This window comes from Ochotona princeps, chromosome 8 (assembly GCF_030435755.1).
Source record: "Ochotona princeps isolate mOchPri1 chromosome 8, mOchPri1.hap1, whole genome shotgun sequence".
Taxonomy (NCBI): Eukaryota; Metazoa; Chordata; class Mammalia; order Lagomorpha; family Ochotonidae; genus Ochotona; species Ochotona princeps.
Genome location: NC_080839.1, coordinates 56,098,920 through 56,675,635, shown reverse-complemented (window position 1 = coordinate 56,675,635; position 576,716 = coordinate 56,098,920). Strand labels below are relative to the sequence as shown.

Genomic DNA, 576,716 nt, shown 5'->3' with positions numbered 1-576,716 from the left:
AAGGCTTTCCTGCACTTGTCAGAATCAAGCCTTCAGAATGGAAATAAATGAAATACATTACAGAAGGGTGTTTCAAGCTGCAAGCTATCAAAGATATGTCTATTTGCCAAGAGAGAGAGGCTCCAGTCACCAGTCCTCACCTGCTTCTAAAGACAGCCCTTGCTTTATGTAGAATACAGACAGATTGGGGATTATTATCATGTTCTGTGCAGGTCCTACATAGAACTTTGGGTCATTTTGTTTCACATTTCTATGCTCCTGTCATATGCTGGTCCCTAGCATGCTATTTCTTTCATCTCCACAGAGCTAATTTCTTCTTCATGTCTCAACTCAGGTGACACTACCTCAGAAAAGTCTGTCCTTGCCTCTGGAACTCGATTGCATGCAGGTGATTAGTCCTCAGAACACATCTCTCTGACCCAGTTCCCATCACAGCTTAACTGTCCATTGCCCAGTGTGATTGCTGGCTTAATGTGAGACTTTCTTCCAGCATCGCTCTGCATCAAACAGAAATAAACCACCATAAGACTTTGGTATTCCAGTGACTTGCCATGAACCTAACAGCACTGAACAGAAACCTTGGCACACACACAAAAAAAGAAATTTTGGCACATAGTACAACAGTACATAAAAGAAGTATGGAAAACGGCAGCTGCAATGGCTCAGCTGGTTAATCCTATGCCTGCAAATGCTGGCATCCCGCATGGGCATCAACTCATGTCCTGCTTGCTTCACTTGCCATCCAGCTCCCTGCTTGTGGCCTGGAAAAGTAATGGAGGATGGCCCAAAGCCTTGGGAACCCTGGACTTAAGTGAGAGACCCAAAACAAGCTCCTTGCTCCTGCCTTCAAATCAGCTCAGCTCCAGCCATTGTCACCATTTGGGGAGTGAACCAGTGGATAGAAGATCTTTCTCTCAGTGTCTCCTCTCTGTAAATCTGCCTTTCCAATAAAAATAAATATTTAAATAATAATAATACAAATATACATGGAAATGCAATTAAAAGATAAATTTAGTTTAGTAAAAAGCAATTTGGAAATTCACATATAGTGCATTCATAATGTGTATGGTGCATGAACTTCTTGAAGACCTCCATATATGCACATACTTCAATTTATTTTGCATAACATAAACATATCTTTTACTTCTATTACTAACAAACTTGCTTTGAAGGTTCACTTATTTATTTGAAAGGCAAAGTTACATACAAAAAAGAAAGGGGGAGAAAGAGAAAGATCTTTCATCTGCTGGTGTACTCCAGAAAGCTGGACCAGTCCAAAGACTGAAGCCAGGAACATCTTCTGGATCTCCCATGTGGAGTCCAAGCACTTTGGCAATCCTCCATTCCTTTCCGAAGAACATTAACAATGAGCTGGATCAGAAGTAGAGCAGCCAGGATTCAAACAGGTGCTCATATGGGATGCCAGTGCCAGAGTTGGCAGCCCCTCCACAACTTTTTGAACTACCTTCGTGTATTTCATTATTCAGTTATTTACTAGAAAGCTAAAATATATACATTAAACTAACAGGAGAAAAATGAACCGTCACCTTAGAGTCAGGAGGTCCAGGTTGGAATGGCCTCTCACTCGACTTCAGGGTTATGGGCACCCCTCTTTGCTTACTGATACCATCATCATTGTACTTAAACGTGCCTTTGCCTCTTCAAGGAGGCAACAATGGGAAGACCTTTGAAATCCAGCTTCATATCCTCAGATAGCCACCATTTTTCAACAAAAACTTTTCAGAAGAACTCCAGGCTGCATATAAACCACTTTCGAACCCATTGGGGCCTAAAGTTAAAAGGTCAGATTGTGCGGAATGGCCCTCATAGTCATCTGGGAACAATAACTAAAACATATAAATTATAAAACCGTGATGGCCGGCTGCCGTATCCATGGAAACAGATGCTGGCTTGGCCAAAGTGCTTTATAATGATTATGATTAATCATCCTTGAAATCACTGTTATTTATTGGCGTAAGACTGATGGAACCATGTTGGAAGAGCTATAGTGTACAGTTTTACAGATTTCAGTTATTACAGCTGGTACCCTGGCTATAAAATAGCAAAAAATGTTCTTTAAAAATGTACTCATTGACTATCAAAGAGAACAAAAGAATATAAAAATCATACCTTGCAATAACAGTCAATAAAAACATTATGCCAATACAAGTCACTATGTTCAAAATAAATTTTCTTTCAGGCTTCATATAAACTTAGCATTTAAAGAATATTTAAATAAATAGGAACCCTTTTTTGTGAGTTTTTTTAAAACCTTTTTTTCACAACTCTGCCTTATCTGTGTTGAAGTCAGAATCACAATTCTGTTTTAAAATATCCTGAGTTCATTTGTAATCAGTCTCTCTTAAAATTTTCTTCATTAATTGTATTTATCTACATTAACAAACTATGGGTATTCTAAATTTGTATCTTTTTCATCTGACCATTTCCGTGTGATTTATTTTAACTGGATCACAGAGGCCATTGATTTAGGAAAAAAAGTTGAGAAGAATCTGTTCTCAAAGCAGTTTTCAAAGGGGCACTTTGTGGGGACAGGAGTCTGCTTGTTTTTTTAGAGCTTTTTTACAGTTTCCTCATATTTTCCCCTAATTCTCCATCCCAACCTGAACAATTAGCCCAGCAGGCACCTTACAAAACATGAACAACCTTGACTTTCTTTCACATGTGTAGGGATGTTAAACTAAAACAGCAGACTGCTAAGAGATACGCCAACAGGCCCAAAGGCTCTGATGAGCACAGGTGCATTCCTAATGCCAGTTTTTCACAACATGTCCACACTCCTCAAACACATACAATATTTGTTCAGTGGCAGTAGAATACAGGGATAATGGCCTCAGGTACTGTTGGTACAAGTCTTGCTTAAGAATATCCATAAAGCTACCGCCATAACATTCTTGGCCTAATGCCGCAGATAAGCAGCAATCCTTGGGCCCTGGGCTATATTCGTTGAACAGTTCTGGGATTGTTCTGCACAATGTGCTGATTGTCTATGAGCTTGGGAAGCTAGTGAGAGTTGGAGTGGATGCTGAGCGTCTGCTGTAGCAATGACGCCAGGAAAACACTGTGTGTAATAGCTGCTACTGATGTGTAGAGAGGCTTGGGGACATGAATGCAGGTAGTCACCGTAATCTTCTGCCATACTCTACAATAGGTGTAATACACCTAGAAAATTATACTTTGTGTAGATGCAATATGCAAGGAAATCTTGGCAATTTGGAAAATTATGAATAAAGCAAGGATGGGTACAAGCAGGGAAGATTAATAACTATTCTCCAGTAATGTTTACTAAAATTGCCATTTAATAGTAGATCAATGAAAGATAAACATGCTGACTGTAAGCCAAGTATTTATACATGCAGCAAAGACAAGGCTTTTCCAAAAAGGTACATGAAATCTTTTAATGTATCTCTAAATGCAAAATGGAAAAGTGTCTTTAAAGCAATTTGACCGAAGTATCTGAAACTTCTAGAAATGAGTATTGCTTTCATATGTTTTAATGCGCTCAGAAAGATTTCCATGATCTTATTTCATAGCATATTCTAGATTTCTATTATAAAATATAATGAGGTTATAAGTGTTTCACATAATCCATCTCAATGATTCTCAACTGGGGATGGTTTTATTCTCCAGGAAACACGTGAAAATGTCCAGAGACTTTGCACATTGCTACAATTGCAGGAAATGCAGGTGCTATTGATGTCTAGTGACAGAAGGCAGAGATGCTGCTAGACTTCCTATACTTATTCCACAAAGAATAAGTCTTATTCCACAAAGAATGATCCAGCCCCAAATGTCAATAGCACTAAGGTTGAAAATTTGATACTTACAAATAATCAATGTAACCAAATGATTCTTCTCTGAAACAGTTAGCAAAAGCAGAAGAATCATAGTTCAAAAGAGATTCCTCATTAAAGATATCTTTCTATACTCTCATTGGTATGTACATAATACAGTATTCTGTTTCCCAGAATACTATATTAATTTCATTGAAGAGCATTGTTGTTAATTATTCAAGTAAAAGGGACAGAGTTTTAAAAAATGCTCTGCTTTTGCTTCAGAAAGTTACAGAGAGGAGGGAGGTTGGGGGAGATAGAAAGAGATTTATCCACTGGTTCATGACCCAAATGGTCACAATGGCCAGAGTTGGACTGGTCTGTGCTGGGAGCCAGGAGATTCTTCTGGATCTTTCACATGCATGCAGAGGCCCAACGTCCTGAGCCACCCTTCAATACTTTCCCAGGCCATTATCAGGGAGCTGAACTGGAAATGGAGCAGCCACAGCTCAAACCAGTACCTGTTAGAGATGGCAGCCATAGGCACGAGATTAACCTGATATGCTACCGTGTTAGCTCCAGGTCAGACATTTTTAAACGGTTTATCATGCAGGCTGACTCTGCCTTTACAAGGATCATTGATAGGTGGGGAGTGATGTGCATGTAAAATAAGCTGTATGAGGGCACTTCTAAAATGTCACAGAAAATAGAATTAAAAGATAAGCTGACTTTAGGGCAAAAATACTTTGAAATCCACATACATGATGAATTATCAAAATGTTTGTGGAAAAAGTGCATAATGAAAAAACTATGAATTAGCTTCAAAAAAATTTTCTTTGCACCAGCAGTTGATATTGAGGTATAGTATGTTAGGCTGCTAGCTGAGGATGCCTCTGCTCCATATCAAAATCATGGCCCGGGCCCGGCGGCGTGGCCTAGTGGCTAAAGTCCTCGCCTTGAACGCCCCGGGATCCCATATGGGCGCCGGTTCTAATCCCGGCAGCTCCACTTCCCATCCAGCTCCCTGCTTGTGGCCTGGGAAAGCAACTGAGGACGGCCCAAGGCTTTGGGACCCTGCACCAGCGTGGGAGACCTGGAAGAGGTTCCTGGTTCCTGGCTTTGGATCGGCACGCATCGGCCTTTGCAGTCACTTGGGGAGTGAATCATCGGATGGAAGATCTTCCTCTCTGTCTCTCCTCCTCTCTGTATATCTGACTTTGTAATAAAAATAAATCTTTAAAAAAAAAATCATGGCCCGAGTCCTTAGGTTCCTGCCATACACATGGGAGATCCCACTGGAGTTCCTGGCTCCTGACTATGACCTGGCCTACCCAGTTACTGCAAGCATCAGAAAATTAACAAGAAGATGGAATATCTCAGTGTCTGTCCTTCCTTCCCTTCCTGTCTCACTCTGTGTTAGTCTGTCACTCAGGTAAATAAATATGCAAAAAAGTCATAAAAATAGAATTAAATTACAATGCATTTTTAAAACATTGCACCAAAATAAATACATTTTCAATCCATTTTTCCATTAAGTTTTTGAAGTCACTTCCTGGATGTTCTAGAAAAGGAAGCAATATATTCTGCTTGGAAATCAAGGAAGTTTTAAAAAAGAAAAATGACTTTGAAATAAGCTTTACTTTCTAATAACACAACTTGGTTGAAAAATCCAAGCAGTTTCCTAAATACCTTCCTTTACTATTTTATAATGTTTTCTAAACACTCTATGAAGTGGGGACTGTCATCTTCACATAACATATGAACAGGAATCCTTGCCTGAACGCTCAGTCTCTGAAGCAACTGTGCATAACCACTGGGCCACAGAGCCTCATGGAAACACATGAAGTGATTCCTGCCAAAGATGTCACCCCCGAAGCACTGGCACCTCACTTCACCAGAAGGAGATAATTATCCACCCAACACCACTATTCATTAATGTCAAGAGGACAATTCTTTCACAGGAGTTATTTTAATGTAGATGTCACACTGTGGAGCCAAAACAGAATTTCAAATCATCTGTAAAAATAGTAATGTTAAATAGTTCTCTGGGATATTGACCCTAAAATCCTATATTCTACAAATGGGGCATAAGCAAGATCACTGTCATTGCCTCCCCAAGGTCGAATAAATTCCCTCTTAACTGTACAAGGTAGTTCTCACTTCACATGTATTCATTTCTGAATTTATTCATTCAACATAATTTAGTTTGATCATCTGCCACAGACCAGGAAATGGGCTAAATGCTTGGGATGTAGCAATGACTGACAAAAATCTCTTAACCCTTTGGAGTTAATGAATGGAAGTGAAACCTAAAGATTAAAGGATTTCCCAGTAAACAAATCATGTATCACAATTCTTTGCTTTGCTTTACTTAGATTACTGATATAACCAATCATTTGAATTTTAAATTTATATCTATCATACAATAAAATTTCTGTTTTTCAAAGACAGAGCATAACCTCTGGTAGACCTAAATAAAAAGGAAAGAATGCCAACATGTAATTCTAAAGTATTCAAATAACATAATAAGATGTACTAAGCTGAAAGATATCAATGTGATTGTCTTATTTCAATGACCGTGTTTTTTTCAGAGATCTCCTACATTCACTTTATATACAATAATGAGACATTTTTCACAAATTTGTGCCCCAAAATATATATTGGGTTAAAAGATATTAAAAGCAATTTTGTTGTTATACAGTGTACTTTTTTGTGTTCCATTTTAGAAATCCCAACTGAGAGGCTTTGTTACATAACCTTACCTGTGATAAAGAAGACTTTTTTTTTTTATCAGACCCCTTGACAAAACCATTCATTCTAACTTGCAGGCTTATTCACATTGCCCTCTGCTTCTGGAAGCCCCGATTTTCTTTTCACCAACTGCTACAGCAGTCCCTCCAAAATTCTATTAGAGATTATTTCAAACATGTGAATGTGTTTTGTACTTTGATCTACTGTAAAGTAAGCTAACTATAAGATACACAATGGCTCAATAATATCAGTTAAAACTGGATCAAGAAAAGAAGTAAAAGGTCCAGCATGGTGGCCTAGTGGCTAAATCCTCACCCTGCAACCACAGGGATCTCATATGGGTATCGGTTCAAGTCCCAGCTACTCTACTTTCCATCCAGTTACCTGCTTGTGGTCTGGGAAAGCAGTAGAAAATGGCCCAAAGCCTTGGATCCCTGCACCCATGCAGGAGACCCGGAAGAAGCTCCTGGCTCCTGGCTTAACATACGCTTTGCTCCAGCCACTGTGGTCACTTGGGGAATGAATCGACAGAAGGAAGATCCTTCTATCTCTCCTTCTCTCCATAAATCTATCTTTCCAATTAAAAAAGAGGGGGGGGAGAGAGAGAGAAGGAAAAAGAAAGAGAGAGAAAAAAGTAAAGGAAGTGCGTAGATGAAATAGAGCCAAAAATGAGGCTACAATTGCATATCCTAATAACCCAAATATGTGAACCAATAGACAAGAAATTTGACCCCTTTTCAGCAACCAACATTAAAGTATTATGTAAGTCACAATGTTTAATTGTTTTTGGTACTCAGATCTGGTAGGAACTTTGCCCAGCATTCATGTAAGCAGGTTACTGAATAAACAGAACCACAGTTTCTTCACGATTCATACAACAATATCCAAAGTGCTTGCTTGAGAAGCTGACTCTCAACGTAGACGAGAGACACAGATACCTACTGGGAGCAAGTATCTTTAGCAAGGAAGAAAAGAGAGGATCGGGATAACCATGTAACAGAAGCAGTGCTTCACCCACTGCTGATCAGTTTTTACTTTAGAACATCTGAATGCAAATGCTACTTAGCAATCTCCTCCAAACAGTGTTCATCCAAGTTTCTGGTCAATACTGTGGGGCAAAAGACTACGATTAAATGCGCTACATGCATTGAGAGTGACTGTTTCCTGTGCCCCTGACTCCATTCTGCAGTGCTGGATGGTCAAATCCTTTTGTAGAAACAGAAAAATCCAGAGAGGCTCAAAAGTTATGTGCAGCTCAAAAGTTATGGTCAGTTCAAAAGTTATGGCCATTGCTTGTGAGGTGAATAGACAGAATGTTCACAAGACAAACCAAGATTACTTTCAGGAAATTATTTGTCAAAGACAGCAGAACACCTGCCTTACCCAAAATACATCAGTACAGCACTAAAGACATACTTTATTTTAAACATAATTCCTCTAGTTGGGTGCCCCCAAGATAAGTCATAGTGAAGCATGCATCAAAGAAAGAACTATAATTTTATGTGACTGTCAATTTTTATATACAACCTGAAGATGAAAACAGAATAACTTGTCTGAAAGACATTAGTGGTGTTTATACTGAACAATAAATGGCTATAAGTACTAGCATCCCGTATGGGCACTGGTTCATGTTCCAACTACTCCACTTCTCATTCAGCTCTCTGCTTGTGGCCTGGGAAAGCAGTGGAGAATGGCCCAAAGCCTCAGGACCATGCACCCATGTGGGAAACCTAGAAGGGGTTCCTGGCTCCTGGCTCCTGAGTCTTGGCTTTGGATCACCTCAGCCATTTGTGGAATGAACCAGCATTGGAAGATCTTTCTCTATTTCTCCTTCTCTTTGTAGACCTGCCTTTCTCATATAAATAAATAAATCTTTAAGAAACAAAAAAAAGGAAGAGAAATCTACCCACAAAATTTTATAACCCAAGGGCAATTATCTTTCATGTCAAAGGACCACCCCTAGGGCTAGCATTGTAGTATAATCAGTTAAGCAATTGCCTGTGATGATGGTATCCAGTTGAAGTCTCTCCTGTTCTACTTCCAATACAGTTCCCTAATGGCCTGGGAAAGACAGCAGAAGATGGCCCAAGTACTTAATAATAAATGTAGCCATAATGTGATATTCCTTCTTTAGCCCTGAAAAGAATGAGGATAGCAGAAGTCTATTAATGAATAAACTCTGCATTTTGCTTTCTGCTTCTCATACGAAGCATTGACCTGTAAGAACCAACCTTGTAACTCAACAATCAAATTCCAAGCTAATCATTTAGGGCCACTGTCCAATACAGGAGTTATAATTTGAAGTACAGAGTATAGTCCTTTCAGAATATGATATAAATTACACTATTTCATCTTTTCAGTTGGGGTACAGATAACAGTAGGAAAGTTGTTGAAAGTTTCTTACAAAAAATAAAAAAACTCCCTTAATTTCTACCCACATTGCCTTTTAGGATGATCTAACTTAGATTCACAAGTAAATTATGCTCTCCACTATTTTTTGAGGTAGTAATGAATTTGAAGTTACTGTGTAGGGTTCTAAGTGGCTATGTAAAATTTTACCTCATTATAGTACCTCAAGAACCTCACTGAGGAGATTTGAAGCTGTTCACTCCCTAATGCTATGTGGAATTGAGATGTCCTCTTGAGAATTTATATACTGCCATCTTCAGTTGATAGGGCTCCCACAACTATTTCTGTGAAGACACTGTTTATAACTTGAATATTTCCTTAGAAAACCTATCTGTAAAGAAAGGCATGCTCTGAAATATAGCTAGAATCAAGCAGTTGGGGCTTCAACAAATTTTTTCTACTAACCAACTCAACCTGTAATGCAAAATAAGCTGTTCTGCGAAACTGAAGATTCTTCAAAACAGTCTGCTTGAAGCTGGAATGAGGGGATGTGAGCCATCAACAGCAAGGGATCCCGAGAAGAAACAGCAATGAACCCCCTGCTTCCAGTCCCCGCATGAGGAATGGTATTATGCAATCACATATTCACCGCGAGTTCCCCCTGCAGTGAGCAGCCACTGCTGTTTGTGAAGGATCACACAGAAACCGGAACCCAACAAGAATTCCAATTGTACCACATCCTGGTAGTTGCGAGACCTTCTGCATGACTTCTGTCATCTCTCATCTGTGGTTTGCTAGTTTGAACAATGGAGATATTAAAAGAATTTACCTCACGAAGGTGTTTGAGATTTTAACGTCTTTATACAAAAGCATTTAGAAGAGGCTGGCATAATAGCAATAGGTTAAATCTAGATATTTAAGGTATTTCGGGGTTAGCTAGTGTAAACAAAAACACTTTTTTTTTAATTGCAAGGACTAATGGTCACTATCTCAACAGCAGACTGGTTATTAAAGTTAAATTTCCTAGGAGTATCCTGTTAATGACATGTATTTCATGTTACCTCTACCCAATGGTGAATCTTTATTTAATGCCCCTCTTCAATTAAAAGTAATAACCAAAAAAGCTCTCAGTGTACTTGCAGCTCATTCTAATCACTACCTCATTTTGTTTCATGTGAGCAATACACATATGTTAGAAGACAATTGCTCAGGCCCGGTTTGATAGCAGAGCGACTAAAAGTCCTCGCCTTGAGCGCACCAGGATTCCATATGGGCACCAGTTCTAATCCCGGAAGCCCCGCCTCCCATCCAGCTCCCTGCTTGTGGCCTGGGAAAGCAGTTGAGGACGGCCCAAGGCTTTTGGGACCCTGCACCCGCGTGGGAGACCTGGAAGAGGTTTCAGGTTCCCGGCTTTGGATCAGCGTGCACCGGCCCGTTGCTGCTCACTTGGGAGTGAAACATCGGACGGAAGATCTTCCTCTCTGTCTCTCCTCCTGTCTATATATCTGACTTTGTAATAAACTGAATAAATCTTTAAAAAAAAATTTACTTATTTTTTATTGGAAAGGTGGATATACAGAGAGGAGGAGAGACAGAGAGGAAGATCCTCCATCCGATGGTTCACTCCCAAAGAGGCCGCAATGGCTGGAGCTGAGCCAATCCGAAGCCAGGAGTCAGGAGCCTCTTCCAGTTCTCCCATGCAGGTACAGGGTCCCAAAGCTTTGGGCTGTCCTTGACTGCCTTCCCAGGCCACAAGCAGGGAGCTGGATGGGAAGTGGAGCTGCCGGGATTAGAACCGGCGCCCATATGGGATCCCGGGGCGTTCAAGGCGAGGACTTTAGCCACTAGGCCACGCCGCCGGGCCCAACAAGTAAATCTTAAAAACAAAAAAAAGAAGAACACAATTGCTCTTTGTATATCTCTGGACAGCTTGCTTTCCCCAGGTTAGTAAGCAAACAATGCGGCTTATTAGCCCACATGCAAATCTACTTTCTCAGGAAATCAAACAACAGCAGAATTCAGACATGACTATTGCTATATTTTCCATATTGTTTTCATTCTACTAAACTTCAAGTCATGTGATACACATAAACTGCTACTGAGTAAATTCCTAATAATTGGAAGACAAATATAAACTAAACTCAAGCATGAGAAAGAGAATCCTCCATTGCAACTAAATTTACACATCAAAAGGTCATTTTTTAGTTTTAACAAATTGTCAGAAAACTCTAGCTAGAGTATAGAATATAACATTTAGCGAAAGATTATAGCTGGAAAGGATTGGCTTCAGGCCTACCACTGCTTTATCATGGTTCTGGCAGGTAATCAATAGGAAACTAGGTTGCATAGACATAAATCATAATTGAATTTCCATGAAGCTTGTGCCAAATCTGTGCTTGTATTAAATCCAGGACCCCGGTGCCAAGGTACCTTATCAGTCCATATGCAAATACATCTTTTGATGAAATCAAAGAACAGAATTCAGATGCAATTACAGCCAGAGCCAAGCAGACATTTAACTCCTTTGTTGGCCAATGACTAAATAATGACAACAGAAGGATACATGTCCAGTGCAATACTTTCCTTAGATGCACAAGGGGATTTTGAAATGGGAAGAAAATCAGCCACAATGGCCATTTTAAAGGCTTGTGCATAAATGCTTGTGTCACGAGGACTTTTTTTTTCCAAAATCACTAAAAAAATTATCTGGAATGTTTGAAACACCATTAACTAACACTAAAGGAAAGCTCTTTTCCATAGCTGTGTTAAAACTAAGGGGGAAACCCCCACCCTCCCTCGCGATGACCATCGGGATAGCTCCGAAAACCCCTCATAGCAAACAAACAACCATACAAACTAAAAAAACCTAAAATAAATAGACAAACAACAAAAAGTAGAGCTTGGAATCTGACAGGAAAGAGCTGGCGTGGATTGGCTCATGCCTCGCTGGGTGGGACACCATGGTGTTGGGGATTTCCCTGCACAACACCCCTCCCCAAAAAAAAAAAATGTTCTGCACCTTAATTGTCGACAAATGTCTTGTTAGAGTTACAAGCCAGTCTAAATTACCATAAAATCTGCCAAGATCAGCAAAATTATACTTCAACACAACAAATGGCTAAATACTAAAATGAAATAGACACGAGACAGCTGAATGGTACCTTATAGCCATTTTAAGGTATATAGCAGTCAGTCCTGTATATAAACTAAAATTGAAATGTCAATGAGCTAATCATAGGTTGTGGTTAAGAACTTGCTTTTTTTTTTTTTTTAACATACTGGTTACTCACAACCATGTCAATTCCATAATGTTGCAAACAGCTGTTGATGTTATATTGGGACTCTTAATTGACTGGGATGATATTCTACCAGCTCTAACTTCGGACCAGAAATGGTCTCCCCAAGAAACTGTTCAACCCATCTGGACAACGGGTAGCTGGACTCTATGCTTGGTATACGTTTGCAAGGAAAGAATCTTGATTGAATTTGAACTGTAATACTGCATCAAGGTGGAGGAATCCACCAGGGGGGAGGGGAGGGGGAGGGGGTGATTCCCAGAGCCTATGAAACTGTCACATAATGCAAAATAATTAATAATAATAAAAAATAATAAAAAATATAATTAGAAAATATAAAAAAAACTAAGGGAGAAAATGACATTAGATCTTACCTCCTCTAAAGACAAGCAAGGAGGAGCAAATCTCCAAACTTCCAGACTGTATCAGTTACAAACCTGAAACTTATTACTTATTTTAGATGAAAATGATTAGATTAAATGTAAAACTGTTAGAATATACAAAAATCAGTGGTTTTAAAATTCTGAGCATTTCTTAAAGTATTGAGTTATATCTACACCTACATACATATCTACATCTGTATCCAGAACATCTTTTAAGTCACTAGGGACTCTAAGGACTGATTTTCCTGGGAGTAAAAAATTATAAATATCTCCTGTTCCTCATTCACACAAGCTACATTTCAACTACTTAGGATTGTTCTAGCTATGAGAGAGAGAAAGAGAGAGAGAGAGATCCAACTAGTGATTTATTTGCTCACTACCCAAATGCCTAATATGGCTAGGACTGAGCTGAGCTAAAGTCAGGAGGTGGAAACTCAGTCCAGGTCTGCTATTGGATCATCACCTGCAGCCTGTTGGGGTCTGCACTAGCAGAAAACTGGTGTGAGGAGCCAGAACTACTAACTCAAGTCACACACTTCAATGAGACACCTAGCCATTAACAAAACTAACTTCCCACCCATTAACACTGCATCTTCCCAGTGACTATGGCATCATAAACCTCTGCTCATCCCCACCCCCACCTCCCTTCTCTTCTAGAGTTCTCTAGCAAATCCCTCTTAGTAAGCTCACACTTTTGGCAAGTCATATCTGTAGAAAGGGACACAGTTTTCTACCCCGCAGCCTAAATTCTCAACCGGTTGGAGAAATTCTCAACCGGTTGGGGAAATTCTCAACCGGTTGGGGAAATTCTCAACCGGTTGGGGAAATTCTCAACCGGTTTGGGGAAGGAGAGTCATGTCACATTTGCAGTATATATTTTTCCAAATACAAGCACATGTGAGAATCTGTATAATAAAGAAAATTTCTTGAAAAGGAATTTATTGTGTTTGTAAAACATATGAATAATAAAAGTTTAAAAACTACTTGGATGACCAGTCATTATAAATACACTATTTTCTTGAAACAGTACTAAATGAATTTTAGATATTTTAGTTTAATTTATCACAATAAACTTCAACAAAGGTGTTATCATATACGGTTGCTGCTCAGAGATGCTGCCCAAATCTTGACTAGGACGTGATAGAACAGAGTTTAATAGCAATTCTCATTGATTTTAATGCCCTGTTCTGGGTTACTTTAAACCTCCCTCCTGGGCCTGGTGCCATAACCCAGCGGCTAAAGTCCTCACTTTGCATGTCCCAGGATCCCATATGGGTGCCATTTTGTGTCCCAGAAGCCCCACTTCCCAAACAGCTCCCTGCTTGTGGCATGGGAAAGCAGTTGAGGATGGTCCAAAGCCTCGGGAACCTGCACCTGCATGGGAGACCATGAAGAAGCTCCTGGCTCCTGGCTTCAGATCGGCTGAGCTCCAGCCATTGTGGTCATTTGGGGAGTGAATCAAAGGATGGAAGATTTTCCTCTCTGTCTTTCCTCCTCTCTGTATATCTGTCTTTCAAAATAAACAAATAACTAATATCTAAACCTCCTTCCTGAGGAAACATCTAGCACAGACCCTAAATAGTTGATTATGTTTTGTACATTGTCTGCCTACCTTCTAAACTTAGGAACTATTTTTCCTTCTGATGGAGAAGCTTCAGCCCATAAATAAAACAATTCAAATTGTGTCCTGCCCAAAAGCAATTCCTGCTTTGTCTCTACTCTCCTAAAGCAGTATAATCAGGTCTTTTTCTAGCTGGAGACTAATGTTCCTCCATCAAGACCAGCAACCAAAGTCTGGTTCCTGAGCCAATGGTCATATTAGAACCGTAAGAAATTTGCCAATCATTCATCTTGATGGGATGTGAGCATGTAGCTTCCTAAACATCACAAAAAATCTCTTGCAATAAACATAGTAAGACTGACCCTGAAAATTATTTTTCCAGTTAATGCACATCCAGTGCTCTTCCTTCATATTAAGCATATTGTTCATTTTCTCATTTGCAATAGAATAAACATGTTAAAGAATGCAAGCTAAGAGGTTATTCTAGAAAACTGCATTATGTGATTAAGCAGCTTAAAAGGTAACTCAAACAAGCCTATTAATTCTTTTCAAAAATACTTTACTGAACAAAAAAATTATCAAATGCAATCTATAAGAGCGGCACTTGATGAATTTATTATTGTGTGTAGTCTTTGTTTATACTACTGAGAATATTGTTTTTGAGTTTTACTTGCTTATTTTTTCTTCTGTTCTTATTGCTATTACTTGCTGTTTGTTGATACTAGTACTAAACAGAGTGTTAAACATGTGGAAAAACATGTAAAAAAAGACACTTGCAACAGAGAGGTAGTACAATAAAACATGACACACTACAATAAAATGCACAAAAGACTCAAACGTATGGTATTATTTGCAAATTTTGCAGAGTGTCTAGCTAACAGTTACTGAAATCTTAATTGAAATGACAGAAGTTTTCAATAGTCAAATGCCTGTGTCATATCCCTGACCTAAAAGATAATATTAGAATGGAAGGTATTTATATTAGCCCTCGTGTCATTAATTTATATAAAATTTAGAGATGCTAAAAAAAGAATAGAAAAGCAAATGAAAATGAAAACAGAAATGACAGGGAATACCTAGCACTTACTAAATATTATTGACCTATTTTTTTCTCAAATGAAATGGAGCAAAAATGTAACGCAAAAAAATCATCAGAAACAGTGGATGATCAAAACAGGATTAGCAGAACAAACTTTGTGAGAAGAATCTTACTGTTCTATTTAAGTCCATAATATTTGATTACAAAAAAAAGCAGTAAAACTAAATGCCAGTAGAAATGAGGTATAATATATATAGTAGAATTATATGCATTTGTAGATCTAGAATCGGTGAAGCATACTGGCAAGTCAAAAAAATTAGTAATGTATTTGCAATGTTGATTGACCAAAAGACATATGTAAGAGATGTCATATATAATTGACAAGCTTATCTAAGTCCTATCTAGAATCCTACTAATATAAGATTTGGGATCAATTTGATGGGCGTATTGTTTTTAAACTCAAAGTATAAATGACCTCCAAGCAAATTCTATGCAGCATTCTAAGTCCCAGGATCAGTCTTTTGAATTTTTCTTGAAGTTAAATCCAAAATCATCTGAAATGAAGTCCTCCATGACCCTTTCCTCAGTGAAATAATAACTGGCATATATTACTTTTTATAAAAATTTAAAAATCTCTGGAAACAAGGCAAGTTCATATAATTAATAACAAACCATTTGCTGAGAAAGAATGACCATAATCTCTATAAGAGCAGTGAGTTTGTTATGTCTGAGCCATGACCCAGTTCTCTGCATATCAGAGCAATGCGCTAGCAGCCCTCCACCAGGTGGGTGCAACCAAGGACCCAGGGTTCCTCTTCCCATCAGTTCCCAGTCTTAGGCAACAGAATGTCCCTGGTTGAGCAAGACACCATCCTTTTTACATCCCTAAATCTGTGTAGCAGGAGCTATATTTCAGGAAGGGTAACTTGAAGATCTAGGATTTACCTGTTCAACCCCAGATGCATGCGGAAAAGACAAACACCCTACCCTAAACCTGACATGATGTGAACAGTGGGCCTTGATGACACTCGCCTGAGTTCATTCACGAGACAGCTCTGCTCTGAGAAGATCCAGTCACTCCCCTTGCATCCATCTCTAACGCAGTGGTGCAAATTGTTTTCCTAAGAGAAAAGGGAGGCCTGAAGTATAAAGAGCCATTTAGGTGCACCAAAGGAACTAATTTTAGTTGGAAATCTAAGGACAATGTCAAAAGCAACGCAGATTTTGGTTTTAAGCAATTAAGAGAAGTTTGGTGATTACATAGAATCAGGGAAATGAAAAACAAATCAACACAGTCTCAGAGAAACATAGGATGCTACCAAAGTATGATTATTACGTGGCCAGAAAATACAGCAGAAAAGAACTATCCAAAGAAATCATTTCAGGGCCCAATACAATGGTTCAATGGCTAAATCCTCACATTGCAAGTGCCAGGATCTCATATAGGCATCAGTTCATGTCTCAGCTGCTGCATTTCCCATCCAACAGTAGAGGATGGCCCCAAGCTTTGGGATTCTACACCTGATTGGGGGCCTACAATAAGCTCCTGGTTTAGGCTTTGGGTAAGCTCAGCTCTCCAGTCATTGAAGCCTTTTGGGGAGTGAATCAGAGGATAGAAGACCTTTTTGTCTTGCCTTTGCTTCAAAAATCTGTCTTTCCAACACAAATAAATAAATCTTTAAAAAGCAATATCTGGAAACCAAATTTGACCAAAACACTAATCTATACATCCGCAAAACTCTATAAATTTATGTACATACATATAGTAGTTAAAATGATTAAACATCAGGAGAATATATTAAAGGTAACAAGAGAAAAAGGACTAAACACATACAAAAAAAGCAGTAAGATTAAGAGCTGATTTCTCATTAGAAACTATGGAAGTCAAAAAATAGTGAGATGACATTCTAAATGTGAAAAAAAAAAAACAGAATATCAATCCACAATTCAGTATCTCTGAAAATCCCACAGCTAACATCATGTTTGGTGAGGAAGGAAGGCTGAAAGAATTTTCCCAAAAGATCAGAAATATGACAAGAATGTCTGTTCCAGTCACTTTTTCTACAACATTATACTTAAAATTCCAGCCACCAGATTAAACAAAACAAAAAAATCAAGGGCATCTGGAATGGAAAGCAATAAGCAGAAATATTTTTAAATTTACAAATGGCTTGATTTTATAAGTAGAAGAGGTAAAGAATTAACTAAAAGTTATTAACACTAATAAATATATTCATCAAGATTTTAGGGGTATAGATCAGTAAACAAACTTCACTCATATTTTTGTGAATCAGCAATGAAGAACTTAAACCTAAAATTAAGAAACTAATTCCACTTAAAAGAGTATCAAGGATAAAATATTTAGGAAGGAATTCAGTAAAACAAATATAAAATTGGTGCTGTAAAAATGAAATAAAAAGACATAAATGGTAAGACATCCTATGTACAAAAATTAGAATATTTACAACTACAGGGACCAGTGTTATAGATTAGTAGGTCAAGCTTCACTTCTAGTGCTGACATCAATAAGGGGAATGGTTCAAGCTCCAGCTGTTCCACTTCTTATCCAGCTCCCTGGTAATGGAAAGCAGTGGTTGATAGCCTAAATGTGTGTACTTTTGCACCCACCTGGGATACCCAGAAGAAGCTCCTGGTTCCCAGCTTTGGACCAGTCCAGCTCTGACTATTGCAGTCATGTGGGCAGTGAATGGAAGATCTCTTACTTTCTCTGTAAAAGAGTTAGTTCCTGTTTGTTAATTGTATAGATTTTATATTTAATAATTTTTACATATTTGATTGGGGTGCAAAAGGGTCAAGGGATAGAGAAAAGTGGGTGAGACCAATGTCAAAAAAGACACATTCTGTAACTCTGTCAAGTAATAAACTGATAAATCTTTTTTTAAAAAACATCTAAAATTATGAAGATACCAGTTCTTTCCAACATGATCCATAATTCAATAATACTATCAGTATTCTTCTTGTCAAAATCACTAATATGTCTTATTCAGAGGTTGATAATTGGGGGCCAGCATTGCAGCCTTAATGAGTAAACCGGCTGCCACCAAGACTGCTGCTCTTCCCATCCAGCTCCCTGCTCACAGCCTGGGAAAGCAGCAGCAATGACCCAGCTGTTTGGGGCCCATCTATTCATGCAGGAGAAGCAGAAGAACCTTCTGGTACTCAGCTGCTGCATGACCTAGTGTTGGCTGTTGTGGCAGTCTGAAGAATGAACCAGTCCCCCCTTCTGTCTTTCTTTTTATCCCTCTTCCTTTTCTCGCTTATTCTTCTCTTGCATTTTCAAAGAAATAAATGTTTAAAAAAGAAATTTACAATCTGATTGTAAAACCTATGGAAAAAGTCAAAGTGATCTTTAAAAATAGAGAAAATCTGGAAGGTACATATTTATCAGTTCAAAACTTACTGCAGCGCTCTAGTGGTAGAGCAGTAACACAGAGTGACGCCACTATTACAACAGATACACACAGCAACGAAAAAATCTGGTAATGCAGAAATACAGATTTGTGTTCATGATTAGTTAATTTTGTGCCAAGCCACTTTAATGAATCTTAAAAACATATTCAACAGTTTTTTAAAAAACATGATCATGGAATTAAATGTTTACATGAAAAAAAAAGATATTAAACAACTTTTCGGCCTTATGCAAAGATTAACTAAATGCATCATAGACCTCAAAGTAAGGACAAAAGACACAAATATTGGGTTCTAACTTTGGGTTAGAAACTAGTTATTTGCTATCACAACAAAAGCACAAGAAACAAGAGAATGCAGTAAATAGGATTCTGTCAAATGTAAGACCTTTTCCTTTCAAAGGATACCTTGAAAACAGTCAAAAGCCAGCTCACAGAATCAAAGAATAACTGTCAAATCATTTACCAGATAAGGGATGTGTATCCAGAACACAAGGAGAACTTCTATAATGCAGCATGAAAAAAATGAACAAATGATTTGAACAGATCTCTCTCAAAGGAACATATACAAATAATCAGTAACAAATGAAAATATGCTTAACATGACTGGTCAAAAGAAATTCAAGCCTAAACCGTAAAGAGATACCACTTTATGTTCATTAGTGTAGCTATAACAGAAAAAATGATAGGTGTTGATAAAGACATGAACAAACTGGATTCATCAAACATTGTTGATGGAATGTAACAGTTTAGCTATTCTGGAAAATAATTTTACAGTTTTTCAAGAGTTAAACATGAATTTATCATATGACCTAGCAATTCCAACCCTACATATGCATCCAAAAGAAATGAAGCACATGTTCACTCAAAAACTAGTATATATTGGGCCCAGCGCGATAGCATAGTGGTTAAAGTCCTCGCCTTGCACACACCAGGATCCCATATGGCCACCGGATCTTGTCTCGGCAGCCCTGCTTCTCATCCAGCTCCCTGCTTGTGGCCTGGGAAAGCAGTCGAGGACGGCCCAGAGAATTGGGACCCCGCACCTGCGTGGGAGATCTGGAAGAGCTCCTGGCTCCTGGCTTCAGATTGGCTCAGCTCCAGCCATTGCAGTCACTTTGGGAGTGAACCATTGGACGGAAGATCTTCCTCTCTGTCTCTCCTCCTCTCTGTATGTCTGACTTTGCAATAAAAATAAATAAATCTTTTTAAAAAGAAAACTAGTATATAAATGTTCATAATAATATTACTAATATTCCCAAATTAGAAACAATCCAAAATGCACAAATGATAAATAAAATGTAAAATATCAATACCTTCAAACATTCAGTAATAAATACTGATACATGCTACAATATTAATAAAACTTGAAAAGATTATGCTAAGTAGAAGATACCTGCTAGAAAAGATCATCTCTATTTTAGCTCCATTTACAAAATGTCCAGAAGAGACACTCACTCTCCATGAACAGGCAGAAATAAAATATATCGATGAATGGATTGAACAAAGCAAATGACAGGCAATATACATGGGGATTCCTTTTGAAATGAACAAAATGTTTTAAAGTTTATTTTGGTGACAGTTACACAACTCTGAAAATGCTAAAAAAAATGTAGAGTTATGTATCTTGGCTTAATTTCATGATATGTGTATTTATATCTCAGTAAAATGGGTATTTGTTTTTGTTTAAAATGAAACAAGCCTTATTCTAAAATAAGATTATTTTAAATGTTTAAAACAACCTGAGGATATACATATTTCTTATGCAACTTGAAAACACTGGCCCACAAAAATGGAAAATGCTTCTCAGTAATTTTATAGAAAACCAGAGAAAAATGTATATTTAGCACAATCTTTTACAAACTAAAAGATTTTGCTTATTTCTTTTTTATATAAATGTATTTCATGAAGTGCATGAAATGAGCTATGAATATGGAAAGAAAACTGATCCCAAAGTAATTCCAGCAAATAGAATAACAACATTTCGTTCATGTCAAACTTTTTGTAGTTTCTTCAGACTTGTTTTATAAGATGAATCAGTTGATACTACTCTTTTAAAAATAAAAAAGTAGGATCTTTCAGAGTAGAAATTCACGTGACCTTTGAATCCTATCCTTATAAGTTATAGGAATTAGAATTTCACCCTCATCTCTGAATTGATAATACAATTATTAAGATGTCCAGACACAGGCCTTTAAAATGTGCAATATGAACATTGTGATAGTTAATTTTGAATGACAACTTGACTGGGCCCAGGGTGCCAGACATCTTGTTAATACTATCTTAGATGTACTGGGAGGGTGTTTATGGGTGAGAACCATGTTTGAATTAACACAGTACGTTTCTTCCTGTTGTGGGTGGGTCTCATCCAGTCAACTGAAAATGAAAGTAAAACAAAAAAAGGCAACTAAAATCTTCCTTCCTGAGTTCCAAGCTGGGACATTAACAATTTCCAAGGTTCAGACATAGATGGACACAGCAAAACATATGGCATCAAAAATTGCCTATGGTCTCGTTGGAACTTACACCACTGGCATTCTTGGTTCAAAATTTCAAGCTCAGACTGGATCTACACATTAGCTTCCTGGGTCTCCAACTGGCTGACTACAGATATTGTAGCTTCTCAGCCTCCATGACTGTGTGTGGCAATTTCTAACAATAAATCCCTTCACATGAAATCTATGGGTTCTGTTATTCTGGAAAACTCTAATACCCATCTTTGGTTATATGCAACATTACCAAACCACAATTCTCACTTTTTAAATAACTATTATTATTATTATAGCTAATCCTTTAATTATGGCAGGAATAGTGTGACTATATTACATTACCTTATGTTCTATCTGTGTGAAAAATATTTTTGTCTAAAATACAATTTAGATTAAGGGAATGTATTTGGCTCATGGCTAAAGCACTGTTGGAATGTTCACATCCATTTCAGAGAGCCAGAGTCAGTCCTGGGTCTCCTCTATAGTCCAGCTAATAAACACTCCATGAAGCAACAGTAGCATCTCAAGGAGTTGGGTTCCTGCCGCTGACATGGAAGCCCAGATCCTGACTTCTGCCCTTAACCTGGTCCAGCCCAACCCAGCCCAGCTCACTCCCTCATTCTCTCTCTCCATGCCTCTTTCCCTTCCTTCTTCCCTCTCTTTCAAATACATAGAAGAAATAAATAAAAATAAAATTTATAATAAGCTGTAGTTTTTTGTAACCATATTTCAGTTTCTGTAGTTTAGCCTACAGGGATTTTATGCAACAGTAAAGGTTTGGGTGTTTGTTGTGACACAGAGGATTAAGTTGCCTCTTAGAATGTCCACATCCCATATCGGAGTGCCTGGAATCAAGTCCTGCCTCTGCTTTTTTTTTTTTTAAAGATTTATTTATTTTATTACAAAGTCAGATATACAGAAAGGAGGAGAGACAGAGAGGAAGATCTTCCGTCCGATGTTTCACTCCCCAAGTGAGCCACAACGGGCCGGTGCGCGCCGATCCGATGCCGGAAACCAGGAACCTCTTGCAGGTCTCCCACGCGGGTGCAGGGTCCCAATGCATTGGGCCGTCCTCAACTGCTTTCCCAGGCCACAAGCAGGGAGCTGGATGAGAAGCAGGAGCTGCCGGGATTAGAACCGGCACCCATATGGGATCCCAGGGCGTTCAAGGCGAGGACTTTAGCAGCTAGGCCACACTGCCAGGCCCCTGCCTCTGCCTCTGCTCCTGATCCAACTTCCTGTCAGTGAGGATGTAGGTGACAGACCAGGTACTTGGATCCTTGAACCCCATGGAATACCCAAATGGATTTCCTGGCTCATGGTTTCAGCTGACCCAACTCTGGTCCTTGCAGACATCTGAGGAATAAAACAGCAAACTGAAGGCCCATCTCTTCGTTTCTCCATTTCAAATAAATAAAAATAACCACTTAAAAATTATAAGGATTCAGTTTTTCCTCAACCTTGGAGGAACACTAGTGGAAAACCTGAATCACAAGTTGGAATCTGCATTTCCCCATTAACTCGTATTGCCTTGGTTGATCAGAAACTCCATTTCTGTTTTTGGGTAATTGAAGGGAACTGCTGGCTATCATTCCTGCCCATCTTCACTAGCAGGCTTTTATGAGGACCCAATCAGACAAGATATATGAAAATTCTTTTGAAAAGGCACTATAAAATAGTGATGCACTTTTATTGTGCTATGTAGTTGAATATTATCAACATTTTAATATTAGATAGAAATTCTCCAGTGACAATAGAGGAAAATGTAATGCCCACAGGAAGTAGAATAAAATCTACAAATTAGAATAAAACATAAACCTATGAAAATGCATAGTGCAAAAGCTCAGCAAATCCATTTTACTTCTTTGCAATTTACAGTATAATATGGGTTGAGAAGCAAATTTGTTGTATTCATAGAACAGATGAATATTTAAATTAACTGCATGCAACCAAACCTGATAAGAGGCAGCACAGTGTATTGATACAGAAAGACACTCCACTTTTATGCAAGTATATGGCTGCACAGGTGCTTAAAAATGTGATATTTTCACGTAATTCTACCAAAGGAATGTCTATCTCACAGACAGGATCATATCATTTGAAATTGCCTACAAGTTTAAAACCCAGTGCCAGATATAGCATAAGCACCTATTTAACATTTGTAGACTGATCAGGGGAAAAGCATTTTATATAAATTTTAATATTTAATATATGAATATTTGGAGATAATTCTTTCACTATTTCAGTACCTCGCCTTTTGGAGCCTGAAACATAACTGAATGAAGAACTTGGAGAAATTCCAGAGAAAAGCAATGAAAATGATTAAAGAGTTGGAAAATGGGGTCTATAAATCACAACTACGGGAACTGGAAGTTATTTAACCTGAAATAAAAAGCTACATGAATGCACCAGATTCATATATCTGAAACTTAGAGGTGGTGAGATTTCTCATGACCTATCCATACTGCTGTGCAAGCAGAAAAAAAAAAATCCAGAAGCAACAGATGTTTCTGAACATGTCTCTCTCTCCAGTGCTTTTTAAAACAACCAATAGTTTAGACTGCCCCGAGCAAACTGTGCCCCAGTTCAACTGACCAGCATTTACCCAAGGCCACCAAGGGGGCCATGCACCTTACTAAGCATTGTGAATGCTAAGGAACAGGCCATATTCTCAGCTTCTGGGATTCTGGGGGTTAGTCAAGAGGATCAACAAGTAGAAAGAGGTGCAAGATGTCCGGAAATCTGCCATGATTAAAGAACGCAAAACCCTTCTGTGACTCTGAAGACGAACTTCTGGAAGGCTGGGGTAGCAAAGGAGCTACTTCACTGAGGTCTTGATGCTGGGCATGAGCTTGTTGGGCAGAAACAGACAACAGGACATTACCATTATATATGGGTGGGAGAGCAAGTGCATAAAATCTAGGCCAAAGACTCTAAATCAATCCTGTTGGGAAGATATGATAAACAGACATGAGAAAAGTAGTCACCTCCACTTACAGATGTCAAGACTTTAAGATCTCAGTAACTGGGGTTAGTATAATGACATAGTAAGCTAAGCCACAACTTGTAATACTGGCATCAAAAATGGGCATCAGTTTGAGTTCAGGCTGCTCCACTTTTGATCCCGCTCCCTACTGATGTAGCTGGGAAAGACAGCTCAACTGTCTGGGCCCCTGCCACACACATCAGAGACCTGGAAGAAGCTCCTGGCTTTTCTCTCTCACTACTATGCCTTTCCAATAAACAAATCTCTTTGTTTTTTTTTTCAAAAAGCAAAAGCAAAAACAACAACAAAAACCTCAGTAGCTTATGAAAGTTTAGTGATAATTCACATCTCTTAGATTTGAACTCACAATTTCTGCTTTTTCACAAATTCTGCTACTCCTTTAGCAGTCTTTACATGCCATGGTTTTAGTCTGCCTTAAAGGGCGATTTTCTGGAAAGAGAGGTTCAATGGTATGTATTCAGAATCACACTCAAATGTGGTATTTGTTAATGTTAAGAAGAGCAATTTATTAAATCACTTTGTAAATAAATAATGTTTATTCATTCTGTTATACCTACACACAGTGACAATACTGAAATTAAATGATTTTAAATTTTACTGAAATGCATCTCTATTCTTGTGCTGTCACTCCTGTCGCAGTTTCACATCATTTATTTTTTGTCTCATAAACTGTTTCATAAGTTTTGAGCCAGTTTAACAATTAAAAAATGTATATAGGATTAATATACACACACTAGGGGGGAAGAGCAGCTTGTAACACACAGGCAATAACATGCTAAAACAAGAGTCATCTGGGGAAACAGGACAATTCAGCTTATTTCTCTTACATAAGTTTGCCTATCAAAATTGCTTCTGAACTTCTAAATTTCAGGAATCTAAAATTATTTAAATCTGAATTTTCTATCTCAATACTTGACTGAAATGAAGAAAAAATGTATTTCCCATTTTTTACATTTCTATTTTGAAATCATAGTAGGATAAACTTCACACGCAAAAATAAATATTGGGGAAAATATACAATTCCTCAAGGATCTCTCTTAGAAGACTTTTAGCAATCTTGAAGTTGCCTTAGAAAATTTCTCACCGATGTTGCTACCTTGCTACATTTTCAAATGGCCTCCTTTCGCCTTGCCACATGGCTGAAAACCACCTTACAATTCAATGTCAAAAGATAAACTTTTCTGAGCTTCCCAAGTATCCAAATTGTATTTCTATCTAATTTGTTGGGGGAGGCACAAGCATACAAACACTGCCCTTTTCCCCTGCTTGCTCTTCTTTCACTGTGCTCTATAATACACAAGGAACACATAACAGAGCCTGGGCAGCCCATCTGTTTGCGATTTCCTCTACGCACTTGCCCGCAGAAGATTCTCAAAGTCACTGAAAAGCAGGGTAATGTCTAAACCCTGCTGCTGTCAGAATCTTGGCAGCCTTCACATGATTTACAACATGAACATCATGACCTAGAAGGAGGATGAGTCTCACTGCCCAGCCCCCTTTCAGGAGACTCCTGAGTTATTTTCCTCCTTAGAGAAAGTAGACACATCTAATGGCTGAGTTCATAATACATGCCTCAGCATACATCTGAACTCCTGACTGCACATCAAGCTAACCTAAAAAGGGGGGGGGAATGTAATCTCATCATATTAAGAGGCACTGCTCAGGACTGTCACATATGTAGAGTGTGTTCTGAGACCAGCAGATGTTGATGCATCTACATTGGCACAAAGCCTTGCAAGCCGGTCGCTGCATAGATGGACCTTCCAGGGAGAGGGGTGGAACAGAAGTCCCTCTCCTCTAACGTGTAGGTAAGCAGTCGAAGCATATATCCCATAGCAAATGGCTCAGGTTGAAGTTAGAGAAATGCCTTTGAACAGATCCTCCAACAAGATTCTGAGGTAGGAAAAAGGACCAGAAGAGAAGAGCAAGGCAGGGAGAGAATTCCAGGAAAATCACAACACAAGGGCTGTCTCCATTCTCGGTGGTACGACTGTAGATAAGCTGGGTTTATTGGATGACTTACTTATGGAAGGAACAAAACCCATCAAATGAGAATGCTAGAGGCTCTCTTCAGTCACAGTGCGCTTCTAAAGCTGTTCTTCAAATAGCCCTCTTTCCAGATCACAGGAAATGGGGCTGAGGAGCTCCAGGAAGGAGGCCATGTCAGAGAAACAGGTGGTAAGAACTGGACCTTAATGTAGCTGGGGGAACTTCAGCAGGGAAAGCAGAGGAAAGTGAACAGCAGTGAGATGAAGATGAAGAATATCAGATAAGTAACAGCCATAGGTTAAAAGAAAATTGTTTACGGTGAGCTGAAATTCTAGCAATTTGTAGACTAACGATGGTCCCAAGATGTGCAGAAAGTAGTAGAAGGATTATTCCAAAGTGAAGAAATGAGCAGTTTTCTATGCGAAATCCAGTGACTGCTAGGTGGACCTTTAGAAGATACAGTTAGGAATATACCTCTCTCAGATTAAGTTGATAGGACTGCTGTGGCTTTCAGCCTGCCAATTTTGCACTGGTAAATGGCAACATAAATGAACAGCATCTCCAGCCTGGGATTTAAGTGGCTGTACCTGCCTTGAGATCCAGAAGTGTTCCTTGACAGACAGCATCAAGGAATGCTTTCCTGGCAGACATGTAAGATATCTGTGTCACTCACGTCATGGTAAGTTATGCCTCAGTGAAAACTACCCCAAATTTGAGTAGTATAGAAGAATAAATCTTCTGGGCCTGGTGCAATGGTTCAACTAGCTAATCTGCCACCTCAAAGTGCCAAGATATCATATGGGAGCTGGTTCCTGTCCCGGCTGCTCCATGTCCCATCCAGCTCCTTGCTTATGACCTGGGAAGGCAGTGAGGTTGGCCCAAGGCCTTAGGACTCAGCACCCAATGGGAAACCCGGAGGAAGCTCTCGGCTCCAGGCTCCAGATTGGCTCAGTTCCAGCCCTAGTAGCCATTTGAGGAGTGAACCAGTGGATGGAAGATCTTTCTTTCTTTGTCTCCTCTCTGTAAATCTGCCTTTCCAACACAATAAATCTAAAAAAAACTACTCTTCATTTCTCACACAAGATATACTTACGAGGCATAGCAAGGCACCTTCTGAATATATCCTCTCGAAGAAGAAAAAGGGAGGAAAATTCAGAAGATGGAAGGATATAAATAAATGAATTACAAAGTTTTGCTACCACAATCCTGTGATGATTAATGGGAACTTAGACATCCCATTTTGGTGTGATGTCTGCTCCAAGCAATCACTGACCTTCACAAACACTATCAGAGTCTAAGCAGCAACAGCACGGTAAGGTTGGAATGAATGCTCAGAATCCGGAAGTTAGGCACAGTGTCTCAGTGTAGTAGCTGAAATGATGTCATGGTTGAAGAGTATAGCAATATGGCACGTATTAGGTAGTGTCTCAGCAGTGTGCCACTCATAATCTCAGTCCTCCCCATTAGCTGGAAATAAACGGTAGGTATCACTTTCAGTGGTACACAGCATACTGCCACCCTCTCCTCAAAGAGGTCCACATTATAATTCCATGAATCAATTAAAAACCTATCTTACATGGCAAAAGGAATTTTGCAGAAATAATTAAACTAAGTAATCTTGAGATAGAGAGTTAATCCCAGATTATCCAGGCAGTCAATGTAACCGTAACAGTTTTATCAATGGAGTACCAAACTGTGTATTAGACAAGGAGAGGTGACGACCACATCAAAATAAAAGACAGATTTAAAAATGCTTTAGTTCCAGCTTTGGAAATACAGGTCAGAGCCACAAACCAAAGGAAGTGGGTAGCTAGAAAAGCCGAAGCTACAGAACGTAGACTAGAGCCTCCCAGAAACAGCACAGGCTTACCTACACTGTTGATCTTAGTAGTTAGAATATTATCCAAATTCTAGAAAAGTAATGTGATACAATATCAACTGAGACTAAGATGGGGCCAGTGCAATGGTCAACTGGCTAATCCTCAGCAGTAGCATTCCTTTTGGGTGCTGGTTTATGTCCCAGAAACTCCACTTCACAGTCTGCTCTCTGCTTGTGGCCTGAAAAAGCAGCAGAGGATGGCTCAATCCATTGGGACTCTGTACTCATGAGGGAGACCCAGAGAAACCTTGGCCTTTCCAATAAAAACAAAACAAACAAAATCTTAAAAAAAAAAAACCTAGGATAAAATCCCTGAAAATGTGCTATAAGACAGGTGGCCGAGTTCGAGATGGCAAAGGCAGAGAAAGAAGCATGATTGCAATGCTGCAACAGTATTATAAGAGTGATTTCTATTACCAACATTCAAACCCATTATCCTGGAAAACAGGAAGTTCCAAGGTCCAAAGGTATCCGTAATGAAAGAACCTGATCCAGTGTTCTCTCTAATTCTGCCTTTCAAATTAATGCAAATATTTTAAAAGAACTTGATCCTGTTAGTTATCTTAGACAAAACAATAACATCAAACGCACAATAAAATATGAATCTTATGATAAGCCTGTAGTCTAGCGGCTTCAGTGCCCATGTCCATATCAGAGTACGCTGGTTCATGCTGAGCTCCAGCACCAGAATCCAACTTCCTCTTCCTATACATTCAGACCCAGAGGACAGCGCTGATGGCTAAAGGAGTTGGTTTAGCTGCCTCCCTCCCATGTGGGAGACCTGGATTGATCTTCTGGCTCCTGCAATTAGCACCAGCCAACTGGATTTTGCAAACATTTTTGGCAGTAATCAGCAGATGATAGTTTTGTCACTTTCTATGCCTTTCAAAACTTTTTTAAAAAACTTAAAAATGTCTTTTTCATTTTCTTTCTCCTATTTTCTTCCTCTCCACATGCCCTCCTCTCTCAGCCTCAACTTAGACTCCTTTTAGTTTAATTCAGCAGCAGAAGATAAAGATGAGCAATCTTGCGCACCTTCAGCTGCTGATTATCACATAATTTCAGCATTGAAAGGGAACCTAAAAAGACAATAAAAAAAGATCCAACCACACATTCAAAATTTAAATCTGCTCTGCATATTCTCTCTAAAGCTAATGCCCAGTACTCTGAGGGGAAATGTACTGACACTTAAATAAGGTTTTTTCCTATCTTTGAACAATTGAAAGGTTTCAGATGACTGTAAACCAAAGCTAATTTATTATTTTCCTTATTACCACCCATTGGTTCTTTCCTATCCCTAATGATGGCTAAAACTAAACAATGGATCAAATCCTACTTTTAAATGACTATCCCTGAGAAAACCAAAGGACATTCCTGAAGTTTCAGAACAAAATTGTTTCCCTCAAAAATAATAAGTAAAAACACACAAGTGGCTTGACAAAAATCTTGGTTCCTTTTCAATGTATGGTTCATTTTCATGATACAATAATGAGGTGCTTTAGTGTATGGAAACACATGGAGACCTGGACAGCGCTCAGATATTATTCCCATGCAGGTTATAGGGTGAAACGGGGAGAAGAGAACACAGACCCTGAAGCCAGGGAATGGAATGCAGGGGGAGATGCAAGACCCAGGGAAGCAGCATGTCAGAGCTGCTCTCAGCCTGCTCTCTCACTGCATTTCTTCACTCCTGTATGGCTCACCAAGAAGACCTTGCGTAACTATTTTCTAGAATATATCAATTTCAGCATTAACCTATCACAACCAAACTAGCTAAAGAATCTGGAAGCCAGTGCCATTATCTTAGCAGTAACTGATTCAATTTGCATTTTCCAATTGCTTCTCACTGAAATCCATTCCAGGCCCCTCTCTCTGGTGTGTGTGTGTTGTAGTAGGCTTACTTCTGTGTTAGCATCACCCAAGATTGCTTGTTGACCAGTTTTTCGTTGAGTATGGACAATGGAAGAAGTTTAGAGAAGATGATAAAACGGAGGAGATGGTCATGGTTTGTTAATCCCCCCTGTTGAGGCCAACTGACTCAGACACAGGCTGTGCTGAATTTAAGCAGATATTTTCCCAATGTCTTCAGTTAGTTTCTGATCCCAGTATTACAAATTCCTCTTCCTTCCCATTTAGGTCCCAAGTTGGGAACAATTTCCAGTTCCTGCTCTTCCCTCACTGTGTCAACATCCCTGTAAATAACTCAGTGAAGTCTCTTTAAAATCCCAGGTGACTGTGCTTTTTGCTTCTTGCGAGAACTCACAAAAATATTCTTCCCATATGCACATCTTTCCCTATGACCAAATTGATCATTGAAACCATGAACCCTATCATCATGTCATTCTTTTGCTCAAAATTCTCCAGTGGTTTCCCATCTGACCAAGACTCTTGACAGTGATTTATAAGGCCTCTACTTCAACATTATCCAATCAGGCACAGCTTTATAGAACAAGTCTTCACGTCATCTAATGAAAGCACATATAAGGCAATCTACCCAAACATAAAATCTCTAAAGCTACTAAAATAAGGGCCTGATGAATAAAAAGAGAATGCTTATAATAAAATATTATAAAATTTTGAATCAAAATACTCCAGTACGAGTAAAGTGGAAGATATAACAAAGTGGTCAGATGGTGGCACCTATATATCTGCAATCACTAAAAGCAAATACAGGTATGTTAGCAACTCAAATATACCAAATTGCTACCAATGGCAAGATTTCTCCAGAACAGACCAGTTAGCAGTTCACTGAGCCAACATTACTGCCTTCCGGTGTACTTTTTACATCAGTAAAAAGTTAAAATACGGAACAGAGAAGGGATGCAAGCTGAAGCACCCCAATGTAGGATGTGGCATTCCAATCAGCACATTAACCCTTTGTCAAACATTTGCCTCTGGGTATTCTCTATACAGCCCGTGTTTTCTCCTTCCTAAATGCCTTTGAAACTTACTGTTTCTCTTCATAAGACACTTTTATTATTTTCTCAAAACTCCCCTCACTTCCTTCAGACTGTATATACAAATCAGTAATTCTTGGACCTTTGGGCATTTTTCTTAACATCATGATCATTTCATATAGCAATATATTTTCCCTTACTTATTTTCTGTATTACCTCAATAGCACTTAACTTCTATAAAGCCAGGGATTTCACTTGTTTTTTGTTTTTGTTTTTGTTTTCAGTATTATATCCCCAGGACCTAAAATAGTGCTTTGTTTGTATTAAACACTTAATAATTATTTGTGCAATGAATGTTGTATAGTCACAATCTCACTTATTTCTTGTGTTATTACAAAGTTTGTGTTCCTTCATCTCCCTCTTATCCAACTTGATGGGTTCAGTTACTTCAGTGCCCTATCCTCCCTATGCAAAAGTTGAGTTGCACTGCTCCAAAGAAGAAGAAAATCCTGTTGGGTATCCTAGGTCCCCGTCCACCATGGCTAATTGGTAGGCGAATCCTGGGCTTCTGGGTCACCAGGCAGCAAGCTCTGGGGTTTTGGGACATGTGTAATTACTGCCTAAGGACATCCATGGATAAGGCAACTGTACGTGTAGGTGAGGAAATAATCCTGAGGGACACTCAACGACAAGGCCACTGTACTTGCAGGTAAGCGAGGGGTCTGAGACCTGGTAGTTTGGAGGGGAGAGACTGGAAGACCTGTATGGGTCAGACTCATGTACCAGCCCACATGGAAGCACTGAGATGGGCTTGTTAGCACGGAACATTGCTGACCATCACACACCAGAACACATGAGAGCTAGGGTTGGGGGCCTGTATCCAGTAGGACTAGATCCCCGTACCTGAATCAATGTCAGACAGAGGACAGGTCACATTAAGCAGAGTCATGACACTAACCAGCACGCAAGAGAACCAGGTCAGGGGTAGATTCTGAGGGGGATATGTGGGCCAAACCATGTGGAAATACAAGTCCCACTGGTTAGCTCAAGAGTTGGAGTGGTGATGGGCTGAACTAGATATGATCATGGCATCTGCCAACACTCACACATACAGAAATCAATAACAATCTGTGCCAGTCGAGGCTGCAGCACCCACCTGTGCATCCTAAAATAGGGTGTGGGGTGTCCCAGGCTGTAACGTTTACCAGCTCATACTAGGCCAAGATGGAGGGGTAGCCTATGCCAGGCAAGGGTCTAGCACCTGCTAGAATGCGTGAGGTCTGGATCTGGGAGTGGGCTGAGCGGGGAAACGTGGGAAACTCCCCTCATGGGTCAGAATTCCCACTGGTAAGCACATGGTCCAGGCCTGGGAGTCGGACAGACTGGGCAAGGTAGCTCCAACTGTTGGCTAATGTGTGGGTTGGTTTTTGGAAGGGGGTGGACCGGGCAAAGCTGAGCAAACCTTAGCTCACCAGCAAGTGCAGAAACCAAGCTAAAGCACAGGTCATGCTGGGCTAGGCTGTCACACCTACAGGTTTGCATGAGCCAGGGATGGGAATAGACTGAGCAAGACCAGGTTCCAGCACCCACCAGGGAAAGTTGGGACTGGAGGCAGGCTAGGTCAGGTCAGGCTACAATATCCAAAGGCAAAGGTGAAGACAGGTGAGGGAATACACCAAGCTGGGTCAAAACGACTACTAAAATGCAAGATCTGCGGCTGGGAACAGGCCTGGCTGCAGAGCAAAGGGGACACCGTGCCTTGGTTGTGGTTCCCACTGGTGAGCGCAAGGGCCGGAGTATGGGCTGTGATCTGGTCTGGACATGGGTGCAGTCTCCCTCAGCACAAGTGTAGACTGGGTCTGCGGTGTGCCAGACTGGGCCAGACTCCAGCACCCACTAGTGCTCCTGAGAACTGGAGTAGGTGTAGAATGGGCTGGGCTATATTTCTAACCCTGCTGAGCCATATGTGAACTGTGTCTGGGTGTGGACCAGGTAGCACCTAACAACAAGAACTGGAATGGGTGAAGGCCAGTCAGGAAAGGCCACTATTCCTGTTAGGACAGTAGGTGTACTAGGTAGAGCTACCCATGGACCCAACTACAGGCACGAGATCTGGCAATGAGAGAGCTTCTGATGGAGGAGCTTGGGGAACTGTTCTGTCAGGACATACTCCCTGCAGGTGAGTACAAGAAACGTGATAGGAACAGGCCCAGACCAGGCCAGGGAATGGTACCCACTGGAATACATTTGGCTCAGGTCTGGGGTGAACCAGACTGGGCCAGTTTGTATAACACACTGGCAAATCTGAGTGGGTCAGGCCGGGTTGGGCTGCAACAAAAGGCAGTTCATATGAGAAGAGGGACTAAAAGCCAGCTGGGCTAGGGCAGACTGTATCCTCCACCAGAATCAGCTGGAATTTGGAGTGGGTTGAACTGGCCAGGTTACAGCACCCACTTGCAAAAGCCGAGGTGAGGCGGGCCATGCCAGACTGGACTGCAGTGCCCAACCAGCATACATACATAGACCCAGGGAGGGAGGGGGCGAATCTGGTATGGGGCTAAATGGGGCTCACCTGCTGGACCACTAATTCCACTGGTGAGCTTGAGAGCTGGGATCAGGAGCAGACAAGGCCAGACAGGGCTAGAACACATGGTGGCCTCATTTGAGCTGGATCAGGGGAAAACCATGCTGAGCTGATTGTCCTACTGGTGCATGCATAAGTCAGAGTAGGTGTGGGTTGGTTGGGCTTTGCCGCAGCATCAGCCGGCAGATTCTGGCAAGGGGTGAAGATTCTTGTCAAGTTAAACTGCAGAACTACCTAGACAGCGCATAATCCAGGAGTGGGAGTGGGCTCAGTAGGGCCCCTCCTTCTTGGTCTGCCAGTCCTATTGGTGAGCATAAGAACCAGGACTGAAGCAGGCATGGCTAGACAGAGTTACACCTACCGGTATGTGTATGGGCTGGATAGTGGGGCTGGTTAGGTTGAACTAGGCTTCAACACCCATTGACATGTATGAGAGCTGAATGGGATGTGGGACAGACTGGACCAGTCTGCTATACATACTGGCAAGCACGGGAACCGGGGAAGGGGGTGGACCTGGTGAGGGTTATTACAGGTCGCTCTGGCTAGGGTGCAGCTCTCACTTGTTTGCACGAGGACTGAGTGTGTGGGCAGGATTGGGCTGGAATGCAACATCCATTGGCTTGTGTAGAAAACAGGGCTGGAGACAGAACTGACCCACCAATGGCAACCACCAGCATGTACATAAAGCTGACTGGGGCGGCAGACTATGCTGGACCCTGTATTGGCAAGCACACACAAGAATCAGGTCTGGGATCACCTCAGATGAAGTTTCTATGGGGATTTCCCCAACTGCACCACTGGACTCAGAACTTCACCCATGGAGAAAATTGCAGGTTCCATGGTTTGACCATGGAGTACATATGTCACAGCTGGGCCTCCTCAGTGGCTTAGACAGAGCAGTGGACAGCATATCCACATACAAATGGAGGATCTGGCAGTCCACTGGAGTCTGCAGACGACACCTAGTACCATGACAAAGGAGGGAGGACAGATCAAAATGATCAACTACCCCAGCCAAGTGCTGGCAGTGAATACCTGGCCAAATGGAGACTCTAAGTTGAACTATATCAACCAGTGGATTCTGGAGAGATTTATCATGCTTGGAGTGGCAAGAGTCACAGTAATTCAAGACTGTTAAACTATCAAAACCTCTTGAGCAGGACCCTCAGAGAGTCCCCCACATTGGGGACCCTGGGATGGTTGGGAGGCTGGGTGTGGCTTCTCCCCTATCTCCCCTCCTTCCCCAAGACACAGGTAGGAAAAAAAGAGAATGTGGAAATAATGATCTCACCCAGCTGTCTGTAGCCCTTGACCCTTATCACCCAAATTAACTATGCAAAACTCATCAAAAATAAATAAATAAATCTTTAAAAGAAAAAAATCAGAGCTGTCAAGCCTTTTGGTACAACTTAAATCATACTCATATTTCTATTATGAGAGCATACACAGTAATTTATAGATGAAAAGTGTACTTTTTTTAGATTTATTTATATTGGAAAGGCAGATATACAGAGAAAAGGAGAGACAGAGAGGAAGACCTTCTGTCAAATGGTTCACTTCCCAAGCGGCCGCAATGGCTGGAGCTGAGCATATCCAAAGCCAGGAGCCCCTTCTGGGTCTCCCACAGCAGGTACATTGTCCCAAAGCTTTGGGGCATCCTCGATTGCTTTACCAGGCCACAAGCAGGGAGCTGGATGGGAAGTGGAGCTGCTGAGATTAGAACCGGCACACATATGTGATCCCGGAATGTTCAAGGTGAGGACTTTAACTGCTACACAATTACGCCTGGCCCGGAAAAATGTACATTCTTACTAAGTTCGTCTAAGATGTCTGTGTTCCACATAGGCTTGAAAAGCAAAGATAAGAACAGAAACTGGTGCTTGACAACACAAGGCATTGACAAACATTACTGTCAGTCTTGATAGCCATTATGACATAAGATGCTGGACTCTATGTTTGGTATACGCTTGCAATGGGGGAATCTCAACTGAACTTGAGCTGTGTTCATGCAACAAGGTGGAGGAATCCACCATGGTGGGAGGGTTTGGGGAGGGGTGGGGAGAACCCAAGTACCTATGTAACTGTGTCACATAATACAATGTAATTAATGAAGAAAAAAAAAATAAAACACACAAATCAGAAAAAAAAAAAAGAATCTAAAGCTGTTTTATCTAATGGAAAAGTAAGGCCCAGTGATGCTAAGTAAATACAATGGAATTCAAAACCATGTCTACCACAAATCATTAAATGGGACAAAGAAATGTGTTAAATAAAAATGCAATTTTCCCAGAATTTGAGCATCACTTTGTGGATAATGATTCCTTATGAAATATCCTGATTCATTTCCAGTAATATCTATTCCATGCAATTTATGAGTAATACATAGAAACACACGTAAAATAAAATCAACTTTTACCTTTAGGTAAGTTAGATAAGAATTTGGGTTCCCCAAGGCCCATTTTTAGTTCACATCAGTTTCTCAACCAATTTCACTTACTCTGCTTAGTGAATTATTTTGTTGATACTATTTACAGTTTCTACTTTGCCTGCTTAATTACTGTGCCCTGAAATAATCAATCTCTTTTGTCTCTCTAAGGCCAAGGCAATATTATGAGACAGATATGTGCTTCTCTGCTCCTCCTCTCCCTTCTGTAATAAAATTTGGCTACAGAAAACAAAGGGAAGTCAGACCGCAAGGAAAGTTGATTACTCAACAATGAGTCTTATCCCTAACAGTCAATAGCATAATCCAAGTAAGCCAATAGTCATTGCCATAGGCAGCTTTCAGCTGGCTTTAGGCCAGGGTTCTTATCATTTAGAGTCAAACAGGCATTAATCACTTCTGTTCACAATGTGTTGTGTGTTTTCCACTTCATTATTTAATTATCACAATGTGAAGATCTACTCCTCAGCTCCAATGTGCAAAGAAGACATCGAAAACCTTCACTAAAGTTAGACACAGGGGAGCATTTTAAGTTTGTAGAAATTGCCTAGTATGAAAAATATATGCTTGGATAAGTTTACCTTTTAATTCCATCTTTTTTTAAAGATTTATTTATTTTTATTACGAAGTCACATATACAGAAAGGAGGAGAGACAGAGAGGAGATCTTCCGTCCGATGATTCACTCCCCAAGTGACCACAACGGCCGGTGCTGCGCCAATCCGATGACACGAGCCAGGAACTTCCTCCAGGTCTCCCATGTGGGTGCAGGATCCCAAAGCTTTGAGCCTCCTCGACTGCTTTCCCAGGCCACAAGCAGGGAGCAGGATGAGAAGTAGAGCTGCCGGGATTAGAACCAGTGCCCATATGGGATCCCGGGGCTTTCAAGACGAGAACTTAAGCCACTAGGCCACCGTGCCGGGTCCCTAATTCCATCTTTTCAAATTTCTTTGACGAACTTTTCCTTTGAAGGAGCTGGAATCCAAATCAAAGCCATTTGACTTTAGGGTCCATGCTTTTGGCCACTGAATTATAACGCAAGATAGGGAGAATCCATGTCAAACCAGCTGTTTGTTGAAACAGGAACCTTAGCTAATTGTTGTGTATGAGGAGGTCAGGATCTGGACCTCCAATGCAAAGCAAGACACAATCAAGTTCACTCAGACCCCACTTAAGCATTCCAGTGTCCAGGGAAGGCTCCAAATTCCAAACAGGGGTTGAAATGCTAGATTTGGAATTAAAAATCAAACACCCAAGAGTAAGCAATTTCCAAAATAGTGAAAGAATGGAGATCAGGTATACAGGTGTGCAAGGCTCACACCAGGGACCCCTGCCCCCAGTAACTTGGGTACTCTTTGATTCCACATGTCAATGAGTTTTATTTAACGGAAGGCATTTTCCATTAAATAAAAAAAGCAGCTCAAGAACTTCTAGGTGGAGTGCACATGGGCAAGGTTATATAGTCCAACAAAAATGACCAAGACCTTTAAATACCCACAACATGGACTTCATTCATTCAATACTTCTTGAGTAGACTATGCATCAGATACTTTTCCATGCTTAGACTTTTGAGATTCTACTCAGATTACAAGTGAGGAAATAAACACCACCAGCAAGCATCCTAAAATGTGAAAGATTTCTATTTGCTTGGGAAACGTAACGAGCAAAAAGGGGAGGGAAACATATAATTAGAAAGACAGTAGGTGGGTGTCACAAGGTTACTATATTTTACTCTGTGGGGGGAAATTTAGATCTTGAAGAGAATTAATGCAGAAATAGTTGGAGGTAGGTGAGACCTTTGTTATATTTCATATCATAATACACATGTTCCACCAAGATCATGTTGGCGTTGCAGTCCCTCTCATTCATTTCTATTTAAGATCTGTTCCTGGGAAGGCTGGATTTCTGCAAGAAAAACCTGGAGGGATTCCCAGCTCTTCTACAGTGAGACTATTTCACAGCACAGCTCCCTCACTCTCTTTTGCTATGAATTTTCAGAACATCAGGCATAACCAATATTCAAACTTTATTTCAGTAAAACTATCCAAATTACAATTCCAATATTGTTCACAGCAGTCTTCATTTTAAGTTGGCAAGATCACAAGCCTAACCACTCATCTCTTCTTGACCTCCAGAGACTAAACCAACCAGTAGCCACAAAGAATTCCTAACTGAGGAGGCAAGTGAGGTTTACAATCCAGTACCACATCATCCTCAACATCATCATTTTCATAGTGTCAGAATATCTATGGAATTAAAGAGAAATACAATGAATTCATGGCTAATGTATTACTAGACTATGCATTGATTCTTATGTGTAAAAGAGTACTTTAAAGTCGTATTTTTAATTTGTTGCAAATACAATGTTTTAAGTTTTGACAAAAACGTGTGGATATGTTAGAGTCACATTAGTCTTGATAATTTTCAGTTTTCTTGATATAGAAACAACAGCCTTAAAATGCAAAATAGGGGCTGCCGTTAAGTCAAGTGGCTGAGATCTGGCCCCATTTATTTCCTATATGCCCTTGGAACAATCAATTTACTATTTCTCTGACTAAAACATTTCTCACCTGTAAAACACAAGAATAGGACCACATCACATATGACAGCTAAAAAGATGGAGCTAATTGTAATGCATAGTGTCTGTCCGCATATCTTGCATATAACTGTTTGCAAATGCTTAGAAGCTAAAATGAAAGGTGAAAGAAGTGCCATCTGCGTCTATGACCAATTATAGCTAAACTGCATCAACATTTTTTAAAACATTTAGCAAAAAACAGAAGTTGGCAGCAAATGCATTGTAAACAATATCAGCCCCACACACTTACTGAATAATTCATAACAAGCATGTAACAAAAGCTTAATCTTTAAAACATTTTTCCCATACCTGAATATTCCAATATCAGTATCAAATAATTTAGTTGGCATCATTCTGAAATTACAATGCTTAAAACTTGATGTCTCAATTTCAAATTTATTTTATTCTTATCAATTTCTTCTGAATAAACTTTGCTCTGTTATAATGTAATGAAATACTTTCCATAATCAACTGCTCCCCTATTGTTCCCATGCCCTTGAATTTTTTGCCAATGTACTGGTTTAATTTGCAAATAAAGCTTATAAATTTAAGTTGTACACTATTATGTTCTGATAATGTATGTATTTTGAATTGGTTGCTTCAGACAATTAACACATCCATCTAGACACATGATTATGATTTGTGTATGTGGCTGTGAGGGAAACCTAATGAGTAAAGATCCTGAAGATAATTCCCTTACCAAATCCAGGTACAAAATACACTATTTATTTATTTACTTATTTGAAATGCTGATAAGGAAGGGGCAGGGGAACAGACTCAATAACACAGGAAGGGAGAGGTCTCACATCTTTTGGTTCACTCTTCAAATGGCAATCACCTGTTTATTACTCCCTGCCAATGCCTGCAATAGCTAAGGATGGCCAGGACAAAGCAGAAAGCTGGAAACTCAATCTGGGTCTCCCGTGTGACTGACAGAGATGAAATACATGGTTCATCAACTGTTGCCTCCTGTGTGCTTTAGGAGAAGCTGAAACTGGAAGCTGAGCTGGGACTTGAATCCATTCACCCTCGGCATCCCAAGCCGTTTCTAACTGCTGATCAAATGCCCACACTAAAACAGTATCATTAACCTCAGTCACATGCTAAACCTTGGATTTCCAGAGCTTATTCATAACTAAACTTTACACACTTTAATCATTATTTCCTCATTTCTCTCAACTTTTAGCTCATGGTAACAACTCCTCTACTTTCATAATTTCAGTTTAATCAGATGTAATATTTAAGTGAAGTAACACAGAATTTGTCTTTCTACATCTTATTTTTAATACTGGCTCAAAAATAAAATGTGCTTTAAAAAAAAAAAAACTTTTAGGATCCAGAATGGGCTAAAGCCCTTGCTTGCATGTGCCAAGATCCCATCTGGATGCCAGTTTGTATTCCGGCTGCTCCACTTCCCATCCAGCAACCTGCTTGTGGCCTGGGAAAGCAGAGGATGGCCCAAAGTCTTCAGACCCTGTACCTGTGTGGGGGACCCAGAGGAAGCTCCTGGCTTCTGGCTTTGGATCAGCTTAGCTCTGGCTGTTGTAGCCACTTTGAGAGTGAAGCAGCAGATGGAAGATCTTTCTTTCTGTCTCTCCTTCTCTCTGTACATCAGACTTCACAATGAAAATAAATAAATCTTAAAAAAAATATTATTCATTCTTTCATTCACTGAACAAATATTTATTGAAAGGCCACTACTGTATGTCAAATATTATTCTAGGCACTTTGAGGGTATTTGAAAATACATAAAAGAAATTCGTAATATTATCAATCTATTTTGATGTGCATCCCATTTTGCTTATTTACCTAAGAGTTACAGTATTCTTAATGCTTAGGAGCAAACAAAGAAGGACTAAATGACAGACAAATGGGTGAATGAATAGCATAAACCAAATCACTATCTAAATGGTTTTGAACCTTCTGTTTCTCATGTACTTTCCCTTCCCCGTTCCCTCCCTCATTCCCTCCTTTCCTCCCTCTCCTCCCTCTTTCCCCTTCCCTGCCTCTCTCTGCCTAAGATTTCTATTGATTTTCCTACTCCATTTTCAAAGATCAAAACACCTTGTAAATGAAATAATGTATACCAGCCATGAGTGGCATTCCAGCCGCTAAACTGGTTATTTACCTTGGGTAGATTATTCAACTAGTTGCAGTATCACTTAGTTCCTCTGGAAGGTGAATGCTGAGATGGAGTTAGTAGTTAAAGAGGTTTTTCAGATTGTGACTGTTGGTAGGAGGAGCGGTAATGAAGGAGAGGAAGTAAGATGGAACACAGAACACATAGGCCCACCATGCAGATCAATGGAAAGTGTCTCTCAAACAACCCTTTCCCAGCAGAATTAGCCAGTTACTGTCATCGCTTTTCATAGCCACTGCTAGTCACTGCCTGGGAAGATCTAACTTCAGTTGTAAAACTGAATCAGAGGCTGAGGGCATTAACGGAGTTCATTATTGGCTAACTGCACTCTCCATAACTGAACCTGCTGGAGCATGTTGTTCCCTGGAGGGAAATCCATGCTTTTGGCCACTGAATTATAACGCAAGATAGGGAGAACAACTAACAACCCAAGGTTACCACAGTTGCATTTTTGAGAACAAAATTTTGAAAAACTGGAACAAGATATTCCTAAAAATCAATATATAAATTGGGTCTTAAAAAGATTTGGCTGAAAGGAATGTAGGAGGTTTGAGAAGAGTGACAAAAAGAAAAAACCACAAGTTCTGAACTCTACTCCTAGAAAAGAAAAGATGGACTCAAAATCAAAATAGTTTGATGTATTTAATGCCTTAGTCTGCAGTTTTTATTTTAGGTATATTCACAAAATATACAATATCTCAGATATTTCTAATTATACAAGCCTTTAACAGTATGTTAACAAAAATTGAAGGGTTGCTTGTTCATGAAAATTTTGCCAGATTTTGGGTTTTCTGACTGATTAGTGTTGATGTGTCCTCCAAGATGTATTTCAATATTAGTACCTCAAAAATTGAGAACTCTTTGATAAATCTATTCAACCACAAAGGGCTCTATACACCTAACATGTTAAATGTTACATAATTTGTTATTTAATCCATTACTAATTGAAATGACATTGAAAGAGTCTAGAGATACTACACTACAGAAATATTATAGCAACTGGATACAAAATTGATGAATAAGTGCATATGTATATAGAAATTAAAATGTCATACTTTTATATTGGCTCCAAATGCCAAGTTTACATTTTAAGATGCAAGACTCCCATTTACCCATCTCATGGTCTGAGAGACAAGGGATTAATTACTATATCCTATACTTGGAAAATTTTAACATTCTGTTGGTGGCTAGAATTAATTTTCCAATTAATACAAAGTTGTAAAAGATAGCAAAGCACATATACCATCCATAAAAATAAAAATCTGTTTTACTTGGCAATGAAGCTACACGCTATTACGGCCTCCCAGGGCTTTGCGTTGAGTCTTCTGGGTCCTGAATATCCCAAGACTGTGAAACACTTGGTGCCCTGTCCCTCCTGAGTCATAACCTCAGTCTCCACCCCATGAAGCTCCAGATTCTGAAAGGCTGGACAGCTATGGAGAGCAGGGCCCCGAGCAGGCCCTGTCATCAGGCAGCTTCCACCAAGCCAGGTTTAAAGTATGTAGACACACCAACAATACCTATTTCCTTCATTTTCCTCTGTTTATACTAGACTCCAATTTTATAATACATGATATTTACACTTTCTAGTCTCTCTTTTTTTTTTCTTCTTCTCCTAGTGGCCAGTCTCTTAGAGGCCAATGAGCTGAATTTAAGTTTTCCATTATAAACCCAATGGTCCATTAATTTGGACTTTCCTTCTCTATCAGAGATAAACTGAGGCCTAGAACCACCAATATTATTCCTGACTCGTTATGAGTGAATGGGGATAAAGAAAACTCAAGTCAAAACACTTTGAAACTATATGCATCACATATCTCCATTCTTTTTTCACACTTTTGGCTCAGTTGTAATCTATTTCCAGAGCCTTCCTTGATCCTAACTCCATCTGCAAAATGTCACCTTCCCCTCTTTCACTGCCCTTTCTTCTCCTTATCATAGTTCTAGGTAGTATTTTGTTGCAAACAGGTTGAGTCTTTGGTTAGCATTGCTATATGTTTGCAACTTAAGACTGCACAAATTCAAACAATGAAGGAAATATCACAACAACTGAGATTAAATAGTAAAACCATTGGCCTACAAAATTCAACAAAAGGTGAGCCTTTAGGTTAGTAGTTAGGACACTGTTGAAGTATTCCACATCCTGTATCAAAGAAGTCAAGTTTCACATTCAGATTCAGCTATTGACTTCAGCTTCCTGCAAATATGTACCTTGGCAGGGAGTAGGGAATGGCTCTACTAAACACCCATGCAGGAGATCTGGATTGAGTTTTCAATTATCAAGTCTAGCCCTGACCCAATCCCAGACATTAAAGGCATTTGGAGAGTGAACTGATAGCTGAGAGAGCTAACTCTCCCTTTTATCCCTCTATCTTTGTCTTGCTGCGTATAAAGTAAACACACTTTAAAATAGGTTGAAAAAGATACATATTTTACTAAAATTTTGTACACGTTCTATTAGATTATACCAAGTACTTCACATGATGTGATAGTGAAAAACTGCCTGTTCTGCATCTAGTGGCAATTCACCTAAAGCAACATGTGCAACGTCAAGGAAGAACCCTCAAGGGGCTCACCACACCCAGACAGGGGGATTCAGACTGTGCTCAGGAATGAACCAGATGTCCTCTAATTCTCTCCCAGGGAACCAGAAATAAAATCTCTCTCCCTCTCCTAGTCACTTACCTCTGCTTTTCACTGTTTGATTCTTCTTACCACAAATCTCTCTGCCCATAAGTTCACAGGTTGGAACATGCTCACCAATATTCACACAATTTCATATACTACAGTACAAATACTCAAATGGAGACACTCCTAGTCTATTTCTCTCTTATCCAACCCTGTTGTGATCCATAAATAAGTCACTAAATGTATCCCAAATTAGGCTTGAAGGTAATTAATTTCCAATAACATAGCATAACTGATTTCAGAAAAAATATATAACAAAACATATCATTAAGAACTACATGGTTTAAGAAGAAATAAGTGATATGTTAGAACTACAGACTGTACATTGTTGAAAGAGTGCAACAGTTTGCAAATCAAGGCCTGAACAGCAGAAACACAGGAAAATTAAAGTAATGAAAAATATTATTAAACATATGTGGGAAATGAGAGGGAAAGCATTGGGATCTCAGAGATGCAAATAAAATTGGGAGAGAAAGAAATTCCATAGTAACATCTTTGAAAGGTACAAAGGGGAAATAGAATTAAAAAGAACAAAGCTCTGAAAGCAACCCGGATTGAACCAAATCTCAGCCAAGCCAAAGGAAACAATGAAGCCAGAACTGCTATGTAAGGAGGCCAGTATTGGACAAAACAAGCTAGGTCCTAGTACCCCTGCCAGCAGGGTCTACTCAAACAATTGTGTTGCCTTGGCTTATGGCTGAGGTGACTCCAAAAGGGTACTAACAGCAGAAACTATTCTGCTAACTGCACTACGTGCAGCTGAATGAAAATTCTCTTAAAATGATATTAGCACAAATTCACTTTAACAGTGTATAAAAGTAGGATGGCAAGTCAGGGGATAAAACCCTGCATTGCCACCAACAAAGAAAGCATTCCTTTCTCTCGTGACTTCACTGGAACTGCATATTATGCTATGAGAGTGTGGAGTTCTGTTACTGTTGCTAGATTTTTTCAATTATATCAATATAAAAATGCACAGCATATTTTCTTAGAATTAAAAACTAGGGGGTAGGGTTGGGTGTTGTGGCTCTGTAAGCTGCTACTACTTGGGATAGCCACACTCTATAGTGGAGGGTCAGCTCTGCTGCCAACCTGCTGATGAAGCTTTATGCTCATGAATCCTTGGAGACAGCAGTGATGATGACCCAAGTATTCAGTTTCTGGGCAGAATATTCTTGGTTGACTGTTTGGTTTTGTTGTTTGTTTTGGTTTGGTTTTTTGTTGTTTGTTTTTTGTGTTTTTTTGTTGTTTTGTTTTGTTTTTTTGGAATCGGATTATGCCTCTGCATTCTCTGCTGGTCTGCTATAGGGTTTCTGATAAGAAATATCTGTTCTGAGATATTTCCCAAGATTCTTGATCTTGCTCACATATTCTTTCTTCCACCTCACCAAGTCTTATTGTTAATTCTTATTTTGCATATTGAATTCTTCATTTCTAATTCTTCACTTTGATTTATCTTCCACATACCCATCTCTGGTAGAATTCCTCATCCATGTCACATATGGATTTCTCTAGTTCATGCATTTGCTTCTCTGTGTTTTTGAGTAATGTTCTGATCACTCTTTTGAATTCCTTGTCAGGCATTTCATCAGCCTCTTTTCTCTTACATTCCAATACTGAAGCATCATCGTGTTCCTTTGGGAGATTCACACTGTCTTACTTGTCATGTTTCTTGTATTTTTACATTTATTTGGGAGGATTTGTGGAAAGACTTATTTATCTCCTGGGAGGGCCTATCTCTTTGAAACATTCCCCTGTGGCTTGGTAGAGTATCTATTCTTTTGGCAGATATGCAGAAGTATGTCCTCTCTGAGTCCAGGCATGGACTCAACAGGATGGACTCAAACCCTCAGTCCTTGGGAATAGTGTTTAGAAGGTGGAGAAAATGAAGTTTTTAATGAAGTTTTTCATATTATATTTGTATATTTATCATGACATGACATTTTAAAGAAAAGATTTATTCACATATAAAATATGTAACAAAGGATCAGTTTTCCAGATATTAAGGGGCATGTTAAAAACCTTGAAATTTGTCTTATTCTTCATAATAAAAGTTGTTATCTCATATTACATGCAAGCTTCACATCTAGCTTATCTCTTATTAGAAACCATTTTGATTAATCAAGAACAAATAAAGGAACAAGTAAAGATTTCCCAAATATTTAATATGACATCAAGAAAAAGAGTCAATAGTTTTAACTGGAGGAAGCAACTAAAGTCAGTGGAAGCACAAAAAGACAGAATTTTAAGAAAGTCCAAAATGGCTAAAGGATGAAGGCTTTGCTTATTTCAGTCACAGAAGAATACAAAACAAACAAGGAAGGAGCAATACATGCAGAGAACTGACAGACATTTTCAGTGAAGTGACAGAACAGAGACTCCATTGGGCAGCAAGGAAAGAGGAGAGACTGATAAGCAAGGAAAAGAGAAGGGCTGGTAAGACCCGCCACATGGCACAGTTAACATCTTCCCAAGTCAAGGTAGAAAGAAGTTGCCTCATACCCTGCTACTGGCAGTTTAAACCAACAGAGAATTTGACAGCCCTAGACCAACTTTAAACCTAGCTGGGAAACAGGTCTGAACAGCTCCTTATCCAAGAAAGAAAGTCATATTGCCTCTTCTTCCAACATCCCACTCTCCCTAAGCGTTGGCTTAAATCAGTCTTTCCTCTGTGAATATCTGACTTTCCAACAAAAAATAAAATAAATCTTTTTTTAAAAAAGTAAACATTAGAAAAACAAATGACATTTCTAAATCACTAACAAAGCATGTATAATCTCTAAAAACTAACTTTCTTGCAGTACATGAAAAGACACAAGGTTTACAATCAATTGGATACTGCAAAAACAGTATTAAAAGGGAAATTTATAGCATTAAATACTGAATCATAAAAAGAGAAAAGTTTCAGGTCCAGTGCAATTTCCTAGCAGCTAAAGTCCTTGCCTTACATGTGTTAGGATCCCATTTGGGCACCAATTCTAATCCTGGAAGCCCTGTTTCCCATCCAGCTCCCTATTTGTAGCCTGGGGAAGCAGTCAAGGATGGCCCGAGGTCTTGGACCCTGCACCTGAATGAGAGACCCAGAAGAGGCTCCTGTCTGCTGGCTTCGGATTGGCTAAGCTGTAGCCATTGTGGCCGCCTGGCGAGTGAGCCATCAGATGGAGGATCTTCCTCTCTGTCTCTCCTCCTCTCTGTATATCTGACTTTCCAATAAAAATAAATAAAACTTTTTAAAAAAAAAAAAAAGAAATGTCTCAAATAAAATGATGTAATAATGAATCTTTAAGAGAGAAACGCAAGAACAAATCAAACCCCAAATTAGTGTAAGTCAAGAAATACTAAGGATCAGAGAATAAATAAATTACATTGAAATTGAAAAGGATCAACAAAAAGGATTAACAAACAAAAATCTAGTTTTGGTGATAAGTGTTGCAATGCAAAAGTTAAACTTACATCTGCTGAACCAACAACTCATTCAGGCACTTATTCAATCAAATTTCATGCTAAAAACCTTAGGAAATCATTAGAATATGCTTCAAATTCTTGAATCCATGAACCCATGTTGGAGATTCAGATGGGCTTGCAGGTTCCAGGCTTTGGTTGGCCCAAACCCAGGAAATGTAGCCACTGGGGAGTGAACCACAAGATGGATGATATCTCTATCACCTTTTCTCTCTCCCTCTCTCTGTAACTCTTTTCAAAGAAACAATTTTTTTAAACAAAATGCTAGTTTGGGGAAAATATGAATTAAAAAAAATTTAACATGAGTAAAAAAAGACAAGAGAAAAAATAAAAGATGAAAAATGAGAAATTCAGTGTTGATGCCACTGAAACACAAAGGATCATAAGAAACTAATATGAAACTCTAAATGATAACTGGAAAACCTTGAAGAAATGGATAAATTCTGAAATAAACAATCCTACCAAGATTAAATCAAAAAGAAAAATTTAAACCTATAGCAGGCAGCAAGATTGAAGGTTTATAATTATAATAATTATTATTACAATAAATAAATACATATACTAAATAAAGGTAATTAAGTCTTCCATCAAATTAATTTCAGGATCTGATAGGTTTTATACTGAGATCTATAAAACATGCAAAGAGGAAGTAGCTTCAATAATTCTCAAATTATTCCAAATTACTGACCATGATACAACTCTGCCACCCTTCTTATGAAGCTAGCATCACTCTGACATCAAAATCAAACAAAAATACAATATGAAAAGAAACTATAGACATATCCTTAATTAGTAGAGATATAAAAAATTCTCAAAAAATGTTAGAAAACTGAATTCAAAAACACATCAAAAAGTTCATAGATCATGATCTAGAGTTGCAAGTGTTGGTTCAATATTCAAAAATCAATAAGTGTCATAAATCATATCAACAGAATGAAGAACAAAAACCATATGGTTATCTCAATAGATGTGGGGAATGCATTTGATAGATTCAACATCCCTTCATGATGAAAACCCTCAACAAATAAGGTATATAAGGAACATTCCTCAAAATTATAAACGCTATATATGACAAACCAACAACCAAGATCATACTAAAGTGAAAAATCAAACTTTCCCTCAGATCTACAATAAGACAAGGATGTCCATGTTCACCACTATCATTCAATATAGTACTAGAAGTTTTAGCAAGGGCAATTAGAGATTAGGAATAAATAAGGGTCATCATAATTATGACAGAGGAAGCCATATATCCATGTTTGCAGATGACACGAAGTTGTGCATGAGAAAATCTAAACCTCCATCAAAAAGATATTAGAACTTATATACCAACTCAGTAAACTTGCAGCCTACAAAATCAATATACAAAACCCAGAAACTTACAGGGACACTAATTATGAACTGCCCAAAAGACAAGTCAAGAAATAAAATAAGTCCCAATACCCACAAAAATATTAAGTATTTAGGAATAAATTTAACCAAAGAAATAATCAATCCCTACAATGAAAATGTGTAAAATATTGATTTAAAAAATCATCAAGGACATAAAAATGGAAACATATTGCGTGCTCATGGATGAAAAGAATCAATGTAATTTTAAAATCTAGACTACTTAAAACAATCTACACATTAATACTATCAAATTACGAATGACATTTCTTACACAATAAGGAAAAAAATCCTAAAATGCATATGGAATCAGAAAAAAACCAGAACTGGCTCCTTCACCACACCCCCACCAAGATAAAGGTATCACAATGCCCCACTTCAAAGCATACCATAAACCTACAGCAATAAAAAATATCATTAAAACTGACATATATATCAATAGAACAGAGAGCTCAGAAATTAACCCCTGTACATACATCCAACTTATTTTTCACTAAAGTGACTACACCACATAGAAAGAATAGTCTCTTAATGTTGCTGGAAAAAATTGGCTCTCTCTCTCTATATATATATATTGCTGCAAATATAAATAAAAAACTGGCTCTCTATATAAAACATATATATATACATTTGCAGCAACTATAAATAAAAAACTGGCTCTCTATATAAAACATATATATATATATTTGCAGCAACATATATAGAAAGTCAATTTTTCCAGCAACATGAATATATTTATTCATTTATTTATTTATTTATTCATTTATATAAAATGATGATAGGCTCCCATCTCACCATATGCAAAAAACAACTCAAGATGAATCAAAGATTTAAACTTAGGACCTGAGATTATGAAGCTTCTGGAAGAAAATGTAGGGAAAACTCAATACATTGGCATAGGTGATGCTTTCTTAGCTAATACACCCTCTTCCCAAACCAGACAATAAAGCAGACCTAAACAAATGAGATCAAGTCAAACTCAGGAACTTACGCCCAGCAAACAGAATAATCAATAGACTGCAGAGGCTTTGAACAGAATGTGAAAAATATTTGCGAGCTGTCCGAAAAATGAGTATTACCCAGAATGTATCCACAGCTCAGAAAACTCAACAACAAAAAGACTACCAATCGAGTTAGGAAAAGGGTAAAAAACTGCAATGGAGAATTTTAAAAAGAAGAAATGTAAATGGTCAAAAAAATGGGGAAGAATGTTCATTATCAGCAGACAATAGAGAAGTAAAACAAAACCACAATGAGATATCACCTCACCCTGTAATATTGATTACCATCCAAAAGACAGAAAGAAACAAATGCTGACAAGAACATGGAGAAAGGGGAACTCTTTTACACTGTTAACAGAAATATGTATTCGTGCAGCAACTGTGAAAAACAGCATGGAGATTTGTTATAAAATTGGAAACAGATTTGACATATAATCCAGCAATCTGATGACTAGGTACATATCAAATAGATGAACATACTATGACAAAGATACCATTTTTAATCAGCACTATTCATTATAACTAAAATATAAAATCAACCAAGTTGTTTATCCTTAGATGAAAAAGTGATACACTATAAGTATCAAAGTAAATGAAAATGGAGGACATACATTGAGTATAATAAGCCAGATATAAAAGCAAAGACCACACATTCTCATTTATATGTGAGAGCTGAAGTTAATAGAAAAAAAAAAACAGAAACAAAAAAGGAATGCATGTGAGTATCAGTACTTTTCCAAATATAGTTTTGTCAAATTTTGCTTTATATCTTGCCTAACCAATGGTTAAAAGTGATATACTACAAAATTGTAATGATCTATGATTATCTTCAAACTTATTGAATATGGATGAAATGGATGTATTTTCATTTGATCAATGCATACAGTCCTTGCATGTATTTCTACTGCACTGTGGTTTTCTTAATTTATAATTGTTGAACTCTTTATTTGGTTGAGTAGTAAGCCCTTGACTATAATGTAAATTGAAGACATATTATGTCAATAAATGAAAAAAGGGAAAAGGATGGAAGAAAGGAGGGGTCCCGAGGGAGGGGGAAGTGCAGAGGACAGGAAGAGGAGAGTATATATTCTTAGAATCACAACTACAATGATTCTGTCTTTGTAGAAGCAGCAATGTTAACTTGAGAATTGGTGAAAATCTTATTGCAGTAATTACTATGCTTTTGCTTTGATTCTGAGTATGTAATGTTTAAGAAATCCCCTTTTAAAAAGAAGATATATTTTAGGTCATAATGAAAAATTATAATATGTGGATCTCCCACAAACTACAGTGTTTCTGATTATGTGGGCAACTCCCTATCTCCCCATTTTTTGTGCTATGTGACAATTTCACAAAAGTGATATTAAGGAATGTTTGTACTTCAGTGAGATGCTAACTACGTAACTAGTCATTTCTCAGTAAAATGTACCTAACATCCACAGATTCAAATGCTCTGGATCATGCAATGTAGTAGTTTCCTAAGACAATCAAAATGGGATGCCTACAAACGTGTCACTGACTCACAGTTCTAGAGAAAGAATCACGTTCCTCACAAAAATTCTACAAGGAAGAATAATTCCTTGAATCTCCTCACTCTAGTGGTTGTGGCCAATCCTTAGTATTCCCTTACTTCTAGATACATAATTCCAATGCCCAGTTCTGGCTTCACAAAGCATCTGTACTATGTGTCTGTAGCTGTTTGTGATTATTCTAAGGACACCAGTCATTGGATCTGCACTCACATTCATTTAATACATTTCTTCCATAATTAAAACCAACCACATCTGCAAAGATTCTGTTTCCAGATAAGGTCATGTTGTGAAGTTCTATGAGGTTGGGATTAAGGGCAGCTTCACTATTCGACTCAGTGTAAGCCCATGTCATCAGGAATTCTGAAACACTTTACCTTAGATTACTTTGTGTGATACTTGGAGCACAATTCCAAGCTAACAGTTCTGTAGCGAATGGAAGAACATACAGAGTGCAAAATGGAAGCGAGTGTGGAAGTCCTGCCTGTGAGGGGTGCAGAAGAACTTGCAATCTGGGACAGGAGTAAGTATGGATAATTATGAATTAGATTGTTCTGAAACAAAATGCATGACGAGGGCACTTGGTAAAACTTTTATAATTTTTAGAACCATAACTATTATGTTCTTGCATATGCCTTCATTTAAATTACACATTTTCCTGTAACCAAGGAAGAACTAGTTTCTATTCTATTGTTCACACATCTGCCTGTAAATTCATAAATGAACAGTTTTTTTAAGAAATATTCTTAAACAGATAACACTATGAGGTTGTTGCAGTATGTGAGCATTACATTCGGTCTTGTCTCACTGAGAAATGACTAGCCCGTGTCAGTCATTTTCAAGTATATTGTCAGTGACTACTAACAGAGCTTTTTCCTTTGAAATTTTAACTACTGAGACTGCCCTTTAAAGGCATTAAATGTATCTTCATTCATGAGTAGAGTTCAGCAATTATACTTTTTTTTTCATGATTTTGTTTGAAAATTACACTGGGCTGAATGACCTACTCAAGTATTCGTGGTAAGTTAAAATGTTTTTTGGGGGAAGCAGGCTACACAATAATCCAATCTGTCTGATATCCTGAAAAAGATGAACATAGAATGAAATACCAGGAACGTATGCACACACACACATGGGCGGGCACAGCAGGAAGATGGCCACCTGCAAGCCAAGAAGAGAGAGTTCACAAGAATTCCCAGTAGCTGACACCTTGTGCTTGGATTTCTCGCCTCCAGAACCATTAAAAAATAAATTTCTGATATTTACCAGCATGTGGAATTCATTGTAAATATATATATATACACATATATATACATATATATATATACACACATATATACATATATATATATATACACACATATATAGACACACACACAATGTCTTAGCCCCTGACATTAATAAGGATCAATCTCACTTTATAAGACAAAAGATAAGGTTATGTTAAGGACTTCAAAATATGGGAGGAGTTTACTCTGCATTATCTAAGCAAGCTCCAATTACAATTACAAGCAACCTTGTAAGAGGTAAACAGAAGTGATACTTGGAACAGAAGGTAGCATGAAGAGATGTTGGATACAAACAAAAGGAAACTAAGAGCCATTAAGAATGACTAACAGAAAGAGAATCTTCCAGACTGTCTAAAGGAAGTAGAGTACTGCCAACTTCTGACCCCTACTGCTGAGAAGGAATAAATTCCTTCCGTTTAATCCATCAAGTCTGGCATAATTTGCTTTTAGCCCTTAGGAAAGCAATATTACAACAAACATGATTTTAATATGGTAATGTCCTCACTACTCTCATCATATCAACATTTTTAATTAACTTTGGCCAATTTTGAATTTATAACTGTCTTAAAAGTACTTTCTCTTTCTGATGTTACCAATTATAAAAATAGGTTGTTTTATAGATTTGTTCATTTTAAAATACTTACACACCACATATTACTTGAGTCTTATAAACTCTTCTAAATTCATACAACACTCTTTTAATTTATTAAATATATGAGTTCACATATTTAAAGCAAAAACTAAAATCATTTTAAATCACTATTAGACTGCAGAAGGTAACCCCTGCTTTGTGGAACAGATCTTGTGACTTCACAAACATTCTTCTTTTGAAAGCATTTTTTTTACATTCACACAAATCAATTATCATATTTTTGATATTTCTAGAAGTCTGGTCATTAGCCACTAGCACTTTAGTGAAAATGTGTCATGAATACTTTCTGAACAATTATTATTTTGATGTTTTCAGAAAGTAAACCTATATCTTGCAAGTGTTTATTCTATTATTGACTCAGAAAAACAATCTTATAAATGCAGTACAACCATTGCTTACTCCTCCGAGGTAAAAATTTCAAATCTGAATTGTCAATATAAAGCTAAAGATATCTTCATAAAATTGTATTTGCTGTACTATAATTTAGGCAAGCATAGTTACAGTACTTTTTAAAAAAAAACAGTTTGGCAAATAATAAAATGGCTTAAAATCTTACTGTGATAAATTATCAACCAAGGTGAATGCATGTAAGTCTTGGGCATATGTGCCATAAGACTACTGACACCACACAAGCCACTGAGGGCCAAGTTCTAGTTATCCATAGATGGGTAAGAAGACTCCAGCTTGGCTGAGTTAGTAGCAGAACGGTGGCAGAGAGACTGATGTCAAATAAATTTTACCCTCATCAAGTAGCCTCTACATCCTTAAAATATACTACAAGTAGAAAAAACATTTAAAAGGACTCAATAAAATCCCCAAACACAAATATATTTACATCTATAGCTACTTATGAGGACCTGCCTGTATATAAATATATCCATACATCTATCATACCTGTAAACATATATAGTGAGTGTATGTAATACATAATGGTTCTGCAGAATTCTTAAACTATAAGTTAGCAAAGTTAACAAAGATCTTGGATTTCAGTGAATGCAAGAAAAAGAAGTGCATTGTGAACAGGAAATCAAAGCCTTACTGTGAACGGAATGACACTCAAAGAGTTGTGAGAGGAACCAGGAAAAAAACAAAACCAAAAAGCTGTCCCTGATAACTAGTGGAGGCTTTGATTTACGCAAACACGTGCACTAAATGGGAGAGCTCCGACCTCCAGATCAAGGACAGGAGTAAACCGTTCTTTGATTGTTAACTAGATCATGAATACTGCGACTATCAGAACAAGACACAGAATGAATGAATTTGAAAACAGGATGTCAACATAGAAAAATTAACAAAACCAACATATGGTTCTCTTTGGAAAAAGATCAATAAAACTGATATGTCTCTAGCTAATAAATTGTTTAACAATAAAAGACAAGTAATCTCAGAAATGAACAGGAATATCACTACAAGTTCCAAGGATATTAAAGGGTTAATAAAAATGTTATGAACAAACATTTGGCCACAAATTGGAAAGCCCAGATGGGGCTTCCCCCATGCGGTAGGCTAGCGATTAAAGTCCTCGCCTTGAACGCATCAGGATCCCATATGGGCACCAGTTCTAATCCTGGCAACCCTGCTTTCCATCCAGTTCCCTGCTTGTGGCCTGGGAAAGCAGTCAAGGATAGCCCAAAGCCTTGGGACCCTGCACCCATGTGGGAGATCCAGGAGAAGTTCTTGGCTCCTGGCTTCAGAATAGCTCAGCTCTGGCCATTGCGCTCACTTGGGGAATGAATCATCAGACAAAAGATCTTCCTCTCTGTCTCTCCTCCTCCCTGTATATCTGACTTTGCAAGAAAAATGATAATCTTAAATAAACAAGTCTTTATATAAGACTTTAATAAATAAGTCTTTAAAAAAATAAAAATCCAAATGAATCAGACCAATTCATGATAAGACACAATATGCCAAAACTTACACAAGAAGAAATAGAATATTTGGTATAACATCTGTTAAAGAAATAGAATCAGTAACTATTCCTAGAAAGCCCTAGACCTACACGAGATCACCTGTGAATTAAATCAAATACTTAACGAAGCAATTATCCCAATTCTGTACAATCTCTTCCAAAAGACAACAGCAGATGGAATACACCTCATTCTGTAAGCCAGCCTTATCCTTATAGAACTGCCAGGTAATGGGACTGTAAGTAAAGAAGTTTCTCAAGTGAAGCTTTAACTGTTATACAAAATATCTCATTCCCCAAGCTTACTATTAAGCTACAGTAATCTAAACAGTCTGGTACTGGTGAAAAAGCAGATAGACAATGTATACAACAAACCCCAGAATGAACAGACCCTGATATAACCAACTAATCTTTGACAAAGGAACCAGAGCAATACCATGGAGAAAAGATACTCTTTCCAACTAGTGTCACTAATAATAGAACAGCCATTGGCAAAACAAGTGAATCTAGACACAGAACTAAAATCCTTTACCAAAAATGACTTAATATGAACCATAGTCTAAATGTAAAATAAAAAAAATCCTTTAAGTTAACTTAGGAAGAAATCTAGATCTCTTCAGTGCAGAAATGATCTTTACACACAATACCAAGAGCAAAATCCATAAAACAAATTGATAAGCAGGACTTGCTTAAAATTAAAAACTTCTGCTCTACAAGAGACAGTCAAGATTATGAGGAAATACAACCTTGGTGTTTACAAAACACATATCTGATAGAGGATTATCATCCAATTATAGAAATAAGTTAAAACACAACAATTTAAAAAATTAGAAATGGAAAAAAGATCTGGACATTTTACCTAAGAAAATATGCCAATGACAAACAAGTACAAGAGTCCCAAGATCCTATTTCATTAGAAGATTGTGAATTAAAATGTCTATTAGAGTAGCTAAATCCAAAACATCTACATACCAATAAGTGTTGGTGAGGAGATGGAGCAACAGGAACTCTGATCCATTTTTACTGAGAATGTAGTAGTACAGCCACTGTAAAGTCCATTTGGGATTTCTTTTAAAACTAAATACAGTTTTACTAAATGATCTAGCAATTACGGCTCCTTAGTATTTATACGAATAAATTAAAATGTATGTCCACACAAAAAAATGCATAGAAATATTTATTAGGTTGGTTAATGTTTTAAAGATTTATTCTTATTGGAAAGGCAGATTTATAGAAAGAAGGAAAGAAAATCATCCATTTTCTTATTCATTCCCCTAATGGCCACAATGGCCGGAGCTGAGCTCGTCCAATGCCAGGAACCAGGAGCTTCATTCTTCTGGGTCTCCCAAGCAGATTCAGGATCCCAAGGTTTGGGGCAATTCTCCAACTGCTTTCCCAGGACGGGAACAGGGAACTGGATGGGAAGTGGAGCAGCAGATTCAAAAACCGGTACCAATATGGGATCCCGGTGCTTACAAGGTGGTAGGAGGTTGGAGACAATTAGTGGACTGAGCCATCGCACTGGCCCAAGATAGCTTTATTCATAATTAGCAAAATTTAATAGCAATTAAAATGTCTTTAAGGAGGTGAATAAATAACTTTTTATTACACCTGGAAATACAGTGTTATTTAGTGCTAAAAGGAAATGAGCTATCAAGTAACAACAAGTTGCAGGAAAACTATAAGTGCACATTATTCAGTGAAAAACTTCAGCTTGAAAAGGATGCATACTAAGGGAGTCCAATTATACACACTCTTGCAAAGGCAAAGCTACCCTGAGAGGAAAAGGATTGATGGCTGCCAGAGGTTGTGGAAGACAGGGATACATTGACAGATTACAGAAAATGTCCAGGACAGTAGGATATTCCATATGATACTATAATGAAGGATACATGTCATTCAGCATTGTCAAAATCATAGCATGTTGAACACCAAGTGTGAACTAGTTGTAAACTGTAAATTTGGGATGATAATCATGCTTCAGTGTAGCTCCATGAATTCTCAGAAATACACCACTCTAGCACAAGAAGACAGGTGGGGGCTGACCTACAGACAAAATCTCAGTACCTGTTACTCAAGTGTGCTGTGAGCCTAAAGTTTCCCTAAACGTAAAATAGCAGAGCCGGGGCATTGGAGGGGAATTTTGGAGTATTGAAGTCACTGTGTAGAAAGCTCATGTCTTACATTAAAGTCCTTGGATTTGAGACCCGGCTTTGCCTCCTGGTTCCACCTTCTTGTCAGTACAGATCTAGGAGGCCTTGGTGCTGACTCAAGTAATTGAGTCCCTGTCACTCACCTGGAAGAACTGGACTGAGTTCCCAGTTACTGACTTCAGCTAGCACAATCCCAGTTGTGGGTTTTAAAGGAATAAACCAACAGATAGAAGTTCTCTCGGTGTGCCTGCCTATCTCTCTCTTCATCTCTCCCATTCTTTCTACCCTTTCAAAAATTATTGTTAAAAATTAAAAATTTGACTTCACAATAGTCCAAAAAGAAAAGAAACCCAAGGCCAGGCCTGGTGGCAGAGCAGACAAGTCTCCAGCTACAGTGACCTCATCCCATAAGAGCACTGATTTGAGCCCTGACTGCTCCATTTCCAGCCCAGATCCCTGCTTATGGCCAAAGTGCAGAAACTGGCCAAAGTTTTGGGCCCAAACATCCACATGGAAGACCCACAGGAAGAAGCTCTTGGCTGTGGTCCATCCCAACTCTGGCCACATCAGCCATTTGGGGAGTGAACCAGTGAATGGAAGACCCCTCTCTTTCTGTCTCTCCTTCTATTTGTAACTCTGCCTTGAGAATAAAATTAAATCTTTTCTAAAAAAGAAAAGTAATCCAACCACATGTTGGAAGATAAATGCATAAACCAAATATTAAACATGAATGCAATGAAATATCATTTAGAAGCAGACATTCAATGTAGCATTTAAGATACCACTGATGGACTTGGGAAAATTCACAAAGGACACACATTATGAACCTGCAGGGGAGAACAGAGAGAAGAGGAAGGAACTTGGGGGAGGGGGGAAAGAGCCCAGTGCCAACTAAATCGTATCAAAAAACAAAAAAATAAATACATTTAAAAAAAGATGCCACTGGGAATGCAGTTATCTCATTTCACAGTACCCCAGTTCCACTCTTGATTTCAATTTTTTACTAAGGTGCACTGTGGAAGGCACAAATGATTGGTTTGAGAAATGCCACCCGCTTGGGAGACCCAAACTGAGTTTGGTCCCTGTCTTTGAGTCTGGCCTATTTTTATTGTTGGCATGTGGGAAGTGAACTGTGGGTGCTATCTGTGTGTGTGTGTGTGTGACTCTGTCATTCCAAAGTAAGCAAGTGAATAATTGATAAATGCGCAGCTGCCAGAAGCTGGGGTAGGGATACACTACTTCACTATCACTGTCTTAATAAAATACAACAGATTACGTGATCAGTGCATCAGAATTTTATTTGCATGCACAGAGGCTAGAAGGCAAAGCACCAGTTGCAAGCAAGTTGGATCTCCTGAAGCCTGTTCCCTTAGCTTACAGATGACCCCCATTTTACCTTGTCCTCAAATGGTCTTTCTTCTCTAAGTGCATTTGTCCTGGTGTCTCGGTGAATGTCCACATTCCCTATTCTTACAACGACACCTTCAATAGAAGCAGAGCTCACCCTAACAGTTTCATTTTGGTCATTACTAAAAAGAACCTATGTCCAACTCCACTCTCATCCCGAAGTATCCATGGTAAGGACTTCATGATGTTAATGTTGGGGTGGCTCAATTTATTCATAACAAAGGCAAAGGAGAGCACTGGCTGAATAAGTGAGTTTCAGTTTTATAAGGTGAAAAAGTCCTGGATTTTGATTGTATAACAGCTTGAACATATTTACCACTGCTGAGCTAAATGCTTTTAAATAATACAGTAAATTTCATAATACATCTATTTGATCACAATTTAAAATAGGAAATAAGGAAAAGAAAGGTTTAAATGTATTAGATTGCAAAAACAACAAAGAAGGAATTAGTGAGCTGAAGACAAATCAATAGGAATTACCTGTTTGGGACAGCAAAGAGAAAATTGGCTGCAAACAAACAGAAACTTTGGGACTTCTGAGAAGACATCTAAAAATCTAATTATTTGTATTATTGGTGTCCCAGGAAGAGACAAGAAAGAGTTGAAGTTGTAAAAGGACTGATGCTGAAAATAATACTTGAAGAAATAATGGCTGCAAAATTCTCAATATAGAAAGAGGTATAAAACTGCAGACACAGGAGGCTAACTGAATCAAAAAACAAACCAAAATCTACTAAGACATATTGTTATTAAATTCTAATAAAGTCTTAAAAACGGTGAAAGAGAAACAATGCATTCCTATGAAAGAATGATTCAATCATAGCAGACCAGAATACCCACAACCTTTTGATCAGTTAAAACAGTTTCAATCCAGGGTTGCTCATCCAGTGAAATTTCCCTCAGGAAAGAAGGAGAAATAAAGACACTTCAACTTACAGAAAAGGAGAATTTATTACCTATATATTCAGGCCCATGAAGTGACCAAATGAATATTTTTTAATGGAAAGAAAAGAACAGAGTCCAAAGCTTCTGATCTGGCTCCACGCTAATGTGCCCAGGAAAGCACGAGACCTGGGTGGATTTCCAACTTCCTTGCTTCTGCTTGGCCCAAACACAACCATGGTTACCATGTGGAGAGTGGAGCATCAGGTAGAAGATCTCTCTCTCTTTCTTTGAAACTCTGTCTTTCAAAAAAATAGATCATTTTTTCATGTGGAAGATGAATGGGCCTTCCAAAGTCTTTTTATAGGTCACTTCTATACAGAGAATGAACAAAGATACAGAATTTAACAATGCCAATAACCAGTAGAGTCTGACATTTTTTTTAAAGATTTATTTATTGTTATTACAAAATCAGATATACAGAAAGGAGGAGAGACAGAAAGGAAGATCTTCTGTCCTATGATTCACTCCCCAAGTGAACGCAATGACTGGTGCTGGGCCGATCCGATGCCAGGAACTTCCTCCTGGTCTCCCATGCGGGTGCAGGGTCCCAAGGCTTTGGGCCGTCCTCGACTGCTTTCCCAGCCCACAGAACAGAGCTGGATGGGAAGTGGAGCTGCTGGGATTAGAACCGGCGCCCATATGGGATCCTGGTGCATTCAAGGCGAGGACTTTGGCCATTAGGCCACTACACCGGGCCCAGAGTCTGACATTTTTAAAACATTTCACCCAAAAGAGAATACAGAATTGTTTTTTCAACAACCAATTGAACTTTCATCAATTTAGATCAAATTTGGATCATGAAACAAACTCAATAAATTTAAAATAATTGAAATAACATAGACCACATTGTCTAATCATAATGAAATCAAACTAGAAATCAATAACAGGATAAAAACACGTCCAAACACTAGAGAGTTAAACATTTTTCTAGATCAGCCATGATTGAATGAAGAAGTTTCGAAGGAACAGAAATATAACAAATCAAACTATTGAGACAGTCTAAAGCAGTACCAACCGATTTATGCACAGCATGAAATGCTTGACTTAAAAAGAGAAGTTATTTCAAATCAATAATCCAAAGTTCCATCTCAAAGAAGTGGATAAAAGAAGACCAAAATAAGTCGAAATCAAGGAGAAAGAGACAAAATGATAAAAATGAGAACAGGAAACAATGACATTAAAAGTAGAAAAACTACAAAGAGAATTACTCAAAAGTTGGCTCTTCAAAAATCCATATAATTGACATATTTGGAAAAACAGATTGATTTAAAAAAAAAAACATACAGATCACCAGTGCTAGGAATTGTATATAACATATCAACACAGTCATCACCATTAATGGATAAACAAATATTACAAACAACTTCATAGTAATACATTTACAAATGTAACAGAAACAAATTGACTCCTTAAAAAATCACACAATGCTAAAACTTAATCAAGAAGAAATAGATTAAATAATTATAATATTTACTATAAATCACACCCTCCCACCCTCTCATGCAAAAAAAAAAAAAACTCCAATGGCTTTATGGAAAATCCTACCAAATAAATTTAAAACTACCATCAATTTTATACAATTCATCCCACAGAATATAATAGCACATTTTCCACCTACCCTGTGATCTCACTATAATGTCACAAAATGACATAAAAACATTACAAAATGAGTGTATTACACACTGATACATTTCTGAAGTTAAGCACCAAATTCTTAGCAAAATATCAGCCAATCAAATTCATAAATATATAAGAAGAGTAATGTCCCCATAACAAACTAGGATTTGTTTTAGCTATGTAAATCAGGTTCAATGTTTGCAATACTAATGCCATGTCTGAATTAATCCATCATGTCAACAGATTACAAAAGAAAAAACATGTTCTTATCAATGGATTCGGAAAAACTATTTGACAATGTAAAATACTCATTGTTGATCAATAAAAACTCTCAGCAAAATAAAAATAAAGAAGAATTTCCATAAAATCATGTTTAAAAAACAATCCCTGTTGCAGACATGACAGCCACTGGTCTGAGATTGAAGACTTTCCACCTAAGGCCAGAAACAAAGCAAAATGTCTGCTCTCACTGCTGTTAACCAGAGTATCATTGAGATTTTACTATTATACTTTATCTTTTATTATCCATATATCTAAAAGATTGTGAATAAGATCTACAGACTGAAAACTATAAAATAAAGATAAAGACAAAGGCGGCACACACTGTGGTCACTGAGCAGAACACCCCATATAATAGTGATACTGATTCTCCCTTGATTGATGTATAGTTATAACGCAATTTTTACCAAAATTTGCTCTAAATCTCATATGGAAAGGTAAAAGATCTTTCATAGATAGAAACAATACGAAAAGAAGAATGAAGGGGAAGAAATTACCATACATATGTTGGCTCACTACACGGTTACATTATTCACGACTATATGGTATTGGAAGACTAATGGGCAAGGATCAATTAAATGGCAAGAAGACCCCCCCCCCGAAAAAAAAACTCACATAAATACACCCAACTGATTTTTTAATGTACATTCAAAAGCAATGTCAAAAATAATGCCAGTACTTTGGCACATCCATTGTCAAAAAATGAAATATCTCCAGCTAAACTTCACATGTTATACAAATTTTAACTCAAAATGAATCACAGACTCAAGACTCAAGTGAAGTGAAATAAATTGGCTATCAGATTTGAGTCAGATAGAAGCAACAAGTTCTAATATATTTTTTTCCTTCAAGTTCTAATGTTCGATAGCATAGTGGAATGATTATAATGCACAATATTTTAGAAAGAACTAGAGGAGAGAAGCTGATAGACTTAAAGCACAAAGAAAATAGGCCACTGGAACAATGTGTTGAAAGATCAAACTGCATACCGTAAAGATGTACAGTTACTGCACATAAATCAGATATCGTCAAAACCAAGAGAATTTTCCTGGAAACACAGGAATTTCAGAAGCATATGAAAAACTCTTGGAGTCAAAGACTAGATAAATGTTTCTCAGATCTGGTAACAAAAGTACAATCAAAAGAAAAACTGACAAATTAACAATTCATTCAAAATCTCAAATTCTTCTTTTGTATGGATCCCTGTTAATAAGATGAAAGGAAAGGCTATAGGCTGAGTAAACATATTCTCAAATTGCATATGAATAAACATATGTTCAAACCAATACAGGACTTATAAATGGAATGCATAACAATCTCCAATTTTCTACAGTATGAATAAAAGTAATCCAATTTAAAAATCAGCAAAAGACAAAATAGACATCTCACTGAAAAGAATATTTAGTTGAAAATGAACACATGAGAAGATCTTCAATATTTTACCCATAATTGGAGATGCACAAATTAAAAATCAGAAATATATCACTACATATCTATCAGAATGACTAGAATACAGGCACACACTTGATCTAACAGTTAAATTATCAACTAAGATGCCCACACCCTATTGTAGGAATCTGCATATCTAGTCATTCAAGTTCATGTCCTATGACCAACAGTTATGGAGACTATGCAGTTTTACCTGCCCCTCTACCTCTTCCCCTAACATCCTGGTATGTAACAGTATTAACTGGCTTGACAGGGTCCCACCGCTTTTTTATTGATAAGAGACTACAGTGGATAAGAAGTTGATGAAAAAAAGTGGAGGCATTCCATCTTTACTTACCCTTCTGACAACACCAGAGGAGCCCCAAGGAAATAATGTAGGAAAATCTGTAGTTCCAATCATTCAGGTTCATGTCCTGTAACGAAGAACAAAGAACCCAGACAATGGAGGATATGCAGGAATGAAACCTTATTAACCAAAAATAAAAAAAAAAAACAAAATGAGAAAGCTCTCAGTAGCACCTAGAGAAATTGCTGTGTAGGTATCCATTAGAGGAAGTTGCCTAGGGTAACATTCTTTGGTCTAGGGAAAATACACACAGAGTCTCACAAACCTATCTGTTAGCCACAATGACTTCATTGTTGGGCAGCTGGTGTCTAGAGCTGGACAAGTCCAGCTGTAACTGCATCCTATTTTGTTTGCAGCTTCTCCTTGGACCTCTGCACCAAGTGAGAGACCTGGAAGAAACTCCTGGTCCCTGACTGTGGATCAGCTCAGCTCCGGTTACTGCATCCACCTGGGAATGGAATCAGAAAATGAAAGACCTCCATCTCTATCTCTCCTTTTCTCTCTACATCTGCCTTTCAAATAAAAATAAAATAAACCTTTCAAAGAAACTTCAATATATTATCTTCATATAGAGAGGCAAATATAATAGTGTATGTACACACAAAAACACTAACTTTCAATAGAGTATTTTTAGAAGAAATATTTGCTCCATCTTTGCTTTGGTCTTCTATTTTTCTAAATTTAAAGCATAAAAAACACAGATTTCATCTTTAAAATCCAGGAATATATTTGATATTGGTATCTTCCATAATGTAGATATTTTCGATATTTACCTTTTTTGACCTTGCTTAAACAAATAACTCGAAAGTGCTCTTTCTGCTTATTTGCTCAATTCTTCAGCATTATCCATGTTGATTTTTTCCATCAGCTAAATTGAATATGCATCTTTCAGAATCTACTGCCCAGCCTAATAATCAGCTCCATTAAACCAATCATTCCCTAATCTTGACATTTATTCCTCAAAAAGTGGTCACTATCTAATGCTAGATGGTACTTGAAGACAGAAGAATTGCCCAGTATGAAATGAGCCTACTACAAAAAGCCCTTTGCTCTCTCATGAAAATTTTGAGTTATTGTGACATTATCTGAAAATCATAAATCAAATGGTAAAAATAGTGTAAGGGGGTAATCATATCAATTTTTATGTCATACTTAGTTCTGCTTCTTGCACTTCTGTCCTCTATTAGAAGGATTTAAGACTTAAAATATTATCATAATATATTTAATATCAAAATTTTCCTGACCTTAACATGCCACAGAAGTCTGAAGTCCTTTCTTTTTATTTCTACTAAGAGAATATAATAGTTGCATTATTCTTAGTGACTTTTCCCAATGCTAGCATCCAATCTGAGTCAATTCACATAACACCATTTTGCTATGTCTGCACTCACAACCAGACATTTAATTTTCAGGATACTACATTTTAAGCAGTCACCAGAAGATTCCAGATGTTTCAGAGGTAACTAATATAAATAGGGAACTGAGGCAACACTCGCTGTAAATTCAATGTCAGGCACTTGCTGTTTTTAAATTGCAAATATAAAACTACTTTGAAGTCTAACCTGAGAAGTAGTGGAGATGAAATCCTGTTTGCATAGACTTTAATGGAAAGGCTAGATAGGCTTACTGAAGGTAGGAAAAGAATAACACTTTGTCTCCACTTATTTTTAAGTTTTATTTTTCTTAATGTAAAAAGAACAGATTTTATACATTTCATATGGACAGTTCAAGAAGACAATCACTCCACTCTTGCTCATCTGCTTCTTGTAATACCTTCCCTTCTCTCTCCTTCAACAGTATTTGCAGAGCCATAATTTAAATACATTCTAATCCCCAGGCTTTATTTACCACTATTCATAATGTTCAAGAATTTAAAAGGCCATAAGACTACATTTCCCCTGGAGTATAAACATAGACTAAATGACTATCCCAACGTGACCATTTCATGGCTACTCTTTCTTTGTGTGTTTTATATTAGCTGTTACATATCATATTTTTCATTAAAAAATAACAAAATGGTCATCAATACTTTCTAGATGACAACTAATAGCAAATATCCATGCTGCATCATTGCCATTCGAATAGCCAATCAAAAAAACAGCAACCGAGGTTGTGTTTCTTAGCTTTAGTAAGTATATACCTGTTACAGGATGAATCTTTAGAGGGGAGTACAAGGAAAGGGCTCCTATACATCCCAGGATATATTGCCAATACTCCAGATCTAAGCTGAAAACCTATTAAGTTGAATTTGTCTTTGATTCAAAAAAGTGAAAGAAAACCAACACTCTAAATCATATTGGTTAAATAAGAGAAACTTTAAAATACCCAAATAATGCAATGGCTACAAAAGGGTAAACATTTTTTAAAGCCAAGATGACAAGCACTCAGCAAAGGGGCCTATACTTAGGAAGTGTTCCATTAATATTGGTTGAGTTTTACTGATACATTAACTTGCTCCAGTGCCATGTTAAACAACTGAGGGATGGGAGAGGTGTCCTTGACTTATAATGTTTCCTAATTTGCTATGACTATATTTGCACAATGGCCAATTTCAAATTTCTAGCATAATGCCACTGAACATAAAGTTGCAACTAAATATTAACAAATAGCTCATATAAGCTACTTCCAGCATTTCCACAGTGACCAAAACACAAGACATGGAAAAAATTATCTTAAACATCTGTTAGCTGCCAGGCTATCTGCTTTGATCATAATGAGGAATGCAGAGACAAGGTACACGTTTTATTTACCTCTATTTATTAAAAACATCAACTAGAGTGAACTTTACATAGCAGATGCTTAATGCACATCAGTGGAAGGAACTAGTAAATTTATTCTTCACTTACACTGTTCATATTCAGTATCTGTTCTTACAGTTCCTTTGAAACACATCCCAGAGTTCATCTAATCTTCAGGCTACCTTTTTAAGCTGCATTGCTCTCATAACTGTCTAACAATGCTTCTACCTTGTCCTGGTCCTACTGACTTATCAACTATATCAGTCTAGTATCTTCCAGTGCCAACCTTTTATGCTTTTTCTGGCTATAGTTTCATCCCTCTTTCCTTTTCTGATCCTTGGTGGCTTCCAAGTCTTCTGTTTCCATATGGTCTTCGGGCAGCAATAACCCAATCATCAATAAACCAAGACACGGACTCATACAACACCTTAATTGCTTTGCTTTTTTATTTCTGACTTGTCTTTCAGACAAGTCTTTGAGACTAGCAGGATTTATCAATTTCCTATTTCTGGTGTCTGGCCTTCCTCACATTCCTCACTGTTCTTGCCAGTCTTAATCACAGCTTCTTTCTCAAAAACCTCTGAGGCTGGCTCATTGCTTCTAGCTCCTCAGGCGAATTTACTTTTTAATTTGGCATTTTGCTGAGTGATTCTTAGAAATTCTCTTCAATTAGTCATGTCTGAATCTGATTTTATAGCACTGTTCCCTGAGGTAATGTACTGATTGACTCTTTTATGAACCAAATTAATAAAATGTCCACTGATTTAATTTTCCTATAGTACTTGATGAGTCATCCTCTTTCAAATCAGGCCAGTCAAAGCCACATAGATTCAAATCGGTGATCTCACAATGTACTGTTTTCCTTTTTCTAGAAAATTCAACCACAGTATTCCATTATTTAAAATTTAAACAACAAGAGCATTTTATTTTACTTTGATAAATGGCTCTTAAAAGGAAATTATGAAAGATGCAATTCACATTAAATCAACTCAAAGGACATACATCAACTAAACTACACATGGTCTTTTTTCCCCTGCTCTGCTTTCCACAGCTGGTTTCTGAAGTGCTAGACTGTTACGGGCATGTAGTCAGGCCCTCTTCTTAAGGAACTTGGTCAAATTAGTACACAAACAACATTCAAATTCACAATTCAGTCAAGTCAAGCAAAGATGGTAAAGAATTTAGGCTACAGCAACAGGTAACTTGGGAGATTTAGGATCTAACAAGAGAGCCCAAACAACAGCTCAGAAATAAGAACAGGCAGCCTAGAAGTCTAAGGACAAGCGGGAAATCCCAAGCACAAGGGTGAACTCAAAAAAGTCAAGTTCACTCAAAAAGAGTGAAGCAAAAAGGTCAAGTTCAATCTCAGAAAACAGAAGCTAAATTTAGAGAATTAACCAACCACAGGGGATGTGTCTGAGGATCTTTAAGACCTATTGTCACTAAGACAAACCACAGCAAAGTTGCACATGGAGTGAAATGCAGTGGGTTAGGGAGCAGTGTGTTAAGTCAGCGCAGTGACACCAGTACTCCAAGCAGGGACGTATATTCAAAGGATCAAGCTTCTGATGCAACTTCCTACTAATTCACTTAGGAAGGAAAGGAGAAGAGCCCAAATACTCGGGCCCTTGCCAAGCATGTGGAAAAACAGTGGGGAGTTTTCTATTTAGCCCTGACTGTGTGGTCCATTTGGACAAGCTGATGGAGGATGTCTCTGTTGCCCTGCCTTTCAAATAAATATATTTTTAAGAAAAAAAAGTTTCTACATTCCCGAAACCATCACAATTTATGTCATAAATTTATCCATCATGCCCAAGAATTTCTCCTCCACCCTCTTCGTTATTACTGTGTAATGAAGAAATAAAACGGTCATAAGATCAAGTAGTCCCAATATATTCACAACTGAAACAATGGGGCTGGCGCATTGGTTCAACTGGCTAATCCTCCACCTCTAAGCATGGCATCCCATGTAGATGCCAGTTCATGTCCCCTCCAGCTCCCTGTTTTGTGGCCTGGGAGGGTAATGGAGGATGACCTGATGCCTTGGGACCCTGAACCCATGTGGAAGAATCGGAGGAAACTCCTGGCTCCTGGCTTCAGATTAACTCATCTCCAGTCATTGCGGTCATTTGGGTAGTGAATCAGGGCATGTAGGATCTTTCTCTCTATCTCTTCTTCTCTCTGTAAATCTGCCTTTCCAGTAAAAATAAGTAAAATTTTTGTTTAGAAAAAGAACTGAAATAATTACACCAAGGAAATATCTGCACCACAATCTTCACTTACAGCCCTCTACATAATAACCATAACATGGAATCATCAAGACATCTATTACCAATTGAAGAGATGGTATATGAACACAATAAATTATTCAGCCATAAACAATGAAATCATATCAACTGAAGCAAAATGGATGGGACAGGAAAGCATTATGTCAAGTAAAATCAACCAAAGAAAAATACTGCATGTTCTTCCCCATATATGGAAGCTTAAAAATGCAATCTGAACATACACTAGTAATTACTATGGGCTGGAGGATGTCTGGAGAATAGTAAATGCTTTGATAATGGATATCAAATCAGTTAGAAAGAATATGTTCCTAGCGTTCCACATGAGAGTGAGGTAACTGTAATGTATAACCTTTTACATGTTTTCTGATAAAATATAACAAAAAAAGGAAATGTTAATTTTCCTGATTTAGTCAGTCCACATTTGTACACATGTATTGGTCTAGGAATGGTATTGAATAAAATTCACTGCAACCCATAAAATATACAATAATTGGGGGTTTTTTTTGAAATGTTTAGAGCATTTTCATTCATAATTTCCAAAATATGTGCACCATTTAAATAGCTTTAAGTAAAATTCATCTGCTACATTTACACAATGCAGTATCATTCACCAATTTAAGTGTATTAACTATTGATCTGTACAATAATATGAATCTATTGCTGTGAAGTGGATAAAATCAATTCAAAAATCTATTTACTATGTGACTGAATTTACATGACACTGGAAACTAAGATGATAGCAGAAATTCAGAATAAGAAATATATCAGCATACACCCATTCAATTATTGTTTAAAAGTGTTTTTATCATTGTTTTAAAGTATGATAAATAAACATGGTTTTTAATTTATTGAAAAAGCATATCTACTATCAGAAAATTTTGCATATACTGGTGGGGGCTTCCTCAATTATTTACTTGCAACTAAGTTAAAAACTGTTACCATAAGGCCATTTATATAAACATGAAGTCTTTAAAGTCAAATATATCAATAGTTTCCAACTTTTGAAGTAAGGGTTTATGATGTATTCATCTACAGGGTATCTGTTGAATATTAATGGATAACATTTGTGTGTGATGGAGGATTACAAGAAATGGCCAGGATCTGATGAAATATAGCATGTAATATGAATCTTAAATACAGAACTTAGTAGAAAATAATGTTAAATAACTTTAATTTGTGTAAAGACACATAAAATATGAGTGGGGAGATGTTTTAAATTCAATAATCTTAAGTCTGCGATCTTTTCTGGTGATTGATATTGAACAAAATTTGGAAACTAATCAAACCCTAACCACAACAGTACATAAATTTTTAAGAGCTTATGTTGAGGCAATAATTAAACAATACAAGCAGATTTGGGCAGATGTCTACAATGCATACAATACATAGAAATGAGCCAGCTAAGAGAAGGGACCTTGACAAAAGGGACTTATTTTATTGCATTCCTATACCATCATTTATATCTCCTACTCATGAGGTCACCCATAGTTCTTGGTCACTTCAGCATAGCTTCCCTTAATAAAATTGCTATAAACACAAGTTTTTAAAAAGAGATTTATTTATTTTTATTTGAAAGGCAGAGTTACAGAGAGAGTGTACTTCCATTTGCTGGTCCATTCTCCACATGGCCACAATGATCAGAGTTGGGTCCATTTAAAGGCAAGAGCTTCTTTCTGGTTTCCCATGTGGGTGCACGGATTATCTTCCACTGCTTTCCCAGGTGTATTAGTAGGGAGTTGAAACAGAAGTGGAACATCTGGGTATCAAACTGGCACCCACTGGGATGTCTGCACTGCAGACAGAGGTTTAGCCTAGTGCACCATGGCATCAACACAAAATATAGGATTTTTCACACTCCAATCAGAAAGTTGTGAATTTCAGGAGAACAGAATAAATTGGACAACCACCCCAGCCAAACAACGACAGCAAATATGTGGGTGCATGGAAACTCTAAGGTCAACTGTCAGCCAATGGACACTGGAAGGGTTTCCTTGTCCATGGATTAGCGAGATCAAGAACATTTCACAGTTATCAGAGCCACCTGGGCAAAACCCTAGGAATGGGGTGCCACATCAGGTTCTTGGGTTGTTATCAGATCGCCATTCCCCATCCCCAGCTACAGGGCGGTTGGGAGGCTGGGTATGGCTTCTCCCCTTTCCTCTTCCCTTCCCCCAGAAATAGGAAGAAGAAATAGAAAACTTGGAAAGCATGATCACACCCACTTTTCCCTAACCCTCAATCCTTCCCACCCTGATCAACTATGTAAACATCAAAAATAAGATTGAAAAAAAAGTTGTAAATTTCAGATTTTAGTTGTCTATAAGTATCAAAATATACTTAGCAGAGTACAAGCACGTGTAGAAGACAAGTAAATTAACAGAGTAGAAATTACCAGTCCTTTAAGTTATGGAAATTATAAAACACAATTTTTCCTCTCTGGAGATAGCACTGCCAGCATGTATTTTTAATCAAACACATGTCACATTTTCAACATTTCAGACAAACCTTTAAAACTACTCCCTTTCCTCTTCCAAGGTTAAAGTCTGCCTTGCCAATCACAGGAACGTCTCAACAAGGTCCAGTTCAATAATGGTATACAGTATCAGGAAAACAAGTTTCCCAAACTCCACTCTTGAACAAAACATCAGGAATATGGGATCAGGATCACAGCCAAGATATTTCCATATTCTACCAAGCCTTCCAAAAGGAGCAACTAATTAGTATTTTTCTATTTATTTTATAACAATGTGTACTTTCTAACAAGGTGTTTCAAGGCAAACTACCAGGAGATCAGACGGCCTAGAGATACTGAAAAGCACAAATTGCATCTCCTGCACTCAAAAGAAATCACAATCAGCATGACTATCCCAGACTTAAAGAAGAGAATTTGGCCCTTTAAGTAGGAAGATAACACATAAGTAGTATTGAATATTGTGTTTACCTTGAAATACTAAGTCTACTTTCCTGACAGCCACTTGCTTATTAGTACCCGTTAACCAACAACTGCTCATGTTAACAGTGGCAGGCTACAGAAATGTTTTCAAATCCCATTGCAAAGTATGTTTCTTGGGCATAAGCATTCGTGACTGGCAATTCTATTTATTTCTCTACCTCTGACTAAAAGGATTGTCATTCTTGAAACAAGCCTCAACTATCCCTATGTTACTAGAAACCAACTCAGGAATTCTTCTGGCCCTCTGCTAAAGTTTTATATTATGTTTAAGCATTTCACATATTTGCAGGAGATTTAACATTACCACTGAATGAAAAAGTTAATGAGTTTTCACGGTTAAAAGTAATTTGGAGTCATTAGGTATCAAAAAAGGACATGGTCCATTTATTCCAACCTGAATTTCTTTGTATCCCATTGACCCTCCTTGTAGTATTTGCCTTACTATCCATGCAGCAGACATAATGAGCAAGTTCCCAAGTGCCAACTTCATAAACCCAACGTGAGATAGAGCCTGGAAGCAGAAAGTGCCTCTCAACTCAATGGAGCAAGAATCCACTGAGTACTTATCACTTCCCCAAAGTATGTTAAGGATTTTGAGGTATATGTAGCTCCAAAAAACATTGTTTGGCCTGAAATTTCTTATAATCTTCTTACAGTAATTCATAAATCAATAGACAACAACACAAACAGGTAGAATATGATTAACCAAGAAATCCCATACACACATCCACATTTTACACTTTTGGATTGAGAAAGAATTCTGAGACTATAACCTGCATTTTTCCTTACTTCTTTCAAAAAAAATGGCCCTATGATTTCATAGTAGACTGAATGCTCCAACTCTTAAGGGGAAAATGTGCTGAAAATTCCAGAGAATTTTTCCTGACATCCTTGGACAGTTGGCATTTGCCTTCAAATAGGGACGAAGATGGGTCAGAAACAGATCGAGACTGGATTCAAATGAATAGACTTTAAAGAGTGTGAAGAGCTGCACAGCTCTAAGAAAGTGTCAGATGACTGAGGGCAGAAACAGAAGGACAGCATGCGAAGTCTCCTTTTCCTGTTCAGAGAACAATCACAGGAGCACCTGTAATGGGAGATCTGCCTATGGAGTTAGAAGATTGGCTGTAAGACTTGATGTATTTTTAAAACTCATTTCACCCATTAATCATGCCATATAAACTGTACTGGTAAAAGATTAACCAATACTTATCACTTAAGCAAAAATATCAAATATAATTATCACTTAATCTGCACCAGTGTTCTCCAATTTAATTATAATGGATAGTTGATGCTAGTGTACATGAACATGCAATTATCACATTATTACACACAAAACTGCAGCAGAGAAGGTTATATTTAATGGAGTAGTTTTGTTAATAGAACCCTCACCATTGGCCATATCAGTGGAATAACTGTAACCATCACTAATCTCAATAGAGGAGAGTCAATCAAAAGACCACTGTGTGGTCAAAGCATCCAGAAACAAAATTCAGTTAATTGGGAAATTATGTTTAGGCTCTGCTATCCAGATAATTTTACATCCATGTGAGCAACCTAACAAGCATTCAATTCTAGCTCCATAAACTGGTTCAGAAACAGAATAAAGGCAACAGAAGAGAGACCTATTAATATGAAGTTTTCAAAATCTTGACTCCTTTGTATTCCTCCAGGGCCCAGTATGCATCCATACATATTACTGGAAATGTGATATTCATGTATACCACCACAGATTCACTGTCCGAAGTGTCACCAATGACCAGGAATTGAACTGTCATTATAAGCCAGTCTCATTTTTAAACACAAAGCCTGATGTCTGTAGATGCACCATAACATAGCCTTAATACCCTTTTGATAGATAAGGCAGTTGGGACCAGATGGGTGAAATGAATTTCCCAAGGTCACTCAGCTAGTCAGTGTCCAAGACAGGCCTGAGATGTGGGTCTTGAGTACAAAGACTACACATTGCACCCACTCTGATAGGTTGTATGCCTTGTAACTGGGAAGAAAAGGCTGCAGACGCAGTTATTCTCTACCTGGGCATTTGCCTTGGAGTACATGTTGCTACAGGGCAGGGCAGCCTCTGTTTTCCCCCTCATCCTCCCAGTTCAAGGCTAACCTATCTTGACAGATGCCTTGCAGTGTTATTTGGCCATAACAATGAAAAAGCAAGGTTGCAGATGATGGGAGGAGAGTAACTCCTTGCTTCTAAATTAATAAAAGGTCTCGGGAATTATATGCATGAACGAGAATTATATAGTCTCTAAGCTTTGGTAACTGCACACAACTTGTGATGCACACTGTCAACCCTGCTATGTGAATGGGCAGTCATCCAAAGGAGGAATTAAATCATTGCCAGAGACCAGTCAGCCCAAATTTCACTATATTGGAGGAGAAGGAAGGGTAAATTTCAGTGTTCCCGCCTTCATCCAAGCCTAGTGCACTCTCCTGTAGTCTCCTCCAAGCTCAGACCTAAAATTTTATGCACGGGAAAAAAAATGATAAAATAAGTGCCAAACAGCTATTGCTGTCATTACCTTCCCCGCAGTCATTTGCTATTAGCTGTTGGCAGAGCGGACCGTGTAGGCTGATAAGATCTGAGGAAGGTTGAGGGATGAGATGTCAAGACAGGGAGCGCGCTGCCTGTACGAGGCGGCTTTGACACGCGAGGCAGACAGCATGCAGCAGCTCTTGGGAGACAAGGGCAAGCCCAACTGCAGCCACAGAGGAAGCAGAAGGGGAGTGTGTGAAAAGATCAGCATGTTCAGCCTGCCAATTATCTCCCTCCCTCTCCACCCCTACCCGCACACGCAAGCCCCTAAATATTCACATTGCTGGAATCCACAGCCATGAGCATGTTGTCAGGTTGAAGCGGAACAGTGCTGTTCTAATGTAAGCCTGGGTGTGAAGGCAGAATGCCCTCCCCTTCTCCCAGGACGGAACAAGCTCAGAGGCCAACTGCCATACAGCAGAGTCTAATCTTTAACAAACGTGCTTAGCATTTCAGGCTTTCCAGTGGCACCATGGCATATCCTGGGATTGATCAAAGTGTGAATACTCACGTTCACAAGAGATGAATATGCCTGGATGACAGTTTAAATGGCATTCTCTTGTTCCTCTGACTTGAATTCCTATGCCAAGTACCCAAACTTCACTCATCATATTCCACCATAAAAATAAATCAAATGACACCATTATATCTGTGAACATCTATTTGATATCTGATGCTTCCCAGGAGCAGTATGACATATGTTGAACAAGTGTGAAGTCTCAACCTGTTTCACGAGAATCATTTGGGTTTGTTTTTGTGTTTGGGCTACAGAGTTCCTTACCCCCTCCTTGAAGAAATATGACCAGCTCTCCTACCATTTCAGTGCATTAGGTTTGAAATATTTTCTTCCATGTTCTGCAGGAAATAGAAACTAAGAGTTCTTTCAGATTGGCTTCTCCTAACCTTCAAGAGCATAAAAACAACAAACCATGATGCTTGGACCAGGGACGATGGTTCAGTGACTAAATCTTCGTTTGCACTTATTGGGATCCCATTGGGTGCAGGTTCATGTCCCAGCTGCTCCACTTGCCAACCAGCTCCCTGTTTGTGGCCTGGGAAAGCAGTAGAGGATGGACCAAAGCCTTGGGACCCTGCACCTGTGTGGGAGACCCAGAAGAAGCTCCTGACTCCCTGCTTTGGACAGCCCAGCTCCAACAGTTGCAGCCACTTGGGCAGTGAACCAGTGGATAAAAGATTTCTGTATCTCCTCTCTGCAAATCTGTGTTGCCAATAAAAATCAATAAATCTTTTTTTAAAAAAATGATGCTAAAGGGTAAATCCTAGTCTAATGTTTAGTAAAGCCTTCTGAGTGGAGCTCTGAGAAGTATGTAGAGAAAACAAAAGAATACTATTTTCAAGTTGGTAGTTAAAAGCAGGTTGGATTGAGAAGCATGAGTAAAAAATACATGCCAAGGTTCTCAGATTTCTAGTAGCACTGGAACAAAAATCCATCTGCTTTTTAACCACAGAGAGCTACAGTTCCTGGGTCTAGAGTTAGCAGAAACAGCAGATCCTTGGCACAGACTGGGGAGCCGCCTAGCTACTCTGAGTTATTCATTCTTACTGAGAACAGGCACTTCAAGCATGTGAGCCCTGGAGTGGTTGGGAGGTTCCACTACGCAGCAGATTGGAACAACGTACTGTTTAGGAACAGTACAGGATGGGTGAGAGCAAGCTTCCTAAAGAAACCAGAGCAGCTGAGGGAAACAAGCAGCCCTGTATGGATGGGCACACAAAGCAGAAGCCAAGACCTAAGGGGTGTGATGCTTATGACATTCGTCAGTGTGCCCAGTACAGCTCTCTCAGTCATACTCATTTCTAGTTCCACTCTACTGAACATAAGGAGAGAATCATGTCCCATGGCAGTGGGGCTCGCTTCAGTAGAAAAATAAATATAATATTTTTGGACAAAGCAGCCATAGCAGCTATTCAAGGTGTTATCAAACTTTAACATGCATTAGTCAGCTGGAGAGGTAAGTTACTAGAATTCTCGGGAAGTCGAGGGAGGAGGGCCGAGGATTTGCACATATAATAAGCTCTCAGATGATGCTGATGCTGTGGATTCAAGGAATACTTCATGAGAACAGCAGACCTGACTCTATCCTAAATTTTTTAAAGCAAGCAATCAAATCTGTAAATATTCATTAAACCTGCTATGAGTACTACTTTGGACTGAGGGTAGAGACAGAAAGACTATTCCAGACTGATTAAAGATTTAGATGCCTTATAATATTTATGGGAACAGGCATTTCACCTAACAGTTTAGAATCCTGCAAGCCACATCTGAGTACCTGGTTTTTATTCCCAGCCTATTTCTGACCCCAGCTTCCTCCCAGTGCAGGCCTTCGGAGGCAGCATGAATACTTCAAGAAGTTAAGTCCCTGTTACCCAAGCAGTAGACCCGGATAACGTTCCTGAGTCCTGGTTTCAGTCCAGCCATGCTCTAGCAGGTGCCAACACTTGGGAAGTTAACCAGGGGCTAAGAGCTCCCTCGCACATGTTCTCTTTTGATCTATCTCTCTGCCTCTGAAATAAAGCTTTAAATTTATGAAAATACTGAAGTGTATTTCCAGGACAGGAAAGAACTTTTTGGAAATGATGTCAGATGTAAACATAGTAAAGAAAAATCATAAAGTTATTAAAATTAAATATCTGTGCAACAGTAAGTAAAATTGATGGCAAAAAGCTGAAAAAGTGTTTATGATCTACGTGACAGATAAAATGTACAGAACAAATAAAGGAAAAAAACACTTTCAGAGAAATGTTAACTAAGACACAAACAATTTCTAAAAATAAATACAATTGGCAAATGTTTGTTTATACGCAGAGTAAAAAAAAATATGTTTCAAATAGTGACAAAAACATGAATAATACTCAGTGTTGGCATAGTTGAGTTTCATACGCTGTTGTAGTATTTGTATCTTACTTTAGTATTAGAGAAATTTACACCGTCTACTACTACAAGAAACCTATAGATGGCTAACAACTTCAATATAAATTCAGGTGGAATTTCTACTGACTGCAAATCATGAAGATGGCATATGAATTATCTTTCAATAAAGTTATTATCTTTAAAATCTGGAGAGAGGATGTTTTTGGAAAGCAAAGAGAGCCATTTAGGAAGACAGAACAGGTTAACTGCCCCATATGTCATAAGGAGGCCAAGGAAGATGAGATGTACGAAGAAAGATTAGCGCTAACTAAGATACTATTGTTAGTTCTAAAAAAGTTTCTTAGGGCCCGGCGGCATGGCCTAGCGGATAAAGTCCTCGCCTTGAAAGCCCCGGGATCCCATATGGGCGCCGGTTCTAATCCCGGCAGCTCCACTTCCCATCCAGCTCCCTGCTTGTGGCCTGGGAAAGCAGTTGAGGACGGCCCAATGCATTGGGACACTGCACCCGCGTGGGAGACCCGGAAGAGGTTCCTGGTTCCCGGCTTCGGATCAGCGCGCACCTGCCCGTTGCGGCTCACTTGGGGAGTGAATCATCGGACGGAAGATCTTCCTCTCTGTCTCTCCTCCTCTGTGTATATCTGGCTGTAATAAAATGAATAAAATCTTTAAAAAAAAAAAAAGTTTCTTAGACTGCTGAGCATCCAAGACTCATATAAAACATTAAGTAAAATTAAAGTTGTAAGGAATAATAAGCAATATTTATAAATTATGCTAATGAGTTTTACAATTAAAAGGTAAAAGTGTAACACTACCATGTCATGTAGTAGGTGAAGCTAATGAGTGACTATATTTAGAAAGGATCTGAAAATGTTTTCAGTGAGGGAGCCCTTGACCATGAAAGGCTATATCATTGGAGGCTGAGGGCTGAGGTTCTGTGCTAAAGTAGAGAATTATGCTAATGTCCATTTTTTCCTCATTTATTCCCATTCCTGCTTATTTTATTCAGAAGAACATCACATAGTCCAATAATCTTTTAGAAAGCATTTGTCAGTTTTGGGGACACTGCAATAGAGTATGTAAGACCTGTAAAATTTTTGCAGCACACATTAAATATTTATTGTCCAATTTACCTGATCAGTCCAAATAGTAGAGAAGATAGACTTGAGGGAAGGAAATAGAAACAGACGATTGGAAATCCTAGCACAGGACAGTGAGATAGCTGCACACGGGAGGTCTTCAGCCTCTGAGAGTAGCTTGGGCTCCAAGTTCCAGGTGGACAGAAGGCATGACTGATGGCAGAAGGAAGCGGTACAAAAGCCTATCCCATCCCTGGTGACCTTAACTGGAGGTGGTATGAACATTCTTTCTGCTTGGTTGCTTACAGGCCCAAACAGGAGCTGTTCTGAAACCACAGCACTAAAAATAAAAATCAGCCTCCTACTAGCAAAAAGTGAGTCAGGCAGCATGAAAAATGGAACACATCTTTACAACATAAACATTAAAAGATTTTAGCCTGGTTGAAACCCCAGTCACAGCATGGAAGCAGAAGCCTTCTTCAGCCAAGATCATGGTAACACTAAGTTTCATGACGATTACTAGGGAAACATGTGCTGTTTGAAATGAACCTGCTGTTGAAAGCTAGTGATGAAGTCCTCTCCATAGGAGAAAGACTTTGTCCCTGCAAAGCAAGCAAGACCTGGGAATTTTACAGTGTCCAGCAAGCAAGATGCATTTTAGGAAAAAATTCTAGTATCAATTAGGAACTGCCCTCTCAGTCAGGGACTGAGTGATCTTGTCAGAGTTACAGAAAATCAACACATGATAACAGGGATCTCAAATTAGGTATAGAAAATGCCAGAACATTTCCTCATTTAGTAAGCCTTGATTGTGTGTGTTGTTGTCCTAGATTCTGTGTTAGCTTCTGGTAATACAAAGCTAAAGACAACATAGTCTCTTGGGACCCCCTCAATGTCTAGTGGAAGAGACAGTGAAGAGTGAATGACTACAAGTTCAGTAGAGAAAGCTCTGGATTTAGGAGAGAGTGGGTATTTAGAGTTAGCCAAAACCAGTAACTCCCTCTTTCCAAATTTCTCTAGACACTACCATAGTCTGGCTATAGTTTCCCATTTGAGGGAAAAAAAAATCTATAACAGGAACTTTATGAAAAAAAATGAAACTACTTATTGCATTATAGAATTTAATCTCACAAATAGCCATATAAAATGCAAAGTAAATTCATAAGCATCCAAGCCCAGCTCAATTTGTTTTGCCTCATCCAATACCACAACAGAGTTATTTCCATGTCTCCAAAACAGCAAGTGAATTTGGTAAGTCCGTCAAGTGAAAAAATCAAATGGGTTTTAAAGGGTCACAAGCATTTTTTTTCACATGTCTTAGCCATCTGAATTTGTTCTTTTGAAAAATATCAGTTCATTTTCTTTGCCCATTTCTTCACACAGTTGTTTGTTTTGTTGTCACTGGGTTTCTGAAGCTCTTTGTAAATCCTGGATTAGTCTCCTATCGGTTGTACAGCATGCAAAGATTTTCTCCCATTCCATTGGTTGGTTCTCCACTTTATTGATCATTTCCTTTGCTGTACAGAAGCTTTTTAGTTTGATGTAGTCCCATATGTTTATTTTAGCTTTGACTACCTGTGCTTTTGGTGTCTTTTCCAAGTTGTCTTTCTCCCTTCTATATCTTTGAGAGTGTTTCCTATGTTTTTCTCTAATAGTTTAGTGGTTTCTGGGTATAGATTTAGGTCCTTGATCCATTTAGAGCTGATTTTTATTATAAGGTGACAGGTAGGGATCTTACCTCTGCAAGCTGCTATTTAATTTCCCCAACAGCATTTGTTGAAGGGATGAGGCTTTTTTCCTGGATTGTTTTCAGTTTTCTTATCAAAGATTCGTTGGCTATACATGTGTGGGCTCTATTCTGGTGTTTCTATTCTGTTCCATTAATTTTATTCTCTATTTCTGTACAGTACCAGACTTTTTTGATGACCACTATTCTGTAGTATGTCTTGAGGTCTGGCTAATAGACATATAAAATGGGTAATAGACATGAAAAAATGCTCAGGCTCTCTAGCCATCAGGGAGATGCAAATGAAAACCACATTGTGGTTCCACCTAACTCCAGTGACATTGGCCTACTTTAAGAACTCTACTAACAACACCTGCTGGTATGGATGTGGGGAGAAAGGTATCCTCCTTCACTGCTGGTAGAAGTGTAGGCTACTTTTAGAATAAATATTAGTTAAAGAAATATAAAAATATTGCTTCTTGACCACATCTTTGCAAAAATGATTTGAGACTGGGTAGAACCTTTTATTCTGTGCCTATGACAAGATCTCTAAACAGAACAGACAAAACTGCAAATAAAGTCAAATGCATTTTAAGAACACATTAGGCATGTGGAATCCCATAGCTAGATATGTATTTTCAAGACGTTTCAAAAAACTACAAGCAGGAAGCCTTATAATCGCTTTCTGGGCTACCTCTATCTCTCCCTCTGGATGCTTGTTCCATTCTTGGCTCTAGATTGAAGAGAATTTCAAGATTTTATGGTTTAAACTGACTCAGACACGTGCTAAAACTCTTAGTATCCTAACTATTTGAACTGACAGTTTTAGCACAAATAAATAAGTGAGAGAGTTGCATTCCTTCATCGTTTGTTCCAAATCAAGTGATATCAAAGCAGAAATGAGCTAGTCAGTTCTTTCCAGCCAAGGTTGGTTATAAAATTCTTGAAGAATTCTACTCCTGAATCCTACCATGGAGAATCATGTGATCCCTGAGACAATGTACTTTATTTCTGTTATGCACAGACTTACTGCTTATCAGATTTGCTTACAAATCACTTCGCCTTTAAAAATCCACCTTATTACCTCATTTGAGGCAGAAATTGAAATTCTTTCAGAGATATTTTCCATTCAGTTTTGAACCACGGCATCACTGAGGTCATCAAAGTTCTCAAAGACAACTCAGGTCATCCAGCCTGTTCTCACTCTCCAGGCTCCAACATTTCAATAGGGCTATGTCGTTGAAACTGTATACATGCAATACATGAAATCTGTTCCTTTTAGGTAAGAACAATTTTAAACATTTCATTATGGCTTAAGTTTTTAACTCTAATTACTTACACAAAGTAACTCTAATTACTTACACAGAGTACAACTTAAAATGCAAGCATTTTCAAATCAAAGATAGAAGAACTTCAGATGATCTAAGTCACCTGAAGAAAAGTACAGTTGCTTTTACGCTCTGAAAATGGCTACCCTCATGACAAAGAGAGTTCATAATGACAAAAAGAAATCTATACAGCAGGAAGCTCTTTCTGACACCTAGCCCAACCACATCCTCTCGTTTACTCAGTGGAATTAAAAATGCTATTTTTCCCAAAAAAGCCATACCTCCTTTCTTGCATAGTTACCATAGGATACCATAGGGCAAACTGAATTCTAAATTAGAAACTTCTTTGCTAAATATTATCTTAATTGGGTCTCAATTCTAATGTCTTTCTCCATAAACTCAATTCTTTCATTGCCTTAAAAGACACTGGTATACCTTGAATAAGATCCCAAAAACTCAGGCAACAAAAGCAAATGGGATTATATCAAACTCAGAAACAATTACACACCAAAGGAAATGATCCATAAGGAGATATCCAACTGAACAGGACAAAAAATTGTGAGCTGCCTCTCTGAGAAAGGATTAATATACAGAAAATATCATCAACTTATCCAGGATCCATAAATAGGGTAAAAAAAAAAAAACAACAACAAAACAATCCAGTTAAGAAATGAGCGAAGGAAGTAAACAGGAATTTTTCAATAAAATTGGCTAACAGATATGTGAAAAAATGCTCAGGAGCACTAGTCACAGGGAAATAGAAAAAATGATAACTAGCTAGAATGGTTATCCTACAAAATGTTGGGAAAGATGCGGAGGAGGAAGGTATCCTGAATGTAAGCCAGTACAACCATGATGAGAAAACTCCTCACAGATCTGAAAATAGATCTACCGTATGACCCAGCCATCCCAGTCTTAGGAACTGACCCAAATAAAATCAAGCCAGCATATAAAAGAATTATTTATACCCACATGTTTGCTGCATCTCAATTCACAATAGCTGAGATACAGAATCAACCACAGATGTCCATTCGGCGATGACTGGATAAAGAAAATGTGGCGTACATGCACATGTTATGGAATACTGCTTAGTTGTAAAAAAGAATGAAATCCTGTGTCTTGCAAAATTGACATACTGGAAACCATTATTTTTAGTAAAATAAGCCAGTTTCAAAAAGACAAATGTGTGTTTTCTCTCAAATAAGTTTGTAATACAGAATGCAAAAAAAAGATGAAATGAAAAATATGTGATACGAGAGTCATTTTTAGCCCTTGTTAATACTCCTGTGGAACTGTGGTATTCCTACTTTTTACACGTTGAATGTTTTGATCAATTGCAAATTAGGTTTGGGGAATATAAAGTGGATTAAAATTATGTCCTTGTAAAAACTGATGAAAGATACGGGAGGGAACAGAGGATGGAAAATGAATGAGGAAAGTGTGATTATCTTCTTAGAACCGTACCTACAGAACGCATGAAATACGTTGCCTTTATATTAACAAAAACTTTACCAATCCATTTCACAATTTCTCTTACAAATCTCTTATTATAGAAGTGACAATGTTTTCCAGTTTAAAACGTGTTTTCCTATACTCCCTTGCAATTCTAGGTGACCCCATAACATAGTTACCATGATTGATTCCTTTTATAAAAAATAGTAAAGCTCCTGACTCCAAAACCACCGTTTAATAATGCCGCTCTTCTTACTTGTAGAATCACTGAAATGAGAACCATTTGGAGACCCCAGGTCCATAAGCACAATAGTGTGGCCTACACAATAAAGACTTGTAAACAGAGAAAATCAAAGTCATCAGGAATCTTGGTGATCAGATATAAATAAATCTTCTTGTGGTTAATCCAGTATTTAGAAATTATCTGTTGTGAGGGGCTGGCATTAAGGCTCAATTGGCTACTCCTCTACCTGCAAGTGCCAACATCCCATACGGGTACAGGTTCATGACCAAGCTGCTCCACTTCCTATCCAGCTTTCTGTGGCCCATGGGAAAGCAGTGGAGGATGGTCAAAAGCTTTGGGACCCTGCACCCACATGTGAGACCCAGAAGAGGTTCCTGACTCCTGGCTTCAGATTGGCTCAACTCCAGCTGTTGCAGCTATTTGGGGAGTGGACCAGTGGATGAAAGATCTTTCTTTCTGTGTTTCCATCTCTAAATCTGCCTTTCCAATACTAAATCAATTTTTTAAAAAGGAAACAAGGGAGGAAGAGAGAGATGGAGAGAGGTAAGAGATAGTGATAGAGTTCCTGACTCCTGGCCTTAGCCTGTCCCAGCCCCAGCTGTTACAGCCACTTGCAGAGTAAGCCAGAAGACTGAAGATCTCTTCAAGTCTTCTTTCACTCTGCCTTCCACATAAATAAATCAGTTCAAAGTATCATCACCAAGTTTAAATAATGATTAATAACTGAAGTCCAAAAACTTCCATGTTCATCCTCTGCCATTTTACTCTGTGCCCTTTAATATCCAGACACATTCCACTCTGACTTTATGGGTACAAATATAATATTAGAGATGGCCACATTCTCAGTAGGAAAAATTAGAAGGTAGATATATGAAACAGTGGTCACCCAAAAGCTCTACTAATGGGCTACATCAATGCTTTCAAGAAATATTTTCCATTTACAAAATTTACTTTCCCCAACAATCAGATGCCATCAGGTCCAGAAAAAATAAAAAATGCTTTTTAACTTTACTGCCACTTAACACTCCAATGGAAAAAAGTATTTAAAAAAAAACACCATGTCTAAAGTGAATCTTAAACAATTGCAGCCCCCTCTTGCCTGGTTTAATTCCTGCAGGGCTCTGCTCAGCATCCTGTCATCTTACTTTACGTTGATGTGTCCACTAACATCCATCCCTGTTTCAACTGCTTTTAGTCCCAGAATCCTTTTTGATTCTACATTCCCATCTCCTGCCTGTGTCCTCTCTTTGACTACTCATACTTCCACTTTGGAAACCTTCTGTTCCTACTCAGGCCCCCAGGCCGTCACAGCTCATAGCAGCTTCTCTGAGCTCACGCTTCAAAGCTGCCTCACGTGTGTGCTGATTTCTTGGCCTCTTAGATTTGTGCCTTATCTCTTGTTTCTGCACCTGGCACTGCCTCTTTGAATATCCCTGTCTACACACAATTCCATCAAGGGCATTTAACATGTCCTTGCCCAGCCCTTGTCCCAGCTTCTCTTCACATACTTACTCAACAGTCAAGCAGTAGGCTTTCCATTTTCTCTCGATAAGTTGAAAAGAACAGTATTGCAAAATGAAGGCAGAGGTAACCACAGAATTACAGCTATGGGAGGTAATTAACAAGGACAAGTGGCAGCCTGTTTTGTGTTCCTTGGGATTGTTTCAGTTTAAGCTTTTGCACTTTTTATTTATTTATTTAGCTCTTGTAATTTAGTTTCAAAATTGACAAAGATTGCATAAATTTATGGCATACAGTGATGGTTTGATTTTTTGGCATTGTGCAACAATTAAAGAAAGCTAATTAGTATATCCATAACCTTATATTATTAGCATTTTGTAACTAGAATATTTATCTTTCAGCAGTTTTCAAGCACATTATGAGTATTGACCATAAAGAGAAAGCTGAGTAAAAGATTTGTAGAACTTACCCATCCTAACTTAAATTTTTTATGCTGTGACTCACTAAGGTCTCCCCAACAATTCCCTCCTCCCACACCACACGAGGTTCTGGGAACCACCATTCATTCAATTCTCTGCTTCTAGAAGTTTATTTTATAAAAGACAAATAAATTCTTGTACTTATTTACTTAGGGCTATCTCATTTAGCATAAATTCCTGTAGGTTCAATCTTCTCATTGCTTACAACAGAATTTTCCACTTTTTAAAAGCTAAGTAATATTAATATGTGCATGTATATATCACTTTTTATTCAACCATCCCTTGACAGACATTTATACTGATTTCAGATCCCAGCTATTTCAAATTAATTTGTAATTAATATGGTAGTACAGATACATCTTCAAGATATGAATTTCATTTCTGTTGAGTTAAAGTCACATTGCTGAATCACACAGTAGTACTAATCTTAATTTCTTAGTGAATTCTCTGTAATTTTTTGTGCAGTGACTACAGAAGGTTTTTATTTCTTGTTCTATATTTTCTGGCAAATTTATATTTTCAGAGAAGCTCTCACTTAGCCTGTTAATTCATCATTATATAATTTTCAATTCAAATTTTAAGAATTTTATTGCAATTTAAATGAATATATACATATAATGCACATGTTATGTGCATATATTCACTAATAAGTTACTTAAAAGTTAAGTGGTGGGAGAGAAGGATTTGATGTTTTTAGTTAGTTTCTTCTAAAAAACTGGGTTCTAAAATTATGCAGCAACGTCTGGAGTGGTAACAATAGCTATGCTGCATTATGCTTCCTTCTAACAGTGTTTTATATTTTTTTGAGCTACCACGTAGGAAGACTTCACATCATTTAAAGGTCCCTTGTGAGGAAGAATCTGTCCTATTTTATGCTTGTTGGTAAAACAGGGTATTTGAGAAAGAATGGGAAAATGAGCCCAGGAGATCAATATTCGGAACAATTAACCTATAAACAAATAAATAACACAGTATATGGGCCACTTAATGTCACATCTCTATAGAAAGACACAGTAAGTTTGTAAACGAGGTTTCTATGATGGATGTAACTGGATTAGTGGTACGCTTGGCCAGATTTGGAATCAAAAGCACACGCGTTCCCTTTCATTATTCCACATCATAAAGGATGCTCTCTGCTTTCCCATCCTCTAATCCTCTAACCTGATGTTCATTTATAATTTGGACATTTCTGTTTACTCTCAATTACATAATACCTTTCAAAAGAAACAGGAGGGATAGACTTAACCCTTGTGGGCCCAAAGTTCAAGCAATTTTTAGAACCCTGAAGGAAATATCAAAGAAAGATGCATACGTTATGGCTTAAGGGCTGGCACTTTGGCATAGTAGGTTAAGCCAATGCCTGTAGTACTTCCAATCCAGCTCCCTATAAGAAAAGCAGTGGAGAATGGCCCAAAAGCTTGAGCCCCTGCACACACATGAGAGACCTGGAAGAAGTTCCTGCATCCTGGTTTTAGACTGGCCCAGGCCAAGCCATTGTGGCTTCTGGGAGAGTGAACCAACAGATAGAAGGTCTCTTTCTTATCCTATCTCTCAATATGGCACTTTTCTTTTTAAATACATAAAATAAATATTTTAATTATGCTAAAAATAAATATTTTTTAAATTTTATTTTATTTCCATTGGAAAGGAAGGTTTTACAGAGAGAAGGAGATACAGAGAGAAAGATCTTCCATACACTAGTTGACTCCACAAGTGGCTGCAACAGCCAGAGCTGAACTGATACAAATCCAGCAACTAGGAACTTCTTCATGCAGGATCAGAATGCCAAAGCTTTCCATCTCTTTGTCTAAAAAATTAATTTAAAATGTCTGTATATTTTAGGCATTTCTCTATATTTTAGGTATATTATATATGTGTGTAATCTATGTATACACATATATGTATATATGTGTATATGCATGTATATATACATATATATATCAGCACAATCATTTTGTTTGAGGTCCATGAGTTCTAAAAGTTGTATTAAATAGAACTAACTATATAAAAGTTAAAATAACTATCATAACAAAAGAGAGTAAATACTGTATAAGAAATGGCGCGAGTGGTAAGAATCCATAAATCATAACATAGGATAAACCTGTGGAAAAGGATGAAACTGCTTTCCAAATACCAAAGACTAGTTTAATTATTAAAGGGAAATATCAAGAAATTTACAAGGAAGGGATTTCATGAGAAGTAACTATTCATTGAAAAAGAGACGGTATAGCATATTCAGTCCCTAGTTTCTCATCTGAGGTGGAATAGAGGTGAGTACTTTGACAATATTTACATGAACAGGATGAAATAACTTAGACAATGCTAGCTACAAAACACATCATCAAACCCACAGAAGACAAAAATACAAATAGCGATGTGGGAGGAAAAAATCAAAGTGTTAAAAATTAAAAGCAGACAAGAAGTATAAAAAATGTTTACATCTGAAAAGACTTTTGAGCTACTTGATAGTATTAACAATGCAGCCAGGCAAAGGAGAATGCAATCGAAACAGACCAAGAAAATTACCTCATTCAGCTTTATCATTTTAATGAACGTAAGACAAATGGTAAGGTCACAGACAAAAGCTTATTTCATCTCTGCCTTTCATCAACTACCAAGTCAACAAATATTTGGGCAGAGAATAAGACAATCTTTAAAGCAGAACCAGAAATGTGCACCAGAGTTCAACGTCTACATACTTATCAGCATTCTTAACCTTTGCTTTCAGATAGTTAAAAATATTTGCTTTTGGAAGAGTATGTGCCAAGCTTTCAGGAGTCAGTGGGCCACATTTTGGCCCATCTATCCATTTATCTTCAGTTCCATTTGGCAAGGGGAACATCAAGAGTAACCTGCCTTCCACATGAAGAAATGCCAACCAAGCAAAACCTACCACTGCTTTGAGACTGCCTTGAGTTGGGCTGAGAGGTGTTGCTGAGGAAACAAAGGAGACCGTACTGGGGACCTCTTACTCTCCAAACCAATAGCAAAGTCTTAACGCTGCTTTGAGATGTAATTGAATTCAGCACTGTAGTATGTCATCATTTCACCACTCTGTTCTGTCTTTCCCTCCTTCAGTCCATTGCAGCCTTAATTTTGCAAACATAAACACACTAGGGGCTTTGTTTTCTTTTGATTCATATCTTTCACTTTTGCTGGCCAGTAAGAAAACTATTGCTATTTGTAAACTTGAATTATGTATAGTTAGTCCTTTGTTACTTCTTTTTAGAAAACGCTGTAGATCTTTGCCACGATGGAGCCAATGCATTGGGGTTAATACTTGGTGTCACTAAATACAATTGCACATGCACTCTATACAAACATTATTATGCATGAATACAATTCAGGGCACTGGTAAAATTGATACTTGTTATTATCTAAAATCTTTGTTGAGATTTTCTTAAGTACATGCTCAACATACTAGTAAAATTCCGTTTCTGGGACTAGTGCTATAAAATAGCAAATAAAGCCATTGCCTGTGGTGCTGGCATTCCATATGAACTCCAGATCAGGTGCCAGCTACTCCACTTCTGTTCCAGCTCCCTACTATTGTACTTGGAAGGCAACAGAGGATGGCCCAAGTTCTTAAGCTCCTGCACCCATGTTAGAGTCCCAGATGAAACTCCTAGCTCCTGACTTTAGACCAGCCCACCCCAGCAGTTGCAGCAATTTCAGGAGTGTTCCAACAAATGTAAGAGCTTTCTCTAATGCCACCTTTCAAATGAATGAATAAATAAATCTTTCCCAAAATGTATTTTTCTTTTTCTATAAATTAAGCAGTAAGTGTCAAGCTATATTTAGAGGGGCTGGTGTAGTGCATAGCAGTGTAAACCCCCACCTGCAGAGCCAGCATCCCATTTGGGTGCTGGTTTATGTCCCAGCTGCTTCACTTCAGATCCACTTCCCTGCCAATGGCCTGGGAAGGCAGCAGAGGATAGCTCAGGTCTTGGGGCCTCTCTACAACAACGGAAAACCCAGAAGAGGCTGCCAACTTCAGATCAGCTCAATTCTGGTCATTATGGTCATTCGGGAATTGAACCAGTGGTTGGAGAAGAACCTTTCTTTGTTTCTATATCTCTCTCTCTCTGCAAAAATCTGCCTTTGAAATAAAAATAAACTTAAAAAAACCTATTTAGCATGGACTACAGATTAATAAATAACCCATAATTTCCCACATAAGTGCATCAAATTTTATATTAAAATCAATTACCTTTGAAATTTCAGCTTGTCAGAAAATAACTGGTTACTACCAAGTGAAAAGTAAGTTCACCAGAGCAAAGCTGTAAAAATAGTGCTATTGATTAAAGCATGCTGTGCTTAAAACCTCTTTCATGTAGCCAACAGTTATTAAACATCTTCTAGGTGCCAAACACTTTAGTACTTTCCAGAAATTGACATATCACTGAATTTTATCTGCTTCCAATAAACTCACAGACAAGTAGAAAAACAAAAAGTGAAACCATTGCTGAACCAGTGGTCTTCAAAGAATATTTCCAGGTCAACAGCCTTCGCACTAACTGGGAACTTGTCAGAAAACAAAATTATTACATCCCCTCTGCATCTTCTCAACCAGCAGTCACGGGGTATAACTCACCAATGGTTGCTTTCATAACCCACTCCCCACACATCAACCCCAAGTGATCCTATGAATGCTAACATCTAGAAGAACAATATTAGTGCACACACTGTGAGGCAGTCACCATGCTATGGCTATCAATATTAATATCTTCTCATGTTTTCTTTCACAGATAACTTTGCATCATTATGGGATATAGTGTGATTCTTTGGAACTTCTGTTTATTGCTCAGTACTTAGCTTATCCATTCTCTCTCAAAAATATGTCATTTCTCTGTAAAAAGAACATTCAAAATCTGGAGCTGGTTCAGAAAAAATGTACTTCCAGAGGTGAACATTGAGATTTGATAAATGAGGCAAGTGATATGTGAAAGGGGATTGCAGGCAACAGGGTGGTAGGAGTAAAGGCCCAGGGAGAATTATCTTGTATATCGGTTTTAAGCGTCAGTTGTATCTTGTTTACATATATTTGTTTTTAACTTTGTCCTATCATAATTTGGTTTTGGAACTCTAGGCTCTATAACAATGAATTTCAGTCATGTGGTTGCTGTTAAAGGGTAAAGAAATGATCCTAAAAATCCAAAGGTCAAGTCCAGTTATTTGCCTCCACACAAGTCCTACACACTGTACCATGTATTTGGCGCTGAGGAAACTCGAGGTAAATGGGTTATCACAAGTATGACATGCTCCCAACACACAAATATAACATTTCTATTATTCAAATATGTTGTTTTGTTTCACTGCAAAAACGATTTTATGATAAATGATCTCAGAATCCTAAGTGGTGAAATGCAAAAAGGCAATATTCAGTCAGTGCTGAGACTGAATATCACACCACACCTTCTGGGATTTGACAATCTGTTATCAAAAATTACCATTACAATTCCATTAAGAGTTTGGGAACTAAATTTTAAACGCTTGATATAAAGTAATCATTTCTTAGCCTTATCAATAGTGGAATAGTGTTCTTGTGGTCCCTGTAGATTTATGATCCTAAATGGAAAATTTCAACTAAGAACAAGAGATATCTCAGGTATCTCATTTCTCTGTAGCACTTCTTTTCTGTATACTGTTTTACTGCCTTTACTGTTCTGGATCAAAGAGGATTCATTATAGATGTTGTTGCACATTATTTTGAAAACATTTCCATGTTTCGTTGACATGGCAAAATTGACATCCTGATATAATTCAGTCTCAGATAACATGGAAAACTAAAAAAATTTTAAAAAGAAAGCTTTTCTTGAATGACTAATACATGTGGTTACAAAGCTACCAGAAAGCAAAAGTTTACTCTATCTACAGATCCATAGAAAACTGCTGAGCACATAACAGATACTCAATGAGTGTAAACGGAATGAATGGACAACCAAAATCAATTTTGAAATATCTTAATGTTATAAATACTAGTACACCAAATGATTCCGATGGGCAGGTAACCAGGAAAATTCTGAAAGAGGGAGGAATAATGAGAGTAGACCAGAAACTGAAACATAATTCAGCCACAATAATTAAAACAATGGGAATGGATGCAGAGAATTACACGGACGAGCCAATAGAATAGACAGAAAGTCTAAATTTAGGCTAAAATATCTGGTAAATTTGATACATGATACAAACTTTAATGAATCAAAACTGCAATAGAAGGAAACATCAAATCCTTTCATGATCTTGGAACAAGAAAGACTTGTAACTCTGACTCATGAGCTATGAGCTATAAAATAGAAGTTCAAATGCATAATCATATTAAAGAGGAAAAATTTGCATGCTACAAAATTATCCATATAAGATGAATAATGAAAACTTATATTTATACCCATATCATAGACAAAATTTCATTGCCCCAAAATACAAAATCTCTCCCAAATCTAGAAAAGATTAGCTAAAACTCAATAGAAAAATGAGTAGAGGATATAACCAGAAAGTCCTCAGGAGAAAAAAAATACAAATTATCCTTAAATATGTACTAATATACTCAGCTTCAATCATAAGAGATGCAATTTTTCATTTATCACACTAGAAAAGACCTAAACATTTGGCAAATCTGCATTTGGTAAGGCTTTCATTATTAATAGGTGTTGGGAAGGAAAAATAGCACAAGTCCTATGGAAGCAAACTGACAGGAGCTATAAACTTAAAAGTTTGACCAGGATCCAGCACAATAGCTCAGTGGCTAAATCCTCTCATGACATGCACCACGATCCCATACAGTCACTGGTTTGTGTTCCATATGCTTCACTTTCTGGCTCAGGATTGGCCCAGCTCCAGCCATTGCGGCCACTTGGGGAGTGAAGCAACGGACAGAAGATCTTTCTCTCTGTCTCTCCTTCTCTCTATAAATCTGTCTTTCCAATAAAAACAAATACATCTTAAAAAAAATTGACCAGGCAATTCTGTAACCTAACTACATATTGAATATTCAAAATGCATAAGATTTTTGTTATTATCTACATTGAAAAGTTAGGGAGATATCCAAACATCCTTCAAAACAAACTGCTTAAATGAATCGTGATGTTAACTATTAAATAAAACACTGCTTAAGCACACACACAAAGGAAAAAGAAAAAAGAAGCGTCCTCTCTACTGATGTAGAAAGATCACTAGTTTATATATATTAGAAAAGAAAGAGTAAAGGGGCTGAATCGTTGGCTCATTGGCTCCACCTCCAAGCACCAGCATCCCATCTGGTGCCAGATAATGTCCTGGCTGCTCCACTTCCAATTCAGCCCCTGATTATGCCCTGGGAAAAAGTATTAGATGGCCCAAAACCTTGGAACCCTGCACCAGCATTGGAGACCCAAAAGCTTCTGGTTCCCACTCTAGTCATTGTGACCATTTGGGGAGTGAACCAGGGATAGATGATGTAAGATCTTTGTATCTCTTTCTCTCTAAATCTGCCTTTCCAATAAAAAAGATCTTTTAAAAAAAAGTTCTACATATTTCTAGTGTGATACCTAATCAGTTAGAATTAACAGAATATAAGAATGTATATTGGCATTCGCTTATATCTGCAAAAAATAAACACTAAAAATACATGCACAAATGGACTACAGATTGGATGGCAGGTTGAAAAGGCACAAGAGTAGAGCAATTCCAAATATAGTCTGTCAAATGATGGAATTGTTCTTTTTATGTGAAGAATTAAAAACAATTTTTTAAAAAGTTCAATGCACAGGATTCAGCACAGCAGTTAAGCCACCCCCTGGAATGCACCCTTATCAGAAGGCCTCCGTGTATAAGTCCCAGCTCCACTTCCAACTCTAGCTTCCTGCAGGTAGCAGGTGACGGCTCAAGTCCTGGAGTTCCTGCCACCTATGTGGGAGATCTGGCTTGAGTTCCAGGCTCCTGGCACAGTTCTGTCCTAGCCCTGTCTATTGTAAACATTTGGAGGATTGGGTCAGAAAAGTAATATGTCCATGTGTGTATATGTGTGTGTGTGTGTGTGTGTGTGTGTGTGTGTCTTTAAAAATGAAAATTAAATTAAATATTTAAAAAATTGCAGCATAATATACTGTTATTATGTTTTATTATTACTTAAATGTTTCTAAACACTTGCCTCAATATGGCTATTGGGTTGTTTCTAATGCTTTGTGTTAACGCATGCCATTTATCTTCACTGTAATTTTCTCAATTGAAAAATAAAACAAAATTTTTTCATAATCACCAAGATTGTGATGTCTTACTCTTATAAGGGTTATTAACGACACCCATTATCTGCCTCAGTCCCTAGATTCCTCAGCCTTGTCAACACCGTTTGTCACTGTTGCTACTCATGTTCTTTGCTACTCTACCTCTCCTGCCCACCTCACAGTTTTGGAACACTGATAGTTATTATTTTCGTAATATCACCCGATCTCATGGTTTTAAGTAATCCCGTGACTTAAAATCTTACATCTTTAGATCAGACTTTTCTTCTAAACCCCAGATTTGTATTTCTAAGTTGTTCAAATGTCCTGTTGGACTTATAATAGACATTCTAGTTGTAAGACATTCAACAAACACCATTTAGTCTGCCATCCTCAGCTAATCCACGCAATCTTTCTTGTTTGAATTGACAAGAAATGGTCTGACTCCTCTAGTTTTAAAACTATGTCTCATGTCTAATCAATTATGATATTTCGCCAGTTCCAACCAAATTTACCCACTTGTTATCCCCTTCAGCACTTGTTCAAGTCACCACCAGGTCTAACCCAGAGGACTGAGCTGTCCCCTAACTGGATTCTCTATCATAAAACATTTCCAACATAGTCCCTGTTGACACAGCAGTCTTTTGTGTCATTCCTCTGCCCAGCATCTGTAGTGGTTCCCTATCTCTAAGGGAACCAGAGTTGCACTAGGCAACAACTGATAGGACTCCCCTTTCTGTATGACTTCCTCTTCTCTTACTTCTCCTTCATTGTTCAGTCCAGCTGCAGTGTCCTCAGCCACTCCAGGTATTTCCTTGGCTACTTTACTCTTCTAGGTCTTTATCCAGATGCCACTTTGTCCATTCAGTCCTGTTTAAAGCTACAGAAATCCACATACTGGAATCATCTCCACATTTCCTGGGAAGCAGGAATTACGAGGAAAGAAAAAATTGCATACATTTCAACTGCTTGCACCAAACAAACTTATCTGTTATCTGCGTTTTTCTATTAACTTTTGAAAGTCCCCTTGTAGGTATATTTAGATATACATGCCCTGATTTGAACACTCCACAATGTATACATTTATCAAAGCACTGCATGGCATCCTTTAACCATGAATAATTCTATGTATCTGTTAAAAACAAAAGAAATAAAAAACACTTCCAAACCTTTAAAAATAATTTTGTATAGCATTTGTTAATTAAGTGAAGTATGTCCAGATATAGCACATAGGTATTTCTAAATATAGGTATTTTTAAATGTTTTTAAAATTATATCAATATGTCTGTATTTCAATAAAGTATAAAAACAATAGCCATTAAGAAAACAACAATGAATGACAAGTAATGACTGACTGACTGAAAGACCAAACAAAGGAGTGGATAGGTAGATGGATGCAGGGATGGACGGATAGACGATCTGAAAAATATTGAATCAATATTTGCCTTAGTATAAGACAAAACATCCATTACTACTTCAATCAAACAAATGCCTCTGTGAAGCTGACGGGTAACAAGGCAGCAACATTTTTGAGTCATGAAGTCTAATCTCCCACCTCCCAGTATGTTTACTGCTTCCGGATTCAAGTGATTTGGAAGAGCTGAGCATGAAAACAGTGACCAGTTTTCAGCCCAGAGAATTCTCCAAGTGAGGAGAATTTCCAGACAGCGGGAGAGCTGCTTTATGCTCACAATAACTCACTCTAGAACATGGAAGAATATCTGAGAATACCTCAGAATACCTCATCCTCCTCACCAGAATATTTTAGATTCTTTTTCTATCACAGAAAAGTATCTCAAAAATTTCATATGTTCTGATTGGATGCTACAGTAAATTTAAAATAATCCTCATCTATCGTCTCTGTATGAACCCCCATTTTGTCCTTCTCTAATCAATGTTAATACCCTGAGGTTATTAAAAACTCTCTCAAGTTCATTGGACAATGTTCAAGAATTATGAAAGAATAAGCCTTATAGATCCACCAAATAATTTGGATGGAACAGTGCCTGGCTGGTAATGCAAATGTGTATGGATCTGACATGTTTAGAAATCAGAAAAGCCTTGCAACTACAATTTTACAAAGTCTCCCAGGCTAATTCTTCATCTGTAATTTCCTAACACTGATGGGATTATGAGGATGCTTTAAAGAGTTTATGGAAAATCAAATTAAAATAATGATTATTTTGATGCAAAAAACTGAAATCTATGCATAGTTTTTTTTTCCACAATGGAAAAAAATGGACCCACACATTATGGTCTTCCCTTTTAGAATAATGGTTTCCATAATAAAGCTCAGAACAGGGCCCGGCGGCGTGGCCTAGCGGCTAAAATCCTCACCTTGAAAGCCCCGGGATACCATATGGGCGCCGGTTCTAATCCTGGAAGCTCCACTTCCCATCCAGCTCCCTGCTTGTGGCCTGAGAAAGCAGTCGAGGACGGCCCAATGCATTGGGACACTGCACCCATGTGGGAGACCCGGAAGAGGTTCCAGGTTCCCGGCTTTGGATCGGCGCGCATCGGCCCGTTGTGGCTCACTTGGGGAGTGAAACATCGGATGGAAGATCTTCCTCTCTGTCTCTCCTCCTCTGTGTATACCTGGCTGTAATAAAATGAATAAATCTTTAAAATAAAATAAAAATAAAACAGAAACAGAAAAATAGATGTTCCTTTGTATTCTGAGTTGAAACCTTAGAATTTATTTGAAGGAACTGAATGTTCAAGTAAAGAAAGTACTTCATATCAGCTGCTGTGTATATAGAGAACATGCAGGTATTCTTTCACTGATGAGGCTCAGGATGTCTTCTAAATTTATGAAACACCTGTTAAAGCAGCTGGTATTTTTATTAAATAAAAATAAAAATATATGAATTGTCTTGGCAATGCTGATAAACGGGAACAGGTGATGATCCCAGATGAGATTATGATTATAAATGAGCCAAGGAACATGACTCAGTATTTTTATGTAGGCATCCAAATAAAAATATATAGAAGTGTAAACAAAGGGTCATGAAACCCTTAGAATACACTGGGAACCTGGGACAATGGTTCATCAGCATACCCAACTCAATTTAGGTTCCCAAGGGGAATTCTCCAAAATCAAAAGTGATCTTTCTGAATAACTCATTCAACTTACTACCTGGTATCTTTTCAGTAAGTAGCAATAGAGCAATTGCTAAAGCTTCAGTTGCAACCACATCTAAGGAAGGGACAACATTCCACAAAAGTTGCATCAACCTATCTGCCAGTGGCACATGAGAACTGGGGAATAATTTAGAACATTTTATCCTCCCACACATCAATATGGCAGTCAGGCAAAATTATGCTCATTTAACATGTGGGAAAACAGATTAATTTGCTTCTCATTATCCTAAGTATTTTGACCCACTTGATTACATTTGGCTAAAAAATTTAGGCTCAATATCTAGCCTCCTGTCAATTGTCAATGTCTTTTTAATTAGAAAAGTGCATTAGAAACTAGAAAATAAGCCAACCCATCTGAATTTGCCAACAGAACAACTGGGAGCTGGTTTTCCTGCTTTTTTCCTTCTTCTTCACCTTACCCAAGTGACCAATAAACTTTCCCGGAGCACAGTGCTCTCTTTCAGCAGATTCCCTCCATAATAATGGAAGTGAAAAAAATCAAATAGCCAGAGGTTAAAGCAAGGTCAAGAAAAGTGAAACAATCTCATTGTGAGCCTGACTCAACAGAGTTGCTTTGAGAATTTAGGACTTAGGCATATTTAACTGTTATGAGTTGCTGTGATGATGCATAATTAGATGGTGATTTAACACAGAGCTAAAAAAAAAAAATTTAAATGACAGTAATCATGGGGTGGAGGGAGGAACAAAATGCCAACAAAAGCAGTTAAATGAGCTGCGGTGCCCAGCAGTTTTGTGATGTGTATAACGCCAGTAATTTGTCAGATGGTAACAATAGAGGTGATTTCACAAACAACAGGAGTTCATCAATTCACAATAGCATTCATTGGTATTTAAAACTGAAGAAAAGGAATTGCATTTGGCTTATCAACTTAGAGAAGTAGTTAGAAAACTTGGACCTAGCCTACACATTACAAAGTGAAATAGAGACCCGATTATCAATCAGGAAAAGTCAAAGCTGCACAAATGGGACTCAGGGTAACTTTGAAAGCAGACAATTTCTTTGGAGAAGATTTCACAAAATCAAGAAAAGGTTAATAATGGCATTCCAGGTAGGACAAAGAGACTGTTTCCTTTTCACTTTTGGAATCATCGCCTGGTTACTGAATTCTTCTCCAATGTCACTTGCCACTTTCCACGGGCATCCAAATTCTAGCCGTGGAAAGGCATTAGCATTACCCTCAACGCGTTTAGTTTTGAAATGCCAATACATATGTGCTTTCTTCTAACAAATATCATTTTTCTTCATTTCACATAGATAGCAGCTCATCCCTCAAAGTTAACTTGAAGCAACATTTCCCAAAGAAATCTCCCCTAACCATGTTCTGCTCATACCCCAGAACAGCTGTATGCTGTTGTCTAATTTTGTTCCACCTCATGGCATTAATCACTCTATACTGCCTTGCTGGTTTGCATGGGAGTTCCAATAAGAACAATGACTGCTGGGACCAGTGTTGTGACACACCAGATTAAGCCAACTTGGCATCCCATATCACAGCATCAGTTTAATGAATCCCAAGGACTATGCTTTTGATTCAACATTCTTGCTAGTGAGTCCTGGGCAGGCAGCGGAGGATGGTCCAATTACCTGGGGCCTTGCCACCCATGTGGGAAATCAGGATGGAGTGACTGGCTCCTGCATTCTGCCTGGCCCAGCCCGGCTACTATGACTATTTGTGTTTAAACTTCCAATAAAAGACCTCACTTCTCGCCCCCTCCTCCTCCAGGTGTATTTATATTGCTTTACATTTCAAATAAATAAATCTTTTTTAAAAAAAAGAATAATAATTGCATTTCCTAGTTACTCCTTCAACCCTTGAAATATAACAAGCGGTCAAAAAATGTTGATAAATGCAGAAACTAATAAGTGATAGAATGGAAGTATCAGTGAGAAAACACGCACCAACTGTCCCTTGTCCCTCCCTCTCAATGTATCTCATTTTTTTCAGGGCCTATGAAAGACACATAATCAGAATTTGTAAGTTTCTCCTTACTCTAAAAATGCTTCCAACTCAAGGGGTAATTAAAAAAAAAAAGTTAAGAGGGTCCTGACTTAAACTGTCCCTACAACTTCATTAAATAAGACATAGGAGGGTGATGGAAACATACTACTATTTAAATCTGGCATTTGGAAGGATTTCAATTTTACTCCACAATAAAGAGATAGCAGCAGAACAGCTAACTGGTGGTTTTCCTTATTGTTATTGTTGTTATCCAGCTCTTATTACATCATGCATGTCTAATTAGGAGCTCTAATTAGGGAAAAAAATCTCTAAGTGCTTTAAATGTAAGAGTGTGAGCCTTCCATTTTTCTATTTTTCTAAACCATAAGACATATGTGTTATACAGATTATGAATATGTATATATATATATTCAGTTTCAGTATTTCTGTGTATCAAATAGCACCCTGATTTTCCCAAAGAGAGCACAATGTAATGGAAACATAAACAATGTAAGATAAAAAATGGTGTAAGTAACCTTCCTAACCTTTTAAAACATCATAAACCAGTTTACTTGAATGAAAGGAGACATTTCCTATGTGTCATTACTGTAAAAGCACAGTGAACAGCTTTTCAATATGGGCGTGTAAGGAGTGGTTAAGGAGCCTACACTGACGCACAATAATTATGCAAATAGAAAAGCTTTTAAAATTATTGCCTACATCTTTCATTATAGGATAATTGGCTTTTCCCCTTTTGCCTAAGACATCTATACTCAAGCAATTGTGTTTCAATTTTTTCCTTCTTAGTCACAACCAATTTATCTTTTCATTTTCTTGCTTAGGAATCATAATCTTCATACTCACTTAACCCCACTGGACTGGTGGAGTGATTACCCAAGTGAATTAGTTCTGAACCAAAGAACTCGTTTAACATTTCTTGAAGTAAAATGAATAAGATACCAGAAGATGGGGTGAGAAAGGCCACGGAACACTAGTTCAGAGAACTAGAATCCTGAGCATTTCTCATCCACCTAATTGGCAACATTTAACCAAAACCCATGTTCTTACAGAAAAATACCTGATACTGTCCTGATGTGGCAAGATGACATTTTACTACATTTACTATACACATATTTCTGATTTTTCAGATTTGTAGATGTGGAACACCTCTGGAAGGAAATCATCATGGAGAGAAAATGGATGTGCCTTAAACTCAGACGGTACCACTCATTATAGACACCAGGACACAGCGAACCTCAGCATGTTGTCAACACAGGGAGTGCTAATAACCGCCCAACACCAGGCCAGGGGAGCATCACTCAGGCGGCACCGGCCTGTGAAGCCTAAGTTGCTTTTTCTCTGTTTTTCTCAATAAGCACACCAGGAACAGGAGCTGCTGCACGTGCCCACAATCTCCTAATTCTTTGCACCTGATCTCATCCATGTTCCTATTGATGTCATGGGGCTCTTGCATTGCTCCATCCATCTGGCCACTTTTGACTGGCTGAAGGAAAGCCAAAACTGAGCAAAGTGAGCCAATGAATGCATTCCCTGTCAGTGTGGACTTAAACCAAAGAGCATCACAACAGCCTCTCTCAGTAGTGACTTGCTACCACTGTGTTTTCAGAGCCATGAGAGTTGCAGGATTTTTGTCTCAAAGGAGAGGAAAATGCATGGTTACTAACTTCTCCAAAAAGGAAACAATTTCTTCTCCAGCAGCCTGGAAGCGTAACGGTACCCTCAGGAACAGAGCAAGCTGTGGACAAAGGTAACTGAGAGGAAACACGACCTCACATAACTGCGGTATAACACGCATTATTTTTCGTGAATATTTTGAAGCACCCCTGTATATGACTCCATGGTCAGCCACTTAATTTGCCACAGAGAACTAAGGAAAGACAGAGCTGGGTGGAGCGCTCGCAGAGTAAGAATAATTTAAAAAAAAGGTAGTCTCACAATTAGAATACAGAAACTATCCTTCTAAATGTGAACAGAGTTATCTGGATAAGTCAGCAGAGCAACACACACCGAGGGTGCCATTAGCGCTAATAAAAAGGCCAGCCAGCAAAGCCGTGGTCATCTTGTTCAGGTTTGGGCCTCATATTTATTTCCAAGGCACCCACACAGCTTAACAGAGTGGTGAGGTTTAACCAGACGCTGAGGAATACAGTCTTATGTGCGCCATGTTGAGGAAGAGTGAACCAATAAGCGCAAAGGTAAAGGAGAGAGATTGCTACCTTTGGTCTTCGGAGTCCGTCCGTCCGTCCGCGGGAAGCAGCAGAGCTGGCGGGTGTGTGAAAGGCCGGAGCCCGGGCGCGGGAAAGACGAGCAGCACCTGAGCCGGGAGGGTGAGGAGGAGCAAGCCGGCCACCCAGCACCGGGCCTTTAAAGGGCGTGGTCAGGCAGCACCGCCCCCTCTCAGGCCCAGGTAATGATGGGTAATTACACAGGCGGGGAGGTGTGGCTTCCAGCTAGCCGTCTGCCTCAGACCAAATCAGCCTAACCACTGTCTGCGGACACACCCAGGCCTGAATCCTCTTAAGAAAAATGTGAGGGTCCCAGCGTGATAGCCTCGTGCCTAAACTCCTCACCTTGCACGCTCCGGGATCCCAGCTCCCTGTTTGTGGCCTGGGAAGCCAGTGAAGGATGGCCCAAGTCCTTGGGACCCTGCACCCACATGGGATACCTGGAAGAAGCTCCTGGCTCCTGGCTCCTGGCTTCAGACTGGCTCAGTTCTGGCTGCTGCGGCCGCTTGAAAAGTCAATCGGTGAACAGAAGATCTTTCTGTTTCCCCTCCTTCTTACCATATATCTGCCTTTCCCAAAAAATTAATAAATCCTTTTTTAAAGGGGGGGGAATGAAGCTACAGATTATATAGGAGAAAGAGACCTTCGCCGAATGATGCAATTATTCCTTAAAAAACAGGAGCGTTCTAATCACGATCCTCATAAAGAGATAACCGATACTACTTTGCTCTTGTTGTGCAAACTGTCAAGGGCCAAACAAGGAGAAAACAGAAACTAAAGAGGTGAGCAGAACACCAAAAGCCGCTGAAACTCCCTGGGCTAAATCCACGAGTACTTGGGTTTTGGGGTGTGCGTGTGTCTTAAGATTTACTTATTTTTATTGGAAACGCAGACTTTACAGAGAGAAAGAGATACAGAGAGAAAGATCTTCCGTCCCCCGGTTCACACAGTAAGTGCTCACAACAGCTGTAGCTGAGCTGATCCAAAGCCAGAAGCTTCTTCCAGGTCTCCCAGGCGGGTGCAGGGTCCCAAGGCTTTGGGCCATCCTCCACTGCTTTCCCAGGCCACAAGCAGGGAGCTGGATGGGAAGTGGAGCAGCCAGGACCATGAACCGGTGCCCACATGAGATCCTGGTGCTTGAACGGCAAGGATTTAGCCTTTGAGCCATCGCACCAGGCCCAAGTTTTGGTTTTTTAAAGATTTCCGAAAGCTGGAGAGGACAGAGGACCATCAAAAAGGGGAGGAGAATTGAATAGAACCCTTGTATGGAAAAAAACTACAACCATAGAGCTCAGAAAAAAATTTTTAGAAACAAATCTTTGTCTTGTACATTCCACTCCAAATGTCAGCAAATTTAACTACCCATCCCGGACGTTTGGTACCGGGTGGAGAGGAACAAAATGAGATATTCAACCAATAATCAGTTCTTTTGTGGGCTTCCAGTCAGAATCCATTCTTTCTACTTGGAAAAAAAAAAGTATTCAAGTCAACAATTTAAATTAAAGTGGCCTCACTTTGGAATTTGTGTGGTGTGTGTGAACATGGAACATAAAATAACGAAGCTTAATATATTTAAGGAAAGTTTTTCTTTGAACATATGAGTATAGAGCAAAAGGAAAATGAATGTTGAAACTTAAAATAAATAAACTTCAATAATGGAAGAATTCAACAACTAAAATCCAAAATAAAGAATGAGTTTAACAGCTTCAAAACAGTCACATGAGTTAGATACCATCAACTTTCCGGTTTTTCAGCCACGAAAACATGAGGATGACGTTAAATAAATTGCCTGGCATCACAAAAGTAGTATTTCTGGGGAGTCATTTCTCAAATAAAGGCAGAAGATTCCAAATCAGTCATTTAACCTAAACTTAGGCTTATCACCTTAAATCCTTAAAATAATTGAAAACATTTGGTCTGTTTTTATTTACTCATTTAAAATCAGGGCAAGAAACAGGGGGAGAAAGAGAGAGAGAGAGAGATCCTCTATTCAATAATCAATTCTCCAAAAGATCCAGCAGCCAGCCTCGGGCTGGATGGGCAGTCAGGGCCCCGGAACTCCATGCTGGTCTCCCAGTGGGCTCAGGGACCGAGCACATTGGCCATCTTCGGCTGCCTTCCCAGGCAAAACAGACTAGTCAGAATTTGAAAAACCACCCCCATGTGGGATGTCAGCACTGCGTGCAACAACTTGGCTTCCTGTTTCCTGTGCCACAAGACTGGCTCCTGTTTTTGTATTTTAAGTGGAATTCTAAATGGATACTTTTAAAGTAATTAGTGATTGAAGGCTATTTTTCTAGGTAAAGTGAAACTTGAATGGTATTCATCTCTTTGACTGTTTAGATTATCAAGCTATAATTCATATATCATGATTCTGATTGAATAGCCTAGGTATTTATATGTGATAAAACATATTTATGCATTTACCTATTTTGGAGAAAAATTAAAGCAACTTCCAAGAAATGAAATCAATAGTACCAGTATATCAATAAAAATATATTTTAAAAAATTTAAAACTCTAATAATAAAAGATTAATTCTCAATAGGGAACTAGAAATAGCTAGGCACCTTGGAGGTTAACTATAAATAGTCTTGAGTGACACATGGTCTGCTAAGTAGGTTTGTTTTCCAAATAAAGATGCATTATGTGAAACCTCAGTTTACTTGTATATTCCAGTATGATTTTAGGGTACATTTTCAGAAGTTTCATTTGGAAATTTTCTCCAAACTTTTGGTACAATTTTCAGTTGTTTCTCATAGACAACTGATAGCTGGATATGCCATTTTTTACTTCATACTGTTTATATCAAGCTTACTTTTTAAGAGTGTTTCTATGGAATCAATTATGATGCTATCATCTCTCTGATTTAGTATGCTTCTCAGAATATAATTTTTCTGCATTTTAGTACATTTTTCCACTGTTTATTATCATGGGTAAAATGAATCTGAAGAGCATTTTACACAAAATTGCCTGGTTTCTGAAACTCAATACACTTTATAGTGCTTGAAATATTTCATTGTTCATGTTGGTCATTTTGCTTTCCTCAAAAAATAAACTTATATTGATTCATGATGTATCACACTCCTTTTCCATTACTCTAGCTAGGTATACTTTCAGATTCTTTTTCCAAAGTTTACTCTTAACTGAAGCATTAAATATAGCATGAGATGGAGTTTTGCGACTCCATCAAGAGAGTAACAATTTGCAGCCAAAGATATAGTTTCGTTTTTTATCACAGTATACATTCTGAATATCTTTAGATTTGTGTCAACTTGTTCCATCTCTTAAAGAAATGAGCTTCACTAATGTTGACAACTTACAATTCTCCACTTATAAATGCAAGAAGTATTTTGAAGAAAAGAGATATACTGTACTAGTGCCATTCTTCAGACAGGATTCACAGGTAAACCAGAAGCTGGAAAACAAGGTGGCAAGGAAAAATTATATTTTTTCCCAAGAAACTGAATAACTAGATGTTAGTCAGCCTTCTGGAATGCAGTCAGGAAAACCAAATAAGAAATGAGATGCAACTGAGAGGAAGATAGAAAAGACAGTTTAAAAGGGAAAAAAACATAGCGGTCAGTGGCTGTGGAGTAAGGAGAGGAGAAACACGTTGGCCCTTTATTGCATGGAGAGAAAAGCAATCATACTGGATACCAAAAGCCACAGGCTTAAAATTGCTTTGTTGAGGACACTGCTTTTTCTTCTAGAGTGAATCAAAGACCCACAGCTGAGATGAAAGAATTATTTAAATGTTAGCATATTGGAGAAGCTATTATAAGAATTCCAGCAGTATAGTAAGTTTGCACTGTGATTAATATTTAAATATCTCACTGTAATCTAAACATTTATTGTTCTGAATTATAGCTAACTCCTTCACACATACATGCATATCTTTGTATGATCGTGTTATGTAATTATAAATTCGGGAGGTAAATCATTTTATACCTATTATATATATGTCTACTTCCAACTCAAAAAAGTTAGTGAATAATTTTTAAATATTTGATAAACTTAATTTTGGTTAGTAACACATCAAATGAGATGTATCAAATGTGTCTTTAGATTTGCTGTTCAGAAAAGTAAAATAAAATACAGTATGTTATTGAAGGAAGCTCAAATTTAATCCTGATTGGTAAGAGATTTTCTTAGATTTTTTTTTCATTGTAAGTTTTTGGGCTTTCCATTTTGAATTTTAGTTAACAATGAAAGGAAACATGTAAAAATTTTAATAATGGAGATACTCTTAATGAAAAAATTATAGACTACATATTGGATGTCTTTTTTTTAACCGACATTAATTGTGTACTCACACAATTGGTGCACATAAAATATTCTGGCACAGAAATAAGAGCTGCTGTGTCCAAACAAGGATTGTAACTGCATTTCCCAAAATGCATAATAGCAAACATTTATTTACAGCTCTGCTAAAACCTAAAAGTGCATGTTACTTAAAAAAAAAAAAAAAACCCTTGCCAGTCTTGAAGGCGGGCAAAATACTGGGAATACTGAGCCACAAAGATTCAGGGCCTGAATACCCCCATAGGAGGCACTCTTACGGTGCTAAGTAATCAGACCCCAGCCTATTTCAAAAGCAATCCTAGAGAGCTGCATGCTTTCAACAGGTTTGTAAGAGGTGTGTAAGTGTTTATCATCTAGATTTCAAGCTACTGCAGACCAGTGAATTCATGTCTTAGTACCAAGGACAATGGCTAACAAGGGCCTTCATATAGAGAAGTGGTTGACCTGTGAAAGCTCGGAAGAATGGCTTAACACATATTAAGATCATCCTAGACCAAGATCAATGAAGACTAAGGCATGAATCTGAGTCCTATTAGAAAAGAAACAGTATGAATCAAAAAATACCATTACACATTACATGTACATATGCTGAAGTGTATATTACAGTATGCCAAACTGAGCTGCAGACTTAGCTCTGGTTCCAGCTCTGGTACTTTATGACTGTTTACCCTTGGATGAGCAAACTCGCCATTCTGTGTCTCAGTAACACTCTACTTGTGAAAGTTAACGTGTGCTCATTTGAAAATCCTTGCCCTGATACCACTTGAAATTCTTTCTTTATTTATTTATGTATTATTATTGGAAAGCCGGATACATAGTGGAGGAGAGACAGAGAGGAAGATCTTCCGACCGATGTTTCACTCCCCAAGTGAGCCACAACGGGCCGATGCGCGCCGATCCGAAGCCGGGAACCTGGAACCTCTTCCGGGTCTCCCACACGGATGCTGGGTCCCAAAGCTTTGGGCCGTCCTCAACTGCTTTCCCAGGCCACAAGCAGGGAGCTGGATGGGAAGTGGAGCTGCCGAGATTAGAACCGGCGCCCATATGGGATCCCGGGGCGTTCAAGGCGAGGACTTTATCCGCTAGGCCACGCCGCCGGGCCCACCACTTGAAATTCTTACACTCTTCCTTCTTTGGATTCTCTAGTATTCTGTTTTTGAACCAAATGAATAGGATATAGTTCATGGTTGTCATTCTCCAGTGTCACTTCAGTTACTTTCCAATAATGTCAATTTTTTACATAAATCCAAAGTTAATAAAACTCTACCAAAGTTATGAAACAAGTTCACTCAAGAGAGAAGGCCTAACAAGCCATTGTCTGCTCTAAAGTACTGCAGAAATAATGGCAAGGACTTTCAATATGTTTTGTTAGCTTTTATCTTCATAAGCAATTCTATAGGCAAGATATTGCCTGAAAGTATAGTAAAAGCACTATCTTTTATTATGACTTTTAGATGCAAGAATCTTGGATATCAAAAACTTAGAAATATCCCTTCCAGAGGATTCAATATAAAGAACATAGCACACAGGCTGACAACTTCCCAAGAACGTGTGTTAAATTTAATTAAAGAAAGCCATCTAATTGGTTCTCTTGAAGTGTTACTCAACGAAGCAAATTCCAGACTTTCTTACAAAAGACGTAAGAATCACAGCAAAACATGTGAGATTAGGTTGTACCCGTCTCATTGACATATCCGTCTTATTGACATACCCGTCTCACTGACATACCTGTCTCATTGACATACCTGTCTCATTGACATACCGTCATTTGGTAAGAGCAGATGCTATATCATTGTTACTGCCCATGACCTAAAGCTGTGTAAAAAAATCTTTATCAGGAATGTTTGTTGCTCTCTCTAAATATGTATTTAAAGCAATAGGATTTGATGGCATCAACCCTTTGGATACTACAAGTTTTAGAAAGAGGTGAGGACCCAGAAAATCTGAGTTTTAAAAATATACGGTGAAAAATAAATAAAACAATGGATAAGCCAGAAGTCTTTTCAAAACCAGAAAATGGTCTGCTGTGCCAAAGAGTTGAATGAGGTCTTGAGGCATCAAACTGGAAATGGCTCTGTTATGGATATTGACAAGCAGTTGGCAAAGTTATGGAGAAAATAAAGAAAATTATTAATTTCCAAGGATTAGGGGAGGGAAAATTAATATGAGAAGCACAGAGAATTCCTAGGGAAATGAAACCATTCCCTATGACACTCTGGGGTTGGATACATATCACGGTATATTTATCCAAACCCACAGAACACAAAGCACCAACAGAGAATCCTACTGTCAGTGATGTGCCAGTGTAGGCTCTATTTTTTCAAATGTACCCTGGGGACAGATATATTGGCACAGTAGATTAAAGTACTGCTTGGGATGCCCAAATACCATACCAGAGTTCCTGCTATCAAGTCCGGGAATATCAGATCCAGCTTCCTGATTTAAGTACCTGGATCCCTGCCACCCCCACAAGAGACTCAGAAAAGGTTTCTAGCTCCTAAGGTGATCAGGGTTAGATATGTAAATTTCACCACAAAGAGTTTAAAACTTGAGGCAAAATCTGAATTCTTTGGCTCTTCCAGTATTTATAAACAACAAAATTTTGATACAATTACACCAAGAATGAAACACTATCATCTTAATGTTAACCAACCAGGGTGGTCAGAAAGGAGTTGATAACTGTTTTCCTTATGTTGCACTTAAAGAGAAATGTTTACTCTTTTCTAAATTAATAATTCAGAATGTTATAAGTTGTAACCAATTAGCTGCAGTAATTTGCATTTTTATGTTTTTCATTAGTTTCCTTTGTTCTTTTCCATTGTTTCTGTAATGAAAACGCTGTCTGTCAAGGGTGAATTGCTTTTTTTTTTTTATTGGTTGGGTAATGAGCTTTCTTTAATTATCCGTTGGCCAATTTCACAGATTTCAAAGAAAATGTAGATGCTAATACTGAAAGACCAGAAAATCCCTGTATATGAGCCAGAGTTCTCCTGGAAAATAGAATCCATTTTATATACTCTTGAATATAAAGTAAATTTTTTATAAGGAATTGACTCAGGCAATTACGGAAGTAGACAAGCCCTATAATGTGTAGATAAGTCAGCCAGCTGGAGCCCCGGATGAGCCAAGGTGTTATTCCAGGCCAGATCTAAAGGCCTGAAAACCTTGAGGGTCAATGGCATAGTTTGTGGGAGCACCAGGCCCAAGACTCAGGAAAACCCAAGATTTTCTTGTCAGTTTGAAGACAACGACAGAAGCTGATCCCCCAATCTGGAAGTAGAAAGTTCTCTAACCTCTGACAGCATCAGCCTTTGTTCTAATTAGGTTGGCAACTCACTGCATACGGTCTTCCCATAATAAGAATGGCAACCTGCTTTCCACAGCCCACTAATTTCAATGTCAGTCTTATCCAAACACACCCACACACACAATGTATGTATTCATTTAATATTTGTCCAAATAGCTGGGCATCTTATGACCAATTAATTGTTTTATTATTTTCGGTTTTTTATCCATGATACATTTTTGTAGGTATAGGGTTCCCCCCACTTGCCCTCTCCTTTCTCTCTCTCCATTTTCCCCTCCCACCATTTACCCCCACATTATCACAGTAGTATGGTCCTTTCATAACAGCTATAAGGTTAGCATTCTGCTATTTAATTATATCATTGTAGGTATAGACAATGATAGAAAACCTAGTATTCTATTGTCCGGGTACATATAATTGTTTCATTAGTAGTCCTCCTTTTATTTGAGAGTAGAGATGCCTGTGACGTATCCTCACTTCCCAGGATGCCCCAAGTTAACTGACACACAAAATTAATCATCACTACATGTCATACTAAGCTTCATTCTCTACCTTGTTATTAAAATTACTTTTCAATTATTTTAAAAATACACTGGAAAGACATTTTTGTTTGTACCTGTATTTTGTTTCTGTTTATATTTATAGGATTATTTTTCTCAAAATGTCCCATGTGTTGAGCAAAGACTAATACTTGCCAAGAATCAACCATAAACTGCACAGTGCTGTATACTTGATCCATTTAATCCAAACTTCGGTAGTTTATGCCCAACCCCCAACCCCCAGAGCATTTCCAAAAGACAAATGGCAAATAACTGTTACCACATATGTGAAATCATGCATAAAAAATCACAATACATTTTTATTTTTAGGCTTGACCAACAAAGGCAAAAAGAACAAAGATGTGTGTGTTATATTATAAATCTGACAAGCTTTAAAAACATAACTTTATCATTATCATTAATAAATGTTAGTTATACTGGATTCTCCATTAACCATTTGTGGCTTTAATTATTAACTATTTAATTAGTATACTTTCACTCTAAGTGACCTGGGGGGTCTCCTATAATCGTCTAGATAGTTAAAACTGGTGAAGGCTGGTTGTAAATTTTTATAGACTTATGTCAGTAAAATAAAGCTTATGCATATTTATAGCACTAGAAAGGAAAAGAAGAGAAATATGGAATAAACCAAAATTCAAATGCAAAGTATCACACCCTTCACAAATATTACTTTAAAATTTATGACAGAACTAAATCTAAAATACAAAATTATAAATCTCCTAAAAGATGATGTAGGAGAAAATCTAGATTAGCTTGGATATAGTGACACAATTTTACATACAACATCAGCAGCATAATCCATGGAAGAAATGACTGATGTTGGGCTTTATTAAAATTAAAACCTCTCGTTGTCTGAAAGCATCAGTCAAGAGAATGAGAAGATAAGCCACAGACTGGGATCACATACATACAGAAGCTTATCTGCTAAAAGATTATTAGACAAAATACATAAAGAATTCTTAAAATTCAACCCCACAAAGACCAACCATCCAATCAATAATTGCGAAAGATCTGAACAGAATTTTTTACCAAAACAACTTGGGAATGGCAAACAAGCAAATGGGAAGCTGCTCCATGGCATGTAATCAAAGAGACTACATTAAAACAATGAGACATGACTACACCTTTATGAGAATGACTAAAACCCACCACACTGGCAATACCAAATGCTGTTGAGATGTGAGGTGACACAACTCTCACTGAAAGCTGGTGGGAATGAGAAGTGATACAGTCACTCAGACTAACAATTGAGTAACTTCTTCTGAAGCAAAATGCATTTTGAACATATGATCCAGCATTTACATGGCAAAAATATATTGACACAAAAACCTGCACAGGGATGTGTGTAACAGCTTTGTCCATAATCACCAAACATTGGAGGCAAACAACATGTCTTTCAGTAGGCCAGGGGTAAGCTGAGATATATCCATACGATGGAATATTATTCAGAAATGAGTTATCAGGCCATAAAAAGAACAAGGGAGGCATTTAAATACATGTGAAGGAAATCAATCTGAAAAGTCTATATACTGTGTGATTCCAACTATATGACATTCTTGAGAATGAAGAACTAGAGAAAACAATTTTTTAAGATTTGTTTACTGGAAATGCAGATTTACAGAGAGGAGAGACAGAAAGGTCTTCCATCCGCTGGTCCACTTGCAAAGTGGCCGCAATGGCTGGAGTCGAGCTGATCCAGAGCCAGGAGCAAGGAGTTTCTTCCAATCTACCTCAGGGATGCAGGGTCCCAAGGCTTTGAGCCATCCTCCACTGCTTTCCCAGGCCACAAGCAGGGAGCTGGATGGGACATAAAGCAGCTGGAACATGAACTGGCCCCCATATGGGATCATAGTGCATACAAGACAAGCATTTTAGCCACTAAGCCACTGCACCAGGCCCATAGGGAAAAATTTTTTTTTTTTTTTAATGAAACTCTATGGTTACCAGGGATTGGGTAGACAAGGGGTATATAAGTGAAGCAGAAAGGATTTTTAGGGTAATGAAAAGGCTCTGTATGACACCCTATGTCATTACACATTTGGATAGTACTTTTTCTCAAACGGTAAAATATAGCTCATGATTTCGTACTGTCATGAAATTGATTTTTTCATTCCTCATTCTAATTTTTGCAGATTTTCATCATTATTTCTTACTGTAATTTATATTCTGTTACTGATTGTAATAATTTTCTAGCTGCTCTGGTTGCCTTTAGACATCCTTCCTATTCACTTGGTCATAGGGCTGTCGTTTGGTCTTCCTGTTTCCCACTCTTGTCACAAGGTTAGGCTCTTTAGGAACTGTCAGTGATAAAACATCCTGTAAACTCCTTTGGGAGTGACTCAGAAATCCACCATGGACTGACTCTAATGTGGCCTTAGACAGCCTTTCCTTGTATTGTTTTCTATTACTTTTCTTTGTAAACCCCAGCTTCATAAATCATGTAAAACTACTCTGCATGAATTCCTCATCCTTTTCTGTCACTGTGTCTTTAGTCAATTTGTTTGCTTGGTGTGGTAAATTCACTCACCCTCCATCCTTCATGATGTAGCCTGCCGAGGGACTGAGCTTAAGCTGAGTTCTAGAGGCAAACTGCACATCACTTACTAGACAGTCATTTAACCTCACTAGGCTCTGTTTTCCTTCTGGAGAAACAGGAAAAAGAGGAGAGGAAAAATAATGGCTCACTTTGTAGGAATTAATATATGCTCAACATAATGTAAACGTGGTTAGCAATTAATAAAGCTTGATGATCATAGTAACCATCCCACTCTTATTGTCATTTTCTCTAATATCTCCAATGGAAATCGCTGCTTCCTCCTCGTTGTCCTTCTCTGACACATTTGCATCACTTCCTGTCAGAGGAGGGAACACAAGTCTCAACTTATCACTACAACCCCAACTCAATAATTCTCACACATTTGACATTAAGTTGAATGAACCAACTGTTGGTTGTCAGGTTGCATGCAACCATGCTGAGGGAAAGGGGGTATTTGCCACTCTTTCTTATAAGTTATTACCCAATCCCAGTTGTTGAACTTGTTTCATGGTTTCTCACTTAAGGCAATGTATAATAATGGAGTACTGGGGTCTATCATATACAGACGTGGGGGTATAATGGAACATGCATCCCTGCTTCCAGATGAAAGATGGATTTCTAATGAAACTGTTGGACATGTGTAGACAATGAGACGCTGGACTCTCTGATATTGTCTGTACCAACAATGTTGGGGTACACTTAAATAAGAAACTGATAGAATTATGATTCCTTATAAAGGACTACACTATTGTAACAAAGTGGGAAAAATCTGACAGGGGGTGGGAGTTGGGGGGAAATCCCAGCCTACACAAAATTGTACCACATAATTCAAAATAAAAATACATCAAAAAAATAATAAGTTATTATCCATATAGCAACCTGGAGAAAAAATTATGAAAACTCTAAGATTATCACCATACTTCATCCTTGCATGGATTCTCTTTTTGCATTCATTATTATTCTGCAACAGAAATAAAATTATCTGCACAAAATAGCTGTAAAAAGGAGCCATTCAAATATGGCCAACAACTTTATTCTTTGCTGCATAACAGCAAAAAAAAAAAAAATCTCAATGTCAACCAAGATCCACAGTGAGAGACTTTCATGATTGTTTTCTCCTTCTTGTAAATTTCTATCATAGTTTGCATCTGAATAATAGTGCCTTCATTCTACCATATATTATGGACATGCTCATTGCTTTGCTGTTAAAACAGAAGCTCCTATGATGATCAGCAACTATTTATTTATTTTCATCCCCTTTCAGTGTGCTAAGAATTTTAGGATTCATATGACATATGTGAAAAACAGAAAAGAAAATTTTAATTTGTACAGAGGCTAACAAATATTGAAATTGAAGGGCCTGGTGCCATAGCCTAGCAGCTAAGAAACCCACCTTGAACGCGTCGGTATTCCATAAGGGCATCAGTTGTAATCCCAGAAGCTCTGCTTCCCATCCAGCTCCCTGCTTGTGACCTGGGAAAGCAGTCGAGGATGGACCAAAGCCTTGGGACCCTGCACCCTTGTGGGATACCCAGAAGAGGATGCAGGTTCTTGGCTTCAGATCAGCACAGCGCCAGCCATTGCAGCCACTAGGAGAGTGAATCATCAGATGGAAGCTCTTCCTCTTTGTCTCTCCTCTTTGTATATCTGACTTTCCAATAAAAATACATAAATCTTTAAAAAAAAAGAAATTGAATGAAAGTACAGGAAGGATAACATTATATGGAAAGAGAGCCAAATAATATAAAATGTAGGCTGTATATGAAATAAAGAAGTATTCAGAAGGAGAAAATGAGAATAGATATTTAGCCTCATGATTTCAACACACACATTCCATATCACAACCCCAGGTTTAAATCCCAGCTTCAACTTCTGACATTTCCCAAAAACACGGACACTGGAAGGCAGCAAGCAGATGGTGTCTCACGTAATTGGCTTCCTGCTAGGCGCATGAGCGACGCGGATTGAGTTCTTTCCTCTTTGTTCCAGTCCCAGTTAAGCCCAAGCTCTTACAAGCATTTGGTGAGTAAAACAGCAGATGACAGCTCAATCTCTCTCTCTCTCTCTCTCTCTCTCTCTCTCTCTCTCTCTCTCTCTCTCTCTCTCTCTCTCTGTTTTTGTCTCTCCCCTTTCAATTACGTTGTTTTAAAAAAACTCAAGCAAGAAAGAGAAGAGAGGGGAAGAGAAGGGCATGGGAAGAGAAATATATTGTTAGAATTATATCTATGAGCTACAGCGATTCTGTTTTCTTTGTATTAACATCACATTAAGAGAAGTTTTAAATGTCAAGACAAAGTTCTTACAATAGCTTAGAAAAGAAACATGAACTTGGAATTTGATCTAAATAGTTTTAACCACATTTTTATCACTCACTAGATATTTAACTTGAATACATTATTTAAACATTGAGTTCTCAATCATATCATATGTAAGTATAATGTATGCTGCAGTATTAAAACAAGGCTGCAGCTCCTGATGGTGAGCACGAGAGCTGGGGCTGGGAGTGGGCCAAGTTGGGCAAGGATGCAACACCTTGTAGACTGGGTCTAGAGGCCTAGGGGTGGCTAGGCTGACCAGTTCACAGCATCTGCTGACACACGTGAGAGCCAGGATGAGGGCATAGATTGGACCAGGCTGGACTGCAACAACCGCCAGTTCACATGAGAGTCTAGGCTGGGCCAAGCTGCTGCACATACTGGCAGAGCAGGAACTAAGACTGGGTTGGGCTGAACCAGGCTGCAGCACCTGCCAGTGAGTGCTGGGACTGGGGGCTGGGGGCAGGCCATGTCAGACCCTCCCACAGCACCTACTGGCACATGCAAGATCTGGGGCTAGGAATAGGCTTGGTAGGTGAACTGCGGAGACTCCTAGGCTAGGCTGAAGCTCTTGTTGGTGAGCACAAGAACTAGAGCTGGGGGTGGGACAGGTTGGAAAAGGCTGAAGCACCCATTGGCAAGCATGGAGGATGGGTCGGATAAGGAGGGGCAGAGCTAGACCACAGCACCCATGTGTGTGCGTGGGAGCTGGACAGCATGTGGGACAGGACAGACTAGGCCACAGCACTTGCCAGGACACACATAAACCAGGGCTAGAGACAAACCTGATGGGATTATTGGGGATTGCTCCAACCAGGCTGCAGTGCCTGCTGGTGTGCCTTAGGACCAGGTCTGTGGCACACTGGACTGGGCTTGGCTACAACACTCACTGGTTTGCATGAGAGATGGGAATGGAACTGATCAGGCAGTGGCATTGACTGGTATGTGCACTGACTGGTACAAGTGACCAACCGAACCTGACCCTGCACTAGATGGTACACTCAAGAGTCAGGTCTGAGACTCCCCAAGCGAGGTTCATGGGGAACTCCACAACTAGACCACTGCATTCAAATTCCAGCCTCAGGGAAAATCATAATATACATGATCCAACCTTGGAGCGCAAGTACCAGGATTAGGCCTTCTCAAGTGCTGTCACCATAAAATAAAGACCCAGATGCACACGAAAAACATGACAATCAACCCATCTAAGCCAACAGAAGATATCATGTACCTCATCAAAAGATTTTCTCAACCCTGGTATGACGAAGCGGACAGCATCTCAGAACTACCAAGACCACGCAAGCAGCACCCTCAGAACATTCTTCTCCACATCAAGTCTCTAAGGCGACAACAAACGAGCATCTCCATCCTCGGGCACTGACTGCAATAATATGAGGTAAAATGGTGTGGGGGTGGGGCATGGAAGTAAGAGGGGAGACATAGACCATAACAAAGACAGGAGAAAAACATAGTATGTTTGTGAAAGTATTTTATGTTTCTCTGCAGAAATACTCATCACATGTTCCTTGTAGCCATAAGATGTATTTCAAGTCTTTTTCCCCTCCCTTCCAACCATTTTCTTCTCTGACCTTCCCCAACTATAGCTTTTGTACTTATTTTAACAATAACCAGAGCAGACAGGCCCCTGCTTTGAAATAAGCTGGTCCCCTTAGTTGAGTGGAGATTTAGAGTGAACCCACTATAATACTGACCAAGTAACTTATTTCCCATAATGGCAAATACACCAGACCACAAATATAAGTGCCATTGAAGCCCCAAAGCTAAATCCAAGTTGACTATAATAAAGTAAATTTAATCAATCAAAACAAGCTATAACTATTACAATGTATTATTGTATTACATTATTGTGTTATATGTTATTGCTGTTTTATTACTTATTTGAATAGAACTTAAATAAGCTGTTGTGGGGGAAAACTACTTAAGAGGATACTTATGAAAAAATAATTTCATCAGCAGAATGTGAAAATTAGAGTTAAAATTTTAAATATAAAAGTATACTATTAAAATTTGGGTTACCAGTTCACATAGGTTGAAAAAGTGATTAATTAGTGCATAGATGAGCAATTATAAGAATTTTTTGAAATGCTTAAGCCTGTTAATAAATGTTATAATGATATCTAATAAAGTCAAATAAAGCTATATTTATTTATTAGTGTCCCTTTAAAACTAAAAACAAAAGTTTATTCCAGAATGATGAGCTAAATGGAGTCTTTACTCTTACTAAATGCATCCTAATCTTTTTGCTTTTGGTATTCAGTGGATCCGTAATCAATGCATAAAATGTGTTTATTCCAAACTTGACATATCCAATGATTAAATTCTGCCACATAATCAATATAATCTTTAGTATATGCAATAATATAATAGAATTTAATTCTATTTCTAACACATACACACTATGCTAAGCAGTGTATATGCATTATCTCATCAGAAAGGCTGGACTAGCCACACATAGTTAAGTCATATGTTTCACCTAAAACAATTGTTATTTTTGTCTCCTAAAATGTTCCATGAGTTGTGTGACAGTCAAAAATATTGGTGAGATTCAAACTGTCTCATTTATTAATCATGAGTTAATGGTTTGGAATTAAAGCACAATCTTTTAAGCCAAACAAACAAAAAATTAGCTTATTAGCCTGGAATGTAAACAGAGAGCTCATTAACTGGCTACTGTGTTTTCCTGCTGCTGTATTTTGTCTTTAGTTAGCACACAGAATGTATAACATGAATAGAGTACGTTGGCTTTCCCAGGAAGAAAATAGATGAAATCTCTCGGCTCTGATCAAGTCCTCCACATCCCTACCAGCCCCACGTCTAACCACACAGTGTTCCAAGATGTTCTAGTGGGTTGAGACAACGCATTCACCTTGCCTCAGTAACAGAAGTCTGCACCTTTTTTTGTGACCACAGAAAACCTTGGCTATCTCCTTTGCAGACGTCTGCTGCTGCTGACCAGCTTGATCAGGCACCAGCCTACGAGTGATGTTACCCAAATACATCAGGACAAATGGAAAAACATGGAAAATGTCACTTGTAATGGCAGGTTAGCAAGTATCATTTCTGCACATAAAGAACAGGAACATTTACTATCTGACTTTTCATTCATTGGTGAATTGCTGTAGAAAGGCACAAGATAGATGGTCATAATATGAGAAAACAAATATTTGCTTTCAGTTGCAGTTATTTCTTCTCTGCTTTCTCTTCTGACATCTGTTTCTCAACAGTAGGTTTTAGAATTATAGTACAGAGGAATCGCTTCTCGGCCTTTTGGCTAAGATCAAGTGTAGAATTATAGTACAGATACTTAACAGGGCTCCGTTCCTCAGAGAAAAACAACAAAAATTAAGCCTGAGGGTTCCAATTAGCTTTATTACAGGGCCTGGAAATAAGACTGTATTACTGGAAAAATGCTCCAAGATATTGCTCTTTGAATCAGAATTATTAGCATTTAAATGGAGAAAATTATATTGCCCACGTGCATATTCACTCCAAAAATCTACAGAAAGTAAGGGTAAGGTCAAAGCCTATAAACTTCATAATGATATTGACCTGTGAGTTCAAACACGGTACTTATTTTGAAACTGACCGGAAGTGGTGAACAAGCATGTGGTGTTAAATTGCAACTAAACTTAAGATTCATGAGATAGATCTCCACTCTATATTTCCCTGATTTCTCTCATCATTACAGGTGTCAATGTACTCCCTTCTACTTTTAAGAAAAACAACCTGATATTGAAATATCCTAGAACATAAACTTGTCAAATTTCAGAAATGCATTTATAGGAGCAGTGGCGGGATTTTTAAATACATGCAAATTCCAATAATTAGCATCTTGGCATAGCACTTTCTATGTACTAGCAATAACATTTATTCCACATAATGAAGTCACAAGCTTGCCTGCTAAGTACACAGACATGCTGTCCATCTGTGAGTTTGATAAAGTATCTTATTCTTAGGGATGTATTTACTTCTATTTGAAAGGCAGATTTACAGAGAGGAGGGAAAGACAGACAAGGTCTTCCATCGACTGGTTTACTCCCCAAATGGCTGTAATACCCAGAGCTGAACTGAATCAAAGCTGGGAACCGGGAGCTTCTTTTGGGTCTCATATGTCGTTGCAGGAACCCAAGGACTTGGACCAGCCTCTTCTGCTTTCCTAGCCAAAAGCGGGGGGCTGGATCGTAAGTGGAGCAACCAGGATGCAAACTGGTATTCCTGTGGGATACTGATGCTACCTCCTATGCCACCGTCTCTAGTTTCTGGCTGGACTTAAAGTCTCCATGATGAAAGCATATTGATTGACTCACACACTGAAGGAGAATGTTTCACCAGGAAAACGCAAATTACAAATTCCAGGGGACTCTGGTGTGATTATCCCTGGGATAATCCCTGGGTAAACATTCCTGTGGGTCCTTTCAGTGTCTCAGTGGATGGTTGGAACCAGAAGAATCCATCGCACAGTTGGAAACCCCATGCTAGGGGCCTGAAGGCCACATAAGTGTAAAGAAAACAACTAATAACATAGCAGAGTATCTGTTATTCTATTAAGATGCTCACAAAAATTACCTTGGAAAAGATGGCCCAGCTTAACAAATATAGATACAAGACATCCAGATGCTTCAACTAATTTGAATTTCAAATTAAGCTACCACAGAGGTTTTTTGCTTTTTTTTTTTTTTTACTTTTTTTAGTAGAAGTATGTTCCCTGAAATACTTTGTACATACATGTACATTTAGAATTCATTCAATTGCCTGAAGATCAAATTGAAATAGTCATGTTTTATCTGCTATTCCTCTTGCATCTTGAAATGGTTCCTGTTTCAGCTTGAGTTACATTTTCAGTCCAGTTTTATCACAGCAGTGATTTGAAAGAATGGGCCCTGCAACAGCATTAGCTGGGAGGCTGTTGGGATTTCAGAGCAAGCCACTGGCACTGCTTTGGAGACAACTACATCCGTATCAGAATGTCTGGGTTTGAGTAGCAGTCAATCCAATGCTGACCCAGTTTCTTGTTTAAAGAAAGAAAAAAACAAAAAAATACCCTAGGAAGCAACAGATGACGACTCAAGTACTTCGGTTCCTGCCACCTACATGGGACACCTGAATTTCACCAATATGGGACTCTGCATTAGGCCAGCTCTAATCCTGTTGCTGTGGGTATTTGGAAACTGAACCGGTGAATATAAGACCTCTCTCTCTCATTTTCCATCAAATAAATAAATAATTTAAATGGGAAAAATGTTATCACCATACAGACCTGCTCTAAGAATCAGTTCCAGCAATTACCCCCTGACCATGACCCCAGGAAATTCTGCTCCATGCTTTCATTGGACAGTCAGATTCCCAGAGCAACAAAATACTCCTGAATTCTAAAGGCCAGGAGAGAAATGACTAAAAGAGAAGAGCTTGGATTTGGGAGTTTATGAAAAAAGGGCAATGAGAAACAGCCCCACACACATCAGCAGCATTAAAAGCATAGTGAGGTTTTTAACATTTTGCAATGTGACTGTGCCCACTAGGTTTTATTTCTGTCATTTACTAGTTCCCTCCAGCAATTATTAGTAAAACAGTTATAATGAAAAGAATTTGAGAGCTTATCTTCAGGGACTCTTAAGATGGAAATACCAGCCAATTCTGAAGGGAGAGTACCTTAATAGAAAAAAAGTGAAGTCTTGGGCCTAGAGCCAAAAAAAAAAAAAGAAAGAAAGAAATGGTCTCCAAGGCCTGTCAATTGAGCCCTGGGGATTCGAAACAGAAAGATCCTCCATTTCTTCCAGGAGCATGTAGCTGAGCCATAAAGATGAACCCTGCTTATCTCTCTCTAGAAATGAAATACAGGGTCAGCTCTCTCTGTGTCCCTTGGGGCACCAGCCTGCAGTACTGAAGCGAGAAGGCTGTACCAGTGCCTCTGACTCACCACAATTCAGCTCAAGCTAACAATTAGACTGCTACAGAATTGGGGATGGGGTTGGGGACAGGGTCCTTCCTGTCCCTACATTTTCTGGAAGGCTGATCAGCTCCAGAACCTGCTCCACCTCCCATTTAGCAAAACCTGACTCGTTGATACTAATCAGGTCAAGCTCTCCTCTCCCTTCACAATTGCACAGTGAAAGAACAAGTTAACTGTAAAATTCCTCTTTGTTAAGTAGAGAGGGGCAGTGTATCCTAGAGATCAAAGACACCCGTCCTCCAGCTCTACTGTGTATTTAATAACTGCATCTCCTAGTATTTTCTCTGGAAGACATAGCCAATCCTAACACACACCTGGCAGTATTGCTGTGCATATTTAAAAACAAATGTTTTTATAAACTAGGCCAATACCTGACTCATAAGAAGGACTCAGTAAAGGTCAGCTAGTATTATTATTGCTAATTTTTACCACCACTGCTAATATTACTCTTAAGGACAGAGGTCATATTCTCTTGATTCAGGTTGCATATTGAAAGGAAGAAAAAAGACATAAGGTCAGACACATTAAAAAAAAATACTACGTTCTCTGGGTTGTGTCTCCCCGTAATTAGTTTATGCTTCTGAACAGTCGACTTAAAAGTTTATTAACTATACAGATTCTGGTTTTCCATGCCAAGCGTCTGGTTTGGTAGGCACAGTAGAGTGCCCACTGCAGGAGTTTCTGGCAGCTTCTGGGGGTTAGGAGACACCACTCTGGAACAGCAACCCTTCAAGACCCAGGCCACCGCAGCTTCTCCTACTGCTCATTCTTCCATCCCATCGATTTCTTCTTTCCACTTCAACGCTTAATCGATGCAGTGAATGGGTGATTTATTGTGAGACTCTCAGTTCTGCTGGTCTCAGAAGAAGATTTCTGACCAGGAACATGCATGGGTCATGACACTAAGTGCATGTGTTAAAGTATTTATTTACCATCTCTGGCATTTTTAAATATTACTTCCACCATTGCTAAGGAAATCGTATTATTTTACAGACAAGTGGAATTCCAAGGAGGTAAACATGTTGCCTTCCTTCATTCTACTACAAAATGTCAGAGCCATGGTTCAAAATTGTAAGATCACAGGGCTGAGGCCTCTTCCTCAGCCTGCTCTCTCCAATGGGAATGAGTTGGAGACGGGAAAAGCTTGAATCATCTGAAAAGATACATTTCTGGGCGTCCCCCCAAAAAATAATTCTAGTTCAACAGGCCTGCTATGACCTGGAAACCTGCCCTATAATAGGAAGTCCATGTAATTCTCACGCAAATGGTCTCAGCCTACAATTTTGCCAGCATTACTCAGCACAATTTATCTTACCTGGTTTGAATAAATTCCAATTATTTCCTTAAGTGATAGGCTTGTATTGCTTCTTCAATGTAAAGAAAAAAATCATATGATTAACTGTCACTGAGAAAATCTGAACACTAGTTATGGCCTCAAATGGCAGCTGATAGGTAACCAAAATCCCTTCAATCATAACTACAGAAGAGATACGACTCTGGGGAAAATTCATTGTTTTCAGAGTGGTGTTGTTGCTGCCTTTGATTTTTAGCCATGGTGCCAAGATGAAATATACTTCCTTTTGCATTATCTGGAAATTGCAAATTACATTACAGGTTCCTGAATGGAAGACACAGATTTTCTCATTTTTCTGCATTCTAAAAGAGCTACTAAATGCTATAAACATCCACAGTGCCAATGACAAATGAAAAGGAAATCACTAACATGTGCACACAGCATATGACAGCATCAATTAAAAGATAAATGCATAGAACCAGGAAAACAATGACCCCCACCTGCCTAACCTCAGAATCCGATCTGACCTTGATACACTTTTGCTTGTGAGCATTGATTGTGGATGTTCCTCCAAGACCTACGATGTTAACTCTCTTTGTACAAAGCACAAGTCACCATCCTGATCAATGGCCATAGGAAGACAAAGGAACCCTGGTCTTAAGGTATGACAGAGTCAAGACTAGAGGGATAGTGACATGTCCCTTTCGAGGAGCTAGCTCCAACCTTCTTGTTGCCCTCAAAAGCATCAAAATGGGTGGGCAGGTGACAGATGGAAAAGCTCAAGATTTAAACCAACTGTCTCAACCTTTTTCGCTCTCGGTTTCTTCATAAGTGAATTGGGTATAAAAGAGGAAATGGTGGAAGCCATTTCCTTCCTAATAGAATTGTTGTGATGATATCCTTTTTACGGAGCTCCTACCACAGTGTCTGGCACAACTGAAAGTACAAAATGCTGAAAATGCTGCCACTGTCATTCTGCCAACCATAAAGAAATTAGATTCTGAAAAGGCAGGAGAGCATAGCATAAAAGAAAAAGAAACTTAACTAGTAATCTCTAGAAAGCTTTAATAGTCACTATGTTGCTCACATTAGCAGTGTGCCTGGGTTTAAAATAAATAGTTGCATAATCCGATCATATAAAAGTATTAAAGTCATTTACAGACAAGGCAACCTGGTGAGTACACCTTTCATTAAGGTTTCAGGCAGCAAATTTTACCTCAATACAAATGAGTTCACATCAGGTACTTCCAAGGTGTCAATGTTCTCTACTCTAGCAAAGCTAAGAAAATCTGTTTATGTTCTTTTTGGAACAAACACCCACTAACTGGGAGTTAAAGATTCTCCCCGGCCCTCCTTTTCAGGTACAAAGCACTATTTATCTGATTAATGATCCAGATATCTGCAATAACTGCAAAGCCACCATCCTCTGCTTCCAACAGAGTCAGCTACTTCTGTCCAGGTTTTAAACGAATACCCCCATTCTGAAGGGGGTAGGGAATTCGGTAATTAGTAGTGCCAGCAGGTGTTTGCAGTTGCTGCTGTTCCTGGCAGTTGAGCATATGTGTCAGGTCCCTGTTGGGGGCAGGAAGAGGGTGAAATGAATGCTTCTCCCCAGCTCTAGCAAGGTCAGCTTTCTTGCAGAAAGAGCAAACTTTCTGAATCTGCACCAATTCTATCCTTGTTCATCCTTCGAAACCCACAGCTAATTTTGAATATTGGTTTTGGCACGTCCTCCTGTTCCCATTTACCAACACCTCCTTATAATGGCTTTCTCCAAATAGCTCCCTTGGAGTTTTCTGTGCTCTGGCTTTATGACCTGACATTCTACAACTAAAAACTCTTTATCTTGAATATTGCCACTTTCTCTCAGTCCCTACTTCCTGGATTTCAAGGAAATGCTTTGCCAGGCTGATAGAATAATTTTGTTGAGGTGTAATGAGTGCCCACATATTCCTACAAAGGGGTGGCATTCCCCATTAACCCCCCAACACAGTATTTTTCGAAGGTTTGCTGATAAATTGGATCTGTGGTGGGGGTTTGGGATGGTGATGTAGACAAAAATTGGTAGCATTTGCCAGTTTCCATAGTGTAAATACTTCCCCAATCAACGTCAAACTACACATTCTGACGAAGTTGGGAAGTACAGAACCAGCTCACACATGGCATGCATGAACTTCTGCATGCTCCGGGATACCAAATGACACAGCTGTTTCCTAAAGAGATTCTCAGGGAGAATATTATAACTAGATTTGGTTGATTTAAGAAATATTTTAAGACAAAGGAAAGAGTCTCACAGACTATATGAAACTGCATTGAGGACTTCTGGAAGATAACAAAATGAACTTGCTTGACTGATCTCTCCCAGGGAACCCTCTCTCTCTGGTTTCTTTTTTTTCATTTGGCACAATTTGTTATTCACATGAATTGGTTTTTTGTTGTTGTTGTTTGGTTTGGTTTTTTATTTCAGTTCATTTTATGACACAGTTTCATAGGTTCTGGGATTCCAACCCCTCCCCATGCTCTCTCCCCATGGTGGGTTTGAGACAGCCTATTTCTTCAGACAATCCATGGTAGTAAGGGATTATCTGGAGATTTCTTTCTCAGAATCAATAGATGCTGTCAATTGTGGTCATGTTGACCCCACACACCCCTACCTCCCACCTCAGGAGAAACCTACACAAAAACAACATCTCCTACAAATGAAGTCGGGCTTTGACCCTGTTAGCCTGTCTCCCATATGAGACGCTCCCTGTAGAGAAAGATGCTTGCGACTGTAGATATTAATGGACGGGCAGAATTAAGATAGGAGAATCTCAGAAAGGAAGCACCTGATGGAACATCCACTTAGCAGCTACTGCATCACTAAGACCATTTATCACTTATCAAATGCAATCAGTGTATCCTTAATGTTTTCTGAATGTTCAGGTCACCAGACAGCTTTTAAAAAATTAACAGGCGCAGATAGAGCTCTGTTCCTTAAAGGATGGCATATTTGTGCCTCTAGCTTCCTGCTTTTCAACTGCCTAGTGACATCTCAAGTCCCTAATTTTCTATTATTAAATTGTCAGCCGCTGTCTTTTACATCTTTGTGACACTGAGGGAGGGGAGCAGAGAGAGAGAGGAGGAAGAAAAGGGGAAGAACAGAAGGGAAGTGGCTCTAAGATATAGTTGAGTCAATGTCTTTATAAAAACAATCTTAGTAGAAAACTGAAAATCTAAGGTTATATAAAACCCTGCCATTTGAGGGCTTGTACATCTTTAGATGGGAACCTAAGTTTGATGAAATAAATAATAAATAAAAGTTGAGCCATTTAAACATTGTTGTCTTGTATTGTCCCAGGGCCAAAAACAGGATCTGCACATAGTAGGTCTTCAATAAATGGGTGTTGACTCAATACATCAATTCACTGGATTAACATCCATATCTTAAAATATTCTGCATAAATAAAACTAATACAGGACAAGGCGCTTTCAATTTCAAAAAAAAATGATCTTCTAAATTATAAAAAAATCAAAATATTTATCTAAACCTGCCTAAGAGCATGACGGGCTATGATACCGTGACTTGGGTTGGGGCTACTACCTGAAGGCTCTTGTGACTGGGAGGAAAAATCACGCTGGCTCTCAGTAATCAGTGAGTTTCCATCAGCCATTGATAGTGTTTTCTTTTGAGGAGGCTGCTGGGATCATTGCTCCATTGCCATGGAGCACATAGTCCGGATGGTCTTCTCATTGACAAAACAGGAAGGCAGCAAGAGACTGACAGCATTGGCAGAAGAGCAACACATGTCTTCTTCTGATATTGTAGGCTTAACTGTGCCGTTGGAACCCAAAGCATTTTGTGTGGCTACTTCATTCCATACTCTTTCCAGCAATTATTACACAGAACATGTATTTCAGAATGTTTCCTGTCTGGATTACATTGCCTGATGTCAGGAGCCCAACTGACAGATAGTATGGAATCTCCAAGGCCCCAGATGAGAGAGAGCAAATTGAGTATCAACTGTTTGAATGAAAAACAGAGGTGGGGAAATGAGGTTTTCTTAAAAAAAAAAAAAATTCAGAAACCTTGCATCACAGGATCTGCAGAATCCTTCATTTGATTTTCCTTTCTTGATTCAGAGAAAATACTGATTTTCTTTGAACATTAAACTTACATGTGTTCCCCCCTGTGAGGGTTATAAAGTCAGGTAAAACATTGTTCAACAAATACTTCCAGAACCTCTCCACTCTGCCATGCATGGGGCTAAAAGCTGGAGCTACAAACGTGAGTGTGAATAAGATACAATCCTTGCCTTCCTGGAGCTTCCCAGCCAGAACAGGAGTTCACTCAGAATTCCCTTTCTCCTTCAGTGCCAGGTGAGCTCCAGCAACTGAAACTCAGGGAACTTCTTTTCGACTACAAGTTTGAAAGACAATTTGATACAGGTCAAATTTCAGCCTTATTAGTTAAGGAGTGTTGACAAATGAACTAGAGAGGTACCCAAAGCAATTTTCTATAACATTATAACCTGTGTCTCTCCAGCCTCATGAGCAGAAGTTTACAGAAGCATAAATAGTGCACATCGTCTTGACTCTTCCTCCGCAAATACTCTCCTACTTACATCTGGGAATTCCCAAGGGTATCTCAGAATGAGGGCACAATCAGAACCCTCTTCCTGGCATATACTTCTCCTCTACCACCCACTTGACATCCATATCACTGAATATGTCTCTCCCATCACAGGTACCACTTCTTTCTTAGGAAGATTTGTGTCAGTGATGACTGAATCATTCCAAAAATGCCAATCCCTCCAGAACAAACAGTTCCTGGAGCTAAATTACATCACTCTGCATGTATGGGACACATCTCAGAGCCCTCATGGAAATTTGTTCTTTGCTTCCTGCATATAGTGAGGTCAACCACTGGCTGGCATGGCTGAAGTTCAAACTGGAGCCCTTGAGGAACAAGCTGAATTCTGGATTGACTCCTGTGAAAAAGACAGAAAATGTATGTTTACTTCACAATTGTTTAAAAAATTCAGACCACATATAGAAGTTTCACATTGGGAATATGTTAAGAAGACATAGTCATTGTTTTTATAGAACTAGTAAGCTGAACAAAGAGAAAAATGTAATTACTAATTGAGACAAATGAATAGTTATGGAAATAAGGTATCCATAGGCCAATAAAAATGCAATGGTCTGGGATGAGACCAAGTATTTCTGATAATGTTTTGTTTTTATTTCATGTGTGAATGAGCGCAAAGCTATGTAGTTGGAACAAAACATCACACAGGTAATTCTTATAGCTCAGTGGGTCCCACAGAAGGGGGCACCCTGTGCATTCTCATCTTAGAGATAAGCCACAGACTATTGTTAGGTCATTAAAGAGGATTTGGAACTGCTCTCAATCTTCGTAACTCCAAAGATTATGCTGTGTTCTTTGTGTGTAAGCTTCAAGGTGTTAAGTCCTTCCATCCTGGTGCTGTCTGAAGACTTGATAATGCTTATAATTGCATTATAGTTTAGCAATTAAAAAAAACCCCACTAATCCAATGTCATCCACTGACAATGTTACCCAAGTAGATAGATATTGTCAATACCACTCTAGAAGCTATTTATTCATGTCAGTCTCTTGTGGAAGGAAATAAAACCCACTAAAATCAAAATAAGTTGTCTCCATTGCTTTCAACCTTAGCACACTACGTGAAGGAAGCTCAAGTCTTTTGACATGACTAGCTCTTCACTTGGCCACCAAATGATAATGAACTACCCTTGCAACTTCCCTGCATTTGCCAGCTCAAGTTCTATTCCTTCTTAGATCAAGCTCAGAGCAAATCAACAGTGGCTGTGCACATTAGCCAACACTACATTCAGTCATTTCCCAAGACCTTATGTCAATTAGCTACTTTAAAAATGTATCCCAGTGACTTCAATTGTAATTACAGAAAACTGTGGTAGCCACAACACATGTAACTCTTACCTTTAGAATGCAAGCTGTCCCCCTCAGTGCATCATCTATAACCATTTAGTAATCTATTGTATGATGTGCTGGACAAATGGATAAATCAATTCACATGTTCCTTGGTCACCAAGTGTTAGTACATTTATTAAACTATTTATTCAAATATATTAAAGTTGAGGTGGGCACTATGGCTCAGTGGGCTGAGTCACCACTTGGAACTCCTACATCCATATCAGATCACCATTTTAAGTCTAAGCTGCTACATTTCTAATCCATTTTTCTGCTAATGCTCTTGTGAAACAACAAATGATGGCTAAAGTACTTGATTTTTTTGTCATCCATGTGGGAGACCTGGATGAAATTCCTGTCTTCTGACTGCAGCCCGGCCCAGTCCTGGCTGCTGCAGACATTTCAAGGGCAAAGCAGCAGATGGAAGATATTTCTTTCTGTCTCTGTCTCTCTACTAACCTACCTATCTACCTATTTCTCTCCTAAATGAATATATCTTTCCAAAACTAAAAATATCATTATAAATTAGTATTAAATTGGATCCTCTCATGGACAAGGAAACTCTGAGTATGTAGGAAATCACAGATCTCATGCAAGTTATTTCTAGCGTTTTAATCCACTCAGCAAATTCTTGACTGAATACATGTTCCTTTAATAATGTTCATGATGTATAGCAAGATATTCCTGAGTATTTCAGTGAAAGTATGCCATTATTTTTAATTTTAAAAAAATGTTAAATTTTTCTTTACTTACTTGTTGGTGATCTGCACACACAAATCAAATTTTCTAAAACTGAACAGTACGTTTTTTTTTTTCTTTTTTATAGGGTCAGGGATTTCTCTCTTCGGCTCTCCCATTTCTCCTCCCCCCACCACTGAAACAGTGAGTTTCCAAGGAGCACATAGCTGCAATGGAAGTTAGATTTTAAAATAACGATGTGTGCAAGAAATATATAGATCAAATCATATGAGTGTAGTGTAATGATCAGTATTAAATATATTGATAAATATTATCAGAAATATAATTGATACTAAGTCAAATGATGTTATTATTACTATAGGTGCTTTGCAGTAGGAAAAACAACAACTCAAAAACATGATTCTATAAAGACACAAACCTGAATGTAGAAAAGCTAGACATGGTAAGTTCAAGAGAGAAAAATCTTGTAATAGCAGAATTGGATCTAAGGATCTCTCAATGCTATTCAACTCCCTCTTCTAGTCCATATTCATACTAAAAATAAGAGATTCGCATATTGTAGGGGAATCATTTCTGAAGATTCTAAAATCAGCTCTTTCACGTGGATCCTTGTAGCAAATTGAATAGGGAGCAACCTTTTTAATACTAGAGATATCTCCTTACTCACCTTAAAAAAAAAAACAACCTCTCATTCCTATTATCCCAACACAATCACTACATCTTTTGTGGTATTTCCACACTCACACAGCCACACAAAACATCAAAAAAGGAACAATTTTTAATAATTTTATATAAGCTGCTATTGTATCTTTTAAACTCCATGCCTTTCTCAGTGCCTTTAAATGACTGTAGTGAAATTGTTTAAAATCTGTCTCCAGGGGGGTTTATTTGGTGTGGTGGTTAAACTGTTGGCTGGGATATGAGCATCTCACATCACAGGCCAGATTTCTGTATGTATGTATATATATATATATTTTTTTTCTCGCCCACAAACCCATTAGGGCTATAAATTGCATCCGTGTATTATCAATTTATATTTCCAATATATAGCCCAATACCTGGGACAGAGTAGACATATATTCAATAGGTATTTGATGAATTCATTAGATAATTAAATTAAATTGAAATTGACAACAGTCTCATTTCTCAGCTCTCCTGGAGAAACTGCATGAAATTGATTTGATACTTTCACTCATAACTTCACTGAATCAGGACTACTTCTATTTTATGGCTCTGAATTACTTTTAAATACTTTACTTGACATTATGTTGACCTAATCTTGCACATTTTTATGAAGGTGCATTACATCTTGTCAGTATGAACGTATGAATTGAAATGGAGAAAGGAAGAACACATCACTATAAGGCAAAAAGAGTGCAAACTTCAGACCAAAACCATGTTTCAAACCTTAACACCTGAGTAGCCCTAGGCAAGTCATTTAGCTGTCTGAGTCCCAGTTTTCTGATTTTTAAATGGAAAAGAGCACTGCCTATCTCTGGTCCTGCTGGAGAGAATCAATCATTATACACAAAGCCCTGAGAGACTGTGGGAGGCATAGTAGATGCTCAATAAACCATGGCACAATTATGCGAAAGTACTTTGTAAGCTATGGGGTACTACATGTGTCCAGGAAGAAGCCATAGTAAAAGTATGGCACCACTGCAATAGTGAAAAAAAAAAAAGGAGAAAAACAAGTGGAAACAATACACATCTGACTGATTTGTGTTGTTCTTCCCAGATGTATGAAAGCCTCCTCCTCTTTGCCACATAAATGAGGCTAGTGGTGACTTCACAATTCTTAATACAAAGAATTTGCCCAATTCTGTTAATAATAATTACCAACACTTCCAAGGCTGTGACTTCAGTTGTGGCTTACGTGTGTCTTCTCTGAGCCTACTCTGTCACTCTTACAAATCTTCCTCTGTTAGTGTGTTGAGGTTGCTCTAACACAATGTCACAGACGGGATAACCTACAAGAAACAAAAATATTTGTACTTGACAGTTTCTGGAGCTGGAAACGCAAAGATCGGAGAACCAAGAGATTTCTGGAGAAAACGCTCTGATACATTGCATTTTCTCTGTGTGTCCTCACGTGGTAGAGGGGGCTACCTGGCCCTCTAGAATCTCTTATACAAGGCTATTTCCCATTCATGTGGCATGATGATTAAAGCATCATCTAAAATGCTTACCTTTTACTATTATCACATTGTGGCTTAGAGTTCAACATTTGAATTTGGGAGGAACACAAACATTCCAATCACAGCATTTTCCCATATCAGAGGGGAGAGAACAAAGAATTAGACAAGAATTTCACATGGAAGGCTTTGGGAAGCAATGAACTAAGCCTAACTCCAGCTAGCTTGACAGGAAATCTAGGTGGAAATAAGCCAGAAACTGCAAGTGGGGGTCCAGAACAAGTGTCCTCCAGTTCTCATCTCTGTTTCTGTCTGCCTGATTAAGTTAATCTTTGTTCTCTGTGATCTTTCTGTTTTTCAATTCATAGTCACCAACCTCCCACACATTCACCTCCCCTTTCCTCACCAATGCTCAGTTTCCCTTTTGGCCTCACATATACTTGATCTTAGCCAAAAGACCGAGACATGATCCTATTGACCTCAGTTATGGTCATGCGTAGAAACCAACTGAATCAATTATGAGAATCGAGTGCAAAACTGTCGTGTGCTGTGAGCATGGGAGTCAGGTACATATCAGAATTATGAATCAAGTTATGTAAATTTGAATCTTGTTAATATCATCCTATCCTCCTGGCCAATGGAAGCTTTTGTTTAACAGAAGTATTAGTAAGTTGCAAGGCACGTACCATTTGTCTTTATTCCTTTTAGACTTCCCTCTGTCTGTTATTAAGTCATTCTGTTATCTCTGCTGTGATCTTTGGGAGAACACATGCAATATGAAAAGTAAGATCAGATGTCTATCTAAGTTCTGATTCCATGACCTCAGACAAATTTTTACTTCTCGAATCTTCAGTAGTCACTCTCGAGAGAAGGAGATGGTAGATTGGCCCTTTCTTCTCTCAAAATTATTAGGGTAGTATCTACAAATACTGTCAAAGACATTTTGAAAATGGAAAAGCTTTGAATGAATCATGATCATCACTGCAACTAAGAGCTCTGAAGCCCCTCTAATAGGGATGTAAACCCAGGCCCTCACAATTATTAGTAAAACACTCTAGGCAAGTTACCTTTCCCCTTTGAACCTAGTTTCTTTATCTGCAAAGTTGTTGTGCAAATATTACCTGATGGGATATTTGAAGGACTAAATTCAAGAACATGAAGAAAATGTGTTATACACTGCCTGACATCCAAAAAAAGTCTTATTATAAAACATGAATTCCTGTAACTTAACTGTTGGCCTCTATCCAAAGCTAACTTAAATCTGCAATTACTCCTCTTAGTGAGAAACGACCACAGCAGTCTTCTGTCTTAGCTCTCCTGATCCTTGACTCGTTAGATAGACTCTTGCCCTCACCCGGTTGGATCTGTTCTTTATGCTTCTTGATCTGTCTCCTCGTATTTGGAGGAGTCTGGAGGGAGACTCTGTCCTCCCTATCAGATCCTGCATTCAAGACTGTTAGTCACAAAGTCACTCATGAGTATCCATGGCCAGGGCACATGAGCTTTCCTTTAAGCTGGGACAGAATATACCCATTCCTATTAATCAGACGCTAATTTACAATTACCATCTGAAGCTGGTGTGCAGAAGGAAAAAGAAAACAAAACTTTCAAAGCACTGTTATCAATGTGGTAATACTGGAAGAAGCTCCTGGCTCTTGGCTTCGGATCAGCTGAGCTACAGCTGTTACGACCATTTGGGAAGTGAACCAGCAGATGGAAGATCTTTCTGTCTCTCCTTCTCTCTATCTGCCTTTCCAATAAAAACAAATTTAAAAAAAATTTTAAATTCTGTGTAGTGGCCATCTTGGATTTAAAGCATAAACAGAAAGAACTTAATACACCAGGCTTTTACATAAAAACATCCTTGCCCCCATTTTATTCTGGAAGACTTTCATTCTTCTCAGTTTCTCTTTTTTACTCGAGTATTATTCTTGTCTCCAAGTGCTGCACATTGAGAACCATTATAAAATAAAGTGTTCCATGTCCAAACGTAGGTGAATAAATGTTGAAGTAGAATACTTAGGGAAACATGGAAAAAAATTGTTTTCCTTGACAAAGGGAAATCTTCAGAATTGAAATGACAGACGCCTTCCACATGGTATCACTACAAATCAGTAATTTTTTTCCCATCATCACCAAAAAAGAAAGGGACTGATGGGAGGCTATCCAATAGGCACAAATGTGTTCCTAAGTAGAGCAAAGTTAGATTTATCTAGTCCCTAAAAATTAAATAAGCTATTTTAGGATATAGAAATCTTTCAGTCCTTAGAGATATCTTTTTAAGATTGATTTTATTTTTATTTGGAAGGCAGAGTTACAGAGAGAAACAGAGAGAGAGAGAGAGAGATCTTCCATTCACTGACTTAACTCCTCAAATGGCCACAACAGTGGGAGCTGGGCCAATTTAACCTTCCAGGTATTCCACATGAATACAGGGTCCAAACATGTGGGCCAACTTCTGCAGCTTCCTCAGGCACATTAGCAGGAACTGGCTCAAAAGTGGAGCAACCTGGACTCAAACCAGGGCCCACACGGGTACTGGCTCCGAAAGTGAAGACTTAACTTTATATGCCACAACACTGGCCCCATCCTTGGAGACACTTCAGCAGAATCTGGACAGCCATGTGACTGAAGGTTGAGCAGAATCAAGTACCACATGGAGACCGAAATGGATGTATCCGGAAGTTTCCCTTTGTGTGTCCCTTTTGTTCCATTAGCAAGATGAGTGTGGGAGAGGGGGCTGAAGCTGGGCATTATTTTCCAGGCTCAGATGACTGAAAGGAGATAACATCCCCAGGAATCAGGGTTTAAGCATGTGTCTGGTGGACTGCAGTTCACATTAAAAATAATAATAATAATAAATCTGTTAGCCATTGATTTCAATTATGTAAATCTGAATACCAGGGCCAGCATTGTAGTATAAGGCCAGCATCTCATATTGGCATGCTGATCTGAGCCTGGCTACCCCAGTTCCAATGCAGTTCCATGCTAATGTGCCTGGGAAGGCAACAAAAGATGGCCCAATTACGTGGGGCACTGCCACTCATTCCGAGATCTGGAAGAAGTTCCTGGTTCCTGGATTTGGACTGGCCTAGCCCAAGCTGTTGCAGCCATTCTGGGATTGAACCAGCAGTTGAAACATCTTTCTCTATCGTCTCTCTACCTATCTGTCTATCCATCTCTCTGTCTCCTCCTTCACCCCATTCCTCTGCCTTTCAAATGAATTCATGGATACATAAATAAATCTCAAACCCTTCCACTAGCATGGATTATCTCCCAAGTAGCCCTCTGCTGCCAAAGACACAGTTCAAATAGACAACAAATTGTGGAAGTGAAATTTCTTTTTTTAAATACATTTTTCAAACAACAGTTGTCTGACAAATCCACTGTAGGCCTAAATTTATTTTAAAAGTCCACATTTTTCCTTACATGTTATTTTTAACTTTACATGTTCAATTTGAGGATACCTATTTAAGCTTGGCAACCCTAGCAATTACAACAATAGTTAGTGATGAGATTGTAGTTACAGATTTCTTCCCAAACACCTGTACAATTTAGCTGAAAACAAAAAAAAAAAAAAAAAAGAAAAAAAAAAGAAAGAAATAGGTCATACTGACCCTCATGGTTAATTCAGTCTTTCTACGCCACATATCCCTCATTCACCATGTGCACATGGGCAACAGCTCTAATTACTGCTCTTTAAATACACTTATTTCCCAATGCTCAGTTCTGCATGTAGAGATGCCTTTGGAAATCTGACAAAACCAATCTTGGTCAGCCGCCCTGCCTCTCCACCCTCCTATTTCGTATATCCCAGCTCTTGGTCAGCCGCCTGCCCTCTCTGCCCTCCTCGATTAGCATATTCCAGCTGTTGGTCAGTAGCCCGGCATCTATGGCCTCCCGGATTCGCACATTCCAGCTCTTGGCCAGCCACCCTGACTCTCCGCCCTCCTCGATTCATATAGTCCAGCTCTTGGTCAGCCGCCCTGCCTCTCTGCCCGCTCCACTCGTATATCCCAGCTGTTGGTTAGCTACCCGGCCTCTTGTCCCTCCTCGATTCGCATATCCTAGCTCTTGGTCAGCCACCCTGCCTCTCTGACTACTACACTCTCAGCTGTTGGTGAGGCGCCCTGCCTCTCTACCCTCCTAGATTCGTATATCCCAGCTGTTGGTCAGCCACTCTGCCTCTCTGCCCACTACACTCCGCCTTTCTCCCTCCTGGATTTCCATATCCCAGCTCTTTGTTCACTGCCCTGCCCTTAGGCCCACTCCACTCATCTATCCCAGCTCTTGGTCAGCCTCCCAGTCTCGCTGCCCTCCTCGATTTGTATATTCCTGCTGTTGGTCAGCCAACCTGCCTCTCTCCCTCCAGGATGGAATAGTCCAGCTCTTGGTCAGCCGCCTGGCTGCTCCGCCCTCTTCCATTTGTATATCCCAGCTGTTGTTCAGCCGCCCTGCCTCTCTGCCTGCTCGATTCGTGTATCCCAGCCTATATTCCAAATCCCCTGCAGCATCATTCTGCTCTATCACCTTCACTGTCACTGCTTCATAGAAAAAGCGTCCTCTTTTATTATTGCCTGTCACTCATGTTTCTCGTTTACTTTCATCCATTATTCTTACTTCTCTTGCGCATCCACCTGAATCACCTGGACACACACACAATTTGCCTATTCCACTAACTCTTTGGTACAATATTTCAAAAACATGAATGGAGATCTGCCGATAGTAATGGATCAAAAAGTATTTTAATAATGGTCTGTCTTTTGGATACAGGAATTCTGGTACATTCTAGTATTTGTGTTCTTCATCTTTTTAATAAAGTCTTCACATAACTTCAGGACGTGAGTGGTAAGGATACCATTTAATTGTACTAAAAACATGAATGTTGGAGGTAGATAAATTTGCATTGTAAAATCACGTGACCGTTTCACAGTCAGGTGAGCTGAAATTGGTAGGATGGGAGGAAACAAGAATGAGCAAGAGCAGCCGTGGCCATGTGATGACACACAGCCATTCAGAATGCAGCCTGGCAGCCACTAGGGACATTAAGAAATGTACCCATGTATTACAACAGTCTCATTCCTGGATACATATCCACAGATGCCTCCACTACATAGGAGGATGTTTGCGAAGGTACTTACCAAGACAATCTTTCTGGTATCCAAGAATTGGAGACCCCTGAATCTCCATCAGTCTTATAAAGTACAAGGAAATCATATTCTAGAATACTAATAAATTTAGCTAAGTCAGAAAAATCAGAACAAATCCTAAAGGCAAACTTCCACTTCTATCTATTTAAACCACTTATAGGCTCAAATATTCTATAAAGACTTAGGTATGTATATATGAATACAAGTAAAAATGTAAATGACTAACTTTTAGTGGGACAAGTAGAGATTGGGGATGAAAAGAAAATAAAAAAAAAACAAAGTAGGCGAATTTCAGCATCGCAATATTATTCTAATCATAAACTGATTTTGCATTTCTATTTCTATATTTCTATGCTTCAGTTATGCCCATTCAAGGGTCAATAAAGTTGAGTATATATATTAGACAATAAAACAACAGTAACACATGCATGTCATAAACTTTTTAAAACATAAGAGTATAAAATAATCACTTCCTGTAATCTTTTGATCTCCCAGGTGTGTTAGTTTTCTGTTGCTACAAACAAATTACCACAATCTCAGAGACTTAAAGCAGCACACACTTATTATCTCAGTTTCTGTGGCTCACCTGTCCAACTTTGGCTTAGCTGAGTCCTCTGCCCAGGTTCCCAAGGGCTGCAGTGTCACCACCCAGTCCCCTCTACAGGATGTGCTGGTGGAAAATTTCACTTCAAAGCACATCCAGGTTCTTAGCAAAACTCGTTTTCTCTGGCTGTGTGGCTAAAAGGCCAAGAGTTTCGCTAAAACCTGGGTTTCCAGAACCTGTTCAAAGTTCATTACGTCATGGCTTTCTTCAATATTTTCATTTGTGAAGGTACTTAAAAGATTTGTATAAACAAACAGACAAAAAACCACGGAGTTAGAAGATAATTTCATTTTAGTGGAAAATAATCTTTAAAACTACGTACGGTCTAATATACATCAAATATACATTCTGCATGAAGTTTTGAGGCTTACTTATACTACATCAGGCCCTCAGAGAGGATCTGCAGCTCCAATAAGCTAAGTTTTACATAATAAATAATATAAGCTAATTCAGTTGTATGAATGAGCCTAATAACCATCACCTTTGCCCTATGCCCTCAGTGCAAAATAAGTTCTAGATCCCACCTACCTCCAAGGGACAAGACTTACACAAAGATGTGAAAGTTAGGACGTAGGTATCAGTAAGGTCACCTCAGGGTCTGCCCACCACAGCATGATGTGTTTTAGGGAGGTTTTGCCAGCAAGCCAAAGCAGCAATGAGGTAGGCAGTCTATAGCTACAGAGAGTAGGATCTAGTGCCTAGATTCCTGTTTTAGGCTCCTGTCCTGGACATACAGTCTTCATCTTGCCATTTCATCTTATAACCTGTCTTGGATAATTTTCCTTCCAAGTACTTAGAAAGCCAGCTTGTTCTTTAGAGTGCTTATATAAAGTATTCACTCAAGTCCCCATCCATGGAATCTGAGGTTGCATCGAGCTTTGTTGTCTAATCATGCTGCATAAATGTCATAAATGAGTTGTTGACTTCTTGTGCAGACTTAGCCAAATGGTGTGGCCCCTCAAGGTCAAATAGAGATTCTAAACTGTTTTAACCACGTCTATGCTTCGCCCCGGTTATAAGGGCTTGGGAAAGTTACCTAAGCCTTCGTATTTTATTTCCCCAACCTATTATGACATGCAGGTTTGAGTGAAATCAGGCACAGAAATATAGTTGTCCAGTGCATGGTATACCTTCTATGTATTTTCTGAACTATTTCATGAAACACATCCCAAATAAATACTGTTATGAATCTTCCACATTAGATGAGAAAAGAAAGGTCAGTGTAGGAGGATAGTAGCTTTTAAATGAAGATAGTCACTATCAGCCTTGCTTAATTAATTGGGTCTCTCTACCTTTCCTGTGACCTAGTCCTGTCCAACTGGATTATATTATTCAAATCCCACTCCTCCTCCCCTTTTCTTAATTAATAGAAGCACATACCTTTAAATATTCTACTCTCTATGCCTTTCAAAGAATACATATATATAATTTTAACTTAATAATTTACATAATATTTACATAACTTAATGAGACGTGGTGCACCATCTACAATAACATACAAACATCTACATAAGAATGCTTCAACTGTCAAATGTACCTGACCCAGGAATAAGTTTCATTTATTCAACCTTCCATGCAGTTTGGAAAAATATGCTAATGAAATGGGAATTTCAGTCACAGGGAGTATGAGGACACTTCAAAAAGTGCATAAAATGGAGTTAGAAATAGATTTATTTGGATGTAAAAGCAATGGATGTTAAACCCATGCATAGTTTTCATATCATTCACATTTCGTGGGAACATTCTGAGGACTTGCCATGCTTGCAGTCATAATTTCAAATGACACGGCGAAGGTGGTGACCTCATTCTCTTGAAGCTTTCCCTGTCTGCCAGGAGGGACTCGGAAACCTGAGGAGACGCTAGACTCAATGGGGTGTGACTTCCAAGTGAAGATTCCCACAAAGTTCACAAAACATGTGTCTTCAGCCTTCGACATGTTTCATCAAGAAAGCTTTTCCTTAGCTATGAAATCAAGAGGGAATGCAAGTGAGTGTTCTTACAGCCGTCAATAAAAGCTAAGTTAAACTCTTATTCTGTTGAGGAAAGAGGGACTCGCACTCCATGTGCGTGGTATCTTTTCTCTGCTTCATCAAGAAAAGGAGAACAGTGTTAGCAAGGACTCCAGTTCTCCTGCCTTTGCATCTACACACGCAGCAACCTGTACAGAGCGACACCTAGTGGTCTCCAGAACGCCTGTTAACAAGAGTGAGAAGGAACGCATGTGTGTGTGTGTGTGTGTGTGTGTGTGTGTGTGTGAATTTGTGTGCGCACGCGTGCACACATACACATTTGCCAAAGAGCCTTTTTTCTTCCTGCATATTCATAGGCGATGAATAAACTGAATTGTTAATTGATCTTGTTCCCAAGGCCACATCTTTCTGACTACATATTCACACCCATTGTTAAATGTTAGAGAAAGTTCATGTTTAAATTCTTTTTTTTAAAAAATTCTCATTTTGTTCGAAAGGAAGAGAGACAGAAGAGAGGGTGCAGGCAGACAGGGGTCCCATCCCATCTTCAGGTTCACTCCGCAAATGCCCAGGACAGCCCAGAATGGGAAAGGGAAAAGCTGGGATCCTTGAATCGAATCTGGGTTCCCCCACATGGCTGGTATAGACCTAACTCTCTGAATGATCACTTGCTCACTCCCAGCTTACACATTAGCAGAAAGCTGGAATGGGTGGCTGGGTCAGGACCCAAACCCAGGCAGTCTAGGAAGAGATGTGAGCATCCTAACACCATGCCACACACCCACCCTGAAAGTCAGCGTTCAATATTTGAACAACCCATAGAGAAGAAGTCTCTGAATGAAAAGCAATAGTAATCCTTACTTGTGAGAGAATATATTTCATCCAAATCTGGAATCTGGAAGGCATCCACACAGTGCACAATCCGGTCCAATTGATTGTAAAGAACTGGCAGTGTTGTGTGAATTAATTGTGCTACGTGCATATCAGAATGTATTTCTGCCAGGATTCCACCCTGCCTTTAACAGTTCATCTGGGTGGACCTGTCCAGTTGTCCATGGATAGGTAGACAGATAGAAAGACAGACAGGTGTAGTGATAAGATGAGAATATAAACTACAGAAGTTAGGAGGCTGAGATGCCTATAAGACACCAGACATATCCTAGCATTTTATTGCTATCTAGGAGCCATTTAATCCTCTTCCGTGGCACGTTGAGACAGGTGCTTGTACTGCTTTCTATTGACACATTATCTGCTGAAACAGGCTCCAGGAAATATGGAATTGACCTTCTTAGGGCCCCAGTAGACAAGAATATATTATTAGACCAATGTTGAAAGCAACCTGCACTGTTTGAATTTTGTAAATTCTATTTTAAAGATTAGATAGAAAATATGAGAGTTTTATCACCATGCAGATAATAAGAAGCAGAGAAATCAATATGAAGGAGAGAGAAACTAGTAGCAGAATTAAGTTACTCGCATGACTTTTATTTTCTGTCACCTTCAAATAAAACCTGTTTAAAAATAAAATTTTTCCCTCTATGCACTTTTTTAAATTGTATAAATTTTAATTTTGATACTTTTTACATATTTGATTAGGGTACAAAGGGTCAAGGGCTACAGAAAAGTGGGTGTGATCACTGTTTTCCACATTCTCTCTTTTCCTTTCTGTATCTAGGGAGAAGGGAGAGATAAGGGGAGAAGCCACACCCAGCCTCCCAACCATCCCAGGGTCCCCAGTGTGGGGCATGCTCCAAGGGTCCCGCTCAAGTGGTTTTGATAGTTCAACAGTTCTGAATTGCTGCCAGTCTTGCCACTCCAATCATGATAAAATCTCTCCAGAATCCTTCAGCTGACTTAGTCCATTGTAGAGTCTCCGCTTGCCCAGGTATTCACTGCCAACACTTGACCAGGGTAGTTGATCGATTTGTTCAGTCCTCTGTCCTCTGTTATGGTATCAGGCGTCCTCTGCAGGTTCCAATGTACTGCCAAATCCTCCATTTGCATGTGGATATGCTGTCCAGTGCTCCATCGAAGCTACTGAGGAGGCCCAGCTCTGACACCTGCATTCCATGGTCAGATCACAGATCCTGGAGTCCCCCCCTACATACTTTTGAATTTACAACTAATCGACTATGATCTAGATTGAATTAGTTCAATAAAGAGTCTCAATTTTTAAAATAAATCTAAAATCTGTAACTTTATGTTTAGGGATATGTTTGTTAGAAAAACAATATATATTTGTTCTTTCAAATATAATTTCTTTTTCATTTTTAAGATTTATTTATTTTTTGAAAGGCAAGTGGAGATAGAGGTGTTCTATCCACAGGTTCACTCCCCAGATGCCTGCAACAGACAGACCAACATCAAGAGCCAGAAACTCCATTTGGGTCTCCTACATGGGTGTCAGGAATCCAAGTACGTTGGCCGTTATGCACTGCCTTTGAGCCACGTTAGCAAGAATTTAGGTCAGAATCACAGGCAGGACTCAGTCCCAAGCACTCTGATATGGGAGGTGGGGCATGACAAGCAGTGATTTGACACGCTACACCACAAAGCTTGCACCAAAAGATATTTTTGAATAAATACTTTACAATGAGGCAAAATAGGAGCCTGTATAAATTTCCTTTTAATCAAGATCTTGACACGTGTGTGTGCTGCTTTTGAGAAGCATGGGTGCATGTACTCCCCATCTTCAAACAATAAAGGAATAAATAAGGGCACCCCCCCAGGTGTAGAGGTTTCATTCTATCACCAGGCATTTCGTGGTTGTCGCAGGGAATGGGCCAACTTCCCCAAGAAGAAGTATTAATTAAACTTTTAATGGAACACACCTAAACCAGCACTGTGGATTGGATCTCTGTTTGCAATGTCAATCTTCCACCTTCGGATGCTGGTTCAAGTCCCTCCTGCTCTCCCTTGATCTGGTCTCTTACAAATGCACCCGGGAAGGCGATGGCTCATGGCTCATGTGTGTGGGTTCCTGCTACTTATCTAAGAGACTCCTGTGGAGTCCCTTGCTCAGCACTATCTCTTGCAGTCGTTCGGGGAGTGAAACACACAGTGGAAGATCCTTCTTTCTCATACTACCCTTAAAGAAAACAAATCTTTTTAAAATACACAAATATAAATAGTAAAATAAGAAAAATTTAGATATTCCTAGAATTGTCTTTGCAAGCAAAGTTTAGAATGCATCTCTAGTCTTTTGAGGTAAAATCATAAAAGATCAATGTATGCATAAGTAGACATTTGTGAATCTATGAATATATATATGTGTGACACATTTTTTTTTAAAACCTTCATGAGAAGACTCAGTCTGAAACATTTGTTTAATGATTTGAAGACATAGTTACAGAGAGAGAGAAAATAAGATCATCCATTTGTAGGTTCAAATGACTGCAATGGCAAGTCAGAGCCAGGAACAAGAAGCTTCCTCTGTATCTGTCACGTGGGTATAGGGGTCCAGGCACTTAGGCTATTGTCCACTGCTTGCCCAAGCGCATCAGCAGGGAGTTGGATCTGAAGTGGAGCAGCCAGGGCTTGAACTGGTACCCAACATAGACACCAGCACTGAACATGGCAGCTTTCCCATCCGTGCTAACCAAACCCTCATATGTTTCACTATAAACTCTCATTGACTGGTTGACTGGTCAATATCCTGAGAGTGGGGCCAGTACTGTGCCATAGCAGGTAAAGCATTCCATATGTGTGCCAGTTCAAGTCCCAGCTGTTCTACTTTCAATCCAGTTCCCTGTTCATGTGCTCAGGAAGGCGACAGAGGATGGACCAACCTTGGACCCCTGTACCCACACTGGGGACTTACAGGAAGCTCCTGGTTCCTGGCTTCCGACCAGTGCAACTCCAGCTGTTGCAGCCATTTGATGAGTAAGTAAGTGGATAAAAGAGTTATCTCTCTTTCTTTTTCTCTCTTATGTGTGTGTGTGTGTGTGTTTCTGCAAGAACCCACATTTCCTGATGTTCTTTGACTCTGAACATTCCAAACTAACAAGACCACAAAATACCTAAAACAAAACCTGGCAGAATTGAACAGACGATAGAAAATTCAACAAGAATAAGTTAAAAATTCAATAACACACTCCCAATAATGGAAAGAACAATTTAAAAGAATGTATTAAGGGGCCCAGCACAATTGCCAAGTGGCTAAAGTCCTCACCTTGCATGCACCGGAATCCCATATGGGTGCCAATTTATGTCCCAGCTGCTCCACTTTTCTTCCAACTCCTTGCTTGTGGCTCGGGAAAGCAATGGAAGATGGCCCAAAGCCTTGGGACCCTGCACTCATGTGGGAGATCCAGAAGAAGCTCCTGCTCTAGATTGGCTCAGCTTCGGCCGCTGTGACCACTTGGGGAGTGAATCAGTGGATGGAAGATCTTTCCCTCTGTCTCACCTTTTCTCTGTAATTCTGCCTTTCCAATAGAAATAACTAACTCTTAAATAATACATCAAGGAAACAGAAGAATCAAACAAATCAGATGTAATTAGCATGCAGACAACACCATCCAACACCATCAGGCCACACTTTATTTTCAAGTGCGCATGAAACATTCTCCGGGACAGAATATGCCTGAAGCCACGAGCAAACCTCAATACATTTAAAGGAAGAGAAATGACACAAACAATGTTCTCTGACTGTAGTGCAATGAAACTAGAAATTGGTAACAGTAAGAAAATGGAAAGATTCACAGATATGTAGAAATTAAACAGTGCACTACCAAACAGACAATAGGTCAAAGAAGAAATGAAGGAAGAAACATTACTACCAACTGTGCAGAAACAAAAAGATGACTTGCTATCTCTAAAAGTCATCATATGTCAAGAAAGTAGCTGTACTAGATAATATGGGAAAATGCCTTTTCACTATCTAAGTGACTCAGCAAGAAGTAGAATACTTGCATATTGTAAGTAAAAATGTTGAAGCAGACATTTTAAAAGTATGACAAAAATCCATAGCCATTCTGTGACAAATTAGGAATAAAAGGGAATTAGGAATATCAAATTAGGAATATCAGTCTGATAAAGAGCATCTTTGAAAAATCCAGAACTGTCATACTAGCTGCTGAGTGCTTCTTCCCCACATCAAAAGGAAAACAAATCTATCTCTCTACTTTTATTCAGCATTCTATAGGCTGCTTTAGCCAGTCCAATTATGCCGGAAAAGAAAATAATGGAATTTATGTTGGAAAAGGAGAAAAGCAAACTTCCATTTTCAGAAGTTAAGATTCTCTACTTAGAATCTCAGGGAAGACACACAAAACAACCACAACTTGCAAACAAGTTCAGCAAAAGTACAGAACATAAAACCCATATACAAAAGTCAACTGCATTTTTATACACTAGCAAAAAAAATTGAAAAATAAAATTTTAAAAATAGCTCAACTTATCAAAAAGAATAAAATATATTAAAAGTAAATTTCAACATAATTTAAAAATCTATGCTCTGAAAATTATAAAAGTACATAATTATGAAATACATCTGTGAACATGAATTAAAAGGCTTAATACTGTTAAAATGGTAATACTTCTCAAACTTACTTATAGATTAAGTGGAATTCATATCAAAATTCCATCTGATTTTTACAGAAATTTAAAAACCAATGCTGATCTAACTTCGGACCAGAAATGGTCTCCCCAAGAAACTGTTCAACCCATCTGGACAATAAGTAGCTGGACTCTATGCTTGGTATACATTTGCAAGGAAAGAATCTTGATTGAATTTGAACTGTAATACTGCATCAAGGTGGAGGAATCCACCAGGGGGGAGGGGAGTGGGGAGGGGTGGGGGGATTCCCAGAGCCTATGAAACTGTCACATAATGCAAAATAATTAATAAAAAAAAACCAATGCTGAAATGTATGCAGAAAGCCAAGATACATAAAATAGCCAGAAAATGTGGGAAAAAGAACATAGCTAAATTTCCTGATTTCAAAATGTATTGCAAAGTTACAGTAATCAAGAGTATGTTACTTGTGTAAGTGTAGATCTAAACATCCGTGGAAGATATTTAAAAGCTCAGAAATAAATCCGATGTTCATAATCAGTTTACTTTAAGGAACCATTTGAAAATAGAGAAATCCATACAGAAAATAGATTCATGATTGTTAGGAGGTAGAAAGAAGGAATAGATGGAGAGTGACTGCTAATAGTTAACAGAGTTTCTCTTAGGGTGATGAAAATCTTGTGGAATTGTTAAGAGCTGATGGTTGCACAACTTTGTAAATACGTTAAAAACATGAAATTGCGCACTTTTAAAAAAAAGACATCCAAGTCATTCTCCTTCTTCTGGTCATTTATCAGAGGAAGTCCTATTAACCAATTAGCATCTATGGTCTCCCTCTGTAGCTTGTTGGAGAACCCAAATTACATACCATCCATCTTTGTGCTGAGCAGAACACATGTACCTGCTAGATTAATAAAGCCTTGTTGATTACGTTGGTATCCCCAACACTTCAAGCTTTCCCATACTTAGGGTTTCCTAAGAGCCTTTGAGACAGCTTGAGTAGATTTCAAAACCACAGCTCCAGCCTCTCCCACTCAGCTTCTCTGAGATTTGCAGCAGTTGCTCGCCAAGTAATTAGAACCAAGAGCTTGTTTATGTCGATGCTGATTTCACTGCATCCCTTGTCTGAAGAGCTACTTTGTTGGAGTGGTTTTCATCAGGTTCAGTCATTCAGCTCGCTGTGATCCTCATCTTCCCGGTCCTTCAGACCCCTGATAACCAATAATCCAGGCTTCATTGTTTTCCATCCCCTTCTTATTTAATCTCTCCCAGCCGTCTGCATCCCTTGCTGTCTAAATCTGGAAGGCTGTAGCCAAACAACAAACATCTTATGCATTTTTATTGTCTTGGTAAGTGCCAGTCTGATGGTTACCTGTCACCCTCTGCTGTGGCACTCTTTCATTTATTTGTTTATATAGTTATATATATGATTTTTATAATATTTTTATTGGAAAGGCAGATTTTACAGAGAGAAGGAGAGACAGAAAGATCTTTCATCTGCTAGTTCACTCTGCAGACAGCTGCAACTGCCATTTGGGGTGAACTGGGCTGATCTTAAGCCAGAGCCAGGAGCTTCCTGCAGGTCTCCCACATTGGTGCAGGGTCCCAAGGCACTGACTCATCTTCCACCGTTTTCCCAGACCACAAGCATAGAGCTGGATGGGGAAATGGAGCAGCCAGGGCATGAATTGACACCCATATGAGATCCCAACGCTTGCATGGGGAAGATTAACCAATTGAGCCATTGCACCAGGCCCCATTTATTTCATAAACATTTCCACACATCAAGTACATAGCATATACTCTATACTGCTGCATTTGCTTTTTCATTCTGATTACTTTTTATGTGTATTCATCAATGTGGAAATGGAGTGTGTGTTTACTTATGCAACTAGAGTAATTTATGGTGCATAGGTGAGAATGTTAGATCTGGTGTTTGTAGGTGCTAATACCTTGCAATAAACTGGCAGATTCACTGATTAAGAATTTCCATATTTGAAGGGTCTCAGAATATAAATCAACTCCCTTTCATCTACTATAGGCACCAGCATTTTAATTAATTCCAATTTCAAATCCATCTTACAATTTAAGCAAATTACCATCTGTTGCTCGGGCTGTACCGGTTATGACTTCAGCATTACAGTTACCTTCACAACTGAAATCAAAAAAGGAAAAGGAGAAGGAAAAATCGTGATGCATTAATATATTGCTTATATATACATTCACAGTGTGTGTTTACTGGCAACTTTCCAGGAAATTTGACCTAGTTTCAGGAAGTCTCTTCAGTCTGCCGAGCTAAAATATGCAAAACAATTTAATCAATTCATGAAATTGATTATTTGTACCATATTTTTCTCTTTTAATTTTTTTTAACAGTGAGGCAAAACCTGCCAGGCTCATGTTAAGAGGGCCCCAGAAAAACCAGCGCACTGCTTGTTGAGTCTGAGTTCAGTCACCCCCGGCCCAGTGTCGCTGTGATGTGCAGTGAAAGGTAGGATGGGCAGAATACCCACCTGCAGCCTGAGAGTTTCCAGGATACTCTGGGGCCTGCTCCCTTCTCCTGAGACTCCTCAGACAACCAGATATCCCCATTCATTGAATAGCAGCTGCCTGCCAGGAAAAGGAATCAAATAAGTCTCCTATGATAGCCCCCAAACACTAGCTGCTAAGCTAGTGTTGGATCAGTCTGAAGCCAGGAGCTCAGAACTTAATTTGGGTCTCCCATATGGGTTGTGGAAAGCCAAGTGCTTGGGCCATCATAGGCTGCACTCCCTCCAGGTGAATTAGCAGAAAGCTGAATCGGAATCAGAGCAGGTCCAATAGGATCTCTGGCTCTCTGACATGGAATATGGGCATACTGAGGTTCAACCTACCACACCACATATCCAGCTCCATTCTTTTGATACGTAATTTTAAACATTTTTAACTAATATACAGAAAGTACACATACCTATAGAGTATTAACCAATGTCTCAATACATGTGTGCATTGCATAATATTCAATAAAGGTAAATATATCCAACATACCCATCTCTGGTACCATTCTTAACACTCTGATCTCTTGCCCCAAGTCTGTTCTCTTTCTTGTCCTTGTCACTTGGTTCCTTCTAGGTTAGATTCTTGATTTAAGCCTCCATTGACTTCTCTGAGTTAGATTTCATATTTGCAGATTCATACTGTGTTTAGTGCCTTTTCAGGGCTCAACTCAGCCTGTCTTTTGCATTTTCATGCCTTATTTCTAGCCTATCATTGTAACTCTGGCTCCCCTTGCCTGACTGAATTCAGAGGGTGAAACCCACAGCTGAAAGCCACTAGCAAGGGCATGGTACCCATTCACATAAGTCTTGAAACTATTTTCTGTGCTATCTGTCCTTCAGTCTTGCAGTCCATCCTCTACATAACTGCCAGTTATTCTTGTAAAAAATAAAATGGGCATTATCCTCTGTAGATGTCCACTCTTCTGCAGGATCAAGCCAACTCCTTAAGAAGACATCCAAAGCCCTTTGCAGCATGAAATTCATTGCAAAGTACCTTCCTAGCCCTTGCATTTTAAGCTTGTTTGTCAACCTGACTTGTCTGACAGTTCACTTGTCAGGCCTCAGCGCAACATTGCTATGCTCTCTATCTCTCCAGCAGGTAAGTACCTACTAGTCTTTCTACCATTCCTTTGGTAGAGTCTGCTCCATTTCTGCCAAGCTGAGTTCCATGCACTATTGTTTAGGCACTGCAGTCACCTTATTTCCCCAGTGTTTGAGTGGTCAGTTGACACATAATCACAAGCTGTCTGTAAGCAGAAAATGTCTTGTCTAAATTGAGATATTCAGAGCCCAACACGGAACATGGTAAGGGGCATATTATAGTCAAATGAGTTCTTAGGAAGTTTACCCCAAGAAGTATTTCTGTAGGTTAAGTCACTTTTTCACTGTAATAATGGAGCTTGTTTTATAATAGCGCACAAGTTAAGAAGTTTGCAAATCTGAGTCTCATTTTTCCAAAGAATAGGTTTATAATATAAAACAATCCTCAATTTCTCTAAGTAGTAAGGCTTTTGATATCTATAATTATACCAATATGGTATCATGCTTATTATTTTTCCAATAGTATATATAATTTCTATTTTCTCTCTAGTTCAGGAACTTTCTTCTCCTTCTGAGTACTTAGTTTTTTTGTTTCAACTTTTGACAAAATAAGGTTTCTTAGAAAAAGATAAAGGGTAATACATGAGTCATAAGCTTATGAATATGTGGAAATACTACTTTTTTTCAATTTTATTTTTTGATGATTTTTACATAGCTGATTAAGGTAAAAAGGGTCAAGGGCTACAGACAGCTGGGTGAGATCGTTACTTCCACATTCTCTTTTTTCCTTTCTGTATCTGGGGGAAGAGAGGAGATAAGGGGAGAAGCCACACCCAGCCTCCCAACCATCCCAGGGTCTCCAGTGTGGGGCATGCTCCAAGGGTCCCGCTCAAGTGGTTTTGATAGTTCAACAGTTCTGAATTGCTGCCAGTCTTGCCACTCCAATCATGATAAAATCTCTCCAGAATTCTTCAGCTGACTTAGTCCATTGTAGAGTCTCCGTTTGCCCAGGTATTCACTGCCAACACTTGACCGGGGTAGTTGATCGATTTGTTCAGTCCTCTGTCCTCTGTTATGGTACCAGGTGTCCTCTGCAGGTTCCAGTGTACTGCCAGATCCTCCATTTGTATGTGAATATGCTGTCCAGTGCTCCATCGAAGCTACTGAGGAGGCCCAGCTGTGACACATGCACTCCACGGTCAGACCATGGAACCTACAATTTTCTGCATGGGTGAAGTTCTGAGTCCAGTGGTGCAGTTGGGGAAATCCCCATAGAAACTTCATCTGAGGTGATCCCAGACATGATTCTTGTGTGTGCTTTCCAATACAGGGTCCAGCACAGTCTGTTGCCCCAATCAGCTTATGTACACGCTGGTGGTTGCCATTGCTGGGTCAGTTCTGTCTCCAGCCCTGTCTTCTACACAAGCCAATGGATGTTGCATTCCAGCCCGATCCTGCCCACTATACACTCGGCCCTCATGCAAACAAGTGAGAGCTGCACGCTAGCCAGAGCGACCTGTAATAACCCTCACCAGGTCCACCCCCTCCCCCGGTTCCCGTGCTTGCCAGTATGTATAGCAGACTGGTCCAGTCTGTCCCACATCCCATTCAGCTCTCATACATGTCAATGGGTGTTGAAGCCTAGTTCAGCCTAACCAATCCCACTATCCAGCCCATACTCATGCTGGTGGATACCACTGTCTACCCATGTTTGCCCAGTCCTGGTTCTCATGCTCACCAGTAGGAGTGGCAACCCAAGAGGGAGGGGCTCACTGTTTCCCTACTGAGCCCACTCCCATTCCTGGATTATGTGCTCTCCAGTTGGTTCTGCAGGTTAACTTGACAGAATTTGCCCTCCTTGCCAGCATCTGCCGGCTGATGCTGTGACAAAGCCCAACCAAACCAGACCCACTCTGGCTTATGCATGCACCAGTAAAAACAGTCAACACAGCCTGGCTTTCCCCTGATCCAAGTTCACATGAGGCTGCCAGGTTTTGTAGCCCTGCCTTGCCTCGTCTGCCCCTGATCCCAGCTGTCACACTCACCAGTGGGAGCAGCGATCCAGCATGGGAACCCCATCAGCCCCCCTACCAGATTTCTGAGCAGGAGGTCTCCTGCTCAGCACACTCCCAGACTCAGATTTCACACATGCCAGCAGGTACTAGGCCCTTACCTGGCATGGCCTGCCCCATCTGTCCTGGCTTTTGTTTGAGCTGGTGGATCTTGCAGCCTGGCCCAGTCCAACCCAGACTCTGTTTTAGAATGTGCATGCAGGTGCTATTACCTGGACCTGCCCAGCTTGTTCCCAGCTCCAGTACCAATGAGTGTCAACGTGTTCCATGGTCACACCTAGCTCAGTCCATCACCACCCCAATTCTTAAACTAACTAGCAGGACTTCTACTTTTACAGGATTTGACCCACATATCCCCTCTCAAAATCTACCCCTGGACCTGGTTCTTTTGCTTACTGATTAGTGTCATGGCCCAGCCTAATGTGATCTGTCCCCTGTTTCAACACTCACTGATAGATAACGGGACTCAGCCCTGCCAGACAGGCCCCCAGCCCTAGGTTTCATGTGGGCTGGTGTGTGGTAGACAGCAATGTTCCATGTTAATCCATGTTAACAAGCCCAACTCAGGTCCCATGTGGGTTTGGTGTTATCAGTCTGACCCACAATGGTCTTCTCGTCTCTCCCCTCCAAACCACCAGGTCTCAGTCCCCTCACTTACCTACAAGTACAGTGATCTTGTCGTTGGGAGTCCTTTAAGAGTCATTCTTCACCTGCAAGACACTCCCATGGCGGTCCTCCCTACCCCGTACCCTCTTGCTCCTTTCCCTAATCAATCCACAATCTTTGTGCCCAGGAGTTCATGGGTTCTCCAGCCCGGTCTTTGGAAGCCCAGCAGGTAGTGTGCCTATCCGGAGTTCTGCTCATCCCCTAGAGTCCCAAGCTTCTGGCATATGTGCTGGCCTGGTGCCTTACCCCTCCACACACCCAAGTCCAGACCCATTGAAGTTCTCCAGGCCTGGTCCACAAGCACACCAGAGCTGACCTGGGGCTCCCCCCTTCCCTCTCCTCACCTTGCCCAGGACCAAGCACATGGGGAAATTTCCAGGTTCACTCCACCTGCCTAGAGGTGAGCTCCCAGGTCCCCACATGCTCTGCTAGTGCTATGCCCCTAGCTCTCCCCCAACCTAAGCCTGCATCCTCAGGACCACGTGGGCCACTCACCGCCCCGAGCGGCAAGCCAGCGTGGGAGAATGGTGGCGGGTCACCACCCCCTGGCCAGCGATCCGGTGTGGGAAGGAAATAGTAATTTTTAAGAAGTTTTGTGAAACTCCATTTTAATACACTTTGCTAATCTGATAGAACTTTATGAAGAGTGATGCATATTACATAATCTGAGGTACTATCAAGCTAAAACTGTTTTTAAAAAATTTTCATGCCAGGGCCCGACATAGTAACCTAGGGTCTAAAGTCTTCTCCTTGAATGTTTCGGCATCCCATTTGGTTGCCAGTTCTAACTCCAGCAGCCCTGCTACACTCCTCATCCAGCTCCCTTCTTGTGGCCTGGGAAAGCAGTCAAGGACAGCCCAAAGCCTTGGGACCCTGCACCCGCGTGGGAGACCTGGAGGAAGTTCCTGGCTCCTGGCTTTGGATTGGTTCAGCTCCGGCCATGGCGATCACTTGGGGAGTGAATCATCAGACGGAAGATCTTCTTCTCTCTGTCTTCTCTCTGTATATCTGTGTTTCCAATAAAAAAAATAAATCTTTTCAAAAATTTTCCATGCCACCTGATTCTGTGTGTGAAATTTTCACATACCAGTTTGCTGGAACCAACCAGCAAGCTATGGTTTCTCTTTGAAGGCAGAAAAGTGCCTCATAGGCTTTATAAATAGTGCTCTCTAGGGCTGTGCAGTGTACAACCAGTGCCACCATTCATGGTGGTCTTGAAATAAAAGACTAGTTCTCTCCTAGCTCCTGGTTGGGCCCTAACTGGACCAGTGAATTCACTCCAGTTTCGCACTAGATCAATTAAGCAGACTATGTGGAAATAAAACCCCATATTAATTTTTTCCAAATTTACAGGGATATTTTTTGCAGCTACCAGGATTGTAGAGGATGGGGTTCCTGAAGATGATAAGCTTCCTACATTTTACATACCAGTTCCTGAAACACAACATAGTCCTGCACCATTGTACAAAATCTTACCAGTCTTTTCCTATAGCTAAAAACAATGATTCATTATTACCTCACTCTAGGACTTAATTCTGCTTTCTATAAACACAAAATATTTTTGCAATTTCAACAGTAATTGATTTTCTCAGAGATGTAACCATAAAGCAAATAGCAGATTGTCCTTTTATTTAAGTTCAGAGCTGTAAGGGTGTTTAATGAATGGTTAGAAAGAAAGAAATATGAAAGAAAGAAATATGACTTGAAGTAATGCTATTTCTGGATTTTTCGTCACCAATTAACACACATTCATTGATCTTAATTTGTAGCTGTTAAATTCACTGGAGGCGCTATGCATAGGTGCAAACATGTGTCTATTTTTCTGCATCTTTTATTGTATCTAAGCACTTTTATATTGGAATGCATAGTACTTTATTATAAACTGTTCTCATTTCACGTTGCATCTCTGTTAGATGATTATATTGGTTTTTAAAAGTATGTATATATGTAGGTGAGTTATATCTTACATCTGAAGAACTTACGCAAGGTCTTGGAAAATGTTTGCTATCTCTTCTGGGGTCTCAAATGTTTGTGAATGACTGCCATAAGCTGTAACTTCTCACTTCCAATGGTGGAGTTTCGCTCTCAGCCTAGGGCCTGACTATACTCTCCTGCTTTACACTTGAATCGCTGACGCCTAATCATTTGTACTTGCGTTGGAAGATGACCTCTGTAAAGAGATCCCTGCTCCACACCAAGAGCTGCTTGATCTCTTCGGCACGATCACCACATCATGCATTTTCATTCTCTATGAAGCATTTATTACCAATAAGACTTCTTTCTGACTTGTGCTGCATTAATTTCAGTATACCACCCATAAAAGCAAAGACCTTGTCTGACTTCTTATTGAGAAACTCTGTTAATGACAAAGTGGTTACTCAATAGATAACTGCAGAAGTAGAATGGAAAGAAGAAATGGAGGAAGGAGGGAGACAATGAAGGAAAGAGGAAGAGAGAAAGTACTTAAAATGTCAATAAAGCAGAATCCCCCACATTTTTATTGTAAATACTTGGGGAGAATATGAAAACATGCTACAAGTGCTGATAACGTGACAAACTTTAACTCCCTGATCCTCCTTAAGGAAAGTTAATCATGTTCACCCTTGCACTGTGACAACACTTTCTGAAAGCCCACAAAACATTTTTCTCATCTTGTATTAGAATTATTTATTGATACAGTTGTCTCTTCTGATAACCTGTGATCCCCTGTGGGTAGAAAATGTGTCTGATTCATATTTATAGCTCTAGGGTCTGGCATGGGGCCTATAACGTAGTATAAGCTTAGTAAATCTTGAAAGAACAAATGGGTGAAAAAAAAGGAAGTAAACATTAGAATAACGTAAGATTATAACTTGTGATTAAACATTTCTCTTTTTTCTGGTGTGATTCCTTGTCCAAGTTATTCAAGATGAATGCATGAATGCATCCACTTGTAAGACAAGGTGTACACTAACAAGACATTATAGCATAGAGGTTGCCCATATGAATTAAAGAGCCAGTCTGTCCTTGTCCTGCTGGAATGACTTCCAGTATACCTAAATGACTTTGGGCAAGATCCTTAACGTTTTGTTGTCAGTTCCTCATCTGTAACACAGAAAAACAAAATATTCCCCAAAGTTTTACAAGAGTAATATTGTGTGTGTGTGTGTTATATGATACATTGTATATTTCCACAAAACTTAACAATGCAAAACAATAATGACTAATTCATGATTCTCTGGGTTGAGTTTATGCTGGGCTCTGTTAAATGCTTCTTCTGCAGCTATCACAAATCATATACATGCTGGTAGTCAACTGGCAGGTCAGCTTAGGCTGGCAGGTCCCAGATAGTCTCCTTGAATGTCTGGGCAGTTGACTTGGGTGACTGGGCAATTGCATGTGTATCCCTGCTACATAGCAATCCAGCCAGAGCGTCTAGCTATCTAGGTTCTAAAGGATGGAACAGGTCACACATCTGTTCCTAAGCATTTTTCAAACCTTTTCTTTTGTCTCCTGTGCTAATATATTCTTGGTCAAAGACACAGAGCCAAGTCCAGAGTTAAGAAGTGAAGTAATAGGGCCTGGCACAACAGTTCAATGAATCCTTGCTTTGTAAGCACTGCACTCTCATAGGGTTCCCAGTTCCTGTTCTGGTTGCTCCACTTCCCATCCAGCTCCATGCGTGGCCTGAGAAAGTAGTGGAGGATGGCCCAAAACCTTGGGAATCAGCACCAGTGTGGGAGACCCAAAAGAGACTCCTGCTTTCTGGCTTTAGATCAGCTCAGCTCTGGGCATTGAGGCCATTTGGGCTGTGAATCAGCAAATTAAAGATCTGTTTCTCCTCTCCACAAATCTGATCTGCCTTTCCAATTAAAATAAATGAATCTAAAAAGAGAGAGAGAGGATCAAGATGGCTCAATGAGATAAGAGCATGTTTAAACAGAGAAACAGTAGCCAGTGTGAAGCAGACAGAGCACATTCCAGGAAATAGGAGAGGACAGAATGACAGCAGAGGGGCACCTGGAAACTGATAGACATTAGGAAAGCAGCAGACACAAGATGTGGTGTTGCAGTAACCAATAACCGAGCAGCATTCAGCGAGCAGCAACCTGAATCACACTGGCAGCCAAAACTCCACCAGCAATAAGGTGGGAAGGGGCTTCACTGGGAGCTCAGGAGGTGAACCTAGACCAAAAAAAACTGCCCGCCCTGCTATTTTCACTGGTGTTAGGTGGCACCTCAGTGATGTCTTAATTTGGATTTCCCTGATTTCCAGGGAGCTTGAGCATTTTTTCATATGTTTTTTTGGCCACTTGGATTTGTTCCTTTGTAAAGTGTCTGCCCATTTCCTGTGCCCATTTCTTGAGTGGTTTGCTTGTTTAGTTGTTTTGGTTGTTCTGGAAATCTTTGTATATTCTGGAGATTAGCCCCTTGTCTCCTGTGTAGTGTGCAAAGATCTTCTCCCGTTCTGTGGGTTGCTTTTTTACTTTTTTGATTGTTTCTTTTGCTGTACAGAAGCTTCTTAGTTTTATGTAGTCCTATTTGTTTATTTTGGTCTTGATAGCTATTGCTTTTGGTGATTTTTTTAGGAAGTCAAAGCCTATAACTAACGCTTGCAAGGTGTTTCCAACAATTTCTTCCAAACATTTCAAGATTTCTGCATGTAGGTTTAGGTCTTTTTTCCATTTAGATTTGTCCAGAGGCAAAACAGAGCAGCAGGTCCCAGATGGGCGGTGCAGAAATAGAGTAGATTTCATAGCCCAGTCCACCCCCTTGAGCCAAATCAGGTGCCATTTTGTATAGGAAGGAAAAAGCTATAGACAGTACTGAGCATGCACTGAGATGGGAGTGAACTCATTTCCAGCTCAGTGAACTCCAACAACATGGCATCCTATAGGTTCCACCCAAGATAAGTCCTAGTAGCCCTCAGATCTCACTGAGCTCAGTGCATTGCTCTGGTCCCACAGGAAAATAATACCGACTTTGGCATCGTATGGGTCAAATAGGTCCATGTCATCCTCAGACCTCACAGCCAACAGGTTCTGGCAGATCAGCACTACCAACAATCTACTTATGCAGGACACCAGGTGTCTCCCTAATCCTGGGAACTGCCCCAACAGGAAGTGGGAGAAACGTTGTGGAGCCTCAGCACACTATCACAGGAGGTAGAGCCTGGTGAGACAGGAGCTGGGCTACGGAGACCATGGTGGAAATCTAACGTAAGAACCCATATCTGGAACTCACTGGAGGGAGTAGCACAAATGACTGCTAACAAACAGCGATGTGCCAAGCACAATAAGTAAAATAGAATTGTAGACCTGTGGGTGACACAGCTTAGAAAACTGCCCCAAGGAGAAGAATCTGATAACCAGGAGTACAATGACCAAGAGCAAAAGAAGAGACAAAGGCACAGTGAATATCACTGAAGATTCCCCTGCAAAGGGGCAAAACCCTTTGCCAACCTCAGAGTTAACTGAGGAAGACATCAAGAAAATGGGGGATACAGAATTAAAAACACTTCTTACAAAGCTTCTGATCAACAACAAGAAGCATATAATACAGGAGTTCAGGGAATTTAAGGAACATGTCACATAGGAAATAAATCAAAAAAGCTGATATATCAGAAATTAAGAATATAATGGAGCAAATTGAAAGTACAGTGGAGAGTCTTCAAAATAGAATGAATGAAGCAGAGGAAAGAACCTCAGAACTGAAAGATATTCCCTGTCACCAGGGGGAAACAAACAAAAAGCTAGAAGCAGAGTTGGGTCAGGCTAAAAAAAGTATTCAAGGATTGAAAGACACTATTAAAAGGTCAAATATAAGCTATGGGAGTCCCAGAAGGTGCAGAAAGAGAATCTGGGTTTAAAAAGGTGTTTAATGAAATTATAAGGGAAAATTTCCCTAATCTGGAGAAAGAATTGGGAAACAACATCCAGGAGGGGCACAGAACTCCCAACAGGGTTGACCAAAAGCAATCTTCACCACAACGCATGATAATCAAGCTCTCCTCAATTGAACATAAGGAAAAGATCCTTAAATGTGCACATGAAAAAAAAATCGATTGACATTTAAAGGAATGCCCATTAAATTCACACGAGACCTCTCACAGGAAACTCTACAGGCCAGAAGAGAATGGAGTTTTGGTGTGCAGCACAGACTTTGAAGACAATGTAGTACCTAGGTCCCTGGCCCTGTCCAAGGCTGTTCCCTTTCATCTGTCAGCCACTCTGTGAGCATCCCCCGAAAAAACCACAGCTAGAGGAGAGGATGGGCAAACTGAGGCCCTACTAAGCCCATCTGTTGCCAAACTGAATACCCCGAAATTAGCTTTAAGAATAATATTACTCTCCCTTCTTTGTACAATCCTCTCTCCACCTCTTCAGGTCTGATTCATTATAGAATTCCTCCCATGTCTATTATATTTAGGCTTTCATTTCATTTATTCCATTGTATTTAATCAGCGCATAAAGAAATCCAATTTTATAGACAGAGTCACACAAGGTCATTATCATGTTTCATGGCTGGAGAGGGTGTAGGCATCCTGCCCTTCCTTTCTTCTTCTCTCTTTCTTCCTCCCGTCCCTCACCCTTGCCCAGATCCCTCTCTGCCTGAAGGCCTTTGCCTTAGATCACTACCATCCTTGAGCATTGTGAGCAGTCTTTAGTGCAGGAAATGTCATCTGCCTTGTAAATCCTTTGTGGAAATACTGGTTCCTCTGTTCGTAATTGCAGGTCCACTGAATGGCCGATACTTCTCAGGATTGAGGGCCAGCCGCTCCGTGTAGCCAAGAAAGATAATAAGATTCTGACTGTCCCCTCCATGGGTGGCTCATCTACTAAGGCCAGGAGAAAGGGGTGGATAGTTGGTGACATCAGGAGTTTCTGAAGAGCACATAGGGGATCAAAGAAAGTTCCTTTTTCTTATTTTTCTCTCTGGCTTTACCATTTACAAAAATTACTTCTGTCATTTTCTCAGAACTTTTCATTACGCAGATTAAAGGGAACAAATCCACTGAGCTGCAGAATGCGGGTACCAAGCAGTGTTCTTCAGTCTCGTTAAGAAATAATATTCTTGAAAGACTAAGAAGTGCTACCAAACTGAATTGCTATATGATCTCATTTATGCTCACTTTGTTAATTATAGATCCTAAGGAATATTGGGATTATAGAGAAGTAATTATTATTGCTCATCGGATTGTTCTTCTAAAAGTGAATATGCATTTCCTTTGCATCAAAAAAGCGTTAGGATATTTTTTAAAGATTTTATTTATTTTTATTGGAAATTCAGATTTACAGAGAGAAGGAGAGGCAGAGAGGAAGATCTTCCATCTGCTGGTTCACTCCCCAAGTGGCTGCAATACCTAGAGCTGAACTGATCTGAAGCCAGGAGCCAGGAGCTCTTCTGGGTCTCCCACGCGGGTGAAGGGTCTTAACACTATGGGCCGTCCTCTACTGCTTTCCCAGACCACACGCAGGGGGCTGGATGGAATGTGGGGCCGCCAGGACACAAACCAGCACCTGTATGAGATTCTGGAGTGTGTAAGGCAAGGACTTTAGCCACTGGGCTACCATCCCAAGACAATTTTTTAAGGCAAAACAGGCACTAGTGTTGTGGCAGGGCTGATGGGAGTTGCTGCCTGCAGTGCCAGCATCCCATAGGGGCATCTCCTGGCTACTCCACTCCCATCCAACTTCCTGTTTGTGACCTGGGAAAGTGGTAGATGGTGGCCCAAATACTTGGGTCTTAGCAACTATGTGACAAATCCAGAATCTCCTGGCTCCCAGCTCCTGACTTCAGCCTTGCCCAACCCTGTCACATCATCTAGAGAATAAAGCAGTGGATGAAAGAGCGCTCTCTCTCTCTCTGGCTCTCTCAAATCAATAAGTCATTTTAAAAAAAGTTGCTCAATACTAACCTTAGGATAAAACTGCAGTCATTAAAAAGATCTGCAGACAATATTTAGGATCTTGAGAAAGTTAAAAATCAACTGACTTCTTGAATCACTTAGGATTCATGGGAAAATACATGTGTGCATACACAGTCAAGTCGTATTTTTGGCCTTCACTCCAACCCCTACTTATCACTTCAGGCCCATTTGTATTGTTTCCCTGCCCTTCTCAGCACGGGTGACATTTCCAATTCCATCTGCAGATTTAATTAACACTCTGCTTATTCACTCTTCCGCAGCACTGATAACAAGAGCCATAAAACTGGACTCAGTACTGACTGCTGTACCACCTCAACACCCACCTCCGTGACCAGATACCTCTTTCTGCTTTACCTAGTTTTCAAGCCAAGCTGATTGAAACTGATTTTGCAAGTTAAATCCACTCAGACATTGCATCCAATGATTTATGAAGTCCACACAGCCATGTGGTGTCCCATTAATCACAAGAACTACAATAATCTATTTGTGTGCAGCAGTCCTCATAAATCGGAATAAAATAAATTCCACAAGCCCATCTTCAGTTTTTGCAACAGGGCACATGTTTTTATTCAGAGCACTATCTAGATAATACAATATTAGCCGACTTGCAAATTCCTGAGCTTGGTCAAGCAAGTAAAAATATGCATTCATTTATCAATGCATGCCAAAGCTAAAGAAATTACAGCCTGTTCATCCACCGAAATGAGAGGATTTCTTTAGTGTTCAGCTCTCAATTTTTTTAATGAAAGCTTATGTAAATAAACAGAGCAAATGAGGTACAACAATAAAAGTGGTGAGATGATTTTTGTTAACAAATAGCCCAGAGTTTTCCCTTCCAATAAATGCTGAACACGTCCAAGGAACATCATCATTTAGAGTTTCCTGTTTCCATAAAGTTGTGAAACATTTTGCAAATTCTTTTGTGAGATTGATTTATGTTCCATGTAACAAAAGGATGTATTTGGAATGGCAGATTCACTTCATCTCTGACTGTATTTCTTTTCTTGGAAACAATCCAAATCTATGTCCAGTAAAGAATATGAAGAATCAGCTTGGTAATAGAGTAGTAATATCTTTTTTTTTTTTCAAAATAAAAACAAAACTTTGTTTTCCCAGTTACAAGGAGAGGACTTGTGAAATAAAAGCTTATTAAAAATACATGTGACAAAAATAAAAATCATACGAAATTCTAGCAACGGTAGTCACTCTCCAAAGTAGGTGATTCTTTCAGATTTTATATTCTCTGGAAATTTGGCTGTATGCATGTGGTTTTGTGAGATAAATATGAAAGTACAGACACAAATGAAATTCTGTAATTATTATGTTACTGACTACTTTTAAAAAACATTTATTTGTTTATTTGAAAGACAGAGAAAGAGAGGAGAGAGAGATCTTCCATCAGCTGGTTTACCCCTCCAACGCTCAGAAAAGGGCTCGGCAGCGTGGCCTAGTGGCTAAGGTCCTCGCCTTGATCCCATATGGCTGCTGGTTCTAATCCTGGCAGCTCCACTTCCTCTCTGTCTCTCCTCCTCTCAGTATATCTGACTTTGTAATAAAAATTAAAAAAAAAAAAGAAAGAAAGAAAAACCAGAGCAAGACCAGAGTAAAGCCAGGAGAAGAAAAGCACTAGTGTCTTCCACATGGGTCGCAGGAACCCAAGGCCATGAATGATTATCTGCTGCCTCCCAGAATGCTGTAGCAGAAAGTGATGTCAGAAGTACAGAATAGCCAGGACTCAAGCCAAACACCCTGACATAGGAAACGAGCAATCCCACGCAGCGGCTCAACCCACTGTGCTGCATGAAATGTCTCTATCAATTTTTTTTTTTCATTAGCACTATGTTGCGGGTATGTTTTCAATATAAATATAGAACCAGCTATGAATAATACATAATGAACATTCTGGTTGCTACGTATTTGTGCAATTCACTTTAATTTTTCCTTTGAAGAGTTCTTAGAATAAGAATTTGCCTTAGAAAAAGTTTTCTTAGAATTCCATTCTTACAATGAACTATAAAAATTATGATATCTGGATCAAGGACAAGTAGAATTAATACCTATTTTGACAAACTGCTTACTAGGAAAAAAGTAGCAGTTTAAACTACCACTAGTAATTCATGGACATACACATTGATTGCCAGAGTATCCTTGACAATTATAGATCTGTCAAACTAGAAACAGATTTCTCGTCAGATAGATGGAGAGTGTTTTCTCATCATTTTGCATGTGTTCCATTTGTGATTGGTTGAAAATACTTTCACATGTTTTTGGTTGTTTCTATTTCTTCCTGTTAGAATTAACTCTTCTTGACTATTGTGTATTTCCTGCAGGGGATTGGGGGAAAGTGGTCAAAATCCATTAATAGTACTAATGTCAGGAATTATCTTCATACTAAAATAATGATTTCTTTATTGAAATCAAGATATGAACCAAAAAATAACTTAATTTACTTTCAGGTTTTTAGTTGGATCAGATCTCAGTTCCAAAGGTATTTTCTGTATGGCTAGAATTTTGGTGGGACAGGTAAAGTCTCTACTGTGATGCCAGCATGCCACACATCCCTGCTGCTCAGCTCCCAATCCAGCTCCCTGCTATATGCCCTAGGAAAAACAGCAGAGGGTGATCCAAGTGTTTGGGTTGCAATACATGGAGGCTCTGTGTGTGTGTGTGTGTGTGTGTGTTCTGTATTCTGTATCAATCTCTCTCTCTCTTACTCTTTCAAATAAATAAATAAAACTTAAAAAAAGACTGTCTTTAGTAGATTAACATTCTTGAAAAGTGGGCATGTTTTCCAAGGTGATGATGCTAGTGCTTTAAAAGGCATCATTTTCTAAGTGATTCTTGAATATTCATACAAATGAAACATTATAGAAGTCCTTTGAAGAGGTCATAGCGAATGGAATTAGAAGATAGACTGTGTGGGGGGAAATTTTTGAAATCCATGCATCTCCATGCATAGCTTTCTCATAATATGTATTTTTCATGAACAAGACCTCTGGTATATATACATCTGACTGTGGTATACATATCGTCTAAGCGGGATTTAGGTAGCTTAAGAATAGGACAAGGCTAAATTGGATGCTAAAGAGATGGAAAAGGACCCTGTATCCCAGTGGGTTAGTGGGCTTGGGTGAATGAGTGGTTATGAATAGGTAAATGGCAACTGCCATCACCAGTGAGGATGTGGAAGCACCATGTAACCCAGCAGAGATGTTCTGATATGGAACAAGATAAGCAGACCAGACTTGGTGCAGTCAGTTGGCCCTAGATGCAAGAGCCATCCAGTTTCTTGGTGAAGCATGAAGTCATCAAGATCTGGACTTGACACTGATTCTGGAACAGGTCCTATGTCCCTGGGATAACTGCATATTTTCTCTGCGCCTCAATTCCCTGACTATAAAAATAAGCATGCTCATGTCCTACAGTGAGATTGCTTTGAGAAAATAAGACAACCAGAACATTTATATCGCCAGTTCCATGAGTTCAAGTAGTTACTATAAAGCAAAGGAGACAAGAAAATTATTGAGAAATAACAGGCATAGGCACTGATTAATCAGAACAGATACTTGGCCAATGAGGCCAATTAGAAGCGATGTCCAGTAAATAGAAAAATTGTCCTAATCACTAAGAAGGGACACAGACCTACCAGTGTCTAGCTCCCTATAGGGAAGACATGCATCTTTTTTTTCGACTGAATAAAGATATTGGAGTTTGGGCTTGAAAAAGCAGCGAGTGCTCAGCAGTTCCACATTGCCTGCCACACGGAGTCTAGAATTGAATAAAGGGACAAAAACAATCATGGAGGGGAGGGATTCTATTTTCTGGAGATATCTGCTTCAGGACCAGACAAAATACCTCAGGGTAGCATGACAATATCTACTGTACAAAAAATAAGCAGTACCTAGCAGATATTCAGGCACTCAGGAAGTACCCAGGCAACAGAGCCCAATGCCAAACACCATCACCTAAGCAGTATAGCTTAGGAGGCACACAATCATGTATCTAAAATAATAATAATAATAATAATATGTATGTATATATGTCCTATTATAGAGTCTGAAAGAAAAGAGAGAGGACCCAGTAACAAATGCACTAGTTTTACCCTTCTGAATTGTCTACTCAGAATTATAACTGGAGTCAGAGCTGATCTGGAGGCAAACAGGTAACCTATTGATACAGATGGTCACCCGTGAGGGTTCCAAGAGACACACTCTTACATATGACTGCCAGGAGTTCGCACATTTAAAGCAACCAGCACCCCTGGACTTTATTTTCCTCATCCACAGATGAATAAATTGGACTTTGGAAGCTTCTGTAAGAATTTTAAATGCTATGTATTTCAATTTTTTAAAAAATTTCATAGTAAATCCCACACACCACTGGATAGAATATTTAAAAGTAGTTCTTTTTAAGAGTACAAAGGGCTTTTATTTTCTTCACAAATTTTTGATACCTAAGCGATATTAAATACTGTTACACTTACTTATCTAGTGAAATATAGTTTTATTGAAAAGCTAGACCTTTTTCTCAGCTGGGCAGCTGAACAAAGAAAAGCAAAATAAATAACTAGAAGGAAAGCAGAGGGGTCGGTTTAACCTACTGAATTCAGAGTTCCTGGTTGACTTTGCAGTTCTAACACTATCAAGGTATATCTGGTTTTGCATCACAGCTCATTGTCTCACAGCCATGCTCTTTCATAAGTCCCCCAATGGATTTTTTGCTTCCATCCATTGTCCCTCTATTATTCTGTTGCCATAATTTTAATTTTCCATAAATATAAGATGTTATCATTTGTAAGCAACATCATTTTATGTATCACTGAGAAATAAAAGAAACTAGTTCTTTATTAAACTAGAGTACCATTGCTTGTAGGATGCTTGGTCCTCTCAGAGGTTTGAAAATATTCCAAAGAGTGTTCTAAAGTCACTGAAGCATAATATCTTTATACAATAGGAATCTGATGAGGTTGCTTGTCTGTGTAACAGCTCCAAATAGTCCCGGACAGAATAAGATCTAAACCCTTTGTTACAAACTTTGAACTCTCACCAACCAGCTTAACCTTACCAGCTTTGTGTCTTAACAATCACCACTGAGCATCCAGCTGCCTCAAAATTAATTTTGGGGGCCAGCAGAGTGGCATATCAAGCATATCAAGCAAATCTTCCACCTGGAGCACCAGCATCCTGAATGGTAGGCATTTCATGTCCTGGCTGCTCCACTTCCAATATAGCTCCTTGATTATGACCTGGGAAGACAGAGGAAGATGGTTCAAGTCCTTGGGTCCCTGCATCCACATGGCAGACCTGGAAGAGACTCCTGGTTCCTGGCTTCAGATTGCCTCAGTTCTGGCTATCATGGCCATTTGGGGAGTGAGCCAGCGGATGGAAAACCTCTCTGTTTATCTCTCCTTTCTATGTAATTCTGCCTTACAAATAAAAATAAATCTTTAAAAATTAATTTTTGTTCTATTGCAAAAGCACTTGTTCTCTTCCTTTCTGTAACAAGATTTATTGAATATTTACTGTATACCAGGACATACACTAGACCTTTTCTTAGAAGCTTTGCCTGGAATCTGGTCCCCCTCATACATACCCCGCCTTCTATCCTATAAGCCAGGTACCTATTTTTCCTTTAATATCCAATAAAACTATCTTCTGTTTTGTGAAAAAAAAAATTGTGAAACTTTCTTCAGTTTCCTCATGTTGACTTAGCCTGGGAAACTACTATCACATTTTGTTGAAATTGTTAATTTACCAGCTATCCATGCCAGGTAGTGGGCCCTTCAAGCACAAGGAAAGTGATATTTATTTTTGCAATCAGAGCTGCAATGAGGAAAATGGGATACAACTATTCTGCCTAGTAGACAATCACATGCTCTAAGAAGGGAGAAAAGTAGTAAAAATGACATTACCAAGAATGTTCAGACTGCTAGAAAGTAGAGTGGATTTGAAATCAAGTTCTCAGGTTTGAGCTTCCCTCAGGCCAGTAGTCCCATGTTCTTTCCAGACTTTATCTTGAAAGTTTGAAAGGGAAAAACACAGGCAGGTGTTGTGGGGTACAGTGATTAAGCCTCCCCCTGAGACGTCAACATCCCATCTGAGCACCGGTTTGAGTCCCAACTGCTTCACTTCCAATGCAGCTTCCTCCAGTGTGCCTGGGAAAGCAGCAGAAACCAAACCCACACCGGCGATGCAGAGTTCTAGGTTCCTGTTTCAGCCTGACCCAGTCCTACCTGTTGTGGCCAACGGGGAGTAAATCAGGAGATGGGAAATCTTTGCTGCCTCTGTCCTTCTCTCGCTGTCGCTCTGTCATTCAAATAGATAAATCTTTAACAAAAGAAAAAAGTAACAAGCATTTAGTGAGTACTTGTGTCTCCTGGTTTTTATTTATTTTATTATTTTATGATACAGTTCCATAGGCTCTGGGAATTTCCCCCCCCCCCAAATTCATTCCTCCATACACACATTGATTCCCCTATTTTATTACAATAATATAGTCTTTCATAAACAGTCATAAGTTCATCATTCTGTTATTTAAGTGTATTCTGACACTGTTAAGTAGGGACAATGGCAGAGAGTCCAGCATCCTATTGTTAAGATATAGTGAACAGTTTCATTGAGAGTCCATCTTTGACCTGGAAGTACAGATGCATACTGCGTTGCATCTTCACATCTGGATATGATAGTCTCTCTGACACAGTTAATAAACATTCCCTTAAGTGAAAAACCATAAAACAAAACAAACAGCATGAAGAAAAATAGAAAATTTACAAAATAAAGTTAAGTAGCATGCTACTAAATGACCGATATGTCACTGAAGAAATGAAAAAGAAAATGTAAAAACTTCTTGAAGAAAATGATGTTACTGTATGGCCTAGGAGTCACTGAAAAAAAATAGTAAGAAAAAAATTTTTGGAAGAAACGAAAACAAAAGTATCAAAACCATGAGATGTGGCAAACACAGTTTTGAAAAGCACATTTATAACATCAGGTGTTTACAAAAAATCAAAATATCTCAAATAAATGATAAAATGATGCATCTCAAGGACTTAAAGAAAAATGAACAGGCAGCAATAAGTGAAAAAAATCACAGCAAAAGAAATGGAATTGAAATTTTAAAAATATAATTTGCAACAAGAAAGAGCCATATTTTAGGAAGATGGGCAAAACAAATGTTTAGCCAGATTAACAAAATAAATAAATAAATAAATAAATAAATAAATAAAACCTAAGAGAGAAAAACCAAGTAAAATCAGAGATGAAAAAGAAAACATTAAAAAAAAACTAGTTAAGTAATCTCTTCTTGCTGAATGGATCCTTTGATCATTATATGGTGTCCCTCATCTCTTTTAATATTTTTCACATCAAAGTCTATATTATCTGATATAAGAATAGCTGCCCCAACTCATTTTTCTTTTCCATTAGCCTGAAATATCTTTTTCCATCCTTTCACTTTCAGTTTCCACATATCTTTGTTGATGAGATGTGTCTCCTGTAGGCAACAGATAGATGGGTTTATTTTTTTGATCCAGTTCACTAATCTATGACATTTTACTGATGAATTTAAGTCATTTACATTCAGGGTTAATACATATAGGTAGCGATTTGGTCCTGTCATTGTAACAATGGGTTGTTCATTGTTTGATTTAGTTTTCTTTTGCTGTTTTGTTGGGAATTCTCTACATTTCACTTTGGTTTTGATAGGTGTTATTCCTCTCTTGAATTTGAACTTGAAGAAGTTGAAGTGCAACAAATACAGGGAGGGCTGGTGTGACAGCTCAGTAGGCAAATCCAGTATCTGCTAACACCTGCATTTCACATGGACACTGCGTCATGTCCTGGCTGCTCCATTTCCAATCGAGCTCTCTTCTTACGTCCTGGAAAAGCATGGGAGGATGGCTAAGCCCCTGGGACCCTGTACACACGAGGGAGACCTAGGAAAAGCTCCTAGCTTCTGGTTTAGGATCAGCTTAGCTTCAGCCATTGCAGTCATATAGGGAGTGACCCAGTGGATGGAAGAATCTCTTTCTGTTTCTCATCTCTGTAAATCTACTTTTCCAGTAAAAATCAATGAATCTTTGAAAACATATCAAGATAATTATCAAAGACAGGACATGATGAACTTAGAAACCATTGTCCGAAATTATAATATTCCTCAAGTTCAAATAATAAATAAAATAGGGTGCTGATTTATTGTTCGTAACAAACCCATGGGATTTGGTGCAAGAAGAGTTAATATCAGTTTGTAAATCTTCAAAGCAGAATACATATGGACAGTATTATAAAGGAGACTTGAAAAGGAAACAATTGTTTCTGAGTGATTTAGAAAAAAGGAGGAAAATTAAAATCTGAAAAGTCTCATTCTTTTTTATTCATAATAAAATCCCGAGTGTGGATGTTCAGGAAATAAGACTCATGGGAAAGTATAAAAGAGACATTCTCCCACTGAGTAAATGAAAAGTTTTGATATTATGTATTTTAATTTCCAGTAATCTGTAATAATAACATACTAAAGTCTTCCTGGCATATTTCCATATTGAATATATCACGATTGGCAAGCCAGACATTATACATTCATTAAATTGCCAACAAAGAATGGAAGTTAGTCCTACGTGCATGTCAAAATTACATTTGTCTGAGAACATACATTGAAAAATAAGGTCTGAACAAACAGCTGAAGCAGTGTCTGATTAAGCTAAAATGGCACATAAAAGAAGGCCAACTTTGGCAACAAGCCTGAAATCCCCAGGAAGATTCACTTCTCACTCAAATTAGAGTCCGCTGAAATTGATGTAACACACTAATGAGGTGGGTTATATGAATGTGTGGATGTACTTGGGAGGGCCATTTCATGCACTCATCCCAGGACCCAATATTTAGCCATTTAGTGGCTCTAAAATCTTCTAGAGCTTCCATCGAGTCCTCTGTGGAAAGCAACAGAACGGGAGTAAGACAATATGAAAGAACATAGAGAGGTTCTCATATCAGGCCTACTACAGATCCTGGTCACTTCCACCCCACTCCATGGTTCCAGCCAATGGGAGAGAAGCTGGTAAGTACTGTGTAGCTGTGTGTTCAAAGCGAAGAGAAGTTACAGAGATGGTGAACACTACCACTTCCTACCAGAATATAGACCATGACTCCTCATCGTAGTGACATGACCATTTCACGCTGTATAGAATATAACATTCAAAAGAACATTATCATACCAGAACTGGGCCTCCCATGCAGGTGCAGGATCCCAAGGATTTGGGCCATCCTCTGCTGCTTTCCAAGGCCACAAGCAGGAAGCTGGACAGGAGGTGCAGCAGCTGGGACATGAACCAGCACCTGCACGGGGTCCCAGCACTAGCAAGATGAACATGTAGACACTGAGCCAGTGTGAAGGACCCGAGAATGTACTTCCAAACAGCATTTTAGAAGTTGTATTGCATAGTTTGGATTCTTGATCCAAACTACCTGGATATGAATTCCAAATTTTTCTTTTAAGTGGGTGTGATATTAGGAACAGTACATAACTTTTATGTGTCTTTGGTTTCCCGTGTATAAAATAATGCTAACTATAGTACCTACCTTATCAGGTTTTTATAAGGATTAAATGTGACAATAAGAAAATATACACATAACAAACATCACGTAAATGTTTTTACTTAGGAGTTAGGAAAGCAATAGATCTATTTCTATTTTGAGAAAAATCTCAATCATAAATTTTATACGCAAATTAGCAACAAGTACAAGATATTGTCAAATGTGATAACAATTTTAAATTGTATCCATAAAAAGCAAAACAACTGAAAAAAAAAAACCTCAAGCTTGAAATTACCCGACTTGTTGTATGAAGCAGTCACCCACACAAATACAGGCTCTCCAGGTAGAATTAGGGTTCAGTCCCAAACCCAATCCCCATATACAAACCTCTCTCTGTGCCATAGTTTGAATATGACTTTGCCCCCACATTCACATGATTTAAACTCCAAACTCAAATTAGTGATGTACTAGAACCTGAACTCAATGACTGTTCTCAAAGGTAGGGCCTTTAAAACGTGACTGATACTGCGTTAGGTCTTGTGGACACAGCGCCCTGAGTGAGTCTCGGCAGATTTACCAGGAGGGAGCCAGAGACCATAGGCTTTTATGTGTATCCAGACTCATGTGTGTTCTGTTCCACCTTGGGACCATGGCCAGAAAGAAGACTACCACCAGAGGATGAGCCAGCACCCTACCCAGCCCCACACTTGGCCTTGAACTTTAACTCTTTAAAATTAGGCTACCTTGGGTATTTTGCTATAGGAAGAAAAAAGCCGACATTGCATGAACCTGGTCAGTCATGCAACCTTCATACACCTCAGATTCTTCAACTGAAAAATGCACACAACATAAAGGTGCTGCTGGTGATATAGGCCATTAGTCTTGCGGGGCTAAAATAAGCTTTGCATGTTGACTAGCTATTAAAAAGCTCTTTTGCATGCCGTCTTTACTATCATCAGCATCATTGTTATTAACCACTACCTTTAATATTGGTAGTACCTGATTGCCAAATCAGAAAACCTAAAAAGGAAAGGAAGCAAATACCTGGTTAGGTAGATGTTGCTAGCAATGGATGCTGAAGTGTTACAGCTTGAGCATAAGTCTAAGGAGACACTCATTTAAAAGAAACTAAAAATGAAAATAGAAAAGGAGAACCATCATTCTCCCCACAAAGTGCTTGTGTGAACTTGTCTTCATTTTACAGAGTAAGCTGGTTCAGAAAGGATAAATACCATATTCAAACTTGAAAAGGGAGAGAGTCAAGATCCTAAAACAAACTTGAAAGTGAATCTGTGAATCTTATCCTTTTGTGCACAAGCCTAACCACTCTTCTGGTAGCTTTGCAGCTGTTAGCTACTGCACAAAGGTGGGGAAGATAAGAAAAGATCCCCTTGGAAAATGAGGCAGCAGGTAGTGACAGCACAACCCACGTGTCAGATGTACAGCCCAGGATCACATCTTAGCCATAAATTAGGAGTCCACCGATGTTACTGAAATGGCCCAAGCCTAGATTGACAATCCCATGCATGAGTGATCTTAGTGGGAGTGATCAGAGAGAGACAGGAAGGGAAAAAAAAAAGGTCATCCTGGTTTCTTCTTGGTACTTTCTCACCCCTCACCCGAGCACTTGGGAGTCAGCATCTCTTCCCTTGATGTCTCCTCCCATCCTACCCCACCGTGGCCAATAGAGGGCGGACTGTCTCTTCTTCCCAGATCCTTCAGAGCGGTGACTCCCAGTTCTGGGCTTTAAGACTTGTGCCTTTTTCCCTGCTGAGAAGATTCCCCCTTGCAAAGCCATCTTCTCACTGTTTATTTAACAGGTACTTAGTAGCACCTGGGGAGAGAGGCCAGGGCTGTGATTGCTCCCTCCTCCTAGGTCCTTCTAAATGGGTTTAAAGAACTACTGTGATATCACACGAGGAACACTGCAAGCACAGGTGCACGCGTTTCAGGGTCCGTACACTCCTCCTCCACCCGCTGTCTCCCTCGACACCAGACGGCTTCCATGTCGGATTCACCCAATCTCTGTGCCCTTTTTCGTTCCTCAGGATGGGAGAACACCTTTGGTGTTTGTGTCTCCCCTTCAATGATGGCCATGGCTGGCTTCCCTCGGGTCTCTCCTGAAGTCTCTCCTAGTGTTCAAAGAGCTAGCTGTCCTATAACTGAGCTCCTAGTTCACATGTTGACTTCAAATAAGCTGCATGTAAAAAAAAAAAAATGATGACAGTTCCTCAGCACAACCAATGGGAAGTGTGCCCACACCTTGTTGGGTTACCAGAAGCAATCATTTTCAACAGTGCTGTGTTTATTGTCTGCGATGTCCTATTAGAAAACCTAGCAGGTTTCAAATGACTTTACCACTACAATACTCATTATGGAACTGTACTGTAAAAGGTCTTTCAGAGATCAATGCCCAGCCTCCTACACAACCCTGCAAACTTTGCAACAGCTCTATCAGCTCCTCTAGGAAGTAGGGTTTCCTGACCCTCTCCACAGCTGAACACCTTTCCTCTGTCCCACTAACCATCAGTGATCATTATATGTATTTTTCTACTAGTAACTTCAGTCTGGTCTCAGCACTGAATATAGGCATACATTTGTCCAAGAACAGAAAGTTCCAAAGGTATGTTTGCTTGCTTTCTCTCTACACAGCCATGCTATTAACTTTTGGTTCTGCAGTCATGATTTGCAGGATCCAATTGGCTTCAACCTGCCCAAACCCTCTTGGATCAGGTGGTTGCCTGCCACAACGCATCACACCTGCTACAGGTTTGGGTATTTTTTTTTTTCACAGCGATTCAAGTCACGTTTTGTCAATTCACTAATTTGATTGACCCTGGACTTCCATCCTGCAGATGGTGGGCCACTGGGGAGCCGATCACCGCTTCACACCCATTCAGTGGACAAAGCTCTCACCGTGAAAACCTTCCCTGGTGGCCACGGCAGAGACAGCATCTCCATCCACAAGACACATCACTCCGTGGCTCCTTCACGTGGTTTGCCACAAAGGCGGTTTAACACATATATTTATTCATAGATTCACAACACACGGAAAAAGAAAACGCACCACTTTCGTCCACAAGCTTGAGACAGCAAGCGTCAATGTCAGATGACACGAATGACGCGTAAGTTCTGCGGGTGTAGTCACGTCAAGACTTGTAGTAATCTAGGATTCAGCCTCACTCCGGGGAGAAAGCCCGGGCGCTGCCACTCTCCACTCACCCCCTCCCACAATACGGCAGCTGAGAGCAGGGCGAGAAAGCACGCGGGACGGGGACCCTCCAAACCGCACCCAAGCCCGCAGCCCGCCCGACTCCTGCTAGTCGCGGAGCAGTCACCCAGCTCCGGTCTTAAGCACTCCAAACACCCACAGCTCGGCCGAAGACTCGGAGACTCCATTACATAACAGCTTTTAACAAAGTCTCTTCCCAGCTCGAGTGGAAGATGGATTCTCAGCCTGTTCGCGGAGCTTCCCTTTCCCCGAGGTCCGGCCGGCGGGTGTGCCCAGCTCAGGCTGCAGCCGAGGCTGGAGCTCCGAGCTTCGGTGGGGGCGCAGCGCCTCTCTCCCAACTCGAAATCTGGCCCCGGGAGGTGTGCTCGCCCAGCTCTCCACCCGGTTCTCCCGGCTCCCGGGGCCACGGGGCCAGGGGCGCTCGGGACGCCGGCCCTGTGGGCGCTCGCCGGCTGCGCCCCGAGCCGAGCCTGGCACACCCGCAGCACGGCCGCGAGGCCGGGAGGAAGAGGGAGGCGGGGGAGAAGCCGGAGGAGGAGGAGGAGGCGTGTGAGGGAGGAAGGGCCGGGCCGCCGGGGAGGGGGAGGGGAGGGGAGGGAAGGGGGCCGGCCGGCCGGGAGGGGTGTGGGGGGGCAGCCAATGAGCGGCGCGGGGGGGAGGGGGCGCGGGCCGGGGGGGAGGGGGATGAGGTAGGAGGGGGAGGGCGCAGCCCGAGCGGCGAAGGCTCGAGCCATAAACAAGCGCCCGGAGGAGCGGCGCAGGAGTGAGGCGAGCGGGGCTCGAGGAGCGGACGCCGCGGACCGTGTGCTGCGCCACCGCGCCCACTCAGACGCTCGGGAGGCACTGACCGGCCCGGAGGCTGCTCCTCCGCAGGGCCGGCTGACTGCGAGGAGGAGGAGGAAGAGGAGGAGGAGGAGGCGCCGCCAGCCCGGGCTGGAGCCGAGCGCAGCCGCAGCCGCCGCCGCCAGAAGTTTGGGTTGAACCGGAGCTGCCGGGAGGAAACTTTTTTTCTTTATTCCCCCTCCCTCCCGGGAGGAGGAGGAAGAAGAGAAGGAGGAGGAGGAGGAGGGGAAGCCACCGCTGCCGCTGGCGCCAACGCTAGTGGGCTCGGGGGTCGGCGCGGCCCGCAGTAGGGGCGCGGGCCTCGCCCCGCCAGGGGAGGCGCGCCCCGGGGGCGCCGAGGGGGGCGGCGAAGAGCGCCGGCTGCGGGTGCGGCGGCTGCGGCGCGTGGACCCCGCGGAGGGGAGGGCGCCCGCTCCGCTCTCGGCCCGGCTGCGAGGAGGAGGAGGCGGCGGCGGCGGCGGCGCAGGAGGATGTACTTGGTGGCGGGGCGCAGGGGGCTGGCCGGCTGCGGGCACCTCCTGGTCTCGCTGCTGGGGCTGCTGCTGCTGCTGGCGCGCTCCGGCACCCGGGCTCTGGTCTGCCTGCCGTGCGACGAGTCTAAGTGCGAGGAGCCCAGGAGCTGCCCCGGGAGCATCGTGCAGGGCGTCTGCGGCTGCTGCTACATGTGCGCCCGCCAGAGGAACGAGAGCTGCGGCGGCGCCTACGGGCTCCACGGAGCCTGCGACCGGGGGCTGCGCTGTGTCATCCGCCCCCCGCTCAATGGCGACTCCATCACCGAATACGAAGTGGGCGTCTGTGAAGGTAAGGCTGCCCGTGGCGACACCTCCACCCTCTACCCCGCCCCCCTGCGCTCGCCGCCCGCGCCGAACAAAGTTTGGCCGAGACTTTGGCGAGGAGTCTGGGGCTCCGAGGGAGGAGAGGCGGCCACCGCCTCCCGGCCACCCCCCCACCCCCGGACCGGAGCCCCCCGCGCTGTTTGGCTCCGGCTCTCCAGGGGGTGCTCAGCCAGCCGCGCACCAGGTTGGGTTTCGAGGGTGGGGGGCGGACGAGGGTGGCCCGGGCCCCGCGCCCACCCACCCTCGCACACACGTGTGGCCACTGGAGGTGGGGGCGCGGCGGGCGGGGCACTGCGGAGGCCGCGCGCGCGGGAGCGAGCGAGCCCCCGGGCCGTCCGTCTCCGCCCCCTGCCCGCACTGGCGCAGTGTGGCCCGGGCGCTGCGCACCGGCTGCGAGACGAGTCCCTTTTCCGCGTCTCCCTCCACCTCTCACTCCCCTGGCGACTCTTATTTTTTTTTTCCCTTGCGTTCTTGGTTCACCCCCTTCCTCCTCCGCAAATAAATCAGCTTCAGCTCCGGAAGATGTCAGCCTAGGGGAAGTAGCCTACGGTGGTGGTTACTCATTTATTTGCCTATTGGAAACGGCCAGAGGCTTTGGCTTCCGAAGGGAGAGGGAGGTGGGTGCTGCACCTGGCCGTGCGAAGTTGTTGCTTGCTGTCAGTGGCTGCCGTTTGGAGATCCGACGGCCGCGTGTTTCTAGCTGTGTTGCCGGTCCTTTTTTTGTTTGTTTGTTTGACAGCGGAGCGCCTTGTGTACGGACGGCCAGACTGCCGGAGGGAGATAGGGCTTAGATGAGTGGAGCCGCCAGGGTCGGGGCGTGCCGCCGGCGTGTCTCCCGCCCTCCGCGGCCTCGGGGTGCCTGTGCCGACGGGGGTCTAGAGTGAAGCTCCCAGCTCTTGCTATCAGCCGCGTGGGCAGGACTCGGGGGGGAGCCAGGGAAGAGTGGGTGCCCTGCTCGATGCTTTTCCGGGCCCTCCTGGCGAGTGAGCAGAGCGCAGAGGTCGGATTTCTGGGGGAGTCTGGCGCAGGACCAGGCGCCCTCTGTCTGGGTCCCTTCCGAGCCACTTTGAGCCTAGGAGCACCTGGGCGACCAGGGAGGGGCTTGTTCTGAGGCATCCTCGTGTGTGTGTGTGTGTGTGTGTGTGTACTGTGCTGGGATACAGAAAAAGGAAGGGACAGGGTGAAAGTTTTTTGCGTTTTAAATGCATCTACTAAAAGGCTTCAGTGCTCTCTTCTCTGTAAATACGGGTACTTATTTATATCTGCGGCCAGTTGTGGCTAATCGGGAGTCCTTTCTGATTTAAAAGCTAGTGGGCAGTGGTGAGTGAGGAACCTCTTCTCCCAGGGGAGGGGCCGGCTGTGCTGCGCCTCTAGGACGTTGGTTTACAAGGGCTAAGGGTTCCTTTGCCTGGAATAGGAAAGCCTCCCACCTGGCATGCAGTTGCATCCTGTAACGTGTTTTCAGCTCTGACTCAGGAAAAACGGCCATCAGACAGAGTTCCTATTCGGTTTTGGGTGTTTGGGTATTTTGAATGACATAGATTGAAAGGTGTGTGTTGGAACCCTGCCTCTTGGACCCTGTGGCTTGATCTGGCCTCTCCTGAGTAGAGCATACACAACAAGCAGGGTGAGACGCGCCACAGGCTGCTGTACTCGGAGACGGACTGACTTTGCCCCTTGTTTTGTGGCTTGCTAGTGTATTTCTGGAGAAGGAAATGCTCAGGGAACATTTACTGTCTTCCAGCTTGTTGGCAGCCGCCTCCCAGGTCACATTATGGAGCTCTGTTGGCAGTTGGCTGGGGAGCCTTTCATTCCTCGGAAATGATGCGATCCCTCTTAGCTTCCTTTCTGCCGGTAACACCCTGTGCAACTGGTATTCTGCCTGTGCAACATGCCTGCGTCTCAAGTAGTGTCCTCCAGAAACTGGACTGTGTTGAGCTGCCACAGTTGTGAGCTCTGGGCACTTTTTAAAAAGGATTCTAAAGCTTGCACAAAAGGTGCATTCCAAATCCACGGAGGCAAACAACAAATGTTACCTTGGCATGTTACAGCAGTTTAGTTGACAGGTATTTTCAGTCCTGTGTCTATAGTAATGTGAAGAAGACATCTGGAATTATAAAGTTTGTGGGAAAAGAATGAGTAGCCCTATCCCTTCTTTTGTAAGAATTGGAGGAATCAACATGTTGGTTATTATCTAGAAGGTACTCTTTCCTGGTTTTTCTTTGCAAGAAATTTTTTGGTGACTGGTGTGGTTTCTTTCCGTTTTCACTTTTATTTAAAAATTCTTGCATTGAAACATGATTTTTGCAACATGAATAGGAATTCTTTATATTTTGTTCATGTTAAAGTTCTTTTTGCTGCAATTTTTGCACTAAAATGACCCCTACTGGTTGTATTTGTTAATGAAAACTTTGAGAAACTTCGTTGGGCTACACTGAGAAAACGCAGTGCATGGGGTAGGAGTGACCTGGTGACTACCTGCTTTCCATGACATGACTTAAATACAAATTACATTGCTGTTTGTTAACTTGCAGTGTTTTTTATTTGTGTAGGGAAAATCATGTTTTCAATGGCAGCTCCTAAAATGAGTCAGATCAATCCTGGGGAGACATTTACCCCTTTCAACTTGAGATCCTTGCCTTGAGTTTAGCGCTTCCTGGCCAGCAGTGGGTCTTCACTGACAGTGCATTGAATAAGTGGATGAGCAGTCTCTACAAAGAAACAAGAAACTGTTCTGCAAAGTTTAAATAATGTGATGAGTTGTGTCTGAGAATTGTGTGAAATGCACATTTGGATTTCTCTTTATTGGGAAGGCAGATTTTTCAGAGAGGAGGAGAGACAGATCTTCCATCCACTGGTTCACTGCCCAGGTGGCTACAATGGCTAGAGCTGAGCCGATCTGAAGCTAAGAGCCAAGAGCTTCTTACAGATCTCCCACTCAGGTGCAGGGTCCCAAGACCTTGGGTTGTCCGACTGCTTTCTCAGGCCACCAGCAGGGAGCTGGATGGGAAGTGGAGCAGCTGGGACATGAACTGGCATCCATTTGCAATCTTGGCCCTTCAAAGGCGAGATTTAGCCACTAGACTACCGTGCCTGGGGCCCCATGCTTGGGTATCTTTGCAGAATAATTTAAAATGTTAAATGAGTAATTGAAAAGGAAAGTGTCTACTAAGTCATTTGAAGTGTGCATGATTTCTCTGCTAAGTCTAAAAAGTGCTTTCTGATCCCTGGGAGAGTAGAATCCCCTTCCTGTTTCCATTCATCTGGGTCTTCCTATGCCCTTTGTAGCAGTGTCCTACCTGGCCTGTTTTCTTGGGCCAGCCTGCCTGCCTCCAGGGAAATTACCTGGAAGCCCGAGAAACAAGTTTGGCTTTTGAACCCTGGAGGGAGACGTCTGATAGGAAAACCTTTGCAGAGATAAGACAACATTTAGAAAAACTAATAATTTTCTAGAAAGGCTATTTTGATGGGTCATACAAACTACCTTTTGAGCTAAGTGGCTTTCTCCTGTGTGAAGCAATATGGCACATATATATTTCAGGAGTGAGTGGCTGGCACAGGTGCAGGCCATGATCAGCCTTCTCTCCGTAGGAGAAAAGCAGATGGTGACTTGAGTTTTGAGGATAAAATGAGAAACCTAGTGGATGCAGCTGAGTTGCCTTGCTCTAAGGACCGCATTGTGTTGGGTCCTGGTGGTGATGGTTGCAGATAAGTGTGAACCGAGCATCTTTTCCCATAATTACATACTCAGTGGCTTTACCTTTGTGGAAGTTTATTTTCCAAAACCCTTGCTGTGCAAAAATTGCCTTTTTGAGTACACAGTCCTTCTTTATTTTGCCCTAAGTGCTTTAACTCTTTCCTTCCAGCTGTTTGTCATGGGGCAATGATTAGAGGAACAAACTAAGTGTGCTGGAGTTTTTACAACAAATTCCCAGTTTTTGTCTTGTGAAACAATTATGGTTTCTTCCCTTAATGCTGGAAGACTGTCACTGGAGACGGTGGGCGTTTCCAAGGCCAAGCATGGGACCCTGATGGGGCATTCCAGGGAGCAGGGCATTGGAGAGCGGGTAATACATCAAAAACACTGGGTAGTGTACTAGTCGCTCAGTGAGCTGCCCTCCCTGCTGTGGGATGGGACCTGGAGTTAAAGTCCTTGATTTTTACTAATTAAAGGAAGGGCAAAATCAACACTCATAGTAGGGAGTTTTTAAAATGAGTACTTCCTGGTCTCAGACTTTGATTTTGAGTAATGGGCTTTATTTTTCATCCCAAAAGTCTTTAGGTAAAGTGACCTCATTGCTGCCAGGAAGAAGGAAGCAGAGGGCCTGTGAAGTTATGTTAACGGGAAGGGAGAGAGCTCCCAGTGCCAGTACACCAGGAAGTAATTAGTTCCTCCCAGAAGTAAATATTGACGAAACATGGGGGAACCAACCATTCACTGCACATCTACCATTGACAGGCTTCAGTGGCCTTCACTTTGAGGGTCAGCAGGACTGAATCTTCACTGTTGTTGAGTCCTGTCAAACACGATCTCTGGCAAAGGAGAAGTAATTCACATAGCACAGAAAGGAAAAAGAGGTTCTGTAGGTATTTGCTGCCGTTAACACATGTCTAGTAGTCCAGCCATATGTTGGCAGTGCAGTTCGGAGCAGTTGGGTTAACTTAAGAAAACTGAACAGTCCTTCAACTCGGGATATTACATCCATTTGCAGGGGATAGGATTAATGGTGTGTTTCACTGCTTTGTGTGTCTTAGTGAAGGAGTTATAAGTGAACAGCTTGGGAACATTCTAAAGTTGGACGGTTTAGATAAAACAGATGACGTTATGAACATCACGGGTGAGAGGACTAAAGAATGATGAATGGAAAACGGGAAAAGAATATTGAATTCATCTTTTGAGGAATAATCCAAAACACAAACAGACGTTAATTGTGAAATTTCTGAAAAATGTGGGTGTGTTTAACATCTCTCGGGCAGTAGTGCCCGCAGGAGCAGTGGCTGTGTTGCTCTAGCCTGTGAATGCAGTGGGGTAGGAGGTGGTGAAAAGAGGGCAAGGTAAGGCCTCCGTTCCTGAGCACTGTGTTCCCCAAGAAACGGTAGGTACTGAGTTTTGGAAACGTACCAGTGGAACAGGAGAGTAACCGAGCATGCATGAATAGCATGTTAGAACCCTTGCTTCTCAGAAGTGTGCTTCTGCAGAGCTGCGGCTTCAAACATCTGACTTGATTGGCATGGAAATCTGTCACTCATTCCTTGCTATTGGAATCTGCACAAGGTCTGCTGGGGCAAAGGAGCAGCTGGGAAGCCTGGGGGACCGCTCAAACATGATCTCTACTCTTTGCACTCTTTTACTCAAGATAAGCCAGGAAACAGACCATAAAATGTCTGTAGTAAGTTCCACGAGCAAGTGATTTCCTGGGTCTGTATGTGATTAATCGGCAGGGGAAATAGGTGGATAACATTTGTGCCAGGAATCTCAGATCTGAAGTGGATCTCTTTGGGTGTGGTGGCAGACCCCAAAAGGGGAATTTTACTCCATACATAGTTTAAAGCTTTAAGTTGGAGCTGTCCTGTGCATGGGATAGGGGGTGCTACCTGTGCAACAGTGCAGAGTGGAGCGTTTCCAGCACCTGTAAAGGAGGCTGCTGTGCTCTCAACACAGTACCAGCTGGACTTCAAAATGGCAGGCTTCCTTCTGCCGGTTAGTTTCTCTTTGTTCTGACTTGTTGCCCTAGGCAGAAGAGCGTGGGCAGTGAACTGGGAGGTGTCCCTTTATCAGAAGCTCTTGACTGCACCCACTCTGCTGCTTGCCCTGGCCAGTTATCAGCGATCTCTGGGCACAGACGGGACCTGCCCAGTCCCACAGACAGAGGAGTCCTAGAGTCCACCTGCCTTCGAGAATGCCCTCAGGGTGAATGCGAGACTGAATGTTCATTTGGAACCTGCGGTGGGTGGGGGTGAGGTTCCAAAAAGATCCCGTTTTCCTTTGTCAGCTGCAGCGTCAACAGATGTCGGTCTCTACCACTCTTCCGCAACCCCAGTTCATTCACTCACTAGAAATACCCGAAAGTAATGGTCAGAAGCCATGGGGGAAATCCAGATGAAGCTCCCGGATTCAGTCTGATCCAGCCCTGGCCATTGCAGCCATCTGGGAAGTGAACTAGTACATCAAAGATCCCTGTGTGTCTTGCCCTCTCTCTCTCTGTAAATCTTTCAAATAAATCGGTCTTTTCTGAAAATGATGAATAATGTTTTTTGCATTAAATCATAGGAATTCTGAATTTAACTATCTATGGGCTGATATTTCATTTGAGCAGGAAAAAGAACCTAAACTCACTACAATAAAAAATGTATGTTTTTCTTCACGTTAATGTTCCAGAAGGTGATTTTGCTACTAGATCCTGGCATGATGATCCTGATGTGCTCACCCTGGCTTGAGCTGAGGGAACAGTGTGTATGGCCATCACGTGTCCTCTCAGGGCCTCTGTCCCACCTGCTGCCGCTCCAGTTGATATCGACTGTGCTAAACCAGAGATCAGAGGCTTAAACAACCCATTCTGATGATCCCTTTCTAACCCTGCCATCCTTCTGCCCAGAAGTGTATATTGAACATCACCCATGGATCTGGTCTCTGTTCCTTTTAGCACTTTGGTCAGCCAGGTTCTCTGTTAGCAGTTGGTAATCTTCTGGGGTTGCTGTGAAGATCAAATGAGATGAAACTGTACATCTGAAACATAAGTGTGCATGCAGATCACTTTGAGAGCTCATTAAAAATGCCACTCCTGGGGAAGGTGCATTGGCTCAACTCCAAGTGCAGGCATCGCATATGTGTGCTGGCTTATGTCCTGGCTGCTCTGCTTCTGATCCAACTCCTTGCTTGTGGTGTGAGAAAGCAGCGAAAGATGGCCCAAAGTCTTGGAACCCTGTACCCACATGGGAGACTTGGAGCAAGAAGTTCCTGGCATCAGGTCAGCTTAGCTCTGGCCATTATGGCCATTTGGGGATAGAAGACCTCTCTCTCCTTCTTTCTGTAAAATTGGCCTTTCTAATAAAAATGTTTTTTTTCTCTTTTCATTTATCTCAAATCACCGAATGGTTCAAGGCAATTTTTATTAGATTGCAAAGTCAGATATACAGAGAAGACAGGAAGATCTTCCATCCGATGATTCACTTCTCAAGTGACCACAATGGCCAGTGTTATGCCGATCTGAAGCCAAGAGCCAGGAACCTCCTCCAGGTCTCCCAGGCGGGTGCAGTGTCCCAAGACTTTGGGCCGTCCTCTGCTGCTTTCCCAGACCACAAGCAGGGAGCTGAATGGGAAGTGGAGCTACCAGGATTAGAACCAGTGCCCATATGGGATCCTAGCACATTCAAGGTGAAGACTTTAGCTGCTAGGCCACCACACCGGGCCCCAGAGTGTAAAACTTGTAACTGTGCCCGAACTATACTACTACTGTACTAATATGACATAAAATCATGGGAGGGGAATTTGGGGAAGGGAACATGATTAGGGGGGAATGAAAATCCCAAACCTACAAAACTATCTTGGAGAATAATCATACTTTGAGAAGAAGAGGAAAATAATCATACTTTGAGAAGAAGAAACAAAATTGCTGTTGGGGGTAAACTAGCCTGTGTTCAAATCAGATCTCATTGCTGGGGCTTTGTTTTTGTTTTGCTTTTGACTGGGCCTGGCTTACCTATTTTTCCCTGGGTTTCAGTTTCTTCATCTGTGGACTATTAAAAAGTTTTCCTCAAATATTGTGCTGAGGATTAGAGGTAATTCCTACAGTGCAGTGTCTGATCCCATGGTGTGTGCTTATGTCTGTATACATACATACATACATGCATACCTGTATGAGACGTGATCCTTGCTAGCAGTTACTGATATCGAAGAGATTTTAAAAAATGATTCCTACTTGATTTTTCCATCCTTACTCCCTCTTCCTTTTGTTAGTCTCTACTTTCAGAACACCCTCGCACCTGCTCCACAGTGAAGTCTGTCTCTGCAGTTGGGGGCACAGGGTGGGAATTCTAATATGGGACCTTTAAGAGCCAAGGACTGTGCGTTACTGGGAGTGAGAGGTCTGGCTGCGCTGGGCCGTCCGTGGGTTGCAGCCAGCATGAACACGCTTCCTCACACTTTTGGAGTTTTTGTGATTATTCATTTGGTTTTATGGTTTGAGTCCTTCCTCTAGTTTTCAGAGGCAGAGAGTGAGATACCCCATTGACTGATTCACTCCCCAGATAGCCAGGTCAGCAGAAGCTGGCCCAGACTGAAGCCAGAAGCTGTTACTGGGGGCCTCCCTCATGGGAGACAGGCATCCAAGGATTTGAGAGATCGGCACTGCCTCCTAGGGTTCCTGTTAGCAGGAAACTGGAATCCTAAGTACAGCCAGCACATGCCCCCAGGCAGTCTGATAAGGAATGCAGGCTTAACCCAGCACCAAATGCCCACCTCTAAAAGGTGACATTTTGATGGCTCCTGGCTTCATGAGAAGGAATTAAATCTTCTTTGATAGACGTTTTCTGTAGATTTCTGGCAGCCATTGCTAAAGACACCAAAGACCCAAGGAGCGGGCAGAGGGAAGGCTGTTATTTCCTAATGGGGTTGTGGAAGGAAGAGGCAGCAGAACAGGCTGCATTCAGAGACTGGCAGTAGCAACGGAAGGTGTCGGGGCTGGGGCCCACATGCCTCGCTTTTCTTGACCATAGGCCTTCCCCTGTCACCTTTCACATGGTCTGGTGCTGCAGGCTGGGCTGGGGTTTGCATTGTGCTGCTGTAGAAAGCTGGGAAGGAAGAACACCTAGGACTAACCCTGGATTGATTGGCTCCGGTTCCTAGTGTAGGTGTGATCCTGCAGAAGACCAGAACTGCATATTTTAAACTGGGATTCTTTCATGCCTGGGAATCGGCATCAGAAACCTCAAGGCAGATGCTTGACATTGGCGATCACAGAACAAAAATTAAGAACCTAATGAGGGTAAAGTCCTTGGAATATGTAGGTTGTAAGTTTTTTGACAATCAAGCTTGATTAGCATATAGACATTAGATTATGTCTTCAGAAACCTTTTTGGTATCATAGTAGTACCTTGGATCAACCTTGGATCAACAGTGCTGGTATTCACACATTTAAATAGTAAACTTAATTGTTTCAGGGCTTTGTTTAAGTACATGTTAGTTTCAACACTAGCAGCATAAGGTAAAAGTCCCTGGGAACATTAAAAAAATATTAAAGAGTTAATTGTTTTACTTTTGTAATTTTATGTTTCAAGTTCCTGAGAATTTGGAAATTTTAACTTCTGAGCAACCACCTACTCTCACAATGGCAAGGTTAAAAAAAGATATAGGCTGTAACTAGAGACTATGCCTGTCTTATTTAGCATTTCAAAACAAAAACTATAAACAAACATCTCAGATTCAAAACAGAAAGGAATTTCTGGCAAGGCAGAATGAAACTGGAGCCTGCAGTCCTGGTCTAGGAGAGGTAACCTATTTAGCTTCTTATCCGAAGGCTGCAAGCGAAATGTTCCATGGCTGTGATAAAACAAAAGGCATCTCAATATTGAAGCATTGTGATACCTCACTGAGTGACCGCAAGAGCGCTGCCAAAATAAGACCAGGCTACCTCGAGCATGTTTGACCTGGACTGGACTGTATGAGTACGAATTGGACCGCTTTGGACCTTAAAATGTGTGAGGAATCTTCCACGTGGGTTGCATGGGCCCCATCCCCTCACAGTGTTTATAATTCTGCAGCAGCAGAACATTCCATTATCTTATCAAATGCAGACCTTGAAAACTTTTTCTCACTTTCACAGTTGGGAGTTCTGTTTTTTTGTTACCACTGCCTTGGACATTAACTCAAGACCAGATACATTTCTGTGTTTTTAATCAAGAAAGTGAATGTATTATTAGATCTTAGCTTGTTTCAGCAAGGATTTGAGGCTGTTCAGAAAGATTAATGTGAGAGAATGTGTATAAGAACTGCATGATAAAAGAGGACAAATAGTAGTCATGGCTTTGGGATCTTTTCTTTCCTTGATAGCTCAAGGCTTAGATAAAACCTCCTGCACTTTCCTTGGCTTCACTTTGGGTAAATTGTCAAGATACAATTAAATGGATACCTGCCTGAAAGTAGGAGTCCTGAATCAGATGTTAACTGGGGCCACTTCTGGTCATCAGATCTATGCATTTATGGTCTACAGGTGCTGGGCAGGAGTCAGGTATTACCTTGTATGTAATTGCAGATCCAGGGAAGGGGAAGATGGTAGTATCTACAGACTTCTACCAGGTGCTGGGACCAGAAGGCCTTAGAGGAAAAGACCAGAATCCTTCCCAGTTTTTTTTTTTTCTTCCACCGAGCAAGCTCAATATGCCTGTCTGGATTTAATAGGTGTGATCTTGTTTGAGAAAAGCATGTAAACATAAGGCCAGAGGTTATTAGTCTCCATCCCCAAAAACTGCTGGAGCACTCCTCGGCTCTTGTATAGCTCAATGACTGGCTTCACAGCATCCTTATACTGTCTTAGCCGGGCAGCAGCTGCTTCGGGCTTATCTTCCTCTTGTTGGATTAATGGTGAGCCAATGATGCCATCAATTCCATGCACATGAGGTGGGTTGAAGTCCATGTTATACACTCTTCTGCTGGGACAGTGAATCCAACGACGGCTGAGCCGATCTTTCAATTTCTCAAATGGAATGTTCAAAGTGATCACTAGATCCAGGTCACAGATTTTGTCTAGAGCTTCAGCCTGTACTCGTGTCCTCGGAAAACCGTCCAGAAGCCAGTGCTGGCCACTCCAGTTCCGAGAGCATCAGGTGTGTGATGACGTGATCTGGGACCAAATAGCCTTTCTCTAGGTATTGCTTGGCCATATCACCAACTTCCATGCTGGCCTTGATACTCTCCCACAAGAAGTGGCCGCTGGAGAGGTGCTGTGGGTGTTCTGGGCAATCATCTGGCACATGATGGCCTTGCCTGAGCCGGGCAGCCCGAGGATGACTGTTCGCAGGAGTTTGGAAGCCATTGCTTCAGTGAGGAGGCGACCCTGGGAGCTTGACCCCTGCCTCCGGCACCGTCTGCTCGCAAAGGAACTCGCTGGCCGTCCCCAGTTCTCTTTACCAAAAGGCAATGGGGACAACAAAACACAGATCTTGGGAAGTTAGAGACATCTTTTGCATGTCTGTGATCTTTAAACGGTGTTAACTGTAACCTAGCCTGGGTCCAAGGTAGACCTTATGCTTCACTTCTATGCCTATGCCAGCCAACTACCTTCGCTCCTTCTCCATCTTCTCATTGAAGTCATTAATTATGGTGGCTGTGAGGTAGGTGGGTGACAGAGCCTGCACAGGGAGAAGCCTGATCAGAGACAGGCTGAAACTTGCTCCCACGCTGCTCTTCTGCCTCTGATGCTCAGAGTTGAGTAATTGCTGTTCTTCCTAATACTACAGGCAGCAGCCAAATTCTCCGCATTCTTTTACCTTTGCTGCTGTTTTCACTTGCCTAGGAGTTTCCTTAAGAAGCAGACGGAATTGAAAGAGACCTAGCAGTAATCCTGCCTGAAAAGGAGTCACTGGCCAAACGTGGCACACAAGGGTTCTTGTTGGGAGGATGAAATGACGAGTCCCTGCAGGAGAATATGCCACAGGCTGCACCTGTGCCCTCGTCTCTGTGGAACACTGACTGGGAAACTGTCTTCCCGAAAGTGTACCTCAGGAGCAAACTGTGAAGCATGGAAAGTTTTCTTTTGTATGTTCTCCCTTGGCAGGATATCAAGAAAGGATAGGAGTGGGAATCTTCAACCTGGTAGAATACATGTTATTCTAACGAATGTGATAGCATGTCCTGCGCTGTACACCAGCACTCAGCTCAGCTTGCTTGTGCCGTGTGGATATTTTTGCCAAGAGTGGCCTTCCAGAATGAGGTGTTGGTTCATTCCAGCTAGTTCTCCATTTAATAAGTCTGCTGAAAGCCTAATGCTCAATTTGGGAAGATGTGACAGTAGAAAACTCAGTAGCTAATCCGTTATGTAGCTGTCTTTCGTGATTCTCATTTTCAGTCACCAGAGGCACCAATCCTTAGCAATATGGACTTATTTAACTTTTGGTTTTCTGTAATACTCTATTTTTTTTTTTTTTTTTTGCTCCCTGCCCCCAATGATTGGATGGGGCAGAGCTTTAGTCTGTACATCATGTAAGAGTTGACTAACAGCAGAGTAATTATTTTGTATTATACTGTGACTTGCTCTGTGTCTGCTTTTTTTTTTTTTTTTTTTTTTTTTTTTGCTTTCCTCTGAGGACGGATTTCAAAAGTTAAATCCTGTTCCAGATCTTACCATCTATCTACCAGGCTAGATTTCTGGATAGTTGCTAGTAGTGTCCTGTCTGAAATAGCCACGGACGGATGGGTGGTGTTAAGTTTACTAAACCTGAGCTTTAGTCTAAGATAGGTTTCCCCTTTCTCTTCTTTGGTACATAAACAGGTCTTTATTTGTTCGTCTTCCTGCTTCGTTGGTGCATGTTAGCCTGAGAATTGTTAGACCAGAGTGGCAGTGGTGAACTCTGGATTCCTGGTACCCAGCATTTTGCTTTTGGAAGCAGCCAGGGAGTGCAGTGCGAGTTTGCTCTTGTGAGAGTTTGTGCTAGTTAGGAGATTGACAGATGCTGCTCTTGCTCTCGTCTGTTTCCCGTTGACCCTCCTGTTTTGGCAGATGCCTACCGTGATCCATGACAGACTAGATCTCAAGTGCCCAGAAAGCCCTGGATAGATGCTTTCTGACCATCTTTCCACATGCCTCGGCATTGTTACCAGCATGCTTGCGTCCAGCTAGCTAGCCTGCTGGTTGGGACCTGACTATTAGAAGTTGGTGCCAAGTGTCCAACCCTCTGTGATGACCCCTCCCAATAACTGCATTTGCATTAATGGCCAAAAAAAATGTAGAAATGTTTGCTGGGATAACATCTGCCAGCACACCAAGGCCGTTTGACACAGGACATGAGGATATGGATCAAAAAGTGGCAATGTTTTATATAACAAAGTCTTAACAAAGTTGTATAGAATTGTTAGTTCAAAATGATGTGACCACAACAGAAAGATAATTTTCTAGCATCAGCAGTTGGGCCGCTGAATGAATACAGTCAGAGAATGTCTTTGAGAGAAAAACATTCCTTCTTTCAGTAAGTAGCTAACTTTGTGCCTTTATGTGTAGGGTGTGTGTGTTTTCCATTGCTCAGGGCACAACCCAGGCAAAGAATGTTTTGGGGTTGCATCATGGATGTGCTGAAAACAACTCGCCAGCTTGATGCCAGATGAGTGTAGTTATCTATTCTGTAGATTGGCAAACTGACAATGACTTCTGAACACATTAAGATTGTGCACTGTTTACTTTAATTAAAGTGTTTTGACTTTTAAACTACCTGCTTAATTGGGACATCTCTAGGTAGGAAAGTGGAATTTAGAGATTATTTCACATCTTGGTGATTATAACCCAACATGCCAGTATAGGATGATTTACAGTAAGCTGTCATTGACATCTGTGAACATTTTAACTGTGATATCAGAATTGTAGGGTGAGGACTAGAAGAGCCCTGTAAAAGTACAGCGAAAGAAGCCATAGGAACTCTTGCTAGGAGGAGATGAGATTGATTTTCACAGATAATATTGGGTAAAAATAGGCTCTTGGCAACTAATTTTATTGATTGTCTATTCCGGAAATCATACTGAATGCTTTGGAAAGAAAAAGGGAAAAGCAAAAACTCCCAGCCAACAAAGGGCTGGAAAACTTGAGGGAGATGAAGTATTTACATGCTTTAATAACAGAAAACATGTCCAAAAGAAATACATAATTACAGCTGCATCTGGCACTAACAATAGCCTGTGTGTTATATTTTTTCAATTGTGTGTGGCTATATAAGCTTATACCCTTGAGTCAGAAATGCTTGGGTGCTAATATTTGTTGAGAGGATGGAAAAGTAGAAAGGTGTTAGGAACTAAAAGAGGAGCAAGAAGGCATGAAAGATGACGAGTAGCAAAGAAGATGCAGTGATTTTTCTTTAAAGAGGGTGTATTTCATATACATAATTATTCCAACTACTTCCAACCTTGATATAATAAGCATTTAACTTCCCATAGGCCCACAGTAATTTGCATGTTATTACTAAAAGCCCACAGGTAAGGGAAAATTAGACTGCTAAATTAAGGACTTGACTATCTTGCTGCTACCGTTCTGGGTATTCTGACTTCATTTCCAGTTTGTTTTGGTCAAAGACCCTTGGAGAACTCAGAAAACTCAGGCATTCGGCCAACATGTACCTCCTATGATCTACCGCAGCCAAAGGTTTGGAGGGCAGAGCTGGCCACTGCACAGTGGGTGTGGTGCAGCCTTGCCAGTTCCCCAGAGCTGTCTTCATGTCCTTTCAAATGTGTTCTCGCCCTTCAAGCCCTGCCACTTCGTTCAGCTTCCTTTGTGAAGCTTTTCTGTGCTGCTCAGCAAGAGAAATGCCATCCTCCTCCCAACCCCTCACCTTCCAGCCCCAGGGCCCATAAATAGTCTGTTCTCCTTTCCCTGTTGTAGTACTTTCCATTCTGTGTCCAGTTCACATTTCTGTCTCCCTGTTTTGTTGTGATCCACTTTGGTGCCAAGATTGTGTGTTATTGTAGTACTTGGCACACAGGAAGAACTCAATGAGCATTTGTTGACTAAATGTAGACTCAAGGTCATCCAAGATATTATACACAAGCTTTTCCGTCTGAACTGTTTGGTTTGTATTGTGGAAACTGGAAGGAGCGGGGTGACCTGGTAAGAGAATCCCATAGGAAGTCTCATCATTGTAGAAGAGAGCTCAGCCTGGTAACCATACCCTCCCCAGTCAGAATTCCTTAGAATTGTCCCATGATGAGTCCACTTCAGCTGTATGTATTGAGATAATTGTGTCTGGGAGGATTGTTCTTCTGGCCAGTTTGTCATAAAGATGTCCTCTTTCATGTACTGGCCTCTTACTGGAGGTTTTTTAAAAAATTTTTTTTTCTTTGTAGCTTGTTACTTGTAATGTTTGTAGAGCAAGGGGTCTGCTGCACTGAGAGATACATACAGTTCACTTGACAAGATGCATTCTTGGTGGTAGTGGGAACAGACTGCTGGATTCTCCAGTTTAAGTCCAGGTTTTGTCTTACACATATTTTGTTGACTAATCAGGAGAGACTTGAGTTTATCAAACATGTATTGAATGTTCAGTCTCAGTGCCAAGAGCAGTGGATGATGCAACCTGCGTATAGCTTTAGGTGATCTCCAAACATCCCAAGGAATGTAACTGTACAGAGTCTTTGCGGAAGGAAATCCTAAGCCAACAACGTGGGACTGGAAGTGTGTGACTGCGAATAATAAAAATGCTTCACAATGGTTGGAACAGGAAGTTCACAGGAATTTAGGAAAGCAGAATCCCGTTTGGATTCACTCCAAGCCCTCTGACTTCAGGGACAGAGGAATTCTTGATGATTAGTGGCTGGAGCCCTGACTTGTTATTATTTAACAGTGTGGAATTGTTTTTCTTTCAGTCCTAGGCATGAATTCTTTGTTTTTCTGCAAGTCTTAACGTGATTTATGCGTTAAGACAGAGCAAGACGTTCGACACTGAAGGAAAGACTAGCCAATTAGGACCTTTTGGATGATACACCTGCGTACAAAACTGCTGTAAGAGCAATGTGGCCCAGGTAGAATACGCCACAGTGATGGAGACACGTAGAAAATCACACTGGATCTGAGCGTGGGGGTGTGTTCTGCCCACTTAGTTCTTTAAGGCAGGTGCCCTGAGAGCCCCATTGTTTTTCACCAGCTTCACACTGATACCCCCATTGTCACTTGTTCCTTACTGAACATGATAACCCCATACCTGAAAGGAATTGTTGGTGTCATAGTTGGTGTCTTTTCCTGTAACCCCCTGTAGATCCTTTCATTGATTACCACTACCTGTTACCAGAGTTTGGGGAAAAAGGAGAGGCAGCCTGCCCTGCTGGTGAAACAGAGTCCCAGTTCTGGAGCTCTGCTTGTCCGTAATGCTTGTGGGCATTCAAGTGAAAGGTGGAAATGAGAAGTAAAGACGCTAATCAGCAAAGTATAGAGAGTGGAAACTGTAGGCTGCCCATGCCCTGTGGATATTCTGCAACTGATGGTGTGTTCCTAACTTGTGTGTGCCTTCATTACAGTGTGACGTGTGAGACAACACCCCCAGAACCTTAGCGGCAGGTGTGTTCTCCTTCGAGTGATCCCTTCTCCAACACTTTATTAGCAGAAGGAATGTTCGACTTGATGACACATTGCCAAAGTGAGGCAATGCCACAGTTAACTTGGCGTAGCAGGGGGTGCAGGTGAAGGGCCCAGAGCTGTTCCTCTGGCTGACATAGCACACTTATCCTCAAGCTTCCGTAAAACACATGAATGGAAGAAAGGGCTGGGAAACACTCAAAAGAGGGAGTGCCCATCAGACTGTTAGCCAGAGTAAACACTGCTTGTAACTGAAAAATAGACTTCCTGGAAGGAGACCACTGCAGAAGTGGGTGTGAAGTGCAGCCAAGTACCATTTTCAGTCTTGCAGGTAGCAGGGGGGCTAGGCAGTCCTGAGAGGAATCTCTTGGAGCCTGGGGTGGGGGAAGGGGTCTGTGCTGTAACAGCCTTTGCACTGTCATCCACAGCAGGGTCTGGAGAACTTACTTTGGGAGGAAATGTCCCACTGGGGACAGAAAGCAAACAGATAGGACCTTATGAGAAGATTGGAAAGAGGCTGTCAGGGGTCCTGTGATGGAACTTGCAGGGGAGCCTGAGACTAGCAGAACCACAGTGGGAAAACATCCCTGAATCCCCCCGTGTAGAATCAGACATTCCTCCTTTGGTCAACGATTGGTCCCAGTGGGAAAGTCATTCTACAGCGGATGCGTCCTGTGTGTGCACATGTTGCAGATTATGTGATACATACATATTCTTGTGCTCCCGTGTGTACAAGCTGCATATATGTGAAAAATCCCTTCAGGATTACATACTTGTTGTGGCGATCTTTTAAGCTCATTTTTCCATGATGGTTGTGTTAGTTATTGATGCTGATAATTCTGTGAATTCCAACAAAACAGATCTTCTCTGGCCATCAGTGTTTATGTAGATAAGTACATGTGGATTGTCTCCTGAGCAGTTTACATACAATGTTCCACTGTCTTCTGCAGTTACTTGGGGACTGATTTGTAGTTGCTGCTGTTGTACCCAGGTCATATGTCAAGAAAGGCAGACCCATAGTAAGGATTAATGTGGAAACTTCTTAGACCTTCCATACTCAAGTGTTTCTGGGTCTTTGTTGCAGACGGGAAAGGTCCTTGACTTACAAAATGAGAGTCAAGCAGTTTTAATGGTCATGAATAGATTCAAGCTCTTTCAATGGCCACTCAGAAACATGTGGTCTGGTTTCAATGTAGTTTGTTTTGAACATCTTAATTTCCCTAGTTAATGTATGTTTTTAAGGAAATTTATAAGGATAGCACAGCTTAGGATTTAGTTTTCCAAAATAATTCTTATTCCAAACACAAGATTCATGTTTTCGTAGACAAACTTTTAAAACCAAACACCGTGTTTTTTTCCTTTTCACTTAGTGTTGTACCCTTTGTTTACCCATGCATCTTGTACTACTTTTTTTTAAAGATTTATTTATTTTTATTACAAAGTCAGATATACAGAGAGGAGGAGAGACAGAGAGGGAGATCTTCCGTCCGATGATTCACTCCCCCAAGTGACCGCAATGGCCAGAGCTGAGCCAGTCTAAAGCCAGGAGCCAGGAACTTCCTCCGGGTCTCCCACACGGGTGCAGGGTCCCAAGGCTTTGGGCCGTCCTCGACTGCTTTCCCAGGCCACAAGCAGAGAGCTGGATGGGAAGTAGGGCTGCCGGGATTAGAACTGTTGCCTATATGGGACTCCGGCATATTCAAGGCGAGGACTTTAGCTGCTAGGCCACTACGCTGGGCCGTATTCTATTTCTTTATACCAAGTGCATTTTCCTATGTTGCTGCATAGTCCGTTTAAGCTGAGTGATTAAGATGCATGGATTGCTGCTTTCCTCCTTTTTCTTTTACACCTTCCTTTCAAAACTATATGAAAAGCAAGGTAGGAAAACCTAGACATTCTGGGTGAGCTCGGCAGGTCCCCTCCCTCTAAAACCTCCCCCTGTGACAATCTTTGTTTCCTTGCCTTTCCAAGAAAATAATGTACAAAATTCTTTGTGGTCTTAAGGGAATTGCATTTTCCCTACTAACCTAGTCCTCCCATGCAGATGGCCATTTGTACCACCTGGCAAGGAAATGACCACCGGCTGCTCATGCGTCTGATCATGTGTGTCTAGGCGCTCAACATGAGGACCGTGTCTCTAGATTGCTGTCTTCTGTGTGTGCTACCGCTAATTAACCACTTGCAGGCTTTGTACAAGTAGAAGCCCACTGTATAGAAGCATTTCACGTCTACTGCCTTTCTTTAATGGAAGCATAGAACAGGTATTCCTTGGTTGCAAATATTTATTATGAAAAACGGATATAGTTAACTAGGTCCCACATAGGAACTGGATATGAATTCCAAGATAAATTTGCAATCTTTATGCTTTGTATGTACCTTACACTCCCCTTATCTAGAATTTCCATCCCGGGATGTAAAGCAATTTTCTGCGTCCATCATCTTTTAAATTAAAACCAGAGGCTAGGAATTTATCCAGCAAGGCACATACAAAAATTGAAAACTTTTGGATCATCATCAACATGAAATTTATTGAACTTCTGTAAAGGAATATTGACTACTTTTCTTGTCATTATTGGCCGTAAAACTAACAGTTTTTATAACTCAGATATTATTGGAAAGGTAAATACCAGTTTTGTAGTATCTCAGATTTCATTTGTGCGATCTGTTGTAAAATAAAAATTCTTAAAATCAGTTGCTCAAATAGTTTGTAAAATTGAATCATTGTTCAGAGATATTTTATAACAATCAATGCTTTCTGGACTACCAAAAAAAGGAGTAAATTCTGATTACCACCTTACCATTAAATTATGTTTTCTGTACTGTAGATCTGTGACCGGCTAATGTTTGGATAAACTTGGTGCATAAAATGCTGAACGTTACCTGCTGCTTATTAGGTACAGAGAGGACCTGCCTAAACTTCTTTAGACCAGAGCCTTTGGTTAAGTAAAACCTATAAATAAGCCAAACTTAATACTCTTTTGGATAACATTTTGACTTCAAAGAGCCCACTTTATTGAAAAAGAAAAAAAAAATCTTAATTGGAAGGCAAAAAATCACATCCAGCCTAATAGTTTAACCTCAGGTATTTGGGGATTTTAGTTATAATATGTAATAACAACATGAACTAAAGGCAGAACATGTAAAATATTTTAAAAGTACAAAGTTGATGGATGCTTACATGCTGCAGTAATAAATATTTGACACTCCTGCCATCAGCAGACATGTACGCTGTGGGTGTTTCCTCGGCATCAATAAGGAGGTGTGGGCAGGGCACCTTGCACGATAAGGTTTGAAAACGAACAAGGAGCCTAGGACTTTCCTAATCTAGCCTGATACAGGGCATGTAGGTCTTTTTAATTAAAGGTGAGAATCAATGAATTGTCTGCAGGGCTGTGGAGTTCATTTTAAACTAGTTGATCTCTATTATCAAGCGAAACGGCTGGTGCTTTCTGTTCAGAATCTTAACAAGGTGATTATAAATGCTTCCATCCATTTATAATGAAATCGCTTTGCATCTTCCTTGTTCCCTGGCAGTTGGCGAAGCCCCTGCAATCAGTGTAAGCTGCATGTCAGGCGAATGTTTAAACAGTAGGTGAGTGTTAGTACAACTCCGCTAGACTGCATTTCCTTGCTTACAGAGCTCTCTGGAGCTTGGCCAACCCAGGGGGAGGGGAGGAGGAGAGGTTTGACTGCAAGAGCCACACCTTTATTCCTGACTGTTGGGATGTGGGACAGTGAGCAGTGGTATAAATAGAGTTTGAGGGAGACTGCAGGCTAAGAACATCTCAGAGGTGCACGCAGGGTGGGTTTGTTTGCTTATTGCTGCTTCATGCTTTCACCTTTCCTGAGTTGGTGCTTGTGAACGGAGCATAGCTGCTTTTTTTTTTTTTTCTTCACTTTGCTTTTATTTAGCGAGTACCAAGCATCTTAGGGAAAAGGCCGCTATGTGAATGCAAGCCTGTAGTGTTTGGAGGGTGAAGAGGCAGGGTTTGGGAGTTGGAGGCTCCTTGCAGCTGTGCCTCACCATCTCGGTGCAGGGAGAAAGCAGTGCCTCATGAGCCCCGGCTCTAGTCTGTGACTTGGGTGTGACTTGGAGACTGATATTTCCCCCATGCATTTGCCTCGATCCACGTGGGTTTAGGCTCACAGCCAGCAGCTGTCCTCAGTCCCCCAGCCTCTGCTGTTGGGAACCTGAGAGCTCTTTCCAGTCAGCTGTCCACAGCCACCCCCATCACTGGACACTGGTCTGCATTGACTACTGGCACTGGTTCGCTCTGAGCTCTGCTCCTGACTCCACAGCCCTGTTGCTTGCTGCCCACATAGTGAGTCACTGTGGTGTTGAGGCATTTTACCCACTTGTGTAACCTGCACACATTGCTTCCATTTGCCAGGATTGTTAGGGACACGGTCACAAGAAAACCCTACTTCCTTAGCAAGCATCTGGATGAGAAATTTCTAGGGAGAAACCATGTTTTACTCATGAGACAAAAATGTTGATTTATTTCTGTAAACCACTGTTGTTGGAATATTTCAAACTGCAACATTTACAGTAATCAGTGATATTTTGCCCTTGTGGGTTTACATTTTAAACTATGTTTATGTGCAAGACAGGAGCTAGATAGGCAGAGGATATTAAATCAAACAGCCCACTGTGCTTGTTTGTGGTCTCTTAGTGCCTGGCTTTGGGCTGTGTCAGTGGCAGAAACAGTAATTGAGACCATCTCATTGATAGCTAGCAGGTGCTTCTTAGGGAGCTTGATTTGTGGTGTTCCTTCTAGGGAGGCATCGCCTAACAGGTTTCTCTCTTACTATTGGGGAAATAACCAAAGGCTGCTCTCAGTTACCACTCACCTCTAAGAGGAACAAATGGTCCCCAAAGATTTGGATGAGATGGCGGGGCAGGGTGCCAACACTCATCTTTGAGGTGACTAAGCCATATGTAGGAGGAAGATCACAGCTTGAACACAAAGAGGTAAGTCGTTTTTCTAAGTTATGGAAGTTTAGAAGCTTATGTAGGTAATTTTTCATGTGGCAAAAAGAATAAAGGACATATGTCCTTGTGCTCTCTTGGTAGGAGTTGAGATCCTAAGGACAGGAAGTTTTGATCAAGGATGGGTAATTGTAATTCAGGCAAGATGGTTTTAGCAAAGTGATGATTTCTATGGGGATAACAAGGACAGTAGCCCAAGGCCTGTAACGGTGTTTTCTAAGTAGTTTCTTCTTACTCTGAATGAGAATGTGCTGCTTCCAAAAGTGCTTTATTGCAACAAGATTGCAATAATAAGAATCCTTTATCTTTATGGAGAGACTTGGAACTTTAATACATATCCATTCCAGTGAAGCAGCTTGCCGTTTATTAAACTTAAAAATCTGGTTTTGTTTGCTACTGTCATTTGACTAGCTTTCCTCTTTTATCTGCATCCCCCCTCCGACCCTTAAGTCTCGGTGTGTTTTAGAATTCCTGTTAACCATTAAATGCTTCCCAGCTTTTCTAAAAATAATAAATATTTTAATGTAAGGATGTGCAGTATGGTTCTTGTGGGGCAAAATTATTTCACCAGTGGTTTGAACATTTCATCCTTTTGAAAAGGTAACAGAAGAGTATGCAATTCATCTTCTCAAGTTTCTCTCATGCCAATTGAAATGTTGCTTTAAAACCAAATCTTCACAAAAGAGCATGCTGCCTGTCCCTGCTGCTGTAGTTCCACACTGGGCAACCTGACTTCCACCCCGAGCACTGCACGGCCGTCTGCACACAGTGCAGGGAGAACAGCTCATATGCAGGTTTTTCTGAAAAGATCACGGAGTCATTTTGCTTGTGAAAGAGGTAGTTTGTATTTGGTGCGGGGGCAGACTTGAGTCCAAATTCTAGGTAATTCAGGGTGGTTTTCACTACATGCAGAGCATGGTTCTCTACTCCACATGTATTAGCAAAGAAAGGGATGTCCTGAGTTGAGCCCTTGTTTGACAGGAAAGGATGTGACTATTGGTCATGGATCCCTTTTCGGTGAGAGCAGTTGCTTAGAAGATGATCCCATTGTAACCATCTTGCCTACAGTCTTAGCTTTTTTTTTTTCCCGAGATTTATTTTATTGCAAAGATATACAGAGAGGAGGAGAAGAAACAGAGAGGAAGATCTTCTGTCTGCTGATCCACTCCCCAAATGGCCACAATCGCAGAGCTGAGCTGATATGAAGCTAGGAGCCTGGAACTTTCTCCAAGTCTCCCACGTGCGTGCAGGGTCCCAAGGCTTTGGGCTGTCCTTGACTGCTTTCCCAGGCCACAAGCAGAGAGCTGGATAGGAAACAGGATTAGAACCGGCGTCCATATGGGATCCCGGAACATTCAAGGCGAGGACCTGAGCCGCTAGGCCACCTTGCCAGGCCCCAGTCTTAGCTTTTGCTCTTAAACACTCATAAGGCAAGGGAGAAGATAGACGTTATGTTGAAGTACGTCAGTGGGTTATAGTCACAGGCTGTTTTCTGCATAGACTGTCTTTAGCAACAGAACCTGGCTGACCAATGCCTTCTGTGACTTTAACACCTGAATGGCTGCCCTAAGTGAGCTCCCTGTCACAAATCTCCTGAGGCGCATTTCCCATCTCCTCCTTTCCTAGGACTGTGTCCATCAATCGGGTACTGATGGGTGAGCCAGGTCCTCTTAATAGACACCAGTCCAGCCATGATCAACCCCTGGTCTAACTTGGGAGGAAGTACTGGATCTTTAGTCATTAGTGTTATGTTGGTTTCCCTACCTGTTTTCGTATTTGAGCTCAAATCCTCATTTCTCCTCCAGCTTCTCTGTTTTGGGTTCCAGTGGAGCAGACCTCTGTTTTAGAGGGATCTGATGTTGGAGGCCATGTAATAATGTTCTCTTTGGGTCCAGATGGGACTTAGCTGGGACCTTGGCTTTAGAGGGGATCATCATAGGATATGTATTTTCTGGAGCCTGATTTCTTAAGCCTTAGGACCTCGCACGCAGGGGCAGCTTAGTGATCCTGGGGTAGCCGGGATCTGCAGAAATGAGTCCATATCCTACAGAGTTAAAATCTAAAAGGCACAGAGAGGAGCCAAAGGAAAGCAGTGAGTCCAGACGAGTCCAGGAGATACTAAGTCTGAGAAACAACAGGCAAACAAACACATAGTACTGCAGAGGAGAAACTGCCTTTGGGAAGTTAAATAAGTTAAGTTGCCTTCCCAGTGGAAGTGGCGATTTGTTAGTCAAAAATACGTTAGACTGTGTAATTGACACAGGTTAGACTATTACCATCTGAGAGTTACAGACTGAAGGTTTCCTCAGAAAACATCTCTATGCAGTCACCTCAACAGATGCAATAACCAAGGTCCATAATATTCTTTGCATTCTCTTGTTCTAAACATCAAGGTGATGGCCTATTCCTTTCTAACCCACAGGAGACGGAGAAGCTTCCTCGTGCTCACTGTGGAAGGAGATCTTGGGGCCCCCGTTGTCTCCCTGTTCATGACTTTGTCCAGAACACAGAGCCCAGGGGGTTGGATCCACCTCTGCTGAACTTTTCCCTCCTGGCTCCCCTCCTTGCCTTTCCCCTACCCCCCACGAAGGAATTCAGAGCCCTCCCATGGTGGTGTGAAGCCACTGGAATGTGGCACTCTGACCCCTGGCAACTTGTGTCCCCAGTGGACCTGGCTCAGGAAACAGGAGCCATTCAGGGGAGGTAGAAGGATTGTTCCCTGGCCTTGGGGTGGGATGGAAGGAATGGAAACACTGGGCAAGGTGACCCCTACTTTGCCCAGGAGACTCCATCAGAGTGCTGGCTAGCAGGCAGAGCAGGCAGGTTTGCTCAGTCCAGACCCAGGGCTGGGGAATGCTGGCCAAAATGGGCTCAGTCAGGGCAACTGCCAGAGCAGCTGGGTGAAGAGGAGAGGAACTAAAGGGGAAGAAGCCACAGGCAGCCCAAAATGCAGATGAAATTTTAGCCAGAGGTGAGTTGATGGTTGTGCAGAAGGAATGTCCAGTGATTGTGCAGGCTGTTTTGTTCTCCTTTCCCTTAAGAAGATAAGGACATTAAAGAGTAGGAAAGATCTCCTAAAGAAATTTCCATTCCGCTTTCAAAAAGTAGACTACCTCTGGAGATGCTGCGCTCAGCCTAGGCACAGTGTCATGGGGTTAGTGGAGTTGTGTGCAGCTCCACTGTGAAGTCCATTGTAGGTTTTTCTGTGTTTTGCCACCATTGATAGACCCCTCTTGATATACTCTGGTTAGTTACCTCCCTACAGAGGTTTCAAAGAAACTGTTTATTTCTCTAGCTGTCAACAGCTATCTGCTTTTCCCTGGGATAAGGGAGTCTTGTGTCTTCAACTTCCAGTTGAAGCTTTTTTGCATAGCCATGGTGTAGAGCAAGGACTTAACCTCCTCATGCAGTCATGGAACTATGAGCCAATTATATTATTGCTAGACTGCATGTGAGCCAGCTTTTCATTGGGGGTACTTCAAATTCCATGCTCGTGGGAAAGATATACAAACGACAAAAGTCTGTTTCTCAAACACCTGTTAAGAGGAGAGACCTCCTGAGGCCTTAGGTTTCCTTTGCAGCTGGAACCTCCCTGTGCTAAATGAATTAACTCTTCCGGTGCCCTGGGTTGTCTAGGTTGATAGTGCTCCATGATCCTGGCATACCACATCGGATGCAAGAGTACTGATCTCTCTTCTACAGAACGTTACATAAGACCCTAGGGATAATGGCTCTGTTACTAAATAGAACTGTCTTGGTTATTAAACTAATTCACTGGGCAAACAGGTATGTGACAGGTATTCCTCCACTTGATTGATTCCAGAAGCCACCAGATGAAACCCAGGGGACTGTTGGCTGGCCCTGTGCAGTTCAGAAGGCCATTGTGCCCCTATTCCACGTGTATGTTTCCTGGTCTGCACTGAGAACTCATCTGTTTTACATAGCTTGGGAAATTCAGGGCAATTGAATTATTAAATAATACATTAAGTGCTTGTTCTAAAGTTTGAGGCCACATATCTGTGTGTTCTGATCCTTTAAAAATTGGTGATCTTTGTTAATTAGGTTGTGCATTGACTCAGTATCCTCTGAGAATTTTTTTCCATCTGGCATTTTTTTGAATATGATAAAAATTCTTAATGTGCACTAAACTTAAGAAAATACTAAGTTTTTATTTAAACTTTACAAGTAGGACTTAAGTTTAGATGTGTTTCCACAAATTTGGAGTTTCATCATTCAAATGGTTTTGACTTCTTTTATATCTTAAGGGCCAGTTTTAAATAGAAAATATGTTGTGGCCTGATGATGTTGAATAATCCACCAACTTGACTGCATATGGAAATGTGTGTCGCTGTAGTGTGTAGAAAAAGGATGGAGTAAGGCACATGTTTTCTTTTGGAAGCATTTTAAGTATTCTCTAGACGTGGATGTTTCTGAATGCATGTGCTCTCATTTGATGTATAGAAATATATAGACATTTAGGCTTGGTGTGGTAGCCTAATGGCTGAAGTCCTTATCTTGCACACGCCGGTATCCCGTATGGGATTAGAACTGAAGCCAGTTCTAATCCTGACGGCCCTGCTTCCCATCTAGCTTCCTGCTTGTGGCCTGGGAAAGCAGTCAAGGACAGCCCAAAGCCTAGGGACCCTGCAACCATGTGGGAAACCTGGAAAAAGTTCCAGGCTCCTGGCTTCAGATCAGCTCAGCTCTGGTCATTGTGGCCACTTGAAAAGTGAATCAGCAGACAGAAGATCTTTCAATCTTTCCTCCTCTCTGTATATCTGACTTTACAATAAAAATATGTATATTTTTTTTTTGCAAAAGAATGTATAGACATTTGAATTTGGTGCTGCTGTGTCTCAGAAGTCTTGAATCTTGCTTGTTTCCTAGTCTCTGAAAGGCATGAATTTTTATAAAGTTGACTGTTTTGTTTCTCAAACATCATGACACAAGATGCCAAATATGAGTGCAAAAGGAATGAGAAAATTAAGTTAACCTCAATCTTAGGCACCTGTGGCGTAGTTGGAAACCTGCTGCCTTGCTTTCCACATTAAAAGAGCATGTTACCTCCTAGAATAGTCCCCCAGTCAGGTTTCCCATTCATTTAGTTCAGTTAGCAAGTGAGTGTCTGGGTTGGCTCTGAGCTATTGCACAATACAGCATGGTTAAGGTGATGATGAGGCTGAGATTGGCAGCTTCAGTTCTGCCCAAAGAAGCCCGGATTCCAGCTGTGAATGAACAACTGTGAAGCCCTGAGATCAGCGGGCTTCTTGGAAAGGGAGAAGCAAGGCTGGGAGCGAATCAAATCGTTGTCTTTGAAGAAGACATTTCAGCTAGGTACAGCAGTCCCAAGAGAAGAAAGAATGAGCCTCAGCCAAGGAAATGGAATCAGCCGAAGCCCTTGGAGGTGGAAATGTGTTACGTCTTCAGGGGATGAAGTATGAAGGGTGTATTGTGTGCTGGGCTCGGTTCCACATACTAAAGCGTTAGCAGCAAACAGGATTGAAATGATTCTCCACCAAGTTGGGGCTCTCTGGGAGAGAGAAAAATCTGCAGGGTTAATCAGCAGAACATGCCACATCCCCAAAGGCTGTAAATACTGTGGAGGAAATAGCAGAGAAAGGAGACAAGGTTTGTAACGTTGTTAGTTTGCAGTGTTAAAGTAGAAAGGTCAGGGAAAGTTGAGTTTGATCATACCCCTGAAGGCATGAGGCTAAGAACTCTTCCTACACCTCAGGCCAGGCTTTCTAGGCTGAGGGGACTCAAATCCTAGGGCCCTGAGGCAGTGGCGGGGAAGAGAGGGGAGTTCCTGGAAGGCTAGCTAAGTCCCCAGCAGAGACCTCATTGTGTATAGGAGGCCTTGGGTTTGGCCCCAGGGACACAACAGAGCCATCATAGAGTTTTATGTCTGGCCTGTTGACTTGTTGCTGAGGGTCAGAGTCAGCAGTTAGTAAAAGCAAAGGAAACATTGGTTTTGTAAGAAATGTGCAGATACATACTTCAAATACATTTATATGTGCATATTAACTTTTTTTTATTGGAAGGACAGATACACAGAAAAGGAGAGAAAAATCTTCTGTCCGCTGGTTCACATCAAGTGGCTGCAATGGCTGTAGCTGTGTCAGTCTGGAGCCAGGAGCCTCCTCTGGGTCTCCCACACAGGTGCAGGGTACCAAGGCTTTGGGCCACCCTCTGCTGCTTTCCCAGGCCACAAGCAGGGAGCTGGATGGGAAGTGGAGCATCTAGGACATGAACCAGTCCCCGTGTGGGATTCTTGCACATGCAAGGCGAAGATTTAGCCACTGAGCCATTGCACTGGGTCCTTCAGACATATTTGTAAGGTTTTTAAGCCTTCCTGCATTCTTGTTGTATTTGTATGGTCTTTTTGTGGGCATCTCAAACTGGTACATTGCTGTGGAAGTTGCAGCCCTCCCAGAATGTTAGTATTGATTTCTTGATGTATCCTGAAGGAAAGGTATCCTGCTTTCATTGTCTTTATAATCTGTATTTGCTTCTTTCTTTCAAAGGACTTGATGGCTTTAAAATCAGATGAACCATCTGAAACTTCTTCATGTGGCACAGTGTGTCTCTGGTTCTCATTTCTGATGTACTGCACTACCACCCATGTGAGCACATAGAAGCCAGTTGGATCTTCATGATGTCGTAAGAGAAAAGCTCTGGACACAAGTATCTAACTTCCCCCTACGATTGAACTGGATAGCAGTAGGCGGTTAAATGGTGTGCACACAGCACGGTGCACGTGGAGTGTCGGTGCCCAGCTGCTTTGTCGCTAGGACCAGATAGCAGGGCATTCTCTGGCTATGCAGTAATAAACAAGATCAAACACAGAGGTGTACTTGCTGCAAACTGCCATCTTCCACAAGAAAAGTCAGGGGTTTGGGTTTTTAGGACAGATGATTCTTTGTGGGAATATTAGAGTTAACAGTAAAGATCTGTTAGAAATGTAATTGTGAAAATTAAATTGCTTTTCTACCTTTTACCTTCCACTTGGCTTATTCTGAAGAATTCAGATAAATTATTAAGGTAGAGTTCACAGCAGTGCTCTAGTTGATTTGTAAAAACATTCCTTAGAAAATGATTGCTGACTGATTTCCCAAAAGTTGTTATGCTGAAAAGATTTCTTAATGCTACTTACAGATCATTACGCCTTTTACAAATCATTATCTGCCCCTTGGGTGCATTGCAATATATGAAGGCATTGTTTGCCTTAACAAAGAAGCCCTTGTTTCTTCGATGATGGAGTAGTTCAGGTCGTGTTTGTATATTGGGTTTTCTGTTCCGATTGTTCCAAACGTGTCCCTGCAGCAGCGTCTGGGCTGCAGGGTGGCTTAGGAGAGCCGTTGCCACTGTGTGGCTTTGTGACCATCAGCAGTGGGTCTCTAGGCCTTATTTGTGGAAGGACTTCAGAGTGTGGAGAAAAAAATCAGTGTTTGTCTTTCTCCTAACATCGTCTGGATTTGCTTGAACTTGAAATTTTGCCCACCTTTTGACTCTTGTGTCCTCAGCTCCTTGCATCACTGTGAGGCGGTAAGCTGAAGTTTGGCCCTAGGTTACAGAGCTTCCTTACCTCAGCTAATCGTTATTCCTTGGACAGTGCAAAACCCAGCCTCTGGACGTCTGAAAATGTCTCACCATTTTGGGGTGAATTGTATGTTCATTCATTCAAATTGTTTGGTTAGTGTGATGAAAAACGTGTATCTTCCAGAGTTCTTTAGGATTTATTTCCTTTTTGTTGGAAAGTCGGGTACACAGAGAGGAGGAGAGACAGAAAGGAAGATCTGTTCATTGATTCACTCCCCAAGTGGCTGCAACGGCCAGAGCTGAGCCAATCCGAAGCCAGGAGCCTCTTCCGGATCTCCCATGCAGGTGCAGTGTCCTAAGGCTTTAGGCCGTCCTCGACTGCTTTCCCAGGCCACAAGCAGGGAGCTGGATGGGAAGTGGAGCTGCTGGGATTAGAACTGGCACCCATATGGGATCCTGGTCATGGAAGGCAGGACTTCTAGCCACTAGGCCACCGTACTGGGTCCCAGAGTTCTTACTTTCAAAGTTCCATGATAGTTTGTTGTTTAAAGTCGTGTTCCTGTTTCTTTCACTGTGGTGTTTGCACTCATAGGCGAGTGAACACCATTCCATGGCTAGTCTTCTGGATTGCTCTTGGTTATTTGACTCAGATTTAGGTCACAACATATATTGATAGTGATAAAATGGTAGTGTGTATTATATAGGTCTATAACTACCACTCTGGCAAGAAGCCTTAGTGTGGCTCACATCATTTTGTTATTGTCATGTGATAGAGGTGCCAGAGAAGGAGATAAGGGTTTATTATTACAGACCTAGTATAGTTGAAGTATATTATAATCATTCTCACCATTTCACGAATATTGATATGTGGGCTTATTGCTGAATACATTGTTGAGATTACAAGGAAACTTCAGTTACCGTCACTGTTTCACAAGTCTAAAGGCTGAGCGCCAAGAATCTCTCTCAGCTGTTTCTAAATAACTGACTTTCTTTCCCTAACACCATAGTCACTTTGCAGAAAGACTTGGGCTCATAGAAGAGTCACATTGTGTTACTGGGATTCAGGCCCTGTCATCTTCTTCCTCCATGTGCCTGTTCATTCTTTCTGAGCCATTTGCTGAGCCCCCTGATAACTCCATGAGGAAGAATAACACTGCATCTTTAGCTTTAAGAACTGTTGTTTTCAGTAGAGATTGAATCTGCAGTTTTATGGTTTTTCCACACATGGAATAATAGAAGTCCTGCAGAGGGCATACTACTTGATTCAGATCTCTAGGGTAGATGAGACCTGGAGGAAGTGTTAGACTAAAGGGAAGTCTTCAAAGCAAAGGAAGAGAAACGCTTCTGAGCAGACAGAACTGCATGAGCCAAGCCATGGGGTCCCTTAGCAGTGTGGGCCAGGGGTGGAACACGAGTCACTGAGTGTTGCTGAAGGAAGAAGAAGGCATACAAGAGATGAGGTGGAAGAAGTGGGTTTTGCATTTATGCCAAGGAGTTGCCTGAGCAGATGTTGGATTTTTTTTTTTTTTTTGAAACCCCAGGTCCTTAAGAAGTTTTATGGGCCTGTTCCCGTGATACCCCTCCTGGGATGTATAATGGCACGTGCCTGAGTGCACTACACGAATGTGAACCAGAAAAGGACATCTGAGATTTTCCTTTAGGAATGTTGGAGTTCACTCTGCAGGCAGAGAAAATAAGAGAATTTGACTCTGTGCTACAGAAGTTCCGTCAAACTAACTGTAGTTAGGAAAAAATTAAATAGACATCCAAATACCTGTCTTTGTTGTTTAAAAAAAATGTCAGACATGTAATCTTTCATGTCTAACTTTGTAACTTCTCGGTAGAACCACTAAAGAGAAACTGATTGAAAGAAATGCGTATATCGAAGTACCTAGATGAGTTAACAAGCTATGTGGGGCTGTTAATCATAAGCCAGCATGAGATGTCTTAATAATCTTTTTGAAGAACTAGTCTTTCACTCTCTGCATATGTTTTGTATAATTCCCATCATTTGTATTCCTTTGGGCTTACTCTCTCTCTTCTCCCAGTTTCTTCCACTGAATGCTTAGCTCGTGTTTCTCCCACCTTTCTTTGTCTTATAAAATTTCCTTTATACTTTAAGCTACATCTCATATGTTGACTGTTAAGTATTTGGTCAATTTTTCTATAAGCCTTGGCCATTAAAAAGCAAAGTACATTTTTAAAAATAGCAATTTCCCAATATATACAGAAGCTGAGACAGTTGTGCAGAAACAGTACTTCCACAATGTTCAGTGCAGTCAAGGCAGCGCTGTTATTAAATCAGATTTATGGAGGCCTTAGCTGGTGAATTCTTTAGGAGCAGTGGGGTTGGAGTGTTCCGGAAGGTGTTATTTGTTAAAAGCACTGTTGGCTTGTCTTAGCGCACATAGCAACTTTGTTTTCAAAGCCTCAGACTGTCCTGATAATGGGAAACTATTTTAAACTTAAATCGTGGCCACCCTACGCATGTGACTCTCTGGCGCTGTTCCCAACAAATTGTTCTACATTTTGCAATTTGAAAAAAGATGCCAGAATCAAAGGAACATGAGGATAAAATTGGAAGAAACCTAATGGATCACTTATTACACCTTCTTTTAGTAATGAAACAGTGGGCATCTGGAGAGGTGAGCGCCCACTTCAGGAACCCATGTGCACCAGGGTTTGAGCTGAGGTTGTGGTCTCTAGGGCTGGGATCCTCTGTAACATAGCACACCCCATCAGACTGCACTCTGTTCAGGTGCAGTTTGACTGTCTCGTCTTTAGACATAGTTGTGAAGGAGAGTTGTCTTATAGCCCTAATACTTCCTTTCCTCGTCTGTTTTTGAGTTTGTGAAATCCTTGCTTCTGGAGACACTGGTTGTTTTAAGTTCCTTCCTGTTGCCATGTTGTACTTCATGCTGTTAAGAAGGAAATTACCCTGCCCTTACTTAACCTTTTCCTCTGTCTCAGGAGTCCCAGGAACATTTTATTCACATATTTGGTCTGGTTCTGGCTCAAATTGTGAAACATTTTGCCACAAAGTCCCTTTCCAAACACTTTTTTAAAAAATAAAGTTATTTGAGAAGCAAATAGAAACAAAGTTTCTGTCTGCTGGTTCACTCCCCAAATGCTCACAAAAACAGACTGAGCTGAGGCTAAAGCCAGTAGCCAGAAACTCAGTCCAGATGCCCCATGTGTGTGGCAGGAACCCAGTCACTTCAACCATCACCGCTGCCTCCCATGGTTGGCATCAGGACAGACATAGGCATTTAAACTCAAATTGGAGTGCAGGTGTCTCAATGGATAGTTTTCACCAGTAGGCCAAATGCTCCTCTCTTTCCTAGCATGTTGAATTCTTAGCACCTTGTTCAGTTTTGTGTGTGTGCATAGTCGGTACCAGTATTGAGAAATGCATGAAAAGATGCTTGAATACATTTACATTCCGTAGTCCATCTTTGGTTGTCCTCGTTGCATTGCTAAGCTGTCTTATGGAAGTTATAGGAATGGGTCATCATCATCAATGAATGTTTTACTGTAAATGATAAATATAGTAAACTGGATCAGTACTGCTCATTTTTTCAAGAAATTCCTCCCCTGGAGATTTTACAAATCAGTGTTACTGCTTGTTGAGTGTTTAGAAGTTTGCAATATTTTAATAATCTTTCAGTGCATATCTGTGCACATTTTAGCATTTCTGTTTTAGAGTCTCAAGTTCTATATACTCTATGGTTATGTAGTCGTAAGATAATTTCATTCTGTGGAAATGCATATAAAGCACGTTTTGGAACCTGAATCATTTCTACTGATAACCATAAATTTACCCTTCCTGCTCTGTGCTGATTGCAGCACAAGAGGAGAGGGAAAGAGAAGTACCAGCTTTTGGAACATTGGCCTTAAACTTGCAGCAGGGAGCTCGCTGCCTTAGATTTCCCCTCAAGCAGAACTGAATGCCTGATAACAACCGGCCAGGAGCCGGGGGAGTTAAGAGCAGCAATTTTACATTACGCTGGAGTTTCTAGGTTGGCATGGAAAGAGATACCAGTATTAGCTATTTGCATCTTACTGTAGCCACAGGGATATGTGAACAGCTGAGGAATTAATTTGATATATATTCCCAGAAGCTTCTCCTCTGCCAACAGAATCCCATTACTGTGAGCTGCAGAGTGTGTACTGTGAATTTGTTTCTTGCTTTTTAATATCTGCTGAAGCATATTTCTGGTAAGTGGATTGCCCCGTAATGGGGTGCATCTATCCTGTGGGTTTGGAATAAACTCCATTGACCTAAACAGGTACAAGGTAGAAAAGGTAAGGCTCTGAGTATACAAATGCCTTCCACTTTCAGAAAGGCAGAATTCAAGTGAACTACATGGCACTTTTAATAGCAAGTATAGTCATAAACATGCCTGCGTGTTCTACTCCGTGTTAGTAATGTGTCAGGTATCAACTAGCAGAGAGAAAGATTTTGGGGGGCAGAAGGACTGAGTGTAGGACAAGGCTAGCATCTGCATGATGGGTTGGTTCCTGGAGCACCTGGGCCTGGAGGGGCTAGCGTGTCCCTGGGGCTTATTGGGGGTCACCCCAACTAAACCATAGCACCCACTGGTATGTATGAGAACCAGGTTTTTGGTGGGTGGGCTGGCTGGTTGGGCTGCAGCACTCATTGATCAGTTTGTGTGAGATAAGGAACTAGGCCAGAACTGACTAGGCATCCACTAGCTGCTTCCACTGGTATGTTTGTTGGCTGATGCAGGTGACCGGACTTGACCCTGCTTTGGAATTCCCCAACTAGACTGCTAGACTGAGACTCCGGGCACAGGGAAAATCTCAGGTGTATCTCAGACCTTGATCTAGGTACACCAGCAGGATGTTTTCTTTAGCATAGCGTTCTCAATATGTGGGCTGCAGACCCCTTAGTGTATTATGAGGGACTCTGAAGTTCTTTCAGATACTGAATGAGGTCAAAACTGTTTCTATAACAAAATTTCATTTGCTTTTTCTCTGTGCCAACCTTGCAAATGATGGTGCATTTGTTACACAAATGATGGTGGATGAAATTACTAGCATCTTAGTAGAGTACCAAACTGTGCTGATAAGTGATTGTTTGGACCACTTTGTACTTGCAGTAAAGAAAGAAAGAAAAAAAATATTTCCTTGAAGGATTCCCTTGATTGAAAGTAGTACCAGTTATTAATTTTATTACATCTCCATCCTGGATCCCCTATCTTCTTACGGTTTTGTGGGATGCAGTTGGAAGTAGTCATAACGGAGTTGTGCTGTGTGCTGGCATACAGTGCTTATCTCAAGGAAAAGAACTGTTTCTCAGGATGTCTTTGAAACATCCACATGCACATGTCAGGTCAGCAGATGCGTGTGCCTGGCTCTTGAGTGTAGTATTCCCTCAGGTGAATGTAATAGAAGATGTACAAATTTGGACTCACACCTCAGATTATTAGATCACTCTCACTTTATGTTTATCATCTGATTTGTTACCTTGCAAAAGTTATAAACTGAAACATTATTTGCATGGACACCTCAATTGTCTGGCCTCCCATGCTACCCTGTACAGAGTACCAGGAGGATACCCGCCTGAATATAAATAAAAGCCCATGGCTTGGTTTTTAGCTCGCTTTTCCCCTGAGCAATCCGAGGAGACACTAGGAACTGTCGAGAATCAAGACCTTGTTTCCTTGTTTATGGATTGTTATATGGGTTTATGAAGAGAAAGCTTTGAAAACAGAATTTGCTAGGTAAATATAAAATCTAGAATGCTCTAAAAGCAGAATCTTTTTTAATGCCAATGCAATGCAGAGTTTTTAAAACCATCCTAAACTGCAGAACTGAAATCTGAGGCACTTATGGTGCCAAGCACTTCTGATGATGGATGGATACTCAACTTAGCCCGAGTTCAGATTTGCTCAGATTTGATTTGTGTAATCACATTTTATTAAATTTTAACTTTCAATACCATTGATTTTTCTGCTAAATTGATTTAAAATATTGTGTAATATAAAACCATAAAAGCATTTGCCTCAAAAAACATAATTGCACTCGACCCTGATATTTGTTACAAGCCTGTTTGCCCAGAAAAGGAGGGAAAAAAAACATGGATGAGAAGAGGGCAGAGAATAAAAAGTTATCAGTCAAAAGCATGCAAGACATGGTTGGCTTCAGAGTCCTAGACGTTTGCTGTCTAGCCTAATGTCCGGGACATCTTTGAGGGAACTGTCGACCTTACCAGTGTGTCTGCAGGTGCAGCTTGGTGCTGTGACCAGGGAGCTTATGTGGAGAAGGAGCAGAAGAGAATGGAATCGGGAAGGTCAGCAGCGCAGCTGCCTTCCACATTTAAGGGAGATGGCCTTCTGGTAGGGAGTCGAGAGAAAATCATCTGGCAGTGAAAACAAATTGGCTGTGAGATTGGCTTCATGGAAAGACTGTGATGCCAGTCAGGTGGTAAGAGGTTGAAAGTCTCAGATTGGAGCTTGGAAAGAAATCCATGAGAGATGTTGAGTGAGAAAAACATTTCTGCAAGATGTGTGCTTCTCTGCCTCCCTCCATCTGTCTTAAGAGAATGAACTCCCACCTGCTGGTTCACTCCCCCCAATGTGCTCAGTGACTGGAGCTGGGATGGATTGGGAGCAAGGAACTCTGTTTGCCATGTGCATGGCAAAGACCCAATCACTTGAACCATCACCTGCTGCCTCTTAGAATCTCCATTAGCAGGAAGCTGGAATTGTAGCTGCAGCTGTAGCGTGAACCCAGAACCCGGACTATCAAATGTGTGGTACAGGCATCCAAGCACCCACCCTTCATTATACATATAAGCTTCCAAAATGGAAATGGAAGGAAGGCATTTAGCAGTTAACGTACCACTGAGGACACCCACATTCCATATTGGATGCCTTGTTCATTTCCTACCTCCTGTGCTTCCTATCCAGTTTCTTGTACATTTACACCCTTAAAGATAAGGGCTGATTGCTTAGATACTTGGCCCTGCCACCTATAGAGAGGACCCAGAGAAGTTCCAGTCTGCTGGTTTTGAGTTCGTCCGAACTTAACTATTGTGGGCATTTAGGCAGTGATAAAAGATCTATCTAGTTGTCTCTGACTTTCAAGTAAAATACAGATAGTATTTGAATCACTTAAACATGCTGTTTATCTTTAAATAGCTTTCTTGCTACATTAAATACATTTGCTTCAAAAATAAGCTTTTTGCTAGGAAAAATGAAACAGCTGCATTGACTGTACCATCATAAGGTTATTGAACACTGTGCAGAGATTTAAAGTTGGGTGAGGCTAAGCTGCTGCTGTTGAGGAAGGTTGGCTCACATGAACCAGTCTTTAGAGGCCAGAGGTCTGTGTACCAGTTTGCAGGAACATGGGGGCTGGAGAAGCTCATTGTCTTGGAAGTTGGAGACGATGTCTCAGACGAGATAATGCGTGAGCCTGGTGATGGAGACGCAAAGTAGGAATTGTGGGCAGGAGAAACTGCATAAGCAAAGCACGGAAGCAATTACTGCAGATTCCTGGCGAGAACCTCAGCATGTTTAGAGCATAAGGATCTGCCAGCCATGGTGGAGAGATGATTTTAGAAGAGTGAGCCAACCATGTTTTGAAGAACCTTATATTTGACATGAGCAAGTCTGAATTTCTTCCTGTTGACAGAACCATTGAGCACATTTTTAAAAAAGCTTCATTTATTTTTTAGCCCGGAGTGATAACCTAGTGGCTACATCCTCGCCTTGCGTATGCTGGGATCCCATATGGGAGCTGGTTTGTGTCGCAGCTGCTGCTTGTGGTCTGGGAAAGCAGTCGAGTTTGGCCTAAAGCCTTGGGTCCCTACACCTTCGTGGGAGACCTGTAGGTGGGCTCCTGGCTTTGGATCAGCTCGGCTCAGCTCAGTTCTGGCTGTTGTTGCCACTTGGAGAATAAACCAGCAGACGTAATATCTTTCTGTCTCTCTCTGTAGATCTGCCTTTCCAATAAAAATAAATCTTAGAAATGACTAATGTGTCACTGAAGAAATGAAAAAGGAAATCAGGAACCTTCTTGAAGAAACTGATGCTACTGTATGATCTATGAGTCAGTGGAAAATTAGAAAAAAAACTGTTCTGAAGAAATGAAAATAAAAACAAAAACATCAAAATTCATGAGCTATAGTTTCCGCTGATCTTTGTTGGTGAGATATATCTCTAGGCAACAAATAGATGGGTTTTGTATTTTTAATACAGTCTACTAGTCTATGACATTTGATTGATAAGTTTAAGCCATTTACATTCAGGGTTAATATAAATAGGTGGTAATTTGGTTCTGTCATTTTAGGAATGAATTGTTCATTGATTTAGTCTTCTGTTGTCATTTTACTGGGATGTTCTTCACCTTTGCCTTTCAGTGGGTGCTATTCCTCTTCTCTGTCAAGAGAACATCAAAGTATCATTTGTAGGGCAAGTTTAGAAGAGGCATATTCTTTTAACTTTACTGTGGAATTTTATTTCATTTTCAAAGACAAAGGAAATATTTACTGGGTACGTTATTCTAGGTTGACAATTTTTACTTTTAGAATCTTTGAATATGTTGCTCCATTCTCTTCTGGCCTGTAGATTTTCCAGTGCGAGGTCAGCTGTGAATTTAATTGCCATTCCTCTAAATGTCAGTTGATTTTTTTTTTCATGTGCACATTTAAGGATCCTTTCCTTATATTTCATTGAAAAGAGCTTGGTTATCATATTTCTTGGTGAAGATTGCTTTTGGTCAACCCTGTTGGTGGTTCTGTGCCCCTCCTGGATGTTGTTTCCCAATCCTTTCTCCAGATTAGGGAAAATTTCCTTTATTTCATTAAATACATTTGCAAACTCCGCTTCTCTTTCTGCGCCTTCTGGGACTCCCATAACTTATATTTGTCCTTTTAATGGTGTCTTTCAATTCTTGAATACTATTTCTTAGCTTGATCCAGCTCTGCTTCTAGCTTTTTGTTTCCCCATGGTGAGCAATAAATATCTTCCAATTCTGAGATTCTTTCTTCTGCCTCCTTCATTGTACTATGGAGACTTTCCATTGAATTTTTATTTGCTCTGTTGCATCCTTCATTCCCAATAATTCAGCTTGATTTTGTTTCAGTATTTCCTAAATGACATATTCCTTAAATTCCTGATTGTACTTCTTATTGTTGATCAGAAGCTTTATATCAAGTGTTTTGAATTCTGTATCCCCCATTTTCTCCACGTATTCTTCAGTCAGCTCTGAGGTTGGCAAAAGCTTTTGCTCCTGTGCAGGAGAGTCTTCAGTAATATTCATTGTGCCTCTTCTTTTGCTCTTGATCATTGTACTTTTCGTTATCAGATTCTTCACCTTGGGGCAGGTTCCCAAGCTATATCACACATAGGTCTGCAATTTTATTTTACTTACTGTGGTTAGTACACAGTTCTTTGTTTGCAGTTACTTGTGCCACTCCCTCCAGTGAGTTTCAGATCTACACTCTTGAGTTAGACTTCCACCATGGTCTCCGTAATCCTAGCTCCTGGTTTAGCACTCTACATTCTGTGATCCTGTGCTGTTGTTGCACAGTTGTCTGTACAATGTTTCTCCCACATCTGTTCATGCAGTTCCGGGATTAGGGAGACACCAAGTATCCTGAATAGCTGGGTTGCTGGTGGTGCTAATCTTGGTGGAACCTGATGGCCATTAGGTCTGAGGGCTCTATAGATCTGTGTTGACATGTATGATTCCCAAGTTGGTATTTTCCCTGTGGGCTCAGTGCAGTGCACTGCACTGAGTTCATTGAGTTTGCTCCCAGCTCAGCACATGTGCAGCTCACTGTTGTCCTTGTAGCCTCAAAGCATTTGCCACACTGTACAAAATGGCACCAGGGATGTGCCACTTGTGGAGTGTTGATATGCTGGCTGCCAGGTTTGGGGGCTACCGGCACCAATTTTGGGTGGAATCTGTAGGATGCAACGTTGTTGCAATTCACTGAGGTAGAAATGAGCTTAGTGCATGCATAGTCCTGTCCCATAGCCTTTGCCTCTCTACACAAGATGGTGCCCAATTCGACTCTACTGTGGGTTTGGACGTAAAATCTACCTTGTTCCCACACCACCTGTTTGGGACCTACTGCTCAGTCTCTGCTCCTGGTCAAATCAGAGAAGCTAGCAGGACGGGCAGTTCTTTGGGTTCACCTCCTGAGTTCCTGCTGAACTCTCATTCTCACCTGGTTGCTATTGGAGTTTCAGCTGCCTGTGTGGTTCAAATTACTGCTCGCTGAATGCCACTGGGGTGTCTGGTCACTGCAACACTACATTGTTGTGTCCGCTGCTTTCCTGTGTCTATCAATCTCCACGTACCCCTCTACTGTTGTTCTGTCATCTCCTATTTTCTGGAATGTCCCCTCTGTGCTTCACCCTGGCTAATGTTTCTCCATCTGTTTAAATGTGTCCTCACCCTATTCCACTCTCTTGATTCTGACTCCACATACTTTCAAAAGCAGTAATAAATATTTTCATTCTGGAATATGAAGAAGAACTGTAGTTTTTCAACGGTTTGAATGTTACTTGAATTTCTTGGTGGTGTTCTGGTTCCTAGGGTTAAACTTGCCTTGAGTTACAAATTTGTATACAGTGTCATCAAAAACTTTTTGTTTTATTTATCTATTGGAAAGTCAGAGCAGAGGAAAGAGAAAAAGTTTGTTTCCTTCCATGGATTCGGTCCCCAAATGGCCACAATAGCTGGAGCTGGGCTGATATGGAGCCAGGAGCTTCTTCAAAATCTGCTGCATGGGTAGGCTTAGGGACTCGAGCACTTAGACTGCCTTCTACCGTGTTCCCAGATGTATTGGCAGGGAGCTGGATCAGAGAGAAGCCAGAATGAACCAGTGCTGATATGGTATGCTAGCACTCCAGGCTGTGGCTTTACCCGCTCTGCCACAGCTCTGGCTGCACCAAAAACTTGACTAATTCCACTGAATGTAGGACAGTAATACTAGAAGCATGTAGTCACCAATTAAACATCATGTCATCATTTAAACGTAGAGAGAAGTTAAATAAGAGGTCAGTGACATAGTTTATAATAGAAGACAACACGTTTACCATTACAATATATTGCTTCAATATATTCTTTGTGGATTTTTCTTTCCAAGTATTTTAGTAATTTTGCTGTTGCCTTGAAGACATGAATATACCTTTTTGTGTATATATTCGTTATACATATTTATATATATTTCAACATATATAAGTACAAAACATAGGCCAAATAGGAAATCAGATTTTAAGACAGATAAATTGTTTCTCTTTAAGCTTTGAGTTCCAAAGATAAACATTTTATTCTGAGCTGAGGCTTTGATCAAGTGTAAATGGCATGATCCCCTGAAATCAAAACACAGGAGGTTCTATTTACTCTCTTAGAAGAATTGCCCTGAAGTTCTTTGTATTGCAAATGCTTTGTATTCTTCTGAAAACTCTTTAAGAAAATTATTTACAAGAAAGCCCTGTAAAAATTAGGTATCTGTTTACACTGTCTTCTGTAAAAATGTTTTTTATGCCATTTTATATGCATGTTAATGTATGCAACAGATTTAGATTTCTTAAATTCAGAGACCTTTAGAAATTATTCAAGATGTGCTCTGAAGCATATATTTGCATTGTTTTGTAAGCAGAACCCAGTGTATAAGTATCTAATCAAAACAACAACAACAAAAAAATGTTGAAGGAGGGGGGCATGTAATGTCCCTAGAGAAAGTCTGCTTTCCTACAAGAGGCAAGGCGTTCAACTAGAACGAATGTTCTTCAGAATGGAGCTCATCTTGGAGGTTTCTGGCGTGTTTGTTGCATTTGTCTGAGGTGGATCCCACAAATGCTGATTCTACAAGCCATGTTTTTTATTGGAGGCTTCCACATCCCATGACCAGGACCTAAGTTGGTCTTGGCTTCAGAAAGTGATGACTTCACCAGGCTGTTGCTCTTGGTTTCGCTGATACTGCTGATTTGGGCTGGGAGCAGTTGTAGATGCTAGCAGTCCATTCTGAGATGGTTGAAGGGACTCTGGCAGGTCTCGTTCTTGATGCTTCTGGTGCTGTTTTTGGATGTTTTCATTTAGCTGCCTTGTTATATTAAGTCGAAAGGTTGTTTTAAACCGGAAGTACATGTCAACTGAGTAAAATTTTAATTGAAAGATAATTTTATAGACTGATAATTGTAAATCTAATTGAATGTGGAGAAATCTAGGAATCTTATGACTATAATATTCTTATATAAAATGTTTATTTTATATAAAAATGTAAGAAAATCACAAAACATTTGTTTATAATAATCACAGATGTTTGACTCTTTAATGTCATTCTGTATGGCTGTATTCTCAGCCTTCTGTTATTGAAGGAGGTTGGGTTCATTTATCTGTAAAATTTCAGCCCAGCTTCCTTCCATTTATAGAGTGGAAGCTGACTGTTTTTGCTTTCAAATAGGCTGTTAAACAAAGTTACAAATGGTTGTTAATTTTTTTGCAGATGAGAACTGGGATGATGATCAGCTGCTGGGTTTTGAGCCATGCAATGAAAACCTTATCTCTGGCTGCAATATAATTAATGGGAAATGTGAATGTGATACCATTCGGACCTGCAACAATCCTTTTGAGTTTCCAAGGAAGGATATGTGCCTTTCAGCTTTAAAGAGGATTGAAGGTAAGCATTGACTTTCATGAAGTATCCGGTCATCAGCCTTAACTGCAGGTGACTTAAGCAGTGGTCCTATGTGAGCTTCCAAAAGTGAAGGGAGTGCTACTGAGCTTGGTAGCCTTTGTAGCCCCAACTCAGTTGCATGAAGTTTGCCAGGTGCTGATGTGTATGTGTGTGTTTCCTGGAAGCTGTGGAGTCGTAATGCTCTGGTCATCTGAGCAGGGTCACCTGTATCATCCTGCCCAGGCACCTCTGCCTCATAGGTAACTTCCGGAGTGCTGTGCTTGAGATCAGCATCTGTTGTAACCAACTCCATTCTGCTTGACTTACCATAGAATGGGCTCCCCGAGGAGAGGTTGCTACATAGAAGTAGAGTTCATCTGGCAAGAAAAGGTCTCTGTTTAGAAGAGATGGGGGAATCCAGCCATGCTGGTGGCGACAACGGAGGACTTAGGTTGGTTTTTTAGGGACAGGAATGCTTAAATGTAGACATACCTAATGAGACACTTCACATTTAGAGAGTGGTCAGACATTGTGTTCCATAGCAAGATAGTTGTATTCATATTGCTCATAACTTTGGTACATCCATGCACACAATCTAGAAGGAGGATTGACAGCCTGGAGATATGATTCATGACCATGGTAAACTTTTACCTAAGAGTAGTAGCCCGTTTGGTGCTGTGTCTCCCAGCCACAGTCGAAGGGGTGAAGCTTGCACTTGGTACCTCAGCCCTGCCCCCAACCAGCTTTAAACCCTTTTCCTCAGTTTCTTCTGGGAAAGAAAAGTGCTGGAAGAGACATGTTTAATTATGCACTTATCTCTAATGTGATTATGGTTTGGGCAGTGGGTGTTGTGGCACAGCAGGTAAGATGATGTGTTGGTATGCCTGCTTTCTATATTACGGTGAGCCCCAGCCCCACTTCTGATCCAGCTTCCTGCTAGCGTGCAACTTGGGAAGGCACCGTATGATGGCTCAAGTACTTTGGTTCCTGCCTCCCCTGTGGGAGTCCTGGATAGAGTTTCAGGCTCCTGGCTTTCGTCTGGCCCAGCACCAGCTCTTACAGGCATTTGGGGAGTGAACGAGGGTTGATCTCTCCCTCTCCCTTTCCTGTTCTCTTCCCTCTACCCCTCCTTTCTCCTCCCCTCTCCCACTGTCTTCCCCTCCTACTCTTTTAAATCAAGCTAAAAAATGGTGTTAGAAGTAAAGTTAGTAATATAGTTTGGAATACCAAGGATTTGCAAAGGCCAAAAATTGAGTTCCTAAGGGAAGTAGAACAGCACTGAAGCTTCTGAAATGTATTGTGTCCAACTTGTATTAAAACATAATAAAGAATGAGATATTCTCAATGACCTGTAGATTAACATTTCTCTTTATATTACCCAGACTGCTAAATCATTAAGAGAGTGTATAGTTGAAAATAGTAAAAATAAATAAGTTTTGGAGGGCTGTAGGTACTATCTTATCCAGTCCTTGAATTTAAACACTTGGGATTTGTTTCAGTGTAACTGCTGAGTAGCAGACCTAGAACTTCTACGCCAAGTGTTCTTCCAGTCACATCATGAATTTAGACAGTGCAGTTGCCTAACTCAGTTCTATCACCTGGTCACACTTTGTTCAACACTTCCCACAACCCCCTTGCCCTGCCAGGTAAGAGTGTTTTGTCAGCTTTGGAAATAGAAACATTTAAGGGTGTAGATGTTTGCTCATGTGTTTATTTAAGTAGGGAAAAAAAAAACCTAATTTGATTACTCATACATATTTAAATCCACAGTATATAAAAGAAGCAATTTAAAATTTGTAGTTTTGCCATTCTTATGAAACTGTTTTTATTGTGATGTTTCAAATGCCTCAGTAAGACTGTCTTTTGTCGTCATACAAGCTATCCTCATACATACCAGGCGACCTGCACTCAAGCGCCACCTCTCCACTGCTGGCCAAGTTTGAGATGTAGCAGATCTAAGTTTGATGCTTTTACAGGTAGTTTATTTCCCACACTCAATACCTACCCACACAAAATTGGGTTGGTTATATTTATAATTAGTTAGGAATATATTTCTGATGTTCACAACACAAAGAGTAACTTCATCCGTTTTTAAAGCAATTCTGAAAAGCTGTTTGCAAGATTCAGCACTTCCAATTGTGAGATCGTTTCCCACAGGAATAATTATTGTATCTAATTAAATTTCTTTACTTTTTTCTTTTAAAGATTTATTCTGTCAGATGCTCTCTGTATAATCTACAAAGTAAACTGCACTGAGGTCATATGAGGTGGATGTATCTTCTGTGGTGCTTTGTTATTCAACGTGAAGCACTCTGCAATATGTGAGATGTTGCAAGCAGTTAGGATTAGAGCACTTCTATTTTCTGAGCCCCAGGTTTGAAGAAAAAGCCATATATATGTCAGGTATTTACTGCCTGGGAGAATTAATGGAAAGATAGTGTGTAGTGCATATAATTGCCATTAATAGCCACAGAAATTCAATCATTGAAATTTCATACAGTTCAGAGTCAAAGTATGTCCTGGAGTTGCATGATAAGAAGGGGTAGAGCCTAAATAATTTAGACTTTGCATAATGATGGATTTCAGAAATGAGAATAACATGGACAAAAGAATCTAGTGTGAAAGTAAGAATACATAAGATATTGTGAAACTGGAAAGTGGTCTAATAGAGCAAGGTTTTGTGTCTATAGATAACAAAAAAGACGGGAGTCAGGATGGGGCTGGATTATGTGACATCTTAAACATTGTGCAGGGAGCACAAGCCTGGTCATAGGAGCTATGAGTAGTCATTGCAGCTTTATGAGCAGAGAGAGGCAGAGCGTTGTGAAACCAGCTTTATACAGACTAGGGTTTAGGGGACTGCAGAATGAATTAGCACAGATGCTACAGCCAGTGGGCTCATTGCAGAGCTGTTTCCATTATTTAAAGATGATGCCACAGGAGACCAGGCTACGGGGGAAGCATGAGGAAGTGTGGATATGTAGCGTCTTGATAGAAGGACCTACAATTAACAGAGGGTTGAAAATTTTAAAGATGGTTTAAGGGTTTCTAACCTGAAATAGAGTGAATAGTACAAGTAATAGAAAAGCCAACGTAGGTGTTACAGCACAGTGAGTTTAATTGCCACTGGGATGCCTACATTTCGTATCCCAGTGCTGATTGGAGTCAGGGCTCATCCACTTCTGAACCAGTTTCCTACTAATACACATCAAAGCAGAAGTCGATGACCCAAGTGGATCCAGCCGCCCACATGGATAATTCAGTTGGAGTTGGGGCTCCTGTCTTTTGTGGGCATTTGAATAGTGGAAGAGCAGATGGAAGATATCTCTCTCTCCCTTTCTGTGAGTTTGCCTTTCAGATAGAAAAATATTTTTAAAAAATCATAGGAAAATACTGTGATAAAATTGAACAAAAAAAAATGAGACAATTTTTTAGAGGCTGTAAGGCCAAGAGGGCTTCCAGCACGTGAGAGCTAATACAGTGTATCTGAATGGTAATAAGAATGATCTGGGGAAAAAAGTGGTCACCGAAGCAAAGTCTTTGAGGAATACTGGGAGCAAAATTGTTGCCATTTACAAGGTCATTATCTGACAGATGGAAGAAAGGGTATTGAATAATTGAGGGTGGGGAATAAAAATGTAAAATAGGACATCTTGAAAGAAAAGCACAAGTGCATTAATGAGAGAAATATAATAGGATCATTTACTGGTGCTAATAGTTTACTTAGGATTCATGGTTGTTTCTATATCAGGAAGGATCGAAAGCAGCGATATGGTCAGAGGAGGTGAGATCCTGTTGGGGCTCAAGAATAGAGAAGGAGGTTATTAAGGAAGTGAGAAAGAATTGTCAATTTGTGCTGATGTAATAAGCACTAAGAGTGGCCCTGGGTAGTGGGGTTGGCCGAAGAGGGGTAAAGAGCAGAGAGCCTAGAGGTCAGATAGGAATGCCAGAGGGAGTTGCCCCTGTGAGTGAGAAGGATGTATCATGAACAGTGGAGGGGATACTGTGGTTAAGTTTAGGAACTGCATGCAGCTGGTGAGGTAATCTCATCACATTTCAGTAAATGCAGTCTTGAAGAGGTAAAAAGGGAAAATGATATGAGAGTGACAGTATAAACTTTGAAGACTTATGGGATGTGGGAGATAAAGCCACTCTTACTTGAGAGGGCTTCAAGGGAAAGAGTAGGCGGGAGTTTCCAGGATCCCGCTAGAATGGAAATGTGAAGTCAACATCCAGAGAGGAGGATGAGCCAGACCGTAGGATCTGGAAAGCACCCAGAAGGGTTTGGAAGGGAGGGCTTTGCAGGGAGTTACTGCAGAGCCAGGTGGAGGTTAGAGTCCGGTAATGATGGTGTCACTTGAGGCTTGCTTCTGGTGATCTCTGGGAGGGTAATTCTGGCTTAACCCAGAATTTGGGCCAGTTTACAATCCTAAGGTATGTGGTATGATTGGGAGGGTGAGAAGAATCGTATTTTTGGCAGAATATGATGAGAAATCATGGGTTCCATTTCTGTTGAAAATGAGCTATAGGTATGATGGTAGCATTTTTTTAAGTGTCCTAACAGGACATTTCTGTCGCATTTATAAATTTATGGAGAATGATGGCAATTTCCATATATTTAAGGCTTATTTATTAAATATGATTAAATAGAAGCACTAGGTCCTTGATTTTTGCTTTCTGTTTTATTTCCTAAAAATATATGAATGTATCACCATAACTTCAGTTTGATTGTAGAGGACTAGAGTACTGGGTAAGAGTCAGCCATGAGTTTGCACAGAACACTTTGTCGCTGTGATCTGTGAGGACCAAGGAAGTCTGGCAAAGAGAATGGCCGTGTCATCTCACTGTGTCCTTAACCAAGCTCGCGATTCTGTACCATTGTGCAGATTCATCAGCAGTTTGGTATGTAGTATCCTGAGCATCACAAAAGTGACCCAGCTAGCAATAGCAAGAACTGGTGTGTGCAACTGTCACAAGGGTGTTCTGGAAGGGTCAATCAACATAGCAGTCATAAAGTCAGTGTTGAAGACTTCCATATGAAATAAATACAGAGACTTACATTCGAAATCAGTCGAACTTATAAATTTACACAGGATTCTAAGTTTGGGATGCAAGGCTTTAAAAATGATTGTAATTCAGAATGGTCCTAACAAATTGAACTATTCAGAAGCATGAAACAGTGTGACTTTCAGGGAAGGATACAAAACACTCTGGAAGACATTCATCTGTTTATTGGATCCAGAATTATTTAAGTGCCAAAAAAGATGCTAGGCACCGTTTCTTGTTGCTGCGGATCTGCTTCTTACGGAGCTGACATTCAGAGCAGGAGGAATGACAGTAAATACATAAAGGAATGAGCAAATATTATACAGCATGATAAAAGCTGTTAAAGGGTTAGGATGCTGTGAAAGACTTAATGGGGACATTGCGTTGTGTGGAGATGTCAGGAGAGTGTTCTGTGAGGAAAGGGTGTGTGAGCTGAACCAGTGTCAGGGTGATCTGAGGGACAATCTAAGTGGAGGGGGGCTGAAACTATAAAGTCTAGAAGGTAAAACCAGATGTATTATGTGGAAGAACCAGCAGGAGAGGCAAGAAGGGCAGTGTGACAGAGAAGGAGGGCAAGGGGAGAGACAGGAGACAACAGCAGACACTGGGCCAGGCACTTCTGGGTCTTCCACATGAGTGGCAGGGACCCAGGCACTTGGGCCATCTTCCACTACTTTTCCAAACCATTAGCAGGAAGCTGGATCAGAAGTGGAGCAGCCGGTACACAAACTGGCAGCAGCATTGCAGGCAGTATTTTAACTTGCTACTCCACAACACCAGTTCTTAGTAATTTTTAGTGTTACTAGCTAACCTCTAAATAGCATTCCTACTTGCATAGCTACCCTATTGAGGATTACAAACATAGATCCTGAGAGCGAAGTCAGCCCTTTCCATGAAGAATAAAACTTCACTAGGTGGGAAATTATAAAGAAACCAAAGAAATAGCCCAATTTGCTAGTGAGAATGTTATCATAGAGCAGTTGATCATAAAGCAGAAGCTAGCTGAATTGCTGTCAGGATGGGTTCCATGAAATGTGTTCTTAAATGTGCTTTTAACGTGTTGCTGCATCACATGTCCTACGAGTTGTTGGTGTGGTGATTAAGTGAAACGTAGTGCTGTTTGAGCTGTAAAATTAGCAATTTTGCAGAAGGAAGAGGATAATGAAAACTTTAGAAATCCCTCCTCTTCAGCCAAACACATAGAAATGCTGTGACATGCCTCTCATTTTGGACTGTATCAAGTTATTTTTTTCTCTAAGATATTTCAGTGAAAGATTGGACAATCAAAAATGTGATTTGATATATCACCATGTTATACAAAGTGGACAAGGAAGAATTGTTCGTCATTCAAAGATGAATACATAACAGAAGACTCTGGAAAGGAACAGAATGAGTCTAGCTCTACGAAGCGTAAGGGTTGGTGCGACAGCAGAAGGCGAGGCTCAGAAGGTAGATTGACAGAGGGTACTGGGAAGGGGGAAGTTAGGGCAAGTTCTGGTGACCGACTGGCGTTGGAGGAGGAGGAAGGGGAAGACGCCTAGATTGGAAGAAGGTCGAGAGAGGGGCATGATTGTCAACCCCAGTGCTTGGAAAAAGGGATGATGTCAGGTTAGATGTTTAGAAGACTGATGGTCAGTATAAGCAGCAGTATCATTTACTAAAATGGAAACTACCAGAAGACCAGCTGGGTGGGAGGTTGGGTGAGGTAGATGTTGAGTTTGTTTTTGTTGTGATTGAGGTATCTATGGAAAGTTAAGGGTGAGATGAGAGTTGGGGATCTGGGACTGCGATCTGAACTGCAGATAAGGACTTGTGAGTCAGCTCCCAAGGAGTGTACTTGAGTGCATCACATGGGACAGGGATGCATGTCCGGGGGACGATTAATGTGACAGGAATGTGGATCGCGGAAGGGGGAAACAACTGGCAGTGTTAGCACACCAGAAGTGAGAATAAAGGCCCCGTGTGATCAGCCAGGAAAACAAAATCTAAGGAGTAGTACAGTTATTGACACCCATGGGAGATACATATACATACACACACGTGTATATATACACGTAATGTATGATTTTAATGGTCAATTAATTAACTCATTTTACTGCCTTTTTCATAAAAGCCTTTAGAAGTGTTGGTACATGTGTTGATCAGACTTCCCTCTCAGATGAGAGTGGGTGAGCAGTGAGGGACATCAAGACAGGGTTATGGTCAGAGACTCAGTCTGGAGGAGGGCGGTCTCCAGCATTCTGTCTTGCTGCTGAGCCTTTCAAAGTCAGACTGCTTTAGTTATTGCTTCATTTATTAGCCTACCCGTGGATTCATTCAGAAAGAGCATGTTGAGCACATGCTGTGTGCTACTACCCCTGAGGAAACACCAATTTGAAACATTGGTTTGTTTTAAAGACCAATCTCTACATAGATAATAAAGATACAGGAGCATAAACTGTAGCATTAAGAGTTTATGCTTAGTATTTAGTGAGATTTGATACATGTCTGTATTTTAAGCATTCTACCATTTTATGTTGAATATATACCCCTAGGCAGGAACTGGAGATTAGACACAATGAGAAAGAATTTGATTATCTATAGTCTTATATGTGCTGCTTAAAACAAAAGGAATTTTGATTTTTCTCTTGTATGGCTCTGTTCTCTGAAGCTAAACTAATTTTGACACAAAGACAAATGGCTTCTGTTTCACAGACTTTTCCCTTTCAGTTTTTAACAACCTAGATAACAGTTGCCTCAGAGCGTTAACTTTTAATTATGCTGTGTTCCACATTTACTGTTTCAGTTCTGCCTAAGGAAATGTGAACATCATAAGTTTTTTACTCCAGTTTTGCACATTTCACTTATTTCACCTTTTTTTTTCACACAAGCAGCGTGTAAGTGCTGGATTTCATTCTTGGTTGTTACCTTTTTCTTGGTCTGTGGCTGACAGAACAACCTGTGCTATGTATGGCTTAATGAAATACTCTCTCGATGCCATCTGTAGGGTTTGTCAGTAAATAAAAAAATCAGGATTTAGTAAGAAATCATGTACTCTATGCTTTTATTCATCAAACTGTTCCTCAAACGGTCTGTGTGTGTTCCCATACATGGTAGGGATTAATGCTTATAAAAAAAAATCTCAAAAAAATGTAATCCTGCCCCAGGAGACGCTGATCTTGCCATTTTTGTACGCACTTTGAGCAGCAAAACTGGTGGGTTTTTGTGCTAACACTTCCTGGGGCCGAGAGAGGAATTTGTTGTGTGTGTATGAGAGAACATCGTATATGGATTGTTGTTGTGTGTGTATGAGAGAACATCATATATGGATTGCTTTTGATTTCTATTCCTATTTCCACTGTTTTTTTAAACAAAGCATGCGTTATAAATTGCTTTGCTTCAAATATCAATACTTAGTAATACTTTCATTATGGATGTTACTCTTTTTTTTTTTTTAAACAAATATTAAAACTTGGTGGAGGGAGTTCATTTTACATGTATAGAACTGTGTGGCAGAGGACAAAACAAACCCTGAGACGTTGGTGCCTGGTACAATCCCCCATCTTTAACAGAGTTGATCCTTAATGTAAGTTTACCATTTGGTCTTTGCTAAACTTTAGAAATATGTCGAAAATCTACATCTATGATCTTTTTGCAATTATATTGAATTCCTATGCATAATCTCCTTAAATCTTTCGTAATTACTCTTTACTATGGTAGAAATGATCCATTGAAATCATGAATTCAAGGGATCAGATATACTGAGATAGCACTTCTGCATTCTGTGAGGTTATGGTGTGGTGACGTTAGAATGCTGTGCTTACAACTGGTTACTACTTTATTCTTTGGAAGGGAAAATAGAAATGGGGTAGGTACTGTACATTTTATGAGGCTTTTGAAGCATAGAGGAAAACATTTGAGGAAAGCTTTTGGCCATTCCAAAGTGCTGTTAATTGACTCATCGATAGTAGAATACACATACTTAACTATCAAGCTACCCCTTCCCTCCCAACCCTAAATAATCTCCCAAACTCTGACTCTTCTTTATTCTGAAACCAGGCAGTTCATATACGGGGACCACACCATCTCTTCCCCCTGATTTCTCATGCATTATGTATGTACAGATTTCTAATCTGTAAGTTAGGTGCTTCGTTATTTACTCAGCAGATTCTATTTTTCCTAGCTTGGTTGTGCTTGTGAGTGTCTTGTTAAAAGCTCATACAAATTGTGTAAAATTCTTGCTATAGAGGACTCCAATTAATATTGCTTATCAAATTTAGGAACCCAGATGCTTTCTTTAATGAAAAACATCTTCCAGATAGTTCAGGCAAGTTATAACCATCAGGACCCAAGTGATTTGTCCTCTAGCTACCCAAGTAGGACACTAAGGCTGTAACAGTGCAACTTTAAAAGTATATTGCTGGGGCCCAGCACAGTGGCCTAGTGGCTAAACTCCCTATGGGTGCCCATATGGGCGCCGGTTCTAATCCTGGCAGCCCCACTTCCCGTCCAGCTCCCTGCTTGTGGCCTGGGAAAGCAGTTGAGGACAGCAGAAAGCCTTGGGATCATGCACTTGCGTGGGAGACATGGAGGAAGTTCCTGGTTCCTGGCTTCAGATTGATGCAGCACCAGCTGTGGCGATCACTTGGGGAGTGAATCATCGGACAGAAGATCTTCCTGTGTCTCCTCCTCTCTGTGTATCTGACTTTGCAATAAAAATAAATGAATCTTTTAAAAAGTGTATTGCTGTCCTGCTGTCTTTGCAAAGACAATTGCAAATTGATCGCTTGGCCTTCCTGTCGTGTAGTATATACAACTATGTACATGTGTGTGCTCACATGTATATATTTATCCATGCTCAAATCTATGAAATGATTTTAAAAATTAAATATTCCATTTTAGGTAGCCACAATGTCATAGGGGAACAAGGTGCAAAGTTGTGTTTGTTTTCATAGTATTCATTTTTTTAAAAGTTGAGATTAATACATTAGTAATTTAAAATTTTATAGATACAAAATCTTAGAAGGACTGTTCTTAAAATCATGTTTTAAATAATTGCTGTTTTGCTGTCTTGATAACTGATACAAGGAAAACAAAAAGGCTACCAAATGACGGAAACCAGTTTCAAATAACTGGGAAGTGAAAACAGGAAATTCAAGGAACTTGGCCCAAGACCAGTTGGAGAGGAGTTCTGGCTGAATAATTATACCTGCATTTTTAAGTGTTGGAAGTCCTACAGTGACCTTCTGGTTGGGATTCTTGTGCTCATGAAAAAGGTGTGTGTATGTATGTTATAAACCCCTGTTGCCAAGATGGTCAGGAAAGAGGCCTTTGTAACTTCCACCAGGATTACAAAATATATATATATATATGAGCGTGAAAACAAGTTTTCATTTCATCCATTCACTATATATATAGAGAAGCAGTTTTATGAGCCATTCATTGATTTTCCTTCTTGTCTTTGTTTAACCCATTAATTCTGCACCTTCAAGCCATGGCTTCTGTCTTGAGATGTGCCCGATCCAAACATTGTCTGACCTAATCATCACCACCACAGCTACAAGAGTACTGGGTATTGTAGGGGAAGTTTTTGCTGCAACTGTGTGCTTTAATGAAATAAAAATTGAGTAAAGATTAAATACCATGTCATTAATACACATTTTTAAGAAAGTATCTAAAGGCAGAAGGCTAGACAGAGGTCTTCCATCTGCTGGTTCACTCCCCAGCTGGTTGCAATGGCTAGAGCTTAACTGATCCAGAGCCAGGAGTGAGAAGCTTCCTCTGTATCTTCATGTGGGTATAGAGGCCTAAGGATATGATTCATTCTCCACTAGTACCCCGTGCCATAAGCAGGGAGCTGGACTGGAACTGAAGTAGCCTGACCACTTACTGCTACTTACATGGGATGCTGGTACCCTGGTACTAGACCTCTTATTATACATCATTCAAAAAAAGATTTATTTTTATTTGAAAGGTAGATTTTACAGAGAAATATCTTCCATCCATTGGCTCACTCCTCAAATGGCCATGATGGCTGGAAATGAACCTATCTGAAGCCAGGAGCCAAGAGCTTCTTTCTGGGGTCCCACATGGAGGTAGGTTCCCAAGGACTTGGGCTATCCTCCATTGCATTCCCAGGCCGTAAGCAGGAACTGGATGGGAAGTAAAACAACTAGGACATGAAGCAGTGCCCATTTAGGATGCATGCTTGAAGGTGGAGGATTAATGAGTTGAGCCATTGTGCTGGTTTCCTTAATAGTTTTAAAAAGATATTTATTCCTTTTAAAGGACAAAAGTTTTTAAATGACGTATTTAGCCAGTAGTGTCCTTTAACTTACAACTTTTTTTTTTTCCCATTTACCAGGGAAGCATTAGAGATGTTGGTTGCTCTGATGGCTGCCTATGGGTTTTCTTGCTGGATAGCCCTGAGCATCCTCACATGCGTCTGCAGTACCTGTCTCTGCTTAGACATCCTCTGCTATTCCCAGAGCGTCCCTCAGAGGTGCTGAGTTGCTGCCTGGCCCAGCTGTGTCCTGCTGAGCCCTGGCCCCAACAAAGGCTTTTCCCAACACAAGCAAAGAATCTGGAATCCCAGCCCAGGAGGCCTTCTGAGCCTCTGCCAAGAAGAACTGTGGGTGGAGACCACTCCCCACAGCAGGGTTCAGTTCTCCAAGAGGAACTGGCACTGTCCCATCTGTGTCCCCTGGGATCTCCCCTTCCTGCAGAGTGGAGCTGCTGCTCAGGCCAGTGTGTTGCAGTCAGCCAGGGGGCGTACATGGCTGCGGGATGTTGTTCCTGAGCTTGTCTGACACTGGTGTCCCAGGCCATTCAGACCTCATTAACCATTGAATTCAGTATTCCAGTACCATAGGCTGGGATTGTGGGCAGCTTAAGCATATTAGGTAGTCGATATTTTCTCTGTTTATGGGGAAGAAAGAAACCAAAAGGTTCAACAAAGAGGAAATTGAAGAACAAGGTTGGGAGCATAGTCTACTTGCAAACCAGGAATTGGCTGTCAGGTAAAAACTGGCCATTACACGTTTTTACAATTTTAGCAATGTAGGTAAGTGTTTGCAGTAGATGACTACATTTTTTGCTGCTTTGTCAGCATTGTATATTTACTAGTATCTTAAAAGATCCTTTCAGATGTAAAACTATGCTGAGTAGCATTTTAGTATTTTAAACAGTAGTGGGAGCAGAATTGAAGCCGTGTAATCAGAAAGCTACAGTTAGTTCAACGGTACCACTGTGACACTATGTGAAAATGGCCACATCTGTATCTTTTTTTTTTTTTTTTTGCTATGGCTACCACCTTCTGTTCTTGTCATTTTCTCACACCTCAGAACACATCATCATCTTTCTCTACCATCAGCACCCATAATTTGGGAAAACATTTAAATTGCTTTTCATTATTGATTGGTTGACATTGTAGAATGCTATCTCAGCCAGCACTCAGTTTTTACACCCTTTCTGGTTTGTGAAGTTGTAATGAAAGGTGTTCAGTCCAGAAACAGGGATCACCATGGTCAGTCCTGACCCTGCTCAAATCACTGAGGGTGGGTGCACCTGCAGTTGGCCTGCTGCGCAGGGACACTTCAGATGAGCAAGGGAAGGACCTTGCCCTAAGAAGTCTCAGGGGAGAGACGAGGACACAGAAGCCAACGGGAGCAGAGCAACTGCAGCCAACCTGGCTGAACAGAAAGTTACATGGAGCCAAAGTTAACTCACCTGAAAGTTGTTTTGTGATTCGTAGATGTTTGGTTTCTAAAACCTGTGCCTCTACCAGCTTGGTGAACTGTTTAACTCTTCTCAAGGAAGGTGTTTCACAGCACTGAAATTCAGTATTCAGACTTATTTTGGAATTTAGACCTGTTCTAATAAGATTTGACTCATTCCCCAGTTCGCACTGGCCTTCTCTAAACAACTGCCCTGGGGTGTTTGAGTAATTTATTTTGAAGCCTTTGAGACCGTTCTTTGGATTCTGCACCTTGTCTCAGAACCGTGGATTCATATCAATTGTTCCTTGTAAGCTCGTGGTATTCTTTTTTGTAGGGTGTCTTCCTGCTTTTGATTTGCAGTCTCTATTGCAAAGTGTTTTTTGCATCAGGAGGAAATGACAGCAGTAAGTGGTGCCTGTAAAGTTGGAAGAGGGAAGGGATTAACACAAGATGAATTAATGTTTGTGTGGGTTTTTAAGGGACTGGAATGTTCTTCTAAGTCAAGGATGTGTTTTTTGTTTCTGGCTGACAACTTCCTAGTTTTCCTGCACTCCATTATTCTTTTTTCTGTCACTGGGATTTTTTTTTTCAATTTCCCAAAAGCAAGTGAAGTGCTTTCTTCTTATCAGTGGCCTTTCTTTTCCTGTTCCGATAGCAAAAGAACAATACAGGAATTTAATACTGTTCAAAACTGATACTTACTTTTCTTAATAGATCCATGTTTATCTGTAGATAAAACTCAAGTTTTGTAGCAGTAGAGGAAAGCTTTTTGTCCAAAAATGAACTAATGATGTCATGCGTGCTTATCAAGATATTTGATTTGTTTTTGCTTTTTCTGTTCCCTTCCTTTCACTTGGTTTGGGAAACGGAAGATTTTTTTTTTTTTCATTCCAATTGTGTCTCCATGTTCTGTTAAGGTTAAAGTGCTAAAAATTAGAAAGCCAGGGAAGAAGAGGTGGAAGGGTGCTTAGAGGTGTCTAAACCTCATTCTGATCTTGTTCATGCACTTGCATCTTGCTAAGGTTTGTTATTTACTGCTCCTTCTGCTTCGCAAAACAAAGTGCAGGCCGACTCCAGGAGCTCTTGTAAATATGTCAGAGGTGTGTTTGTGCAGCGGCGGGCCTGGGAGAACGCTGGCTTCAGGGTTGCCATGCCATTTGCTTCCTGCCAGAGAGGAGGAACACTAACAGGAGCTGCTGGACAGTATCTTTGAGCTCTTGAAGAGGCTGAAGCCTGTCCCATAATGCTCCCGCCGTGCCCTCAGAGGACCTTGCTTAGTCTCTTTTCTTAAGCAAGAAACAAAATCTTGTATTTTCAGTTGGGTCTCAACCAAATCAAACTGGGAGACTAGTGGGGTTTGAAAAAACTGCCTGAACACCTTGCATGTAACATCTCAAGTGATAGTATCTTTGTGGCAGTAGAAAAAAAGCATAATAGTGTTCCGTTTAAAGGCTCTCCATGCCCTTGAGCATTCTGATTGTTCACCACTGTGGAGCCATCTGAATGCTCTCTGAATGACAGCCAACTTATTTCTGTTCCGTCAGGGATTTGTCAAAGTTATGCTGTGATGTTACCCCTCACTGCAATATGGAATTCCCAGAACATAATCTGTGTATTCTTTCCTGCCTGTTGGCCTGACTTTGTGTCTGCCTGAGTTGCAGCCATTATATTCTTGTCCTGTAGGGTCTCTTGGATATGTCAGGGATAAACAAACTTTTTTAGACAGAGTTCATCCCATACGGATTTATAATAGTATGTTCATGGGCACAGGAAATATCTGTTTCCTGTGAAAATAGATGTCATATTTGCATTTGTGTACTTTATGTGCCAAAAGAACAGAGTACATACATATGTCCTATGTTCACATATCTGTGTATGCAACTAAGAAGTGTACACATATGGTGCTATAATACATGATCACTTACTCTGTATGTGGGTGTCTGCATTTGCTCTGTTCTGATACAGGCATTCAGTTTTCTGGCTCTGAATTTGCTTAAAATTTTGCTCTTTTTTGAGGGTGGAAATTAAACACCATATACAGCAGTGATTCTTTTTGAGGAGTTGGTGTATGCACTTTGTAAACAGGCTGTGGAGGACAAGCTATGACTCTTCTGATAAATATTATTCAGACTCTTTCCACTTTCATTTCCCTTATCACCATAATAACCACACCCATCTTTGCTATGAAACTGTGTTGTCTATCTGCTTCCTACACACCAGGGAAGCTGACCTTAATGAGTAGCAAAGGAAATCAGAGATAAAGTTGAAGAATTATCTTACTTTGTTGACATTTCTAAACGAAGAAGTTGGAAAATGTGGCTCCCTCTGGGTAGACAGGAGCCACCATGGATCGTGATTAGATGGTATGTCTGTTGAACAAGCGGATTCCCAAGAGAACCATTAAAGGCATTCCTGTAAATAACCTAGAATTCAGGTAAACTAGAGGGTGGCTCTTAATGGACAGACAGGTCACTTCCATTTTCTACGCATGCAGAGTGGTGGAACTGAAGGTAGAGATCACCACAGATGGTGATCCGTCGCAACCCAGGCAAACCCAGGTGTGGGAGATGCGTCTCTATTTGGCCACCCAAAGCTCAGTAGCAGGACTTGGCTGCATTTTACTGCTGTCTCTATTGATTTGAAATCTTTGCCATGTATTACATTTGCGTTATTGTTTAGTCCAGAGGGAATTCTAAGTAATCGCATAGTAACTTTGATGTTTCCTGCAATTTGTTATTGGTCTGCTTCTAGGTCATATTAACCTTTCCACCAAACTTTTATCTCTTTCTCTTTAAAAAAATGCCTTTGTTTTAAATGTCTTAAACTTTGAGAGTCATATCACTTGTTATCCATTTACTCACCATTATGTAACATGATTGATCTTGTCATATTTCCCAGGGGTTGATGTACTGTTTTTTTTTTTTTATCAGAAAAACATTTCAGGTCTTCATAAATCTTATGTGAAGTGCCTCCTAAGAAGATAAATAAAATTATTATATATCATGTTATTTACTGTTATCTGTAGCACCAGAAATAAGCGAATATCTCCAGAGAAAAAGGCTATAAAAGCTAGTGCACACATAGACACATTGAAGGATTAGGAGGTAGTAAATGTGAAATGGGCTTAAGAATGACTTTATTTAGCCACTGGCATTTTGGGAGGAACTCAGGCTGTCAGGAAAATGAACCAATCTGTATTATAAAAAGCATAAGAAATTTAAATAAATCATGTTTGCAAGCACTACCAGAATTTTCCTTGAATGCTGCTGAATAAATTCCACTTGTTAAATGTCAGTTAACTGTGTGTCACTGGCAAGCATAAACTGTCAGGGCCACAAAAATACCCAACTTACAGCTTTAAGCTTTTTAAGCCTTTGAATGTTCTTTTGACCTTCAGCTAAAGGACATAGTCACATAGCAGAGGAAATGCCTCAGATTCTAGCATCTGGGTTTGTTTCTTTATACTCTTTTGGCACAGTTACAACAGTCGGACTTTAATTTTTTCCACGGCACAGTCAACATGGTCTTCTCACACAAGTGGCAAAGGACAGTTGTGAATCCAAAAGCAATGTTTTTGCCCTGTGCTGTGTGGTAGGGCCCAGTTGAATGGTTTTTTTGTTTCACAGGGTACACAGGATCAAAACACAAATAAACAGAATCCCACACAGATGCAAATTTCGTATAAAATTAGATACTTACACACATGCATAGAAGTATATTTTTATATACTCAAAATGTAATGCAGTCAATGATGTATTGAATCTTTGCCTCTATGTTCAGTTGATTTCAGCCAGCTATAGTTTTGGTATCCTCATCTGAATTGTCAGCTGCTTGAAGATGTTTCCCCAAGAGTTGTTTTTCTGTATCTGAGAACACAAGATAATTAAAGTCCTTGCAAAAAATGTATTATTTTGACAAAGATTCCTTATTTTGGCTCTGTTGATTAGTTCAGCCATATTTATCATTTGTCACTAATAAAAGGTCACTTGAAACTTGGAGAATGAAGGGAATGAGATCTGATTTTCCAGTCATTAAAGTTGTGCTATCAAATGATTATCCTGAAAGTTCTTACACTTGTCCTGTACACTTGTGTTGGAAAGACTGATCATCTACACAGATGCCTATGTGGTTGTTTCTTTTTCAATAATTCAGCAGATATTTGTGGGGCACTTGCTCTGTTCGAGATTCTGTGCAATATTCAGAGAGGCTTCCAATCACTCCTGAGCTTTGTCTCCTAGGGCATAAAGGTGTAGGAAAGTTTCCGGGGCTGGAGACTGAAAGGTTTAGTATGGTTGTGTTGGGATGAACGAGCGATGTGGAGTGTGGTACAGGAGAGGAAGAAGGAACTCGGTGATAGACTTTGGGGTTCAGAGTTTGTATCTGAGGCTTAGTATGTTGGGAATACCTGGTGGGGTTTTCAGTTTCCAAAGGAGGTGGCAGTTCATTTTTATGAGGATCAGATCTGTTTGTTCTGTAGAGATGGGTTTGCCATGTAAGACTTGTGTGAAATCTATGGGATTAGTTAGGACATGGAGGTGGAAGAATGATCCATTATCAGGCAAGGCTGCTAGCAATAGAGTTGTAGTGAAGGGTGTAGGATCTGTGTATTAAAGTACAGTTTATTTTTTTAAATATTTTATTATTGGAAAGCCGGATATACAGAGAGGAGGAGAGACAGAGGAAGATCTTCCATCCGATGTTTCACTCCCCAAGTGAGCCGCAACGGGCTGGTGCTGCGCCAATCCAAAGCCGGGAACCAGGAACCTCCTCCAGGTCTCCCATGTGGGTGCAGGATCCCAAAGCTTTGGGCTGCCCTCGACTGCTTTCCCAGGCTACAAGCAGGGAGCTGGATGGGAAGTGGAGCTGCCAGGATTAGAACTGGCGCCCATATGGCATCCCGGTGTGTTCAAGGCGAGGACTTTAGCCTCTAGGCCATGCCACTGGGCCCTAAAGTACAGTTTAAAGGGCTCAAATACCAGGTTTAGGCTTCAGCTTAGAAGGTAAACTCAAAAATTACCCCCAGGCTTCTGGCTTGAACACTGGTGCCATATCTGGAGATGGAAAAGATGGGATCAAAACCTGAGTGAGTCAGAATTACTTTTTGAAATAGAGCAGACCGAGGTGGACTGATTCTCAGTCTGTTTCTCCACATAGTCTTGGTAGGTGGAGATTCTGTCACTCAAGTGTTCCACCATCAGGAACACAGGGGTATAATTCTGAGGATTCCTTCCCGGTGATCTCAGCTGTTTTCTCCTGCTGCTTTATCAAATCCCCTCCCTCCTCCATGGCCTCTGCTTCTCTCCCCGACCTTTGGAGAATGCTTCTGTTTCTTCCCCAGGGATGCCAAACGGAACTCATACCCCAGGTTTGCTTGGCTTCCCTTAAAAGCAGTTCACAGTTTCATTCTGTAAGTTTTTGACAATGTGCATCTACTGTTTCAGGCACCATTCTCACAGTGGAATGCCAGCTGACCAAGGCAGCTGGGGGAACTGAAAGCTGGTGTGCGCCAGCATCCCAGGCACACCGCAGGTCACATGAGGCAACACCGTGCTCTTTCAGGCCTCCCTCCTCCTGAGGACCCATGCTTGTTTTTTACCTTCTCTGGCTGTGCAGTCACCCCAGTTTTTCTCTCCTGTGTGCCTGCCTGTAGAGATCAGGCATGCGGCTTACACCTGATAACCAAGAAGTAGACAGTTGACAAAATAGATTGAAACTGAATTATGAGACAGCTCGTGTCACACCAAGAGCATGTTGGACTCCGTCTCTTAGCCTTCATGGAGCTACTGTGGACTCCTGAGGAGAGGAGTTCTGGTTCTTCAATTAGCAACAACCAATAAAAAAATGTGCTTATAACAGATGGAGTTTCAGAAAGTATCTTTAAGTGTAAAATGCATCCAGAATTTGGAAATATGTCTGAGTCATGCTCATGAATAGTGATTGCCATTGACCTGATGATATTGTTACTAGAGATTTTCTGGCTGTAGGAAAAAGGGGACATTCATTCCTGTTGCATTTCTGAGTTTATTCTCTGAAAAGACTTAACAGGGCTAGATTTTTTTGACCCGTATTTGATATTACTAACTCCATTTCAGCTCATCCTTTTAGCCCTGGTCACATTTCTTTTTGTTGTTGTTTGCTAGCAGGGTTTTTGTTGTTGTTGTTGTTGTTGTTCAGATACAAAATGAAAATCCTACTTGCTGTGTGCAGTTGCAAGAAACTCTGGCATGGCTCCTCCAGAAACCAAAGAAAAATTATTAGCCATATCCAGACAGTAGCTGACTGGCCCAGATTCTTCCTCCCTTGAGCATTCCTGATTAATGGGGGAATCTGTTCTGTAGTTGAAAAGCCTCTTTCCTGAGCCCAGTCTGTCCTGGCTTCCGAGCATGGCCAGCTGCGCAGTGAAAGCCAGAGCCAGGGCTCTGCTTCTGATTGCACTCCTCGGCATGCTGGAGGTGGCGCAAGGGGAACCAGAGGTGAGGCCGGCAGCTCAGTCTGCCCAGACCTTTCAGCGGGTGTCACTGCACCCTGCACTCAGCATCCCTTTAACGCGCGGATGCTGCATCCCCTTCAGAAGCCTGGCCCTCTCCAGGCTGTGGATGCTGCTGTGTGCCTTCATTCCTGTGTTCTTGACTTTGATCCAAGCCACTTGGCTTCAGTGTCTGCAGTGATTAGTTTGCTGTGTGACTTCTCCTGACACTCGTTCACTCCTCCGCTCTCTTCCGCAGCTTTCTCTTCTGCCATTCCTCATCTCGCTCCTGTTAGCCCTCGCTGTCTCTTGGCCACTTGGCACATCACCCCCTTTGTATTGAAATAACTGTGTCGGTCTGTTTCCAGAAATACTGACCCATCTGGATTTTTTACCAACATAAAATATTTGCCAATTTAACAAGCGGAGTAGTTTATGGCATCATTTGGTGATTAAATACTATCATATCATATTTTATTTCTGTTGCCTTTCTGCTTTTTCTTCCACAGTCTAGACTCAGTCTATTTTATTTCACGTGTTATCTGGGTGATTAAAGTTGAAGTTCTTGCTTGGGTCTTCAAGGCTGAAAATTTACTGCTATATTGTCTGTCTTAAAAACAATTTTCATAACATCTATAAACTCTAACCCAGGGAGATTTTAAAATAGTTAACTTTCAAATGTATAACAATCAATAGGGTATGGACCTAGCTCAAGATGCTGCAAGTGTTCTTAGGATGATAGGCATTAAAGCCATTCATTAGAGTATAAGTAGAATAAAATAATTCCTTTAGTAATGAAGAGGAACAAGCGAAAAGCCACAAGAATAATTGAGAAAGGAGTTGTATTCTGGCTGGGAAACTGATTTTCCCTGAAGGTACCATTTTGTTGGAACTTTCAAGGAAGGATGAATTTCAGTAGGTGGAGAAGTACAAAGGCTGTCCAGACTCAGGCTTTGCCCCCCAGCGCCACCTTTGCAAATCCTACAGTGCAGCTCAGTGTGGTGGGCCCTGTGCATCTGAGTGAGCACTTGTACTTCTAAGAAGCATGTGGAAAATGGACATGCGCAGGTTAGAACTGCAGCCTAAAGGTAAGGCTAGGTCTCAAGGAGCAGAAGTTTTTACCTTCTGAACTTGAGAAACTTAACCATGTCTCCAGACAGAGAGAAAAGAGCAAGTGGAGAAAGTCGGAGAAGCAGGAACATGCAGTCCAAGATTTCATGGTGAACACTTTTCTTGATGTAGACACTTCGATATTGTTCTACATTTTCAAACTCGTTTTACCGAAAGTGGTGAAAACTGCTGATCCACAGAATCAGCCCCAGAAGTAAGTTAAAGCTGCCTCTCTAGGAAATCACATTACCTATCTATCCACCTCTGTACAGAAAGCTTCCAGGAGATTGTCTGAAATCAAAGTTCTCTTTGTCTTGGGCCTGAGGTCTCCAGGATTGCCTTTTGGCAAGATGTATAATCTTCCTTGCACATCACTTAACATGAAATTGTGATCCTGAACCTGTGGCTCAGGCCACAGTGTCACTATTGCTTACAGCTGCTTATAATCCAGGCACCTTCTCTTCTATTGCCTTCTGTCTTATTCTCCTACTGTACCCTCCAATCCCTTCCTCCCTCCTGCTAAAATTACTAACCATTCCCTATGATGGATGTGGCTAATTATAGAGCAAATGAGTAGTATGTAGGCTTCATGTTGAAGAGAATGGATTTCTAAAGCTTGAAACCCAAATTCGCCTTGCAGTCAAGATACCGAGGGTCCCACCTTGGAGTACCTAAGTTCAGTTTGTGGCTCAGCTTTTGATTCTGGGTTTCTGCCACTGCAGACCCTGAGACGCAGCAGGAACACCTTAGACATCTACAAACCAGCCACCTGCTAGGAAACCTGGATCATCTGGCTCCTCCCCTGGCCCAACCATTGCAGGCATTTGAGGAGTGAGCCAGTGGATGGAAACTGGCTTTCTCTTTCTTCCTCCTGTATTAAAACAACAGCAGCTAGAAAGGACGGGCATGAAGCCATGTTTGTAAAGAAGGCTCTTCACTATTAGGACAGCGTGATGATCTTGTTACGAGAGAATGTAATGGGTCTTCACAGTGTTAAAATGTTTTGTTAGTTTCATTCACAGCTTTTATCCTTTGTATTTGTATTTGTGAGCTCTTTAGACAGTTGTGATTGATATCAGGATGAGCACATGGCTAAAACCTGTAGCCCACTATGGGGCTGCTGTGATGTTGTGGGTAAACCCCACTACTTAAAAACATCAGCATCCATCCTTCTGGAAGCTTCAGTTTGAATCCTGGCCACTTAGGATTCAAATTCCTGTTAGTGCACCTGGGAAGTCAGCATAAGTTGGCCCAAATGTTGGGGTGCTTGCCACCAATATGGGAGACCTGGATACAGTTCCAGGCTCCTGGCTTCAGCCTGGCACAATTCTGATTATTGGCAGCTGTTGGGGAGGGAACCAGCAGGTAGAGGAGGTCTTGCTCACTCTGTTGCTTATCTTTTAAATAATGTTTAGCTCCTTGAAAAGTTAAGGCCTAGTACTTGCATTATTAATGAGTGCATTTATTATCACTAAGCATAGATTAATTGACATCCATGATAAACAGTGTGCCACATTCTTGGTACATGTACCTTTTATGTAGAATAGACTGAAAGCACTGACTTTTAGAAGTCTGTCTCACATTAAGGTTACTAACATTAACACAGAGAAACAGTGAAGGATTCTGTATTTGCTAACATGGAAGATTGAACTATTTGACGACAAGGGGGATTTTATTGCTTTTCACAAACTGTTTTTAAAGAAAATGTTAGGAATGTATAATGTACTACGGTGGCTTAAGATGATACTGGAGATGCCCACGTTACATATCCTACTGCCAGTTCAGGTCTGGACTGCGGTGCTTCTGATCCATCTTCCCCCCAAATGTGTACACCTGGAAGCAGCAAGTAATGGCCCACGTGCGTGGGTCCGTGCCACCCACACGGAAACACCAAATAAAGTTCCTGGATTTGGCCTGTCCCAGCCTTGGCTGTTATAGTCACATGGGGTGCTGGTTCACACCCCATGTGACTGCTTGCACTCTTACTCTTTGCCCTTCAGGTAAATGAAAATTAGCATATTTTTATGTGTAAGAGAGCATAATAGAAGTATTGAGTAGTGACAGGACTGGAATAGCTGGATAACATGCAGTGTAACTTTGAAGCACAGTATGATTTAAATGTTTAAGTATTTTCTTTCCTTATGGGCTTTATTCTTTTAGTTTGCTGTTTTGTCCTGTACATTGAATATAGCTGTTGTCCTATGATGCAGCAAGAGCTTCAGAGTGCTTGTATTAGTGTTCAGTGTTTAATTTGAATGTTTATGTGTTACTGTATGTGTGCAGATATTGGTTAATAGAGGTTCTGGCTGATAGAAGGTGGCAAAAGAAGCCTTTCTCCCTGGCACAGTGGAATAGTTGTAGGTGCCACTCAAAGTTGCCAGTGTGAAGGGCTGCTGGTTTGCCATGATAGGTGGTCCAAGAAGCCTGGTTCTTAGTAACTGTCAGTGTTTCTTCTTGAAATCTTAGGTCACTCCTTGTTCCTATTCAGATTTCCACATTAATTTAGTTGTGGATTTGTCATTGTAAGAAGGGGTGAGCACGTCCCATGGAGCCATCATGGGATTCAGATTTTGCATTGTCATCCATGTTGCATTCTGTTAATGCCGGGTCAGAGGTGCTTTTGATGCTGACTGCGGTTCCTTGGTTCCAGTCCCTTTGTCTTTTGTAGTCGCAGTTCCTAGGTTTCCTGCAACATGTCAGGTCAAGGGCATCATCCAGCCTAGACCTGTTTTCTGTTCTTTGTAATGAACCTTTCAGCATGTAGGTAGTATAAGAAATGGAGACAGCGTTCATAGTGCCTGCAACTTTGTGGGTCTGTTGTTTTAGCTGGAGATGCTCGGATACATTAGGATTCATTTTAGTACACTGTAGGCTTAAAAAGGGCAGATAAGTTAAATCAGCCTGTTTTCAGAACTGAGAATTTCAAAAGCCAAATACTACTGTATTCCAGGGACTTGCTCTAAGCCAACAGGCTGGAGTTGTTGAACCACATAACCACTAAAAGCTTTCAATAGAGTATGTTTTTAACTATTTAAAATAATTACCATGCTGGACCTGGAGACCTTTGAAAAGTCCATAAAGTTAATTATACCTTGAGACACACCCTCTGCTTAGTTAGGTAAGGACAGCATTAGTTTCACAATGTTCCTTTGTTTAAAAAAAAAAGAATCAATGCAGTTGGAGTACAGTGTTACGGTAAAGAGCAATTCGTTGTATGCAGACGTGTCTAAAAGTAAGATAATGGTAATAAATTATACAGCTGTTAAAGGCTTCAGCCCTTTTGGAATTGCCACATAGCAAGGAGCAGAAGGCTTTGTGAACTTAGTGCGTTTTTGCATTCTTTGGGTTGATACTGCCTGGTTAACGTGTACTAGAGGGAGTCCTTTAGGTTTAAATCCTCTGAGTCTGAAAGTTCACATTGTTAAATTTGCTTCTGTGACTTATAAAAAAAAATCCTGGAATCTTTCACAACAATTTGAAAATTAGTAGGTAATGATAAACATAGCCCATAATAGGTATTTAGTGCCAGGTTGTATAAGCTCTTTAACATTTGTTATTTGTTTCTCAAAAAACCAATGAGGTGGAGACATTTATTAGCCATTTTTACATATGAGGAAACTGAGGCTACGGATGATCACTCATGGCCACATGCTAGTAGTATGAGGTGACTGCGCTGGGTAGGTGTACATTAAGAGATATAGAGATACTTGAGGTGGTCAAGAGTGGAAGAGGATATTGGTGAGGGATGTAATAACTGATTGGCTGCCATTGCCATCAGACATCATATTGGGCAGGGAGAAACAACTTTGTGCAAGACCAAGTCCCGCCCCATGCTAGTTCCTTTGGCCATGGATTGCCTTGATCTGAGTATGAATTATTAATGATGTAGTATGACGTTTTATAAAATAGATATCTGTAATATAGTCTGTTATAGAAATAGACTGCAAGAGAGAGCTAGAGTTGTTGGGGAGGCAGGTAAAGAGCTGTATCACAGCTTTTACTTGAAGATGACTGGAAAGCTCTGATAGACCGTGTGTTGTTGTTCAGTTTGGCATCTACAGATCCCTAGCAGAGTGCTCAGGGAGCAGTTTGTGCCCCCAAAATGTTGAGTGAGGCAGCAGCACTGTGGCCAGTGGGTTCATCCTGGGCAAGAGCATCTAAGGGGAAGGGCACAAGCAGCACAGGAGCCAGGCAGGGTGTGGTGTATGCTCTTCAGCAACAGGGCTGTGGATTGTCATCACATGAGGTGGTTGGTAGGAGTGTGGCCAGCTGCCTCATCACTCTCCTTTTCCTTACACTCCATCCCCCACTGGGAAATAGCCCCCACTCCCCAGATTCTCCCAACATCTGCTTTAAATCCTGTCCATATGTCAAGGCCTTGATAAAAAGTTTCACTTCCTCCCTGACGCTTTCTCAGCAGCAGTTATGCACAGTCACCTCTTCCAACTTCAAGTACTTTGAGAGTCACAGTGGGTTTTTCCCCCCCTCTGGTACTCATGTGCCATTTCCTAACATACTGCCTTGGCTCACCTCTCTGATGTGTTGTGTTATTCAGCTTTTTCTGTATTGGTACGTGATTGTTGATGCAAAGACCTAGGATTCCCCTGCCAGCTTTGCCATTGATAAAGGGAGAAGTAGAAGCCCATGATTGTGTAAGGCACAGTGCAAAAGCCCATGATTATTTGACTAGGATTTAATACATGCTGTCTAGTGTTCCTCTCCTCCTCGGATCCCAGTGCTGAGTTTGTGGATGCAGTGCATTGTGTATACTACTCACCGTGGGCCGAGTCACAGCTTGGAAATGTTAGTGAATGACGGAGTGAATACTGCTTTGGTGCTCCAAATAATTATGTGATTCGCAGCCTTTAAAAATAGCATCCCAGGAACTAAGCATATAGAGCAAGACCTCGACTACTGGATAGAATCATTCAGAAATAATATTACAAGAACACTAGGCAGAATTTTCCTGTTAAAACTCATTGAGCAGGAGCGTAAGAAGTAGCCACTTGATTCCTTGCTTCGCTTAGAAGTCACTTGGTCACTTAGATATATATCAGCTTTATATACTACTGCTCAGTGTTGAGTTGTGATTAGAAATTAATCTGAGTTTTTTTCTGATATAAGAAAATTGTTTTGGGCCCGGTGGCGTGGCCTGGCAGCTAAAGTCCTCGCCTTGAACGCCCCGGGATCCCATATGGGTGCCGGTTCTAATCCCGGCCGCTCCACTTCCCATCCAGCTCCCTGCTTGTGGCCTGGGAAGGCAGTCGAGGACAGCCCAAAGCTTTGGGACCCTGCACCCACATGGGAGACCTGGAAGAACCTCCTGGTTCCTGGCTTCGGATCGGCACGCACCGGCCGTTGCAGCTCACTTGGGGAGTGAAACATCGGACGGAAGATGTTCCTCTCTGTCTCTCCTCCTCTCTGTATATCTGGCTTTCCAATAAAAATGAATAAAATCTTTAAAAAAAGAAAATTGTTTTTTCTCTTAAAAGCTTTTGCTTCACAGTAACATAAATAAGGAAGGAAATTCCCTTAGTGCCCTTGGCATTGCTAATTAAAAATTCCTTTTCTGACCCCAAAATAGGCTCCCTGGCGACAGACTGTGTAGTCACCAGCGTTCTCATCTAAAGGTCAGATGTGGAGAGACCTTCCAAGCACACTGTTCAGTGGCTTTTGGGCTAGATGTCTTAGGTACAAGATTATTGCTCCTGAACAGCAATAGCTTATGAAAAATGTACCACAAAGACTTTTGCAGTTCATTGATTTAACAATGACAAATTAGGTTGTTCTTAATACACCAAGAAAATCCATAGCATAATAATAATCTGTTCTTGGAAGCAGATGTGTTGTGAAGCACCTATACAGGGGCAGATTGCTTAGAATCAACTATCCAAGAAGGAATCAACTATCCAGTTGTGTTTCGCTCATTATTGCATACGTCAAAAGTCATGAACTGGTGAACCTCTTTCTTTGTAAAAGAAAACTGCTTTCTAAGGCTGGGGATGGAAGTAAAGAGGAATACTGAAGCCAGACAGTTATGGATCTGTAACGGAAAGCAGAAATATGGGGGAAAAAATGAAACACTGTCATATATTTGGCAGCAGATTGAGTCTCTGAAATGCATGGGGTAGAATCGGGAAGAACAATTTCTGAAAAGACATAGTGAGTGTCCTGGCTAGTGTAAAAGTATACTTTCTGACAAGGATATTGGGGATGGTGAAAGAATCAGAGTGTTTGCACAAACCTTAATCTCTTGTGGAAATTCTGAGTTTACTCTTCTAGGGAATTACAGGAAACTTACAGAAAAAATGGAGCTAAAAGATGTGTTAATTTGGATGCAAAAAATGTTTGACATCCATGCAGTTTTTTCCTCATATGCATTTCCATGAACATTTTATAGTGGACACTGCAATGCTGTGCTTCGTAAACAGCTTCGTGAATTATACATTTATGTTTAGGATAAGTTGAGATATCTCAACTCTGTTGTTTAAGATCATCTAACATCCCTAATAAGCACCAGTAGTTACTAAGATTAAACATTGTGTATGTGCCGCCAAGGAGTATCTGACTGAGGCCTTTGTGTTTGCCTCTTAAAAAAATCTTGAATAGGGAAGACACTGACAAACTACATCTCCAAGTAGAACTGAGGATTGGGAGTTACCAGCCTGGATGACAGAGCTCTGACTGGCCCGTAAATCAGGGAGATACAGCAGCTTTTTAATTTAGTGGAGAAAAATTACATCAGCTTGTTCATCAGGATCCCAGAATCGCTAACGAAAGCCTGTGAGACTTGCTCTCTGCCCCCATCCATCTCTGACCTCTTCTTTTGTGTGTTTCATGCTATTCACTACAGGGTGCATTATTTGATTCGTGGTTACAATGCAAACAAAAGATAGCATTGATTTAAACTTGGAATTTTTGAAAGTGGCTTTCTCAAGGATGAGAGTAGCTGTGGTTTGAAGGCAGAGAAGCAAGGGAAAAAAAAATGAAGAAAACAAAATGGCCAGGTTGGGAGGAGGTAGAGAAGTCACACTCTGTTCACATTAGTTAGGCAAGATATCTGCTGCCCCCTCCCAAGACTGGGCATAGGGCTGCCTCTGCACCATGCTGAGCTGGCCTTTCAGCCCTTCACAGGAGATGTCCAGGTGCCTCAGGTCCACCACAAAACCAAGGAGCAGAATGAGAATACAGAAGCATTTTTTTAAACTGAGGAAATCAAGATATGATGGAACTTTGCAGACACAAGGGGCTTCAGAAGTGTTAACCACACAAATTAAGGACCTGGAAGAATATACACCAGGCAACAGTTGAGATATTCTACCATCTGTAATGCTAAGGGATCCTGTCTAGTCTTACCAGCTCCTCTGATCTGAGAGTATCCATTTTCTCTGTCTAGGCTTCAGGTTCTGAATGGGCTGGGGAAGATGCCAGATGTCTAAACTTCCTGGCGGTAAAATTGTTAGAGAACTCTGGTGGAGATTCTCTAGGGTAGTCCCATGAGAGCTGGAGTCTTGGGCCCTAGCCCCAGGATCCTCTGTATGGGCAGCTTGCTCTTGTATCCCATCTGCAGGCCTGCCATCTCTCCCACTGATCCCAGCAAGGCTCGCTCTGTGTGGGTGGTGAGCCCGTCAGCACCTGGATGCTGGACAGCACCGCAGCCATCCCTTGACCAGAGATGGCTCTTCTGACCTCTCTCCACCACTCCAATTATAGAAAGGGTTATTTTGGTTTGGTTTGTGTATTTTTTTTTTTCTGACTTCATGAAAAAACGAGCTTTGTGAATCAATTGGAGTGTAAGCCATTTGAAGTATTATGTAAGAGATTAAATAATTATCAGGGCAAGATGCAAGCTAGAGCCAAAAACAAAGAAGACTGTGGTGATGAGAGTGTGTCCATGGAACTGGAGTCGAATTTCCCAAGGGCCCTGGCTTCTGGCTCTGCCTCAGCATTCATTAACTGAGTGATCCTTAAGAAAGTCATTTGACTTTTTCTAAGCCACTTTTTTCTTCACTCGTATTTAAAAATTTATGAATTAGTTTTCTTCTTTCACTAGTAAGGACTTGCAGGCAGAATCATTCTACATTTTTACACAAGGACAAATATGCTGATTCTTCTACTCGATTGTGATTAGATCTCCAATCTCCAGCTTACCTGCCTTTCCCTCCTTAATTATTGGAAGGATTAGATTGGTTTGCTGAAAACTCTGAATCATGAAACATTTCAAAAGAGGCCTAGTCTTTCTGCTTAATGTTCATTTGAATGAAGAATCTAGGGTCTGTGATGAGTAATGGTTCTCTATTTCTCAGCTTTTATTAAAATGCCTAGCTTAATGTATAGCAGTTGTTTATTAAAGATTTATGGAGTTAGTGAATGAAGAACAAATCTGAGTACTTTTAAAGATTAAAGATTTATGGAGCTAGTGAATGAAGAACAAATCTGAGTACTTTTAATGAATAGATGTAGAGCTTTGGTAAGAGGCCCATGTACTACTCGCTTGAGTCTTTCTCATGTGATTCTTTGGCATTCTTTGTTTACTTCCACATTTGAAAGGGCATAGTACTGGGGCAGGCATTTGGCTATTTTTTTAGATGCTACTTACTTCTCATGCTCATATCCTGTGTCAGACTCGCTAGATTCAAGCTCCGGCTCTGCTTCCATTTCCAATGCCAGCTTCTGAATTGGAAGGTTTATACCTCGGGGAGGCAGTGCCGCCCATGTGGCAACCCCAAACTAAATTCCCAGCTCCTGGGCTTGGCCTGTCTTAGTCCCAGCCGTTTCAGACATTAGAGCAATAACCACTGAATGGGAACTCTCTGTATATAGTTATATATTTGTTTGAAAGGCAGAGTTACAGAGATAAATGGAGAGCTCCTATCCTATTTTGGTTTATTCCTCCAAAATACCTGTAACAGCTGAGGCCAGGTCGAAGCTGGGAGCTGTGAACACAGCCTGAGTCTGCAACAGGATGCAGGTCACATGCGTGGACCATCCTCTGTTTTCCCAGGTGCATTTTCAGGACGGATCAGAAGTGGAACAGCACCCATATGGGATGCATGTGTTACAGGCAACAGCTTAAACTGCTGTGCACATGCCAGCCCCCTAAAATAATTTTTAAAAGTTACAGACTCCCATTGTTTATATGATGCATTTTGTTAGGAAACTTGGTGCAGAGGCTTCATTGTTATACATCCTTTCTCGTCTTCCTGCACAGATAGGAAGTTTCAGCCACCCACAGTACAGGCTTACCTTTCTTGGACTCCGAGCGTGTATTTTCCACATCGTGAAGGTAGCCAGATGATGAAGTCCTGTTTTATGCACCACACAGAAGTGATCGGGCAGGATTTCACTTCATGTCAATTACAGCTGTACCCTTCCCTTCCTCTTCCCCCCTTCCTGCAGGTAAAATATTGTATGGGCAGCGGCTTCCCCATAGGGATTGAGGGATAAAAGCATAATACTCAACTACCCAGCAGCTTGGTAGAGTCTTTATAATATGCCAAGTTAAATTTGGTGACATTGTTCCTTCAAATTAATACAAATTCCCAACTCTCAGGGTGTGAATTTTGAGAGCTGGTTCACCGTGAGTCACTGTGTACTCTTGCTCATCATTATTGTACGTATTTGTGGAATCATTAGCTCCTATGACGTATTCGGAAATAAATGAGAAAGAACCCTGGGATTTGAGAGCGACACTGATGCTGAGTATAGTTTTTTCCTCAGCAGCAACTGTAATCTCCACTTGCTGTGGAAGCCTCTAACAGTTCACCTGCTCTGTCCCATCTGGTATTAGGATTCCGTTTCAGGTTTGAGACAGTGGGCCTTATGGGTTGCAATAATTTTATAAAGAAGACGAGTTTGGGACATTGATAAAATGCCTTGCTGCATTCTTACAGCTAGAATCAACTGTACTACAGACACATATATACACACACATATGGTGGTTATTTTGTGATGTCTGTGTGTATGTCAGGAAGAAGCACCCTCTAAGAGGAGCGGAAAGAATGGTAGACTTTTTGACCCTCAGGAGTCCATGCAAGTGTCCATCTTCAGCTGTCATCTCAGAAACTGTAGAGTTGTGATTCGGCAGCTTGTGTTTTGCTCAAGCCCTCCAGCATGCTCAGGTTTGAGAGCCTGTGATCTGAAGAGCGTTGGAAAGCCTGCCCATGGAAATCACAGGAGCAGTATCCTGATGGGCGTCGTAGGCCCAGAAAAACTTTGGCAGGAGTTAAAGGGCCAAGCTAGGTACGAGGTGGGGAGTTAAAACAGCCTGGGGTTCTTAGGATGCTCCAGAGACGAATCTAACTACTGGACTGCCTGTGTTTGGTGCCAGGATAGTATCTGGCCTTAGGCATCTGGCTCAAACACATCTCATCAGCCAGATGTGCAAAGGTTTCTTTGTACAACCTCATGTTCAAACTGTTATTCTTGAATCACTGGTGCTTTTGAAGTGGGAAAAGGTGCTTGAAACCTCACTGGCTGCAATGTACAGGGAGGGCTTTTTCCTCCCACCTCGCCCTAGAAGATAGCTTTGAGCCAGGAGCCAAGCCCTTTAATGGCTATGAAGAAAAAAAAAGTATAATTTCCATGTAAGGGCTACCCGAGAATATAAGTGCCTATTTAATAAATTATTTTTTGAAATGCCTTTTCCATTTTGGTAGCTGAAGCTTGAAAAATGTTTGGAGTACTATAATTATCATTTCTGGGAAAAAATACACATTGCAGTATTTTTGTTTTTGCTACAGGTCAAGTTGTAGTTCAGGATGGAAAGTAAACACGTCCCTTTGCTCAGCTGCAGCTCACATATTTGTAGTCTCTGGGTGCCCTCTTGGCGGTCGCAGTGGACCAGGGTTTACGCAGTGGGTACACAACGGACACAAAGACAGCATAGAAACGTGGGGCCCTTTCAGGGACTTGCCCCAGAACAAGTTTGATTAGGAAGTTTGTGCTGGAGCCAAAGGAATGGTCCAGAAGGGAGGAGAGGCCTTCAGAGTCATGGGAAGGGAATGAGTCTTTTCACGTAGATGCTGTCTTCACAATTTAGGCAGCAACTGTTGGGAGGCCTTTGTTTGCTCTCGGGGCAGTCACTCTTGGGAGGTGCCATCTTGTTAGCTGGACAACTTGTAAGGAAGAGTGACAGGAACTGGATACCAGCCTTCAGGGAGACGACTGCATACAGCTGGTTCCTTCCTTCTCTGCAGACAGAGGAGAGGATCTTCTCTCAAAAACGTGTTTGACTTTTAGGAATTAAGAGTAAAACTCTAACGCTAACAATGTGTAGGAGACATGTACATGGGGGCAATCTGTAGCACATTCAGGTTGACCCTTGTCGGGAACAGCAAACTAATAATCACATTGATCTTCTGAAATATCATGTTAGGCATTAGAACAAAGGAGCAAAAGGGCCCAAGAGTACTCCGTGTTATCAATAACAGCTGCTTTTAAATATCGCATGTATTACATCAGTTTTAAATATCTTGTGATACAAGTTGAAGGATAGGTATTTTTTTGGCTCCATTTAACACGAGGGTATACTGAAGTTTGATGATGTTAGGTAACTTGCTAAAATTACAAGGTGTGTGTAAGTGGTTCATACATGTGCATTTGCACACAGAGACACACAAGCTCTGACTCAATGCTTAGACTCTTTCTAGCAGTCAGTGATGGTAATGCAGAGAGCTGCTGCCTGTTGAGGACTTAAAAGTGTCAGGCACAAGGCTGTTGGCAATGCACATCTTACTTAATTGTTGAGAAGCTGTAACCAGAGAGGTCAGGAACCGTACCTAAGGTCTCACAGTTGTAAAAGAGCTAAGATTAGAACATAGACCTTCCTGGCCCTTAAACCTTGTGGTAAACCACTGGCCATATGGATTCTCATAGAAAAATATTAAAAGTATCTTCAAAGTAACCTTTGTTAAGTGACAAGAAAACAGTTCAAAACAAGTACATTCTTTTCAGTGAAATTAGTTAGACTAACAGCCTCACATCCGGTGGTGGGTTGCCTGGGTTCAGGCCCTGGTACTGGCGTCAGTGTACATCTTAGGCTGATCCTGGGAGGCAGCGGGTGATGACCGGGAGGTGGCAGGTGACTGACTCCCTGCCACTTACATGGGAGACCTGAACTGACTTCTACAATTTAGGCCTGCAAATGGCAGAGCATTAGGACGCTAAAGCAGAAGGTAGGAGCAGTATCTCTCCCCCTGCTTCTTCCTTTCTCCCTCTCTTTACACGTGTCAGTTAAATGAATATGTATCTTTTTTTGAAGAAGAAAGACAAGAAAAAAATTAATGGCCAAAATAGTTTTCTAAAAATCTCTTTGTACTTTTAGCCAAATGGGTTTTGTGATTTTTTTTTTCAGGATTTGCAAACCATGGTAGAGTTCAAGAGTAAAGTAACTGCTGATCTTTATTTGTGCTGCTGTCGTCAGCAAGGACAGAATAGCAGCAGCATGTTCTGCTGTTCTATCCCCTGTGCTTTACTCATGCTGTTCATCACCCTATCATTTCTCTTGATACATCGTTTTAGTAGCATCAAGAGAATCTCTCTGGAACCTCTGAAGACCTCAGATGAGAACATAATATTCTTTGGAGTCCTTCTAAAGTGTTTAGAAATCCATAGACCACATCTGGGACTCAGGAATTTATTGGCACTATTACTGATAATACCCTTAAGCACAGTTTGTTGTTTTTTAAGATGACATTTTCTGTTATACTAGAAACCCCAGAGAGTTGACTAATTCATGAACATGGTGGGTGCTGCTCCTTTAGTTCAGCAAGCATTTCTTGCTCTGTGCTTCATGAGCAAGGGCCCAGTGTCCCTGAAACCTGATTGCCTAGAAGGAGCTCACCAGGCTCCTGGCAGGAGCTTTTCATAGACATCCACAAGAAGCAGCCCTGCACTCACAGCTGAGGAACACCTGCCCTTCCGTCTCACATCAAGGCCTGACATTCTGTGCTTCCAAATCAATGTCGTCATTACACAAAGGAAGAGCTAAGTGGCAGTGGAGGAAACAGTATTAAACACCCGTTCAAAACCACGGTGTCCCTTGGCCCCAAAGAGGGCTTGTCTGTGTCCTGTAGAGGATGTTGCCTTCCATTCAGCACCACCCTGGGGAGTTCTCGCTTTCTAATGTTTATGCCTCTGTCACACTTTCAAGCAGTTATGAACAGTGTTTTTAAGATGTTACTGAGTTGCCTATACAAATTTAATTCATTTAGGCTGTCCTCATTAGTCATCTGTCTCATTCTCTAATCATTTGGATTCCTTTCTTGTGGGCTCATGGTTGTGGCAGAAGGGGATGTAATGTTCAGGAGAACTATGGCGCCAATCTTCAATTCTTTGTACATTTTTCTAAACCAATGGTAGATCTAATTTTATTACATGATTTTCTTTTTAAAAATTCATCACTGTAAATGTTTAAAATTATTTATAGTATGTCTGATTTGAATGTCAAATTCTTCTACAAGTGAGTTGAATTTGTTTTTCCTCGCATGAATTAACAGATGATCAAATAAAGTGTGTCTGGACTCAAACTTTGAAAGAAAAAAAAATCACAAGAAGTGATTTAAAATGTAGTCAGGCCAGATTTGAGACCTGGCTTTTCCACTGCCTGCTGCCGCCATCCCACCAGCTATATCAGAGGCAAAGATTGAAAACCTCTCAGTTTTTTTCTGTCTTCCCTTGAAATTCTGACTTCTGGAAAAATTAAGAATTAAAGCAGCATCAAATCCCATGGGAGTATGGAGAATGGATGCATTTCTGGGTGTTTCCTAGAACAGTGAATCAGCCTTGTTGCACAGTGGGGTCACCTGGGAGATTTTTATAACCACTGTTCTGGGGATGCTGCTTCTAATAGTTGGTACCAACTTAGGGGTAGGCTCTGAGTGTCCCAGGGCGTTGTGATAATGCAAAGGGGATTGAAATCCCTTTAGTGTGCATGACAGTCATATCAGTTGCTTGGGGCCTACCCTGTTGAGTTTCTGATTCTGTAGGTCTGATGTGGGGCCTTAGAATTTGGACTTCTGTTGGGTTCTGGTGCAGCTTCAGGGTTTGAGAACCATCACTCTAGAGCATTTTATCTCCCACTTTGTTGTGCATCCAGCATGTATTCTGAGTTTCTGTTTACATATGTTGTTGGGCTGCTGGTCTAGAGGCCACACTTGGAATAGCAGTAGCTCTAATATGAAGCATCATTATCAACCGACTTCCACAAAGTCTTATGTATAGAAGAAATGTGGGGTCTGGGAGATTCCTAGAGATACCGTCATGCTTAACAGCTCATTCATTTAGTGGCAGGTAGTTATCTGGAGGGTTCAGTGTATTCTTTGGCACTTGGCCAGCTGTGATTTGCCAGGGTGTTTGAACATGTCTTTGCAGAACTGCGCTATCACTAGTCAGTTGCATTGTCTAGATTCTGTTTGCTTGAAGGAATAAGGAAATACTACACCTGATCCCAGTAGCATCACTGGAGGAACCATTTTGACAAATGCTAATATGCAGGCTTCTCCGTACTCCCACATTCTGTTATAATTGGTTTGAGGTGGAATCCCACAGTGATGTTTTTAAAGCTTTGTCATTGATCCCAGTGCACATCCAAAGTTAAGAACTATGGAATTAAAGTTTCACATGTTGCAGTTTTACAGATCATATTTTCCTTTGTGTGTGGCTAGCTTAATTTCCACTGTGATGCAGCCTAACTTTATCCTGCAAATGAAAACAAATTAATATGCCCTCTTTAAGAAAAAGGCCCTGTGTAGATTCCATTGCTGTTAAATCTTGATTTCAGAGTAAAAGTTCTGGGAAAGTACAGTGGGTGTTTCAGAATGAGCTGAAATATGAAATATTTCTGGGACTGTGTCAACAAGCCTAATTTTTTCCCCTTGGGGTTATGATTGCGGAACAAGTCTTCACAGCAAAGCTTGCCAAAAAAGGTTATGATAAAATCATGGAATGTGAATGAAAAGAATTCACAGTGTAACTTTAAAGGAGTCAGTCTCCAAATTTAAAAGTGTAGGGATGACATATGCATTGCATTTGTAATAGAAGTGTTCAGAAGAAAATAATGTGTACCCAAAAGCCTTCTATTTCATTGCATGATAGCTCAAAGGCCAAGGAGAAATTGAAATAGGACAGTAAAAAAGTCCTGGAGACCCATTGAGGCCCTTGGTCCTCTTTATCCTTTCCAGTTAGTTTGATACTCTGTTTCAGCAAACTTGTATCCATTCACTACAAACATCCATAGATGAGAAGAGATTACCCAGGAAGTTGAAGCTATTTTGCTTTTGCCAGCATAGACTGATAGGAAAATTGTGGGATTGGACTTCTCTGCCATAGCTTGGTGACCTTGGCCAAGCTTCTTAGCTCCCCTGATGTGTCAAGTAGAGATGAAGATGTAATCTCTTCATACAGCATTACTAAAGTGAGAATGAGTAGAGACATGACTTCCACATACGAAGTGCTCAATTAGTAAAGATTTCTTTCATTACTCTAGTATGACTGTGAAAATTGAATCCATAATAAGAAACATTAGCCTTCAAAATCTTTGTCTGAAGCCTTTATTGATATTTTCTGCCTGTTAATTACACTGTTGTTAATAGTCATGTAGTGTACTATTTCTTCCTGAAGGGCAGGCTCCTCTTGGCTCCCAGTCTTTGTTCTAGCAGTTTCCTGTGTCTGAAACACTCTTGCCCTGTCTTATGCATGCTTTCTCCTTGCTTCGGGTTCCTGCTCAAACACCATGTCCTCAGAGAAACCTGCCCTAGCTAACTCACCTGGCTAGTGTGGTACACCTGCATCGTTGGTGGTGCTTCAAAGCCTTTATAACCACTTAGCGCTTGGCTGTGTTGTTCTTTGCTTTTTGTCTCTCTTGGAATTACAAATCCAGGAAGGCAGGGATTTTATTTAGTGCCTGCTTCAAATTCTGCTCCTAGAACCACTGGCACATGAAAGTCATTCAGTTGATATTTGTTGAATGAATGAATGAGAGTTTGAGAAGACCTCGTAGATTGTACTTCAGCTGGCCTATGAGGACCTTGGTCCTCTTACACTACCAAACCTCTCTAGGGACCTCTATGACACACAGGAGAATTAGGATAGGTTTTAGAAATGGATGGCGTATCTAGTAACACTGGCTTTGTAGTTGACTTTATAAATTTTACTCATCCATTTTCTGCTTCCTGTCTTTCATTTGTAAGTGTACAGTGTATCTTATTTTAAGTGACCTGTTTCAGGATATTTTTAATATAGAATAAAATTTTGGCTTTGCAAGTTTGAGAAATTTCAAGAATCAGGCAATATAATTTTCTCTTTGTTTCTTTCTACGTGGTTTTTTTATATACCTTCGTATGTTCTTTAATTTTTGTTTAAACAGAAAACTCTTGAATGCTTTTGCTACTTTTAGATTGTTATTACACTTTCTTGTTGACGTCAGTCTAGATGAAAATTCTAGAAATCGCCATGATCCAAACATTCAGGGCAAAATGTCAAGGATTGATAAACTTTTCATTGTTATTGTGAAATTACCCTTTATTTTTTTTTTAATTATTTATTGTTTAACTTCATTAATTACATTGTATTATGTGACACAGTTACATAGGTACTTGGGTTCTCCCCCCCCCCCCCTTACCTTCCCACCACGGTGGATTCCTCCACCTTGTTGCATAACCACAGCTCAAGTTCAGTTGAGATTTCCCCATTGCAAGCATATACCAAACATAGAGTCCAGCATCTTATTGTCCAGTCAAGTTCAACAGCTTCTTAGGTATACCCTCTCTGGCCTGAAGACAGAGCCAGCAGAGTATCATCCCAGTCAATTGAAAGCTCCAACATACCATCAGCAAAAATTTACATCATTATGGAATTAATTGACATAGTAATGAGTAACCAATATGTTGGTGTTTTAATGGACAATCTCTTAGAGGAATGTTATTAATATCATGAAACCAGTTTATTTTCTGTTAATTCTATTATAAGGGATATTATCATTTAAGTCTTTCTAACCTAGAACATATTTTTTAAATGCCAGTTGACATGTTGCCTGAGCAACCAGACTTGTGTTTGTTAATTAACATAAGTTTTATATATAGATTTGTTAGACACCATAGGGAAAGGGTGTGAAGAGACCTCCAATAAAATACAATTTTTGAAAGTAAAGTCAGGAAAGCCGTTTAATTGATGGAAAAATCATAATGTGACTACAATTGTCTCCTTATTTCTGTGTGAAAGAGAGGGAATAGAGATGTAGAAGAATCAATAAAATCCACATGCATTTATTTAGAAGCAGGCCAAGAAAGCAGGTGTCAGGAAACAGTTCCCAATGTTTGGGTAATGATTGGGCACGAGCGAAGGGGAAGGAGCCTAAGTGAATAGAGAGGACAGTCAAGTCACGAAAGCTAAGTTACAAAATAAAGAACTCACACATGTTAGGAATCTAAACTCTTCAAAAGCATGATTTTGTAATTTACCATGTCAACATTACAGGCTTAACATCCTAAGCCTGTTAGTAAACCAATTCTGAGTTCCAGTTGCTGCAGTTTCATTACAGCTCCCTGATAATGCCTTGGAAAGCGGCAGATGACCCACGTGTTGGGGTCCCTTCACCCCTGTAGGAGACCCAGAAGAAGCTCCTGGCTTCTAGCTTCAGCCTGGCTCAGCCCCAGCCATTTCAGCCAATCGGGGAGCGAACTAGCAGATGGAGCATTTTCTCTCCATCTCCTCTCCTTTCTTACAGCTCTGACTTTAAACAGCAAACAAAAACTTCAGAAAAACCAGTAGAGTAATGCTAACAAAATAAGCTTAAAGACCAAGAAGAAAGAACTTTACAAACTAAACAGGTATACACAATTTATGGAAAGGAAAGCTTAGTGACTGAAGTCTGAACTGAACAGTTTATTGAAAGAATTCATGTAACTGAGCAAGATTGGAATAAGGTTGAGGGGCAGGGCAGGAGAGAGAAAGGAAGAGGAGGAAAGGAATACTGAAGTTCATAAAGCTGAAAGTGTTTAAATGCTAGGAAATCATTCAGGATTTTAAAATAGAATTTATTCTGTGTATGAGTTCTGGTTAATTAGAATAATTAATTGAAGAGAAAGCCAATATGATCTTCTTAACAAAAGCTGAAAAAGCTTTTAGTAAAGTTAAACCTTCATTTTAAAAATTCCTAGCTCATTTCAAGGCCTAACACGGATTCATTTCTGGATCAGGCAGTTTTGTATTAGCCTTCCTCTCAGCTCTGCTGCTAAGGTGCTTCTTGAGAAGGAAATAAATCTTTTGAGGTTTGAACTGCAAAACACATAGCAAATTGTGACAATGTCGGGACTATTAAAAAGTACACACGAAGCAGGCACTTGTCACTATGGGTAAGCCACTTTTTGTTAACACTTGTGTCCCATTTCAGAGTGCCTGATTTTAAGTTCCCAATTCAAGCTTCCTAACTGATGCACAGCCTAGGCTAGTAATGGCTTATGCCCTTTGGTCCTTAAAACCTATGTGAAATACCTGGCCTGAGCTCTGGGTCCCTGACCCAGCCCCAGCAAGAGGCTACATCCTCCCATATGGGGAGTATGCTGGTGAATAAGAGCTCTCTCTCTTACTCTCTGTCAAATAAATAAATACATAAACATTGAAAAATAAAAATAGCTGAGAGTTAATATGTTGAGTTGTAATGGAAACATGTTTAGTTGAAGCACATGTTTGAGAAGTCTGATCATACATGCCCCAGTGTTTTGTAGGATAGAAGGTGAAACAGAGTAAGTTAATTACGGTAAATCAACACGAGCTGGATTTGAGTGCTATCAGCAATTAGTTGCAGAGCTTCTCAAACTGTGAAACAGTATGTTTGTGTTTGCCAATAAGCAGTCCATGTTCTGTGCTTTACACATCCTACTGAACCCCATGCTTGCTTGCTCTTTATTCTTCATTGCACTGGTGATGATCTCATAGTGGAGTTACTCACTACCTGATCCTTGGATTGTAGGGTGAAGGTGGGATAGTTGGCTCCCCTTCGGATAGGCTCAGGCCTGAGTGTAGGCTTCTGTAGCTTTGCCTCAAATTGCAATGCAGTAGGGCTGGATAAGAGGCAACAGGGGCCCAGCCAAACTGAATAGTATCCACGGAAATCACAGTTCTGATCAGGAAAGAAGCTGAACCCTGAGAAATGAAGGATAAGGAAAGCAGGTCAAGAGCACAGCTGAATACAAACCACACTGGTGATTCCGAAACAGGAGGCTTGTTAGCGCAGAGCAGCATGGCCAGAGCCAGATGAACCAAGACTCGTGCTTACATCACCGTTTGCTAGCTGTGGGCGCTTGGGCTGGGTTATCTGAAACCTCAGTTTCATCATATGTAAAGTGGAGCATCGCAGGGTTATTATAAGTAGAACTCGTGGAGCATGTGGGAACAACCTCTGCTATTAGGACAGAGGTCTGTCACTTTCCATTCAGGTTTCAGTTGCTGATTGCATGGCGGTTTGTTCACTGCCAGGGCAGAAGGCTGTGGAGGAGCTTTGCCCGACATGAGGGTGTGGATATAGAGAAGTGACATTCTTTCCAACAGGGATGTTAGAGGACCACTGCAAGTTCATTGCCGGAGAGAGGGTCACAGAACACTCGGGGTTTAAGCGCCTCCTCTCATCCCCCGTCAGCACACTCTGCAGTTGTGGCTCATGGTGCTTGTGACCATCTTCCTCACTTTCTCTCCAGATGCCTTCCCTGGGTTCTCCCATGGCTCCCCCCTCCCGCCCCCACAGGTAATCCGGGCCTCTTCACTGTTGCCCAGGGTCTCCAGACTCTGTTCCCAGAGACAGATCATTCTGAATTACTCTGCATCGTGCTATGTAATCAAAGCTCTAATTTATCCGAGTGAAGGCTACAGTCTTCAGAATGGCCTTGAGGACCCTGGAGGTTTAGGCTCCCCCTCTAGCTTCCTAGAAACCCCCTCTAGCCTCCTCTGTCTAACCCATCCAGGCTGGCCTTACTGTTCTCACCCTTGAGCCCGCTCATTTCCTCTGCTGAGCCACTCGCCTCTCAGGTGTCTCCGTGGCTCACCTCGTCACTCTTGCGTTCAGATGTAAGCTTCTCACTCTTAATCCTCACCAAATGTTAACTGTTCCTCCTACCCTGGCCTTCCAATTCCCTTTTAACTGGCTCTCTTCTTTTTCACCCTTTGCTACTACCTAACATACTTGTGTCATTATTGCTTATTTTGTCACCCTCTGCTGCCTTGTAAACATGGGATGGTAGAGATTCATGTGTGTTCTTTTCTCTGATGTGTGTCCCCAGTGCTCACTAAATGCTTTTGAGTTAATTAACCAGGGCTGAATGCGAAAGATCTCCTATACTGTATTTAATGAGATAAAAAGTGAAGAAGTTAGACAAAGAAAATGGCCAGTAGGATGAAAACTATAGCAGTGAAGTTAGAAAAGAGCAGGACCGAAGGCTGGATTTGGAGAAGAGACCCGCATTTGTACCATTAATAGCTGAGTGGACTGGAAGTGAGGAGGTCCAGATGCGTTAATTCCGTAGCTTTTAGCTGCAAGTTCTTTGTGAAGAGGAGACTCCGGGTCGAAGCCTGCTCTGTGATTCTGGCTTGGACTTTGGAAATCTACTCTGGTACTACACATGCCATTACATTCACCAAGTATTTTCTGAACTCCCCACTATCACCACCACCGAAGTGCCATGATGTCCTGGCTTTTTTCTCTTTTCTTCAAGGACCCTGTTTTCGTGAAGGTTTCTTAAAAGCTTAAATGAAGAAACCAAGCTATGTCCTGAATGTTCCAGGCTGCAGAAGCTGGGACTTTGCTACCTACTCTTAAAACGGTTGAGTAATATCGACCTTGATTTGTTCTTCCCATCTCTGAAATTGAGGTCAACAGAGAAAGGGAACATGGTAAAATTGATGAATCTCTCTCTGCTAGACATAAGGACACACCAGCTGTCACTTAAGGGAATCACATAGGAATTTGTCTCATTATCCATCTGGCTGAGCTGCCACATCATAGCATCACACAGTTTTAATAAGCTCATCTCCCTGAAACGTGGACTTTGGAGGAGAGCTCTTCCACGTTGATTATTACGAACATTGTTTCCAGCCCCTGAAGTGGCCTTGATTTATTTCTGAGTCTGGTTTGCTGCTTAAATGTGGATTGTTTTCACAGAACAGCTCTTCTTAATGCCCCCTTTGAATTCAGAGATCTTTCCTTTAGAAAAGAACTCCAAGCTCATATTTTGGTGTAATGGGCCCATCTTGGGAGAGACTTCATGGTTGGCTGAAGATTGAGCCTGTTCACCTGAGTCCTTTCTCTACTTTCTTCCTTGGTTAGTAAACAGACCATCAGGGCTGTCTGTACTTCTGACCAAAGGGCCCCATACTGCCTTGGGCATGAGCTAAATTCTTTCTCTCCCATTTAGAAGAGAAGCCAGATTGCTCCAAGGCCCGCTGCGAAGTCCAGTTCTCTCCACGTTGTCCTGAAGATTCCGTTCTGATCGAGGGTTATGCTCCTCCCGGGGAGTGCTGTCCCTTGCCCAGCCGCTGCGTGTGCGACCCTGCGGGCTGTCTGCGCAAAGTCTGCCAGCCGGGATACCTGAACATACTAGTGTCCAAAGCCTCAGGGAAGCCGGGAGAGTGCTGTGACCTCTATGAGTGCAAACCAGGTACGCGTGAGCTCTGTCTCAGCAGCCCAGGTCCTCAGGCCCCGCCTTGGCCACCCTTGGCCTGTCTCTCTTCATGCAGAGAGGAGCATTCCCAGCTGGGGCTAATTGCAACCTGACACCTTTCTTATCAGACTCAAAGGGATCACTCATTAGTATGAGAGCACCTTCAGGGAGTGCGTGGTTTTCTCTCCCCTCCCCACCCCACCAGGTCAACAAACATTTGATGGGGGAGATGTGGTTTTTGGCATTGTGGCTACTTGCTTCATTTTCCCAGTCAAGGCAAGCACCCTTATTTGCAGGTTTATGACTTTAAGGAATTATGTTTTAAAAAAGTCATCATGCATAAAATAATTTTAGATAAATATTGCATCAGTATGCCGACAGTTTTGTAACGAAATGCTCAGCCCCCATTTTCCTCCTTGCCAACTGCCAACCATCCGTCCCCTTGACTTTGTAGCATGTGCTAAGTCATCTTCGACTGTTTGCTCACCTCCTTTGCCAGCCTTTGATTTGTTGTCATGTGCCAGCTGTTCCTTGCTTCGTGTGATTTCTAACATCCTTGCTCTTGTAGCAGCATTGCTAATGTGGTCTGTGAGCACGGCTACGATGTCCTGGTTCCTTCTTTGCGAGTTTCTAACCGATGATCAGTTTCTTGGGTTTTTGTTTTTGTTGTTGGCTGGATAAATAAATGCTTTGAGCAAAACAGTGCCTTGTTTCTCCCTCGAGCTGCCCTATCAGAAATACCTCTAGCTGGCTGTCGCCATCCACGTAACCACCATTGGTTTAACTCTTCCCCATACTCCTGTCTCCTCCACGTGTATCTTGATCTCAGCTCATAAATGTCTTGTCCCTACCTCTGCCTGTACACAGAAGATGTGGAATGTATGTAGCAATTCCAGCACTAGGAGTAGGTTTGTAAGAAGCCAGGAAACTTTGGAAGTTTTATAAGAGCCCGTATTGCATGTGGAAACTCAAAATGCAAGTAAGAGTAATTGGTGCTTCTGTTTGCTTCTTGCAGTTTTCAGCGTGGACTGCAGCACTGTGGAATGCCCCTCTGTCCAGCAGGCGGTGTGCCCCCTGGATAGCTATGAAACACAAGTCAGACTCACAGCGGATGGGTGCTGTACTCTGCCGACAAGGTTGGTTTGCTATTAGTTTCTTGAGTGTTCTCCTGTCTTATGTGTTCAAATGCAGTTTGAAAAATTTGGTTTGTTTTTCCCATGGGAAACCTAATACCTCCCTGTTTCTCTAGAGAAATCACTGAACTGTTAAGATTACTTGGTATTTACATACATCAGATCAAAGCCAGGTGTCATCGGGCTAAATGGTTAAGCCTTATAGATTCTTCCTGTAGGAGTGCACGTGCACTTTGGAGGGCTAGAAGCAGTACAAGCGGATAGGCACCTACATGTGTGGAAATGGAGGCAGGCAGGGAGGTGTCTTGCAGAGATAGGCGTGTCATCTGATGCACTGTGGTGAATCCTGCGAGTGTTCAGCGTGGTGTCCAAAGCAGTGCAGCATTGCGTGCTTCCACGGCTGCTCCCCAGAGGCCCTTGGCATTTGCAAACACTCCATCCATTTCTTACAAGCGCTAAGAGAATTCTAAATTCTTTCAGTGCTTTCTGGGATAGCAAATATGTCTCTTCTTTGGCTTGATAGGTAAACAAGGCTGTTATTTTAATCATAGATGCAAGGTATTCACTTAGTCCCACAGAAGCAGACTTTTTTTTTTCAGAACAGAAATGTCTCTAGATTGTGTCCTTCACATCTTGCAAAGCACCAATGCAGAGCTTGCCTTTGACCTTTAACCTTGAAGTAAACTAAGACTGTACTTGGAAACACGGCTCTTGGGTTGGCTCTTCTGCTTCGTGATTCCCCAACTTTGCCACCACTTCCTCTCCATCTTTCACTGGACTATAGGTAATCTTGGAAACAAAGTTATAATCATTTCAACTCTAGTTCCACATTTAACACCAGAAGTCAAAACTGGACCTGTTTAATCCCATTTCTAACCGTTTCTCCCCACATCCCAGTGCTGCACATTTAGCTCTGGGATTGTCGGAAACAAAGTCACTCGGAGTTTGTGGCTACACAAAAGATGTGATAGGAATACATGCAATCCACAGTCAAAGTATCATGGGTTTGTTTTGGCCCATAGTCCGAGTAAATGGCCAGAGTGTGTTCTTTAAATTGAATTGTTCTTTCCTTCTGAAATACCTGAGACAGGTCTCTCCTGTCTCCTGCTCTTTGTTTTATCAGAAGCCTAGGATTCTCTCAATTCCTTTACATTTTATCATAGAATAGGTAACCAAGATTTCAGTGAAAATACTACACTGATGATGGTGCACCAGGCTTCTTTTGAGACTGCATGTAATGATTTGTGAGGAAGATGCTTGGAAATGGAGGAAGGGTGGTGCAGACATAAGGTACTGCTAATCAGTAATGGGGGAAATGGTACTTTGCTAATAATGGATGCCCTTTCAAGGTCTTCATGAATAGGAAGGAGGCACATTTTACTGGGGAACCCTAATTAATCAAAATGAGAGCTGGTCATTCACCAAGACATGCTTTATTGAAATACAGTTAGCACCATCAGCATGTGGGAGGCACAATAAGCTATATTTTTCTTCAGTTACTCTAGGGAGTCAAAATGGGTAGAAGTCCTAAACAGACTTACTTCATCTCAGTGTAAGGAAAAACTCAGTGTTCAGAAGTAAGTCAGACCATTTCCTGAAGCCAACTGAGCTCCCTGGCGCTGGTCAGATTTTCCTCCGTCTGGGTGGCCACCTACCAGGAATGCGTAGAAGCAATGTTTCCTTGAAGAGGAGGTGCTGCTAACTGTCTTCCCTTTTATTCGCAAGCTTCTGTGAGTCCAATAAACATAAGCCATGGGGTGTTTGTGTGTCTCGCCCTAATTTAGACACAAGTTTTTTTCAAAGTGAAGAGTTAAATGTGCCTGTAATGATGCATTCTGGAAACATGGAGAGGAAAGCCGCTCAAAATCCCACTGTAAATTATTTGCAGGAGAGGGTAGGTTCTCACAGCTCTTGAGTTTCCTGTGTTTCTGATAGTCAGTGACCCATGTGCATGCCCTGCGTCTTCCACACGCATCCTTGGTTCCCTGGAGCCAGGTCCCCCTCCTCCCTCGGGCTCTGCACCTGCCAGGGTGCCTTCTCCTTCCCCTTCCCATACCACTGCCCAGTGTCTGTCCCTGCCTCAGGACCACAGTTGCTTCTCTTGGAAGGATTTTCCTTTTAGCCCCAGTCAATGATGAATCTGTCCCTGTGTCTCTCGGCCCCATTGTAATCTCTCATATATCTCTTTACCAAGGCACTTTTCATACCACATTGAAATCACTAATTTTTGTGGTCCATCTCCTATTCTATTTGTACCCTCTCAGCTAGTATTTTGTAATCTGTCAACCCAAATGTTTTGATAAATGAAGGAGGCAAGGAAAGAACAAATAGGCACATTCTTAGCAAGGATGGTTGATATGTTTTTTTAGATTCTTGGGTCCTCTTGCCAGTGGATATTAATCCTCCTCCTTGTCTGTTTAACACTCTCGCACTTTTCTCCCAATCCCCTTCTTCATGGCCTGTTGCTGCTCAGCACTGCACACATCTTTTGTAGTGTGGGATGACTTCATCACTCTATTCTACCTTACCTAATTCTGTACATCCTGCAAGACTCCAGTTAAATTTTAGGATGTCCAGGATGTCTGTCCGTTCATCCTACCCCTTAGAAACTCCCAGCGTACTCTTTCTCGTGATGACAGAATATCTTATCCTTACTGGCATTTTTCACATGCCTGTTTCATGCATTTAGTCACGGCTCATCAACAAAAGGTTGTTTCTGCAAGTCAGGAATTACATCTTCTTTCCTTTAGCTCTGGCTAGTACTAACACCAAATGAGACGGTAAATACAGAATACGCCCAGGCCACTTTAACATATTACGTGTGTTCCAATGTATTAAGGAGGATTATAGGTCATTCTTTCATGGAGTAGAACCCCAAGCAATCATCTAAAAATGGAAATTAAAAACAAGAAAGTTTAGTATGTAGTAATTGCGATAGTATTTTCAGAAACAAATTTAAAGCATAGCTTTTCTCGCGTGTTCGGTACACGCAAAATTTCTACCAGCATGATTTTTTGGACCAGTATTGTGGCACAGAAGGTGAAGTTACCATATTTTAGGGCCGTTACAGGTCCTGATTCCTCCACTTCTGATCCAGCCCCCTGCTAATGCTCCTGAGAAGGCAAAGTAATTTTGCCTCTTCCATTCATGTGGGAGACAGAGAAGGAGTTTTGGGCCCTGATTGTGTTCTGGCCTGGCCATCTGGGGAGTGGGCCCATGGATGGGCATCTTTTTCTACCTCCCCCATCACTTTGCCTTTTAAATAAATGAAATATGTAATAAATAAATGACCCCATGATCTTTAAGGATAGTGAAGAATACTACAGCATATACAAATCTTATAACTGTTTGATCGTAGCAAGCATATGAAGGACTTTGCAGTTGTGGCCAGCATTATCGCAGATTAAGCCACCATGTGGCCCCACCCTGGCTGTTGCAGCTGTTTGGGGAGTGATCCAGTAGATGTAAGATTCTTTCTGTATCCTGCTTTCTCTCTTACTTTGCCTTGCAAATAAAATGGATAAATCTGTAAGAGAGAACAAGAACGAATCTAGAATAAAGTTGATTACATGGAGAAATCAGTGGGGAAAGCCCGCTGCAAATAGAACCCAATTAGGTTAAAAAAAAATTCAAACCTGAAACTACCTGTGCAAATTTGCCGCTGGTAAAAATAGTCATTTTTGTAAGGATTTCATGTAATTCCACAAGTTAAGAAATGAATGTTTATTTCCTCTCCTCCATTTTAAGGGATAAATTTCTTTTTCATTCGCTTTCAAATGGAATTGCTGGGGCCAGGCTTACGGCACCGTGAGTAAAGCCTGGCCTGCACCACTGACATCCCTCATGGGTGCTTTGAAGGCCCAAATATTGCACTTCCCACTCAGCTCCCTGTTAATGTCCTGGGGAAAGCAGCCAAAGATGGCTCAAGTGACTGAGCCCCTGGCACCCATGGGGCAGATTCAGATAAAGCTACTGGGTCCTGCATTGGCCTGGCTCATCATTGCAACCATCTAGGGATTGAACCAGCAGATGGAAGGTTTCTCTCTCCCTCTGTATCTCTATCTCCAACTCTGCATTTGAAGTAAATAATCTTTTTAAAAACTGCAATTGACATTCCGAGTAGACTGATCCATTCAGGCTCCTGACTGCCTTGCTTTGCTGTGAGTCGCCACTCCATCAGTGAGCTTTGTGTGGAGCTAGGCTGGTATGTTTTTAGTTCATTCATCACACGTGAGTTGACTCTTCTGTACGGCTGACACGACTCCCTACTGTTCTTACCATGTGTCCGTCTCTGTCCACCAGCACTCTTTTTCCTGTTTTCCCCTGGCCTTCGTAATTGTATGTCCTTTCTACTTTCCCTGTAGCATCTCTGCTTTCCTTCAGTTGCTCATTCTTTATTTTCAGCTCTTCTTGGGCCTTTCTAGACTTCATCCTTACGTTGATAGAATTAACTTTGACCAACACTAATTCTTTCTTCCCTCATCTTTTTTTAAGATTTATTTTATTGCAAAGTCAGATATACAGAAGGAGGAGAGACAGAAAGATCCTCCGTCCAATGATTCACCCCCCAAGCAACCGCAGCGGCTGGTGCTGTGCTGATCCAAAGCCAGGAGCCAAGAGTCTCTCCTGGGTCTCCCATGCAGGTGCAGGGTCCCAAGGCTTTCCCAGGCCACAAGCAGGGAGCTGGATGAGCAGTGGGGTTGCCATGACCAGAACCGGCGCCCATATGGGATCCTAGCGCTTTCAAGGCGAGGACTTTAGCCGCTAGGCTGTCACACTGGGCCTTCTTCCCTCATCTTGATTTACATTTCCAATCATCCTGCTATGTATCACTGTTGTACCTATTTTGTTGGCACCAGGAGGTGACAGAAGCTGTATGGCAACTCATGTCTTTCAGGAAAACATGGGAAGGAAGTGAGAATTACTGGCTCTTGGCCTAAATACTACATGGTGACAGAAAGGAAGTGGGACATTGGTAGAGCACAAGACTTCTATGGTTTTTGGAAGTCCCTTTCCACCTGTCTTCATGCCGTCTGTATTTACAACAGAGAGACAGTGTAAATGATGTCTGCAGGGAAGCGAAGTTTCTAAGTGGCATGTGGGTAACAATTATAATCAGAGATACAAAGCCTTTGTACTTTGAGTTTTCTTTTTCTTTTCTTTTCTTGATTATCACTGTAAACTGCGTGAGGTTATCTATCGGTCCTCAAATGGAATTTGAGAAAAACTCATTGTGGAAACTCAAAAATATTCCTTGCAGCAAGGAGCGCAGAAGGGCTTAAATCTTCACGCCAGGTGCTGTTCTCATTGCAATATTTCTGATAAGTTTTTAAGACAAGGAAATGGATTAGTGAGTAAAAATTCATATCTTGACCGTGCACAGTAGCCTGGCGGCTAAAGTCCTCGCCTTGCATGCGCTGGGATCCCATATGGGTGCTGGTTCTAATCCCGGGGGCCCTTCTTCTTATCCAGCTCCCTGCTTGTGGCCTGGGAAAGCAGTCGAGGAAGGCCCAAAGCTTTGGGACCCTGCACCTGTATGCTAGACCTGGGAGAGACTCTTGGCTCCTGGCTTCAGATTGGTACAACTCCGGCTGTTGCAGCTGCTTGGGGAATAAATCATCAAATGGAAGATCTTCCTCTCTCTCTCCTCTCCTCTCTGTATATCTGACTTTGCAATAAAAATAAATAAATCTTAAAAAAAAATTCACATCTCATCAATGTCAATTTATGTCAGCATGTAGTATGCATTAACAAATACCTGTTTCTGTTAGTCACTGCTGTGTCACTCCTAAGGGAGCTGCACACAGAGGTCTGTTCTTTCTCACAGTTCTGATATCAACCGGGCATAGTTAGCTGGCAGTCACTGGGGCTGGCGCTCTGTGTCTGGGTACTCAGCTGTGGGGCTGGCACTTAGTGTCCAAGTACTCAACTGTGGGGGATGGAAGTACCTGTCTCCCCACAAAGTCTTTACTCTTGGGCTTAAGCAAGAAACCAAAGCGCAAAGCCTGCAGAAACTTGAAAGCCACACATCACTCACAACACATCCTGCTGTTCAAGGCAAGTCATGTTTGAGCTCCCATTCAAAGCGTATGAAAATAGATTCCACTTCTTAATGGGAGAACGGACAAAGAATGTGTATGACACTTTTATCCAACTTTACACAACTTTGGCTTCAAGCCTCACCTTTGTCTCTCTAGTCCCTACCTGTTCTTGGCTCTCATCTGTAGACAAGGTAATTTTTCAGTCTTCACTCTGCCTCTGCAAGGCTTTGCCACTCTCTCAGATAGGGGCTTACAGAGTAGACATCAGTGAGTTAAAAATCAAGACAGTAATTACTCCTACTTACTCACTTGTACTGCAAATCGGGTGGGGTTTATTACTACCCTAGGCCTTTCAATGTGTATCTTTTTATATTAAGAACATGAATGAGCTTACTATATTATTGACAGTCACCCATTCTAAATTTATTTCCATGAGATTTGTCTACATCTTTTTTTTGTCCTAAAACATTCTGTTACCAATTTCTATCTATTAATAAGCCTTTCGTAAAAGTGATTGAAAAATATCCTTGCAAGTTATTTTGAGGTAGAGATGAATTGCGTCATTGTTTATCATGTTCAGAAACTTAAAAATAGGGTTTCTTCTTGATGGTGGTACATGCCTAAGATCCAGGTTCCCAAGCTCTCTCCTGACTCCTGCCTGCCTCTGACCCAAGGGCCCGATTCTCTTCCAGAACCTCTCTCTGGAACATTCTCTCGTTTTCTCAGCCAGTTTACCAGAGATGCTGTTTTATTTTTAAATCAAGACTTGAAAGCATTGTTGTACTCCTCTTTTTTCCCCTAGCCCTAGGGTCATGAAAAAGTTGGGGTTGCTGAAGCATTAGCTCACCCTGCAGTTTCTCTGTCACCCCCAACATTGAATAGAATGCGATGTGAGCACAGTTCATGGGAAATGCTGATGCACCAGTCACAGAGCTCGCCCCAGGAGGCTGCTGCATCTCTTGTGTTTCTTTGAGGAAGCTTGAGGAGCTGGAAGGGTCCTGCCTAAGGAGCAGTAGCAGAGCTAGGTGTGGGGAACACATACTGTCCCCCTGTGCCCTTGGGCTCAGTCATCACCAGCCCCTGTCCAGCCCCACCGCGTAGGAATCCTGAGCTTCCATATCTTGCCCTTTACCTTGTTCCCATTGTCGTGACGCCCCTGCTGTAACCATTCAGTAGCTGGAATACTCCTGTAGCCATCACTTGGTGCTGTTCACACAGAATACAGACTCAATACTAAGGAGTGCTGGAAACCAAGTCCACTCCTGCAGGCATCTGGAAAAGCCTTTCCCTGAATCTGGGTCTGTCTGCCTACCTAGGAAGGGAGAGCTGCTGAATCATCTCAAAAGTAATTTCTACCTCTGATTCTCTTTCTCTGACCCTTCAGAGAGGAGAATACAAGCCACCGGATACTCCTCAAAAAGAAGGGGGAAGGAAAGTTTTACAAAATTCCAGGTTTCAGAAGACAGTGCAGAGAGAGAGATAGCTTACCTAGGAACAGAACAGGAAGGGGTGAAAGTCCAAGGAAAAATAGTTATTCTTTTGTTTTTAATTTTCCAAAAAAATATTAGAAGATGCAAAATTAAGCAAATTGCTAGAGTAGTAATTTAAGCTAAGGTAAGCAGAAACAACTGGCTTGTGAAAGCTGTGTAATAGTCCAATCTAATAGATATTTTTTTGTTTTTTGGTCAGTGACTAATTGAATACTGTTGCTTACACTGTTGACATGTATTATATGTTCCCTGAATAGTAGGAGCAGGACTTACTGGCCAAAGGCTGAATCCACAAAGTTTTATTCTATTAAACTGCTTTCTCATGAAGTATTCATGTCCCTGCCTGCCAACCCGCATGGTGTGTGTGTGGTATGGAGGGTGAATTGCACTCCGTCCGACTGTGCATGGTGGCTCGTGGACCCTGCACCCTAGGCCTCACTTGTTTCTCCCCATCCGTGGCCGTACCACTTTCCCTGGGATTCTGGTGCTTTGACTGTCTTATTGGCACTCTGTTTATCCATCTCCTTCCTATCTATTGCTTTTTCTGCTTTGCACATTTAATTGGACACTCACATTGTAGGCATGGAAGAATTTTAGATTCTCTGCTCCTGATTGTGTGTTTGGGTCATTTATTTCTATGTCCCAGACTTTAGAAAGATAAAATCTTAAGCAAGTTTATTAGTCCTTGTTTGAGCCTCAGTTCTGTTTCTTCCAATAAAACACTGACCTTAGAAGACAGATTTCTACTCACGTCCTGTTACATTTTGACAGTCCAACACTGTAGCTGCAGGAAGGGAACTAGGAGGAAAGAAAGGATAATCCCATTATGTCTGAAAGACCACCAGAGAGCAGGCCATGAATCATCTGTACTCTCACCGTGTCATCTCGATATTTGTGCTCAGCTGCTTCATTAGAAAATGTACGTTGCTTAGCTGCTATCCTTAAGTCTTCGGGCTATCAAGAAATTTCATCTTGTTGATGCTGTGTTGCATTATGGTAATGGAATTTTAGCAGATTGCTTGCACACCAGTTTTCGGGAGTAGATGTACATATTTTAAAAGGGGGTGAAGGGGCTTCGGGATTTATAGCCTGAGATTGGTTCATGCTGGGTGGGGCCAAACCATTGTAATCCTTGGCAGGTCATCCCTTCCCTTTAGAGGCACTTGAGTTAAATCAGAACTAATCTAACCACAGCACTACAGCCACTGAAAACAAAGCACAGGTTTGAAAAATGCTCAGGTCTACTAAATAATTAAATACTGATTCAGAACTTTGTGGAAGATTGCATTGTACATCATGGTGGAATAAGGCAATAAAGGAAATGTGGCCCATTCTGCAAGAATCTCAACACCCTAGAAGTATGACCATTGCCACTTTGGTTTTTGTGTGGTTTTTTTAGATTAATGCAAAGGGAAGAGAGTTTCTGCAATCCATACGTACAGCTCCAAAAACATAACCCACTTCCTTGCTCCTTTGCTCCCCCAACCCCACCCCTCACCTACCCCTCTGTTCATCAGCTTTTGTTAAGACATAATTTGAACCCACTCTATGTTTATAAGGTTCTAGACCTTTAAAACTGAAGAAGCTGGCACAGGTGCAGATACACACACACACACACACACACACGCGCGCAAAACTGTCTTCAAGAGAAAAAAAAATTACCAAATAAGAGCTATCTAGCAATATGCCAACTTTTAATCCAAGCTAAAAAATTAAGAGCCTCAAAAGGACAAACAAGGACACTACTAAAAGCTCATAAAAATGAAATTAAAAACACATTTGTTGCAAGGAAATTCTTGTGATCCATGCATAGCTTTTTTCATAATATGCATTTTCCATGAATTTCGGAAGACCCAGCACACAAAAGATAATGGTTTTCCGGATCACCATCACCGCCATTGGCCTGTAATTTTGAAATCTTGAATCCTGCGGTTTGCTTCCTCCTGCAAGCTCAGTGCATCTTCTGACTTCACGAGCATCTCTCGCGTCTGAAGCAACAAGTCTCTGAGAAACAGTGTCGAAGTGCCACTCATCCTTGGGTGGTTGAGCTTCCTGGGCTCCTCAGCTAGCTGTTATCTCTAGAGACCAATGTGTAATTTTGCTGTTGGTAGCCTTTAGGTGGATATCAGGGGTGAAAGTGGGTTGGAGGATCACATAAGGGTCAGGGACCATCAGCAACAGGGTGTGTCAGTCTAATCAGACACATACATCAAAGCTAGAAACTCCCCGAGGTTAGCTAGGCACTGTCACATTCATGCTCAGAGATCAGGGGGAACTTATTTTTGTTTTTTCTCCTTGGAGACGGTGTTTTTTAAATCATCAGATAACACTTGTTTATAGACTCATGCTTTTTGACGTTGTGCTAGGTAGTTAAGTTGTTTACATCATGACTATTCAAACTAACCAGTAGGAATTGTCCCTGAATTTGCATTTTCAAAAGAACTTTATTTAATTAAGAGCCTTGTAATTAATTAGCAAATCCATCTGTTCTAAAATACCACCACAAAAAAGATGGCATTGAATAAGTTTTGGTGGTGGTTTTTTGGTTTTTGTTTAGTTTGGTTTTGGTTTTTAAGATCTTCTAGTAGACAGATTTCTCCAATTCATTTCAGTTTTTACTTGTTCCCTTTAATTTGGACAGTTTTCCCACCTGCTTTTTGGGGTAAATAAAAATTATGTAGTATGTAAAGCATGTATTAGCATAGCAAACTTCATTTCAGTCCAATGAGCTCAATGGGCCAGATTGAAAACATTGATGACTCTTGATGTGCTGTCCTGATAGCATGCTCTGTCTTTAAACATAAATGCAAAAACAGGGTGCATTTGAAGTGCTGCTTTCTCAACTAGTAAAAGAACATTTATTCTGTTGCCCTCTGTCACAGTAATTTTTGGCCCAGTGGAGCTAGTCATGACCAAAAAAGCCATAATCTATATTAAACTCTGATGTTTTAAGACAAAATAACTAAGAATTCCATGTTTTCATTGGCCCAATCCCCAGAATGGAAAAAAATACACTTTCCTAGAAATAAGGGCCATACCCATTGAAGATGAACTGTCTCCTTAATAGAGTGATTTGTCAATTTATTTCAGAATTGGACCTGGTATCTGTTTGTAAGTTGTATTTATTTTAGTCCTGAAAACTAACAAGGCTTTCAGAGAACATATAGTCTGGTCTAAGGGTAATAATGGATTATCAGTAGACACTGTATATGTGGCCATTGACTTAAACTGAAGGAAACTCCCCATTAAATGTAAAAGCAGAACCCATAGCATGAATAATACCGAAATTCAGTGGTCTTTTCCCATCCACCCATCATTTGCTATATTATCATCATGACACATACTAACTTAACCGCTCTGAACAAAAATTGCTTTGTGAAGTTATTTACACAACTAATAAATAAATTTAAAATGTTAATTTGAGGAAGTACCGAACATACTCCCGGATTCATGGAGTATATCTTGTTCTTCATTGCCCTGGATCTGATTTATCCAGGAGACGTTGGATTGCTTCACTGGAACCCTGGAGGGAGATACAGCTAAGTTCACTTGGACATCAGTGTGTCAGGGTGTTGTGATTACACCACCAAGACTGCATTGTAAATTATCCTGTCGTGACTTTGCTTGTGTTTGAAAAGAAGTTGCATTTATTGCCTCTTATGATGGTATTCCGAATTCTGTAGCTAGCTCCTGAATTTGGAGGAAGCTTATGACTCTTGCGGAGACATTAGATCCTACTCTCTGAGAGAAGGACCCACCTCGTATCTCTCTCATCAACATCTAACAAACACATGAGAGTAAAAAACACCTTTGAAGTAAATTATATAGGTTGTCTTTGGCAGATCCTAGATTCAGAACCCCATCCAATATTGTACCACTGGTTACAGTGAAGTGTAGTCACTCATGTCCAAGAGCAAACATGTGTCTGTATAAGGCATTCGATGCTTAGAAAGCAGATATGTACAACAGTCAAAGACTGAGCAGAGAGCTGGGTTCTGATGTGGAGAACTATGAGGTTTCAATTTTGAGCAGAGTCCTTCAGAATGAGTCTTATTTCTCCAGAGAGAAACAAGAGTCGAGTGTTCTAGGCTATTGTAGTCATTGGTTTTTTGACTTTTGTAATAGAACTTAACAGTTTCAAACATTAACCTAATCTTAACTATGTTTAGACTGAAGAAAAATGGATCATATGTCGGTGTTGGGTTTTTCCTAAGGTACTTCTCAGTGTGGTATACTTGCCCAAGCCTGGTCTACCTCCCTGACCGTGTATCTCCTACCAGTTCTCTAGCAGTATTCCCAGTTCTCATCTCAGCCCATAATATATGTCTAGTGAGCAGAGTCATTTGCTTAAGACTAAATACACTATCTTCTTTCTTGTGTCTGATTCGAGTAGGTTCTTCCCTCTGAAATTCTATCCCTCTGTTCCCACTTGTCATCACGCATACGCTAGTGTACACTTCTAATTTGTACCCACTCATCCACATATACCCCCAAATGCACAGGCTCAGCTGTTTATCTTTGTGCCTTTTGTTTGACAAGACATCATGGGAACAGTGATCCTTGGGGGCAAAGGAAGGTCTGCTGGGCCCCAGCAGGGCTGCCAGTGTTAGGGATAAGGAAAAGCTGCCAGCACGGTGTCTTTTCCTACAATCCCCACCAGCCTGAGTATCAGCCCAGAGGAAATAAATACTTAGAGAAACAATTTGTTACTGGCAGCGGTGAGACTGAATTTAGTCCCAAAGATAGATTTCGGGGGGGGGGGGGAGTCTCTTTTTTTGCATTTGCCATATTTATAATAGTTTATATTAGTTTGCTGTATTTATATTTATATATATATTTAAAAGCTGACATGCTTTACCTAGAATTCTGACTCCTCTTAAATGAGAGATGAGAAAGGGATGGCCACGTTCGCTTTGCATTTCCATGAGGAATAGTGATACCCCTGAGAAGTTTTTCTTTTTGAGTCTGTCCCGAGGCCCCTTTCCTCTTGGAAGGTACCTGCCTGATTATTTGCTGGGTTTATGTAAGTTGGCATTGGTATCAAGAGAGCAGACACAGGAGGAGGATAAACAGGTTGAAACTCAAGGGACATGTGTTAGAAAGATGACAGTTCCAATGTAGCACCTCAGTTTGGAGCTGTATGGTTGAGGAGGTGAGGCAAGGCTGCAGCTCAGGCTGTGGGGAGAAGTCTGAGGAGCAGGTATTCTCATGAAGATAACGAGCCACCAAGCTGTGAGCGTGGGTAGGAAGATGGGCTGTTTGGATCAGAGCACAGGATGTGTGACCTCAAAGATTTCAGAGAACTGGAGGCATGAGTCACTGCCCTGGAGAGGGCAGAGAGGGTCACAGGATTTCCAGAGTCCATGAGAAACCTTTGTCCACATAGATCCCGGAGCCTCCTCAGTTGTAATCGAATAGCTGACAGGTGTTATGCCTCTTGGTTCCGGGAGTGATCCTGGGTGCCTGTCGTCTCAGCTCCTTTCATCTTCATAGCAATCATGTCACATGTGTACATGGCACTCTATTTTATAGATAATGCGATTGAGGCTTAGAGAAACTCTGCCTGCTTGGCCAGTATATGCATACCTAACTGCCTGGTTTGATAGGTATTCTCTTTCTCCAGATCTGACCCTGAGGGAACAGAGAAAGGAATGAAGTTACAAAGGAGGTGTGTTAGAAGAAAAGCAGCCACAAGGGAGGAGCTGCTACTCAACCTGATCCTTCCTGCCCCCAAGTGAATGGAGGGAATTTGCAGGATGGCAGCAGGGAAGCCACTTTGCTAGGGGAGAGCCAGGTCGGAGTGAAAGATGTGAAGGGTGTGTTTTCAAGTGATGCACAGGTGCTGAGAGGGTTTTTCTGCAGGGAAAAGGTTGCAGGAAGCAGAGGGGGCTGTCGCACAGGCTGGGGAGCAGCACAGCGTATTGGGGATGTGTGCTCCCCAGAGGACAAGACAGTCTGATGACAAGGATGAGAAACTGCGAACTGATTGTCACATGGATCCAAGTGGACACACACTTCAAGCCATCTGTTTCAGTCCAGCCCTGGCCCCTGTGGCTCTGGAGGCCAAAGGAGTGTTAGCAGCCCGAGCAGTGGAGGGTGTTGTCAGGCTTTCAAGTAGTTTACTACAGGATGGAATGATCTACAGCCTGTCACACTTTCATTGGTGATTATACATCTACCAGCTCTCCAAAAACTAACCTTTCTAAACTGAGGCCAGGATGGTGTGTATCCCCGGCTTCACCCACTGGAGTGCCTGCTGCATGGACGTACTGACAATTAGTCGATTGCATGTTCCAAAACACTCATCTCTAATGCACTTGTTGTGTTAATGATAGTAACCCAGTCTTCATTTCCAGAGTGTGATGCTTCCCTTCTTTCTTACTTTCCCTAACTGGTACCGTGTGCATCTCACTTTCATGCCATCTTCTACTCCGCGGTTCCTACCAGCCACCAAATCATTTGCCAGTGATCTCCCCTAGGCCAAAGGAGGGAAGCCAGAGAGCCCTGCCCTCCTGGCACTTGGCTAGCTTCTGATGCATGATACCAGGTTGTTCAGCTGGACAGCATGATTCAGGATGTCTGCCACATCCCAGTCCCAGCCTTTTCAGCTGTTTCTGTGGCTCTGGTGCCCTGCTGCCAGCACTGAAACCCCCCCCAGAAACCCCAACCCCTGCCCTAGCCCTCTTGTCTGGCCTCTCACATGGAGGTGATGATGTGCAGGAAATACCGTCACTCTCTCCATGCCATGCTTATCACTGTGTGTCAGTTCTATGAACGATTCTGTACTTTTTGTTAGTACTATGTGAACTTGTGGTGCTTTTACCTCCAATTTATACCACTTTTTTCTTTCTCCACTTGGTTACTTAAGATAAGCTTCCCCCAGCACATCCAGTCTTACAGAGTGAGGTCCCTTGAGAAGCAAGCTGGAGGAATGCTGTAGTGATTGCTTTATCGCAGGCTTCCAGTGGACATTATTAGTATTACAAATATTGGGAATCACAAAGGAATATTTTTTTACCTGATTCCCCCCCCCTCAATCTACACTTCCTCTGCGTGGAAGCGTTACCTTCAGTTCCTCACCCTAGAAAAAAACATAAGACAAAAGAGCAGCAGCAACCACAAGAAAAAGCAATCGAATAATTGTACTTTGGAGAGAAGGGGGTGGAGACTGTGTAGACAGCAGCCCACTGTCCACAGGGGAGCGGTGGATGCTGGGGAGAGGCATAGGATTCTCAGAGCTGGGCTTCATTTGTTACAGCTACAGCACAGGTTTGGAGCTGGGATAGGAGGAGGCCAGTGCCCAGAAATGAGCTGGAGGAGGGGAAAGGGCGATGGGGATTGGAGTGACTGATGGTGACACATGATTAAAATTGGTAAATCTAGGGACGTCCCATGGAGAGAAGCACTGTTTCCAGTCTACAAAGTTGGACCTTTGGGTGGGAAACCTATTTCTTCTTGAATATTTTATTTGCAGTCTTAAAAAAAAAATCCTAGAAAGATAAGGCATCAGTAGAAAGATAGCTCATCGGGTTTAATTAGAATTGAAGCTACTTTTTCTAGAAATGGTGTTTTATGCATCATAATTTCCATTCCTGACAAGCTGTTTCATTAATACACCATATAGAATCACAGTAGAGCTTTGGCCTTTTAGTTCTTGATTGATTGTATTTCCTGACTGCAGGAAGACCTCCCTCCAGCCTGTGAATGGTGAGTTTTGATTTGCAAACAGTTGGTATCTCCCCTTTGGAAGGGCTTAAGGCCTCCATGCAGAGGTGGATGCAGTCCAGTGTAGGAAGTGTTCTCCAGGGGGCTGCTCTAACATGTTTTCCCTCTGGGAAATGTGTGTGCTTGTGGAAGGTGAGGAGTCTAGTCTGCTGGCTTGCTGCTCTCCATTATTCCTTCCTGAAAAAGGCTGCTATAGGAGGATGTTAGAGGAACCTCTGCCCTAAGCTCTGCTTTGCACCCACCCCCGGGCATTATTCCACGGTGCTGCTGTTCTTTGCTGCAAGGGCTTTTAGGGCAGCAAAGAGAAGTCCCAGCCCCAAGGTCTCCACTAGCAACCCTCTTCTCACAGGTTATCCTTAATTTCTCCAGCCTTTTGGGTAAAATGATTGATTCTTCAACTAAGGTATGAAGGATCACAGACATCCAGAGACACCACCATCTAGCTTGGTGGCTCTTCTGCATGGCATAGTGTCTTTTTTCCTATGAAAGAATAAGCTATAAATCTGTAATTATTACATTCCAGGAAGAAAAACAAAATGCCCCAAGAAAGCTTTCAGGAAAAGACCCCTGTTGGACTGGGTCCAAAGGTTGAGGTGCTTGGACAAGAGGAAGAGGGGTTTAGGGTGCAGGGTCAGTGGTGTGCCCCAAGGACATGGATGCACATGGGCAAGAAGAAGATGAGCTGTAATGAGAGCTTGATGGTACAGTGGTGGGAATGGCGATAGTAGAATTGTGGAATTTTTTTTTAAGCCGGAAAGGTTCTTTGTGGTTCACCAGTCTCACTTCATGCATAAGAAGCTTCTGGAAAATAAAAATTAAATGTTAGAAACCCAGGTCCTGGACATAGGAAGTTCTGAAAGCGGGTCCCAATTTGCCTTCAGTGGATTCTCCTGCAGAGTTTATTATGCAATCTGACTTTTACAGTCCCTCCTAAACTTGCAGAAAAACATTCCACAACATGTACCTAGAATCTGCATTTTCAGGTAATTCTATAGTCTTTCCTTCCACATACTCATATTGAAAAACATTGGACCTGTGAGCTCTGTGTCAAACTTACAAATCTATAAAAATGATGATACTGTAACCTCTGACTTATTAATTGTGAGGAAAAGGTTTGTTCCAGACTTTTTTAATATTGTGTTTATTCTTCATTTCTTTCTTTGGAACACAGATAGCATGCCCCTACTGTAGAGAAATTTATGAGAGAAGCAGAATGATTTTGATTTATTACGAGCACGTATACTTCAGGAATTCAATCCCCTTGTTTACTGTTGTACATTGAGAAGAAGAAAAATTAATCCTGGTTTTTGTTTCTGTTTATTTTTGCCAAAGAAGGCCTTGGAGAATGGATAGCGTAAGGACTGTGGGAAATTTTCCAGGGGCAAAGGAGAAGCAGGAATTTGAACCTGCATAGTGGGCACAGGAGTGATACAAGATCAGAATAGGGAATTCAGCAAATGGTAGCCTGCCACTATTGCTGACCCACAGGCTGTAGAACATGGAAGCTAAGAGGCAGGGAGAGGCCGGGTTTATGAGCAGTTTGTAAGCTATGCGCAGGAGCTAGGACTTTGGCCTCCTGGTCCAGCTGGGACTGTCTGTGTAGTCCAGGAAGCAAGGAACATGAAGGGAGAGTCAGGCTGCATTCCTGCCCTTCAGCCAACAGAACCAGCCGGCCTGAGCTCCCAAGAAGGTGAGTGCCCTCTAGGGGTTTAGAAGATTTCTGAGAACTGTTCAGCCTGGCACTCAGGCACTCAGATGTCCACGAAGCCAAACCCACTGCCTTCTTGAAGGAAAAAAAATATAATAAAACCCTTAACCAAGTCCCACCTGGCTGCAGCTGTGATTACATTATGCAAAAATTTATTAATGGGGTGCTTTGATTGATCATTATCTTAATACTGAGGATAACATGAGAGGCTTGAACTTTTCTCGCAAATTGCAAATACAGGTTGCTTCTTGTTTAAAGTTAAAAAGCCTTTGGCTTACATACTGTATGATCCCATTTATAGGAATTATCCAGAATAGACAAGTCCATAGAGACAGAGCTAAATTAATGGTTGCCAGGAAGTGGGGAGAAGAGGTTACAGGATTTCATTTTGAGATGATGAACATGTTCTGAAATTAGGTACCAGCGATTGTTGCACAACCCTGTTTAAAAAAAAAAAGTTGTGCAGTTTAACAGGGTTTAAGTATGGGTATGTGGCTTTTATCTCAATAAAACTTATTTTTTTTAAGCTCTTAACACTGCCTTTTGGTTTCATTTATATCAGCCTGGGCACTGTGCTTGTCACCTTCGTCTGTACCTTTTCTCTTGTTATTTTTTGCCCTCCTCTTCATCTCCAGCTTTTGTTCCATCTAAGAAATCCTCCTACAGTGATGGCAGGTGCAGAAAGAGCTATGGCGTGATTACTGAGCAGAGTCAGAGGAGAGCGGAAACCCTAGTGCTCAGGGACTCCGAGGAAGAGGCGCTATCTGGGGAGATAGCAGACCCAAGGGCTGGGTAGGAGGTATTTTGGAGCCAGTAGGGCAAGCAGTGCAAACGCAGTGGAGTGAAGGCTGGCCTGGAGAAAGGAGTGTGGCTGTAGGATCAAAACAGGAAGGGGGAACCCTTGAAGAGAAAACTGAGGAAAGTTATGTTGACTTCAGGGTGTTGAATGTCAGGCCGAGGTGGTGAGGCTTGTGTCACTGAAGAGCCTTGTGGCATCGGGAGGATGCGTAGGGTCCAGATCAGAGCTGGAGCCTGGGGAGCAGGGCTCCAAGGTGAGGGGTAAGTAAGGATAGCAACTTGGCCAGAGCCTCTCCTCCTGATCATCTCTTTGCTCCTAATCTACATTGTCTCCTTTGCTTGCTCCTCCTCTGAGGTGGGGGTGGTGTGGAATTGCAGAGGAAGGCGATGATTAGGACAAGGTACCGTTGACATGCTTCAGTTGCCCTGTAATGCAGCATTTCCTCTTCGTGACTCAGTAGAAGAGAATCTAATCTCTCCTGGTACAAAACAAAGCAAACAGGAAGCTCCATTTAATTTCAGGTCGGCTGATGAACCTGTGTACCTTACCACTGCCACTTGTAAAAGGGGAAAAATCCAGAGCCTCTCGGACAATCTTCTGACAGAATTTTGTCATAAGTACATTAGATTCCACTTAGTTTATAGAGTCCCCTTTTGTTACCTGGCAGAAGGTAGTCCTGGCTGTCAAAAGATAAATTCAGATGAGCTGTATTAAGTTCAACTACATGGAATTGCTCTGTGTCTGTTTCTGACCTGTAAAAAGGGCAGTTTCATAAAGCTTCAACCTAAAAGAGAGCTTCCTGACAGATACCTACCTGAACCCAGGTTTCCACCTTTTGGGGGTTCATTCATCTGTTCTTTTTCTGTAGAATGCTCGTTTTTCAGCTTCATAGGAAGCTTTGAGAAGTCAGAAGATGGCAGTCAGCACAGAGCGCTTTTGAGATAAGGGGGCAGAGAGAAGAGGGTGCCAACCAACAAGATTCAGGGTACACAAAAATTCTGCATGCAGGGTTTTCCTTTCCTGAGTGGTTTAGCAGACCACACTGTGCAGTTTTAGACCTGTAGAGTGCTAGACACAATCTATGTGGGTCTCTAAGGAAATGATAGATGGATGTAAACCTTTGGAAATAGATCAGACCTAAGAGAGGGAAAGGAAGATGACATGGGCACACTTAGTTATGGGCTTCGGTTTGGTGTGATTTCCAACAGCTGAACAGAAAGCCAAGCAACCACATGTTCAAGGACAGTATGTGAAGAGATTCTCTTTTGCTTGACTGTATACTCTTTGGTGTTCAAATTAGAATAACTCCCTGAGATGTGTCACATGACCAGAATGCGAATCCTAGAAGATGTGTACAAGAAGTCATTTGTTCGTTTGGAGTGATGTCATTGTAATCACACCCAGAGACTTGGACCAGGATGTGGCCTTTGAATACTTTACCCTTATCCATATTCTCTTAACAGTTCAGAGTTTGTGTAGGACTTCAAGTGCAATAAATGTCAACAACAAGATGTTATTGCAGTATCACAGCAGTATGATTGCAAGCTTCAGATCGCAGTGGCTACATGTGCATCCGTGAAAGGGGTAACCTTACCAGGCACTGCAAGCCCAGCTCACCTTACTCAGCGTTTGCACGAATACAGAACATGAAGTGAGACCTTCCAGCTCGACTTGCAACATTTATTTGAAGCCATAGACAGAAATATTTTTGCAGCAAAACCTTAGTCATCAAGTGACCCACCTGCCACTGCCTTTTCTTCCCCAGGAATCCAATAAAATTAACCCTTTCTCCCCATACACACAATTACCCACACCAAAAAACCCTTAAAGGCCAATAGAGCTAGGAAAGAATTCACACTGCTCCGGCAGCTTTCATGATCTTTCATCCAAATTTTTACTTAATTTCATTTCCTTTCTGCTACCACAGTTAACTATAAATATAACTACATCTCTGGGTCTGATTACCTAGGTATTGGGGACTACAAGCATAGTTTATTAATGGTCCAGAGAAACAGTAGGAGAACAAGCCAAACACTGAAGGAAAGAAAAGCACAAAACCAGAATTAATGGTTTTGTTAATAGTGCTTCCCTGCTGGGAATTTTACCTCCCCTGACCTTGACCACTGATTGTACATAAATACCTACACACTTCCTGCCAGGATGTCTCTTTTTTAGGATACCTTCCTTTTATTCCTGTCAGCCTGGGAATTCTTCACCATCCTCTGCACTCCCTGACCCAGACTTCTATCCCCAGAGGTGCCAGAGGACAGATGACCGACTGCTGCTTCTCTTACTGCGTTTGCATACCGACACATCACTGCCCTGAACTTCCTGCCTATTTCATTTTAGTGGAAACAACATTTGACATTCAGTCTCCTCTTACTTTCTTTACTTTCCTGTGTTCACCAGATTTCTATGTTTAGGCAAATTCCAAACAGAGCAGTTCAGGGCAAGAGCCGGCACAGCCAGCTGAAAGGTTGTTGGTCATCTCAACCGTGCCAGTAGAGATGAGTGCCCATGTTGCAGCTTAACAGGTCTTTAAAAAAAAAAAAAAAGACTTTAAGCTCCCAGCATAGCTATCAGGAGTTCCATTTACCAAATCCGTGCCCCTGAATAACAGAACATCTCAGAATTCTTTTTACTATGGAACACAATTACAAATTGTTGCCCAAGATGAGGATCCTACAATAGAATAGTCCACTGATACTAATTTGGAAAAGCTATTAATGTAAAAATCAGAAGGCCTGTGGGAAACACCACACATCAAAATGCACAAACCCAGGGACACAGGGATGCTTAGCACAACAGCATGCACTGTTAGCCACACTGAGTCTCCTGCCTTCCATGCATTCACAATCGTGCAAATAAAGCTGACCATGCACGTTCTAGGTAGCAGGTAATGCATTTGAGAAATATTTGTTAATGGTTCACATTAAAAGTTGGGGATATCTACATTTGAAAAAAAAAGCAGCTTACATCAGGAACCTGTTCTGCTCCCGTCCAGCACCACTCCCATAATTTCTCAGTGATACCAGATGCACAAGGCAGGGGCCTGTAGAGCATGTATCTTGCCACAGCCACTGGCACCTTGTTTGTGGTCTCCCAACTTCTGTGTTGTTGTTTATTCATGGGGTTTTCCTTCCCTTTTCTTTGGTTTCAGATGCGAGTGTCTCTCTGGCTTATGTGGTTTCCCCGTGTGTGAGGTGGGATCCACTCCCCGCATAGTCTCTCGTGGAGATGGGACACCTGGAAAGTGCTGTGATGTCTTTGAATGTGTTAATGGTACGTGGGGTTTCTCTTGTTCTTAGAGAGTGTATGATGGTGTAGGAGGAGGAGGAGGGAGGGTTCAACATAGCTGCCCCTGCAGGAAAGAAACTCGGAGACTTGCTTAAAACTAAAAAGTTCCTTTAAGGTCCCACCACCTAGGACAGAAATTGGCATGGGAGCTACTGCTCCATCTATCAGAAAGAGAATTTTGCGGGTATGATAGCAGATTACATATAGCAGTCATATACTCTGCTGAATCTGAGAATCTCAAAAGCTTGGAGCTCTCAAGAAAAGGGTCATGGAGCTAACAGAATCCTCCTGGGTCACTCAGTGACCCAACCCACTGCTGTCAGGAGGCAATCCAACTAAAACCATGTGGGAGCTATAGCCATTTGAAACAGAAAAGACCTTGTTCATCTGGTTTAGAGTGTTCCTACTTAGAATGTCTGTGACCAACAGTTGGTGATTAATATCAGCCTACATTAGACTTGACCCCTGTGGCACAGAAAAAAAGTGTGTTTTTTTGGTCTCAAGATCCCCCTCAAAGAGGCTCTATCTCTTCTGTTCATAAGAGTTTGGTGGTTGGTGGCATGATGTTCATTGAGATGCTAGAAAAGACGATAACCCAAAACATTCTTCACCAGAATTTTCAGGACGTAAATAACAACAACAAAGAATAAAACTCAAATTTTGTGTCACTAGTTGCACAGAGTGCATTGCCTGTATACTCGGGAAGGTGGATTTGGACAAATACAACCAAAATATGTATATTAGGAACAGCCATATTAACTGTAGGCTATATTTATTTGGATATCGCAAATCTTCATCCCAGATCCTTCTCCAGCACAAAAGATTGTTAAAGTCAAATCCTTTTTGACAGAGTCATGTTATATTGGGGTCCCGTGGCCATACATTGCGTTACATGATTTTGTTTTTGAAATAACAGTTGCAGTATGGCTTTCTGATTAAGAGTAAACATAAGCACAGATTAGAATTAAAGAGGAACTTAAAATTAAATCAGGAACTTTCCTTGGGCCTCTGCATACATATCTGAAAATTGAGTGTGAATAATCATAAATTGAATGAGATATTTTATGCAAAGCACTTGTAGTTGCGCCTCAAGTGCAGTTACGTTTTTTGTACTCTGTGTCCCCACTTTCTGTTCATCTCCCGAGACACTACCCTGGACATTGGAGGTGGGGGCTGGAGGTGGCAAGGCTGGCCTTCTTAGTTTACAAACCGTACAAATGCAAGGATATGGGGAGGGTATAGATCTCTTCTCAAGAGTTGCTCCCCACCCCTGTTACCATCTAGCCAGTAGTAATGCTTCTTAAACACCAGCAAATGGCCAACCATACTTTTCTCTGACACTGCTACTAATTAATTTATTTTAGTTGGTGTGCTCTGGAGACTGAGTCCTTTACACACAAAAGTCACTTCTTACTCTGGGCTCTGGGCATCTCAGGTGTGTGTCCTTTCAGTACTCATCACTCTGAAAATAGTGATGTCTGTCATTGTAGCAAGTGAACAGAAGAGTCTCATCACACGTTTGTGTGTTTGTGAGTATGGACAGGTTGCCTGCCTTACCAACGACTCCCAGGTGATCTGGAGTCACCAGTCTGATTTATCTCAACCTAATTACCTGTGCAGGTAACTGCTAAATACCAGCCCAGAGAAGGGTTGATTAGTCGGAATTCTCCATCTTTTAATTGTCCTCTTACATTTCAGTCTGAAGTCACTTGTCCCTTGGATGTAGCTCCACTAGTAATAAAATTTGCTATGGTTTCCTTTGGATGAGTAAGAAAGATGCCTTTATTTTCTCTTTGATTCTAGAACCTTAAGTGTCTACTTTTTTTTTATAAGAACAATATATATTTCTCAAATTTGATGTGTCTAGCAGACCTAATAGCTATATCCCAACCTCAGCCAACCTGGAATTGATTTTTATGACCAGCCCTCTTTATAGTCATTTCTGAAAGTATTGTCATAGGACTGTGGGATTAGGATTTGCCATCTGCCATGATTGCATGCTGAGATAAAACAGTCGCAGCATTTCTGATGGTTGTTTCTTTCATGCTCCATAAACTGGTTGGGTCATTTTGCTTTTATTTTTTGTCCTATTACAGTAATAGTATTTCTTACTACTATAACCAATACGTTATAGAAGAGACTGGAAACTGTAATATCATGAAAATTCATAATGCAGTGGAATAGGAGGGCCCATTAAAAAACTTCATAGAGAATCGAATTAAATTTTGTTACCAAAACTTTTGGAAAGCTATGCCTAGGTTTTTCATAGAACACATTTGTCATGAGCTTTTTTAAACCCCCGTGATTGCATGGATTTTGAAATCTTTTGCACCAAATTAAGCTTATCTTTTAATTTCACTTTTGACAAATTTATTGAAATTCTCTCATTTTTAAGGGTATTCTGACTTGGAACTGTGTGTTTTACTTTTGACATTCAAAGACATGCATATACTTGTTATGTTCATGCGTGACTGGGTGTTTGTAAGGGGAATTTGAAACAGTGACTGAAATGGAATTAAAAGATTTGTGCAGAAATATTAGCAATCCATGTATGCGGCTTTTTAGCATAATAGGCATTGACTGCAGCGAGCTTTTTTATAACCATGATGCATGAAGACATAGTTAGTGACCTGTACTCTGGCTAGTAGTCCTAAGATCAAAATCAGAAGATTTTATGTCGCTTAGAACAGAGGCATGCATCCACAGAAACAGGTGCAGCATCCCAACATGGAATCGATGATAGGCAGCAAGTACAGTGTAAGATGATTCCACCCAGTGGTGGCAGAGGTGTCTTAGTGTGTGTGAGCACCACCAGTGGTGTTGGTTCAGTGGCATCACTTACTGATAGATGTCTCAAAACCTTGCCCAGTCTTTAGGTGACATGTGTGTCTCTGTGTTGGAGAGGGTGTGAGGGAAACATCCACAGAATGAACACAGATTCAATAACTTGGTGGTGAAATGTTAATTAGAAAAAGAAATCATAGCTATAGAGATGTAACTAAAAATTAAACAGAAAGCACACACAAGCAGATTGGCTTTAGGGGGTCTGTGTAGTTGCCAGAGTTAAACATCATGATAAACCCCCAGCTTCCTGGCCATCTAGTGAGAAAGAAAGTGAAATCATAGACGATATTTATTTTCAAAGACTAAAACCTTCAGAACAGAACAATTCCTCACATGGAAATTAAAAAGTAACCTGAGATGGAAATCATGTCCTTCAGTTCCTTTAACACAAGTTTTTTTTTTTTTTAAATGAGTTTTCTGTGACTTATTTCCAATAAAAAAAAAAAAACAGCATTAAAATACCAAGATACAGCTCAGTGAAAACCTGTCCAGGAGTTCAGATTGACACAGCTGCAGCCGAAGTGCCTAGTGTCTTCACATTAAGAACCCCTCAGAGTGATGGAACTGAGCCAAAAACTCCAGTTTGGGAGACATAGGCTGAATTTTTATGGCACTGACCCCACATGCAGAAATGCGGATTGCACTGACAGTGCCCAGCTGCCTGGCTGCTGGTCAGGCGACTCATATGCCGATGTTATTTACTTAAATATAAGCATCAAAATGAGAGCAGAAGATTTTAAAATACACAGAATCAGGCAACTCCTGAGTTTTGGCAACACTAACTAGGTGGCAAGAACATCCTAAGTGTCCACTTCTCGTTGCAGTTTGGTTTGGTTTGGTTTTGGTAGAGGGAATGAAGGAGTTGCAGTTTACATCACATGAGCTGTATCCTCAGGGCCAAAAGTAAGATTAGTGAGGTGTTGGTTAAATGAGAATCCTGTTTTTGGAAAGCCAGGAAGCAAAGGCAATAGGCAGTGTGATTGAGTTCTTTACTGCCTGTAAAGCACTCCGAATCATCCCCTAGACGCGTGTGGCCTTTAAAGCAGTGCTGGAATGGTTCTAATGCCCTTCTATGACAGGTTTCTGAACCTGCTTTGAGCTCCAGACAGAGGGGCGTCAGCAGTCAGTTGCACCTGCCAGCCATCCTCTGCTCTCAGACAGGCACGTGTTTCTTCCCCATTTTGTCATAATTCCCACTGTCATTTTACCTACGACCCACCTCTCTTCTTGGAGTCATTTGGATATGGTCCAGTATTTTCCTACACACATCGAGATCAAATAAAGTGCCAGAGCCAGTAACTGACTCCTCCAGCAGCAGGAAAACTTCTAACAGTTTTCTAGAATGAGTAAACATTATATTCTACCATTGGATATAAACCAGTTGAAAGTAACCAAAATACGTTTAGCTTTGTCATATTGAGCATTGAGTTATTTATTGGGAAAGAGGGAACAGGATCAAGTATACACTGAGGCCGATCCACACTCAGCTGTAAGAACAGTCATCAGTAAAAAAGGAGAAAGCTGTCCTCCCCTTCCCAGTGGTTCCAGAAACCATGGATGGATGTGTAGGGACAGAAAGAGTCCCTTGTGTGTTGCGTCTCCCAGGAAGCAGTTTCAGATAGACATGAAGAAGTTCAGGCTGAGGAAAAACAAGTGCAACCAGCCTGTATATTGAGACTGTTTTTGGTGCCACCTGAAAAGTTTTTCAGAACGCTGCCCCATAACCATTTTGTTGTTGTTGTTTTGTGTGTGTGTGTTTTACAGCAAGATTAAAATTCAGATTTTAAGTGAGCACTCAGAACCAAGTGTCTTTATTAAGGTTGTGCTTACCACACAATAATTAGTTTCTGTTTCATTTGGGCGTATAGAAAAGATCAGTAAAAAACTGGGATTTTATGGTGGCCTTGATATTAACATGTAAGTCAGTCGCTGACAGGAGAGCTAGATCTGAAGTAGCTAGATCCAAAGTCGGCTTTTCTTCACACATAAAATGTTGGCCAATGAAACAGATCTGCCGACTGTTAATTCAAAAAGCTGGTACCAGAAGCATCTATTGAGAACCCACTGTCTGCAGCACGTAAACTCAACAGTCTTTGTGCAATCATGAAATCTACTGGCAGAGTATTAGGAAGAACTCCACCCTTCAAAAGAGATGTTTTGTTCCATGGGTGTTTGTTGAGCAACCCTCCTACTCCTGGGCCTTGTTGACCTAATTTTAAGGGTGATAGGATCTTTTGTAGTCCTTTTTGAGTATTGTTCCTTTGCTCTTACCCTGAATTAGTGTCTGCTTGGTTCACTCTGGCACGTACACATACACCATGTCAAAATTGTTTTTGCCCTTCAGGTACTTGAAAGGCCAGGGCCCCTGTCTTTGTGATGGTATCCGTGTGGCTGTTGACTTACAGAGCAATGGTCAGGTGATTCCCACCTGTCACGCAACTGTCCTTTTACTTCCTTATGCAGTTCACCTCACAATGCAATAAGACGAGACGTCAGATACTAGCTATTACCTAGCAGGCCGTCGAAGAGCATAAACAACAAATGCATCTGTTTGGGATTATTTTTACAATTCAAATGCTAAATTGTAGTCTTTTTCTTATTGCAATTATATACTTAATCACCGTCTGCCACAACCAGGGCAGTTCTGCAGGGATTACTAGCAGTCTGTATTATAAGGCTCTTTTCAAGAGTTCTGAAATAAATGAAAGAGGGGAAGAAAGATTCCAGAATTTCATTGACATACACAAAACACATCCAAAAATCTTTTTTTTAATTAGACACGTTTATACATCTCTGTAATAAACACTAATCTCTCAATAAGTTGCTTTTGTAACATTTTTCTGTTCCACATTCACTTCAGTCATGCTTGTGTAAAGGTGGTAGCAATCTCCAGGCTGTTCTGAGATCTGCAGAAATTCCCAGCAGGTAAAGAAGTGCTCAACGATCCTTAAAGATCATGGCTAGCCTTTTTATCACGTACTTTTCTTAGATCAAACAGACTTCATTGTGTTCTAGAATCTGTTTCTGTCTCTTTCTCCTCTGTAACCTCTGTCTCTTCCTCCCTTCCTTGTTACCCTAAAGGATATTACTGTATTTCATGCTGTGATTTTTGGGGACCACATGGAGGCATATGTCCACCACTTCCTTGTTCTTGAGATTTCTCTAACCCTAAATGTTCAGTTCTCCCACATAATCTCCTGTACATGCTATCATAAAACAGTGCTCCCAGACAGCTTTCCTTATAACCAGAACCTTCCATATCCACTTAAACTCTTGCAGCAAGATTTGTGGCTTCTCCCAATATCAGTTGTGGCCAGTTAACTCAAGTATGTAACTAATATTTATTGGCTTTGATTTTTTTTCTTTACTTTGAATGGTGTTCAACAATTTTTTGAGTGCCCCACATTTCATGCTGTTTAGGTTTGACTCATTAAGGCTGTCTGTTTTCTACACCTTGGGAAATTTGTAGTTTAACTGCCCAATTTTGAACCCCAGCTCAGATTAGAATATTGGAAGAAATTATGTAGATGAATTATGAGGTATGATGACTCTTTAATAAAGCTTGATTTTCTGAGAAAAGGACATACAATATCCAGACAGCTAAGGGAACAGATTTAAGTACTTATGTAAATACACAGCTCATCTCTGCTGGTATGACTTGAGGCAGGTGAATTTCATGAATTTCTCCATGAATTTCATTTTTCCTCATCAAAAAGAACGAGTAGTGGTACTCTGTCTTCTCATTGGTGTTATTATAAAATCAAGTGAGAACGCGATCATCCTTACGTGTTGTGCAAACATAAATACTCCAGTTAAAAAGCAGGGAAGGCTTCTGAAAGTATTCATACATGCCAGGTGTCATATGAAGAAGTCATTCATGGGCAGAGACCTCAGGGAGTCTGTGGACATCCTCAGCTGCCCCTGCTTGCGTGGTTAAAGCAGGGATGTTCAGGAGAACTTTCTTAAGCTGAAGAGTACTATTGCTGAGACACGCGCACAGTGAAGTTCATCAACTTAAGTTGTCCAGTGCAGTGATGTTGGCTATATTCACACAGTTGTGCACTTTGAACTTTAAAACATTTTCAACCAAACTCTCCCTCCCCAAAGAGAATACCTGAACCTGTTAGTAGTTGTTGCATTTCCTCCCCAAAGCCTTCCATCCTGGACAGCCACTTAGGTACTTTATAAATGTATGCATATTTCATATCGATAAAACACTACAGCATGTTGCTTTTTAAGACCGGCTCCTTTCCCCTAGCATAATGTTTTCAAGGTTCATTTGCACTGTGACATGTATCTAAACAAGATTTCCTTATATAGGTATACCACTTTCTTTTAATCCACAGGATAGTTAATTGTTCTTTAGGTGATTGCTTCTTTTTTTGACTGTTGTAAATAATGGTATATGCAAGCTTTTAATGAATGTGTTTTTGTTTCTGTTGGTATGTCCTTAGGACTAGGACTGCCTGATCATGTAATAAACTCCATTTAGTGTTTTGAGGAACTGTCAAACCGTTCACGGAAACCGCTGCACTTCTATATCTTTCCTAGGACTATGTGAACATTCTATTTTTTGTTGTTTTTATTTTATGACACAGATTAATAGGCACTGGGGTCTCCCCTCCCCCTCTCATGTAACCTTGCCTTCTCCCCATTTTTCTCCCCTCCAGTGTTACAAATAGTGTCGTTTGTGTAGCCTCAGAAGCCCATCATACTGCCATTGAGGTGTCTCCGAACATGTAGGAGATTATCTGCTGTTTCACTGAGTCTATCCTTGTACTGACTGCACAGGGACATACTGCTCTCTGTTTCTACCTATGAACATATTTACTTCCACTGTGTTTCCGTTATACATCCTCCTTAGGTTCAGTCCTCCATGGGTTGAAAGGGAAAAAATATATATATATATATATTATACATATATATATATAATCTTCATCTCCATGCTGTTATCGAACTTGAGGATGTGAGAGGAAAAGAAACCATTCTGTTTTATCCTCACAAAGATGTGTTACTGCAAACCTTTTTAATTATTCTCTATTTTCTTTTTCTAAAAGAATTTGATACATACTAATTGTATATATTTATGGAGTAAATTGTGTTGATTTTTTTAATGTTTCTTTGATTTACCTGAAGAACAGATGGAGGGAGGGAGGTATTCTCTGCTTTGGCTTGTTCTCCAGCTGCCCTCAACAGCTAGGTCTTGGCTGTGTTGAAGCTAGGAGGCAGGACATCCATCTGGGTCTCTCCTGTGGTGCCAGAAACTCAGAACTGGAACCTTTGTCTGCTACCTCCCAAATGCATTAGCAGGAAGCTGGATTGGAAGCAGAAGTTAAGACGAGCCTCCATCCCAGGCACTCTGAGACTGTGTAGATAAGAGGAGGCTGCTTAAGCTGTTGTACCACAATTCCCACTCTGATAATTCGCTGCATGGTTACAGTATGTAATCATGTCAAATCAGAGTAACAAACACTCATCTCCAGTTATTGTTTCTTTGGGGAGCCTTCTGACTCTTCCCTCCCAGTTTTTTCTAAAAATCTTTTGACTTTATTGATAGTGTTCACAAAAGTGATTTAGTTTTTTTTTTTTCCTCTTATGGCCTATGCTTTTTGTGTCCTACCTAGCTAAGAAGCCATTGCCTAATCCAGAGTCACAAAGATTTACCCCGGTATTGTCTTCTGAGAAAGCTGCAGATGTAGCTGTTTCATTTAGGTCATACCATGTCATTCATTTTGAGTTAACTTGTACCTATTGGGGCAGAGCGAGGCTGTATTGGTTGGCTTAGAGATTGTGGTGCCATTTAGTAAAAAAAAGACTATCTTCTGCTGTTTGAATTGTCTTGACATCCTTGTCAGAAATCAAGAAACTGGGTTTATTGCTGAACTCTCAGTGTTATGCTAGAATCACACTATCTTGATTACTATGACATGGTGTGTGTTCCGAAATCAGACTCCTGATTTTGTTGCTCCTTTCAATATTGGTTTTGGCAATTCTGAAATTTTCCTGTCAGCTTGTCAGTTTCAATGGAAGAGCTGGCTAGAATTTCAGTAGGGATGACTGTGAATACTTAATACAGTTCGGTTTGGGGATTAATTGCATTTTAGCAGTATGGTCTTCCAATATATAATGTCTTAATATTATTTAAGCATTTCTTGGCTTGTTGAACAATATCCTGCCATTTTTTAAGCCCTGAGTTTTTCAGTTATTTCACTAAATTTATTTCTAATTGTTTTTTGTTTGTTTTCATACTTTGGAGAATGGAATTGTTTTTCTGATTTCATTTTCTGGTAATTGCTAACATAGAGTATAATATGGAAACAGTTTTTTGAGTTGTAGTTGTACCCCGCAATGTTATTGAACTTGTTTCTTAAGTTATTTTCATTTTTTTGCTAATGCCGTTGATATGATTCATGGCATTTATTGATTTATTTTGTTTTCAAAATCATCAGGAGTTATTTTGAATTAACCATAATTAGAGATCTGGAATGAATTTAGAGATAGTATTTAAGAATGGAGAAAATGAAATCATTGGTATCAGAGTTGAGAATATGGGCCATGATTCCTTCTCAGAGTATGACCCGAAACAAAGCAAGGAGCACACAGTTTTAGTTGGAGAACTTCCATTTTTATGTGCCTCTTTGCTAATAATCTTGTGAGTTTGAACAAATTTCACAAGCCTTTCTAACTTCTCGGCTCAGAATAATATTTGTCAGACCTTTCTCATTGGGAGTAAGTGGCATAATGTGTACAACATTCTATACTATGTAATACATATATACATGGATGTGTGAAATGTTGCACATTAACATTATAGATTGTCAAATCAGGTGGAAAGAATAATTTAGAGAGAAACTCCAAAAAATAAAAATTTTGAGGCAGAGCTAAACCTGTCTTGGAGCAGGTCCGCTTACTTGGGGTAGTGAAGGATTTAACAAAACAAACATGATCTCTTTAGAGTACTTAGCAGCTAAGTGAGTTTCATATTCATAAAGTTTACCTTTCATTAGGGTGGGAGGAAATCATTTAGATTTTGCTAAAGGGAATTTCAGTTCCTTGGTGTAAACAGGATAACGATATATTTTGTTCTATTTTGCTTTCTTGATTCTGTTGCATAGTTGTATCAGGTTTAGTCATTTTCTAACAAACTATAACCTGTTGCTTGGAGACAGAATTTCTAGAGACTGAAAAATGTAAAGAGACACCACTTAGAACTGATTTGGTGTGTTGCTTTAACTCGTTTCAGAAACCAAGCCAGCCTGTGTGTTCAATAACGTAGAGTACTATGATGGAGACATGTTCCGAATGGACAACTGCCGGTTCTGTCGATGTCAAGGCGGTGTTTCCATTTGCTTCACCGCCCAGTGTGGCCAGCTGAGCTGCGAGAGGTACTACGTGCCGGAAGGGGAGTGCTGCCCGGTGTGTGAAGGTACGGAAGGGTGCCGGTTGAAGAGTAAAGTTAAAAAAAAAAAAAAAAAAAATCCAACCCTGGACCGCTTAGTTTATAGCAGTGAACTTCCAACCTGCAGCTGGTGTCTAAATGGTGTAGCTATTGGTGGTGTTAAAAAAAAGAACAGATAGGAACCTCTGTGTAATAATCATAGTGAGTTGTCTGGTCATGGTCGAGAACATCTCCCTTTCTAGAATTCAGGCCCAAACTCAAAGTAGGAATAAGCTGTCAGCATAGCATTTTGATGTACTATAAAATATGGTCATTATTTTATCTAGTTCATGTGCACTGGCTACTCCCATCTGTATCAGGATGCCTCTCCAAAGCTCTGACGGATTTATTTCGAATTTTACCTTTGTTTTGCGTAACACAGTGTTAATCTGCTGGTGACTCCTCTCCCAGCACAGTGGTGTTTATTTGGGAGACACAAGATTTATCTAATTGCTGTCAATATAAGGACTTCAGGGATTTTGTGTGTATTGTCTTGTAAGTAATCAAAAGTTTTTTTCTGTTGTAACCTTAGCTGCCAGTTGCTCAGCATGTAGGGACAAAGGTATGTATGATGTCCCTAAGCCGGTCTTGTTGTGCACACAGCCATAGGGTGGACATGCAGACAATCAGTTCAGTTAATCCTACAAAGAGCATTGTCACTCCCAGTTACTGGGGGCACTGTTCCGTCCAGAAAAATTAAGAAGTGATAATCATCTCAAGCAGCAACTCAGAAGTCATTGCTGGAATCCAAAATGTGTTCATGTCTCTTGGTTCCCCACCCGCAGCTTTCTCCGCAAAGCTTTTCAGAGGGGTGGAGTGGTAGCACGTGCCACATGCATTTTCGGGCCCTAGATCCTCTTCCCTGACCCAGTGTCGGGGGTCGTCCTAGGTTTGGTATGACTGATGCATTTGTTTAGACTCCTTGAGACTCCTCAGGCAACTTGGAGCTGCTGTTAATCACAACTGGAATAGAACTCCTGATGACTAGACCCTGGGAACAAGTATCTATAGCTGCAGGCAGAAATAAGATGCATGATATGCTCATTCTCACTCTCAACTTATTTTTAATTTAGACCCAGTGTACCCTTTTAATAATCCTGCCGGCTGCTATGCCAATGGTCAGATACGTGCCCACGGAGATCGGTGGCGGGAAGATGACTGCACCTTCTGCCAGTGCATCAACGGGGAACCTCACTGTGTGGCCACGGCCTGTGGACAGAGCTGCATGCACCCTGTGAAAGTGCCTGGGGAGTGTTGCCCAGTGTGTGAAGGTAAACCTTGCAGATTCTAACGTGTCCCTGGCGAGTGGCTCATGCTGGAGGCACTCCTACCAGTATGCTCTTGTTTGTTTTTTTATTTCCTTAGGCATCATGTCTGTCGTGCTGTTACCAGCTGCAGATGAATTTATTGTTCAGCCCAAACCCATCGTAGGGTGAGGGGGGAATGTCACAGATATGAAATGAGAGCAGAGAAGTCTTTATTGGAATATTTTACAGTGTAAGAATATATACATTTTAATCCAGTTCACTTGAACTCTGTTTAATACGTAAAGGTCAGCACAACAAAATGATGTGAAGTGAAACTTGGGAGTCAAGCACAGCATGTTCAATTGATGAGATTTCCATGAGCTCAGTATGCTGGCTCCTGGGAGGGAAAACTGGACCCACCAAAGGCCGTTTGTGTTGTCCACTGCCCTCACTCTGGCATCTGTCTTTTCAACATCATGAGGACTGCTCTCACATACCCTGGAATGCACCTGCTTATGTCTCCGTCACCTGCATTCTTCACCTGTCTAGAAGAGAAACTTTGAGGCATAATGAAGTTTTCTGTCCCAACTCCTATTCCAATTCATTTTCTCCATCCCAGGAGGAGTCTGAATATTTACTACTCTGTATGTGTGTGTCTTTCTCTCTTAGTTTGTTTATTTGAAAGGCATGGTGACAGAGGGGATAGTCAGTGAGAGAGATCTTGCCCAGTAGTTGATTCCCCCCACATGCCGGTATAACCAATTCTGGGCTGACTCAGAAGGACAGAGTATCCAGGACTTGACCCAGGCACCCCACCATGTGATGTGGGCTTCCCAAGCAGTGCCGTACTTATTATACCACAATCCCTGCCTCATCATCTCCTTCTTAATCTTTATCCATGTCTGCTAATACAAATGAGCTTAAATGTTTGCGTGGCAGATCTGTTAGAGCATCCATCTGTAAGAAACACATTTGCATAGTAAGATGAACTAACCTGTGTCAAAAATTAGTCTGTGTCGAAGATGGGTCCTTGTAGATTTTTCAGATTTTTTTTTCCCTTTAAACATTTTTAATTTTGAATAGTTTTCAACAGATTCACTACGATTTGTAGGTACAATTCTTTTTTTAAATCTTTGGATTTTGTTGTTGTTGTTGTTATATAATACTGTTTAATAGGCACTGGAATCTCCCTTCCTCCTTCCGCTCCCCACTCTTCTTTCGTCCAGTCTTACAATGGATGTCTTTCATGAATTTTCATAAGTCCATCATGCTGCCACTGAGCATGACACTGAGGTGTCTTCCAACAGTGCAGATTATTAGCCGTATCACTGTGAGTCCATCCTTGTACTGCATGCATGGGGACATCTACTTCCACCTATGAACATATTAATTTCCCATTATGCATCCCCTTAAGTACAATCCACCATGGGGGGAGGTGCGGAACATAAAAGAAAAACAAAATTAGTGAACCTTCATCCACATGAGGTTGACAGACATATAACAAAGGTATCAGTGTGACACCAGGGTGGTGAAAAAGAATGTCCAGCATCTTCACATAGGAGTAAATGCCAGTGTGTGTCCCATGTGGCACTGATGAGAATACAGTAAGGACTGGATCATCATTACTTAAGGGCAGTAGCAATAACAGTGATAAAAGGGACGTTGACAATCTTAGGTGATTACAAGCAATCAGTCTCTTATATTGATTAATGGATTTTAAGAAACCAGTAGATCCCTCCAGAAACTTAGCTAAGTGGACTCAGTCTTTTTAAGTATCAAGTTCTTTGCTCCCACCTGAATTTTAATAAACTCAGGCTTCAGAGTTTGCTCAACTGTTTTCATTAACCTCAAAGGGGTTAAACTTATTAAAGACTTTAAAAATCATGTGAAAATGGAAGCTGGAGCATTCTTGTTTTATGGGCATCCTCAATTCCCCCCCCCCCCCAATGCTGTGCACAGAGTGCAGCTGTCGCACTGCAGGGCTCTGTGGCTTCCCGATGAGTGGTATCACACGCCCACCCCTCACACAGGCGCACGTCTCAGCTCCTGAAGGCCGGGTTTCAGGGCGGATAAAAGGAGTATATATAAATAGGTGTAAAGGTTGTAGCATGAACCTCACAGGAAAGGGCCGCTTGCTGATGTACATAAAAATGGGGATACCTAGCCCTAAGAATTGGGAATAAGCTATTGTCAACTGGAAACAGGGTGACACTGTAAGAAAAATTGAAAAGCATAAAAAAGTATTCCAGTAAATACTATTCTTGAACTTTGTGGGTCTTGCATCATACATTCAAAATAGGACTTAAAAATCTTATAAAAGTGAAGTGAGGACTCTCTAAAAGTAAGTGAGAAGAAGACAGCTCCTGTAGCCCTGATCTTTGTACTCAAGAGCATCCCCATCAAGGTGCATAGAGGAGGGAAGTATTGGAGAATAGAAATCTATGTGAAACTGATGGATTGACATCACAGGTGTTTGCATGGATGTGAACTTAGTTTGATCTGTGAAAGACCTGCACAGATACAATCTGATAAAAGAATAAGTTTTGGTGAGCCATTAGTTCCAAAAAATTAAGAACTTCCTGTAGTCCAGATAGAGGAAAAAGAACTGAGGTAGCTCTAACTTCAAAGAACATATTTAAGCTAAATTTTAAACTAAACCAGACCTCTAATGTTCACATAGAGGTACTGTGTGGTAAGTGCTTCATGCTTGTACCTGATTTCTTCTAACCACAACAGTGTGTTCATGCCTTATGAGCCCTTTTCAAGATGAAAAAAAGTAAGGTTTAGAGAAGTTTAGGTAGCTTTCACCTAGGTTCACTTCCTGTTATTTGCCGAGGTCTGCTGGGTTGAGCCGCGTATTCATTTGCTTCCCTGCTCACAGATTTCGTCTGCTTCCCCCGTTCATCTCTAGTCATCTCTGCCTTTTGGCTCTGTGCTGTGGGGAGACAGAGCTGGGGTGCAGGGGAGGAAATGTGAGCCCCACCTACCTTGCCCCACTTACTTTGAAGACCTGGAAAGGCTACCTCTGAGCTATCCTCCCAAGTTCACTTTTCCTGTCTCCCATATAGAAACAGAACTCAGCCCCTTCCTCGTGCCAGCTGTCGATTCTGCTGGTCTCATGTCTTCTTTCGTGCTCTCCCACACAACCTGTCTTCATCTGAGCTTTCAAAGATTCCACTTTCTTGTATTAAGAGAATAAATATATTCTGTGTTTCTTCTTAGTTTGTCAAATAGAGTTTCAAATAATGTTGTATTTGACCTGCAATAACTCTTAGATCCTATCTGCATAGGATCAAAAAAAAAAAAAACATATCTTAGAAGGATACTAAAGGGTTATAAATTACTAATAATAGTTACAAAATACAAGGTAAATGAATCTCATTGCTTACTTTCCAGAGCCCAAGAAAGTATCTGGAACCAATTGAAAATATTTTTTTTTCATTAATCACTAAGTAGCACACTGGAATGAAATTTCATGTGATTTCAGAATAACGAGAGGATTTTATGAAATAAGAAAAAAATAAAGTGTTAATGTGTGAGAAATAAGCATCCAGCCAAAATTATTTAGAGAAAAGCAACAACCTTGGTGCAGTGTATCCACATGATAAATTCCTTTGTACACAATTGCATAATAAGTATTGGCCCTGGCCCTGTTAGCCAGTCTCAAGGTAGCTAGTCAGAGTCTAAAATTAAATGAAAAGACCTCACACCAAGGTTGTGGTTTTAGATTCTTTCTAGATAAATTATTGCATTACTAAATACAGTGTGTTTCTCCGTACAGGGAGGAATAAGATTGTTGTGGCTGTTGCTTTTGAGCATACATACCTTCCAAGTGACAGCATCCTGGGCCTGGTTACTCACGCTGGACTGGAGGACTGGGAACTTGAACCTTGGGGACCCTTAGGAGATTAGGCCGTTACTTGACAGTTAACTGGATTCATAAGTGTGTAAGTGCTTGTTAAATTGGCACTTAAGTACCTTCATGATGGAGTTTTAGCAAGTAATAACCAACATCCAATTCAGGTACACAGATTAGCAGCTCTGGTATGTAGCTGTTTTTAGCCTTGTGTTTTGCTTTCCTGGCTCATGTCTACCTCTTCTTATGATGGCCAAACTCAGTATTTCCATTTTTGATTCAGGTGGATATGTACAGACTAGCATAACCAGTTTACAGCTTCAGTGGACATATGGGAGTTAAAGACTTATCTTAAAAAAAAAATACTAAAAACAAAAAAGGGAGGGACCTTTACTCATATCTAGCACTATTACTATTAATGACCATGGTTGATACCGATGACAGACATACCTCATGCTGGGTCAAGTGCTGTGATGCACCAGCTCGTTTTGAGCCTGATGATGTGGGTTCTTTCATCCTATTTCAGCATTACACTGCACAATGTGTTGCCCTGTGTAAGGACTCTGCCCTATGCTTTGATCCCTAAAATATCATCTGCATATAAATAGATGCTCAAAACTTTTCATGAATACATAAGTGAGGGCAGGACGAGAAAGGGAAAGAATGGAATAGGAAGCCACAATGAAACCTTTGTTGCAAATCTCGTTAGCTAAGTAAGGTCTTGAGTCTCTTGCCCATGCAGTAGGACCACATATCCGTAGGCAGGTTTGGCCAGTTGGCTGTAGGTTGACTCATCCTTCTAAGGAGGGCCCAGATCTCTGCTCCAGCTCAGTGGAGGCTCTAAGGATTGTCCAAGTCTGGTGTGGAACTGGCAGTTTGGTCTCACCCAGTCCCTGAGGTCCAGCATAAAGGAGTTTGAATGAGGCTTCCTCAACCCTTCAAACCTCATACTCACTGATACTTAGGTACTGTTTTGAAGACCTACCTGGTGCAGGTATAAGTACCACCACATGGTGACTTCAGTTACTTACACAGGTCAAATTTTACTTTTTCATGTCAGAATTAGGCATTCAGATCAGCGTGTTGATTGTTTTGCTACCTAAGTTGACTGTTAATGTTAAACACATGCCATCTCCATTACAGGCTTGTTTTGTAGTGGACGGTAAGATACAGTGTTGGGAAGTGAAATGGTGAATGTAAGATGTATGTGACATGTCTGTTAATTTAGGGGGCAGGGAAGAGACAAGGGATGTAGACAGGTGCGTGGACAACTTACTGTCAGCGTGACTTAGAAGTCGTGAGAGTCAGATCTGATGTCTCTTCTTGGTCTGGGCCGGCCCTGCTAGGAGGTCACTATGGCTTGAGGATTCTTCCAGGATGCAGAGCGAAGGGTTTCCTTAATCTTGAGACTTTCGGAGCCAACACCAAGAGTATCAGTTTTCAAGAACTAGGACTAACTTGAATTATGTTTTAAAAGGTCATACCCAGCAGTATACTTATGTTACCAGTAAATAAATCCTGTTTTTGTGATTGAGTGAAAGGGTAATTTCCTTTCTACAATGTGTTTCCCTATAAGCAAGGAAAAATCCTTTTTCTTTCGCGGACAAGAAATCAAATAGTCATTTGTAGATTTTAAAAGTACAGTGATGGGCATATATGAGGACCCATCATATTCTCTTGGTTGTTTAAAAAATGTTTTTCCATAATAAGTTAAAGCAGTAGCATCCGGAGAGCTGTTGGAAACAGGAGTTGGTTTTAGGCAGGTCCTCTAAGTCTGCTCACCTGGACTTAATCAACTCTTGAAATAGAGGAGAAGAAGATTTGCTGTGCATGGATTCTGTTCTGCCTCTGTGGATTTAGGGAGGAATGTGATTGAACCAGAAAATCAACTGTCTTTTTCCTGCCACTCAACTGTCTTCTATCCCTTCGTTGGGGAATCCTGGACCTACTTGAAAAAGTGTTGAAGCTTTGGTTTTAGGCATGTCTGCAGCTATGTAAATTTAGTAAGCTGCTTCTGCATCAGCTCAGCCAGTAATAGACTGCATGCTGTGCTCCTAATAAGCTGGAGGTCTGTGAGCTGTCACATGCACAGCTTCCTCTTCATCAATCCCAGCTCTGTGGAACTGTATTCTTTCCCATGAATGTTCGTTATATAATTTGAATCAAGCTGCTTTTCAAATGAGATTTCCACAGATTGCCAGAAAAGTCTGTACCAGGCACATATCTGGGTGGGAATTCCTTGAAACGAGAAAAAATGTTTCCAGCCCTGCCCATTATGCTTCCTCACTGAACAGTCTCTCAAATGATTAAGCTACTGCTTCTGTGGCAAGGAGTCAAACATAGTTTGGCTGACCCCAGAGAGGCAGTGAAGTCGAAGATACCACAGAGTCACATATTATTAACATACTGAGAGACAACAGGGATCAAAACTCAGTTTAGGGGTGGTATTGCTTCACTGCCGTATACCACACTATTATTAGTAAGCCACGAATAATAAAATATTCATAGTATCTTGATGACTGTTTGGCAAATTGTTCCATCCTTTAACTCTGAATGTCCTGGAAATGAGTTTCATAAATGGAAATGAAACTCTAACACAGTCTGTTTTCTGCTTGCCCAAATAAGGTCATTTATGGAGTAACAGAAATGCATAACAAGTGACCAAAGTTAACCTGGGTCATCAACCCAAGCATCATAGAGATGTCAGTGATGAATTTTGTGACGTTACATCTTTGGATGTTAGGATGTAGCTGGAATAGATGGATAGAACATTCCTATATAATTAAAATATCACTTTCAGGATTTTAGGATTTTTTTTACAGCCATACACAATGCATTCCGTAATTTCAGTATCTGCTTCTTACTTGTTGGATCTACCACTTATGTTAACAGTTAAGCACTTATGGTGATAAATTGTTGTGGAAGTAGTTTGGTTTTAGAAGAAATGGTTGCTCTTGCTCGTAGCTGGAAATCTACTGGTTTTCCAGTTCTAGCCTGCCTTTGTTTGTATCACTAAGAGCTTGCACTTTGTGCTTGAGTTTTGGTAAGGTCAGCCTGAAAGTATTATTTTACAGTATGATCAAGCTGATCAGTGCCTTAAGTATTCAGAATTATTCTGAACTGAGTTTGAAATTGCTTAGAAGATCCTCTACATGTGAATTTATAGGGATTACAGTTCTAGCTGTTGAAGAAGCATATTACTCCTTGTTACTTTTTCTTTCTTTTTTAGGGGGAGGGTGGTCCCTTTATCTACTTCGGAATTATTGCTGGGAGTCTCATAATTTTTCTGCTCAGATAATAATTGCATCTAATAGATCAGACTCAGGCCTGCTAATTTTCATCTAATCAACAGAGGCAGGAAAACATAGTCTGGAATGCTAGCTATGTGAATGAAAAATATTTAGTCATTCTTGAAATGATAGGAATGTTTTTCCAACAAGCTTAAATAAACACAATCTCTTTTGAGACTGTGCTAAACTTTTTTTGGATAAGAGACAACTCTTAGGCAACCAAACAGAAGTTAATGAAGGTTATTAAGAGGCATGCCCTTCAGAAAAGGCCTTCATAACACCAACAGGGAAGATTCCATCATCTTTAAGGTGCAACCATTGATAAGTAGCAGCATGGGTTTCCTTCAAGCATCTGTCAGTGCACTGCAGTGTAACATTTTAACTAGTAACATTGTAGCTAAAGGGAGATTTGCCTTGCCTAATGATGGCTGTATCAGGCCATCTTAAAATAAGATTTTTTTTTTCTCTCTTCTACCACTGTTAGTCTCAGTCCCGAGGAATGGACCTGAAGCAGTGTGCCTGTGTTAGAATTACCCAATGGGACTTTTCAGATGAAATTTGTTTAGTTTTTTTTCTTTCCTCATTAATGCAAGGTCTGGCTGTATGAATGAATTCTTTTTAAGCATTTTATGTGAAAGGTTAAGTAACACAGAGACAAAGAGACAGAGACAGTTTCCGCCATCACTGGTTCACTCTCCAGATGCCTTGCAGCAGCCAGGGCTGACCAGGCGACAGCCAGCAGCCAGGAACAGCATCCAGGTCTCTTAGGTGGGTGGCAGGATTCAAGTGCTGGAGCCGCCATCTGCTGCCTTCCGGAGTGTACATTAGCAAGCTGGATCCAAAGTGGAGTACTGGGACTTGACCCAGGCACTCCAGTCTGGGACGCACATGTCTCAAAGGGCAGTGTAATCCTCTATATCACGATGTGTACCCTAAGAAGTTATTTTAAAATACACCAGTGTTTACATATTCGAGTGAAATATTTTTCCTTTCCAAAGAGTTAAACGGGACAATTGTATGCTTATTCTAGGCATACTCTTGCAGAGTATTTTTGGTGTTTCTCTTTTAAAGCTGGTTGTAGAGCTTCCAGTGCATTCTTTGGAATATCTTCAGCTTTGTAAACCCCTGACTTTGAAAGTTTATTAGACTCCAGCATATAGCCGGAGTCATTCATGTGTAACTCTGCTAAAAAAAAAAAAAAAAAAAAAAAAAAAAAGTGAGTAATTTTAGCAGAATGAAGCTGTTTAGAGAAAGCACACAGTGACAGTAAAATAAAGACGCTCTGTCTTCCATGACATAGTAATTTGCTCTGAAAGCAACACTGAAGAAAAGTTTCAGATGGAATTTTATCTGAACAGCATTTTGGCACAAGCGTGTAGGCTCCAAAAGTGAATGCTTTTATTGATAACACTTATTTGTGAGTACAACTCCTAATGTGTTTCTTACAAAAATCAATTCACCTATTCTATAGTATCTTTTTTTTTTACTGGAGGCATATTTTCAGATGGGCCTATGTTTTAACATTTTTTGAGAAATTGCAGATGTCCCAATCAAACATGTTTTCAAATAAATCAGACTAAAATAATTTGCTTGTAAAAATAACTGATAAAATACATGGCGATTTTAGTATAATTAACCTGTAACCTTTTAATTCTCCAATTCCACTTTCACTTCTACCCCTTTAAAATATTATATGATGTAGTCTTAACTCTATCTTCTTCAATGAATTCACAATTGAATTGACAGGATTAGCGCTGAAAATAGTGAACAAACTCAGTGAAACATGGTTAGAGACCTCATTAGAATTCTTCGGTGTGCTATGTCTGATTATTGAGAACAGAATGTCACTATAAAACGGCCGCTACAACATAGCTGTAAAGTAACAGGACACTCCTTTACTGAAGGACATGCCTGGACCACCTAAGGATCTCCCTATTGTAGGGTGGCACCAAGATGACAGGAGCTGCTCAGTTTATCTGTCCTCCGTGCGCTGATTGGACCATCTTCTGCCAGGGGCCCCCAGTACTGGATGTCCATCTAGGACTAATACCATCAGTCTGATCTCAACTTGATATGGGATGAACAGTTTCAAACATTTAGCATGAGTTTGAAATTCATCAGAAAACACGAGACACGATACAGTTCAAGTTATTCATTTTTGTGTTTGAGTAATTTACCAGTTTGGCCAAATTTTTGTTGTTTCTATCGTCGGGATACCAATGAGCGTATTTTGAAAACTTCATGGAAGTGGAATTTAGAAATCCGTACCTACTCGGAGTTTTAAAAATGCATGAGAAAATACACATTATCAAAAGAAATATACATAGATTTCACATTCTTTTATACCAAAGTAAACTTGCCTTCTAACTCCATTTTCCCATGAGTTATTTGAAGCACTCTGATACTTATACATCAAGTGGATCTTATATTCACATCAGAGAGATTATCCGGATCTGGATTTGTCAGGTTTGCTTGGAATAGAACCCAGTCCAAGGCTCCAGACCACTCAAGAACACAATGTTTAAAGCTAGTTGCCAATCAAAAGTAAGATTCCAGTCAGGGGCCTCGTTCGTATTTTGTAGTACCATAGTGAACCACATCAAGGTTCCCAAGAAAAATCTGAGACTAACAGGGACTTGCTCCTGGGGACCCTCAGAACCGTGTGGCATTCTGGGCTTTATTCATGGGCTGCTGGAACAGAAAACTGACTTTATTTATATATATAGTGTGTTCCTACCTTTATATTTATATACACGCACACACACACACACTACCCGTTCCTTTGTAAGATTTTTTTTTTTTTTATCTAAAAGGCAAAATTACAGAGAGGAGAAACAAGATAGATCCTCCACCTGCTAGTCCACCATCCAAATGGCTGCAGTGGCTGGACCTGGGCTGCTCTGAAACCGGGAGCTTCCTCTGGGTATTTCAGCCCCCCACCCCTGCTTTTCCAGGGCATCAGCAAGGAGTTGGATTGAAAATGGAGCAGCTGGCGATTGAACCAGCGCCCATACAGGATGCCAGTGTTGCAGGCAGAGGATTAGCCGGCTACACCAGGACGCCAGCCCCAGAAAGCTAAATTTTTAAACCGCTTGCTAGACCAGCCATTGAGTTCTCAGCATGCGTTCTGTGTCTTTCCTTCATCCTTAGCTTCACCTTATTCTTTTCTTCTTTAAATTTACCTAGGCCCCTGATTCCTTAATCTGAATAAGCAGTCTTTCCTGATATAATTTGAACCTACCTTGGATCTATTTTCAAATGAGATATTTTTATATTCTTATTTCAGTGGGTCATGCCTACTTTTTGCCTTACCGGAATCTTGTGCTGTCATCCAGACGCACAGTTTGGCCATCGGTCGGAACACAAGAGCCTGTTCCCTTCCGCCTTACGTAGAAAGCTGTTGCCTTGCCTATTGGCTCACTTTCAAATTTCAGGCAGTTTCTCTTTGTGAGTGGAGCTGAAATTTGTTCAGAGATAAGATGTCAGTTTCATAGGGCCTCAGGCCTTCCCTAGTGAGAAGGATCAGCAAGTTTGAATCTTTTCAAAACTGTGACTCTCATCCTTTTTTGTAACAAAGTTTTTTTTTTAAAAGAGTCCACAGGTTTTTTTGTTTTTTTTTTTTTTTTTTATGCCAGATGAATTGAATAGGGACTACCCCCACCGTCCTGGGACACAGATAACTGAAAACATTATTTTTTGAGTGAAACTCCCCCAAGAATATCAATATAAACCTCCTGGCTGTACATACCCTTCTTGTTGACCTAAGTTTAAGATCACTAGCCGACGTCTACCCTCTGCTCTGAGATAGTTGTAAGAGATGAAGCTTTTTCTTCTTTCTACTTAAGCACAGCACAACTACTAGCAAAGATACGAACATAGTATAAAAAATGCCGTGATGAGTTTGCCCTTGTCCCTAAAGATCAAGCAAGGCCCCCTTCATGAGCGAGGGAGAACGAGGTCAGCCAGACACAAGCTCATTGTTTAAGCTCACACTGGATAAGCTGATGACTGAGATTTCTGTTCTCTTGGAGACAACATAGACATAGTCAGAAAGTGCAACAATGTTATCAGACGGCTACTCAGCAAAAGTGAAAGGCGCCAGTGGCCAGTCACTAACATGTGCCAAAGCTTAGCAGACCATATGAAAGGACACCACTAACCCTCCCACATGGCAGATGCTCTTCCTGGCCTGAGCAGAGATAGAAAATGACACTTTGAAGTTACAGCGGTCAAAGTTCAAATGCTGAACCAGTTATTATATGAACTACCAGTGGAAGAGCCTCATAATTCATTTCTTTGCCATTACCTGAGACCAGTTGGTGCTCTTAGATAGGGTCATCGTTGTAACAATAATTAAGGTAACTGGTAACATGTGGATAGCCCTGAGAATTAACAGACTCCTCTCTCATGATGATGGTGTTCGTGGTGGTGTTCAAGCCTTCCTGGAATATTGTGAGGTCAGTAAAATGAGAATCCATCTTGTGTAGAAGCCTAGAGCATTTCATTATCACTGAAAGAGCAGGACTCCGGCTAGGTTTTCTGACGCCCAAGTCCATGATCTTGGCATTGCTTCTCTTTGTGTTTTCATGGGGTGAAGTTCACCTTCACCAGTTCACTCCCAAAATGCCTGCAAAGATTGAAGGTAGGCCAAGCTGGGAGCTGGAAGCTCAGTCTGTGTGGGTGGCAGGAACCCAGCTATCTGAGCCTTCTCTGCTGCCTCCAAGGGGCTCTGTTAGCAGGAATCTGGAATCAATAGCTGGAGCTAGGCGTTGAATACAGGTACTCCTGTATGGGATGCTGGTATGTCAGCTGGCACCTTAGCTGCTGTGCCAAATGCTGCCCCCATTTTTCTTTGGACCCTCGTGAACGGAGAATGCAGACAAGGAAAATAAGACAATGAACATGAAAGGACTTGATTTTCCAAGTGCAGATTCTCTCGTCACTAGCACACTTCTCATTGTTGAGATCCAGTTCCTTTGGCTTAGTCTTTCATCCGTGGTTCCCCATGGGAGCCTCTGCTTGGAATTGTGGCCTTGCTGTGTGATATCTGGCAGAGCCAAATCTGTTCCTTGCTTCCCGCCATCTAGTGACGCCATACAACCTGACAGCCCTGACGTGCTCAGGAGGTGCTCTGTCCTCTGAGCCTTTCCTTCTGCCCAGGCTTGTTCACATCCAGCCAAACCCTGAGCCAGAGCCCTGAAGTTAGTCCCTGCTGAGGGGAATTATTCATCCACCCGTCGCTTTCCGTGTGATAGACACTGGGATACCATCACTGGGATTTGCCCATTCTGGTCTAGAGCTCTCTCTTCCCTTCTGCTCCTCCTTGCCAGTGTTTACTTAATCATTTATAAATTTGTTATACAGTTGGCAAAAGTGCCCGTAGTTCAACTCAAGTTCCTGAGTTGAATGAGTGCCTGGCTATTTTCAGAAATATTTTAGTAACTTTTTTTTATGATTTTGCACTGCCCTAGAGTAGGGTAGTCCAAGAAGCAAAAAAAAAAAAAAAATGATATTGGGAGCATCAGAATTTGTTATGAATTGTGATGTGAAACCATGTGCAATACTTTGTAATCTTTTGCACATTTGCAAGCTAAAGATATAGATCACATTTTAGCCTACCGGGAAACTCTCATCATTAGCTATCTCATTCTAGATTGCTTGGGTTTTTCCTCAGATTTCACTGTTTTTGAGTGTTAAGTTTGCAGTAACCTTCACGGCTAACTTACCACTTCAGTTGAAATCATTTATTGAATGCCTGCTACTTGTCAGGGACTTTCACAGGTATAAGGTTTAGGGAACTTACTGTCTAATCATCTTAGAGTTAGCACATTAGAATTAGTTTTTTAGGAGTCATGCCCAGTAGAGGCTTGTCTTTGTCAAGCGACATGTCCTGGCTCTGGATATGTAAATAGCTTTTTCCCTTCGTTCTTGTTTATTTGTTGAGCAATGCTACAGATCATGCTCAGTGTTAGGGGCTGACGTTATGAACCGTGAATGAAAACTTTCCCCCAAGGTGAGGCCCCTTTCCACTCTGGGTCTCAACTGTTTCCCAGGGGTCTGGCTGAACTGAAGCCATGTACCTTCCTGCCTCAAGTTGAACATCGCTTTAAACACACACATACACACGCACAAATGAGGATGGCATGGAGTATCCAACCAAAGGCTTCCGAGATGTAGTGACTATAAAAATGAACAGTAAAAAGGATATCAAGAATAAAATGTAAGGCAAGTGTAGAAGCTCTAGATTATCCTTGGAATTCAGTGATCATTTTGTGAGCTGTCTCAAGCAGAATTCCTGGAAAAAGACATCCCATTCTATATTAAATTCTTTTAATTTGTCTTGTGTGGCCTTTTCATAATAATCTCATAATCACACTACTGTCTTTTCCTATTAAATATGAGCCTTGTAAAAGAAGAAAAATAAGTCAAAGAGCCAAGATTCCTTGGAAAAAGCTTATAAAGTTAATAGGCCTAAAATAAATATATGGTTGCTTCTCTATCTCTGGCCATGAAATAATACAAATCTTGGGAACATTTTCACGCCATTCATTTTAAAATAAAGAAACTGATCTGAGATAAGTATTTTAGAAATCAAAAGGCTGTAGGTGTTGTTATGAGAACCATATACAAAGGAAAAAGGGCTAACTATGTCGTCCTGAAAGAATTTGAAAACTCTGGCTGTAGGGAGATTTTTTTTTCCATGACTTAATGAAACTTTCTTAAGTACACATTCCTACTCCATGGAAATTCCCACTTCTAGATTAGGGAATTTTTTTCCTTGTTGTTTCCAATAGAATTTTCCCTTTAGCTTTTTGGGGAAAATTTTATCCTTATCCTGCTGGTCTTGCCAGAGTACAGTTAGGTTGACAGTTTGGTAAATTATTTGAGTGCTGTTCTGGCTTATTAAGGGGCACATCTGAAAAGTAACTGTGGTAAGAGTGATATATGGAAATACAGTACACCAGATAAGCTGGCTGCTTTGGTTCTGTGTTGGCCAGTCTTATCTCAGGTTTAGGACCCAGGACAGGCTACCATTAATCCGTGGGGCTGCAGGGGGCTACCACTGAACATTGAACTGCCACGTAAAAGTGGTTGACGCTTCAGAATGTTCCCACTCACTCTGTATTCATGTGGCTTCACCAAGCTGGCTCCTGCAAACCTTCCCTACCCCTTACTCAAATAAGAAAAACAACCCAAAGAGAGTGCTTGAGTTAAGTCTGGGACGATAACATAATTGTTCATTTTGTCTCACAATCAAGTCAGCAGGCTTGGGAATTTGCAGAGAAGAGCTATGTAAAATATGCAAAGCATTATTAAAGCCCTAGAGGAGTGGTGGTAGAGAAATGGCCACAGATGAGAACTCATTTCTCTTACTACTCCTACTGTTGTGTTTTTTTGTTTTTTTTTTTCACTTAGGAAAGAATGTAAGGCACCTACCTGTACAAGATACTTTTTATAGGTATGTGCCAATAATGAGGCCTTCCCAGAGTTTTCTTAGGCTGTGGGGGTGTGTGGTATGGATGCTGTGGAATCGGGGATGCCAGTGCATAGCAGCCAGCCACAGGGAGGCCCTGCAGACCTGCTGTTCAGCCAGGTCCCACACTGTGAGGTGGCAGGCTAGAGACCGTCAGAGTTGGGAAGTAGAGTCATTTAACCCTGGACAGAAGCCAGTGCTGCACAGAGACCCAAGAGGATAGCTCTGTGGCCCTGCATAGCTGTCCTTGTCTGGAGTCACCCGCCCATGCACCAGAGCTGCTCATGGACTGTCAGTCTTCCTGGGGTTGCTTACCGAAATGAATGCTCCACACATGTTCTCTCGCATTTGCTGTGAAAGATAACCAGCTCATACTAATCAAAGTATTGAGAAGAACATTGTGTGGAATTAAGTCAAAATTGGATGTTCAGTAGAGTAGTGCAGATTAGACCCCCACGTTAGATCATCTGTTAGCATGCTCCTTTAGAAGTCTACTTATACCTGAAATATCAACACTATCAACTGAAATATCAATAATATCAGTTATTTCAGTGGCAAAATGGCATAGTTGTTATGCAATGTAAAGTAACTAGAAGCAAAATGTTCTTTTTCTCTTAAACTCATTGAAATATATAATGTGATAGCAAGGCTGATGGAACTTTAGCTTGTTAAAAGATTAGAGTTTTGACTGCTAACTTACCTTGCTGCTTTTTGGAGAATTTTCTTTTTGCCATTGTAATCTTTTTTCTTATTGTATAAATTTTATTTTTTATAACTTTTACATATTTTATTAGGGTGCAAAGGGTTAAGAACTAGAGGAAAGTGGGTGAGACCATTGTTTTCACATTCTCTTCTTCTGTAACTGGGAAAAGGGGAGAGATGAGGGGAGAAGCCACACCCAGCCTCCCAGCCATCCCAGGGTCCCTGACGTGAGGCATGCTCAAGGGGTCCTGCTCAAGTGGTTTTGATAGTTCAACAGTTCTGAATTGCTGCCGATTTGCCATGCCAATCACGATGAAGTCTCTCCAGACTCCACTCACTGACATAATCCACCTCAGAGACTCCTTTTGCCCAGGTATTCACTGCCAATGTTTGGCTGGGGTACTTGATCGATTTGTTCCATCGTCCATCCTCTATAATGGTACCAGGTGTCCTCTACAGGCACCACTGTATCGCCAAATCCTCCATATGTTTCTGGATATGCTGTCCCCTGTTCCATCTAAGTCACTGAGGAGGCCCAGCTCTGACACATGCATTCCACGGTCAGACCATGGAACCTGCAATTTTCTCCATGGTTGGAGTTCTGAGTCCAGCGGTTCAATTGAAGGGTTTCCCAAAGAAGCATCATCTGAGGTGATCCCAGACCTGATGCTTGTGTGTACATGCCAGTAGGATCCGGCACAGTCCATTGCCCAGATCAGCCTTCACGCACACTGTTAGTTGCAATTCATGGATCAGTTGTCTCCAGCCCTGTCTCCTCTGCAAACTAATGGAGAACTTTTTATAAAGCTAAATAAGAAAATAGAGAGTTGAGATTATATTCACACAATTTTTTTTCTTTTAACTTTATATTTTTGACCAAATTAATTCTGGTCACACTCCCATAATTTCCCACACTGAAAAGATAAATTTAATTCTAGGAAATATTTGAACATCATTATAAGATTCTGGTGTGTTCCCAAGGCTATCTAATTCTTGAAAATATCGGCATTTTCTTTGAAATATTTTTACTGGTAATACATTTGGGATATGGAGAAAAATGCCAAATTTTAAATATAAAACAAAGGACCAATATGTGTTTGTTTCTGTTATTGTTACAAAAGGTTTCTTTCCAGAATTTTATTGTTTAGGACTTGGGTTTTAAGAATTGGCAGATAACAGCTTGGACTTCCCACACAGTGCAAGGGGTCTTGCAAAAATAGCTCTTCTGACCTGTGCAAGGTGCCGGAGAGTCTTTAAAAATTGGTCAAGAAAATGACAGGACGAGGGAGTAGCGGTTCCCACTCAGCAAGAGAGCAGGGAACAGCAGACTGAATGTAGACATAACAAACACCCATTTTTGTTCTTTATTGCTTCTAGGCTCAGAAACTATTTCTAGAATCCTTCTCCACAAAGAAGCTGTTCCAGGGTTCCCTTTAGAAATAGTTGTAGCCAAAGACAATGAATTCCTGCTGTTTCAAGCCTTCTTCCTTTGGAGGACTTTAAGGTATTTCTTTAATTCCTCAGCTCATTCAATATAAGACTAGATGGAATTTCAGGGTGATCCTGTAAGCAGTACGTCATTGAATTTCTCCTCCTTTGTGTGAGCAGCTCCTCATTCTCCTGAATGAGAAGACCCAAGATCATGTCTCATTTTAGAAAGGCCTCTACTAACACGTGTCCACCCAGCCGATTTAAAGAGGCATCATTTGCTTTGCTCCATGCAAGAGATGCCACGTGCAGTGATGTGTCATTACTTCCAGCAGTCTTACCAGCTCCTCTGTTCATTCCTGCTCTGTTCACTAAACTCACTCACAGCACGGGATAACCATCATCCCTCTAGAAAAATGGGTCCTCTCTGGCACCCGATTTCAGTTCCAGACCCTGTGTAGCACAGGAGCCCAGAAGTATAAGATTGACTTGAGAATCTTCCAGTTTTCATGCCAAGACTCAAGAGTGTTCTGTACAAGTCCACCAGTGCTATGTTAGCAAAGGTGTGGAACGATCACGGTTCTTGACAAAGTTCAGGCTGTTTTAACTTTAAGTAAACAGAATGCACATTTAACATTCTTTACAACACTCTTTCAAGCTTTTTTCTGTACTTGCATGAGAGGTGGTCATGCTGTGGTACCACAATTCTGAATTGTTTGAAATCTCCTCTCCTCCCACCAAGACCTTACAAAACAAAGTTAAAAATACAACAGGGTTGTGGTCGTCATTCTTGATGGGTTATAAATACAGTGTTGATTTTCAAAGCTTTCAATCAGGATGATACCAGATGCACCTCCCTTGGGATAAGAGTAAGAAATTGGGTTCCAGTAGTCTAGCAGCACATCCTTCTCAAGGACAATTTTCCATGAGTTGCTGATAGCAGTCAGTTCGTATGTTGAGCTGGAAGTGGATTCTCAGAGTTAGATTTAGTGCTGCATCATCATAGATGCATCTTGGTTGTGATATTCACATGGACATATGACCTCCGTGTTAGGTAGTGTGCACTACAATGTCACAGAAGGAAGAAAGGCAGAGGAACATAATGTATGACTTCAGGCGGGAGGGTAGAGACGAGTGGAATTTGCAGGTGTGCCTGTTACAGACCGGCAGAAACTCCAGTTTGTCGGGATAGCAGCAGTCAGGATCCCAGAGTGTGCTGCACCACCGCTAAGGCTTTGAAATCTGTTCCAGTTTACATCTGCACAGGAAAATAATACTTAATTGTTACATATAATCAAACAAGATGTCAAGTATTAAAATGTTTTTCTAAAAACTTTGGTTTTTATTTTGAGTATATCACAGAGCCACATCTATCCAGAAGAAATTGAGTTTTAGTGAATAAGGAGTTTGGGATGACTTTTGCTGTGTTTTAGACTTTAGTGTTGAGGGTATCAGAATTTCAATGTACATTCCTGCCAGATAGCTTCCATCTAATATAGAACACAAATACATGGGAAAGCATTGAGCTTAAGGGTACCAGTTATTTTAATTCTTGGATATCACTACATTGCCTGAGGCATAGACAGGAAGGTTCTTAAAGTAGGATCTTTTTTTTTTCTTTTACCTAAAATAGTTAGCATGCACATTGTAGGACCAGCACGTACAGAAATGCTGTTTTTTGTGTGTATATTTTTCCATCTGTTCAGCTGAACAAAAGCAGTGGTACTGAGTTGCAGTGAAGCAAGCTGAGTATGCTTCCTCTCCTGGGGAGGTGTGTGTGACAGTGTATCCGTGCCTGCACGCCTCGCTGATGAGCCCCTGGAGAGAAAACTCAGGACTGCTGGCTTGTACTTCCGATCCTCAAACAGCTCAGTCCTTTTTCTCATTTACTTTGTAGCCACAGATCTCATGTATTAATCATAACAAGTATAAAACACAAAAACAGCACCCACATCACTATTGGAAAATTTTCACTTAGAATTTGAAGAGCATGTTAGGCAATGCATTCTCCCAACCAATACCAGCAGTTCGCTGGAGATAAAATTCCCCGTGTCCTATGAGGATTGTGTGTTTTTAGTGTCAGTTTACTCCTCCAAAATATATGATTCTGTGTAACATTTTCTGAAGGCACAAGTTTCTCGTAAGCTTCCCATCTAAGTGTCAGTAAAGAGTGCAAGGTATTGGTCCATGTAAATATACCGAAGACATTTCTCTACCCATAATAAGCCAACCACTGCAGCAGTACATACAGCACTCGGGACCGGTCCCTAGTCCTTGGTCCGATAGCTCTTCAGAACCTGGAATTCTTTCTTCACAAAGGTAACCTGCATTATGGTTGGTTTAGCGCTGACACACGTCCCCAGTGCTCTTTCTTTCGCAGCTAGAGTAATTTTTGTCAAAACATTGGCAGCCTTGTGACTGAAGTCTGGAATAGAATCATTATCTTTGGAGAATGAGAGTATCAGTAGAACAGATAGTTTTGAAGACTAAAGATGTTTATGATAAATTTTAGGAGCAGTAAAAGTAGCTAATTTACTGTGTCTTCAAAGTTGCTTTTAAACTTTATTATAAGTTATCAGAAAGAATTCTTTAGTCACTGAAAGAAATTAGAAGTAACAATGGAAAGTTTATGTCAAATTTTCAGCAAGGCATTTTTCAAAATGTTTGTTGTATTAAAAATAGAGAATGTGCTATGCTTACTGTATGAGTGTTTTTACTGGAGACTGCTGACCCAAACATCCCTGTAATAACTCAGCCCTGCCTGCTACCTGTGAGGAGTTGAATCACCATCCCCTTATAGCAGCAAAGAAAAATTAGAACCCTTGCTCTTAGCAGTGGAAGCTTAAAACACTTATTCTGGTATCTCTTCCATGGCAACAAGGGCTGAAACTTGAGAAGACAGTGTGGACTAATGGATGGAGTGTTGGACAGAAGGTCAGGAACCTCTGTTCTGTTCTATTCCCAGCCTGCTGCTGGGTTGCTATGTACACTCTGATAAGTCAGCTACCCTCTGTGCACCTCATACTTTCCATCTGTAAAAACAGAGGTAGAGATATTCTGTACTTAACTACTTCACAAAGATAGTGTGAGGGACAGCTTCCTTTGAAAGAAGGTCATAGTATCGTTGGGTTGAAAAGATGCTCTGTAAATATGTCCTGTCTCCTTCTTCCTGCAGCTTAGCATCATCTAATGTATCCCTCATCCACGCAGTGCAGAACAGCTGCCGTAGCATCAGGCTTATACAGCTCCAAAGGCAATAACATGCCTGGGTTTGCATCTCACTCCCCCACTTCCTGATGCTGAGAGCACAGACAGGACAGGGTTCTCCAGTGGAGGCATTTGGGACCAGCACAGTGCACATCCTGTGGATGTGATGTGTGCTTGATATATTGCATAGTTACTGTTTCTGTCCAGAGTTGTTCTGGTCCTTCTGTGCTGTCTTCCAAGCATGGCTTCCCAGTGTCTCTCCAAAATTCCAGCATGTTACATGCCACTCCCATAAGCCTCAGGGCCCTGGAACCAAGCCCAGAGTCACTGTTACCTGTCATATCATCTGTCCTAACTTGAGAGAATATCACATAAAAGATGGGAGAAATCCAGCTGTTTTAAACTAGTCTCCAAAGCATCTGATTCATTTATATGATAGCTCCCACGGGTTTTAGAAGTATGGCAGAATAGAGGCTAAGATAACTGGTGGTTGGCAGCTAATGCCATGATTCCTATTAAAAAAATAGTGAACAATTTAAATCAAGTTTGTTTTAATCCCTGTTGCCTGCTTCCATAGCAGAAACTCCCAGAGAAGCATTGTGTGTCGATCCCAGAAATGGAGAAGTGACTCAACCAAAACAGCAGTACATTCACATTTTCAGAAATCTAAATAAAAATATTTCTGTTTCAGGGTTAAAAACACAGCAAGAGGATGAAAACTTAGGATTTGATGAAAATCATTGATTAGACTTTGTAGCTTATTGTAGTGTTGGATTTCAGAGATTGAATAGCATCTCTAAGAGGTAATCATGTTTCATTGTTTTTTTTCCCTCTTTTTGTTATTAGAACCAACCTACATCACAATTGATCCCCCTGCGTGTGGGGAGTTATCCAACTGCACTCTGACAGAGAAGGACTGCATTTATGGTTTCAAGCTTGATCACAATGGCTGTCAAACGTGTCAGTGCAAAAACAGTGAGTAGATAGAAAGCTGTAGTTGTTTTTTTTTTTCTGAGACCTAATATGATATTGTCAAAGCATATTATGTGATTGAATATCTTTCTCAGTCATGTTCAAACATTCCCTTGACAAGCTAAAAGAAAGTGGGAGGGAGAGACAGCACAAAGTAATTTGGGCGAAAAGAACCACTCCTTGATCCTGGTTTTCAACTTCATGCTATGGTAATAGAGCTTTTCTTATCCAGTTGCCTCAGAGTGGCTTTGGTATATGTGCTTCCTGGCACTCACTCTGCTCTCTCTACAGGAGTCTTTCTGGGGTCCCAGTAACAGGTAGGTCACCCACACAGATTGCCACGTTCCATGTATGGCAGCCGTAATCCCAGAGCATGTTTTGCTGTATTGACCCCAGCCCTGCCTTCGTGGACAATTCCAACTATGTCTCCAGGCCATGACCTTTGAAGCTGGATAGAATATATAGCATTTCTCACACTGTATGTGTGTAACTGAACTGAATTCCCCTACTTGTTTCTCCAGAAAACAGACAGCCTCTGTTCCTTTGACCATTCCTCAGGTGTGAAAGGGTTTCCAAAATCTGGTAACTTCTGTGTCCCGACAAGCAGTGTGTCCTTGTCTTTACATAACAAGTGGCCTAGAAACAAGCAGCGTACTCCAGGCTTCAGTCTGATCAGTACAGTGCTGTCATATGGCCTCTGTTCACTCTGGGTTTTCACACTGCTGGGTCATACGGAGTTGGTAATCAGCCAGAATCACAGCATTTGCTGTGAGGTGGTTCCCATCCATTCTGGATTTGGCCATTTGATTCGCGTTTTTGTGTTGTTGCTATTGCTATTGTTTTTACATTTTATTCATTTACTGTTATATATGAAAGAAAATTAGCTCTTCCATCTGCTGGTCACTCCCCAAATGGCACTGACTGCCAGGTTAAGGCCAAGCTGAAATCAGAAGCCCAGAGCCACATGTGGGACTCCCTCATGGGTCACAGGGACCCGAGTGTTTGAGCGGTCACCTGCTGCTTCTCAGGATGGGCATTAATAGGAAGCTGGATTGGAAGTGTAGCTGGGACTCCAAGCTAGGCTCTTCAGAATGGAATAGGTATCCAGGCACCCCTGATTTCCTCCTTTGATGATGTAGATCCATGGTCAGAGTTAAAACATACTATCCTAGTAGTTCAAAACCATGTTGTAACTAATTGGGATGCATTTTTTTTATCTTGATCATATGAACTTAGACTGGCAACTTAATGTTATATAAGCATAACTTTTATGCAGCCTCATCTAAAACAGTTAAATAGAACAGAGCCGAGAACAGAGCCCTGTGATTCTGAAGACCTTTCAGGATGACACTGAACATGCTGCTGCTTCCCTGAATGAAGTTAACTCTGAACAGATCAGCTCCGTTTCCACCATGAAGTCCTGAAACACTTTGCCTGTATCTTGTCTGAACTCAGAACACATCATGCTTAAAGCATTCCTTTGCTGCGAATTGTATTTTGAGAATAAACTGAAGTTAGTCAAGCATGGCTTATTCTTCTGAACCTGTGCCTGCTCCCAGGGGTCAGTGCTTGCCTCTTTAACGATTGTAAATCATGTGACAGTCCTTCCTGAAGAAGTTTCATTGTGAACGTTAAACTTAGTTTTCTGTAACTCTTTTAAATTGTCATATGGCTTCCTTTCCAGAATCTCTTTCCATTCTCTCTGATCTTTCCCAGCTAAGGATGATGGTGCTGTAATAAGCAGATTCCCTGTGAGCCTCTGGGAACAGTGATCCCAGGCTCATAGACTTAATGTAGGTAGGTGCTCACCTTCTCCATGACAGTGGGACATTACATTCCTCTTAACCTTATTAATTCATCACTTTTTTTTGGTAGCAGCATTTTTACCGAAGGTGCAAAATGGGAGTTTGAGTAATTCTGTTTGAGTTATATTACCATAGGCACATAATCTTCACAGTAGAGTTTGTGCAAAACCAGAGTTTATGCAACTGTTGTTGGGCTCATGGTTGTTGCCATTTGTAGATTTTCTGTAAGCCTCTGTCCATCTGGGCCTGTCTTGCCTTCCTGCACTTGTTTCTGTCCAGGAAAGCACCAGGCCCTCTTAAACACCAGTCTGCTCTTTGTGCCTCCCTTTAGAAAGCCCAGGTCATCAGAGAGTTGCCTTAGCAGCCACTTGTGTTTACTCAAATGGCCAACTTTTTTTCTTTCCGTGTCAAAATAAATTGTTAATTGTGTAATGAAGAGTTTATGTTTCAGTCCTTCTAGTGCCTGTTACGTTACAGGTATTAGTTGTACAATTCTTGGCTTAACATGGGACCAAACCTTAAATTCTTTTCAGAACATTTTAAAAGTGCCAGTTTTCTTGTTCCCCGTCACCTCATGCTCTGCCTTCACCTGAGTTTGCTGTTTGGAGAGCTTGACAACTGATGATGGTTACATAAGAGTCCTGTCACTTCACCTTCCATCAGTAAGTCTAAAGAAGTAATTTCCCTCAACTCTAATTGAAGCAGTCAGATCCTATCATTGGCTTTTTGCAAACTGAGCCTGTTAGGAAGAGCTTCCCTCTCCCATGTCTTTGACAGGGTTGCACGCTGTCTTTTAGAAGGAACATCTGTGTAGCCTGCCGTGTACCTCCGTTTCATTCAAATGTAGGTCTGTGCAGGAGACCAGTATGTTTTACATCATGTTTCCTACACAGACGTTTTAATGAAACATTCAGTGTTCACATATTTCACCTATCTTTAGCAATATCTAGTCTTCCCTTTTTTCTAATTTCTTCTTTAACCTAGTATTTATTGAGCACTTTTCAAGTTTCAGGTACTACCCTCAGTGTTGAACTCACAAAGATGGATAAAATGCACACACTGCTATAGGAAAAATTGAATTTCTGTAGTTGAAACAATAATGAGGTAGCACCTTCCTAAACTAAATTCTATAATGTAACTTTAAAAAGTAAGTCCACTGGGCGGGGTGCTGTTGCTGCTGCTTGCATTGCCAGGATCCCACGTGGGCACTGGTTTGAGTTCCAGCTGCTCTACTTCCAGTCAGCTTGCTGCTGGTGTGCCTGTGAAAGCAGTTGAAGAATGGCCCAAGTGCCCCTGCACCCACATGGGAGACCTAGAGGCTCCTGGCTCCTGGCTTCAGACAGGCCCAGCTCTAACCTTTCAGCCATACTGGTACATGATGGATCTTTCTCTGTCTCTTTTTTTCCCTCTTTCTCCCTTCCTCCTTCTCAGATTAAAACAAAAAGGTTTTTTTTTTTAATAGTCCTGGTAAGAGTGAGAGCTCAAGTTCAAGTTCAAGCTCAAGCTTAGAAGACTAGGAAAGTAACTACCCATCTCCCAGGGCTGTGCTCAGTAGGTACTGGGCTATAGGAATGAACAAGTGCCTTTGGACACTAATATTGCTGAAGATTCCCTTGCAAGTTCTCTTTATTTGAATCCTACAGTGTCCATATAATCACCTGAAAACTTGATTAAGCACATTTGGAATTTGTTCACTTATCTCCATCAAGTAGAACAGTGGTGTATAGCATTCTGCTCTCACTTCCCCAATTCCTGTTACTCATCCTATTTGACACCCCTTTGGGAACTGAGTCTGGTCAAAACCAAGTTTCTGGATCCTAGGTTGTTAGATGCTTGTGAGAGCAGCTCTCCTCTCAGGCTGTGGCATCACAGGACTAGGTGGCCAGGACAGACTGCCTGACTTCTGGCCTCTGTGTTGTCATCCATGAGGGACAGGAAATAGTACCTAATTGATGGGCTATTGGGGGAACAAAATAAATGGATATGGAGCTGGCTTCATCACCTGATGAATGGTACTTGTTTGTTCTGTGTGTGTTCTGGCTGTTTTATAACATCCTTTTCTGAGTCAGCTCAAACCAGCGCCCTGGAAAGCCCCTAGCTTCCCTCCTGTGTTCTCAAACCTGTCTGCCTCCACTTCTTTCGGTCCTTGTGAGATACTTGCTGTATCTACCTTCTCTTTTACTTTGTAATTTTAATCTTCAATTATTCTTTCTCCTTCCTGTGTTTAAGATTTTTTTTATCTGAAAGGTAGAATCAGAGAGAGAAGAACTTCCATGTACTGGTTTTCTGCAAATGACCACTATGATTAGGGCTGTGCCAGGCCAGAATCAGGAACCTGAAACTCCCGTCTAAGTCTCCCACATAGGAGACAATGGCTCAAGTACCTGTCATATATGACTGTATTTCCTAAGCACATTAGCGGGGAGCTGGGTTGGAAGTGAAGCAGCCGGGGCTCAAATCAGAACTCACAGGAGATGCAAACATCACAAGTGATGCTCCAACAATACCAGTCCGTACCTTCTTGAGTTTCATAACAAAGCTCTTTGACGTGAAGTAAGGCACAGTATGTTCGTTCTTTTTCCAACTGTAGCTACTTGATAAGTATTTGCCTTGTCCAAAATTCTCCATCATAATATTTATTCATCCAAGGCCTTTTCACATACAGTGACATTGACTTGTCACACTAAAGTGTTCTCTTACAGGTTAGTTTCTGTTAGCATGAAGATTTCTGAAAGTAAGGCCAACACCTAATAAATATTTCTCTTGTCCTCATCAATTTGTTGTTTTCTCAGTCAGTCATACTTGTAATCATCTGGCACTTGTTGAATTCATGCCGAGTTGAGTACTAGAGGGATACCAACAGTGTAAAGAAGCAGGCCTTTGACTTAACTTCAAGGATGGCTGTGTCCCACGTCAGAGTGCCTGGGTTCCATTTCTGAACCTAGCTACTGAGTTTAACTTCCTATAAAAGTGGAACCTGGAAGCAGCAGGTGTTTATCGTAGCTGGGTCCCTGTCCCCTACAAAGGAGTCCCTGATCGAGTTCCCAGCTCCTAGCATCAACCAGTGGTAGCATTTGCGTAGTGACCCAGCAGAAGAGACTCACTCTGTCCATCTTGAATAGCTTTTTTAAAAGTAAGATAAAATCGTCCTTACACTTAATCAATGTTGGTAATATGTTGATGATATTGGTATCATGCTAATATATTGTAATTGTGCTACAATATAATTTGCTGTACACAGTCTCAATATGATTGAAATGAAAATCCTCTGAAATCATCTGGAAACATGTCCTTCAAAAAGCATATGACAAAGATTTTTTTTTCTTTTTGATATACTGAGGTTTTGTTTTTATGCTGTAACATTTTTGCAGCAGTGCTAAGCAAAATCATCTTGCATCAAGAGCATATGGAGAATTTAAATCACTCCAATTCAGTTCTTAAAAACAGGTTTAGAATGAAAAAAGGAAACATGGTAGAAAACATTTAAGAGGATAGGGTAGCAGCAAAAATGAAAATAATTTAAATAAGGTGCTAGGTGACTTTTTTGGGCATAGAGTACTGTTACTTCCTAACCAAAAATAAAAACTTAGCACACACAATATACTGCAGCTTACTGTATAAATTGTATGAATTCAATCACATCTCTATAAATTAAATGGCATTGATATTGTAGCATCTTACTGATCACATCTTGAAATCAAGTGGATATGACTACAATGCTGATAAATTCTAGTTCTGATATGCTGTAAACCTTGAAATTAAGGTTGCTTTGATCTAGAAATTCATGTATTCATATAAAATAAGGAGGGAGGAGCCTTCGTATTTTTCATGAAATTTGTGAACCAAGTACCCCAAAGAGGTTGTAGCATTAAACAAAGGAAGGTAAACTGCTGCTTTTCACTTTAGTATTATGACTGTGAACCAACATCTGCCAGAGTCGAGCATGTAACCAACATTTACAGCATTGCATTTCATTAACTAACAGTCTCAGGAACTTCCCAGCCGTTCTTGCTAGCAGTTCGTAGCAATCATAGGTATCCATGACTTGGGAACACAGCAGCAAAAACCACACATCTCCGCCCTGGGCAACCTGCTGGCATTGTGCTCTGCCTGGCAGTTGCACTCAGGATTAAGAATGCCTTGTATCTTGACACCTAGACCAAACTTCTCTGTTTTTCCTGGATGAATGGAAAGTTTACTGCTTGCCAGCTACACTGCACAGGTTCTGTACTCTGCCAGTGTTAATCACTTCCTCTTCAGTGGTCATTTTTCCCCAATGGATTAGAAAGCAATATTAGATCACAGTAAAATCACAGTACCGAAAAATCAGGACCACAAAGCAGCATCTTTCCTCATAGTTGCCTCAAGTGGTGTACTATGATTTCCAGACGAATAAGCTCCCTCCTTTGCATGAATAAGTTGTTTCCAATATCTTCATTCTGCTCTTTATTTAAATGTCTTCCTAAATGATATATTTCTCTTCAGAAAAAAATCTGAGATAAGAAACGTGAATCTAGGATTGATTTCCAATCCTTAACGTCCCCTGTTTCTGAGCTATTCGATAATATTTTAATATATTTAGCAAATGTCAATATTCTGGAAATTTTTCAATACAATCAGAGCAAGTCTTTTTCATGCTGTTATTTCTCTGTCAATATGGCAGCCTTGAGAACAGAAGGGTAAGTGGCAAGAACATAGATTCACGCATTCATTCAGATATTTATTGAAACCCACTCCTTGCTAAACAGTGTGATAGTCCCTACAAAACTGTCATGGAAAATATTGCTACCACTAATAATAATGAGCATACTATAACATTAATATAGTTACTATATATAACATGTAACATAGTTGTGTATTAATATAATCTGTGTAATATGAATACCATGAGAAGGTAACACCCCAGTCCTAGATCTCTCCCTTTTGTTGGGGAGCAGAGTTGATGTATTCCAGACTGTTAGCACACAGGGGAGCAGCGGCAAGTTGGGGAGCATGAGAGCATCTCATTCCTTGGTGTCACAGCCCAGCTGTTTTTCTGGAGAAGATCTTGAATACAGTAAACATAGCAGCCTTTATTTGGAATTCTCTTCCAGCGAAGAGCAAGGGTAGATTTAAGACAAATTTGGGTCTTACCAAATTACTTTGATGTTAGAACAAGTTAAGGCACAAAGGTACTAAAAATTTAGAGTTCTCCTGAATTTAGTCCCCAAGGGTATAGACTCCAAGAAGTTCTGAGGGTGTTTTTAATTCACCTGTTTCCTAACATAATCCAGCTGATATCATGACTTAAAACTTCTTGTGATTAAAAAAATGGGTCACAACGTAGACCTGTGTGTCAGTGAGAGAAATGTGGCTCTGAATATTTTCTTCCACTTTTTCATCATTGCTGTAATAATGGGGAAGGAAAATGGTGACCTTCCAAGTCGTATAATTACAAATTTTTTTAATGAGCCATTTAGAATTTCTCTTTTAAAGCTGCAGATTAGTATTCAATTGCTTCACAACGTGATACAGACCCATGAGGTTATATGAAATGTGTAATGAAAGGTTTATGATAATGACAAAGCAGAAAATTATCCCATACATCACATTTTCCTTTTAAAAGATAACAAATTAATATGCAAATGTTTCCAACCAAGATTCATAAAAGATGCTATCTGAAAGTATTTATGTAAAACATGGACCCATTTCACCCTTTAATTGTAGTTAAAGTTTAATTTTAGATTATAAGATTTGTGTGTGGATGGTGTAAATAGCTTCTGGGGTTTTTTTTTTTTAGTGCCTTATGCATTATCACAGTATTTATACTTAAAGGATATTCAAACAAAATAAAAATTGATTTATCACTGCAACAGTAATAGTCTCTGGTTCCCATCTTGCCAGTCTTTGCACACCAGTATTCAAACATTGCCTAATCATATCGACTTCACTGCTTCAAACCTGTCTTTCAAATACTGTTTTCAATTCAGACAGGTATCAGCTTGCTTTATTTATATAGCCAAGCATGCTTCTTACCTTAGCATTTTTATTCCACTTATTTCCCTGCTAAGCCTTTAATCCAAACCTTTTGATATCATTTTAGAACATTCTATGAAGCTCTTCTCTCCGGTAGTTTATTTTGCCAATCACTTTCTTGCTTTATTTCTTTTTGTTGTGGTGGTTAGGATTCATTCATTAATAATTTGCAGAGCAGCAAAAAGAAGAGAGTGGGAGGGAGAGGAGGGTGAGGGAGAGGAGAAAGGAGAGCAGTACAACAGCAGAGTGAGAGAGCAAGCTAGAGCAGGCTGTCTGGCAGCAATAGCCAGAGCTGGACCACACTGAAACCCGGAGCTTCAAACTCTGTCCTGTTTTTCCATATGGGACCTAAGCACCTGGGCTATCGTTCATGATCTTTCCAGGCATATTAATAGGAAGCTGGATTAGAAATAGAGTGTCTAGGACTCGATCCAGGCACTCTGAGATGTTGGGGTCTCAAGTGGTGGCTTAACTCTCTACACCACAGCACCACACCCTTTCCTTTTTCCTGTGGGTTTCCTCCTTAAAAATAAAGAATGTATGTGTTGGGAGCAGGTATTTTGTGCAGCAGGTAAGATACTACTTGAGACATCTGCTTCCAGTTAGGTGATGCCTGGTTTTAATTCTGGCTATTCCAGTTCCAATCCGGCTTCCTACCAGTGTGTGCTGTAGGAAAGACAGCAGGTAATGGTTCAAATACTTGGGTCTCTTCCATCCACTTGGGAGACTCAGATAAAATTCTGAACTTGTAGTTTAAGTTTGGCCCTGCTGTGATTCTTACATGCATTTGGAAAGTGAGGCAGGAACTAGATCTCTCTGCTCCCATACCTTTTTTAAAAGGTAGAGTCAGAAATCTTTTATGCATATAACATAGCATATTATATGATAGCATCTAACACCCATAGGGTAAAATTATGTGGACATTTTCACGTGCATTATCATATTTATGCAAAGTAAATCAACTTCCTAATGAAAACTATTGAGCATATTTTTCCTAATTCCCACAGTTTAACATAAATTAACATAAGTGGTTAAAGGTGACATTAAAAACTCAGGAAAAAATACCCTTAGTTATTTTTTTTTGAAGTTAATTTTATTTTATTTTTTATATATACATTTTTATTATATTATTTATGTATCTGAGGTGAAGGGGGATATTGAGGGAGAATCCCCACCCAGTCTCACACCCGCCCAAGGTCCCAGATGTGGAGCATGCTGAGATACTTGCTCAAGTGGTCTTAATAGTCTTCCAGTTATGGATCGCTGCCAGTCACATCCCTCCCAGCTCGATTAGGTCATTGAAGAAGCCACTGATTGTCACAGTCCATCATGGAGTCTTCGTTTGCCCAGTATTTCACTGCCCAACGTTTAGCTGAGGTGGTTGATTGACCTGTTCCGTCCTCCGTCCTCCATCCTCTCCTAGCCAGGGCTCTGAGTCCAGCAGTTCGATTGGGGAGATCACCAAAGAGACTTAGAGGTATTCCCAGATCAGATTCCCGCATGTTCCAGCAAGCACCGGGCCCGGCACAGTCCATCGCCACAATCAGCTGGTGGTTGCAATCGCTGGGCTGGCTCCGTTCTCAGTCCCGCCTTGCACTGGAACCAAGGAATACCCTTAGTTATTAACAGTCACTGGCTTGCTGCCGTTTACTGCCAGATCCACAGTCTTTAGAATCCATTCTTCTGGAACTGGTATTGTGGGGTAATAGGTTAAGCTATCCACGTTGGCACCAGTTCACGGCCAGTTCGTGTCCCTGCTGCTCTGTTTCTGGCCCAGTTTCCTGCAGGGGCACCTGGAGAAGCAATGGAGGATGGCTCACATGCCTGAACTCCTGCACCCACATGGGAGACCCAGATTAGGTTCCTGGGTTCTTTAGCCTGGCCCAACCCTGACTGCAGCCACTTGGGGAGTGAAGCACTGGGTGGAAACCTACACTCTCTCCTCTCTCTCTCTCTCTTTTTTCTCTAATCCTGCTTTTCAAATAAAGTAAATTAATAAAAGAAGAAATTCATTCTTCAGAGTTGGACTTTTTATATTGTCCTCAGAACATGGAGTCACATTGAGTCAACCATCAAGTCACACAGTCTGTACTGCCCAACCATGTGTGATGCTGTGGTAGACCCACCCAGGGGTGTCAATTTTTTGCTAGACAAGAGGATTCGAGAAACGTGTTGTGTTAGTGTGTTTTGGTCTGTCTGAGGCAGCAACATGCTGTTTGTGTGTCTTCGCAGGGGAAGAGCTGTGCTCAGGTCTCAAACATGGCTGTACCTTGGACTGTCCCTTTGGCTTCCTGACTGACGCCCACAACTGTGAAATCTGTCAGTGCCGCCCACGGCCCAAGAAGTGCAGACCCATAATCTGTGACAAGTATTGTCCACTTGGATACCTGTACGTATTTCTTATATTAAGGTCACCTCAATGGAACAGTCGCACTCATTCTATTGGCTGTGTTGTGTGTTGGTGAATGAATCAGTAATAAGCTGAGTCCAGGATATCAGTACTTGTTTTGCCACGTGATTCAGAACAAAGGTAAAAGATTGTGTCACCAAAGATAATCCAGTCTTATTCTTGCTATTTTATGGAGATGGACCAGATAGACCCTCTGGACCTCTGATGTGAGACTCTCCCAGGCAAGACGCTTCAGAGACTGGCTGAAACAATGCACAAAATTGTCATGAGGTCCTAAAGTGTTCGGGGGTCATTTATTTAAACAATAGCTTGAGGGATTGACAGCAGTGCATTCACAAGGCATAGCATCCCGATTACCAGGCAGAAGTTTCTTGAGTCTAGTTAGTGGCTCATGAAATTATTCTTTCTGTAACAACAGATTTAGTAAAATCAGCAAATTTAATTTCAGTAACTTATAAATTTAATAAAAGTCATTGTGGCTCTTGATCATCAATGCTTATGTAGCATTTCCAGATCTTTGTGATCGTAAGTTCTTTTTCTTTCTTCTACAAAGTTTTCAGCAGATAATTTCATTGAAATTTTAACTAACATCTAGAATCACTCAGAATGTGATGATGTAAGGAAGGTGTAGACCTAACAAAAAAAAAGAGCTTTCACCTCTACTATTGGCCTTCAGCACTGATCAGCAATGAGTGGTACATTCATTTTTTTCTATTATGCTAGCACTTTCCCTAATGAAATGAAGAGTCATGTCATTGGGATTCTGACAGTCACGTATGAGAAGCACATAAAGGCTTGGGGGCTTTAGAGTTGAGTGGTGGTTAGAGCCACAGGGAGCTAATTACACAACACTGCAAGAGCCTTTCAAGCAAAAGTCACCCCGCTTAATAGCAATATCACTTCACTGACCCTCGGTCTGAGTACTTGGGCATCATCTGAGACTTTGTGATTTTCCTGACCTCTGACAAAATTTTAATTACCCAGGAAGAATAAGCACGGCTGTGACATCTGTCGCTGTAAGAAATGTCCAGAGCTCGCATGCAGTAAAATCTGCCCCTTGGGGTTCCAGCAGGACAGTCACGGCTGTCTTATCTGCAAGTGCCGAGGTAAGTTTGAACACATGTCCCTTCTCCCTCAAGCAGCCAGGGGCACCAAGACCAAGAGCAGAAGGACATTGTGTAAACCAGACCATTTCAGTGATTGCTGCCTTCCCTGGCACAAATGCTGCTCTCCATGGGACCATCCCACAGGATTCCCTTTTCCTTTGATCTTAACACAGTAAAAGCTCAGAATCAAATTGAAAGCACAGGATGGACAAGAACACTGTCCAGGTTCATCACTGCTTAGCTCTGCACTTTTACTTGTCTCAGGAACTTTAGCCTGAAGCTCCTTAATCTTGACCTCCACGGAGTCTCCCGTGTGCGCAAGTGCTACAGTAAAGTTCTCCATTCCAAAGTCCTTGAAGATTGCTGTAGCTCAAGGACCTGGCTGGTGTATTTCCTGGTCACAGAGGTGTCCGTGAGAATTTAGCCTCTGAATAAGCACATGCCAGCCAGCAGCTGTTGTGTAAGCACAGGTCCTGCGTGTCCCTGTTGTGTGAGCATCCCTGCTCCAGGTACATTCCTGAGGCCGTTGAGTGTGTGCCTTAGCTGCCGTTACCCAGGCTGCAACCCCACCACATCGCCCGGTAGTTTTCAGCATGATCTGCAGATGAAGCGATAAATGATTCCTAAAGTTTGCTCTGACAGTTAATCCCTTCATGGTGTTTTTAAGAACCAGAGAAGAAAAAAAAATCCTAATCCCTGCTGTAGTTGTTCCACTAAACTGGAATCTTAGTTGTAACAGGCTCAGGATTCCCCCTGTTGGATGGAACTTATAGAATAATCATTCTATATCTATGTATATCTGTGTATATGTGATACATGTGAGCAATAGCCATTATAAAGTCGACGCTTGTTAAGTGTCTAAAATATCAACAAGTGGAGTGAAAGAATACAGTGCCGTTATGAACTTCCCCCTCCCCATAGAAGAAAAATTTACTTGCTGGTTGGATTCTGTCTCTTTCCTCCAACATTGAGAATGCATACTGATGTAAATTCTTGTGAGCAGTCCCCATGTCCCCTGACTGCCCTTTGTCAGTGTGATTTTAGTGACTGGGTTCCAGTACACTAAGGACTCTAGGGGCTGTTTCTGCCGTGCAGTGGCTACTTCTTTACCAGGCTGCCTTCTGTCTGTCCAGAGGTCCCTGCTTCAGCCGGGCCACCCGTCCTGTCAGGCACATGTCTGTCCATGGATGGCCATCATCATAAAAATGAGGAAAGCTGGCATGATGGGTGCCGGGAATGCTACTGTCACAATGGACGGGAAATGTGTGCCCTGATCACCTGCCCGGTGCCTGCCTGTGGCAACCCCACCATTCATCCTGGACAGTGCTGCCCGTCATGTGCAGGTAAAAGCTGGCCGCCGTCTTGGGTGCTCCACCTGACTTCTGCCTTGCAGGGCCTTGTACACACCTGGATCTCGGGGGAAAGTGCCAGGGACAACCCCTGGCACATTTTCCAGCTCGCCATGATTGCTGTCAGCAATGGCCACAAAATCAGCTGGGCACTACAAATGGTTAGCCAAAGACCAGAGAAAACTCTAGAAATAGTTCTCCTAGCTTTGGAATGGTTTTCTTAATTGTTTGTAGATCTTTGAATTGCATTTTTGTAATGTCGGTAGGCTCACGTTAAACTCCAGCTCTCCAGTTCATTGATAGTATTATGAAAGTTACATGTCTTAGTTAATGTGAGGGGATTGGTGCCAGTGTTATTCCACAAAAGTTTATTGCTTATAAACTGATGTCTGAGAGGCATAGATCTACTAGCATTCTTTTTTTTTAAGTTAATGGACCTGAGGCTATCTGGCTAAGTGAAGACATTTCCAGAAACCATACATCCCAAACATTTAAAAATCACAATTTAAGCAACCTAGATACGTTGTTACAAAAGAATTATGGATCATGGGTGTCTATATTATGATTTTCAATAACGGCGGTTATTACCATAAAAGTTTCATCTAATGCTTTTTACCTAAAGAGGTCAACACAGTTGTAAAACTGTTAACTCTTCCCACTCTGCAGGCCACTTTGAGATAAGGAAAAATACTCTTAGCAAGTTTTCCATTAAGAAAACAGACATGGGAAGATTGTCTTATCCAGAATAATACCATACATCAGGTAGAAATTGGAGGAGAACTGAAGTCTTGATTCTCACATCTGATTTCCCTTTTCTTATCAAATTCCATTTCCTGTCATCAGTCCTAGCTCTGTGTCTCTTTGTGCATGAATCCAGCTTTGGGAAGGCCTGGTCGTTTTGCAGTGATACAGGTGGGAGCTGGTCAGGAAGATGCTTCACGCTGGCCAGGCTGCACCTCCACTATCTGCTGGGTAGGGGATGAGAGGAACTCTCAAAGGCCCTTCAGCTCTGCAATATCACACACTTCACTGAGTACAAAATCAAATGTGTCTATAGAGGCCCAGGACACGTTGAAAAGGAGCTGGCTTGTTACGTTTTCCTATAGTTCACTCTGACACTTTGTTACTGTTTACTTTTGCTAGTTGAATGTGAAAAACAACTAGTGTCCACTGCATCAGATGGTAAACAAGCAATTTTATGAACTAGAGCTGTTGACTCTTAGGGAAGTATCAGACAACTGACTTAAGAACTGAAAGGTGAATATTGTAGGTTTTGGAGACACTGACATATTGGAGCAGGTGTGTGAGTATCTGGGTAGACACATACTAAAGCACCTCCCTGTAGATGGATGGGAAGTAGGGTGTTTTTTCCCAGTACCATCTATAGTGCTTTGCCACATGTTGTGCTTCTGATTCAAGACCCTAAAGCTGCTTCATTCATGGGTTCCTATTTGTACATGGATTTTCTCCAGGCACGCGTCAGCTGGTTTTCTTCCCGAGATAAGTGAACAGTACCTGAGTTCCTCTGATGAACTGGTCAGCAGAAATCTCCCAGATTTTTCTTTTTCTTACTCTCTACCTTTTCATGACTTTCCTCTTGTTTCCTTCTCACCAGCCCCTCTCACATTTTGCCTTAGGGCCCAGAGTATGGCACAAGGGCTCAGAAGATGGGATGGTCTCACCCTTTGCCACCTCCCTCCACGGCAGCACTTACAAGAGCAGCCAGCATCCTTGTCGAGGTTTTCTTTTCTTTTTTTTTTTTTTTTTAAAGATTTATTCAGTTTTATTACAAAGTTAGATATACAGAGAGGAGGAGAGACAGAGAGGAAGATCTTCCATCCGATGATTCACTCCCCAAGTGAGCCGCAACTCCCGGTGCGCGCCGATCTGAAGCCGGGAACCTGGAACCTCTTCCAGGTCTCCCACACGGGTGCAGGGTCCCAATGCATTGGGCCATCCTCGACTGCTTTCCCAGGCCACAAGCAGGGAGCTGGACGGGAAGTGGAGCTGCCGGGATTAGAACCGGCACCCATATGGGATCCTGGCGTTTTCAAGGTGAGGACTTTAGCCACTAGGCCACGCTGCCAGGCCCATCGCCGAGGTTTTCTCCAGCATTGATTTACTGGTGCCCTTTGGAACAATTTTTTTTCCCTTAAATCACTGGAAATGAACTTATTTTATCTTGCCTCAGCTCAGTTTTCATTCTGATTCTCTTCCTCCTGGCTATGCATGGGCTAGAAATTCTATAACAGTTGTTACAAATATTGGCTAATGTCAGTTTTTCTGTAATGTGTCCACTTGGTCAAAATTCTTGTCTTTATTAGTTCCCTTCACTTAAAGCTACATTAGCAGTTTCCTCTTCAGCTGGAAATCAGCCAAGGCCACTTGGAGTGTCTTTTTGCAGCCACTTTGGAAAGTCTCAGCCCCAGGGTACTGAAAGGCGAGGTCAGCCCTAGCATCCCTGCACAGACGAGGTAGTTCTGGGACCTGACTTGCAATGAGCTCCAATCACAAGCTGGCTGTGATGGCTCCAGACTACCTCTCAGCAGGAGTCAACACTGTCAGCACCTCCTTGAAGTGCTTGTTGTATTTGGATTACGTGAATGTGGTTAATGTCTTCATCCAGCTCCTTCCCCCACCCCTCTACCCCCAGCACAACTTCAGGGAAACTCCCAGTGCCTCTCCAAACATGTCAGCATGAAATTCCCTCTGTATCATTATCATCTCCCCAAGGGACCAAACCCAGCTCTCTTCTGGGGAGAGAAATCATAGTTATCATCAGCCTCTTAGCATTCCCCCTGTTGCTGATGATATCACCATGCAAATGTTTAGTCTCAGGTGAGGGTTTTCAGACTGTTGATTCTGCAACAGCATTCCTGCTCAGTTTGCTGGCAGGCTGCTGAGAGTGGGGTGTGGCCTGCTGACAGCAGGATGTGTTTCCAAGTACTTGGAATCCCAGAGATAATGAAGTGGATCTAACATAGATCATCTGGAAGGTTTGTTTAATCTGGAGGCATATCCAGGGTCCACATAGCACAACCTTGGCTTCCAGTCCTGTGTCTGCTCCCCCCTACTGTGAGCCCTCCGTTTCCTCCTCACAAGGTCAAAGTTGGGAATGAATGAAATAAATAAAAAAAATGTGAAGTGCTTAACCTGAAAATAACTGGGCTATCACAAGCATTCAATAAATGAGAGCTGTTTATTCCAGACAACTCCTACACATTGTCCAAAATGCCCAAAGTGGCCTTTACTCTGTTTCCTGTAATTTAATTCTCTGACTTAGTTCTTTTATGACTATTGACAGGCTTGAACCACTTGGACCTCACTTCCTGAGATGAGCTCCTCTGCAGTTGTCTCCCGTTTCTGTGCTTGAAACACTGTTTTCACCACTGTTCTTTTGATAAGAATAGAGATACTCTTCAGCTTGTTCATCTTTTCTGTCTCTTAAAGCAAACAGCACCCTGGAAAGACAGCAGATGAACAGTGCCTCCTGTTTTGATTGTGTCGTTCTGCAGATGACTTTGTGGTGCAGAAGCCAGAGCTCAGCACTCCCTCCGTGTGCCACGCTCCTGGAGGAGAGTACTTTGTGGAAGGAGAAACTTGGAACATCGACTCCTGTACACAGTGCACCTGTCACAGTGGCCGAGTGCTATGTGAGACAGAGGTGTGTCCACCGCTGCTCTGCCAGAACCCCTCCCGGACCCAGGACTCCTGCTGCCCGCAGTGCACAGGTAATGGCTGCAGAGCCTGGGCATGTGCTCGGCAGGGAAGGGTGCAGCTGTGGGTTGCATCATTCCACAGAACCCAGCAGCTGAGGGTGGGCCCAATGGAGCAGCTTGCCAAACCCAGGAACCCAGGCAGGAGCACCTGGCAGCCTGCTTCCTAAGTTCATTGTCTTCTTTGAAGCACCAACTACACTGGATATGCAGATAAATTGGCCTACACGCAAGGTGACTTGGAAAAATAAAGGAGATGGCTTCTTTTTGTCAGGTTTCCCCTTAAACTTACATCTCGGATTCAAAGAGTATATGTAAGTAGAGACAGCCTGTGGAGACAGCTACACTGTCCCAGATTATTCCAAGTATTTTGCAAATGAATGCAGTCAATCTTTGTGTTTAGCTGATGTTAAAACAATACTGATTTAGAAAAATGAATTACATTATTGGAAAAGTATAGCAGTGATTGAAGATACCCAGAAAAAAATATAATGTTCCCCCCCCACAAGGCTGCGGTTATTAATAATCTAACATCCAAAAATAGTAAGGGACTGGCACTATACAGATAAAAAGGAATATTATTATTTTCTTTTTATTTTGCAGAAAATCTTACTTTAGGTAATTTTATGATCATGAAATAAATATGAAAATACATCAGGATTGTAAGCTTAAGTTACTGGTTTTATAATTAGTATTTCTGATTAACATGAGACTACATAATTTTTAAAAGATATTTAATTTGATACACAAAATTGCCAAATTGTTAGAACTAGTTGTATTTTGTAGTTAGTACTCCATTTTTCAAAACTTAACAACCATTTGCCTTCTAAACATACATTCTTAGTATTTTTTCTGCATAATTAAAACATACTCCTGATATTTTATCACTTATTTTTACATTAGATTATTTTGTTGGCAAACCGTAATCTGTTGTCCTACCATTATAGCCAGTGTAGTTGGGGCCTAAATTCTTCATGGATTTATATTGATTTTTTTTTTCCATTGCATTAGTTGAACTTGTAGGAGTAGAGACATGATTGGATACTGTCCGGATATAACGTCTTAGTACAAAATTTTGATAGGGTTGCCATTCCCATTAATCTGAGAGACTTGACTGTTACAGCATGCTTCAGTTTAAGAGGACCCAAGGCCTGTTCCCCACTATCACAATTTTATTCAGATCCAACATGGATAATGTTTCGCTATTCTGAGCCATATATGTTCCCCAGCTCCTGGCAGAAACCAGCTTATGTCTTCATGGATGACGATGAATCTACATCCATTTTAGACACTCACTTTAGAAATATTTCTGAAATGCCTGAATTGAGCCACAGGAGTCCCAAGGTTGATGAAAACAGATACAACTCTTGTCCTGCAGAGCACTAGTCCAAAATATGAACCCAGCACTCCAGGTTGCTACACTGAGTAAATAATGATAATGTAAGAGGTGTGCCTTGAAGGGGAGGATATGAGCATGCGTGTAACCTAGAACATTTCCACCAGAGGGGAAGCACGCCTGAGGACATCTGTGCTAGGGTCTGAGTGTCAGATTATGGGGGAGGCAGTGGAGGACAAGACATTGCCAGGGTCACTAGCCCACTGTCACCAAGGAGCATGATCACATGTAGAGGTTCACCCCACATAGCGCGAGAGCCGTCGCAGATGGGACTCCTCAGCAATTTGAGGCATGGTCTCTGAGAGTAGTGTGGAGGCCCACAGGTTGCAGCAGGAAAAACAGCTTTCCTGCACTCCTTGACTTCTCTCTAGCAAGCTCCTGCTTGTGTTCCTGAGGTCGACTTCTCGCTTAGTAACCTAGGCCCACATATGACTTGAGATGCTTCAGTGCTACTCCTCATCTTGCATAGAAGGACTTTCTGTTTTATCAGTATTCTGAAGACACCTGTTGCAGCCTGAGTGAGCATAACCAGGGTCTGTGTGAGTCAATCACCCAGCCCAGGGTAGATCTGGATATTCCCACTCAAAGATCTGCAGTGACAACAGGTCTTAAAGCATTCATTTCTTTCTCAGCATAGTAGATTTTTACAGGGGCATTGGTAAGCTGTGCACCTTGAATTTTAGGACATTTGCGTTCTCCAGTGATCTCAAAATGATACACTGGAGAACTGCATCTCTCCTGGAGTCTCTCCAGGCTGCTTTGTATTTCCCTCCCCCCTTGAGCTTTCTGTGTCCTTTGGTTAGGACAAGGTCTGGAAGGGAAATGGGTTCATGAAGACAAGTGGCATATCCCTGCAGGTGCACAGCTTCCTCAGAGCATCAAAGGGAGATGACAGGAAAAGTTTCTTTTTTTGTAACTTTAGAAGCTTTTCTTCTTTTCTAGATGTTGGAAAACAAGCCTAGCATAGGAGGGTGGGGGGAATAGGAAAGAAAGAAAAAGAGTGACTAGCCACCAACTTTTACAGAAAGCTGATGAAAATAAAGGCACAGATGTTTGAACCAGAAGTATGAAGAAGGTGCTTCTGGAGCAGGGAAAGGGGAGGAGAGGCCCAGGAGGGGAAGTGCTGTAGGCTGGATTCCACGAGGCATTTGCACTGGTGCAGAGAGAGCCTCACACTCCGCTGCCCAGCATGTCCCAGTGCCCTCAGTAGGAGGCCCGATCCCAGGAGATGCCACCTCCTATGCCCCTGTCATTCTAGGAGCTGAGCAAGCTAATGCAAGCCACCAAGCCTTACATTGATGTTCAGGGTCTAGTCCAGAGTCCACTGTGAACAAAAGTGAGTTATCCTTTCTCCATCCGAAGCAAAAGTTTGCATTGACCAATCTAGTAAAGAAAACATTATCCCTAGACAGAGATGACTCCAAAAAGGTCCCTGAGAAAGAAATGCCATTTTACCATCTTTGCTCGGCGTGGATGGGATCTCTGGAACCACACCTGAAATCGGATCATTGAAATAGAATCATACCTGAATTTGGAGCCATGGAACCAATGGCTGATTTTTCTCTTGTGCCTTCACAGCTGGTAGTAAGAGATGTTCTACAAAGTGAAAGAACCAGTTCAATTATGCTGGCTTCTCTTCCTCCATTTATTGGAAAGGACCCCTCTAGTGAAGCAAGTGCTTGTGTTGTGAAAGAAGCTCTTATCAACTCTAATATTGGCTATAGGAAATGTTCTGGAGGCTGAGGGAAGAAAATAGTGGCATTGAGAGCTCCACTGCATGTCTGTCTCAATTATTTCTGTTTCATGGCTGGAAATTCCGGAGTTTATAAAGTTGATTCTAGGAGGAACTGAACCTAACTTTTTGGTCATGTGTGCATTGAGAAAGGGTGGCGCTCTCAGGGGGTTGCCGAGTAGGACTGTGGTGGCTATGTCTAGACTTGTGATTGCTGAGGGAGGTTGGAAGTTCTAGCTGTGAAAAGTTACATTTTATAAGCAAAAAGGTGCACCAGCTTAGGCTTTCCTTTCTGTTCTTTAAAGATTTGTTTACTTGAAAGGCAGATATTCCAGAGAAAGACAAGGGGAAACACAGAGGTCTTCCTTCTGCTGGTTCACTTCCCAAATGGCACAGTAGCCGGAGCTTAACTGATCTGATGCCAGGAGCCAGGACCTTCTTTCTGGATCTGTCACGTAACTTCAGGGACCCAAGAACTTGGGCCATCCTCTGTTGCTCTCCCAGGCCATAAGCAGGGAGCTAAAGTAGAAGTGGGGCAGCCAGAACACAAACTGTCTCCTGTATGGGATGCAGGCACTTGCAAGTGGAGGATTAGGATGCTATACCACTGTGCCAACCCCAGGTTTTCTGTTCTTAGATCTCAGTATGTGTAGTTGAAGTTACAGTTTTTACTAATCCAAATATATATCTGGATTTTTTTTGGTGGCGTTTTCTCCATTTCAAGTTGCAACTTCATTTGTGGGACATCTAGCCTAAGTGTTCCTGACTTCTAGGTGGTTTTTCTTTGGTTGCAACCTTTTGATTAATTTGCATTTCTTATCTTTCATCCATTAGTGTGGATGCCTGAATGTTGGTAGTTTGGGGCATGAAACTCCAGGCATTGGTTGGTTAGGATTGCCTGTGACTGCAAATCAGATAAAAGCCAGAAACAATGTTTAAACAAGCACAGATTCATTTGATAAGAAGTTGGGGAGCAGATGTTTATCGGCATTGATTCTGGGTTGTTTAGGGCTGTTCGGTTCCTCCTGTAGGAGCGATAAGGGTTTGATAAAGATGTTGCAGCCACAGCACAGGCATATTCAGAGCAGGAAGAATGAGGAAGGATTTTTGACAGCATATTACCCACCCTTTGAAGGAAGAGAAAGCTGCTCCAGAAGCCTCCTGCATTTAGTTCCCATTAGCTATAAACACAGTGACACGGTCACCCAATTTGCAAAGAAACAAGGAAAGCAAGGAAGAGAGTTGTCTTAGCATGCTTACCCCCATTGCGACCCAAGACCTGTGCCATCCCAAACAAAAATCAGCATTTTGTCAAGCTTGGGGAGAAGGGGAGAGTGGATGTGGCGTAAGTACCTATGAGGATCTTTGTGGATGGTCTTTGTTTTGTTTGAAAAGTCCTTCTCCAACTCAGACCTCCTGATTGTTACTGAGCCCCCCCAACTCCGCCCACTTTCTAAGGAGGGGCCCAGAGCCATGGGATTGGAGTGCTTTCGCTGTGTCTGGAGTGAAGTGTGCTGTGCTGCACAGCTAGTGCCTCACAGCATCCTCTCCGCTGACCTGTGTGTTCATTTTTCCAGATGAACCTCTTCGTCCTTCCTCATCCCATAATGACAGCGTGCCTAGTTACTGCAAAAATGATGAAGGGGATATCTTCCTGGCAGCTGAGTCCTGGAAGCCTGATGTTTGCACCAGCTGTGTGTGCATGGATAGCGTGATTAGCTGTTTCTCTGAGTCTTGCCCTTCTGTATCCTGTGAACGACCTGTCTTGAGAAAAGGCCAGTGCTGTCCCTACTGCATAGGTAAGACTAAATAAAAAATCCTTCATCTCAACCAGGGGCCACTAAATCAACATTCATAACCATGTGCCTACATCAGTGCATAGTTCTAAAATTGCGTTTTCTGGATGACCTGCCACACAGACCCAGGATAGCAGCATCAAGCAGGGGTAAGGTATAGATGTACTTCCAAGATAAAACACACTAGGAATGAAAGAATGCTTTCTTCAGCACAGTCACATTCTGTTGGACTCTTTTTCCAGTTCAGGATTTTCAGAATTAGAGCTCTCTTCACGTAGTTACGAACAGCAGTGTCCAACCCCCTTAGAAATACCATTTACCATGTGAGAGTAAACTTGATGTATAAAGTTCCCTGCTACTTTGAGATCAACTGAAGGTGAAGGATTAATGTAACCTTCCACTTTTCCCTGTTTTCTGATTGTTTAATCTGCACAACTGTCCCTGACGGTCTCCACACAGAGTGTGAGGCATGAGTAGTTGACAGAGAGCTCTCCTTCTCACGGCCCAGGCTGATAACGTCTTGTGAAGAGAGGACATACGTGTGTTAGCCCGCAGCATCCATACTGAAGCTAGTGCTGTGGATGGAAGCCAGATGATATTCCAGGGACCAGAAGGTGAGGCAGCTGGCAGCTGGCAGCTCTTGTCAAGGGCAAGGCTCTGCTCCCAAGGCTCTGCCTCTCCTTCATTACTCTGGCATCCTATGAAAAAAACTCAAAGACAAAATGCGTCTCAAGCTGATAGTGAACAAGGCACACAGACTGTAGTGGGAGCAGGCGTTGTGGACTTGTTGGAAATTTGATGTACTTTCTAGAACCAGCCATTGCATATATTTGGATGAGAACTTGGGGAAATGAAAGGTTTGGCCACGGAGCTTTGTCTTACCTTCCATAGACTAAGTGATAAACAGTGGTCCTGAGACAAGCTTCTGAACACAGCTGACCTTCAGCTTCTGACCTCTACCATTAGGCAGGACTGTTTTCTCACAGTCTTTTTATTCTACATGGTGTATAAGAGGTAGAAGGAAAAATATTTTAAGAATATGTCTATTCTCAGGAGTTTGGCAGAGCTTGATCTTCTCCACATAATATTTAACATAAAAGCATATTTAACGTAGCAATATGTTTGCAATGCCTGATTCTCTGCTCTTTTTTTGAGATGATCATCTAAATAATTTATTCTTCAAACCATCATGCTTTTGTGAGTAAACTTGTGGGGCAATAGCCATAGACCAGGCATGCTAAGCAAGCCATCTGGTAATCCTGCCTTGTAGTAGCTGGGATAATGGCTTCTCTCTATCACTTATAAGCTTTGTAGCTCCTAAATGAGTCTTAAAAATGTGTTGAGGAATGCATGCAAGTTAATGCTACTTCACTTTCTAAAGAGATGGGCAAAATGAATGGTTCAATCTAAATGAAAGTTTTAACTAGGCTACTGTTTGAGACAGCAGAGTAGAGGTATGAAGTAAACAACCAGTATCATACTAATATTTCAGAATGTGGTACTGAAAGAAATAACTCAGAAACCAGCCACCTGTGTGTAGTTCCTACGTGGGAAACCAGGACTCAAGGCACTACCCAAGGAAAAACCTAGCAGCAGATACTTCATGTGTTAAGAAACCCTCAGATTGTTTGGTTTCCTTTCTGTTGGCTTTTTTTATTCCATGGGTACATTTGAAATTAATGACTTTGTTTCCATTTGATAGTAACCAATCATTTCTTTCTCATAACCCCAACTTAAATTCAAAAGTCATAGTATTCCGTCTTCATTCTTTTTCAGAGAGTTGTGGGATAAGGATGCTTCATGCTTCCTGTTGAAATTCCAACATCACTTGGAATACCCTCTCTTTTTAAGTGTACAAGGCAAAGACTTGTGTGGCCCAAATATGCAATTCTGACTTGAAATGCAAACACATTCATTTGACTATAGTTCAAACAAATGCACAGTAGTATAGTAGAAGGTTGGATTCTGCTGTTTCCTCTCACAGCTACTCGCCTCACTGATTGGTGCCTTTGTAATTGTAACTTATATCATAGGCCTGTGACTTATTTTCAGGGAAGTATGTAGGGAGACTTAGCATTGGGTAAGTGGTAGCTGTATGTTGTACTTATTGATTCATCTTAGTGTTCCGTGCATGTTTTGGTGTTACCAAAATAGTCATTAAACCTCTTCTGTCTGCACGGTACTCATTTTGCAAGTAGTCCTATCAGGTTTCTTTGCAGTGCCTGTTGTGTCCAAGCGTATGAAGTCAGTTTTCAGCTCTTGGCTATAATTAGGAATTCCTATCTGTTCCGTTTGCTCTTTTGCTGGACCTCAGTTGGCCCGATCCCTGTGCGGCGTTAGCACTCCTGCGGGCAGTGACCAGGTGAGCCTCGGTGCAGGGCCTTCTGCACTCTCCAGAAATCATGGCAGAAAGGAAGAAACTGGAAACACAACATCGGAAGGCATGTCTCCAGGCACCCGCTGACTCTCCATGGTACCAAGCGCCGGTGCTTACGCTGTTTCCTGTTTCATACTTTTCTCTGTTGGAACCCAGCTTACATGTGCTGGCTTCACCAAGGCTCAGGTCTCCTCTCTGGGTGAATGCCACAAACAGCGTTCAGCTGACACCCTTTTGTCAGGGGCCAAAACAAGAAAATTTCCTTGTTTTCAAATTGTGCAGCATCCTTTTTTCTCACCATACAAGAAATGAAAAATAGCAATCCTACTAAAAGTAGTCTTCTAATTACAAGTATTTGTGTTCCTTTCAGCTTAATTTGAAGTCACTAATGTGCAGTAATATGCTTCTCTTTTGATGTGGGAAGGCCGCATATTTGTGCTAATTTAATAGGATGTGTAATACACATAAATTAATGGGATTGATGATTAATTTTGAGAAGTGAATAGCTTTGTCTAATTACTTATAATACCTATCATTAGGGAATTCATCCTACGAGGAAGGCACTAAGTAGCAATTACACAATCATTTTAATGGAGCATCTTCTGATTTCCTAATTTTTTGTTTTATATTCTGGCTTCCTACACAAATACCTAAAGGCTTAGATTTTATTTTCATGAATGTTTCAGGATGGCTGAAATGAAGGAGGAGGGACAAGGTTAGGAGGAGTCAGGTGGAGGTCAAAAGGTCATGTGGAGATGCTGTTGAGAGTGCTGATTTGATAAGTGCTTCCTTGTAAAAGCAAATACCCCCCTGTGACACACTTTGTCATGCAAGATAGGGCTGGCTTAAAGCAGCCCTTGCCTTATCACTGACTCCATGCTGCATGCCTTTCTCTTAGCAAAAGTCATTCCATTGCTTCAATGAGATCATTATCCCGTCACCCCCCAGGAAGAGAGAAAATGAGCACAGACCAAGGGCCCTGCCTTCATTGGCATTTGCCTGACCCACAGGGATGCATGCGCTGGTCACATAACCTTTGGCCTGATGTTTGTGTTGCTTCTGCTCACGCCAAGTGCAGTGGCATCTGGAGGAGGGACTCTGTACCTAGGGTCGGTCGCTCCTGGTTAAGTAATACCAAAGAGAGCACTACTTCAGTCATGAAGGTCCTTCTCCATGTGATGCCTAAGCCTTCAAGCCCACAGTACTGCAGCAGCAGACCTTTGGTTGACGTAGGAAATCGGGATTCGTAGCAGTGCTACCAACTAAGCTGGTCCAAACGAACAGAATTGACAGACAATATCCTTCTGGAGCTGGCCAGGGCGTGTTAGAAGTTCATGAAAAATGCATAATCCTTAAGAAAAACTTAACATGCATTTCAGCTCATTTTTGCAGCAAAATAGTTATCTTCTTTATTGCATTTTCCATGAGCTTTTTGAGGTTTCTGTGTATTTGTGTCCTTGCAATTGAATGTTGTTTTAGGAGATATTTGAGGTCAGTTACTTAACGACAGTCTCATTTGTGGACTGGAAACTAATTCAGCTATTTGGGAATAATAGATTGTTGTAATCAAGTGTAATTTATGGATCTATACATACATACTTCAGGACTTACATGTGAAGGAAGTTAAGATATTCTAATTGTAAGTCATCCAGAATCTTGCGAGCATCTTTGAAGTATCATGTACATGAAGGATCTGTGAAAATGAACTCTATTAGAGAAGGTACATTAGAACATAATTTTCTTGGAGATTGTACGTCTATCTCATGAAAGCTTAGCTCTTTAATACTTACTCTGTGTGCCTTTATTAATATTTAAAGCGGAGTTTTCACATGGGATCTGGCTGATTTAGCATATGCTGGTAACTGTATAAGAAATCTTCAAAAAGTTCATGGCGATGTATATTATGCAAAAACTATGCATGTATTCCATAACTATTTTACACCAAAAAATTATTTTAATTACAATTTTCCATGAGCTGTTTGAAGCACACTTCTACTCCTTTGTAGTTGACGCTGGCATTTTATCCGTATAGAAGTCTTCTCCACCATAATCTTCAATTAGGAAATGATTAAATATTTCTGTTCCGTAAGGGAGAGGTCTATACTTTTTATCAAATCAGCTTATCATATAACATTCCTTTTGTTTAGATTTCTGTTTAAGACTAACCCTATAAAAGGTTTCTTCGTAGGTGTGTGTCTAGAGAAAGACTATTTCATTGGAACATCTGTTTATCAATGTACATTTAACTGAGTCCAGGAATCACATATAGTAAATATTGAATTCAGCATCTTTAAGAAGGTATACAATTCATGATATTTAATATTTTTTCAATCGCAATTTGACAATACTAGCATCTTCATTGGAAAGTTTTTTGCAATTCCTTCTCCAGTGTATTTTCTTAAAATTAAAAACCTCTGCACAGTGAAAGAAAAATTACCTGTAGCCAATAGTATGCTCAGGGTTCTGTCCCAGGCTAGCCATGTCTTGCTGTTGAGCTGTGACCCTAACTCAGTATCCTCAGCTGTAGGATGGGAAAGACACTGCCCTATGCTTTAGAGATGTGCTGTGAAAATTGTAACATGATGGGCGTAGATGAAAGTACCTTATAAACAGTAAACCAGTGTAGGGCATGCTGCTGTAGTCTAAGTAACATGGCATCAGATACGTTCTGGTATCCACTGTTACTTGTAGTCCCTAGCTTTCTACAAAGGCCTACATACTGCAACTCAATGATGAGTTTTTGAAAGATAAGGATATTTCTGTGTAACTTGTTTTTTTATTTTTTATTAACATGAAGAGAACAGATTTTATGGATTTCCTAAGTACAAGTCTAAGGACATAACTATACTTCCCTTCCTCTTTCTCTTCTTTCCTCCTCCTCTCCTTTCCTTTTTTTCTTTTTCTCCTTAAATTTTTCAAAGACATAATTTCTGGTGCTTTTTTATTTCTTTTTTTTTTTTCATTTTTCAAAAATTTTCATTTTATTTGCGAGAAAGGAAGGGAGGGAGGGAGGCATCTGGATCACACCTCAGTGCTGGTAGCCAGGGAACTGTGTGGGTCTCCTGCGTGAACGACAAAGACCCAAGTGAGCCATCGTCTGCTGCCTCCCAGAAGCTGGTTAGGCTGGAAGCCGACTAGCTCAGACTTGAATCAGGCATTCCAGTGTGGAATGTGAGCTTGCCAAATAGCAATTTCACCACTGTACTGCACTCCTGTCCCAATTGCGAATATTTTAGATAATGTCTTGATGGTGCACCTCCCCTTGCCCACTCCAGTTTTAGTCATCTGTGGTTGTCTTATTGTGATGCAGGTGGAATCGGCCTGCTCTCTGTAGCACAGCTATGTTATTTTTTGCCAAGTCGGAGAGGTTGGTCCCATTTGAGGCACCTGTGTATACACTGTGTATGAAATGCTGTGGTTCCTGGACACTGAGTCTGTGACACTTGCCCTCCCCCGTGGACTACAGAGTTGTTAATGGCTGTGGCTTCCATGCCAAAGCTCACATGGTCCCAGTGCTGGAGTGATCTGAATGGCAGGAGACAAGTGTAACCAAAAGGGGAAACGGAATGCTTTCCTGTGCATTGTTTAGAAGGTGGAAGTTGAAATGTGGTTGTAGTGTGCAGGGGTTGACTAGAACTCAACCTAAAGCAATCATAACAAACATAAACAGTGCTTGCTTTCCATTTCTTTAGTTCCTACCGTGCACTGTAGGAAGCACCTCACACAAGCAACCCCCCTTCTCACTTCAGTTATCTTTCCTGCAAACTCTGCCTTCCACCCACCCAGGTCTGTGTAAACAGAATTGAAACTGTTCTGGTAGTAAATGTAGACAAACCACTGGTCTGTCTCTTAAATCCCACCCCCCCTTGTTTTGTTTGTTGGTGTTTTTTTTTTTTTTTTGAGATTTATTCATTTTGGTTGGAAAGTCAGACATACAGAGAGGAGGAGAGGCAGAGAGGAAGATCTTCTACCCACTGAGTGACTCCTCAAGTGGCCGCAATGGCTGGAGCTGAACCAATCCAAAGCCAGGAGCCAGGAGCTGTTTCCGGGTCTCCCATGCGTGTAATGCAGGGTCCCAAAGCTTTGGGCCGTCCTCGACTGCTTTCCCAGGCCGCAGGCAAGGAGTTGGGTGGGAAGTAGGGCTGCCGGGTCATGAACTGGTGCCAGTATTGGATCCCAGCATGCACACACAAAGCGAGGACTTTAGCCACTAGGCTACCGCACCAGGCCTGAGGTTTTTATTTGACAGACATCGTGTAGAAGGAGGCTGGAACTGCTGCAGCCAGGGACACACACACAAGCATGAACTTTTCTCATTTCTATCCAGGATCTCAAACCTGCTCTTGTACCCACTAGTAGTTGTGGACAGGGAAGACCCTCCTGATGAGGACACTCAGGAAGCCGCTGGGGAGATTTTTCTGGCAGAACTTGAGCTGAGACAGGATGATGTATATCTCTTCTCACTGCTGAAACTGGCCACTCTGGGAATCCAGTGCGTTCCACTTGACAGTCATCTTTAAGTGGTTTTATTTTTGTGAATGTATGTATGTATTTAAAATGCAGGAGTCCAAGGGGAAAAAAAAAGAGTCAGAGAGGTCATCCATCTACCTGTTCACTACCCAGATGTTTGTAACTTGCAGGGTTAGGCCAGGCTGAAGCCAAAGCTGTCCTAGTGTCGCACATAGACATTAGGAATCAAAGCGCCTGAGCCACTACCTGCCATCTAGGTTCATTAGCAGGTAGGTAGCTCTGAAGTGGAGCCAGGACTCACTCTCAGGCATTTCAGCATGGAATCTAGATATCCCAAGGGACAGGGGACTTACTGAACCACAGAGCCAACCTCTGCCTCAAGGTAGTCCTAACAAGATACTGTGCTCTGACATGGATAGCTGCTTCTTAGCCCTGAAGGACATTGCTATTGGTTCCCCCCCCCCCATTTTGTTTTGCCACCTTGATTTTCCAGTGCTCCTTCCTGCCTGCCTTTGACACTACTACACTGATACATTCCCAACTTGAGCTCTGTGTGTGATCTGCATGTACCTATAGATGCACCTTGGATGGTGGACATTGCCATGAGATGAGGCTACCATTAAAGTTGGAAATGACATGGTTCTTCTCTCTAGGAAATGCTTAATCAACCCATAATAGAACTCAGTGCCAGGTTGAATCTCTGATTTCCAAATTGCATCTTCTTTGCTTGAGAAGGGGATCAGGCAGGTAGGTGTTTCAGTTTGATGTGAGTGTGGTTCCTGAAACACAAACATTTCTGTTTCCTCTGTCACCTGGACCCCAATGTAGGGCCTATTCTTCCCAGCATGCTGAGGACACTGAAAAGTTGTCTTTACCGTTAGAGTTACACTTCCCATCCCAAGAAGTAGATGGAATAAAGCTGAGCAAAAAGGGTGTTTCCAAGAAAGGTCTTGAAACTGGCCAGTTTGGCTTTCAGAGTGATTAAAATAAGGCATTTAGAGATAGGAGTCAGCTTACATGACATTCATCTCGATTTTTCTTTCTTTTTGTGAAGATAGATTGAGATCAGATGCTTTGCTATTAGAAGTTAAACGTCATAAGGTAAAATATGCAAGGTTTTAATTAAGTCCATAAACTTTCTGCAATTCCAGCCAAAACCTGTAATGATTCACTAACAGAATTGCTGTGTTTTAGAGCTCTGCCTCATTGCATTGCCTGCATTCATGAGCAGTAAGACCTCCACTGAGTTCCACCTTGATGTTATTTTCTGGTCTGTAGAGGCCCATGGAGCCAGTGTGTTCCGCTCAGCATCTTTTACATGCATGAGTCTTTGCACATTTGTTAATGACTTCTATATTATTCATTCGGACACTTGCTTCATTTTAATTTCTACTTAAGTCTCTTTATCTTAAAAAAAAATGAAGCTGCATCCTCAAGAGGTACACACACTCCATTTGTTCACACCTGACATGTGACTGACATGTGATGTAGAAATGAAAAAGACCTCAGAGGCCAGGAACTGTGGTGCTTTGTCTATTAAGAAGAAGTAAAATTCAGAAGAAGAGATGGTGCTTCTTTCCTTTGTGAGCTAGAGAAGGTTTGTACTGTATGGCAGATGTAAACCGAAAATTTTAAAGTAGGAAGGCTCAGCTGCCTTTCCATTGGACCACCCTCTACTGCTTTCTCAAGCACATCAGCAGGGGAGCTGGATGGGAAGTGGAACAGCCAGGATTCAAATAGGCACCTGTGGGGGGTGCCAGCACCTCAGGTGGTGGCTTTGCTTGCCTCGCAGCTCATCCTTTCCTTTCCCTTTTCTAAACCTCATTTCACCCATTAATATGCATCGCACCTCATACCTGTTTAAATAATTGTACAGAAGTTGTCTTTGAACTTGTCAAACTTCAAACTGAAAGACCTAGATGGAAGGTTAGTAGCAGTGCTACTGTGTATGTCATTACCCAACCCTTGACACGTTCAACAGTGCCCTCAGACAGTCCTCCTTCCCCATGTTGCAAAGGAGCAGGTACCTTCCCAGAGTCGTGTGCGAGATTGCTTTGCACTGGGGTTCTGAGAATCAGAGCTGTTTTTAGCTTCATTGCCACCCAGATCCTGCATAAGTTGCTTTTCTGTATAGTACCCGGGAGAGCCGGTAGAAATGATGCAATGTATGAGCTGCCTAACTTTCTCCCAGGAAGCTACTGCCACACCAGGGTCTGACTTCACAACTGCCAGACCAGGTTTAGAATGAGAGTTACCACCTAGGCAGAAACTGAAAGCCACAGCCACAGGCATAGTTGGAGTGGACCTTGGTTTTGTGTCCTTTCTGGACATAGGAGAGGGGACAGTCTGGATGCTTTCTCATCGGGGTTAAGACGAGTCTTGATCCCGGTCAGCACAATGAACTGCCACATCGGTGACTGCTCGGGTAGCAGGTTGGATCTTTGCAAAGGAAAGAGACACAGCTCAGAATTCCCCTGAGCTGTTAGCCAGTTTTCTGCTGTCATCTCAGCTACTCAACAATAACACTGAAGCCCAGCCTTCAAGGCCTTGTAAGACTTTTCCTATCTGGAAAAGATACAAGATAATGAAGTTAAAACAGTTGAAGAAATGAAAAGGAGTTAGCACTTTAAAGCAAGACCTTACCAGTTCCTCCCCTGCCCCTTTCATAGGAACCAGAATTGAGGGAAAATGAAGAGGCAGAAATTCTCTGACTTTACCACTGAAAGATATTGATTTTTGTTGTTATTGTTCATATTTGAATCCACAAAAGGAAAGTCACACGTGTGCCTGCTCCATGAGTCATATGGCCCCACTGAAGGAGCCACCAGGAGGGAAGGGCACCAGACTCATGACTCAGGTGTGGATTATGGCCGTGGAAGCACATCTCCATCCTTAACTGGGGCTTGGTTTCCAAAATAAGCCAGAAGTCAACTTTAGCTCAAAAAATTTTTTTCAGATAGAGGCCAGAGTCATGTACATGAAATACCAAAGCTGATCTAAAGCCAGGTATGACCATGACATAATCATTGGCTTCCTTGAGGGTTTCAAAGGTTGGCCATGGCATCTAGGGCCAAAGGAAAATTCCAGAGTGGAAGGAAGCCACTGCAGTGTCATTGGAATGCATTTACAGGCTCAGCACGAACTGCTTAGAAAGGGATCCCATTTGCTTGGATATGTAGCTCCTGGTATGTTTATCTTAAAGATAAACTTAGTTGTATTAGTGTCATACCCCCTGTTTTTCTTGGAGCCTGTCCTCTAATCCTCTTCCTCAGAGCCAGGACAATGGGGTATTGTGAGAGGGACAGAGACTAATGCCATTCCTGGTCAAGGCCCTGCCAGGGGCCCACAGCAATCAGTTGAAAGAATTGCTCACATGCCAAAGACAGTGAGCAGGAGCAGCTCTTGTTTTTGTGGCGCTGACATCTGTGCAGAAAGTGATCCTCCAACCTGTTAGCAGCCTGCCTGGGACAGGTCAGGCAGAAGGTGCTTGGGGACGGTGGAAAAGATTCACTGCAGCTTCCTAGATGTGAATCATGAGCCAGTGACTTACTCAGTTTTCTGTATGAGACAAAAATCCTGTCCCATTCAACTATGGAAGTCGATCAGAATTAATATGAGATGCTGAACACAGAACTGGGTACGCAGTTTGCATTCAGTAAGTCAAAGTAATGGCTATTATTAGGTATTGAAGAATAAGCCTAATGTCATTTTCAGCACAAACTAAGTTGGAGTGGTAAATATGGTGGTCAGCATTAACTCTATAGGCAAATATAAACTGATTTGATTGATTTTAGCTGGCTATTCCTGGGCTTGCTTTCTGTGTCCCTGTCTACTAACAGTGAGAATATGCTGTTCCCTCACAAAGATTACTATGGATTCCTTAGTTATTTAGAATCTCAACTTGCGGAGTAGTGGCCATGTCTCCTACTTCAAAAAATTTTGAAAACTTCCTGATGGAGCTTTCTCAGATAATTCAAGCATACCATTCAAGGAGCCAGTGTCTCTAGGGAAAAACAGGGAGTGGGAATGCCAGAACCCACCATCTCTAAACTTCATACCCTCACGCCTCTAATGTTGAACTCATTCGGCTTTCAAGTGGAACTTGGTCAAAAGCAAAAATATTCCTATAAAACTTCATCACCCAAAATCCATTCCAGGCTAATGTGGGCTAGATAGCAGCCATCATGGTGAAGATTAGGTAGTACTTTTCCATAAAACAAGACTTCTCCATTAGGGTTACAGGTGGCTTTGTTTTTGAAGCATGTTCAAAGAAAGAAAATTGACTGTTGTAAGATGTCCTGATAACTGTGATTCAAACTGATTAAATGTGGCGTCTCAAAGTAAACCACCACCCACAGGCATTAGTGGGGAGTATGTCACAGTTGACATCTCCATGTGGCTTAGAGGCTTGATTGGAGATTCCTGTCAGCCCTGAGAGTCATCCACTGCTAATTGGGGCTCACTCTAACTGGGAGATTGAGAACCAGCTCTTGGAAAAGTCGAATGGCCAGAGGCAGAAAGCCTCACCGCTTGTTGAGACAACGCAAACAGGGTTCTGTCAGTACAGCTGATTGACTTTGGTCTTTATGCTGTACTTAGACAGTACTTCCAGTTTTTTGAGCCTGTTAACTTCTTGGTCTCAAATCTAAATTAACTTTGTTGCAAAAGAACTGAAGTTGAAGGTGGAGTGCTTCTGAGGTCATTGGCAATGAGTGGAGCTTCAATGAAAGAAATTGGTGAGATTCTCTGGTAACCAGGGCCATGTTTGGCCCTCTGTCCACAGCGGATGATCTTCTGTGGCTTCAGGATCCCCCGGGACTCTGTGGCTCTGAGGACCTACCCTACATGCAGGGAGGAACTTGAGTTTCCTCTAACAGGTAGTTAGAAGTTCTTGGTCTAGCTCATCACCTCCAAGGCATCCTGATTAGTTGGTCTTTTACAGTGTGTGGTAAATACTCTTTTAGATGATGATTTCATACAATTGCTGAATGCATATTGACAGTATACAAGCTTATGGTGTAATTCAGAATTTGGTCTGCAGTGTTGCTTATACTTGTATTTCCTTACAATTGACTAAAATTCTAAGTGGGTTGGCATCATTTGGAAAGTGCCACATTGCACACCAGGTCCTGAGTTTATCCTTTCAGTATTATTGTACATGTGCGTAAGTGTGTACTGCATGTACATGAGTGAAACACGTGTGTGCAGCCGTAGGTCGGAGATGTCTGTTTTACATATCTTTGCTTCATTACTGAGAATGCTCATGTTTATTGTAAAAGAAAAAATATACACCAGTGACATAACAATCACTGTGAATATTCTCCTTTCTAGACAACTTTTAAGTTTCTGCTTTATATGTCTGAGCTTAAACTACTCATGATACATTCCTAATGTTTATTAGTTTATCGGAAAGAGAGATATTCCATCTGCTGTTTCACTACCCAAACACCCACAACAGCTGCAACTGGACCAGGGCCAGGTCCAAGTTAGGAGCCTGGAACCCCATCCATGTCTCCCACTTGGATGACAGGAGCTCCAGTACTTGAGCCATCAACTGCTGCCACCCAGGATTCTTATTAACAGGAAGATACGGGGATCCCAAGAGGTGACTGAACCGACTTTGCCACAGCACTCACCCCGTGATGCATTCTAATAGCCACACCATATCTGTTCAAGTGCTCACAGCATGACTCATTTAAATACTCCCTTATTGTCATCGTTTTCCCCAATATCTTGCTATCATAAATAATATTGTAGGTAAACATCCGCCCATACAACTTGGGCCTCTTCTGCTTATTCCCTTGGAAAAGATTACTAATAGTAGAATTATTAGGAATAGAATGATTTATATTCCTTTAAGAGGAATATAAACATTTTAAAGAAATAATGCGTGATACCGCTGTTGTTGCCTGTTAACTCACACACTCATGCCACTAGCACTGGCTTTAGCTTCTGGTGACTGAGTGAAATGTATTGGGTTTTAGGGCCTGTTGACTCACAGGCTGAGTCCACCATTCTGACTCAGGGTGGCCCAGTGAAATGTCTGAAGTAGTTTGACAAAGCCATCAGCTGATTGTTTCTTGAAGCAGGAAAGTGGCTTATGAAGTGGCCTTTCCTCTGTCTATACTCCAGTGCAGGAGACAGGGTCTTCCTCCATGCGTCCCTCCTCCTCCCATCCATATCTCATTTATACTTCCAGATTGTTGTATTCCAGCATTCTCTTCAGAAGATCAAAGCTCATAAGACCCCTCCCCTCCTTTAATAGGAAAGGATCCCAATTTCTCCATCGTCATTGAGGGTCTTCTAAATGATCCCAGTCTCATCTCCAACCAAACACTCTATACATCTGACACTTAGCCACCCTCCTTCCAGTGTGGCAAGCTTTTGGACACATCACCTTCTGCATAGAATACTGGCCCTCCAGCTCATCCCTCCAGTGGAAATTCAAACATCAAGTCCTGAGTGGAGCCTTCCAGCAGAGTTAGCAATTTCCCTCCTGCGTGGTGCAGCTCCATATCTGAGTCCTAGTAATAGGAGTGGTGCTCCTGGGCTTGAGGGAGGCCTTCCACCACTCCTGCACAGTCCTCGGAGTCAGAACAGTGTGTGCTTTTAGCATTGAGGAGTCCTGAATCAACGAGTGCTCTTGTCATACTGACCTACTTTTAGATATAACTTTAACATCACAGATATTAGAGGTATTAATTTGTTAACTAATGAAATCAGTATCTTTATCTAGCTCTTAAGAAAATACAGATCAGTACTTGACCTTGAGGCAAACCTCTTTCTACAGAGTCCTCACCTTCCTATGTTTACCTCATTTCATTCCTGCTCCAAAAGGGGAGCAGAAAAGATGTCATGGAGGCAAGGTGCAGCAGAAAGAGATGGAATAAATGCGGCAAGTGGCTTAACCTACTGTTTCCTAATTTCCCCCGCACAGTAATACAGTTACTCAGATTGTATTCAGTGATGTTGATCCAGCATATGAATTAAAATAGAATCAGTAGTATTACTTTCTGAGAAAATACTTCCTTTAAGAAAAAGTCTCTGTGAAATAGACTGGATTGAATAAGGGGACTCCAGGAAATGTTGGCCAGAGATCAGAATATTACTTGAGTTTGCATCATTGGATGACTCAGTTTAACACATGTACATTTTGTGTATTTTGATGAAGTCGCCTCCTATGAGAATTCCATATCAGAGAAAAGTTAAATCCGTGGGTTTGGTTTAAAAGCCCATCAGTGCACCAGAAGACTTTCTGTGAAATATTCACAAATACAGTGAAGTGCGTGTTTAGATGTTAAAAAGAGAGGGCAGGGAGATTATGTTACTGGAACTAGACCCACCCATGATTACTCAGATGTCACTGAACCTTAAGCAGTAGTGAGGAAAAATAATAGAAAAATGTGGAGAAACAGATTATGCAATTTTAACACTCAATCTTTCTTGCTGTGCTGGCTTATAACATTTTCCATGGGTTGGGACTAATCATTTTTTTAAACATAGCTCATTCATAGAATATTAGTGCCATTTTAAAAGGCTCCTGTATCTGAGTAATTGATAGGAAAGCGCAGAGACCCAAGACAGATGTGTAACTGTTTCCACCTGTGACCCGCCTTATGCAAAACCCAGTCTGAAGCTTTGCACTGGGATTTCACCCACAGCCACTGCCAGCCAACTCCGCACCCTGGGCCCCAGGTTGAACTGCTCAGAGAAGACCCTGCTCCCTCAAAGGTGCTGGGTTCCCTCCTTTGTGTCTCCTCAATAAATATATTCCCTAAAGAGCTTCCCAGATGCCTTCTAAGGAAGAGCCCCCGAGCCCTAGGTCTGGAATCAGTGCTTTCCTCCGGAACTTTGCTCCCCAATTCCTGTATAGTTTTTAACATATTATTGGCAAACGTCACAGGCTTTAGTACCTGGGCAACCTCCCCCATTGGTAAATATTACCTGGCTACTGGTCAGTTCAGTCGTGCGCAGGTGCCTGGTGTCCTCCAATTTCCATGTTTAGTCACTTGGGTCTTACGGGGGCCCCCATTTTGAGTTCTAGACTGGCTGTAAAATGTGACCACTAGTGACTTACATAGCTAATAAGAGGAAGGAGTTTTCAAAGAAAGGTTAGAGATGTAGGAAAGGAGGATGGCAATGTAGAATGGGGGGGGGGGGGAGCAGAAAGGACACCAGCCATCACAGGGGATCGTTGTTGGTGGTGAGAGAGAAACCATGAAGCATCACTGGGAAATGAAACAGGTGCTGATTTCTTCTCTAAATTGGTAGAAGAAACCTAAATTTGGCATGACATGACATGTTGTCATTCTTTGCTATTCATATCTAGGGATCCTTATCATCCTTATCATTGACCAACACAAAACAAAAAAGATTAAGTAAAGACTTGTTGAGCTTGTCTCTGTCAATGGACTCAGCTAGACGTTTCACCCTTGTGTCTTTCTGTATGACAAACCAATGCCATTTCCCTGGGGGTCCCAGCTGCTGGTGACAGCGCTCTGTGTTAGCTTCAGTGGCCTTGGAGCAGGTTCCGCCCCGCTCCCCCAGTGAGAGTTCAGAAGATCCTCTTAGGAAAATGGCCTCGGGGATGGGGGGGATACCACAGCTTCATCAGACTCTGAAATCCTGCAGCATAGCATGGTTATCCCATGTGATGGCCCTTGAGTTCTTGGGTCTAATTAGGCATTGTGCGCTATCACATTGAGCGATTCCACCCTGTGCTGTTCTCTCCACTAGAAGACACAGTTCCTAAGAAGGCGGTGTGCCACTTCAGTGGGAAGGCCTACGCCGATGAGGAGCGGTGGGACATTGACAGCTGCACACACTGCTACTGCCTGCAGGGCCAGACTCTCTGCTCTACCGTCAGCTGCCCCCCGCTGCCCTGTGTCGAGCCCATCAACGTGGAAGGAAGTTGCTGCCCAATGTGTCCAGGTATCTAAGCCACTATCCTTCCGTTTGTCAAGTGGTAATACTGACATTGAACGGACTCAGAACCTACCTACACATCGCAGAGTTCCTACTAACATGTCAGCCCTGAAGGCATTTCTCCCCCAAAGCTCTGCCCTCCCCACCCAAGGAGCCAACGTAGCTTGCAAAATTGATCATTCAGGGGAAGGCCAGATTTTGGTTCTTGGGATTCCCAGTCTCTAAATTTTAGTGACAACACAGCTTTGTGTCACTGACTAAAGATACCTGCCTGGTTTTAGTGCAGCATGGAACCAGCCGAGTGAAAAATGTTCAAATGAGACAGTAAGGAATATGCTGAAGACCTGTTACAGTCTCTTCCTTCAGTCCGTCATGTTCCAGCCCCTAGCTCTCTCTGCAGCCTTCCACACTCCTCCACTGGCCGTGTGAGTCCCACGACCCTTTCCTGCTTCTCAGTGGTGTCATTCAGTCTCTTTATCTCAAACCTAAGACCATACCACTGTCCAGAACCTCCCCAACACCTTCTCCCAGTTCTCCTGTCTGTGGCTCCTGCCAGAACAGCTCCTCTACCCCCTGCTGCCAGAAATGGCAAGACCTTGGCCCTCACCATGACCGTCCCTGGGTTGTGTCCACCATCTGATCCTCTAAGCCAAGGCAGTACAAAGCACAACGACTCCACGGTACGATCCCGTGGAGTTCCTGAGTTGTAGGGAACCTGGATGCTTGTGCTGTTTCAAGCAGTACACAAGAGTCCTGCTCTGTTCAATTCATTAAACTGGCATTCATGCCAGTTTCAAAGAGCATCTGTACTGTGCAAAGATAACATGGGGCGGTTAGCTCAACTCATTGTTTAATTGAGCCCTGCAAACGATGGCTTTTTGTTTACATGTTGTGCAAACCAGCCCCAATTAAGCATTCCTAAGAAGGTACATTTATTCCCTAGAAAGGCTGGTGTTCAGTGTATGGCATTTGGTTCCCACTTCTCCGCTGACTGCTAGTAACAGCATCTGAGTCAGCAGTTTTCTCCATGCTGCCTGAAACCCTCGCTGCACTGGGCTTCCAGATAACCGCTTAGTGTCCTCCTTTGTTCTGATGCTGCTCCCCTGGTTCCTTGGCTAGTCCTTCCTTACCTGCTCAGTCTCTAAAAGTTGGAGCAAAAATTTGTTGTAATGATTTGACAGGAGCAGTTTCAGTCTTTCAAAAGAGATTGGGAGGGGTGAATTGGAGACAAAGGTTGCACAATTCTGATGTGGAACGTGAATGCTAAGTTGATGAAATCAAATTTTATTGTGACATGCAATAGCCTTGAAGGGTTTCAAAGACAGAAGTTTTGAGCTAGACCTTGAGGACAGGTGGTTTCTCTTCTTTGGTGAGTAGATGATGGTCTGACCACAGATCCTAAGATGGAAAACATGAAGGCTAATGTTCCTGAGGCATTGAATCCTAGTGGCACAGGGTAAGGTCAGAAAAGGGCCTCCATTACCAAGTGCAGAGTGAAACCTTTGCAGGCAGTGAGGATACTCATTCTGGACAGAATGACATGATCAGAGGCATCTGGGGAGAGTGACCAAGGTGGGCCAGAGAGACTAAGAGATCAGAGGCCCGGACACCTGTAAGGCACATTGCAAATGCTCCAATGATACTGTCAGTCTAAGGATCCAAGCTGAGGTTGTGGTGAATATCCATTCTCTGTGGCTCATGAGCTTAATGAGACTACAGGTACTGCTAGCCTCTATTCACCACCAGACTTCTCCAGGGACTGTTCAGGGATTCACTGTTGCATTGAAGCTTAATTTCTGTTAAGTCTCCCTTCAGTATCTGCCGTATTATTGATGAATTACTTCTCCATCTTATCTCTAAGCAAATTTTGCAGTCAGTCAGCTTTTGCCACCTTCTGTGAGGATCTGCTCAAGAGCTGGCTGCTGGGAAAGCCGAATTCCTGTCCCAGAATTTAACCAGTTCATTGTGTGATCTCTGTCGAGATGCTTGGTTCACAGTCCAGGCTTCCATTTCTTATGGTAGAGGCAGCCTCTAGCATCTGCAGCTATCAGAAACCTTGCCGTGTCCTATAGATGACGCAGCTGGCATTCCGAGTGGCCTCCCCTGCCTCTCCTGCAGGTGTCTCCCCCTCATAGGTACATTTCCAAGTGTACCTGTAGCATCTCCACATACAGGTACAACCTGTGAGCTGCCTAGGTGGTTTGTAGTGGTTATTTCATGGACAAAGCTGAGACTCAGGAAGGTCAGGAACATCACTGTAACAGCAAGTAAGCAGACGCGAAATTCCCCATTCCAATCTCCCCACGAAGGGGCGTGCTCCCTTGTGAGCCCCTTGCATCCTGCCCCATATCCCAGAAAGGCACATTTTAAGGAAAGTGACTCCCAGCGACCCAGCTGCCTCTAAAGGGAAGCTAACTTCCAGGAAATTGGTTGGTTTGTTTAGTTTCTAAAGCTCATATCAAACAGGACCACAGGGATGAGTCCTAAATGTGACCTGTGCCCATGGCTTGAGTGGCCTGCCTGGGTACTTTTGTGTCATCATTCTGGCTCTGTCCCTCTGCAGCACCAGCAGGTCTGTGCCATGGTTTGTATTTCAGAGTCTAGGGTGGATGTAGATTTGGACATGGAAGACCTAGGTCAAGGCATGGAAATTCCACTTCTGTTTGCTTCCCCAAAGAAGTGTTTTTGCTGAAAGATTTAGTCTTTTTTTGGCAGAAGTACTGAAAGGCAGCTTCTGTCTTACATTCAAAGGAAAAGGCACTGACTCTCTTCCCTTGGAACCAAGGGCTCTGAACTGGAGCTGTAACTAACCTGTGATGGAGAAGGAAATGTGGTGGCTTGGAATGTGCTGGGCTGGCATGGAGGTAGGCCACTGAGAACAAACCACCAGGCACACAAGGACTAGCACTGGTCTCGATCACAGCTGTACCTCTGGAACTTAAGTCAGTACCTGCCATGCGGCACATGCTCAAGAAATGACTGAAGACACACGCCCCCCCTTCACTTGAGATGCAGCCTTCTAACTGGCCCTGCCAGTGCCAGCTGCAGCTTTGCTAAAACCCTGCAGCAAGAGCATTCCCTCTGTGCAAAGTCTCTGCTGTGTTGGCAGTTTCCCTGAAGTCCACCCACAGGCAGCTCTGTGGCACAGGTGCGCCAGAGCTTCTGCTCCACTGGCCGCACCCTGGAGACACAGGGTTGATCCCAGCTCTGGGCCCCTGCACGCGTTACTTAGCTGTTGGCATTCACAGGTTTGTGGGCCAGATCTATTTGCCTTTTACACTGCTCAGAAGCCAGCAACAAGCTAGCCCTACTGTAACAGGAAGACTGCACTAGGGAGGGAGCGGGCACTGAAAGGTATCACGTAATGACAGAATTTTCCCCTAAAAAAATTCATCCAGGAAATCCGTACCTCATGCCAGTATCTCTCAGCGGGTGGGTTAAACACCATCACCCTACACACACATGCTTCTGAGCATCATCTGGCCCAGACCCGTCAAATCAAGATAGAAGATATCAGTGTGTTTTTATAAGCTTTTTCAGATTGACTGATAACAGGAAAAAAATTGAAAACCAATGGTTTATTCTCAGGCCCTTGCTCCTGTGAATAATAGTTTCATTAAATTCACTTTTTAACTTCAGAGCTGCAGGACCCACTGACTGACAATTTAGGAACTGTAAGAGCTCCCAGTTCTTGCCATGTGCAAAGACTTGTAATTTAAGAGTATGACCAGGAGGCTAAGGGTGCAGTGACTTTATTCTTGGAGGCAGCAGAAATGGACCCCAGCTCTGACAGTTACTGGATACATAATGTTGAGCAGCTGACATTTATTTCTCAGTTTATTTCTCTGGCTGGGAACTTAGTCCACAGCAGAAAGTTGGCTCAAGTACTTCCTTCTGTTATTTTCCACTTACCTGAAATTCCTCTTGGATTTGTTTCTTGAAGACATGGTAACTTTGGGATACAAAATGGTGATTGTGATCAAAAAGGATTCTTAATCCTTCTTTAATGTACAAGTGATGTATTTTCTTTTGGCCTGAATCAGGCGATAGTGAGCATGTAGGATTATAATGTTGAATAACGTCTTAGAGTCAGCTAATACGGCAGGATACATTCAAGAGGAAGTACATGGTCACATCTTGAACACAGAGCTTCTTAAATAGTTCTTCACTATAAAATGGTGGGCTAGTTGTCACATGGAGTAAAGAAATGAAAATGTATTTGAGGAACTGAGAAAAGCTCTGAATTCCCTCTATGGTCCCTGTTAGAGCCGGACTTGAGAGAAAAAACAGACATGATATTTGAAAGAAAAGGGATATTGTTTTATTTCATGTTGTATCCTTTTTTGAATCAAGGTACACGTATGATCAAATTAGATAATGTATTGGGGCTCAATTCCTGTCCAGATGGTTCTAGTGGTAACATCACGAACACATGAGGCTTAATTCAGGCAGCACCTCCTGAGGGCAACCATTCTGCCTTTAGGGGGGAATCAATAGAGGGGCAGGGAGGAATGGCCAAGCTATGCATGAGGAGTGAATGATGCTGTAGCCTTCTCAAACTGATGACATTTTTATAAATGACTTCACATTCAGGGATTAGAGACCAACAGTTATTAAAGTGCAATATTCAACTGTGATGGAAAGAGAAATCATTCGATTTGAATCAGTCCCCAGTCCACTTAGGCTGTCGAGGCAACACCATCGTACGGGGAAAAGTGGTGGGTTTTGATGCTAGTTGAAAACTGTACTCTTTCAGATGTCACGTGTTTTCCACCATTGCAAAGCTAGAGATTCTAATGATGTGAACGGAGAAACTAGGTCTCATGAATGCATTAAATAACTGTATCGAATACTGTGGATTGGGAATACGAACGCTGACAGCTTCTCCATCATCTCTTAGGAAAAATTTGTCTTTCTTTTAGAAATGTATGTCCCAGAGCCAACCAATATTCCTATAGAGAAGACAAACCGTCACGGAGAGACTGATCTGGAAGTTCCCTTGTGGCCCACGCCAGGTGAAAACGACATTATTCACCTCCCAAGAGGTAAGCCTCCAGGCAACCGACGTCTGTGTAGTCCTCTGTGGGATCTACTTTTAGCTTTGTTACTACTTTTTAAAATTGCTTGAGTATGTCCAGGTAGCTTGCCTACGTTCAGTTCAAATAATGACACCAGTAAGAACTGTTTGGCTGGAATAAAGACCACACCTGGTTAAAATTATCCTGCAGGTAGCTGAATGTCATCTTCTTGGTCCAACATGCTCAGAGAATTTGTGACGATGGAAACAAGTTCTAACCTCAGCACTTCAGTATCTGGAATTTCTAGGCCGTCTCTGAAAACTGAACCAGCTCTCTGGGCAGACTGATAATCGAGTCGTACCTGCCCTGTGGGTTCTGTCCTAAGCATCTCTGCATTATGCTACGTTCTGCTCCAGGGCAGCTTCACTCGGTGACACTTCAATTTGTTGATTTTTTTGAGTCACTAAGTTTATTCCAGGCCTTTTTTTTTTTTTCTCTTCTCTGTCTTCCTTGTTGTATACAACGAAGACGTTATTTGGCCTGTTAAAAACTACATGGTAGAGCAAGGCTGAAACTCTGCTAGAACTACTTTCTCTACAAAAGTCAGCTTCTAAGCCGTGACTCACTACTGCCTCCTGCCTAACCCCAGTTCATTTCCAGAATTATCACTGTATAATTTTGTAGTTTGTTTTGGAAGAGGCAATATTCATTGCTTGAGAGATTAATGGTCTGTTACTCTAGATACTCTAAATGTTATGCTTGGACCAGGCCAGATGACCAGGGAGCCAAATTCCTGGTCCCAGTGTTTTGGCCCCTTACGTAATTGCTCTGACGGAATGTGCCTCAGTATCACACTTGTATTCACTCGGCCAATGTTAGACACCAGGCTTCAGTCACAAGAATAACCTCACTTCTTGCAGCCTTTTGAGGGTCTGTTCGTTACACAGAATCTGCTATGAAGTGATGTTTCCTCATATGTCAGTAGCAAGAAAATGTGTATTTCTCCAAGGCAAGTAATTTGTTTTCATTTTCAAGACATTGTGAATCATATTGATTCTGCTTGTTCCATGTGTTCCTGTGGTTGCCAGAAAGCCCAGAGCTCACTTTGATGGCTTGCTTATTATACCAAAACAGAACCAAAGGACAGAATTTTATCAACAGCGCAGATATTTTCTTCAGCAAGGCTTTCCTTAATCTTCCTGAATGACACATAATTTCTAAAGTCACATTTTAATATCATTTAGAATATTGCAAGGTTAAAAATTCATCCCTTTATTGTGTATCTCAAACCTAAATGCATCAATAACATGTTTTGTTATTTTTGGCAATTCCTGGTGTTGATAGAATGGGTTCCTTGTTCCTCTTCCTGTAAAACGTCACCATTGGCACTAGCTGAGATGTTAAGAATGTTCTCTACCCAGTCCTTTTCCTCCCCGAACGCTTCCATACAGCATATCAATAACAATCTGGATTTTAAACTAACCTTAATACCACAAAGCTGTTAGTGAGCAGCGTTTCCAAGAGTTTACTCCTGTTTAACTGATGGCCTGTGTCTTTCACTAAACCGTTTTTTGATCCACTTGGGAAAACCTGAATACAATGGCTTCTATGTCACAAGGCCACGTAAACTTGTGTGCCCAGTTGGTATATATTCAGCATTATTGCTATCTGAACAGATTGTAAGAATGGAAAACAAAAAGATGTTCACTAATGAACAAAACTGAGTGTTTTCTGTGCTATATATAGTTAAGCAGACTAACCATGCAGTCAGCCTAGTGAATTTTCCAAATTATAAAAGGGCATTGTTCTTAGCGTTCATAGAACCAGAACATCAACTGAAAGACTAACCTCCAGGTTCTAGCATAGTTTTTTTTCTACTTCACTTTAGCTGTTCCTTCAGAAAATAGAATGTGCTTTAGTCTAATTTCCAGTTTGCCATTAGGCAGAGAGCTAAACTGTCATTTCCACTTCAGAATCTTAGATGATCATGTACATTTTTAAATGTCTCATTTACGTGGAAGGCAGAGCAGGAGAGTAGGAGACATAATCCATCTTTCCAAATGCCCGCAGTGGCCACAGCTGACCCGGAACTCTAGTCCAGGTCTCCAGCTTCGGTAGAAAAGGCCAGGCACTTAGCCATCGCCTGCTGCTCAAGAAGCCTTAGAAGGAAGCAGAACAGCCAGGGCTCAAACCAGCACTCCAGTACAGAGTAGTGGGTTGATACACTGTGGCACAACACCCTCCATAAAAATTTTTCATTGTCTAATTTGTCCTTTCTTGACTAGCTAAAGCTAGTATCCTGCTGTATTATTCAGTCTGTCTGTTTTTTGCACCCATGTGAAAGCACATTGCCCTGTACTGAGACCTCTGGATCAACCCTATACTTGAATCAGCTTTTAACCTGAAATCAATGGGAAGTAATAAAACCAGGTTCCTGTTCTATACTTAAAAATATAATCTCATCCTTAAAAATTCTGGTTTAGATATGAATGCTTGGAATTTTTTTTCCCCTTTAGATATGGGCCATCTCCAGGTAAATTATGGTGACAACAACAGGCCGGACTCGACACAAGATTCCTCACTGGACTCCATTGCCTCCGTTGTGGTTCCCATAATAATCTGCCTGTCGATCCTGATCGCGTTTCTTTTCATCAATCAGAAGAAACAGTGGATACCACTGCTGTGCTGGTATCGAACACCAACTAAGGTACCACCCAGAGAAAAGTTGTAACTGAGAAATACTACATTATTGCATTTCCTTAAAATTGCTTGATATCTGTTACATTGCCTATTGAAACCTTGACTTTACTGTCCATGGCCTTGTGAAGTCTAATACGTGCCCAGGGCTGGAGTGATAGTTATTCATCACCCACTGATTAATGAATCCTTCACTGTCATCGGTCAATTTCCTGGTTGTACTTCTTTACAGGAGTACATCTCTGATCAAGAAAAGTTGATCGCTTGGCATTCCTCACTGTAAAGTAGAAGTAGGAAAGAAGTCACAAAGGGACACAGCCAGGCAACAATGAGGTGCAGGGGTGCCCAAGGCGAGCACAGAAAGGTGGGAACAGTGCAGAGGTGGTTAAGACGAGACAGAGGGAGGCTCCACAGTGAGAGGGGAAGATTAGAGATTGTTCTCAATACAGATCTCTAAAGACCCTTGATTCTATTTTAATGATTCTGGGTTTTTTTTTTTTTTAAGATTTATGTATTTTATTACAAAGTCAGATATACAGAGAGGAGGAAAGACAGAGAGGAAGATCTTCCGTCCGATGATTCACTCTCCAAGTGACCACAACGGCTGGTGCTGCACCAATCCGAAGCCGGGAACCAGGAACCTCCTCCAGGTCTCCCACATGGGTGCAGGATCCCAAAGCTTTGGGCCGTCCTCGGCTGCTTTCCCAGGCCACAAGCAGGGAGCTGGATGGGAAGTGGAGCTGCCAGGATTAGAACCGGCGCCCATATGGGATTCGGGTGCCTTCAAGGTGAGGACTCCAGCCGCTAGGCTACGCTGCCAGGCCCTTAATGATTCTGTTTTAACAAGAGCAAACTAAATTAAAGGAATATAAATCATAATTCCTCCAACTCCACCTTTTTCATTTAACATTATCTTAAGAACTGAAGACAGCCTGAATAATTAGTCTAATTTATCATCTAGTGAATCAGCCATTCCCCAGATAGTTACTGTGCTTCTGGTTTTCTTTAGACATCTATGCACAAGCTGTGTGCCAGGCCCAGGCTGGACAGGAAACAGTTCTGCACTTTAACGACTGCCACAGAGGTCACCCATCGGGTGCAAGAGGTGTGCAGGTTCTAGCAGAAAGTAGACCAGCCTTAACGCTATCGGACAGCCTAAGTGACTGGCTTTACAGTCAGGCCACGTGGTAATCTCCATGCATCTTCCTATCCTCTTATAAACCCAAGTCCGCACACCAAAGTGTTGGAAATACTTGTCTTCCTTCACCTGCAGTGGGGCAGTTAAAGGCACGTGGTCAGATGCCTCTTCATCAAAGTCCTCCTGTGCTTGGAATGAGAGTTAGAGGTAATAGCCCATGGATGAGGGATGGTGACACCTACCTCACTGGAATTACATGCTACATTCCTCTTTGTTGTGGGAGCTGTAAAGCAACTCATTCTTTGTGTTTCCTCCTCTCGCTCACCAGCCTTCATCCTTAAACAACCAGCTGGTATCTGTGGACTGCAAGAAGGGAACCAGAGTCCAAGCGGAGAGTTCCCAGAGAATGCTAAGAATTGCTGAACCCGATGCAAGATTTAGTGGCTTCTACAGCATGCAAAAACAGAACCACCTACAGGCGGACAATTTCTACCAGACAGTGTGAAGGAAGGCAACGTGGGTCGGGTTTTAAGACACAGAAAGCGGCTAAATCTGCTCTTACAAGTAAACTAGAGTTTGTGCACTTGCTTAGTGGATTGTATTGGATTGTGACTTGCTGTACAGCGCTAAGAACTCACTGGGATGGGCTTTGTCTACAGCAGTGTGCAGAACAAGCATTCCCACCTTTCCTCGAGATAACTGACCAAGTGTTTTCTTAGAACCAAAGTTTTTAAAGTTACTAAGGTATACTTGCTTGTAATATAGCTGTAGAGATATTTGGGGGTGGGGACAGTGAGTTTGGTTGGGGGCAAAGGGTGGGAGGGTGATGTGGGGAGACATCCAGTCAGATGGAAGCTCAGTGGCCCCGAGGAGGTTTCTGCCTGTTTCTCTGGAGACTGCACTGGGTTGCCGCCAAGCTCGGGCCTGAAGGAGCAGGAAACAAGCCTTGCATTCCAGCTGCCATAGCCACCTTAGAACCAGCGGGCGAGCACCTCAGAACTCGTGATAGCCATCCCAGGTCAAAGCCACAAGTTTCTTTTCTATACAGTCACAACCGCAGTAGGCAGTGAGGAGGCAAGGGGAACGCAGTAGCAACATTTCTCCAAAGCGGGTTATTAAGGATCTATACAGTTAATACTTTTTTTTGCTGCTTTTCATTTCCTTCCAAGCTGATCAGCCAGTTCCTAGTCGAGTCAGCACGTGAACGTGACGTCAGTCATTTCTGGATGTGAGCGCTGGAGCTTCTTACCCCGCAGGGCAGGAAGACAGAGGGGAGGACAGCAGGCAATTCCAGGGGCTATACTTCCTTGTTTGTTGTTGCTTTGTTCTGTTCTGTTGTTGGTTGTTCATAGTTTTTGTTGAAGCTCTAGCTTAAAGAAGAAACTTTAAAAAAAAAAGACTGGGGATTTTTTTTTCTTTATTATATACTGATTTACAAAATAGAAACTACTTCATTTAAATTGTGTATTATTCAAGCACCTTTGTTGAAGCTCAAGAAAAAAAAATTATGCCTCTTTAGCAATTATAGGAATATTTATGTAACTATGCTTCAAAAACAAAAGTATTTGTGTGCGTGTGTATATAATATATATGCATATATATTTATACACATACAATTTATGTTTTCCTGTTGAATGTATTTTTACGAGATTTTAACCAGAACAAAGGCAGATAAATAGGCATTCCATTTCAGTGCTTTTCATCACTTACAAAATTGTAGAGTAACACAAAAATCTCATTCTACCTGCAATTTAATTGGGAAAAAAAAATGTATGCTTGTGTAAGAGTGAGTGTGTGTGTGTTATACACACCTTGAGCAGCCAGCATCCCAGCGGCTATGGAGAGAGCATTCCTTTTGAAAACCATCTGCATTTGGATTTGCTGCTGCTTGGTTTTCAGTTGGCTTACCAGCCAGACATGGAAGGCCGTTCTTGTCTGCATCACTAATCAGCTCCTGGATTTTTTTTCTTTTCAAACAACTGTTTGAAACAACTACTGGAATATTGTCCACAATAAGCTGGAAGTTTGTTGTAGTTTGCCTCGATTATAACTGACTGTCTACTCTAGTGTTAACTTTTCAAACAGCTCTTAGCACTTTTATATTAATGACCCATTTGTGCATTGATTTTTCTTTTAAAAATGCTTGTTGTGAAAGACACAGATACCCAGTATGCTTAATGTGAAAAGAAAATGTGTTCTGTTTTGTAAAGGAACTTTCAAGTATTGTTGTAAATACTTGGACAGAGGTTGCTGAACTTTTAAAAAAATTAATTTATTATTATAATGACCTAATTTATTAATCTGAAGAGTAACCATTTTTTTCTGTCTTAGAATATCAAAAAGAAAAAAAGAAAAGGTGTTCTAGCTGTTTGCATCAAAGAAAAAAGAAAGGTTTATTATCAAGGGGCAATATTTTTATCTATTTCCAAAATAAATTTGTTAGTGATATGTTACCAAAATAGATTTACATCAGCCTGATTAGTATAAAATTTTGTTAACAATTAATCCATTCCTAGCATAAAAAAAAATCTTTATCCAAAAAAATTGTAAATGCTTGCTTTTTTTTTCAATCATGGCCATATTATGAAAACACTAACAGGATATAGGACAAGGTGTAAATTTTTTTGTTTTAAAGATATGATTTATCCTGAGTGCTGTTATCTGTTACTTTTACTTTGGTTCCTGTTGTGCTCTTGTAAAAGAAAAACAAATATAATTTCCTGAAAAATAAAATAGATCTATGGCACTTGGAGTGCACCGGAGTTGCCCGCCTGCTTTCTGTTTTCTTTCGAATACAAAGCTGCATGGGAGTTCCTTACGCTGTGCCTCCTGGCAGCGAGCAGACCCTGCATATCGAGTCACACACTTCAACTCTCAGAAACGTTCCCTTCTATCCTGGACCGAAAAGACCAGTGGCCCTTCTGAGGCGGTCAGCCCCAGTGGGCCTCCGGGTCCTAAGCAGCCAGTTTGCTGCTCGGGCAGCAGGCCCTTCCCAGGAATCCTGGCTGCAGAGGTGCCTCCCCAACCCCCTAGAGTACGCAGCACAGTGGTGGCATTCTTTGGGAGACAGAAAACCTTCCTGGCAGTCACAAGTTAGAAACACACACATCAACAATAGCAAGACTATGACTCACTCACGGAAGGGCTGCACGGAGGGAGCCCTGCAGGTCACTGCCACAGCGCTTAGACCAGGATGCTTCTGACTTAGCTGTGTAAAGGAATGCTCAGTTAGCAGGGAGAAAACAGGTGAACGTCCACCCGAGAAAGAGCTATACACAGCCAAGTCTACAGAAAGCTTATCTCCTGAGTGAGGTTTGTCTTGCCTTAATGTATACTCTTTAATACTACATTTCTATAGTGCAAGGTCCAATTTTTTCCAATCATTACCCTGCAAGTATCCATCAATTTTTTTTTTGCTTTTTCCTCTAAAAGTTCCACTTCTTCACTAAATCGTAAGACATCAATGAAATCACCCAACCACCTCAAGTTCACCTACCACCAGGTAAAGCCTGAAACACCAAGCTGCCGTAACTTTAAACCAAGCTAGGGCTCGGCGGCGTAGCCTAGCGGCTAAAGTCCTCACCTTGAACGCCCCGGGATCCCGTATGGGCGCCGGTTCTAATCTAGGCAGCTCCACTTCCCATCCAGCTCCCTGCTTGTGGCCTGGGAAAGCAGTCAAGGACGGCCCAAAGCTTTGGGACCCTGCACCCACATGGGAGACCTGGAGGAGGTTCCTGGTTCCTGGTCCACCGGCTGTTGCGCTCACTTGGGGAGTGAATCATCGGATGGAAGATCTTCCTCTCTCTCCTCCTCTCTGTATATCTGACTTTCCAATAAAAATAAATAAATCTTAAAAAGGAAAAAAAACCGAGCTAGTACCTACACAATTCCCTGGGGGATGGGGGAGAGTGAGGAGGGCAGGTGAGTCTGTGTCCCATGCAAGTTTCAAAACCACTCCATGCAAGCAACACAGCAGTTCCTGCCAACACTCACGTGCTCCTAAGGGAGGCAGCTGCCAAAACAGTTGAGCACGTCTCAAAGGCCCGGAAGAAAACGAAGACTTGGTCATTCCACGGCAGCTCAGCACCATCCAGAGAGGTCGTGGTCTCTCCTCTGTAGCAGCAGGGGGATGACCCAGGCTGACAGAAGCTCAGCTTGGGGATGGACTCTGCGTGGAACTAAGCGTACGCGTTTTGCACTGCAAGGAGGGAGAACGAACAGCAAAAGCTCAAAAGAAAAAAAAAAACACAAACTCTGAAGTCCGCATGACTTTTCCTTGTACATTTATTAAATGCCACCAATTTGGCAAAAGTGTTCATGACTAGTGTTGTGTCCATGAGCAGCTGCTTCTGGAACCAGTCCTTGAAGAAAGTACACGGGCGTGAATGGAACAGAACACAGGCCTGAGAGTGGGCAGTGCTGCAGCGTGTGGTTTCTTAGGTACCTGAAAGGATACCAACCCCCTCAGAGTATGTGTTGTTGCACATACACACAGCTGCACAGGAATGGCAATGCATCAGTTAAAAAAAGTGAGGCAGAAAGCCGCACAGTGTCCCAACAGTATCATCGGTCACCCTTAAACCCAAGTCACGCATATTCTGGTGCAGCTTCAGGAACCACGTGCAACACATTTCAGCCTTTCGAGACAATACTGATAGGTAATACTTGCGATTCTCACACAAAAATCGGTGCTGGTTCTCGTCTTTGCTAAATAGCTGCAGTGTGCAATTCTCAATGCTTACATCCAGCTAGTCAGTGCAGCTGCAGCAGAGAAAGCCGTACAAGTCCAAATGGGCACTCGATCGGCTCATGAAAAATGCAACTGCACTGCCCAGCTAGCATCTCCCCCTTACTCTAGAGAACAGCTCATAATCACTAGCAGATTTCACAAAAGCCATCTCTAGATTTCCCAGTAGTGCCATCATCCGCTCTGTTCTAGAACATAAAGAGTTAGTGAAGTCATGATCTGTTAATACTGGATCGTGGTCCCCACGTGTGCTGGGTCTCCGACAGCAGGAAGGTTGCGGAAGGCGGCTTTCACAATGATGAGAATAATGCTATGCCAAGCCCAGGCCGGAGTCCACAGAAGACCACACTGCTCCGGAAGTAATGCTGTTCTAGGTGGGACACAGAACTATTGGGAGGAAACAGAATTTTAGAAATGTAGCTTTTTAAGGGCATTTTGCAAAATGTACATTTTATATACATCTCATGCGTATGTAAACATACCACTGAGTAATGAGAACTATGTATTAATCAAAGAACCCATAGTAGCCAGTTTGCACAAGATTTTCAGAGGCTACCCTGGACAGCGGGCACCAAACCACGAGGTCTGTGACACAGAAGGCATGTTCCTGGGGGAAGCCAAAGGAGGCCCCACAAGCCCGTTCCCATTCCTGTCCCTTTCTAGGGTCAGCAAGGGGCAGCCCCGTCCACTGTGGGTTTTGGGTGTTACTGCTGGAGGCAGACAGGGCTGTGGGCAGGCTTTCGCGGGCAAGCCTGGTCCTCGTCCTGCTCATCCTGCTTGGGCCAAACAAGGCCACTCACTACCTTCTTTCACTTCTGGCCTGTGCTTTAAAGCAAAGATGGTGTGTTTAGGAAGGGACCTGACAACAAGGACACAGCCAGCCAGAGGAGCGGAAGGCATGCGCACCTCCTGAGCAACATCGCCCACTTTCCAGGCAGTATTCACACTGTCATCATTTCCAGAACTGCCCCTCCATCATGCCAAATCCCTAGGTGGCTGCTCCCTCCTTCACCCATCCTAATGCTCTGTCCTCTATTTCCTACCATCCCCAAGAGGACAGCATCCTCCACTCTCAAACTTCCCAGGGCCAAGGGGACAACACCAGGTACCTAACAAGGAATGGTGGCATCTCACCCGTTTTCCTCTACAGCCTTCCCCAGTGTTTATCAGCCCAGGATTTGAATAAAGGTTACACTTCATGTAGCCGTTAACCCTGGGAGCCTGAAGTCAGTGAGGTGTGTCTCCTTGCCATGCACCGTATCATTCATGTAAAAAGCTGTGCCTTTGCAAGTCAGACTGTCATCTTTTTGTAAGACCGTGCATTTCCTAACCAAAACACCCCGACTCTCGCATGTGCTCCGTCCTGCGACTCACCCTTCAGTATATAATCGGTTAACAAGCTCGGGACTCTGTCACTGTCCTCCTTCATGGCCCGAAGAACTGCAAAATAAAGGAGCAAAGGAAAACAGCAGCAATTTAGAACTCAAGATAAAAGTAGTAGTTACTTTCAGTCATTGTACCCCTTATCAATTACATAACTGATTCCTAAAACAGATAACGTTCTGTGTCAAGGGATGCAACAGCAAAGGCCTCAGAACTCGTGCTGCTCGGTGAGTCCTTATGAGGTAAGACTAATCCACCCACCTGAGAACAGTTACCCAATATAAAATGTCCAGACACAGGAGGAGACATCAGGTGATTTACACAGCACTTGGGTGTATCCATCGTCAACGCTGGCAAATGAGTCCCCGTTAAAGTGCAACCTGATGGCGCTACAAACGCTTGGTGTGTAGATCTCACAAGCTGGCAAAGCCCTCAGTGAATTGTGACCTACGCCCTCCAAGGAATGGGCTTCTAGAGAGAAAAACCAAACTGAAGGACGGACCTTGTGAAACAGCCCTGCACGGGCCAAGCAACCTGCTCCTCGTCCAGAAGGGAACCTGACAATTCCACCGCCTACAAAGGCCAAAATTCTTGGTGATCAACTCCATACACGAAAATTAACTGCTAGCTCAAACTTCCCATACAAAACAGTGTTTCTCCATAAACCAATGACAAAGCCACATCATGTCCTAGGGTTAGACCCTGGCTTCCACTACTTCCTAACCATGTGACTAAGCTGCTGAACCCCTCTGGGCACAGCACCACAGCTGTAAGAAGAAAACAATTAGCTGGGTCTCGAAGGCTGGTTATGACAATGGGGTTACTAATTCAGATGTAATTAACACTACAACTACCATCCTTGGTACTGTTATAATTATTATAGGATCTCCTAACAAGGAAGACCATACATCCACAAACACTGTCTATTTCCAGAGCTTCCTTATACAGTAGAGGCTCAGCTCTCCCCTAGTGTGTGAATAAGATAACCGCTTTTCTTTTTTCACTTTCAAAGACTATGATTACATCTACAATCTTTACAATACTGTCGCCATCACTGTTATTAAAATTACTGCATATTCATGCACATTCATTCACATACCCTACCCACATCTCTCCCCCGAAGATACCCAAAGGTTTGAAGTGACAACACAGCGTAAGGATATTCTGATACTGGAATTGCAAGGGGTGTGTGTGTGTGTGTGTGTGTGTGTGTGTGTGTGTGTCCATCCTTGACCTTAGAGATTCAGTAATTCGCCTTCTGTTCAATAGTCATACCCTTTCTTTAAAGGGCTACTGTGTTCAGTATTTCTTTTTCCAGCCATATTTGACATTTTTAAAGCTATCTGAAATCACATACCAAAACCAGGATCATGAACTTTTAAGAAAAAACAAAAGTTACTATGGGAAGGAAAAAAAGGATTTGCTTGGGAACTAGGAAATTCAGCTGCATAAATAACCCTGCATACTACATGAGCTTGGGCATTCAAAATGTGAGTCCATCCTGAAAGGAAGAGGGCAGGCTTCCCAGCTAAGCTCCTTGTTCTTTACCTCAGAGTGGCCAGCACTTGATTTTTAAATTCAAGGGTTTTTTTAAGTGTCGTTCATTATTCAAGGAACGGGTGAGATCAGGTGAGCAGGCAAGCAGTGAGGACCCTGGACGCCACCGTCAATCTCCGAAGTCAGTGTTGATATTCATAGCCAGGACCATGTTATGGCACAGCAGGAAAGCCGCCCTCCACCACACCTGAATCCCATAAGAATGCTGCTCTGGGTTCTGGATGCATTCCCTCCAATCCAGTTCCCTTCTAATGGCCTGGGGAAACCAACAGAAAATGACACAAGTGTTTGGACCCCTGCCAATGCTCTTGGGAAACCCGGATGAAACTCCTGGCTCCTGACTTCAGCCTGGCTCAGGCCATCTGGGTAGTGAACCAGTGGATGAAAGATTCTCTCTCCTCTCTCCTTCTGTAGCTCTTTTAAATAATTACCTAAATAAATAATTCCCTGTGATTCCCTTTCATTTGGCTCCCTATCGCCATTATCATACATACTTACAATCAGGAAGAACCTAACCGATCAGCAAGTTCTGCCTCTTCATTTTAAGGGCAAGACAAACAAGGCTGAGTGACTGCGACTTGCTCCCAGTCACACATACAGATCCATTTTTCTGCTGATTATTTAGTGTGACCAAGAGAGGGCAAGTGATTTCTAAGGGTATCTGATGATAACAGGGACAGAGCCCAGATTCTGGGTTTCTCCATGTCTATTTGAAACACAGTATAGTATGTCTCAGATTACTTCAACATGCAAGTCCCCAGGGTGGGAGGGGAGGCTTTGGGCCTTCACTGGCTGTTCGCTGAATGTGTGTTCCTGAGACATCACTAGACACTCGGGTTCCACAGGCATCCACTGCTTCGGCTGCTATAGTCATAAAAAGGCTCTGGGGAGGGGTTCAAGCTGCACCCTCCCTCTTCAGTTACTAACAGCCACGGTTACATTAGACCCATAGAGCTCTTTAACCACTGATGAATGGATATGTATTTATACAAAAGGTACAGAAATTCAAGTTACTTCCCCCCCCCCCCGCCAAAAATTAGCTCATAAATATTAAAATAAGAAAATCAGAGAAATACAAATCAGCACAGCACAGGCATTAGTGTTGCATTTGTTAATCACAGCATTTTGGTTGTACGTTTTTTTTAAGGATTGATTTATTTTGATTGAAAAGTCAGACACACAAAGAGGAGGAGAGACAGACAGGAAGATCCTCCATCCAATGATTCACTCCCCAAGTGGTCACAACAGCCAGAACTGAGTTGATCCAAAGCCAAGAGCTAGGAGCTTCCTCTGGGTACCCCACACAATTGCAGGGTCTCAAGGCTTTGGGCCGTCCTTGCCTGCTTTCCCACGCCACAAACAGGGAGCTGGATGGGAAGTGGAGCTACCAGGATTAGAACTGGCGCCCATATGGGATCCTGGCTCATTCAAGGCAAGGACTTTAGCCACTAGGCTACCACACCAGACCCTTTGGTTGCACTCTTGTAAGAGATGATGGCATCCATAATTTCTTCTCCTAAATTGACAAAATAAAAGCAAAATAATCCAAACCAAGCATTTAATGAAACAGTGTAATTTTGTCTTTGCTCACTTTTTGTTAATATTTGAAGATCTTCAACAGAGGGTGGTCCATTTTTTTTCTCATAAGGAATGACCGTAGTCAAATACTGCCAAGGTAAAAAACAAAAAGAATGTGTCATATAGATGCAGTGCATTGTCTGCAAACAACCGATACACTTCTAGAATTCCATTCTAGAAAACACGACTACTTTAGCAACGAAAACACATATGTAAGAATAAGGGCACATATTATTTCAGAGTTCACTTTCTCCCATCTGCCTCACATGAGTTCAGCAGGAGTATAAATAATCCCCTTTTTTCCCATTTTAGTTATTGGAAATCTCAAAAACTAGTTCCAAGGAAGATACACTCAATTTGTTCATTTTTAGAGCAAACGCTCATCTCACATTCTCGTTACGTATTTTTCAAAAAGCAGTTAAACTAAAAACATAGGTTCTCCTGTTTTAATAAAAAATGAATTTCCAACATCAAGACAAATTGTGTTTCGGGCCATTTTTATTCTAGTCAAACGAAACAGTCAATGGGAAAAATACAAGAAGTTTAAGAAGCACGCACCGGCTTCTCCAAGCAACGGAGGCACACCCAAAGAGTTTAAGAAGCTTATTGTTATTATTTTACATTAGAGTAAATAGTTACAATTCTTTTTTAGGTATTGAAGGAGATGAGAAAAAGTAGAGAATGGTGTTAGGGGAAATTCACAGTGCAAATGAACACAAGTATCACAATTATGTTCTATATTCCAAAGGGAGAATAATCCAAAAAGACTGACCAAATTCTCTTATTTGGGTGCCTCCAGCACCACCCCCCAAAAAAACAGTACAGTGCGCTTTGCACCTGCTCATACAGAAAGTCACCACTATGTGCCTGGAATCTCCTCTTCTCCAGCCACCGTGTAGCCCCAAGCCCTAGACCTCAGCTCTGTCTCTAACACTTCCACTGGGATCTTATCCCACTCTTAAAGAATAGCATAAGAGAAAGCTGCTCAGCAACTGGACCACCAGCTCCAGAAAAGTCTTAAGGAGCGATTGCTTCATCTTTAAGAGACCTGCTGCAGCAACACGTTTTCCACATACACAGTGCCAAGGTGAGACTCAACTGTGCAGCCCAAATGTGCTGCCCATCCACACAGGGCTTCGCTGGCTGCACACATGGCGAGCGAGCTGAGGAAGCCCTGGGATGCCCTGCACGGCCCCACTCTCCCGTGCCATCCCTTCAGAGAGCCCCTTTAAGAGTTGCCAATGGCAGAATGAACCTGCCCTCTCTGACATCATTTCCCTTCCTAGGTGACAGGCAGGCATCACCTATACAGGCATTGCCAACACTCAGTAATGGACCCAGGCATTGTTGGGATAACCTGCCTGCGAGTCACACATGCTGTACTTTTTAGGAGCTTCACCTTAGAGCTAACTAAGAGATCTCCTTTTGAAAGTGAAAATATCCAATGGTGAAAGGAAATTTTCAGCATACTTTTTAACGGAGTTGTGTTTCCCACTGTGTGATATTCCTTAAGCTAATTATAAAAAATGCAAATAAAAAATCTAACTTCGTTATACAATCACAAATACACGATTTAAACATAACCAATGTCTCATGCATGCTTCCTTTGGCCAACAACTGCACTGGCTGGCCACAGGATAAACTTTAAAAACACAGGAATTTCATGTAAAGGAGATTAAGCTATATTCTGTATTTTTTTTAACTCTTAGAACTCAACTTTCAACGATACGAACATCGTGTTTGCTTTCGTCAAAAATGCAATCCTGTTTCACAGACCTTCAGGATTAGAGTAGCAAATTCTAGTTCATTATATTCAATCAGATTTTCTACCCGCACGATCCAGGATGTCAAAATGTTAGTATCTGTTCATTTCAAGGTAAGAGAAATGCAGAGCTCTAAAGCGCGTCTTAACATTTAATCTACTGCCCAACTGGGAGAACACGTCCCCTCCCAGGACAAACTCTGTTCTCACAATGCACTGCGCATGCACTGAACACTGCATTTCTCTCTTGTCAGCAGTGACTTTAGTAAATTAGTGAAACTGCCAGCTTCTAGGGGTCTTCACTTACACACACAATGAAAAAAGCAGGAAAGTAAGAATAACGGAGCACCTGGTTCTCTCCACCCGGATTTCCAAAGGTGTGGCGGAGGCCGTTCTGAATGACACTCGAGATGCCCTCCATGCTGAAGCGCTAAAGGCAGCAACATGCGCCCCCCGGAAGAAAAGGACAGAGAGAAGTTCAGAGACTTTAGTAAGAACATTCTGCGATGACGCGTGTGCCCGAGAGGCAAGCAATTAGAAAAATGCCACCATTTGCTCAAATCAAGCAGACAAAACCGGCTGTCTTCAAAATGCTGTGGCTTTCATTGCTTTGCAAGTTCAAGGTGACAGCAACTCATTCTATGCTACTCTTTTCATGAACATGTCTCCTGATGGAGCTGGTAAGTCTGTCCCGTGCCAACACTGTTGGTTGTATACCGGCTTGCTTCCTGCAAAATTCAACACATCACTTTCAAGATACCTTTTGATACCGTTTACCTAGATGTTCTCAAATATCTGAAAACTTTATCCTGGGCCAGGTGTGACAGCGTAGCAGTTGAAGTCCTCACCTTGAATGCGCCGGGATCCCATATGGTCACCGGTTCTAATCTCAGTGGCCCTGCTTCCCATCCAGCTCCCTGCTTGTGGCCTGGGAAAGCAGTCGAGGACGACCCAAAGCCTTGTGACAATGCACCCATACGGGAGACCCGGAAGAGGCTCCTGGCTCTGGACTGGCTCAGTTCCAGCCACTTGGGGCCACTTGGGGAGTGAACATCGGACGAAGATCTTCCTCTGTCTCTGGATATCTGCCTTTCCCATAAAAATACATAAATCTTTAAAAAAAATAATTCTAACAATATGCATCTTTCAGCCCAAGTTTGTATCACTCCACCATCAGTTTCTGAGAACATGAACCTAACATTTGGCAAATAAAAATGCTGTTAACTTGGAAAGCCACTGGGGCTTCCCACTCACTCTTCCAGAACCTGCCACTGTCTCAGCACAGAAAATGTAAATTGGAAAATGCCATATGCTTTCCAGACAGCAGCATGGATCCCGCTTGCCAGCCAGGTTCCCAAAACTTCTGCCTAGACATTTCCACTCCAATCTGTTTCTAGGAAACAACTTGAACATCTTTCTCCCAGCAACCTCCAAACTTCCTACAATTCGTTGGAAGTTCCTAAAGTGTTCCTAAACCACTTATCTTGATTTGTACCCAGTCTACAATGTCATTAGACAGGCAGAGGCCAGCAGCAGCTTGGAGGGGGCTGCGTCCAGAGTGAGGAGGAGGAGGAGGAGGAGGAGGGAGCCTACAGCAGAACGACTGAGGGGAGAGACTTTGAGAAAGCAAGTAGACTCCTGATTCACCAGCTCCTTCCTTTTCCCAAATGTTAAACAGCTCTGAAAAACCAAAGAATATTTACCAGGCCCCAGGATGTAGAAGGAAGCCAAGGCAATTGTCTCTGCCCTCCAGAAATGTATAATTCTTAGTCCAGTAGTTCTCAAAGTGTGACAGACCCCCTCCCCAGGAGGTCCCGAGAATCTTTTCTTACTACTCAGATGTAACTTATCATTTTCACTCACATCCTTCCCTAACATAAGAGAGATCTTCCCAGTGATGGGCTGAATCAGCAGAAGTGCATCTGAGAATCCAGCCAGAAATGCTGGATTCTTCCATTAAGTTAACGAGATTTTCAAGGTACACAAAATAGCATTTTTACCTTTTTACAAATAGTTAATATGACATGTCAAAGTTAATGGATTCCTGGTATTTTAATATTGCATATATTTGAAAGGCATTGTAAGAGAGAAAAGCAGAGCAAGCAAGCAAGTGGTATGTTCAATCAGCTGGTTCACCTCCCAGATGGCTGCGACAGGTGTGGCCAAAGCCAGGAGCTCCTCCTGAGTCTCCCACATGGGTGCGGGGGCCAAGGACTTGGGCCATCCTCCACTGCTTTCTCACGCACATTAGCAGAGAGCTGGATCAGAAATGGGGCCACCAGAACTTGAACCAGAGCCCATATGCCACCGCATTGCAGGTGGCAACATAACTTATTATATTGCTATCCTCAAAATGAATATTTTAACATTATCACTTTTAACTTTGAATACAATAAATGCTGCTAATATAACCTATAAAAACTCAAGCTCTTCAGGATCCTCAGTAAGTTCTAAGAAGGTAAAGGAGTCCTGATGGAGTTGCTTAGGAGACCAGCATCCAAGCGACAGCAGTTAATGTCTCAGCTGCTTCATTTCAAACCCAGCTTCCTACTAAGGGCCTGGAGACAGTACCAAATGATGGACCAGACACTTGGGCCCTGCAACACATGTGGGAAACCTGGACGAGGCTCCTCGGTCCTGGCTTCGGCCTGCTTCAGTCCTGGGTACTGTGTTGATTCGGGAAGCGAGCCAGATCAAAGACACTTCTGTCTCTGTGTCTCCAGTTTTTTCAAAAACAATAAATATTAAATATATATAGAAATTGCCAGTTTATTCCTTGAGAGAATACATGACAGGCCTCTGTACCAAGTCACAAAACTCAGTGATGTTAGTCTGAGTGTCACATTTTACTGTCTTGAGGAGCCTCAACTACTATGCCCCTCCTGCATCAAGCTGGTCCCTGCCCTGTCTCTCACAGATGGGCACACCGTTTTCCTTTAACAGAATCAGATGTCCAGTCAGGAGGCTTCCCTGACCACGACCACTGACGGGAGAAAAGTTGCACTGAACTAGCATATAACGCCTTCACTTTTTTTGGAAACACAGCATCAAAAAGAAAACAAATGATAGGCTCTGGAGTCCACAGTAAAAATTATTTGAAGTTATTTTCCAAAACACCTTTTTGTTCATACAATCCAAAATGCTTCCCTTAATACCCAAAGAGAAAATTGTTTATTTTCAACTCTATGACTAGGCTCCATTATCTATGGGCTTACTAGAACCATACGTAAATCCACTGTATCTCAAAGGAAAACAATTTAGAATTCAAATAGCTGGAATTAAGGCTCACTTTATATCTGGATAACACATTCATTCCAAAAACACTAGCTTATAGTTTACCAATCAGAAACCTAATTTTCATCACTACCAAAAAAGAAGATACAAATTTTTTCATTCATGAGACAATCCACATTTTAGTTTTCCTTTTTTTAAAGAAAGGTTCATGTATTTTTATTGGAAATGCAGATGTTATAGAGTGAGGAGACAGAGATTCTTCATCTGTAGTGTCACTCCCCAAATGGCCACAGTGGCAGAAGCTGAGCCGATTGGAAGCCAGAGCGCCCTCCCAAGGTCTTCCACATTCTACAGGATCTCAAAGACTTTGAACCATTCTCCACTGCCTTCCCAGGCCATAAGCAGGGAGCTGGATCAGGAAGTGGGGCAGCTGGGACTCGAACCAGCACCCATATGGGATGCTGATGCCACAAATAGAGGATTAGCGTGTGTGCCACTACCCCAGTTCCAGTTTTTCTTATTATTGGGAAGCCAGCATTGCTGTGCCATTTCAACCACTGACAGGCTGACTACTTGTGAAAGCTGGCTTTCCTATAAGCAGAAACTGAGCCTTAATAAAACTAAGTGGACTAGTGCTCAAAGGGCATAGCCCATTAAGTCCCACACGGACCTTGGTTTGAGTCCCAGATCCTCCACTTCTGACCAGCTACCTGCTAAATAGCCTTAGGAAAAACATCAAAAGAAGGCCCAAGTATTGTTTTCCTGCCTCCCATGGGGGAGACCCAGATGAAACGCCTGGCTCTTGGCCTCAGCTTGGCCTGGCCCAGCTATTGCTGTCATCTGGGGCAATGAACAAGCAGATAGAAGATCAACCGATCTCTTTACCTCCTTCTAATCTTTTCAAATAAACAAACAAATCTTGAGGACTCGCAAGATGGCCGACATAGGAGGAAGACTGTGAGAGAGCTCACAGACAGAGAGGGCTAGAACGCGACAAAAGCGTAAGTGGAGCAGCATAGAACTACAGGGAGAAGAACGTGAAGTTCCCTGGACAGTGTGGAGCCAAAAAAATCCACACAACTCGGAAGAGCAACCAGGGAAAAACAAAGCAAAGGACAGGGAAGACGACTTTCCGCTCCTGACCTGCTGAGTCACCTCTGAGTGCAGACGCTGAAAGCCGCCGACGCACCCAAAGACCGACCTGCAGACGCTGTGGCCGTGAGGACCGGCGGTGATTGGGACCCGCTGGCATCTGCTCACCCTGGTCACCAGGACTCGCCAGGACCTGCCCCGCTGCGGACACCAGGACCCTGAATCACCGGGACCCGCCAGCATCTGCCCACCCTGGTCGCCAACCCCCGGGACCTGCACCAGCCGCAGCCTCCAGGCTCCATCGCGACCCGCCCGAGACCAGCAACGGACGCAGCAGTCGGGAGACGCACCGGTGGCCAGGATTCCCACCAGAGGAAGAGGCAGACTGCAAGAACCTGAGGTTTGAGTGAGTTGGGTGGGGACAGTGGTGGGTTGGAGGCTTCGGGAGTTGGCCCCCCAGGGGCACGGACAGAGCCTGAACACAGGGCGAGTGCCTTGAAACTGCCAAAACTGTGTCTGGGAGAAAGGCAAAAGGCACACGGGATACTCCCCTGTGCCTTTGCGGTCTGGCACTCAGCTGGGCGGTGCTATCCCACAGGAACCCAAGCACGCCTCTGGGCTGGGCAGTTCCCTGCTAGCGCCGGGGCGGTAGGTCCCCTGCAAGTGCTGGGGTGGGCGGGCCTGCGCAGGAGGCGTTTCCAGAGAGCACCTGGAACACCCCACGCCCTATAGTCCCTTGCTCCGAGCCCTGTGATCCAGTGCACAGGGGGCGCGCACAGAGAGTGCCTTCACTCCCCCACGCCCTGTGGTAGCATACCTGTAGGGGACGAGCTGAGAGTGCGCTTTGAATCCTCTGGGCCCTGGGAGTGGCGCCCTGAGGTCCAGTGTTCTGGAGACGCACCAAAAGTGCCTTGAAAATTCCCACACCCTGCTACTCCACGCCTGCAGACTCCGATCTCTACAGGATAGTGCTTGGAGACCCCTCAGCACACTGGTGCCTAGGTCTCTCAAAAAAGAAACACTAACACAATGGGAAGAAATACCAGAAAAGGTAATGATCCAGATGAGAGTGCCAACACCCTACCAATAAAGGATGGAAAGCCAATGTCTATTTCGGAGATGCGAGATGAAGACATAGAAGATCTACCAGACAAGGAATTCAAAAAAATAATGTTAAAATATGTCAGAGACAATGAGAAGAATTGGGAGGACTTCAAGGAATTCAAGAACCACATAGCCTCAGAAATACAACAAATGAAAAGTAAAATCCTTGACTTAGAGCACAAAATTGAGAGCCTAACCAACAGAACAAATACAGCAGAAGAGAGGATCTCTGAAACGGAAGACACACAAAACGAACACACCCAGTTCATTAAACAGCTGGAGACAAGTCTGAACAAAGCCAATAAGACCATACAAGAAATGAAAGACAACCTCAGAAAATCAAATATTAGGATTATTGGCCTTCCTGAAGGAGCGGAAAAAGAATCAGGAATGCAAATGGTGCTCGACGAAATTATACAGGAAAACTTTCAAAACACTTGGAACATGAATCCAGCTCAAATCCAGGACGGTCAGAGGACTCCCAGCAGATATGACCCAAAGCGATCTTCACCCAGACATATGGTGCTCAAGTTCCACTCCAACGAAGACAAAGAAAGAATCCTGAGACAAGTACGAAGCAGAGAAAAGATCACATACCGGGGAAAACCAATCAGGATCACGGCTGACTTTTCTGAAGAGACCTTACAAGCAAGAAGAGAATGGACAAAGATCTTCCAAATCCTGAATCAGAACAACTGTCAACCAAGAATATTGTACCCAGCAAAGATCTCATTCGTATTTGAGAACGAAATCAAATACTTCCACAGCAAAGAGAAATTAGAAGAATATGCCAGCACAAAACCAGCTCTACAAAATCTCCTTAGAAATGCACTAATTCCAGAAAAAAAGGAGGTGAATCATAAGCAAAGATGGCAAACAGGAAGGTCTCCCCACTAAAGTCCACACAAGGAAGGGCAATTACACAGATATCAACACCCACAAAAACAAGTATGGCAGGGCAAAATCACAACCTCTCAATTTTAACTCTCAACACTAATGGCCTGAACTCACCAATCAAAAGGCATAGATTAACAGAATGGATTATCAAACAGCACCCAACTATCTGTTGCCTACAAGAGACACATCTAACCAGAAGAGATTCGAAGAAGCTGAAAGTGAAAGGTTGGAAACAGATATTTCATGCCAATGGACGAGAAAAAAAGGCTGGGGTAGCTGTCTTAATTTCAGATGATGTGGACTTCAATCTGACACACATCAAAAAGGACAGGGAAGGACATTATATATTGGTGAAGGGACTGATCCATCAGGAAGTAATTACCATTGTGAACATATATGCACCAAATTCAAACGCACCTAGCTACGTGAAGCAATTACTCACGGACTTAAGGGGAGACATAGATATGCACACAATAATAGTGGGTGATCTTAACACCCCACTAACAACTATAGACAGATCAACAAAACAAAAACTCAACAAAGAAACAACAGAGCTCATACAAACAATAGAACAACTGGACTTGGTTGACATCTATAGAATTTTTTACCCTAAGGCCACAGATTATACATTTTTTTCAGCAGTGCATGGCACCTTCTCCAGGATCGACCACATGATAGGACACAAAGCAAACCTAAATAACTTCAAAAAGATAGGAATCATACCATGTACCCTCTCAGACCACCACGGAATGAAGCTGGAAATCAGCAATTCAAAATGCCCCAGGAAATACAGAAACTCTTGGAGGCTGAACAATATGCTACTAAACGAACAATGGATCAGAGAAGAAATTAAAGATGAGATCAAAAAATTTATGGAAACCAATGAAAACTCTGACACAACATTCCAAAATTTGTGGGACACTGCCAAAGCAGTGCTATGGGGTAAACTCATCGCAATTGGAGCTCATGTCAAGGCCCAAGAGAGGCGCCAAATACAGGAACTAAACACACACCTCCAGGAACTGGAAAAACAACAGCAGAAGAGCCCCACACACAATAGGAAACAAGAAATCATCAAAACAAGGGAGGAAATCAACCAGATAGAAATAAAAAAAACCATACACAAAATCAATGAATCAAAAAGCTGGTTTTTTGAGAAGATAAACAAGATAGACACCCCACTGGCCCGACTGACAAAGAAAAAACAAGAGAAGGCAAGAATTACCAGCATCAAAGATGAAAAAGGCAACATAACAACAGACACCGCATCCATTAAGGCCATAATTAGAAATTACTACAAAGCATTGTACTCCAACAAATCAGAAGATCACCAAGAAATGGAAAAGTTCTTAGACTTCTACCACCTGCCAAAACTTAGCCCAGAGGCAACAAACGACCTGAACAAACCCATAACTGAAGTAGAGATTGAATCAGTGATTAAAGACCTCCCAACAAGGAAAAGCCCAGGCCCAGACGGCTTCACTCCAGAATTCTACAAAACATTCCGAACAGAGCTGACCCCAATCCTCTACAAACTCTTCAAAACAATAGAAAAAGAGGCAACCCTTCCAAACTCATTCTATGAAGCCAACATTACCTTAATCCCAAAACCAGACAGAGAACTAACAGAGAAGGAAAACTACAGACCTATCTCTTTGATGAACATTGATGCTAAGATTCTCAACAAAATCCTAGCCAACAGAATTCAAAAACACATCAGACAGATCATTCATCCAGATCAAGTAGGATTCATCCCTGGAATGCAGGGATGGTTCAACATTCGAAAATCTATAAATGTGATACACCACATCCAAAAACTGAAAAACAAGAATCACATGATAGTATCAATAGATGCAGAAAAAGCTTTCGACAAAATCCAACATCACTTCCTACTAAAAACCCTAACCAAGGTAGGCATAGATGGAAAAATCCACAACATAATTAAAGCCATATATGAAAAACCCAACGCCAGCATCATACTGAACGGAGAAAAGCTGGAACCCTTCCCACTGAGATCTGGAACAAGACAGGGATGTCCACTTTCTCCACTACTATTCAACATAGTCCTAGAGGTACTCGCTGAGGCCATAAGACAAGAAAAAGAAATCAGAGGAATCCAAATGGGAAACGAAGAAGTCAAGCTCTCACTATACGCAGATGATATGATTCTTTATGTAGAAGAGCCAAGAGACTCAATACAGAGACTGCTAGAACTTGTACGAGAGTTTGGTAGAGTGGCAGGGTACAAAATTAATGAACAAAAATCAACAGCCATAGTGTATGCGAACAGCCCCAAGATGGAAAAAGACTTAACCAGCAAGATACCATTCAAAATAACAGAGAAAAGTATGAAATATCTGGGAATAAATCTAACCAAAAATGTAGAAGACTTATTTGAAGAAAACTACAAACTGCTTAAAAAAGAAATTGAACAAGACCTCAAAAGATGGAGTAACATCCCATGCTCCTGGATAGGTAAAATCAATATCATTAAAATGTCTATACTGCCAAAAGCAATATATACATTCAACGCAATCCCAATCAAATTGCCCAAAACATTCTTCATGGAACTGGAAACAATGATCCAAAGGTTCATCTGGAAGCACAAAAAACCACGGATAGCTAGAACTATCCTGAAGAACAGGAAGTTAGCAGGGGGAATCACAGTTCCGGACCTCTGGACATACTATAGGGCAGTGGTTATCAAAACAGCGTGGTACTGGCACAAAGATAGAGAGGAAGACCAATGGAGCAGAATAGAAACGCCAGAAGGAAACCCACACAGATACAGCCAAATAATCTTTGACAAAAAGACAAACGACAACCCAGGCAAATGGGAAGGTCTGTTCAATAAATGCTGTTGGGACAACTGGTTGATAGCCTGCAAAAACAAAAAAATAGATCCACATCTCTCACCATACACTAAGATCAGATCTAAATGGATAACAGATCTAAACCTACATCCAGAAACCTTCAAACTTTTGGAAGAAAATGTTGGAAACACACTGGAACACTTAGGGGTAGGCCCTCACTTCCTAAAAAAGACTCCAGATGCAGTAGAAATCAAGACCAAAATAAACAATTGGGACCTCATCAAACTAAGAAGCTTCTGTACAGCTAGAGAAACAATCAACAAAGTAAAAAGGCAACCCACAGAATGGGAGAAGATCTTCGCACACGAGATAGGTGATAGAGGGCTAATATCCAGAATATACAAAGAGCTACAAAACAACCAAAATGTCAAAACAAGCAACCCACTCAAGAAATGGGCACGGGAAATGGGCAGACACTTCACAAAGGAACAAACCCAAATGGCAAATAAACATATGAAAAAATGCTCAAGTTCCCTGGCAATAAGGGAAATCCAAATTAAAACATCAATGAGGTACCACCTAACGCCAGTAAGACTGGCCCACATGAATAAAAGCACCAACGACACTTGTTGGCGAGGTTGCGGGGAAAAGGGAACCCTACTCCACTGCTGGTGGGGCTGCAGGCTGGTACAGCCTCTATGGAAATCAGTATGGAGAATATTCAAACAACTCAAATTCAACATACCGTATGATCCAGCAATAGCACTCCTAGGAATATATCCAGAACACTTGTTCTATGAGAAACCAACATGCACTCCTATGTTCATAGCAGCACAATCAGTAATTGCAAAAACATGGAAACAACCAAAATGCCCATCAACAGAGGATTGGATAAGAAAGCTATGATTCATCTACTCCATGGAATACTACTCAGCTATTAAAAAAAACAAAATGCAGTTCTTTGTGGCCAAATGGGCCAAACTGGAAACCATAATGCTAAGGGAAATGAGCCAATCCCAAAAGGTTAAATACCACATGTTTGCCTTAATTTAAGATGATATGATGTTATGTATAACATGTTATGTTTTGAATGTTATATGTTGTGTATAAACTAAAATTGAAGTATAGGTGAGGTGGTCACAGAAGGTGGCTGGGAACCCGCATTTACTTTTAACATATTGGTTACTCATTACTATGTCAATTAATTCCATAATGATGTAAATTTTTGCTGATGGTATGTTGGAGCTTTCAATTGACTGGGATGATACTCTGCTGGCTCTGTCATCAGACCAGAGAGGGTATACCTAAGAAGCCGTTAAACTTGACCGGACAATAAGATGCTGGACTCTATGTTTGGTATACGCTTGCAATGGGGAAAGCTCAACTGAACTTGAGCTGTGGTTATGCAACAAGGTGGAGGAATCCACCATGGTGGGAGGGTTTGGGGAGGGGGGGGGGAGAACCCAAGTATCTATGTAATTGTGTCACATAATACAATGTAATTACTGAAGTTAAACAATAAATAATTAAAAAAAAAAAAAAAAGAATAAAAGAAAATGTGCTGGAGAGAAGCCAAGGTAACATGAGAAATCATGAAACTGATGCTGGTGAAAAAAGGCAGAAGGAAGACTTGGTGGGAGCCGCCCACTATGCAGAGGTAAGAGCTGAGGCAAGAGCTGTGGCCCGCAAGTGCTGCCGTCTCCTGACGCCCATCGACAGACAAACCAGGGAAGCAAGGGTCTCCTGCCTCTTGTTCCCCTGGAAAAACTACAGAACAGGAGAATCCAAAGACCCTGGGAAACCAACCAACAAACCCAACAAAAAAACAAACAAAACAAAAGACATGGCTGAGAACATCCGCCCACCGAACGCTCCAGTTGCCATAAAGAGCACCTGCCCACTGCCCAGAAATCAAACAGTGCTGCTGTCCAACTTCACGGAATCCTCAAATGCTCCTGCTCCAGCAGCCCTTCCTACACCAATTCCAAACTCTCACACCATCCTCCAGTCTCCTGTCCTCAGGGTTTCCCGAAACAGTCCTTTCCAGGGGCACTTCTTTGCCACTAAAGCCCACAATCTCTCCTCCCCTTCTCTAGATTCCTAACACCACAGTCCCCCTGACCTTCAACCACCTCTGCACTTGCTCCTTCTGAGATGGATCAGCCTTACCTAGGATTCTGTCCCTACTCCTCAGTCACGCTCTGGACACCACCACTCAGTAATGTCAACTTCTGCCTTCATCAGTCTACAGCTCCACCTGCCCAAAATGACTACAGTGCCGTGAACAGAGTGGCCCCTGGGATATACACAGGAAACATTAGCTGCCTTTGTTGTAATTTCCCTCCTGAGCATCCGTCTTGTTGTTTAATATACAAGTGCAGTTGGACATCTGCACTGTCGCATATGTAATGGCCTACTGGATGCATCTGAATTCCACACCTATACTCCTAAAACTCACATGCAAAACTGAATTCATCCTTCTCTCCTGCAAACAAAAAAGTCTATTCCCCTTCAGCATCCTATACCCCTCTCAAAACACACACTGAGTCAGACAGTATTCCAGGGATTAAGGATTCAACATTAACAAATTAACCAAGGTCCCTCCTGACTTTATATTCCACAGCAAGGAGCCACAAAAAAGAAAAAAAAAACAATGTATAAATCAAGTAACTACAGCAAACACATGCCTTGTCAGGAGTTGCAATGGGGCAATTAAAACTGGGTAACTTCAGTATTCCAGGAAGCCACTGGGAAAAAAAATAAATAACTCCCTGGGGAGATGACAGCTGAGCTAAATTATGACTGACGCCCCCATTCCAAATGAGCCAGGAAGGGCAGTGGACAAAGGAGATCTTTTCAGAAGACAAAGCCCAAAGCAGCCACTCTGCCACGAGAGGCGCTGGCTCTGTCGCTGGTGTGCAAGAGGCTGGTTGCTCCCCCCTGCAGGGTGTGACACAGTAGCCGCTGACTCTACTCCCTGCTCCCTCCTGCAAGAAATTTCCTGCAGCACCCCTGTCCTCTGTCCCACTGTCAGCTGGCTGGGTTGGAACTGGGTGACTTAACCTGTGGGCCATGGGACCACCTAGAGAGCCGATACCCAGCACAGACATCCTACAAAGATATAGCTCCAGTTGCCAGGACTTCCTGTCTCCCTGTGGGCAAGCGGGTCTTCGTGTTCTATCCATGCTTGCTCCAGTCTACAATCACAGATCTGATTGTAACTCCCTTTCCTTGGTACCTCAATCAAGTCAATCCCCTTAATACCTCTGAAATTCAGCTATTCTCTTCAGTCCAGTTCCTACCTGCATGATTGCAACAATCACTTAATCAACTCTGCATTGCTAGCCACCTCCTTCCAACCAGTTCTCCTTGAAACCACTGAAGTCTCCCTTCCAAAAGGCAAACCTACACACGTAGCTATCCCACTTACAAACCCAAGTTTGGTTTCCAACAGACTTTGAAATCCAAAAGCCTTGGAATGTCACACAAAGCCACCCAATAGTTTGACTTCCACTTCGGAAGGTTCATGGTCTCTTCTTGGGTGACTTCCTCCTTTGCCCTGTAGCATGAAGCAGAATGAAGGAATTGCCATTGCGCAGAAGTCCTGACGGCCACCCCCAGGTGGGTGCAGAGAAAACACCCCCTGTCCTCAATGCCTGTGACCCATCCTCCTCCTACCTGTGGACAGCATGCAGCCAGCCTCCCAGACTCCTAAACACACTCAATGGTACTGCATCTGCACCACACACCAAGCCCAGAGAATACTGAAAATAGGGACACTGTTTGAAAACGGCAATTATGCCACACCTAAGATTTCTCAACTTCACGCTGTTAACATTTTCAGTGAAATCATTCTTTGTTGTGGGAGACATAGGTTGGAGAATATTGAGCAGCCTTTCTGCTTCCAACGCTGCCAGTAGCGCTGTCCTCACCCTCTCCACTGGTGATAATGACAAATGTCTCAGACACTAATGACCTGTAAAGATAAAATGGCCTGGGACTCACCACACTGAAGTACATGCTATCATTTGCCATTCCAATCCACATCCCATATGTAGCAGGTCCCTGGACACTTGAGATTTATTCTGCATTCATAACACACAGGCCTGGAACATAACTGAGAATCAATAAAAGTTTGCCCGTGAGTTGCAAAAGCAAATCCAGGTATTTTTCATGGGAGCAGAAAGGAAGAGAGGAGAGAAAGCGAGCCAAAAGGCAAGTGTAAGGAGAAGATGACAAGACAGGAAATAAGTTAGTTGTCCAAGGAGTCAACAATGAAATTCAGGGGAAGCCCACCGAGCAGTTCAGTCCAGGAAATCAACATGACATTAATAAAGTAGGATAAAATAATCTTGTCGGTTGGGTTTGCAAAACAACAGAGAAACCAAGAAATAGAAGGCTGGAGGACAATAAAACAGTAGCATGCAGAGAGCAACGAACTAGCAAGACAAAGGCACGGAGGAGCTGTAGAGAACATACAATAGATGCTGTTTTACAAGTGCTCTATAAATTCCAAGGGATGATACAGTCTTTTGGAAGGCAAAGTGAATTTTAAAGAGATAAAACCTCAGAGGGAAATTAAATTTACCTTTAAGTAAACGTCACCTCATTTAGAAAGACTACATTTTTACAACCCCGCAAGCAGATGTAGTATTATTAGGTGCTTATGGGGCTTAACTGGGCCAGAGGGAAGATTTTTCTGGATGCCTAAACGCTATAAGGGGGTGGGGAGAGGCACAGAGAAATAGACTGGGAGGGAGGGAGGAAAACCTTCTTTGATGAGGTTTTTTTTTTTTTACAAAATGTATTTTTATTGGAAGTAGATATACAGAGAGTACTGAGTATTTCTTAAGGTAAAAACAACACAGTCATCCCAAGCTGGTGACAGGACTAAGCCCCAGGGTTACAAACGGAGATGAAATGAAGAACATTGAATTTGCTATAGTTTAATTAAAATAATCCCCTGCAGTGTTGGTAAAACAAAAACATTCATCCCCCACCTCCACGTAACCTACCCTTTCCAGACTCAAAGCAGGAATCCACAAGCTCCAATTTAAAGGAAAAAGTCAGAGAAGACTGGGATTCCAGCGGTCTCCTGAACTCCACCCATCCTCCCCTTTCCTTTGGGCAGGAGTTCATAGTTCTGTGAAATGCCCCTCTCCACATGGCATTTTTGAAATGAGCCCATTTATAAGCAGGAAACAGCATTACAGCAGTTGCTAGACACTGTTCCCCTGCTATTGACCCAGTACAGAATCATGTGGCAAGGAGGTTTCGGGAGGCCCTCACCGGTGCCTCCCCAACATTTCCTTTCCTGGCATGACTCAATAGAAAAGTCTCAAAATCATTCCTTTTCCCCAAACTTCTCTCAAACAAAACCAGGAGCAGCAATGTATAAACAAGACAGTAAAGATTATTAAAAACCATGAAGACCTGAAAGACAAAGAAATGGGGCAAGATCTCCAGGGCCATAACACTGCAAGCCTGCATGGCCGCATAGAGGAAAACGCCAGCCTTGAGTTCTCAGGTGAGCTTGTGCCTAACCGCACAGTGTCACTCCCATGCGGGCTGGGCTTCTGTTGTGCACTGCTGGTGCCGTGGCAAAGGTGACAAGGTAGGCATATTATACAGGGACAATGAGGATTACATGAAATAACCCAAGGCAAGCAGAGGATTCGGCAAACATTAGGATTCAAGTCTCCTTTCTCTTCCTTTTAAAGGGCCAGAGTGACAGAGTGTTCCCAAAGAGAATTAGCTTCATTTTTTACTTCACTCCAGAGCAGCAAAACCATATTTCAAGTTTTCTTTTAAAAAATAAGAAACCTTCAGGGCCCAGCACCGTGGCCTAGCGGCTAAAGTCCTTGCCTTGAACGCCCCGGGATCCCATATGGGCGCCAGTTCTAATCCCGGCAGCTCCACTTCCCATCCAGCTCCCTGCTTGTGGCCTGGGAAAGCAGTTGAGGACGGCCCAAAGCTTTGGGACTCTGCACCCATGTGGGAGACCTAGAAGAGGTTCCAGGTTCCCAGCTTCGGATCGGCACAGCACCGGCCATTGTGGTCCCTTGGTGAGTGAATCATTGGACGGAAGATTTCCTCCCTGTCTCTCCTCTCTGTATATCTGACTTTGCAATAAAAATAAATAAATCTTAAAAAAAAAAAAAAAAAGAAAGCTTCAACAGCACTCAGGCAACAATTTGATAATTCAAAGTCTTTCTGAGCAATAAAAAGAGCTTGCAAAAAGCAACCAGACACAGCTACTAGTACTACATCTTGTCGATTCTCTAGCAGCCTAAACAGCACAACTCCTTTTTTGCACTGCCTATTCACCAGCTCAAATGGCTTCCCAGAAAGCAGGATCCACTCCTACAGGGTTAAGGAAAGCCAAGGAGTGGCCAGGGAGCAGGTGCACACTCTTGGACCAGGGTTCTCCCAGCCTCACCTGACACCAGCTGGCACAGGTCTCCGGCTCCCCAGCAAGTCTTTCAAGGCTAGGAACAGCAAGCAAGGGATGCTTTTCATCTAGTTCTGGCCTACTCTCATTTAATCTTTTCCCTTATTATCCTTTATAAAAATCACATTATATGCAATCATTTGAATAATTTGCTTCTCAAACACAAGAGTTCTGTAAAATGTATAGAAAACAAAATATATTTTATTGGTGCAAAAACATGCGAAATTCTGGCTGGTTTTTCATTTTTACTTCCCATGAATTTTTGAAGACTCCTGTAAGCAAATATCAAAAAATTCGGCACTAAAATAAATTATCTTCTAATTCCATTTTCCAGGAACTTTTCAGAGCACACTTGCACTAATGCATAGTTATATTTTTAACAAATTAGAATTCTTAAAATAATCAACACAAAATGAGAAACAGAATGAAAACATTCAAATGTAAAAATATAACTAAAAATATTCAGTTGATAACAGGATATAAAAGTAATACTTTGTTTTGAAACTTTAAATCGAATAATTTTAATATGAATCTTTCCCAAAAAGCAGATACAATTAGAAAACAGGAGTTATGCCAAGGCATACAAATACATGAAGATGTTTTGAATATTCAGTTATTATTTTGGGGACTGGCACGGTAGCCTAGCGGCTAAAGTTCTCACCTTGAAAGGGCCAGGATCCCATATGAGCGTCAGTTCTAATCCCGACTGCTCCACTTCCCATCCAGTTCCCTGTCTGTGACCTGGCAAAGCAGTCGATGACAACACAAAGCCTTGGGATCCTGCACCTGGGTGGGAGACCTAGAAGAAGCTCCTGGCTTTGGATCAGCTTAGGCCTGGCCAGAGAGGCCACTTGTGGGGCAATGAACCAGCAGACAGAAGAGCCTTCTATCTCCTTCTCTCTATATGTATCTGCCTTTCCAATAAATGTAAGTCTTTAAAAGAAATTATTTATTCCCAATGAAACCGTTGGACATGTGTAGACAATGAGACGCTGGACTCTGACATTGTCTGTACCAACAATGTCGGGGTACACTTAAATAAGAGACTGAAAGAATTATGATTCCTTATGGAGGACTATACTATTGTAACAAAATGGGAAAAATCTGACAGGGGTGGGAGTTTGGGGGAAATCCCAGCCTTTACAAAATTGTACCACAATTCAAAATTCAAAATAAAAATATATTAAATCAAAAAAATAAAGAAATTGTTTGATAAGCTCACTCAGCCTAAAGAAGTGATTTTCAAAGGTAGGAGCTAAGTGGAATAGTATCAATATTTTGTACTTCAAGATCTTGAACGTCTTATGTAATACAGAAATTAAATCAATTATTGGCAAACATGTTCAAAGCATCTAATACTGATGTAAAATAATCAATCTCAGTAATTTTAAAATTCTTTCCTGATACTTGGGAATGCTCTATGTATGCCATAATAAACAACTTCCTGGCATATCACGGCTGTTCAGGGAACCTGGGTGCACATACAGTGTCACAGGGGACTGGTAACATCGGAACTTCCTCTGCCTGCTCCACAGGCAGTCACCTGCAGACCCTGGCCGGCCCTCTCTCTCCTCACCCGGCTGCTGGGACTCTCCCATGGCCTAAAGGTCCCTGTCAAGAAGGCAGCCTCTGTGGCACACACACCTTGGATCTGGACAGGCCAAGGCCTCACTGTGTGTGGCTAACACCCTGGCTCAGGCAGCCCCACAGAAAGGGATGATTTCATACACACTTCAGCTAAACCATGGCAACATTATGATAAATTCCAGACACAACAAGGAGAGCATTTTAGCTACAAACACCCTTAGATGGAGTTCACAACGATTTTTGTCACTTTTCTTTTCTTTTTTCTAAGGGCCAGAGAATAGTTATGTCAGGCTTTTGGGAGGCCAGTCATTATACTGTGAGAGCAGCCACAGAGCAGACGCAAATAAACACAACTGTATTCCAATAAAACTTTACTTATGCAACAAGCCCTTGGGCAATAGTTGGCCTGACCAAGCCCTGTTCTAAATCATCCTAGCAAATGTGCAATCAGAAAATTCCAAAGTGAAAAAAAAGAGTGGAGGAAGGGAGCCAGGTCCGTGAAGTCCCATTTGCATAGGGGTGCTTCCGAACAATTCCTTCCAGGATAAACTAGATTACAGAAAGATTTAACAGTAGCCACCCAAGTAAAAAATAAATCTCACTTCCCTGAAAGTTCACTTTAGTCAAAATGGAATGAAAAACCATTATGGAGCATTTTTGCACGTAAAAACGAAGCAGATAGAATGGCTATTAGTCATAATACAATTAAGTGAGTCAAAGACAGTATAAAGCAGCTGAGGAAGAAAATACATACAACACGAGCTTCCTCTAAGGCCCAGCCTTCACAGCAATGAGTTATAGTAACATGACCCTTCTTATAAGAGCGTTCCTTGTTCTCTCCACTACCTGTTACTCACTGTTAAAGCATAAGGAAAAACTTTTTCAGGACAGCCCAAAGCAGTCACATATTTCAGAGCGAGATGAACTTAACAGATGAACTCTCCCCTGAAAGTTCAAAAGATTACAGCAAACAGAAGAGATATTACAGATCCCCCTATCCTCTCAACCATGGACTGAGAACAACCAACCATGCACATAAACTTTAAATACATTATCAGAATCTCCAAGAGCAATGCATGCTAAGCAAGACATGATGTTAAGTAGGCAATAGTATCTTTTCACAATTTCAGATAACTCAAGATGAAAAGAAACTACTAAATTAAACTGAAGATATCAAGGGGAAATGGTTAGCAGGCATCAGGACATAGGTATTAACTAGCATTTACCTGGGGTATATGCTAATCTTCCATTATTTCATTTAACCCCTATTTCTATTGGCTGGAAGATTCAAACACAGCAAGTAACCCTAGAAATTTAAACAAATAAATCTTTTAAAAAGTAGATTGTCTGGTACTCTGCCTTTTAAACAAGTCAGAGGGAGACAGAATGAATCTTCCATCTTCTGGCTCACTCCTCAAATGGCCACAAAGGCTGAAACTGGACAAGTCTGAAACCAGGAGCTTCCCCTGGCTCTTAAATGGGTACACAGGCTCAAGCACTTGGAACATCCTCTACTGCCTCGTGGGCAAATTTACAGGGAGCTGGACCTGAAGCAGAGCAGCTGGAACTCAAACTGGCACTCACAAGGGATTTTGTCACCACAGGCAATGGTTATACTGACCTCCCACCCAAAGGTATTTATTTTTATTGGAAAGTCAGATGTACAGAGAGAAGCAGAGAGACATCTTCCACTCACTGGTTCACTGCCCAAATGGCTACAAAAGCCAGAACCAAGCAATCCAAAGCCAGGAGCTTCATCTCGGTCTCCGAGGTGGGTGCAGGGGACCAAGGACCAGGGCCATCCTCCACTGCTTTCCCAGGCAACAAGCAGGAAGCTGCAAGGAAAGGGGAGCAGCCAGGACTAGAACTAGTGCCATCAGACCACTCTAGGCAGGGCTATAACACCCACTAGCCTGCGTGTGAGCTGGTTTCAGGGGAGAGTCAAGCTGGGCTAACAACTGTATTCACTGGTACATGCAAGAGCCAGAGTGAATGCAGGTTGATCTGGCCTTGCAGCAACATCAGCTGGCAAGTGCTGGGACTTGGGGGTAAGACTTGTCAAGATGGACCGCAGAGCCATCTGGAAAATACAACATCTGAGACTGGGAGTGGGCCCAGCAGGGAAATGGTGGGCACCCCTTATAGGCTGTGGCTCCCAATGGTGAGCATTAAAACACAGCTGGGCGTGTACATGGCTGGAAAGGTGGTAGCACCTGCAAGCAAAAGTGTGGGCTAGAAAATGGGGTCAGTAGGGTTGAGCTAGGCTGCAACAGCCATTGATACGCACAAATGCTGAATGGGATATGGGACAGACCAGAGCAGTCTACTGTACACATTGTCATGTACAGGAGCCAGGGCTGGGACAGGCCTGGTGGGAGCCACTGGGGGGGTCACTCCAACTGGGTTCAAGTTTCCACTGGTGTACATGATAGTGGAGTATGCGGTTGGCAGGGAGGAATTGGGCCACAGCATCCATTCGTTTCTGTAAGAGATGGGGCTGATGATAGAACTGACCCAGCAAATGCAATATCAGTGTGTATGTAAGCCAATGTGGGTGACAGACTGAGCCAGACCCCATACTGACTAGCACACACAGGAGTCAGGTCTGGGGTTTCTTCGGAGATCTTCCCAACTGAACTGCTGGACTCCAAACTCCAACCATGGCAAGAATCGCAGGATCTGTGCTCTGAGTGTGGAGTGCATGTGTCAGAACTGAGCCACTTCAGTTGCTGAAAACGATGCAGTTGAAGATATGCCCAGATGCACATGGGGGACATGACAGACATGACAGATCACTGAGGCCTGGAGATGACATCTTGCACCATGAAGGACAGAGCAAATTGGACAATTCTCCCAGCTAAGCATTGACAACAAGTATCTGGGTGAATGGAGACTCTAGGGTGGACTTTGTCAGCCAATGGACCTTGGAATAATCGATTTCCTCATCTGTGGAGCAACGAAATCAACCACATTCCAGAACTATCGAAACCACTTGAGCAGTACCCTCAGGGCGTGCTCCACATCGGGGACTCTGGGATGACATCAGGTTCTTGTCCCCCATTCCTGAGCACTGATGCTGTTAGGATGCTGGATGTGGCTTCTCCCTCTCCCCCAGATACAGGAAGAAAACTGGAAACAACAGTCTCATCCACTTTCTCCTATTCCTTAACCTTTCCCACCCTAATTAACAGTTCACATGGGTATGCATACTTCTCAACTATGTAAACATCATCAAAAATAAAATTTAAAAAAAAATTAACACAGAACCGGTGTCCATATTAGATGCCACCCTCTGCAGGTGGAGGATTAGCATTTGAGCGACTGTGCTGGCCTCTCCAAGTCTAAGTTTTAAATCAATGCTTCAGTTTCTTCTTGTGCTCACAGAAGCTACCGCTGCAATTCAGTGACCTATGAATATGTTTGATAAAAACCTGCCCAAGCCACCCAATTAAAAAAAAACTGTAATAGAACACTAATAATTTAAATACCACAGCTCCAATTCTCGTGGATGTAGCCTCCTGCACAGTGAAGCTTAGATTCAACCAACAGGCATGAAGTGATCCGTATAAAACTTGAAATTAGGTGGTCTGCCAGGGAAATTATGCAAATGAGCCTTCAGGAAACCTGTGTCCTATCAGAAATGAGATTTAAACCAAGTAAGTTGGTTTGGTTTGAAGATTTGCTTATTTTATTGAAAAGGCAGATGCAAAGAAAGGAGAGATAGAAAGATCTTCTGTCCCCCAGTTCACCCCCCAAATGGCCTCAACTGCCAGAGCTGAAATGATCCAAAGCGAGGAGCTAGGAGCTGCTTCTGGGTGTCCCTGGCGGGTGCAGGGTCCCAAGGCTTTGAGCCATTCCCAACTGCTTTTCAAGGCCACAAGCAGGGTGCTGGAAAGTGGAGCAGCTGGGACACAAATTAGCACCCCTATGAGATCCCAGTGCCTGCAAACTGAAAATTCAGCCATTGAGTCATCGCACCAGGAACCAAGTGTTACAAATCAGAATATTCTATAACAACAGAAGCCCATACACCCTTACAAGGTAGTGTGAGGTACATCTCAAATCTGTCCAACTGGGCTACTCATGAAATAGAAACAGCTGACAGATAAGTCTTATACTTCTAATATGTTCTGCCTATCGGGTCAGTATTATGAAAATGCTGGGCAGTGTGGGCAGGTGGTAACTCAGATATCACGGAGTTACATTCTACAGAATAACTGGGAAGATTAGAGATCCGAGAGATCAAGGGGCAATGTCTGGTAGGCAGCTGGACATACAGAATGACTAGCATGTACTCATGTATGCCAGCCTTACACTATTTCATTGAATCCCTCCAAAACTCAAAGGTGTTTATACCCATGGGGAAGAGAATTCAACCATGGCATTTAACCCAAAAGTCCTGATTCAACACTGTTCAGGGTTTGTCACCTGGCAGAGAAGTCTAGAGCAGAAACGGTTCATCTTTCATTCACTCACTTATTCAGCAGAAATTTATGAAGTATCTAATAGTGGATCTCAGGATAAAGTTAAATCTCCTACCCCTCAGAACCCCCAATAGAGATGTGCATTAAAACAAAAAATTATAATATGATATTACATTGCTGATAGAATGAACCCAAGAAGAGGAGGAGTTGATTCTGCACTGGAGGAAGGGTCATACTCAGGAAAGGAAGACAATGCTTGACCAGGATTTGGAAGAATGAATGGGGGCTCGGAGGGGGGAATCCCTGAAGTGGACAGGAAAGGTAAGGAGAGGGTCCCTTCCGGATGAAGGGAGTGGAATACATAACCGCACCAAACCCAAAACAGCATGCTCAGCTCAAAGAAACGCATGTAGAGTGCCAGTACCATGGTGTAATAGGTTGAATCTCTGCCTGCAGTGCCAACATTCCATCTGGGTACTGGTTTGAGCTCAGACTGCTTCACTTTTCCAATCCAGCTTCCTACTAATGACCTGGGAAAGCAATAAAAGGTGGCCCAAAGCCTTGGGTCTCTAAACTCCTGTGGGAGACCCAGAAGAAGCTCCAAGTTCCTGGCTTCAGACCAGCCCAGCTCTGGCCATTGAAGCCATCTGGAGAGTGAACCAGCAGATAGAAGACCCCGCTCTCCTTCTCTGTGTAAATATGCCTCTCAAATAAAAATAAATAAATCTTAACACACACACAGGTCCTCATATTGATACAAAGACGGAGCTCCCCAAACACTCCCCACCCTCTGTTCCCTCAGGTACTGCAAAGCAGGACAAGAAAATCAAAGCCATCCCTCTTGAGTCCATCTCCTAAAGCGCTCTACTCCTCGGGCCTGCCTTCAACCCAGGGACTGGACAGTCTCGGGCAGCGCTGTCCTGGTCACCTGCCTACAGAGCCGCCTCGCAGCATCACTGCCAACCACCTGACCTGACTCTGGGTTTCACCATGGCATTACTACACCTGAGACCACCTGCCCATTCATACTCTTCCCCGTCTCCTGCCTTTCTCCCTCACCAGAGCCCCACAAGGGTGGGGGCTGTATCTTATTGTCACTGCATCTCCAACAGTACCTGGCACAGGGAAGGCATTCCACAAACATCTGCTGAATGAATGAACATTGTCCTAATTTTCCCAACATGCAACATTACGGCTATTGTAAAAATGAAAACTCACAGACAGGCACTGTGGATTAAGTCACCAGTCAAAACACCCACATCCCATGTCAGCACAGCCTGGTTCAGGACCCACTATTCCGTATTTCTGATCCAGCCTTCTGCTAACAGGTCTGGGAGGCAAGAGATGATGGCTAAGTACTTGGGTTCCTGCCATCCGCAATGGAGACCTGCATGGAGGGCCTGACTCCTGACTGTGGCCTGGTTCAGGCTGTTACTGGCATCTGGGGAATGACCCAGCAGATGAAAGATCTCTGTTACTCTACATTTCAAATAAGTGAACAAAAAAAATAATTTTTTTAACTCAAAGGTAGCAGACCACCATTATAAGGTAACCACTATTATCTTTAATATTGAATACATGATCATGTTCTCATGAAGTTTTCTCATGTTCTAGACATGCTTAAGGCCTCCAATCTTATTCACAGCATCAAATCTGCAAAACACGATGTGCCCAAAATATAACCATGGATTGCTGTGACAACACAGGGGGGAAAACCGCCTGCTGTGATGCTAACTGCCCATATGGGCACAGACTGCTGTCCCAGCTGCTCCACTTCAATCCAGCTCTCTGCCAGTGCTCTAGGAAAAAGAGCAGAGGATGGCCCTGGTGTCTGCGCCCCATGTACCCACTTGGAAGACCTGGATGAAACTCCTGACTCCTAGCTTCAGCATGGCCTGGTAATGACTTTTACAGCCATATGGAAACTGAATCAGCACATGAAGGAGCTCTCATCCCTCCCTCTCTTCGTAACTCTTCCAAATAAATCTTTAAGATTTATTTGAGAGTTTTATGTTCTTTCCAATATAAGGCAAACGTCACACAAAATACAACATCAACAGATGCACAGGTGAACATGCACGTATTTATCACCTAGAGGGACTGTATAATGGAGATTAGTGTATCAATCAGTAAAGCTATACTGCTGTGCGCATCTCTATCCTGAATAAAAGATGCACTCCTAATGAAACTGCTAAATATAGCTTGACAATAGGATACTGGATTTTCTACCACTGTTTATACCTACAATTAAATAGCAGAATGATGGACCTGTGACTGTTCATGAAGGACCACACTATTACAATAACAGCGGAAATCAGGGGTAGGAGGGGAATTGGGGACAGTGGAGGGGAAATCCCTGAGCCTACAGAACTATATCATAAACAAATGAAAAAACATTTATTTACTTGACAGTGAGAGTTACAGAGAGAGAGCCAGTGGGAAGTGGGGAAACAGAAAAACATTCTCCACTGACTGACTCACTTTCCATATAACCCAGTGGCTAGTGCTGGGCCAGCCTGAAGGCAGGCTCCTCGTCCGGATCTCCCACGTGGGTACAAAGGCCCAAGCACTTGATTCGTCCTCTGCTGCCTTTCCAGGCACATCAACAAGAGTCTGGATTAGACGTGGAGCAGCTGAGAAAACAAACTGGGATTCCAGTTGCAGATAGCAACTTTGCTCACTACACTATCCATAAATCAATCTTGTTTAAAAAAAAGTTTAGTTCTGCTCAATTCCCATGAAATATCCCATTAAAGCATCTCTAAGGAGGACAAGCTAGGGCCTGGCACAATGTGAGCACTGAGATGCTTCATATCGTGGCTTCTCTACTTCCCTTCCAGCACCCTGCCTGTGGCCTGGGAAAGCATCGTACATGGCCCAAAGCCTTGGGACTGTAAACCCATGTGCGAGACCCAGAAGAAGCTCCTGGCTTTGGATTAGCTCAGCTCCAGCCATTTGAGGAGTGAACCAGAGAACTGAAGATCTCTGTCTCTCCATCTAATCCCGGCAGCTCCACTTCCCATCCAGCTCCCTGCTTGTGGCCTGGGAAAGCAGCAGAGGACGGCCCAAAGCCTTGGGACCCTGCACCCGTGTGGGAGACCAGAAGAGGCTCCGGGCTCTGGATCAGCTCAGCTCTGGCCGTTGTGGCCACTTGGGGAGTGAATCATTGGACGGAGGATCTTGCTCTCTGTCTCTTTCTCTCTGTAAATCTGCTTTTCCAATAAAAACAAACCTTTAAAAGAGAGAGAGAAACAATCTAGCAGTTATGGATAAAAAACTATACTACCTAAACATGATATACTGTCCCCATGAAGCATGGAACATGGGAGGAAGTTATGCATACTTGAGGAAAATGGCCAAGTTCTGCCAATAAAACCAAAATGTCAGGAAGAAAATACTGGGCGACAATACTAGAAAAATGGGGAAACACACAACGCCCATAAGAAAATCATCATTTTTTGAGAAATGAGAATCATGGATGCTAGCTCAGAGTTCGTGTCTAACTGCGGGTTACACCAATGCCGGAGAAGCTGCCATCTCGGGGAACCTGTTTACCCACTGGGTGCCTCATGCGAGGATGAGTTTGCGCTCCCTACCGCTACCTGCAAACTCCAAGTTCTGTTTTTTTTTTTTTTTAAGATTTATTTATTTTCATTGCAAAGTCAGATATACAGAGAGGAGGAGAGAAAGGAAGATCTTCTGTCCATTGATTCACTCCCCAAGAGGCTACAATGGCAGGAGCTGAGCCCATCCGAAGCCAGGAACCAGGAGCTTCTTCCGGGTCTCCCATGCAGGTGCAGGGTCCCAAGGTTTTGGGCTGTCCTCTGCTGTTTTCCCAGGCCATAAGTAGGGACCTGAATGGGAAGTGGGACCTCCGGAATTAGAACCAGCACCCATATGGGATCCTGGCGCATGCAAAGCGAAGACTTTAGCCACTAGGCTACTGCGCTGGGCCCAAACTCCAAGACTTTAAGCTGCTGTAGGTAAGGACAAGTTTTCTCTGGCATTCTAGATAACAAAATAACTAGTACTGCAAGCTGAGCCATGCCATTACTGTCCTAATTAAACTTTCTGATCCAAACAGTAGGCTAGGACTTAGAACCAACTTCACAAGTTCAAATACTGTGGAAAAATTTACTGCAAATCTACTTCAAGACCAACGAAAATGCAAATATGAACTGCAGCCCTGCCAAATCCATTTCTCAATATAAATGCCATGTAAAATTACACAAAGGATCCACTCTAACCCCTTTTACATGGGAATTATAAGGAAGCAGCTTTAAATCCCTCTAGGTATAAATTTATTCTTCTCAGCCAAGAGTTAACACCAATAAATGGAGGATTTACATGTAATCCCTCAAAGCAGACAGACAGAAATTGTCAACTATGCTACAACTTTTTAACTAAGCATTTTAATCTCACTAGTGCAGTCGGGCCATTTAGAGGGTACAATATTTTTAAATGCAAATGCACCACAGTATCCTTTAATATTTTTAAGGGTGAGTTTGTTTTCACAATAGTCGGTAGGAAAAACTAAACACCTACCTTGCCGTTTCTTGAAAATACAGCAGCTGAGACTTTTTTGCAAAGTCACCTTATAAATGCTGCCCTACCCACCTGCAAATGGATGCAACACTCAGGCAAACATGAAAGATATTCAGAGGCTAATAGCGCAATGCAAAGGGCTACACAGTCAAATTCTCTTCCTAGGAGACACTCATTAGCTGCCCAGCAGTCGAGAACCATACTCCGGCTAGGATTCCATCAGCCTTGGCTAATGAGATCTACTCCTCCACTAAGGAACTTCTCAAAATATCAATCCAGACTGAATCAAAGCCTGAACTTACATTATTGCAAGTGATAATAGCCAGTTCACAATTTGTATTAGAGCATGCATCACTGTCAGAAGCTAAAGAGGTAAATTTCTTTGAGAAAAATGGATCCCCTGGCCCGACCACTACGTTCTAAGATTAAAACCAGCATCCGCTCACACACACCACCACCACTGTGGGAATGTATACAAATCTTCAACTAACCACAGGAAAAAAAAAAATCAAAGAATCATGGGCTCAACAAGGAAATGTACTTCATCTAACATCCAATGCCCAAGATAGGATATTTAAGTGAATAGAATTACTTAAGTAATAAAAAATAAAACCCGTACACAAACCTTCAAGCATTCAAAACTTTTTACCAATCAATACTGTTCCAGTTTGTCCAACATGAGGCCAAAGACTGTCACCTAACTGCCACTAAGTCTCACGTGCCAATCTCACAGCCAAACCAGGCTGTGCTTTTAGGGGCAGCACAGTCCTTCTGCCTCCAAATGAACTCCTTTTGAACTGCTTATTACACAACACAGAAAAGATAAGAGAACAATTCCTAAGCTTGCCAGGCAGGTAGAACCATGACCGGCCTTTGTGATGTACTTAAAAACATAACTTGGTGGCTCCTCTTCTAAGACATTCTCTTTTCCCTGCCTCATTCCGTTTCCCTCCTTAACATTTCAGGATAGAACTTTCCAGTGACAACCCTCATCAAGCAAACAGCTCAGTGTAGAAGCTGAGCACCGCAGGATAGGGGATGGCGTCCTTGCTGCCTTCCGGTTAGAAGGACAACCCTCCCACGGCCCCCTTGCCGCTGGCCGGGTGTCCAGGGCAGGCTGCTCCCATCCCTTCCAGCGCACCGTGCTGCCAGCCAAGCATCACTCACTGTGCCAGGCACGTGACTTCGCTCGCTCTTCCCGTTCTGGGAGCTGCCGTTTTTGAGTTTCTTTTTCTTCTTGGTTGTTTCTTTGTGCTCCTTCTGCTTGTTTTGCACTTCGATCAACACAGAAATAAAGCTGTTTTTCACTTCCTTTTCAAACTCCAGTTCATCCCGTAGGGCCAACTGCTGCACCAGCTCCTCGGAGTACTCCTTAATGGCAGTCTCAATTTCTTCCAGGAGTTCATTTAATTCAGATACTGAGAGCCTTTTCACTCCTGTTGACCAAAAACAAAGTACAGCGGCTGCTGAGATGAAAAGGGTTCGAGACACCTCAACACGGTATTCCACGCCAAAGAGCAAAACCCACTGTCCGTGCAATTCAACTGACTGCCTGTGATCTCAAACTTGCAGGGGGCAGAGAGAGCAGTCACTTCCCACCCGTAACACTTCTATCCTGAAATGTTAAGTAGGGAAACGGAATGAAGCAGGGATACAAAAGCCTAAAAACGCATCTCGTGTCAATCAATCATCCCACAAACAGCCTTTCCAAGGCCCATGGAAAGCAACTACAGACAAGAAACTGCCAGTGATACAGCAGGACCCAGCACACTTCTGAGGTGGGAAGGTGGTATGTGTGCAAAGCCATATGCGCATTTCATCACATACCCCCCCGACCTGTAAATTCTGCTGAAGGCTGGGAAGATAACAATCCCATTTTCATGTCTTTCAGCACTTTCCCGCGTGAGAGACCTGCCACTAGGGAAGGCCTCACCCCAGTGCCACCCAACACGGAGGCAGCCACTTTAAACAAGTGATGAGGGACCAAGCATGATGGCTCAGTAGCCACTTGCCTTGCAGGCACCAGGATGGCAAAACCAGTTCATGTACCACCTGCTACACCTCCCTTCCAGCCCCCTGCTTGTGGCCTGGGAAAGCAGCGGAGGATGGCTCAAGCCTTGGGACTCTGCACCCATGTAGGAAACCGGAAGAAGCTCCTGGCTCCTGGCTTCGGATCAGTTCAGCTCCTGGCTTTGTGGCCATTTTAGGGAGTGACCCAGCAGATGGAAGATCTTTGTCTCTCTCTCTCTGTAAATCTGCCTTTCCTATAAAAATAGGATGCTTGACTTTGTCTACCAGCGTCAATACCTACAATATCAGTATGCACTTACATAGCAGCATGATGGACTTATGACTTTTTTGAAGGACTATACTACTGGAATAATATGGATGAAATCAGCAGAAGGAAAACGGGGAGGGTTAGAAATCCCTGAGCCTATTGAACTATATGATAAAAAATAAATAAATAAATAAATAAAAGTTAAAAAAAAAAAAAAGAGGTGATGAGGTCATGAGGATAGGCCCTAACGCAGTGTGACTGTTATCCTTATAAACCAGAAGTTTATAACACAGACCTAGGGCAAGTGACAGAAACAGAAGCCAGAGGGAACGCAGCCAGTATCAGGCCAAGTGGGGAGGCCTCCGAAGGGGCCCCTGCAGCCCAGCCAGCAGGCTGCTCTCAGAGTGGCTATTATCCCTGTGGGATAAGCCTCCCACGCTACAGCAGCTCTGACACGCCTACGTGGGAACTCAGTGCCTGAGCGTCATCAAAACCACGCGGCTGGCATCATCACACCCTCCCCACCACTCTGCTCCCAGTGAGAGTCAAGGCACCGTGCGGCGGCCACAGCACGGGCTCCACACGGACCACAGCAGCCGGTGTGCCACGGCCAGGCAGTCTCTTACTCTCTTCGTAACTGCTCATGCTGGACCTCTGCAGAGTCTGGATCTCCTGCGAAAGCATGGACAGCCGGTCAGACTGTGAGGGAGTCTCGTCGTCCTCCAGGTCTGGGGATTCCTGCATCATTTCCTCAATTTCTTCAATCACCTTCCAACACAAACACACAGCCCTGTTAACCAAATATACCGACAAAAATGAACTCGGTCACATGTAGCTCCCTTGAGGCACCAGAAAAACCGTGCATTAGGTTCACCACTAACCACTAACAACGCTCAGGACCCAGTGCTTCGGGTGATCAGAATCTTAGTTTGAAGAGTGAACAAGGCTTATTAAAAAAAAAATTAAACGAATGACTCAGTGGGCCCCACTAGTTCCTGTGATGTGTGAGAAATGGTGCTATGGAAACACGTGATGTACCTCAGACATATGCAGCCAGGACCAGGTCCTAAAGTTACAGCTAAAGAGCAAAAAAACGTGCCATATGCCATACACCAGGGCTCAATCTAAAGCTACTGCATCAAAGATACAACACTGGATTTAGAACATACATGGAGCCAGCATTTAGCACATACAGGTGCTCTTGCAATACCAGCATCCCACATGGATGCTGGTTCAAGTCCTCACTGCTCCAGTTCTGATCCAACATCCTGCTAATGGCCTGGGAAATCACCAGAACAGGGCTCAAGTACTTGGGCCCTGCTACTCCCATGGGAGACCTAGAAAAAGATCCTGAATATGGCCTGGCCTAGTCCTGGCCTTTGGGCCCATTTGGGGAGTAAACCAGCTGACAGAGATTCTCTCTCCCTGTCCCCCTTTCTTTTTCTACTGACTTTCAAATACATAAATCTTTTCTTAAATTTTTGAACATATAAAAGAAATTATATAGAGAGAAAACGACCACTCTAAAAGCAAAATTTAACAGCAGAAAAAGACTGTGTATTGCTTTAATGAAAGATAAAGAGATATTTCAAATTACTTCTAGAAATGTACAGAGTAAAAAAGTTGCCCAGAGTGGCACAATTTTAGGAACATGTCTGCCTTTTCGGGTGCTTTTACTCAGTTTCGTGTGCTAGCACATATTCCAAAGGCTGAGAAGGCTCTGGAACTCAGAAAACTTTAAAGGTTAGTCAGGTAGATTTTTCCTGCTATGTATTGACTAATTTAACAGTTAGACAACTATCAAAAACCATACAATTAAATGAAAGAGCACAGCATCTTGAGCATATGTAATAGGCTTTAGCAGGGAGGTGGGAATACATTCGAAGGACAACTTTCCAAAGCAGGCGTTATAAAGCTAAACAGTGACACACTCAAGGAGGCGAGAGAATGTGTTTCTCCAAGCCTTAAAAAGCAAGACGGCCTGTGACAATCAGGCAGAAACATAAGGGGATGATGAACTCGCAAAGCCACATCTTTCCCTGCCTATTGGGCTCCACTTCAAAACAGCCCTTCAGCCGATTATTCCTTCGCTTTTTAAGCACCACGCTCTTCCCAGGCCTGGAACAATCCAACCACAAATATGACCAAAGCGCATCAGCAAGCCACATATTTAATGCTCTCTTCCCAACCTTGCTATAATACATCTCTCCTTACTGACCTTGTCTTTCAGACTAAATATAGAGTGTGGCAGAATTCACGGTCCAAGTGGCCATGGAACAGTTTATTTCAGGAGAAGTTCTTGGACACTACAACACAGGTAGGAGGAGTATTCAGAAAATGAGAAAGCTGATTCGAGTGGTTTCAAATGAACACAGGGCTGGCATTCTCAGGGCATTCCACACGAATAATGCTCACTTCTTTCTGCACTTCTGGAATGTGCTAATGATTTTTACACAGGGTATTACAGAAACTTAACTAAGTAACATTTACACAGATAAACTGATATGCCCATGTGTGGGTATAAACCCAAAGAAAATAAGAACCACAACATTTTTTTCTGATTTGGGTTGCAGCAATAACCCTCCCAAACTTGCTGTAAGCTTCAACAATGCTCAAGTGGACATCGTCCCAGTTAGCCTAATCCCACATGCTACAGGCTACAGACTCCCTTTTGCTCCACAGAGGTGTTAACTGTTAGGTCTAGAAGGAGAGGCCAGCAGTTGTCACGGACAGCCACTGCAGGAAATCCTCGGCGCCCTGCACTGATGGCCAGCAACCCCACCTGGTCGGCAGTGAAGAGGGGCTCCTCGTTAACGCAGGACACAATGATCGAATGCATGTCCAGCTGTTCTCTCAGCTCCTCGTCATCTGACGTATCGAAGAGCAAACTGTCAGTGCCCTGAAAACAAAAACATCCACATTGAAAGCAGGACTTTCCAATGCAAAATAGAGCCAACAGCTGGGAAAGGAGAAAGCTGAGGACACAGGATCTGCCCAGAGTCTTTCCTATCAGAGAGGGACTACTGTCACCACTCTGCAACCAGTGTGCACAGGGCTTTATGGCACAGCTCAAGCAGAACCCAGGTAAACACAGAAGGAATACAGTTCTTATTGCCTGGAACACATAAACCATGTGTCGTCTCACTAAATGAGTGCTACTGGGCTCATGGATACAGAGAAAAAGTACTAGCCAGCTGAATGAGGAAAATGTGGGTAAATACAATCTAATAGTAAGACTGGTTATGGGAGCAGGCATTTGGCCTAATGGTTAAACCACTGGTTGGGACACCCGCATACCACCGCAAGTGCCTCGGTTCAAGTCCCAGCTCCAGCCCAGATCCAGCTTCCTACTCAGGCACACTCTGGGATGTAACAGGTGCTCATGGACTTGGGTGCTGCCACCCACACGGGAGACCCATTTGGAATTTCTGGCTCCTGGCTTCAGCCCAACCCAGCACCAGCAGAGTTGGCCATTTGGAGAGTGAAAACAAAGATGGAAAACACCTCCCTGTCATTCTGCTTTTCCAGTACACGACAAAAAAAAATTTTTAATGGTATAAGGATGCATTCATTTTAAAAAGTCCCTTTGAAGAAAAACACATGGAAGGAAGAGATCATAAAGAAGATGTTGCTAAGCCAAGCGGATGAGAAGCATTCTATTCTAGAAGCACTCTCAAGAAGGGCACTAGATTTAGATTAGGTTTGTGGTCATTGCCAAAACATACGAGCAATACCAGGAAACTATTAGAATAAATTTTCATGAGAACAGAAAAAAAAAATTACCCCAGATCATCTTTCCACAGCGAGTGCCAAGCGCATTCAAACAAAGATGGCCTCTGCTAAGGCTGGAATCCCTTTCGGCCTTTGAAAACTAACCTTGGCTGGCATGCGGGTCATTGCTCGTTCTCCTTTCGGCCGAGATGTGCCTTGTCTTTGCTAAATATTCCCATCCTTATGCCAGGACTAGACACAGAGCTGGGAGAGCCGATTCCCTGTGTGAAACTGAAGGCACATCACAGGGAAACTATCCAGGTAAGAATGTGGGATATCCTAGGGCCTCATTCTAGCACAACACTGAATTTAGAAGCATGACATCTTCATTTCAATTTTAAAAATTAACCTTCAACCTAGCAAACCACAATGTTCCTGAATGTTTTCATTTATAAACAATTTTTAAGGATTTATTTATTTGAAAGAATGAAAGAGGGAGAGATTACCCTTCGCTGGTTCACTCGCCAAATGTCCTTAACAGCCAAAGCTGAGCCAATCTGAAGCCAGGAACAAAGAGCTGCTTCAGGTCTCCCATACGGACCATCCCTCACTGCTTTCTCAGGCCATTAGCAGGGAGGTGGACAAGAAGCGCAGCAGCCAGGACATGGACTAGCACCCTTATGGAATGCCAACACCACAGGTGGAGAATAAGCCTGATATACCATTGCAATAGCCCATTTTTCTCATCTTACTGCAAAAAGAAAACTGCAACTCACACTACCAAAAAGAGAAAAACGTACCATAGCTTCAGCTTTTATAATTGGACTAATCTAAAGAATGCTTCTGGAAGGCAAATTTCACATAGCATAGTCATGGAAATAGAAAATTCAGAGTACAGGATACATAAAATCACTAGTCCAGATTTAGACTTTTGATAATACACTATGAATTAGAAAATGAGCCTTAAAGTCCTTGTGGCTCATCTGTTCTAGAACTCTCTGTGCACTACAAACCTTCCTGTGGAATCGAGTTCTATTCCTTGAAACTGGAACAATCATGTCATGGTGGAAAGACAGTACGATGGATGGCCACGTGCACATTTTAATCTATTAAGTTTTCCAGCTAAATCTTTTCCAGTCTGTACTGTATTAAACTCACAGTCTATGTGTTACTACCTTGCATATGCCACTGCTCTGGCATTGAAAAGATGCAAAAGGCCGCACACAGGGACAAGTCTTCAAGATGCAACTTACGAACAGCAGCACGGGACACAGATTTTATTCAGTGAAGATAAATATTCCATTCATGCTGTAATTGTGTTTCTCTTTGAGGTCATACAAGAATTTCTTTACTATTTCTCAACATGTCACATAAAAAAGAACTTGTGGACTAGCTACCATGGCTAGTCCATGACAGTTTTAAACAATTTAGAGAAAAAAAAAATATTTAAAACTAAAAATCTTGGAGCTGATGTTGTGCCACAGTGAGCCCAGCAGCTGCTTGAACATGACAAAACCGTATCAGAAAGTCAGTCCGAGTCCCAGCTGCTCCAGTTCGCATCTGACTTCCTATTAACGCACCTGTGAAGGCAACAAAGGTCGAGTCAAATGCCTGAGCCCTTCGCCCATGTGGGAGATCCAAGCCAGGGTCAAGGTTCCTGGTTTTAGCCTGGCCCAGCCTTGGCTAATACTGCCATTCGAGAAGTGAATCAGTGGATGAAGTCTGCATCTGTCTCTCTGTGTTTCAAGTAAGTGAGTAAATAAAGTTTTTAAAATTTTAGAAGAAATGCTTCAGCCTTAATCCAATTTTGACATTAAAATTGGGATACCATGCAATGTTTCAATATGTGTCAATACGCACAATACCTTGTGCAATGTGCAACCAGGGTATACTTAGCTGTCTCTTCAAATGTTTCACTTCCTTTTACAGCACAAATAACCAAACATTTTGAAAATAAAATAGTAATAACAAAATTACTGAATACAATAGCTGATGCACTTTCCATCATAAGCTCTCACTCTACAGTCACACTGATGAGGCTGTTTGAACGTATGTCTTGGCACTTCCAATGTGCTAGGCCCAGGGGTACTTACTACAGAGACAGATGCAAAAACACCTGCTGCAAAGCCATCATCTAGCACCAGACCCGGAAACATATCAAACAGTAAGACAACACAGTAGTGGTTTTTACAGACACAAAGCACTCTGGGGCAAGGCATCCACGAGACCACACAGCTGAATTATCCCTTGGGACAGGTAATGAATACTTTGTCCCACAGAGTCGAGTGCACGCACCTTTCTTCCATGCAGGGCTTTCAGCTACAGCTAAATGACCATCTGTCAGAACCACCAAAGGCAGGGAGTTCCCAAGTGGAAGGTGGGATTAAGTGTACTTTAAAGTCCTAAACCAGTAGCAACAAGCTTCAGAGAGGAGGGGAAATTTTAGCTAAGCTCAAAATGATGACTTAGAACCTAAACAAACCGAAGACCAGGATAAGCTAGTGCATTCCTCCTAACTCACTAACTGCTTGGCAAGTAATAGGATCAATGACTGGGATAAAGAGTAAGAAACCCTTATCTAGGACCTGGTGCAATGGCTCAGTGGCTAAATTCCTGCTTTGTGTGTGTCTGGAGCCCATATGGGTGCCAGCTCATATCCTGGCTGCTCTACTTCCCTTCCAGCTCCTGGCCTGGGAAAGCAGTCGAAGATGGCCTAAACCCTTGGGACCCTGCACCCACGTGAGAGACCTGGAAGAAGCTCCTGGCTTCAGATCTGCTCAGCGCCAGCCTTTGCAGCCATTTGGGGAGTGAACCAGTGGATGGAAGACCTTTCCCTTCCGTATCAACTTCTCTCTGTAAATCTGCCTTTCCAATCAAAGTACATCTTAAAAAAATTTATATCTATCACCATGGGAAACACAGTTCATATTCTGCACTTACTAGAAAATATTAACAGGCTTTCCGGAATCATGTATTTAAGAAAATCATGTTCATAAAACATTCACAATCCTATGTTTAAAATATTAGCCCTAATGAAATATACAGCATGCCAGAAGATCTAGCAAGAGTTTACACTCTTATATTATGAGGAAGTTAAACAGTCTGGCCTTGAAGTCTACATAATTTGTCCATATTTCTCATTAGCTTGGGCCAAATGGACACTAACATTCCACTGTAAGTAATTATCTGCACTTTTCTGGTCTACTAGCTGTAATACCACCAAGCTCACACTTTTTTCCCTTTTTAAAGATCAATTTTTATTTTTATTGGAAAGTCAGACTTACAGAGAAAAGGAGAGGCAGACAGAAAGATCTCCCATCCGCTGGTTCACTCCCCAATGGCCCCAAGAGCCGGAGCTGAGCTGACCCAAAGCCAGAAACCAGCAGCTCCTTCCAGGTCTCCCACACGGGTGCAGGGTCCCAAGGCTTTGGGCTGTCCTCGACTGCTTTCCCAGGCCACAGGCAGGGAGCTGCATAGAAACTGGAGCAGTCAGAACATAAACCAGTGCCCACATGGGATCCTAGAGTGTGCAAGGTGAGGATTTAGCCACTGAGCCATGGCACCAGGCCGGAACTCTTGCTTCTTACTCAAGGTATTTTCACTTGACATCAACGTAACAAGAGCAGTAAGCAGGGCCCAGTGCAATAACATAGCAGTTAATGTCCTCTCCTTGAACACACCAGGATCCCATAACAGTGCCAGTTCTAACCCCGGAGTCCCCGCTTCCCATCCAGCTCCCTGCCTGTGGCCTGGGAATGAAGTTGGCGACGACACAAAGCTTTGGGACCCTGCACCAGCTTGGGAGACCTGGGAAAAGCTCCTGGCTCCTGGCTTCGGATTGGCTCAGCTCCAGCTATTGCAGCCGCTTGCGGAGTGAACCATCGGACTGAAGATCTTCCTCTCTATCTGCCTTTCCGATAAAAATAAGTAGATCTTAAAAAAAAAAAAAAAAAAAAAAAGAGAGTAGCAAGCAGAGTAAGTTAGCCACCAACACAGTGAAAAGCCAAGAACTGACAAGCCATTGAAACATTTGCAGGGCTGGTGCTGAGGCACAGTAGGTTGGCCTCTGCCTGCAGTGCTAGTATTCCATATGGTGCCAGTCTGAGTCGCAAATACTCCACTTCCAACCAGCTCCCTGCTTATGATCTGGGAAGACAGTGAAGGAAAGTCAAGTCTTCGCGTCCCTGTGTCCACAGGAGAAACCCAGGAGAAGCTCCTGGCTTCAGATCAGATCAGCTCAGCTCCAGCTGTTACAGCTATTTGGAGAATGAACCAATGGATTGAAGACCTCTCACTCTCTCTCTTTGCAATGTTGCCTTTCCAATATAAGGAAATCTTAAAAAAAAATTTTTTTTAAGATAAAATGTTCCTAATTTTCACAGGAATACATGTCCTCTCCATCAAGCCACTAAATTCATGAAAACGTTAACTACATATTGACATTCCAATACCCTCAACATAGTAAATCAAAGGCTGGAATTCTCCCCAAGTATGCCCGGTACACTAAACACTGTAATACAAGTTCGGGGGAGGAGGATGGAAATCACTCAACAACCTACACAGTTGGTGAAAACGCAACTAACCATTCAGAAGCAAGCGTGTGCAGGGAAGTACAGGAATCTGCTAGCGCAGTGACAGCACCGTAGCCGAGAGGGAACCAAGCTCGGACAGTGGAGGCAACCCACTGACCTCAAGTTAGACACCAATGCTCCCGTATGACTTCCATGATCAAGCCAAGTTACTTAGAACCACTCAAGTCCATCCCCAACTTACCCCTTTCTCGGAGAGGTTCAGGGTTAGCAAATGCAGGGTCCTGGTGTGCGACGACTTCCAGTCCACTGGCATTACATTTCCATAATTTTCTGTCAGGGCATTCCAAATCCTGAACGAGAAAAAAACCACCATCAACCAAACATTGCATAGACCTTTTACTAAGCACATATTCAGTGGCACAGTAAAATGAGGATACCAAGCAACAAAAATTTTAAAAAGGCATTGTTTCTCAGGAAAACATCCACATAGGAAAATCTCTCAAGTAACAATTAATTTAAAAAATTATATATAATTGGGCTATCCAGAAGTCCCGAGGGAAGGTGAGCAGAGGTTAAGAACCTCCCTCTCATAGCTGGTACTTCACGACATCACTTATGTGGCGCTGCTCTACACAACCCGGATACTCACTTAGCCCTCATCCAGCACCAGCAGTGACATCCCATCTCACAGGCGTAAACAGATGTAGAGGCAGATGGAAGAATGCTTCCAGTGGCAACAGGTGCTAATACACTGTGCACCACTGTTTTCTTCTGAAACTCCCAGACACATTGAATGGGTCATAACGTACATCATTTCTCTCAATAAAGGTTAGTTTTCAGGGGCTGGTGCAATGGTTCAATTGGCTAACCCCTCACCTCCAAGTGTCAGCATCCCATGTGGGTGCTGGTTCGTTTCCAGCTCAACCACTTTCCATGCAGCTCATTATTTATGGCCTGGGAAAGCAGCATAGGATGGCCCAAAGCCTTGTGACCCCGTATCCCTGTAGGAGATCCCAAGGGGGCCCCTGGCTTTGGACCTGTTCAGCTCTGGCTACTGTAGCCAACTGGAGAGTAAACCAGCAGATGGAAGATCTTTCTGTCTCTGATTCTCTCTACAAATCTGCCTTTTTAATAAAAACTTTGCTAAGGTTAGTTTGATTTTTTTCTGAAGAAATAATCCATTCTCAACTTTAGACCAAGATGGAATAACCAATCTGTACCACACCAGCCCAAACTCTAGAAATGGCAAGAGAAGCTCACAGTAAGATGCAGAGGTTTTTTTTAGGGTATTTTTTTTTTTTTTTTTTTTTTTAGAAAGTCAGACATACAGAGAGGAGGAGAGACAGGGGAAAATGTTCCGTCTATTGATTCACTCCCCAAGCAGCTGCAATGGCTGGAGCTGTGCCAATCTGAAGCCAGAAACCTGGAGCTTCTTCTGGGTCTTCCACATGGGTACAGGGTCCCAAGGCTCTGGGCCATCCTCAACTGCTTTCCCAGGCCACAAGCAGGGAACTGGATGGGACTTAAGCCACTAGGCTACCACGCCGGGCCCAAGATGCAGTGTTCCAACCAATGCAGTAGGGTACCTTGTTCCCAAGCAGAACTGGGGGTCAGAAATAACATGAGAAGGGAACTTGACTAAGAATCAGGCAACAAACTCATCTCTATTCTAACTCAAAGAGGAGTCTGAGACTTCGGCCCCTCCCCCGGGTAGGTACCAGCTGCTCTGCCAGAAATGAGAAGCTTGGACATTAAGCACACTCCTTCCAGTGCCATTACTCTACACATTAACTCAAATACGCTGAGTAAGGTCCCATCCCACTCCCACCCCAAAGGGCAACAAACTCCAATTTCATGACCAAAATTCAGGAATCAGTACCAAAGTAATGATCAGCATATAAATGACAATTTTTTTTTTATGGAGAAGCAGCTCAGGGATAAAAATGAAGTGAAAGTGAATTGAGCTAAAGTTAAACACTACGTGAATGAGCGGCTTACTGGCAGTACACATAGATTCCAGAAAAGAAAGAACACAAAACACTTTTAAATTTAAAACAGGTAGGAGTCGGTATGGTAGCGAAACAGGCTCATCTTCTGCCTGTAGCGCCAGCTTCCCACATGGACTCCAGTTCCTATCCTGGCTGCTCCATTTCTGACGCAGCCCCCTGTTAATAGCCTGGGAAAGCAGTGGAGACAGGCTCAGGTCTTTGGACCTCTGCACCTGTATGGGAGACCCAGAAAGAAGTCCTGGCTTCCAGGTTCGGTGCAGCCCAGCTCCAGCCTTCGCAGCCATTTGGGGAGTGAACCAGCAGACATAAGATCTGCGTGTCTCTAATTCTGAACTCCAAGTAAAATAAATAAATCTTTTAAAAAATACTTACAGCAGATATATTAGAGTAAGTCACGAAATACTGGGTGAGCTCTTTATCCCAAAGAGGAAGCCACTGCAATACAATAACATACCTAACACGAGTGCACACATGAGAAGGCAAGTTTTAAAAAAGAGACTTGATTCAATGAATGGGGATTTGGTGCTGACGTGAGAGCACCTGGAGTGGCCACAGAGTAACATCTCAAATAAGAGGGGGCCTCAGCATGAACCTCCAGGAAATGTGAACCCAAAAAGCTCTAGAAAAGTGAATGTTGACCACATGATTCATTCCTGCTCTCCTCTCAGTTGGAATAATGTGATCTCCTCCAAGACCAATTAGCCAGAATTGGAGGCAATGCCTCTGGATTGCTTAATTGTGGAGTACTTGGCCCATAGCCACCTTGTTGAAACATTGTCAAGTACTAACAGGCTATGCCTGGCCACGACCTTGAGCGGGATATTCTAACAGGTGAGGATAGTTATGAGTTTCAGGGGGATGTTTTGTCTGCCCATTTGCTCCTTGCTGAATGAGGTTACAATCAATAATTTTTAAAAATACAATGGAAATGTAATACTTCTCCAGGAAGAGGTAACTGTGGGTGAGTTTGATCTTGCAAGAAAACAAAGGCCACCCACCTGAGCTCCCTAGACCAAGGTCAGAACATCTGCAGTTGGAAGGGCACAGGAAGGAGAAACAACTTCAGTGGAAGATTTCTAGAATTTTCCAATTAAGACCCAAGACCTGCCTCTATCATAAAGTCTTACAACCAGCCATAAACAACTGGCAGCACATGGCTTTCCCAAGGAAATCAAAGTCCTTGCACCACTCCCTTCTAAAACCAAACTCCAGCACTAGTAAGTATAACCTACGTTAAACAAACACTGGGGCCCAGAACAGGTAAATAGCATGCCCTAAGGCAAGGCAGCGATCCTCTCAGTAAAACAACCTGAAACTCTCTCCATTGAAAGCAGCGGGCTTGGCTGAGCAATGAGGAGCCCAGGTGCGAGGCAGGAAGGCTGTGCTGAGCAACCTGGCTCCCAAAAGGAGAGCCATCTTATGCGTTCCCAAATCCACAGATATGCATTACCACCAACATCCTACCATCTACCGAAAAGCAAAAACATTTCAACCTTACATCACCCTAAGACTTAAGCAAGGGGCTAAAATAATCTATTTTTCAGACAGTCCAGAGGAAAAAGCAAAATCGAGGCCCCTTAACAATATGCACAAGCCGCAGAACTGTTTTTAAAAAGTTACTCTTGGTAAACCAAATACATAATAAATTCCCCGTCTTAGTGATTCAAAGTACATAAATACATACTGTCTTGAGAGTGGACTTTGAAAAATACCATCTTTCACCTGCATGCCTCTGTGTATAAAACCCACTCGAACTTTCCCGCTGCTGCATCCTACGGGTGCTCACAGATGAACCAGGAAAGAGGGTTCTCCACACACCAGGCTGTTCTCAGCCCTTTTTTCGATCGCCTGCCCTATTTCCGATGAACCTGCTAATGCACAGGGCTAGGGGGAAAGTCTGGCTGGCTGGACGCCCCTCTCCCCACCAAGGGTTCCTGTTTTACCTCTCAGGAACTCAGCCGCTAGTCTCTCCGTCCCACCCCAGCTTTGGGAAAAACTCCCGCCCAACACCCGTCCCGCTCACTTTAACCTTCAGCCCTGCGGAAGCTCCTTACCCTGTACAAAGCCAAGGCACTCCACAGCCCTCCCACTCACAAGCCCTTTTATCAGCAATTAGGACACACGTGAGGTAAACAATCACAACCCTTGTTAATTAGGTTGCTACAGGGGCTGCCGGTGGTTAAATCAAATGACCCCAGGTCCTCCTCTCTCCCCGTGAATTTCCCAGCATGGCCCTTGGGTAATTATTATTATCCTCTACGCACGGACTTCCCCCCCAGGAGTGAGATGCTGACTTTCACTAGAGCCCTTCTACGTGTCTGCCCCGGAGGCCGGCACGCACTCCTCCGGATTCTCAAGTGGGCGCAAGTGATTCCCGAAGCATCCACGCCTCCGCCGTACCCGCTGCACGCGCCGCGACTACCACCTGCCAGGCAAGCTCCTGCATCCCCCACCCCTCCTGCAGAGGAGAGCCTGCGGTTCCTTTCCCTAGGGATTTCTTCCCGACTCTCCCTCTTTCACTCGTCCGTGCCCGCGCATCCCTGCACTGGCCTACAAACGTTTGTTTACAAATTGACCTCCCACCCTGCGGGACGCCTCCTGTGGCACACCGGGCGCTCAGGGGGTGCCAGCTGAACCAACGGGCGGCCCCAGGCAAGCCCGCCAAGGCTCCAGCTACCGGCTCCCCGTAAGGGATTCCCTCCCGGTCCCCCGAAGCCGACGCCGGGCAGGTGGGGCGGGCCCAGGCCACGGCCCCACGTCGGGGAGACTCCGTGGAGGCGGAAGGAGGGCGCGGGGAGGAGCCACGGACCCGGGGCCCGCCGGCTGGGCCGGGGCAGAAGGGACTCCCGCCCGGCCCCGCGGCCCCGCACTCACTCGTCCCCTTGCAGGAGGCTGCGCTCCGTGATGGGCCGCACGGCCGCCCGCGGGGGCTCGGCGCCCGGACCCGGGGGGCGGAAACACACGCTCAGCTTCTCTTCCAGGCTGCAGGCCAACGCCGGGAAGCCGTCGCCGCCCGTGTCCGCCCCTGTCCCGGCATTACAGTTCTCCTGGTCCAGGACGCTCCGGGCCGGCTCTTGGAACTCATAGAAATCCTGCCAGTCCCCGTCGGCCGCCATCGCCGCCCGGTGCTGCGGCGCGCCCCGCCCGGGCCGGCCTGGCCTGGCTCGGCCCCACCCCCGGGACCCCGGTCAGCCCCTGACCACGCCCCTAGTCCCGCCCCCGGGGCCCCAGTCAGTCCCCGACCACGCCCCGAGCCCCGCCCCCGGGACCCCTGTCAGTCCCTGACCACGCCCCGAGCCCCCGCCAGGCCCCGCCCCCGGGACCCCGTCAGCCCCGTGCCCCGCCTAGCCGCTAGGCCCTGCCCCCGGGATCCCGTCAGCACGGGCCACGCCCATCGATCTCCACCAGGCCCCGCCCCAGGGACCCTGGTCAGCCCTGTGCCCCGCCCAGCCGCTAGGCCCCGCCCCCGGCCTCTGCCTGGCCAGCGGTCTGTGCTTAGAGCCCCTAGCAAGGAAGACCTGTTAACTGCCTTGTGTTGCTTCCTATTTATACTATCATTTAGACAGAACTTTGCACATAGTTTCCCTTTCTAGGAACCTGACCTAAATCTGGCTGAAACGAAGCATGTCTTTGAACTACTTAGCGTGACAAGATTATGTTTTTCTCCAGCCTTTTGTGACTTCCCAAGTAGAAATGGCAGATATTTAAGTGGCACTTGAACTGTGTTCAGCAAATGGGTTCTGTCGCCCACGTGCAAAACACGTGCTAGAGCCTGGGGAGCAAAGGTAAATGATTGTGGGAGTTACTGTTCACAAGGCACTTATTGCCTGACAGTAAACACTAAAGGGGCTTACAACACAGTTGAGTGATAAGACGGACAGGAAATCATTTGTGCAGTATAAAAAGTAAGTGCACTGGAAAAATGGGAAGTTATCACTTCATGCACTTCAGTTTTGCAAGATGTCAAAAGCTGTGGCACAGTGGGTTAGCAAGTCAACATCCCATAAGACTCACAGCGGCTCTGCATCTTATCCAGCTCTCTGCTAAGGCACCAGGAAAGGCAGTGGGAAATGGCCCAAGTGTTGGGTCCCTACTACCCATGGGGGGGACTGGGACAGAGTTCAGGGCTCCTGGTGGTGGCCTGGACTAGCCCCAGTTGTTACAGCAAGTTGGGAAGTAAACCAGCACACGGAAAATTCTCTCCCTCTTCCTCCCTGCCCTTCACTCTGCCTTTCAGGAAATAAATCTTTAAAAGTTGAAAAGTGGTGCTCATTGACCAAAAATGTGAATACAATGAACTACATATTTGAAAATGGTTAAGATGATAATTTTATGTTAGATGTGTTTTATACAATAAAAAAAATGGGGGCAGAACCAGCATAAAGGTTCGATCGACTAATCCTCTGCTTGCAAACACTGGCACCCGTATAGGCACCAGTTCATATCCTGGCTGCTCCACTTCTCTTCAGGTCCCTGCTTGGGGCCTGGGAAATGAGTAGAGGACAGCCCAAAACCATGGGACCCTGCACCCATGTCGGAGACCCCAAGGGGGCTCCTGGCTCCTGGCTTCAGATGGGCTCAGCCCCAGCCATTGTGGCCATTTGGGGAGTGAACCAGAGGATGGAAGATCTCTCTCTCTCCTTCTCTCTATAAATCTGCCTTTCCAAATATAAATAAATAAATATCTTTAAAAGTTGGGGTGTATTTTAAAGGAAATGTGGAAAGGCAATACATTCTCGGGAGTTTTTTTGTTTCCTTGCTTGTTTGTTTTGAAGATTTATTTCTTTTTATTGCAAAGTCAGATATACAGAGAGGAGGAAAGACAGACGAAGATCTTTCATCTGATGATTCACTCCCCAAGCCACCACAATGGCTGGAGCTGAGCCAATCCAAAGCCAAGAGCTGGGAGCTTCTTTGGGTCTCCCAAGCGGGTGCAGATGGGTGCAGGGTCCCAAGGCCTTGGGCTGTCCTTGACTGCTTTTCCAGGCCACAAGCAGAGAGCTGGATGGGAAGCGGGACCTCCAGAATTACAACCCATGCCCCGTTTACAATCCTGGCAAGTTCAAGGCAAGGACTTTAGCCACTAGGCTATCGCGCTTCGCCCAGGAGCAGTGTTTTTGAACTGGAATAACCAAATATGCCATGCAGAAATCAGAGATAACTAGGTTATAAAAGATAAGCATGTATTTTTGAAAAATAACTTTCATGTCAGTGATAGTAAATGACTTTATAAAGGAAACAGGTATTCAGCCCTAGCTGGTCGTAATCCAAGCTAGTCAGAACGTAACAGCACTGAAGTTGACAGGGAAACACTGGGAAGTAGCTCAAACTTATGAGCACGACTCTTTGCCCTGGGAGTGTCAAAGACCAGCTTCCCTCCTACTATGGTATGTTACACATAGTTACAAGGAACCTATCAAGTTGACTCAAACTCCTCCAATTACATACACATGCAGGCAAAAATAAACTGTTCCCCTGGGGTTATCTCTCCACTCATCTGCATGGTGTGTGTATATAAAAGTGGAAATGAAAATTATAGGTCTCAAATGCAGCACTGTCCAATTTTTTATTCAGTTTTAAAAACATGCTCCCAAGATTAGTTCCAGTGATCTCAGAATTTTAGTTTAGCCAACTGTTTCATAAGATGATTTTACTTTTAATTAAATGCAAATTAGGATCACTCTAGAAGCTTGGGCTATCACATAGGGAATATGAGATTTGGATTGTTTTTCTTGATTCATGTCTGCACACCCAGAGTAACCTTGGCATACAGCACACTTTATAAAAATGCTCCAGAGGAATGTGTGAGATAGCTAACTATATTTGTCTCTAGTTTTGTTACTCTTGTCCAAGGTTTTGTTACTTTACCGAAACAAAGTAAGATTAGAAAAGAAACTATACTATTCAACAATGCATCAATGGATGCTTTTGTAAATTTCAAATAGTTACTATAAACATGACAAAGTGACAGCAGAAAACCCTTTACACAGTGCAATATTTGTAATCTGATTGAAGTTATAAAATAGCAACATTTCAGTTCAAAGCCTTAAAGCCTTCTACTCACCTGTCTTCCCATGTGGTGGCTGGAGCTTTCAAGTTGTTCCATGGCCTCCTAGAACATCATATCCGAGATCGATAGCAATTTGTATTTCCTTTAGGTGAGACTCTAAGCTATTAAACCTTGGTCCTCAGGGTCAGGAGCTGGAAAATGGCAGACCTGGAGATTATTGTATCATTGGAAACTACTATCCTGGGAAGGAATTAATGCAATTCTCCTGCAGGGATCTGTGTCTCAGGACAATGGGTGTTATAAAACAGCAAGCCAGAGATCCAGCAATGAAGACACTGCTTTGGATGCCCACATCTCACATTGGAGTGTCTCATACTGGAAAGTCAAGATTTACAGAAAGGACAGACAGAAAGAAAGATCTTTATTTACTGGTCCACTCCCCAAGTGGCTGCGATGGCCAGAGCTGAGCCAATCCAAAGCCAGGAGCTTTTTCCAGATCTCCCACGTGGGTGCAGGGTCCCAAGACTTTGGAACATCTTCAATTGCTTACCCAGGCCACAAGCATGGAGCTGGATGGGAAGTGGGGCCACCAGGATTAGAACAGGCACCCATATGGGATCCAGGCAGATGCAAGGTGAGGACTTTAGTTCTCATGCCAAGCCCAGGAGTGGCTGCATTTGAACCTCAATTCTGGTGCCAGTTCTGCTTTCCTGTTAATGCAGACCCTGGAAAGCAGCAAGTGATGGCTCAAGTGGTTGGGTCCTTGCCACTATGTGGGAGACCTAAATTGACTTTAGGCTTCCAACTTCAACCTGGTTCAGCCCTTCAGATGTCAGCTGTTGTATTTGGAGAGAGAACCAGCAAAGATATCCATCCCCTACTTCCTCCAATTCTCAAATAAAATACATTTGTTAAAGAGCAATCCTGCCTACTCTCTGCTCTGTCTTCTTGTCTTGCTATGATTGCTCTCACAGGTACTCCACCATCCGCCACAATGCGATCCAACCAGGGAGGCCCTTGTCAGAGTCGGTGCTGGGCTGTTCAGACTTCTAGAGTCTAACACTGTGGGCTAAGTTCACAAATTACCCCCACTTTGGGTACTTTGTTACAGAGAGAAAAGAGATAACACAGAACGGGGCTGTACCCAAATCCCTTTATGCCTTCCTTTTGTTCCTTTGGTACTTGATTTGAACCTCTGATCCAGCGCCAAGTCCCCCTCCCCTAGTCCCCTTTACTTAGCGTCTCCTGACAGTAACCCTGGCCAGTTTCCCTGGTCTCCTTCCCATCAGCCAAACTGGTTCCTTCCTATGCTGCCAGGAACCTGGAAAAACTGTAGCTTCCTGCCAGCCTTGCCTGTTTACATCAGCTCATCAATACTGAATGGCTCCCAGCAAAGCTGGGCTTCTCACACCCCATTCTCACATAGCTTGGTTCCACTGCTTCTCACCTAATGAAAATGCACATATGCAAATATGCTGGCTCATTAATATATTAAGAAAAGTCATCTGTAGAATTAGTTTCCAGCCCTGGGTTCAAAATCAAACAGAAACCATAAACTTTGAAAGCTAGTGTCATAGTGCTTGAATATTATACTCATTAATCATTTCCCATGAAGTGGTTACCTCTGTGGTTTAACAAGGCATTCATTTTCAGATATTTATATATAGTGTGTCACAGAGCATATCCAAATAAGAAACAATGACAAGCAGAGCATTCAGACCAAATAACAGTGTAATAATAAGAAAATATATGAGCTGCAAAGGAAATATAAATTTTTAAAACTAAAAAATATCTAGTTATCAAAGTGTATTTAGCAAATGCTAAAGACATGATTATGCACACTGAGAAGATATATAAAAAAAGGTTCTAGAAACAGGCTAAAGTCATGACTATATTTAGTCAATACTTATTAGGAGGGAGAGAAGGGTTGGCATTGTGGCACAAGAGATTAAGCCACCAGCTACAATGCCAGCATCCCACATGAGTGCCAGTTTGAGTACCAGCTGCTCCATTAGATCCAATTCCATGTTAATGCTCTTGGGAAAAGCCACAGAAGAGGACCCAAATGTGTGGACCTCCATGGGAGACCCATGTGGGAGCTCTGGGCTCCTGGCTTTGACCTGGGCCAACCCCAGCCATTGTGGCCATTTGGGAGTAAACCAGCAGATGGAAAATGGATGTGGGGTGTGTGTGTGTGTGTGTGTGTGTGTGTGTGTGTGAGTGCAACTTAGCCTTTCAAATAAGTAAATAAATATTTACAGGAATAGAGGATTGTGCTGATGAATCAAAAGTAAAAGGCACTTAGAAATCCATGACTTAACCCCAAAGTTTAAGAATGGCTGCCTCCTCTATCAAGAAATATCAAGGAACTTATGTGTAGTTAAGGACCATACACAATTGAACCTTTATTAATAAAAAAATATTTCAGGCCCAGCGGCGTGGCCTAGTAGCTAAAGTCCTCACCCTGAACGCACCAGGATCCCATATGGGCACCGGTTCTAATCCCGGAGGCCCTGCTTCCCATCCAGCTCCCTGCTTGTGGCCTGGGAAAGCAGTCAAAGACGGCCCAAAGCCTTGGGACCCTGCAACCGTGTGGGAGACCTGGAAGTTCCTGGCTCCTGGCTCCTGGCTCCGGATTGGCACAGCACCAGCCATTGCACTCACTTGCGGAGTAAATCATCGGATGGAAGATCCTCCTCTCTGACTCACCTCCTTTCTGTATATCTGACTTTGTAATAAAAATAAATAAATAGGGCCCGGCGGTGTGGCCTAGTGGCTAAAGTCCTTGCCTTGAACACACCAGGATCCCATATGGGTGCTAGTTCTAATCCAGGCAGCTCCACTTCCCATCCAGCTCCCTGCTTGTGGCCTGGGAAAGCAGTCGAGGACGGCCCAATGCTTTGGGACACTGTACCCGCGTGGGAGACCCGGAAGAGATTCCTGGTTCCTGGCTTTGGATCGGCACGCATCGGCCATTGCGGCTCACTTGGGGAGTGAATCATCGGACGGAGGATCTTCCTCTCTGTCTCTCCTCCTCTCTGTATATCTGACTTTGTAATAAAACAAATAAATCTTAAAATAAATCTTAAAATAAATAAATAAATAAATAAATAAATAAATAAAATATTTCTTCCAAAAGTCAGAGTTTGAGAGAGAGAGAGATCGACTTACCATCTACTGCTTCATTCCCCAGATGGTTGCAATGGCTTGCACTGGGCCAGGCTAAATCCAAGAGGCAGGAGCTTCAGCTGGGTCTATCATGTGGGGGCAGGATCCCAGACACTTGGACAGTCTTCATTGCTTTTCCCAGATCACAAGCAGAGAGCTGGGACAGACACGGAGCAGCTGGGACACAAACTGGCACCCATGGGATTGGCATCACAGGCTGCTGCTTCACCTGCTATGTCACAATGCTGGCCTCATTAACAGTGACTTTTCAGTGAACATTTATGCCCCTTATTTTAAAGCTAATCAGGGTTTAACTCAGGCAAAATTAGTCCGAGCAGAAGCAAGGCTAGGTCAGCAAGAGATGAGTCCTCATTCGCGTCCTCAGAAGGTACCCAAACAGCAGACATAGAAGCCACTTCCAAGAACACACTGGATATGGCCTGAATTATCTCCAAAAAGTAAATGTAAACAACCATTACTGTCATTATTCAGAAACCATTTAGTTTGTTCACTACTATCTCTCTCTTATTTTACCTCTCAAGTAAATCTGTATTTTACTTTCCTATAAAGTGATACAGAATTATTAGAATGGTATTGTCACTGGAGTGCTGGAGTATTTGTAAAGAAATCTGAGGCACTAAATCTGAGAAGGAATTCAGTGACAATATAATCTCTCTGTCTCTCTGAGAGAGAAAGGATGAAGAAAAAGAATAAACAACCAACTTTCAGGAAAACAGAGTCCACTTGCCATTGAAGTAGAGGGGAAATAAATTTTGTCAAAAGGCAGGCCAAGTTATGAGGATCCCAATGGCACCTGTTGGAAGGTGACATCGTGGCAGGTGACAGGCACACTAGTAGGCAAGGTGGTATCAGTAGGTTAGCAGAGATGAGATGCAGACAATTCAGAGTATACAACTGAAGAGAAACCAAGAGGCCTGTGTGGCATTTGATAGAGACAAATGGATTTTGTGAATTAATAGGCTGTGTCTGATTGGGTTGTACATTTAACATTGCTCATAGATACTATGTATGGTCTATTTTCTGATATTTATTTAATATAAATTACTTACAAATATTTGTCCAATTTTTTAATTTCTTCACTATTTTTCTTTGAGAAGCAGACAGAAGAAAGAAGAGAGTGAGAGAGAAATCTTGCCTACTAGTTCCTTCCCCAAATACCCTCAAGAGCCAGAGTTGGACCAAAGCAAGAGCCAGAAGCCAAAATCCAGGCATAGAATCACAAGACCAAGTATTGGAACTGAAGCATCCTACACCTTGGGAATTTCATTTGGTCAGATGCTTTTCTTCTCTCAACTAAATTTTGATATCCAAAAATGTTAAATTTTCTTTTGTCATATTTAGATAAGGAAAATTGCATTGTAAGGGGAAGCGGGGAGAGGAAGTAACACTAAGTTTGGACAATTTTTTTCCTATACACAACCTAAGTTTTAAAAGCTGTAAGTTTAGGTTATTTTTCTTTTTTAAAAAATATGGTCAAAATATCTGCATAGCAAAAGAGCTGGAATGATATTGCTATATCAACACCTCCATCAAAACGTTACACATCTGAATAAATATATCACTAGTCAGGATTTCTATTTACAAAAGCAAAGCAAAGTGACCTACTACGATAATCATTTACATAATATCATTAAATATGTAAATACAATTTGCTCAGTTTTCTGTTTGATTTGACTAGGGTAGATCAGAAATAAACTAATTGCTCCTAATCTGGTACTCTAGAATTAAGAACAGGTGATTGGCCAATGGTTTACTATTGTTTAGAGAAAGAAATATTTGTTCTCTCCCTGTTGCAGAGTGCAACTTTGTAACTCTGAAAGATTGACTTCCACTGACTGTCTCTGAATCTGACCAGCACCCCTGAAGGACTTAATTAGGCCCCTGGCCTGCACGTCACCAGAGCAATCACCCTGGGTGGTGTAACTAGGGGATCCCAGGCACTTCCATGGTCTGAAATATGCTCTTTCCGCACCCAGGTCAAGGAGTGAGTGGTGCTGGAAAGCATCCCCTAGGCTAGCTCCACCCAGAAGAGTCAGGAACCCAGCCCCCAGCCCTCCCCATGCTGACTACATAAGCCTCAAGATTTCAAACAGACCTGTTTGACCCTAGGGGAGAAGCCTTTGGAAAGATGACTGGGTTAGAATGAGGTCTTAGGACGGCCTCTAGTATAATCTGGTGTCTGTGTAAAAAGGGAACATGTATTTTTAAATTGATCTTTTTCTCTTTCCTTTGAAAGGCAGAGAGACAAAGATACAGAGAAAGAGCTTTTAACTGTTCTTTCCCCCAAATGGCTACAACAGCCCATCTGGGTCTGCTGAAGCCAGAGGCTTAGGACTTACTTTGGTGTGTGACAGCAACCCAAATACTTGAGCCATCATTTACTGCCTCCATCAATGTGTGTCTTTTTTCCTCACAATATTTTCACATCACTTCACGTTTTCTCATCTATTTCTCCATTGTTTCAAGCTTCATTCCATTCATCCACTAGCAATACTTTCTCCACCCTGCTTTTCCTTTTCATAAAAATTAGGCTGAAACCATTCATGTGTTGATCTGAGCTTTTCCCAAATTACTTTTACATTTCCATCATCATTCACAGAGAATTGTAAGCTCTCATCCATGGAGGATGAACAAGGCATCCGTTTTCCACTTAAGCATGCCCTGTTACAGATGTCCTGCTACACCCAAACCTCAGGCAGTATGGAGTATTCAACAGCCAGCAGCAGTCTCTGTGACACATCAGGATTTCCAGGCTCTCTCTCTTCTTACACACAGTGAAGGCTCCAGAAACAGACAGTACCCAAGACTTGGCCAGGCAAAGACAAAACAAAAAACCAGCCAGGTCCTGACTGGTTCTAGGAAAGGAAAAAAGGTTGAGTCTGCAACATGAGATCTGGCACACAAGTGGGTATACCATGAAATGAAAGAAGTTTAAGCTTCGGGGACGCTTATTTGCACAGGGCTTCACCAACCCTGAGAAAGGAATTGCAATGCTTATTAACAAGTTCTTGCAAAGCAAAGAGACAGCGATGCCAGGCTGCAGATCGTTGATTAGTCACTGTATGAAGCATTTGCATTGCCTGGAAGTCTTAGTACTCATAAATTTTCCGACAGTTACCTAACAATACTGCTTTACACTGCTATGAATCTGAAATTGTCCTAAACCATCAGAGAACTTAAAAATATTTTGATAAACTATGCTGGAGGAAAAATTGAATGTTTCTTTCCATTGTTTATGAGAGTTGCAGTCCCATAAAAAGACAATTCAAGAGGAGCAGCCAAAATGTAGGGGAAACTGCAGGGCAGTTCAAACAGTTCACGGAAACAGAATTAAAGATAAGTTGACTTTGGTGGAAAAAAAAATTGAAATTTGTGCTTTGGAGTACTGTTCAGATGTGACTCAAACATAATTGCTTAGAATTTTAATTTTTCTGGATATCATAATCCTTATGGTATTTGTCACCTCTGAAACTACAGTTTGTCATAAAATTGTTCTCATTTTAAATATTTACTATCATAGCTATTTTTGTGTTCCTTTTCACGAACAGGTCCAGCTCCACGAACTCTGTAACTACCCTTCATTACATGGTTTCTGTTAACAAGGTGAGTGAAATTAAACAGGCATGACCAACACCTTACCATCTACAAGTACTTAATGCATGAATTTGCAGCTTTTAAGGTTCTAGTTAAAATTGTGAAAGACTAGAATATTTCAGTGGGAGGAGACTGTATCCAAGTCACACCTATAGCTGAGACTTCCAGCTGATCCCAGAACCAGTCTTCCTCTTCTTGGACACACAGCTGAACCACATTTCCCAGGCTCCTTGCAGTTGAATGCGGTCATGCGAATGAGTTCTATCCAATGGAATGTAGACAGAAGTGATACAGACCCCCTTCTAAACTTAAGTCAGAGAACCCTCCCACACTGTCTGCCAAGGAACCTCCATTTCTTCCCACTCTGTTAGCTTACTGCATATGAACACAGGGACCTTACAAGGTACCACTGAACATGACCTAGCCACAACATTGGGAGGAAGTGGGATCCCCGATTCATAGTCTGGAAGAAAACTAGGTTACTAATAATATCTTGAGTAATACTATTTCTAATAGTGTAAGAGTAGCACTCCTTTAGATTACATAATACATGTTTAATAAGATCCTACTCACTTGTGTGAATATGTACATTCATATACATATGTCTAATAAATATTTATGTAGTTAGCATATCTAAAGTCACATAGTCTCTCTTGGAGGTCCCGTTTTGCATTACCAGTTAGTAATAGGCTACAGTATATGATGAGATTTTTTTTTGAGATTTCCATATGTTCTAGTAGATACCACAATTTCTGAAGGAATGGACCCATCAGAGTAATAGAACTTAAGGATTGTACATTTTCCTTAATAGCATGTGTAAACTGAAAGGATCTTCCAAGGTTGCTCAGGAAGAAATTCCTGCATTGGGGGAGAGGTTGGATCAGAGGTTGTATATGGTCCAGTGAGCTCTGACTTTTTCTAGATTCCACATTCTAAGTGTAAATCAAGGTGCTAAGGGCCAGCCTAGGTTGAAGGACATTAGGATGAACTATATTTTAATATACTTGCCCTTACTGGCTTCACGTACATGTTAAACACATCCGCCCTTACCTTCAGCAAGAATGTTGCCTTACAAGGACTCAGGATCCAGTCCATCCATCCACTCCTGCCTCTGGTTAACAGCTACCTAACAAGGTCTGCTGCTTCTGCTGGGCACCAGCAGCACACATGCAGGCCACAAGAGTCATGGCTGGACTTCAGGATGGAGATGGACACTCTCTGCCACCGTCTGGGCTCCACAGACACTTCTCCTATTACTCTGGAGGACCTAGCATGCACCACCAGGGCAGCTGTGAGCCATTGCCCCCTCTGATGAGCAGCACTGCACCTGCCACTTGTTTAGCACAGCCACCGTCGCAGTGATTTCTCTCTCTTTTATCCTCTTGTCTTATAAAACTGCCATAGATAAGTATACCCCGTGTCTCTTATACCATGATAGTTTTTCAGTCTCTGTGGCCAGGCTAGAATCCGTGGAGCTGAATCAGGAATAGTTTGAACCACAAATACTTCACGATGCTCAGAAATATGCCTTCCCTTTAACTCTGAGCTTTATTTTAGTAAGTTTATTCTGGTTCTGTGTCCTTCAGGATGATGTTGGTTAAGGATTTATTTCAGAATGCAATGAGATAGCCTCTGGGTGGGCCCAGCAGAAGAGATGTGCTGGAATCCCAGCTTAGGCGTGGATTTGGTGACCTTGATTCAAGTGTCCAATCTACAAACCTGCTCTACACTTCACACTGACTGAGGATGGACCCTTCAGAAAATACACATTACAGGATCTTTTGGAATATCATTCTTCAGGCCAGCCACCATTCCCTGCTCCAAGTGAAAGCTACTATCTCCACACTGACAGAAAAAAAAATAGATCAAGAGTGTCCAGTTTGTAGCTGGCAAATTAATTTCCAGAAACTAAAATAATACATAACTGATAATGACTAAAGCAATAACAATAAAGATAAAACAAATCACCACAGGAGACAAAAATGACATTTTGAATATTATTTAGAATTTCTTTATATATAAGTTTGTATTAGTTATATATACTTACTGTAATATGATACATGTAATATATAATTATATATTACCCATGTATTCATCCAATACATAACTTCATCTCCTTAAAACACCCAAGAGAAAGAGACAGAAGAGTGTCAGGTGAAAACATGGAGCAGCATTTAAAGTATCAAGTAGTGCACAAAAAGGAAATCTCTACACACAAAGTAAAGGTGCCATTTGAAGATAGGGAAGGAGGTGGCTGCTCTGCCCCAGGAGGAGGGACTGCCACTCAGCACACCCAGCAGCACCCACAGGAGAGCTACATCACAGGCCCCTTTCTGTGCTTCTGATTCTGTGGGGAGGGCTTCTGCACGACCCCCTTGGCCTGTCGGACAGTCCTTTATTATTCATAAAAGAAGAGAAATAAATAGAATAGTGCAGTCATATTAAGAAGCCATGATTCTCATGTTTTCTGTCAGGTGCGACAGAGCTCTAGTTTAAAATTAATATTTTATGGAGGAAAGTATAAAACCTTAATTAAATCCATTATTTGGAACCATGGGGAAGATACTGCATGGGACACCTGCGTCCCATATTGGATTGCCTGGTGTGATTCTCAGCTCCTCTGCTTGAGATCCAGCTTCCTGCCAGTATGCACCTAGGAGGCAGCAGCGGATGGCTCAAGTGCTGGGCCCCTGTTACATGGGATACCCAGACACAGCTAGTGACTCCAGGCTCCAGCCTTGTCCAGCTCTGGATGGTGTGAGCATTTGGGGGAGTGAATCAGCAAACAGATATCTCTCTCTCTCTCTCTCTCTCTCTCTCTACCCCCATTCTCCTCCCTCCCTCCCTCCTTCTGTTCCCCTCACTTTTCTCTCTCTTTCTCTCTGCCTTTCTGATAAAATGAAAATAAGCCATTGGTAACTTGCACCTCAGAAAGCAGCAGATGATGATGTAAGCATTTGAGACTCGGTCCCCACGTGGGAGACCCAGATGGAGAGCCAGGCTCCTGGCTTCAGCCTGGCCTGGCTGCAGGCCATTACTGATGGAAGATGTCTGTGATTCTCTCCCTTCCTCTCCCCTCTCTCACTGTCGCTCTGCCTTTCAATTAACAACAAAGCATAGCATATATGAGGGAAACTGACATTTCAAAATTTGATTATTGTTAAAGCCTTTGTGTATACTCTTGAGGAACAGTGGTTCTTCTACCTACTATTTATTGAATTCTTTACTTAGTGGAGGGTTAATCTTATGATTCTCAAGTAAATTGAAAGAATCTCATTGTAAAAATTAAAAATTAGAAAAGAAGGAGGAGGAGGGTACGAGGGAGTGAGAGAGGATAGGGTGGGAAGTATCATTATGCACTTAAAACTGTAGATTTGAAATATACAGAATTTGTTCCCACTATACAATAAAAATAGTTTTTAAAATTGTTATAAAAGGCCATAAACAATTTAAAGGCAAATGACAAACTGAAATTACTTTGAAATACAAATAGAAGACAAGAGATAAAAGTCCTTAACATGTAAAGATCTTTCAGAAATCAGTGAAAAATACATAGCTCTAAATCAGTGAAAAATAGATAGTCAAAAAACATGAATAATCAATTCATGACAGAAGAGATGGCTAATAAAAATTCATTAAAAGGGAATATAGATTAAAACTATGAGAATATAGTGCCTATCAAATTGAAGGAAATTTTCAAATGGCAATACCAGATGATTTCATTATGACGAAGGTTAACAGGAAAAAGTACTTCCAAATACTTTGGTATGGGCTATAATTTGTTGCAAACACTTCAGAGGGCAAATTGACAGTGTACACTCTATCAGTAGGCATCTAACCAGGCATTTGAGATAGAAAAAATTTAATTCCAGATTGGTGAGAATGTTATTCAAAAACTTGAAAGAGCTAATGTGAGAGAGAGTACTATGTAGAAGTTAGTAAATGTAGGAAGCTAATTCTATCCCTTGGGTTGCAGAAACAAAAGGGAGATAGTCTCAATTTACCTGTATAACTATAACAGAATAGCACAGATTGTGTAATTTAAAGAGAAATACATTGATTTCCATGCTTTTAAAAGATGGGGACTCCAAGATGCAGGAACTGCATCAGGAGAGGTGCTTCTTGCCACATCATTCCACAGTGGAAGAGCAAAGAGAAGGTAAGGGAGAGAATCAGGCAGGGGAGAGGGCTGGACAGGGGAGGGTGAGAATATAAGAGTAGGCCAAACTTAATGACGACTATTTTCAGAGAATTATATAATATCAATCCATTCATGAACTCCATTTCCACTTATCAGACCCGACCACCCATCATTGTTGCGCTGGAGACATGTGCATTTGGGGGGATACATTCATACCACAGCAGCACCACCTGGGGGCCCTGAGCACAAAGCCCCGAGGCCATGAGCCTCTTCCTATTTCTGACCCTGCAGCTGCTGGAGCAGCATGTGGCTGCTGAAGAAGCCAAGAGCAAAAAAATGAATGACTTTTCCTTTCCTCTTCCCACTTGCCCAGCAGGCAAAGGGGTTTGGAAAACATGGTTTTTAGGCAGCCAGCATCCCTTATGCGGAGCATAAAACAGTAGGTATGGGTCTGATTGCCAAAATATAAAATTCCAACACATGCATTAGTAATACTGACATGTTTATACTGTATATTGTAACAATTTTTCACTAAAACTGTTTAAAATTTCCTATAAAACTGGAGGCAATTACTGAAAACTGAAAAACAAAACATACATACAAGGAAGTTGCAATGTGATACACCCCTATGACCTTTGAGCATGCCATGTCCGGTCCCTCTTCCCTTTGCGACCTCCCCCCCGTGGCTGGGTGGCATCTTGCAACTAGTTCTGGGCAGTATGTTCAGAAGTGGCATGTGTCACTTACAGGATGCATTTAATCGCGGATGGGAATCTAGAGCTCTTTTCCCTCCGGCACAGTGACTAACGACATTTGAGATCCCGGCTGTCTTGTTGCTCTTGGTCCCAATGCGACTATGACAGGCAGAGGATCCGTGCTAATTCCATACCTAAGTGAAAAATAAATCCCTGTTATTTTAAACCACCAAGAGCTGAGGCTGTTTACTTTAGCAGCCTAGGCTAGCCAAGTATGAGTTATACACTTTGAATGACTTATGAGAACAAACAATTAGAAATAACCCACGTACGTGTTCAATAATACAGGAATGTGAAATAAATTACTGTGTATGCATCCATACTAGAGGATTGCTTCCTGGCAGTGAAAAGTGCTTTGGAAAATTTTTTTGGATGAGATAAGGGAATCCTCCACTAGGAAAACTGAATAAATAAAAAAAAACTAGAACATAAAATGATATGTGTGAGATTCACAGGCAAGGTTATATAGAAAGTACTTTGGGCAGTAAGTGCCTAATGATATCTTCTATTAACATATAAATATGAGGGGACTGATTACCTACCCCAGAAACAAACACAGGCTTTGCATTCTGGTCAATGTGACGCTATGCAGAGGCTTGTGCTGTTGCCGTGGCTGTGGCATTGGGCAAAGCTGTAGTCTCTTAGGAGAACACAGGATACGGCCAGCCAGAGCCTGAGCTAGACTTCCCTCTTGCTGCTAGGACATGGGATGCTTCTGGTACACAAAAAGCAGTGGACATTGAGCAGGCAAGCAGTGGACAGGCCTAACTCATTCCTACCTACTGGCTTGCCCCATAGATTGTAGTTTGCACCAACCATAGATCTAGTTGCTATATTGAATTCGGCCTTGCTAGCAACAGAGGCAGGGCCCAACTGGTGCCCCCAGAAGGATGGGATATATGCCTTGTGATGTAACCTTGAAAGAGCTGGACATGGAAGTCAGAAGATAGTGCTTCTCTCTTATTATCCCCAGAAGACAGCTGTAATGGCTTCATGCCATGTCCTGGAAGACATTCAGCAAGACGAGGCATTATAGTGTGCTTGTGAGCAAGCTGTGGCCAAATATTTCAGGGGGCAAATTGGCAATGTATACTCTATCAGTACGTGTTAGATCAGGCATTTCAGACAGAGGGGTTTCAAGTATAAGAGCCTAATATGTAAAGTAGCTGTCACAGCCCTGGTCCCGCCGACCTCATCACAGCCCACAGCAGTGTTTCCCTCAGCCATCACCTGTGACCTCTTCAAGTAAGAAACAGAAGCCATAGTAAGGTACAGCCAGAACACTCAATGGACATTCTAAGCTACAATTGCTTATTTTAGCAAACATCATTTCATGCTTTTAACTAATAAGTGTTCTAGTTAATTTATCTGAAAAGCAGAGGTAAAGAGAGAAGGAAAGAGAGAGAGGAAAAGACAGAGACCTCAAAGCCAGGACTGGAAATTCAATTTGACACTCCCAGGTAGGTGTCAAGGACCTAGTTACTTGTGCCATCACTGCTCCCTGCTAAGTTACATGTTAGTAGAAAGCTGGAATTGGTTAATTTTTAAAAATTATTTTATTATTCCATGATACAGTTTGATAGGCTCCAGGATTTTCTTCTCCCCCTCCCCAAACCCCCGTCCTGCCACTAATTTCCCCCAATTACAATAGTATAATCCTTCACAATCAGTTATAAGTCTGTTCTGTAAGTGTACCCTGACATTGTAGGCACGGACACTGAAGAGAGTCCAGCATCTTATTGTCAAGATACATTCAACAGTTTCATTGGCAGTCCATCTTTGATGTGGAAGTATAGACGCACACTGCATTGTACCTTCACATCTGTATGTGATAGTCTCTATTACACAGTTCCTATACATTCCCTTAAATGAAGAGGCATAAAATAAAAGCAACAACAGAGAGAAAACTAGAAAATTTACAACATGAAGTTAAATACCATACTACTGAATGACCAATGTGTCGCTGAAGAAATGCAAATCAAAGGCCTTCCTGAAGCAAAGCATGTTATTGTGTGACAGTAGGAAAATAATAAGAAAAACAAGTTATTTTTTGAATGAATGAAAATAAAAACAAAAATATCAAACCTCCTGAGATGTAGCACAAACAGTATTGAAAGGACTATTGCTCTTGTATTTTATATGAAGATTACCTCATATCAGAGAGAACATATAGTTGTCCTTTTGGGATTGACTTGTTTCACTGAGCATAATGGTCTCTGGTTGGGACCATTTGGTTGCAAATGGTAGGATTTCATTCGGCTACCTTTCTGCTTTCTATTCACCAACTTGCTCCTGAAAACTCAGACAAGCCCTTCTGTGTTGATTTCTGAAACAAGCACTGCAAAGGCTAAGAGCAAAGTCTTCTTGACATTGACATGAGCTTCAGGTCACCCAGGCCCCTGCTTGGCTACCTTGGGCTTGAGAGTTCTAGCTCCTGGCATGGCCAAAGATTTCACTGGCCTGGAGCCTTACTGGGAGTGTGGAGCCAGGCTTTCAACCTGGGGTGTCCTGTTACCTGTGAGTCATCTTGCTTGGTGACTTCTGGCTGAGTTTACTTCCTGTCACCTAATCTAGGGTTGGTAATTCGCATCACGCAGGCCCTGACCCTTGGCCTATGGCCCCATCTTCTCACTTGACTAGTAACTCCTAACTGCCTATGCCTGGCTACTCAAAGTTTGATCACTCGTATTTAAAGACTCCTCAGCTTTCTATTATTCACAATAAACACCTCTAGGTAGCTAAAAACTTTAAAGACCAGTTACTGACAGACTCAAAAGCCAACAAGTTATTTTACATGTGATCATGAAGAGAAACTGTTTATGAGAACAAATTGACTTTTTAGAAACATCAGTAATAGTTCACTGAGCACCTACTATGTCAGGCCCTAGTCTAGCAGCTTTTCAACTATTATCCATCACATGTTAACATCAAGACAGCTCTATGACTTAAGTCCTTTTATTCCAATTTTATAAAAAAAAAACATAAGAATGTCCATTCTGCCAGCTCTGCATGCTGTACAAAAATTGATTAATATTTTGGATTTTCTCATTAGTCTTATTATCTCATAAGAAATGAAGTAGGTATTAACTTCAATATGGCATCAATCATAAACGATTTTGTATTAGGTACTAAAATCAGCTATTAATTTTTGTATCAAAATTTGATTTCTAAAACTATATGTAGGAACTTTAAAGAGCTTGTGGAATGGATTGAAAAGTTACTTTATCTTGATGCAAAAACTTTTTAAAATCCATGCATCATTTTCCATATTTTCATTGTTTCATAACACATTCATCGTGAGCTTTTCGAAGACTTATAAAATGAATCCTCTCGGTGGGCAACTTAAAAATATTATTGTATTGCAACTTATAATATTGAAAACTGGGACCAATTTAGTCAAACCTCTGTCAGCAGAGATCATTGAGTGAAGGTATACACATACTAGGTATACATGTTACATGCCAAAAATCCACACAGGAAGATTAGATAGATCTAGATAAGCATGGAAATATTTCCAAAATGTGATGTTAGACGAAATATGAGACAATTAGATTCTATTCTCCCCAAAGTAGCGTAAAGTACATAATTTATAACATGTATTTTATATCTTGCATTTACACAAATTTTAAAACTAATTTATCGTTGTAAGAAAAGCAGACTTGAAGATGAGACAGAGAGAAATATCTTCCATCTACCAGTCTACTCCCCCAAATGGCTGCGATGGCTGCAGTTGAGCCACTCCAAACATAGGAACCAGGAGCTCCCACCTGGTCTCCCACTTGATGCAGGAGCACAAAGATTTGGGCCATTCTCCCCTTCTTTCCCAGGCTACAAGTAGGGAGCTGGATCAGAAGTGGAGCAGCTAGGACCGAACCAGCTCCCATATGGGATACTGGCTCTTGAAACTGGAGTTTCAGCCTGTTGAGCCATGGCGCTGGCTCCTACAAAACTTCTAAAATGAAAATTAGAGATTCTCTAGGGCTTGAGATTGATAACAAGGCAGAAGCAAGATCAGAGGGTATCTTTACCTTCTGTTTTATATGCATGTCAGTTTTTGTATTTCAGAAGTATCAATGACTTGAACAAGAAAATACAGCCTATAATTTTATCCGTTTCCATTTTGAAATTCAAAGTTCCTTTTAACTAAATCAATTTAGTAATACTTGATCTCAATGAACTAATTGTCCCTGTTGGAACTTGGTGTCTTGTTCTCCGGGGAATGGTACAAAACTCTTGTTCTTCAATTGCCATTTGCTACTGTGGTATTACATAAATTCAATGCTTTATTTGCCAGTATTTGTGCTTTTATCTTTATTGCTATTTAAGAACCCCAGCATATTTCAAGTTAAATGTTTCCTTTTCACTTCCCTCTGTTTATCACATAATTTTATTTTTATATCAGGATGATATGTGTTTTAAAATCATGGTATGATGTTCATATTACATGAAGAAACATATTGAATTCTGTAGATTATCTCACATTAACCCAGTTAGACCAGCTGCTATTTGTGCTTGCTTGTTCCTAAGAGATTTTTTAAATCTGTAATGTATTTTGACATAATGGATTCCTCATTATTTCTATACAGACTTGCTAAGTAACAAGATGGTGAAGTACAGAAATTTTAACTGAAACAAAATGCATGGCCAATGAAGTCAACTTTCTTACCCAGTGCTTAACTGCTCCAAGTGTTCCTAAGTGTCAATAATTTGGATTTAATTTCACATCCATATTACAAGTTTATATAAGAAATCCAGTTACCTAAATTTAGGGGTATCCATTTAATATGTTTTTTTCATATTCCTTGCCTTGGCATTCTAGTCTTTAGAAAAAATGTTCTTTTGCCTTCTTAGAAATATCCCTCTTTTATAAAAATAAGGAAGAGCGGTAATTGTTGCGTATATTTGCATGGAGCCTTGCATTCATTATGAACACTTGCAGGTACACACCAATTCCAAGTCACTGAGAAATCAGTACTCACTCTCAAGACCCAAAGAAATTTACCAATCTTTTATATGAACCTGGAGATAAGGTTAGCATGAACTGGTTACAAGTGCATCTTCAGAAAATAGTCTAAAATTGATGCATTTATGTTCTAGGACCTAAACAATGGAAATTTCTCTGGAGAAATAGTGAAGAATGGAAGATAATGATTTTTGAAGTGCTCGTCAAAGCAGGAAAGCAAGAGTAAGGCTGTCTTATCAATCCCAACTGATCCTCAAATATCAGAGTTGAGAAAGCAGCATTGAACCTGCATGATATCAGAAAGTATTGTACCCATATACCCTTCTTCAAAACTTCCTGGAGAAAAATCTTTCCTCAACCAGAAGATGACTGGGGAAACACTGGCCAAAAGAACTAGTAGTGAACATAAACATATTTAGGTCTAGGACTAACATAGATTTGGAGATAAAGGTAAAAATAACATGCAAATGCTGTGACATGCTCTATTGTTATAAAGCTAACACATCTAACAAAATATAATAGAAATTTTAACAAAATACAGTAGAGAAGGAAGACAATACTATCATAGGCCAAACTGTAAAAGTTAATACGAGCAAGTAAAGAGAACAAAGATAATTTCTTCATGACTTGGGGATGGTAGAAGTTTCTCAAGTCACTGGAAGCAGTAACTACAACATTTTTAAGTGGCCAATGACTTTCAAAGTTCTGTCATCCAAACTTACTGCAGGAAAATGAATGAGCAAGCCACAGACTAAAAGAAAATATTCACCAGATAGGACTCTGTCAAAGAGCTGGAATCAAACATATTAGAACAAATCAACAAATAAGTTTAAAACGTAGTAATAGCCTAATCTTAGATTGCGAAAATTATAATACATGCTTCATAAAATAAGATAGACAAGTAACTAATAAACAAATGAAGAATGCTCCACATTATTAGTTGTCAGCCAAAAGAAAACTAGAACCACAAGATAGTACAATATGTCTAGTAAAATGGCTAAAATTTTAAAGGAAGGACAACACTAAATATTTGCAAGGATATGTATTGATGGACACTCCTACACAGTCTTAGTGTTGAAATAAAATAGAGCAATCAATTTGGGAAATAGCTTAAAAATTTCTTATAAATTAGATATGTACCCCCCATGACCCAATAGTTATTCTACTCCTAATGGTTGACCAAAGATAATAAGATCATAGCTCACAAAAATACCTGTATAATAATGTCCATAGGGGTTACTTACAAAAGTGCCAAATTGGAAACAGTCCAAATGTCCTTTAATCAGAGAATATGCAACACATTGACATATGTTCTTAAAATGAAATATTATCCAGTAAATAAAAGGACTAAATTATTGTACAAGCACACATGATTTAATTTTTAAAAAATTTATATTGAATGAAAGAAGCCTAAAATAAAATGATACCTACTCTGCAATTCTATTCCTGTGATGTTCTGAAGCAGATAAAACTTTCTTTATAATGGAAAAAAAAAATCAAAAGTTTGCCTCTCAGGGAAAGGGAACTGCTTGGAAAGTATACTAGGGAACTTGTGGGTGATACTATATCTTGTAAGAGGTTTGAATTAGACATGTGTATCCATTTTTCATAACTGGCATATGTACTCTTAAAATTTGTATTGTGTGAATTTTACATCCAAAGAAAAACACATGAAATCTTGGACTTTAGTTAGTGGTATGTGTATTTGAGGGTTATTGTGCTAAAATGAGAAATTTGAACTACACAACAACTGAGATGGAATAACAGATGAATAGGATTGTTAGAGGAATACAACCTGAAAAAGCAAATCAATTAACATGTTTTTGACAGTGTCAGGGTGGTGAGTACACAGGTGTTCACTGTAAGTTTCTTTCCACATTACTGTAGGTTTCAGAAATTTCATAATAAAATGTTGAAGGGAAAAATGAGGGAGAGAATAGGAGTAATTAGAATAAGAACACCCACTGCGTCATGAGTAGAAGGTTGGAGCCAGAGGATATCGTTTCTTGCTGACAAACACAAACACCATGAAAGATAATATTGACTAAAATTGGAAAGTGGAGAAGAGGAGAGAGAAGAAAGATGAAAGCTAATTTAATTTTGCTCAAAGTATGAAATCACCAGATATTTTCTCACAAGAGAACGAACTTCTAATATTTATATATGTGCAAAAAATAAAATAAGAGCGCAAACACAGAGGTTATATTAATAAACATAATGGGCTTAGCAAGTCTAAGATAAAAAGCAGAATTCAATTCTAGGCTCTGTTCAACAGACTTTCTTAAAGCAACGTGATTCAGAAAGGTTAAAAATAAAAGGTTGGGCAAAGTTGTACTAGTTAAAATTAAATAAAAGGAAAACAGAGATCAAGACTTTGATGTCAGACAAGAGAGAATGCAAGTAAAAAAAAAAACCTAAATAAGATAAATAAATGAACATATAACCATGCTGTTCAATTCAGTAGTCATAGTTACATATGGATATTGGGCATTGGAAATGAGGTTAATGTGACTAAGAAATTGAGATTTTAATTAAAATTAGTTAAGTTAGTTAACATAGTGTAGAGATCATTCCTATAACAAAAAGTTTGACCACATAATGCTGCTTTACAGTGTTACAGACTGTAATTAATAAAAGACATTAACATGCATTATTTCAAAGGATGAAATTCAAATGGCCAACAGACAAATGAAAAAATGTTCACTAACTGTCAGGGACTTGTAAACAGATATCATGATGAGGTTTCCCCTCACCCCAGTTAGGATGGCTATCATACAGATAGAGAACAATAAATACTTATCAAAGATGTGGGACAAAAAAGTACTCTAATCTGCTGTTTTTAGAAATGTAAACTACAACAACTATTACAAAAGACAATACAGAGATTCCTAAAAAAAAATGAAAATAGATATACCATGTGACTCTACCTTCCCACTCCTGGGAATTACCCAAATGAAATAAAATCAGCACATGAGATAACTGTATCCTCATGTCTACTTCAGTTCAATTCAACCCAGATGACCATCAATGGATGTTTGGATAAAGAAAATATGGTATGTATGTACTGTGGACTACTACTACGCCATAAAAAAGAATAGAATTTTTCAACTAAAGGGATCCAATTGGAAACCATTATGTTTATTGAAAAAAGCCAGTCCCTAACAAATATCATGTTTTCCTTGTTCTGTGATAATTAATACATGTAAAAAATATAATATGGGCCAGTGTGCTCGCATAAAAACTAAGCCTTCAAAGCACCAGCATTCCTGATGAGCACCGGTTTGTGTCCCAGCTGCTCCACTTCTGATCCAGTTCCCTGCTTATGGCCTGGGAAAACAGCAGAAGATGGCTCAATTCCTTGGGCTCTGCACCCATGTGGGGAACCTGGAAGAAGTTCCAAGCTCCTGGCTTCAGACCAGCCCAGCTCCACCTTTGATGCCATTTGAGGAGTAAACCAGTGGATAGAAAATATCTCTCTCAGTCTCTTCATCTCTTTATAAGTCTGCCTTTCCTATAAAAATAAATAAATCTTTCAAAATATCACCTATAGGAGTAAGTCTGATTACTCTTTGTACTCCTGTGAGATAGTAGTTATTTTTCCCTACTTTCTGTTGGTATCTTTACCTACTAGAGTGTTAAGACTGTGATTACAAAATAAAATGAAAATATGCCATTATAAAAAAAAATTAAGAAAAAAAATATATAAGGAAGGAAGAGGGTGTAGGAACAATGCAGGCAGGAGGGAGGGTGGGATGAGAAGCCATGCTGTGCTCCTAAATCTACATCATGAAATGCAAGAAATTACATACATTTTTTAAAGACTCCAATTCAATTTGAAAATGAGTTACAAATATCTACATTTTCATAGAGCAGTACTGATGAAAAGATGCAAACTCACTACAATGAAAGACTTCAAAATCAAATTTCTGTATACAAGATAAAGCGGGTAGAAATATGCAGTGCTGAAACATTGAAACTATAGATTGGGAGACTTAGTGAGATGATTATTTTCATGTCCCCAAATATCCCTAAATATTTTCCTCTCCAAGCATGAATTTTTGCATGTGGTACCCTCAAAAATAGTTGGTGGTGGTATGCAATAGATATTCAGTTGTTTTCATGACTATTAGTTGCTATAAAAGGAGTGTTGACATACATAAACAAAAATTTGTTCCGCAAGATTCCTAGGCTTCTGAGTTATGGTAAGAGTACAATTAAGGGGGATTTTTGAAGTGTTCTGAATTTTTAGGAAGAAAGTCATTGCGTGAGCATTTCTGGTTTTGCCTTAAACATGGGTCCCCAGGGAAAAGCCATCTTAGTCCTGCTTCAGCTATTCACTCTAATTAAATATCTCACTGCTCAAGTCCACAGAGGAACAATGCTCCTGACTCAGCTGACGTTTCCTCCGATAACAAGCTACTTGGAAAACATTTGTTGAGACTTCCGATGTTAAGTCTACAGCCTGATGACCTGCAGAAGAATCTAAATTTGTGGCACTTTAGGGAGTCCAGGCAAAAGAATAGTGAGTCATATTTGTCTTCTGTCCATGTGAAAGTCCCATTGGTGAACCCTATACTTCAGATCCCCTTATGTGCAGGAAAAGATGTGAGATGAAACACTGTGACAGGGAAACAGGGTTAAAGTAGACTAACCCCACCAAAGACACAAAAGCCACATCTGGTCCTTCACAGATACTGTCCCAGCACACTAAAGACACAAAAACTTATTTTCTAAATAAGCATTATAGGAACTGCCTTCACCTACTTCAATTGTCTCTGGGGATATTTAGAGCCTAAAACATCTTACAGAAGGCCCATCCCAATTATAATTATCTTTTCTACGAGTCATAATGAAAGGTCTTTATGTTTAAGGGTTTGATAAAAAGGGATTTGCCTTGTACGTGTGACAATGAGTGTAGCCATTGGAAGTCCTGACCTATTATGTGCATACAGCAGCTTGTGCCGTAGGTACTGATTGCTATTCACTTCCATATAGCTATCATAATCTTTCCTTCTAACTTCCACAGCCTGTAGCTGACAACACAACTCAACAAAGATGAAGCAGAAGACACTAAAATGTCCCCATGAGATGGAAGCACTTGCCAATGTTTTCTTTCCCTCCTTATCACCACAAGCAACATGTTACTAAGTTACTGGTCCATCTCAGCCAACAGATGTTTAATTTCCAAATGTCCATCAGCTCATTTCAACTATAGTTGGTGATGACACTGTTGATCTTGCTGGGTGAAAACTGAAAACACAATATACACTCTGAGGGGCTCATGAATAGTGCGGTTGCCAATAACAAGGTCATGCAGTAACTTGATCATTTCTCCCTGGCCTATGTCAGAGGAGATGTTCACATTGAGCGTGTCTTTGGCATGACTTCCATAGTGGTATGAAATCTGAGAAGGCATCCAGAGCCAGGAAGGGCAAACACACCATGTGGCAAGATGACTGCATCAAGTTGAATGCTTCTGACCCCACTGGGGAATCCTGTAAGATCCTATAGAAAACATCTGGGAGTCAGGAATTACAGCAGCTCTGTATAATGTGTTGACTCACACAGGGTGTGGACCAGGGGGACTATTTTGCCTAAGGGAACAAAGCACAGGGCTAAAGCTGTTTTATCATCCAAATCTTTGTGACAACAGTAATTAAACACTCTGTAGATGCTGGCCAAGGATGCTGATGAACATCAGGTACAAATTCGGGCTAAAAGAAACCTCACACACCAAGACTGAAGGACAAATTAACTTTATTCATGGTGGTTGGATGAGTTCACTGGAGGCAGACCCTATGTGGACTTACAGTGAATATGTAGGTGGGGTTCTATTCATAAGTGAGGCATCAACAATGTCAGGATCTGAAGTCATCTTTCTGGAATATGGTGAGTCCAATCTTCTTTTATGCTCTTTCCTATCAGTCTTCAGTGGAACAAGGAATATATTCTACAGCTTGTGTTTTGGAACACAACGTGTTGACCCAACAACTGCTGCTTGTATCCAAGGGTGCAGAGCTTGGAATTGGCCAACATACAGCAGAAGCTTCACAATCAGAGCCTAAACATATGACTAAAATTCATCCCTCATCCTAAGTGATAGTGGGAGGAACCTGGAGCACCGTTGTTTGGTTCATTCATTCAAAAATATTCATTGGTAGACAGATAAATACTAGGCACTGTGGAATTAAAGTTTTGAATTCTCTTGTTAATAAAACGAAAGAAGGAAAGAAGGTAGCAAGGATGGAAAGAAGGGGAGCTGGAGAGAAACAGATGGGAAGGAGCATGGGGGGAGGGCACGGGAGGGAAAGAAGGCAGGAGAATAATTTTTGTGGTTTTCACATTTGATAGGGAGGAAACAGTGGAGACAATGAATAAGGAAGTAGGCACCAGAAAGTAACACCAGGAGCAGGCTTATGTGGCAGGTTAGCATTTCAGCTTGCATGGGCATAATATGTACAAGCTGAGAAGCCTACAACCCATCTTTGGGTTTTTACAGTTGTAGAACAGCAATAATGATGTCCGTTTTCAGATGCTTTGAATTCCAAGTGTGAAAAATGATCCCTGTTCTGAATGCAAAGCTATTCTCATTCTAGCATGCAAATTCTCCTCCTTGTCACACTTCAAATGCTGTATGCCTTGGAAGGATGACGCCTGGGCTCCAACCAGGAGACTCAAAGTTCTAATCAGTCCCTGCCACCAGATGTGTAACCTAAGGCAAGTCACTTAATGATCTAGAACCCATTCTCCTAATCTAGAAAATGAGTTGGACCAGGTGATCTTTAAGCTCAACACTTATCTGCTCTCCCATATAACTAAAAGATATATCTCTTCAGTCAGTCTTACCAATATAAATCTCACTCACGATTAGAAAAATGTCCTTGTTATGGTTTATAACTTGAACTAATTTCTGTCACTTTAATGCGATGATCTTAGTTTTGTCCCATTGGTTAGATTATAGCTTGCCACTCCTCACTTCTTGCATGTGTATCTAATGCAAGATGTTTTAAGATCTTCTTCAATGCTTTTCTCATCATGTGCAGAAATTCTATCTTATGAGCTTTTTTCTTTACTTCAAAGTATTGTCTCTGCAGCTGCTCAAGTTGTGCGGTCCCAGCATATTCATATTATGTAAGTGGTTAACATTTGTTGAATGCTTACTATAGTCCAGGCACAAAAGGTCTCATGAGATCATCATAGTAATTCTGAGGGATAGACTATTTGCGTCTTTATCATGCAAGAGAAAAAACAGGTGCACTGAGAAGCTTAGAGATTCCCTGCTTAAACGACTAGTGAAAGCCAACTTGGTTTTGTCTAACTCTTCAGTCCAAACAGGACTTTATCCCCCACTGGTTTAACTCAACAACAACAACAAAAAAGAAGCAATGAAGGAGGGGGAGAAGGTATGAAAGGAAGGCTGGAAGAAGGGAAAAAAAAATCCATAGGAAAAAAAACCACATTTTTTTTCAGACTAAATGGAAAATGGATAATACTACAATTTACCTGCTTTATTGAAAAGTAGAATTCCAATAAAAAAAAAAAACACTTCTTAATTTTTAAGCATTACAATGTTATATTTGGGTCTGCTTAAGCAACAGCAGAATGGAAGCAGCTTTCCAATCTTTTATTCTAAAATCAGACTGTAAGCCCTATGGCAAGGTGAGCTGCATGTGGTCCAAGGTCAAGGACCATCTAAGGCTAACCCAAAGCCTCAAGCCTTAATAGACATAAAAACAAATTTGCAAAGTCCACAACAATAAATAGTGACCCTGAGCATCCGAATAACTTATTCTATTTTCAGGTAAGGTCAGGTCAGGAAGCTCAAATTAGGACAACTAAGAGTCAATAATATTCTTGGCTAGAAAGCCAGTCATTCATCAACAGATTGCATGCCTATGACGTTCTCTGGCTTACCTAAATTCATGACCATTTTTGGGAAAGGTATGATGCCTCACTAAAGCTGCGGCTTTTCTGAGAAAGGCCTGATGCCCACACCAGGAGCTACAGGCAGTTACTGATCTCTGGAGGTGACACTTGTTTCGTAGGGACAGGCCCGTCACACAGAACAGCTGCTATCATATCCGTGGACAATCTGTAGCCTTCTAGGGCATGGACTGAATGCTTCACCGAGGCCATTTCCAAGTCATTGTGACTTCAGGTGTTGTTTCAGGCTAATATCCGAAGTACAAAAATAACTTTATGTAACCACACCGAAGTAGAAAATAACCGTCTTGTACTTGTAAATTCTTTTTGTAGTGATGGTTTCCAGCCCATCCCCCCTCTTTTAACCTATGGACTCAATCTCAACATTCTTATTTCCCACAAACCATTCATGCAGTGACAAAGGAATAGAGCTGCTTTCCATTTTTTAAAGATCTGTTTGCCAGAAATAAGAGGGAAATATTTTCGTTAGCTATGAGGTGTTGTTCTTGTTTTTCCTTGAAATAACCTCTATTGAGCAGGCTAGTCGTCTGATTGCAGTGCCAGCAACCAATATGGTCACTGATTTAAGTCCCAGCTGTTCCACTTTGGTTCCAGCTCCCTGCTAATGGTCTGGGAAAGCAGCAGAGGATGGCCCAAAGCTTGGGATCCTGCACCCATATGGGAAACCCACGTGGAAGGCTGTTGTGGCCACTTGGGATCCCTCTCTGTCTCTGCTTTCGTTTTTCCTCCTTTCTAAAAAAAATAAATCTCTTTAAAAAACACCTCTCTTTAAGCCATTTTAGCCATTTTAAGTATACAGTGCAACAACATTTATGACCAATAGATCTCTGTAATGACTACTCCACTTTATCTAAGAGTTTGACTGATTTATATATTTCATGTCAATGGAAATGGACTATTTCTTTTCTTTTTTGTTGTTGTTGAATTGATTTATTTTACTTACTATGTCTCTAAGCCTCAGCCATTTTATAACGATTTTTTTCAAGACAGAATAATATTCCACTAATGTGTATGCTTTTGTTTTTCCATTCATTGGTTGATGGACACTGAGTTGCTCCAACCTCTCAATTATGAATAACAAGATCCTATTTTCAACTGTCTTGGCTACATACCCAGAAGGGGGACTTCTAGATTATGAAGTAATTCTATTTTTCATGTTTTCGAGAAATCTCCAGACTGTTCTCCATATTGCTGTGCCTTTTATATTCCCACCATTCATGCACTATTTTATAATGAGCTGAATAATAACTAAGCAAATAATACTAGGTAATTTCATTAAATATTCTATCGAACCAATCATCAAACACTATTGTCTTTCTGGCACTGATTTATTCTTTGTCCATTGGTGTAAACCACTCTTGTTAGATGCAAAAACGAATCAGTATACAGATGTGCTTTAGTGCAGCAATTCAACACCTTCAGTGCAATACAGTCAACGTAAACAGTTACTTCTGTTCGCCAAAACACATGTATAAGAACATTCGCAGCATCTCTACCGACAACAGGACAAAGCTGGAAACTACCAAAGCCCATCCATGGCACAACAAATGAATAATTAGTGGTATATTTACATGGTAAAATAATGAGCACAGAGGGAAAAAGTGAACTTCTGCTGTACAGCTTGTTGAGTAAATGGAGCCAGTTAAGAAAGAACCCAGGGGATGTGATACCATTGGTAGGAAGTTTGAAAACAGGATTAGCTCTGGAGACAGAGGCCTGTATGACGTCTGTCAGTGGGGCATGGACTAGAACTGTGTTTTAGTGAGATGCAAAATGGGTTGTTCGGGAGATTGTGGCGACATCGCCTCTTGGTTTGCACAATAGTTACACGACACACGCATTGATGAAATTCATTAAGTTGTGCAGTTCACTGACATCGGTACATTTCCCTCTGTATTTGTTGTAACTGAAAATCAATCAAAGAAAAAAGATTGCTCTTCACAAGAGCACACATTTCCCTGGATCAAACACTTCTTTTTTGTTTTAGTTTTTAAAGAGAAATAAATTCTCCCACATCAACTAACAAGTGAGTTTGGGGGATGCTAGGGAGAAAATAATACCCGAACATTGTATTGAAGTAAACTTCAAAACAGAGCAGAGAGATGGAGGGGAGAAAGGAAGCAAGTTTAACCCAAGGCACGCGCTGGCAGTAAATTAGAAGAGTAAGCTGATTTGGAGGGTTATTCAGAGTCATGTAATTCACTGTGGTATCCTAAGCATTTGGATGTGTTCATTTTTAAAGCTAAAATTCATCACTCAGTTGTCATTTCCAACAATTACAGAAGGTCCCCACGAGCTGGGCTGAGCTTTGTTTATATGCAGTTGTTGCCTTGCATTGTTAGGCATAAAGTTACATTTGTTTCTGTTCATGCCTCTTGCCACAAAGCAATCCAGTGATGTAAACAGGGGGTGGAAAATCAAGCCATCACTGAAAAAGATTAGCGTTCTGCATAGCTCAGCTCTAAATAGAGTCCCATCAACTCTTCAATATTACAGGAGGCTCTGCCTCATGAAGTCATCCTAATTTATAGCCAGGACTCTCAGTAATAACACAGCCATGTCTAGATTTTGCGATATAAAAGTAACCCATATAATAAATTCTATTTTAATTAGCCTGTGTTTTCCATTGTAAGAGGCCTTGGCTAATAGCATCTATCCTGGCATAGTTAATTAGGTGGCACTAGATCCCTCCAGGATTAGAAATTACATGCAATTAAAGACAGACCCACCTTTTGTGTACTGAGCTGCACAAAGCAGTTATTTCCTACCAACACCCAGTCCAACCACATCATCTATCACCGGAACAATCAGAGCCTCCCACCCAGGATCCCTGATCCTATCTTTGCCTTTACTCCCTTCTCTACGCAATAATGAGGATGGTGTCTTTAAATCCTAAACTACATCATAATCCTTCTTTTCTGAGCCCTATGGCATCTTTCAGTCTCACTCTAAATGAAATCAAGTCTTTATGACAAGGCCTTACCTTCCTGGGCTTCGTTAGCTTCTGTCCATGCCAGCGAGCTGGCCCCGGGGTGAGCCCAACACCCTCATAGATTGCATTGCTTGCTCTCTTACTGCATTCTCACCGCAAGTGTCACTTTTTTTCATAACTTCCTTGCTCTCTGCAAACACTCTTCCAGTTTCTAATTTCTTCACCTTGTCTTACTTTTCTTCATACCATTCAATTAAAACTTTGTTTTTAAAATACGCATGGATTGGTTTACTGTCCCTTTCTCACATCTGGAATATGAGCTCCCCCTAGTGGAGAGTAAGGATTTTGTTTTGTTAAATGGCACATTTGCAGAGCCTAATATAGTGCCTGGTATATGGTGGGTCTTCAATAAACACTTACTGATTAATTAATGAATGACTGAACATGTGATTAAATGATTAAATTAATAATACAATATATGTGCATTTTTAGTTTGGAAATTAGAAAATCATTTCTTTTATGATTATTCATTTATTTACTGAAAAGACAGAGATCTTCCATCTGCTGGTTTACCTTATTGCACTATAATGGCTGCAGTGGCACAGCTGTACCAGGCTGAAGCCAGGAGCCTATGACTCCATCTGCATACCCACGTGGGCAGAAGTAGTACAAAACTTGGGCCATCTTTTCTTCTTCTTCCGGTCCTAGAGGCTTTGGCAGCCGCGGGTTATGGTGTAGACATGGCCAACTCCAAGAACCATATCACACACAACCAGTCCCGAAAGTGGCACAGAAATGACTTCAAGAAGCCCTGATCACAAAGATATGAATCTCTTAAAGGGGAGGACCCCAAGTTCCTGAGAAACACGCACTTTGCCAAGCAGCACAACAAGAAGAGCCTGAAAAAGATGCAGGCCAACAACCCTAAGGTCATGAGTGCACAGGCCGAGGCCATCAAGGCCATGGTCACAACCAAGGAAGTAAGGCCCACCATCCCCAAGGGAGTCAGCCGCAAGCTCCATCAACTCACCTACATTGCCCACTCCAAGCTTGGGAAGCATACTCGTGCCCGCATGGCCAACGGTGTCAGGCTGACCCAGGCAAAGGCCAAGACTGAGCCTCAGAACAAGGGAAAGGTCAAGGTGAAGCCAAGTCCCAGACCAAGCCAAAGCCCCAGCCCAAGCCAAAGCCCCAGCCCAGGCTGCACCTGCAGCACCTGCTCCAGCTCAGCCTTCTCCCAAAGATTCCCAGCCCCCACAAAGGCTCAGTAGTGACAGCCTCTGCCGGCTACTGCAGGGACAAAAGGACTGATGTGACCCCTGGGCTGCTGTCCTCCTGTGTCGTTTGTACAAATAAACCTGAGACGGGAGAAAAAAACCACTTGGGCCATCTTTTGTTACTTTCTAAGTGCATTGCCTGGCAGCTGGATTAGAAACGAAGAATCTGAGACTCAAACTGATGCTCATATGAGATGCCAGCCGTGCAGGCAAGGGCTTATCCCACTGTGCCACAATACTGGCCTCTAGAAAATCATTTCTAAGCTACTTATTGCCTGAGTTATTATGACACCATTATTCTTTTACTAAAGGCATATTCAAATAGATTCATATTCTTATTTTAAGGTATTGACAAATTCAAACAAACTTCAACTTCTGTTCTGGTGACATGACAAATAGGACATACAGTCATAAGCTGCTCATTAGGTCATACTTTTTCTGTCTCTCACTCCAATGTTTTTTGGTGAAGTCTCTCACTCTAATTTTTTTTTTGTTTCTCACTCCAGCACCAAATATAGCTTTTCCAAGGCAAAATTACAGCCAAATTATTGAAAGTGAAAGAAAAGGAGAGAATCTTAAAAATGGTAGAAGTATCAAGTTACATAGAAAGGAAAACCAGTTAGACTAACAGCAGTTTTCTCAGCAGAAGCCTTCTAGACCAGAAGGGAGTGGTAGGATGATATTTTCAAAAAATTTCCAACCAAGAATATTATATCCAGTGAAGCAAAAACATAGGAGTAAAGGAGAGAAAAAAATATTCCTCATTTAACAAGAACTGAGAGAATTAATTATTGACAAATTGCATTACACAAAATTCTGAAGGAAATCCTACATTAGAAATAAACATCTTGAAAACACATTAACAAATTTGCAACAGAGCAAGTACAATTAGTAACCAGTCAGTTAACAGGTGTTAGCACTAATTTATCAATACTATCCTTGAAAGTGAGTGGATTAATTTCCAGAGCTGGAAGGTTTAGGTTGGCTGCATGGATAAAATCCAAGACACATTTATCTGTGGCTAAAGAAAGTCACTTCACAAATAGATACACATAGCCTGAAAGTGGAGGACCAAGAAGAGACAACATCTGGCAAATGGAAACCAAAACCAGGCAGGAGGGAACTCATTTATCAGACAAAATAGACTTTAAATAAAAAGTTACCAGAAGAGACAAAGGAATTGCATACTGATAAAAAGATCAATTTAACCAGAAGAGGTATCATACTTTATATACACTCAACACAAGCCCACCCAGATAAGTTCAGCAAATGCCATTACAACTAATGAGAGAAATAGACTCCCATACAATAGTAAGAGGGTGCTTCCACATCCTATTGCCATCACGACCAGATCACTCAGACAGAAAATCAATACGGCTACACCAGAGATGGACCACATCATGAGCAAATGGATTTTACAGATGTTCAAATGGACATTTCACCCATCAGCTACAGTATACACATTGGTCTCATCAGCATGTGAAACATTTTAGGATAGATCATATATTAGAACAAAAATGAAGCCCAAGTAAATTTAAAAATATTGATATCATACCACATATCCTCTCAGATCACAAAGAAATACTACCAGGAATCAACAATAGAAGCAACAGCACATTTACAAATACATGGAAATTAAACAACATGTTAGTGAACAAACTGGGATGGACATGATTGCAATGTCCCCCAGCATGGGTGGACTGGGTATGGGGTGTGCCAGACTGTACTAGATTCCAGCACCTTCTAGTACTTGCAAGAGCGATGGTGATGCAAGACAGTGTGGACTAGGTCTCAGCACCCACTGAACCACACAAGAGCTGGGTCTGGAGGGTGGGCCAGGCAGGGCAAGGCTGTAGTACCCAATGGTAAGAGCTCAAACAGGTGTGAGCTGGTTGGGCAAGGCCGCTGTTCCTTCCAGGACAAGGGATGGGCCAAATGAGGCTGGGCAGGGACTCACTCATATGCATGAGATCTGCCACAGGGAGATAACCTGATAGAGGATCTTGGAGAACTTCTCTGTTAGGATTCAGTCCCTGCAGGTGAGTGCAAGAATCAAGACTGAAAATAGCCCAGGCCACGACAGGTTACAATACTTGCTGGCATACATGTGGGTCAGGTCTTGTGGGACTGGGGCAGACCAGGTTGGGCCAGTTCATAGCACCCACTGGCAGATATGAGAACCAGGATGGGGTACAGGACAAGCCAGCTTGGGCTGTAACACCAGCCAGTTCGCAGTACGGTTGGGACTGGGGGCAGCCCAGGCTGGGCTAAGCTGTAGCATCCATTATTAGCATGAGTGGGACTGGGGGCAGACTGGGCCAGGCCATGCTATAGTACCCACCAGCAAATGCTAAGTGGGACAGGCCTTGCCACACTGGGCCACAGTACCTACCAGGGAACATGAAACCAGAGGGTGGGGCAATCCCACTAGTGGGGAAGAGAGGACTCCATGCACTCACACTCTGACTCATGCACTCACACTCAGACCACTGCTCCTGCTGGTAAGTCAGAGAACTGGGACTGGGGGCAAACCAGGCTAGGCAGGGTTACAACCCCCATTGACCTGCATGTAAGCTGATTAAGGGGAAGGGCCAGGCTAGGCTAAGCAACTATATCTACTGGCACATGCTTGAGCCAGAGTAAGTACAGGTTGGTTGGGCTTTGCCACAGCATCAACTGGCAAGTGCTGAGAATGGGGACAAGTCCTGACAAGCTAGAGTGCAGAACAACCTACAAAGTATGAGATCTGGGACTGGGAATGGGTCTACTAGTGTAACTGTGGGCACCTCTCTGATGGGTCTGCATCTCCCACCAGTAAGCATGAGAATCAGGGCTGGGGCGAGACTGGCTAGACAGGCGGTAGCATCTGCCAGCCAACAGTAATGGGCTGGGCCCAGCGTGGCAATCTAGCAGCTAAAGTCCTTGCCTTGCATGTACTGAGATCTCATATGGGAGCAAGTTCTAGTCCTGATATTTCACTTCCCATTCTGCTCCCTGCTTGTGGCCTGGGAAAGCAGTAGAGGATGGCCTTGGGACCCTGCACCCCCATGGAAGACCCAGAAGAAGCTCCTGGCTTCAGATCAGCTTAATTCCAGTTCTTGTGGCCACTTGGTGAGTGAACCAGTGGATGGAAGATCTTTCTCTCTGTCTTTCCTTCTCTTTGTAAATCTGCTTTTCCAATAAAAATAAATAAAAGTTAAAAAACGTGTAGGTTGAACTAGATTGCAACAGCCATCAATGTGCACAAAAGCTGAATGGGATACGGAACAGATCGAACCAGTATGCTGCATGCTCCACTCAGTGTTTGTATACACAGCAACCAGGGCTGGGGCAGGCCTGGTGGGAGCTACTGGGGGTCACTCCAGCTGGGCTCAAGTTTCCACTGGTGTACATGAGGGCTGAGTGTATGGTGTGCAGGGTTGGGCTGAGCCACAGCATCCATTCATTTGTGTAAGAGATGGGGCTGAAGATAGAACTGACGCAGCAACTGCAACACCAGTGTGTGTGTAGGCCGATGTGGGTGACAGACGGAGTAGGACCCTGTACTGGCTAGCACACACAGGAGTCAGGTCTGGGGTCACCTCAGATAAGGTGTCTTTGGGGACCCTTATCCAACTGAACCACTGGACTTAGAACTCCAACCATGGGGAGAACTGCAGGATCTGTGGTCTGAGTGTGAGTGCATGAGTCAGAAACAGGCTACCTCAGTTGCTTAATATGGTGCAGCAGACAGCATGCCCAGATGCACATGGGGGATATGGTAGCCCATTGGAGCCTGCAGAGAACATCTGGTACCATAGCAGAGGATGGAGGGCAGAACAAATTGGACAATTTTCCCAGCCAAGCACTGACAGCAAGTATCTGGGTGAATGGAGACTCTAACGTGGACTATGTCAGCTAATAGACCTTGGCAGATTTCTTTTTCCTTGGAGCAACAAAACCAACGTTAAGACTGGAACAGAACCCTTGGAGTACTCTCCACATTGGACTCTGGGATGACATCTGGTGGCTGTCCTCTATCCCTGGGTACTGATGCAGTTAGTATGCTGCTGCTGGGTGCAGCTTCTTCCAATTCTGTTTCCCCCAGATACAAAAAAAAAAAAAAAAAAAAATCAAAATTGGAAAGAATGGTGTCACCGTCTTTTCCCTTCCTCGACCCTTCCTACCCTAAACAAAGGTCCAACTCAACTAAGCAAACATCATTAAAAATAAAATTTAAAAATTAAAAAGAAAAAAAGCAGTAACAACCTCTACTGGCAAAGGTACAAAATTCGAAAAAAAAGTAAGACTCATACACCGTTGGTTGAATATAAATTGATACAGCTTTCACGTAAATATTAGGAAGTTTATCAAATAATTAAATTACCAGTGGAGCAATTGCACCTTCATGTTTATAACAGCATCATTTACAATAGCCTAGACAAACCGCCTAAGTGACTATCAGTGGGTAAATGGATAAAGAATAAAATGGAATACTATTTGACAATAAAAAGAAGGAAATCCTGCCATTGGCAAAAGCATGTTAAGTAAAATCAGACACACAGAAAAAAAGTACTATGATCTTACTTAAATGTCAAAGAAGAGAGTACAATGGTATTTTCCAGGCGCTAGGCATGGGAAAAACAGAAAGATATTGATCAAAGAACATCAACTTTGATGATCAGATGAGTAAGTTCTGGGGTTTAGAGTACTGTGGAGGGTCAGCATCGTGGGGCAGAGGGTTATACCCACATCCAGTATCAGAGGGCCAGTCTGACTCCTGGCAACTCTGTTTCTGAGCTAGCTTCCTGCAAGAGCATCCCAGCAGGCAGCAGGTGATGGGCTGAGGGTTCCAGTTACCACTTGGGAGATTAAGATGACATTCCAGCTCCTAATGCTGTTCTGGTCCTTCCTTGGCCATTGCAAGCACATCATAGGTAAGCCAGCAGATGGAATATCTCTCTCCCTGACACTCTGTTTTTCAAGCTGATAAAAATAATTTTTTGAAATACTTTGCTAATAAATACAAACCTGAAATATTCACATCATGTACATAAATATGCACAAAATCCTAATTTTGGTAACCATTTGATTAATTTTATTATGATAATCATTACACAATGAATGCCTGAATCAAACCCTCACACTGTATGCCTTACACAATATAATTTTTATTCATCAATTATGCCTTAATGGAGCTATGGTTAGAAAGGAAATTTTATGGTTTCAAAATCTAAATTAAAATTCTGATTAACCTTCCATAAGGAGTTGTGATGTATGTGGCTCTTTTTCCATATGCCATTGCCAAAATAACATTTCTCCGATAATCAGGCTTTGCCTGACTGTTATAGTTCAACTGATGTATGTATTCCCTCTCTCATTGTACAAATATCTACTGAATGTCTGCTGTGCCAAGTTCTGTGCTAGATGCTGGATGGAGACTGCTAAGTGTCCTTGCCATTGGTGGAGCACGGAATATGGAAAGCACTGACTCACAAGCCATCACTGTTTGAACCAGGCGGCAGGTGCTAGGCACAGGCGTGGGGGGGTCACTCCTCTTGCAGCTTCCTGAAGGAAGTCACACTGAATGGAAGCTGCAACTCTGAGTGAGACTGAGCCTGCCTCCCCAAGAGGTAGGCACACACACTCCATACGGAAGAAATAGAATCTATGGGGAAGAGAACCCAGCTCCCTGTGTCAAGCAAAAGCCAGCCAGTGTGGCTGAGACAAGCCAAGTGCAGAGCAGCATGCTGTGAGATGGAGTTCCTGAGAGCAGCGTGTCCAGGAGGGAATACAGATTTAATCCAAGATAGTGGAAAGCCATTGAAAGCTTTCGAGCCGAGCACTTATGGGTATAGAACGATGCTATGTTCTTGAGTAAGGTCTCTGGATACATTGGAGGAGAAAGGTTAGAAGAAGGTTAGCAAAAAGAAAAATAAAGACTATAATTTTAAAAATAAAGAAGTTATTACAGTGAGCCCAGGGAAACAACATTGCATAGACCTTAGAGTCTATTTTAGATCTCCATTCTGTTTTATTGATTTGGGTTTTAATTCCCACATCAGCTTTACACAGGTTGGTAACACTTTGGCTTGTGGTACAGCAAATTTTCTTTACCTCCCAAGTCAAAATTTCCCAAGTATTTCTGCATGTTTTTTCTCCCGTTTAATCTTAGTCAAGTCCCAGTGGGATTCTGATTGGGATTATATGAACTTGACAAATTCATTTAGGAAGAATTAGCATCTCTTTCATCTTAAGCCTTCTCATCACCCCAAAACAAAGTATGTCACTGTATTAATTCCCATCCTTTCTATTCTTTAGTGAAATTATTGCTGCATTAGCTTTCTGTGTACTGTTTCGGTACATTTGAAGCTTATTACTTGATAATTTTTCTTATTGTTGCTGTTGTATTTGGGACCTTTCTTTTACTATTTCCTAATATAACTGAGGTCATAGTTACTCATATTTTCAATGGAATTGAGATAAGGCATTGAGGAGAGTTGAGACAACCATATAACTTTTCCATGAGTCCCTGAATCTCACACCTTAACTCTACCTTTTGAGTTAAAAATCAAGAATTTACAGTTTTTATTATCTGGTTGATTCATGACTGTGTCTGTTAAAATAAAGGAGCCCTGCTTCTGTTGACCTATCTTGGCAGTCTGCAGTGGTAAATTTGTCCAGAAAAAAAAATCGTTTAATGCTTCAAAATGTCGCCCCACTACATTATTTATAGATGGATAGATAAATGAACACTTCTTTATATTAAAGCAGAAATATTAGAAAGTACTTCTTACATTTGTTACCCTGAGCACTACACACTCTCCCGGAGTGATGCCAGACAAACTCTTAGAATTCACTGCAATGTAAGCCCCCTCACCTCCCTCACCCCACAAATGTGACCTGGAATCCTCTAGGATAAATACAAATCATTTTATTTTGTTCTCAGTACTTTGTATTTTCCAAATATATGCCCATGATCCATTTTTGAATTTTACAATCTGAACTAAAAAATCACAAACACAAACGGATTTCAACCAAAGCAGAGAAAAAGGGGAGAGATTCCATGCTCAGAAGTGCTTCAAAGGAAGGCATGCATCTGAAAACTGAAATCTGATCATAAGGTCCCGCTAATTCCCACTGCAGTGAGGGACAGACGTAAGGGAAAGAAAGGATGAAAGGGAGAGAAACACAAACAAAGCTCTCAGTGTGGCTCCATGCAGAACTCTTGGAGGATTCTTTGTTGTTCCTGTTCTTCAAAATGTGAACTATTTTTTTCCAAACGGGAAACACAGCCCTCGACAGGCCAGGAGGAGGGACTATGTCGAGTGAGTTGATCGCAGGCTCAAATAACCAGAGTGCAGAAGAGACCTGTCAGTGTCACATCAAAGCCGTGAAGGTAAGAGCTGCAAGATCACAGATGGAGGAAGGAATGTCAAGGGCTGCAGACAGACACGCAGCCTGAACTTCAAAGAGGGAAACGGTACGTGGGATGAAAATGATAGACACATGAGCATGATATTCATTCTGGAAAAAAAATATCGTTTGGATTATGAAAGAATAGTCTTAATCCTTTAAGAGTACTAGCATTTCAGCTTCTAAATCCCTGAAAGAAATAACTCAGGATATCTCTCTTCCCTTTAAGTTGGCATCAGGTGGTATCTGCCTGTGAGTCTTTAAGGAATGATGCCACTACGCTTCAGTGAGCATGTCACAAAGCAATAAGGAAGAGGCTGGGATCCTAAGCCTTCCAGCTCGCAGAAACACACAGGCAGCAGCCAACGCTTCTTCCCCATGCTAGCATTATAATGATGAAGAAGGCATTGTCTTGTCTTTCCAAAACTTTCCAGAGGATGGAAAGATGGTCACTGCTGTTGTAGCTATGATGATACTCAGGGACTTGCGTATCTGAAATAAAACAAACATCTTGACTTTCAAGGCTGTTGGACAAAGGCTTGCAAGAACTTTCTTTGAAGAGGTTGTCCTGAAGGGTAAAGTGGTGTCCTCCTCCAGATGCAAGCCAGTGCCCAACAGCCTTCCTCCTGGGGCAGACTAGGTCCTCCTGAGTGTCAGATTGGGTTGAGCATCCTCTGAGTCCACCTCTTCTGAAGATCACAGTTTCTTATGGTCAGACAGGACCAGGGGAACCCACTGAGGCAACAGGAGGAACTCAGACATATTTTAGTGCAAAAATAAGATCAGAATTTTAACAACCAGAAGACAGAAAACAGCAAATAGAACTTGAATTCCTTCTCCTCAAATGTATACCAAGCAAATTCGTAAGATAAGAGAAGGACTAGATATTGGACAGAAGAATATGAGGAAAAACTGGGCGACAGGCCCTCAAAATTCTCATGCTTAAAAAATAACTGTGTGTGAATACAAATAATAGCACCATCACACTACATTTGCATCCAAGCCATCTCAACCTAAGAGCACTTCAAAGTAATGGGACCATATCATAAAAATGTTTGCTCTCATGTTTCATTGGGAAATACTAATATAATGACCAAGATTATGGACATGAGGCCAGAAGACTCAGAGTCAGCTGTGTCACCCTGGTGAAAGGTTTTTTTCAGCCTGTAGAACAGGAAGAACTATGTCGTAAGATTTTTTTTAAAAGATTTATTTATTTAATGTTATATTGGGACTCTTAATTGACTGGGATGATATTCTACCAGCTCTAACTTTGGACCAGAAATGGTCTCCCCAAGAATCTGTTCAACCCATCTGGACAATAAGTAGCTGGACTCTATGTTTGGTATATGTTTGCAAGGAAAGAATCTTGATTGAATTTGAACTGTAATACTGCACCAAGGTGGAGGAATCCACCAGGGGGGAGGGGCGTGGGGAGGGGTGGGGGGATTCCCAGAGCCTATGAAAATGTCACATAATGCATAATAATTAATAAAAAAGTAAAAAAAAAAGATTTATTTATTACAGTCAGATATACAGAGAGGAGGAGAGACAGAGAGGAAGATCTTCCATCCGATGATTCACTCCCGAAGTGAGCCGCAACGGCCGGTGCTGCGCCGATCTGAAGCCAGGAACCAGGAACCTCTTCCGGGTCTCCCACGCGGGTGCAGGGTCCCAAAGCACTGGGCCGTACTTGACTGCTTTCCCAGGCCACAAGCAGGGAGCTGGATGGGAAGTGGAGCTGCCAGGACTAGAACCGGCGCCCATATGGGATCCCGGGGCGTTCAAGGCGAGGACTTTAGCCACTAGGCCACGCCGCCGGGCCCCTATGTCATAAGTTTTGAGGTAAGGTCTCTGTAAGATGACATATCCATATAAAGCCCTGAGCAGACTGCTCAGTAAGCAAGAGTCATTATTGTGTCTTCAATAGAAATTACAATCCTAAAATTTCATCTAGTGGTTTAATATTCTTCATCAGCTTTGAACTATTAAAAGTCCTTACAGATGGTTTAGTTGTTCTTGTTTTATTTAAATAGCCCTCCCTCTACTTGCATACATGGACTGTTAAGGGACTCTGTTCTATTGTATTCAGGGCTGCTTTATATCTTCAGAATATCCTTTCTATATTTTGGGAAACCTTTACATTGTAAGACTCTCATCCCTAAGTGGAAGGTTATGTGTAAATGTTTCAGCCAGATGTGATACAGGCAGTAGGTACATGGATTGTACCCATCTGATGCAGTCATGCCAAATTTCAGTTCATAAAGAAACAGCTGGGGGCATTGGTTCTTCAATAAACAGCAAGCAAGAAGGTAGTGGTGTTTGGTTTTGAAACAAAAAATAGCATAAGCTCAGGTGTAGAGGCCTAGCTGTCACCATTTTGAGCTGCACACAGATGGGGACCACGCTATAGGGTAGGATAGACCTCATAGCAGTTTCTTCTGGAGCACCGGAGGTAGAACCTGTTCCTGGCTCTCTCTGGCTTTCTTAGTGGTTTTTCCCAATAGATCTAGCAAATCCATGACATGCTCAGATTGAGCAGACTGGAATCTTGCATATAATATTGACTCATCGACAATTTCATTGATCCAGTGAGTCACACATTGTCCTTGCCTTCTGAGCATTAGCCATGTATCATCACGGAATATGCTAATGAGGACCTACTGATTGACTTGTCAATATAGTGGGTATAGGACTTAAGACCTGTTTGTACTCTCTGAGTAGTGAGTTTTCATTTGTTCTTGCCTCATCCTTGAATGGGCCACACATTTCTACCATATGGGTGATTTTTACCAAGCAAGGATGGAAAACCTTGTTTCTGCCAAGGACCATTGGGATACTTTAATGTTATTTACAGGCCATACAAAATTATGAGCTTAAAAATTAGCCTGCTGTAGTTTCATTGAATTTCAAGTCCTGTTGTGGTTGTCTGTCAGGGCCTGGCCAAATGATTTTGCAGATCTTACATGACCCCTCAGGCCTGAAAATCCCCACCCTTGTGACATGGAGAAAGTAAGATACCATGAGACTACACATCTCCCTTTTCTGAAGCAATACATGGACTTGAAGACATCTTTTGCCTATTTCTTTTCAGAATTATTTTCTTATAAAAGAGTGATTATATCTAAAAGGAAACAAATGAAAACACATGCTTACCTACATTTACAAATTCCTACATGATAATTAAAGAATAGTTTTAAAAGAAAGAAAAACCAATAAATTAGCCATGTTGTCTACATACATAGGCTGAAAAACTAGTTTACTATTTTGACTGAATTATCTGAACTCACTGTCATATCATCTCAATTCAGTGTTGCTACAAAGCATTATATTTGAAAGGACTTCAAGCTGATGGAACTTTAGAGTCTGTGTATCACTTAAAAGTAATCTAATGACTCAATAGTTCTTCCCACATTCACAAACGCAAAACCTAAAAGAGAAGTTCTCATCGAGCCTGGTGTGGTGGCTCAGCAGCTAAATCCTCGTCTTGCAAGTGCCAGGATCCTATATAGGTGCCAGTTTGTGTCCTGGCTGCTCTACTTCCCATCCAACTTCCTGATTGTGGCCTGGGAAAGCAGTAGAGGATGGCCCAAAGCCTTGGGACCCTGCACCCGTGTGAAAGACCATGAAGAGGTTCCTGATTCCTGGCTTTGGATAAGCTCGGCTCAGCTCTGGCTGTTGAGGCTACTTGGGGAATGAACCAGCAGATGGAAAATCTTCCTCTTGTCTCTCCTTCTTTCTGTAAATCTGCCTTTCCAATAAAAATAAATAATTCTTTTTCTTTTTTTTATTTTTTTTTAAAGATTTTATTTTTATTACAAAGTCAGATATACAGAGAGGAGGAGAGACAGAGAGGAAGATCTTCCATCCGATGATTCACTCCCCAAGTGAGCCACAACGGGCCGGTGCGCGCCGATCCGAAGCCAGGAACCAGGAACCTCTTCCAGGTCTTCCACGCGAGTGCAGGGTCCCAATGTATTGGGCCGTCCTCGACTGCTTTCCCAGGCCAAAAGCAGGGAGCTGAATGGGAAGTGGAGCTGCCAGGATTAGAACCGGCGCCCATATGGGATCCCGGGGCGTTCAAGGCAAGGACTTTAGCCACTAGGCCACGCCGCCGGGCCCCAAAATAAATAATTCTTAAAAAAAGAATTTCTCATCGAACATATCATTCACATATTATATTATTTTATTTATTTGAAAAATACAGTGACAGAGGGACACAGAAAAAGAGATCTTCCATCTGCTAATTCATTTCCCAAATGCCCACAATACTTAGAGGGCCAAGATAAAGCCGAAAACCCAAGAATTCTATCTGGGAGTCCCATGTGGGTGGCAGGAACACAAGTTCTTAGGCCGTCACCTGCTGTATCCCACAAGTATCAGCAGAAAGATGGACCAGAAGAGAAATCTGAATCAACCCCAGGCACTTCAATATAGGATGCAGGGTCCCAAGTGGCAGCTTAACTCGCTGGTTCATAACTTCCACCCTACCACTTGTATATTTTAAATTTTCTCTATACTTGCTCACACCCCCAAAGTATACAGGTTCTATGGACACCATTCAATAGGAGATTATAGCACTTTGGGAGTGAACTAAGATAATGTACACTTAGTTCTTTTATGAAAATGAATTATCTTCATTTAAAAAATACACAGTACATAATTCATTTATGAGAAACCAAAACTTTGCCTGTTAGGCAATCATTTATATCCATGTTCCCTTTCTGCCTGTGGAAAGGGCAATTTGCAAAACTCAATAGTGCCCCATTGTGGCTATGGGACAACTGACATTTAATCAGAGCTTTGCTATTTTAATTCCTGTTTCATTTTCTACTCTTAGAATACATTCCCTTACTAAAAGAAATTCTCTCTAGTTTTTAAATAGTAACTAATATTTTTTATTTGACAAAAGCAAAGATCCAGTACCATCCGTGAATGAATGTGTTATAGATAAATTTATATTTCTTGGAAACAAAATGCTTTTTGTATGCCCTAACTTGTATGCCTTAACGACTATTCCAAAGGGTGAAGAGAAAATAAAAGCTACTTCTCTCATGTATTGCTATATTTTGCCAAATGTGATATTCCAAGGGTAAGGACATTTACATAACAAAAAGGAACGTTAGAAACATAATAGAAAAATCTATAAAGGGAAAGGGCAAAAATAAACATAAAATATAATGGCATCCTATTCCTAAGCTTCAGCACATTGTTAAATCAATCATATTTTCAGAGAGTTGTGTCTAATTAATTTGTACTTTTTTTGTAATCTTCCTATAATGAAATGTGTATTCTGAGAAGCGAAGTCTCAGAATTTCACGGGGAGGATGTGCCTGGCCCTTCAAACCTACTGACCAATATAATCTCCCCTACATCTGGTTGCTATATGGTTATGATGAATATTTTATTATGCAGTTAGTAGAAACTTTCCTTGTTTAGCTCCCCTCTCCCCCAACATTCCAGTCCTTGATGACGTTTGGGGTCTTTCCTGGGTCTTTCTCAGGCCAACAACTCCAGGACCTGAAATATTTTTTCACAAGACTTTTCTGCTTCCTACTGTCTCTCACTGACAACTGGAGAACCATAATGATTGACACCACCTCTAAGTTTGAACCAAAATGTCAAACGAGAATTATAGGAAAGAATACAATCAAGAATACCTATCCAAATGACTTGCTAAACAAATCTCCATAAAAAGTTCATTTTCCATTAAAATGGGAAAAGCTCACCATCAAAAACAATAACCCAAAACCCACAAAACAACAACAGCAAAAAACAAGTTAGCAGAATCCTAGAGCAAAAAGTTTCAAAAGTAACGATGGTCTAACAGTGTTGCCAACTGCAAATCATCCGGTACTATAGAAATCTCAAAATGCCAAAATAAGGAAAACAGCAAGGAAATCCAACATGCAAAATGGTAACCACAAAGACCATTTCCTGATCAGAGGAATAATTTCAATGGGTTATGATCCAGCAAACTAAGAGCGCCTGTTTAGTCCCACTCAGTAACAATCCTCACTGACATACATTGCTCACAGGATGTCCAGGCTGCCAGAAACCAGAAAAATCACTGAAAGATTCAAGTGATAAGAATGAAGCTGGATCTTCTTTTGAGGGTTTTGGAAGCTGATGAATCTTACAGAAAAACAAATCAAAAACCTATGAAGTTAAAGAAACTGACCTTGAACTATGGGTTCCATTTCCATGAGGTCCTGTTGAACTTGGGTAATGAAACGGGGGTGCTAAACCTACATGATTTATATAGAGTTCCCTGATTATAAATTCCCTCTTCCCATCCCCACTCATGCCCAGAGGCAAACCCAAGACATCAAGATTTCTAGGTCCATTCTGCAGCTGGAATTGTCCTTATCCACTCTCCTCCAGAGGCTGTAGCCCTTCTACAAGGTGTCTGGCTGTATGCTGGGAGTCCCTTGCCTTTACTAGACCCTAGATCGTTCATCCTTATGCTGTAAAAACCACAATGCCTTGATTACTAAAACCAAGGCTACCCAACTTCAGCCCCAGGCCACCTGCTGTGCCAACTCACCTCTCATTTCCCTCTTTTTTTCCTGTTTCACCCTACCCTGGGGACTGCTTCAACTTTCTACAGATCATATTAACAGGTATGCTTAGACATCAGTTTTGCACTTAATCAATCCTACATTACTATTCCGAAGTACTCAAAGCAAGCTACTTTATAAAGGAAAACATTTTACCGTGGACCATGGTTCTGAAGGCACAAGATCCCCACAGCTAGTGATGGCCTTCTGGTTGCAAGGGTTCAGAGGTAACATAGAGTGCCATTTGACAAGAGACAGGGAGTACACACATCTGTGTGTGTGTGTGTGTGTGTGTGTGTGATGAGTCTATGTATGTCACACGTTAGTGTGTGTCACAGGTCTCTGTGTGTCATGTGTCTGTGTATCACACATTTCTGTGTGTCATGCGTGTAACACATCTGTGTCACACATCTGGGTGTGTCATACACCTGGGTGTCATGTGTCTGTGTATGTGTTCGGTCTCTGTCCCTCTGTTACAGAACCACAAGGACTCAATAATGAGTGCTCCATCCCCAATGACCTAATTTAATCCTACTAACTTTGAAAAGGCCCCAACTCTAAGCATCACAGTTGGGTTAACTTTCCATGTTCTTAACACTAATTATTGGGATCAATTTCAATACATAAAGACTATATCTAAGCTATAATATTTTAAATATGAACATGTTTGTTGTAAGCATGCGTAATAATGGTTTTTCATAACTACAGAAAAAGCACTTGGGTAAAATTTTTTGTGCTAAACTTTTGTAGAAAAAGTGTAATTATTTCCTTGAGCTACGTGTCTAGTATTGCATTGATGAATTAAAAGGTATGCATATTTCCAGTGTGTTCATTTCAGCCACTGATGACACTCATGGATGTATCTCTTAGGGTATTATTTCTTCCTATTTTAATATTGTTGATGGATGCAATTTTATTCTTTATTACATTTTAAGCATAATAGTGTATAAATCCATAGCATTCCACTCTTCTGAACAGGCACTTACTAGAGATCTGTAAATTAAACCAAAATTAGTCATATTATAGTGCAGGATTAATAGTCATGAAATTTCCCTTGAGTTTTATTCAAGTGTCAACTTGGTACGGAAAATGGCTTTTCAGTGAAGGTCTTACCACTATTGTTCTCAGCTTGCAGATACAGGAGAGGAAAGAAAGCTGGAGGATAACAAATGGGTATATGATATGAAGAGAGGCAGAAAAAAAAACATCTAATAAGAACACAAATAGATGCTTAGCCTGGGCCCGGTGCAGTAGCTTGGTGGCTGGAGTCCTCACCTTGCACATGCTGAGATCCCATATGGGTGCTGGCTCATGTCCTGGGAGCCCCACTTCCCTTCTAGCTACCTGCTTGTGACCTGGGAGGGCAATCAAGAATGGCCCAAAGCCTTATCTCAGAGCATGCCCCACATCCGGGACTCGGGGTGGGCGGGAAACCAGGTGGGGCTTCTCCCTCAATATCCCCCTTTACCTCAGATACAAGATGGAAACAATATGGACATAATAGTATTACCCACTTCCCTATCCCCCTGAACCTTTTTTTTTCCTTTTCTTTCTTTAACTGTAATTAACTATGTAAAGATTGTCAACAACAACACAATAAAATAGATTATAAAAAAAAAAAAAGAATGGCCCAAAGCCTTGGGACCCTGCATTCACATAGGAGACCCAGAGGAGGCTCCTGCCTCCTGGTTTTGAATCGACTCAGCTCCAGCTGTTGCAGCCATTTGGGGAGTGAACCATTGGATGGAACATCGACTTTCCAATGGAGATGAAGAAATCTTTAAAAAAAATAGAATGATGCTTACATTTATTATTCATTAGGAAATTGAATAAAAAATCACAATGAGATAACACCTTACATCCATTAGGAAGGGCTAAAATTAAAAAAAAAAAAACTGGCCAAATCTAGTGTTGGTGAAGCTATAGAGAAATAAGAACTCTTACACATTGTTGACAGAAATGTAAAACTGTGCTGTCACCTTGAAAAACAGTTTGGCAGTTTCTCAAAATGCCAAGCATAGAGTTGCCATATGATCTAATAACTCTTGGGTATCTACCAAAGAGCAATGAAAACATATGTCTACACAAAAAACTTAAACACAAATGTCCACAGAATCAATATTCATGATAGTACCAAAGTGGAAACAAATGCCCGACCAACCAGTGACATGGTTCATCCACATCATGGTATATCCATAAACTCAGGCATTATGTTTCTGGAAAAGAAAGAAAATACTGGTCTATTCTGCAACATGAACGAACCTTGTAAACATTAGGCCTAGTGAAAGACTCTAATCATAAAAGCCTACACATTGTATGATTCCATTTGTATAAAATGCCCCAAACAGGCAAATCCATAGAGACAGAAAATGGGCTAGTGATTGCCAGTAGAGGCAAGGGGTAGGTAATGTTCAGGGAATGTTAACAAGCAGTGAGATTTCCTTAGGGACAACAAAAATGTTCTAAAATTAGAGCTTCGTGATGGTTTCATAATTCTGTGAATATACTAAACAAGCATGGTATGCTTTATACAACTTCATGAAATTTAAAACATAAACACAATGAAACGTCTTTTTAAATGAGGGAAAGGACCTAAACTCCAAGTGACTTTCCTTGCCATTTGTTGCTGTTGTTTTGTTTTGCTTTACTTTGTTTGGTTTGTTTTTTAGAGAGCGAGGGATCATCTCCTGCATGCTCTAGTTTACTGCCTAGACAGATGGCTGCAGAAATGGGAACTGGGCCAAACAAAGTCAGGCACCAGGAGCATCTTCCAGGTCTCCCATGTGACTGCAAGGGCCCAGGCACTTGAGCCATCTACCATCACCTTCCCAGACACATTGACAGTAAGCTGGATTGAAAGTTGGAGCAGGTAGGACTTAAACTAGTGCCCATATGGGATGCTGGCATGCAGGCAGTGGCTTTATCCCTGATCCCTTGTCTTTCTTCTAAGAATCTGTGTTCTATCAATTACCATTCCTGTGCATATATGATTCTCACTGATTCAAGAATAATTTGGCACTTTCTTCCAAATGAACAGAACTTACAAGTTCAGATCACCTTGGCTTCCCTCACTTCATTCTTAAAATCATTGTTTGCTTCTATATTTATCCATTCTTGGTCTTTACTTCTTGTTTTCTAATCATGCAGCTCCGTTGGAGTATTTGAGCTGCACAGGATTTTACAACCATGTACGTTAGACTTGTTGAGTGTTATAACTTCTTCATATCAGCTGCCTCCTTGCAAAAAAAGCAGGGGGAAGGAGGTTTTCATCCTTTTATGATGCATTTAGAAACCCTTGCTTATACTCAAGGTTTGACTTACCACAAACTTGTGTCTGTGTAATACAAAATTAAATGCAGAATGTTAACTACTGCATCCAGCTGTTACTGAGCCAATGAAGTGAGTATTGTATGGTCTTACAGAAAGAGCATCCTCTCTTTCACTTGTGCTCCTCCATGCCAACTCTGCAACTGGGAAATAGGAGTCATGAAGACATTTTTCAGAAAACCAGTTTTTAAAAAATGGAATTTCAAAAACAAACAGCAATCCTCCTGGCCCCAATGTTAGTTCCCACAGGACTATCCTTTTCTAACCTTGCTGAACCATGTAGCAATCCCATTGTGATTTATGAAACCTGCTTGTGGTTTTTACATATGGGCCCTTCTGCACAGATTGTCATAATATCAATGAGGCACATGCGCAGACCTGGGAGGCGGAGAGCAGAGTATAGCTTGGGCTGTGGTGGCCCAGGGAGCTCTGCCAAGGGCAAGCCACAAATCTCCTGCAGGCAGGACTGAACCTGATCCAGTTGCCCAAAGGGATGGGGAATAACAACTACCTGACTGGAGAGGTTGGGCAGCCTGAGGGAGCAAGCCCCCTTTCTTGTTCTTACCATCCTATTCTCAGAGATACTAAAAATGTGGCTGGCATTAGTTTACTTTTCTCCCCAGTAAACTCTCTCACAGCCCTGTCTTTTATTTTTTATGGCTTATGTGAATGCTTTGATATTTTTCTATTTCTTCTTCCCCTCAAGAACCCATTCTTAAACATGCAACATAATGACAAGAAATACACAGTTATTCAAGACAGCATACAAGCAGTTTACATTTTTCACTTCACTTTGCCCAAAGGGGAGTTATTTTTTTTCCTTTTAAGGTGTTTCCAACTACAAAATTAGGGGAGGAGAGAGGGCAGGCCACACATGAAGAATGTGCACTCTGGTTGACTTGAGTTCACTTTCAAGTTTAGAGCCAGGAAGCTGAAAACCAAAACAAATGGCAATGTATTTGGCTACATGTGGTAGGAAATGACCTTTGCTGTAATCATAAAATAATTTAACGTAAAAAAAACCCTTTAATGATAACTAACAATCTTTTCAATTAATGTTTTTTGTTTTAAACTGGGCTTCTATAGTAATTCCTCAAGAGAGATCCTACTTTGCTAAATAGGCATGGTTGGTGTTGTGGTAGAGGAAAGAGACCACAGACCGTATCCCTGGGCCCTGGGACCAGAGCCTGGTGGTTAAGGTTACAGAGCCTCACATGCAGAAGACTATTGGCAAATAGTTGAAGGGAAAACCATAGCAATCAATAGTATCACAAAGGAAGAACATCAAATGAGGAAGAAAGGGACCCAAGGATGAGCCTCAATGACATCAACAGATGGAGGAAAATCAGAAGAAGCAGTGTCCTAAAGGAAGTGGGAAAGAGGAGTCATCAGTGGGAAAGGACAGAAGCAGAGAGGGTGCCCCAGGGAGGCAAGGTGAGAGGGTTAGAAGAAGGAAAAAGCAGGCAAGCATGCCAAAGGAGCAGGAAGGCTGGGGCAGAGGAGGAGCCGTTGCACCTGTTCTTACACAGGTTACAGGTGATCTTGGCAGAAGCTGCTTCAGGGGTGTGGTGAGAACTGAAATGCACAAGCAGTGCAGGAGAGAATGGGAAGTAAATATTGCATTGATGGACTCTTCAGGACTCCTGAGTGCACATGCTTAGGGCGGCAGTGGGATGACAACGTCAAGTCATGGCAGAAAGGCCATTGGGATCTGATGTTTGAGATGGAAGAGTCTAGAATATATCTGTCCACTGATCAGAATGCTTCAGAAGAGAAAGAGAGGTTGATGTTGTTAGACAAAGATGATAAATTCCCAAAAGCAGAGTATCTGAGTCAACGAGCAGGTGGTAGAAGAGGAGCAGACATAATTTCTGAAATAGAAAAAAAAGGGTGAAGCAATAAATGCAGATGTCTCACAGATATTGCTGTGAAAAGAGAGTGTTCCTGCAGGGTTGATTCCCTTTTTTAAAGGAAATATGAACCTGGAATCACAGCTGAGAAAAGAGGGTGTGTGTGTGTGTGTGTGTGTGTGTGTACGCATACACGTATGCACATACAGAGGTTTGGAGGGAAAGAAGTGATATTGATGACTTGAGGATAAAGAAGCAGGGCAAGAACTTTATGAAGGCTGGGAGCAAGCGCTAGAGGACACGAGGACAGCGGCAACAGGCAGTGTGTAGGCTCTTGAGGCCTCTTGCCCTGACTTTAATGGAAAAGTCAGAACATTTCATGTTCTCAGGCTACCTTCAGCAGCTCCAGCGCACATGAGGACTTCTCCAGGTAGTGGGGCTTAGCCATTGTCAGATTACAGTGGGATGATTACAATGGAGCAAAAGTGAGTCAAGAAGATAAAGACGTGTGGTCATAGAAACCATTCCAAGAAAAGAGCAGAAAAGCAAAGATTTGGGACAGGATTGCAGGTTGGCTGGTAATACAAGCAAGCAAACAAACTGCTAAAAAAAAAACAAAAGCCACTGAGATTGAAGTCTGTGATGATTTTTTTTACAATTGTGGAGTTGGGGCATAAAATCTTAGTATTTTTAAAAATTAGAGCAGGAGAGGACCAGCACAGTGGCTCAACAGGCTAATCCTCCACCTGCAAGTGCCGGCATCCTATATAAGCAGTGAAGTTTGCCTCAAGACCATGTGGGAGACTCCTGGCTCCTGGTCTTCGACAGGCTCAGCTCCAGCCATTGTGGCCATTTGGGGAAATTAGAACAGGTAAGATAAGAGAACAGGGAGGCAATCAGATAGTACGGTAGAAATTGACTTGTTGAAAATCTTGTAGCAAATGATAAAATTCAAAAATTGAGAATGGAGCTGTGAAATGTTCTTGATTTCCACTTGAAAACTTCCCTGCCCTTAGTTTACAGCCACTATTAGATTTAATTCCTTTCAGGTGTTTAGGTCTCAACTAAAATGACTGAATTACCACCATCTCCCCCCTCCCATTGCTTCTGCCACTCTCCACACATCACCTTCAGACAAGCAATCCCTTCTCTCACCATTATGGTATAGTATTGGTTTGTTTGTGTGCTTCTGATCCGAATCTCTTACTAAAAGTAAACAATATAGAAGGAAATATTGCTCTTCCAGGTTGCTGTGGTATCCTCAGCAGCAGATTCCTGGCTCCTCATAGATATCATGTAAATGACATGTGACTGAATAGAAGCAGGCATGACTTCAGGAGACAATGTGCCCCAGCTTCCAGCCTCCATGGCAGAATCACGCTTAGAATATCATCTTGCCGAATGAGAGCCTCCCTTTCTGCTAGACGCAACTGCCTATGACATGGTGGAGTGTGGCTTGTTCCTTCTGGAGCTCACAGATTTAATCCCCATCATCAATTTTCAAGAGAGGAGAGATTTAACCTGACCATGTTTAAAGGTAAAGTTTTCGGGTCCTGAGCAGGAATAGAGGTCATCAAGCATGGTGAAGAGAGACCCAAAGACGGAGACACACAGGCACACTCCTTGCGCATACTGATGTCATTGCATTTCTGAGCTCTTGTTCCGTTGATCTATTCACATATTCTTTTGTCCACATCATGCTGCCCGGACTCTTGTAACTTCAGTTAGTCTCAAGTCAATTTGTCAGTTCTCTCACTTTGCTCTTTTCTTTTGTTATTATACTGGCTATTCTGAGTTCTGAGACTGCATACACTCCACACACAGTCAGTTTGCCAACAGTCACAAACTAACTCACTGGAATTTTGATGGGATGAAAAATGGTTTGGGGCCTTTTTAAGGTGATAATTCTTTCATCAGTAGGAGTGCTAATACTATACATACTTCAAAGTCTAGTCAGTACTATTTGGCAGATTAGTGGAAAACAGAGATTGAATCCCAAACCCAGTTAGAGAAAGAAAGATTAACATATGAAACAACTAGAAAACAAAAAATAATGTAAATCTTAGTATTACCTAGGTGATAAAACTAGATAATAAATTACAAGCTCGGTGAAGAAAGGGCTTTAATCAACGTGTTTTTTATACAATTGCATCCAGTTTCAAGGCCATCACCAAAACTCTTGCCTTAAAAATCCTTAGCTTATGTTTGAGTCCATGGAGGATTACATTTTTTACTATTGAATGTCATTACCACATGTGCTAGAGGAATAGGACTCATGCACAGGCTCTATTTTCAGGCAATAACCGCCTAGATAATGCCCTTGGAATCTTACTGCTTGGATAGCACAAAAGAGTTGTTGTTGCTGTTGGTAATAGAAACTTTTTTTTCCCTTAAAACTAGTTGCTTTTATTTTCTACAGGTTTACCCGGGAACACACCGAGGAAAACTAAGAGTTGCCCTGGAGAGTGGGTTTGGAGGAATTCGTCAGTGCTTTTTTTCACCAGAATTTGGATTCTAAGAATACACTTAGTTATTTCAGGCAATTTTCCAAGAAGGAAAGGAGAAAGAAACATGAGCAGGAGAAAGTAAGTATTCGGATAATTATTTTTTTTCTATGAATCTTGATGCTTGAGGCTCCCACTTCACTTCAGTAAGAATCTGCTTTTGAACCTATTGGACAAAATAACGTCTAAAATCCCACATACCAACTGAGAGTTCTGAAAGGACATTCTGTTGCTATAATGTAAAGACAGCATGACTCCTACAAAACTGAAATCTTCTTTTAAATCTTCAAAAATGCCAAGTATACCCATGGTATTAACTTTAATATCAGAGCAAGATAAAGACACTAATTGATTTAGAAAGTCATCCACCTGCTTCTTGAAGAGAATCTTATTCTAGTGTCTTGGTTTTAGTAGGAGGCAAAAAAAAAACCCAAAACCTATTTGAATGAAAAAACCATTGGCCACACATCCAGTTAGCATAAGAATCACACAATCAAACCTCATTGAGCTTAGCTGAAGGTACTTTCTATGGACTATTTACTGAGATTCTTAAGGTATTCCTAACAGTAATAACGGTGAGTGGTCAGCAGTTATATATTGAATTTTTAGTAGGTATATTGAACAATCACAGGTAATAAAATATGTTTAAATTTTGCTTGACTAATTTTTATCCCAGAACAATCTGATATTTAGTAACCCTAGTTTTTACACACATACTGAGACAAAAATTTTCCAACTGTTTTTTATTTCATAACTGTGCCACTAGCTGAACCTGGCCATTGGTGTTGGGGCTTTTGTGAAATGCAGTGTGTTTGCACTTCTGTTCACCTGTAACCTACCTAGCAATCTCATCCTCTATTCACTGTGTATTTTCATTCTCACCAATCTGTTAATGAAGTGGTTATGTTCCACTTTCGTCATAATTAGGGTTCACTTAGTTCAAGTGCTTTGTAATTAATCTTTTATGCTAATTAGTCCTTTATACATTAATGCTTCGCCAAACACGGGAAAGCAAAACATTTTTAAATTAAACATCCTCCACCTGGGATGGGGTAACAGAACAATGCTCTGTTGAAAAACTGGCTCTCAGATTTGTGTTTGGAAAGCAGGAGACACCACCCACCTGAGCCAAACCTTGGACCCATTTTTCTTAACATAAAAAGATCCCTCATTAGCTATTTTAAGGCTAAAACATTAAAACAGATAGAAAAAGATTTTTTAATTTTTATCTCTATGTCTAGTTGAGATTTCTTTGTTAGAGTCTTAAGGTGGCTTGTGGAGCCAAAGCAAATGCTGGTACCTGCCCTGATACCCACAGGGAAGAGGCCCACTTGATTTTCTGTGGCTGGGTGTGCAGCTTCACTACCCTGCCTGTTTCCTAATTTCTAAAATATGGCTCTTCCTTGGGAGTCATTTGAGAGACAAAAAGGAATTTGTGTCATCAGAATGTCTTAGGACTGTTCCCCTGAGAGGTGAAGTGCTCAACGTATATGATGAACATTGTAGTTATCATCATCAATACTCGCCAAGACCGCAGTCACAGCCTGGCAAAGCTACTCAAGCAACGTGGAGAACAACTTGGTTCCTATTCCTTGGGATTCTGTACCCTTTCCTCTCTGCCCTGTGCCAAGAACATTCTGGGTCCGGGGGCACCACCAAGTACCTGCAGGAAAGCTCCAGGGAGGACATCGGGCAGTGCTGAACCATGAAGGTATTCCATGACCACAGTGTACTGCTGGAGAAGCCCTTTCTACTGCCCCACCATGGGAGAGCGCCAGGCATGGCACTGCTGGGGTTGGTCCCCTGACTAGGGAGCCACTAGCCCAGGGCCGCAGCACTGGTTCTGCTGTGTCTTTGTGTTGTGCCTGCACACAACACCATGTGTTTCTGGCTTCCCCTGGAGGAGAGCACTATGGTTTGAATGCATCCTCTCAAAACCCGCACATTCCAAACCAACAACAGTGAGATGTGAGATTTTGAGAGGTGATGCCATGAAATATGACAGCAAAAAGGCTCTCAAATGCCGACATCTTGATCTTGAAATTCCCAGCCTCGAAGACTGAAATCAAAACTTTAAAATATATATAGATACTCATTCTGTGATATTCCCTGTCCTTCCCAATAATTCCCTGGAATTCCCTGGCAGAGGAATTATTGGGTCAGAGACTCCAACCTTTCTTTTATTTGTCTTGTGGTATAGCCTGCCAAATTGCTTTCTGAAAAGATTGCAGCAATTTCCACGACCTGCTATGAATAGCACATGAGAATTCTGGTCTCCAACATTATTAATATTGACTATCTTCTTTAGAAACAAATCTGTGTCAAACCAGCAGACTACAAAGAGCATTTCAATATCATTTGATTTCTGTGTTTCTAACTTTTTCATAAAGTATTCTGGAATTCTTTTCTCATCCATATTGTATTTGTGATGCTAATGTTCATTGTTTCTTTTTGACTGCTTCTAGACCTTTTATGCAGTTTTTAGTCACATCCCCTCTCAGAATTTGTCCTTTCAGACAAAAGTTACAGTCATTGTCATGCTGTTGGGGGCACAAGGGCCATCCTCCCACATCACCGTCATTCCAGCCACCTTGCCCCAGCTGCCGCTGTCACAAGACAAACTTTCCCAAGTGCTAGTCTGCAGTTTCTTCCTACATTACGCTGAAAACCTACCGACAAGCGTGTTGATCTGTGTGACCCAGACTTGATGGGCGTTCTTGGGATCCCTTGTACAAAGACACAGGCCCCTTTTGTATTATGTGAAAAGCACTCCAGCCCTTCATTTATGCATGTGACTGGGAATTTGATTTCCCTCTGGTTACGTACATTCTATCGCTTCCCACCAAAGTCTGGTGCCCATTTGCTTCCCAATCCCACAGATTCACAAACTAATGTTTATAACGTGCATGTCACAATAAATATTACAATAAACATGTTATAAAAAGTATCAGAATCTGATTGCTCAATGTCATAAACAAAACAAGGCACATAACCTTTATCATTAATAACAACTTTAATAGCAATTCATGAACTATATGGTATCCATGAATTTTATGTCATTGTAGCCACAATTGTCAAGAAAATTCTTATTGTCATTTTACAAATGAAGACACTGAATGTTCCAGTCAAATGTTTGAGATTAAAGAGTTAAAAAATGTGAAAACAGGTCTCCTGACCTACACCCAAAATTTTTTCTATTGAAACTTGTTTCCTATTTTGAATCCAATTTTCTACTCGTAACACCATTTTTTTTTTAAGATTTATTTTATTTTCACTACAAAGTCAGATATACTGAGAGGAGGAGAGATAGGAAGTGGAGCTGCCGGGATTAGAACCAGCAGCCATGTAACACCATTTTTTAAAAAAAGTTTTTATCGGGTTTGGGCCTTGGGTTTGGGGGCAAGTGCCGCTCCTCACAGTGTGACGGCTGTGGGGGGTGCCCCTGCTGGGTCAGACCCAATGCTGGGGGCTCACACCAGGGACACTGCCGCAGCGCAGTGAACGAGTCCTTGGCCTCACCCAGGACCCAAGAGAGCTATTTCCTCAGGGTAGGTGCGCCATGAGGGAACTTGGGAACTGGGTTGGGGTTCCTAGCTCTGCCCAACTGCTAGTGTCTTGCGGCTGGGTGAGTTTGGGAGGGGTTCGGGCCTTGGGTTTGGGGGCAAGTGCCGCTCCTCACAGTGTGGCAGCTGTGGGGGATGCCCCTGCCGGGTCGGACCCAATGCTGGGGGCTCACGCCAGGGACACTGCTGCGGGGCAGTGAACAAGTCCTCGGCCTCACCCAGGGCGGCCAGCGCATCCTGTGGTGCCAGGCTTTGCCTGCTGGCCACCCAGTGGCCTGCTCTGGGGTTTTTTTAAGATATGTTCACTGCCTGGGGACACCCATGACTAAGTCCAATTTTAGTGTAGGTGAGTAGTGAATCTTGGGTGATTCCCAGTGACAGGGACATGGAAGGTTTAGGCATGCGTGGGGACTGAAACCTGGTGGTTTGGAGGGAAGTACCCAGGAGACAATTACGGTTAGTCAGACACACCAACCCAATTCGGAATACAGAAATGGCCTGTTTGCCTAGAACATCACTGATTGTCACACACCAGCCCACACCAATACTATGGATGGAGGCCTCTTTGGCAGTGATGGGTACCATTACCCAACTGTTTGGTGGAGTGGTGGAGCGGTCACATTTGGCAGGGTCAAGACTATATCCAGCATGCGAGAGAACTTGGTCTGGGGGTAGACTCTATGGGGTTGTGTGGGCCCAACCCTGTGGAAATACAAGTTCCCCTAGTTGGATACCCTAACAGGGTTGAGGTTCCCACCAAGGGGTGCGTGTGCTGGAATGGGGGCTGCGTTCTATCTAGGAAACAGTTGCAGTCACCCGAGGCACTAGTGTGGGCTGCACCAGGCCACTTCAGACCCCAACACCATCTGGTGTCATGGAGAACCAGGGTAGATGTGGGACTGACTAGGCTGGGTCTCAACCCCCTACTGAGCCATGTGTGAGCTGTATGTGGGTATGGACGAGCCATGGCTGGGCTGAAACATCCAACAACAAGAACCAGAATGGGGTGAAAGCCAGCCAGGAAAAGCCACTGTTCCTGCTAGGACAGGAGGTGAACTGAGTAGGGTCTGGTTGCGACAAAACCAGCACACATTATGGAATGCCAGGGTGAGGTTGCCTGTACTGGATTTGACTGCAGCACCCAACCAGCACACGTGAGATCTAGGAAGGGAGGGACAGAGCTGGCAGGGGGATTAAGGGGATGGTCCCCTCGCGTGGGCTGGGATGGGGACAGACCAGACTAAGCAAGGCTGCAACACCTGTGTGCTGAATGTGGACTAGATCAGGGAAAAGCTAGGCTGGGCTGATTGTTCCTGTGGGTGCAAGCATAAATTAGAGTGGGTGAGGGATGTTTGGGCTTGCCAGCAGCATCAGCTGGCAGAAGCTGGCACTGGGGACTAATTCTGTCAAGTCAAATCACAGAACCACCTAAAGAGTGTATAAACCAGGACTGAGAGAGACCTGGGAGGGAAAAAGTGGGTTCCCCCTTCCCGGGTCACTAGTCCTGCAGGAGGGCATGAAAACTAGGACGGGGGCTGAGGTGGCTAGACAGAGAGGCACTCAACAACATCCGTGAGGGCTGGATGGTTGAGTTGGTTAGATGGAACTAAGCTTTAATACCCATTGACAGGTACAAGAGCCAAATGGGATGGGGGACAGACTGGTCTACTGCTACACATACTGGCAAACCAGGGTAGGGGGTGGGCCTGGTGGGGGTTATTGTGGGTCGCCCCGACTAGGCTGCAGCTCCCACTGGTTGATGTAAGGGCCGAGTATGTGCTGGGCAGAACCAGACTGGACTGCAACACCCATTGGTTCCAGTGCAATTCGGGACTGAAAACAGAACCAACCCAGCAATTGCAACCACCAGCTGATCGGGGTGATGGACTGTGCCAGGCCCTGTGCTTGCTAGAACATACAAGAATCTGGTCTGGGAATACCTCAAGGTTTCTTTGGAGATCTCCCCAATCGAACTGCTGGACTCAGAACTCTAACCAAGAAAAGACAGAAGACAGAACAGGTCAATCATTCATCTCAGCTATATGTTGGTGGCGAAATATGGGGCAAACGGAGACTTTATGATGGACCATATCAATCAGTGGACGACCTCATCGAGTGAAACTAGCAGCAATTCATAACTGGAGAACTATTAACACCACTTGAGCAAATATCTCAGAGCATGCCCCACATCCGGGACTTGGGATGGGCGGGAAACCGGGTGGGGCTTCTCCCTCAATATCCCCCTTTACCTCAGATACATGATGGAAACAATATGGAAATAATAGTCTTACCCACTTCCCTATACCCCCTGAACCTTTTTTTTTAACCGCAATTAACTATGTAAAGATTGCCAACAACAATATAATAAAATAAAAAAAAGAAGAAAAGAAAAAAAAGTTTTTATCCTGAAGTAATTTTAGATTTGCAAGTTATAAAAATGTTAGTCCTCCCTTTTTGTATACTTCTCCTTCAGCTTCTCCAAATCGTAACATTTCACATAATTGCAGTCCAATTTCCAAAACAGAAAGCTTACACTGATACACCACCATTTTCTAATCTGTAGACTTTGCTTAGTCCCCAATTTTCCCATTAACATCCATTTTCTACTCCAGGATCAAATCTAAGACAGCACACAGCATTTAGTTGTGGTACCTCAGCCGGTTTCTTTAATCTGGGACTAGTGTGTGTGTGTTTGTTTTTATTGAGTATCACACAATTGGAAAGCATCAGCTGGGTCATTTGCAGACTATCCCTTTTTGGATTTTCTGATATTTCCTAACATCAAAGTTAATTATGCATTTCTGGCAAGAATGTCACAAAGGCGACACTGAGTCCTTCTCAGAGCATCTTCCTGGGTAGTCCAGGCCCTCGAACTGTAGTCGCTGGGTTCCAATGTCTTCACTCACAAAATGTCTGTCTGACCTATTTGACACCTATTTTCCCGGGAGATACTTTGAGACTGCATAAACAGCCTGTGCATTCTCAAGTTCGTACACACTGCTGTGTTGTTTGTTAAATAATGTTGTCTGCTTCATCGTTCTTCTCTTACTAGTTGGAGTTCTTCTGGAGGAAAGGGCTTTCACTTCTCTCCACTTATCTAATAGTTTGATAATTTAGTTACGTCAGTGGGTGCCCAAAATTATCATATTGTCTTCTTATTAGTGATATGGTTATTTACCTTGCATTTCACCACATGTGGCTGTAAAAGAGCCTCTTCAAATTGGCCCCTGCATCCCTGATATATGACTATCATTTTCTGAGCCTTTCCTTGTTTATTGGTCTCTAACATTCCATGCATATCTTGTACCTTGCCAATTTCAGACCTAGGATCAGCTATTTTCCAATGAGTTCTAGTTCTGTTAATTGAAAAAAAAATCAGAAAAAGGAATCTCATTCTTTTATGTGAACACTGGGAGTAGGCTTTGTCACTTCTGGGACTCTGCAGCAAACAGAGCTAGGATGGGGTGTGTGTGTGTGTGGGCATACACAAACCGCACACCACCCCAAACTCTAAATAGAGATAGGGTGCTCTATCTTTATTAATTTTTCTCCTTTAATAGATTTTTTCTTGTTGAATTTTATTGGCTAATATTTCTAGTACCATGTCAAATAATTGTAGATATTAGTGATGTATATAGTGGATACCCTTTTTGAGATCCTGATCTTAACAGTAATGCTTGCAGAATCTCCCCATCGAGTACTAAAGCAGAGTATAGGACAAAGTTACACATAAACCCACACATACTTTACTAAAGTCTCCATTAATTTTTTTTTGAGTATGGTTTACCAGCAAACAGTCTACATTCAGACAACAAGGTACGCAAAGACCGACAAAGGCAAACAGACACTAACCAAATACGCCAGGCTTAAGTGTAAAAATCTTGGTCAGAAAGAACCATAGTCATCTAATTTTGTATTTTTAAGAAGTTTTTATTTTTCAACACTAATGACAAGATCAGGAGAATATAAAGGTGCCCAGGATTCTGATTAGGCTTCATAGAAGATTGAAAATAACAAATAACTTTTAAAAAATTGTAGCTTTATATGCAGATTAAAATTTAAAGGGTGACACTAAAAGTTTGATAATGCAATCCTTAGACCCCCAAAACAAAGTGTGGTAAGGAAAGGACAGCAGAGCTAACTTCATGTATCTAACAGAAGAAAGAAGCACAAAGGTAATAAGTAAGAAATACACAAAAGGCACATAAATCAAGTCAACTGTATCAATAATTACGATCAATATATTCAAGTTAATAAGATGTACAGATGAATACATTGGAATTGTTTAAGTGCAAATTTTTGAAAATTGAACGTTATGTAAAAGATTATCAATGCAAACAGGGGTTCAGCATAAAGACCTAGTGTGGCTGAATGCATTTATTGGTCCCATGTTCTCATTGCTCTCCTAGCCATGGTCTTCCCATCACCTCTCCATGGACAGCCCTGTTCCAGGCCCTTTGACTTGGGTTTAGCCATGGAGCTTACTTTGGCCAATGGAGAGGGTGTGAAATGACAGTGTGCTAAATATAAAACTGAGCCTTCACATATTTCCTCTTGCCCTCTTACAACCTTGTCAATGCCATGACAGGAGCTTCCCCCAGACAGCTACGGCCCCAGCAGCACAGACCCCCCAACCCCCAATCAACATAGGGTGAACTGAACTTCCACAGCCAGCCCACAAGGCCCACGGTGAGGAGTGGAGCTGCACAGCTCACCCCAGCCTGGCTTGCATCAGCACAGCACAGCTGACCAGTGTGCTGTGAACCCATCTTTTATTTTACACTCCATGTGCTTACTCAGCATAATAAAGAGCTATAAGGCCCATAATCTCCTGCCCACCCTCTGAGCCCTTGTTTTGTAGAAGGTCACTCTGTAGTTCACTCATCTGCTAAATCAGCTGCCCTCTGTAATGCCAGGATCCACCGGAGAGCCTCCAGTTCCTGGTATCAACTTTTGGGTCTCCTAATCTCTTTTATGTTGCTGTAATCACAGTGATTTGTCCACATTTTTTTTCTAGTGGCCTAGAATATTGTGGGTGTTATCTAACACGTGATACTGTGCTTCCAGCTTATTTGTTTTGTAGAAGCATTTGGGAGCTTTCTTAATCTCTTTTGTTTGTAATAGGATGAGGAAAATGATTTACTCATCTTATTCTCGCTACTGGGTTTACCTTTAGCCACATCACCAATGACTCCTATCTAAGTTTGCCCTCTGATATATCCATAAGACTCCCTCCTTTGTAGTAGTAAAGGCTTTTTTTAAGTTGCTCAGTAGAATATCATTGGACCACCAGTATTTTCAACCATTTGTTAGTTGTCCATGCTTCATTAGGTTCCTAAAGGAGCCTATCTTTTGAAAGACACATTTTTTGGAGATGACTTCTTTGTTTCTGATACATTGTGATGATATGAATTTCACAAAGCCTAATAATGTTGAGAAATTTCCCATTCACATGGCATAAAACGTGCACTTGACAGTTGGGACTTGTACCATGGCTGAGCCTCTACCTACAGTTTCATCATCCCATTTAGGCAGCAATCCATGTCCCTGTGGCCCAGGAAAGCAGTGGAGACTTATTTAAGTCCTTAGACCACTGTCCTGACATGGGATACCTAGAAGAAGCTCCTGGCTTCAGATTGGCCCAGCTCTGGCCCTTGCAGCTGCAGCCATTTGTGGAGGGAACCAGCAGATGGAAGATCTCTGTCTTTTTCTCTCTGTAAATCTGCCTTTCAAATAAAAATTAATCTTTCTTTAAAAAAATATGTACTTAACAGTCATATTCAGCAGTGTCAGGATAACAAGCTTCTGCCAAAGTGCAGGGAGAAAGGACTCTCCAAACTTTGAGAGAGGAGTTCAAGGCACATCATATTTCCATGAAAAATTGATGAAGTCTCAGACATGATGTAGCCTCAGCCATTTCACCAAGCCCGTGAAATGAAAGACATAATTCTTGTTTCATACCTGCATCAGGAATCTCTGGAAAGGCCACCTCATGACTTAGACTCTCAAACCGCCAGCATACATTTTTAAAAGTCACATAAAAGAGATGAAGAATGCATTGATCTCTCTGCGTTCTATCTCCAGAGTGAAAAAATACAGAAGGGAGGCACTATTGTAAAGAGCCATCAAGTTCCCTATTTATGAGAACATAAAAAAAAATTTTAGTAGAGAATATTGTAAGAGACATTTGAGTTTTGTGCAGCACACTGTGCAAGACTAGGAGTCTAAATGCACGTAATGACAAATAGTTACTTAGGAAACAACTTTATAAGCAAAACAGAATCTCAAGCAATAATGGCAGGAAAAAACTAAACATCATAATTTTGTTCTCAACTATAAAGGACCTAGGTCAATTCATGCCAAGTAGCAAGCTCAAGGCCACTGACCAGAGAGGGTTTTTTTTGTTTTGTTTTAAGATTTATTTTATTTTCATCACAAAGTCAGATATACAGAGAGGAGGAGAGACAGAGAGGAAGATCTTCCATGCAATGATTCACTCCCCAAGTAGCCACAGCAGCTGGAACTGAGCCGATCTGGAGCCAGGAGCCAGGAGCTTCCTCTGGGTCACCCACACAATTGCAACATTCCAAGGCTTTGGGCCATCCTTGACTGCTTTTTTAAGGGTTCTTTTTCTCTCATTATTTTTATTGTAATCAAACTGTATAACTGGGTGAGTGTGCAACCTAATTAAAATGCCCATTTGTCAGGTAAGATGCCTGTGTCCCACACTTGGGTGCCAGGATAGAATTCCAAGTCCCAGCTCCTGGCTCTAGCATCCTGCAAATGCAGATCCTGGTTAGTAACAATGATAGTGCCAACAATCCTATTGCTATCACTCCACATTAGACCTGGATTCAAGTCCCAGTTCCAGAATTCAGCTTAGCCCAGTTCTGGCTACTTCAACTTTTTTTTTTTTTTTGGTAATAAAAGAAGGTTTCTTTCCTTGTTTTTTTTTTCTTTCTTTTTTTTTTTTTTTTTTTGATTGTTATTTGAAAGGCAGATTTACTCCCCAAATGGCCGCAATGACGGAAGCTAAGCCGGTACCAAGAACTTCTTCCAAGTTTCCCCCATGGGTTCAGGGGCCTAAGGTCCTGGGCCATCCTACATTGCTTCCTCAGGTCATAGGCAGAAAGCTGGACTGGAAGCAGAGTTGCCAAGACACTTTCAGTGCCCATATAGGGCTATAGATACAGATGCAGATATTTTAAAAATAAAAACGTAACAATGCTTGCCATTTTGAGGTGTACAACTCAGAGGCATCAAATACATTTGTAATGCTGTGCAACCAACAGTACTTGAGATTCTCATCCCGATTTGCATTCTCTGAGCTTCTCTCCAATACTCTTCAGATCCTTTTCATTGCCTTTACATTTGATTTTGCCTTACACCCCATAAGGAAACAAATCAGTAATAGAGAAGAGCTTCCAAATTCTGCTATGACACTATTGCTCTGGAGCCACACAGTCTTGGGTTCAAGCCCCAAATCTTCCTCTTCTGGTTTGGTATACTTGGAAAAGTGACTTCCTCTCTCTGACCCTCAGACATTTTATTTTATTTTATTTTATTTATTTTATTTTATTTTATCTTACTTTACTTTATTTTATGGTAGAACATAGCTAATAGCAACCTCTTATAAGCACTAAATGCAAGGATGTATAGCAAGGACTTATTATCATTCATCCCCTAAAATGGTATTTGAAAGATAGCAACTGGGACCAAGCACCATGACTCAACTGATTAATCCTCCACCTCTAAGTGCCAGGTTCTTGTCTCAGCTGCCCCACTTCCCATCCAGCTCCCTGCTTGTAGCCTGGGAATGTAGCAGAAGACGGCCCAAAGCCTTGGGCCCCTGTACTCACGTGGAAGACCCTGAAAAAGCTCCTTCATCCTGCCTTCAGATGGGCTTAACTTCAGCTGTTGTGGCCATTTGGAGAGTGAACCAGCAAATGAAAGATATTTTTTTTTCCTATCTCCTCTCCATAAATCTGTCTTTCCAATAAAAATAAATAGATCTTTAAAAAAAAAGTAAAAAGAAAAACCACAACTGGTATTATGTATGTTAACACTAATTCTTATTAAAGTTATTATTAATTTTTCTCTGGCAGCTCTTTATTTGAACCTGCCATAACTCAAAGACGGGGCAGCCTGATACCCCCACGGCCCCAGTGTCCTCAGCACCTGCGCCAGGAAGAATGAAGGAAAGAACAGGACTGACGATTTGTATAGAAAGAAGGGCAAGCAGGCAACAACACTAACATGAACGGAGCAGCAAGCCCAGGACCACAGGTGAGGCCAAGGAGGCTGCAGGAAGGGGAGGAGGCTCTCCAGTCGGGCTCACTCCCAGCAGGAGGAGGAATGACTCTGAGTTACTTTCAGGAAAAGATGCTGTGCCCACTGCCAGGTACCGGGAGTGCCCAGCACTCCTTCAGAGTCTGGGTTTTCTAATGGCGTGAATGGGGATGCCTATTTTGAGTTTGAACCCTTTGGATTTCATTGATGGCATTTGTACCTCAATAACAGAAAAGAGCAGATTTTGCTAATGATGTGAGCTATCCACCAGCAGCTTTTTGAAATATGAGTCAGCTTCGGCTTCCCACGCTTGTGATCTTATGTCCTATTATTAGCTGCATATTCTTCAGTCATCTCATGAAACTAACCAAACTGCAGAAAGGACCAAAAGCAAAACAAAACAAAGAAATAACATGAGCACGCAGGAAAACTCTTTTCCATCCAAAAGTGAGAATTCAGCCGACTAAGCTTGGTGGCTTTGCAGTTTTCTTGAGGTATTTTGATCTAGCTGTTTACCAGTGACTGAGAAAGAAAGAAACCATTTAATTGTCCCTACTTTCGTAGTTTTTAGTGCATATTTTTTATTTTCCCTCTTATCAGTGCTCTTCTTTTACTTTTAAGAATCTCTTGTTGGAGAATTTGCTCACTGAAAATGTATGCTTTGAGTTGGAAAAGAATATTTAGAAATCCCTGCCCTAAAAAAAAAAACAGGCAAGTGGGAGTGGAAATTTGAAAGAGGACCGCCTAATTCAGCCCTGAAACCAGCGAGAGAGGCTCTGTGTGTGTGTGTGTAAAATGTGCTTTTCAAAGTGCAGAGAGGTTGATGGGAATGTTTGATTAGCGCCTCTGAAAAGAAAAGGTGCTTGGACCTCTTCCTGGTTCTTCTTTAGAATAATTTGGATGGGATTTGTGATGCAGAACAGCTTCAGGGGAAAAGGACATCCATTCTGTATGGTGGGAAATCACTGAAAAAAAAACATTGCTTTCTTCAAACAAGGTACGTCTGATAAATTACTGTGCTATGTAGAACATTTCTTTCCATCCATGACTATAAAAACATTAAAATGTGTGTGTCATTGGGGAAGCGACAAGATATGCCTTTCCCCTGGTTCTCAGCGTGTACAAATTTCAGTTTCAAGAGAATTGGAATGGGACCCTGGTAATTGACATTCTTGTAAGCAACTGGTAATTGATGTATTTATTAATTACAAATTGCCCTAAGATATTCCTGGTAGAGCAAGAAAATTGGCTTTTGTAAACCAGTTTCATTCTGGTTAGAATAACTTGCAAAATCTAACATTTTGTAGGAATTTAAAGCCATAAAGTCTCTGTATTATCTTGTGTGCTTTTTTTTTAAACAACTTTGTTTCCCAACCAGAATATAGTAGTCATAGAGCAACTTTTCATTAAAAAAAAAAAACAACCAAAAAAAAGTGTCTAGCAGTGTGAAAAATGGCTGAACTTTTGGTGAAATTACTTAGCATGGGGACTGACTTCTTTTTATCAGCCTGTGGCAGTGGAATGTGGCTAATTGTGCAACCCCAGGTCTTGTTTACACTTAGCAGTGTTTTCTGAGACTTTGGCTACTGATAAGCCCAAGGAGAGGCTGGCATTCAGTCTATCTCCCTGGCTCAACACTGCAGGGGGAGGCAGGCTATGGAGTGAGTCCCTTAGAAGTATGATTTGTGTCAAACCAATACAAATGTGAAAAAAAAAAAAAAAAAAAAAAAAAAGCCGAGAGCTCAGGCTTCACCAGCTAGAATAGGGCAGAATAACTAGACAAGACAGTTTGTTCTGGAAAACCCACACAGCATCTTTGCTATCCCCAAATAAAAGTGTGGAATCCAACAGTTTCTTTGGGTTTATTGTAAAAAGAAAACCAAGCATACTTGGCTAGGAAGCTTGTTCAAAAAAAATGTGTGTGCTGAGAAAATAGCATTTGGCCATTACGTGGGGTTGTAACAAATTTGGAAGTTTTGGTGGTAAAGTTCTAAAGTTGTTTTTTCCTTCTGTCTCTTGAAAGATGAAAACACCCTGTGGCAAGGGTAGGATCAAATGCCGTTTGTAATCTTTTTCTCTGAGTGTGTGTGTAAGCTCTCATTTATTGAATTAAAATACCCGCTTTCATAAAATAGGTTTAGACAAGGAATTACAAGCCTACAAGGACTGATCTTTAACTGCAGTATGCCGGCTTCCCAGACTACATTGAAGTGTATCAGACATGTCACCACTGAAAAGGGAATGCCTTAGGAGCTTCGGAAATACTTCACCATCAGTCCAGAAACAACATCTATGAATACCATTTAGAAAATCTAATGATCTTTTCCATCAAGTTACTGAATACAGGAAGGATAGTTTCTAAGGAAAATGTATCAGGGCAGAATGGTTTTAAACTAGCAAAATGAGGATGAAAAAAAAAAAGCTGGTACGGTTCCTGTCTGTGCTTGCACAGAATGTGTGAGATATGGGGGAGCCCAGTGTGCAGTGTGCTGAGCCAGAAACCCTAAACTGCAACACCTGCTCTGCTGCCCTCTGGCTGTGTGACCTTGGGAAAGGTGTGGGATATTGTCTGCTTTTGGTTACCCCCTTTGGAAAACAGAAGCAATGCCTGTGTATGCTCCCTTCCAGGGGGTCCAGAGACTCAAGGTTAATTCACACCTTCAAAAAGGCTTGAAAGGTGAAAACTTCTATAAAAACGTAACATTGTTCTCCACAGCTACTTGCAGAAAGATCATACTAGGAGTCCATCGTTGGCCCCCCAGGATGTTTGAGCTGCTTCTCTCCCTAGTCTCTCCGAGAGGTGTGAGCCGGGGGATCAGCTGCATAAATCTAACACTAGAAGGACATCGAAGCCCCTAGACAGTTATTGTATATCTTTGTACCCCCATGTAAGATGGGCAGAGGTTAAACAACAACCTAATCTCTAAGTCTCCCCCTGTCCCCTCCTGTCCTGATCCTAATCCTATAGTTCTATACGCCAGGACCTAGCCAATGGTCAATTACATTGCTAAGACTCTGGATTAAGAACACGAAAGTCTAAAAACTCTACTACAGACTAAGTATCTTTGAATACTTATGTTTATCTCACTAGAGACTTATCAGACACCAAAATGAAGTTAAACATCCATTAAGACATGCATAGAGATATATTAAAAGATATCCATAGTGTACTGGAGGACATGACAGTCCAAGTTGTGTGACCTCCTTCAGCTCTCTGGGAGTATTTCTGTGACCATCTGCGGAACATCAACTGAGTTGAAGGTCCATCATGTGAGGTTAAGGTCAAATAGCCCTCCAACAATATGGGTCTTATAGAAGTTGCTCTGCCACTTTGTACATGTATTCACTTTCGTAAGTTACAATTTTCTTATCGGTAAATGGGTCTACTCATAGAGTTATGGCAAAGACCTCTGTCCAGGCCTAGATCACCTCCAGAGTCCAAATGTTAGCCAACCTTTGCCTTATTTTGTGACCGGCATTGGGAAAGCAATTGCTTGAAATCATCTTCAAGCTCTTAGAATTAGTTTGTAGGATGCAGTAGGCAAATTGACTTAAAGTGTTACATGACAGTAAGGTAACTTGTAGAAATCATTTGTTATATTTTCATCAATAGCATCCAAGCTCATCTGTTTATCAGCAAACAATAGACAAGAGAGGCAGATTTGAGAAACTCCAAAGGGTCCCTTCTTGCTATCTTCAAATAGGTCTCCTGTGGGCTGTAGTTGAGCAGGATGAGTGAGAGAAACTGAGCAAGGACAGCAGTGCTCATAGGACTGGGCGATCAGAGAGTGACACAGAGCAGTCTCTATGCCTGCAGAAAAGCAGCCAAGACAGGGGCAGGAGCCCAGGACACTTCAGGTGAGGCATCAGAAGTGACTTTTAGAGGGTCACGGTTATTCAAATTCTAGTTTAAAAGAACACACATACACACCAATGAATCCTTCAGTCTGGGATCATCTAGGTCAGCTCCTGTTTGCATAACCAAAAGTGAAGGGCAGAAAGAGAGAGTCCCACATTCACTACCAAGCAAAGACTATTTCAGTTTTGTTTATTGCATTTCCCTATGGTTAGTTACCTCATGCATAAAACAAACAGTTGTGGAGCCTGGCTTCAGAATTTGCTTTTAATTGGCTAGGAGATTTCTGCTCAGTAGACAGTCAACCTTAAAGAAGCCTGAGAGATTTTCTTACGCCCAGGCTACCTGAGAAATACAAAGTGTAGACATGGGATGAAGCTCTGAGCTGGGTCACCTGTAAACACTATCCATCATGTGGCCACCTGCAAAAGGCAAATTCCCCACACAGAAGCTGCAACTGGGCTGCCATCAATCCATGGCCGCATTCCAGTGCTTATTACCCTGAGGGACAAAAACCAACTGATGTATGCAGATGGGGCAGGAGCACCAGGAAGGACAACCTCCCCTGACCCTCAGCCCCCTGGGAGGGGCATCTCCCCCAGAGGTTCTTTTCCCCTCTATGGGGTTCAGGGAGCAGCTTCTCCCGGTCACCGCCCCCCCCTTAGACTCAGAGGACTCCTGGCAATCACCTTCCCTGGTGAGGGTCCCTGCACCAACAAAACACTAGTAAAAATGTTTCAAATTCCTTCACCGAGTTAGAGAGAGGCTAAAATGCTGTGCGAACATGTGGTAAAAATTCATAAAAACTGCCCTGCAGGCTATAATAAGAAGAGGCTCACTTTCTGCATTCTTTCTTCTCAAATTCAAAAAGAAAAAAAATTTATTCCTTCAGGGGGATCCTATGTATAGTTTCCAAGGGATCAGGTCCCTGGCATCTTAATGCTAAGTGAATTCCCTCCTCTGGGTCTCTTTGTGTCCCAGACACAGAAAACATGTTCTGGACATAAAGGCACAAGTCAACTTGCCCAGACTGGCTTTGCTTGTACAATACAATAAGCAACTCTGGGCTCCAGCAGGTGAAAGGAGTTATGGGAGACAGAGAGAATAGCATTCAGCAACAGCCACCACAAACATTTATTGGGCCACCCCCTGTGTGCCACCTACAATTCCACATGCTTGGGCACAATCGCTCATTCCTGTATATGCAATACCAGGTCAGACTTCAAAATGACTGTCAAAGTTTAATGTTTAATCTCCCACCTCCAAGCTGGCTTTCTGCAATGGGGAAGGGCACATGACTGAACCCTCCTTCTTTCTCTGTCTTGTTCCTTTGTCTCTCTTCTGCTTGACTGCTAACAGCAGTTTCCTCTTTGCCAGGGTGACGTGGGTACAAGGAAGCATGGTAGAAGGGACAGAGAGGCCTGGGAAGACTGGCACACTGTGACTGTGTTGGGCTCATTTCTCTCATTCCTACTGGGCACTTCCATGGGCCCTTCACCAAGAACGCTTCCCCCGTGATTCCCTGGATGCCATGGAATAAATCTTCCCTGCCTAAAGGCTTACAGTTCCTGCTGCCACCAGAACAAGTGGTCATCTATGTCCAGTCTGTTCAGCCTGACTCCGATCTGATGCCCGCTGGGGCAGAACACACACGTGTTAGCTTGCTTGACACAGACCTCTCTCCTCAGCTGTACACCACACAATCATGAATCAGACATTAGTCCTCTGTGTCCCCAAGCCCAAGGGATGCCACCTCCCAGTAACTTCATAAAGGGTTACCAGGCATCCAAGTTGGCTTCCAAGTGAAGCAATGGAGAACAAAAACTCCCAGACAGTTCGAAAGGAGGTAAAGGATGAGAGAAGAAGCTAGAGATCAACAACCAATGATTTCTTTCCAAAGAGTTGCTAACATTTTTCTTCCTCCTCCCGAAAAGCAGATGGGGAGTTGGTGGTCTCCCTACTTTAGGCAATAGCAAAAGTTCAAGGAGACCACATGGACAGAAGCTTGCACTGGCAGCCTTGAGGCTAAGACAAAGGATCATCCCATTTAATCAAGTCAATTGTAATCCACTCAATGTTTATTTAGATGGGCATGTTATGCCTGGTTAAACTTAAAAATATACCTGTTGCATCATTTTACTCTAAATAACATTTGTGAGGGAAAGAAAACTCTGTGCATTGAGACCCAGATATGACTCTAAAATGTCTTGACTTTAGAACCAAGACAGATTTGTTACTCAGTGTAGGTATTTTACAGTGGTTGTCTTAACTGTTGTCAACCAAGTACTTCCAAAAGTTTAGGATAGAAACATCAAGATAAAAAGAAAGATCCAACTGTCCAACAGAAGTTGGAGTGTGTGGTATGAGGTACTGGGTGTGGTTATATGTTTGAGATTGGGTAGAATTTTGATTCTGCAACACATTCATTCTACAACTTTGGACAGTTTACTCAAGATTTCTAATCCTCCATTTCACATTGAGAAATAGTATAGCTTACACGATAGGATTAGCATGGTGATTGGATAAGATGACATATGCAGTTCGTAGTATATAGTAAGCATTCAATAAGTGGTAGTTTTTTTTAACCTATTCATTTGAGAGAGAGAACAAAAGAGGGAGGGAGTGAAAGAGAACAAAGAGGCACAGTTTGACAGAGAAAGATACATTCCTCCCCAGAGGCACACGACGGCCATGACTGGGATCCAAGAGTCAGAACTCAATCCAGGTCTCCAACATAGGTGGCAGAAACCAAATCACTTGACCTGTCATTGCTGCCTTGCAGGATCTGCATTAGCTGGAAGAAGGAATTGGGAATGAGAGGTAGATATCTAACCCTAGCACTCCAATATGGGATCCAGGTATCCTAACTGCAGCCTTGTACTCCTGGACCCATGCCTGCCCTCGTGGTTCTTAGTGGAGTGGGCTCCACACTGCTAGACATTTCCAGTGAGCAGAGCAAAGGGGCCAGCACCATCTTGGGTAACGGGTCATTCTGTTACTGAGCCAAAATCATCAGGAGGGAACTGACAGAGTGCTGAGGGATCCTGCAGAGCTGCGGATGAGCCCAGGTGGGGCCCTCGAGGCCGGATGGCACTCTTGGGAACATTTGGTCTCCTGCTTCGAAATGACTGTTTCTGCTGGTGCCCGGCGATTTCCGGGATTGAATCACCCACAGCCCTCAATTCCAGCGCTGTGGTCACTGCCCTCCTCCACACCCTCCATGCTTCCCCCTCAAGCCTCTGGCTGCTGGGATTCAAGAATGTGCTCTGACCTATGCCTGCCTCTCAGCAGCTTGGGGACAGCTGAGAGGAACCTGTCATCTGAGAGGAACCCATTCTTTACTGGGAGACTGATGGGGAGGCGGAGAGCTTACAGACATGCCTTCTGCTTCCTTTTCATCTCCGCTGCAAAGTGGGGGCAGACTCAGAACTGAAGGCAGGGACCCAAGATCAGGGGCTGGGAATCCTTCAGGGATCCCCAGGTGAGTGAACGCAATGCTCAGCTCATGCATGTGCACAGCAGGCAACCTCCTTGTAACCACAAACCTCAAAGGCCGAAGGGGAGAGCGTTCAAGGAGTCAGGGCTGATTCACATTGGCCCACACCAAAGGCCAAGCAGCTTCAGATGAGAAACCTGCTTCTGAATTCCCCCAGGCTTTCTCAAAGCACATACAGTTTCCATAGGAACTTAAAGGAGCATCCCTAGCCCATCTCATCCTTTTCAAGGTTCTCCCCTTCCTCTAGATTTACGGCTATTTGTGCCCTTCCCTTAGCCAGAGTAAATAGCTCCTGGAGGGACTGCTCCTGCGCTGATTTGGGGGCATGCTGCAAACTAGTATTTTTTCCCACCGGCAATAGAAGACCTAAACTACCACTTCAGAAATGTAATTACTGTTTGCAGGCTCACAAGAAATCACTATTGGTGGAAGCCTTTGTGGATGTGGTAAGCATTACCATATGTCAGGTTCTTAATGAGGTACAAAATGATGGCTTGAAACACACGCACCAAAAAAGGCTTTCCCTTTCTGGTCTTCTGGCGTGTAGAACTGTGCCACATGGATCTGTGTACCTAATGGCATTGGCAGATACCAGCCATTGGACACACAGCTGAGCTCCTGAAAGTCTTTGAGTGGATACCTTTGCATTTGGATTTTTCTGATTATATGTAGTGATCAAAAATTATCCTAAAGGAATAAGCCCAAGAAGTTTGTATTCTGGTCATCAAAAAAAAAAAATCTATAGATATATGTACAGGACATTCTTAAGTTGTAATATGAGTAAGCCTAAGTACCCTGAGGAAAAATACTATTCTCATCAGTTTGTCAATGCTGGCACCACTGGCATGCCAAGCAGGCCAATTCCCTGTCGTGGGGCTAGTCTGAGCAAAGCTGCAGGTTTGGCAGTGGACCTGGCATCTAGCTTCTGCATGCTGGCACATCCACATCCCCCCTGCCCAAGCTGTGACAGTCCCAATGTCTCTAAATATCATCAAATGGCCTCTGGTTGTGAATTTCTGTCATCAACACGTGAGGCAGCTCCATGGTGACATCCCAGCAGCCTCAAGATCACCCATTGCCATTTGTCATCCCCATAGTATCCCAGATCTTCTTGGTAGCTGCCCAACCTCCCAGGATTCCATGCCACACCCCTCCCCAAAGTGTGGCTTCAGAGTGAGTCAGCCTCTCTAGGGACCCCTGATTTGATGCCACCAGAAGACAATCACATGTGTCCTTTTTATTTTAACTGTTTTCATTGTACTACTCATCATTTTAGAGGGGCAAAAAGGACCAAATTAAAACAACAAACATGGATAGAGCTTTAATCAAAGTTGAAGGAACAGGAAGTGTCTCAAGTTGGCTGGAGGGAAAAGACCCAGCAACATCTCTCTCATGCACAGGAGACTCGGGCTAGCTGGAGTTGCTTCACGCTGGAAATGGGACCTGGGAAGCAGCCAGGAATGAAGGCGTGGGCCACCCTACTTCATCTAGGGCCATGCACTTCATCTTTTTCCATGTCTTTCTGCCCTTGTCTTGTATATCTTATTCAGGCCCCCAAACAGCCTGTAGGTTGGTACTCCCAGTTTTCAAAACTCAGGAGTCCCAAGACTAAAATCCCAACAAGATCTCCACAGGCCTAGGCCACCTTTTCTTGTCAGATCAAAGGTTCTGGTCAGATGAAGTACTTTGCTTTCAGCAAGTATCCTCGCTGCATCTGACCACAGTGGCTGAGCTGTTCACTCCAGAGATCCTGGGAGAGTGAAGTTAGAGAGATGACCAGACTTTGAGAAGCAGAGAGCACTATGTAAATGAAGAGTGGAATTTTTGTTTTCTGTGAATAGTAGCTGATAATCATGGAAGAGTTTGCAATGTCTGTCCTGTAGAAATTTAGTGTAGCAGAGAGAACACAAGAGTAAGATGGATAAATGCCAGCTGTGTGACTTCACAGCTCTGTGTCATTTCACCACTCTGCAATGCTTACCTCGCCAAGGACCACTCAACTGGTGAGGTTGCTGCTGACACTGGTGCAAGCCTCTGTTGTTTTCTGTGTATGGATAAGCACTTCTGAGTTAGGTAGCAGTTAGGAATCATCTTGTGACTGTAAGCCAAATGAAAGGGCCATTTCTCATTGCACATAACAGATCACTAGAGGTGGACCCAGCCTCCAGGTATAAGACATCAAGGCAGCAACTCTATTTCTCTTTGACTCGCTTGACTATCCATCTTCTTCTGAAATAGTGTGTCCCCAACAGGCTGCCAGCAGACCTGAAACATTGACTCCCTCATCTGTTTCCAAAAGAGACAATCCCTTCCCTGAGATGCTCAGCATTCGCATCCTTCCTTTGTGTCTCTCTGCTGCAACTGAGAACACAACAAACCTGAAGAATTGGTAACAGTCTCCTGAATAGGGTACTGTGTTGGTGGGCCCAGACCTGAGGCCCTGCCTTATGTAATCACCAGCGAGGGCAATTGCTAACCAGCCTCACCTCAGAATTAGGATCCATCCCCGGAGTTGGAGTGGGGCCGCTTCCACTATGATCATGGCTGCACGTACTGCCTTTACCATCTCTGGGTTTTTCCAGGAAGAAACAAGGGTGAGAATGGAGACTGAGTGTAGGCTGTCAGCAATGCCCACTCCATGCAGGCAGCTCAGAGAACATCTTTAAGTGGCCTGTGCATTCCCAGGAGTCAATATATAAAAGCATAATTTCCCCTGCCCTTCTTACCTTTTTGGCTCACATTTTTTGTTGGCATTTCATTACAATAAAATAAGAAAAAAATAAGAATTTGAGAGAAAAGAAAAATCAGGAAAGAGAGAAAAAGTGGCTTTCCTTTATGGCTCTCTCTGCTTCAGACTCCTGGGGGATGATGAGTGACTTCAAGGAGACCAATGGTGTCATGGTGGCAGCCTAGCAGAATGTGATCTGTATGAAGTCACATGGACAGATCAAGACTCCCCATCCCCCACCTTGTGAAGGACCCAACCAGTGTCAATCTACTATTCAAATCTGCAGATCAACCCTTGAATACTGACAAGTGGCTAAGGCAGAGACAGAGACAGTTTCATTGCAGTGTGGCTGCTGCCCTTTGAGCCTGTCTGTCCTTATGGGATTTCTGGCATTTTAGAAACACAGCCCTAGCCTCCCATTGCTGCTAAATGCTTCCAGATGTCCACCTCATGGAGGGAATACAGTTGGGTGCTCCCCCATCCAGCATCACAGATCAAACACCAACAACATTAACTCAACCCTACACATACATCAGGGTGGAATTTTTCCAAGTGAGTGGCTCAAGGAAGCCCCCATGGGGCTTAATAAACATGATGAATTCAAAAATAATTCTGAAGTCATCCATGGCTCCCTATTGCCTGAAGGACCAATTGTACATTCTTTAGCCATGGTGGTCACAGCCAACACGACCACTGCTTTCCTCTCTAACAGCCCAATTCCTCTCCCAGTCCCTGAAGCTTCTCATCCCTGTGTCCTGTTCTTTCCTCTTCACTCACTGTTTTCCAACCTACTGGTTAAATTAATTCAAAGTCATTCTAGTCTCCAAGACCTGGGTGTATCTGCCCGGTCACTCTTTTTGATTTCATAAAAGTTGTAACAGCAGAGGCTCTCAATCCTGGCTACACAGTTGTATCTTCTGGAGAGTTCTGAAACAATATTGATACCAACTTAGACAAACTTAATCAGAATGTGAATGAGGCAAGTACACTTGTTTCTTGTGAAACAGAAATGATCGGAGGAGAAATGTAGGGCCTGTGGATTGGGAATGCCTGGTGCTAAGCCAGTGTTCCTAATTCCTGCAGGCCTCCAATATTTTACCTTTAAGTGAAGACAAGAAATAAACAAATTTGTCAGATTGTTGAGAAGGCTAGACGAGTTAGCATGTAACTAGTACTTAGTACAAATTCAAGAAACACTAATTACAGCGAATGGATATCAGTCCTCTATCTAAAAGATGCTGGTTGGACCTGCATTTTCTTCCTCTGCCTAGCACATAGTATATGCACAATGTATTTAAATGATCAATGGATGCAGGAAGGAAGATGAACTTTGACATAAGGAAGTTGAGGTAATAGAGGAAATGGCCCATGAACTGAAGCTTGAATGATGCACAACCTTGTGCTAGGCAGGTGGAAGATGGTAACATATTTAGGGGAAAACAGTAATATGAGCATGACCCAAGGATAGGACACGCAAAGGCCCAGGGATGTTGCTCCAGAGGAAAGGATCATGGGGGAGGATGAAACGCAGTGGTGTTAGAAGGTTGCTAAGTTATGTCGTCGTGCAAAGCATTGGTAATGATGCCTCACTGAGGAAGCTGGACTTCACTTGATAGAGAATGAGTGATTGTGGAGAATTCTGAGCAGGTGAATGCACAGGCAGACTGCACTGTGGGAAGTTAATCCTTTCCAAACAGAGGAAAGAAATGGCTTAGGAAGCTGTGACAGCTCCCTATTTGAAATTCACACTGTCTACATTTAGTCTTCCCATTGGTCACATCTTACAATAGTCTCTGACCTCCAAATGATTTATGCTCATCAAATCACCACTATATACATCAAAACAGAAGAGACAGTAGTGGTAATAGGGTTACTACCTAGGTGTCCCTGCTAAGCTGGAGAGGTTTTTTTTCATAGTCTTATGTTGATTCACACTTCATTCATTTCTGATTTATAAACATATGTGCACAGGATAAAAATATAAGTAGAACAAAATGGAAAGATTGCCTTGTGTCTCTGATGACCACTTACCTGATTCCCTCTCCCATATCAAATCAGGTATTGGCTTCCCAGCGAGTCTTCTCTAGGCATTAAGCATACATACTCTCTTCATCTTTTTTTAATTGAGATCTAATTGATATCTTTTCAACTGTACATATGGAAGCTCAGAGCCTGGTTCATTCCATATGGGCTCCCAATAGCCAGGGCTGGGTCAGGCTGAAGACGGGAGCCAGGAACTTAATCCATGTTTCCCACATGGTGTCAGGGACCCAACAACGTCAGCTGTCACCTGTTGCACTCTAGTCTGCATTAACAGGAAGCTAGAATCAGGCCCTGGACATTGGACTTAAACCCAGTCCCTCCCATATGGGACCTAAATGTCTTCATCTCACAAATTTTGAAATGATGAGTAATTTGGCCTCTGTTCTGTAAATTTCAGACATTCTGATAGACAGCCTAGGAATAGTGTTTTTTGGTTTTTTTGTTATTTTGTTTTTGTTTTTGTTTTTCTAATCCAAACAAGACACAATCTTCAGATCATCATATACACATCAGGGAATAAAAGACGGGCCGGAAAGACCAGGAGTCATGGAACCTGGACTTTACCCCAGGTATCTTTCTTGAATATAACTCTCATCCTACTCTAGACCTCAACATTCTCTATCTTTAAAATGGGAATTATGGGGCTAACATTGTGGTATAGAGGGTTAAGGTACCACCTGCACTACCAGAATCCCATATGGAGTCCTGACTGCTCCACTTCCAATCCAGCTCCCTGCTAATGCAATTGGGAAAGCAGTAGAAGATGGCCCAAACACTTGGGCTCCTCACACCCATGTAGGAGACCCAGATGAACTATTGAGCTCCTGGCTTTGGCCAGACCCTGGCCAGTATAGCCATCTGGGGGTGGGGGGGAGTGAACCAGTAGATAGAAGATATTGCCTCTTTCTGTCACTCTGCCTTTCAAATAAGAAAATCATTTTTTTTTAGCATGGGAATTATGATGCATGCCCCTGCTCCTGAAAAAGTTACTATGAAGAACCAGGTCATATTTACTCCTTTTCCTCAGTGAATATGTTGCTGCACTCATTATTAAAAGCCCTACTGCAGGATCTAGAAACTGAGCAGTGAACAAAATACAGAGACACCTCACACTCTAGGAACATACATGAAGCTACCCTATGTAAGTAACAATAAAGAACCCCATCAGTATGATGTGATGTCATTATTTATTTATCACCAATGTATTCCTTGCGAACTCTGGGCAACAAGCAAGCTGACTAAATTGCCCGTACTCCTGTACTTGCACTAGTGTGTATCTTTATTTCACAACCAGGCTTTATTGCCTCACCAGAATTGCATATTCAGCACTCTTAATGTTACATCTCACGGCACAGTCCATAGATCTGCGGATCGGAGTCACACTCTGCAGAAGTCCCTATTGTTTGGTTTTTGTTAGAACCCTGGTGAGCCCAGGACCTGCCTAGGCACCCTACCGCTCTGTGACTTTGAACTGGCTGCAGGGACTACTTAACCTTGCTGGTGGCAGGGCTCATGTCCAGCCTCCAGAATGCTGAGAGATTTGAATTTATTCATACTCACATTTCCATTTTAAGTGTATGAGTAAGTGAACCAAGCAAAAACTGGCTTACCAGCCCACGACTGGACATACCACGATGTGGGAATATGAATGCCAGCTACAGGTCACACAGCAGTGGACATCAGGGGACAGGAAATAGAACAGTGGGAAACATCTGCCCAGAGGAGTGTTTTGTTACCACTGTTTAAAATTGTTAATGCAGAAGGATAATAAAAATCAGGCCATTTTAGGTCTTTGGATCCTCTATAGCATTCTTTTTTTGCTTGTGCCCAAATCAGATCCCCCCACCCCACACCTATTCTTATGTACATTCTAATCCTACTCACTGCCTCTACCATGGTAACTATATTTGAGCCTTTGTTTCTTTATCTGTTCAATAGAAATCATAGAGCTTCCCATGCTTACAAGACAATACAGAGCTTACAGTATTTGCTCAATGACTGGTAGCAAAGCAAACCTCTGAGGGGCTCTGCACAGGATCCAGAGAAGAGGGGGAGACCCTGACAGGTGGCTCAACAGCATTTCCATAACATTTGCGCCTTCCAACCTCCCAGCTCTGCAGGATGGGGTCGCCTCACTTCCAAACCTCAGGCCCCGTTTCTACATGTACAGAGTGTTCCTTCGGGCCTAGACTGCCTGCTATCACCTCTCTGCTTTTATTCCTGTGACAAACAAGTTCTTTGGTTCTCAGAAATGTCTAGCCTTTTGACAAATCTCCCACTACCAACACCTATTGGATTAGAATCGCTTTAACAAGATTCCCAAGTGATTAAGATTTCTGAAATTCTGCTCCAGTCCGCTACCTCTCCAGTCTGGCTACACTCCGGAACTTCCTGAGGAGTTTTAAAAACCGAATGCCCAGACCTGCAACCCACTGCCAAGAGTCACAGTTAGTTGGTCTGGGGTGCAGCCTAGGCACCCTGTGTTTTTAAACCTCTTGGTCTGAGAACCATGCCTTTCTTTTTTTTATCTTTTTAAATATATATATATATTCTTTATATAGTTATATATATATATATAATCTTTATATAGTTGATGAGGGAACAAAGGGTCAAGGGTTATAGAAAAGTGGGTAAGACCATTGTTTTCACATTTGCGTGTGTCTGTGTGTGTGTGTGTATCTGTAGTAAGGAGGGAGACAAAGGGAGAAGCCCCACCCAACCTCCCACCCCATCCCTGGGTCCCCAGCATGGGGCATGCTCTGAGGGCACTGCTCAAGTGGTTTCTATAGTTCCACAGTTCTGAATTGCTGCCAATCTGGTCATTCCGAGCATGATGAAATCTCTCCAGAATCCACAGGCTGACACAGTCCACCTTAGGGTCCTCTGTTGTGGTACCAGGTTCCTCCACAGGCTCCGATGGACCGCCATTTCCTCCATGTGCACTTGAATATATTGTCTACTGTTCCGTCTGAGCCTCAGAGGAGACAGCTCCAACACAAGCACTCCATGGTCAGACCATAGAACCTGCTGTTCTCTTCATGAATGGGGTTCTGGGATTAGCAGATCAGTTGGAGGGATCCTCAAGGAAACTTGGTCTGAGGTGATCCCAGACTTGATTCTTGTGCATGAACACTGGTACAGGGTCTGGCACAGTTTGTCGCCCCAATCAGCTTATGCCTATACTGGTGGCTGCAATTGCTGGAACCACGCCTTTCTAAGCTTCCCCAACCATCTTCAACTTCCTCTTGTGCTTCCCTGGAGGGCAGATAAGGGGACAATCTGCTCCTCTACCCATGTATGTTTTCCTACTTCACTTAAACTCCAAGTCTTACAAGTGAGAACTCTTCTGTAACTTGGTTTTTATCGCCTCCTTCCGAACAAAACATAATCATAGATTGGAGTGTCATAAATATTTACTGAACAAGGAGATATTCCTTTGTAATGTAAAAATGCTCCCACAATACCATAAGTGGGGCTTTCATCATAATTTGAGGACCAGAGAGATATGGTCTCAAAACCATGGAGGCATTTCCTCCTTCACTCTAGGATTGAATCTCATAAAACTTTGGAGGCTAGAAAGAATTGCAGAATGGTGGCTACTTGAGAGTAGATGCGCTGGGCATCAGTGAGCCTGGTCACGGCCATCTCCCCGAGCTGTGGTAGAAAGGCGTGGCACACTTACGTCCCATTCAGCACTCAGGGCTGAAATATGAGTATGTGACTGCTTCCTTCTCTCCAGGGTGCCACTGGGAGCTTTATGGGACCCACTGTTCTCACGATGAAGGCATCTGTCATTGAAATGTTCCTTGGTAAGTACTTTTATGTGTGTATCTGGATACTCTGAACATTTTCCTAAGGTCCTAAAAATTCAGCCAAAGAACAGTTTTAAAACAAAACAGAGCATATTAATACCACAGTGCACCTTTTCATGATAAACTTAGTAGAAAGCAGTTTAAGTGAGATGTTAGATATAAGATCATATTCAGAATGCATGCATATATATTAATGAAAGAAATGCATGCCTTATGCATATGGATCTCTATATTATATATTACACAGAAGCATATTTGCATATACATCTTTGCAAGCAGCGAATATTTTAAAGAGATCATATTTGCAGATTTTCAATGTAGGGATCTTCTTGTATTTTCAATTTCTTTTTTTTTTTTTTAAATCTATCCCTGATAAGGCTTTTCCTGTACACTTTTGTTTTTAATATGTTGTGTGCATTTGAAAGGCAGAATGATTGAGAGACAGAGAAACCGATCTTTCATTTGCTGGTTCACTCCCCAGTTGGCAGCAATAACCAGGGCTGTACCAGGTCAAAGACGGGAACCAGGAACTCAATCTGAGTCTGCAACACGGGTGGTAGGATCGGAGTCCTTTCCTGCTTTCCCAAGTGCATTAGCAGGGCCCTGTATCATTAGCAGAAAATCTGAGCCTCGAACCTGTGTTCCTAGGGAAAGTAGCAGCTTCACCACACTGCACCACAGCCCCAGCCCCTGTCTGCACAGTTAACAACCTATAGTTTTAAGAGTTGAAACCCTTCAAACCAATCTGTGATGACCAGAGAATGCAGTGTTGGAAAAGTCTTCCTAGGAGCCGCAGGCTCACTGTAAGAGAGAAAGTGCTTATAGCCTTTGGCCAAGCCCCAGGGTACTCTGAGAACCTGACTCCAGCGCAGGAGGCCCCTGGAGTCATGGAGAAAACAGTTCCCACAGAAGGGCATGAATCCTTTCAGAGTCAGCCATTAGTGTGCCAAGGTGCTATAACCAAACATCCACACCACCAAAACTCAGTTCTCTCTCAGGGTTGCAGACCAGAAGTACGAAGTCCAGGTGTTGCCTGGGAGCTGCCCAGAGCTGGCAGGAAACCATCTGCTTCCTGCCACCCACTCCTTCCCATGGTCTGCTGGGCTCTCTGGAGGTGACTGGGACGTAGATGTTTTGCTCTAACCTCTGCCTTCCCTGGCCTCCTTCCTGGGTGTGTGTATCCCCACGTCTACTCTTTCCATGATATCAGTCATACTGGATTAGGGGCCCTACCCTCCTCCAACATGACCTCATCCTTACAACCAATTACCCCTGCAGGGAGCCTATTTCCAAAGGAGCCATTGCTTTAACCTATGAACTTGCAGGTGGAGGGACATAATAGAAAAGTCCCTTGGTAGAGTGAGAATGTTCAAGTCTGTCCAGAGGGAGGTTCTAGGGCAGAACCCAGGACAAGAAAGGGAAAATGTCACACAGCGAGAAGACACAGGGGTGGGGGTTGGGGGGCGAGAGGGGAGGGTGAGTCGCAGCAGGACTGGAGGAGCACTGGACTGTGGGTCAGAACAGGCTGAGATTCTAATCCTGACATACCTTCCACTTGCTGGAAGGGCCTTCTGCAAGTCACGTGACTGAGCATGGCTCTGCCTAATCCATGAACCTGGCAGGTGATCCACCCTCACCCAGTTCTCTTCCCAGGGGCACTGTCCCTCGACCCTGTCAGGGGGTCATGAGAAGCTCTGAGGAGGGGAGCAGGGTACCTGGGGCCAGGAGTGCTCCCCGCACCATGACCTCTGTCCTCCACCCCCTCCCCGTCACCAGTACTTGGCAGGCCTGGTTTGTTTTTAGCAAACAAGACAGGAGTGGCCGAAGAAGCACAGAACCCTGGGTGGCACCTTGCTCTCTTAACAGGCTACTTCCCTCCTCTGACCTTTAGGTTAGTACGTCTCTCAGGTAAAGATGGACGAAAAAAGCAAGGGGTGAAGAATAGGAAGTATTTAGTAAAACAAATAAATAAGTAAGCCCACTCCACATTCTGCCACATTCCCCAGCATCACAGAACCAAAAAAGAGAAGGTTTGTTTTGTCTCCTGTCCTTTGGCGAAATTCTCCCAGCTCCTCATTCAAATACCAAGAAATGAAAGTCAAAAGGGAGATTCCTACATGTCAGCATAATGAAAGCCATGCAGGACAAGCGCACAGCTAATCTGTTACTCAAGAGTGAACACTAAAAGCTTCCATGTAGCCCTAGAAATCCCAACCAGAGAAATTAGGAAAGGAAAAGACAGAGGCCAGCAGTTAGTCTGGGGGTTAAGATGCCTGACTCCTGTATCAGAGGCCCCAGGTTCAAGTCCTAGCTCCGTCTCCTGATTCCAGGATGTGGCACACACATGTAATAAGATATTATTCTATCTAGAAAAGGAGGAAATCATGCTATTTGCAACATGAATGAAACTGGATGGTGTATCATCTCATTTATACAAAGAATCTAGAAAAAGTTGGCCAGCATTGCAGTACAGTAGGTTAAGCCCATGATAGTAGCATGCCATTTGAGAACATGAGTTTAAGTCTCAGACGCTCGGCTTCTGATCCCTGCATAATGCCAGGGTCTGGATGGTGAGGGGAGGGGCAGTGCTTGGTCAGTTCTAAGAGGATTATTCTCCAGGCATCTAATGCAGAGCAGAGTGGCTACAGGTCATAGTACTCTGTTATTGAGAGTTTGCTGAAGGTAGATCTGAACAGTTCTCACCACAGAAAGTCCATGAGTGATGGTTGTGTCAATTCACTGCAAACAGTCGTTTCATAGTGTGTGTGTGAACATACAAACACGTACACACATACTGAACCTGGCAATGAACTTCTCTTTCCCTACATCATTGCCCATCTCCATGCCTTCAAACATACTGCTTCCTTTTCTGGAACGCCTTTTTTTTCCCTCACAAACCCTGCTGGCTCTCCAGGAGACTTCCCGCTGCAACCCTGGACCAAGCCATCCCTGTATTTTCTCGGTGCCCAATGTCTATTCTCATTACAGGCTCATCATGCTTGCCTCATCGTTGTCTTGCTCCCCTGGAGTGGTGAACTTATAAAGGGCAGGGACTGCGTCTCACGCACTCCTCTCTCCCCAGCTGAGCACGTTACCACAGGCACTTATTAACATTCTTAAATGAATAATCATATATATAGCTTTGCTGGATTTTTCAGTTACAAGGGCCATTTAGTAATCCCCAAAAACTCTAAATTAACATCACTGAGTGTTTAATTCAGCTATATCAGAGTTAGCTTGCATGTTTTAGATATGTGAAGCGTGTGATAGGGCAGAGGTCCATGCTGCTGCTTTCACTGAAGTACCATGTATAACCACTTACGGGGAGCCAGTGGAACAAATCTCACTGAAGTACCATGTATAACCACTTATGGGGAGCCAGTGGAACAAAGAGGCTAAGACTAGGGCCATTGTAGTGACTCAACAGGCTAATCCCCCACCTGCGGTGCCAGCATCTTTTTGAAGTCAGCTTTCAGGAAGGCATCTTGAATACTACCTGTGCCAGTATAGTGAGGGACTTTGATAAGATCACATAAGAAGTTTGTGGAATAGATTCAGGCATTTCCAAAAAAAAAAAAAATGTTCTAGACTCATAAAAAGTAGTTGAGAAGCACTTACTGATTCGACCATTGATTCGATGTTCATGTCTTTTCTTGAAAGTAGATGGATTCTGGTTGTAATTCACCACTGGATGGAAAACACGATCATAGATTAGTCATACCATTTTGTAAGGTGTTTCATTATGATAAATCTATATAATTTCAGTATGGCCAAGGTAAAAATAATTATCTTGCTTTTTCCACCTATAAAGAAATGTAACCGCAAAACATGTATGATATATAAAAAAATCATGTAAGCAGGGAAAATATAACAGAAACAGAAACAGAAAATAAACAGAAATCATGATTCCACTGTGATCAACTTAACAGCAAATTTGTCCCACAATTTCTCTTTGTATACATTTTATTTCTTTAGAATAATTCCTAAGGTTACAGCTAAGCATTTCTCAGGTAATTTAAAAATCTTCTACACACCATTTGTAATAAATGTTTAGAATTTCACTATTATGGGGACATTTCCAATATTTCATTATTTCCAGATTGCCATTAGAAATGCTATCATCAGTATTTTTTTTACATGAATCTTCAGGATATTTTCCTGTGCATATATATATATATATATATATTTTTTTTTTGATGAAGGCTATAAATATTGCTAAGGTTCTCAAAACATGTTGTGAATAGTTTCCAACAATGGTTCCACCTGCTTAAACTGCACCTACAAGGCATTACCAGTCCCAAATCCCTGCCAGCATTAAGCATAATTGTGTGTTCCATTCTTTCTGTTAGGAGACTGAGAAATCTTTGTTCCACTTTAGCTTGCATTTTTACCACTAATGAACTAGAGCATTATTTCCAGGTAATTCATTTGCATTTTTCCTACCTGTAAATTATGAGTCTGATGATTTTAAGTTTAGTTTTAAAAATAATTGTATCTTAACTAATTGTCACATAGATAACGAAGAGAGAAAATGGAGAGACTTTTTTTTTTAATTTGGAAAAAAATCTCAACACTCACTCTGTCCTGAAATTATAAGCACTGATGGAGAAAGAAGAGGCCTGATGTCATCCACAAACAGAACTGGATTTTAAATGACTGGGAAGCATCGCTTCAGAGTTGATAACCCCTGCTGGCCTTAAAACTGTGGATTCTAGACTAACATCATCAACATTTCTACATCCTCATGGCCTAGACCATGAGCTTCTGCAAGCAAAGAGACTGGTTTTTAGATCAGTCCCTGATTTGCACTTCGTGGTGAACATCAGGTCATCCACCCCAGTGCTCTGCGATACTTGTTAGGAAACTAAACACTAGGCTTACTTTGTTTGCTTCTTACCAAGCAGTGTGTCATTTCTAGTGTCACCAGAGAGATCTTGCTGTTGAGCAGGGAAGCCTTGCTTCAGGACACAACACCTTTGCAGACCTTACTAAGCCACCTTCCCTTCCATGAGTGGTTTCTGGGGAGCTCTAATGGGCAAACACTCAAGCTAAGGGGACAGCCTGTGGATACCATTGAAAAAGGTGGCCTTGTTAAACATGCCCATAAAACTGAATCCAAGGCTGCATACTTTCAGTCTGGCGCACTCTGGGCAACCAAACACAAGTGATGGGGTGGTCTTACCGAAATATTCATAGTCCTAATGATAGGCCTCACAAACCACTGGCCATAGACACATAGATCCAAAAGGACAGTGTCTGGTTTTCCCCCAAGATTTGATCCCCAAATTAATTATTTCACTTATCACCATGCACTTATTTTTTTTTCAGTATACTTGTTTGGTAATTATTTTTTTAAATATTCTAGGATTATGCTTATTTTTGCACATAAAAAGAAACTTTGTGATCCTTGTACCAAGTTAAATGACACAAAAACTACTATAAAAATTAGACCTGCAAGACACATACCCACTCAAACCCCAGAAGTAAACAACATCTAAAAAATGTCTGTCTTCGTTCTACGTGGCTAGACTTGTGGGTCTCACTTGGGTCTCTTTCATGTTCCTGTTCTTCCAGGACATACTATGTCAACTGCCCAGGCCTCAGCTAGGGCCAGGAGTCAAGAGTGAGAGAGACAGAGTGGCCATGTCACTGGCACAGCTCTCGACATTGGGGGCTGTGCTAACAAACTGCTGTAGACTGGGAGGCTTACAAAAATGTAGAGATTTGTTCTCACAGTTCCAGGATCTGGGAAGGCCAAGGTCAAAGGGCCTGTTCCTGGTTCACAGACAGGCAATTCTCTGTGTGTCCTTACACAATGGAAGACAGCTATCTGGGCTCAATTAATAAAACTACTAACTTCATTTGTGAGATCTCTGCCCTCATCACCTAGTCACCTGTCAAAAGCCCCACAACCTACACCTTCACCTTGGAGGTTGGGATTTTAACCTGTGAGTCTGGAAGGACACAGACATTCAGCTAGAGCAATCAGATAAAGAAAAGTGTTCTTAAATACTTCATGGCTTTCCTACTTTTCCTGAACAGACAGGTGCCAATTCAAGAACTTTTAAGCCTATACTAAATTGAGCATTTATGTCCTCTTTTTAATGACTTACTTATTTGAAAGGCAAAATTGTGGAGAGAAAAATCTTCCATGTACTAGTTCATTCCCCAAATAGCTGCAGTGGCAGGGGCTGATACAGGACAAAGTCAGGAGCTAGAATTCCATCCAGGTTTCCCAGGTGGGTAAAGGGGCCAGGCACTTGGGATATCTTTTGCTATTTCCCAAGCACATTAGCAGGGAGCTGGATCAGAAGTAGAGCTCTTGACAATCCTCTTGACAATGCACTCATATGGGATGCACAGATGGTGGGTTATGCTGCATGCTCCAACACTAGCCCCCAATCCTATTTGATTGCCCTACATCCACATGCTCAGCGTTCAGAGTCCCAGCTCCTCCAGGAAAGCAGGTTTCTCAGGAAATACCTAAATTAAAGGTCAGATAAAGCAGTGCCACCTTTGAGTGAGTGAAATGGAAAAATGCCTGGAGAGGAAGAGAGAATAAAGGAGTTGCTAACTTTATTTTTACTAGATTCGTTTTTTACATATTTATTTATTTGTTTGTTCCATGATATGGTTCTATAGGCTCTGGGATTTCCCTTCCTCTCCCCCTTCCCAGATCTCTGCCCCCCTTAGGTTCCCCCATGTCATTACAATAGTTTAGTCCTTCTCAATCAGTCATAAGTACATCATAGTGCTGTTTAAATGTATCCTGACATTGTAGGCATGGACATTAGCAAAGAGTCCAGCATCCTATTGTCAGGATACATTCAACAATTTCACTGGGAGTCCATATTTGATTTGGAAGTAGAGACGCACACTACATTGTATCTTCACATCTGTACATGACAGTCTCTACTACACAGTAAATACGCATTCCCTTAAATGAAAAGCCATAAAACAAAATCAACAACAGAGAGAAAAGTAGAAAATTTACAACTTGAAGTTAAATAACATGCTACTGAATGACAATGTGTCGCAGAAGAAATAGAAAAGAAAACCAAAGACCTTCCTGAAGCAAATGATGCTATTGCATGACCTATGAGTTGGTGAGGAAATGAATAAGAAAAACAAAGGAGTTTGGATGAATGAAAATAAAAACAGAAATATCAAACCCTCTGAGATGTAGAAAAAAACAGTGTTAAAAGGACTATTGATCTTGCATTTTGCATGAAAGTTGCATTAAATCAGAGAACATGTGATTTACAAAGAGCTTCAGAAACTCAACAACAGCAAAACAAACAACCCTGTGAAGAAATGGGTAAAGGAAACAAACAGATATTTTTCAAAACAACAGATTCAAATGGCTAATAGACATGAAAAAATGCTCAGGCTCCCTAGCTGTCAGAGAAATACAAATTAAAACCACATTGAGGTACCACCTAACTCCAGTGAGATTCAGAACTCCACTAACAACACCTGCTGGCGTGGATGTGCGGAGAAAGACACCCTCCTTCACTGCTGGTGGAAGTGCAGGCTAGTACAGCCACTATGAAAGTCAGTGAGGAAAGTGCTAACAGAACTGAAAATTGACCTGCCATACAACCCAGCTATCCCACATCCTAGACTATATCCAAAGGAAATGAAATCTAAGAAAGGGATCTATAATTCTGTATTTATAGCAGCACAATCTATAATAACAAAGACATGGAAACAACTCAGATGCCCATCCACAGAGGAGTGGATAAAGAAACTGTGGTATAGCTACTCCATGGAATATTACTCAGCTATTAAAAAGAATGAAATTCTACCATTTGCAACCAAATGGCCCCAACTAGAGACCATTATGTTCAGTGAAACAAGCCAATCCCAAAAGGAGTCGCTAACATATTGCAAGTAAAAAGTTGCTACAGGACACTTTCATTACTATATCAAAGTTTTTAAAAGTTGTACATATCAAACAAGAAATTCCATTTGGAAATTTACTTTAAAGAAATAACAGATATGTGCAAAATGAAGTTATTTTGCACAATCACCTGAGTTAACAGTATCCAGAGAATGCAATGCTTTATAGGCAGTTAAAACTATTATGAAAAAAACATTTAATGAAAAAGTGTTGGAATACACCCTTAAGTAAAAAGAAGGGAGAAAACATTGTGAACACTGTAAGAGTGGTCCAATATTTGTTTCAAAAGATCCATATGGGTGAGCCTCATGGAACAGGGTTCAAGCAACTGCCTGGGGTACTCACATCCCATATCAGGGTGTCTGGTACAAGCCGGAGATACTCTGTGTTTTCCAATCCAGCTTCCTGCTAAAGCACTTGCGAGGGAACAGACAATGATACAGGTACTTGAGCTCCTACATGGGAGACCCAAAGTTCCAGGTTCCTGGTCTCAGCTTGGGCCACACCTGACTACTGTGGTCATTTGGAGAATTAATCAGCAGATAAATTTTTTTCTCTTTGTCACACTTCCTTTCAAATAAACAATACATAAAAATCTCTTTTTAAGAAAGGATCCATGTGTCCTATACATATCTGGAAAAAATCTAGAAAATAATTTACACTTGCATTGTTTTTTTTTCTGGTTTCATATTCTGTACATAGAACATGTATTACTTTTTAATAAGGGGAAAAGTAATCAGCATTACTTTTTAAAAATTTTTATTTATTTTACTTGGAAGAATTTATAGAGAGAGGGAGCAAGAAAGGGAGTATCTCCATCTGTTGGCCCGCTCCCCAAACTGCTGCAATAGCTAGAGTTGGGCTGTTCCCAAAGCAGAAGCCAGGAACCTCCTCTGGGTCTCCCACATGGGTTCAGGAACCTAAAAACTTGGGCCATCCTCTGCTGCCCTCCCATGCCACCAGCAGGGAGCTGTATAAAAAATGAAACACCCTGGACATAAACCAGTGCCCATGTAGGATGCTGGCATTGCAGGTGGAGGTTTAGCCTGATATACTACCACACCATTTCCAATCACTATTGTTTAAAAAATTCAAGGTTTGATTTCATAATATGCACTTAAAGAGGAACTGATAATATGACTTGAAATTCAAAGCATCAAGACTTCCCCACTCACTTCTTGATACGCCTCCTGAAAACAGCTCTGTCCAAATATTCTCCAGTGATATTTCCTGGGTCTGAGGACACGGCTCAACAACCTATACTTGGCCTTGTTGCATACAGACCAGAGTCGCTCAAAGAGACCACCAGAGGACACTTGGGTCACCCCTGTGATGGGGCTCCCCACTTCGTCCCTTCCTCTGTCTTTCCAACCAGTTTCTCATCTGAGGTCCAATCCATCCATGTGGTGTTCTCTCTCTCTCTTTCTCCTTCTCTCTCTTTCTCTCTCCCTCCCTGAAGTTCTCTGTTTGGAAAGTGATCATTTGCAAATCAACTATGGGATAGAGGAGAGGGCACAAAGAGGTATAGGATGCTGTTTCTGTCAGCACCAAAATTAGTGCCTTTCTCCAAACTGACCTTTCCTATCTTGGAAAATGGAGATTGTAGGGTAGATGCAGTGAAACCTCAAGACAGCATGGGGCCAACATTGTGACGCAGTAGGTGAAGTCCCCACCTGCAAGGCTTGTATCCCATATTGGAAACATTCTGGGTCCCAGCTGCTCTGCCTAATATCCAGCTTTCCTGTTAACTCCATGGGAAATCAGTAGAAAACCACCCAAGTACTTGGGGCCCTGCTACCACATGGGAGACCCAAGTGGAATTCCTAGCTTCTGGTTTCAGCTTGGGACCCTGTATCCATGTGGGTGACCCAGAAGAAGTTTCAGGCTCCTGGCTTCAGATTCTCTCAGACCTGGCCACTGTGGCCTTTTGGAGAGTTAACCAGCGGATAGAAGATCATCTTCTTTGTTTCTCATTCTCTCTGTAAATCTGCTCTAATAAAAATAAAATAAATTTTTAAAAAAGAAAGACCCTTTCAGCAGGGCTATTAATAGTATACAGACTCTATGTCTGACCTATCCAACCTTAATAAAAAAAGAAAATTTTTCCATTAATAACAATACTTCACATGCAATCAAAGCAGAAATAAGGGTCAGAGGAGAGAAAACATTTAGACAAAATAAACTGACTGGATTTTTTTTATTTCCTTCATGTAGTTTTATTGGTGACTGGAATACATTCAAATAAAGAAATTGCAAAGAAGATTAAAAGGCCCAAGTTCAGTAAGTACAGTTCTAATTCCTCATTGTTTATCAGGCTATATCTTCCACATGGAGAGTTATTATGCTTATTTTAGATAATACAGAAGGTGGGTTTTTGTTTTGTCTTATTTTGGTTTGTGTCTCCGTCTCAACTGTTTGCACTCTAGCGATGAGCCTTCCTCATCAATAACCGTATTCTGAGAAGTATTTGAGAAAGGAGTCCTCATCTCAGGGGAAGGATGTGTGGTTCCACAGCACCAGCAAAGCTCAAATGCTAAGACCAGACAACACTGTGTCCTTGCTGCCAGGCAGGAGTAGGCATATCCCTGCCTTCGAAATTTTGTCTCAATCCGCAAGCTTGCAGTTTTGGTCTTATCAATGTCCAGTTAACCTGTCTCACATTCCAGAATTCAGATCAGAAGGCAAACTTCACAGAGATGGTTAAGGGATTTCACACCCAACAGTAGAAAAACGAAAAATAAGTTTCATCCTTGGGTGATATATCAGTTAAGATGACATATATAACCCCAAAATCATAGCCAACACAGAACTTTCTTTTCCTCTACTACAAACATACGCAGTCAGGATTTTAGCGGATGATTCACAGTCTTGACAAACTCAGACTGTGCCTGGTAATTCTGCCATTCTCCGTGTATCTCCCAACTCATTGCCAAAAACAGCTGCTGCGGCCCCGTCCATCACATTCACATTTCGGTCAGTAGGAAGGAATGAACAAGAACACACAGACCCAGAAAGTTGAATATATCACTTCTACTTAAATACTGCTTAACCAATAGAATAGGACAGTGGAAATGGCCTCATCTCACATATCCACATGCCTCCTGTTAAGTGCAAATTCTATCAGTGATGAAGAAGAATTGCAAAATAATAATACAGCACACAGATGGAAAATCTTACACCCAAATATTGTGAGCACACCGGGGTATCTGGATCTAAATTTGTAGACTTCACAGAGGTTAAGGTATGTTTATAAAAGATCACAAAAGAAAGGATTGAGACACAACTAATGTCCTATGCCCTATGCCTGAAACTTTCTTTATAGCTGTCAAGTTTAGATGCCTTAAAATAAGCAACATTAATAATTTGAAATAAAAGAACTGGGTTTGCTTTCTATAACCACCCTTTTTTTCCCTCTGCTGCTTCAAACCTTCCGTGTGGGATTTCCTGTTGAAATGAGACCAAGAGGGCAGTCACCCACAGCCTCCTCGGCTGGAACATTCAAAAGGAATCGGTTGTTTATTTATTCCTGTCAGGAACAAGAGCCAAAAGACTCAGCCCTGAGGCAGATGTGTGTTCAAAACAGTGATTGGGTTAATATGGAGACAATGCACACCCAAGTACAAATTCCTTTGGGCTGTTTCCAGGATCTTCATGAACTCATGTACAAAAATCATGAAAGGTCCCATGATTACCATGACAACAGTTCTCAGTGACTAGGGAAGGCTGTGCTAAATGACCCAAGGGCAACCCTCTCTGAGATCTCAGATGGATTGCATTTCTGATATGCTAAATTCTAGCCTTAGCCTCAAAGATCTCCCTAGTGATGCAGTGCATTCAAATCAATAAACACATGAGGTCTTTTCTGTAATTAGAAACTCTGGCACAATCATTAGCTAAGAGAGAGAGAGAGAGAAATATAAAGGCATTAGGTTATTCCCAAATGATGGCGCTATCTGATGCAGCTATCGGGTTCTCCACCTCAGGAGTGTTTCCAAATTATCATCTACACTTTGAAGAAAAAGTGATTGTCTTATTTTCCTATTCCATAGTATCAGTTCACTTTTAGGGCAAGTGGGCACATCATTCCTGTGACAGATTTTGTTGGATGCCAGCCAAGTGGTAGGCACTATGTTGGACATCCCTTTTGCCCTTACGAAGCTCATCAGCTAGGGCAGAGGCAATTCTAATGTTGGTGCACGTGTTAGGACCAGAGGAACTAGGGATATTCCAAGAGTGAGGAAAAGCATCTGTGCCTTTGCCAGGGTTTCCTGGAAGCAGTGACCCCACTGATATCTGAAAGCCAGCTAGGGACTGGTCAAAGATGTTGGGGGAAAAGTTACAGGCAGAATGGACATACACTCAAGACCTGAAGAGTAGAAAGAACCAGAAGGTAGCTCAGTATGGCTGAAACACAGTACAGAAAGTCAGTGTGTTGGGGAAAAGGAGAGAGTCGGCAAGCAGAAGATTGTGAAGGTGTTTATTACTGTGTTCGAGAATTCAGCCTTTAGCTTTGTGCAGGCTATTGTGGTTGCAGTTAGCAGAAATACAAAATCAGGACATAGGGTAACTTAAATAACCAAAGTCAGGGAGGAGAGTAGCTGAAACCCCCCCACCAAAATTGCTCCCTGTTGCTAAGGTGGTAGGATTCAACTGTGCCCACTTCAGGCTGACAGGGGTGTGCAGCTCTGATGAAAGAAGTGTTCTCAGAGTAAAATAACACGGTTAGGACTGTTTCCATTTCTCCAAGAAATGCAATAATTTTTTAACCCCAAAAAGGGAGCCCCCTTCGTGTCAACATATGGAGAAGACTTCCAGCACCATTTATTAGTGAGTAGGCACTGTAGGAGTAGCAGCCAGTTACAGCATTACAGGTATAACTACCTTTAGTGTATAGATAGCCTGAAAGGGACTACCATTTCTGCACAGAACTCCACACAAATTTATGCAGTGAAGTGGAAAGCAGAACAATTGCAACTTCTGTTTTGCTGAGAGAGAAATCAGACAGACCTTGCGATTGTCTCCTGTGTACCTGGGACCCCTGAGCTCATTCTAAAAGCAACTGTTTTCAGGCCCAAGCTTCAGAAGGCTGCAGACTTCACACTGCAAAGTCAAAAGTTGGCTTTCTGGGCCCAGCACAATGGCTCAATAGAGAAATCCTTGCCTTACAAGTTCCAGGATCCCTTTTGGGTGCCAGCTTGTATCCCAGCTGCTCCACTACCCATCCAGCTCTCTGCTTGTAGTCTGGGAAGGCAGTGGAAAATGACCCAAAGCTATGGGACCCTGAACCTGCATGGGAGACTCAGAAGAAGCTCCTGTCTCCTGTCTTCAGATTGGCTCAACTCTGATCATTGCAGTCATTTGGGGAGTAAATCAAAGGATAGAAGATCTTTCTGGGGCACAGTGCTATAGCTTAATAGCTAAATCCTTACCTTGCATCTGCTGGGATCCCATATGGGTGCTGGTTTGTATCCCAGCTGCTCCACTTCCCATCCAACTCCCTGCTTGTGTCTGGGAAAGCAGGGGAAGATGGCCTAAAACCTTGGGACCCTGCACCCGTGTGAAAGATCCAGAAGAAGCTCTCGGCACCTGGCTTCAGCTTGGCTCAGCTCCAGCCATTGTGGCCACTTGGGGAGTGAACCACCAGCTGGAAGATCCTTCTCTCTGTATATCTGCCTTTCTAAATAAATAAGTAAATAAATAAATAAATAATCTTTTAAAAATCTTTCTGTCTCTCTTCTCCATAAATCTGATCTGCCTTGCCAATAAATAAACCAATTAATTAATCTCTCTTAAAAAAAAAAAAAGGCAGCCTCTACCACTGGTGAGAATCACTCCCCAGGAGCTGATATGGAGCACTGGGCCACTCCTCTTCACTAAACGAAGAAAGCTCAATCTTGGGGACCTCAAAATCTCCCCTGCAGGAGGTAACTGAGGAGTTTTAAACAGATAGCAAAATTATGAAAGCAGGGCTCCAAAGAAATCTTTGCCTTTAGTATGTGAGTGGTCTGGTGAGTGGTTCTCCAAGTGTGGCTCCTGGGATGACGCTACCAGCATCTTTGGGGACCTTGTGTCCCAGCCACCCCAAGCTGCCTGGGCCCAGCAAACTCTGTCCTAACAAGCTCTCGGGGTGATTCTGATGCTTCAAAGTGTAAGAACCAGTAGATGAGGGGAGGCTGTTGGGGACTGCAGGAGTGAGCGTCTTACTCAGATCCCGATCCCAGCCACCATGTGCTCATGGTGAGCTGGGCCCAGGCCCACCTGGATTCGGGGACTACTTCCTTTCGGGTGAGTACACCGAGGTGGGGGGAGTCTCTGGGACTGGGTGGGTCCGGGGCCCACCCATCGCCCTCATTGGGCGGTGGACGGGATTGGGGTGGGGCGCAACCTTGGGCCTGCGGGTTTAAACTTCAGCAGCCAGGAGGCTGCTGGGGGCTGCAGGAGGGAGCGTCTTGCTCAGATCCCAATCCCAGCCACCATGTGCTCATGGTGAGCACCTGGCAGGGGAGCTCTGGGGTATTGGTTGTCCGAATCGCTGCTTTGGTAGCTCCAGGCTGACTCCACTGTTTCTGGGATCTGAGTCAATCCTAAAGATTCCCAATGCCAGTAACTCTTCCTTTGAAGAACTTCTAATCACTTAACAATTCTGAGCTGTGAACACCTATCATGCAAAAGATAAGCTCAGGCTTGTCTAGCAGGATATTGTTTTGCCTGACATGATGATGGTTCAGGAGACTGGTCACATTAGGCAGGTCCATAATATCAACTAGCACTTTAGAACCTTATCCTGGGGTGGATTCTGTGCAGGATGTGTGGGCCACACCCTGTAGAAAGTTTAGCCCCACTAGTAAACCTAAAAGTTTGGGAGGTTATGGACTAAGCTAGGCGTGACCAAGGAGCCTGCCATCAATCACAGGTAAAGGGACCCACGACAGACTGGACTGGGCAAGGCAACAGCACCCAAATGTGCATCCTGAATAGGGTGTGGGGTGGGCCGGGCTGCAACATTCACCAGCTCATACAAGGCCAAATGGAAGGCCAGAGTACACCGGGCACTGGCCTAAAACCCATTGGCATGTATGAGAACTGGGTGTGGGAGTGGATCAAGTGGAGGAACTTGGGAAACTCCCCTGGCGAGTCATAGCTCTCGCTGGTGAACACGTGGTCCAGATCTGGGGGTCGGACAAGCAGGGCACAGTAAATTGGTAATGGACAAGTACAAGAGCCAAGTGGGATGGGGGACAGACTGGTCTACTGCTACACATACTGCCAAACCAGGGTAGGGGGTGGGCCTGGTGGGGGTTATTGTGGGTCGCCCCGACTAGGCTGCAGCTCCCACTGGTTGTTGTAAGGGCCGAGTATGTGCTGGGCAGAACCAGACTGGACTGCAACACCCATTGGTTCCAGTGCAACTCGGGACTGAAAACAGAACCAACCCAGCAATTGCAACCACCAGCTGATCGGGGTGATGGACTGTGCCAGGCCCTGTGCTTGCTAGAACATACAAGAATCTGGTCTGGGAATACCTCAAGGTTTCTTTGGAGATCTCCCCAATCGAACTGCTGGACTCAGAACTCTAAACCAAGAAAAGACAGAAGACAGAACGGGTCACTCATTCATCTCAGCTATATGTTGGCAGCGAAATATGGGGCAAACGGAGACTTTATGATGGACCATATCAATCAGTGGACGACTTCATCAAGCAAAACTGGCAGCGATTCATAACTGGAGAACTATTAACACCACTTGAGCAAATATCTCAGAGCATGCCCCACATCCGGGACTTGGGATGGGCGGGAAACCGGGTGGGGCTTCTCCCTCAATATTCCCCTTTACCTCAGATACACGATGGAAACAATATGGACATAATAGTATTACCCACTTCCCTATTCCCCCTGAACCTTTTTTTGTTAACCATAATTAACTATGTAAAGATTGTCAACAACTATACAATAAAATAAAATAAATTTTTAAAAAGATAAATAAAAAAAAAAAGAACCAGTAGATGAAAGACACAATCTGGCTCAGAGCTGCTTGCAGATGTAAAGGTTCTGCCTTTGCTCTGCCTGTGGTACCCCAAGGCCCTCTTCGGCATTGCTTAGCTCCATTGTGAATCCTTTGGGCTGAGAAAGTAATACTTAAGAGCATCTTCAAAATAATCCAGCATGGAGGCAGTTGTTTTTAATATTTATTCAATTTCTTTCATCTAATTGGGAAGCAAAGATACCAACAGAGAATATTGGTTTACTCCCCAAACACTCACAGCAGCCAGAGCTGGGCCAGGCCAAAACCAGGAATCCAGTACCCTAAGCAGGTCTTCCATGTGGGTTGCAGCAAGTTGGAAAGAAGCATAATAGTTGGGAAGTGAACTGGTATTCCAACGTGGGATGCAAGCAATTCAAGCAACAGCTTAATTCACCACACCACAATGCCTGCTCCAGAAAACAAACTTGAGCGAAGTGGGTGGATCCTTACTGCTCTACTCCCCAAACCCATCCATGATAGTTCGTGCCAAGTTAATATTTTGCTTTCACATGTACTGCTGTGTTTTACTCAAAATGCAACTGGATAATTTATTCCACTATAATGCTGATATTATTTAGATCCAATGAAGCCTGTTCTGCCAATTTCCTGAAGTGGGGGGTGTATTTCCATAATTAGTGGCACCTCCCCCCATCCACACTTCAGCCTCTGGAGGGTTTATGTGGTACAGAAGAATCAGAGGTCCCCTGTGAGGCTCCACGTCCAAATGTGTGCCCTCTCTGAAAGGAGGGAAAACCTGCTCTGCCCTGGATGAGGAGGGGTCTTGGCACAGGTGGGGCAGCCCCACACCAAAGCAAACCACCCACCCCCTCCTGTCTTGGACAATCATCTTCACTTCATCACCCTTTGACTTGAAAGACCCACTTTCCTCAAAGGAGGAGGAGAATAAGCAGAAAAATAATAGATTCATCTACCATATGGTCCACAATGAAGAAACATGGCTGCATTTTTCTTGTTTGCTTACAGCTACAAATGGTGACCAGATGGTTCAAGTGAGTTGATCACATGCTTATCCTTAGGTAATCACACTACTTGGTTAACTTGATGGTTAACTTTGTGGCCATGTAGGTTACATGCTCATAGAATACTTGATCTTCAACTGAACTTCAGCTGAATCTCTCAGCCCACCCTATAATAAACATGCTTGATGTTTATTATACATCAACATCCACATAGTTGATGTTCACCAAAGAATCTAGAACAATCTTTGCCTAAAATATGCCCATAATAGAGGAAAACTCTGAAACTGTAAAATCTCATTGACAGTTTTTTTTTAAATATTCATTTCATTCTTACTGGAAAGGCAGTTATGGAGAGGAGAGACAGAAAGATCTTCCATGTGTTGATTCACTCCCCCAAAATGCGGCAAAGGCCAGAGCTGAGCCAATCCGAAGCCAGGAGCTTCTTCCAGGTTTCCCACTTGGTTGCAGGGTTCCAAGGTTTTGGGCCGTCATCTACTGCTTCGCAGGCCATAATCAGGAAGTTTAATGAGAAGTAGAGCAGTCAAGACACAAACAAATGCCCATATGGGGTCCCAGTACTTGCAGGTGGAGGATTAGCTTACTGAGCCACCATGTGGGCTCCTCATCAATAGCTTTTCTACACATGAAGAAATCCCAGAAAAGCTCCAGAAGCAATGGCCTTTGTCTAAAGTGGCTTCAAGCAAGACAGCATCAAACAGATAAAAGCCCTAATGGCTGGCTCCACACAATGTTGCTGGCTACCTGTCCCACAATGTCTCTGACTTCAGTAAGCATTGTATATTGTATGAGACAAAGTAAACAGGACAAAGGGCAACCTTTATACACCCAACCACTTCCCCCAACACACAAAATTAGATTTCTCCTGTACTCCATCGAGTATCAACCACATATTGTTTTATAGTTTGCTAAGACTGAAAGCACCATGAAGATGTAATTAGTGCTCATTGGGTAATTATTGGATAGCTGGACAAATGAACACCAGGAAAAACCACTATAAAATTAAGGAAAATGTGGTAAATGCTATATGAGAAAAAACAAGGAGTCTAACATAGATTAGCTGCACAAGAGGACATTCAAGACAATAGCATGAAAAGTAAGTTGAATTTTATAGGCAAAGGTAAGTGGGAAGGCTTCCAGGTGGCCCAAGTCCAGTATCTCAGGAAACAAGAGGAGGAGGCCAGAAGCAGTGGGTGGCATGGTTGGGGCTAAGTGTTGGACAGTAACAGGTCATGCAGCTGGAAACAGGTTAGAAGCCACCCAGTGATGCCAATCTGAGATGCTTTTTTTTCTTCTCACCATTTCTTGGAGGCTGAGGACTCCTGGGAGTTTTAATAGCAAATGTACATGATGAAGACAACAATCAGCAAAAATAAATGAGGAGACATTTTCCATAGGCAGTGAAGTCATATTCTGAAACATTTCCATTATATCAAAGTCTGTTGAAATAGACCTACCTTAGGGTGAAATGTACAACCTTGTAATTCCCATATTTCTCTCCAATAACTTAACCTTAATACCCTGTAACTCATGGAAAAAATTTTTGCAATCAACCTTGAAAGGATGGATAATTCCAGGATGCATTGCATCGGGCATGAGGAGGTCATAATTTTGGGAGTTGGTTAGTTAATGCACTCGACCCTGATGACAAGAAACATAGCTCAGTGGTTGTAGGATTTCCTCTAACGTGTACACAGCTTCTTGGGTTAGCTCAGTGTGGCAACTTGTAAGTATTACCCAGTGTTTGCTCATTTCTCAAACACCTGGAACCAGAGCCACTGTGTTCACACAGACTGGTATGCACACCCTTTCTCAGATCATGGAAAAGGAAGCAGATTAACTTTCTAACTTTCCTTCTGAAGCATAGATAACAAAGAAGTCACATCGACTCTTGTGAATGGCAATTTGCAGAAATAACAGTGAGAAAAATACAGGAAAAATTGTATCAGAAGAGTACTCTTGCATGGGTTTGGGATAAACACACATGTACACACACACACACACACACCATCTGACAAGTATATTCCACACTCACCTACTATTGACTGTCAGCCATCACATTGGTTAGCTGTTCATCACTATAATAAAACACCTGAGACAGATGAATATTACTTATAAAGAAGAAAGAGAGGTTTATTTTAGCTCATGATTCTAGGATTCAAAGTGCAAACAGTGTAACCCAGGCTTTAACAAATGTTCCCCTGAACTACATCACATCACGGCAAGAGTGCACATGTGTTGTTGTGTCTGTGTGGTCTCTTCCCCTTATAAAAGCCACCAGAATTCAATCATGGGGGCTCCACCCTAGTGACCTAATCTGATTGAATCACTTCCCAAAGGCTCCACCTTTAAACCCCCACAGTCTGATTACATTTCCACCCTCTTAGTAACATCACTTTAGGACTTTGGTTTGAACTCCCACATGAAATCAAGGAGACAAATCATATTTCAACTATAACTAATTCCAAAAAAAAAAGTCCCATTAGATTAGAGACACAAACATTTAACTCATTCTCTTTCACTATACAACAGACAAGGAGGTGGAGCTGGCAACACTCAAGATTTATAGCCAAAAGGCTTGAATTCAAGTTGTGAGTCTGCCACTTAGTTGAGCTTGAGCAAACCAACTTCTCTGGAAAACGGGGCCAGATTATCTTTTAGAGTTTTAAGGAGCAAATGAAAGAACATGTATTAAGGACCTAGGTAAACCAAAATATGTTGAAGAGATACAAATTTCTGTGGCTGCCCAAAAGCTGTGTTGTCATCGAGTTGCAGAGTGAGTCACCTTCCAACATTCAATCACTACTACATACTACATCCCTGTTCTTCCGTGGTGGACTAAGGCATTCTGTTAAAACTTGCGAAAACATAGATCAGAAGGACCAATCTTTATACACTTTTTAAAGTGTTTCACGCTTGAGCTTGAAGTTACTTGTTGAGATCAGCTACTTTTACTAGACTTGTCTTTAGGAAACAGTTTCATTGCATATCCTTTGTTTTTCTCCAACTGTTGCTTGTACATATTCTTTCCAAATCTTTTATCAACCATAAAGGCAAATATTTATTTCAATGCCCTCCCCCACAAACCTACACATTTTCATGACAAGTTCTGGTTTAGGTTTATGTATGATACGGCATTGAATTCAGACACACAGAGATTCAAACCCAGCCTCCTCACTGGCCAACACAATGACTCCATAATCCAGCGTCATCCATCATCAGCCTGGCCCCCAGGGTTTCTCAGACATTAGATTAAACATGTACAAACCCCAAACCTACACCACTAAAATGTCCAAATGCCTCCCAGTGATTTTGAAGAATCTGACCTTTCCTTTCCCACAACTTTCTCTACACATCACCCCATGTTGTCAAGGCCCTACTGTCCTGTCATGCCTTGTAACTCAGCTCCTTCACTGGCCCCTGTAAGCAATTCCCCTTATGCGACATTTTGTCATCTTTAGGACCCTTCACTATAGATCGTCAAGGATCAACAGACGGAGTCACCTCATGGCTTGTCAAGACATTCCTCCTGACTAGAATATCTGTAGTCCTGCAGGGTCCTGGTGAAAGCAATTGTTGCTGTATTAGTCTGATGGACTTTGGATTCTAGATCCCTACTGATGTGATCCCTGTCAACATCACAGAGCTCATGATGTGCCTCCCTCCCCCTCAGTGCAACACTGGCCTCCTTTATGTTCTTCCAACGGCCAAGTCCATTTTCACCTCAAAGTTTTGCCCTCACTTTTCCTTTTGCCTAGGTCCTTCTTCTAAGCCTTTGCTTGCTAACATTGTACCATTATCCATGAAACAGTCATATGAAATTGAACAATAGTATTAGGACAAATCCTTTAAAGCCTTGTAGACCCTCTTAAGGAGCCTGGACTTTTTTCACTTAGAAGTGGTTACCTTATTTAAATAATTAAAAATTAAAAATATAGTTGCACTTAGAACCAGAAACCACGAAATTTCAGATCCATGAACATTTAAAATATGGAACGCTTCACGAATTTGCGTGTCATCCTTGCACAGGGGCCATGCTAATCATTTCTGTGTCATTCCAATTTTAGTATATGTGCTGCCGAAATGAGTACTGGACTTTTTTTATATTTCAAGAGCACTAGGAATTCAGTAAGTGGTACTAAGTAGAATAACAAAATCTGATACTGTTTGTCAAAGTATCATACTAGCTTCTCAATGGAGAAAGGACTGGAGCCAAAGAAAGACTAGGAGATATAAAGTGTAGAAGAAAAAAATTGAGACAGAAAGGTACCTGTTAATATACATTGAAATGTTTGTGACTTGGACCAAGAGAGATGTACAGGGAAATGAGATTTAGAAATAAAACCAGCAGGGGTTTCTAGTGGATTGGGTTAATCTACCCATTCATGGACCAGACATTCTAATAAATGGCAGTGAGCAAAACAGACAGGTATCCCTGGTCTCTTGAAGTTTATATTCTGATTGCTGAATGTGTATGGAACTGGGCCTTTAAATAGTAGTAAAAAATAGATGAAATTGCTTCCACCTATGAGAAATTATGTAAGCCAAGGGTACAAGACTACAAGCATTTAGAACGTACCAGGGACTGCGCTGACAGGCCCAGAAGTTCTGCAGCAAGGGCCAGGAAAAAGCCTTAAGAATTTTTAAATTTTCTGTAAAGCCAACATAAGGTATTAATGGCTTTTAAACAAACCTTTAATGTGACCAGAGGCTAGTTAAGCAAAAGGGAAGTAAATGATTTGTAAAAAAAATCATTATAAACAAAAAGTTACCATGGCCTGTCCATTGAATGTCAGGATCGAGGACACATTTGTACTCAAATACATGGTCTTTTTTTATATTTTATTAAGTGATTTTTTAGTATTACTCTCTTAAATTAAGATTTTCAGTGAATACCAAAGTCCAACAAAATCAAGTTAGTATTCAATTTCCCATTCATAAGTGCATTCATAAAAATCCTTCAATAAAAAATGCATGATAATTGTCCTTCAATAAGAGCCACATGGCAAACTTACAAAGGGGTCAATCTAACTGATAAAGAAATTTGTTTTCCAGAATCCAGGTGGCTTACCTGGGATTGCTGAATCCCAGAAGAATGGCAAAATGAGGATGACAGAGTTTTGATTTGGTCAGATGCATAATTGGCATATCATGTTACACACACACCTCCAACAACCCAACCAGGGGAACCAAGCCTCCTTTGAACATTTGCAGTTCTGCATCTAAGATTGCACCTTGGCATTAAAATAGCAACTCATGAAAATAGTAACAGTACAGTTTTGTGTCATGAGATGAGACCTTTTGCCAGCGACCCTGCGACAGCCATTCAGCCGACACAGAAACTTTGCTGACCTGCACTGAGGGGACTCTTCCAGGGCCAGCATTAGGTGATTCTCTTTTCCCTGATAGTGGTTCCATGAACCTCCGTGGGCGGGGGGTGGGAACAGCAGAACCTGAGGCTGTGCTAGTGTGAGCTGACATGAAGTCAACCAAGAGAAGGCAGAGAAGCCCTGCAGAGTCCCACATCCCACACAGGAGCAGTGACGGCTCCAGGGCAGAAGCAGAACACAGTGCAGAACACAAACAGTTCATGCAAACACATCGGCTCCCCCAGCTCTCCAGGACTTCAAGTCAAGCTTTCCTTCACTGCCACAGTCACTGCTCTCTAAGGAATGGACAAGACGTTGGTCTTGTTTCCCCCAAAGACTCCTGGGATTACAGGTGGGCTCCCACCTGAGGTTCGCCATAGGGAGGCCTGCCTTCTCCTGTGTACCTGGGCGTGTGTCCACTGTCTCCTTTCACCACAAAGAATGATGCTTCTTGAGCTGCCTTAGCTTTGGCTGATCCTCCCGATGAGAGATGGAGATAGGAAGACGAGTCTAAACCACAAAAGACAAAAGGAAAACCTAAGCACTAAGCACTGAATATTCCAAAATGCTCAGGGGAAGTTCTTTGGGCTTTAAGTAGATGGAAGAAGATTTTTCAATGGTTTCAGGAAAACAGGCTACTTCAGCCATACCAGGGTGAATGCTGTGAAGAAGCCATGGTTTCCCTATATTTCAAGAAGAGCTGCCAGAGAGATGCAATAGACTTCATGCTGCCTGGATGTAGACACTGCATTTCCCAGTGCTTGGCGTAATTACTTTGCAAAATTTAATTAGTTCCCACTCTCCAGTTGAATTTTCTGTAAAAACCTAACAAATAGTTGACCTTTAGCCACACTTTCCAGTTGCTCCTTGTTTTCCCAAAGTGCATGAGCAATTGTGCCTGATTTCACACACACACACACACACACACACGGGACAAATTAATGACTTAATCCATCAATTGTGCCAACCCAGTAGGGTACAGATAAAATAGATCTTACTTAAGGTATTTTTCAGTCCTTTATTATTTTTTTTAAAAAGTCAATACTACAAAAAGAAAACAAACAAAAAAACAAACACCCATTACAAAAAAGGGGAGGGGATTGGTGAGCAGGAAACAAATTAATACCACGTGATATTTTCTCTTGTCGTTTAAACCAACTATTCATTGGAAACCTCCTGCTTGTTCTTGTGTGCATCCTGAAGTTTATTCATGCAGTAATCTTCCAGAGATAGCCTTTCATTCAACTCCAAAGATTTTATTGGCCTTTCAGGAAATCCAAAATCTCAAAGTGCTAAAGTCACATCAAGATGTAATCCCAGCTCCTAGAGCCTGTCACCTCCCAGTTTGAAGCACTGAAACCCACAAAGACACCTCTCTTTACCTCTAAGGGAGGTGACACATTTGGCAATGGGGGAGGAACAGCAGAAGGCAGGCCAATTCAGCACATTCATTTACTCCCAGGCTCAAGCAATTAACTACCTTGAGAGCCAAAAATGAAGGCTTTAAAGAACTACCGAGACTAGAAACAGTGCACACAGCCTTGCCTAACAGAGTTCACAAGAATGAAAGACAAAGTAACAATAGCCTTGGGGACGAGGCAACCTTCGGGTGGGGAGAATGAAACCACAAAGCTGTTCTAAGCACAGTACTCCACTTCTTCACGTAGACCACAATTTGCCAAAAACCTGTGATCAGACTCAGCCCCACGGCTCCCAGGAGCAGGAGGAGCCCCACACCGGTCCAGCCCTGAGTGGCAAAGAGGGTCTGAAAGGGTGTTTAAGAGCCTGAGTCTTCAGTTTCCTCTGCCTGAGTGAAATACAGCTCTGTTCAGCCCAGGTACTTCAGGGTTAAAAAAAGAATGTGCTTTTTGGATACAGCTGGAAGCTATTAGCAACTTTGAGGCCATCTCAGTAACCGAGTTAGAGGGTGGGTGGCCTGGCAGGGCTCCTGGATCCAGGCGTGTAATCACAGACTCTTAGCACGGGATGGGGTTTTATTTCCACCTCCCTCCCCACGTAGAAATCCCCTCTCATGTACACTTCCACCAGCAGTCATTCACGGCTTCACAAGGCAGCCCATTCCTTCAAGGGCAACTGCAATTCCTAGAAAGTTCCTCTTGGCAAAATTCACCTCTATAGAAAGTTTAAACCTTTGAAGTTCTAGGTCAGCCCTCCAGGGTCATAGCACACAGCAGTCCTACTTAGAAATTCAGCCATCATTTGCCTCCAAAGTCTTACTTACCTCCTTATGGCCAAGTGACCCATTTCTGCCAACTCAAACTGATGGTCCCCAGACTCCTCTGGAGCCCCTGCTCGCTCGCTCTCGCGCTCTCTCTCTCTCTCTCTCTCTCTCTCTCTCTCTCTCTCTTTCTCTTTTTCTTCATGTATTTATGTGTTTTGATTACTCATCAGGACCAGAGCTGGACCAGGCAGAATCCCAGAGCCAGAAAATTGATTCAGGTCTCCAATGCAGGTAGTAGGAACCAAGTTAGTGCGCACTAATACGAGTGTGCATTAATAGGGAGCTGGAACCAGGAGCAAACCCAGAACTCAAACCCAAGCACTGCAACAGGGGACCCAGATATTCCAAGAGGCACCTCCTTGCTCATTCTTTGGACTGTTCACGTTTCAGAGACCTTTCTGGAGAGTGGAGCCCAGCTCTGAACACACTACCAACTTGAAGGGCACCAGGAGAGTGTTGTCAAAGAGACCTCTTCACTCGGGAGTTTTTGAATGAAAATCTTGGAAGGGATGCTGCAGCACTACCCCACTTGGACACCGTCACCAGGGCACCTGCTCCACCTCATCCCAGGCAAAGCTCAGTTGCAGAAGAGCCATCCTGTGCAGTGCGGATGAAGCCCAGAGGGAGGGAGGCCAGTGAATGCACTGCCCCTGCCTGCGCAGCTTTCCGCCGGTGGTGGGGCAGGAGAGAAAAGTTCACTCCCCAGAGTGACCCCAGATCTGGACCTAGGGGATCCCCTCGGACCAAAAGATTTTTCACCCTATGTCCCTGTGTCTAAAGTCTCTCTGCTGTACCCCACATCCTGCCCAACCCAGCATACACACCCTCCTGCCTCCTGTTCCTGGTCTTGTCAATTCACTCCCTCCCACCAGCCCGGAGGCCAACCTCTCTACACCCACAGTCCTCTTGCTCGCCCTTTCTGGAACGCCTTTCCTTCCACCCACAAGTTGTCTGAGTTCTTTCTTTTTTCCCTGGACCAATTATAGAGCACCAGAACAGCCAGTCCTCTCCTGCTAGTCCCCGTGGCAGTTCATTTCCCAGAATTCACTTCTTCAATTAACTGACCGTCTGCAAAAGCACAGGAATTAGCCTTTTGTTTTTGCTCTCAGCAGGTTAAATGCCATGCCTGGCCTCTACTGTTCATTTGGTCTGAGGAATGTCCTCATTAGGGCTTGGCTTTCGTTATGTGGGCAAGATGCGGGGTCAGCTCGAGCCCTGCCTTTTACAGATTAAGTAAATGGACAATCGAGTCATGACCTAATGGAGTCACTTCATATAGAAGCTGATACGGCAAGGTGTAATTTTGATCTTATCTTGTATTCCCAGCTGTGCCTCAGATCAACTGTGATGTCAAAGCTGGCAAGATAATCAATCCTGAGTTCATTGTGAAATGCCCTGCTGGCTGCCAAGACCCCAAATACCACGTTTATGGCACTGACATCTATGCATCCTACTCCAGCGTGTGTGGGGCAGCAGTGCACAGGTGGGTAGCTCTGAGCTGCTTAATAACTTGCAATCAAGGTGCTGGCAGGGAGCAGCCCATGCAGAGTCTCTGTTTAGCGAGCAAAACCATACAAATTTAACTAAGCAGGTTGCACTGTGTTGCACAACCCCACCCCAAAGGGGTGACCCAGAAGCTGTGCATGAGAAAAGATGAAAGACTTCTCATTACATTGTAATAGGGAGGGAAATATTACCCTTCTGTGTTCACCATGAGGAAACCAAAGTGATTAGTGATGCAAAGCTGAGCGAGGAAACAGTAGGGATGTGGCCAAGGAAGGCCGTGGAGTTTGCAGGAAGGACCATGTCTCAGAGCTATGATGATGGCCTGGAGACAAAGGAAAGATGAGAGGGAGGGGTGACAGGTGGCACCACCTGACCAGTGGCTGGTCTGGGATCCTGGAAAGAGCAGGAGCTGTGGTGTGCTTCGGATTTAGTCACTGCCTAAATGAGGAGAGGCAAAAGTAACCTTCACAGAATCGTAAGACTTATTTGGTCCATGTTTGTGGTAAAAACATCAAGAAATGCATATTTACTTAATAGTTTTGCTAATAAGGCTGCCGTGTATATGCAAAGCACTTGACTTCTATCACATGGTTATTACTTAATCCTCAAATCTATGCTCTATCTACTACTGTTATGCACATGTATTGTTTGAGATTATTTATTGGAAAGGCACGGTAACAGAGTAAGAGGGGAACACAAACAGGCAGATCTTCTATCTGTTGGTTTACTTTTTAAACGGCCGCAACAGCCAGATCTGGGTCAAGCTGAAGCCAGGAGCCAGAAACTCTTTCCTGGTCTCCCATTTAGACAGTAGGGGCCCAAGAACTTGGGTCATCTTCCATTACTTTCCCAGACACATTAGCAGGAAACTGGATGAGAAATAGAACAGCTGAGATTTGAACCAAGAATCTGATATGGGATGCTAGATGTCACAAGTGGTGATTTAAGTTGTGCTACAATGCCAGCCCCATTGTGCTCATCTCAATAAAAACAGGATGAGTAGCCTCTGTATACCCTCCAACTCAAGTACAGCTGACTGGACCATCTGTCCTCCTAACTTCTGCCTTCCACGCTTCCTAGGAAGAACAGAGCTGTAACAGCGAATCTGACCTCACCAAAACCATGATCATAATCATCAGTAGTCATGACAGGCATCTAGTACAGTGGTTAAGATGCTCCTTGGGATGTCTGCATCCCACTGGAGTGCGTGGCTGCAATCCCCAGCTCCCTCCCAACGCTAGATCCATGCTCATAGACACTGTGAGAGCAGCAAAGATGGTTCAAGTACTATTAGACCTGCCACCCACACAGGAGACTCAGGTTGAGTACTGTGCTTTGGCCTGACCCAGCCCTGGCTGTTGCAGGCATTTAAGCAATGAAACAACAGATGAAAGCTTTCTCTCTAACAAAATAGGGGGAAGATATTTTTAAGTGGCAGCTGATCCATTACATTCTGATTCTCTCCCTCTAGCACTGTCTCGATTGTTAAAGGCATCCCCATTTGCTAGAAGAGGAACTGAGGTGTAAGAAAGTAAATCACATTGCTAGTGAATTGCATGGCGAGGATTCAAATTCATGGCCCTCACTTCCAGCTTGGATTGTAGATGCCAGAGCTGGGAAAAGCTTTCTGATGGGTGACTGCACCTTTGGGTGAAGATGAGGAGGGCTCGGGCAGGGTAGGGGCTCTGGGAAGACAGCGGGATGGAGTGTAGGAAGTTGGTGTGAACAATCTAGTTGAGAGTGGAGGGGCAGAGAATAAGAGCTGCAGTATTTCAGTAAACAAGATTGGAGGCTTGAGCAACTGAGTGCCACTGTGGTTTCCTGAGCTAGTGACTAATAGAGTTAGAGGAACTATTTGGACAGAAGGGTCTCTTTCCGGGAGGAGGAAGATTAGAAGTCTTAAGGGAAAACAGATAGGAATTTTGGATGCTATCAGCCTGCTTTTCACAAAGCTTGTTTTCAGAAGACAGAATTTAAGAGAAGAACATGAGTTAAAAGTGCATTGGGGACCTACACTCGCTGTCCTGCCAGAATTCCCCACTGTCAGATCTGACAGACCAGAGAGAACATATTTTGGTTTAGAGCTTTGGATTAATTTGAATTAAAGGATTTAATATTCACATACAGTATCAAGCTCAGATATCTTATTACAAGCAATTTCCTCTATTCCTTCCAGCCAAAGGGATAACAAACATGTAAGAGGCATCCTGTTTGGGCTCAGTCCTATCCTAACCCTTGTATTTTCAAACGCTGGGAGAGGAGAGAGGTTGCTCTGAGTTGGAGCAATGAAGAGGCCGTCTTACCGTGGAGCATGTCTCCTGCTGACCACTGCCCTCTGAGCCCTGGCCATTCAGCACTATCCAATCTCCCAGGCCCTGTTTACCCCAGTCCCAAGGTGCTGGGGCCAGGGAGGGGATAGACACCCAGGCCCTGCTCAGCGCCACTCAAGGCATCTGGAGAAGGCCAAGAAAGTGGTTCTGGTTTTCCACTTTCAGAGAGTACGTGTATTTGCGAATGGCCTGAGTCTGAGTGAGGATGTAAATGAGGCCATGTTCGTGCAAATTCCAGAAATCTGCAGTGGTTCTGAGCTCCAGCCTGCCTCATAAATGGAGTCACGGCCCCTTTCAGGCTCTTCTGCGGTGTCTCCCACCGTGGTGGACTCTGCCTGGCCTGGAGACAGCCATATTTGCCAGGTTAGCCCATGGGACGCTGTAGCTTCCCTCTGCCCCCCTAGGCAGACTCATGAGAACACACTAGTTTAGCACAGACCTGGCTCAGTATCTGATTTTCAGTCATGCATAAGCTTCATCCACGATCACCAGCCCAGGTCAGCCTGAGTGTCTCCCCAGGTCCCGTCCCTATAAACAGCCTGAAGGAAGCGCTCAGGGTTGGGGGGCCCTTCCCTCCCTCTGCGTGGCTCTGACTCTTCAGTGGCAGCTGAGATGCAAATGCGTTCATCCTCACAATGCACCTCATGGGACAATGCAGCCCAAACCTGAGGGTGCAGTGCTTTTTCTGGGGGAAAGAAAGGGATAAAACTTCTTTCCAGTTTGCTAGATGAATTACAAGAGAACACAGGGTCATGTTTTTGTTTTAATCATTAGAATGCGAACTAGCAGTGTGCTGCTAATTGTTAAACAACAGCTCTACAAGGGGGCATGGTGCCTAGCTTGCCAATGTCTGTGGTATAAACATCCCTGCATGGTTGATTTCAAGCTATCAGTGTCAACAGCTCACACATTCCTGGTAGCTTAAGCATTGTGCCCTACAGGCTGGTACAAGTGGCACCTACATACCACAGGGACTAAAAAAAATAACTGCCCCACGGGAAGGAAGAAAGGAAGGAAGGAAGGAAAAGAAAGAAAGAGAAAACAAATCTCTATTTTAACTAAGAACTAAAGTTGCCTGCTGAAATTTTTAGGAAATAGAATAAAGCCAGAATTGAAATTGTAAGAACAAGACTCTGAGAGGGGTGGGTGTGCTCGCTAGAGTCAGAATCTTGCCGGGGAGATACGCTGAGGGTAGGGGGAGAAGTGTAGGAAACAGCTCCAGCTGCAAAGTTGCACAGGCACAGTCAGGCACCATGGGAGCCAGGTTCTCCCAAGGGAGAGAGCAATGCAACAGGAGCATGTCCGTGGGAATGCTGTGCTTTGTCCAGGGGAGGGAGACCAGCCTGATGGCTGTGGGGAGAAACAAAGTGACCAGAGAGAAGAGAGGCTGTTAAGACTTGAGGGAGTTGTCCAGATGTGGGGATACAATGCAATATGCATCTCTGCTTCCAAATCAAAGATGAACTCCCAATGAAACTGTTGGAAATGTGTAGACAATGAGATGCTGGACTGTCTGATGTTGTCTGTATCAGCAATGTCAGGGCACCCTTAAATGACATACTGATTGATGTATAACTCCTTATGAAGGTCTATACTACTGTAGCAACATGGGGAAAATCTGTTGGTGGGTGGGAATTTGGAGGGGAATCCCAGTCTATACAAAATTGCACCACAGGATTCAAAAATTCAAAATAAAAATTTAACAACAACAAAAGACTTGAGGGAGTAATGGGGAGTTGGCGTCAATGGACGGAGAGGTGCCTGAGCTCTTGAACTCTGAGAAGTAACCCTTCGCAAAAGCAAAGAACCCAGGAGTTGAGGTTAGACACAGGTTTGAAACCCTTTGACAATGAGGATTCTCTCAGCGCACGCACGCACACATCTGTGGGCATGGTGTGTGTGAGTGGTGTGTGTGTGTGTGGTGTATGTGGGGTATATGTGTGGTGTGTGTGGTATGTACGTGTGTGTGGTATGTGCATGGTGTGTGTGAGTAGTATGTGTGTGTAGTGTATGTGGAGTGTGTATGTGTGGTATGTGTGTGCATATGGTGTGGTGTGGTGTGTGTGGTGTGTGGTATGTGTATGCGGTATGTGTATGTGGTGTGTGGTTGTGTGTTGTGTGGGGTGTGTGGGGTGTATTTGTGTGTCATATGTGGTATTGCATGGTGTGTGTGTGGTATGTGTAAATATGTGTGAGTGTTATGTGTGGTGTGGTGTGTGAGTAGTGTGTGGTGTGTGTGGTGTGATGTGTGTGATGTAGTAGCGTGTGGTGTGGTGTGGTGTGGTGTGGTGTGGTGTGGTGTGGTGTGGTGTGGTGTGTGTGGTGTGGTGTGTGTGGTGTGGTGTGTGTAGGAGGTGGGGTGTGTGAGTAGTGTGTGTGATGTGTGTGGTGTGGTGTGTGTGGTATGTGTGGTGTGTGGTGTGGTGTGTGCGTGAGTAGTGTGTGTGATGTGTGTGGTGTGGTGTGTGTGGTATGTGTGGTGTGTGGTGTGGTGTGTGCGTGAGTAGTGTGTGGTGGGTGTGGTGTGGTGTGGTGTGTATGTGTGTGGTGTGTGTGTGTGGTGTGTGTGTGTGTGTGTGTGTGTGTGATGGCCCAGAGGGCGAGCACACATGAGAAGTATCCCCGGGTCCTGGGGGCTCTCCCTGTGTTGTCATTGGCTGTCCTCTGGGTCACTAGGAAAGTCAAATGCTGTGACTTGCTGACTCACCGTAAAGGTGGAAGGGCAGGAAACAAACTTTCCTGAAGAGAAGGAGGGGCGTTGATGGAAACATCAGACATTTTCTTTTCAATCCCGTGGTGCCATAAATTAGAAATCTCAAGGGACCGCATCAGGCTCTGGGGCAGGGAATAAGAAAGTGCTGTGTGGGAGCCAAGTGGGAAAATTTGTCTAACACAGAAGGGAAGGCAGGGACGGATCAGTCCCTTCCACATCAGGACCAAAAAATTGGAAAAAGCCCAGAAATTAAGAAAACAGTTTCCAGTGTTTGGGGTTTTGTTTTTAATACATTTAATTTAGCTGTACACCTTCTCTACAAAAAAAAAGTTACTTTTTATAATTTCATAGCACCCGGTGAAATAACAGCGTTAATTCTGTGATGTCACAGAACCAAACTGGAAAATACCAGGAAAGAGGTTTTACTGGGGGGCCCAGTGCAGTAGCCTAGCGGCAAAAGTCCTTGCCTTATATGCGCCAGGATCCCACATGGATGCCGATTTGTATCCCGGTGACCCTGCTTCCCATCCAGCTCCCTGCTTGTGGCCTGGGAAAGCAGTCGAGGACAGCCCAAAGCTTTGGGACCCTGCACCCGTGAGGGAGACCTGGAAGAAGCTCCAGGCTCCTGGCTTCAGATCAGTGCAGCACTGGCTGTTGTGGCCACTTGGGGAGCGAATCGACAGATGGAAGATCCTCCTCTCTGTCTCTCCTCTTCTCTATTTATCTGACTTTCCAATAAAAATAAATAATAATAAATCAAATAAATATTTAAAAAAAAAAAAGAACCACTGGGGATGAGGAAACCAGAAAAGACAAAATTTGAGGCAACAGAGCAATCTGGTGCTAGAAGAGAACACGTGACTTGAGAGGTCAGATGCAGGCCACGTGCAGCAGAGGCACCATCCGTGGAGGTTGGATTAGTGGTCAAGGTCTGCTTGTTCTTGTTCTTGCTCTTTTCCTAAGTCTACATAAAGTTGGAGGCTGGCTTAATAGACCGATGGTCATGCCAAACGGGATTTCTGTTCTTCATTCAAACATTCATTTCTTTCTCTTTATAGCGGAGTGCTCAATAATTCGGGAGGAAAAATACTTGTTCGGAAAGTTGCTGGACAATCTGGTTATAAAGGGAGTTATTCCAATGGTGTCCAATCCCTCTCCCTTCCACGATGGAGAGAATCCTTCGTCATCTCAGGTATGGCTACCACACTGTCAAACGCTGCTAACCTTGACCCCTGAGGACCCCTTGCTCCCCAAGGGGCCCCTTCCTTATGCTCACTCCACAAGAATCGGAAGCATTAGTTCTAATAATTAGGATCATGAAACAATGTGTTAGAATTTCGTGATAAATCACTATCAAGTCAATTTTGGAAATATTAAAAAGCTTCAATTGCTAAGTACCCTGTGGCTAATCTGTAAGTACAATGAAAATTTTAATGAAATGCATTATATTTCATAATCAAGGTTGTAGAACTAGTTGTTTAGCCAGACCAACTGTGCCTCCTTTCTGGAAAATTGTCCCTTGAGATTTCTGTCAGATGAATAAATTTTAACGCAAGCTCAGAGAACTGGACTAGAATTTTATTTTGAAATTTAAAATTTTAATTTAATTATTTCACTTTTATGTAAATAGTTTTACTTAAAAAATGAAGGAAACCATACTTAATTCCAATTATTTATCATTAATTTAATTATTTATCATTAATTAATTTATTAATTTAAATAAATTAATATAATTTATTTAATATAAATTTAATTTAATTATTTCACCCCTTAATCGGCTTCCCCTTTCTAAGGCAATAGAACAAATAATTACTTTCACTTTTCCATGTCAATGAACTAATGACTACTGTGATTTCACAGTGAAAACTATCTTTGTTGTACCATGATCCATCCTCCCACTTTTTAAATTTTGATGAATTTTTGAAGCTCAACATTTGATTTTTAATTTTTGAATTTACAAAAGAAATCAGAACAAAAGTATAATTCAGACCCATACCCCTTTCACTGCTGTTAATGTTCAGTTTGCTTTATCCATTAGCTGTCTATACGTCATTAGGACCCATGAGGAAAAGCAGCCACAGGAACCACGTCCCTTTAACCTGAATTATTTCAGCACGCATCACATGAGAACTAAAGCATTTCCTAAATGACAACACCATTGCCACACCTGAATAAACACTGGTGCAGAACTGTACCTCAAAAACAAGTATTTTTCAAGTGTGTTCAATTATTTCTGAAGTATTATTATTAATATAGAGCCTCAAGTAGTCTTCATAATATTTCCTTTTCTCCTCTCACTTCCTTCCTCTTTTCTATTCCTTCCTTCTCGTTTCCTTCCTCCTTTTCTTTTCTCTTTTTTTTTTTTCGATCCACCTACAATCCCAACAAAATTATGCATTGCATCTAGTTATCACATGCACGTAGTAGCTCTTAGCCTGGAACTATCTCCCATTACAGTCATTTTTTTGGTCACAAAATCCTTGTGCACAGTCTGGACTTCAGACAAATCCTCCTCTTTCCTTGGGTTCAGATTAAATATTCTGGCACAGATTGGTAGTAGCATAGCACAGCCACTGTGTTACACCGCCACAGCCATTCCAAGAGACACACAATGCCAGCTTGTCCAGTTCTTGGTGATGCCAAGGTTTACTTGGATAACGCACCATAGCTCTTCATGGCAAAGATACCTTCTATAACTAATAATATAATTTTATATTGTATTAGAGGTAATAATGAATAATACAAGGTGTCTTTGTATTGGGTGAAGTTTGTTCCTGCAGCAAATAAACCCGATGGTATGAACGTCACGGCTGCTCCTAGTATCGCTTTAGCACAGCCACCCCTTCAGAAGACATGTGATTGGCTGCAGGACTCACCGCAGACACCAAAATCCACAGATGCTCAAATTCCTTGTATAGAATGGTATTGCATGTGCGTAGAATGGAAACGCGCAACATCCTGCATACTTTAAATCATTTTGAATTATAATGCCTAATACAGGGTAACTGCTAAGTAAATAGTTGCTAAATTGTATTGTCCCAGGGATAAGAACAAGAAAATGAAAGCCTGCACAATTCAGCCTGCATGGTACAGATGCAATTCCCCCCCAAATATTTCCTAAGCAAGATGGTTGCATTCACAGGTGCAGAACACGTGCATATGGAGGTCTGTCATTGCAGTCAGACTGCAATAACACAATGACCATTTTTCTAATCCTGCCTTTTCTTCCACATTTATTAGGTAGTATTCTTACATCAAGAAGAATTTTCCACTCTTCACCTGTTATTTTTAAGTGGGCTATAGACTCAAAGACCGGTTTTCAAAATGCCATCTGACCATGTATCCATTGTCATCATCATCCTTTCTGATGCTCAGATTTCCCGAGACTGGCCAGTGGAAGCCCTTCCAGCTGCTGGAGGGTCTACAGTATCATTTAAGCACTACGTCAGATCCCATGCTCCTTTCAGACTTATCCCACAGACCTGAACCACTCACTTTTTCCTAAGGAGAGTCTACAAAATTTTTAAGTAGATGCAGACAAAGTTTTCTGGTTTCCCAACAACACTAAGTGCCATGAGACTCTGTGAGAAAGAGCTACTTCTAAAATGCCGATTGAGGCAAGGAAGAGGGAAAGGTCCCAGGATATGGTGTATCTTGTGATCTGGATGATTGCCTGGGGTCTGCTGCCGTTAACACATCCTATACTCCCAGTCCGTTTCGTGGTTTCTACAGCAGGGTTTATAAGGAGTCTACAAACAGACCTTTTAGGACGCCTCAGCTTGAGCAATCCCTGTTCCTTTCCTGCTAAGTCACACACACCTGTGGTTCAAATTAAACCAGTTTCAGTCTCCATTTTGTAACAAATGATTCCGAGCAGGAATCATAGAAAATGCTAGTGCCCAAAATACAGGTACGTTGGGAGACAGAGAAACGTAACGACCACACGGTGCCTGCCAAGTACCTCCTAGCTAAACAAGAGCACTTCAACCTGCAGTATTTAGCCTGTCATCCAAGATTTCTGAGATTTAGAAATAAACTGATTTCCATGAAAATATAGATTTTAGCGCTTTTTTTTTTTTAATGAAAATCAACCTGCTGAGATGTTTCCCTATAAATCTCAACTTCCTTCTCCCTTCATTGCATGTAACTGTATCTAACCCAAAACACTTTTCACCTCTGGTCACTAAACATTCACACTTCTGTGCCAGTTAGGGAACCCTCCTCCTATGGCGGAGTTAGGGGAGCGCACTTGACTGCAACCTATAACTATCAACTCACTGGGGTCAAGGAGCAAGGTTCACGGTCAACACCTTGAACTGGATCCAGCCAGAATCCCCCTCTGAAGACCCAGATGCTTCTGTGACCTTTCTCTGGGTTTCATTTTCTAATTTTTTCAGGTCACAGTGAGCCCATTACCGAACTTACCAAGAATCATTAACTTACTTCGGCAGGGCGGCTGTGGAGAGCCATGTGCATTTGTGATCAGCATGGTCTCTGGCTAGCCCATTGATCCACATTTCCAAAAACTGCCTGCATGCTTTTTTTTTCTGAATGAAAACAGAAGTCCTCAGTCTCAGATGTGAGAAAAATGACAAAGAGAGGCGAACATTATGGCCACCTCACTTTCCCAGGGCCTCGGTCATGGTCTGTACTCGGAATAGGTCTGCGTGGATGGGGGACCTGGGAATGCCAAGTTCCATTCGGCAGGTGATTCAAATGAGGTGAAGTCACGCAAATAAACCCAGATATTTTCCCCCATGTTCACATGAGGCAGCATTTATAGGTCATACAGGATGCAATTTCACCTCTCCAAGGAGCTCTGCAATACCTCTGAAATATTTCCAAATCTTCTCAGTGTAGTGGGTAGGGCCACAGCTCTCCTTATACTTTTTAAGTGGAAAAATGAGTCACGGAAGATAAGGCCATTCAGCAACAGTCACATCCAACCCGACACCTGCATCGCCTCACTCCTAATCACAGACACTCTGTTCTTTGTTCGTCACAGCCTCACAACCCCTTGTGCCACCAGGAGGTTGGGCAAAACTGCACTCTTGACTCTGCTCCACCCCTGGGAACTCCACGCTCTACTTGTCCCTGTCTCCACCACAAGTCCCATCCTGCTGATGTGGTGCCCCCGGGGGAGAGCTGAGATGTTCGCACTGTAGGCAAACTCAGTCATGCTTTGGTGTCTGCAAGCTTTTGGCTTCAAGCCTTGTACAGTTATCCAAGTCCGTTCATGTTCAGGTCCATCCTATAGAACAGCACTGTAGTGGCACAGAACTTATACATATTCCTCTCACACATTGAAACCATTTCTACATTTCTTGCAGTATCTACTACAAGGCTAAGTCCTAGGAAAATCATCGTAATGCTGTATTCCTCAGGGTGGAGGGTGGCAATAGAAAATCTATGTTCAGTACAGATGCATTTTTCCCAAATATTTGCCATCAGCAGTTGGCTGAATTCATAGACGTGTAACTCACAGACACAGAGCACCTACTGCGTCAGATACAGGTGATTCTCTCCCAAGGGGGTGTGGCTTGGAAGAGCCAGGCATTAAGAGATTTCTTTCTGCAACACGTATTTCTTGAGCACCTGCTACACTCCAGACACTGCTTAAAGCCAGGAGAATTCAGTGCTTCCCAAGTCAGAAAAATTACTTTTTTTTTTCAGATGCTTCCTACTGATTGCTTTCAGGTTAATTGCAGAACAACGCTCCTACAGTGCAATTTCAGGCATCACCTCACGGTCACAGAAAGACACGGTGGCCTGCTCAGGCCATTTTCAGTCATCGGAGGCTTAGTACCTGCGAATGCAAGGCCTGATCACTTTGCTTCACTGCCTCTCTTGTTTCCCTGACATACATTTTCCTCTTCCTTACCCGACATCCAAGCAGTCTCTCCCCAGGAGGATAGCACGCAGTTCGTTTTCAAGGCTGATCTGTATCCACCTGCTTTCAGGTTTCTCGATTGCCATGGAACTGAATGACTCCCATAGGATCTGGTAAAGTGAGAAGTAGCCATCTAGGCACACACATTGCCAGCCTGAGACCAGAGCATGCTGTCACCTCAAAGGAGAGCATCCAGAATGTTTCCGGTTCACCTGCAGTTACATGCCAAGCCACATGTATAAGCTCCCATGTCACAAATTCATGAACGAAAGAAGGATTACCAGCGTTCAATAGCTCTGGATCGTGGTGGTTGTATTGATGGCATTCTAATATTCATAAAGCGCAGGCCAGACAGGAAAACAAAAAGCCAACTTGCCTTCCTTAGTAGAATCACAACTCAGAACCAGGGAGACTGACTGCTTTTGTAGAACTTTAGAGAGATCAATTGGAAGAGTCAACCTGTCAGTACGGAACCATCTAAAATTCCTGTGACAAAAATAAATCTCTTCTCTCTCTCTCTCTCTCTCTTTTTTTTTACAGAAAGTAAGCCTCAAAAGGGTGTAACCTACCCATCAGCTCTTACATATTCAGCCTCCAAAAGCCCAGCTGCCAAAGCAGGCAAGTGTCCTCGTGTGATTTAATCTAAACCTTCTGCGTTCACAAACATGCAATATTGTGTTTTGGGAGATGATGTCGAAATCAGCATCTTAACCGGTTGAGCTCCACTGACTTTCGCAGTGTTTTAACAGATGCCAAGAACACGAGCACAGAAACCGATGGGATCAGGTGGCAGGGACATAGGTGGGAAGGCTTTCATTTTTTTTTCTTCATAATTCTAAGATTGTTTTTGTTTGTGTCATTTTTCATTCAGAATGACTGTCGCCTTGCATTCGCTCGTATTGTTACTTTAGATGACACAAGATTCTTTCTGGGAGTGTTTCCTGGCAACTCAGAGGAAAAGGGCTGTAACTACTTAGGTATGAAATGAAGGCAGGCAAAGGAAATGGTGTGGCTTATGTGATAACAGCGAGAAGCTAATCCTAATCACCCAGGCCCAAAATGCACAGTTTATAGGATTATGTCAACCTGACTTCCATTTGAGCCACAAGTGGTATACAGGTAGCTTTCAAGCCAAAAAAACAAACGACAACAACAAAAAAAAACCTTTTTGCAGGATTCTGTGTTAAATCAATAATTGCACTATACATTATTGTGTCTTTGGGGTGTTTTGATTTTCCACACAAAGAGAAGCTTTATAATGGGATTTTGCATTTGCTTCCAGAAACTATTGATGTACTTCAGATGAATGTGGCTTAAGAAAGTGATGGAAGCTAGCATTTACTGAGCCTTGGCTGAGTTGCCAGGCACTGTTTCAAGCGCTTTACCTGTTCATTGCTTTTAATCACCCCCAGGCTACTCTTGGTTTATCCTATTCTTAACGCCTAATTTACAGGTTGAAGTCAAGTCAGCACAGATAAACTAAGTAACTCACCAAGCCGCCAGAAATAGAGCTGAGAAGCCAACCTGGACAGCTTAGCCCCAGAAAGCCCCGTCTAAATCTTTATCCTAGGTTTTCCTTATGCTAAGAACCTTGCCTGTGGAGTCCCAGTTTGGGGAACTTTGCCTCATAAATAGGGACATCTTGTTTTTTCCTTTAGTAACTATGCTAACTGTATCTTTCCTGGCTTTTTAATTAATGAATTGCTCTAGACTTGTCTGCTTAATTGTAAGGATACAAGTGCTGCCACCCACCAAACCCCCAAAACAGCCAAAAAAATGTTAAAGAAAAACAAAGCAAAAGTCATCACACTACTTGACTTTTAAAAAAAAAACACGGGCCGGCGGCGTGACCTAGTGGCTAAAGTCCTCACCTTGAATGCGCCAGGATCCCATTTGGGTGCCGGTTCTAATCCCGGCAGCTCCACTTCCCATCCAGCTCCCTGCTTGTGGCCTGGGAAAGCAGTCCAGGACGGTCCAAAGCCTTGGGACCCTGCACCCGTGTGGGAGACCTGGAAGAGGTTCCAGGTTCCTGGCTTCGGATCAGTGCGCACCGGCCCGTTGTGGCTCAATTGGGGAGTGAATCATCGGACAGAAGATCTTCCTCTCTGTCTCTCCTCCTCTCTGTATATCTGACTTTGTAATAAAAATAAATCTTTAAAAAAAAACACACAACAAAGCTATAGTGATTAAAAGTGCATGATATTAGCATGAAGCACGTACCCAGGACTATGGAATGAAACAGAAAGCCTAGAAGTAGAAGAAATGTACAGCCATCTGATCTTTGATGAAGTTACTGAATTACATATTGGTGAAAGAATAGTCTCTTTGATAAATTGGGGGTGGGAAAATTGCATTTCCACATGCAGGATAGTAAAACTGAACCCAATCTCCCACCATGACTCACTATTTACAAACATGAACTCAAATTCAATTAAAGACTTACTGTTATCTTTAAATAAACAAATATAATTTTCTTTTAAAAAGACAAATATAAGATCTGAAACTATGAATTAATAGGAGGAATAGGAAATATACAAGGGCATTGTAATGCATAAGGATTTTTGTCTTACCTGTCTCCCCCCCCCAAAAAAAATAAAAAGCAAAACTAGACAAGTGGGATTTCAACAAATTAAAAAGTTTATATACAGCCAAAGAATCAATCAACAAAGTAAAAAAAAATCCACAGAACAGGAGAAAATATTTTCAAGCTACAAATATGACAAAGAATTAAAAACCAGAACACATAAGGAACTCACACAACTCAAGAGCAATAAATAAAGTACAATAGATTAAAATAGACATTGTCCCACAGAGAATGTAAGAATAAGCAATGGATAAATAAAGAAAATGCACAATATCACTGACCATCAGGGAAATGCACATGAAAACCACAAGACATCACCTCACTCTGGTTAGGTTGGCTATTCCCAAAAACACAAAACATAACTGGGGCTGCAGAGTATATGGCTAAGAGGGAACCCCTGCATTCTTCAGTGGGAAAGCTGAATTAGTACAGACCTTGCGGAAAAGAGCGTGGAAGTTCCCCCAAAACATTGCCAACAAAACTATTACATGATACAGAAATCCCAGTCCTGGGTTTATCTACAAAGCAATGAAATCAGTTTCTCAAAAGAGATATACACACTCCCTTAGTCATCACAGCACAGTTCACAGCAAGCAAGCGTACATCCACCAAGTACGGGACATAGCACAGTGGGATGCTATTCAGACATCAAAAAAAAAAATGAACTTCCATAATTTGTAATAACATAGATAACATTAGAGGTGATTGCGTTAAGTGGAACAAGCCAGGTATACAATGATCAGCACGGCATGATCTCACTTCCATGGAGTCAGGAGTCGATCTTAGAGAAGTTGAAAGGGAAGAGAATGGTGGTTCAGTGCCTGGAGAAGGTGGGGAAGAGGAGAGGAAGGGAAGGGGACAGGGAGGGGTAGTAACATGTACTAAGTACAGTTAGAGGAAAGAAGTTCTGGTCTTCTGCACAGTAAGGTGTGTCAGGTAACAATAATGCCCTGTGTATCTTAAAAGCTAGAATTCCAAATGTTTTCAACATAAAAAAATAGTAAATATTTGAGAAGATACATTTATCAATTGAACATCACACAATGTGTACAGGTAGCAAAGTACCACATAGTATCTTATAAATACATATAATTTTCTTTACCAGTTACAAATTTTAAAAATATATATTTTAAAAGAACCCTAATTGCAAGGATATAGCTATTCCCTTCCGCCACCCACAAGCTGGCAGCAGGTGGTAATGTTTCATGGCCCATTTCTGTGGTGTCATCCGCCTTCTGTAGCTGTGGACACAGGGAAGAACAGCTGACAGAAGTCTCCTTAGGTGGCAGGTGTCTGTGGTTTCATCTGGCCCGGAAGCCAGAGCTAATATCCCAGTTTCTGAGTACTTGTCGCATGTGGCTGGCTGTCTTGACTTAAGGGGTTGGTGTTCAACTTCATTTTAGACCCTTCATGTTCTGCAGAAATCTGGGTCCCCACCCCTTTCTCCAAGCCAGCTTCCTGATCCCTGGGTACAACAACCTCCTGGGCAGCTCTTTCCCACGGAGCCATGGGAAGTGCTGAGGCTCCCTTTGGCACTCTCTGGGGTCTGAGAACAGGGATGGGATGAAGTGCTTCCTCTTGCATCTCGCCTTATTTCTTAACCTAAGGCCTACAGACCCGATTTACTGTAGCTGCACCTGCAACCCTTACAGCCATGGGGCTGGGACAGTCCCCATACTCCAAAAGACTTAGAAAAAAAGAAAAAAAAAAGGCTCAGAAAAAAAGAGGGAGGGAGGAAGAGAAAAAGAAAGGAAGGAAGGAAGAAAAGAAAGAAACAAAAGAAGGAAAGGAGAAAGGAAGGAAAAAATGAAGGAAGGAAGGAAGAAAGCAGGAAAGAAAGAAAGAAATGAAGGAAGGAAAAGAAAGAAAAAAGAACAGGGAAAAGGCCCAATGTACTAGTTTTGGAATGCTGACGTCCCATATATTGGAAGGCTAATTAAGAGTCTGCTTCTGATCCAGCTGCTCACTAATGCACCTGGGAAGGCAACAGGACATCATCCAAGTGCTCACCTCTGACCCTCGTGGTGGTGTTCCTGGCTCCTGGCTTCACCCTAGTCAGCCCAGCCATGAAAGTCATTTGGACAGTGAGCCAAAGGTCAGAAGATTTCTTTTTCTTTTTTTCTTTTTCTTTTTTTTTCTTTTTCTCTTCTTTTTCTTTTTTTAATCGGAAAGGCAGATGTACAGAGAGGAGGAGAGACAGAAAAGTAGATCATCCATGGTTCACCCCACAAGCTACCGCAAAGGCTGGAACTGAACCAATCCGAAGCCAGGAGCCAAGGGTTTCTTCCAGGTCTCCCACGTGGGTACAGGGTCCAAAGGCTAAGGGCAATCCTTGACTGCTTTCCCAGGCTACAAGCAGGGAGCTGGATGGGAAGCGGGGCTGCCAGGATTAGAACCAGTGCCCAATTGGAATCCCAATGCATTCAAGACTAGTACTTTAGTCACTAGGCTATCATGCCGGGCCCAGGTCAGAAGATATCAATGTCTTTCCCTCTCCTTTTCTCTGCCTTTTAGATAAAAACAAAAACAAAACCCAAACAAGCTCTGCTCCTACAATGCGAGCAGAAGCATCTGTGTACCCGTGACACAGAAGAGCAGTGGTAGGAGAGCCTTGTCTCCCCTCTTTTGGGGGCCCCTGCCGCTGCAGTGTTGTTGAATGACTATCTGGCACCTCCCACCTTTGCTTCTTAGTGGGGGTGGGCAGGGAGGAGACAAGGCCCAGGGGAGGGGAATGAATTTCTTCCTATCCTGAACACTGCACCCCCAGGCTGCCTCCATCCCATCTGCTTGCCTTCCGCTCACTGGCCTTGAGCAAGGTGGCTCTGGTGTTTGTTTTGCTACCTGTACTGGTTGCACAGGAATGGCCCCAGTTGTGGCAAATTCACCGGCATTCCTTCTGCTTTAGAAAGGTGCACTTAGGCCCTTCTGACTTCAGCTTTTGGCTGGAATCTGGGTAACAGGAAGCCTCCCATGCCATCTCCTGTAACCATGGCCATCTCTCTAATAGGTGTTTCTGCGTGCCAGACACCTGTGCGACAACAATCCTGAGACTGGGGCCAAGTGTCTTCCCTCCTTGCAACTAAGGAAGCTGCTGTTACAGAAGCTGCGCTCAGACAAGCTTAGGCACTTGCCCAGGAGCATAGTTCTACCAGCCCACACAAAATCCAAACTCTGAGTTTCTCACTTTGCAATTAGGGTTGAGGCCAGAGAAACTGATGTGGTCGAGATGAGGTGGGGCAGGAGTGATGGCCAAATGACAATTGGAATTATAGGGTCAATTCCATTTCTTTTGAGGACCTCCATAGGAGAGATCATTTCCAGAACTTCTCTGTCCTAAGTACCACGGCCAAGTTTAACACCAGCTACACCCAACAAGGACTTGTGCTAGTTGCCTAAACCTTGGCATCCAAGAGAATACATGGTCTAGGGCACTTTTCCCACAATCTGCTTTTACTTCAATTCATTCACTGTTGATGTCTTTGTCCTGCTTACACCTCAACCTCCCATGACAGTGCCACTAGATGTTACCGTCAACTTCTTAGTACCAGATCATGCATGGTCTTCACAGCCAGAAACCCAAAGCTCACTCATTCATTCTCCATATATTAAGCATCTCCTGCATGAGCTAAGTATACCAACATACCATACCACACCACTTCTGATCCAGCTCCCTGCTAATGCACCCAAGAAAACAGCACCTGACCCAAGTACTAGGGCTCCTCCCATCTATGTGGGAAACTCAGCAGGGTTTGCTGGCTCCTGGCTTCAGCTGGTCCAGCCCCCCAGCCATTGATCTATTTGAAGAGTGAATTGGCAAGAAAGATCAGCTTCTCCTTTTCTCTCTGGAACTCTGACTTTAAAATAAATACATCTTTCTTTACAAAAGAAAGTCACAAGCTCTCTAAAGAGTAAAAGTTGGCCCATCTGAGTCGAAGATGCCAGTGAGAACCATCAGAGGGGCCCTTCAGTGCTGCTTTTCTTTAAATGACAAATTCCCATAGAAATTGAGGGTAGTGGGAGAGAAAGCAATGCAAGAACCAGCAATTATTCGGCCCTCAGCCTGTAGTTACCAAATTTGTCTTCATCTAAGAACGTGAGTTAGCAGGTAAATCATGTTAGGATGACCCCAAAAAGCATAACAACCTTCTTCCAGGAAATGTTCTCATTGGAAAAACTGAAGCATCTCAGTCCGCCGTGTGGGCTCCCGCTGAGGACAGATCTGAAGCCAGCCATTGCAAGGCTGTTCCCCCAGGAAATTAGCAACCATTGAGCATAGGCTGCTATTTGGCTAGCACCTTGGCTGTGGAGAGCTAAAGCAAAACAGGGAAATGTTGATTTGTAGAAATTAACCAAAAAACTGAGAAAGCACATTTCTGGTGCCACAGCGAGAGAAGGGAAAGCGCATCTTTATTAGTGGCTATGGAGCAAGACCAACAGGAAACTCCTCCCGCTTCCCCTGGGCCGTGTGCTAAGTGCCTGCCCTGGAAGCAAGTCAAGCCCAAGTTTGTTGCAACAAGGTGGACTTCTCAAGAACCTCTCGCTGCCTGGCCACAGCAAGGCCATTCTTCACCCTCTCTTGAGATCAGATGGCTTTGATGAGCTCTCAGGATTCTTGGGCCATGTCTAATAGAATCTCTTCAGGACTCTAAAAGCTGCTCATGACTTACTTTCCAGAATATTCCTCTTGTGTGAAAAACAACATGTGGATCCATACCTTGACTCTTGTTTCCTGTTACCTATGTAAGCTTCAAAAGGTTTTCCGACCTCTCAGAAAAACCATTTCTTATCTTCAAACTAAGAATGTGTGATCAACATTAAATGTGAGGGGCTGGCATGGTGGCATAACAGGTAAAGTTTCCACATGTTACGCCAGCATCCTATATGAGTACCAGTTAGTGTCCCAGCTGGTCTGCTTCCAATCCAGCTCCCTGCTAATGATCTGGGAGAAGCACAAAAAGATGAACCAAGTACTTGGGTCACTGCCATCCATTCACTTTAGATGAAGCTCCTGGCTTCAACCTGGTCCAGCTCTGGCTATTGCAGCCATGTGGAGGTGGGGGTGAACCAGTAGATTAAAGATCTCTTTCTCCCTAACTCTTCCAAGTAAATCGATATTAAAAATAATATTAAAAGTGAATGCTAATGCAAATTATCTGGCACACAGTAGATGCCAAATGCATATGAGATATCTTGCCCTGCCCCCCGCCATGTAGAACTTGTAACAGGGAAAAAAATGTAATGATAGAACCACATCCTATCTCAATCTTCTACTGCCCATGCATCATGCCAAATTGTCTTCCGTCTCCTTCACTTCACCTTATCTTGACCCACTGAGAGCACTGGGAGGATGGATAAACAGGCAAGGTCATAAATGACAGCTTCAGCTGTTTGTTTAGTGCCTATCATGAACCAAGCACCAAGAGGGTCCCTTCTATGCACGACATCCAATTCCAGCAGCAGCCTACCAAGTAGGTGTGGCTATCTGCTCTATACAGCCGAGGGAGCCAGGCTCGGAAAGCTTGAATGACAACATTGGGGAGGGTGGAGGAGCCAGTTACGATCCTCAAATCAGAATTCCAAAACCTGCCCACCCACCCCTCCATGGATCAGAAACTCTAAGTAGAGACCCAGAATCTGCATTTTTACCACCACTGTGAGATGATAAGCCAAGGATAGGGAACTCTAAGCACACAACACCTGTGGCTGTTGAGAAGGTGGCCATTTGCAGCTGTCCTTGACCATTTCCAACAGTAATCCTTGGATGTCAAAAGCATAAGAGAACTTTAAAAGTGCCTCTTTTTAAAGATTTATTTATCTTGTATTGGAAAGTCAGATATACAGAGAGGAGAGACAGAGAGGAAGAGCTCCCATCTGCTGATTCACTCCCCAAGCCACCGCAAATGCCAGAGTGGAGCTGACCCAAAGCCAGGAGCCTGAAGCTTCTTGCAGGTCTCCCATGCAGGTGCAGGGTCCCAAGACTTTGGGCTGTCCTTGACTGATTTCCCAGGCCACAAGCAGGGAGTTGGATGGTAAGTGGGGCAGTCGGGATGTGAATCAGCGCCCATATGGGATCCCTGCACATGCAAGGCAAGGACTATAGCCACTAGGCTACTGCGCCAGGCCCAAGAAGTGCTTTTCCAGGAAAGTCTTTGAGGAAAAAAAATCAGATTTCCACATTATCTGAAATTGTATAAAGAAGCCATTTTACTGGATGTGTTTCAATTGCTCATAAAGAACTTGGTTCCAGGAAGAATTCACCTCGGCTCACATCAAAAACACTATACTGAGTGAAGAACTCGGAGCAACCAAAGCCAGTGAAGGGATTTCCTCTGTGCTGGGCAAGGCAGTTCTCACCCATGCAGGAGAGTAAGCAAAACCAGCAGGCCAAGCAATCCCCCAAAGTCCAGAGAAACCGGCTTTAGGACAAGTCTGTTTTCTAAGCACTTAGCGCAGACTGCCCTCAGGATATTTAACCACTCTTTTAGCAAATCCATTCTACTGAAGACAGACTGGAGTGTCAGAAGCTAGGCAATTAGACAATGGTGTCAGAAAACAATAACTCATAGTTTCCAATATATCTGTACTTCTTAAAAGTTTACCTTTTTATTGAAAGGTATCAAGATATACTTAGGCAAGATCTTTACAGATCAGATCAGTGTATATTTTCCTAATAATACCATATTTGTAAGATTGAAAATACCATACATAATAAGCTTAAGGTGGGAAAAATGTTCACTTGCAACTGTCACAATGAGCAATTTCTAATTAAAATGTCCTATCAGTACATATGTATGTGAAGATCAGTATATATGTATGTGTTTCTCTCCAAATTTATATTTAATATCTTCTCCCTGTATGAAGGAGATCAATCTTAGGCCTCTGGCTTCCAAAAGTCATCAGTGCCTCCTGGCATTTCAGAGCAAATCAGGCACTCCTGAGAATTTCAGAACCTCCCTGGGACTTGTTAGAAAAGCCAAATCCCTTCAAAGGCATGAGAAAGATGGTCCAAACACTCCAAGAACTCTACCCGACCTTGAGTGCTCTGGCATAGCCCACAGGCAGATTCAAGGGTAATCAACTACTAACAAGAAGCAGGGTGAATGAAAGGTCTGTTTTCTGCCTTGGCCAGCTCATGCCTGCAAGGTTAACCTGAGTGACTGAACTCCAACCCCAGCTCCAGAGTCTCTGTTCCCTGAGCTGCTCTCCCAAGTCGTTGCAGGAGTGGCAGGGCTGGGTGTGGAAGCATGCAGCTGCCAGTGCTGGGGGCTCCCCAGCATGCCTTTTGCATCCAGCTCCTCCAGGGTACAGCTCCAATGCCATTCCTCAGGCGGCCACATAATGTCACAGAGGAAGCAGGGTGGTCCCCAGGAAGAGAGCGATTCCTTCTTATCTCTGATGCTGTCCCCTTGGGCTGCTGTCCTGTGAACCAACAAGGCATCACCCTGAAGTAGAGGGATGCTGAAAGGGGGTTAAAAATGCTCTCCCTCGCTAAAGACACCCACCTCCAGCCCCTGGAACTTCAGCATGTTTCCTTGTAGTGGCAAAGGAACTGGGGATGAAAAGCCAGACTAATGTGACTAAATTAAAAATCTGGACACGGGGATTACCTGGGTGGGCCCTAAATGCAGTCAACTGCATCCTTATAAAAGGGAGGAGGCAGATCTCACACCCCCCAGGTAAGGTCGGTACCTTACCTGGGCAGGTAAAGGTGAGTAGAGGAAGAATTGAGAATGCTGACCTTGCAGGTCAGGAGCACCCACAGCCAGCAGACACAGAGCAGATGCTGCCCTACAGCCTCCTGAGGGCACCTCAGGGTACTCAGCACAGCTAACACCTTGAGTCTTAACCCAGTACACTGCTTTTGGCATTCTAGCCACGAGACAGTACCTCTGTGTGGCTTGGAAGCTCCCAGTGTGTGGTAATTTGTCATAGCAGCCCTGGAAACTAACACAGATGCACAGGGGGCAGCTTGTACCCCGAGTGGGGCCCAGCATGACATGTGGTAATGAGTAGTGGTTCTAGCCCAGGGTTGGGGTGCCATGTCCCCTCAGGAACCTCAGTGTGTCTCCCTCTGCTTAAGACAAACCCCCATGTGCTCAGTGGTGGCCATTTATGCCCTTGCCCTAAACCTTCAGTCCTACTCTCTGGGTACCCGGAGCACAGCCTGAACCTCCACTGACAGAAAGGCAACTGCAGCTCTGCAGGACATTGCAGAAGGACTCTAATCTTCTCGCGTGGATGAGGAGAGATGCTCACACGGACTGCTCAGATCCTGAGCCACAGGTGCCTGCAACACCAGCATTCCACATGGGCAACAGATTGAGTCCCGGCTGCTCCACTTCCAACCCAGCTTCTTGCTAATGTGCCTGGGAAGGCAGCAGCAGCAAGCAGCCCAAGCACTTGGGCCCCTGTCACCTGTGAGAGAGAACTGGATGGATTTCCAGGCTCCTAACTTCAGCCTGGCTGAGCCCTGGATAGCACAGCCATTTAGGGAGTGTGGCGTTTGAAAGATCTCTCATTCATTCATTCATTCTCTCTCTCTCTCTCTCCCCTTGCTCTAAGTCTGATTTTCAAATAAATCCATCTTTTTAAAAGGAAACTAGATAACCTTTATCTTAGTTCTGTTTGTCCATTTCAGAGACCAGGAAACTGAGAGCTAGATGACCTGTTGATCATGAACCAACAGGAAAGTCACAGGGGAGGCCCTGAAGGTGCCCTCCATTTGGAGGCTAGTGCCAATTCAAACAGGAAAAAGAAATAAAAATGTGTCACAAACCATTGCTCGTAATGTGGTGCCCAATAAATTAATTTGGCAATTAATCATGCTCTATCTTACCTATTTGGTTGTAGTTTCTGAACTTTCATTTAAAATATTATTTAATCTTGGTTGCTTACTGATTTATTTCTCTGCAATTGTGTATTCCTTTAGGCAGGAATTACAGGCTATTTGGACTTTACCTCCCTTCAGCCAGCATGGCTCTTGTTCAGTAAAAGTTTATGGTTTCTGACCCCATATCAGCCTGCAAGCCTTGCAAGCCTTGCCATATAATTCTATATTCTTACAGATGAGATGACAAAAGCCTTTCATTTGCCATTTCTTCCAGGGACAACCACACAGCCAATCACCCTGATGCCAACTCTGGCCACCACCGTAGCTGAGGACACCCACACGAACTTGCCAAGGCCATCCCCACCCGCAGCCTTTGCTGCCAGCAGTCCAAGACCACAGCCTGTGGGACACAGAAGCCGGCAGACGGGTCAGTAGGTAGAACGCATCACTGCATGCTAAAAGTGTGGAGATGCAGGTGTAGAGTAGCCACTGTCTGAATCGCTCATGTTGCTGCCATGTGCAGAGTGGGCTGGAACTCCCCGGACCTTGGCCCAGAGATATGTGGCTGTGTCCTCCCAGATTCAAGGAATGGTAGCCTTCTAAAAGGTAGGACTGCTTGTTGCATACATTTGAAGGGAGGAATTTGGGTGCAACTTTACTGTTGCAGGGTTCACATTTCTCCAAAGGACCCGCAGAAGGGATGGTAGATTTTGATGTAAGCATCACTGTCTTTGGGATTCTGTTGTTGTTTTCAGTGACAAATTACATGCACCTGCAAGTCTTCAACTATTAGAACCAAACCAAAGCAAAACAATTTCTTTAGTAAAACTCAGAGGGCTGAAACTGTTGTCCATTTTCTGATTTTCTTGCCTGATCGTGTTTTAGACTTTATCAAATCCCAGGTGACAGAATTCATCTTGGCACCCTAACAAACAGGGCCTTACAAGCACATGGAATAATCCACTCTCAGGTTTCTGCCTTGGCTTCAATCAGCACCAGCCTGGGCTAATAAGCAGCTATCTCATTTCAAAGATTTTTCTGGCAAGTGGAACAGGAAATTCTGCAGCTGGGCACCACCACCGTTCCAGCAATTTTTTTTTCCTGAAAACTTCCTACCTGGTGCCACTTTAGCCTCGCAGTGGGGAGTGTTAAGGGCTTGTTCCGATCAGCCTCCCACTTGCAGCTTTCAGCTGTTGACTGCCACGTAGACTCACCCTTGTCACCTTTCGTGGGGACTCTGGGTGTTTTTCCCACCCAGTTTCTTATTGACCACATGGAAATTAGCACTTTCCTAAGCACCTTAACATAATTCACTTAAGGAATCCTTCGCAAGAATCTTGTGACATAGACTCCTGTCTTCTCCATCACTGGAATACCCCCACGGTAGGGATGAGGAAACCAGGAAGGGGAGACCATGAGGAAACTGGGCCCCAGCCACACAGTTAGGAAGTGACCCTGCAGCTGGGCTCCCCGACTCCCCTGCCATCAACCAGCACACCCCAGTCCCAGGGGAGCACATCATCACATGGATGCAGTGGCAATGTCTGAGGCCTGCCCAACTTCTTCCGCAATTAAGAACAAATAGCAAAGTGGCCATAGGCTGCAGATTGTACACCAGGCCCAAGGCAGGCTCCAAATTTTACAAATCTTACTCAAGAATTCTACGAAATGGGGATAGGAAAGACAATGCCATTTTTATGGATGACTCTTGAGATGAAATAAGAAAGATCTTGGGACGTTTTGAAGAACAAAGGCTTCCCAAGACCCTTTCCTTGTGTAATGCAGGCTGATGCTAAGAGAGTCATCTAAGTGCTGATGGTGACAGAGAAACACCAAGAAAGGATTCTGGGTGACCAAGGTGGACCCGGCTCCTGTTGCCACAAGTTTTGTTATTTTTCCATCTCAGGTGTTTGACTTTTAGTTCCTTGATTCTTTTCAAAAAGAGGTTTGAGTATACAAGGAGCTGTTTTCTTCTTAGAGGATGTCAAGCCTTACATAAAACTTATAAATAAATATATGGCATATTTATTTGGCTACCCTGAGACCTTGGAAATCCCATTGCAAGTTGGACTGTACTCTGGAAAAACATCAAGCAACTTGAAGTAGTGGCTTCCAAGCTGGAAAAGCTGCATTATTCCTGGCTTGGGGACAGGGGCTTGGGCACACAGCCTCTCTTGCCCCATCGGTGTTGATTCTTTACCTTGTCCACACCCGCTTGCAAGCCGACCAGACACGGCTAGCCACATAGCACAAGCGCTCCGTGTGGTGTGCCCTGTAACTGTTTAGGAAGGTGCCAAATTGGAGAGAATGGGAGAACTCTTCAAAACTTGCATCACCTACACAGGAGGCTTTCTGTAGCCAGGGAGTGAACGTTGATGCTCAAACACATCGTCTTTTGAAAACAAGTTTGATGCTTTTGATGCAGTTGAGATATTTTTCATACACAACTCATCCATGGAAAACATATAACCCAATGGTTTTTATTGTATTTAAAGTTATACAGTCATCACCACAATCAATTCTGGGACATTTTCACTACCTAACAGGAACCCCACATCTACCCTAAAATGTCACATACCATTCCCCCTAACTGTCCCTACGGCATTTACTTTGATTTGTGCCAATCTTAACATCTAAAGACAGATATTTCTAATATTTCTAATATTTTAGTCAACTAAATGAAATAGCATTTAGATCACTCCTTTTTTTTTCTCTGAGTAAGCTGAAAATATTCAGCCAGTTAAGAGAGAATTCTGCTGCTGCTGGCAGACAAGGGAGTTGCTGTTGTTGCAATCCCAAAGTTTTTCAGTCACATATTTGACTGTAGTCATTAGATTCTAGAAGTGCTTGTGGATATAGCAGACAAGCTAAATATATTATTCACTCAACAAATATGTATTAATGCCTACTGTGGATCAGGCACTGTTCTAGGAGCTAGGGCTTCCTCAGTGAATGTGTCCCACCAGGATGTCAGTAGCAGCTCACGTAGCCTAGGACTCTGGGCAGGAGCCACCTGTGTGGCCAAGAACCAGAAAACACAGAGCTATATCCTAAGATCAGAGGAGCAGCCTGGAGAGCCGGGGGTCCTAGGTGGGAATTCTGGGGAAAATGTCAAATCCCTCCAAGCCCAGATCTAGAATGAGCTGGATTTCTCATGAGCATGTGAGGACTAATGGTTACCCCACCACTGTTTCCTGTGTTAGGTTCATTACAACAAGTGCCATGGTGGCCTCAACTGTCTAGCGTTGTGTGTGTCCATAAACAAAGGTAGGCCAGAGATGAAAGAACGCCGCCTGGTGGGAAGGCATGACAATGGCTGTGGTCGTTCCTCTCACCGGCCTAGGGAAATGAAAGGGGAAGGAGCTGTAAACCTTGGGCCAGGAAGAGAGACCAGAACCCACTGCTGCCAGTTCTTTCCATGGGCAACTGCCCTTCTCCACAACATTTCTCTCCTCTGTAAAAGTTCATTTTCCTAAGGTACCTAGAAAATAATTTTGGTAAAATATAGTCTTGCAAATATCAGAAAGATAAACACTTCCAGAAAAAAATAAGAACAGGTCATGACCAGGTAAGCCATAATAGAACTCCAAAAGGCCAACAGACATATAAATCAAAACATAAATATTCAAAATCACTGAGAATTAAGTAAGTGCGAATTAAACAAGATGTCATCTCGCACCAATTCACATGAGATATTAACGATACGCAGTTTGGGTGAGAACGTGAAGCTAGAACACCCATGCGAGTCTCCTCTGAGGTAATGACCAACCAACAGTGACGAGAGCATGGACACAGATGCTATTCAGAATAGACAAATAAATGGAGATGATTTAATTACCCCTCATTAGAAGAACAGTTGAAGAATTTGCCATATAGCTATTAAAATGTCGCTGATGACTTTACACCCTTAACTCATGTAAGAAAACTGGCCCCGTGGCAGACTGCTGTGTATGAAAACTTGTGCACAGAAAAGAAGTGTATCTTTATCTTCCAAGGGTTATACTAGTAATTGCTGGAAAAACCAGATGATTTCCTGCTATGCCTAATACGTGAAGGTTTTATGATGAGTCTGTGTTATCATCATAGTTTGAAAACAAACTATTTTCAGGTTCTCTCAGATAATCGGCACGGAAAAAAAGGAGTCACAGGTGCCTGCGGATGGAGCCAGTTCTGAGACCAACCTCCCTCCTTCCTTCCCTGACACTTGGGTCCTGCCCTCAGCGGGCTCTTACAGGGGCTTCCCGCCTCCCAAAGGAGCTCTGCCTTCGAATTCCACTCTCTTCCTTTGTAAAACCTTGCTTCAGAGAAATTGTCCAACACATAACGAATGTTGAAGTGCCTAGTTCTCTCCGAGTAATTGGGGATAACCCATGGTGCACCTCCAGAAACAACAGCCGATGCCATTTGCATCCTACACCGTGCTAACACAGTTGAAGAAAAGTGCTAAATGTCAAGTGACGTTTCTATTGAGGAATTACTTTAACCTCCCCATGAGTGGCCCAGTCGAGGAGAACTTATTGTAAGAATAATGAAGCGTGCAAGAACACAGCACTCTTGTGAAATGCAAGGGTTTGTGAAATGTGGGCTCCGTGTTTTCAGCTGAGTCCTATTTTTCTCCCCCTCTTCAATGCCTCTGCCAGGACAGGTTCAGACTGCCCGAGGTCAGGCTTTAGCTTGGTTCTGTCCTTGGCAATGTCATGTGAGACTGGATCATGGAAAGAATGATCTAGATTTAAATTCATGCTCTGATCAGTCAAATGTGATTACAGATTTCTGGTCCTCTACCGCCTCCACAAGCAGCCAAACCAGCGCCGGTGCCAACACAGGTAAGCGCTACCCTGCCGCTTCAGCTGTGGAAAGTTAAGCTGGTTTCCATGTGACTCAGGTTTTCCACATCATTACCATTTGATTCCTATTTGGACGGAGAGCAGCAGACCAGTGAGGGCAATGGGAGGCACTGCTTAGGGTCCCAACTTGTCGGAAAAGTAGGGTTGTCTACTGAGTAAGGAAACCCTTTCCCGCTCTGCCCTCTCTGGAAGGCTGTGGCAGAAATTCCTAAGGATGAAGTAACCAGGCTCTTTACGAGCTGAAAAGGGGCACTTTCAGGGGTTCATGCCTGGGGAACCGGGGGAAAGAGAGGGGAAGGGCACTTGTACAACATGGCACAAAGATATGCATTCTGTCTGCTCTAGGAAGCTGCCTCTGGATTCAGCATTCCTGCACTGTGTCTGTCCCTTACTGGTTTGGTTCAAGGACTGAGAACACAGCAAATGATATTCTCTGCAATACCTTTTTAAAAATTATTTTTTATTTCAGATGTAGAGTTACAGGGAGTAGGAGAGTCAGAGATCTTCCATCCATTGGTTCGCTCCCCTAATAGCAACAATGACCAGAGCTGAGCTGATCTGAAGCTAAGCACTTCCTCCAAGTTTCCCAAGTGGGCTCATGGGTCCAAGGCCTTGAGCCATCCTACACTGCTTTCCCAGGCCATAGACAAGGAACTGGATCAAAAATGGAGCAGTCTATACATGAATTGGAGCCCATATGGGATGCCAACACCACAGGTGGAGGCTTTGCCCACTACGCCACAGTGCCAGCCTCTCTTTGTAATACTCTTGAGACCCACAGGGATTAGGGCAAAAACTGAATAATGCTGAATGTTTTCCACAAACCTCTGATCAAGCCTAGCCCATGAACTGATGCACTTAGTAGAGCTATGCCTTTCCCTTTGAAGCTACAGTGCACTATGGTCCAAGGCAGGGACCCGTGACAGAGAGATGTCCAGGCCTTCCTCCTATGGGGTGACGCTTGTCTGCCCTCCACATGTAAAGATTCCTGGGAATTGTAAGATTGGAGCAGCGCCTCCATGAGGTTCTTTGGTCAAGGCTGATGCATTGTCATCCAGGACAAAAGCTCTTAATCAGAATATCAGCCAGAATGGGGACTCCTGAACCATCTTGGCCCTCGGCAGGCCCGTGGGACTGTTCAGGAGGGTGTGTTCTCCCATCTTGTCCTCTTGCTTAGGATCTCTGCATCTCCCAAGCATAGTGCCAACCGCTGAGAGTTCAGCTGACCTCCAAGGAAAACCTGAACTAGGGTCATTTCCGCCAGGGGTAAGGAAGAGAAGGTGGCTGGGTATCAGTCAACACATCAGCTGATCATGTGTAATCCCTTCAGGCAGCCCAAGGCAGGATTATGTGGGAGCTGCCTTCCAGCAACCCATGGGAGCAGATGCCAGCCTGGGTAAGCTGCCCACCCCTTCTCTATTCCCACGCCCCCCATCCCACCAACACCCACTCTTGACCTCCGTCTTCAGTGCAGCTGCAGGTCACTGGTGTTTGGAGACATACAAATCTATCTTAACCCAGAGAAAACACCTCTTGGGATTGTCTGCTCTATCACGTGTCAAAGAGGAAAGTCCCGGTCAATCCAGATGCCCAAGGGTTCTCATCACTCATCACCCTCAAGATCTAGCCCCCCAACACACTCACCCATCCAAGCAGCCTGACCTCGGGGATGAAGCATGAATATCCAGACACCCCATGTGAAGTAAACACCATTGCAGGGGAAAGGAGTGCGGGTTAGCAATAAGGCATTTGACACGATCCTTATGGCCTGATCACTCTGCCATATTTATTCCACGTCACTTCCTGTTTCTAACCTTTTCTCCCTCCAGTACCTTAACTCTGACAGCAGCTGCCTCATTCTCCTTCACGCTCTCAATAATTTGCCCTCTTACTAACCCACACAGATGTTTCCGGTCCCTTCTATTCTCAAATCCTACCCATTTCTGCTGCTCTTATCTTCCTTACCATCATCCCTCCAAGTGTTCTGAGTACCCCACAACCTTCCAAAACCCTGGCCTTGGAGGGCCCTCTTATCGCAGGCTGCTCAGGCACAGCCAACCCCACCATGGCTCCTCCTTAGAGGGAGGGAATCATTCACACACACTGGTGAAAGCAGGTAAGAACATCTGGGCTCTTGGACATCCTTCATCAAATTCTCATGTCACACATGGTCATTCACATCAGGCAAGTGGCACAGCTACTCAACCAGAAGAGCATCAGGTAAGGAAATTCAATTACCCACCCACCACAAATCCCTTGTGGAATGTCCGACAGAGGATTTTACTCTGTCTCCAATAACTTCACACGGCAGATACTTTTCCAGCATTTTCATTTGGCAGATGGTATGGTTAAATGTAACCATCTAGATTCTCTGCCTGATTTGCCAAAACCAATGGCTCTCCAAATGTGTGACAGAGGCCATGTTTTCAGGAAGTCTGGGACTTCCTCTTTCTGACTTCATCTGTATCAGGATAGACTTTCTATACTTCCACAAAAGCAGCACATCACAACACACTGACTGAAGCAGTTAGCATCAGAATTTAGCTGTCTGCATTGTGACAATGAAGAAAGCTATTCCTAGGAGTCCTAAGAAAATGGCCATTTGTCATTAAAAAGCTGCATTTATGATAAAAAAATATATAACAGGCCTAGTTTTCTTGGATATTTAAATGTGTTGCAAGTTAATATTCTGTTGCAAATGCAGTTTTCATTTCTAATTGATAAAAGTTACTAGCGATAACTCACCCAAAGCAAAGTTCTTGGGATCTTCAATAACTTTTAAAGAATACAAAGAGGCTGAGACTCTAAGAGTTTGTCAAGCTCAAGTGCTTTCTAAATATAACGGAAGTAGACTTCCCATCCCCTGGATGCCTCATTTTCCCCAGGGTTAGTTCCTCCGATCCCTCCAACAGGTCCTGATAACGTGGCTCCATACCCTGTAATTACTCATCTCCTCCTAGCTTGCAGCAACACAGTCTCCAGGATTTGTTCGCTGAGAGTTCTATAGAAGCGGTCACTCCAATCCCTTGTGTGTACAACCGAGTCTTTGAACAGAAATTGAAATATCACACATATCTCTACTACATGCTCCCGTTGTGTGGTATAATTTCCCCAAATCTTAATTCTGTCATTTAATATGTTACCTGCAAAACTGATGCATATGCCACCTGTCTTCATTCCAATCACTATAAAATGTCACATGTACCTTATGGTCCCTTGTTTAGGTCAGCCCATTAACAAACTCAAGCAGCTACACGGGACGTGATGATGTTGTCATTGGGCTCAATATGTCACCCCCCGTCTCAGGATACATATGTAATTCTTGTCACTCATTCTACTGTACCTTCTGCCAACATGGAACTTCACGTATCCCCAATGTAAGCTACCACTCTCATTACAATGGAAGTTTTATTGTAAAGATATATTTATTCAGGCTACTATGTGTCACAGATTGTGCTGTGTGTTGGAACATTCCAGAATCCCGTGGCTAAAAGTTTGCCTTCACAGGTCCCACATGCTCCTCCTCAGTACCGCCCCTCCCTCCTATGCTCCAGGCTTTCCACCGTCAGATCCCTAGCCCCACCAGCGCCCTAGGAGCTGGGGCAGGCTGATCCTGCTGCATTCACAGAGGGAGGAGACAGTGGCAGAGTCCTGACAGTTCAAATGAAGCCTCAGTGACTTTTCTGAACCATCCTTCTGCCGTTTGGCTCCATGACATCATAGGCTGTCCTGTGGATCAAATAAACTTAACTGTCCTAGAAACCTAACACTGGAGATAACATTGTTCCCAAGAGTCAAGGTTACCAGGTCTCAAACGGAAACCAACTCATGAACAAAGCCAACACTGTAGCTTTGCTGGAGCTGTAGCATGAAGAGGGTCTGAAAGTTCTGAACTGAGGCAGAACTTTGGACTCCCAAAGGCCATTAAGTTAATGGCATGAAGAGACTCTAAATGTAATCCAAAGATGGTGGTGAGAGGTAGGTTGTTGTTCTTCGGTCAGGTCATTAGGGGCATCCCATCACAAGGTGGTTTTCACCTGAGGGTTGTCATAAAACCTGAACCTGTGCTTCCTGGCTCACCACGTGACCCGTCCCCTGCACGCCGTTCACCACTGCCCTTCCCCACACTCCGAGAGGCCAAAGAAGTCACCTGATCTTGGACTTGCCCCTCCAAGACTGAAAGATAAATAAGCTGTTTTATAGAGTTAGTTGCTTCAGCTATTTCATTGTAATAATAACAAGTGACTAATGCAGCAAGCATGAAGACTAGTGCCCAGCTCCACAGATGGTCCTCCGTCTTGTCTGAAAGTCCTGGTGTGCTTGGTCATAAGGCGACACCTGCAGCACACCTGCAGTGCCATCTAGGGGCCCCTGGAAGCACAGGAAGAGGGAGTTTTCCCAGATGAAAACATCCAGGCCTTGTGGTCGCGACCCAGGCCTAGGAGAGGAGGCCAGGAAACTCCCCCAACTGCAGAGGTCTGTGCCTCCCAGGCTGCCATTTCTGCTAAAAACTGCTCCCCTGCAGAGCCACCAGGGAAAGACCTAGATGTTAAAGAGCCAAATACATTTCTGTCCCCCAAACTCCAGACCCCTGGGCCAGGCACTGCATCTTCCCCTTGGGTCTTAGGCAGGTGAGTTGCAGATGCTCAAAAGAACAGGAGGAGCTGTGACTGGCGCCAAACATTGCCAGAACATTAGCAGCAGGAATGGTTCCAAAGTAGCCACAGTAGGTGGCCCACAGGTGGCATGCCAAGCTTCATACTTCAGGGCTCTAGTCACAGGCCCTGGGATGCCAAGGGGACAATGTGGCTGGCTAAATGCAGCCACCTCTGGAGCCTGCCTGTCTGGGCTCAAGTTCAGCTCAGCCACTTCCTGTAAGCCAGTTTCCTCACCTGTATAACGAGGTGGCAGCTTGTACAACTCACAGGGTTATTGTGACCAACACTCGTCAAGGCTTTAGTCAGTTCCTGACATGGAGCAAGCTCTCAGGGAAACATTCATGGTCTCTATATGTTCAATTGAAATTGTTTACAATTAGTACTTGTCTTACAACTGAGTGTATCTGAAATAACCAAAGATTGTCACAAAACTAATTATGTTTTGCAAAGAGAAGCATAATTTCCAGGGTGGCTATACACATTCATCTCCACTAGCTGCCCTGCATTTGAGGCAGGGGAGGACACGTCTTAAGGCTGTCCCCTCCCCAGGAAAAAACTGGAGGTGGATTAAGGAGAAGATGGGTGGGCTCCTAAGCCCCCAGCTAGGGTTTGGTAGACCCTAACTGCACCCTAACTTTTTACCCCATCCCAGGCTGCTCCCCTTGGATGCCAGGATGCAAATACCCACCCAACCTTCTCATTCCTACCAAGTCCAAAAATCACCACGCCTCAGCTGTCCAAATATTTTTCAGCCCTTTGCTTTTGGATCCATGTCATTGGATTCAAACTTGTCCCAAACAAAATGAAGGTGGCAGTCATGAAAGGGCAGGGTTTCAGGAAAGGAGAGAGTTGTGGACACTCCTGGCTGCTGGTGGGATGCTCAGGGTATGGAGCACCCCACAATAACTTTCCTGCCGATGAGCGATGCTGGGGCAACAACTGAGCAAGTCAGCAACATAGTGTGCTAAGGAATAAAGAAAAGTGCATGTATTTATCAGTAGGTGGCGATAAAGTAGTGAAGACTAAGTAGCTATTTTCAAAGGCAGCAAGTTTCCTGGAGGGGGCAAGCCTTGCTCCAGGTCACACCCCCAATTCACGGCTGAGTCAGATTAAAGTCACCTTTCAAGCAGAGTATGCAAGAACATACAGTATCTTTCAGAATAGCCTGGCAACTTAATCAGTATAGAAAACTATCACTTCTTTCATGTGTGTGAATGACCCCGGCCAGCAGCAAAAAAGCTAATAGCCTTTAAGCAATGAAACACTTGTTCACATTAGCCATCTTCTGTGAGAAAAGGAAGGAGGCAGGAAGAGACCAAGAGAAGGAGATTCTCTGGACTGTCTGTGCTCCCTCCAGGACTTTCCAGGTATAACCTCTCTTCCCCCACCCCTCCAAAACAGATCACGGACTTCACCAACACCACTTTGTAGGGGAGGACAGTTAGCACCCTCCTGCCTTTGGAATCCCAGGGCCACTTGTCCATGGAGGTATTTCAGCACCAACCAGCCCCTTGCAGCTTTGTATTCAATGACAATGGAGATGTTCTCACGCCTTAGGATCCCTATTATTCCAGGACTCTTAGTACACAGTAAAAGAAAGAAGGCAAAGAGATTTACGCCTTTGGCTTTAAGAGCTTTGAAAGATAACAAGGGGTGGGGGGGGAAGGACCACACAGACGTCCCGTTGTTCCTTTACTGGACATTTTGGTTGGGAAACCTTATCTTCTGCAGAGTTCACTTGGGAGCTTCCGCTGTGTGGTTTGAGGAACACGTCTGTCCCTTCCTCATTTTGAAAGGAGAAGACGTGGCCTTGTGGAAACCTAGATCCAGCCTCCCAGGCAAGGCTAGATCAAGATACATCAAAGTCCAGAACTAGCAGAGTCCAAAAAATCCAACTGGTGGCACAAATTCAGCCATGGCAGCCTTTCCAGTGGTGTGGGGCAGGACTCTAAGGAGGACACTTCAAAATGTCTGTAAGGGAACCTGAGGTGGGAAGCAACCGCTGAACAGAGAGAAGGAAATGCAATGACAAGAGCCGGAAGGGCCTCCCAAATGGCCCCTCACTCCATCCGACCCCACAGTTTGACTTCCCCCTATTTCCGCTTCCTTCTTGGCAAAATGCAATTCAGCTTTTCCTGCCACTTGAATGGTTGCTCTTGGTGTGAGGCGAATGCCACGCCAAGGGTCCTTGCCTTGGCTTCATCCATCCCTCCCAGGCTGCCCCGAGCAGCTCCTGGCTGAGAAATCCTGCCCCACACCCTTTGGGAAGTATGAAACGACTGCTGCTTGCTGACCTTTAAGAGGAAGATTAAACCATGTGCCTTGCAAACTGAAAAAAGAATTAGGAGAAAGTTCACCGCAGGCTAAGAGTGAGCAGAGACCCCAACCCTCTCCTCCACGCTGGGACTCCCAGGAAGTTCCGGGCATTTGCAAAGCAAGGAGACTGGCTTCCGCTGATGCAAGTTGACTCTGTCTGTGAATCCCTTCCGCCCAATCAAACCTACAGGGATTTTCATTTATTGTTGTTGTTTCCTTAGAAAGTGTATTTGTGAACTTGGCACCTCCTGGAATGGGTGTGAGGACCCACGTGCATGGTGGCCACACACACGGCTGGCATTTATCTCGCCCACAGCCTCTCAAAGCATGAAGCATTTTGCATTTTAACCTCCAGTTTTGAAGTCCTGAGTGGTGGGTTGAGTGTTAAACCCTCTTATTTGTGCTACGTTTATCCAATTTGTCTCCTCCAGTCAACATCCAGCCCCCATCCAACTGGTCTCTTCCTGTCTTATTCATCTTTGTTCCTTGAGTTTGTTGTCAAAGACTGCACAGTGTAGATTTACCTAATGAGCAAAACACATTTCCTGACCTCAAGATTCTCTGAATTTTACAGAGGAAATTTCAGACTCGCAAAGTGTTTACTGCTTTCAGATAAGGAAACTATGGCTCAGATAGAATAAATTCATGGAAGCAGAAGACAGGCTCCTGAAGGCCCAGCAGAACCTTTGGTAGACTGTCAGGTAGCATTCTTTCTGTTCTCAGGATGAGGGTACAGTGTGGAGAAGTTAGCCAGTTAAACCAAGCCCCCGAGCTGGGTGTGAATATCCACTATGTCCCCTTCTCCGGGGGGAGGCCAGATGCTTCCTGTGCTTGTAAGTCACCAAAAGTTTTACTGCTCTTTCCAGGATTTGTTCCAAAAGAAGAATTCAGCACACAATCTTTGGAGCCAGTATCCCAGGGAGATCCAAGTAAGTTAATCGACAACTAGAGACCTATGGTAGTTTTGACATCTGATCTACTCTCTACCCACTCACTCCCACCCAAAACCTCTTCTCTCCTGCCATGGATCCATTTATCTCCTCTCTTCTGTCACTTTGTTCTAAGGGGAAAGGAAAGAGTTTGAAGGATTTAACCTCTCTGGGTGACAGAACGGGAGACTATTTTAAACGTCACTATGGTAACAGGGTAAAGAACGGATGCAATGGGGCAACAAGAGTGGATAAAGCAGAGGCCGGCCAGTTAGCAGGGACAGTAGCCCTGCGAAGGTGATAATGGCCAGAACTTAGAAATTGGAAGTAGAAATAGCAATGGGTAGATTCAAAAGCTCCAGAGAAGGCGAAATCCACAGGGTTATGGTGGAGGTAGATGCTTTTGGTAACTAGGGAAACGGCCTGCCACAGGAACTCTGGAGATGGAGTGGGCGGTAGTTCTTGATGTCTGTCATCTTCAGTGAGACACTCGGTCAGGTCGACAAATGTCTACCAGATCTGACATTCCGAGGAACTTCCCAATCAGAAATGCAAAGTGGGACGCTGGTGAGCTGGGGTTCACAACCGAGGCTATGAAAGCAGAACTGAAGGCCCAGAGAAACAAAGGAAGGAAGAAATGGGGCTGAAGCAGCAGCCAGCTGAGGTTAACACGGATGAGAGACCAAAGGAACAACCCTGCAACAAACTCGGAGTGGGGGCAGCCCCTAGAATGTCACTGCCCACCAGCCACCAGTGAGCTTTCAACCAATCGGCAGCCCCTGAAGACCTTTTGCAATTTTTTTTTGAAGATCTATTTTTATTAGAAAGGTAAATATAGAGAGAGAAGGAGAGAGAAAGCTGTTCCTTCTGCTGACTCACTCCCCAGGTGACCACAATGGGTGGAGTTGAGCTCCAGGTCTCCCATGCAAGTGTGGAGTCCCCAGGACTTGGGCCATCATTGATTGATCTTCCAGGCCACAAGCAGGGAGCTGGATGGGAAGTAGAGCCACTGGGACATGAACCAACACCCATATGGGATCCTGGCGCATGCAAGGTGCAAGGATTTAGCCACTAGGCTATAGTGCCAGGCCTGACCTTTGGGATCTTGATAGTACCCCCTTTCTGCCTCACACCCCATGGGCCAGGCAGCCTCTAGGCTGGCTACTCCCAAGTGTGGTCTGACAGCCAACAGCAGCAGCAACAGCAGGTACAGGAGCTTGTCAGAAACACATGCTCAGAGTCTCTGCCCAGACCCTACTGATTCTGCGGGGTGATCGACCGCAAGTGATGCCTTTGCGCACTAACATGGGAGAGGCAGCACCCACTGTGCCGTCCAGGCATGGTTATGGTTAAAGCTGCACAATGTGTATACCTGACTTGCACCCAGGCTTAGGAAACACAGACTCAAGACACTGGAGACACTGCAACACGAACTTACAAAACTGCGTAAAGCTGAAGAAGAAGCACAAAGCAATTAAAATGGGTAATGATTCCTTTTGTCCTTGCCCTGCTCCCTCGGTCCTCCGCAACCACAGCAGGTCACACACAAAGCACAGTTCACAAACCAGTCCCATCTATTTGGCTTTGCCTCAAGCTGCAGAGCCACAGGCTTCCACCTCAATGAGAGAGCCCCCGGGTGCCAGTCAGCACGTGCCTTGAGCCAGAAGCTTGGTGTTCAAGAGTTCTGGGAAGGAGAAAACAGAGGGGTTCCTCAGATCAGCCACGAGGCCAGGGAGCGAAAGGGGCCAAATAAAGGAACTTCAACTACTTAAGACATAGCCATATAAGGAGCGTGTCAACCCCAAACACAGTTCAAGAGGCAAGCAAGATCAAAACGATCTGCAAGGAACAAAATAAATACTATAGAAATCAGGCATTGCTTATTTTGGGGGGTGGGGGAGGGAGGAGCCAGACGCCTAGCAATGGAGACACTGATTGAGATGTCTGTATCCTGTGTCAGAATACTGGATTTGATACCCAGCTCCAGTTCCTGACTCAGCTTCCTGCTAATGAGACAGCCATGATACCACAAGCAGCTAGGAGATCAGATGAGATCCCAGCCCGAACCATCAAGTTACTGGGGGAGTGAACCAGCCAATGAGCAAAAGAAAATCCTCTCCCCTCTTACTCCACTAAACATTATTCCATAGAAAAAGTGTTTTTTGTTTTGAAAGATGCATTGAACTAATCTGCTGTCCTCTGGAAGGAAATCCCCCTTAAGGAGTCTTTACCACATCAGACTTTGCCATGTGCACGCATCACCTGGAGAACTCTTTAAAAGGGGTCTGATTCTGTAGAATTGGGTGAAGCCATTTCCAGCAAGCCCTGGGCGGTCGTGGGCGGCATGTCCTGAAGAACACTACTGCCACCTGCTGACACTGCTTCACATTGCAAGGTCAGACCTAGCAAAATATGAACTAGCCCTGCTTGGGGAACCACATTTCGATTTTTAAAACTTTGTCAACTCCTTCTCATTTTTTTTTTCAGTTACAGTTGCCCTTGGCGTCGAGAGCTTCCCCTGGCCACAAGAGGGATCGGTCCCCGTGGCAGTGACGTGGCATATAGACAAGGACAGAGTTGTGCTTTGAGAACTATGGGTTTGTCTAGGATGCTGCTCCTGGCCCTGGGTCCTGTTGGATACTCCAGTCACACATTCCTACCCGGACACACTTGCTCTCTCTCCACAGAACTCTGTTTTCAAACATTTGCATCTCTCAAATTGCAATTATGTGTAATTCAGTTTTTAAAAAAATGTATTAATCAAAGATGTGCGCAGCTCCCAACAGAACATCTCGGTCAGCCTTGTGTAAACAATTCTAACAAACTGAGATGATATCATTTCCTTTGAGAGCAAATTAAACATCCTTTTGGTTAGCTTGGAAACTTTCTGCTCATTCCTGTTAATATTTAAAGGGTTAGAAATACCACCACCTTCACTACCTACGTCGTAACTTTCAAGGCCCTAGGTCAGAACCATGGTCCTAGACTTTATCACAAATAAAATCATGGCAGACAGCTACAGACAAGGGCTGATGGGGATGCTCGTATAAGAACACGATTTCTTTGGTTGCCTTGCCCACGGCAGTAAAGAGAAAAAAACTGCCATCAAATTCTTATGCTACAGTCCTTGCCCTTCCTTCTTCCCTGCACGTGGTTCTGAAAGGTTACGGTGACCATCCAAGGCCAGCTCTCAAGAGTCGCTCTTGGTGGATTGCCATCTGCACACGGGAAACCATTGTGAGGATCTTCTCGGGCCTGCCTAGGGCGCCACCGTTTCTGAAGTCTGTTAGGTGGTTGATAACATGGAATCCTAAAACAGTTACAGAAATGAGTCCCAGCACAAGCATCCAGGAGGCGGGCACTCTAGGACACGCTCAGGATATAAATCAATGAAAACTACTACCTCATCTTCATTTTCATCTCATTGCCGTCTCAGGGGCCCCTGGAGAATACAGTGGGAAATACTAAGGGTCACGGAGTCTTTTCTCACTCCCTCAGACTGCCGGGTTGACTTGTCGTTTTTAATCGACGGGAGCTCCAGCCTTGGCAGACGCCGATTCCGAATCCAGAAGCAGTTCCTGGCTGACATTGCGCAAGCCCTTGACATTGGCCCTGCAGGTCCACTGATGGGCATTGTTCAGTACGGGTAAGTGCAGCTGCCAACTAATGACACATGTTTCACTGTATGCTACAAACAATACTAATGTGTCCTAGAGCACAAATTCATCCTCCTCCCTTCTAGAAATGTAAGTTTAAAAGGAAATTGGGGGACCCAGCACAATAGCGTAATGGTTAAAGTCCTCACCTTGCATGCAACTGCATCCCATATGGGCACCGGTTCTGATCCCGGCAGCCCTGCTTCCCATCCAGCTCCCTGCTTGTGGCCTGGGAAAGCAGTCGAGGACGGCCCAAAAGATTTGAGACCCTGCACCTGTGTAGGAGACCTGGAAGAAGCTCCAGGATCCTGGCTTCAGATTGGCTCAGCTCCAGCCATTGCGGCCGCTTGCGGAGTGAATCATTGGATGGAGGATCTTCCTCTCTATCTCTCCTCCTCTCTGTATATCTGACTTTCCAATAAAAATAAATAACTCTTAAAAATAAATAGAAAAAAAAAAGAAATTGAGGGCCCAGTGCTGTAGCCTAGTGGTAAAGTCCTTGGCTTGTATGCATCAGGATCCCATATGGGCACCAGTTCTAATCCTGGCAGCCCTGCTTCCCATCCAGCTTCCTGCCTGTAGCCTGGGAAAGCAGTCAAGGACGACCCAGGGCTTTGGGACCCTGTACCCATGTAGGAGACCCAGAAGAGGCTCCGGGCTCCTGGTTTCAGATCAGCTCAGGTCCAGCTGTTGCAGCCACTTGGGGAGTGAATCAGCAGACAGAAGAACTTCTCTCTGTCTCTCTTCCTCTCTATATATCTGATTTCCAATAAAAATAAAAATAAATCTTAAAAAAAAAGAAATCAGGGCAGTCCAGATGCTGTTTGAGACTGAGACTTCCTGAGAGGAAGGACAGCTTGGCAAGCTCATGAGGGATGGCGTTTGCACTCAGGCTCAGCGTGGCTGGGAGTTGGGAGAACCGCTAAACCAGGAAGCTCAGCCGCTGCCCCTCTGCGTGGCCCTGGGCTGGCCCTGCACCTCTTCAGCGACAGTCTCCCCCCACTGGAGAACAAGACTCTCTGAGCATCAGTATTTCCTTAGGGACTGTACCCTGGGCTGCAGCCTGTGCGTCTGTAGCGAAGGCGTCGTGCAGGCACAGCGTCCGACATGCTGCTCTCTCTCTCCTCCTAACACCCTTTGACCTCTGCACTAGCCCCGGAAAAGGTCACCAGTGTGAACTTTTATTCGGAATGTGTGGGGAGGCGTGAGTCAGCTCGACAATCAAGTGACTACCCCGACATGGGCTTAGCTATTCCGTTGAGGGTAGAAATTATGGGCTCATGCTGACATTCAATCTCAACCTTTTCATCTCTTATTTAAAATCATAAGGCAATCTTGCTTCAGATAAAAATAGGTTTCTCCCCTAAAACAGATATGCAGAGATTGACAGATGATAACCAGAAAAGCCTGGGCGAATCTCAGATGCAGGCACCGCATCTCCAAGAGCTCTTCCAGCCAAGAACCACGGAGGGTGGGGTAATTATTGCCCCTCGCACAGAAGGCTGCTGGACCCCACAGGGTGCCTTGTGCCCCACCCCCCACCCCAGCTCTGCCTCTTGGGCCTTGGAAGCGAAGCAATGTCTGCATTGTTCCCTTTTGCTCAGAGCTATACTCATCATTTTATGGCTTCTCCTAGAACTGACCCAGGCTTCCCCCCGCCCCCCAAGGCAGCATTTTAGCATAGGTTGTTATACGGAAGATGCCTGAGGATTTTTGAGTTGCCAAGAGAAACAACAATATTTTCTTTTCCCTAAGAACCTATAATATTTGTGTCTTTGGAATTGAATACAAACTCTACATCTGCACTACCCTTTGTGCCTGTGAGGGAAGATTATGTAAATCACCACATCTTATATAGTCAAAAATAGCTAGTTACCCCAAGCACTACCTTTCAATGTCAAACTATCTAATGGAGATGTTTTTGGTTCAAAGCTTAGTGTGTTATCTTGCACTTAAAATTCGGTTTTGTTTTTGTTCATTTAAGATCGCTTCTCGGCCTTTTGGCTAAGATCAAGTGAAGATCTATTTATCTGAGGGGCAGAGTGAGAAGCGAGGGATCTTCCATCTGCTCACTCACTCCCCAAATGGATACAATAGCCGACAGCCAAGAATACCACTCGGGTCTCCCATGTAGGCGCAGGGCCCCAGGTTGCCTGCGCCATTTTGTGTAGCTTTCCTCGGGACTGTAACAAGAAACTAGATAGGAAGTAGAGCAACCAGGACTTGAACTGATGCTCCTATGGGGAGCCAACATCGCAAGCAGCTATTAAGTCTGCTGCACCACAATGCTGGCTCCAACACTTTTGCTTTACAAACTTGTGTCTACCACAGTTTGTAGTTCAATATGAACATAGGTGGGAAATATGTCAAAGAAAAGTGAAGTGAGAATATCTTGGATTAAAGAACAAATGGGGGACCTGCCATGATAGCCTATGGGCTAATCCTCACCTTGCATGCAGCTGCATCCCATATGGGTGCTGGTTTGTGTCCCAGTTGCTCCACTTCCCATCCAGCTCCCTGTTTGTGGCCTGGGAAAGCAGTCCAGAATGGCCCAAAGCCTTGGGACCCTGCTCCTGCATGAGAGACCTGGAAGAAGCTCCTGGCTTCAGATTGGCTCAGCTCTGGCCATTGCAGTAACTTGGGGAGTGAATCAGCAGAAGGAAGATCTTTCTATCTCTCCTCTCTTTAAATCTGCTTTCCAATAAAAATATATCTTTAAAAAGCGGGGGGGGGGGGGGGGGGGGCGGGGAGAAGGAAGACAACTAGACTTGTTTCTCTTTGCAGTTTGTCCCCAGAGTTCATGGGCTGGAATCTTCATCCCAGTGTGTGCTGGGATGTGGGGTTGGACACCGGGTGGTTAAGTCGAGAAGCTCCGATCTTGGGAATGGACCAGAGTCCTGGCAGCAGAACAAATTAGCAAGCACAAGAGAGTGTTTCTTTTCAAAGCAGGTTTCATCCCCTCTTGTTCTCCTGCCAGGGGATGACACCGCACAGAGGACAGGGCCAGCCATGGCCCTTGGATGTGCCAGCCCCCAGGACTGTCAGAACCTGACTGTTTTATCAAGTACCCATGCTGTGCTACTGCCCCACAAGACAAAGACACCCTTAAATATATTGTTTCTCCCATTTCCTGATGCAATCAGCATTGGTAAGAAAGGATTTCCCTCCGTGTTTTGTGACTGTCCTCTCTCACACACATCCCTCGCCGGCTGCCCTTTATCCATACCAGGCCCTGTGACTGTGGCGCTCTGATGAGAAACGAGTGTCCTTTCCTTTATGTGATGCGCACATAAGCTAACCCATGGGCACCAGGGCTGAACGGAAAGCACAATGATCACTGATGGGCGATCTGAATGCTGGCCTTGGTCCCACTGGGTGACCTTAAGCAAGTCATTTAACCCCTGCGTGTGGGTGCGGCCACCTGTGCAGGCGGGGGTCAGCCACATGATTTATGAGGGCTCTACCGGCCTCGGCCTTCTGTGATTCAGCAGCTGGTTCCCTATTCAGAAGGCGTGCGGCAAGTCAATGGCAACCCCCCACATACTACCAGCTGCTTTCCGTCCAGCCCCACGGGCCCAAGGATGCAATATGACCCATGATGAAGTGAGAGCTTGCCTTGTGGCTGTCCATCCACCTAGGGGGCATGCAACAATCAAAGTAAATGGGACAACGATGCCAAGAAGGGATCCAGGATACTTTTGATGGGTTACTGGGTGGCTCCCTTGTCCTGTCTGGCTCCAGTGTTTGGGTGCACACAGAAAGCAGAAGGGGAGGGAGAACTCAACCAAAAGTGGGCACTGAGCTGAGGCACCCATTTCTAGAAAAAGAAAACGTGGGAATCTGGCTCCCTCCGCAGCATCCGAGTCCTCTCAGACACTGATGGTTTCTGCTCCCAGTAAGAACCTTCTCAGAATTACAGAGCTCCAAGGCCACTGAGGGCACCTGCTTCTACCTCTTCACAGGGTGCACCCCATCAGGGCATGCATGCCAATGAGAGAGTGAGAAGGCCCAGGCACGGGCCCCCTATCTCAGAATCTCTCCTGTGCTCCGACTTCTCACCTCCATGGCCACCATGACTGCTCCACACAGCTCCCCTAGCAGGTTCCTGCCCTTGGTTTTCCTTAGGACAACTGGACTGGATTTAGACCTTCAAGTTTTGAATTTAAAAGTCTCATAGCAAAAGCAAGGCGAATGGGAAATAAGAAACAGCACTGCAAGGAGTATCAAGATTGCCCTAAACACATACTCATCCTGGGTCCTGCTTGAGGATCCTCTGGGAACAAGAAACAGGAGAGCCACTTGGGAGAGCCCGGGTGAAGGACGCTTACCGGTCTGGTCAAGGAGTTCGGTAGGACTGACGGGCATGTGTCATCCACACACCCTCCATCCCTGCACACACAGCTTCCTCTCCTGCTCCGCAATTCCATTCTTTTCTCAGCAAACCAACACCCTCCACCAGGCCTGCGCTTGCTGCTCCCACATCACGGCTCCTTGCGCTAACTTCCTACCATTGGCTGAGCCGAGAGGAAGGGCAAGCCGCTGTGGTCTCACCTGGGCTCCAGCTCCATCCTCCTCACCTGCAGGGGCTCAGGCCCCAATGGTTTCCACCTGTGAGCTGCCAGCACGTTCCTACCACAGTCATCTCCCACCTCCAATAGAGGCAGCTCTTGATAAACTCAGAGACGCCAAGAGGCCTCCCCCCAGGACACAACAGCAAAAGACACAACCGTGGAATGAAGGCGAACGTTAATCCTGGGTTAATCCCTGAAATGTCAAACAAAATTGACTTCATAGCGAAGAAGCTGCTCAACTGTCAAGACAGCTGCCAATAATTGACCAGGTTCAAGATTAAGACATCACGCTTGAACAAAAGGCTAGGACTCAAGGCTGTCTTGCACAGGCAGTTCTCAGTTAAAATTCTCCAACGCCTAGGCTCATGATTGTCCTTAACACCAACAGGGACATGAAAAGGCTAAATGAGAGACTAGGCAGATGGAGTAGCTGTTTGGTAAGCTCAAGCCAGCAGGATGGAAGTGACCTCGATCCGCAGGCACCCGGTGCCTCCCAGTCCTTGGTGTGTCTGCATTGGGTTTCCATTTCAGTCTAAGTGGAACTGAAGTGTGAGTGTTCTCTTGTACTTTGCAATCAATCCTAGGATATCAAAACTAGAAAGTGGCTTTGGAACAAAGGAACAGTTGGACCTGTATTTTTTTAATGAAAGAGACTTTGCTCGTGGACCTCTGGCAGGGACCTCTTGAGGGAGGGCTCAGAGCTGCACAGCAGCTCCTTCAGCATCTCACGTCTTAGCCCGCCCAACCTGGACAGAGATTAGTCATGGTGCCCGCAGCTCCATAGTTCATCATACCTGAAAACAACAGGGGGGCTGTCCTGAGCCTCCCAGAGCTCAGCTGAGCCACAAAGCACAGGACAGTCGGGGGGGAGGGCAAGCAGCCAGGGGTCCCCAAAGTGGTCTGTGACCAAAATCGGAGATCAAATGACTAAAATTAAAACTAAGGACCTAAGACAGGAAAATTGTCCCAGCTCATCTGGACATCCAAATTTAATCACGGCTCCTTAAAACTGGAAACTCTGAGTTTGGCATTTGGCATGAAATGCCATTTCCTATATGAGAGTCCCTCGGTTCAAGTTCTGGTTTCACTTGCAGCTGCAGCCTCCTGCTAATGTGTGCCCTTGGAGGCAACAGATGATGGATCCAAACAGGTGGCTCATTGCCACCATGTGGGAAACGTGGAATATGTTTTAGGCTCCTGTCTCTGGGCCAGCCCAGGCCTGGCTGGGTAGGCATTTGAGCAGTGAACCAGCAGACTGATACCTCTCTCTCTGCCTTTGAGATAACTAGCATGTTTTAACCTGGAAAACCTATCCCAGTTATTGTCGAGACTTGGGGGTGGGGCAGCGCGGACGGTGAGGGGGTGCAGAGTGTGAAAGGACATCACTGACTGTGGAGATGGGAGGAAGGAACTGTGACCCAGCCAGGCAGGCAGGCAGCCTCAAAAGCTGGGGGAAAGAAAGGCATTCTCTCCAAACGGAACTTTGAAAGCAGCATGGCCCTGCAGGTGCCTCGATTTTAACCCGTGGAGACCGCATTGGACTCAATCTCCTGAGCTGGGATCTAAAACAGCACCGGTGTGTGGCTGAAGCCACTAAGTTTAGAGGGGTTGTGGCCCAGGAGGTAGGAGTTACAACACCCATGGAAGGACTCCAGGGCTGAACGAGCTCTGTCTTCACGTCAGGATTCCCTGACGCTTTCAAAGGGCTGGTACTCCATCACATGCCAGACCCATTAAACCAGGACCAGGCAAGGGACCGGAACCCCCACGGTGTCCTCTCCTGTAAGTCCAGACTCACCTGCTCCCCTGGGGGGAAACACAACTCGGCTACCCGTGCACTAAGTGATGCTGCCTGTTGTAGACACGGGCCCCAACTGCACCTCACAACCCCTCAGGGACAGTGACTTTTCAAGAACTGACAGGATTCCAGGATAGCTGCCTGCCACCTGCCTGTCAGCCCCTGTGAGGACCCCACAGTTGCACCTCTCTCGTCGCTGAGAGCCAAGCAGCCCAGTCTCGCAAACCCCAGTCACTAGGAACACAGTCTCAAGGCCAGGTGTGATTACGATCTGTACAAAAATTGCAAGCTTTGTCTGGTCCTTACCTTTCCTTCTCTTGGAGGAACATACACGAAACAGTGCATTTGACTTCCTGCCGCCACTGCCCTGGAGCCCCTGGAGCTCCCGGCGCGCCCTGATCTCTCCCTGGAGAAGCCCAGGAGAGTCAGCGCAGAGCCCTCATTAAGCCCCTCGTGCCACTCAGTCCTCAGCGCAGTGTAACGAGGACCACTGAGGAGGCCAGGTGCCTCTAGTCTTCATCCTTAACTAGTCACTAGTCTAGTGACTCCCTCGTGCAACCAGAGAAGGCTCAAACATGCCCCTGGGGCTCTGCTATCCTCGACTGTGCCATGACCCTGTCCCCAAGTGGCCAGTCCAGCAGTGTGCAGGAGACCCAGCCCCTTCGCTTTTCTTGGCATTTTTTTGTCCTTGTTTCTGACTTCTTGTTTATTCTCCTCCCTCTTAGTACTGGCAGCCTCACAGCAGGTTTTCTTGAGACTAAGACATGGCCACACACATTGTCATCTGGGAGATCACTAGCAACGCAGAACCTCACGCTTCACTCTGGTCCTGCAGCCCCAGAATCTCCAGTTCACAAGCCCCCCTGGCTGAGAAGGTGCTTCTGTCTCATGGCATCTCTCTTTCCCAGCACTCACAGCTGTGCAGCTGGTGGGCCAGGAGGCTCAGTGAAACCGCTTTCATCAGCGGATTGCACATCCACGCTTCCTTTAGCAAGAAAAGGCTAATGTAGGTTAATTTTAGACTCTTTGGTGGATGGGTGGAATACTATTGCTAATTCCCAACAACACTCATCCAAAACAGTGGAATGTTTATCGGACGTTGCTCCTCCTGCTCCGGTGCTGGGACAGATGGAAAAGACCAATATCCAGGATTCCTTGTTCCAAGTCCCCACTGGGCTGGCCAGGAGGAGGACATGAAGGCAGAATCATTTGCAACCTCAGCCAGGCACAGCCTGTGGGGACAAGTCTGCCACCATACCTGCAGCTGCCAGCAAGTCCCCTGGAATGGGCTCCTGTCCTCATGGATACACTGCATCGCACTAAGTCCACAGGTCCTCACATTTTTCACCAGTTTGAAAAAAAGAAAACAGACTATTTGTAACCTAAGATGTTGTGCTATTGGAAGAAATGGTTTTGAAAGCTTTTTGCTGGAGGGAATTAGTTCATGTTTCTGTAATGGCATATAAATCCTGTGCAGTGGTCCACTCCATGTGTCTGAAAGTGGCCAGGGGGCCCCGTGAGCTCTGGGACTTTAACAGAAGTAGACCTTGAAGGCTGAAAGGGCCTTTGAGGTCTTTCAGAGTTCACCACTTGCAAAACTTTTCTGAGAAGAAGGGTTGGATTCTTGGCTTAAAAAAAAAAAAGCAATTTGCAGGTCTCAGTGAGTTTCTTGCAAGGAGAGGTCTGAGCATGCACAAGTACCCCAGGTGAGTTTTATCATCAGCCAGCTCTGGAAACACTGCTGTCCTCCCAGGCTACACCTGGGCGGATCCTTGACGGGTCTTGTTCTTAAATATTTACCCAATAGCTATTTCCTATTACACAAATCATCCCTCTCCACGCACAGCCAACTCCCTGCAATTTCTCTTCATCAGTCTTAGCTCTTCTTCCAAGTAGAGAACAATTTTGTATGTTCTCTTTGAGCTATAAACCTGTTTATTTGCATATTTTCAAATGAAATTTTTAATATTGCTGAGAAAACTTTTTTCTTTAAAGAGGACTTGTAATAAATTTATGGATAAAAAGCGGCTTTTACATGTATGTACATATAGGCAGTGGCATACCTCTTTGAACTTTTGAAATAGTCTACATGTTTGAAAAGCAATGGGCTAAGGTGCCAGGTTGCCAACTTTCACATATCCTGAGACATACACATGACCCAGATGCTCTGGTCTTACCACCTGCCACAGTCTACCGTTCGATGATTTGTCAGTCTTCCTGGGATGTAATTCAGGTGCAATTTCACGAGCAGGTTTGCTTTTTTCCTTTGAGAGGCAGACAGAAAGCTCTCGTTCTGCTGACTCCTCCCCTAAATGTTCACCACGGCCAGGGCTAGTTAGGACAAAGCCAAATGTTGAGAATTGAACCTAGATCTCCCCCAACTTAGACAACAGGGACCAAGTTATTTGAACCATTCCTGCTGCCTCCCAGGTTTTGCCTTGGTGGGAAGTTGGATTCGGGAGATGGAAAGGAGAATTCAAACCCAGATATTCTGATGTGAAACACAGATACCTTACCCACCAAGGCCAAACACTGCCATCACAGATTTACTGAATGCCTGCCATGGACAAAAGCACTGTGCCATTTGCAAGAGACACAAATTTAATTCATTTAAGTGACTTGATGGCAATTGCCTATAAGACCCTTGGTGGATCTGCTCCCTGCCTTTGCCCCAATCATCATTTTAGCAGCAGAAGAGGATTTCTGAGGTCTTTGGATCCACCCTTTCAATTCATTAAAATAAGCAAAAAAGAAAATATGATAGACATTATGATCTTGGAACCTCACAATAGAGTCAGGGAAGCACTATTTTCTAAATTAAAGCACCTATTCATTATGCGTGAATAGTTCCTCTATACTTCTCCAAATCTGGATTCACCTTCATCCGTGCTGTAAGAGCCAAAGCCCGAGCCGTGTGGAGCTCAGAGACAGTACTTGGCTTTGCAGGAGATGAATCAAGGAAGGCTATCTGGAAGGATATCTGACTTGCTTTCTTGTGTTTATTTAATTCTAGGATTACCCAGGACCCCCCTGAGTGCTAAACACTGGTGAAGCTAGGAAGCCTGTTCTCAAGTTTCTTATAGTCAATTCTCATGATTGTGGATTCTCTGTTTGCAAATCCACTTCCTGGCTAAAGTTCCCATTTATTTATAACAACAAATGTGTGACTCAGAGCATTTTGCAGCCATGTTCAGTCATGTTCACAGGGGGGAAAAATTTCCACTCCTCCAATGCACCTGTGAGCAACAATAAGGACGCAAGGTAACACTCTGTCTTCTGGTTCCGCTCTTTGTGGGTGTCCTTTCACAGTCTGTTTTTCTCACTTCTGCACTTTTCTTTGGTGACCTGGCTCCCAAATTTAGTGCTGCAATGCTGCCTAGTGTTCCAAAGTACGAAAAGGCATTGCTGTTGGCTTCCAGAGAAAATAAAGTGTTAGATAAGCTTTGCTCAGACAGCAGTAGTGGAGCTGATAGTCATGACTTCAAAGTTAATGAATCAATAATTTGGTACATTCAGAAGAGGGAAAGGAAATTTATTGTCTGTACTTAATTATGCTCCAGAAAGTGCTAAAATAACCTCTGTAGTATGTGACAGAAAGGGCATATGGGAAAGAGCTACAGAAAAAAAAATTATGGGCAACTGATTTAAAAAAGAAAAACTAACATGAAGCATCATGGTAAGACTAGAAAGCCAAAGACATTTATTGGCACACTGCTGTAGGTGAGAAAAATGTTAAATGTTCTCAGCTAATGTTTTATTGCAAATACCACAGGAAATTATTTATAAGAAATTTAAGTTTAGTGTCTTGCATGGAAAACAAGATTATCTACTGCTCTGTCCATGAAAATCTCGTGACTGCTGACTCATAGGAACCAAAGCATGTATTTCCACTAAGCAGTACTACAATTTTCCTGTGTTCCTGGTGACCTTATAGAGCACAACTTGCCAAGAATAACAAGACTCGGCTGCTTATGTAGCATAAGAAAGAGCAAGTCATCCTCGCTTGCTCCACGCAATGTTCCACATTAAGACAGACCCCATGCTGATCAACGTTAAGAATAGGCACCCCTATCAGAGTGCCACTTCAGTTTCCAGCCACTGCACTTCTAGAGCAATTCCCTGTGAATGCACTTGGGAAAGCAGCAGAACAAAGCACCTGTGGGCCCCTGCTGCCCAAATGGGAGACCAGGAGACAGTCTCAGGCTCCTGGTTTTGACCTGGCCCAATTCCCGTCACTACAGCCATGTGGGGAGTGAGTAAGTGGATGGAAGACCTCTCCGAATCCATTCTACCTTTAAAATAAAGTAAGTCTTATTTTTTTAAAGAAGGATATTATTGCTCAAGTGATCTGGCAGCAAGGAGCAGCATAATCTCTGGCCATCCCCCTTCTCTGTGGTCATGGGAGGGAAGGCAGGGTCTTCTCCCATCACCCCATCCCATCCCACCCAGAGACCTACATCGGTCTGCAATCCCCTCACCCACATAACAAGCATTTAAAACTAAAACATTTTTTTAAAAAGAACATTATGGTAATAGCTCAGTTAATATACTTTTTTCCCTGTGAAGTCTTTTGAAAGGGCATTTTATATTTTTGCTTTCAAATCGCTCATGAGCAACATTTACCTTATGACTATCTATGATTTCCTGACACAGAAAGTCTAGCAAAGTGAGAAAATTTAGCTCATAAATTATTTTCAAATGTAATGAAAATTCTGCACATTTGAAAAAATGTATACAATTAAGGAAATGGGTATGATTTTGTTTTGTAGATAATCACATTTTTTGTTCATCTTATTTGCAATGCTTTGAGACAGAGGGGTGGTGTACAGAAACACAGATCTATCTTCCCCAAACACCTGCAGCTGTCAGGGCTGGGACAGGCTAATGCCAGAAGCAATGGGTCCGGTCCAAGTCTCCGACATGGGTGGGAGTCCCACCTGGTACTTCCCAGGATGTGCATCAGCAGGAAGCTTGAGCAGAAGCGGAGCCACAAGTTGAGCAAGGCACTCCAGGGGTGTCCCTGGAAGCATCCTAATCACTGCACCAAATACCCACCCCATATTTACTATTGCCAATATCAACTTTGCAATTGTTAGTTCCGTAACCTATTCATTAGGCTTTGGGAAAGTTCATAAATCTCATAAATCTTGATCATTAGGGGAAGATGTCAACTTGGCTGGAAACTGAAGCTTAAGAAGTTTGGGGCCTTCTTCAGGAAAGAACATAAAATCACAAAAGTAGAACACTCAGAGGAAATTAAAACTGCCTCTGCACACAGAATCCTATACAATAGCCCCGTGGAGGCCGCCCTGGGACAGGAAAACCAGGCAGGAAATACAGCAGTCATTTGGAAGAGAACAGTCTGGACTGGACAGGGACATGGAATGGATAAAAAAGAAGAGAGATTTTAATAATAGGTCTAATACCAAATGGTATTCGGTGAATCAAGAATTCATGCTACTAGAAGAGGTGGTTAGCCACCAGTTGGGATGCCCAGATTCCATATTGGAGTGTCTGGGTTAAAATCTCAGTTGCAACCCCAGCTCCTTCTTCCTATTCCAGCTTCCTATCGATGCAGACCCTGGGAGGTAGCAGGAGCACTCAGCAGTTGGGTCCCTCCCATCCACATGGGAAGCTGGATGAGGTCCTGCCTTCCACCTTTGGTCTAGTCCAGCTCTAGCCATTTCAGGCACTTGGGAAGTGATCCAGTGATGGGACAGACTTTCTCTCAAAGACTTCACTTTGGAAATGTGAAATCCAACTTGACCTTAGGAGAGCCATGTGAAATCCGACTTGACCCCAGGAGAGCTATGTCAGCTATCAGGAGAGAGGACCAACTAGTGTCCACAGGACAGCTGCTGCCCAGGAATGACTGATGAACCCAAGGAGATGATGAGATCTTGGGAAGAGATGCACGATGCATGTTGACGAACACTAACAGGTAGAAGCAGAGATTACAGAGAGAGAGTGAAGATTAACTAGGCAAGACGCTGTAGCCTCAGAAACCTGAGTTGGGCACAGAGGTTGTTGCTGGAGGCTGCATTGGGGCAAAGGTGTAGCTGGAGCCTGGAGGGTGGGCACAGTTAGACCTTTGCAGGTAAGGGGAAAGGTGAGCAAAGGCACAAAGCTCTCAGCCTGAAAAATAGTGGGCAGCTCATTTTGACTGGCATCTTGGATGCCCCCAACAAGACAGGGAGAAAAAGAGAGAACAGCATTAACATGAGAGGTTGGAATGCAATGATAGATGCTTTGAAAGTCAAAATATAAAGTTTGAAAATGACAGCCTTCAATGATTTGTGAGAAGAGGAATTTTGTATTCGGGAACCCAGTCTAAATGTGAGGAAGATTCCTCTATCAGATACGCAGAAAACTGGCACTTCACAAAAGAAGGGGTCTGAATTGGTTGAGGGAGGGTGTTGCCATAGAAACACAGAGGGAATGAAAGTGAGTGAATGCCTACAGAAAACTGCCAGGGCCTGATGGATGAGGACTGGCAGGCACTGGGACAGAGAGCGGGTGCTCTTCGAACCTGGGTGCTGGAGGCAAATTTGTTTTCACTGACATTGTTCTGTATGACTATAAACCCAGAGGCTGCCCTTGGGGCACAGCAGGGTAAGCCACGCGTGTAACGCCAGCATTCCATATCCGAGTACTGGTTTGAGTCCTAGCTGCTCTGCTTCCAGTCTAGTTCCCTGCTAATGGGACTGGCAAGCAGCAGTACTTGAGCTCCTGTCACCCACATGGAAGACCAGTGGAGTTCCTGGCTTCTGGCTTCAGCCTGGCCCAACCCTGGCTGCTGTCTGTGGCCATCTGGGGAGAGAACCGGCACAGGGAAGATCTCGCTGTTTGTCTGACCCTCTTCTTGTCATCAGGCCTTGCAAATAAATAATAAATCTTTTTATTTTTTTATGTAAACCCATAAGCTCTCAAATCAGAGGGAAAGACCAGGGCAACCCACTGTGTTCCTTTACTGTGTGGCACTGTGTGGCTCCTGAGACAGTAGCCTCAGTGGGAAAGAACTTTACACTGTACTGGTATGATCATGTCCAAATTCACAGATGTCCCCAAACTGCTGGCTGCTTTGTTGTTGTTTGCTTGCTTCTGTTTAATCCTAACCACAGAACTTGGTTTCCATCCGGTGACGTTTTGTCCGGTTGGGATTTTGCCCCAGTGCCTCCTCTTGTTTGAACTTACTTTCAAATAAGTCATCTTTCTCTGAAGATGACTGACACCCAGTTTACAGCATCAACATTTAGATTAGTGCACATTCAGGGTATAACAGAGATCACCTTGAGATGGGTAAGAAAGTTAGAAAATAGGTAAAGAGTATCTCTCTCTCTCTCAGACTCTGATGACTGACTCCCTGGTGGCTGTGGTGTCTGACCAGTCCCCAGGGGTTCACTAACAATCCACCTACCCTGGAGGAGGAGGAGGAGGAGGAGGAGGAGGAGGAGGAGTAGTCAGCTACCCTGGAGTTTCCCCTGAATCTGCCCAAAGCTACTGTACTGCTTCCTAGATCCACTTCTGCCCTTACAGAAAGTCTGAGTTGAAAGGGCTCCTTCCCCCATCTTAAGGACTTGCAGCCTAGACTAGTCACACAATTTCTTTTACAGAAATGATTTGGTGTAATAGCTAAGACTGAGACACCTATATCCTGTCTCGGAGTACCTGGTCAAGTCTCAGCTCTGCTTCTGATTCCAGCTTCCTGCTAATGCACAACCTGATTGGCAAGAGATGATGGCTTGAGTACTTTGGTCCCTGTCATTCATGCAGGAAACCCAGACTGGGTTCAGGCTTTGGCCTGATCTATTTGGGGAATAAACCAGCAGGTGGAACATCTCTCTCTTGCCCTCTCTCCCAAATAAACAAATAAACAATTACAAATCTATTTTTAAGAGACGAAGACCTTCAAGACAGCATTACATGTAGCTCAGCACTTTCTGAGTACATGGGACCCTTTGTGGCTGCACAGGTCACACACTGAGCACAGGGCTTCAGGGATGGCATCTCAGTGTGTAGCGCCATTTGCTCCTGGCTGTGGGTGCACACGCACCACCCAAAAGAGGGCCAAGATCTCTCTGCACCCTTCCACTTGATCATAAAAGTTTATCTATACCCTCTGCTCAGTGGTTACCAAGGCTCTTGTCATGGCTAGCCCAAGGAGAGGCATCTCTAGAGGATTCTCATTTTGTTTGCCAACAGTATTCACTCCAACTCCTCTCCAGCTCAACGTTTTCAGCCTTTAGCACCACAGACTATGACATTGAGGGTGAGATTTGAGTGGTTCGTCTCAGTTATGGGAAGCACAAGATGAGAAAGGAAGCCTTTCCCATAACACCACTCCCAGCAATTACAATGCTAAGGTCACCCAGGAAGTGGCTGACCCCTGAAATTTTCTTCCGTAGAGAAGAGGGCAACCTAGGGACACTACAGCATTCAATAGGCAAGATCCTTATTTTTACAAAATGCTACTTGACCACAGTCTTGTTCCCTGGCAATACGGATGTTATGAGAAGGACCTTTTTATCCAGATGAGGAAACTGAAAGCAAGAGGGGTTAAGGAGGAGCTAGGTGTCACCATCACACAGCCAAGATCTGACACCGTGGGAAGTAGAGCTCACACTTCTGAGTCCAGGAATAGCCTGCTTTGATCCCATGTGCACCAAGCAGAAGCCCAGCCTTCCTGTCCTGCCACTATACCCAGTGGGACAAGTCAGAACTTCACTCCCGCTTCCATTTTATTCATTTATGCAAAAAATCAACCATGATTCCTGCTATCTTGCCAAGAAGATCACTTTCCAGCGAATTTTTCCTGCCTGTTCTGATTTTCAGAGACAACCCTGCGACCCAGTTTAACCTCAAGACTCACATGAATTCCCAGGATCTGAAGGCAGCCATAGAGAAAATGGCCCAGAGAGGAGGTCTTTCCAATGTTGGTAAGTGGTCAACATTCAGATGATTCTCTTTTGCTACCACGCTCTTGCTCTGTGTTTTCTACACAGAAAGAGGCTGACTCTAGGGCCACAGTCATTCCAGTTTATCCAGGAGAAGCTAGGGCTTTCGGTGCTAAAACTAGGACAGTTCTATCAAACTGGGACAGCTGGTCTTTTTGGTCAACTGAAATGCAGTCTGAAGTCTGCATTTGGAGAAGGCACAACAGGAGGCTTTAAATAAACAAAGCATATCGTTGTCAGGAGAGTTTGGTCCCAAGACCTAGAACAAGCTCCACAAGGCCTCACAGCCAGTAGGTGATGAGGCCAGGACTACAGAACAGAGGCTTTCAGTTCCTACTGGGTGTAGCTCTTCCCTGGCCAGCCAACTCTGTACTCCTGGCCTGACTTCAGGGAATATGTACCACTGACCACGCATGGCAACCCTCCACACCCAATGACTCCTGTGGCACTGGGCTCCCCCAGGCAGCTTGACTTGGCGTCAAGGCTGCTGAAGCTCCACATTAGCTCCTCTCACTCCATGTTTTTGGAAACAACATTAGGAACTTGGTGTGGGCCCAGCATCAAGGCAGAAAAGTAGCCATGCAACGCCTTGAACATTTTTCTTACCTACTTGCTAGTCCCTAAAAGCTATTTCCAAAGTAAGAGAGAATGAGAAGTTAACGACCTAAAATGAAGCTGGAGAGGGAAATAAACAGTAAGGAGTGTGACTGCGTATCATTGTGATGTGTGCTTATTGCTACAGAATTATACACCTACAAATAAAGTGTTTTTTGAAACAAGAAACAAACTGGGGAAGCAATGCGTGTATTTCTTCACTTCCACAGGCACTTCTGTGGCCTGTTCCTGTATTTGTAATTGGTGCAATCACCCCGAGCGTGAGCTTTCTCTTTCTTGCAGGCCGAGCCATCTCCTTTGTGACCAAGAACTTCTTTTCCAAAGTCAATGGAAACAGAGGCAGTGCCCCCAATGTGGCAGTGGTGCTGGTGGATGGCTGGCCTACAGACAAAGTGGAGGAGGTTTCCAGACTTGCAAGAGAATCAGGAATCAACATCTTCTTCATCACCATTGAAGGTGCTGTTGAAAATGAGAAGCACTATGTGGTGGAGCCCAACTTTGCCAATAAGGTGTGTTACTGTCCAGAGACCCGCTCAACATAAACATGCCCCGCACTTTGAGAAGTACAACAGCCATCCCTCTTCTCTTAGGAGGCTTTCTCTCAGAAATCCCATAATTCCTCCCAGAGCCAGTTTCAGTTTTCATCTCTTGAGCTCTGCAGCCACCTCTTCCTTGCAAACTGACATCCTGTCAGCACTTTAACTCCTACATACAACAAGCCAAGTTCATCTTTCCCACAAACAGTTCCCTTCTCTCAGACCCCTCCCAGAGTGTCATCCCTGACTTTCTTGTCCACTGCTATATCACATCTCTCATCTTCCCCTGCTTTCTCATGCCCAGTACCACCTTCCTAGTTCAGGCTGGTACTCTATATCCGGTCTGTCTTTGCATTGGTCTATTTTCTGTTACTATAACAAAATCCCTGAGGCTGGGTCATGTGGAAAGAGTCCATTTAATTTTTAGTCTTGGAGGTTCAGGAACATGGTGTTGGTATCTGTTCAACTCTACTGAGAGTCTGGTGGACAGTGGCACCATAAGTGCAACCCACTTACAGCACTCATTCCTGCAGCAATTAACCCACTCTGTGAAACCAGCATTAGTCCCTTACAAGGGCAATGTTCCCAAAGAGCAGCTTAGCTTGCTCTAAGCTCCACTTCTTAAATCTGCCACTAGCTCTCCTCATTGCCACACCAAAGACTGAGGCTCCAACACATGCATCTTTGGGAAACAAGTTACAGTCAAATCACATCAGTTCCTAGGTACCCCCAGTTTAGTTCAGATTTCACTATGAGTTCTAATGAAGAGTCCCTCTATCCTATGGAGTCTTTCTTCCAAATGCATTACTATTACTCATTGCCCTTGAGGCATTCTGAAGTTTGGTCCCAACCTGCCTGCCTAGCAACATCTACTGTGGTTCACGCTCAGGTTCTGTGTGCCAGCCAACTGGTCTCCTGTCCATGTCTAACACTGTGGTTGCCTTCTCCATCACTTTTCTCTGACTGCCTTGCGGGCCTTTCTCTCCATCTATTGGATTCAGCACTCAGTTCACACACCACCCACTCCATGGAAAATTCTGAGAGCCCCATTTAGATTTCTATAAATCTACAAAAAATTTTCCTAGGAAAGTCTTAAGCCAGCTCTTGTTTTAGAATCAGGTTTTAATTATACAAATTCATCTGTAGTCTTCAGATCTAACTCTGTGACCCCCCCAAGAGGCAGGGGCCAGAAAGAAACGCCCCAGCTTATGAATACTGGCCCAGTCACTTCCAGGGTAGAACCAGCCAACTTGCTCCATGTTCATTTGCTACTGCCTTGAGTTTTTTCTGGAACAAACTTGGGGACATGTAAATAAACATTCAGTCCCCTAGTGGCAGGGTTAGCTGGAGGACACAGTGTGGGTTTTGAAGAGAGACAAACATACGTTTCAGTCTCAGGCACTTTAGATGTCCGTCCCTTCACAGCTGGCCCTCAGTTTGTGCCTTCGTGCCAGAGGGTTGCAATTCCATTTTCTAGGATTAGGATGGGGACTAATAAGGGAATCTCTCTGAGAGCACTGAGTGTGACCCAAGACATGTGACCATTCAGCTTCCATGAGACCCCTACCCCTGGGTACAGTACTACTCTGAAAATATTTCTTACTCATTTATTTTTCCAGTCAGGACAAAAGCTTGCTTTGATTTCCCTCATGCACTAGTGCCCACTAGTGCCAACCTCATGGCTGGCTATGGTACCAATGACCTGAGGGATCTGGGGAGACGTCAATATAAAGGAGGAATCAGTGATTTTCTGTAATTGTGCTAGGGGGAGCTTGCCTGCCACTAAGACAGGACCACAACCGAGAGGGTGAGAACAAATGAGAGGGGTTTGCTTCTCCACGAGGGCTGGGTGAGCGGAAATGGAGACAGTGCAGTAGCAGAACTAGCATGGAAAACAGGAGTTTGGATGCTTCCTCAACTGCTACAGTGATAGCAGTGATCTGACCATGACCCAACAAGTGCCTCTCCTCTTTGCCTTCTAGGCTGTGTGCAGAACAAATGGTTTCTACACATTCAATGTGCAGAGCTGGTTCGGCCTCCGCAAGACTGTGCAGCCCCTGCTGAAGCGGGTCTGTGACACTGACCGCCTGGCCTGCAGCAAGACGTGCTTCAACTCAGCCGACATTGGCTTCGTCATTGATGGCTCCAGCAGCGTAGGGACAGGCAACTTCCGCACGGTTCTTCAGTTTGTAGCCAACCTCAGCAAGGAATTTGAGATTTCCGAGACAGACACGCGCATCGGGGCTGTGCAGTACACCTACGAGCAGCGGCTGGAGTTTGGGTTTGACAAATACAGCACCAAGTCTGACATCCTCAATGCCATCAAGAGGGTGGGCTATTGGAGCGGTGGCACCAGCACAGGGGCTGCCATCAACTACGCCCTGGAGCAGCTCTTCAAGAAATCCAAGCCCAACAAGAGAAAGTTGATGATCCTCATCACTGACGGACGGTCCTACGATGATGTCCGGATACCAGCCATGGCTGCCCATTACAAGGGTAAGTGGGCCCTGCCCAGCAGCCTGGGGGCCGGGGCTTATCTCTGGGGTTTGGGGAGGAGGCAGCAGTGAGATGAGGATGGGACTGTCTCCTTTATGCACTGGTTTAGTCTGTACCTTCTCAAAAGGTTCAAAACCATAGGGAAAATATTTGAGATAAACATGTAGGCCCCTCAGAGTAGCAAGGCAAGAGCAAGGAGGGGGAAGCCAGGTAATTGGGATTTCTCCAAGAATCAAAGGTCTGGAGTGGGCCTTTGACCTCGTTTGCATCCCAGCTCTATTTCTGACTCCAATTTCCTGCTAATGTGCACCCTAGCAGGTAGCAGGTGATGGATGACTCAAGTTGTTTGAAGTCCAACCCCTCTAATGTGGGAAATCCAGAGGGAGCTAACTTGCTCTTGGGAATTCCCAGGGTGAAGAATGAATAAGTGGTGAGACTCCCTCTCTTCTGCCTTGCAAATCAATAAATACAAAATTTTAAAGCACCTCAAGTTCCACAGATGGCTGGGACCATGAACCCTTCTTTTCTTTATGTCTCAGACATGAGACTTTCCCCATGAGGATGAGACATGAAAATGACATTTGAGTCTTTACCTTTCTCTGTTTAAAACACCAAACTCCCTCCTTATGGAAGATGCTGGACTGTGTTAGCATAAAGACAACCAAATTGTGAGTCCTTTTAAGGAGAAAAAACATTTAAAAAAAAGGTTTTGCTTTTGTAAGTAATTGTTAGCCAGAATTGAGGGAATTGGGGAAATTTCAAAGACACTTTGATTTAAGATATTTTTAAAGGTATTTCCATATAAAAATTTCTAGGAGGGCAACAGAAAAGTTTAAAAATATGAACACGGAAGAAAATATTTTAGAAAACTTTTGGAAAATCAGTCACAGCTGTGTTTTTATTGCAGACCCTACATATAATCACTGCTATTGAAAACAGTGCCATAAATCAACATGAAAATACAAACAACCTAGAAAGAGCCCCAGAATAACAGTGAGAGTAATAAGGAAAGTAAACTGAGTGACCAGTGAGACCTATGGACATGCCCTAGCTTACAACACTCAGTGCCATGCTTAGTTGTTTTTCCTTCTGTGCCTACATTTAACTTGGGTTCTTTCGCAGATTTTCTGTATTCTTCAAAGCTGCTTAAAACCATCCTAAAGCAAACCTTCATGAATCAGCTTAACTGGCTTCTGGAAACCAAAGTAACCAGACACCAGGCTTAGGCAAAGCCTTCCCAGGCAGTGAATTTCCCTTGGCAGCATCTAAGGGGCATCCTCACCATGGTGGGATGGTGGGAGACTGTGTGTCTGAAGTTACAAAGCCCCTTGGCCTCATGTCAGCAGCATGAAGATGCTGGCTGAAAGGCCCAGGGAGAGTAGACAGGGTCAGATGGGCTCTCCTGCTGTCTCCACACACCTGACCCTGCTCAGGTCCAGCCCCACCTTCATGTGCTTTTCTAGATATCTGTCCCCTGGGTGTCTTGTGCAGTGTATACTTGGCCTACACAGCAGAACAAGTGAAGGGTGATGGTAGACCCTAGGAGCACCCTACTCAGGGTATCCTGTCCTGGTGCAAACTGCATGGATGCAAATTCCTATCTGGCCTAACTTGGATTCGTCTGAAAACATCCCAAGCACAATATGGGCATATCCAAGTCCAGGTTGGGTGACTGGTCACAGTTGCCAGTAGCAGTTTGTCTGCACCAAGGGTGGATTGAAGGATAAAAAGCCAGGTTTCTAGCATTGTCCTGTAGTCTTCGCTGAGAGCATTCTGTCCATATGTGAGCAGAAAAGAGAGCCTCATAGGCCTCAGTCCGACCCTGCAGCAAGCTGCTCTAGCTGCCACTAAGCAGCATTTTAAGGCCCACAGCTACCTCCTCACCTCCCTACCAGTCAAGACAATATTCACAGAAAAGAATCTGCAGAGGTGAGAAAAGCAACTGGCAGTATATGTTGAGCTTAACGGATAACAACTGAAAAAGTAGCTTAGGCCAGAGCTATGTGAGGTAAGATCCCAGGGCATCCAGAGGGCACTTGAAAGAGAAGTGGGTAGAGGGACAGGCTATGTGGCAAAGTAAGTTGAGCTTGTGCCTATGGTGCAGGCATTCCGTATGGGCACTGGTTCATGCCCCAGCTATTCCACTTCCCATCCAGCTCCCTGCTGATGGCCTGGGAAAGCAGTGAAGAATGGCGCAAGTTCTTGGGCCCTTGAACTCATGTGGGAGATCCAGAAGAGGCTCCTGGTTTTCTGGCTTCAAAATGGTTCAGCTGTAGCTGATGCAGCCATTTGGAGAGTGAACCAGTGGATGGAAGATCTCTCTCCCCTCTCTGTGTTACTTTGCTTTTCAAATAAAAATAACATTTTTTAAAAAACAGTGAGGAAGGCCTCTTAGAAAACACAGCCAGACACTATTTCATGGACATTTGGCTCACCCACTGGAGCCACCTTTGAGTTGTGTGGGAATAGGATTTTGTAGAGTAAGGTCAAATTCTCATCGACCAGCTACCCCCTCCCCAGTCAACAGCCATCGCAACAGGCAGTCTTCCTGTCCACTCACCAAGTATGGGTGCCTCATCTCTGAGTTCTGGGCTCTCCTCTCTGGGCTGCCTCACTGCCTGTGGCAACCCAGCACTTGCAATCTCACTACATTCTTTCCATCTGCATCTAACCATGCTCAAGTCCCTCTTTTGCTGAAAATTTGGGAAATCTGTTTGACCATGTGGTCTGCCTGTTCTCCCTTTCACAGACACACGTAGCACTGGCTACTTACCCCACCCCACACCTTCATTTCTTTTCCACATGCAATTCATGTGGTTTGTTTGGCATCTCTTGACCTGAAGCTGTTCTCACCATGTTGCCAATATCTCAGCTTGGTTTTTTTCTAAGAGGAGAACATCTTCATTTTCATCTTAAATGATTCCCTGATAACATTCAGCACCCTTGGTCTTCCCCTCCTGATCCTGCAACTCTCCACTGGGCTTCTCTCTGAGACTTTGCTCAGGATTCCCTGCACTGGGGAGGACATTGGAGTCTATTGGATTGCAAAGTCACCCTCAAGCCTAACATTATTCAAGTCCCCTACTTCACTGAAGGGAGTTTGACCCTGCCTTTGAAGTAGTTAAGACTCAGATTGTAGTTAGCTTTGAACACAAGCAGAACACGCATGTACCGTGTGGTTTGACCTACATGGCACCAAAAGTTTCACTTATACAAAAATAGCTCCACCTCCACTACTCCCGCACATGAACCACTTTCCATGCATCTACTCCATTTTGACTGAGAGGTTCCCTCCTCCCCGCGAGACTATAAACTTTGGAGACAGCAACTACATTAAATTTTGCTACTGTTGGCACAGATGCTGTAACGTATTTATTTATTGAATGATACATGACTCTATTTAGTCTTACTTCTAGAAATCTAGAGGCCTACGTGGGGTAGAGGATTGTTCCATCGTATTTGGCATATTTCTGATTTTGGATCAGGTGTGCCAGCAGAGCAACAGGCAGGCAATGATCCATCAACACTGCCTCTTCTCGGGGACATCTGCTTCATGCCATCTTTGTCCCCACAGGAGTGATCACCTACGCAATTGGTGTGGCGTGGGCAGCACAGGACGAGCTGGAAATCATTGCCACTTACCCTGCCAGGGACCACTCCTTTTTTGTGGATGAGTTTGACAACCTCTACAAATTCGTGCCTCAGATCATCCAGAACATTTGTACAGAGTTCAACTCACAACCACGGAACTGAAATCACAGCAGGCAAAGCACCAGCAAACACTGCTTGACGGACTGACTCTGGACAGTGCCCATGGCTGTGTGTAGGGCACACAGGGTGGTAAGGCTTGGGTGGGACCTGCGGGAACAGACGTATTGTTACTAATTTTTGCCATCATGGTTTTTCATGCTTCAAAATTTGGAATTAGAAAGATGACCATCAATTTGTGGAACAGGCCAACCTAGTGCACCATTTTGAGGGAATTGAGTATTTCAAAATACACGTACAGAATAGAGCATAGCACCTATGTGGGGTGTAGATGGAGCCTTTGTGAGGGTTTTCTTAATTTCTCATTAAAACTCTGTAAATCTCAACATGCTTCCTTTTTGTCATGACAACAAACATAATAGTTGCTTAATTAAATGTTGACAAGGATTTCAAGCACTCATTCTGCCTGTGTCATCTGTGGTACCCATAGGGATTATAGCAGGCCACCCTCTGCTCTTTTTGACCCAAGGTGACTATAGTCCCATGAAGGTGCAGGGAAACTGGCAACAAAAATGGTACAGCTACTCCTGACTAGTCTCCTCTCGCTATGACTTCAGCCGCTGAATTCCTGCAACAGTTTGCTTTGGGGAAAGTTGCCTGCCAAGCACCCCATTGACCTCGCATAAAAGTGATGCATTACGACTACTCATTAGAAACTTGGGAGAATAGAATGCTGGTTCCCAAGCCACATCCAAATACCCCTAAACCCTGAACCTATAGCATTGGGTCCTGGATCCTAACAGGTTCTAAGAGTTCTCCAGTGATTGTTGCCAGCTACCAGGATTGAGGACCATCCAATCCGA

At 42.3% G+C, this 576,716-nt stretch overlaps 3 protein-coding genes, 1 long non-coding RNA gene, 1 other non-coding gene and 2 pseudogenes across 10 annotated transcripts; 4 read left to right on the top strand and 3 right to left on the bottom strand.

Moving 5' to 3' along the window:
- Window positions 1-100,133: 100,133 nt before the first annotated feature.
- LOC131480940 (uncharacterized) lies at window positions 100,134-126,829 on the top strand. Its single transcript, XR_009245904.1, has 3 exons — window positions 100,134-100,232; window positions 124,463-124,726; window positions 126,753-126,829. It is a non-coding gene; the product is annotated as an uncharacterized LOC131480940 (long non-coding RNA).
- Window positions 126,830-169,757: 42,928 nt separating this feature from the next.
- LOC131481018 (cysteine-rich motor neuron 1 protein) lies at window positions 169,758-356,183 on the top strand. 4 transcript variants are annotated; one of them, XM_058668078.1, is made up of 17 exons: window positions 169,758-170,393; window positions 211,710-211,883; window positions 253,604-253,846; window positions 254,865-254,985; window positions 275,906-276,027; window positions 286,130-286,312; window positions 287,398-287,595; window positions 308,375-308,503; window positions 318,553-318,709; window positions 319,715-319,836; window positions 320,970-321,179; window positions 324,701-324,916; window positions 329,607-329,828; window positions 345,409-345,603; window positions 350,520-350,642; window positions 353,132-353,322; window positions 354,779-356,183. In XM_058668078.1, the coding sequence occupies exons 1-17, from the start codon at window positions 170,063-170,065 to the stop codon at window positions 354,953-354,955; spliced, it is 3,114 nt and encodes a 1,037-aa protein (XP_058524061.1). In that variant the 5' UTR covers window positions 169,758-170,062; the 3' UTR covers window positions 354,956-356,183. The 4 variants fall into 4 exon arrangements, with proteins under 4 accessions (XP_058524061.1, XP_058524064.1, XP_058524063.1 ...); XM_058668081.1 differs by lacking the exon at window positions 253,604-253,846 and having other exon boundaries at window positions 169,856-170,393; XM_058668080.1 differs by lacking the exon at window positions 320,970-321,179 and having other exon boundaries at window positions 169,856-170,393.
- LOC101529433 (adenylate kinase 4, mitochondrial-like) lies at window positions 180,799-181,458 on the bottom strand (annotated as a pseudogene).
- A 2,798-nt stretch (window positions 356,184-358,981) lies between the features above and the next one.
- LOC101529527 (fasciculation and elongation protein zeta-2) lies at window positions 358,982-407,312 on the bottom strand. 2 transcript variants are annotated; one of them, XM_012926252.2, is made up of 9 exons: window positions 407,029-407,312; window positions 402,387-402,495; window positions 396,685-396,801; window positions 394,529-394,670; window positions 392,792-393,060; window positions 365,827-365,907; window positions 363,729-363,804; window positions 360,572-360,637; window positions 358,982-359,584 (listed from the first exon to the last, which is right to left on the bottom strand). In XM_012926252.2, exons 1-9 carry the CDS (start codon window positions 407,268-407,270, stop codon window positions 359,568-359,570), a joined length of 1,119 nt encoding a protein of 372 aa, XP_012781706.2. In that variant the 5' UTR covers window positions 407,271-407,312; the 3' UTR covers window positions 358,982-359,567. The 2 variants fall into 2 exon arrangements, with proteins under 2 accessions (XP_012781706.2, XP_058524075.1); XM_058668092.1 differs by lacking the exon at window positions 365,827-365,907.
- A 31,064-nt stretch (window positions 407,313-438,376) lies between these two features.
- On the top strand, window positions 438,377-440,442 carry LOC131480898 (large ribosomal subunit protein eL29-like; annotated as a pseudogene).
- Window positions 440,443-473,199: 32,757 nt separating this feature from the next.
- Window positions 473,200-576,309, top strand: VIT (vitrin). 2 transcript variants are annotated; one of them, XM_058668091.1, is made up of 15 exons: window positions 473,200-473,444; window positions 488,310-488,379; window positions 498,500-498,565; window positions 514,243-514,399; window positions 520,524-520,657; window positions 525,896-525,979; window positions 537,005-537,196; window positions 541,539-541,595; window positions 542,947-543,012; window positions 549,457-549,519; window positions 553,018-553,165; window positions 568,377-568,480; window positions 569,396-569,622; window positions 571,632-572,145; window positions 575,720-576,307. In XM_058668091.1, exons 2-15 carry the CDS (start codon window positions 488,328-488,330, stop codon window positions 575,896-575,898), a joined length of 2,043 nt encoding a protein of 680 aa, XP_058524074.1. In that variant the 5' UTR covers window positions 473,200-473,444; window positions 488,310-488,327; the 3' UTR covers window positions 575,899-576,307. The 2 variants fall into 2 exon arrangements, with proteins under 2 accessions (XP_058524074.1, XP_058524073.1); XM_058668090.1 differs by lacking the exons at window positions 473,200-473,444; window positions 488,310-488,379; window positions 498,500-498,565; window positions 525,896-525,979 and adding an exon at window positions 513,970-514,149 and having other exon boundaries at window positions 537,044-537,196; window positions 575,720-576,309.
- On the bottom strand, window positions 509,290-509,396 carry LOC131481068 (U6 spliceosomal RNA). Its single transcript, XR_009246009.1, has one exon. It is a non-coding gene; the product is annotated as a U6 spliceosomal RNA (small nuclear RNA).
- Window positions 576,310-576,716: the final 407 nt, after the last annotated feature.

Bases quoted from the DNA above. Each gene is read 5' to 3' on its own strand.
- LOC131481018 (XM_058668078.1), top strand. From the start codon at position 170,063: ATGTACTTGGTGGCGGGGCGCAGGGGGCTGGCCGGCTGCGGGCACCTC. The intron at 287,596-308,374 runs GTAAACCTTGCA...TTTTGTTATTAG, and splicing joins GTGTTGCCCAGTGTGTGAAG to AACCAACCTACATCACAATT. The intron at 321,180-324,700 runs GTAAAAGCTGGC...GTCGTTCTGCAG, and splicing joins GTGCTGCCCGTCATGTGCAG to ATGACTTTGTGGTGCAGAAG.
- LOC101529527 (XM_012926252.2), bottom strand. From the start codon at position 407,270: ATGGCGGCCGACGGGGACTGGCAGGATTTCTATGAGTTCCAAGAGCCG. The intron at 365,908-392,791 runs GTGAGTGATGCT...TGCTGCCTTTAG, and splicing joins GAAGTCACGTGCCTGGCACA to CGCTTCAGCATGGAGGGCAT. The intron at 363,805-365,826 runs GTGCTCCGTTAT...TTACCTTGGCAG, and splicing joins ATCCGGGTGGAGAGAACCAG to TATTTGACTACGGTCATTCC.
- VIT (XM_058668091.1), top strand. From the start codon at position 488,328: ATGGGACCCACTGTTCTCACGATGAAGGCATCTGTCATTGAAATGTTC. The intron at 525,980-537,004 runs GTCCTCGTGTGA...ATATTCTTACAG, and splicing joins AGCTGCCAAAGCAGGCAAGT to ATGAGATGACAAAAGCCTTT. The intron at 553,166-568,376 runs GTAAGTGCAGCT...TCTGATTTTCAG, and splicing joins ATGGGCATTGTTCAGTACGG to AGACAACCCTGCGACCCAGT.